The sequence below is a fragment of the Manis javanica genome, chromosome 4, assembly GCF_040802235.1.
Source record: "Manis javanica isolate MJ-LG chromosome 4, MJ_LKY, whole genome shotgun sequence".
Taxonomy (NCBI): Eukaryota; Metazoa; Chordata; class Mammalia; order Pholidota; family Manidae; genus Manis; species Manis javanica.
This window is the reverse complement of record NC_133159.1, coordinates 70,692,458-71,269,173: the sequence shown is the minus strand read 5'-3', so window position 1 is coordinate 71,269,173 and position 576,716 is coordinate 70,692,458. Positions and strand designations below refer to the sequence as shown.

The 576,716-nt window shown below is 37.4% G+C and overlaps 10 protein-coding genes, 3 long non-coding RNA genes and 1 pseudogene across 38 annotated transcripts; 6 read left to right on the top strand and 8 right to left on the bottom strand.

The window, feature by feature from the left end:
* Window positions 1-18,803: 18,803 nt before the first annotated feature.
* LOC140848704 (uncharacterized) lies at window positions 18,804-24,313 on the bottom strand. Its single transcript, XR_012129811.1, has 3 exons — window positions 24,166-24,313; window positions 23,913-24,034; window positions 18,804-18,953 (listed from the first exon to the last, which is right to left on the bottom strand). It is a non-coding gene; the product is annotated as an uncharacterized lncRNA (long non-coding RNA).
* Window positions 24,314-27,361: 3,048 nt separating this feature from the next.
* On the top strand, window positions 27,362-74,138 carry SSX2IP (SSX family member 2 interacting protein). 8 transcript variants are annotated; one of them, XM_073234212.1, is made up of 14 exons: window positions 27,362-27,516; window positions 47,745-47,864; window positions 48,432-48,601; window positions 49,064-49,276; window positions 52,703-52,813; window positions 54,392-54,527; window positions 56,371-56,446; window positions 56,517-56,706; window positions 61,606-61,756; window positions 63,066-63,202; window positions 63,518-63,691; window positions 66,616-66,730; window positions 67,170-67,335; window positions 70,818-74,138. In XM_073234212.1, the coding sequence occupies exons 2-14, from the start codon at window positions 47,834-47,836 to the stop codon at window positions 70,990-70,992; spliced, it is 1,845 nt and encodes a 614-aa protein (XP_073090313.1). In that variant the 5' UTR covers window positions 27,362-27,516; window positions 47,745-47,833; the 3' UTR covers window positions 70,993-74,138. The 8 variants fall into 8 exon arrangements, with proteins under 8 accessions (XP_073090313.1, XP_036868409.1, XP_073090312.1 ...); XM_037012514.2 differs by having other exon boundaries at window positions 47,745-47,876; window positions 56,529-56,706; window positions 63,521-63,691; XM_073234211.1 differs by having other exon boundaries at window positions 47,745-47,876; window positions 63,521-63,691.
* A 48,405-nt stretch (window positions 74,139-122,543) lies between these two features.
* CTBS (chitobiase) lies at window positions 122,544-148,500 on the top strand. The gene is made up of 7 exons (XM_017671126.3): window positions 122,544-122,779; window positions 132,484-132,622; window positions 133,129-133,337; window positions 142,652-142,820; window positions 143,592-143,689; window positions 144,055-144,213; window positions 147,838-148,500. Exons 1-7 carry the CDS (start codon window positions 122,612-122,614, stop codon window positions 148,027-148,029), a joined length of 1,134 nt encoding a protein of 377 aa, XP_017526615.3. The 5' UTR covers window positions 122,544-122,611; the 3' UTR covers window positions 148,030-148,500.
* Window positions 148,501-149,151: 651 nt separating this feature from the next.
* Window positions 149,152-192,442, bottom strand: SPATA1 (spermatogenesis associated 1). Its single transcript, XM_073234207.1, is given in 17 exon segments — window positions 149,152-149,815; window positions 151,911-152,009; window positions 153,909-154,105; window positions 156,905-156,952; window positions 156,955-157,026; window positions 158,045-158,160; window positions 162,475-162,531; window positions 163,268-163,385; window positions 170,375-170,383; window positions 179,651-179,812; window positions 179,815-179,875; window positions 179,970-180,023; window positions 182,659-182,700; window positions 182,702-182,777; window positions 183,804-183,882; window positions 183,885-183,906; window positions 192,407-192,442. Coding segments are annotated over 17 exon segments (1,350 nt in total). The 3' UTR covers window positions 149,152-149,713.
* Window positions 192,443-204,885: 12,443 nt separating this feature from the next.
* LOC118971356 (uncharacterized) lies at window positions 204,886-207,232 on the bottom strand. Its single transcript, XM_073232856.1, has 4 exons — window positions 207,151-207,232; window positions 206,634-206,932; window positions 206,094-206,485; window positions 204,886-205,552 (listed from the first exon to the last, which is right to left on the bottom strand). Exons 1-4 carry the CDS (start codon window positions 207,230-207,232, stop codon window positions 205,540-205,542), a joined length of 786 nt encoding a protein of 261 aa, XP_073088957.1. The 3' UTR covers window positions 204,886-205,539.
* Window positions 206,351-213,246, top strand: GNG5 (G protein subunit gamma 5). The gene is made up of 3 exons (XM_017644518.3): window positions 206,351-206,541; window positions 210,039-210,183; window positions 213,025-213,246. The coding sequence occupies exons 1-2, from the start codon at window positions 206,461-206,463 to the stop codon at window positions 210,162-210,164; spliced, it is 207 nt and encodes a 68-aa protein (XP_017500007.1). The 5' UTR covers window positions 206,351-206,460; the 3' UTR covers window positions 210,165-210,183; window positions 213,025-213,246.
* A 926-nt stretch (window positions 213,247-214,172) lies between these two features.
* On the bottom strand, window positions 214,173-233,352 carry RPF1 (ribosome production factor 1 homolog). Its single transcript, XM_017644517.3, has 9 exons — window positions 233,091-233,352; window positions 231,640-231,696; window positions 229,671-229,751; window positions 221,259-221,354; window positions 220,634-220,787; window positions 215,680-215,762; window positions 215,135-215,316; window positions 214,852-214,978; window positions 214,173-214,290 (listed from the first exon to the last, which is right to left on the bottom strand). Exons 1-9 carry the CDS (start codon window positions 233,316-233,318, stop codon window positions 214,249-214,251), a joined length of 1,050 nt encoding a protein of 349 aa, XP_017500006.1. The 5' UTR covers window positions 233,319-233,352; the 3' UTR covers window positions 214,173-214,248.
* Window position 233,353: 1 nt separating this feature from the next.
* On the top strand, window positions 233,354-242,227 carry LOC118971355 (uncharacterized). 3 transcript variants are annotated; one of them, XR_012130227.1, is made up of 5 exons: window positions 233,366-234,345; window positions 237,629-237,805; window positions 238,981-239,088; window positions 239,422-239,468; window positions 239,567-242,227. It is a non-coding gene; the product is annotated as an uncharacterized lncRNA (long non-coding RNA). The 3 variants fall into 3 exon arrangements; XR_005059759.2 differs by having other exon boundaries at window positions 233,354-234,345; window positions 237,629-239,088; XR_005059761.2 differs by having other exon boundaries at window positions 233,370-234,345; window positions 238,981-242,227.
* Window positions 242,228-249,839: 7,612 nt separating this feature from the next.
* On the top strand, window positions 249,840-323,021 carry LOC108386581 (uricase). 4 transcript variants are annotated; one of them, XM_073234202.1, is made up of 8 exons: window positions 249,840-249,988; window positions 304,085-304,303; window positions 306,797-306,913; window positions 307,013-307,091; window positions 316,422-316,611; window positions 318,163-318,286; window positions 319,899-319,982; window positions 322,052-323,021. In XM_073234202.1, the coding sequence occupies exons 1-8, from the start codon at window positions 249,938-249,940 to the stop codon at window positions 322,124-322,126; spliced, it is 939 nt and encodes a 312-aa protein (XP_073090303.1). In that variant the 5' UTR covers window positions 249,840-249,937; the 3' UTR covers window positions 322,127-323,021. The 4 variants fall into 4 exon arrangements, with proteins under 4 accessions (XP_073090303.1, XP_073090304.1, XP_073090305.1 ...); XM_073234203.1 differs by having other exon boundaries at window positions 249,849-249,988; window positions 316,425-316,611; XM_073234204.1 differs by lacking the exon at window positions 249,840-249,988 and adding an exon at window positions 294,793-294,892 and having other exon boundaries at window positions 316,425-316,611.
* On the bottom strand, window positions 281,450-294,266 carry DNASE2B (deoxyribonuclease 2 beta). Of its 3 annotated transcripts, XM_017644512.3 has the most exons (6): window positions 293,975-294,256; window positions 290,924-291,101; window positions 287,441-287,522; window positions 285,293-285,454; window positions 283,840-284,037; window positions 281,450-281,936 (listed from the first exon to the last, which is right to left on the bottom strand). In XM_017644512.3, exons 1-6 carry the CDS (start codon window positions 294,085-294,087, stop codon window positions 281,596-281,598), a joined length of 1,074 nt encoding a protein of 357 aa, XP_017500001.2. In that variant the 5' UTR covers window positions 294,088-294,256; the 3' UTR covers window positions 281,450-281,595. The 3 variants fall into 3 exon arrangements, with proteins under 3 accessions (XP_017500001.2, XP_036868388.1, XP_017500004.2); XM_037012493.2 differs by lacking the exon at window positions 290,924-291,101 and having other exon boundaries at window positions 285,307-285,454; window positions 293,975-294,266; XM_017644515.3 differs by lacking the exon at window positions 290,924-291,101 and having other exon boundaries at window positions 293,975-294,260.
* A 10,820-nt stretch (window positions 323,022-333,841) lies between the features above and the next one.
* Window positions 333,842-342,683, top strand: LOC140848922 (uncharacterized). The gene is made up of 3 exons (XR_012130226.1): window positions 333,842-334,291; window positions 340,808-340,964; window positions 342,554-342,683. It is a non-coding gene; the product is annotated as an uncharacterized lncRNA (long non-coding RNA).
* Window positions 335,800-384,941, bottom strand: SAMD13 (sterile alpha motif domain containing 13). Of its 6 annotated transcripts, XM_073234201.1 has the most exons (5): window positions 380,718-380,880; window positions 380,129-380,213; window positions 368,208-368,359; window positions 351,913-352,024; window positions 335,805-337,196 (listed from the first exon to the last, which is right to left on the bottom strand). In XM_073234201.1, the coding sequence occupies exons 4-5, from the start codon at window positions 352,018-352,020 to the stop codon at window positions 337,053-337,055; spliced, it is 252 nt and encodes an 83-aa protein (XP_073090302.1). In that variant the 5' UTR covers window positions 352,021-352,024; window positions 368,208-368,359; window positions 380,129-380,213; window positions 380,718-380,880; the 3' UTR covers window positions 335,805-337,052. The 6 variants fall into 6 exon arrangements, with proteins under 6 accessions (XP_036868418.1, XP_036868414.1, XP_073090302.1 ...); XM_037012519.2 differs by lacking the exons at window positions 368,208-368,359; window positions 380,718-380,880 and adding an exon at window positions 384,859-384,941 and having other exon boundaries at window positions 335,802-337,196; XM_037012524.2 differs by lacking the exon at window positions 380,718-380,880 and having other exon boundaries at window positions 380,129-380,483.
* Window positions 384,942-417,307: 32,366 nt separating this feature from the next.
* Window positions 417,308-417,860, bottom strand: LOC108408342 (large ribosomal subunit protein uL6 pseudogene; annotated as a pseudogene).
* Window positions 417,861-449,350: 31,490 nt separating this feature from the next.
* PRKACB (protein kinase cAMP-activated catalytic subunit beta) lies at window positions 449,351-564,989 on the bottom strand. 7 transcript variants are annotated; one of them, XM_017678303.3, is made up of 12 exons: window positions 497,610-497,719; window positions 489,404-489,427; window positions 487,720-487,740; window positions 483,138-483,199; window positions 481,029-481,157; window positions 475,486-475,584; window positions 474,382-474,464; window positions 471,503-471,629; window positions 470,506-470,601; window positions 467,279-467,401; window positions 460,039-460,203; window positions 449,351-451,366 (listed from the first exon to the last, which is right to left on the bottom strand). In XM_017678303.3, the coding sequence occupies exons 1-12, from the start codon at window positions 497,617-497,619 to the stop codon at window positions 451,241-451,243; spliced, it is 1,065 nt and encodes a 354-aa protein (XP_017533792.1). In that variant the 5' UTR covers window positions 497,620-497,719; the 3' UTR covers window positions 449,351-451,240. The 7 variants fall into 7 exon arrangements, with proteins under 7 accessions (XP_017533792.1, XP_017533793.1, XP_017533794.1 ...); XM_017678304.3 differs by lacking the exon at window positions 497,610-497,719 and adding an exon at window positions 497,023-497,319; XM_017678305.3 differs by lacking the exons at window positions 487,720-487,740; window positions 489,404-489,427; window positions 497,610-497,719 and adding an exon at window positions 564,716-564,989.
* Between the last annotated feature and the right edge of the window lie 11,727 nt (window positions 564,990-576,716).

Genomic DNA, 576,716 nt, shown 5'->3' with positions numbered 1-576,716 from the left:
TTTGAGGGTTAGTTTGAGGTGAGAGACACTAGAGTGGCAGGATGTGTACAGTGGCTAGGAGAAGTGGGGATTTTACAAGTATCAGCCTGTGTATGCTAGGATCCCATTTAGTGTTCTCTGAGAGATTCCCCTCCAATCCCACCCCCAAAAAGAATAGAATTCCCTTTAGCTGTCTGCTTTCTGAATGTAAGACTGTTGTGATAGTAAACCATATAAATCTCCGGGTTTACAAGGAATACAGAGTAAATAAATGAAGAAATGCAAGGAATAAATGACTGAATGATAATGTCTCTCTCCCATCCTCTTTCACATCCTAGTATGAACCATCCTTGGCTTAAGAAAAATAAAGATTGCTAGACTCCTGCTGTGGGGAGAGGTTAATTTTCTACCAGGTCACTGAGCTCAGGGGAAAACCTGGAGCCCAAAGAGACTCTGGGAGAGATTCAAGCCAGGTGCAAAAATCCTGAATTACAACCTGGTCCATTTTTTTCCGATAAAGGATATTCTTGAGGAAAGAAATATATCAGGAAGTCACACTTTGAAAGGAAATCAGGAACAATAAAATAGCTATGTGAAAAGAACATGACAGGAGGTAACATTTGTTTTCAATGTCTTGAAAATTCCCTGCCTTCAGAGAATTACCTGATTAATATTAATTATCTCCTTCAAATGTTCTTCCTCCACCACTCGCAAAGCTTAATATAATAACAATAAAAGTAATAAATAACAGTATTTTGGATGAGAAGTTAGAAAATTCAAAAGCACAGAGTCCTGTAGTCATTCAATATTGGACAGGAAAGAGGAAAGAGAATAATTGAGTATAGATTTGGGGGAAGGAGTTGGTAAGTCCTGACTCTTACAAGGGCAAGGGCATGGCATGAAAAGGAGCATGTTCTGGCTCTTAAAATTAAGAATTGGGGAGTGTAAGTATAGATGGGAGGGGTTTGCATATTACTTGGAACAATTAAGGTGTGGACTGAAGTCAAATTATTCATGTAAGTAGTCACACAGCCTTGGAGCCACTATTCCTTTGGAGAATTTTCACATTGTAATTCCCTCTTCTTCAAGTTACTCTTATGCATTTCCTTGAAGCTAGGGTACAGACGTGCCCTTGCCTTAGACTATGAGCTTTAGAAGTGAGGAAGGTTGAAGTTCAGGTACAGCAAAGAATGAAGCCATAGGTGAAGGCTATGCTGGAAACATCCCACATCTAAAGGACAGCCATGGCATCTCGGCTCCATCCCTATTGGTGTGAGCTATGTTGTCTTTACTGGAGCAGCCACACCAGTGTGGTTTGAGTCTTGTTCCTGACTGCATAGCCTCTAAGGCTGACCCTCTGAGCTGCCTAATATCCTTCAATCTTCTTTTTTAAATGAATATTTCTCCTTACACTAGAATGCATTTTGCTGCTTCTACTAAGAACCCTGTCTACTTAGGGATAAATAAAACACAGATTATGCATGTATCTACAGATCCACATATAGCCATCTTTATAGCTAAATAGGTTTGAAAAATGTGAGTTACAGGCATGATTTACATATCTGAAAATATGTTCCTCTCAGATTTCAATTTTTTTCTCTTTAAGAGAAAAAACTTCTTGTTCTTAAAATAGTTGTTGACTTCTAAAAATATCAGTAAAACTTAAATAATGTTGGATAAGAAGGTGAAGCACAGGATTTTATAGATTAAACCAAGAAGTTATTATTATCATTCATTTTTTTGGTTAAGCTAATTCCAACAGCATTAAGAAGGGTCAGCCCATCCATCGGGTGTGTGGGTCAAGAATACTGGGCCTGTTCCCGACATTCTTGGCTAAGCCTTTGAGTCACAGTGGGACGGAGGTGGGAGAGTGAGCACTGAGAGGCTAAAACCCCATAAAGCTAGAAATTATTCATTGAAAAAGAATCACCTTGGCCTAAGCAGTCAGAGCCTTCAGATCATGTCATCTCTTGCCTCCAGTTGAGAAAGAATCACCTTGGCCTATAATGGAAGAAAAAGAGAGAAGGCAAGACATCTAGTCATTGCCAAGGTACTACTGGCCAGGGGAAAGGCCAGAGAGGCTGCAGCTGTGGCTCTGCACCCACCTTACCCTCAAGAGCCAGCCACCATCTTGGCAAGCGCAGCCTGGACAACACAACCAATGTGCCTGCTCCCTTCTTTCAACTCCTCCAGCATTATGACTGTGCTGGGAGTGAACATTTAGTCCTCCCTGTTCATGTGCCTATAGACAGAAAAGAATTTCCACCCTGCCATCCAGAGGAAAGGACACAATCAACTTTGTTCTGCTCCTTCACTACCTCCTCAGAGTAGGAGGAGGACTTACTAACCAGCGAATTTGGTTATGGGACTGAACATAACTAACTCAGTCTCTTTCTCTCCCATTCTGAGCTGCTCTCCTCCAAAGGTGTAGCTACCATTTCTCCTCTATGTGCGGTAAGTTACAGGTTTGTTCCTGTTGCAGAGACTCAAGGCTGCATATCCAAGACAGTGACATGATGGATAAACCTTTTAAAAAGAGGATCTTGGCAAGTCCGTTTTGACATAAATCTAAGGCCATTTTTATGTCTCCTATTTCTTATTTCTTAATTCACTTGAACTTCAGCAGCACCTCATGCAATGACAGATGTGGGGAAGGAAGGACAATAATTACACCACCCTCTGTAATAGATCAACTCAGCTGACATAGTATCTCTTAACACATGCTGATCAATAAAAAGGAAACCAGGTGGCATACTGGGGCATGCCAGAGTTTGTGGAAGATGGGGTATCTGATTACTTCCATATGGATGATGAGAGAGGAGTCTAATTTAATCTTAAGTGGCCAGTGTTTCTAATTCACAGAATGCGGCTTCCTGTGCATCACCAGTCCTAAAGCAGTAAGAGAAAACCACAAGCCAGTAATACTAAGAAGCTCCAGGAACTGCCAGTGATGAAGGCACACCCAGCTAAGACCAAACCCATAGCAGGTGTGATAAACGTGGACTTTGGTGCTCCATCAGTTTGCAAAGATTTGGAAAGACAGGAAAAGATGTCCATAGTGCACCTGTTGGAAAACCAGGATGCCAAGGCTTTTCTGGCCCTACAGACAGATTTGGCAGAAAGAAGAAAGACCTAAAGTCAATTAATGCTTCTTCATCTAAGTCTAGAAACATTAAAAGAAGAATTTCCCACTTGACTTAAAACTCTGTAAGATCACTCTAATTAAAGATTCATATTTACCTGTCAAAAATATGAAGAGGTTGAAGCTGGAGGCAGATTTGCTGCTTTTTCAGGGAAAGAAGAGCCAGAAATGGAAGAAAGCCATAAATCTGGGCATTGAGCTAATTGGAAAAATGGAAAACAGAGTAACCTATTGCAGTTAAGTCCTTGGACTGGAGGGTATGATTAAATCATACTGTTAATTACCAACAGTGTGTATAGAGCTACCTAAGAACTGCCCACTTTGTGAAGCCCTGAGACTTTGTAGCTGGGTGTCTAATTTGAGGGAGTGAGAAAGACTGAATTACCAGACCCTTTCCTCTATCAGAAAGTCTGTGGTTCTACTCCTGCAGCCTGGGAAATAGTTCCCCAATTACTTACAAACATATAGAAAAGTGTTTTATGTCTTTTGGTTAAAAAAAGGAAAACAAAATTGTTTGTGTCTTCATTTATACTTTTTCCTATGCAAGTTTTAATAGACAATAGTTTTTGTCTCAAAAATGAGGTTTGAATTAAAGTGTGTCTGTAAAATAAGGGTATACTACAGCTTAGGTATTTGAGAAAGGGTATTTCTTCTCGCTTATCTTTTATATATTGCATTATCTAAGTGACCTTTCCCCAGAAGAAAGTTCACCTGAATACTTACTTTGTTTAAATTTAATATGGAAATAGCTTTCACCCCTTGACTATTCAAAAAATAATAGCATTATGCCGTAACATGAAGAAAAGTCCAGAAATTTCTATAAGAGGACCTTTCTTTTTAACCAATGATCTGATTCATTTGGCCACAAGCCCCACAATTATCACTCATTAACAGAAATTTAACAAAGAAAATTTCAACTTTTCTCTTTGGTTGAGAAAATGCATGATATGTAAGGAAAAAGAGTGACAATTTACTTACTTTCGGTGAGCTAGAAATTCTGGAAATGTATGAGACTGTGAAATAAGGTGACTACATGGTCTTTTGGTTCCTTAACTGTTAGGTTACAATTTGTGATTTTTCTCTCGGTCTTTAACTTGGGTTAAGGACTACAAGTTCAAAGAGATGTTTGTTTTGAAGAGGGAGTTTCTCGTGGGTCCAAAGTGTAATCCAGTCTGACTATATGCTGCTTGAAAGAGCCTTGGTAATGGCAATGTATTCAGCTGTAGCAGCAGAATTTCTTTATCTTTGTTGCTCACTGGATTTGAGTTAGAATGATACTTTTAAAATTCATCAGACCACTAATAACACAGTGGCATTTAACCTGATACTCAGATGGCACAATGCCTTTCATCACCATGCTCTATTCACACAGCTACACACTAATAAAGGGCCTTTCCATTCATTCTCTGCCTAGTCAGCTGAGAACCACTGTTAAATGTTTTTTCCTTAGTCACGTTTCTCTTTCCACATTCTTTAGCCCATAATAATAATGTTTCTGCCAGAACCCTGGTTTAATGGTTTTTCAAATTTGTACCCATAGACTGATCATGTTAGATTAGGATATAAAGCCCAATACATTTTGAAGAAGGACTAAACTGCCTCACTCTTAGTTGTGACTCAATTCCTAGTACAGTACCTGGCACATTGATACTCACGAATATTTACTGAACGCATGAATGGATAAATAAATGAAACCACCACCATGTCATGATTTCCAAATGTACAGCAGGATGAGAGGATTCAGAACAAAAATCACAAAATTTACTTTTACTAACTTTTAAATTGTCTTTCAAAAAAAGCTGTCCCGAACCTTGGAATTCCTCCTGAAACTTAAAGTGCAATTGGTGAATGCTATACAGCTACACTTCTCTTGGTCTGAGCTCATTAGCTTTTACTAATTCTGTTGGGATAGATTGTATGTCTTTTTGGAAAACAGTGAAGTGGGAATCTCCTTTGTACCCCTTAAACCATGTTGAAGAGTTCATCAGTTCTTCTGGGGCTGAGTCAAGGGCAGACACTCAACATGATCCTCATTCTGGATATTCTGAAATACAGCCAAGGCTGAAATTTAGCCAAGGCTGTCTTTTTAAATGAGGATTTTAAAAAGTAGAATAACTCAGCTGTGTACTTTTTTCCATTCACGCATTCTTGGAATGGAAGGAAAAATAATTGAAATTCTTATGGACATATTCCCCCCATCATTTCTTTTCCCCATTTAGCCAGGTACTCCTTCTCTAATCATTGCTTCAGAAAAGGAATATGATAGGAGAAAGCAGAGCAAAAGTCATCTTTTTCCAATATTTGAGTTTTAAAAGAGCACAGAAAGATATGTGAGGGAATATAGCTGAGTAAGAAGAAAGGCTTCCCTGATTGCAAGAGAAAAACACTGTGGAGGGAAGTGATGGATGCATGGGAGATTATTGGGATGGACCTTGAGGAAAGGAGGCCCTGCACCAGCTCCTGGGCTCAGCCTGGAATGGGGAGCCTTGGTGGGGGATGAAGCTGGGCACAACCCCAGCGAGTCTGAGATTCCAAAGAAGAGAGCATTGTCTTGTCTCTCAGATATAGACTCAGAAAGTGGAAAAATCCCAGGAAAGAAATAGCTTTGGACAGTCACATACATAGCCCACTGTGACAGTGTGGGGAAAACGAAAGTTCCTATGGCCAGGATTCTCTGACCTGACCCTGGTCGGCTTGCTCACTGCACATGTGTGGGTGGGCAATATGCTGTTAGTGAATCTATATAAAGAGCTCCGCCCAGGGCTCTGGGCAGCATGGCTGCAGGAGAGGTGGCAGCGCCAGGACAGAGACTGAGATGGCTGCAGGGGTGGAGAGGCCCAGAGGCAGAGACTGGCTTGCTGCATGCAGACTCGCTCTGAGGCGGGCAGGATTCTAGTACTTGACCTGTCACCATGAGAATACAGCTGGTATAAACCCTTCCACCCCAAGAAAGTTTCATTGTCATTTTTCAGTCTCACGGAATCAGGAGTGAACTTGCCAGGGGCTGAAACCCAATGGTGAGACAGATGGGAATAGCAGTATGAGCCCCAAGGGTCTGAGCTTGATCCAGATGTGGGTTAGAGACCCTCCCAACCTGAAGAATGCCAGAGAGTATCCACAGGTGAGTGGTTTGCATGGGGTGAGAGATGTCTCAGCCGCTGATAAGTGTGAACAGAAGACATGGAGACTCAGAGAGACTCCCCCAAACCATGTCCCAACTCTGACACTTGGATCTCTAGACACCTCAGCAATTTAGATAAAGGTTCTTACAGGTAAAAGTTTGAGAGGATCTTAGAACTGACAGGGTTTTTCTACCACCCTAGTAGAAAGTAGAATAACAGATTATGTTCAGTTGTAGAAAAATAGAGCTCTTACACACTTCTATTGTGAGGTAAGATTTAGACCCACTACATTTTAAAAAATAAGAACTAGTTAACATTTATTCACTCAGTATGTAGTGTGCCCAGCATCATTGTAAGTGCTTTATGTATAGTAATTCATTTAGAAAAGTGCTTCTATGTTTATGAACTTTAATTTGACGTATATAAGAACATTTAGAAGTACTACAGTATATTTTTAACAAAAATAATTTCTGTTTTATTGTACATAGCCTGCTTATTTTTTAAAAAACTTTTCTATTATGGATAAACTCTAACATACAAAAGTAGAGAGGATAGTATAAAGAATCCCCATGTACTCATCTTCCAATTAATTATTAACTGTGGACAATCAATCGTGCTTCATATATTGAAGCAAATCTTAGACATCATATCATTTTATTTATGTATATTTTGTATGTATCTCTAAAAAAATAAGGCTTTATTTCATCAGATATCCAGGGTTCAAATATCCCTAATTGCTTCATAGATTTTTTTTTTAAACACTTGTTTATTTAAGTCAAGATCGAAACAAGGTCCACACATTGCATTTGGTCAATGTCTCATACATCTCTTTCATTCTTTAGGTTTCCCTTTCCTCTTTATTTTCTTCCTCTTATTTTATTTATTTGAAAATCCATGTCATTTGTCCTGTAGACTTGTCCACGTTCTGGATTTTGCTGACTTCCCTTTAATCACTTCGTGTGTTCCCATGACCACTGCTGATTCCTGTATTTATTGCTCATCTTTAGTTCCGTCTATTGTCTGTTTACTCCATCCTTTCAGCAATACAGATGCCTACACTATAATGGACCCCTGACTAGAAATAAAATCAATATACAACAAAGGCTTGATGGTAGGAGGTCATCTTTATTTGCAACGATTCTAAAGCTTTCACCTGTGAAATGTAAATCTCACAGCTTCTACTGAATATTTCCCCCTTCCACTCAATGCTGTAGTCTAACCAGACATTTATTTGCAGAGGACTCACCACGTGTCTCAAAACTCTTTATTTAAACAAGGATAAACATTAACACACGTTCATTAATTTGTCCTGGTTTTTGTGTTGTACTCCTGTGTTCCTAATTTCTTTTTGTTTACCAGACACTGCCTGGTGCCATGGGACCTATGATATGCTAATCTGGTCCCCATTCACTGTGGGATTGAGGTCATCCCTCAGGGAACAGGCTTTCATCTGATTAGACATATTGAACAGCTGATTTATTTCCATTCAGGCTTCTGTAGGGAAGACAGAGAGTGGACTCTCCCCTGGGAGAGGGTGGGCCTGATTCTAGACAGTATCTGACACACTCACAGCTGAGAACTCTTGAGAACAAAAGGGGGAGGGAGGAAGGGGGTTGTGTTGTATTCAGAACTCGTAGTTGTAGTTTATAATCAGATAAACCATCCACAAGCTCATGTGTGTGAACGCTGAAAGGTACTATTATTATTTTATCTTTGGCCTTTTGGGTGATAGTAGCATTGACTTGTATCCACTCATGTGGCCTCAGAACTGCAATCTCTAATGTTCTTAGAAACCTCTCCAAATTCTGTTATGTAAAGCATCTATGTGCTAGTCTGCTAAGTACATCTTTAAAGTGACTTTGTTATACATAATTCCCAGTGTTGCGTATTGCTTCAAATCTATTTTATCTTTTTGGAGAGTAGTTATTTTTATTGCATCTGAGTTCTGGTTTATAATGGAATTTGCAAGCAGAAAAAAAGCTTGGAAAAATGAAAACCCAGAACCATTCTATCGGCAAAACCAATTTTCTGTTTGAATGTCAACTTTTGAGGGAAAATATTGATGTCCTCAGAAAGAGGAACCGATGAATGTTGCTGGATCCACTATCTGGACAGGGACATCAGAAGGTTGTCCCTCAATCTAAAATCCTTATGAGAAGATGAACTTTGCTCTACCCCTGAAAATAAGCATGCTGTTTAAAGATTGGAGGGGAGTGAAAGTAGGATGCTTGGTCAAGACTTGGCCCCATGTCCACCTCCAAATTTAGGGTCAGAATCAACACTACTTAACTATTTCAAGGAGAGCTTGGAGAGAGGTGCTTTCCTAAGGAAATCAGGATATTATCACCAGAAGGGAGAATAGATGCTGGGCAGGCAAAGGCAGCCTATGTTCTCTACTTTCCCATTTGCTAAAGATGGAGTTTCAGGCACCAAGACTCTTGGAGAAGGGAGATATTTCTTAAGCGCTTTTTTTGGGCCCTCAAATAACACCATGTTACCACCGGCCTACTTAAAAAAGCTTTAAAGAGCCATCTGGTCTGGATTTGACTATTTTATCCATATTGCTTGCAGTTCTCACTTAAATCCCCTGGCTCTTATAATCAGGTAGCAGCATTGAAGTCTGCTGAATTCTGAAAATGTTAGGATTATAAATAGTTTGTCATATTTTATAAATGCAAACAGCAGTTCGGAGGACTTTAGTGTCTCAAAACCTGCAGCAGGGTTTATGGACTTTCCTGTTTTATTTTGCTTGCTTGTTTTGCATTGTTTTGTATAGATGAAAAAACATTTTATTATCAACAATTATTCTTACACTAAACAAATGATATAGCAAAACTGTATGTACAAATAAAAAATTCAAATGCTTACTTTTGTATCTTAAGGGTATGTTTGTTGAAATATTTTGGAATGTGTTCTTGTTTTTTATTTCCTATAGTAGGTTTACAGAAAGTGTGTTAAATTTAAGCCCTTATTTGTTATAAAAATGAAAAGCGAGGTGTATTAATTGTATTGTTCTAGTTTGGATATGTGCATTTGTGTTTCATGTGTGGCTGTTTGCAACATATAAATTATATTCCTTTCATCTTTTCCTAAATTTACATTATAGGGCTTTGGTTTAATATAAATTCATGAAGATATTTTTTCTTGATATTATTTTGTTTTTGTTATTTATATTTTATAGATGATTGGACAAGATATTGAAATTTATTTCACTGATTCCCGTCTGGTCATGGAATACATCATAATCTAAATATAATACAATCATGTTTTCTAGGATTTGTCTGCCACCCTCTTCCCCAGGATCCTGTTCCTCCTTAGGAACTATGCTGTAGGTGTCTGTTGTTTTCATTTATCCTGCATCCCTTTCTCTTTGTAACAGCATCAGCCCCTTAACTGCTTCATGTGGTTCTGGTGGGACTGCTAATCATGTCAACACTGCCCCTGGAAGAGGATTTTAGGTGATCCAGGCTAGGCCAGTTGACCACATTCCTTAGGACCCAGGGTTGGTCCAAATAGGCACATCATCCAAGCTGAAATATCAAATTCTCTCTCCAGATTTTCTGGAAGAGATACCATTCTCTTTGCTCTTTGGTGGCAAGCAGTAAGATGTAACCTGAGACCTACCTGCGTCCATGTTCCCTACCTCATGGAGAAATCTTGTCCACCATAGGATAGAATGAGGCCAAATGTATTGAAGGAGGCAGAGGTGAGAGGAGACAGAGTGAAGGCAAGTGTTTTTTACAGGACCCCTATCTATATAAATAATTTGATCCAAAAATGTATATCACAAAATTCTTGGGCCTGTGCAAGGTGTAGTAATTTGTTGCTGAAGACTTAGAATGCTGGCTAGAGAAGATGCACTTGCCTCTTTGTTTATTGTCAGTTTATTTATTCAGTTTACACAAAGAGTCTCTAGTGTCCAGACACAATTTTTCCCGTTTAGAAATTGTTTCTTCATCTGTATTGTCAAATGTACTGTTCCTCACTAATATCATAAACATTTACAAAAAGGTAGCATTCTCTTATTGCTCATACTGCCGTGGCTCTTTAGAATCTCAATTGTATTGATAGAATATAGATCTTCTTGCTGCTGCACATATCAATACACCATTTATTTAATACTAGGAGCACCATGACTCACAAAGCTGCATCGTCCACGGTGCCCTCATGAATGCTGACTTCTCATGACTCTCAGAGGTGGTTCCTGGGCTACACTGAGGATAACAGCAAATGCAATCCTCTCCCAGAGTGCGCGGTGAATGGTCATTTGTTTTCTGGTCATATTAAAGTTTCCATTTGTAATTTTATAGTGCTAACATGCAATAGTACTTCTTTCAACCATATGTCTTTTGAATTCTTTAGGCCATAATCACTCTATTGCAGAATGTTATCTCTTTCTATGTTGACCACACCCCTGCCTTCCACATACCTCCACCAATGTGGGCATAGGCAATGAACTCATGGGGGAGAAGATAATAGAAGCCCCATTTTCCCAAGGAATATATGTCCCTTGTCTAGCATGACTCAGGACTGAGAAGAACACCTCAACATATCAACTGGAGGCAAGAGACGACACGATCAGAAGGCTCTGACAGTTTTGCAGGGCAATGATCTCAGAAGCCCTCAGAAGAGAGGCACGGCCACCTCTGCAGTACTGCAGAAGGGGAAAGGTGACTGTCCTGGGTGCCAGTGGTGGGGCACACAGGTAAAGGATGCCTGCCACCACCATCCCACCCATAAGTGCTGAAGACTGAAAACAACAGTATGGTTGAAACTTGGATGGGTGATAAATGACATGTGAGCCCATGCATGCAGCCCAGTGGGTTGTTAGTGGCCTAAAGACCTGAACTCGTCTTGTCTGCAGTGACTGAGAATCATACAAAATCGATGTCAGCAGCGGTCTGGCAGCCACATCTCACACAGTCCCACAAATTAGCACACTGGCCAATGGGAATGATTTACTTACTACGCCACCTTTCTGGGACTGGGCCCGGCCTCCAAGCCCAAAGAAGATGATTGTGGATCTCATTGGGGCATCTGGTTGACTCCAAACACCAGGTATCAGGTTGGAGAGCCTCCCAAAGGCAAGAAACAGGGAAGGGAGCCCACTGCAGTTCTGGTCTGGGCTCAGGCAGCTCTGCTGGCACCAGCCGGTCACGGACGGGACTTATAATATGTCAATGAACACATTCCTGTGACCGGGATGCACGTGGGATCTGGTCCTGGCCTGGGGTACCCTGCCCCAGTGGCACTGCCAGCCCAGAGGAGGACTTGAACATTTCAGAGAAGGAATTCCAGACCTCAGATTATTTTACTTGATCTTTTGATGCCTGAGGCTGAGGACCAGGCACTGGTACACAGGGGCCTGATGCTTACAACAGAAAATTCTAATGGCCACAAACGAACCATTGCTCCCAGCCCTTGTTCATGCCCCTCTCACAGCTCCGGGTTCCTTTTCTCTCCCCCTTCACACACCCAAGCCTGGTTTATCCTTCTAGGCCCAGCTTGAAGGGTAGGTACTACGGATACCATCAGGACGAGAAGGGTCACAGAGAAACAACAGTGTAAGACAATATAAAGGTTCAATTTGTTATCTGCATATTTAATGAACCTGACCTCCAACCTTTAAACTTGTTCTGTGTGAGGAATTTGATACCATGTCTAATTAAGCCATCTTTTACTACTGTCCTTTCTGTATATCTTTTACTTATTAGATAAAAGCCTAAGAAATTGAACTACTTAGAGGGTATTAGATGTTCCATAGACCATGAAGGTCACTGCTGTAAGAACTGGCATTCTTGTGAAACTTATTCTCCACAACAGTTATTCCAAACCCCCATCACTGTCATCAAACTCTATCCCAGCTTCCTCTCACCACTCCCTCATCCTACCATAAAAATAATCCCTAACTTTGTGCCTATAATGTACATGGTGTATTAGTCCCTAGGTTGCTGTAAGACTTTGTGGCTTGAAACAGCAGAAGCTTATTCTCTCATAGTTTTGGATGTTCTAAGTTGGTATCAAGGTACAATCTGGTGTCAGCCTGGCTGTGTTCAGAGGCTTGCCTGGGAAAAGAGCTTTTCCAAACTTCTTAATCCTGTTGGCAGTATTTATCTGTGAAGCTCATAGGGACTTGCTTCTTCAAAGTTAGCAGGAAAGAAAGTGTCTGATCCCAAGGAAGGTCCCAGGCTCTTTTCTAAAAGTTTCATGTGATTAAGTCAGGTCCCACTCAAGATACTCTCCCTTTTAGTCACCTCAAAATGAACTGATTTGGGACCTTAATTACATTTACAATGTGCTTTCACTGTTGCCATATGTTACTAGCTAAAAACTAGACACAGGTTCCACCCACACTTTAGGGAGTGTGTTATAAAAGATGTGATTTACTGAGGGATCTCCTTGGAGTTTTCTACCATATACTCCAAAATATAGAGGTCAGAGAAAGAAGAATAAGCAAGGCAAACTGAGCAGAATGGCAGGTGAGAAAAGATGGGGACAAAGGACATTGTTGGAGTATGGAAATCAAGTGAAGAAATGGCTTCAACTATTTTATACACTGTCCAGAAGTTGAGTAGATGAGAAGATGAGGATCAACAAATGGCCATTGGATCTGGCAATGTGACCTGGACAGAAGATGCTTCAGTGATGAAATAGAAGCCTGATTACAGGTTGATTCAAGAAGGTACGGGAAGTACAGAAGTAGAGACACTGAGCATAGGTAACTCTGTTAAGGAGAATTCCTGTAAAGAGAAGCGGAAGAATGTGGTGGTAGTTGGAAGAGATATGGAAACAAGGGAGGATTTTTAAAAAGTGATATTTGTTTGCTCATGAGAATGCTTCATTAGGAAGAGAGAATGTTGAATGTATAGGAAAGCAAGGTGGTAATTGTGAAAGTAGGGGGGGAATGCTATCCAGTATACAAGTGTGAAGGGGATGGTTTTAGGCAAGAGGCTGGGCACCTCATCCATTGTAATAAAAAGAAAAGCAGAATAGACAGGGACAGATGCAGGAAGGAGGTAGATTTGGTGGTGAGTCTCTTCTGTTGCTTATATTTTTCTGAGACAAAAGGTTGATAAAATAGGGGGAAAAGTGATGGAGTTTTGAGAAAAAGTGAAATCATCAGGGAGGGTCGAAGAATAACTTGACTAGGAAAATACAGAAGGACTGCCAATCAGCATTCAGCTCAACTTAAGGTTTGATGTCAGCATAACCATGTTTTTCCTGAGAACTATTTTGATTCTCAAGGGCAGAAGAAGAGGAGATAGAGAAAGGATTATTACCAGAGTTGAGATTTTTTTTTAGGATAATGTAATGGAAACAATAAAGGGCCAAGAGAGTTAAGAACATTTATAAAGGAGTAATTATAATGCAAGACTATGGAATCTAAGATAGGAAAGGAGGGAATGAGGGCCTGAGGGATGGAGACAAACAGTTAACAGGCAGTAGGGTCAAATGAACAAAGTGCCTAGGGAAGTAGGATGATTTTTTGAGCTGAGCTATGGCAGGGCCTGAGCTGGAAATGTATAAGTAAGATGCTTGAAACAGGTAATTGAGGGGATGCAGTTATAAATGACAAGGTCTAAGAATAACTCCGGGGGTTGGTGGCAGAAGAAAAGGTCACTAGAAATAAAGAGGTTGAGGAATGGAGAGGCCGTGAGATTGGACACCATTCATGATTGAAATCACCAAAAGCAATGACAGGAGAATAGTGGAGAGAAAGACAGTGAGTCTGGCATTGACATCTCCACGGAAGGTGCGGGAGTGACCAGGAGGACAGGAGAGGACCACAGCAGGGAGGTCCGGAGGGAGGTGTGGTCTGACACATAAGCTCCTAATAGCTGATGGCCAGTATCCAGAGAGGGAGAATGGTTTGGAAGTGGCAGTGAGGAGCAAGAAGAGCACCCGTATCACCTTCTGGCCTGGTGGTACCTAATATGTGAGTGATAACTGGCCATGACCCATGAAGGCTGCAGAGAAACCAGTGCCTTCAGGGAGAAGCCATGTCTCCCTCAGAACTAGCAGGGGAAGGGACTGCTCAGAGAAGACTGTGTATAGGTATAGGGCTTTTTTCTGCTGACAGAGCAGTACAGGGGTAAGGATTTGAGTGATGCCATTTGATACTGGGAAGCTTGGACGTCTTGAGGTCATCTAAGACAACATGGGGTGTCCAGGTACCAGCTTAAAGGAAGGGGCTGTATAATTAATTCTAATTATTCTTGGAACTTGACTCAGGCCAGGAAAGAACAGGAATTAACTTCACAGAAATCCAATTCACAGAGATCCAATAATGCTACCCATCCTTCTTCCTTAACAACTTGTGTTGGTTCCATTCCAATCCCCTCTGATTGTGTCCTAACTTAGGTCCTCACTAGTTCTCCCCGGATTATTTATTACAACTGCCTCCTACTCTCTCACTGATCTCACCTCTTTGCAATCCACTCTCCACATTTCTGCCAGAATGCTCTTCCTAAATCATTCATTTCATCAGACATCTTTCTCCAAATCCACTAATAGCAGTCCCAATGCTTCAAGATGAGCTCCAAATTCCTTAGCTTAAGAAGGCTCCCCAGGAGCTGACCCTTGCTCTGTCCTGCAGTCACAGAAGCACCTGCTCTGCTCAGACTCAAGAGGTTCCTTGGTCTGCAACGCCTAGTACCACTTTTTCACTTATTATCTTCTATGCATTCTTTTAAGATACAGTTCAGATCTTTGGAAGAATATAGTTGGCCCTTGAACAACATGGGGATTGGGGCTCCAACATCCCACAAGTAAAAAATCCACTTATAACTTTTAAGGCCCCCCAGACTGAACTACTAATAGCCTACTGTTGGTCAGAAGCTTTACTAATGATATAAACAGTTAACACATATGTTATATGTCTTACATGCTGTATCCTTACAATAAAAGTAAGCTAGAGAAAGGAAAATGTTTTACAAATTGTCATAAATCTCCAAAAAGTTTCCCAATATATTTACTGAAAAAAGTCTGCATGTAAGTGGACCCATGCAGCACAAACCCGTGTTGTTCAAGGGTCAACTGTGCAAGAAACGGACTATCCTGGCTGTTCTGAGGACAGGTGGACAGCCTGTTGGTTGGGGGTGGGGAGGCAGGTAGAACGGAAGCTTTTCATACCTGCCCATTTTTACATTTTGAATTTTATACTATATGAGTGTATTACTTCATCTTTCAAAGTAATGAGATTTTTAAAAATTTTAAAGCATTGAATGGACCAAAAACAATAATTTCAGTGTGTCCTCTGTGAAGCCTCCCTTAATTTGACACCTGCCTCCATTGAGCCATCACTGTGCCTTCCATATTCCTGCCTGACAGTGTTTATCACTCTCCATCATGATTACGTGTAAACAAGTAAGAAGTCTTAATATTATCATAGCCTAGAAGCTCCCTGAGGGAAGGATCTTGGTCTCATTCACTTTTGAATCTCCAGCACCTTGCACAGCCCTGGTACACATCAGGTGGCTAGTAAAGGTTTGTGGAATTAGCTAATGAATAGAACCCTGCAGAAGGGATACATAAGTAAGCCACTTATTTTACATATGATGAAAATAAGGCCCAGTGTAGCTATTTATTAAGGACTAGCAGCAGAATAAAATGAGAATCTAAGCTTTCTAGGGCCCAATTCTAACAGTAGATAAGACTTTCACTCTAAGATAGCAGTCGTGCTGTAGATTGTATCTACTTATTTTTATCTGAGGCCTTGTGTTTTCAGGAAATTTCTGATTTCTAGTGAATTTCCAGTGAATAACCTCTAAAGGACACTTTTATGTATCAGGTCATGGGTCCTAAATTTGGGTTTGGCAATCAGAAAGCCTCCATAACTCATAGGCCTGGCTTCTACTGACAGACAACTCAAAGGAAAATCTTGTGGTATGTTTATCTTGAAAGCTGTGTTTTGTGTTATTGTTTTCCTGAAGCACACAAAGTATGGTAGACATAGTTACACATAATCTTTAGAGATGAAAGAATAGCACAGGAAAAATTTCCTGCTTCGACTTAACATGTACATTCAGTTCCCATTTACTAGCATTTGCTGAATGTCCAGGAGTGGCAAACGGCTTTTTGTTTTATATAGCAGCCATGTTTTTATGTGTAAAACAGTAGTGTTAATGATTACGTCGAGGACGTCGACCAGATTTTAAGTACCCTGGGAAGATTGGGCTTCAAGATCAATGGTCTTTAAACTTTTGCTTGCATATCTTCCTAAAAGAATTTTGAACAATTTGTATTCCTCCCACCTGTATAAGTGAAACTGAAACCTACAGTTTTTTACCTTAAGTTTGCAAATGGTTTAATTTCCAGCATATTGTAATTCATGATACTTTAAGATAAAGGTGTTAGCTCACTTTTTAAAAATGTATCACAAAGAATGCAAATCCCACAGTAATTTGTTACCCAACATTCATCTTAAATGTACATTAACTCACTCTTCTTAACAAAGAAAGAAATATACATTGATCCTTCTTCTTGAACTCATTAGTTTCACTAAGTTTTCCACAGAATGCTATCTTTTTGCGTGTTTTCATGCTTAAAAATTTTTATTGATTATTACATCATTTATTACACAGACATTATAACTAAATATTAACATAATTTTACTTTCTGTAACTAACATTCCAGGTGCTAAAAAAGATGTCTCTGGATGGAGTTATCACTAAACTTATTTGTAGTACACAAATGATTAAACAGTGGCCATATTATAAAATGATAACTGTTTTAAACATTAAAAATTAGGTTTTATTGAAAATACTTCTGCTAATGAAATGACAGGAGCTTTTTCTTTTTTAGTGGATCTGCAGATGAATAGTATTTGTGGCCAGAATGAGACTGATTTCTGCCCCCATTCTATTCATGCATTTGACACTATTCTTATAGCTCAAAATGCTTAGTTACTCTGTTCACAGAAAAAAGTAGATGGGAATGGGAGAAATTAGTTGCAGCAGTGTTATTCAGTTCCTTGAACTCCATTCTATTATATGCCAAAAATTATGTGATGGCCTATCATTTGAATTTCTTGTAATGCTCTATCGGGTGACAGTTTTCTCCCCAGTCACCACAGTCATTCTCTTTCTCAACACTAACACAGGCTTCTAATTTTCTGAGTTTTGTGCATCTGGGTCAACACCCATGGTAAGATGTAGATCTGTGAAATGAACAACTTTCTTTTGTTATGTGGAGAATGGCAACTGTGAACAGGGTGGAAAGAGACAAGCATGTTCTCAAGCAGATAAGTTTTAGGAAAGTGTAAAAATAAAAGTTGAGATGTGGAACTGATTCTCTTCAAACTGTCTATGCTCTGTACCACTTGGAGAGTCTCCATGCACCTACCTGGGCAGGGGGTGGTTATCCCAGTTTGAAGATATCTGTTTACTAATCAGCAGGCATTTGAACAGAAATGATTGGAGGGCAACAGTGATTAAGATAGTCCTAAACAGACTGGGAATGCCTTGGTGGTTAATAGAAGAGCTCTGTAAACCTTAGCTCTGAGATGTACTCAACTGTCTTAATCTGGGGCAAATTACTTCACCCCTCCTTGCTTAATTCCTAACCTAGAATAAAGGCAAAAATGGTACTTACCTCATAATTGTGAGGATTAAATGAATTAATATATAAAGCACTTAGAATAGTGCTTGACAAGTAGTAATCACTCAATAAATCATTATCATTGATATTAGGAAATGATTGTATCTGACATAAAAATGAGGATAATTCCTAAATAAGTTAAATTGATATATACTTTGTTATTACTGAAGCAAACTGGTTTAATTTGTAAATTGGATGGAAAGTATAAGTGTCCACACCAAATAAGTGGCAGAGCCAATATTCTTGCCCAGGGTTTGCGTTCTGAACAATCATGTTATGCTGCCTTTTGGAAAACAAGTAAAACAAAAAATAAATGAAAAAGAAGGTATGAGTAGTAAAGTTATTTTTTCCAAGACCAAAGGGTAGCCTATATTAGGCAAAATTTATAATATGCTTATTTCCAGAGGGGCAAGAAAAGTGTTTGGTGTGTTTTCCTCATCTTCTGTGACCACAGAAATTTCCACCCTTTCCGAAGGACGCCTCCCCTCCCCCTCCCCCTACACGTACACTTCTTACTAAATATATCATCCAACTTTTGGTGCTTAGAAGTCAGGGCTTTTGTCTTGCTGCTGTTACTGGGGCTTCAGGCAGATCATGTTCAACAGTTTGATCTTTGTTGAAAATTGGAGGATTTTTCTCAAAATTATTTACTTTCTCCAGTATTTATAATTGTCCCCACCCCCTACTCAATTCTAAATTTGGGTTTTGGGGTTAATGGCATATACCATTAGTTGAGAAACACAACAAAGGGCTTGAAAACCTTTATTTGATTCGCATCGGCTTCAGGAACAGCTGCTGAGATAAAATAAATCTAAGAGAGCTCAGCAACCACAAAGCAATTGCTCTTCTTTTTAAAGTGACAGGTGGATTCACATATGATTTTCAGTCTTAAGGTGTTATTTTAAATCAATACAACATTTTAATTGATATTAAAGTTTTTCAAATCCAAACTTTATGTGGGTGTTTTAGCCAGTATATAGAGGATTCTATTCTCATCTATGTCAATTTGAGTGATTATCTGGTAGAGGTTTACAAGGCAGGAAATAAAATCTATCAGGAACAAAGCCTCCAGATTTCTTCTTCACCAAGAATGCAGGAAAAAAAGACTTTACCTAGAGAAACATAAATAATGAAATCAAATGGAAATTCATAATGAAGATAAAATCGAATTGCCAGTTATTAGGTAAAAGGATATGAATTGTTTCATTGATTGTAACACAACAGCCTTCTGTAATCTCATTCATATTACAAAACTGCTCATTAAAGTAGTTGCACAAAAATCTGGGTTTTAAATCATAATAGATAAAATTCTTCTTTTAAGGAAGTCCAGCATATTAAAATATGATCTTATAGAATAGATAAATGATAAAGAGTTTATTTGCTCTACAAAGACATCATTATTACACAAATAGATTTATTATAATTTTTTTTAAACATCTAGTTTCACTAGCACATTTATAATGTAATTTGATTTATAGATACATTATTTACACATGACTTTTCCTAGAAAATATCTATAACAAAGCAAGTACCAGCAAGGAAACAGAGTGGTATGGTCTGAAAATCTCAAAACAGCAAATCATTTTGTGAAAAGTTGTATTTACCAACATGCTTTACTTTTTCTGGCCTAGTTAGCTTAGTAAAGAAAGAAAATACAATTTATAAAAATGTTAATGTCTTAGATATATATTTATAATTCAAAGCATCGAAATAGTCCCACACTTTCCCTCTCATTTAATCATTCCATTTAGTCAGTTCCTTGTGAATAACTCTTATACCTCATTTTTCATTGATATTTTTGCTTATCTGTTTCCATTTGTGACCCTTGAGTACATGTGTGCCAATAAAATGGAATATACTTTCAGGTCACTTCATTAAACTTCTTTTTTCAGTGTACAATCAAGATAGGATGCTTTTGGCTGGAGGTACAAACAACCTAACTAGTAGTGACTTAGACCGGGAAGCATCCATTGTTTACGAAACAGAAGGCCCTGAGGGAGGAAGCTCAGCGAGTTTGGGAGCTCTGTGCTGTCAGTGTGGCCCAAGTGGCCAATACAGTATTTCAGCGCAGGTAGTCGGGCTCACGCACATATGGTATATACTTAACCTCTTCACTATGATACTTACACTGTCATTATTCTGTCTTCCTGGGAGACTGAGTTCTGTTGTGAACAGGGACCTTATATCCCTTAGTGTTTGGCACATGGTAATCATTCAATATGTACTCATTAAACCATTGAGGAAATTTTCAAAGAAGAGGACTATGTGAAATAAAAAGGTGCTTTGGTGCAGAATTAAATTGGAACTATTCATTAATGCTGGCTCTTTGTGCTGTGCGGTTTTTAAATAGGTCTCAGTATCACTGAAAACAATTTGGGGTTATTTATAGTACCCCCACTTCCCTGAAGAATCTTTGTTCTGGATTTAAATTAGCAAATTTAGAAAAACAGATTGCACCAAATTGTTCTGTGTGAGAAAGGTTTAAAGACTACTGCAGTCAGCAAGGTTAGCTTTGTGCATGTGAGTGTGTGTGTACTGGAAGGGAAGGGGGGATTGAGCAAAAATGCAGTTGGAGGAGAGACCCAAGGGGAGATATGTATGATTGGTGAATTTTTAAAAAGTGAAATGTTATGTGTTGCAGGAGAGAACCCAGAAATTTCAGTAAAAATATAAAAATCATTATACCTAGTATAATTGGATACTGAAGATTAGGCTGTGTCAAGGACTTGAGTTAACATAGTTGCAGTGTTATATCAGAACTTAGGACAGTCCTCCTTAATGGTCAAATGTTCAAAATGATTGCCTATGGTGTATATTTGTTTTCACTGCATTTACTAAAGGAGATATGCTTCTTTCTTGAAAATACAGGGTTTAAGAACTACTCTGGTTAGCACCTAACTACCTTTTATGATAGTGCCTTATCAACTGAGTGATTTGTGCAAAATCAAATTCTGCATAGCATATTTAAAAATTCATAAATCAGTTTTGGTCAAAGAGGTGAAAACTAAAGTATTAGAGCTTGGTAAAATTCATCAGGCATTTTTGCTCAAAAATGACCCCTCCGAAAGAAATACTAGGGCAAAACACTCAGCCAAATCTAAAGCCCTAAGAATGGTACACCTAGAAAATGATCAGGCATTCATCTGCTGCTCTGTGTATCTATGTGCTGGGGGGAGGCGGTGTGGGGGGTGTTGGCAGAGGGAGGGCCAGGCAGGTAATGAGTTTTCTTTTCTGGGAATTTTTCCCTTGTGGGGAGGTGGGAAGGAAAGGAAACAGCAGGGGGCTGTCTTCCAGTGAACTCAGTCAGCACTTCATAAGTGGCACAGGACTGTCATTTCAAGCCAGACTATTACTGGCCCAAATCCAAAGGAACTGGCCAGAAATGAATCGTTTTTGGAAATGTAGCATGATGCAGAGAGTCACTCAGAGAGATAGAGGAGCCAAGCCCAGGTAAGTGTAAGCCCACCATTGAGAAATCTGGAAGCCAAACTGGTGATCTGATGCCTGCCGATTGTCAGGCTTGCAGAGAATGGTTGCTTGAGGCCCTTCTCTGGTTTTCTCCTCCGGTGAGTATTCCCTGACCACTCCAGCCCACAGGGAGGACTCTGAAGTCTTGTGGCCCCTGGAGTCTGTCCTATTCTGTTTTGTAGTTAATTACAAATAGCTTTAATTGATCTCATGAATAAAATGAGGCCATGGATATTAAAGTTCCTAGTACAATATCCAGCAAGATTTCATTTATCCACCCTGCCACCCCTGGAATAATAGTACTGACCAGAATGCAGAACTAACGAAAGCAGGACCATTATGGAGAGGTGACTCCACCCATCTCTTCATCTGTTATAACATTGAGGCCCTGACAAGAAATGTTCTCCACTGGATCCAGAAATTGTTGCTACTATTGAAATAATCCAGATGGTATGAATTACAGCAGAAAGTCTTTATAGTTAGCTCATTATTGTCCAGATTTGAATATACATGTCAGTAGAAGCTGCATGGCCTGAATGTTTGCTAGGGTATTTGAAATGCTGGTTTCCAAGGAACACATATGAATAAATAGGGGTAGATTATTAATACATATATTAAAGTCAGAGGCTATTTATTTTAGCAAAATTATAATATTTTAAAATTACAATAATATTCTCATTAAAATTAATATATAACAGAAGTTAATAAATGGTAAAGCAGATTTTCTTTCCCTCCTATCCACTTCCCTTCCAGACTCCATCCCAGTTTGGTTAGCAGCCCTCCATTGCAGGCATGGAGGGACTGGGGCTATAAAAATAAACAGGAGCAACAAGGACCTTGCCTTCATGGGGCCAACATTCTAGTGGGAGGAAACAGACTGTAAGCAAGGGAACAAAACCAAGCCTGGGAAGGTTGCTTCATACATGGAAATGGGATCTGAATAATGAAAAGAATAAGAGTCTTAAATCTCTGTGGGGTGAGCTTTCCAAGTAAACTGAATGGCAGGTTCAAAGGGCCAGAGGACCAAAAAGAGGACCGCTGCATGCGTGAGAATTCCAAGAGAGAGAAGGGAGCCAGATTAGGTAGGAAGTTCAATTTCATGATGAACACATTAGAGGCCATTGGAGATTCTTAGTTGAGGGGAGAGGGGTGGAGGATTCTTATTTTGGGGGAAGATCTGATTTTCATTCTTGAAACACTCTGATGTAATGGGTGCAAGAATGGAAGTCTGCAGACAAGTTGGGAGAGATTCATTTACCCATATACACAAACACATAGAGTTTAAAATACACATATATATATACTTTTTCTGCAACTTGTACTGGTGAACATTTTTAGAACTCCTTTTTGAAGTTACGATCAGACTCAGTTTATTGTCTGTCTAGGAATCAAACACATCTTAGTTTCTGACCTTTCCATATCCACCCAAATGTAGTAACTTAGTTGAAAAATACAGGCTTGGCATTTTAACATGGCTCAAGAATGTGTTCATTAGATTTGGTTCTGAATAACTTTGGAATGTTCCCAAAATCAGATTTTCAAAAAAGAAGTCTTTTAAGAAAATTCATTGCCTACTGATGTGATACCTCTGAGCACTGGAATATGTATATAGCCCTCCACGGTGATTATTTTTAATGAAAACCATTCACTTGAAATTACGTTCATTTTATTCACCAAGTAATTATTGAGCACCAACTACTAAGTACCAGGCATTGTTTTTAGACACTGGGTATACATCAGTGAACACACAGATTAAATCTCTGTATCTGCTGGGCTTACATCCTAGTGAAGGGAGATGGACCAAACAAGCAAAATAAGTAAACTCTATATAAATAAGGAAAGGAAGATTTGGAAAGCTGGAGGGGAGTTCCAGTTTTAAGTAATGTTGTTAGGTTGAGCCTCACAAAGAAGGTGACTTTGGGAGACTTGAAACAGGAGAGATAAGTAACACAGATGTTAAGAAGAAGAACCTTCAAACAGAGGGAATAGCTAATGCAAAAGCCCTGAGGCAGGAATGTGCTTGGCAAGATGGAAGAACAGTGAGGCAGCTAATGGTTAGTTGAGTAAGAGACAGAGTTGTAGAACATGAGGTCAGAGAGGTAAGGAGATGGAGGGCAGGTCATAAGAACCTTGTAGTCATGGAAACATTTTGCCTTTAACATTGACAGAAGGAGCCAAAGCAGAGAAGTGACATGATCTGAATTATATTTTAAAAGAATAGCTCTGACAACTGTGATATAGCCTACAGAGGGACAAGGGTGGAATTTCAATGTGTTTGAAGAAGCAACATTTGATATTCACATCCCCTTACTTCTCTAACAGAAGTAAAATAAAAAGCATTAAAAGAAAAAAAAATCCAGGTTTTGTCTTTCCCCTTTATCTTTCCTTTCCATAGCAAAGTTCTAACTTGCCCATGCAGGTAGCCCTGTGCTAAAAATGTCCTTAGACTATTTTCAGGCTGCAGCCAAATTCTTTATCTCGTCCCATATGTTAGTCAGGAACTTCTTGTCTGCAAGTAACTGAATATGTGACCCAAAATGGCTTAACAAATTGGTCATTTTACTCTCTGTGGGTAACATTGCAGTATTTCCAGAATCTCTCACCTGGCTTTAGTGCATCTTTATATCAATAGGTGTTTCCAAGGGGTGAGAGGTAGACATCTCCATATCAATAGGTAGACACAGGCATATCTGGACCAGAGAGTTGGGTGGGGCTCTTCTGCAGCCTAGTTGAGAGAGACATGGGAAGATTGCTTGTAAGAAATAAATGGATTTCTCCCAATTTATTTCTCCCTTTGACTGATTTTGGTTTCAAAGGTATTTGGCCCCGGGATATCTCCCCCCGGAGTTACACTACCCCAGGTGAAGCAGTCTGGAGGTATGCAGAGCCAGAGCAGGTTAATTTAACCATTCAGTGACTTCTGGGTCCTGGGTTGCCTTTGCTGTATTTTTCTTGCTTTTCTTTCACTGGTGCAGGAGATGCCACCACAGCTCCAAAGTTGTCTTGCTCACTGGAATATGGCCAAGGCAAGAAATAAGGAAGACTTCTTATGGGCTCTCGGGATAAAACTGTTCCCCTGAAGCCTCCTAACACCACTCTTCATTATGTATTCACCAGAATTGTTGTGCCCGAAGTCGCGAATCCCAGAAGACCACCAAGGAGCCAACACCGATGCAAAAGCAAAGAGCCTTTATTTGAGCTAGCTCGAGCTCAATCTCTTATCTACACCATCACAGTGGCAAGATGCCAGAGAAAGACAGCGAGTTTCAATACTACAAAGGTTTTATGGGGTTCTAGGGCAGTTGGTGGGGCGATAGGTCGTGGCTCTGGTCAATTGGCAGGGTCTAAAGGTGAGCTCTTTGCTGACTGGAGAGGAGAGAGACCAAGCTCCATTGGGTGAAACAGGATCCAGGTCCTGATTGGCTGAGGTAGGATCCGGGTCCCAATTGGCTGAAATAGAATCTGGGAGCTTGCCCTTTCAAGAATTACCTCACATGCTCAGCTCCTAAACCAGTCATTGACAATCGGGGACCGAGTTTAGACCAATGGTTCTCAAAGTGTAATCTGAGGAACCCTGAGGGAGGGCAATCCCCAAGACCCTTTCAATGAGTCTGCAAAAACATTCAAAATTATTTTTATTATAATAATTGTGGGTAAAATTGTAGTATTTTCAGAATATCTCACCTGGCCTTAGTACATATGCATATCAACAGGCACTCAAGAATGGAGAGAAGTATGGCTTTAGTGCATTTGCATCATTCCTCAGGGGTGGAGAGAAATTCATCTCCATATCAATGGTTAATTACCTAGGCAAACTGGAGGGCTTATCTGTACCTGAGAGGTGAGGGGAGGGGCAATTTTGCTTCTGCTGGAGCAGGAGAGAGAGAAGGCTGGTGACTGCAGTTTGTAAGCAATAAACGGATTTTAAACTTTACTTCTCCCTTTGATGGATTTCGGGTTTTAGAGGTATTTTGCCCCAGAATTTCCTTTCCCCAGACTTATATAATAAAATGTTATTTGCCTTTTTTGTTTCCATACTCTTATAAGTGTACAGTATTTTCCAAAGGCGACCTGAAATTGTGTGACAGATTGAATGCAGCAGGTATGAAAATTCAATTGTTTCCCATTAAGCCAAACATTAAAGACATTTGCAAATTTTTTAAGTACCACCACCCTTTTTTCTATTTTTTGGGGAAGAGGTATTTCTCACATAAATATGCTATTTATGTTAAGGTTTATGCATTTTATTTTTTAAACAAATATTTTTAAAACATGAAGCAATTATTTAGACACTAATTCTGGAATGGTAAATATCAATAGTTACAACAAACATAAGCAAAAGCTCTTTGGGTCCTTCAGTAACTTTTAGGAGTGGAAAGGGATGGGTCCTGAAACCAAAAGATTGAAAACATCTCGTTTATTCAGATAGATCAGATTCATTCTTGGGGGTAGGAGAAGGGCCGAACTTTCCAGAGGTCATCCAGCCTGATCCAAACCTTCTTAAAATTCCACTCTGTTGGTGGTTAGGTCATAAGAGGGTGTGTCAGATGCTCCTCATTCATCTCAACGCTTCTAACTAATCAAAGAGTAAGCACCGGCTTTTTCATTGGGAGGTGAAATGGTCTAAGTGTTCTTTGAAAGAATTACTGTCAGATTAAGTTGCTTAAAATGGAAAGGGTGTGGCATTTGGAGAGATGTTCAGGTGAAATTTCAAAACTCCTCTTGGGGTTACGGCTAGCCACCCTCACCCCCACCCCATCCCCCATTATTGGTCTGGGTTAGGGAGTAAGGTACTCATTGGTAATAATCATTTTCTTCCTCCCCACCAGCCCAGTGCTAAAAGAGTCGTTACAATACCATTGGGCCCTAACAAGTTAATGACAAACAAGTTACTCACTTCTGTTTTAACAGCATTTGCCGGTCCTCCTGAACACTTAGGCCAAAGGGAAAGAGGAGAATTTCCCGTGGACTCTGAAGTCACCATGGCGTGCTCACTTTGTTGCCTTGATCTTTCATTAGGATTGGGGATATGTGCATGTAAATTGTGAGGGGGCACTCCTCCCTGCCTTTTCAGTGTTAATATTTCTTCTTGTCTCATACTATTTTGGTTTAAAGTTGTCTCGGGAACCTCCTTAAAATACCAAACCTGTTTTTCTCCTCTTGAGTAAATCCCTTGGCTTCACTGAAAAAAAAAATCCATCAAAGTCCATCTTTGTGTTTATAACTCAGCTCGTATGCATCTGCGACTTCCCCATCTGATCTCTTTACTTTCTCCGGTCCCTTTTCCTCCCTGGAGAATTTTAGGCTGACATGGAACAGGGGAGGGAGCCGGCCTGACCCGAGCTAGGGGTGGAGCAGGCATACATTTTCATTGCACATATTTTGTCGAGTGGGTGCGGGACATTTTTGCATAAACATATAGTTCACGAGTGCCATTTCTTCACGCTGTCTTCTGCCTCGGTGTTTGACCTAATTTTACATGTAACTTTCTCCTGGTCCTGGTTGGGTTGTTTGCATCCACCATTTCAGACGCTTGAACCTCCTTTCCCCTGGGCCTGACCTAATTCTAGGTGCCGGCTGTTTGGTTTATTCTCTACTTTTGCTAGCGCACGTGGCTCTTCTGGGAGCTTCACTGTTGATCCTACGGTGGGTGTTGGGGTTCACTGAGGCTCGGAACATGTGCTTTAAAGCAGCTACGACTCCCCCCCCCAAGGAGCCGGGGGCCCCGAGCTCTGCGGGCGAGAGGAGGGGGAGGGGGCCAGGGCTCGGCAGGGTGAATCACAGGGCGTAACAGGTGCCGCAGCCGCAGCTGCGTCCGCACCCCGCTCGGGCTCTAGGGATAAGGTTTTCTTTTTCTCTGGGTTTTTTTGGAAGGTGGGGAGGGGACTCCGGGACCCCCCACAGGACCAATGCAGGCCACGGTTGTTCATCGCCTAGCAACTGGCGGAGCCAATGGGAGACGGCTGAGCCGGCGGCGCGGGCGGTGCGGGGGCGGGGTGGGAACCGCTCAAACCTGCGGAGGCGGGGAGGCGGCCGCGAGGGGCGGGGCGATCCTGGCCGGGGGCGGGGAAGGCGGGAGCCCGCGGCAGAGGCGAGGCCCGGTCACGGAGCGCTGCTTGTCGCCGCGCCTGTGCGGGGCCGCGAGGCTGCACTGGCCGGTGTTAGGACGCCGGGCGGTGGCTTCCCACCGTTCCCGGGGCTGTGACGGTGAGAACCTTGCCCCGCGGCGGGGATTGTGACGTGCCCGCCCGAGGAGGGGTGCCGGCGGAGCCCGGGGCGGGAGGGTGGGTGCGGAGGTGAGCGCAGGCACCTGGCTCGGCTCCCGGTTTCTCTGAGGGAGGCTCTGCGCCGCCGTTGGGGCCGTTGGAGGAGGCGGGCGACCTCCGACCCCGGCCGCTCCTGGAGGAGGAGGTGGAAGGTAGGTGCCCGCTCGGAGACCGCGCCCGCTGGCTTGTCGCCCCGCTGCGACCATGAGAGGTTTCCGGCCCGGAGAGCCCCAAACCCTCTCCGGGATGGAGAGGGTGGCGCCTGCCGTGGGTTGACGAGCGACGCGGGGACGAGAGGAGGAGGGGACGGCCAGTTCGGGGCTGCGGTGTCTCCTTGGCAGAGGCTGCGGGGCGTGCGGGCTTCGTGGTTTGTTAGCGTGAGGCGCGAGAGGCGGTTAGAATGAGTTACTGGGTGGCCCGAGGCCGCTGCAGGGCAAGAACCCCGTTAGTGGGCTAATTAAAAACCTAGGGGAAGAACTTACGTCATCTAAGAGGCAGGCATGTGTGAAAATATTTTGGTGTAGAATTTTATAGTAAAGTACAGTAAACTGAATGGTGAGCTCTCTTGCCTATTGCTCATCGCCTAGTTATGCAAGTCACTTGGGCTCAGGAAATGGAATCTGCTAAATTTTTTTCTCAGCACGTGTAATATTGGAAATCTTTACATTATTAACTCCATTTCAAGTCCATAGTTGGAATTCCCAAATTCTTACTACTTGTGACGCTTATGCGGTTCTTCTTGAATCTTATTTGAAATTCCTTTTTTTGACCCCCTCATAGGGTGAGGATTAGAAGGGGCACCCCTGGGAGAGGGGTTCAGAGCTATAAGAGTGGGGGATTCCTGGGCTTTGAAATTGCTGGGCCCCCTAACAGTTGAAATGAAAGTCCACATCTAGAATTGGTTGTAAATGATGTATACCTTGGATCCTTCAAGGGACTGGAGCAACTGGTTTACTGTTTAGGGAGAAGAAAATTCTGGCATTTTTGATCCTGAACTGGGAAGGTAGGTATGACTTGACACATTTAGGAGATTGAAAAAAATTTGAAAAGAATTAGAGATCTGGACAGAGAAAAAAATACCTTTAAAGTTTCAAGCTATCCTGAAATTTAGAAGTTAGGGGTAGGTTTATCAACTTGAATTCCATCAACAAAATTTAAAAATTCCTTCAAATCTTAGAGCAACCAAACCTACAGGCCTAGGAAGCTTAGGTTATTCATTGAAACTAAACAAGTAAAAGCTAATAATTCATTTGACACACTGTTCTGCCTAATGTCAGTGAAGTTTCTCAAACAAAATGGTTCTTTGAAAGAGGACTAGGAACTGGTATTGAAATGAGGTCTCTCAGTGACTTGCTGGGCCTCTTCAGCCAAGTCATTTTATACCCTTCTCTTTCCCCATCTGTACAATGAAGATAATAAAACCCCAGGATTAAGTAACAAGAGTGAAGCAGCTTGAAGATAACTGCAAAGACTTAGTTATTCTAGGATGAAATGTGAAGATCTCCTCATAACACATTGCTCCTTGTGACAAGACTTGTTAAAGCACATTACATCCCAAACATGCTGAGGCAATATATGAGAAAACTAAAATGTAAACTGTTGAGATGATTTGTCAAAGGCTCACGGCCAGCACAAAGTCGGATTATATTCTTGGGTCTCCAGAAACCTGACATACCTGCTCTTGTACAAAGCTGGCTATGACACAAGTTTTATAAAAGTAGACATTTGGGTGCCTTCTGTGTGTATGCACCTGGAGAAAAAAAGATGAGACACTGACACAGATTTGTGTGATAGTAATTCATTTACAGGCTTAAATTGGAGCAAAGCTTTGTATATAATGATGTTCTGTATCTTACAAAGATTGTGAATATGCCTTACTGGTTTGACTGCTCAGGACACAAAGGGTTTTCATACTCTGAGCGGCTGTTTTGTGTCTTTGGCAATGGTGATGATGATTAGCTGGTAAAGGTGTGAGTTATCTTGAATTCACAAATTTATGGGACGAGATGAAATAGAGAAGTGCATAATTATTGGTAGTGGAAAACCTGAAATCTGTACTTTTGATAATGAGTCACTGTAGTATCAGCAGATGTCCTGAATTATGCTTTAGTAATTTGTCTTTTGATAAACATTTATAAAACACTTACTAAGCTGCTACTTGCTAGACCTGAGGATAAAAAAGTGTTGCCTTAAGGAGTTTGTTTTTAGGAAATTTAAAGTATAAGGGAGGGAGCAAAATAGAAAATAAAAATTGCAAATATGAGAAGCCTCAGGAAAGAGTATCTGCTGTGTCTGTGTTTGCCTGGTGCGCACATAGTGGGGAAGTACAGTGGTGTATTGCAGTATACCATAGGGGAAGTACAGGTGGTTTGGTTTGTGGAGCCAGGCAGGGTAGGTTAGTAGTAAGATTAGAGAACAGGTCTGTGATCTTTGACCAGTAGGTGACAGAGAACCTTTAAAAGGCTTTACCCAGGAAAATTTGATTTTTACTTTAAACGAGCATTTTCACCCAAATCAAATAGAGTGATCCAAAAGTGTTCTGAACATAGACAATCCAGGTAATTACTATCTAAGAGACAATAATCCTACAAGCAATTAAAGACCAAAAAAATACTTTATTGAATCCCCCAGAAACTTTAGAAAAGCAGAAAGGGTTATTCACATAACCAACCTTTACTGAGTATCTTCTATTTTTTAAGATTGGGGGAATAGGGACACAAAGATGAATACTATACAGCCCCATTTTCAAGCAACTTGCAATTCAATTAAGAGAAACAACAATATTATAATGCAGTGTAGAATCTGAGTGTCCTAACAAGCATAAAAATGTCAGGCCCTAGCAGTGTAGGATTGAGATGAGAAAATACACAAAATGTCTTCAAATTACAAATAAGTTCTTAAATAGACATTAAACTGCAAGAAGTTAGACTGTTCACAGTTCTCATCTGTTAACACTTGCTTCACACATGGTCCTCCCAACCTCTTACTATCCTGCGTCAAACTTTGGGTTTGACCACCATCCCTCTAGCTATATGACCTTGGACAGGCATATTACTGCTTGCTCTTATCTACCCTGTGCCTTGGTTGTATCATTTGTAAATTAGGGACAATTTTACCTACTTTCTAAGATTAGATGATTAAATAAGAAAACATGTGCCTATCCAGAACAGTGCCTAGAAAAATAACTTACATTTATTGAGCATTTAATATTATTTATTTGATATAAAAATGTTGTAATTGAATAAGAACTTAAGGACAGGATTTTTGTAGTCACTAGTGGATTTATCCATAAGCATCTAGTAAAAACTGTACATTCAGAAAAGCTAAGTACATTCTGTTAAACTAAACTTCTTGAACAAGTGATGTTTATTATTTCATTTGCTGATCCTTTTTCTGAAATCAAATTTCCATTTTTACCCCTCAACTTTGTCACAAAGTCACTAAATGCCAAATCCAATGTATTTTTCTGTTCATATGTTGCCTTTTCTGTGGCATTTGCTGCTGTTCATCACCCCCTCCTCTTTAGACTTTCTTTTCCCTTAGCTTTCCAAAGCCTGCCCTCACAGTCCCGTTTTTATTTCCTGTGTCTTGGTCACCTTCACTCACCTGTTAATGTTGATATTCTTAGATCCTTTCTGCTGCTCCTTCTTTCTATATGGATTCTACTACCATATTTATGCTCACAACTCATAAATCTGTCCTGATATCTTTTGATTCCAGGCCTTAGAGTTTATCCCTATTTGAATGTCTCAGGAGGGCATCTCTAAACCCAGTAAATTGTGCACTGAGCTACTGATCTCATTATCTCCACCCACTTAACCAAACCCAGTTTTATTAATCTTATGCCTCTGTTCTATCTCAGTGGCATCATTATGTTCAGTATCAAAGACAGATAGGAAAGAAGGAATGCCTCCCTTTTGTATACTTGTCACCGTGTTTTTTCAGTTCAGCTTCTGAAGTATTTCTCACCAGTCCTTCACTCATTGTCACTAGCTAAGCCACCTAGCCCCTAACCATTAATTACCCAGTTTTCTATAACATTATTTTTCCAGGGCTGCTGAAAATGTAATATATTTTGGAAACATTAAACTGAAATGAGAATACTCAAAGAATACTATTCTAATAGAATTGTAATACTACATATGATTTTAAAATTATACACACAGAGATTAATGAGTGGCGAGTAGATACTTACACTACAAGCTGGGTACCAGCCTTTGCATTTACTTTTTACCTCAAAGTTAGTAATTGAGATTATAAAGGTCCCAGTCTTGTTTGTCAGTTGATTGTGATCTGGTTGTCTGTGCTCTGCTGTCTAAAAGTTGGCACCTTCAACACTGTTCTTTCTATTCTGTATCTAAGTTTTAGAATATTCCTCCACATAGGACTGACAATATAAGAGCAGGAAGACATCTTAGAAACCACCCATTATACCCCCTTCATCAGCTGGGTAATTTTATGTGAGGAGATGGGCTCAGAGAATTTCTATCATTTGCATGGGATATTTGAATGTCAAGAGCAGGCCATGTGAAACTTTGGAATCATAAATAGCTAGTTTTATGATTACCTTAAAGGTAAAATAACTGGGTTTTTATTCCTGTTTTCCACGTTTGTAACTGGATAAATTACCTAATTCTCTGAGTCTCAGGTTCTTTGATCAGTACCATAGTGTTAGGTCTATACTCCTTCCTTGTGGCCATTGTAAGGGTAAGTGACAGCTGATGAGCCGCATTGGGTTCTCACAGAATTAGCTAGTGCAGGAGTTCCTAATTCCCCATCCATGGATCCTTTGCATATCTGTGAATGTCTACATCCTCTGAAACTGTAGCCAAAACTGCCTGTTTTTGTACATTTTAGCAGAGGGTCATTGGCTTTGGATTCTATGATCCAAAACAGTTTAACCCTTGGGTTGGCAGTAGTCAGTCTGAGGACCCGGGGCTCTTGGTGCCTCATAGTCAGACTGGGTGCAATTTAAAATTGCTTGAAATACTTGAGGAATAGTACATATTTCTAAAAAAAGTTTTAAAGAACTTCCAAGTGCAAAGAACTAGATTAGTTATATTACTTAGTTCATGACACATTCTCATCATTGATCCATTTTTTAAAATTTTGTTTCAATATATAGGCATCACTTAACATAAAACTAATATGGGACCTTGACTGTAACTCCTATATAACCGTTTGGGTCTCTCCAGCCCTTTTTCCTACTTCTCTCACTTGAGGCAACTATTAACTTAATTCTTCCTTCATCATTCCTTTTTAATGTAGTTAAATTAAAATTTTTAACTTTTTAAATGTAGTTTTTTAATTGCATCTAAGTTTTCCATACACACATATACAATTAAAAAGTATATATGTTACACATCTTTGTTACATTCCTCCACATCTCTAATCATTAGGGAAATGCAAATCAAAACAACAAGATATCACCTCACAGCAGTCTGAACGGCCACTATCCAAAAGACAAATAACAAGTGTTGGCAAGAATGTGGAGAAAAAGGGACCCTCCTAGATTGTTGGTGGGAATGTAAACTGGTGCAGCCACAATGGAAAGCAGTTTGGAGGTTCCTCAAACTAAAAATAGAAATACCATATAACCCAATAATTCCACTTGTAGGAATTTACCTGAAGAAAAAATCTGATTTGAAAAGATTTGTGCATTCCTGTGTTTATTGCCATATTATTTACTATAGCCAAGATATGGAAGCAGCCAAAATGTCCATCAGTAGATGAATAGATAAAGAAGTGGTTCATATGTACAATGGAATATTATTCAGCTATGAAAAGAGGAAATACTGCCGTTAGTGATAACATGGATGGACCTAGTGGGTACTTAGGCTAAGTGAAATAGGCCAGGCAGAGAAAGACAAATACCATATGATTTCACTTATTTGTGGAATCTCAAAATAAAACAAAAGCAAACAAAACAGCAATTAAAGTCATAGACACTGAGAAGTGACTGGTGGTTACCATAGGGAAGGGGTAGATGGTGGGTGGGTGAAAAAGGTGAAGAGGGTAAAAGCACAAAATCTCAGTCATAATATAAATTTGGCATGGGGATGAAAGTACAGCATAGAGAATATAGTCAATAAAAAAGTGTGATTTAACAGTTTCTTGAATTATTAAACGTATTTGAAGTCCTATTGTCTTTTAGAAACTGTGGATATAAGACCTGTTCTAAAACATTTCCAGCACTCAAAATGTGGGATCCTAAACAAGTTTTTGTAAATAATTAGATTCAAGTCAGTGAATATAGTGCCTGCTATGTGTGTAAATACAAAGGGGTGTATGTACGGGTGGGGGGCGGGGCGTGGTTGTGTGATAGGGTAGAGGGAAAAGGAAAAGGATGGCAGATATAGATGAATAGGTCATTATTCCTAGTCTAGAGATAACCTGCCTATTTCAGGAGACAGGCCCAGGTACAACTAACCACAAGATAGTGTGATTAGTATTACACAGCAGTGATGGAAAATGCCATGCAAGTGCAGAGACTAAAGTAGATTTGTTGAAATCTGAACTTATATCTCTCAGGAGAGAAAAAGTTGGAAATGAAAGGCAATATATGCCAAAAAAAATGTACCTTACATACCCTTAGACTTTTTCTACTTTAAATGCTACAATTCATCCACTTAATATTATCTTGCTGAGATTCATTCTATAATGTATGTCACTGAAGTTTTCTGATGACTGCATATTCTTCCATTTTGCAGATATGCCAGGGTTTATCCATTCTAATGTTGATGGGTGTTTGGGTTGCTTCCAGGGTTTTCCTGTTGTGAGGAGGGCTGCTGTTTGTGTTCATATTTCTTGGCAGGTACTGTATCTGCAAGAGTTTCTCTTGATTTCTACCGGGAAGTGGACTTGCTAGGTTGTAGAGTAAGTGAGTAGAGTATATGAATTTCAGCTGCCAAACTGTTTGACTTTCTAAGTTCTTTCCACTCTCCAAAGTTTAATAAGCCTTAGCCAGGCATTCTCTAGGAATTATTTTTCAACCTTCATTTATTTAGTACTTTGGTACACTTTTACATTATTCTTGGAATCCATTCTGTAGCACATTTATTTTTATTTTTATTTTTTATTTCAATAGTTTATTTCTGTTAATGAGAGGGATATCTGCTGAATAAATTCAAATAGTTAATTTTATAATAGTGAATGATAAGGTACAGCTAGAAAAGTTAACATAGCATTATCTTGAAATTTCAGGGGATATAATGGTTGGCTTGAATTTCATCTATCTTTTTGAACCAAAACAATAAGCAAACTTTAAATAGAAAACCATATCTGGTTCTTTCATATTTCAAATGTAAAAGTTCTTTGATAGAGAAAATTTCATTTTTCTACATCTGTTTAGATAATATTACAGTGAAAGGCAACATCTGGATCATAGAATATAGTTAGTGAAAATATAAGTGGTGTAAATTTAAGAAGAAATTAGCTTTTCCACGTCAAAATCAGTGATCAGATAAATTCAACATGATTATGGTACTTAAAACAAAAATTCCAAGTATATATGAGAGCTTTTAGTTCTTGTTTGGCGCATATATTAATAAATTTTCAAACATCAAACAAACAATATGACACCAATATCTACTAAAAGCAGCTAGCACAATAAGATTCCTAAAACACATAGTTAATTGTTAACATCATAAAAACCTAATTCCCATATGATCTCTGTAACCAAGTACACCCTCTGTGCTGTGCAAGCTGGTTCAAGAACCATCTTTTTCAGGATTCCACAGAATTCCTAAATATTTCAAAGTTAACTCATGCTGAACTCTACAATTCCTTACTGAACTCAGATCTTCTGATAAGGTCTTCATTTATGCAAATATATGCACACACTGATCATAATTTTGAAAAGAATGGAAGCCCTTCATACATGTCAGTTTTTAGTTTTATCCAATTATTGATTTTCTGTAGAGTTTTTTTCTTGACAATATTTTTGCAAGTTTTTTCATTTTTTCTTCATTTCTTTCTATGTACTTTAACCCCACCAACTGCAGCTGATCCAGCTTTTCATTTCGACTTTCATCTAGAGGTATGTTTTCGCACATTACAGGATTGAATCTAAAATAGGTGTTAGGAGGTAAGAGACCATCAAGCATCACATGGACTTCTGTGTCTGTAGCACTGTTGATGACATTAGATAGTTTGGTTTTCAAGCTTGTATATGTCATGGAGTTTCTCACATCACTCTCATAGCGGCCGGTGCCCAGGGATACTATGCACTCCAGTGGGACATCTGGCCAAAGACATTTACACTCATGCATTGCCAGTGCTGAAGGGTTATTCAGAAGCAGACCTCCATCAATTTTAGTATATGTGCTGCCTAAGTGAGCACATTCTTCTGTAGCACATTTAGATAAATCCCTTTTGGTATTCTGTGACCTAAACTGCGTGAGTAGCATACTAACTTACACTGAACCACAGTCTATAGGGAAGACTTTATGCATTTGAATCACGTGGAAGGATCTGTTAAAACACTTATTTCTGGGTCCACCACGAGTTTCTGAATCTGTAGACCTGGAGTGGGATTTGAGAATTTGCATTTTTAACAAATTCCCAGGTGCTCTTGATGCTGCTAGTCCTAGGACCACCATTTGAAAACTATAACCAATGACTGGATTTGGGCTAAATCATTGAAAAAACTATTAGAAATATATCATTTCTCTATTACAGAACAGATTCATAAATTATGTTTAGTTTTTTTTGTTATTCCATTGCCTTTAAACCATGTTATTATCTTCTGCTATTTTGGGAATGAAATACCAATAAATGGTAGCTTTTAAAATTTTATTTGGACTTCTTAGCTGACTGTCAACCTTATAAGTTAAGATAGATTTTAAAACAGTGCCTCTTTTTTGTTCTTTTTCTTAGTAAACCCCCTCCTGTAAGAATATGATTGTTGCTTTCTCCTAGATGGGCACTGGAAGAATTTGAAATAGGTATACTGTCTCTAAATTGTCATGCTTCTGATTCATACTCTAGACGTTCCTGCGTCTCTGAGCTGCATCAGTTGAAATTCAATTGAATGCCCTTCTAAGTTGCAGCATGGCTAAACTGTTGATTTTTGTCTATTGTAATATTACAGTAGCATACCTCATACTAATATATATATGGTTGAACTTAGTTGACATTCATTCAGCAAACTTTACTGGGTTCCTACCATGGGTTATTTATGATGCCTCGTATCAAAGCAGAGCACAGACAGTACAGTGACTGGCCTGCTCACCAGAAGTTCAGTTTAGGTGATAGAAGTTTCACACAGTTAGATCTGTAATACAACAGAGTTAATGCAAAATGTTCTGGAAGCACATGGGAAATGGCAGCTCAGGGAAAGCCTGGCAGTATGGGCTCTACTGGATTAAAAAAAATTTTTTTTAGTTGTTATACCATTTAATGTTTTGTCTGCTTTTATACAGTTCACATCCTAGTTAATAAATTGCAGTGACCTACTATCTGATTGTAGTTTACCCACTATAGTTACTCTGAGGTGGTAGAGAAGCAAGTACCTGTGCATATGTTCAGTTTGAAAAAACATAATGTGTATTCATACTTCCTGCTGCAGTGAAGACAGTGAAAAACATAATGTGTATTCATACCTCCTGCTGCAGTGATGTAATAGTTGAATGTATAGGCTTTGAATTTTAGCTTTGTTACATTCTAGCTGTGTGACCTATGGCAAGAAAGGGTCTCAGTTTCCTCATCTGTAATTGGGGGGAAATAATTATTTGGGCTACTGTGAGATTGAATGAGTTAATACATGTAAAATGCTTTAAATTATTCCTGGTAAATGGTTTATGCTAATACATTTTATCATTGTTAAAATTATGTAGAATTTCATTTGCTGAGCATTTGGCTGTGAAGATGTGCACATTGTTATAAAAATGTTTGAAGAAGAAATTTTGATAGAAATAGTTGTACTCTGTTCCCTATTAGGTCTCACAAGAAATATAAAAAATTATAGATAATAGAATTGACAAAATTATTTCAAAATCATTCAGTTCAGCCTCCTAATTTTACAGATGTGGAAACTTGCAACCAGAGAAATTACGAACAGCTATAGGTTGCTAAGTGAGAGAAGTGGCCCTGATACCCAGAGCCCCTGACATTTGGTCTGGCGCTCTTTCAGGACCCTATGCAACATCCCTGAAATGACAGTGCCCTGCAAGAAAATGATTTGGAGTTTAATTGGAGGGCTGTGACCAAAAAAGGTGAAAACATTAGCATAAAAAGTATAATGAAATATCAGATGGTGTGACATAGGCTCTAAGTCTATACGTTACATAATTTACAAGCTGCCCTCTTGAAGCAGAGAGATGCACCTTATATTAGTTGCTCAAGTCGTAGAAGGTTGATGGAGTAAGAATGTTCTTTTTTGAAAAGAATTTTAATGTTGTAAGTCAAAATTAGCTTCTCTTCCTCTTTTCCTCCTACCAAGTTTAGAGTATAATTGAGTTAGAAAGAGAGACCCCCTTTGCTGGGTCCACCAGTACTCTGTGTCCTTGCTCTTCACAATTCCCTGATGAGCCAGATCCCCACAGATAGGCTATGACAGAGCAGGGCATCCGAGTAAAGACTGCATCATCCTGCTTGCTTGTTGGATAGGTGCTGGAGCTGTAATTGATCCATGGGAAGAGTTTATCATTTGTCGAAGTTATTATTTCCACTCTGGGCGGAGGTATTGCTCCTTGGGATGGAGGTCAGTCTGCTTCCACACACATCATCTTATTAACTGCATGAATCCATTGCCTCTAAAAATTTTTACAAAATAGTACATGCCCCTAAAACACTCCAGCTCTTTAAAGGGGTGCTACAGAAGACATGGAAGCCCTGGCCCCCACTTCCTACACCCAGCCATTCCATCCCACAGGTCTGTCATTAGTGACAGTTTATAACTTCTCTAGACCTTTCTCCTAAATGTGTTTAGTTTGACTTAACAGAAGAAAGGTGATCATGCTATTCTCTTATCCATAACTTTTTTTCTCATGCTGTACATGCAGATCTGCTTCACTTTAATAATCCCAGAGTAGCTGGCCCTTCTGGCTGTACCATATGTGTTGGTTGTTAATTGTTTCTCTGTTGCTGGACATTTAGATTGTCTCCTGTTTCTTGACATTAGAATTAATGCTGCAGTAGACAACATCTTTGTATGTTATACTTGCTCAGTTGTATGGTTGAATATGTGGTAATAGATGCCTAGAAGTGTAATTGATTAGTGGAAAGATTCACATATTTCAAATTTCTGTAGACTGCTAGGTTGCTATCTAAAACTTCAAATTACTGATCTGTGGTGAAGTTCTATTTCCTTACTATAATTGATTATCTAAATAACTCAAGGATATTTGTATAATTTCTAACCAATCGTTGCCCAGCAGGGCTGCTTGCCTTTGTGTGTTAAGGTACCACAGATTGATTGATTAATATGGAAATAAATATTTTATGTTTTTTACTCATTTCATTCTGGCATTCGTTTTGGTGTTTTGATGCTGTTCATCCCCATTGCCACTGCTTATCACGGTAATTGCCTTTTAAAAATGGATATTTTTCTCATGAAAAACACATTCACTTAGAAAATTTAGAAGACACAAAAAAGTAATGATTACCTATAATATCTGTGTGTGTGTGTGTGTGTGTGTGTGTGTGTGTGTATAAGTACATGAAGGGATGGAAGTCTTGCCCTTGCTCCCTTCCTTTTCTACGTTCTGGTTGGTCTTGTCTTCCTGTGTTTTCTGTTTTTATGTAAGCTACTATCTTTATAGAGCAGAATTTATATCCATATGTATTCATATATAGTTTTTTTTCCTTTTAATGTTAGGTATTGTTCTGCAACATTTTTTTATTAGCAGAACATCATAGAAATCTTTCCAAGTTGGTAAAATATGTAGTGATAGTGAATTTACTTTGAGCACTTAACATGTACCTAAGACTGTTCTAAGCCCTTTATATGAATTATTACAAATTGAAAAAATAATAAAGTTATTAAATAAATTTTAAAACTGAATGTGTTGTTTAACCACGTACTACTCCCTGAAGACTAAAGACTTACTCTCCTTTTGCAGATGAGGAAAATGAATTCCATAGATTTCTGTTCAGGGCCACTTAGTTTGTAAGTGGTGGAACTGGGGTTTGAAACCAGCCGGTCTGACTGTGGATAGATCCTGTGCCCATAACCATTATACCATACTGTTTCTCCTACTGCAGCAGTAATTGGCTCAGGGATGTTTATAGGAGTTTAAAGTATTGCATGTGGCTCCCTTTTCCAAAGCTACTTAAAGGGTCTCTTTCTAGTGGCAAAGTCTGGCTTGGAGCTTCACGAGATTGCCTGACTCAATCCAAAGGGATACACATGAAATATTTTCCCTGAATTTGTGTTTTCCCACTCTCCTGTGCAGTCTTTGCCCAGTTGGGAGGTGCGGTATAACAAGGTGCAGTCTTTATGAGCCGTAGTAGGAGCACTTGCAGAGCCTCAACCACCGAGACAGCAGCACATGATGGCCGAGAGAATGGGATCTGCAGTCTGCGTGGGGGTGGAGGCCCGGCTCTGCCACAGCCAGCTCTGTGATCGTGGGCAAATTACCTAACCTTTCTATGCCTTGATTCCCTTACCTGTAGAAAGGAAATTAATATGCTGACACATAGGGTTATTGCGAGGATTGACCTCATAGTATATGTAAAGCATTCATAACAGCACCTGGCACATCTTTGTTAAATCAGTGATATCGCAGGTATACTGTGCTTCTTAGTCTTTTCACCTCTTGCCTCCGTAAGTACCCACAATCACCCTACGACATGGTAGAATCACCCCACCTTCCAGAGGAGGAAACCAGGTCAGAGAGAGACTTGGTCACGATGTGACCCCCATCTGTCTGAGCTAGGCCTGTGAGGATGGCATTCACAACTGTGAATTCTCCTCATAGCCACAAACTCAGCAAAAGGGCAGATGGCTAAAAAGGATTACCAGATTTTGAGTTTCAGCCTTGCAGATACATATTCAAATGTAATTTATGAAGAATTGATTTCTGTGGAAAATATCCATAGTATTAAATTATGCCACTCAGGTGAAATCATTTAGATTTTAAATTTGTAAAAATAGATATTCTAAAAAGTTGAATTTGGTGTGTTTCTCTACTGATGTGTACACCTGAATGGTTTTGTGTAAGGAAGAGAGGTATGTATAATGAAATTAAAAGATATAGTCTCCTTTGGAACAAAATTGTAGTAGAAGGTGATAATTTTTAAAAATAATCATATTTTTTGAGAGTAATATCTATTTGAAATATGCTGATGACTAAATTTTTTATTTTTATGACTGAATTTGTAAGGTAAGATTAATATTTAAAGACTTAGTTTCAACAATTTTATTTTCTTAACCCAGCAATTTGGTAACTGACAAAGACTTCTAGTTAGTTAGCTATTTGTGAAAAATCCAGGCAATATTTAGAATCCAAGATGGTATAATGTTACTATATTCCTGTATAATGAGAAGCTATTATATTCTGATGCTAGATTAAAGCTATAGAATTCTGATTAGGCAATTGCACCTTCTCAAGTTTGAATTTCAAGTGAAATTGAAAAGAACACACACATACTCTATTGTGTGAAGGCAATCTTGTAATCAAGATATTAATGTTTCTACTGAACTCTCAGTTGGTAGATGTTTTAGGAGAGGTCTGGGAGATGAAGAAGAGTTAATGCTTTTCTTTTAACGGACTCACATCTTTTGCATCTTTTCCATTGTTGTTTTCTTTAATCCACTTTGCCTGCTGGTCTGGCCAAGTTGACTTATCATCAGTTACTTACTTGATTAATTCACCGATTATTCCATCTGTTAAGACTGATCAAGGGAATACCGAAATGTAAAATGTGTGGGACAGATGAAAGAACTAGAGACTAGAGCTTCATGAGCGGTGTGGCGTTGAGGGGATGGTCGTGGTTGGTCTGAGCCTTCGAGAAGCATTAGTTGTGGGGTAGAGAAAGAAGGTGGCAGAGGTGGAGCACTCAAGCTGGAATGAGCATGCCAGATATGGGACTCAGTTCATTTTATAACATTCACTAAGCACCTGCTATGTTTCAGGAAGTTGGATACAAAAATGAGTATATTCCTTACCCTTTAGCAGTTAATAAGCTGATGGGGGAGGCATCCAACTATAATATGGAGTGATGAATTGAAAAACTGAATAGTGTCCTTGTCATAAGCCTGATTAGTTCAATTTGCAATTTATGGTATCATAAATTAGTATTAGTTCAATTTGCAATTTGTGTTTCAGCAGGAGACCTGTAAGTTATGGAAGGAATTCAGGAATGTATATATGTATTTGAAAGCTGTGTATTAGTTATCTAATGCTATATAACAAATTAGTCCAAAACTTAGCCCTGTAAAAGCAATAAGCATTTAGCTCCCAATCTCTGCCAGTCAGGAATCTGGGCACAGTTTGGCTGGGTTCCTTTGGCCCAAGATCTTCCGTTAGGCTGCCATCAAGATGTTGACCAAGGCTGCAGTCATCTCCAAGGGTGGGCTGGGGGAGGATCTACTCCATACTCCTAGGGCTCTTGGTTGGTCTCAGGTCCTCATTGGCTGTTGGCTGGAGACAACAGTTCCTTGCCTCATCAACCTCTCATGGGGTTACTAAAAACAATACAGCTTGCTTTCCCAAGACAGAGGGATCCAAAGGACAGAGAGTGAGAAATGACCCCAAACAGAAGCCACAAACTTTTTATAACTTAAATTTGGAAGAGAAATCCCATCACTTCTTCTGTATTCTGTTTATTATAGTCACTAAATCCAGCCCATACTTGAGTAGAGTAACCCAAAGGTGTGTATGTACACCAGGAAGTAGGAATAATTGGGGGCAATCTGAAAGGCTGTCTACCCCAAAATTCTATAAGTGAATCGTATATTGAGAACCCTTGAGTCTTTTGGATAGAACAACAACCAGCCAAAGGACTTTTCTGATGGAAAAACACAGGTGTAATTGTTTTGCTAGAGATCTATAAACTTGTAATGTTATCTTAATATTTATTGTAGGATAGAAAATGAACAAATGAGTTGTTCCACCCTCATTAAACTTTTATGCAATTGATCTCATTTCTGGGACTTGTTTTTTATGCCTTTCAAAGCACAGTATAAATGAGAAAAAAGCTGTTGTTTGTGGTATAGGAGAGTTTATAAATGCATCTCAATTTAAGTAGTAGATAAGTTCCTTTAAGAATTGTATGCTCTAAATGGAATAATTTTAAATTAATTATGGGAACTTAGTTTTTTAGAGATTTGGTGGAAATCTTTTTTATTATATTCTACCTTTAACTTCTCTATAGATATATAGATTGATTGATATGGGTGTACAGTGTTGAAAGGTTGAATTGTGATAGAGGGAAAGAGCAGTTTTGACGACTGGGATTTGTGTCCAGGCTTTGCTACCGATTAGAAATGTGACCTTGAGCAATCCTGTTGATCTATCTCGGCCCAAATCCCTGTCTACAATGCAGATGAATACATATGTAAGAAAATACTTTTGACTTAAAGAATAATAGATTTAGAAGCTTATTGAGATCTTCCTTTTTTTTCAAAAAGGGCACAATTATATTACGTTCAGATGTCTCACTACTTCCCAATTTTCTGTCAGGCATCTAACCTAGAAAATGCTACTAGATAATTCTTAAGCTCTGCATAATCATTTTACCCAGAAAAGACCAGTGTCTCCTTATTTATTTATACTCGGTCTATATGGTGTTGGTACTTCGGGGCCCATAGCATCAGGAGAGCCAAAGTAGTTCTTCAGAAATAGTAAAAACATTTTTGCTGAAATCACTACAACTGGACAGCAGTTAATACAATTTTCCTTTAGGAAGTCTTACTTATTGGAATGTACATCGGTAAATACTTGGAGCAGTAAGTTTATTAGCAGCCTGTGTACATGTTATCCACCAGGAAGGAACAAAACTTTGGCTCTTTCATGTAGAGAATAGGAGAAGTCTTACTTTTGGATTATTTTGTAGATTTTTTTTTTTGCTTTAATTTATTTCAAAATTGGTCCCCAACAATCTTAGATTAGTGAAATGATTTACAAGATGTTTAAATTCTTTAATCTTCGTGTTTTGCTCATAATACTCACTCATGAATTTTACCTATCTTGGGATCTGGGCAGCTTCCCTAACCAATGGTATGTATATAGAGAGAACTGGGGGTAAAAGGAAGCTATAGGTTCATTCTTTTATAATGCAACTATAGTAACAATGCTAGTATCAATAATAGTAAGAGTATAACTTTGTTCTTACATGACTTGTCATGAATTATCATGTCCATTATATAATGGTTTGCTATGACTTGATTAATCTGTAATGTGGAGCTTAATTCTCTGCTCCAGTCTCAGGTTTTAATGGAGTCCTTGACTGGTTTTGAAGCTTTCAAGTTGAAATGCACTTGTGATGGTATTAGGTTTATGCAAAGCAAAGGTTGCTTCTGTTACCTTTTTTATTTTTCTTTTGAAATTAATATTGACTAACTTCTTTATGAAAATAATTTTTAAATTTTAGCAATAAAATTTTAGCTATAATTGAGCTAAATAGAATACTTTGCTTAAATTAGTCTTGGTTTGGGATATATGGATTAAGACTCTTCAGCCTTCTTTCTTGAAAAGCTGGTTGGGTAACTTTTATCACAGGCCTCATATTGTGTAGTAATTTGGTACATCATTGAGTAGAAGAGGATATCTAGAAACTTTTAGATGGCATGAAATAATATATCGTTACTAAAAATTTTTGTTTCATAGTCCTTCAAAACCGTTTGGCTTTTCACTGAATGTTCAACTAGACCCGAATATTTTGCAGTTGGTTGTTTTTTTTTTTTATTGAATTAACAGAGCAGTGAATAATTGACTGTCTAAATCTGTAGACACTGCTAAATTCACAGAGAAAGAGTAACTGACTTAAATTACGATTAGAAAGCATGGATGTGTAGTAGACACATTTTGGTGTCTGGTGATCTTTATGAGAAGAAAAGGCACTTGGGGCACTCGTATCTTACAAATACCTTAGCAAAAGAAAAGGACTTGGAAAGGTGCCTTTTTCTGCTTGCTTCTGATCTTGCCCCTCCTCATAGCCTAGGGATTGCAGAGAATTAACCCACTGCCTGATGTGGTTTTATAGGGTCATCTGTCTCCAGATCTAAGAATTGATGTTGAACTTTTTTGAAGGCAACAGTACATTTTGTTACAGGTTTTGAACTCCCGTCATTTATTTATACTAGTTGGATTTATGTCTAGATGATAATGATAACAGATATTATTTACTTGTGTTGCATATGCCAGGCAGTGTGCTAAGTACTTTATGTGCATTATCTCATTTAATCTTCAGGGGAACTATGAAATAAATGCCATTCTTAGGGTAATTTACCAGTGAGGAAACTAGGACTTGTAGAGGTTAAGTAATTTACCCAAAGGGGAGTGGAGTTAGAGTAGACAGTTTTATTGCTCCTTGTATACTATTTTGCTTATAGCTGCTATCTCTGAAAACCAAGTTAAAATAATTGTCTTTCTTGATGCAGACTCAGCATTTATCCTGTTCATCTTATTGCTGAAGGCATCCATTTAAGGACAGTGGGAAATGCAAGATAGTTCAAGATACTCTTACCAAGGCACATGAGTAGAAAATTGGCAAAAGATCAGTGCCAGAACAGTATAACCAACTACCTGTTGTGTATGTGTGTGTGACATAACATGTAATATATAACACATGACATCATTTAGTACATATTTTGTTGCTCTATGACCTAGGAATTATCCTGAATTTCTCTTTTGCTCACATTTCCTTCCATCTGCAAGTCCTAAAGGTTCTATCTCCAAAACTCATCCCTAATTTCCATCTGTTTCTGCTTCCATTCTTAGAGCTGTAGTGTCACACAGATCTTCTTGCCTGAGCTATTGCAGTATCCTGATTTCTTCCAGCCTCTACAGTTGCCCACCTATAATCTACTTAGAAGGGAGATTACCCAGAGTGTTCTTTTTTAAAGCCTAAAGAGGAACATTTTGCTTTCATGTCTAAACCCCTTCAGCTTTTTACTGCAATTCAGAGAAAATCCAGCCTCCTACCCTCTGTCCTTGCTTACTGTGCTTAACACATACTCACCTTCTCCATGTTTTTCATACTTTACTGAGTTCATTTCCATCTTGGGTCTTTGCACTTGCTGTTTCCTCTGCCTGGGGCACTCTTGTAGAGGAAACATTGATCATCTTGTAGATGATTCTGTCATTTAGATCTCAGTTCAAACGTCAGCATTTCAGTGCAGCCTTCCTTGACTAATCTAGATACCCTCGTGCCAATATGCTCGTGTTATTATGTTGTATTTTCTTTATAGTTCTCATCACTTTCTGAATGTTACATCAGTTTAGTTTATTGCTTGCTTGCTTATCTATTTCTACCCCCACTAGAATGTGAACTTTTCGAGAGCAGAGCCTCCTCTGTGCCTAGGAAAGTATGTTTGGTACATAGTATAGCCCAATTACATATTTATTAAGTGAATGAAGTTTTTCATCTCACTTTAACATTATACTGTTAATATCTCCCCCCATTCCTAAATATTCAGAACAGGGGTTGTAAACTCTTGAGCCACAGTCTAGATCCTACCTAAAGTCATGTTTTATTTGGCTTATTAAAAAGTGTTGTTTTTGAGGCCTAACTTACATCCAGTCAAGTACACAGATCTTAAGCGTACAACTTAGTGAATTGTACTGATGTGTTTGCCTCTGTCATCTGCTCTGAGGTCATGATGTGAAAGCTCCCCTATAGACCCTCCGCCATACCCCCTTCCCACGGGGTGACTTGCACAGTTCCTTTCATTAGTTTCTAACATTTAAAAATTGGGAGATTTCTGATAAAAATCCAGAAATCCAACATCTCTTAAGAAATGGGAAGGACCCACTTTCTCTTCTGGCCACAGTTTATTATAGCTAAGAAGCAGCTCTCCAGAGTGTCAGCCTGTGTGCTCCAGTTTGCCCACAGCCTTCACCTCTGCTGCTCCTGTCCCTGGCCCTGAAATCAATTTCTAGTTACCATTTATAATTCATTTAAATTTTTTCTTATGATAGAGAAATATTTTCAGTTGACCCCTTGAACACAGGTTTGATTGCATAGATCCACCTAATCATGGATTTTTTTCAATAAATATATTGGAAATTTTTTTGGAGATTTGCAGCAATCTGAAAAAACATTTTCTTTTCTCTAGCTTACTTTATTGTAAGAATACAGTGATACATATACAAAATGTGTTAATCGACTATACTATCAGTAAGACTTCTGATCAATAAAAGTACGCTATGAGTAGTCAAGTTTTGAGGGAGTCAAAAGTTATATGCAGATTTTTGTGCTGGGTGTCAGTGTCCCTCACCCCTGTGTTGTTCAAGAATCAACTGTATTTTTTCCATTATCTCTATAAACAAGCAGAAACATGAAGGGTAGCTTGAAAAAGTTATGTATTTCTTATGCTTAGTATACTTCATTCTGTGTATTTCTGGTGTTTTATGAATTTGTTATCCACCCTAATTCCACATGGTTGTGTTTAAAGGTCATATGGTGTTCTGTTGTATAAATGTGCTACTCATTTAACCAGTCTCCTACTGTGGAACGTGTAAGTTATTTCCAGTTTTTAGATAATGTAAAGAACAACTTGTAGATGAATCTTTGTACAAATCATTATTAGGATGCAGTTTTTAAGTTTATAAATTATGTCCGTGTAGTTGATAAACAAACAAACACAAAAAATGGGAGTGCCAGCCAAGGAGCTTTTATTTATGTATTTTTCCTCTCTTCCCCTCAAAGGAGTTTTTAATCTTGTCTATGTAGATGACAATTGTAGTTTATTTTAGAGGATGTAACATGGAAATGTTTATTACTTAGAGTCAATGCTGTATGTTAGATTCATATTGTACTTCGTATATGAAGTAACGTGGATGACCTTGGTAGAACTTGAAAACCTTTCATCTTGATCCTTACACAGATACACACACACACACACACGTTATTGAGCTCTACCATGTTCTATATGGGAGCACCTGGGAGTAAATAATGCAAAATCCTTATATTTTGAAGGACATACAGCTGATTCTTATACATTGGTTTTATATTTGCTTTCATATTTTTAATTGGATACTATTCTATAATTTTTTTTTTAAGGAGATGCCCACATAGAAGAGTGACAGCAGCTGGACTAAATGTTTCACTGCTGAACTGATTCCTCAGGTCTTCTGGCTCTGGCAATTGCTATGGGAGAGTGGATGACTGTTACAGATCCAGGTCTGTCTTCAGGTAACTGAGTCTAAATTAATTGTAAACTAAAGCAGTAATTGTAAAGGTGAAATTTTCAGTGATACTATAAAATAATTACCACAGATATTGAAGATGTAACTAGAAAAAGACATTGATATTTCTAAAACGCCTAGTTTTCATCGTCAGAAGAATCAGGGAGGGCTAAGCATTGTGCCATAATTAGTGGAGTTAAATGCTTCAGAAGGATAATAGCTTACTTGATGCATTTGAAGTAAATTCATTGACTACTTCAATACATTTCTTTGATTTTTCATTTGATCACATCAACTTTGAATGGCATAGTTGTTTTTGTGTTTTTATAAGTTTGAAGTACTATAAATTATGGTAGTATATTATAGTTTAACATGCTTACTTAGAACATCACTTTATAGTTGTATCTTTTTGGAAAAAAGTATATTGCTTTCATTCAAAAATTAGCTTTGTCCTAATTTGAAAATACTTAACATAATTCAGAATCTTTGATAACAGAGATTGTTTGCTTTGCATGCATTTTTATAAATTATTTACAAGAATACCTTTTATTGATTCTTTCAGAAAGCAAAAATCTTTCTCAATATACCTCAGAAACAAAGATGTCTCCATCAAGTTTATACTCACAGCAAGTGCTGTGTTCTTCAATACCTTTATCAAAAAATGTGCACAGCTTTTTCAGTGCCTTCTGCACAGAAGAGAATATTGAGCAAAGTATTTCGTATCTTGATCAGGTAACATTTTTTTTTGTAAAATGCAATAGCAGAAATCATGTTATATAATAGAACATATCAAAGTTATGAGAAAAACAACTGTGAAACACAAGTAGTATGTTGTTGTATATTGGCTCGGAACTTGTAATATATTTAGTTTGAGAAAACCTTGGTGACGACCTAGTCTAGATTCAGGGTAAGTGTGTTTGTCTGGAGCTGGCTGGCTCCACATCACCCTAGGGGCCCCTCCACTGGGGGTCTCCCCCTTATTTTATTGGCGCAGAAGCCTGAGTGCCTTTCTCCAGGTCACAAGTGATTGCAGAGCAGAGGTTAAAAGAGTCCAGTTTGCTCAGTTCTTTTTCCCTCAGGGTATTTATTTTCTTAACTATCTTAGAAAGATTTATTTCTTTCAGAAAGATTTCCTTTGTTTCTTTACCAAGTTGTTCAGTAACCAACTTTCAGGAATATGTTTTCTCCTATTAGGAATTGACTACTTTTGGCTTTCCTTCATTATATGAAGAATCCAAAGGTAAAGAGACAAAGAGAGAACTAAATATAGTCACTGTTTTGAATTGTATGAATGAGCTACTTGTACTTCAGCGGAAGAATCTTCTAGCTCAGGAAAATGTGGAAACACAGAATCTGAAACTGGGAAGTGATATGGACCATCTACAGAACTGCTATGCAAAACTTAAGGTAGAAATTGCATATCAGTCTATTTCAATGCCATTATTATGTAATTTGATACTGTAAATTTTTTCATTGGTTTTATCAAATTCTAATTTTCTTAAGTTTTAGGGTTTTTTAACCTGGTAAGTAAAAGTGAACTTAATCAGTCATACCGCTTCCTTGTGTCTATGTTGAAGGCATTGATTTTATGAACTTTTCAGTGACTTGCTGAATTTGTAGAAAAATTGGGAAGTAGTAATATCTGAGGAAAATAAACCCCTACCACCACCACCACTCAATCTTGCCTAATAAAGTAGATGCTTAATTTTCAAAAGTCTTACTCTGAGAGTCTATATCAGTTAATTCCAAGAAAAATATTCTTGAGGGCATCTCTGCCAAAGTTGCTAAAGCTCACTAGTGCATGGCAGTAGGCCAGTTAACTTGTGACTCTTAGAAGTCCCTAGGGCTCTGGAGAAGACCATAGAAGAATGCTTTTGTAAACTTGCTTGATTCCCTGAGCAAAGGAAATATTTTTTTATAGGGCCATTGATCTGCTACCTTAAACTATAGAATATTTGTTGCTGGCTTCTGCTTTGCTTCCATTCATTCTTTTATGTTTTCCAAAAAAATTTTTTCTTTTTCATTTATTTGAGAAGGCGAGGGAAGAAGGTACTCAGAGGCACATTATGGTAGGGGCTTATATTATGACTGTATAACATGAAGGATGTAACAGAATCCAAGGCAAACTTTTTCTAAAAACACTGTTTTACATTGGGTTTCCTTATTTGTAAAAATAAAAGCCTTTGAATATGTATACTCTACAAGGTCAGCTGCATTTTGGTTTTTCATCTGTTAGCCATTCCTACTTATTTTTTTCCCCTCTATATCCTCTCTTCACCCAGTTCCTCCAAGAACAGATAGCAATGTAAGAAATAACAATAAAAGCCATTAGAGAATAATATCTCCTGTATAATATCTTAATATATAATATATAAAAACTATAATATGTTATATATATAATAAATATATAATATCTTTAAATCCTCTCGTCGGGATTGTACTATAAACAAGTAGCCTAGAGTTGACCTATGTATGAACACATAACATTGGGGATTGACTTAGAGAGGCACCTTAACTCCTCAGCAGCACCTAACCATACCAGCCTGTCATTACCTAATGCTGTTTTATGTTGTCTTAGTTCATAGACAGTGATAACAGTATGTTTTCTCTTTAATAATGTATTTAGGTTTTGTACATCCTATATACTTAAGGGATAGAAATTATCCAACTATGTGTCTTGGCTGACTGGGGAGCTGTGGTGGGAGGGAGGGGTAGTTGTGTAGTTGGTACCCTCTAAATTTACAAAAAGGCTGTGGGTTGTGAATGATACTTGAATCTTAATCAGAGAGACCAATGGAGGGCCTTAGGAATTAGGGTGACCCAGAGTTGTAAACCCTAAATGGTGGTAATTTGACATTAAAACTTTTTATATCTGGGTACTCGTGGCCAAGTGTCTTGTTTAGTAGCTAGTGAATAGTTACATAATGATACTGGTAATATGGCTAGTGAGCTTTTGCTCTAAGGAGTGAGCACTTATTAGGACTTCCCAGAGTGTAGAGTGTTTTCCAGGATATTTTCTAATTTGGGATTTGAGTGCCAAAGTTACATATTTTTCTGCAGGTACATACGTGTATTTGTTGACCTATCCTTCCCAGAGTTTCTAGGTGTAGCATATGACTCATTCATTTCAATTTGTTGAGCAAAATTTATTATTTATGTGCTAGGCACTAGGTTTCAAAGATGAGTGAAACTCAGTCCTTGCTTACAAGGAGGTTGTAGAACACTGGTAGGAGACACATTGAACCATAATTACTTGCTTGATTAATTGTTCTTAGGGTAGAGAGTAGGAAAGGCTTCATGGAGGGGTAAGACGTGATCTGAGATTTGAGGAATGAATAGAAATTTGCTAGTGTTTGGAAAAGACATTCTAGTCAGAGCATATAATCTGTATAAAAGTATGGAGATATGATAGAATTTTACTTTCAGGGAATACTCAGTAGCTCTGTGGGAGCTAAAGTATGTGATGAGCATTAAGAGGTAAGGCTGGGACCCAGGCTGCAGATGATATGAGAGGCATTGAACAGAAACCTGGAGACACTGAAGAATGTAAGCAGGGGGAAGCCATAATGTAAATATTAATCTGACAGCAGGGCAGAGAAATCATAGGGGGATGTGCACATTTGTATTTGGGATGGAGGTAGGGGGCTCAGAATGCCTGGTGGAAAGGACAGCTGCTAGCAGGCCGAGCAGGTGCCGGGCCAGAGAGCTTTAGGACTCAGAATTAAGGCAGTGTCAGGGAGAGAGTGAGATAGGAAGGAAACATAGGCAGCAGAATGGGTAGAATTTTATGAAAAATTGAATTTGGGGAATAAGTCATGGTCATGAATTTAAGATACCGTCCAGGTCTCTGTCTTGAGTTTACTGAGAATGATGATATGATTCACTGAGATAAGTGTAGGGGTGGTGTACAGATTTGCAGACATGCTGATAAGTTCAAGTAAAGTGTTGATAATCACTTGGAATGACTCTCTGATTTGACATATGGGACATAGCAGCTGGCCCAGAGCCTTTACATTTATCTATGTGAAGTGGTCTGGCAGGATAGGGGGTTTTAAACACTCCAGAAAGAGGATGCCAAAAATTATGACAGCCTTAGAGTAATCTGAGTTACATTCCTAAATTTTCTCTATCTTCTTGAGATACATTGTTGCAGAGATTGTGCAAATTGTTTTTTGTGGTAAATTATGACATAACTTGAGTGGTTTTTACATTTTATAAAAATAAGAGGATTTAAAAAACATTCCAGCAGCTTCATGCAAGACTTGGTTTTCTCAAGAAATGTGTGGAATGAATTGAAAGTGAGCATCTCATCCCACCCTGATCCCCGCAGTACTGCCGTTGCTCAGTGGGAAACAATGTTCAGAGGCTTTACCACCTGCGAAGGAGAACTGGTGGTGTGTTGTGTCAACCTTTTGACCTGAAGAGTTGCCACTTTGCTTGGTCTTCTTCAGATTTAGTTCTGAATCACTTTTGCCTCCTTCTCAAATAATGTGCTAGAGAACTGTTAAAAAAAAAAGTATTAAAAAAAACTTTTGAAATGTCCAGTATCAACATCACTGGAATAAATATGAAGACACTTTCAAGGGATCCACTTTGAAACTCTTCTACATACTAAAATATATTTAAATAAAATTTGATGTTTAAATACAGATTTTGTAACTTTATAGTAAAGAGCTTAATAATAATTGCTTTAAATAAACATTTTGTGTGACATAAAACTTTAATTTTAGCTAACAAACTCTAGTATGTATAAGTTTTTTTCCTAATCTTTTAAGAATTTAGTTGATCTGAATCCTACATAAATTTTAATCAAATTGCACATGAATGTTTTAGGAACAACTAGAAACCTCCAGGAGAGAGATGATTGGGCTTCAAGAAAGAGACAGACAGTTACAATGCAAGAACCGGAATTTACATCAGCTATTAAAAAATGAAAAAGATGAAGTGAGTGTCAGTTACTGAATATAAAGTTCAAGTGAAGTTAATGTTTTTTTTTGTTTTTATAATTTGAGGTGACCATAAGAGCCACTTTAAAACAGGAAAGAAACTTTTATTCATCCTGTGTCAATTTGTATGATGGACCTCTGTGTACAGTAGTGTTTCGTATTTAATTAGGTCAGGGGCTCTCCCTGCTGCAAGTGGATCCACTCAGCTTGTCCATAGCCTGTGACAACCAGTGTCCTGTACTGTCTGTTCTGGACTCACAGGCACTATCACTTTTTCTTAGGCACAGGGGTGCTTTAAATGCACATCTTTTATTCTTTGCCATACCTGTGTGTAATAGCTGGCATGCCTCTTCTTGCACTATCTTAAATACTGACATTGTTCATCCAGTCTTGCAGTTACTTGATTAAATGGGCACAAGAGTTACCATTAAGAAAAGCAATATACTTTAAAAATCTCATATCTGAAACTAAAGATACTAAGTTATAATCTCATTTCTGCTTTAGCAGTTACATAGTATTGGGACCTATAGAGTTAATGCATTTGAAATTTTTTTTTTATTCAAGTAAGAAAAAAACATTGTTTTTTATTGCTTTCCAGTTGATCTCTGACCATGTGATAATTGTAAAAATATAATACTTATTTTTAGTGTTGTATATGCTATTTTAACTATAATTGAGGACTTTTAGGGAAGCATATTTCTTTAAGGACTTTGCAGTGATTTAAACACATTTTACCGTATTTGATTATTTAACAGTATAACATTATATTTAGTGAGTAATGAAGTAACTAAATTATAAGGTTGCTTATGCATTATCCTTGAGATATTTCACAGAAAATTTTGACTTGTCTATTGATTACAATTAAATAGATTGAATATAGTTCATCTTTAATAAGGATTAAGTTAAACATGATCATCTCCAGCAGAGATTAAGAATGTCTATATAGAATAGACATACTTCCTATCAAGGACTGCCTGAGAAGCCCATAACAGATATAAACATTAGATAATCAGTGCCTGGCATGTAGTATGTACTGAGCAAATATTTGAGCTGGTTCTGTCTGCTGTTTGGACTTACTCTGATTTGGAAACTGTTTATGATCAGAGAAAAAACAAACCTTTTTACCTGTTGCCATGTGCCATGGCTAATTTGCCTTGTCACAGATTGATGAAAAAATGGAGAGATTCAAATCCGTATAAGGAAGTCACCACGAATGAGCAGATGACTTCTACTTTGTTTCAGATGAAGTTTTAATCACTTTAATACTTTGCTAAGCATTCCTGGTTTCTAAATGATCAGAATCTATATGTAGGGTGAAAGATGTAGAAGATAATTGAGAAAGTTAGCAGCTCCGGAAATTTCAGAATTGAAAAATAAAAACTTTATGTGATTCATTTAATAATATTTTGATGAGTGATTTCCAGTTGTTATGACAGAAGAAAGAATAATCCTAAATTTTTAAACTATTTAATGGAAAGGTAAATGCTATGACTTCTTTTCTTTTGTGAAATTGTAAGTCTTTAACTGGGTGTATCAATCCTAAAGGGACTCATTTGATAGGAAATGCTTTTTTCAGGTACAGAAATTACAAAATATCATTGCAAGTCGAGCTACTCAGTATAATCATGATATGAAGAGAAAAGAACGTGAATATAATAAATTAAAGGAACGTCTACATCAACTTGTTATGAACAAGAAGGATAAAAGAATAGGTAAGGAGCAGCTGGTTTAGATAGAGCAAAGAGAATGAATAAGCTAATATTTTGCCAAGAAGTAAATGTAAAAGATCCAGCCCATTAACTCATCAGTGTTATTGTCATGCTTTATGCAATTGTTTTTAGATGGTGTATAGACATATAAACCAGAAATTCAGACATCTGTTTAATGATAAATTTTGCTTTACTTAGCTTCATTAGTTGCTTATAAGAATTGTGTACTTCTTTTTAACATGACAGGGGTAGAATTAACCTATAGTGAAACACTAAGCCAGAGGACATTAATCTTCCATAGTAAAAAATCGATAATATTAAAAATCAGGATTTGTTTCTGAATATCAAAAGAAGTATGATTGTAGTTAACTTCATAAAGTCATTTATGTCTGTTTAAGGTCTTTTAAATGTTTAGCTTTGCATTTTTGAAGCCACTAGTCAAAAGGATGGACTATGAAAGTTATATTTATGCCTAAGGTATACTTTTACCTAGTATTATTCTTCTGAAAATTAAATAGCAGCGTATGTCATTGAATTGTGTGCATAATTCAAGTAAAAGTGTATGCATATGCACAAAAGTATAGCTTCACAGACAAAGTTTTGCTGTCCCGATAAGACTCAGGGATTAGGAAATCTGTGCATTTATTTATTGAGGAGTGGTTTCCAAGTGAACTGTAGGCTGTCCTCTAACCTACATTATATGGCTATACCCCTGAATTGCCTTTCCTAACTTCAACCTGGACTTGCTGATACAACAGCTGATGAGCAGATGTTTCAGGCTGTCACGTGGTGTTGGCTTGCTGTCAGCACACAGTTCAGTGTTGAGCATGTCGCGGCCATTCTGTACAGCAGAGCTGCTGCAGTTATTCAAATATTTTATTTTAAAAATCAGCAAAAAATGAAAATGTCATAAACAGTTAAGACAAGGTTGGAAATCTTTAGGTATTCTGATGTAATAAATCTTAAACTTCACATGGACACTCATTGGTTTTTTAAGGTTAGTTAACCCCTTGTTCATTCATTGAGCAAATAACAAAATTGAAGAGCAGGATGAAATGCTGGAAGTATAAAATGTAGCTAACACCTAGTTAGAGAAGTTTATTTAACATTTAACCTTGGTTTTCTGGGGGATCTGGTTGTTCTGGTCCAAACCCAGTTGGAACTGACAGATTCATAATGATTTTATGAGCTCTAAAAATTACAGTGATTTTATTCTCATCTTACTCCCTCCTTATGCCAACTGCCTCCATCTCCACCTGGGGCAGGAGAGATATTAATTCTGTCAGGGGCCTTGACTCCTCCGATGGTGGTGGTGATGGAACTTGGCAAACTTTTTCTGTAAAGATTCAAGTAAGAAATATTTTTGGGTTTGTGGGGTCAGTGGTCTCTTGCCACACCTATTCATCTCTGCCAGTATAACACAAAAGTAGCAGTAGATGATATATAAACAAATGGTGTGGTGAATGTGTTCCAATAAAATATTTACAAAGCAGTCGTAGTTTGCCAATGCCTGATGATGATAATGCTAATAAAATAACATTTATTAAGTATGTACTGTATTAAGTGCTTTAACATTTCTCTTATTCTTCACAATTCTTTGGTAGATACTTTCATTATTCCCACTGTATCTGTGAAAAAACAGGCTTAGCAGTTAAATAGCTTGCCAGTATCTCAGTGCTTATATGTGATGGAACTGGAACTTAAAAGTGTAGGCTGGTGGCACTCAAATCCTAATCCACATGCCAGGTTCACTTGTGTCCCTAATGTGTACTCAGTCTGTTAAGGTTTGAAACACTTAAGCATGTATGGTAAGAATTGGTTTTGTTTTGTGCATTTATGTTTGTAGCTATGGAAATTCTAAATTATGTTGGGAGAGCTGATGGAAAAAGAGGTTCCTGGAGGACTGGTAAAACTGAAGCCAGGTGAGTTCCGATTTAAACTGACAAATTTTAACCAGACTTTTCTTTCTGTACTGCATTTTTCTACTGACAGTTTCTTTCTCAGGAATGAAGATGAAATGTATAAATACCTCTTGAATGATTACGAATATCGTCAGAAACAAATCCTAATGGAAAATGCTGAACTTAAGAAGGTTCTTCAGCAAATGAAAAAGGAAATGATTTCTCTTCTTTCTCCCCAAAAGCAGAAACCTAGAGAAAGAGCAGATGATAATACAGGAACTGTAAGTGGCTCTTTCCTCCCTCATATGGTTTCAGATTGCTAATTAGAACAATTAAAACAGTAGTTAGGTATTCTCAATGGGACACTGTTGATACTTTGGGCAGGACACTAACTGCTGTGCCACCTCCAGTCACTGTGACAACTAAAAAAAGTGTTCCTTTATGTTTCCAGATATACTCTGGGAAATTATGGAGATGATTTTCAGAGGACTTAATCTGTACCAAGCATTGTGATCAGTACTTTATAAGAATTGTCTCATTTCACACTCATGATATGATGCTGTTGGTATTAAAATTATCCCCATTTTATAGATGAGGAAATGGAGGCACAATAGTTATCTCAGTATCACACATGACAAAACTAGGATTTGAATTCAAGTCTGTCTCCAGAGGTCATGCTTTTAACGACGGTGCTGAATAGTCTTTAAATAGTTTAGTTTGAGTCTTGGGAACTTCAGTAGGCTCTACTTTTCAGACAGGGAAACTTTGGGCACCGAACGAGGCATTTGGTCCATGAATTTATTAAATGTACATTACCTTCTAGTCCCTGGAAAGAAGAAGCTAAAAGGATTTTTAAGTTTTTCCCTTGTCTTAGTTCTTAGTTAGGCTGCCCTAACACAGCACCATAGGTTGGGTGGCTTATAAACCAGGGAAATTTATTTCTCAGTGTTCTGGAGTCAGGGTGCCAGCAGGGGTGGTGTCTGGGGAGAGCCCTTTTCCTGGCTGCAGACTGCTGACTTCTTGTATCCTCACCTGCTGGAAAGAGAGCTCCAGGCGGTCCCTTTCATAGGGATGCTCATCCCGTTCATGAGGATCCCATCTCACAAAGGAAGGCCCCACCTCCTGATATCATCACACTGGGGGTTAGGATGTCAATGATATGATGCTATGATATTAAAATTATCCCCATTTTTATAGATTAGGAAACTGAGGCACAATGGTTATCTAGAACTAGAATTTGAATTCTATCTAGAACAGCAGAACTAGAATTTGAATTCAGATCTTATCTCCATAGGTCATGCTTTTAATAACTGTTTAAATCATACAATTTCAGTTTTGAGGGAGCACAAACATTCAGTCCATTGCATCCCTCTAGAAGCTGTCTTTGTAAGGCAGGCTTACAAAGCCTGTCTATGTAGAGAGGTAATTGTTACATATGTTAAGAGCTGTAATGGAGAGATAGAATGTATAAAACAGCAATTATGGCAATCAAAGGAAGCCGTCACAGATAAAGTGAAATTTGAGTTGACTCTTGAAAAATAAGTATGTGTTTTTGAGGTAGAAAACATGGGGAAAGCACTTGATGCAGGGGGAATAAAATTTGTGCAGAAGTCTGAAAAAACAAATTGTAATGGTGAAAAATTGTTTTAACTGCTTTATGTGTTTAGATTTTAGATTCAAGCAAGTGACTAAAATCTGAAAACAATATTGATTGAAAATGCTAATTACCAGCAAGTCTCTAGAATTTGGTTTTTAAATCTATGTTTAAGGATTTAATATGTTTGTATTTATATTTAAGGATTTTTATTTTGTAGAATCACAAATCAGTCCAAGTGATAAGCCCATCCTTCCTGTTTTTTTCTTGTTTCCAAAAAAAACAAAAGATATAAACCTGAATGTTCTTTTAAACTTGCCAATTTGGGTCCTGCCCGACCTCTTTTATTTAGTTGGCCTTTTCTCTCAAAGCCTGTCACTTTTAGTCCTTAACATTCAACTAATGCCTCTCCAAGGGTAGCATAATCTGTTACTTAAGTGGTTTCTTCTGTTTTGGGCCCAGCCTTTACTAGCCTCTCATTACCAGCTTTCAGTCAGAGTAAGGAGATCTTTATCAGATATTTAAATTTTTCTCTTATGCCTGTTACTCAGCCAGTGGATAGTATCCTGTATAACTGTTCATATTTCGGATATTTAAATTTGGAGAAACAATCTTTTAAGTATATTTGCTGTTTTTAAAAGATCTGTTTTCATAGATACTTTTTCTTTTAAAATTTAAGTACTTCAGTCATTCCTTTTCAGGATTTGGAGCATTATAGCAAGAGGAATAAAACATAACCTTGGAATGCCTAGATAGCATCCAGGTCTCATTCACTCATTGTTTTGCTATTTAATTGGTCCTGAAATATGTACACAAAGTTAAAGTTAAGCGAATTTTTAAATTTTCTTTTTGTGGTTTTAGAGTTTAATTAAGTTTGAGAAATGTGTAGCAATTATTGTTAATTTTTTAAATAATGGATCTGTCGTATTTGGATATGCTTTAACCCATATAGAAGGTGTAGTTTCTTGAAAATGACTGGCATGTAGCTCCAAAGGATTGATTAGCAAGCCCGGGAGTCACAGTGAACCAACATCCTAGGCCTTTCCCTACCTATTCCACCTGGGAAACCTTGACCCTTTACCAGCCCATCCCTGATTTCAGACTATTTATAGATTTCTTCAGACCAAGTTGCTTCCTCATTTCTACTGCAGCTACTTGTCGGAGCAGTCTCATAAGTCCTTCTTTTCATCCTCTATCTTCTCTTTTTTTGTCAGCAAGATATCATTCAAATTAGTGAAGCATATCCACTTTACTACATGTTAATAACCAATGAGGATCATTTTATTAGATGTAGATTGTGTCATGTACATTTTATTTAGTATTGTTTCCCTTTATTCTTTTTTTTTCACCTGTGAAGGTATATTTTATTTTATTTTATTAGTTTTTACATTTTTTTATTAAGGTATTGACATACACTCTCATGAAGGTTTCACAAGGAAAACAAATTGGTTACTAGAATCACCCATATTATTGAGTCCCCCTCCAGACCCCATTGCAGTCACTGTCCATCAGTGTAGTAAGATGCCACAGAGTTACTCCTTGTCTTCTCTGTGCTATACTGTCTTCCCCATGATCACCCCCACACCATGTGTACTAATCATAATACCCCTCAATCCCCTTCTCCTTTCCTCCCCACCCACTCTCCCCCACTCCTTCCCTTTGTAACCACTAGTCCCTTCTTGGAGTTTGTGAGTCTGCTGCTGTTTGGTTCCTTCAGTTTTGTTTCATTGTTACACCCCACAAAAGAGGGAAATCATTTGGTACTTGTCTTTCTCTGCCTGGCTTATTTCACTGAGCATAATACCCTCCAGCTCCATCCATGTTGTTGGCAAATGGTAGGATTTGTTTCTTTCTTATGGCTAAATAGTATTCTATTGTATATGTACCACATTGTCTTTATCCATTCATCTACTGATGGGCACTTAGGTTGATTCCATATCTTGGCTATTGTAATAGTGCTGCAATAAACATAGGGGTGCATATTGTCTTTTTGAATCTGAGAACTTGTATTGTTTTGGTAAATTCCTAGGAGAGGAATTCCTGAGTCAAGTGGTATTTCTATTTTTAGTTTTTTGAGGAACCTCCATATTGCTTTCCACAATGGTTGAACTAGCTTACATTCCCACCAGCAGTGTAGGAGGGTTCCCCTTTCTCCTCATCCTTGCCAGCATTTGTTGTTCTTAGTCTTTTCCATGCTGGCCATCCTTACTGGTGTGAGGTGATATCTCATTGTAGTATTAATTTGCATTTCCCTGATAATTAGTGATATGGAGCATCTTTTCATGTGCCTGTTGGCCATCTGAATTTCTTCTTTGGAAGATTGTCTATTCATATCCCACCCATTTGTTAATCGGGTTATTTGTTTTTTGGTTGTCGAGGCATTGAGTTCTTTATATATTTTGGGTGTTAACCCCTTGTTGGATATTGTCGTTTACAAATATATTCTCCCATACTGTAGGATGCCTTTTTGTTCTGCTGATGGTGTTCTTTGCTGTACAGAAGCTTTTTAGCTTGATGTAGTCCCATTTGTTCATTTTTGCTTTTGCTTCCCTTGCCTGAGGAGATGTATTCAGGAAAAAATTGCTCATGTTTATATTCAGGAGATTTTTGCCTATGTTGTCTTCTAAGAGTTTTATGGTTTCATGACTTACATTTGGATCTTTGATCCATTTCGAGTTTACTTTTGTGTATGGGATTAGACAATAATCCAGTTTCATTCTCTTACATGTAGCTGTCCAGTTTTGCCAACACCAGTTGTTGAAGAGGCTGTCATTTCCCCACTGTATGTCCATGGCTCCTTTATTCATATATTAATTGACCATATATGCTTGGGTTTATATGTAGACTCTCTAGTCTGTTCCATTGGTCTATGGTTCTGTTCTTGTGCCAGTACCAAATTGTCTTGATTACTGTGGCTTTGTAGTAGAGCTTGAAGTCAGGGAGCGTAATCCCTCATCCTTATATTCTTTATCCTGCTTTGATTCTATAAGGTCATATGTTAGTGAGGTATGTTACCTTTACCTATAATTTAATGTCCTGAGAGAATACCATAAAAATCATCTCATTTTATAAAAGAATTATATAAGAAAAATAAGACCAACAGCTGCTTTTAGTTTGCAGATCACTTCACAGGTTTATTTATTTAAATGGCTAAGGATTAGAGAAAAGTTGATGTAGTTTCAAACCTCAATTCTACTTTTAGCTGTGTGACATTGGGCAAAGCCCTCCACTTCTCTAAGCCTCAGCTTCCCCACTGTGTAATGTGATATGAGGACTGGCTAACCTGTGAAAGCACCCAACACATTAGGTAGCAAATAACTCCCTCACACAGCTCCATGCCTCTTGTCAGTAGCATATCTGGATATAAATTCATGTTTGAAGAGACCTGAATTGGGGAATTTCTATCTTCAATATTAATTACTTTTTCTCAAATATGTATGTTAAGTAGTGGGTCATATATATTTAAAGTATAACACAAAAATGATTTTGATAATTAGCTCTGATAGTCTATCTGATTACTACCAACTGGGTATCTAAAGCCATTTTAAGATAGTGGTCTTTCCTTTTCATCTCTCACCTCTTGTAGGTTATCTCTGATGTTGAGGAAGATGCTGGGGAACTAAGTAGAGAGAGTATGTGGGACCTTTCCTGTGAAACTGTGAGAGAACAGCTTACAAACAGCATCAGAAAACAGTGGAGAATTTTGAAAAGTCATGTAGAAAAACTTGATAACCAAGGTAACTACTGCCTGAATGCATGCATAGTGAGTAATAGCACTCAGTAAGCTCCTAGGTTTCAGCCACATTATAGGCTCCAATCTGCAATACTTTAGTTTAGTTTGGTGGTTTGAAAAGCAAGGATCCGTCTATTTCTAGTTGTAAGGTTTGAGCCTCACTGTGAAAATACTTTGCTCTCAGAATGACTCTTCTCTGAAAAGAGGACATCAAGTATCCATCTGTTCTGAGAGCAACATAAAATTGAATTAAGCGAACTAAGTCTCTTAGTACATCTTGGAAATCAAGAAATATCATAATATGAACCTTTTATTACTAGATACTTGCTGCATATTCCTAGGTTTGTTATAATTCATTTTAAAATTGTTTTCAAAGTAATAAATGTGCAATGTCAAATATCAGAAAATACATGAAGTAGAGTATTCAGGGCTCTGTTCCTTATGTGTAGCACTTAACATTTTGATGCGTATCTTCCTAGACTTTTCTCTATATATTTGCAAAGTATTTATTTAAAATATATAAAAAACAAAAATTGAACATTACAAACTTTTTTCTGCACTTTTGTTTTTTTCACTTAACAGTGTATTTTAGACACCACTTCCTGTATAGGTAGTATTGATAGACCTGTGTTGATGAATACATCCTTAACATATTCTGTTTGTTGAAATTTACATGCTTTTAAATCAAGAAAATTAATGTTCCTGCTCAGTAAATGTGCTCTACTTAAAGAAAAAAAATATATTCTGAATTGTTAAAATTATAAACTCACTGCCAATTGTCTTCAGTAGTAAAGAGCAATCAGCATAATTATTATAGTGCCAAAATTATACAAAGTTTTATTGATTTCAGTCATCACTATTTAGTAAATAGCAAGTATGTTTGGATTTGTTGAATTTAATGCCACAGAGCAAGATTTGTAGTAGAGCATTGATGTTTAAAGAACGCAATTTGTGAATTTATTTTTCTCTTCTGTGAATATAAGTTGTCCATATTTAATTAGGACTTAGTCTTGAATAAAGATTACAAATTAAATGTTCTTCACAGTAGAGCTATTTGTAAGGATATATTTAGTCCAAAAATAGTATGAATTTATAGCTGTTATGAACTCCTTTTATAGATGCTTTACTTTTTAAGTTTTTTCATAGTGTTAAAAAATATGGATTTAGTTTTATTATAGCTTACAAAATTTTTATAAAACATCAGAGTCTGGGAAGAGAAAAGTTCTGAGAACCTTATTTTAAATATAAGTCCAAAAAACACCATAAACTAAATGGTAGCTGTAAAACCTGTAATATTACTGGGTTTGTGTTAGTTTCAAAGGTACACCTAGAAGGTTTTAATGACGAAGATGTAATCTCACGACAAGACCATGAGCAAGAAACTGAAAAACTCGAGTTAGAAATTCAACAGTGTAAAGAAATGATTAAAACTCAGCAGCAACTTTTACAGGTACATTTGAATTATCTTCTTCCCTGTGAAGGGCCAGAATTTTACTGAATCTTAGAAGATTTTTATTCCTTTGTTTCATAAGATGGGTAGTTTTGGCATTTTTCTGCTGTATTCTGAGTTCTGCTTATAAAGGTACACTGCATGCCATTCCTTAGTTAGTGCTCTGCCAGTGTGAAAATGAGGGTCCTCAGTTGACTTTCTGATTCTTCATAATCTGGCTTTGCATTAAAGTTTGAGCTGCCTTCCCTTGCTTTAATTTCAATTTGGAGAGTTGCAGGGACTCTCTGGAGCTTACTATGTTTTAAAATTTAATAGCAGCAGCTTGCTACTGCGTGTGATGATGACACCACTTCACTGCTACGAGACTGTTACTTGTTGGAAGAAAAGGAACGCCTCAAAGAAGAATGGTCTCTATTTAAAGAGCAAAAAAAGAATTTTGAGAAGGAAAGACGAAGCTTTACGGATGCAGCTATTCGCCTAGGGTTGGAGGTATTTTAAACCATTAGCTTTCTTTGTAGAGCTTTTGAAAGTTCTAGAGAGGCCTCAGTACAATGCATCTGAGTTCTTCTTTTCACTGTTTTTTTGCTGAAATATCCAGTTTTTTGCTAAAATATGTGATTGATGTTCTCATAAACAACTTGAAGTGGAAGGGATGCTAAGCACATGAGCTGTTGTTGCAAGGGATATTGTTTTGCCTTTACCAGGTTTGGGAATTGACACTTATTTTAAACTATAAGCACTTACCCTTTTGTTTTGGCTTTCTGCTCTTCAGTGTTACCTTCACACAAAAGATTTCTTTTGGACATTTGTCATCTATCCACTGTCAATAGGTGTAGTGTTAGAAGACAGTGCAACCAAGAGCATGTTTGTATTTTTAAAAAAAGGAAGTACAATAAAAAATGTTCTCCCTCTCTGCCACCCTTCACCCAGGGAGGTATGTGTTCACAGGTAACATTTGGGACGGTTGTGTATACACTTCTGTAGCTCACTTTTTGACTTGTTTAGCATTTTACTATCTATACATATTTCTATCTCAAAAATTACAGAAGTAACATCTGAACATGGTTTAAAAAAATAGACCCATACAAAAAGCTATCAAGTGAGAAATACCATCCATTCGTATCTCTAGTTTTATTCCTCAGAGGTAACCCTTGTTAAAGTTTGTAATTCTTCTGGTAAGTACTATCTTAACTTTATATTATAGTCTTTTTTTCTTGAGATCAGTCTATTGAATTCCTGCTGTGAAAGATAAGAGTTTAGTGTCCTTATTGTACTTCCCTTCTACATATGATTTCTTCATAGTATTGTCACTTTTGTAAACCATGTTTTAAAAATTTGTTTCTTTCTGATTGACTTTTTTACTTTAGGTAAGTAATATGCTCAGTGCTGCAATGTTGATGTTGGCTCAGCTTCGCACAGTATCAGTTTATTCCTGCAGTGAAAGATGGGGGCACTCTTATAGTTACCCTTGTCCCACTTTTGCCCCTTTACCTCCCAGTTTTTGTCTATGATAATATTTTTCATTGTCAAGTCTTGTCACGTTTATTCTCTGTAACATAAATCAGGTATGAGTATTTTGCCTAAGGTTGAGACTTAAAACATTAAAAACTGGGAAAGAGCATTGATAATATCAGGAGTATGTAAATAATATTCATTCTATAACCAAGTAAGACATTTGTACACATTAAATGTACATTATTAAGACTTTGCCACCTGAAAGAGAACTTCCATTTATCACCATGTAGTGAATTCTTTTACTTTCTTTGTAGCTTCCTTTATGATTTTCTGAGTCAGATTCAGCTTATATTTTATATTATTCTCTTTCTTGGATTCCTTTTTCAATTTGCTATATTACCATCTTAAATAATTTTCTCATAAGTAGTGCATGAGTGAAAAGTATTCTGAACTCTAGAATATCCAAAAATATATTCTTACTGCATTGGTTTGACTGGATATAGAAATTAGTTTCCAACTTTTTCCTCAAAACTTCATTATTTCATTTCTTCTAGTTTTTGTTTTGTAAATAAGAAGCCTGATTATCATATAATTAACATTATTTTGTAGATGCCTGTGTTTTGTTTTCTACCCCTCTCTGGAAGCTTTGGAAATTTTATATTCTTAAAGTACCTGAATTTTACCATGATATATCTAGTAGCTTCATTTAGCCTGAAGTCACCATACTTCTTCAGTTTAGGGATATTTCCTTTGATTCTGTTTTTTCCTTCTTTGACTTGTCTTGCCTTCTGGAACTTCTCTTAGGCAAATGTGTGGCTTTCTGGGTCTATCTGTAGAGTACCTTATCCTCTGAATTTAGAGAGATTCTCTCACTTTTATCTTGTGCACTGCCAACCTGGTATTAAACAAGGTCAGTTTTATTATTTATCCACTGAGTTTTTTTCAGAATTTATCTTTTAAGTCTTCTAACGTTCTTATTTTTTATTATTCTTTGTATAACACTATTATTTTACCAGAAGTTCACAAATCTGATAATTCATGGTCTAGTTTTATAAAAAGATTACCTTGAACTATTATCTGTGGTCAGTTCTCTCTATTCATCTTGGCCTTTTTCTTTTATGCTGTTGGTTTCCTTCAAATACCTGGAGATGCATGATTCTGCATTAATATTTTATGAATGAAAGACTATATGCTGTTTATTTAGCTGACATGGATTTTCTCCCCAATTGTGAAAGTCATTCTCATCAGTAGCTATCTCTGTGAGGAAACAAAAGCCGTTTGCACCAGCATTTTCTCCCATCATACGGGATCACCTGTTCCTGAGCCTGTATCTCCCATCCTGCTCTAAGAGATGTAGAGCATCTTGCCATTTTTCTATACCACTGCCGGTTTGCTGCCTCTGGTCACTGGGGACAGTGAGGCCAGTGAAGGTTGGGAAGGAACGATAAGACCTGAGGGGAGAGGGAGGAGTCAGTGTAGGATTCATCAGCCGTGCAGAAGCGGAGGGGGCATATGCCCTCTGTGGTGTAGTGGTGGGGCTGCTGATGCTGGTGACTGGTATCCTTGAGGAGCAAAGCAGTGCTTGAGGACGTCATAGCTCCTTTTTTTCAAGTGATTAATTTACAGCAGAGTATTTTTATTGAAATTTTATATTTATAATGTTTTGTATGTTCAGATGGTATGCTGATATGCTATTTTTTTGCTGTCCATTTGAATTTTTGAAAAATTTATGTGAAAATAATGGTCAGTTAGTTTATTTAGGTGAAAAGGGTGAATTTTAATTTTTTTAATATTTAAATGAAAATTTTCTTATTTTTTCAGGTTAATTCATTTAACTAAATATACATGATAGCGATAGCCAGAATGCAAATATAAATACTAGAGCAATCGTGTGAAATGGCAACTGTGTGAATGTTGAAATATTGATCAGTATTTCTTTGGCTTGCTTGTTATGTTAGAGAAAGGCATTTGAAGAAGAAAGAGCCAATTGGTTAAAGCAGCAGTTTTTAAATATGACTACCTTTGACCACCAGAACTCAGAAAATGTGAAAATTTTCAGTGCCTTCTCAGGAAGTGAGTACCTCATAAACTTCTTTAATCTGAAAATGCGTGTAAACACATTACTGTAAATACTATAAAATTTTGGAGATGACCAGTAAGAGTTCTCTAATTGGAACTAAAAAAATCAACATTTATTTAACTGTAGTCAGAATGGGAATGACAGGAGGACTGTGCATATCAAAAACAACTTTTGTTGTGAGTGTAATAATATCGGATTTTTGAAAATTGACAATCTAGAAATATTTTTAAAATGAGATTCTTCTAAATATGGAATATGTGTTAAAAGAGTGGCAAGATTAGGTAGACTAGAGTCAGGGCCAGAGCAGGTATTCAGATTAATTTGTGTCTCATACCAGACTCAGAACTGCAGAGAAATCATCCTAGCTTATTACCTTCACTCTGTTTAACACCTCACCATATGTACTGCCTTTTTTCCTTCATTTTTAATCAGGTTCTGATCAGGACAATGTCACAGCGCCCTCAAAGCCACGGCAGAAAAAGCTTTACAGAGTGTCTAACAGGTCTCCAGTCTGCACGTCTAAACTGACCAAATCTCTTCCTGCTTCTCCTTCGACTTCAGACTTTTTCCAGATGTGCTCCTGTGCATCTGAGCATAGGTACTGGTCCCTAGGTGATCCTTTCACATGTCTCACACGTCCATAATGTTGCAAGAGTTGCACTGTTGAGGAAAAGTCGCTATGTCTTTAGTGTCAGCAACAGTGGAGGCTGTGGAGAGGAAGTTAGTAGGTTGATTCGTTCATTCCACGAATTATTTTTGTTATGGGTTCCATATAGACCCCTGTTAGGTGATGGGAATACAATAGTAAACAAGGTGTCTGTCCCTGTCTTCTGGGAGCTAAATCGTATAATGTGATTCTTTTTATTTCATACCTAAAATGCAATTTAAAATGCGGTCTTAATTACATGAATCACTTACTATTTGGAGTACTTTAATTTTGTTAAGTAGGAGGATATTGTTTAGACAATTCTTGCAGAGCACAATTTTAAAGTTTCTTTTAGTGTGCTATTTTATCAGTAGAGAAAAGCCTCTTCATCTTTACTGGTAAAGAGGATCTGTGCCTGTGCCCAAGGATAGTAGGGCAGAAAGTTGTTCTCCACCCCACCCAACCCCAGGAAACCCATACATTGCTATTAATACATTGTGTTTTGGTATTTTTCTCTGTCTTAAATTGCTAAAGCATTTTCTAAGGTATAATATCAATATTCCAGGATTAATTTTGAACTAAGCAGATAGGACATTCCTAGTGAGATAGGAATAGAAAAGAGCAAAGGGCTATGTTGAAAAGTGTGGGGTGATCTCTTTCCTCTTAAGTAGTAGGAGACCGTGGCATGAGGTCCTGTCAGTTTGGCAGGAGCCTCAGAAAGCAGGAGTCGAGGCTCTAGCATGCTTGGCCTCTTATAGTGAGGGACAGGCGTGGAGGTAAGTGTTGAAGAAACCAGCTAGCCCTTGGGCCAAGAATTGCTACAGATGAATTTTATAACAAAAATATGAAGATTTTAAAAAGGACAAGACACTCTTAGTTAACTTTTAAAAGAATTAGGACTCTAAACACTCGGGGGCAAAAGAGCTGGGGCAACAGCTCTCTAGGCAAATGTTGTAACCCTGGTGTGTTTGTGGATGGCGAGTGTCATTAGTGAGCCAGACCAGGAGGCGGGAGATGCTGGTGGGACGTGGGTAAAGGTCACACCTTATAAGGCCCTGGGTGAGTAGATTGGGGTTAAAATCCTTATGTAAAAGTTCAAATATATACAGTTGTGGAGAGAATGAAGTCATGAACCCCTGTGTACCCATCACCCAGCTTCAGCAATAATCATCTCATGACAGGATCTTTTGTATATAACACCACTCAGCTGTCCATCCCCAACACACACACATTCTTGAGTTTTCTCTTATAAAATATTTTAGTCTGTTTGAGGGTCAGATATTATTCTAAGGGATGGAAAAGTATTGGAGACTTTAAAGCAAGAGAATGAGCAAAACTCTTTTATTATGTGGAAAACATTGTAGGAGCCAGTAATTTAAGCCAGAAGATCCAGTTAGGAAGCAGTAGTGGAGTTGAGGGGAGAGAGGATGGTAATTTGGACTAGAGTCATAATATGACCATAGGAATCCTTGGATTTAGGATATATTTTGCTTCTAAAGCCAGTAGATTGACCAATGGGTTGAATATGGGAGGTGAAAGTTTTATTTAATTTACAGTAAAAAGATTTTATAAGCTCAAAGTATTTTCTTACATGGAATGTTACTGAAACCCCCAAATTTGACCAATCAAAACTATCTGTGGTTAGATAGATATATCTATAGTTCTGATTAGATATAGACAAGTTACAAATAATGCAGTCTGTATCTGAGAGTGAACATAGCCTAGTTGCTTCAGTTATTTTTATGTATTTAGAATTTTTTTACTTTTTTACTTATTTATTTTTAGTTATGAAGTATTTAACATAATATTCCTTGAAGACATTGTTTTGTGTTTAATAAAGATAAAAAGTCCAACACTTAGTACCCACATCATAGGGCGTTGCAAGATTAAGTTTCAACATATGCAAAGCACTTAACACAGTACTTGGCCTATTATAAACCTTCAGTAACTGGCTGTAAAAATTAAAATATATGTGAACACAAATGGATCATAAAAATGTTTTTCTGGTTCTTGTATTCCAGGGGCTACACTGAGGAATATTGTTGGCCTAGGAAAAGAATTTTGGAGTGTAAAGAAACTCTACTAAGCTATTTACAGTTACTGATCTCTAAAGATCAACATAGAAAAGAGTTGTGTAACTGGTTATTAGGAAAGAAGCTGTGCTAGACAGTTTTTGAAATTTTAAATTACTTAGTAATTTGGATTCCTTGCTCCTGAAGCCATCTTGGTTCTGGGTTTGTAATAAAGTTATAGCAAAATAATTAGGAATATTTGCAGCTGACTTCTACAACATCCTCATTGGTCTTTCACTATAGAGAATTTTACATAAAGGCTGTGCCTGAATCCCATGCAAAGTAACTCATGTACTGAATTACTTAGAGAACTTAGTTGATCCTTGATGTCATCTCATCGGAGACGTGGGGATTCTGAAGGCTGAATGATAAATAAGGAAGCTTTTTTTTTTCTCAAAGTATTGGCAAATAAGTATAAGTAATTTGTTAAATTGTTTTTGGTTCAGACTTTTAGAATTAAAGCAACTTTATTTTTTAGGATTGCCACATTATGAGGTTAAGTTAGTAAACCAGTCACAAAAAAATGTACATTTAGGGGAAAAAAAATTTGTGAAAAAATTGCCTTAGATACTCAGTTGATAAAAATGTATTGTTCATTGACTTATCCCTATAGTTTTGAAAGTAATTACTTAACCAGATTCCTTTGATTGGAGACTGGTTGCCAAGTATAGCTCTTACTATGTCACTGCAGATGGGAGTCATGTCTGTTCAGACACTAAGATTGTTAGTGTCTGACTCTTAAAATCGGTGGAGCACCATTGAAAGTGCTGCTAGTGTGTGTTTAGTTACCACCTGACCCTATGATATAGGTTCTGTTACCATTTCTGTTTTACAACTGAGGAAGCTGAAGAATGGGGAGGTTTAACTTGGTGAAAGTGACATCGTTAGTGGTCCAGCAGGATATGGATCTATACCATCTGACTTTAGAGTCTGGACTATTAGTTAACCACTTTCGTAGGCACTCATTAAATGTGTCGGTGAGACGGGTAGATGAAAGCATGCATGTGTGAACAAATGGGTAAGTAAAGAAAGAAACCAAAAAGAGATTAGAAAATAGTAGCAGGAAGATGGGGATATGGGGGCTTGCAGAACCCACCTGTTCTGTATTTATCTAAGGCTTCCGTTGGGCAGCCTGCTTCAGAGTAGACTTTGAGATAAAGTAAATAAATGGATAAACATAAGTAGATGGAGAGATAAAAGTGGTAAGTTTAGGTCATTTTGAAACACTTCTTGATCTGTGTGTCCTCAAAATTTACTTAGCATGGGACAAGGGAGCAATCAGATGTAGATATTCAGGCATATCTAAAGTATAAAAGGAGGAGGGGATGATAATATTAAGATCTACCTTTTTTTCCCCAACAGTTCAATCAATGTACTGAATATAACTCCTGAAGAAACTAAACCAAGTCAGGTTGAAAGAGAATGTACAAATCAGAAATGGAGCGTGGCATCAAGACCTGGCTCACAGGAAGGTTGCTGTAGTGGGTGCTCCTTGACCTCCACAAATGCTCATGTAGAAAAAGATGATTTACCTTAGATACTTGGACTGGAACGTTTTTCACGAACATGTTCACCGCATTTCACATCTAAGTTGAAACAGGGTGTGTCATAAAATCAGTCATCTCTAATAATGTAAGATGGTCTGACTTGTTTGTTTAGATTTCCCAGTTCCTCCCCAAAGAGCTAAATATTAAATCTATTTAAAAGGATGTAAAAGCTTTGGATATCTATTTTTAGTAACAGAAGCATCTGATTCTGTGAATAAAGGAATGTATAGGTGTTTGGATGGACGCAAAAGCACTAGAAAGAGTTTCCTCTTATAGGTATTAAAAATAGCACTTTTAGGAAACTGATTATTATAAATGTTTAATTTTGTCTCATATAGTTGGCATTGGAAATTTAGCCTTTACTTGAATGTATACTGTAGATTTTTAACAAAGCAAGTTCTATATTTATTATGTTTAGTGTGATTTGAAATTTCCTCTTTCATATGTTTTAAATAAAGTAAAATTTATGTATGTTTTGTACATAGATATACATGATTATGTTAAGAGGCTTTAAGATTTAAAGTTTTACACATCCATAATTACAGTATTTCATGCCAGATTTTTTTTTTTAGTGGTATTCTGTTTACAGATGTGTTAGAGCCATTGCCACATCTAAGAATTTTTTGAACCCATCTGAGCAATAAATACTCAAAAGCTATTCCTGAGGCTGAGTTCTTTAGATAATTGACATTACTAACATTACATTTTTGAGATTTCTACAGCAAGAGTTTTATATATGTAGGATATTATAATTTTTCAAAGGACTTTTGTTTGGAGGGTAATAAAGGCAAGACAGCAAAAGTACCTTTGATTAGAACAATATAAGAATACTGGTTTAAGATATTTGGATGATAGAAGATATTAAGATATTTGGATGGTGATATTTTCTTTACCAAATGGGTGCCAGTACTGTGACATCTGTACTGGCTAGGGCTTTGTATAGTTGCCAATAATTTTTTAATATTTCACTGAGGTATTTGCCACTAATGTTAAGGAAATCTGACAATGTAAAAACATCAGATTTTGTAATCTTGATATTATGGTACTCTGGACAAACTTGTATCATTTCATTTTCAGAACTTATGACATTTCTTCATGCAAGTCACTACTATTAATAATTTATATAATATATATTAATATATAAAATTATATAAACATACACATTTTTATATAAAATGTATAAGTTAGTATAGGCCCATGCTCCTTCCCAGGGTTTTCATCAACCTCATTCAAGTGCCTAACCCTATTTGTCTCTGTACATAGAAGCCTACACAGATCAGTCCTTGCTAGGTATTATAGTTGAAGCCCATCTGCCTTCCCGTTTTCTAGCAGTTCAACCACTTAAACACCCTGTTGTAACTGTTCCATTTAAATTCATCATTTTGAAGTATTTTTGTTATCCATTCACCATATAACTCTTTGGAGTTATGGAGCAGCAACCATTTTTCCGGGGCTGATAAGACATCATTGAGTATCTTATAAGACATTAATGAGACTAATAACAAAGGAACCATGTTTATAGTCTCACAAAGCTGGGTCTTGAAAAAAAAGCAAGTTAGTCACTTGGCCTTCAGCTTGTTACATGGTCACCTCTTCACCATTTACAATATTAGAAATGATACAAAGTTTCAGAGATAGTTCTATATACCAAAGGAGGGAACAGTTGGAATACACAATTCTTTGGCTTTTGAGCAATGATGTGATCAAAGAAAATCAGAAATGTTGAAAATGAAATCAGTGTTTGTTGAGAATTTCTCCCCCAAGGGGTTCCCATAATATCCTTTACCAGAAACAAGCGTTCTAGTTCTTAAGGTAAAACTCCCACTTTAGGGAATATTTTATTCCATGACATTGATTTCTACAAGGCACCATCTCTGTTTTTTGTTGTTTTTCCATTTTAAAGTTGACTGAATTATCATATTGGAAAGAAAAATTCCTTGAGACTTACTTTGAAATCTTAAGTTGAAAGAAACAGTCAAATGAAAGCCAGATTCACTGTACTTTGAATAAAAGTCTTCATAGATCTGCTAGAAATTGATGTTACATAACAGCATCAATTTTGCTTTACATTTCAGTCCAAAATGATTCCCAGTTATGCTAAATTTACCAGAATGTTGGAATGGTTTCCATGTTGGAAAACTGACTCCACGGCATAAAACTCCTAGGATTTTGTCTCCCTCACCTTCCTGGATATTTGCAGTGTACTGATCCAGCTGTGCCGTATATGTAGTCTTATATTTAGCCATGATTGGATAATGGTAACACGTTGTACTTTAGCTTGAGAGTCTTGATACTCTTAAACAGTTTTCTTGTTTACCAGTATGTAAATGTGAAATATTTTGTACCTCACATTTTCTTTTACATGACATATCCATTTTGAATTTTGAAAGCATAAAAGTGGAAAAGAAAATGAGTAAAACTTTGTTTCCTAGCCTCAATTTTTTTATCTTCAATTTATGTTGATGAGAAACTTAATAATCAGAAAATTTAAATAGGTATTTTCTTGTAGAAGCAATATATTAAATACTTAGACTCACAGAGCAGTCCACAGCAAATTGTTACCTCCTGGTGTAAGTAAACACTTGTTACTTAGGAGTTGTGTATTTCCTTCCTTAACTTACCAGACATGTTCACAGGTTTATGGTAACATGGTTTTTGTGGAAAAACATTCTATGGTGCATGATGGGAAGGAGAGCACCCTGGAAGCCAGTCTTGCCTCCCCTGGTGCAGTGTTTGAAAGCATCTCAGGATGCCAGGAGAGGTTTTGCAGTGTGTATACCCACATGTGATTGCCTGTTAGAAAAATCTTTAAAATATGTTGCCTAATGTAAACCATGCTTTTATTTCTAGATTGGATTTAAAGTAAGTATGGGTCATGGAAATCTAGTAAATATACTTCTGCTTATATTTGTCCTTTTTTTTCAATTATTTTATAAGCATTTATAAAGTACCTGCTATATATACATCAGGGCTTACAACATGCTGGTCACTGGGGCTGGTAAGACAAGTACATTCTACCACCAAGAATCTCTGAGTTGAGTGGAACACCAGCCATATAAACCTAACTTGTAATAAAGAATGGTAAATGCTGTTCAAACATTCAGTCTGTTAATAAAACTTGGGGTGATTATTCTGCTCCAGGACTACATGTCCATTTTGTGACAGTGAGTGGCATGGCTAGTCTTCCAGTTGGTCTTTACATTTTTTGTATGGGAAGTACTATGTAGTTACATGTTATTTTGTTTTTTTCTACATCAAAATACAGCCTTGCAAAGTAGTATAAGATTTTCTGTCACAAACATGTATTATTATCTAATAGAGAAAGCATTTGTAAAGATTTGGGCCTTGTTGATAAAGATAATGAAATAGGTCAGTCTAATCCTTTTTCTAAATATGGCATTGAAGCTGTATGTAAAAGTGGAGGTGCTGTTGATTAAATTATTTGACTCATATAAAAGCTATTTCACTTGGCTGCTTAAGACTTCTTAAATTTTTTTTATATTTACAAAACATTATAGAGGGCTCAGAGGGATTGTAATGCCAATGATTCATACTGGTAAAGACCCACCTCAGCATTCATATATTTAAGATTCAGCAATATTTTTTACCTAGTTTAATGCTTAACACATAGTAAGCATGTAATATTAATGAAAAATAGAAAATATTAATGAAACTTAAGTAGCATGTTGCTTGGCATGAATGGACTATAAATTTCCAGTCAGGATCCTAAAACTTCATTCTTTTTCAAGAGGGTAGGAACCTTGTTCTATGAATTTTTATTTATTGGGGGTATATTATCAACTCTAATTAGCTTGGTTCCTTGCAGAGAGAATAGGCCATGCTTCAAATAAAAAGCACTAAGTTGGTGTGGCCCAACACAAGTTTATCTTTTGGCTCATGTCACATCCAATATGGGTTTGTCAGTCTTCCTCCATGTTTAGCTATGGTGCTTGGAACTCGTGGCCCCCAAATGTTGTCAAATCAGGGAAAGAGCAGACTGGTAGGTGGTCCTGGATGTTTTTAAGTGCCAGATCTGAAAGAGACATGCCTTCTACCCACACTGCTTTGTCTAGAACCTAGACATAAGACCCCAGCTTGACTACAAGCTACTAAGAGGTATAGGAAATAGATATTTGGTGAGCACACAGTTTGCGACTGGTACTTAACATTTCATCCCTCAGTCATTTATTTAAATAACCTGAAAAACACTGTATGTAAGGGATTTACTGCTGATTACTAGAGCTTCAAGTATGTTAATATTTGGAAGGAATCTACTTACTGCTTCTCTAACCTTTTTATAACAAGTTTTAAAGTGTTCAAATGGTAGTTTTACAGTTTTTGAAATATCTTAACATTGCACAGAACACAATTTCTTTTGATTATTTGAATAACCCTATGAGAGAATATTAACCTTCCTATTTTTAAGAGTTGGTAACAGATGTTAAATGATGAACTCAAGGTCATATAAGTAAATGATAAAATAAGAACTTAAAACCCAGATCTTCTGATCCCTAAATTTCCAACCTTAACACCAGACTACTACAGTGTCCTCTAGTATGACTTAAGTAAAACTGTTCGCTTCTTAAACTGTAATCTGCCACCCTATAATCTACACTAAAGGTGTTTATCTTTCAGTCCACCTGCAAGGCCCTCTCTTGTTTTGTGAATGGTTACCATGGCAATCCCATTCAGAGTTGGACATCTACCTTTTCAACATTAGGGCATTAAGGATCTAATTGAAATAGCTAATAGCAAATATATCCTAGAGGCTGTTGAGCAAACCGAGGACATACCTTGGCAGCCTGCTTTTTCTGCTTTTTTATTTTCTCTTGGCAGTGTTAGAGTGTGTGTACCATGTCCCTCTGACTGCAGTCACAATGGCCAGGGATGCTTTGTTTTGTCGAAAGGTCCAGTAACATTTTATAGTTAATTCATCATGAAAAACAAATGTTAAAGTAGTGGAATTAAGTATTGTGTATGAATATTTTAACTCAATTTAAAAAGAACTCCATGCAAAGCAACTGGAGATCTCATTTCCCTGCTGTGTGTGCACTAGGCATTTGGTTTTCTTACTTCTGGTCAAAACCTTTTCATTCCTGGTTGTAGTGCACCATTACAGCAAAGCACACTTCAGCCCAGTTAGGGATTAGAAAAGATTTCTGCATATTCCCTAAAGTCCTTAGACTGATACAGAACCTGCCCTCCATTCCAATGCTTTGGATCCAGTTCTCTATTATATCTGATGTCTAAACTGAGGTGGAGATTGTTCGTCCCAGCCGGGGATGGGGCCAGACACTGCTAGTTCTTAGCTCTGACAATAATCTGCAACGATACAGATCTCTCTTGGCCCCAAAGTATAGTTATTACTTGAGTATAATGTTATTAATTTATTTACCTGAATACCTTGAGATTTTTTTCTTCTGTAATTCTCAGCCTAGAATTGCCTCTTTCAGAATAAACTTCTGTTTTTCTAATTTTTTATTACTGAAGAGATTCAATCAAAGGCAGTTCTCAAAGATTCGCCCAGGAGTATAATGCTTTTGTGAAATATCAACTTAATTGAACTCTAGCCTTTTTCCTTTACCAGTTGCTTTTACCTTGAAGTTACTAATTGATGCACTACTTAGGGTAGGTTTGTTCCTTTTTAAACAAAAAGCACTAATAGTGAAAATTATTTGATCTCAGTGAAATTGAACTTTTTCAAACACATGCTTTTGGAAAAATGGCACTGTTGAACTTGTTCAACACAGTGTTGCCACAAACCTTAAGTTTGTTAAAAAAAAAAAAAAAGCAGTATCTATGAGGAACAGTAAAGCAACAAAACAAGGTGTCCCTGTAGTCTGCTAAAATATATGGAGCCCTTGCTGTGTTCCGGGTACTGCACTAACCCTCTTATTTCTTCCAGCAACTCTCTAATTAGGAGATATTTTTTACTCACTAACAGATAAAACTGAAGCAAGAAAAGGTAAAGAAGGTTGCCTAACATCGCAAAGCTAGTATGTGGTAGGACTGACATTTGAACACAGGAATCATAGTAAAATTACAGTATGGCATACTCTCTCAATCTGATAAACATCTGTTTTCCTTTAATATCAACTTAAATGTTCTTACTTCTATACAGCTTTCCCTGATTCTATAAGCAGGCAGTCACCTCTCTGCTCCCAAAATTGAATTTCCTCTTTATTCACTCAGCAAATGTTTATTGAGCATCTGTTAGGATTGCCAGGTTAGATGCTGGGGCTCTAACCCTGAAGGTAATTAGGCCATTGTCCTCAGAAACTGATGATCTACTGGGGGAAACAAGTGCATAAAATTTAAGGCAGTTGGATAAGTGCTATGATAGAAGTGTCAGAACGCTCTGAAGCACAGAGAAAGGGGAGCAGCATCTTAAACAGGATTTGAGGACCAAAGAGGATGCTTGAGATAAATATTGACGAGTAGACATTCCAGGTAAAGGAGTCAAGACAGTGAAGGTCAGAAGTGTGGAAACACATAACCTTTATGAAAATTATAAAAGATTCTGTTTGCACAGAGTGAAGTATGTAGGAGAACAGTGGGAGTGGTAGGCAGGAGCCAGCCTAAAAGGTTCTTGGGTACAAGGAACTTTGAATTTACCTTGAAGGCTTGGTGATGCTATTATGTCAAGTGTGAATGTAACAAGAAGACTTTCCCTTGCTCTCCTGTCATAGCATCATGAGTATTCCTCTATAACAGCATTATTGCAAACAGCATTTATTTTTCACAATTCCAATTCCCAAATGGAAACAATATGGAGAATTGCTGGGAGGAAAGCAAAATGGAGATGAGACCAGGTTGCAGTAATTGAGAGTAGATGGATTTGCAGGGAGAATCTGATTGGATTTTGGAGTTAAGTGAAGCAATCTAGGCTGATTTCTGGCTTACATAATGGTGGGTTACAGAGTGTAAGGAATAACAGCTAAAGAGGTTGTGCAGAAAAGGGTTAGCTTAGAAGGCAATGTGGTTTGCCTACAAATTACTCCCAATAAAGTTCTGTCTTTAGGACTGACCCTAGGCTGGCTCCTGTGTAATAACCTCTGAGCCCTTGGAATTACCTGCCTGATAAGTGTTCTTGTACACCTGAGGCCTTGAGCCATGTGGTACCAGTATGACCATTCGAGTTTATCTTCACAATGCAATGTATGGTGAATGCTTGTTTTTGCCCTGTGGGGCTAGCACATCTGAGTAGCTGAGGTCTGCCACATGGGTGTTACAGACCTACATGACTTGACTCCTAATAAAAATCCTGGATACCAGGGCTCAGATGAACTTCCCTTGTTGTCAGTCATTTATAGGTAGTGTCACACGTTGGTGTCACTCCACTGGGAAAGGATACCTACAAACTTGTTTTCTCCTGTGCCTTTGGGTTTTGCCCATGTGATTTTGCCCTTGCTGATTTTAATCTATATCCTTTTGCTGTAATGAATCATAGGCATGAGTAATAACAGCTTTTCTGAGCCTGTGAGTCCTGGTGAATCATCAAGCCTAAGAGTAATCTTGGGGACCCTTGACATAAGAATAATGAATTGTTCTAGACACATGGAATTTGGGGGCTCTGAGATATATACCTTCATGTGTCCAGGAGACAATTGGTATAAAGGTTTGGAAATCAACAGAGAGGTCTAAGCTTATATTAAGATCTGAGAATCAACACATATGTGACTATTGAAGCTGTTTGCATAGATGAAGTAAAAAGTAGACTAGGATAAGAAGCGGTATATGTAAAGACTTGGATATCACTGGCACTTAAAAGACAAGTCAGGAAGGAAAGGCTTATTCTGTAGACTGAAGAGCCAGGATTTTGAGAGTGAATATCAAGTAGTTGTCATCAGCCAGCCATATGAGAGACAGAATTTCAAGAGGTTCAAGCAATGAGGTTTAATTAAGATACCAAGTCTGCAGCAAAAGCTAATTTACAAAGCTATCCAGTATAATAGTAGATGATAATGGTTCCTCCTGTTTAGAAAATTTTCAGTCTCTGTCCTAAGCTCAAAAAATTACCATGAAACTTTACCAGTGCTAAGCCATCAAATTGCTGTATGGCTAGGAAGGTTGGGACATTCAGCTCCTATGTCTGTCAAACATTCACAGAATTGACAATGGTTAAGTCCATGAGAATGAAGGAAATTCAGCATTGTGACAATTGGCTCAATAACACAGCTACAGTGTCATTGAATGATAGATTGAAATAGAGTCATATCTTTCTGCAAAGTACCTGCTGCTCCACACATTACTATTACCATCAGATGTAACACATCTTAGTAGATTCTACTTCTGATTGTGCTGAGTTAGAGTTTTCTCAACATCTTTGAAAATAGTCTCACCTGTAGTTCTTTCATGCCAACTATCCATAGAGGCTAATACTCTGTCACTCAAATTTATCATTGACTCCTCAAATAAACAAGTGAACAGTATCAGTAACATCCGTTGATTCACCAAGAGCCAAGGAAAACCACTCAAAATGACTTGCCTTGGTTTTATAATGACTGGATGTTGATCTCAATGTCCTCAACTCTTTGAATGATTGTTCTTGTCAAAAAGCTACTAGTCTTAAACAGGTTCATTTGCCTGAACACAGTTCTTCAGCTGCAGTAATTAAATACTATTTAATTCACTATTGATAAACAGTTTTTCTTGCTTGGCCTTGGAAGAGCCCTTGGAAACTTAGTTCGATTGTAGCCTCATTTTCATTTTTCATTTTTGTGAAAACTTTGCCATAATGTATTCCATTTTAAGTTTCCTATTTTCTGACTACTACTTTGCTGTAAGTTGAAAATACTGTGAGAAGTGCTTATCTAATTATATCAACCTACATTGTGTTCTTTCAGCACAGTGATAGTATCACTGCATACTAAAACCATGCTTTGATACCTAATCTAATAAAGTTCTATCATACTTTTAGAAGACAACATTTGAAGTCCACTTTTATTGTTTTGCATGATGGTTATGCACAGGTAATAAAATTAACTTTTAAATATCACTGCATTATGAAACCTGTGGCACTTGAAATATAAAGTTATAACTTCAGTTTGTAGTGCACAGTTATAACTGATCAGTGGTGCAAAGCAACAAGAGTGTCACAGTCCCTGTCACAATTCTTGACTGTGCTCTTTTAGCATTAAGGTATTTTGAGTATTTACTTTCTGGAAGCTGCCTGTACATGTCACCCTCTTAGCAGACTCTATGGCAGAGTGAAATGAGAATGGTGGCAGTGTTGCTGATGGCAAGAGTAACAGAAGCAGCCTGGTGATTTTGCCTCCAAACCCCATCTTCTGCTCTGTCTACATGAAGAGGGGAGAAGAGAGCTACTTCCTCAGTCACCTGTGCAGAAATCATATCTCCAGCTTCCCAGGGCTGAGTAGATTTTCAAAAGATGGATTTTTGTGGCTGAATTTAATGTCTGAGAAAATGAGGGACCTAACAGTGGCTTGTTCTGGGAGCCTTATTTTCTTGTCTCCCCAAGGGCAGGATAATACTTGATGATGTCTCTGTGTCAGCAGAGTTCTCTCTCTCACCTCTCACCAACTGCAACTAGAGAGGGAGCTTGGAAGAGGAGGTTTGCAGGACTGATCCTGAAGATGGCTCGAGTTCCATTTGTGACTGGGCCTCTGAACTGGTCCTTGAACCTGTAGTCACAGGAACAGGAGCCATAGCTGTCAAGATTTTCCACAATGGAGCACTTAGCAGTGGGAAGGAAGAAAAGTGTCTATCCTTCTCTGCATTTAGGAGCTTACATTTTCTCTTTCAAAGAGAGGACCCAATCCTAAATCTGAAATAAAAAGGAAAAAATAAAATCTCAGAATTCAGAAAGCTTTCATTTCTATTTTTGCTCCCAGGGCATTGCATTTTCACCTTGTCCTCTTCCCCAACAGTTGTCTAAATGTTCTTGTTTACAAGTTTGGAGGACCTATCTGCCCGCTGCCTAAGTACACCTCAGGAGAAACTTGGGTGTTGGGGGCAGGGGGCAGAGGATAGGTGCCCTAGAAGTCCAGTTTAACCCCTATGAGGGGTCTGTCTGGCCTTTTAGAGTAGATTTTGCTCACAGGAAGGATGAAGTTTTCATGTTTGAGTGTGTAACATCTGGACAGCCAACATGCACAAATAAGAAAAGGGCAGAACATGAACTATGTGACTTTAACAGAAACATTCTTACTGGTTGCTCAGTCAAAATTAGATGACCATCTTCTGGGAGGTTAAGTACAAATATCCACATCTTGCAGATGGCATCCATGTTCTAACCCAGCTCAGGCTCAGTTTCTGAAACTGCTCATAAAACCTGAAGTTTGAAGACCAGAAGTATTTAGTGTTAAACTGGTCATTCAATATTCGTAAAGGTTTAGTTAAGTATATCTCTCCAAATAGTCCCAGAGAGAGAGAGTCATCCGATCAGTTCTGAGAAACATAGAAAGAATCTGAATTTCAAGTGACTCATTTAAAATAGAAGTGGCCTATTAAATTATCTGCTTTGAAAAAAATTTTTTTTGGTATCATGAATCTACAACTACATGAGGAACATTATGTTTACTAGACTCCCCCCATCACCAAGTCCCCCCAACATAACCCATTACACTCACTGTCTATCAGCGTAGTAAGATGCTGCAGAATCACTTCTTGTCTTCTCTGTGTTGTAAAGCCCTCCCCATGCCCACCCCACATTATACATGCTAATCATAATGCACCCTTTTTTTCTTCCCCCCCTTATCCTTCCCTTCCCACCCATCCTCCCCTGTCCCTCTCTCCTTTGGTAACTGTTAGTCCATTCCTGGGTTCTGTGATTCTGCTGCTGTTTTGTTCCTTCAGTTTTTTCTTTGTTCTTATACTCCACATATGAGTGAAATCATCTGATACTTGTCTTTCTCCGCCTGCTTTATTTCACTGAGCATTATACCCTCTAGCTCCATCCATGTTGTTGCAATGGTAGGATTTGTTTTCTTCTTAGGGCTGAATAATATTCCATTGTGTATATGTACCACATCTTTATCCATTTATCTACTGATGGACATTTAGGTTGTTTCCATTTCTTGGCTGTTGTAAATAGTGCTGCGATAAACATAAGGGGTGCATCTGACTTTTTCAAACTGGGCTGCTGCATTCTTAGGGTAAATTCCTAGAAGTGGAATTCCTGGGTCAAATGGTATTTCTATTTTGAGCATTTTGAGGAACCTCCATACTGCTTTCCACAATGGTTGAACTAATTTACATTCCCACCAGCAGTGTAGGAGGGTTCCCCTTTTTCCACAACCTCACCAACACTTGTTGTTTGTCTTTTGGATGGTAGCCATCCTTACTGGTGTGAGGTAATATCTCATTGTGGTTTTAATTTGCATTTCTCTGATGATTAGCAGTGTGGAGCATCTTTTCATGTATCTGTTGGCCATCTGAATTTCTTCTTTAGAGAACTGTCTATTCAGCTCCTCTGCCCATTTTTTAATTGGATTATTTGCTTTTTATTTGTTGAGATGTGTGAGCTCTTTATATATTTTGGATGTCAACCCTTTATCGGATCTGTCATTTATGAATATATTCTCTCATGCTGTAGGATACCTTTTTGTTCTACTGATGGTGTCCTTTGCTGTACAGAAGCTTTTCAGTTTGATATAGTCCCACTTGTTCATTTTCCCCGGGGAGATATGTTCATGAAGAAGTCGCTCATGTTTATGTCCAAGAGATTTTTGCCTATGTTTTTTTCTAAGAGTTTTATGGTTTCATGACTTACATTCAGGTCTTTGATCCATTTTGAATTTACTTTTGTGTATGGGGTTAGACAGTGATCCAGTTTCATTCTCTTACATGTAGCTGTCCAGTTTTGCCAACACCAGCTGCTGAAGAGGCTGTCATTTCCCCATTGTATGTCCATGGCTCCTTTATCATATATTAATTGACCATGTATGCTTGGATTAATATCTGGAGTCTCTATTCTGTTCCACTGGTCTGTAGGTCTGTTCTTGTGCCAGTACCAAATTGTCTTGATTACTGTGTCTTTGTAGTAGAGCTTGAAGTTGGGAGTGAGATCCTCCCCCCACTTTATTCTTCCTTCTCAGGACTGCTTTGGCTATTTGGGGTCTTTTGTGGTTCCATATGAATTTTAAAACTATTTGTTCCAGTTCATTGAAGAATTCTGTTGGTATTTTCATAGGGATTGCATTGAATCTGTATATTGCTTTGGGCAGGATGGCCGTTTTGACATTATTAATTCTTCCTAGCCAAGAGCATGGGATGGGTTTCCATTTGTTAGTGTCCTCTTTAATTTCTCTTAAGAGTGTCTTGTAGTTTTCAGGTTGTAGGTCTTTCACTTCTTTGGTTAGGTTTATTCCTAGGTATTTTATTCTTTTTGATGCAATTGTGAATAGAATTGTTTTCCTGATTTCTCTTTCTGCTAGTTCATCATTAGTGTATAGGAAAGCAAAAGATTTCTGGGGATTAATTTTGTATCCTGCCAATTTGCTGAATTCAGATATTTGTTCTAGTAGTTTTGAAGTGGAGTCTTTAGGGCTTTTTATGTACAATATCATGTCATCTGCAAATAGTGACAGTTTGACTTCTTCTTTACCAATCTGGATGCCTTTTATTTCTTTGTTTTGTCTAATTGCCATGGCTAGGACCTCCAGTACTATGTTGAATAACAGTGGGGATAGTGGGCATCCCTGTCTTGTTCCCGATTTCAGAGGAAAAGCTTTCAGGTTCTCACTGTTCAGTATGATGTTGGCTGTGGGTTTATCATATATGGCCTTTATTATGTTGAGGTACTTGCCATCTATACCCATTTTGTTGAGAGTTTTTATCATGAATGGATGTTGAATTTTGTTGAATACTTTTTCAGCATCTATGGAGATGATCATGTGGTTTTTATGCTTCTTTTTGTTTATGTGGTGGATTATGTTGATGGATTTTCGAATGTTGTACCATCCTTGCATCCCTGAGATGAACCCCACTTGGTCATGGTGTATGATCCTCTTAATGTATTTTTGAATTCAGTTTGCTAATATTTTGATGAGTATTTTTGCATCTATGTTCGTCAGGGATATTGATCTGTAATTTTCTTTTTTTGTGGTGTCTTTGCCTGGTTTTGGTATTAGAGTGATGCTGGCTTCATAGAATGAGTTCGGAAGTATTCCCTCCTCTTCTATTTTTTGGAAAACTTTAAGGAGAATGGGTATTATGTCTTCTCTATATGTCTGATAAAATTCAGCAGTGAATCCGTCTGGCCCAGCGGTTTTGTTCTTGGGTAGTTTTTTGATTACTGATTCAGTTTCATTGCTGGTAATTGGTCTGTTTAGATTTTCTGTTTCTTCCTTCGTCAGTCTTGGAAGGTTGTATTTTTCTAGGAAGTTGTCCATTTCTTCTAGGTTTTCCAGCTTGTTAGCATATAGATTCTCACAGTATTCTCTAATAATTCTTTGTATTTCTGTGGGGTCTGTCATGATTTTTCCTTTCTCATTTCTGATTCTGTTGATGTGTGTAGATTCTCTTTTTCTCTTAATTCTGGCTAGTGGCTTATCTATTTTGTTCATTTTCTCAAAGAAGCAGCTCTTGGTTTCATTGATTTTTTTCTATTGTTTTACTTTTCTCAATTTTATTTATTTCTTCTCTGATCTTTATTATGTCCCTCCTTCTGCTGACTTTGGGCCTCATTTGTTCTTCTTTTTCCAATTTCAATAATTGTGACTTTAGACTATTCATTTGGGATTGTTCTTCCTTCTCTAAATAGGCCTGGATTGCTATATACTTCCTCTTAGAACTGCCTTCGCTGCATCTCACAGAAGTTGGGGCTTTGTGCTGTTGTTGTCATTTGTCTCCATATATTGCTTGATCTCTATTTTAATTTGGTCATTGATCCATTGATTATTTAGGAGCATCATGTTAAGCCTCCATGTGTTTGTGAGCCTTTCTGTTTTCTTTGTACAATTTATTTCTAGTTTCATACCTTTGTGGTCTGACAAGTTGGTTGGTAGAATTTCAATCTTTTTGAATTTACTGAGGCTCTTTTTGTGGCCTAGTATGTGGTCCATTCTGGAAAATGTTCTATGTGCACTTGAAAAGAATGTGTATCCTGCTGCTTTTGGGTGTAGAGTTCTGTAGATGTCTGTTAGGTCCGTCTGTTCTAGTGTGTTGTTCAGTGCCTCTGTGTCCTTACTTATTTTCTGTCTGGTGGATCTGTCCTTTGGAGTGAGTAGTGTGTTAAAGTCTCCTCGAACAAATGCATTGCATTCTATTTCCTCCTTTAATTCTGTTAGTATTTATTTCACACTGTGTTGGGTGTATAGATATTTATAATGGTTATGTCCTCTTGTTGGATTGACTCCTTTATCATTATGTAATATCCTTCTTTGTCTTTTGTTACTTTCTTTATTTTGAAGTCTATTTTGTCTGATATACAAGTACTGCAACACCTGCTTTTTTCTCCCTATTGTTTGCATGAAATATCTTTTTCCATCTCTTCACTTTTATTCTGTGAATATCTTTGGGTTTGAAATGAGACTCTTGTAAGCAGCATATAGATGGGTCTTGCTTTTTTATCCATTCTATTACTCTCTGTCTTTTAATTGGTGCATTCATTCCATTTACATTTAGGGGGATTATTAAAAGATATGTACTTATTGCCATTGCAGGCTTTAGATTCATAGTTACCAAAGGTTCAAGGGTAACTTCTTTACTATCTAATCGTCTAACTTAACTCGCTTGTTAAGCTATTATAAATGTAGTCTGATGATTCTTTATTTCTTTCCCTTCTTATTCCTCCTCTTCCATTCTTAATACGTTAGGTGTTTTATTCTGTACTCTTTTGTGTTGCCTTTGACTGCTTTTTTTAATAGTTGAGTTTATTTTTTGCCTTTAGTTAGTATTTGGTTGGTCTGCTTTTCTTTGGTGTGATTTTATTTTCTCTGGTGACACTTATTTAGCCTTAGGAGTGCTTCCATCTATAGCAGTCCCTTTAAAATATCCTGTGGAGTTGGTTTGTGGGAGGCAAATTCCCTCAACTTTTGCTTGTCTGGGAATTGTTTAATCTCTCCTTCATACTTAAATGATAATCATGCTTGATACAGTATTCTTGGTTCAAGGCCCTTCTGTTTCATTACATTAAATATATCATGCCATTCTCTTCTGGCCTGTAAGATTTCTGTTGAAAAGTCTGATGATAGCCTGATGGGTTTTCCTTTGTAGGTGACCTTTTTTCTCTCTCTGGCTGCCATTAATACTCTGTCCTTGTCTTTGATCTTTGCCATTTTAATCATTATATGTCTTGGTGTTGTCCTCCTTGGGTCTCTGGTTTTGGGAGATCTGTGGGATTCCATGATCTGAGAGACTGTTTCTTCCCCCATTTTGGGGAATATTTCAGCAATTATTTCTTCAAAGGCACTTTCTATCCCTTTCTCTCTCTCTTCTTCTTCTGGTACGCCTATAATGGGAATATTGTTCCATTTGGATTGGTCACACAGTTCTCTTAATATTCTTTCATTCCTGGACATCCTTTTATCTCTCTCTGCCTCAGCTTCTCTGTATTCCTGTTCTGTGATTTCTGTTCGATTAATGGTCTCTTGCATCTCATCCAGTCAGCTCTTAGGTCCTTCCAAAGATTGTTTTATTCCTGTATTCTCCCTCCTAACTTCATCCTTTTGCTCTTGCATATTTCTCTGCAGGTCTATCAGCATGGTTATGACCTTTATTTTGAATTCTTTTTCCAGTAGATTCATTATATCTCTCTCCCCAGGCCCTCTCTTGGGGGTTGTCTGGGTAATTCTGGACTGAACCAAATTCTTCTGCCTTTTCATGGCGATAGAGGTAGTCATAGGCAGGTGGCACATGTGTCAGCTGGAAGAACAAAGTCCTTTCCTGCTTGCTGGTCACCCTGCCCCTCTCCGCTGCCTGTGTTGGTTCCCTGCACACTGGGGTCATCCCTCAGGGTAGCTCAGAGCCCTGCAGGAAGTGGCAGGCGTGCCAGGTGTGCTCTCCTGTGAGCATGGAACCTCTTCGCTCCCTGCCCTGGATTCCTCTACCTGCGTCAGGCAGCTGCATGCCGGCGGTGGCCCCTGGGTCTGGCCCGGGCCATTGCATGCTGGGAGGAGACTCTCGGCAGCTGCTGTGGGTGTGGCTGCTCTTAGGCTGCTCTGCCGCTGTGGCGTGGCTGCGCCAGAGGGGGAATGAATGGCAGGATGTTTATCACCATGAGGGGCTTCAGAGCTGCACTGCCTCCCAGGGGGTGGGGCCCCCGAAGCTCCTCAGACTTCCCATCCTGCTTGTCTGAGTGTGACAGGATGATTCTGTCCAGCTGTGAGGTCCCTGTCCCTTTCAGACTTTCAAAAAGCACTCACTTTTCTTTTGTTCCAGGGGAGCCAGCTGCGGGGACCCGCTCGCAGATTTTACTTTTCTGTTTCCCTAATATCCAGCACACCATGCAATGTGTGTCTGTGCTCCTGGTATGGATTACTAGGGCTGGTCATTTAGCAGTCCTGTGCTTCCACTCCCTCCCTACTCCAACTTCTTTCTTCCTGCCGTTAGGCTGAGGTGAGGGGAGAGCTCGGGTCCCACCAGGTTGAGGCTTGTATCTTACCCCTTTCGTGAGATGCTGAGTTCTCAACAGATGTAGATGTAGCCTGGATGTTGTATTCTATCCTCTGGTCTCTCTTTTAGGCATAGTTGTATTTGTTGTATTTTCAAAAATATATATATTTTTGGGAGGAGATTTCTACTGCCCTACTCATGCCACCATCTTGGCTCCTTCTCCTGTTTTGAAATTTGTATAAAAAAAATTTCAAACAGCTTCTAAATGCATGTTCAGTTATGACATGTAAAGAGCATTATTAAAATGAAATAGATTTTAACTGAACAAAGAACTATGGGTTTATCCTCCCACTAGTGAACATTTAGAGCAGAATCTGAGATCCTCTCTTCCTTTCTTTGTGTCTCCTGCATGAGACAGTCTCAACCTGGAACAATTCCAAGGAAACACTCCTTTCCTGTCTCCCATGGAAGAGGGTGCAAGGACGGGTTGATTCTGGGCTATATTCCAGTCCAGGTCCTGTCTTGTCTAAGCTGTATGTCTCTAGGCAAGTTGTTCAACTGGAGACTCGGGTTTTCAACTGCAGTAAAGATGATTCCAGTTCAGTCTTTGATTGACAGGTATGAGGCACTGCCACTACATGGTGGAGGGATGGTCTAGTTCAATGTTGAATCATGTACGCTCCTTCAGACTGTGCATGTTGCCAGCTCAGAGGCTTCAACATTGATGCAGGAGTACCCAATGTAAGGAGGTAGAGTGTTTTCAAGTTTGGTAAATTTTGCAAATGCACCTTATAGACTCATCTGAGTCCCACAACCATGGATGCATGACCACCAGGTAGTATTACTATTCCCAGCTGTCAATGCACAAACAGATTAGGTGAGTTCCTTTAATCCACAAATAGGCACAAAGCTAATGAGCAGCATAAGAACAACCCAGGCCTTTAACTCCGGGTAACTCAGACTGTCTTTATCTCATTAATTCTACAAAAAAGGCCAATAGTCAGATCAGGCCTGGCCCAGCCAGTGTTCTCAGTGTCATCTTGGTGGTAGCTTTTACTCCTGAAGAGGTATTTTCACTCAAGCAAAACTTGAAGGGGAATTCAGCTCTTCTTTATGTTTCCACAGAGGAAAATCTACTAGGCATCAACGAACAATGTCATTCTCATGAGATTTAATTTCAATTCACAGGGCAATGAAGGCCTGAGAATGGGACCTTGTACCCCCACATCCCACAACATCATCACCTCCACAGACAGGTCTTTCCCTGTGTTATTATCTCTCTTCCTCAGCCCTGTGCCAGGTGGCAGGTGACCCAGAGAGAAGAAGGGAGGGAGGGAGAAGCACCTGTGATGTCACCTGTGAACTCTGAAGAGCCTTCTCCAATCCCAAACCAAGGACTGTAATCTGGAATCTAACCACAGCCAGCAGAGAGGGACAGCTTCAGAATTTCCATAAGGGAGTGTCTTGCTTGGGGGCCCCAATCTGGCAAAATTTGCAAAGCAAGTATACTGCTCTCCCTTAGCTTGCATGCTTGTGTGGGGAGACTATAATTACATGACAAGGTGTTTGTGTGGAGGAAAAAGAAGACAAAGATAGGGACCTCTTTAGATACTCCAGCATTGTTCCTGGTGTAAGGAAAGGGCCCTATGGACCTGAAGAACATTCCTGCAGAAGGGGACTCGCAGCCTAGAGAGGGAGGCAGGAGACTACACCATACACCAGGTAAGCCTAACAGAGACAGGGAAAAGCATGAGACCAAGTGAGGCGGCAGGAGCTGGAGCCACACCACATTTGAAAAATACCCTTATAAACTTCTAGTTATTTAAAGCTAACAGTGAGACCAATTTTCCTTTCCTCCCCAGTACCACTGGTCACTGCCCCCTACTTGTCCCCAGTAAAGGGGCAACTTTAGTTTAAGTTTAAAGACAAGCTTCATAGGGTTAGAGTAATTGGTCTTCCAAGCCAAGAGTAGCTTGTTTTGTTAGGACAGGAGGCCCTTACTCTGTCCTCTGGCCTTTCTGTCTCCTCCTCCACAGGGCCAGTTCAGCACCAGGCCAGATACCTCACATAGCATTGCCCAGTTTGTTTAAATGCATACTTACCATTTTATCTATAGTTGGTTATAGAATAAAAAAAAAAACACAAGAAGGAGAAAAATACTTTATACCTCTGAAAGACAGGATTAAAGGTGTTTCATTTATTTTCTTTGATTTTCTGTGCTAAAATTTTTCACAAAGAGCATTACCTTGGAAAAAAAAATAGTTGGTGTTGCAAACAAATAAAAGGAAAAAAACCCCAACGCGAGTGGAGGGGAATGTGGATGGACAGGCAAGGAGGTGGAAAATTAAATCCAAACCCTAACTAATCAGACAACCCTGGAGGGCCCCAGGAGGCGTCCCGCCTCTGGGAGTCTAAGTCCCGCCCCCGGCCCTGCGCCCGCGCTCGCGCCCCATGGCCCCGCCAGAGGGCGCCCGGGGCCGCCGGCCGCAGCGGCCTCGCCTCTTGGTTCCAGGGCTGCTCTTGTGCTCTACTGCCAAGGAGGGAGCCCTCCCAGGGTCGCGGGCGACGGCGCGGAGGTGAAGCCCCTGTGCACAGCGAAGCTGTCTCGGGGTGCAGCTGTTATCATCAAAAGCGCACCCACACCTCACCTGCTGAGCACCTAGTACACACCTTGCGGCCCAGCCTCTCGCCGCCGGGTGCGATTTCAGAGCCGAGTGTGGCCCCCCGCTCTCGCGCCTGATTCTGCCTCCCTGGGGGCCCCGGGTCACCTCTGTGCGCCCAGGGCACGCCCAAGGGAGCTCCTGAGGAGACCGCTGTTCCCAGCAGTGATTGCATGGGCTTTTACAATGAACATTGATTAGTGAAGTAATACATACATAGTAATATGTACTTGTGAAAAATCCAGATGAGAGTGTATATTAAAAATTCCGTCTTCCTTCATCCATTTTACCAACCTCCCTCTCCATAAATGACTACTAGTAATAGGTTCTTAAATGCTTTCATATGCGTATAATAAGTATTATTCTTGTGGATATATGTATGTTTATCCTTCCATCTGCCTGTCCGTCCATCCATCCTTGGAGGAATGTTAATCAGCAAATACTACAAAGAGTATTACAGTGGTAATTTTTAGGTAGTAGAATTGGAATGATTATGATTTTCTTAATGGTCTGCAATGAAAATATAGGTGTGGAAGGAGAGTTGTTAGTATTTGTAAATCCCATCTATGGTTAAGGCAGTCCTCATCTCTACATAACCAGACGACCTCCCCAGGGGCAGCTCGGGGAACCTTGCTGGGAGAGATTCTTCTCCATCATCATCATCTTGACTTTCAACAAGCAGCACGTGGGGCCTCTCGTAACAGAGCTGGAGGTTTATGTCTAGGTGATTAATGACTATAATGGACTTGGCTAATGCATACATTATTCCCAGTTTCAAGAGCAGATTAATAAAAAATGTTTGCTGTTGGCTTAGGGGAAATAATAGAATTATTTGCTGGTTTTATCAAAACTGTGGATTAAGAACCTATACTAAAAGGGGCTTTTTTTTTCTTTGTGATTATTGAAAAGTGATTTTGAAAATTGTCTATGACTTTTGGAGGCCAGAGAAACCAAGTTCTGATTTAACAGCTTATTCTTATCAACCTTGAATCTTTATTGTCTTCAGGACTTAGGAGGTGAATACAAATCTCTTCCTTTTCTGAAAAGTCAGGCAGAAAAGGGTTTGGTGCTCTATTTTGCACGCATGGAGTCCAGCCAGGCCATTCAAGGATGTTTGTAAGAGGCAGATATGCAAAGCCTGAGATGCTCTCTTTTGAAGCTGCCATGTGGGGTGGTCTGATTTGACTTTTGTGTATGTAACTGATATATTAAAAATATTTATATTATAAAAGCACAATTTTAGAAGTAATGAAAATGTTTTCTGACATTTTTGTAGTAAATGGAGTAAACAAACGAGCCCTGTCGAAGCCTTATGAACCCTGTGGATCAACCATTTCCAATAAACTCCTGTAGAGCACCTGCTTCATCACCAGGCAATATGATCAGCACAGGGAAAGCGAGGACAGAGGACCGAACCAGCCCAACTCCCAGGAAACTGACAGAAAGCCTAGTTTGCTTCCAAGTTCGTGGGAGATGCATGACTCCAGGGATTCCCAGACTTTTATATGTTACCAACAATAAAATTCCAAAATACATTTTGAGACAACAATGGTGCACCAACTTTTAACTTAGCCAAGGTCAGTCAACAAGCACCTGTCATCTACCAGTACTACTGTTTCTATAAAAGAAAGGACATGATCTCAGAACAAAGGACTGTCTTCAAGAATAAATTTTGCTTTATAAAATGTTTTACCATATTTTCCTTGACTTCATTTTTCCAAAGTGATAATGTTGCTGTCAACTTGCATTTTGCCCATTTTCCTGTGTTAGTTACCAGGGCACAAGGACTGAAATTAAACCTCTGTTTGATAGGGGCTATTCTTACACTATTTTAGGGCCATCATGCTGACAATTAGTGAACACTGCAAACTACACTGAGGTGAGAAATACTACCTCAGTTGGCTGAATTTACACTAATCCTGTTTTACATTAATGCTAGGATTCTACACTAATCCTGCACCCAAACTTTCCAGTTTAGACAAATAAACCACCATTTACTTTAGTTTTAGATTGTTTTTGTTGGGTTTTGTTGTTTAGTATTTTCTAGATAATTAAAGATCCTTTTACTTGGTTTCTTGTCAGATGAAGGCACTCTGCCAGTGACAGCCCGAAGAACTGAGCATTTTGGTATCATATTCAATGGCCTTAAGTATTTTCCAAATTATAATAATTGAATTTTAAGAAAGCAATGCTTTGAAGGTGGGTTATACCTGCCAACTGCTTAAAGTGAGGAGGAGGAAGAGGAGCTGATGGAAGTGGGGGCAGGAGAGGGTGAGGGCGAGGTAGAAGAGGGGAAAAGGTGTGCGGGCAGAGAAGGGGAAGGACTATATGAGTCAATCAAAATGAAAGGGGTGCACACAGATTTGTTTTAACCTTTTCTAGAACTGAAGCAGACACTGGCACCAACCATCAACCTCCTCCCTCTTGAAAACCATCCAAGAGGGCGTTTAATCACCCGGAAGCTGAAAGCAGCTTGTGGGAGAGGGCTCCCTGACCTGTCTGCTCTTAATACATGTACCTCAACTTGCTGACACTGTCCAGCCCCAGGCCTGGGTGAATAATTACAAGGTAGCTCCCTGGACATGAAGGAGGCAGGAGGCTTTCTGAGCACGGGCTGGGCTGTATTACAGAGCAGAAGTGGAAACCTCAGCCTTAAATAGGACTTTGTTTCCAAACTTAAAATTAGCTGGCATTACTTGATGTCTATGTTCTCTTGGCTTTTCAGACAGTCACTGTGGCTTTCAGATAAGTGTGGATCACCACACAAAGTAACATATATTATTCTGATTTATGGAACACTCTGGTGCTTCAGCTTCCAAGCCCCCATCCTTTAAAATGACCCTGGTTACAATAAATCATAGAGAATTGCCAAAAAAAAAAAAAAAAAATAGCTGGCATTAACTATTTCAGCCAGGGAAAGAAAAAGCTTTTAGCGGTTTTACCCTGTCTTGAAATGAAGAGATTTGACCCAGGTCCTGGATTAGATGTGGGAAAAGGATGCACTTATAGCCTCAAATTTTGTGAGCTGTAATTGCCAAAAAGCCTTCCATCAGAATGGACTTGGCAGAGAATTCACACAACAGTGTACTCCCCGGTCTTCATCTTTGACTCTGCTGCCTCCTCCTGCCCTGGTCAAGCCATCCCAAAAACATGTCTGCAGCTGTCACTTAGACCCACACACTCCTGAATTGCCACCTCTCTCCCTGACTTCTCTCCAGAGCTCCAGACATATATTTTTGTCTGATTGCTGAACATCGTGCTTCACACAACAGGCCTTAAACTCAGTATATCAGAAGACAAGCTGAGCGATCTCTGCACCACCAGCAACAGCCTCCTTGGCCTTCTGTATCCCTTTCCTTACTCTGGCTAGCCACGTGGTCCTTTCCCAAATCGCTCACGTGGTAAACACTGGTGTCATTCTAAACTCTGTGTTCCTCCTCCACCCCCATTTCCGAGAGGCCACGGAGGTCGGCCCCTTCTACCTCACCATGTCTCTCTCTGCACTCTCTTCTCTGCAGCCCTCTGTGGCTGCCCTCACCTCCTCTCACTGGCCTGGGGCAGCTGCTGTCTAGCTGGTCTCAGGGACACAGCGCCACCCCACCAGAACGGGAGCGCACAGGTGCGAGGAGATGACTGTGACACAGCTCCGTCTCCGTCTCCCTCCTGTGCCCACCTACCTGATGGCTCCCCACTGCCAGCAGGGTGACGTCCAAGCTAGCTGCCATGTCACGTCAAGCCCTTCCACTCTGGCTCCCATCCAACCCCGGGTCCCGCTGTGACACCCCCACCATGCATCCTGTGGGAGGGACCACAGACGGCCCTCCTCCAATTTACATCCTCTCCTTCCTGATTAAGATACTACCAACTGTTAATCACATGTGCAGTCTTTCTTGCAGTTAGATGTGGCCAAGTATGAAGTTCTGGAGAATGGGATGTAAGCTAAAGTATCACTAAAGAGTTTCCAAGAACTTCTGCAGGAAGAAACTGGCACCCATCCTTTGCACCTTTTCTTCTGCCCATCCCTTCATCCTACAGCCAGGAACACAGAGGTGACGGCTTCCATCCCAGACGATGAAGATGAGGGACACAGAGGGAAGAAGGAGCTTCAGGCCAGGAGGCTCCCTGGGGCAGAACTGCCACAGCCCTGACCACCTACCTCTGGAATTTCCTGTAAGAAATGAACCTCTAATCTGGTTCAGCCCCTGGTATTCTGAGTCTCTGTCCCTTAATACAGAGCCTATGCCTAACTGATGGAGAATCTGATACTAAGAGGGGATGCTGCAGCAAACCTATGCTTGTCTTTTTTTCTTTATGCTACATAGGGACTCAAGAGGCCAGCTAACCCCACAGTCTTTGAATTCGTCACTCATACCATAAAGGTTTATAACCACAGCCACCTGTCCTTCAAACATTTTGGTTTCCATAGATACTTTCTCCCCAGGTGACCACAAGTGATAATTTAAATAAGTGTTCTGCCGCCGTGTGCTGCAGACTGCTAGGTTTTGCATTGAAGTGCATCTGATTGGCAGTCACATCCAGAACCATGATTTCATGGCATCTGGAAATGTGGCCTTATTTCTAGTTCTTCAGAATCAGGCACCCCGGAACAGCTATGGAAATGAGTCCAATCCAGCCCCATGGGGCAACTCTTCCTTCCGCAGACCTGCCAAGACGTTCATGCCTCCTTTACACCATTTCTCAGTTTGCTCTGCCTTGAATCTCGTCTTTCCCCTTCCCTCATTTCTCTGCCTGTGAGTTGATGCTTCTCTCTCAAGATCCACATCAAATGTCATCCCTGGCAGAGCAAATGCGTCCTGCCTGCTGTGGGATCCAAGTAGCATTTTGAATATTCCTCACTAATTGTCCTTCACTGAGCCATGCTCGTTGGTCGACAGATCTCTGTTCTCCGCTAAATTGTCAGCTCCTCAAGGGCCTAATTATAAGTGACTGTCATTATCTGAGCCCTTCTCTGTATTCCTATTTGTATTCACAGTCTAGCACAGAGCAGGTGCTGAGGAATATTTGTTGAACTAGTGAATATTGATAACAGCTCCAAAGAAAGCTACCTCCGCTCTCAGACCTTAGGGTTAAGTGTACAGGTGCTGCAGCAGAAAGGCCACTGGATGAATCTCGGCCCTGCTGTGGGCACCTTAGTCATATTATGTGACCTCTCTGTGCCTTAATTTCCATCTCTGTTAAATGAGTTCAATAACACGTATAGAGCATCAAATGGCATGGTCCCTGGTGAAGCACTTAGCACAGTAGCCAGCACAGAAAGAATCCAATAAATTTCAGCTGTTATCATTTTGTCACTGTGTCTCTTGCACTTTGTTCATTTTCCCTCTTGTTCTCTCCTCTCTCTGTGCTTTGCTTTTCAATAACATTTCTACTCACCAAACATTTCCTGAGGCCCAACATGGTCCCAGGACAAACACAGGTGCTACCTTGGGAGCCTGCTGGCTTTGGGGGAGGCAGACACATTAGCCATGAGCTGCTCAAATCATGGTATGTGAGTGATGGAAATTCTTACCAGTTTCCGTGGAAGCACAGAGGAGAGAAGCAGTCACCAGGGCTGAGGGGAGAGGGCTGCTCAGGAAATGACTTACAGGTGGGGTAATCCTTGAGCCAACTCTTAAAATGGGAGTAGGAGTGGAGCAGCCTTTTGGACAGAGAAGAGGCTGTGTAAAGGCATAGAAATGTCCAACACATGGTGTGGCTTGGGGACCTGCCAGTGGTTCAATAAAAATAGTGTTTCAAATAGACCAATGGTTTCACCCTCAGCATCGGAGTCCCTTGGAAGCCTTGATAAGATGCAGATTGCTGGGGTCCCTACTGGAGTTTCAGATTCATTCAGTCTGGGGCGGGGCCTGAGATCTTGCCTTTTAACAAGTTCCCAGGTGGCACCTGTGCTGCTGGTCAGGAACCACACTCTGAGAGCACTGGGAGGCCAGGGCACAGAAAGTGGGGGTACGGGAGCAGGGGAGCAGGAGACTGTGAGCAGCAGAGCTGAGCTTCACAGGCCAGCTCAGAAGCTTGGATTTAATAAACAGCAATGCTAACAAGAACTGCAGGAGAAGAGCATGCGATCAGACCTATGTGGCACAAATGGACCTTAAGGGCACATACCTTCAGAAGGGAAGACACATGAGGGGCTGAAACCAGGTGAGTGTGGGTGGTCTGTGGCTAGCTGGGCACAGAGCCGGACCTGTGGAAGTCCCAGCCTCTCAGCCCAGGCCTCTCCCCTGGCTGCTCCTTTCTCCTGCTCATGCCCAGGGTTAAAGCTCCTGCCCCTGCCCTCCCCTCCCACCCAGCCATCTCCTCTGGACATTCCACTTCCAAACATCTTCAGTCTTTCTCCTTTGAGTTGAAGCCAAACCTTCAAACACATATGAGTTCTCCAGAATCACAGTACCCAGGTGCTCTTTTTGAGAATTTTTTTTTTAACCCAAACCTTGTAATGACAGGTCATTACCACCATGATATCCTCACTCCAGGTTCTTACCACCTGCCTCAAATAGCAACTTGTCTTCTTCATTTGCCCTAACAACCTACCCCTATTACCATTACCACAGAATATCTTAAGAGAACCCAAATGAAAAGCTCCAGTAAAGTTAATAGATGTTGAAAATGCCACAACAGAATCAAATTGTTAAGCTTCCAAGCCTTTATTCACATTTCCACTTCTAAACAGACTACAGAAAATCTGTATGTGATGGAATATATTATTGTTCCTGGGTTAGCCAACAGAATCCAGTTTACCTAAACTGATGAAATTGAAACAGAATTGAGACTTACATAAAGTATAATTCCATAGAGACATGTATCTTATACTCTCCTGGTCTGTCTAGAACTGTGTTCCTGACAAACAGGGTTTGCATACCTTTGCATTGATTACTGTCATGAGGTATCCATGAACTGCCTGTCATTGGTTTCTACACTTCAAATTTTTAAAAGACTTGAGATGAAAAAGGGATCTGTTGGGAACTGGTAGCATAAGTAAAGTCTACTCCTATTCAAAATTTGTAAGTGAACTTGGAATATCCATTAAATTCAGTTCAAGCTCTTGGATGTATAATGGGGATCGGTTTATTTCCTGAATAGGCAGTTTTCTGAGCATTCTTTATAGTCAGAGACCTAACATTTCTGTTTTGAGTTTTTCTCTTTCTCCTGGACCATTTATATTTCTGCTATAAATCCTTGATGCCATATAGTCTTTTAACAGGTACCTTTCAACAGTGAGAGAGCTAAAATATCTCCAAAATAAATTTCTGACTCAGGCAGGGTGCTTTTTATAATGGCAATGAGTCAGGAGACCTAAGGAATTATAGAAACCAGAGAGGCCCATTTCTTATCAATAAGTTTGCTCTTTTTGAATGTTTTTCCTCCACTTTCCTACTGTTACGGCTTTGCAAAAAATCCACAGCTTTCTCAACTGTTCAGAGTCTTCCCAGGGAGTAAAACTAATGATTTTACTTTTCTAATCAGCGAGAACACCAGCAATTCTTCCACTATTATCAGAATCTTCTCAGTAAGGGCTTCTCTCTTTTCCAAACCAGCAACTTCCTCTTTTAAACACAGTTCTGGGTCCATTTATTTGATTAGGCAGCACAGAGCAGAGAACTATGATATTAACCTCTGTATTCCCCTTCCCTTGAGCCCCAAGAGAGCTCACACTGGGGAGACTTCCCCAAAAGTGCAGGAAGAGCCAGGCCTGCACTGCACTCCTGAAGGGAGGCCAGAGAAGCCGGTGAGATGAGCGGGGCTGGGGCAGGGAGAAGAGTGTCTCTGTGGCCCCCAACTCCAGCGGTCACCCCTGAATCAGAAAAACAACTGGCCATGTTATTTTACACTTGAGGCAATCCAGTGAAATCCAGGGTAATCTTACCAGTCTAGTTGTTATCTCAAGTGCCAAATACTTTAGAGGTCACTTAAAAACTGTCACAATATTTGCTTCTTCACCCTGGCTCCTGCCAGCTTGATTAGGAATTGGCTTTCTCAGTTCTCCCTCTCATCTGGGAGGATTTCTGCCTGCAGTCAGTACAGCCCCACCCCAGGTCTGCTCTAGATCTGCCTCTCCAGTCCAGGTTAGCAGGCTGGCTCAGAGGGACAGCGGTGAGCACTGCGACCACTTGGGATTCTCCCCAGGACAACTAGCTTGCTTGATGGTCTTCCTGAAGGCTCACAGTTTTTCAGAAATGCAGTGGTAGAGAACTGGGGAGAAATTATAGTAAGTGAAGGCCTAAAAAGCCCAGGAATATTTTCAGGTATGACATCATGGAAATATTCTCCAGCTCACCAAAAGTTATCCCAAGGTTTGGTACATCACAGGATGAATCAAAGGAATAACAGAATAGTTCATAGAATGAAACAGTCATAGAATGAACTAAACAAACACTTGATAAAAGCTAAGAGCATTCTTTATATTTCTTTCAAATTTTTATTTGAAAAATTAGTAATTTACCATAATCTTCTGATTCAGTCTCCCCAAATTGGTCAATATAAGGATTACTGGCCTGAAGTCTCCTTTGTTCCATCAGCAAAACTAACTGCTATTCCCATTTCTCTGTCCCTGTTAGATTTGAGCACACCAATGGGAAGTTTGGAAACATATATGCTCCTAAAAATATGTCAAACACAACCATGTTCTGAAGATTCTACATGCTGCCTGTGACTGTCAAGAAAAGTCTATGAGCTGCAGAGGGAGTGTGAACATCCCCCTGGGTTTGCTGACACTCGTCTCAGTGGCCAAGTGTAGATGATCACATGACAAAAGGATTGTTCTCTCTTCTTGTCCAGAGTAAGCATTTTTGGAGTTTGCCCACCAGACATGCTATCCAGGGAGGCTGAAAGCACAACCGTGTAGTTGTAAGCAAGACCAAGAACATCAATCCTTGCCAAGAGAAGGTTATGAAGATGAGTGGGACTGTGTGCATGAATGGCTTCCCAGTGTATACTCAGGTGGGACCCAGGTCTAGAGCTCCCAGCACCTACCCCGGTCAGCACCTTCAGGGCCATGGCGCCAGTGCTTACTCTCTTAACCAATGCCATGCTGCTTTGATTGGTGGTTTTCAAGCTGTGTCCTAGCGAGGCAGGAGGGAGAACTCTCAGGCATTTCCCATCTATAGTCTATGTTATCAAGATCATAAGCTTTGGAGATCATCTCCTTATTGGATACCACACTTTTACAAAAGTTTGACAGACAACAAAACACAAAACTTAAAACAATTATACAAAACAGAAGAAGTGACATGACAATCCCAAACTGTGTGATGGTCTTAAGCCAGGACTCTAGTCTGAAGGTAGACAATTGGAAATATTCATTGGCACTTATTTTAACTTAGGCTAGAAAAGATCTCCCTACAGAGGCAGCCTGGAGTCACTTAAGCCCCCTGGAGGTCCAGCATAAACACTGCCATGCAAGCAGAACTATGAAGACTCAAGAGCAAAATACCAAAAGTAATTAACCAAGCATTTGGGTACATACAGAACAGGTATAAACATGAAGCAAATAGCTGATGTTGCAAATAGTTTTGTAAGAATAGCAAAACTTCAAAGAAGTATTAAAACAGAATTATTATCACAAAAGAACTGTTTGGAATTAATTGTATTACCAGTAATACACCCTATAAGGTTCCAATTTCAGAGACCATGGATTTGGATATGAGTCCAAAGTTAGTTAATAGTTCAGATGAAAGAAAACTTCTGGGAATTCTGGACCTTCTAACCTTTTAAAAGCTCACATGAGTGTGATGAAGTCATAAAGGCCAAAAGGCCACAATCAGAAGAAAAGTTCTCCCCTTTTGCAAGGATTTGGGAAATGAAGACAATGATAAAAGGAAATACTTTAATATTATGAAGGCCTAGTGGCTTTCATTAAAAATAACGATGTTTTGGTAGAGCAATCTTCTCGCAGTGCACTCCCAGGAGTCAATGGCCTGACGCATCACACCCACCCTGGAGATTTAGTCTCTCGGAAAAGACACCTCCAGAACTTCGACCCTGATGGGAAGGTCCTCATCAGGAACTGCTAAGCAGCTGCTTCCATGGAACAGAAGTAGCAAACAATGAGAAAAGGTGTATAGGGTTGGTCCAGACATCTTGAGAAAGCAGTGTTTCCCAGTGTTGTCAGCTTCCATTCTGGGAGATGTTTCTTTCAGGTCCCTGATGGAGGGCAGGCACAGTCAGGGTCTGTGCTTTCTTTAGATGTGTCACCTGGACGCGAGTCCATTCTCTGGACTCTGGTGAGTACGGGGTTGGGGTAGCAGAGACTTGCCATCTGGGACATGCAAACTACAGCAGAACCATAGGCATCTCTGGAAAACAAAAGGGAGGAACATTCGTTTATACAGGAAAATAGCCAAGTTTAGGGGGGCTGTTTAAGAAAAAAGTCCACTGAAGTGAACTGGAAATCTCATTTATCATGGCCTCTCCTTGACTGGGTTGACAGTGTCTCACTGATTGGGCCATTGCGTGGAGCCAGAGGTGGAAGCCTTTCTTCTTCTAGCCCGGGGAACAGAGTAGCTAAAGCAGTATGGCATTTGTTTCCTCTGGGGAGGTCTGAGATTTCTGAGGGGTGGTGAGCATGAGAGCTTGCCCTGTAGGCCTCCCAATGCCATGTCAGTGAAGTTTCCCTTAATTCATTCTCATAATTCTGAAGGACATCGCATTTTTATAAAGTTAAGTTATGCTATGCTTTGTTTTTTAGAGGTCTGGGGTTACAATGGGGGGAAGTTTCATTTGAACATTTTTTACAACACAAGCTAGGGAGAAAGTCTGGCTCTAGAGCTTTATTAACCTGCCTCTCCCTTACTAAGTGCAGTAACAGCTTTTAAAATTGCCCCATGAATATTAAAACACTTTGTCAAGTGCCTTGCTGAGAACCAGATGCAGTCTGTCTGCTTGATTCTTCTGACCTAGTATGCCTATGAGAAGTGGGAATGAACAGCCCTGCTCTGAACTGCAGCCAGTGAACCCTTGCTGGTTTTGAGTGATTATCTCATACAAAAGTGCTCTGAAACCATCAGCTTCAAAGTCCATTCCAGATTTTTGTAAGGGATGCATATTCTGCAAAATCTCCCAGATTTTACCTTTTACACATGAATAATACTTGTGATATTTGCTGTCTCTGGCATGTCTCCTGCTCCCATGATTTCTTAAAGCTCACCAACAGTGTTCTGTCATCCTTTATGTAAGATTAGTGACAACAGTTTAGCACATATTGAGTTCCTAATATAAGCCAAGCACTGTTCTGAAAATGTAATATTGAACCTTATGAACTAGGCAGTATTGTTACCCCCATTTTCTAGATGAGTCACACAGTATATAAGACACAGTACATGAAACTTGTGCAAAGGTACAAGATAATAAGTAAAGCAACTATTTAAACCTAGGCAATCTAGTGTCAGATCCGATAAAATGAGCCATTATCACAAAGCCTCTTTAAATATGCAGGGTTGCCCAGTAACCTGGGGCAATTGTTTGACCCTTAACCCTTATACATCACCCCCTCCATAGTACCTGCTTGTACAATTTTATCTCCCTCCACCTAAAATTCCATGAAAAGCCCTCCTGATATGTAGGTGAATTTCCTTAGAAACAAATCCATTCAAATGTCAAGTAACACATCCATTCAAATGAATTACAGATGGTCATTCATTTGTAATCCATTTAAATTAAATACAGTGGATGATATTTGTCAGATCCACTTTCTTGCCATTTATGCTTTACCAGGTTTCCATCTGTAATTCATGGAGTCCTTCTGGTTCTGATTGTATAATGCTAACACAACAATGAAACTCAATAAAAATAACATCAGTACATAGCCATCCTTGTAGGTATTGTTCAGAAAAGCTAGTGTTTAAACTACATCATCTATATTTCCCGGTTTGGAATGACCATGAGTGAGCCACTCAAGGCCCTCTTTAAACCACCCAGCTTCCTTCTTGTTGGCAACTGGTGACAATGCCACAAGTTTGGAAAGACTTCGCTTTTCACATAAGGGTTCTCCTGGGATATGAATCCTTCACGTGCAAGCATTATAAAGTGACTTCTTCTCTCCTCTGTTCTTTAGGTAAGTGGTATCATTCATGTATCAATCACATCATTTTTAAAGCAGTTGTGAGTCTTTGGAAATCCAAACAGAGAGCTCCAAACTTGCTTCATGTCAAGAACTTTGCTATGAGTTTCCAGAAACTGGAAGCTCAGGAATGTGCTTTCTGTTCTACCCAATTTGTAGCCCTCACCAAATATAGCAAAGGCACCCCATTTTTAACTAATTCTGGAACCAACCTTTAGTTCTCCATGCCAAGAAGATCAGAGAAAGCTGGGTTTTGCCTAAGATACATGCATTCAAAGACTTTCACTTGTAAACACAAATTTCTATGAGCAACAAACAGAAGCAGGAGATTTGAAAATTTTAGGTTCCTACCAGATTTTTATTTCCTCTGTCTGTATTTCTACCATTTGCTCTAAATGCTTCCTAATGTTTTAAATTATATTTTTTCTTTCACAGGCATTGAAGGAGAGGGGGGTGCATGTTTGTACATGCACACACACACATGCACTTCACAATTGCTGCCTTGAGTTTGGGAATTGGTCCTGGAGCAAGGCATCATTTGGTACCTACCTCGTGCTTCATTGTTTTCCAGAAAATCTTTTATTTATTCTTTCCTTCTCCAAATTATAATCAGGATCCATCAGAGCCCTAGAGACACCTGCTGGTAGATTCTGATACTATCTACATGCTTCCCGAGACAGATGGCCTAAGACAAGTCACTCACAACTGAGCCACAGGAAAGCTCTGGAAACAGGGCCTGGGGGTAGGTTTCTCCACCAAGTCTGTGACTGTGGAGCCACAGTGAAGACTCCTGACCTGAGAGGGATTCCAAATGCCAATCCATCCTTTTGTCAATTCAGACCCAAAACACTACCTGGTGTCTTCTTCCCCCTCCCCCACCCCCCAGCCCGCACCCAGCAGAGTGCTGTTCTGTGGCTAGCAGGAAGCCCATACTGTTTATTTTGAATAATACTTAGACCCATGTGCTAACTATGGGTATTTTTAAGGCCTTTTTAGAGCATCTAAGAGGGGATAATGATAGCATCTACTGAAACAGTAGCTTGTTTTTGTTTTTGTGTTTTATGACTAAATCAACAGCACTTGGCACATGGTAAGTGCTGTTAGGATCATTATTATCTTCTATTAACATGCTTGATGATGGGAATGGGCTTTGCAGGTTCCCATATTTTACAGCTGTGAATGGACGCTGTGAGGAACACGTGGTCCTAGTTTTGAAGACCATGGGCAAGGCTGGGCAGCAGCTGGCATCACACACATTCAGAATTTCCTCTGTGGGTTTGGCTTTTCTTTTCTTTATATTTATATTTATCTATTTATTGGTTACACACATGGCTTTATTGTGAGGAGCAGATGGGACAATTCTAGCAATAGTAAAACATATAGTATACAAAAACATGGATTCAGTGAATCTGCCTGGCTGGAACCTTGGGAGCTCATGCTCAAATGCCAGCCCAGAGTAGCAGGAAAAGGACACCGGAGCCGATGAAGAGCAAGGCACCAGGGAGATGGATAGCTACTTGCAGATATCCTGAGTGCGCTCCGTGGAATTACCCTCATACACAAAGACCTAGGCATTGGAGGACATGCCAGCGGCCAGCAGCACCAGGCCATATGGCCGAAGACAGCCTGCGTTCCTGGGCTGGTGAATCTCCTTGTGGCCTCATGCTCCTATTTTCTGGACACAGGGTATCTGCCACTCTACCCCAGCAGGCTTTTCATTGGCTGTTTTGGATCTTCCTACTGGGGTGCAGGCAGAGGTTATGGTGGCATCAGAAGACTGGCCAGAATGAACCCCCAAAAATATAAGCTCTGGATGGGGAAAGAGAGTGGACAGGGCTAAAGCTGTCTTTCAGTGAGTTGTTTTTAAAATCCATAAATGTATTCCTGGGAACCTGAAAAAAGTGGAGGATTTCCACAGTAATTTTTTTTTTAAGTCTTAATAGATGTAAAAACTCACAACCTGGTGTATGATCTCTCTGCAGACTGTGCTGGAAATGTGGTGGTGAGAATGATCTCTCCACTCACAAGGGCCTTTTCTTGCTCTGGGCATAGCCGTTCTTAACTCTCACAATGGACTGAGTCACTCCTACTGGCCCAGGACCTCCCTGCAGCAAGCTTGCATTTCCTTGTCATGAAGGGATGTACATGAGAAACAGTATTTCTTTGCTCCTGAGAGTTGCCACATTTAGACAGTGTTTTCTTTTTTTCAGTTAAATTTAAAACATTCCTCTTGACCCATTAACATTTCTGCCTCTCAGCTGTTTGTGGCTGCTCTGCATATGCATTTTCATGCTACTTCAAGTTGAGGAGAATTGGGGGCATTTTCCTCCTTGTCTTAAATGATTTCCTGACAGTTTTTAGAACACTATGGTTTATTCATAGACTCTACATCTAATCTAGATTTAAAAATTGCTATTTTCTATGTGGTTTTAGAATTTGAGGGGACTAGATTAGCTTAGGCTCCTGAGATAGAGGATATTATGTGTATTTGAGATATGGTGGTGTTCAGGTTAAATTGGGTCAAAATGTCAGCAAAATATTAAATTTTTCACATGATACACCATCTTTTTTCTCCCCTTAAGTTTACATTGGCACACCATTGCAACCTCACCTGTCAACAAAATTGACCTTTGAACTTCATTAAAAAAATACAAGTACTTTTGCCTATGGAATTTGATGCCAAAATAAACATGCAAACAAAGAATTTCAAGAACATGTCCCCAACTCAACATAAAATGGAGTTAATAAAGTCAAGGTGCGAGGTGTTTTCAAGTTGTACTCTTACCTTTAATAAGCCTAATTTTGTTGGTCTCCACGAGATGAGAAGCAAATCTTTGGAACAGACCTTAGAGAAGGCTGTTTTAGAACTCTGCTTGGGGTCCGCATCAGAGTGGTTTGTGCCCCTCACTGTCAGGTTATTATTTCCTATACCTGAGAATCAGTGGTGTACTCTCAAAACAAAAACAAAACACCAAGAACAACTCTCACTGATCTGTGATATTTGCCAAGTTCCATAATATAAATACTCCTACTGTAGCCAATTTTGAGGTACTAATGGTTACTGATTTGCAGAATTCCTGGGTACTTAATTCCATCTGGTGAGCTGGCGTGATCCAGGGCACTGCTGTGTGTGCTTCCCTTCTGTGTTCTCCCTCTTCCTGGCCTTTGCTCTCCCTGTTACATCCGCCCAGAATGCTCCAGGGACTGTTCTCACTTTGCAAACTGGCTCTTCAGTAGGTATTACTGGAATTCTTAAGTCAATTAAACAGTGCTAAAAAGCACTTAGAAGAGTGTGGTATATCGTGGATGCTATTTAAGGGATGTTTATTAACATTATTTTCCTTCAGTGACTACCTATCACTGAATTAGGTGTGCCTCTTGTGTCAAACCCAGAACAGGGAAACATACTCCCAAACAAGGCAACAAGACCAGAATAGACTGTGAGGATTTCTTATCTCCATGTGAGGGTATGTTCCAGGCCCAAGGCACACTCTTCAGGAGTTGTGCAAAGTTGTGAAGCTGCACATGACCACCCTTCTCGGCACATGTTTCTCTCTTACTAGCCATGTTGATCAAATTATTAAACCTTCCTGAGTTCAGTTTTCTCATCTACAAAACAGGAGGTAGTAATAATAATGGTAATAAGAATAAAGTTTAAGGATTAACTAAGACAATGAAAAAAGTCTCTAGTATTATGTCTAGCACACAACTGCTCAGTAAAGGCTACCAGAAAGACAAGGAACTGAACTTCAGTCTGCTCACCGAATGGTGGTTTCTGCGGGGGAGGGAGGCAGAAACTTTCATTTAACCATTTCACAAATATTTATCGAGTGACTTTTTATGTTCTAAACACTATTCTAGGAACTTAGAGACAAATAAGAAAGTTAAATTTGTGCTTTTGTGGATTTTACACTGTTACCGTTAAAAGGAGCCACCAAAAAAATTAATATAATGTTGGGATTAATAAGTGCTTAGAAGAAAAATAAGGCAAAGTAAGGCGTGTTAGAGTGAGGAAGAGTATTTCTGAGAGGCTGATCAGGTGAGATCCATGGGAAGGTAGCAGATCCGATCTGTGGGGATCAGGAAATCTGTGGGGAGCACAGACCTGAGACAGTGGAGGAAACGCCATGAGAGGCTTAGGGAAGAGGGTCCCAAGCCGGGGGAACAGCAGCCACATGAGCCCTGAGGCAAGGATGGGTTGAGGTCAGAGTGGAAAGGCCGCTCAGTCAGCAAAGCCGAAGGTCAGTGACAGGCTGAAGCCAGAGCTCTAGAAGGCACTGGAGTCCGTGGAGAGGACTTTGGGCTTAATATAGAATGTGTTGGAAAGTGATAAGATCTGACTTACAACTTTAAAGATAACTCTGGCTGCTTTAGAGGGGATAGGAACAAAGGAAGTAGAGGTTCAAATAGGGGACTATTAGAGTAGGCAGGAAAATGATGTAGTTTATTTGGACTAAGGTAGTAATGGAGGAGGTGAGAAAATTTTGGGGGAGAGTTGAGAGATGATAGATTAGATATGGTATGTGACACAGAGCAAGAGAGATGTCCCTGGCCTGAGCAATTAGGTGACTGAGTGGAGGACTGCTGAGATGGGGAGCACAGATGGGATAGAAATCAGGAGCTCAGTGTCAACAGGATGAGTTTGAGTTACCTGTTAAATGCCCAAATGGAAGTATGAGTAGACCATTAAATGTGCACATCTGGAGTCTGGGCGAGACGTTAGGGTAAACATGTAAAACTGGGACTCATAAGCATGTAGATCATATTTAAAACCAGGGCACTAGATAAAATCACTCAAAAAGTGAGTACGGATTAAGAAGAGAAGTCAAAGACTGAGGCCTTGGACACTGGAGCATAGAAGTCAGGAGGCGAGGGCATCCAGCAGAGAAGGCTGAAAGGAATAGTCACTTCCCCATTTGACTGTAGCCCCAGGAATCCTAGCAGCAGCTTCTGAGCCCTAGAATGGGTTCCTTCTGAGCCCCATGTCCCATGGCCCTTTTCCAGGCCTCAGCCTAATGCAGCCACTTTAGCAACCAGCAATAAATGTAAAGGGATTAATGTAGAATAAGCTTAGGACATTGCAATACTCAACAAATATTTGCTGAATAGTATGTATGAATGAATGAATAAATGAATACTGACAGAGTTTATTTTATTCCTCCTTAAATGCTTACTTACAAATACTTACTTGCTTTTGATTTTTCCACCTGAGGAGAAGATTGCATTTGACTCATTTTAAAGGCCTATCAGAAAAAATTTTTACTAAAGCCAAAAATTTTTTCTATTAGCTTTGATGATAAAAACCTTCCAGAATTTTATAAACTAATAATGAAAATATTTGGTCCTCATATAAAGAGGTATGCCAATTTTAAATCTTACAATTTCACTAGCTATGATCTTAGAGGTACCATCTATTTAACTATTAATGGATAATATACTATAATTATTATTATTATATATTTAATAATAAAATAATATAATCCTTATATGTACATAGCATATTATTCATTGTGTGTCAGATATTGATACGACAGTAATAACAGTAATGAAAATTATTAATATGTGTCAAATATTTTACTGTGCTTTACATGCATTTCCTTTTTTTACATGATTCTCATAACATCCTATGAGAATGATACTATTGTTACCTGTGTCATAAAAGAGAAAACAAAAATTCAGAGAGTTAAATCACTTTCTCATGGTCAAATGATTAGAATTGGGCAGAACAAAGATTTGAACCCACTCTTATTATTCCAGAGCCTGAACTCTTAATCCCTTTGCTCTATGACCTCTGTTCAGCTATCAGCATCAGCATCATGATAAACATCAATGTTACTTGTAGCATAAAAATAAAACCAAGCTTGACCCACATAAGCATGTGTCTCCAAAGAAAAACGTGACAGTGACTGAAATTCGAACTGAAGCTGGAGGAAAACCCCATCCAAGTCTCTCCAAGATGTTACCATTTTCTGTAACATCTCTTTCCAAGGGCAAAAACCATCTTCTGTAGGCTGGGACATGGACCTCCAAACAAAGGCCACACAGGCCAGGGCAGTGCGAGCAGTGTCTCAGTGGGGATCAGTGTCCCCTTGCTTGTTGGGAAGACCCACACCAACAAAGTGGCAGGCCTGGGCAGCCTTCAGCATCGCGCAGCAGCAGAGCAAAACCAGACACGCTTGGAAGGAAACAACGCCCAACACAGAACCGGTTTGGGGCAAAATGAGCAGCTATACAAAGAGCAGTGATTGCAGCGGTGCCGCCCATGGGAGTGGAGCAGCCTCAGTGGCGTCGTGCACGGAACCAAGGCGCACAGGCAGCCTGGGCCGTGGGAGCGAGGAGAAAGAGGGAATTCCTTGAGGCAAGGGACTGCAGTTGGTGGTAATCATGCCACCAGATCAAGGACTGGGCTTCAGAAACCTATTTGGAATACACTAGACAGACACTATGATCTGAATTTATGATTATTCCCTGGATGTGTCTTAATGAGATAATGAAGTGCTTTGTAAACAATAACATGGCAATGAAAAATCATCGTGTGTACTATTGCTATTAGTGAAATAGTAATGGTCACAAATATTATTAGTCATTAATTGAGAGTGTTAAATATTTTTATCCATACCAAAGAAGCCTTTGGTCATTCTGCCATTATTAATTCAATGCTTAATTTAAATGGGCCCTATTTCCTGTCCTTTTGATTCTATGAATCATCTCCATATGGTAAGATACTCACCCTGAGGATGACCAGCTGGACTTTATCAAATAAATCTGGGCTAAATAAGGTTAACCATTCTAAGTATATGATTCCATTAACTTGCTTTGCCCCATTCCCATGCTTTCTAAAACAAGTCTGCCTGTCTTCAGAATTCTTCAAATGGTTATTCAGTTATGTCCTATTTTAGTTTTGTTAGATGGCATTTACTGACGCTTCATTTCTTATAATAGAGTGGACACTATTTTTAAATTTTACTTGTTTCTTTACTTAAAATCACAATAGCATAGAGTTCTATTTACCAGAAACTATTAGTATCTCTTAGTTCAGAGATTCCACCAGAGACCGATAATTAAAATTCAAATTGTCCCACCCACAAATATCAGACAGGTCTTATTTCTCAAGTGAATTGTAATTCTGCAAAGAGCACATCTTCCACTGATGAGGAAAACGAGCTGTAGCTAGGATCAGCCAGGCCATCAAGATAGATGGCAGGAATGTACAATGACAGCCATTGCTGTCCAGTTCTTGTTTATGCCAAAACAACTCCTGCTACTTTTTTCTTGCGCTGGGAAGGAATGTGAAAAACAAAACAAAACAAAACAGCTGTGAGCCAGGATTGGATAACATATTACTTATTCAAATTTTTCAAGTATAAAAAACACACCCTTTAAAACTGGTTTTGAAACAAAAACAGTATGATGTAACATCATAAAATATTTGCATTGCTTAGTGAAGGCAGACCATAAATTATAAACTATTTCTAAAGGTTTGATCTTAATCAGGAAAAAGTATGATTATTTTCAAGGAATGTCTCCATTCAAAATAAGAGATAAATTCTCAAAGCTTAAAAAAGCCCCTTCCGGACATGCACACAAAAACTGTGTCAGAGAAACTTTTGCACACTGTTAGAGGAGTTTCTGCAAATTCCAGGAAGGATTTTGTCTCCTATCACCTTCTGGAAATGTATGCTGGTTGTTTAGGACTCAAATATGAGAGAAACAAAAAGCAAGGAGAGCGGCGTAGTGATACCTTGACACCTCAGGCCCTGACACCCCAGAACAGCACCCCCGGCCGTGGACACGAGCCCAGCGCCATTGCAGCCCAACAGCCTCAGCAGGAGTGAAGGCACATCCTTCCAGGGGTGGCATGGGAGGAGGGGCTCAGCCTGTGATAGCCTTATACTGTCCAATACATGTAGGCAGGTGGCTTTAAAGCAAAAGATCATTTATAAAACCAAGAGTTGAAAGATGGTTTGTAAAGTTGAGAGGGTGCCCAGTCATCCTGTAGTTTCCAAATTTTATTCTTTATGTAGTGAAAGCACATTTTATATCTAATATTTCTTAACATATTGAGATGTAATAGAGAGTATTATGAATAGAATCCAAATTTTCTACTTGAACTTGTTTTCTTCCTCATTACAGAGAAAAATGGTCTCATACAAACAGCCCCTAATTATGTCATTGAATTTTTTTTGTTCTAGAAAATCATGCAAGGCATTCCTTTTTTGCTATTACCATCACCATTATGATTAAATATTGTCATTATTGTGGTTGCCTGTTTATTAAAATACATAATCATATTCCTTCTCTTTGTTCTTTTTTAAAAACAAAGATCCAAGTTTCTTTTCAGAGACTGGAAAAGCCTATTGGGAAACTGATGCTGAAAAAAGAAAGGATTTCAAATGCCCACTAGCTGCCTAGCTAAGGATGCAGTGACTTTGTTCAGTCTTGTATGTTAGCAGTAGGACATCTTGTTCAGCCTTCAGTTGTTGCCAATATCCTGAATGCCTACTTTTATTCCAAGAGCAAATTAACTTTCCCGAGGAACATTAGTTTAGCTAATGTAACAGGGTCCTGCTCTATTTATCACTGTGAACTTGTCTCATGTGCTGACAGGATATCTTCAGTACAATTCACTGAAAGAGGTGCGCCAACAGCTTACAGGCAACACCCTCCGGACAGAGTACCTCCCTGGGGCGGAGATGGGAGTAGAGTAAGTCTCGCTATCATTCTTTAAAAATCGCACCAGAGACTTAGGTTCAGTGTCAACAAAGGAGACCTGCCTCCAGTCAGGCAGGGTCAGAGTGGGCAGGTGGGCCACAGCTGCCCCACACCCAGCCTTGGCCTTCCTTGCTCCTGCCTCGGGGACTCTGAGTGAACAGGTTCAGACGACTGATTCCTGCAAACTGAATCCAGAAATGGCTGATGCATAGCCTAGAGGGCCAATGTCTTTCTATTTCTGCCTTTCATTAACCAATAAGGTTAAGTGATTTCCCAGAGGTCACATAGTTGGTAAAGACATACCTGGGTGTAGAATTCAGCTGTCTTGATTCTGTCTAAAATCTAAAGTGCTTAAAGAGCAGCACAGATACCAATGGAATCACAGCGATGATCAGGATCAAATCCTAAGAAGCAGAAGTGTTATCACTAGGACATGTTCACTCCCTACAAAATTAAGTCTGATTAGTTTACTGGTCCCTGACTTGTGGGGATATATGTTTTTGGCTGTGGAAACACATGGAACGTGTTAAAGCATGACAATTAGGCCACCATTATTTTATTTTGTGCACACTACTCAAACACAGCTTTCTTTGTAAAATTGCCACCACCATTACCATCCCCGTCATGGCCACCATCACCATTACTTCATTATCATCATTGTCTATATTAAAGCAAATTTCTAGTATTTAAAAATCACCCGGAATGCAGGAGAGTCCTATTCTGTATCCTGAACCTTTGGAGGAGGTCATCAAGAAGACATGACTGCCCTTTGACCTCTGAGCAGGACCTGGGCCATTGGAGGCTTGCCACCCCTCCCCTGTTCTTGGAATGTGTGTTCTGCTTGTGTTCTCTGCTCTTAGAAGTTGCTGCAAGGATATTTAGCCTTGAGATAGCAATGTGGTGTTCAGACTATCTGGATGGTATATGTGATTGAAGCCAGTTAAGTCCTCTATATAAACTTTTAAGGTCTGGCGGGTGGGTGGTCACCCAAGACAAGCTTTGTAAGTAAGTTCCCTTGTTCATTACAACTGCCACCTACCTATCTGGAATGGTCTGCCTCTCTCTTTGGTCTCTCCCTGGCCTCAGAAGCCAAGTTTGGATTATATGCACAAAGCTCCCAAGGAGGTTGCAGAACAATAGATCCCTGTGGAAAAAACAAACATTGCGAGATTTATGGATTGAACTGTGTCCCTTCAATATTCATAGGTTGAAATCCTAACCCCCAGTACCTCAGAATGTGACCCTTTTGGAAATAGGGTCTTTATCAAGTTATAAGAAATCATTAGGGTTGGCTCTAGTCCAATGTTATTGGTGTCCTTAAAGAAAGGGAAATTTGGAGACAGGTTTGCATACATGGAGAACAACATGTGAACCTGAAGATGGACAGCTACAAGCCAAGAAAAAAAGCATGGAAGAAGTTGTTTTGTCACAGCCCTTGGAAGGAAGCATCCAGGCCAATAGCTTGATTTTGGACTTACAGCCCCTTGAACTATCAGACACATTTATGTTGTTTAAGCCACCTGGTTTGTGGCACTTTGTTACGGCAGCCTTAGCGCACAAATACAGACTCCAAATGAAATGCTGTGTATATCTTCCAGTATGTGGGCTACAGCAAAAAATCATAAAGATGAGGTACCCATGCCATGAAAAGAGGGCTTCCACTTGTTTTGTGGATCAGCTCCAGCATGCCGTCAGGGCAGCCGATCATGAGGCATTCTGTCTCTGTTGGCCTGCATTGTTTCGCAGCTGGGAAATGGTTTTCAGTGGTTGTCCATGTGTGCAGACAAAAGCCACTTTTAAATGTTATGTTTACAGGTTGTTAGCTTGTTTTCTAAGCCTTATTGAATGGAACGCATGAGGACATATCTCTGAGTTTTGCATTCAGAAATGGATTGCCTCAAATATGACAGAATTTCAAAGGGTGAAAGTAAAGTCCTTTCTTAGTTAAACAAATTGACTGCATGGATGAAAGACAAGAGAAATCTGGTAGAACAATACTTCCTATCAAACAGACATGGCATGGCTTTTTAGTCAACCATAGATTTATTATTAGCCAAGAGGGATATCTCTGCGCAGGAAGCTAAGATGTCATTAACACCTAGTATTCCAGTACTAAGGAGTGTCGGCTCATGAGAACAGTTTTGCTGTATGCGGAGTTGGCCAGGTCATGCCCAGCCTGGAATGCACAGATCAGATCTGCACCAGGATGTAGATTGTGGGTGGGATCGCCCAAGGATTGTGGGTGGGGTGTTGAAAAGTCTGTAGATTAGGTTATACAAGGAAAAATAGAGGAACATGATTTATTTAGCCAAGAAGAGGAAAGATCTGGAAATCAGAGGAGGAAGGCATGTTGGTTGTCCACCTTCAAATACATGAAAGACACCATGTGGAAAGGGGTCATACTTATTCTGGAGGTCCCCAGGGAACATGCCAGGACCAAGAAGGATAATAGAAGACAATTACCAGCTCAAAGTTAAGAAGCTTGTAATTTTTGGTTTCCTTAAAAAATATGCAGGGCTGCTTGCTCAGTGAGGTGGTGACCTTGTTATACTGGGAGATCCCAGTAAAGGCTGAACTCTTACAGGAATGGAAGACAGGTGCAAGGCGGGACTTCGAGAGCTGCTACTCAAAAGTGCAGTCAGAATAGCCCTTGGAGATTCTGGGAGCCATCTTGGCTCTTGTGACTGACTTGCAGCAAAGTCTTGGGCTACCTCATCGTAATGGTGACTTTATTTTCTCCATCCCTACGAAACAGACTGTAGGCTTGTTATCTAATTTAAATTATCACGTATCAAAATAGCATTTCTGTGAATGCTGGAAATGCTCTTAGGGTGCTGTCCTCCTTCATCTGAAATGATAGATTAGATACTTACTCAAAGGCAGTGAAGGCTGGGGCTCCCAGGCATCTCATCCCATAGAGAGTGCATAGTACAGTTGCTAAGATCATGGCCAGTGGAGCTATAGTTCCTAGGTTCAAATCCCAGCTCCATACCTTCCTATCTGTGAAACTGTTATTTAACACCTGGCACCCCTTTGTCTGTAAAGTAGAGATAATGATAACTGAACCTGTCCTATAGGGTGCCACAAGACTTAAATGAGCAAAGGGATGTTACATACTTTGAACAGAGTCCACTGCTAGATGTTTTATATTCTGTTTTTAACCTATCTCCCAAGTTGACATCTGCATTAAGATGTTTACTTGAATTAGCCTCTAAAATGACTTAAATTCTTGGAAATGCCACCTAGACTTAAACTTGAGGCATCATCCCATCAAGCTATAAACAATCCCTGAAAAATAAAAGAGATTTTAGATGGAATACCATGAAGTAGTCAAGTTCTAACTGGAAGTGTCTACAGAGGCAAGTTCCAGGCTAAGCTCTGTAGCAGTGGTTCTCAGAGTGTGACCCCTAGCTTAGCTGCATCACACCCCTGGTGCCTTGGCCCTTTCGGGCTGCTATAGCAAAGATAACATGGGCTGGGGGGCTAACACAACAAACATTTATTTCTTACAGTCCTGGAGGTGGTGAAATCTAAGAACAAGTCACTGGTAGATCTGGTGTCTGGCCAGAGTCTGCTTCTTGATTCACAGCCAGCCAGCCTCCCACTTTGTCCTCATGCAGTGGGCAGGTGAGGGAGCTCTCTGGGCCTCTTTTATAAAGGCACTGATCCTGTTCGTGAAGGCTCCACCCTCATGTCTAATTACCGCCCAAAGGCCCCACCTCCTAATCCCTCATATTAGGGATTAGGATTTCAACATATGAATTTGGGGGGTACACATTTAGTCCATCGCACCTGAAAACTTCCAGAAATTGAGGTTTCTGGACCAACTAAATCACAGACTCTAAGAGTGGGCCCAACAGCCTGTGTTTTAACCCTACAGGTGATTCTGATGTGGGCTAATAGTTGAGAGAGCTCTTGATTCAGTAGGTCTGGGGTGAGGCCCAAGAATGTGCATTTCTAAGAAGTTCCCAGCTGGTGCTAGTGCTTCAGGTGGGGGACCACACTTAGAACTGCTGCTCGGGCTCTGGGCCACTTTTTGGGGATTTAAGACGGACACATAAGAAACAATCAGAGATCAGTTGGTCTCTTAAATTGCATGGTGTTGCCTAAGCGCAACAGGAGAAAAGAAAGGAAGGATGACTGAAACTAGCATGAACCCAGGCGGCTAACTAGAGAGGGAGTCTCATGTGCAGAGGCCCATCGGCAGGATCAGCGGTGACCACCTGGTTGGGGAGAAGGTCAGACCAGGGGGACACTGGTTAGTCCAGATTAGGCCAAGTCATGGAGAAATCTGATAGTCAAGCAGAGGAATTTGGATTTGATTCAGGAGTTCCTGCTGATGCTGAAGCAGGAAAATGACAGGTGGCCATGGGATGTTAGAAAGGCAGGTCTGGTGAATTTTAAGAAGAGATTGGAATGGAGGCTGTGGCCGGAAAGTTGGGAGGCAGTGGGATGAGGCCATGAGAGTTTGTGCAGGCTTTGCAGTCAGACTGCCAGACAGTCAGGGGTTGGTCCCTGGCTTCATCACCTGTAGTAATTGGCTTCTTGGGCAAGTCAACCCATGTACCTTAGCTCTATTATCCATATACTACAGCTTCTTGGGCCAAGGATCATCCCACCTTCCATGGCCATTACTATGATCGAAGAGCAAGGATTGAATTAGCATAGTAGCAGTTAATGGAGAGGAAATGTTAAAAAAAAAAAAAACTCAAAGTTTTGAGCCTGGGAGAATGAAAGAATGGTAGTACCAAAAATTATGAATGGGGCTTCAAGATGAGGAAAATAAATCTGACTTCCTGTCAGAAAAAATGTCTCAAACTATGCTTTTCAAATCTACAAAAACTAGGAACGTATTAATTCATTTTTGTTTCTAGTTAGTTAAAGTATTGCCTTCGCCTGAGAGAACTGGATTGAGATCTTTGTTTTGATAATATTTTGGTTCTGGGAATGGAAATTACATCATTTAAAATTGTATTGGCACTTTGGGGATTTAAAATAAATTTAAAATTCATATGGTGTAATTAGTATCTTAATTGTTATTATGAAGTTTGTAGCATTCAATTTGCTTTGCAGTCATAAAGAGAATTTTATGCTTACTGATGTTTAAACAGGAGAATCTCTAAAGACATAGCATAGCTTTCAGGATATTCTCTTCTTCTAGGGTCCAAGGGGTTGATGAGCAGAGTAAACTAGGCCACAAGTATGAGGACTTGGTAGAAACTGTTGATGCGCACACATCATGTTTCAGTAGTAAAATGCAGTACTCTACATGAAGCTATAATTCGTAAATTCAGACCGTTGGGCCACTGTCTTTAAATTTGATTTTCTTTTTTAACTGGGAGACCACAAATCATATTTCACTGGATATTTGGTAATGTGAAAATAATATTGTCCCACCTAATTTATGGATTTCTAACAATCTCTTTGGGATTTGGAGAAGGCTACTCTTAGGTCTGTTAACCCAGTAAATTTTGAATTTTAAAAAGAAAATGTGAATGTATGGAAATGCAACTGATTTTTGTATGTTGATTTTGCATACTGCAACTTTATGGAATTCATTTATTCTAACAGTTTTTTGGTGGAGTCTTTAGGGTTTTCTATATGTGATCATGTCATCTGCTTATTATTTTCCCATTTGGATGCCTCTGATTTCTTTTTATTGTCTAATTGCAATTTTAATTTAGTTACATCTTTTAATATCTCTCTCAACATTTTTATACTTTTCTATGTATAAGTCTTGCATCTTGTACATTTTTTGTTGGATCTGTTCCTAGACAATTGATATTTTATGTTGCTACTGTGAATTTTCTTTTTGTCTTTTGCTATATGCCATGCTACTGTGGATCAGTAGATCAACTGGATGGACATGTAATGCTGGAATTGCAAATGGTCTTATTTTAATAAAAATATTTAATTAGATTTAGTTAAATAGCCAAAAATAAATTTAAATTTCTACTTTGTTTAAAAATGTTGTAACACAAAAACCTGCACAAAGATGCTTATAACAGCTTTACTTGTAACTGCCCAAACTTGGAGGCAATCAAGACATCCAGTAAATGAATGGATGAAGTGTGGTATGAGTAGACAATAAAATACTATTATTCAATGCAAAAAAAAAACTATTAAGGCATGAAAAGATACAGAATAATCTTACATGCATATTAGTAACTGAAAGAAGCCAATCTGAGAGGCTGTATGTGCTATAGGTTTCCAGATATACAACATTCTGAAGAAGGCAAAACTATGGAGACAAAAAAAGATCAGTGTTGCTGGGGGTAAAGGAGAAGGATAGGCTGAGTAGGCAAAGCTTAGATGATTTTTAAGGCAGTGAAAAAATGGTAGATACATGTCATTTTACAGTTCCTCAAACCCACAGAATGTGTAGCAACAAGAATGGACTCTAATGTAAACTACAGACATTGGGTGATAATGTGTGAGTGTAGGTTTGTTGATTTTAACAAATGTGGCTTCCTCCTGTGGGATGTCAGTAGTTGGGGAGTCTGTGTGTGTGGAGACGTAGGAGGTATATGGGCACTTCCTGTACTTGCTGCTCAATTTTATTGTGAATCTAAAAATGCTCTAGAATATGTCATTAATTAAATATTCTGAAACTTGCCTTTAAATTTTAATATAAAATATTGACAACTGGGATTGAGGGGCATGATAATTCAGTCACAGTATAAGTTGGTGTGGGCAAGTTGGGGTTCCTATGGCCAGGATCCTCACTGAACTCAAACCACTTGATGATGTAACTGGCCTGTTGCTACGCTACCGCTTCCACACCTTTAGGCAATAAGCTATTATTGCTCTATTTAGAGAGCTCAGCCCAGTGCTCTGGGTGGAGGCAGAGATGCTACTGCTCCACCTACCGCCGGGAGAACAAACCGGGTAATAAATCCTTTCACCCCCAAAGAATATTTTGCTGTCATTTTTTTTGGTCACATTGACTCCATAGCGAACTTGCCGGGGGCTGAAACCCATTGGCAAGACAGTTGGTTACGGGGACCGTAGTACAGCATGGAGAACACAGTGATTCTGTTAACATCTTACTATATTGATAGATAGTGACCACATTGGAGGGGGTGAGGATTTGATAATACAGGTAACTGTTGAACCACTGTGCTGGGTACTGAAACCAACATAAGAGTGTATATCAAAGATACTTTAATAAAAAAATACATTGACTATTTTAGAATAAAAATGACCTTTTGGGAGTCTAAAAATAATTTTTAATTTCTGTTTAACATTTGCCTTAACCTTTTTAAAACATAAAATGCATTAAAATTTCATATGCTTTGAATCAACAAAGTTTGTTATTAAATGCTTATGATCATTATTCTCAACAGGACACAAATTATGTAAAATTCCTGATTATAACAGCATAATTACTGAAATAAAGACAAGAAAACTAAATCTCACAGAATAAGAAAAAAACAAAACCATGAATATCTGTGTAACAATAATTAAATTTAATCATCTTAATAGTTTGATGATTTTCAGTTATAGAACCATTGCTTTACACATACACACTCATATGTATTTCTTAGTCACTATGAACTATATTTTTCAAGGTAGAGGACAGTTTATTGGATTTGTTATGACTTTAAAATATTTAAACTTCAGACATGTGAACTTCGTTTGTGCCCTTGCTCTTGAGCCTGCAAACATTAGGAGGCCAGTCTGCACTGCTGGCAACCATCTTTCCACTAAAAGAGGAAAACCTTCCTGAGAGTGGAGCCAATTCAGAGAAGAGCAGAGCCAAGAGGTAAAGAGTGAGACTGAGAAACCCTGCTAGACTCTGGGTCCTGAAGATCTACCCATAAACTCTTGATTACTTAAACTAATATATTCCTTCTCTTTTACTCAAGACAAGCTGAGCTTTCTGCCATTTGTATCAAGTGTCACAACTTGAATGAAATCCTGATATTGGTTCAGGAAAATGTGATATTTTACAAGTAGAATTAGCAGGGGGAATATAAGATAGCAATGGGTAAGGAGAGGGGAAAAGAGTGGATCCCAGGAAGTTTTGGAAAAGTGGAGCATGAGCGAACTGTGGCTGTAAAAGGAATTATATGTGAATAATCACTTGTTAGCCTGATACCTAAGATCAAGTGTCCTATTGGTCCAGAGATACACTTGGAAACTGTTCACCAAGTTTGCATGAATATGTAAATGCACTTCTCTGGAGAGAGTTCATAGGTATTCATAAATCCTCAGAAGGAACTGTGAGTGCCCACATGCTTACAGAACGTTGCCATACTAAGTGGAGAAAGGTTTTTGAAAAGGGGGTGAGATGTAAAAAAAGAAACTACTTTAGGAAGATTAGGAAAGCATGAGCGATGGCAGTGTTTCCCTCATTTATGCCACAACCAGCTACAACAGAGTCACCTAGGGCTCTTGCATCACATTCACAGTCACAGGCACCACGCAGACCTGGTGAAGCAGAATCTCTAGGTGCAGGGCCCAGGACTCTGCATTTTGAGACTTGAAGGTGATTCTTATCAAGACTAAGGTTTGAAAACCATAGACTTTTTGGATGGATTAAAGGAGGAAAAGACAGAAGTCGAGAAAACTAGAAGGTGCTTACAAAGGCCACATGAAACAATCTGAGCACCCTATAATCCAAATGTGATTTTTATGTAACTCTTGATAACTAGGCTACTTACAGGTCTCAAGGCAGTTTTACTGGAAGTATTCAAGTCCTTTTTTTTATAATCACCTAATAATTAAAGACTGTATAGAGAACACTGCTTGGGATTTGAATGTCAAGCTTCTCTAGCTGCAATTCTAGGCAGGACTGTATATGCCCTCAGGGGAAGTTTTTCACTCTAAAAAAGAGTTTGGGGTAAGTTGAGATATTTTGTTTTGCTCACATCTAGAGGGGAAGCAAAGCAACAAAAGTTAAATTAAGTAGTTAAAGGTACTTAACATAAAATAATAGTTCTCTAACTACTGCTCTGATGATGCATGTAATGAGATTCAACAGGAACAGAAGGGTAAACAGTGAAAAGTAAGTCTCCCTCATCCCACTTTCTCTCAGGCACCTAACTTTTCCCCTCCTTAGAAGCAAACACTATCATAGCTTCCTGTGTGTCCTTCCAGAAAGCCTATGTATACAAGTACATGTACATATGCATGCATTATACAACTATACAAAAATTCCTCGTTTGGGTAGTAATGTGTAGAAAGGAGTTAGTATAATGGGGCTGAGAGTGCTACCCTCAGAAAGGCCTGCTTGAAGGTTGGCCTTTGGCTGGCATCTGGGAACTTAGATTTTGGTAGGTTCCCACCATTCCCTGAGACTCTCACAAGGTTCTGTGGTAGATGACCCTTTGTGTCTGTAGACATGACCTGATGCCGGAGTAAGCAAGCCTGTCCTAGTTACTCCACGGAGAGAGCTTGTGAGCTAGCACTCGGCTTCCTTCAGACTTCACTCCATGTGCCTTTCCCTTTGCTGTAATCAGCCTTAGCTGTGAGCACAGCTATTTGCTAAGTCCTGTGAGTTCTTCTAGTGAATTACTGAACCTTTATTGAACCTGGGTGAAGACTTGGGAACCCCCAACACAGGTAGATATGTGTTTTCTTCTATATTACAGAATAGTCTGATTTAAGGGAATCAGAAATCTCTGTTCTTGTTCGTTAAAAGATAACCAGATTCGGTGAAACCATTCATATTATGAATATGCTTCTTTACTGAATTTATCAATCAGTCTCAGCCCTATGCCATCATTATTGCATAGTTCATCAATAACAAGATGTTTTCCCTTTCATCTTGACTATCTGTTCAGTCTGAAGAGAAGTTGGCTACTGATAAGTGGCCTTGAATGTCATTTACAAATCCTCTAACATGATCCAGTCTGTATGAGATGCTCTCTGATGTTCAGCGGTTATTATGAAAATCACCATCTTTTGGCCGGGGGACGAGGGGAGATTTTTCTATCTTCTCTGTCCTGTTTTAGGTCTATTTCCTGTTATTCTTCTTGCATTTTTATTTCCTTGTTTGGTGAAATATGTTCTCTGGTAGTCTCTTGAGGAATAGTGCATGACAGGTAATTATTTTGAAATTATTAATCCCACTTGATTGCTAATTTGACAGAATTTTAAATGGAAATCATATTCTTTTAGAATTCCAAATGCATTCCTACATTGTCTTTGAGCTACAGGTGTTGCTTCTAAGAAATCTGATGACACCCTGATTCTTGATCCTCTGTGACTGTTTTTTTCTCTCTGGAAGCTTTCATTCTGAAAACTCATGTCCTGCAGCCCTGGAACTTCTGGAATTACTTAATTGATGATGTCTTCCCCTCTAGATTCTCTTCCAATTTTCTTACCTTTCTCTTTGTAGAGTATTTGAGGAACATTCTTGTTGTCTTTCCCTGAAATCTTCTGATTTTTTTATTTCTGCTATCTACTTTCTAATTGTCATGAACTTTTTATTCACTCCCCTTTTTCATAGTTATTAAAATATTATTGACTATATTTCCTATGTTGTGCTTTTCATCCCCATGATTTATTTTATAACTGGAAGTCTATACCTCTTAATCCCTTTCACCAATTTTGTGCATCAGCCCACCCCAAGACCCCCTTTTTTTGTACTGCATCCTCTGCTTTCATTTTCTCTTACTTTTCTGGGACTGTTTACTTAGAGTCTTTTTGAAGTGTTCTCCCTTGCAGTGTCTGTTTCCTTCAAACCACTTTATCTGTTGTTTAGGCCTCTTCCTTTTTATGTTATTGGATGTTTGTTGTCCATGATTAAATGTAAAAGAGAAAAAAAAGGTAGAAAGAGAGGATGCTCTGGGTGTGTGTGACTTTGTTATTTCAGTACAGGGTGATTTGGGCTTATGGTTTGTTGAGAAAAACCCTGATGTTAACATCTTTGGTCAGGCACAAAGTCACTTATTTCCTGTTTTAGGTATAGAACCTAAGCACTTGCTAGAGAATTTATCCTCTCCAGGGAAATACACTCCAAACTTCAGCTTAGGTGCTAGAGGAGTGAGCTGCCTTAGAGACTTAGGACTGGAGAAGGATCCAGAGATCCAACTGGTCATGCAGCGTTCACTTTTATCCCCTTATTTTCAGACGGCCACCCCACCCCGCATCATTCCCAGCTCCTGAGGCACCTCGAGCAGCCCCGGAGCCCTTGGCGGACTCTCTGCTTTAACTGAGGTTTCTCAGCTGTCGGCCCTGCTGGGGCTGGGGGCCCTTCTCTCACTTGTGCTTTCCAGTGTACAGATATGGCCCCTGCCGTCGACTTTTCTTGTGCACAGGTTTTTCCCTGCGGTTAAGCATGGGAGGATGCGAATCAGATGCGTGTATTTAAGCCACCATCGTAGCTCAGAACTGGATACAGGTGTCTTAAAAACCTTTTGGCCATTCTAACCATGTTACTCAGCCATCCCTTCCCTGGACCCCCTACAGCTTCAGACCCCGCAGGGACTACATGGGCACCCACAGCACAAAGCCCGCGAGAGGGGCAGTGCTGAGGCGGACCGGTCCTCACCTGATGGCAGCCGGCCCCTGGGCGCGTGGGGCACCGACCTCCCGCGGCCCCCGCCCTCCGCCCCCCGCCCCGCCCACACCCGGCCGGCGCCCTCCCGCCGCAGCACCGACGCCAGGAGCTCGCTCTGCTCCCGACCAGCAGGCATGGCCGCCCCGCAGCCCGGTCGCCCGGGCCTCCGCGCCCGCCCCGCGCGCGGCGCCCTGCGGCTCGCCCTCCTCCTGCTGCTGGCCGTGCCGCTCGCGGCCGGCGACCCCTGCCCGTGCCAGGATGCCGCGCTCTGCCGCCCCATCCAACAGCGCCGGGACTCTGAGGTGAGCGGGTCTGGTCCTCAAGCCCCCAAAAAGTTAGTCAACCGAGCTCTGCAAAGAGGTGGTGGTGTCGAGTTCAGGGTCGTGCCACTCTGCGCAAACATGCCAGTAAGTCAGGAGACAAGATGTTGCGGCAAAGAAAACGACTTTATTTGGAAGACAGAGATGGAAGACTAATGTCCTAAAGCAGCATGTAAATTTAGGGTTTCTTTCCAACTTCTTTAATATGAGGGAAGGAGGGAGTAAAGGGGATTAAGGTAGGGAGGTGACAGTAGACTCAAGACATCTGAACAGCGTCAGCAAGGAGGGCTGTGAAGCAGCTCCCTGTCCTTGGTTAGTTGCCTCTATGCATTTCTTTGATGTGGGTCCGGCCATGATGTTCCTGTAAGTACGTGACAGTCCAGTCATAATTTTTGTACATACTTCTTTATCCCCTTGGGGGAGGCAAATTTCAGGTAAGGGGCTGGTTGCATTAATCTTAAAATGTGAGCATAATTCTTTTTGAGGATTAATAAGCCTATATACACAGCTGAGTGTAAGATTTTTGACCCAAGATTACATCAGCAAAGGAGGCAGCTACAGTATGGAGACAGAGATGCGAAGCTTTTTCAGTGTGTTACAATTCCCCACTGTCAGTGGTCCATTCCACAATCTTGCAGGATCAGTGACAAAGGGAGGTTGTCGCCTGACTACCTCTGCACAGAGTAGGAGACGGGTGGCTGTGAAACAAAACCATGTTACTTGATTTCTGAAATCTTTTTCCAATGCCTCATTCAGGCAGAGAGGACTGTGGAATGATTATATGCATCTCCTTAATAGTGTCAGTCATGTTTTTAGTATTTTTAGAATCAACTTTGGTTGGACAGAACATAAAGGGTTTGACCATTACATAAACAAGAACAGCGAGATCCATCTTAAGTATTCCCCCTAAGACCAAGCAAATCTCTTGGGAATCCACAAGAAGAGCTCTGTAGTTATAAGTACTTATGGATCCCTGGATTTTGTTTTTATAAAGATTGGCAACCTTGAGATTTTGGGCTAGGCTGGCACAGAAACAGTCCTGCCTTTGAAACTTGAAGAAGTTTTACCATCCAGAAGTTAAATTGACAGGGAGCTTTATATTTTATTGACCCAGTCTCAGTCTTGAGAATGGGTCAGTTCAGTGAATTGGTTATGTCTCATTGCAGGAGGCAGTCTTGCAGGAGGGCTCCCAAAGGGAGGCCTGTATTGTGTAACCAGTCAGGTAGTACATAAGGGACATTTCTATAGAGACAAAAGAAAAACAAGACTAATGGTTAGAGTGAATCACAAACCCAGTATCTAGTCCTGACTGCTGCCAGTGAGATTTCTAGATGTCAGGCTTAGAGTGTCTTCAAATAGGGTGATGTGGCCCCTGACAGATTTTCCTGGCTTGTAGTTTGGATTCTCTGGTGATCCTTCTGAGTGGCCCATTTGACAATAGGCATTAGGACTGTCTAAATATGGGCTTTTGTAGCAGTTTCTTTGAATTTTATATCAAGTCATCTAGTTTCAGTTCGCTGGGCCTCAGGGCTTCCATTCTCAATGATTCCAAGACAGAATGATGGGAGAAAATTGGAAACATTAGTTTGGAGAGTTACAGTCTGATATCTGAGGAAACCAGAAGAATTTAGTTTAACAACAAATCCTCAAAGACAATCAGAACAAGAATTTAATATCCATAAAGGTCTGTTATTGAAACAATTTTTTTCTCTCTGAATCATCCTCATTTTTATCAAAGATAACCATTTGTTTGCAAATTATGTCCAACAAAAATTTGGCCTGATTATTTTCATAAGTGCCCTAAGAATAGTAATTGTCTTTTAAATTTGCTCTGCTGGAACTTTTCATAAGGAATCTCAGATAGAATTTTCAAAGGCCTCATAAGGCCACGGAAGCCAAGCCAAGGACTTGCCATCAGGCTTTGCCTGCAATACTTACAGATTTGGGCAAATTCCACTGTTCTTGAGGTCCCCCAAATATCTTGATATTAGTATATTAATACCCTAAATATTCCTTAGCTTTCCAGTAAGTGAACTTCCTTCCTTACCTGGTAAGGCTACTGGGAACCCAAAAAGCAAAGTACCAGGCTGATTTTCCAAGGGTTTCTATTGGCTTCATAATGTCAACTTTAATTCCTTAAAGCTGTCTGGACATATCTGAGTCTATGTATATTGCTCTCAAATATGACCTTTCAGTAAAAGTCTTGGTTATATAACCAATGTTTAAATTATCTCCTGTTAAAAGAAGAAGAGATTTTTTTAAAACTTATGCAAATAACTATATTGCCATTAAAGTAGGAATACTCATGGAGAGTTACTGAATTCTGGGGGGATCAGGAAGAGAGAAAAAGATAAATGTTTCAATTCTGCTTATAATTTTCCCAATTGCTGTAAGTCATAGCTTAAAAGAAAGTTTCCTTAACTTTGGAAAAGAAAAACATTTAAAAAAAAATCAGCAATGTATCAAACAAAAAGTCATAGCAATTAAAAACACTTCCTCAGTTCACTCAGTCTCATGTTACTAATTCTTGGTCTGCTAGGATCCAGTTTTCCACTAGTTTTAGAGATTCTCACCCAATTCAGTCTTATAATTTTAAGATTATCAGAAAATTGCATTTGTCAGATGTCCCTTCCATGGATCTCTCTGAACATGGAACATTTTTATAGGGACACTTTTGGAAAAGTATCTAAATAAAATAAGAACCGTCAGTAAGTGACAAAAGACTTAAAAATGGTCTCGGTTAAAGATCTGGTGAGAGTTCATCATCATGCAATTGACAAGGAAATTTGGTTATTTCTGTAACATATAGCCTTTTAATAACCATAATTACAATTGATAACATACAAAAACATATCAGAGATCTAGGAGTTTCACACAACTTCTAGAACATTTGCATTATTAACAGATTTCTACACAAATATAAAGCTCTGCATCATTTGACACTGTTTCCTATATAGTTTAACATACTAAATAAATAAGAGAAGAAAATCCTCTGACATCTTCCAGGGTCCTTCTGGGAAATCTCAGAGTTAACTAGACATAAAAAGGATATTATGTAGAATCAACTCTGGGAACTGTGTCAAAAATATTGACATAAGTTTTTAAGTACTTATGTAAACAGATCATTAGGAAACAATACTTAGTTAACTATTTAACCAAATGACAATAAAAGATTTTAAATTCATACACAGAGGGTTACATAGTGAAACTGAGCTTTTTTAATATTGAGAAAATTGTTTTACGTAAGATCACTATTGACATTAAAGCATATTTTTTACACCTTTATAACCAGTTCATTAAATTTTAGCCAGCTTGATCACATACTAAAATTTCTTTTCCAGAAATCTTTAACAACTTCCTTCATATTCAGATTTATTTCCTAAGTTTTCCTTCTTTAAATAATGAGCTTAATTTTTAGGACAAAATTATTTTCTTTTCAACAAGAATGACTTCCCATTGTTCAGACCCTCCATTACCAAAAGCATACATGTTACTTTTCTCACATGCAGAGATGTTTCCCTTATTATTTCTAGTGGCTTTAATTAAATTTCTTAGAATTATTAACTTATAGACATCTTAATTTCCAGTGCAACTAAGTTGTAAGCAATTGTGAACTGTATAGTACATTAGCATTCTTTAGATTAGCAAATTTATAAATACATTTCATAATTTCTAGAGATATGTGTTTCTACATAGTACAATCGTTCAATGAGCACAAAACATATTGACTAACAGACCCAAATTTTTCTTTAGTTTCTCTGTAATAAGGAAGCCAAAAAAAGTAGACAAGTTTATATTTAGTAATTAATGTTTCATTGTTTTATCTTATTTGGAAATTATCTCGACATTCAACGAATTTAACTTAACTCACTTAGTTTACCGAAATTTTAAGGTTTCAGGTTACCAATTTTAAAGCTATGTTTAGTTACACACCTCACAACACATAATTATTGTTTAAAAGTTCACCGAAAACTTTATGTACATTTATTTAATTTACTTATTAATAACTATGTTTTTATTACCTATAAAAAGTTCACGAGACAAAGTTAGCCATTCTCCCAAGCTATTTTTTTTTAACATTTAACGTAATATCAACTTACATGACTTTAAGTAAACCCAGGCAGAATCAATGTTTTTATTTTAATTCTGATAATTCTAATGACATACTTTAATTAAACCAACTAACTTAAATTAGCTTTAATAGCAAATATTTTCCAAGGTCACATGACCTTCTTTTTATATTTCAGAGAATTTTAGAATCATCAATCCTTACAGGTTCTTGTCTTCAAATTAATTAGATTTTTTAAATACATTAATTTTAGCAATACCATCCATAGGTAAAATACCACACATTTAAAACACATGGACAGAGATACAGATGCAAACAGAAGATACTTAAGGTTAATATTTGTCCATCACAAGCAAACTGTGGACTAGATTGTCAGGCAAGGGTGCTTCTATAGCCATTTGTATTTTAAAAAGGCCTCTTTCTCTATTTTTTTCTTTCAGTCTCAGGTGATGGTGAGGCTTTCTTACATTTCAAGGACATGAGAAGACCATGACATCAAATCATTGAGAAATAATGTTTTTTTTCTCTGTGTATCAGCTTTCTGTAACAAAACTTTTAGTGAAGCTGTTTTTTACATTTTAAAGCCTTTGCTTTTAAGAAGGGCTTTAACCATTTCAGAAGCCTTTTCTGTTTGGGCGGGATGTGCTTCTACCCATCCTGATAAGGTGTTCACTAAGAAGTCAATCAATTTTTTTCCCATTGTCAGTTTTACCCAGGGCTCTTGCAGGGGAAATCTGAATTGGGTGTCTTAAATCCATCTGGGCTTCTGGGCCTCTTCATTCACTATCTGAATATTCCTCACTTCATTCACCAAATATCTCTCCCTTTCAAAAAGACTTCTGCCTTTTTGGTGGACGCTTCTTGCTTCCTTATCTCAAGCATGGGGTGAGAGCTGGTGCCATCAGCGGTGCCAATGGTGGCCCTGGACTGGGAGGAGCCAAAGGAAGGGGCAGCATAGGCCACAGTACCTCTGGCAAAACTGGGGGCAGATTCAAAGTTTGGGCTGAATTCCCTCCACTTCATCCCTCATTCTCTCTCTTGCTCAACAGATTTTTTTCCTGGTTGCTTCTCAGATCTTTGCACTACAAGGAGGCAACCATCCTCCTCTGTATCTAGGTGCAGCAACTTGAATGCCTCCCTGTGTGGGATTTCATCATCGTTCTTTGTTCCTTCACAAAACAACTCCAGTTGTATAGAGTAGTTTAGTGAGCAGTTTAACAGCCACTGTCCTGATCTCAGTATGCAGCTGGGGCAATACAGTGTTACAATAACATACAATCTCTTTTTCAGTCAAAGGTTTAAAACTGTAATCTGACCATTTACTCAGAATGCATGGCATGGACTTTTTTTGGGGATTAGGCAGCATTCCCCATTCTTGAAGGTGAAAATACAGAAACGAATACAGAGAACGTAAAACAAATGCAAACAAGTCAGAAACAAATGCAAACAAACTGCTTCACAAATGGGGTTGAAGTCCAAGTGTTTCTCTTTCCAACAGGGTGCCCCAATCAAATGAAAAACAAACTGACTTATTTCCAAGAAAAAAGCTCAGATGGCCCTCTAGTTTGTGTCCAGAGTGTCCAGTTGTATGCAGAGAAGCCACTTATCCTACTTCAAAGGTCAAGTCTGTGGACAGAGATTGTCAATTCCTTGCTCCAACAGATAGGCACTGGGGCAGTTGGTGCCATTTAGGGGGATTGCAGGGGAAGTTTCTGGAACAAATGGTCCTGGCAGCTGTTTCTGACTTACCTAAAGAATCCCCTACCAGGACTGACTGGCCACGAGCAGCAGCTCCTGGCTGGCTCACCATTTTATTACTGAGTTCAAGGTGGTGCTACTCACCGAACAACATGCCAGTAAGTCAAGAGACAAGAAGTTGGGGCAAAGAAAGCGACTTTATTTGGAAGGCAGAAAAGATGGCAGACTATGTCCTAAAGCGCCATCTTAACTTAGGGCTGCTTTCCAACTTCTTTTATATTAGGGAAGAGGACAGTAAAGGGGCTTGAAGTCAGGAGGTGACAGTTGACAGACATGAATGTCAGCAAGGGTCTGAGGAGGGAGAGAAACTCCTGTCCTTAGTTAGCTGACTCCAGTCATTTCCTTGATGTGGGTCCGGCCATGATGTTCCTTTAAGTGCTTGACAATCCAGTCATCATTTTCGTACATACTTCTTTATCTCCTTGCGGGAGGCAAGTTTCAGGTAAGGGGCTGGTTGAAGTAATCTTAAAATGTGAGCATAATTCTTTTTGAAGATTAATAAGCCTATGTACACAGCTGAGTGTAAGTTTTTGACCCAAACATCAAGCCAGCAAACAAAAAGATACAATCTGGAGGCAGAGATGCCAAGCTTTTTCACTTGTTAAAATATGGGAGCTGAAACAAACCCTGACTCTTGCTGAAGAGTTGTAAACAGAAGGCCTTTCAGTTTACCCATTTCCCTCATTTTATAGATGAGAAAACAGTCCTGGCGGGGTTAAGTAACTCCTCCCAGGCCTCAAAGTCAAGTATTTAAATCCAAATCTGACTCCAAGGTACTCTTTCACTCCCCTGCTGTGGTGGTACTCCAGGCATATGAGGTGGGATAATGAGTTATTTCCTAAGTAGCAAGACCATTTGATTTCCAAGAGAATGAGGTTTTAGTTTGAAAGAATCTCAGCACTCCAACAGTACATGGAAGGCAGAATGTTGCACTTACTTTCGCTTTTCTATACCTACCAGCCCTTTAGGCACCTCAAAACCACCCAAGAAGGGCAGTAAAAATAGATCTTTCAGTAAATTTTCCCGCTACTTACCTAACAAGTTATAAGGCCTGTGGCAATTTTGTTAATCAAACACCCTTTCTGAGGCAATATGAAAACAACCTGACTGCTTGTTTTGATGATTGCAAAAATTGGATGACATCAGGCAAATTGAAAGGCTTAGTCCAAAGAGCAATTCTTTTGTAAAGAGAGGGGGAATTGCCAGTTCTTAATCTAGCAGATTAAATTTGAGGCAGAGGAATAAATTTAAATGCCAATTAAAAACTATATATATATATATATATATATATATATATATATATATATCTCAACTGAAATCAACACGACTGTTAGATTTAAGAAATAATTTATTCATAGTCTTACTGAGGACCATGATCTGAGAGCAGCCCATCAGTGTGCTCTGATAAACTGCCCTAAAGCCCCTTAGTTTGGAGACACTTAAATACTTTCTCTACAGCAGTGGATGCATGCAGAAAAGAGGTTACATTTATCAATATGTCAAGCAGTGGGCATAGATACATCTAGTTAGTGTCCTAAAAAATCATGTTATGGACATTCCAACACTGTCTATGCATGTGGGAGGAAGCAAAAATGAGGGTCTCTTTAGGTGGATCCCCTCATCTTCCTTCAGGGATGGAGAGAACATATTTGACATTGTCCTATCCATGATGACCAGAGAATTCCTGACAGACAAATTTCTGGGAGAAGTTGAAACTACAATTGTTAGATATTAAGCCCTGGTTTGGTGACTTGGCCTAGCAGATGTGAATCATGTTGGGCCTGTCTTTCTTTTTAAAGTATTCATTGCTTAGGAAAAAAAATAAAACTGGTTTAAGTGTTTATAGAGATCCTGCCTAATATTAAAACCTACTATTTGAAAGACTTAATATAGCACCCAATATTTCTTAATAGGTCAGGCAGTATCTGTGTCCATTTGGAAAACCAATTATGCAAAAAAGCAAAATTTTATTCATTTCTATGTTCATGGTAAGTGGCCTTTTCTTCTAATGAACTCTATTTTTCAAACACAAAGACTAGACTACGTTGCCTTTTTCCCTTATATTGTCAATTGGTTCATCCACCTTTATCTTTAGGATTTCTATTACATCATAAGTTCTCAGCATATTTTTTAACAAATTAAATCTTAATTACCAGGATTAAAATATGGGATAAAGTTTGCAATAGTATATATGTATCAACTGAAATCAACACAACTGTTAGATTTAACAGTACTATACATCTAAAAACCCTAAAAATAATAGGCCATTCAATTTCACATTGTATAGTTTTTACTCAGTGGACAATTGCTTAGCAGAAAAATAGATTATGCATAATTATGAAAAGCAGAAAAAGACTGAGAAAATTAAGCCATGGTTTAACTTTTATAACTAGTGTTCCCCACCACCCCTCTCCCATACATTCTCTCACACAGGCCCAGTGATCATTGATCTCTCTCTCTCTCTTTAAATGCAGATCTTATTATGTTCCTCCTTTGTTTAAAACACTGCAATGGCTTCCCATTGATCTAAGGATAAAATATGAAATCCTCAGTGGTCTACAAACCCCTGTTTGATCATGCCACCCCCTAACCTTTCTAGATTTATCTGATTCCACATACTTTCAGGATTTCAGTGCTCCAGCCACACTGACCTTATTTTTGTTTCAAAAGTTCAGAATTATTCTGAAGTATTGAGACCTTGCCCTTTTTCGTTCCCTGTGCTGAGAATACTCTTTTTTGTCCATCTGTACCCCTCGTTAATCCTGTCTGGTTTGTTGCCCAGATGTCAGTCCTCCCCTAAACTGTGTAGTCCTCAGGGAAATTTTCCTGCCATATCACGGTAACATTAGTCCTCTCTATGTTGTTAGGAACCCTGCATTCTCACACAGTCCTTAACACTATTGGTATTAAATAATTAATGCACCTGGTCTCTTTAATCTGTGAGTCACTAAAGCCTAGCAATAAACCCTCCCTACACTTTGTTGGAATTCAATAAATATTTGCTGATCAGTAAATTAATACGTTATTTGGAATAAAATTAAAATCAGTGGGCCATTCATGATTCTAGAATTATTTGTGGGGGAAAAATACTGGAGAAACGTAACACCCACCACCTTTGAATTTAACTTGAGTACTATTCTAAGAAGTTAGGTTCACCAAAAATCATTCACAGTAAATTCAGTACCTATGGCTCCATCTAAAGCAGACAGAAACTTGAGTATTATCAGCTTGCTCTGACCCTATTCATTTAATCAGTCACAAAGGCTTGTTAAATTTTGCCTCTTTAGCATCATTCCAGATGTGTTCATTTATCTAACTTATCTCTGCTGCTCCACAGCTTTAGATGAGGTCGCCATCATCTCTTGCCTGGATTCTTCCAACATTTTCCCTGTTAGTTGTTCTGCCTTCAGTTTTACCTCCATTTTCCACTTCAGCTGAAGGGATTTTTCTGAAATGCATAACCTAAAATATGTTTTAAAACCTATCTTCTGAGAATAAAGATCTAATTCCTCAAGAGAGTTTATAAGGCCTTTCATGATTTAACCCTGTCTACCACTCTGTTTTCACTGCTATCTACCTCCAAATTCTAGGTGTGAGCAATACTCAATATTTAGTTATACAACCACCATACTCTCTCTGACTCTAGGCCTTGGCACTTGCCACTGTTTCTTCCCTATTTTCCAGGACTGGTTCATTTCCCCTGCCACCAGTTATATTGGGACCCCTATCTTATTCACTGTTGCACTCTCAGTGTCCACCAGTGCCTGGCATATGGTCAGTGTTTAATTAAAGTTATTTTGGGTTGTCCGCATATTATCCCTGATTTAAGTGATGATGCTCATCCCTGTTGTTTTGTCAGGTCTTTGTGTTTGATGTTGGACAGAAAACTTGGAAATCTTATGACTGGTCGCTGATTACAACTGTGGCAGTCTTTGGAAACTATGACTCAGAACTTATGTGCTATGCTCATTCACAAGGAGCCAGAGTAGTGCTAACAGGTGAGTTACACGTTTTGCCAGATGCATCCAGCCAGTTGGTAAGTTTATTGCACTGTTGGCTATCCTGACTTTCTAAAAAAGTTCCTTTTTTTCATGTTTATCTGGTATATTTTGTAGAATCCTAAAATTAATCTTAGATACTGGTTAATTCATTTCACAGATACAGATTTTTTAACTATTAAGTAAACCACTGTGTGGTTTTGAGCAGTATGTGATCCTAATTAGCATAATGACCTTTAGTTAGTCATAGTGCACAGTTTCTGCTTCTAATTTGAGAATGATTTTACAAATTATTCATAATGGTTATTTGGGAGATTGATGAATAATGACTTTCTATTATTTTGGTATCTTATTTCTCCATTTGGAAAACTTAAATTGGGGCTTAGCATTCTAAAATAATGAAATGTTTGAAAGATATTTTGATCTCTTTGGAATGGGTTTGTTAAGTGAATTTCATTAAACTGTGAAAAGCATATATGCACAAAAGATGTTTATTTCTTCCACAGGAGATGTATCCTTAAAGGATATCATTGATCCTACTTTCAGAGCATCTTGGATAGCTCAAAAAGTTAAGCTGGCCAAAACACAATATATGGATGGAATTAATCTAGACATAGAGCAACATGTTAAGTGTTTTTCACCTGAATATGATGCATTAACTGCTTTAGTCAAAGAAATAACAGAGTCATTCCATCGTGAAATTGAGGGATCACAGGTAAAATTCATTATTATTTTTTGGAAACCCCTTATTTTTCCTTAAAAAATTTATTCATGAAGGTATGACTAATAGAATCTTGGTTTTATTGAGGAGGAAAGAATTTCAGCACATATATCCTAAAAAAAATTTCTTGAACTTTTAAGGTTCTTACAGAGGTTCTATAGAATTTTAAGGTGCTAAATCTGTTCCCTTTTCATATCAAGATACAACACTGGGATTGCCTAACCTATTTGCCTTGCAGCAGTGTCAGAAACATTAGATAGGCAATGAGATAAGCAAGAATCAGGAATGGCTTAGCTGTCAGGACTGGCTTTCACCAGTGCAGGAAAAAAAACAGCCCTTGTCTAAGAGTAGAGGTAGTTCTGGGGAAATGCATCACTTGCTCCATAGACTCTGAATTTCTTGCAAAGCTTGCAGCCCAATAAGGCTCAAAGGACTAACTCCATAGAACTTGTCAGAGCTCTGACAAAAGGTAGTGTGCGTCTCCAATGCCATAATGAGCATGACTAGAGAAGAATATCATAGCATAAGGCATCCTGTCAGGCAATGTGTGGGTGACAAAGAATAATGTGGCCCCAGATCAGTGAGTCTCTGATCACGTATTAGGGTTATCAGGAATCTTTACAAAAGTAAACATACACACACACACACACACAGACCGGAACTTACTCCCAGAAATTATTCTTCAGAATGTTTTTGGGTGAGCCTGGAGTTCATAGTTTTAAAAAGTTTCAAAGGTGATTATGGTTAAGAATTTCTAAGCTAATTTCTAATCTGGACCAAATGGAGATATAGGAGGATCCTAAATTCCCTCCTAGCATGGGCATGTGGGATATACAGCTACACACAGAGCAATTTCCTCTGAGAGAAATTCCGAAATTAGCTGAGTGACTTCTACACAACAGGTGACTGAGAAAACAACCACACTGAAATAGGTAGGAAAGGCTGAGACACACTCTTGCTATAAACCACTCTCCTGACATAGCACCCTACAATTAAGAGGGAACCTCCAACTCCCAGCTTTTCCCTGAGGAAGGAAGGGTTTGGTTCACATATTAAGTGCCCCTATTTTTAAGGCTCCTACAGGGACAGATCCCCAAAACATCTAGCTTTCAAAGTGAACGTGGCTTGTACCCACAAGTCTCATAGGACTGTAGCAAACAAGAAATAGGTTTTCAACAAGTGCTTGAGCACTTACCACAGGGATTCCCCAGGGCTCAGTTCAGATGAAGCAGACAAAAACACCACCTCCCAGTCTATTCCTGGAAGGGATTTAGTGCATACTTCACAAATTGCTGCCTGAGGGTCTGGCTTCTAGTTAGCACACATTTAGGTAGTAATTGCAACATGAGGCAGGAGCCCCCCCACAGCTATACACCAAGGCTCAGTGCAGAAGGAAGAGGCAAAATTGTCCATCTCCCAGTTTCTTCCTGATGGGGCCTGCATACTTTCCCAGCTGCCTGAGGGTGTGTCTTCTAATAAGCATGTGCTGATTGTGATTCTCCCCTTTGGGACACTGGCAGATTGGCACACTCTCATGTACTGGTATCCACTAAGAACAAAGACAGTGGCTTGGACAATCACAAAGGTTTAAGAGCTAACTAGGAGCTCAGGCCAGGCAGAATGACAAGTTTCATCTGCATAAGACTAGCCTGTCAAAACTGAAAGGGGTGGATGTTTCATCTAATGTGAAAAAATCAACACAGAGTCAAGGGAAATAAACGGGAATATTTTCTAAACAAAAGAACAAAATAAAACTTCAGAAAAAGACCTAATGAAATGGAGATAAGTGATTTACCCAACAGAGAGTTCAAATTAACCATCATAAAGATATCACCAAGATCAGGAGAGCATTGTATAAATAAAGTAAGAATCTCAATAAAGAGAGAAAAAATACCAAAAAGTACCAAACAGAAGTTATAGAGCTGCAGAATACTACAGCTAAACTGAAAAATTTAACTTTAACAGCACACTTAATCAGGCAGAAGAGAGGATCATCAAATTTGAAGACAGGGCAGTATAATTCATCTAATCAGAAGAGCAAAAAGAACAAAGAATGGAAAAGAGCAAAGATAGCTTAAGGAATTAATGAGACACATCAAGTGGTCCAATATATATATTATCAAAGTGCCAGAAGCAGAAAAGAGAGAGAGAAAGGGGCAGAAAGCTTATTCAAAGAAGTAAGGCGAAAACTTCTATAACTTGGGGAAAGAAATAGACATCTAGATTCAGGATGTCCAAAGAGACCCATGCCAAGACATATTATAATTGAACTGTCAAAAGCTAAGGACAAAGAGAGAATCTCAAAGCAGCATAAGAAAAGCAAATTACATAAAAGGGAACCCCCATATCAGTGGCTGTTTAGCAGAAACCTTGAAGGCCAGAGGGAGTTGGATGAGATAATCAAAGTGCTAAAAGAAAAAGAACACTTTACCTGGCAAAGTTGTCCTTCATAATTGAAGGAGAAATAAGGAGTCTTTCAAACACACAAAAGCTGAAGTTCATCATCACTAAGCTAGCCCTACTAGAAATGTGAAAGGAACTTCTTCAAACTGAAATGAAAGGACACTAATTAGTAATATGAAAGCATAAAACTCATTGGGAAAGGTAAATTTACAGTTAAACTCAGAATACTGTAATATTGTATTAGTGGTAGATAAATCACTCATACTAGTGTATCAGTTAAAAGATAAAAGTAGTAAAAGTAACTATAACTACAATAATTTTTTTAATGGATACACAATTTAAAAAGACAAATTGTGACATCAAAAACATAAAGTGTAGGGAGCTAAGGAATACAATTGTAGAGCTTTTGTATGCATTTTGAGTTGTTATTAGTTTAGAATATATGTTGTTTTATTTATATTATTTATGTATTGAAGTACAATTGATATATAACATTACATTAGTTACAGGTGTACACAAAATAATTCAATATTTTATGTATTGTAAAATGATCATAATAATGTAGTTAATATTTGTCACTATACATAGTCACAAAATTTTTTTAGTGTAAGCCTCATGACAACAAAAAGATAGCAAAAGCCTATAGTAAATACACAAAAGAAAAAGAGAAAGGAATCAAGCATGCCACTACAGGAAATCATCAAATCACAAAGGAGAGAGCAAGAGATAAAAGGAAAAAAGGAATTACCAAACAGCCAGAAAACAATAAAATGGTAGTATTAAGTCCAAACCTATCAATAATTATTTTAAATGTAAATGGACTAATTCCTAATCAAAAGACATTCAGTGGCAGAAGGAATTAAAAAATAAGATCAACTATATGCTGCCTATGAAAGACTCCAGTTTTAAGGACAGAGCAAGTAGGCAAGAAAAGTAATAAAAGGCATCCAAATTGGAAAGGAAGAAGTAAAATTGTTTGCATATGACATGATATATTGAGAAAACTCTACACAACTCTTAGAACTAATAAATTAATTTAGTAAAGTGGCACAATAAAAAATTCATTGAACAAAAATCAGTTGTTTCTATATGCTAACAATGAACTCTCAGAAAGAGAAATTAAAACAGTCCCATTTACAATCACATCAAAAAGAACGAAGTACTTAGGAATAAAATTAACCAAATAGGTGAAAGGTCTGTACACTAAAAACTATAAAACACTGGTAAAAGAAATTGAACAAGACACAAATAAATAGAAAGATATCCCATATTCATAGATTGGAAGAATTAATATTGTTAAAATGTCCATAATAACCAACAGGATCTGCAGATTCAGTGCAATCCCTGTCAAAATTCTAATGGCATTTTTCACAGAAACAGAAAAAAATCCTAAAATGTGTATGAAACCATAAAAGATCTTAATAGTCTGAGCAATCTTTAGAAAGAACAAAGGTGGAGGCTTCACTTTCTGATTTCAAGCTATATTACAAAGCTATAATCATCATCATCATATGGTACTGGCATAAAAACAGACCCATAGGTCAACTGAACAAAATAGAAAGTCCAAAAATAAACCTGTGCATTTATAGTCAATTAATTTATGACAAATGAGCCAAGAATATGCAGTGGGGAAATGATTGCCTCTTCAAAAGTGGTGCTGGCAAAACTGGATTGCCACATGTAAAAGAATAAAAACGGACCCTTATCTTACACTACACACAAAATCAACTCAAAATGGATTAAAGACTTAAAAACAAGACCTGAAATCATAAACTCTTAGAAGAAAATAGAGGGGTAAGTTCCTTAACACTGGCTTGGCAATGATTTTTTAGATCTGACACCAAAAGCAAAGGCAACAGAAGTGAAAATAAACAAGTGGTTACATCAAACTAAAAAGGTTCTGCACAGCAATGAAAAACATAAAAATGAAAAGGCAACCTAGTGACTAGGAGAAAATATTTGCAAACACATATCTGATAAGGAGTTAATATCCAAAATATACCAGGAACTCATACAACTCAATAGTAAACAACAACAAAAATTTAAACACGGGCAAAGGACCTGAACAGGCATTTTTCTAAAGAAGACATAAATGGCCAACATTACATGAAAAGGTGCTCAACATCACTAATCACTAGGGAAATGCTAATCAAAACCACAATGAGACATCACCTCACACCTGTTAGAATGTCTATTATTATTTTTAAAAAGTGATAAGGGAGTGGCCCGCCGCCCGCGGCCCTGCCGCCCCCAGGCACTCGCGCGGCAGGCCGAACGGGGCGGCGCGGCGGGGCGGGCGGCTGCCCGGAGATGCGCGATGGCAGCGCCGCCGCCGGCCAGCGCCGCGTGCCGCACCACGGGCTCCACCTGCCTGCGCCCGTTCAGCGAGCTCCTGCGCATCCCGCTGGACCAGTTGCTGGAAGAATTGGAGAGGTTAGAAAAGAGCAAGATAAATGGTTATAAGGTGGAACAACTGAAGATTGCTAAACAGAAGGAAGTAAGCTTGAGTAGAAGAGCTGTCCAATGACGGGAAAAGCCACGGACGGTGGAGCGGCCATCAGCAAGGCCCTTGACATGCTGGCTAGGCAACCACAGAGAAGCAAACCAGGGCTCCTTGGAGAAGTGGCTGATTCTAGGACTGGGGCAGGAAATACACAAGAGGAGCCTGCAGTGTCTTATGGTGCCACCCAGCAAGGAGGTGCAGAAGCAAAAACAAAAACTCATGATGATGAGAGTATATCAAATGGACATAGGAGCCAAATGAAACAGCTTCCAATGGCCAAAGCTGGAACAACTTGAGCAAGAAAATAAAGACATATTAGATCATAGAAGCACAGATTAAAGAGTTATAAATTATAGATCTATAATCTATAGATTATAAAGGTATTAGATCATAAGCCAAAGTATAAGATAAGCATCCATGCAGTCATACTGATATAAATAAGTGAGGGAAAATAGACAAATCTCCCTGTACAAGAATTCTAAATAATTCATGCAGATACTTTTCCCTCAAGAAGGGGGAGTGTTCTCACTTCTTAAGTGTGGGCTACATATCATGACTTCCCTCCAAAGACGACAGTATGGAAAGGGAAGGGGCAAAAGTAACCTTGGAGTGGAAGAACCTAACAAACGACCTCAGTCGAGTGGTCAAGGGTAACATCAACAGAGATAGTTATAGTGCCAGCATGTTATTCTTAATATGATGTGGCAAAAATAACACTTTGGTTTTGTGATCTCCCTCTCCAAACTCATAACTCTTGTCTAATTATGAGAAAAATATCAGACAAATTCCAACTGAGAGAGTCTAGAAAATATTTGACCAGTACTCTTCAAAACCGTCAAGGTCAAAAACAAGGAAAGCCTGAGACGTGAGAACTAATGTAATGTGGTATCCTGGATGGGATCCTGGACAGAAAAAGGGCATTTGGTAGACACTAAGGGAATCTGAGCAATGTATGGGCTTTAGTTAGTACTGGTGTATCAACATAGGCTCCTTGACTCTGACAATGTACCATAGAATATAAGATGCTAATAATAGGGCAAACTGGTTCTGGGTCATATGGGAACTCTGTACTTAACTATCTTTGTAATTTTTTTCTGCAAATCTAAGTGTTCTAAAAAATAAAATTCATTTAAAAACCAAAAAAAAAAAAGTGATAAGGGCTGGTAAAGATGTGGAACTATAAACTGGTACAGCCACTAAGGAAAACAGCTCCTCAAGAAATTAAAAAGAGAACTAATTATGATTCAGCAATTCCACTTCTGGGTAGAAACAAAATCACCATCTTGAAGAGATATTTACTCCCATGTTTATTGCAGCATTATCCACAATATAGCAAAGGTATGGAAACAGCCTAAGGATCCATTGACAGATATATGGATAAAGAAAATGTGGTGTATACACACACACACAATGGAATATTAGCCAGTGCTAAAAAAAAAAAAGGAAATCCTGCCATTTGAGACAATACAGATGACCTAGAGAGCATTATGCTCAGAGAAAGGCAGAAACTTCATGGTATCATTTATGTGTGGAATCTTAAAAAAAACACACTGAACTCATAGAAACAGTAGGTGGTTGCCACAGGCTAGGAGGTAGGGGAAATAAAGCTAGCAAAAGAGTATAAACTTTGAGTTATAAGATGCATAAGGTCTGAGGACTTACTGGTGACTACAGTTGATAATACTGTATTATATAATTGAAATTTGCTAAGAGGGTAGAACTTAAGTGTTACTGCACACACATTAAAAAGTAAATATGTGAGGTAATAGATGAGTTAATTAAGTCAATGATGGGAATCCCTTCACAATATATATGCATATCAAATCATCACATTGTACACATTACAATTTTATTTGTCAGTTATTCATCAATAAAGCTGAACATAAAAAGAACTATTAGGATAGAGAGTGAATTTTTTGAAAGCAGGGATCAGCTCCTTGATGTTTAACACAGTATTAAAAATATTTTGAGTGAATATATGCTACCTGCTTTTCAAAAATTTTAAATCTAGTTAAGTAGGAAATAAACATATATAATAATTATGTATTATGTAAGTAATGACTCTAAAACTATATCAGAATCACATAGGAGTGCTTGTTAAAAATATCCCCAGAGATTGATTCAGTAGGTTTGGGATAGAGCTAAGGAACTGTATTTTTACCAAGCCAAGTGTGCTAGGTGATCCTGGTACAGTTGGTCAATATGAATTTGAGAATCACTGGAAAAATAATAAATGATATAAGGATTAGCATCTCTGCAGCTTTCTGCAAGTAGGGAAGGTTTGTCAGTGTGGAATTCAGCTTTTCAGAGGCGTACAGTTTAGATCAAGAATAGCAAATACCTGGTATGTAGGTCACCATACTCCTCTTCTCACAAATCTTTATGTCAGCAACTTTGCCTTCATTTTCTAGATTGCCGTTATTAATAGGTTGAGTTGGTGTGTGGGAAGCAACCTATTGCTGAAGCTATAGTGAAAGGGCAAGGAGGAAGAGTTTGAGCAAAGACTTGTAGTAAGAGTATCTATTTCCATGTTTGTGGGGGAAGTACAACAATTTGGGCTATTATGTCAAATTCATGTTCGGTAAATTAGTGTGACGAACAGTTGCCATGATAGGACAGATTGTAGAAGACCTAGAATGTCAGACTGAAGAGTCTGCATTTTATTCTGTATGAAATGGGTTCCATATACAGGAAGTGTTTAGGGAACACTATTCCTTACTAGTATGTAAAACAGTGTAGAGGAGAAAGGGAAGGCTAGTAAGGACTCACCCAATAATCTGGTAATTTTGGATTTATGGTTTGGATTGAGATGGCATAACCCTAATACTCAGTGAGTATTCAATAAATGTTTATTGAATTGACTAATTAATGGAAAGGCAGTAAAACAATTGTGAGAGGGCACAATTGGTTGTGGAAAATTGGTTATGGGGTGTGAGGGAAGAAGAGTCAGAAAATGGCCCAAAAGATTTTAAACTGGTGATCAGAAAAAATGACTGAAATACAGTCTGGATGGAGACATGAGTTTTGGTGATTTAAGATTATAGAATCGTGGTCACAGAATTAAAGAGCTAGAAATGCTTTTGAAAAGTTCTTTCTGTGAAGAACTCGTTTTTACAGGTGGGAGAAGATTCAGATGTTTTAAGTGACATAGACCTACTTATAACAGAGCCAAGACTAGAACCAGTCATTTGATTTCTTGTCTAATATGCTAATACTGCCTTTTCAAAAACATGAGATTAACTGTGACAGCACATCTAGGTGAATACTTTTAATGCTCAGGAGAGAGGTAAGGACTTACAAAATGGATTTGAAATTTACCTGCTTAGAAGTAATCATTTAGTTTCTCTATTTTTATAATAAAGTTCCCATTTTGTAATAGGAGGCAGTGATAAAATGGGGTCTGATCGGTAAAAAATTTCACTTTATAACCTATTTTGCTGGAGAGCTTTTGAGGAAAACTTGTATTTATAAGGCAAAGCTTCCTTTAGTGTTAGTACTTAGAAAATTTAGCAAGAATTTTGAGAAAGTACTAAAAAGAGTTATGTTAGAATAAACAGGAAAAAGTGTAAAAATTTTAACTGAAGTACATCATTTTTAAAAACAATCAGTGTTTATTGAGAACCTAATTAAGAAAAAAAACAACCTTTAATGAAGCCTTAGAACATCTGCACATATAAATTAAGGCTAATATTTGGTTAAGGCAATAAATATTTTAAAGAGACTCATCCTTGTTGAAGACTAGCTCACTATTCAAAATAAAAGATAATTTATCACTCAAGTTTTATTTGAATATTTCCATAAAATAAAACCACTTAAATGATTTGCTCAACATTTCAAGTTGATTAATTTATACTTGTAGCCATAAAACACCACTATTCTTTAACTGTAATGTTGGACTAAACTTACCATGTAAAGTAATTATAAATCAGGGGCTCAAACTCCCAACACAGACCAGTCAGCTCGTGCCAAAAGGTGACCTATTTAGACAATATTTGAAAAATCATTTGCATTTAAATTGTTTTACTGTGCTGTGCTCTCTAGTTCCTTAGAGGCCTCACCACACCCTACTTTCATTGCACCTGTTTCTTTCAGTCATTTGAGTTGCCAATCTAGCTTCTGAAGACATATGAGTTTAAAACTTCTCTTCTACACAGTGCCCTACTCCTGGTCATTATATATATATTCAAATATATGTCCATTACCCAAAAATATGTCTAGGTCAGTCCATGTAGGAAAAAATATATATTTCTTAGGACTCTTGTAGTTCTACACATGTCAAACCCTATGTAAGCATTTCTTTTTTCTTGGGTAGCATGAGGCAAGAGAATATATAACCAACAAAAATATGACCTAATATGCATATTTGATCATGTTACATAAAATGGTATGTGTTTTTCCACAGGTAACTTTTGATGTAGTCTGGTCTCCAAACCACACACGGAGGTGCTATAATTATACTGGAATTGCAGGTGCTTGTGACTTCCTCTTTGTGATGTCTTACGATGTACTAACTGGCGTCTGGTCAGACTGTATTGCATCAGCCAATTCTCCCTATAATAAGATATTAACTGGTAAGAATCTACAAGATTACTTATTAGTAATACTAATTCCATACACTCAAACATTCAGATATATTTTAGCATTTTTAAGTCATTTGTATACCTTTTCTATTTGGAAAGCTTCCAGGATCTGAAAAGCTGCAATTTATTTAACTCAACATTCTAGATAATCTTGGAACGTCTCTTAGCAGGCACACATATTTTGTAGCATTAGGCAAGAAAGAGATTTCAGCTAAATTTTGTTGATTTTTCTCTGTTTCTTATAACTATAGATTATCTACTACAGAAAAAGAAGGGAACATTTTTTATCGCCAGTGGTAATTTACATTTACAGAATATTTATAAAACATGGACCAATTGTGCTTTCTGTAAGAAGTTCTGAGAGTATTGCTGCCAGAAAGCTTAAGACTTATAGAACTGTTTTGAAACTTTAGACTACGGAATGTCAAATATATCATGTCTGAGCAGTTATAGCAGTTAGCCTGCTTTCTTGAAATGTGTCATTTTTCCTAGAATTAAATTTTGTAAAATTTTTTACTTAACTTGATCTTACTTGTTTTGTTTTCTGTTCTTCAAAAAGAAATGATTTAGAAAGTGATAGAATTTAGAGTTCTTAAAGGATAACTTTTATAAAATAATTTTAGGGCATCAGTATATGAGTATTTTGCATATATATGCCTGTTTTTACAGACTTAAGATTCGGAGTGGTTGCATAGCTCATATGATGACATTGGTAAACATATTAAGAGAAAAAGTATGCTTTTCCTGTCTCTGTTTGATTAGGATATGATAACTACATCAAGATGGGCATTGACCCTAAGAAACTTGTAATGGGCATTCCCTGGTATGGTTTTGATTTTACTTGCCTGAATCTATCAAAGGTAAGAACAGATCATTTCTATGTGATTTTTTTCTCTTTCTATTATGTTTTTTAGAGTCTGTTTTGTCTCATACATATAAAACTTATTTAGTCTATAAACTTCTCTATATAAAAAATATATAAACTTTAGAATTTCTCAAATATAGTCTGAGACTAAGAAGTAGAAAGTTTATTTTTATTTAATCCTATGAAAATTTCTGAATGTTACATATTTCCATTTAATAATGAAATTTTATTTTGTGTAGTCAGGTCATCTATTTATAGTATATATATGTATTTTTTAATAGTTTCTGACTACACTTCATGATTTGGCTCTTAAGATTTACATAACTGATAATCTATAACATGAAATTTTTGCATTTCTAGGATGATGTTTGTACCCTTGCAAAAATCCCTTTCCGGGGGTCTCCATGTAATGCTACAATGCGTCAGGTGACCTATAAAATTATTATGAAGCAAGTAAACAGTTCTATTTCTGGAAACCAGTGGGATAAAGTTCAGCAGTCTCCTTATTATAACTATAAAGTAAGACTTTTCACAAGTTATGAATATTTATTCTATTAGTTTTTAAATTGTATGTTTTTACAATGATATATATGATATTAAGAATCCAGCTTTCTTTTAGGGTACAACATACAGACTGCTGTTTATATAAGTAAACTTTGAATCTGTGTCATCAGGGACTTTACTTCCCAGTGAGCAATTCAAGTTATGCTAATTGTGGGACAGCTCTGTATGGGCTGCTTGTCATTTTAGATGATGTAATTAAAACCTGCATATCACAACAGGATTTCCTTAATAGTCGACAATTATGATGACTGTAACTTTTAAAAAGCTTTGAAATAGGTTACTAGCTTTGAAGGCCTCCATTTCAGAGTATCTAAAAGTTCTGTTGATGCTCTTACATAGGGAGGAATGAGGCTGAGTACAGATGTGTCAACATAGACTTTACAATGGAAAATAGTATTTTTTCAAATTTGTTTCACAATTCAAACTATGTGATATTAGGCCAATTTTAAACAATGTTAATAATTAGAGACAGAAAAATGTTACAAACAGAAACTTGAAGAAATAGTAAATGACGAACAATCCTATCAGGTAGTGTTTGATTAATGGGAATTGCCATACAAAAGAGGCAAAGAAAAGTTATATTTTTCATAATTAGCTTTTATATAATGAAAACTTTTCATACCTCAAAAATCTAAGTGCAAAACATCTTTGAATTTACTTTGAACTCTATTATTGTCAGAGGAGCTCTAAAATTACATGTCAGTTAATTTCAACAAGAATTTATATTCCTTATTGATAGTCTGATATCCATTTATAAAAAATGACTGCAAACATACATATTTAATAAGCTAAAATTGAAATACATGGACATGCTTGTATGACAATGATATAAAAAGGATATAATTAATCCTAAATTTTAGAATCTGAAGTATATACCTATTAATTAAACTTGGATATACTGTAATCCTGTCTTTGCCAATAAGTATTTATGGAACCCTGTTTTGGGAATGGTTAATATTATACACATACACACACACACACACACACACATACACACACAATGTGCGCCCCCCAACAAATACACACACATGTCATGGCCAAATATTTTTGGAGAGCACTGCATACTGTATATCCCTCTTGGAAATTTATAAAGTACAGCATTATATTAAAAGACTTAAGAAGTGCCGTAGCACATAAACCTGTTTGCTCAATGTAGACTCCAGTTTTCCACCACTCTTAGAAACATGCAGGAGGAACAGTGTTTCATAGATGGTAAAGGCTATATATTCACACATAATTTAGAAATATAGAATATAGAATAGTAGTTTGCCCTATGATAGACACTGCGTTTTATAATTCCTGACTTATTTTTTTTTCCTTAAAGAATAAGACACTTTCTTTAAAGTTTAGAATTCAGGAAACATTTTGATAAACCTTAAATGGCATTCATTTAATGACTCTTTAGACAATAATCTAATTATAATTATTTTGTTCCTCTTTTTCATTCATTATAAAATTCCATAGCTACTAAAATCAAGTTTTTATTGTGACTGAAAAGAATGATTTGCTTTCCTATGCTGTCTCAGTAATAGTAGCTTCGTTTACTCTTCATATTCTTCAATGTACATATGCCTTAATCATGCTCTTACCAACCTTACAAATCGCAGTTTTTCTTCCTTTGATCTTTCACTATTTTGAGGCATTTGAAATTTCTTAAATGCATCAAAAAGGCTCAGAGTACCAGCTAGAATGATGGCAAAATTCAAAGGTTTTTGTCTTTGGGTTTGCCATGGAATCTGCAAAAATAAATCTGTGTATTTAGGTACAGGATCTGCAAGTTGCCTTTTAATAGTGAATCACAGCTGTTATTAGAGCATGTATGGCTTTTTCTAGCTCTACAGATTTACAGAATGGAGTATGATACTCTTTAAATCTGTGTATCATTTAAATTACCTACATGCATATGTAGGTATTCTTGTACGTAATGAGTCCACTACACTTTAATATATCATAGCATATTCATTTACCAAGTGACTGTTGTCCCTCAAAATAGTCACTCTAGAAGACTATTTTAATTCCAGCGGTGCTACCATAAATAAAAACATTACTAGCATTTATTGAGAATTGCCTTTAAAAAGTTTCCTATATAGGCACAGTCGCAGGGGAGCCATCAGGTGAGAAATTGGGGATCAACAGTGGTGAGGCTTAGAACCTCACCCCCCCGGTTTTGAGAGAAATCTTCTGCATCTGTGGATGTTTTAAGGCCCTTGTCTAGCTTAGATTAACACATAGTCTACAGGCACACACCTGATCATCTACAATTGCTCTCTTACAACACTAAACTATGTTTTCTACCTTTATCTTGCATCTATCTACCACTTCAGCATTTTATTAAACATAAAAATAATTATAATAATAAAGGGAGAAATGTGGGATCCACATATAAATCAAGTATAAAAATCAAACGAATATTCATATTTGACCTGATTGTTTATAATTCATAATGTGTGATCAAAACCGAAAGTTTCTGTGATGAATGCCCTTGTACTGTTCACCATGTAAGAACTTATTTACTATGTAAGAATTCGTTCACCATGGAAGAACTTGTTCGTTATGCTTCAGAAGATTGGAGACTGACGAGAATTAGGCTTGAGATGGATTAATGATTGTGCATTGAGCATTGACCCCCCTATACAGAATTTTATTGTTGTTAACAACCATTTGATCAATAAATATGAGAGATGCCCTCTCAAAAAAAAAAGTTTCCCATATAATCAGTAAATTATTTCAAATCACAGGTTCTACCTCCTATCTTTACCCCTTCCATTACCCTTTTGCTCCTTTGTCCCTTATCCAATAGTTTCTGTGCCCTCTAAGAAACTGTGTTGGTACTAGATAGAGGCAAGTGATGCAGGGTGAAAGGTGAGCATAAGACCATTTTCTAGTTAATGGTTCTTAATCAGGCGTGTGCATAAGTCAAACATGGAGTCCAGACTGACAGGCTCTTAGAATCAATTCTACAAGACCTAGAAGAGGAAGTATTTTCTTTGTCCTTTGCCATTACCTTTTGATTTGGCTTATTCATCATAAACAAAGTCATTTGTTGAACTCCTAACTTGGCACATTCCCAGGAACTGTAAAAAACGCAAAAAAGTATATAAGCCAGCGTTAGAGGACGAAAGCAGTGATTCTCCTAACCTTTGCTGTCTATCAGATTTACTAATGAAACATATAAACACAGACAAACCAATAAATTTATGTCGTAGCACCAGCCCGGGAAGATTTTGATTCGGTGGGTTTCATATGGTGTGGGTCCAGGAATCTATATATTTTTTAAAGCCCCTCAAGTGACACAGGTATACATCTTGGTTGATAATCATCAGGTAAGAGCAAGGAAGGAATCTTACGTCAAGAGAAGGACTTTAAATAGAATATTTTAGGAGGTTCACTTGTAAAAGTGCCATGAGCAATGATATCTAAGGAAGTATCACAGAACCATGGAATCACAGAGCTGGAAAATACTGTGCCCCAAATTTTTATTATTTCTTTGTATCCTCTTTGAATCACTGGACTTAAGAAATTTCTTTTCTTCTTATGGTATTGAGTATTTTAAAATTCCATTTTAATTTATTCACATAGGATCCTGCTGGCCATTTTCATCAAGTATGGTATGATAATCCTCACAGCATTTCTTTAAAGGCAGCATATGTACAATACCGAGGCTTACGCGGCATTGGCATGTGGCATGCAAACTGTCTTGACTACTCTGAAGATGCTACAGCCAAACAGCAAACTGAAGAAATGTGGAAAGCCTTAAAACCAGAGCTGTGACAGAGATGAACATCTTCTGTCTATTAAGATTTAGAAAAATGACCTGTATAAATAGATCTAGTTTCTTGAAGAGATAAAAAATGTATACATTTTTGTCACATTGGCTATATATTATAATCATTTGTATACTTAAAAACAGATAAAGAATAAAGAAATGCTTTGTTTAAAGTTGAAAAATAAAACATATTTATAGTTTCAGGGTGCAGAAACATAAAGATAAGAAACAAGTCAATTTACTATATTAAATATTCCTCTATGTTTAGTACTCTAAGTAGGAGCAATTACTTTCAGAATTTCATTATGCTAGTTTTTTCCTTCATTATATTAAAATATAAAATTAATGCTAATTTTTAAAATACATATAATTTTAAGTGGAAGTTCTTTGCTTAGAGTAGATTTTTAAAAATCAGTCATTGAGAAACAGTTTACTCTGTACTTTTTGTTCAATAAATCCAAATTTAAAACCTATAATTTAGTGTCTTCTCTTTAGGTTCATCAAACTGATGCAAACACTTTTTCTGTTTCCTGACTCCTTATAGTATTCATGCTCTTTGAAACACTTGAATTAAACTCACTTTTAAGCCTCCACAGAAAAAAGGATTAAAATACAAAAAAAAAAGAGAAGATAACTTGGTTATATTTTGACTTAGTAGGTTAGAGCTACCTAATATTTTACAACTAAATTATTTTTATGAGGCTATTCCTGATATTTTTTAGGAAAAATTTGGTTTGAACCTGATCCTATTCTTGTCATCTACCCTTTCAATTATTAATATTCCTTCATTTATGGACATCTATAATTTAATTATTGGCTAGTAACCTTTTCATGTTTTTTTTCCTTTTACTGTATCTGCATTTTAGTTTTAATTATCTAAAGACTTTGGTTTCCCAATTATTTTCCCTTGGTAAAAGAGAAAATTTACACAAAGAACTTTTCTAAATGTACAGCAGTCTCTATTCTCTTTCTCATGGTAATTAAGGAGGACATTGTGTTGTACTTACATTGGTTCCTATAAATACTTAGATTAAAAATCTGTATCCTTGAACTGTGGGCTTACATAAATCCTGCCTTCCCAGGACAATGCCCTCCTCCAAATTGGAATAAATGGTGATTCAGTCATCTTTTATGAGACTATTTCATTGTCTTACTTACACTATTTACATTATTTATGGCTGGGTAAAACCAACCATTCACCATAGTATTTGCTGAATTATCATTGTCTTTCTAGTTCTAAAATAAATTTTAAAAATTTAAAGTCTTAGAAGGTAATCTCTATCATAGCTTTGTATATAAGTTCAAAATCCCTTTCTTTTACATTTCCAGATTGCTTTTAACTGAAATACAATGAACAAATTAAACTGTCTACATTTACATGCAAATAGATTAATATTTATTAAAATATATCGTTTTTATATTAATATTAACTATCATATTTAAGACAATTTAAAAATGAAAATTTAAAATATAGTACTGTAAAATAATATGTAATAGACTTGAAACCTTCAAAAATAACCAAATAGCCACCATCTGGGGTTTTTTACATTTAATATTTCCTGAAACACTTTGTAATACATGAAAAGTGAGAATAAATAAAACCTATGCTTTATATAAAACACTGCCATGGAGAACAATGATTAAACAGATCTGATTAAACAAATATTTAAAATTTGACAAATAAAGATTTTAAATTAATATACCTAAGTTAAATGATAAAGATATATTAATTTTCTTCTGTTCCAGTTCAGCTTTCAATATGCATAAATCTGCAGCTGCTTTTTTTCTCAACTATAAAAAGAATTACCTTTCAAAAATGAACTTTCAGCTTACCTTTCTGCAATTACACAGTTACATACATAAGGGTTTCTGTAACTGCTTTTAACTGTCTTCTCCCATTTGCTTTCACTCCCACTGCATTTACAGTGATAAATAAGGTCACACAAGTCCTGTTGAGTAAGCATGCTTGCCTACTGATACTCCATCAAATAATTTCACTTATTAATATTTAGACATAATAAAATTAAACTTATAAAACACTAAAGTGAGGAAGAATTTTATCTTTTGCTCAAGCTTCAAAACCTGTTGTTCTCAATATGTAAATAAAATAGTAAAAAAACAGCCAAAAATTACAAAAAACTTAATTTCCAGCCCTTAAAAACTGAGCAGTCACCTAAGAAATAAATAAGTGTTTACTCTGTGGCAAGCACTCTTTTAAGTGTATTACCTCTTTGATTCATTCAAAAAGTTTGTTGAGGCATGTACTGTTATTTCTTCCCATTTTATAGCTGAGAAAACTGAAATGTCTAGAAATTAAGTAATGTGCTCAAGGTATAAAACTAGTAAAGTGACACAGCTAGGACTCAAACTCAAACCATCTGATACCACAGACCTTGCTATTCCCAATATTCTGTGGACGTACAACACTAGCATTACCTGGAAACTTGATAGGAATGAAGAATCTCAGGCTTCCCCCGAGACTATTGAGTCAGATTCTATTAATTTAATTGGAACCCAGGTGATGTTACATTAAACTTCAAGAAGCACTGTTTATGCTGTACTATCTTGAATATGGTTGCAGAGACTCAGGCTAGGTTTTCTGACCCTTTGTTCTGCATCTTAAAGGTAATTTGGGGTAAATCATTCAGATATCAGTAATGAATACTTATAATGTTTACTGTGCCAATTAGGCATTATGATGGTTAAATGTAAGATTTTTCCTCCCAATATGTGAGCTGAAAACTAGGTCCTTTTTCTTCTATTTGTCTTTCCTGTTTTTGTACTACTAATTCCAATTTGGGTTCAAACTATTCTTAAGTGAACTTTGTAAGGTTAAAATATAAAAACATACTCAGATCTAACGTATGTGCTTTCCAGAAGAAAAGAGCATTGATAGAGTCATAACTGAAGGCTCTGGGAGCATTTTTATTCCTTCCTTCTACCCATCCAACTATCCTTAAGTGTACAAGTTTCCAAATTGGCTTTATCTCCAATTTTTTGAACACACAGACTTTTCATCCATTGAACAAATTATTTTTTTGAATGCATGCTGTATAGAATGTTCAATAACTCATATTTTGTTAAAATTGTCCTTTGCCCTTTTCCTTTTCTGTATTTTAAGTTTTAAGCTTCTCAGGGCTGAGCAGGGTTTAGCCTTGAGAGTAATGCTGATATAAAGAACCTAGAAGTGCACTATCCCATACAGTAGTTACTTGCCACAGGTAGCTATTCACATTTACATCTAATTAATTTAAAATTCAACTCCTCAGTTATACAACATCTACACTTCAAGTGCTCAATATCCTTGTCTGGCTAGTGGCTACCAAATCAGACAGTGCAGGTATGGAACATTTCCATCTCCTCAGAAAATTCTACTGGACAGTGTGACTTTAGCAAGGGGTCATTATTTTGTATCATAAAGCTATTTCTTATAAAGATGTAAATTTAGAGCCTTAATATGATTCTATATATGTATTTATGAAAATAAATAGATGGAATGAGATAATTACCCAAAGGAGGGGAGGTAATTAAATGGGAGCTCAGAAAACTCAGTGGTTTATCAGACTAATTGATGAATGACTCTAATATATATGAAAATTACTTTAAAAATTTTTTATTGAGACTCCATACTGATTCATATTGTTCTTTAACTTAATTCTTAGTGAAATTTTACTCAATTTTACTTTGGCTTTGTTATAACATGCATCTTTACACAGGATTTAGCTGTTTCTTGTATCTTTTTCACTCATGCTCTTTGTTGTTATAATAACAATTTTAAGGCAGTCAATCCTTACTACCCTCATGCCATTGACACCCAAAGTTAAAACACCAAACTATTTTATTTCAAGATAAATGTTATAATCTGATTAGGAGAAATGCAAATTACCTTAACATCTATTATGAGTTGCATTTTGTCAGTATCCAATTTTCTCTTAAGTTGGTTAATCGCATGCTGTACCTCAGTAATTTGGATCATAAGGTAATTCTGTGTGAAATATAGAAAGATTTATTTTTTAATACAATTACTCTTTTATTTTTCACTGCCTTACAAACATAAACTATGAAGTGATAACAAATATCAAAAGAGCAAATCATGAAAATAACCTATTCCATAAAATAAACTTACTGCTTTGGAGTAATTACTATTGATCTGTTGATTTCTTACATTTTGGGGACCACTTTTCCTTCTGTTCTACTGACATTATTCATGTATTATAAAAATAGACAATTTATAAAACTTACCATTAAAATAGCACCATAAAAGCCAGCAACTATTAGTATGAAAGGAGTATATGAGGTTTAAGATACTATCAAGTCTTTAGAAATGGGCATAGTCCTTTATTAATTGAATAAGATTAGAATTACTTTAAAATATTTAATAACTAAATTCATAATTATTAATAATGAAATATAAGAAAACTTATTTATTATAAGAAGGCTTTATGTTTAATTTTAAAAAGTCTATGAGGTATAGAGGTCAACAAAGAAATTTAAAATTTTAAGCTACTTTTGTGATTAAAACATTTTCATATAGTGAACTTCATAAAGCAGTGAGATAAAAAGTATGAACTATGCTAAAAAATAAGTATCAGCTAATAAGGACAAGCTATTACTTAGGTGTATTTGACTTTTACATTAAATTTATTAAAAATGGTAAGCTTTTACTCATAGATATGGAGAACAGATTGCCAGAGGCAATGGGTTTGGGACTGGGGGAAATGGGTGAAGGTGGTGAAAAGATAGAAACTTCCATTTAAAGATAAATAAACCCTGGATGTATAAAGAACAACACGGTAATTATAGTTAACAATACTGTGTTGTATATTTGGAAGTTGCTAAGAGAATAGATCTTAAAAACTTTCATCACAAGAGAAAAAATAGTAACGATTGAGGTGATAGATGTTAAATTTATCATGGTAATCAATTCACAATACAGACATACATCAAATCATTTTGCTGTACACTTAAACTAGGACAATGTTATATGTCAATTATATCTCAGTAAAAGAAGGAAAAAGTAAAATAGTAAACTTAATATTTAATCACATTTAAAGTTAAATCCATACTCTTAATCATAATTAACATATTATAAAATCTTTTTTGGATAAATGAGACCAACCAACAAAAATTGAATGGCCTCTGGAATTTGTTTATTGTTTAATTATATAGTAGAACTAATTAAAAAACAAACTTCATGTCTCTTATCTGTCAAGATCCAATCCTATCTCAAGAAATAGGTGAACTGATCAAAATTTAATATCTAATAATTTCTTTAAAATATCAATACCTTTAGATTTTCTGGGTGTTAATATTCCCCCACCACTAAAAAAAAAAAGGAATGTAGTGAACACTGTTAGACGCTGCATTCTTCATCAGGTGCTCATCTCTTTACCATAAAATCAGAGACAGTGACTCTATCCCCAGATATAGACGTACACCCTAATTAGTGTAAGTCAGTACATAGAACTTCCTGGTACCTATCATCAATCCAGGGTAGGCCTGGTTGATCCCCCACCAGTCTAAAGGAAAAGCTTTATATATTCTCGCTTTGGAGGCACATAGCCCTACTTGACATTGGCAACTCTATTGCTACCATGAAGAAAGGCAATTTTATATAAAAGAAGTCTTATAATGAAGCCAACACTGAAAATAATAGAAGGAAACAGCAGAAGCACCTAGATCCTTAAAGACATCATTAAGCTGCTGATTGTATCTCCTCACACCCAGTGTATGAGATCATGACTCTTCTTATTGTTTATGCCAGGTTAAGTCAACGTTTGTTACCTTTAGCCCAAAACATCCTAAATACGATAATATTAACAAATATAAAGCATATATTTTCACTAGAACTTCTCTAATAAAGTGTGAACTCATTTAGTGGTACCTTAGAGTCTGTGATATTTGCCAGATTCTTTGGTCTCATTCTGATCTCCCTGGTTTCAAGTTGCATGAGCAGTTTTTTATAGTAAAGGTCCAAATCTTCTTGAAGTTTTGTTAAAACCTCCTCCAATGATGCCATAACTTTCTTTGTTTCAAAGTACTTTTTCTTCCAACCATCACAGCATACAAAAAAAGCAAAGGCTACAGTTTGAGTCTGATTATAGGATTCAACTTTTCAACCTGGAAAGAACCCTGGAGTTAATTTCAACCCAACTCCTTCCCTTCTATTTTTCTCTTATATGCTGAGGAAATAAGAGCTAAGAATGAAATGTTAATTGGATAATAAGAGGACTTGCTAACACATATATAGTAAAATAGTGCAAATCCAGGAACCACAACCAAGTTCTTTAAGCTTATAATTATTCTGGGAAATCTTTATTATGAATATTACCTGTAACAAAATGTGTATTTTTAAAATTTTGATTACTTCTTTCCATTTGATTTGAATTCATTATTTATATAATTAACAGTGTGAAAGAAAAAGGCATAAAATATATTTTTGGATTTTTCCTTATTTTTTCAATCCCCAAAATGACTTATTTTTTGTGAAATCAGCTGATTCTGATTCATCATTTATTAAAATTATTCCAAATATATCCTCAAACTTCTGTAGGGCAGAGTTTCTTAAACCTAAGATCCTTGGTTGAGAAAATTAGAAATTAAACACTGCCAGTTTAGGGAATCACTTTGACACCAGTGAGATTCTAGATGCAGACTTAGCAGGAGCACACACTGCACGCTAGTAGATCAGAATATGCTTATGTTTATTTTTTAAGATTATTGAAGAAATGAAGGCCCTCAATTTTTAAATTTTATATTATAAGGTGACTTGATTAAAATTATATAACTATATGGCACTTCAACTCAAGATTTTAACTATTTATTCCTTATGTCGTATATCCAATTCCATTTCAGCATCTGGCACATTCTACCATCAATACTACATCCTTAGTCAATCCATTGTCACCTTTCTAACTGATGTCTCTGCTTCCATTCTTGCCCTTCTACAGGCTTTCCATACTGCAGTCATTCTGATCTTTCTAAAATATTTTTAAAATCATGTTAATTCATTACCATAAAAATCCTCCAATGGCTTCCACCTTACTTAAAATAAAGTATAAACTCCTTGAATTGGCCTATCTGTTCCTTGCTCATCTTCTGATTTTATCTCCTCCTTATTATCACACTCCAGTCACACCGGCCTGATTTCAAGTCCTCATACTGAAAGCTCATTCCTATTTCTGGACCTTTACATTTTAGTGCTCTTCCTGTTCAGTTTGCTTTTCTCCTATCTCTTTACATGTCTGCCTCTTTATTAATGAAATCTTAATGATAACTCCTCAGAGATGTCTTCCTTGAAAACCCAAGCTAAAGCTTCTCTCTTGCCCCATCACTCTTTACTGTGCTTTTGTAAACTGACTTCTTAACTCTAAGCAGTAGCTGACACTGTCTTACTTATTTATGTGTCTGCCTCTTCCCATTAGAAGCAGGGTTCCTAAAGGCAAGGCCATGTTTGTCTTGTTTACTTCTGTGTCCTCGTTATTTAAAACAATGCTTGGAACCGAGGCACACAGTAGGCTCAATAAATATTTGATGGCTTAGACATGCTTTTTATCTTGAAACATTCCTGTTGAAATAGAAAGTGACTGATCATTTTCATTTTATAAACAGAAAGAGTGAGGCACCTTGAGGAGAATAATAACTCGCCTATGTAAGAGATTGATCTGGCTTTAGAATCCCGGCCCTGTTTCTAGTTCATTTCTAGATTCTAGTCCACTACTCAAAACTGTCTGGTACACTTGCTCTTTTAGCAGTACAAGGCTGAGTCATTGCCGCCACTTCCAGGACACTTTAATATGAGGAACAACCTTCAGAAATGTCTCCTGACATTGCCTGTAACCTTCAGTCAGTTCTAGCACTGAAGAAATAATTTTACTTACACTGACAATCTTAAAACCAGTTAATTCTGTATATACCTTTTACAATCCTCAAATACAACCCAAAATGCAGGCCTCTCAAATCATTTAACATCTCTCAAACCATTATCCTATACTATCTCCACCCTGGCTCATTTTTCCAATTCCACCAGTCTTAACAACACATTCTCATTCTATTCTAAGAAAACAACCTACTTTTTCTACCTGATTTCTCTTTTAGCAAATTTCAGTTTAGCAAAGCAGACAGGCACACATACCAAAAAAGTAAGCACCTAGGAGAGGTTAGGAAACTGAAGACTTCTAGAGTAAGTAATACATAAGCTAAGATTGAATGACTAGGAGGAAGTAGCCAGGGGAACTGGGAAGAAGAGGATAGAAGATAGGAAAAGAAGATGTAGATGGCAAAGGAAAATTCAGGCCTGAAGGCCTGTACTCAAGAAGAGGTACACTTCAGATTCTGACATATCTAACACTTTTCCTGGAAGCCTTTTTAAATCTCTTCCACCTAATTTAGATGTACTCCTATGCACACAGCTCTGTAATTCCTATATTATAGCATTCATCAGGATGTATCATTACTGCTTAACTTGATTTTCATTTTTCTAGTGGACTGTAAGCTCCTTGAGGGTAGGGACAAGATTGGACCTGCCTATTAGTATCTCTTCAGCCCCTAGAACAGTGGATAAATTCAGTAGTCACTTAATAAATACGTAAGAAATAAATGGAAGAATGAATAAACAAAGAAATGAATATCAGTTATAAAAAGTATTTGAATTTTAATTTTAAAACTCCTATATAAAACAGGTTGCATTTATTGTACAAAATAAAGAGTTGAACAATTTCATGTTTTCTATACTGAACTTGTATCAATACTGTGTACTACTTTAAACATAACAGTAAAACAGTAAATATTGGCTATAATTTTATTATTTATTCCAAAAGCATAGATTATATAAAACTTAAGTTTTCTTTATAGTGGTAAAAGATATGTAAAAAGTTTTACCATGATATTGCTTCAATTTACTTTGTTCAAATAGCTTTTCAAATTTATTAGTTCTTCTCTAATTCTTTCCAGGTATCTTCTTTCTTCGTTCACTTGTTTCATTTGTTCAACAATCTTCTCTCCTAAAAGATCATAATCCATACTCTTCAATGTCTAAAAGCTAAAAAATTATTCATATCCTAAAATATAGAGTATAAAACTTAAAGGTGGTTAAAACAGCAAGAGTAGATTTTACCCAAAACTCTGGGGTTTTTTGCTATAGTATAGCATCTGCTGCTATGGGAAACCCTAAAAAGTCATTTCAGTTGCCAAGAGTGATGTATAAGGAGATTTATGTATATGTAAAGAACACAGTATGTCTCTTCTGCATTTACATATATGTGTAGAAACTAAGTAAAGCTCAAGTAGTTATACTTCTTGGTTTAATTCTTTTGGTAAATTTATCTTGGGCTTAAGTTATTGTACTTAAATATTACATCAAAAAAGTATATTTTAGAGTGCAGTTGACTCTTAAGCAATGTGGGTTTGAACTGCAGGAGTTTTCTTATACACTGATTTTTTCCAATAAATATCTTGGAAAAATGTTTGTAGATATGTAACAATTTGAAAAGCATTTTCTTTTCTCTAACTTACTTTATTGTAAGAATATAGTGTATAATACATATAACATACAAAATATGTGTTCATCAACTGTTGATGTTATTGTTAAGGCTTCCAGTCAACAGTAGGCTATTAGTAATCGAGTTTTAGGGAGTCAAAGTTATACGTGGATTTTTTATTGTGCAGCATGTGGAGGGCTGGCACCCTTAACCCCCACATTGCTCAAGGGTTAATGGTGTATTTTTATAATAAATAGGATTAGTGATTAAATATATGCAGTAATCAATATAAATTTCATGTACTTTAACTTTTGTGGTAAAATATACATAATAAAATTTACCACTTTAACCATTTTTAAACATACAGTTCAAAGGCATTATATACCCTTACAATGTTGTGCAAGTATGACCACCATCCATCTCCAGATCTTTTGTTATCTCCCTAACTGAAACTTCATATCCATTAAATAATAACTCCCCATTAATGTTATTAAACCTCACTTCATAGAATCATCTGTACTTACAGTGACATCATACTTACTCTCAATCCGTAATAAAGAGATACTAGTTAGTCCTGGAGTAGGAGTAGGTTGACAAGGACGTGAAGGAAAATCAATGAGATCTGGTAGGGTGATGGATTCTTTTTTACCAACCTGTAAGCAAGCATGACAATCAGTAAGGTCTGGTAGAGAGACTCTACCAAGCATGGACAACATCTACAAAATGCTCAAAATGCTCACCTGTCTATAAGCATCTGATAAGGCACAATAGCAATGCAATTTTTCACTTACATGGTGATGAACTCCCAAATCTGTATTTATAATTACAAATTCTTTCTTGTGCTATAGCTTCCCCATTTCACTACTACTTGGACATTATATATAGGCATTTAAAACTTAACATTTTAAAAAAATCCGTTATTCCTTTCTAAACAGTATTTCCTTTCAAGATTTCTCAACTGTTACTTGTTACGATAATTTAAAAATTTTTCTAAGACGGCTTCTGATTTTTTTTGTCCTGAGCCAACTGTGATAATTTATATTTACTTAGAAAATTGAAAATTAGATCACATTTTCTAATTTTAGTATATACTTTATTGTCATATATTTTATCTTCTCTGTATTTGTGTTATATTACCTTCATCTTTCCTAATTTTTTGATGTTTCTATTGTTTTTTGATAAAATATCTTAAGATTTACCATTGTTAATGTTTCTCCCAATACCACTTTATAGATCTTAAATGTTTTCAATTCTGCTAGGTTTTTTACTTCATTTTTGTCTTCATTAAGCTCTTACTCCTAATTTTTTTATTTTATTATTATTATTCTGTTTTTTTATTATTTCATTTCATTTCATTTTAACTGATAAGGTCAGGTTCTCACAGGATAATGGTAACACCTAAATTAAGAATCTTTCACACATCCTCCCAACGATAAAAGGAAAGTAAATAAATCCTTTAATTTACACATACTTTCACTTACGTGTAAGTGAGAAAATAAACACCCTAGAGCAGCAGTATCTCTCAGGAACCATGTTGGAGCAGAGTCGATGTGGACTATGCATTAGAAAGCACTGTACACAGATAACACAGTAAACATCAACCAAAGGAGAAGGGAGAGTCAGACTGTAAGGAGAGGATCCTGCCTGCAGTGGAGAAATATGCTGAGAGTAAGGATAAGATCTGGTACATCAGAGAACCTTCTATGAGGAATCCAAAAGAGAGGGGCTTGTAAAATACAGGGGGCCAGAGGTGGTAATTATGGGAAGATAAAGCTTCTGGGAGAGAGGAAAATGCTTTTAGAAGTGAGAGGTGCTCCTTCAGTGCTGCTTGATAAAAGAAGAAAGTGGCCAAGTTATGGGCTCTGACAAATTAAATTAGTAAAAAAAAATAGAACCCCTTCTCCAAAAGACTATTTATTTAAAATTAAATAAACAACTGCATTTCACTATACCAACAGAAGAGGGTGCTCCTGGTTTAAGAAGCAAAATAAACCACTAAAACACCCTATTCATCTGTAGGAACACCTGTTGCTACTGACACACAAGAATCCAACACAAGTAAGCGTGGACAGCATCTATAAAACACTCTAGCATCCATTACAAAGTTACTTTCTAAAAACCCTCAAATTGACCACTAAGACAAACCCAAAACATGCATTCATTAAGAAAAGAAACATTTAACAATAGTCCCAACATAGATTAAATATAATTAAGCAAGAATTTGCAGATGTTAACAGGCACCATAAATCAGAAATTTTACAGCACAGAATAAAAATGGAAAAACAAGAAGATGCGAAATGGAAATTGGCCAAACTGAAAAAAGAAATTAAAGAAAAAACAAAATTGTCTTAGAAATTAGTAAATTAGCAGGTATCCAGGAAGGAACAGCTGTGACCGAAATTCAGAAAGGATAATGGAGAATGACATAAAAGAAGCAGAGAAATGAAACATAAGGAAAATAGTAAACTAGATCAGAGAGAAAATAATAGATATAAGAGGTAAGGAAGATCTAAGGTGAGACTAATTGTTGGTCCCTGAAAAAGAAAAACAAAACAATGGAATGGATCTGCTATTTAAATTATAATTTTAGAAAACATTCTTGAAATAAAAGAGGTCCTGACTGTCATACTGAAAAGGCCCATCTTATACTCAGAAAAACCTGACCTAGAATTCTCAACTGAGATATAGCCTAGTAAAAGCTATTACACATCAAAGAAATCCTCTGGCCTTCCAGACAAAAATAGCCAAGTCAGTTTATGAGGAAAAGAAAATTGGGTTTGCATCATAGTTTCTAATGGGAACATATAAAACAAGACACCAGTACAGCAACACGTGAAAAAACTCAGTGGCAAAAAGGTATAAACCAAGCAGTTACAGCAAATCAAGCTGTCTTTCATGTATCAAGGCACTAAAGCAGGAATTAGTCATTTTTTTCTGTAAAGGGCCAGAGAGTAAATAATTTAGGCTTTGGAGGCCACATCTGGTCTCTGTCATAATTCTTTCTTTAACTTTTTAAAAATGTAAAAAATCATTCTAGTCCCAAGCCTTACAAAACAGGCCTAGTTTGTCTACCCTTGCCCTGGACAAGTTTTAAATATGGAAGAAGTAAGGGAATATTGTACCTAGGAGCTTTTTGTATCAGTTGAGCTCAATCCAACTAAGAGATATTTAAAAAATCTCCTGCAAAAGAATTGGCAAAAAGTGTTGAACATATTAAATTATAGGTCTGAGATTAAAACAAAGATGAAGGGGATGAGGGTAAAAGCATAACATATTTTGCATATAATGCAAATGTTATATTCTTTGGCAAAGTAGAAATAACAACTAAAAATACATGAGAGGAGAAAGGAGGCAAAAAGGTGATTTTTTATTGTCCTGATTATAACAGGTAAGCATCAGAGGATAATTTTAGAGGTAAAAAATTGAAAAACAGAGGCATACATTTTTAGAAAGGAAAAAGGAGGACTAAGAATACTAGCATAAATGTATTAATATAAAGGTAAACAGCAGAACAGAAATACATTCTTCATAAATATCATGATAAACCACATAGTAACTATAACATAAAAGGACAAATATGAGCTCAAACATATCAGTCCTATCAATAATGTAAATGGGCAAAACTCATCTACTAAATGAAGAAGATTCAGACTGGCTCACAAAGCAAAACCCAAGTCTAAGCTGTATGTGAAAGGCATACATAAAACAAAGTAATTCCCAAAGGCCGGATAAAAGTGGGGGAAGAAGGCAGGAGTATACCAAATAAATGAAAACAAAAAGAAAGCAGAGGTTAATATTTTGATATGTAACAAGGGAGAATTCAAGCCAAAAAAAAGCATTAAATGAGTCAAAGAAGGACACTTCATAATGTAAAAGTTACAATATTAATATTCACTTAAGAACAACTTTGTACCAAATAGCACATAGATATCTAAAACAATTAGAAACCACAGGAGATAAAAGGATAAACAGTACACACAGTAACAGGAGATTTTAGTATGCCCTTCTCAGTCCTAGACATAGAGGATGTAGAGAAAAAATAAGGATGTGGAATAGTTAAGGTATTCAGCAAGGTAGACTACAGATGAGGCAGCGAGGAGGGGAAGATATCTGCAACATACAAAAGCATCAAAGGATGATCTGTAGAGTATATTAAAAACTCACAATAATGAGAAATATTTGGCAAATAACCCAATAAAAATAGTTGGAAAGGTATTTTCCCCCCAAAGGTTATGAAAATGGCGTCCATAAAATGTATAAACATGATCAACTTTACAGGTGATCTGGGAAATTAAAATTCAAACGACAGTGAAACAGCATTAAGCATTCACCAGACTGTCAAAAATTTTAAAGCGTGCAGATAGCACGTCATTAATATCCAGCAAAAATGGAACAATTATCTGCTGAATATTGCATGCCTTCGCTCCAAAACACATAGGTTCCAAGCTGTGACTCTCCTACCGGTCTGTCGTAGACTCCATTCAGCGTTCCACTCCAGCACCCATCAGCAGTCCTGGGTCAGTGGGACACATAAACTCAAGTGACAACACTGTTGTGGCCCTCTTGGACCACACTGTGAGCTTTCTCTTGCTCTGGGCCCACTCAGTGTTGTCAGTCTTTTAGATTATTTGATTAAAAAAAAAAAGGATTGGACAGGCACATCCAAATACAGTTAAGTCTCTCCCTAAACTCCAAAGAGGTCCATCAAGGGACTCATTTTCAATAGTAGCTGGGGCAAAATACAAAAATCTGGCTTTAACCTTAAAGGGAATACTCAATATGTCCCAGGACATGAAACCCCCAGAAATCTCACTGAAATGGCAGGGCCCTGAATTTTCTTGAAGCTTATCTCCCACCCTCTACCCTCTAAGGTTACAAAACATGGACATTTTAATCTGCCATTTCATTTCAATTTCAGTACAAATATTATGTTGCAATGCCACACTTAAATTAAAATTTTTAAATCATCCCTGATTCTCCTTTCTTCTAATATTAACTCTGTCATCTTCATTTTCCCAAAGAAAATGACTTAAAGGGAATGATAGATTTGAAAGTCATATTAAAAAATTATTCCATGAATATTACCTTTCATATTTCATATATTTTATTTAATATTCTGTAAACACAAATACAGCATCAACATTTTTAAAGTCAGCCAGAGACAATTATCATATTATCTTTCAAACTCATTAATGATCAACATAAACTACATTTAGTGTGAGTAATAAAAGCATATTTCATTATATTATAGCTAGATTCAAATCACAGTCTAATGTCTATATAAGGTACAATAACTTGAAATTTCAAAACATATTTTGTTTGTAGTTCTTTTGTTCATAAAATCCCTCACCTTATTTTCAAAAGACTATATGCAAAACTATTGCTTAATCCTACAATTTTGAGTAAAATTATTCAATGTGAAACTCAAGCATACTGAGCAGTTTGCCCAGAACCAAGAATCTAAGAGACACAGAAAAATTAGTTCTAAGAAAGGCAAAATGAAGACAGAAATTTTTCTGTCATTAGGTTGCCTCTGATGACAAAATGACTACAATAGAAATAAATTTAAGCAGTAAATTATCCCTGATTTTATTGGAAAGGAATATTAGTATATAACAATAATGATCCAAGGAAATTTTAAATTAAAATGTCACTAATGTCTCTCATATCTTTTTTCTAATTAAAAATCCTTATAACAGTACAGGGATATCTCACTCTTTTACTTATAATTTAGATTATAACAAGGTAATCAACGTCTAATTACCTTTTTTTGCTGCTAAAATAACTATTATTTGAATCTTCTGATGATCCTGTCAATTCAGAATTTCCAATTTCATTTTTTCCAGTCATGTTTTCTTTTGGAGTCTTTTGGAGTGGGCTTTCTCCCAGCTGTTCATCCCAGTTGACGTTCATCCATGGCAAATAAAGTTCATAACATTAAGAATATACTAAAGTGAAATTTTGTTTTTATAAGGACACCTTATAATCTTGCCCTATGTTTCAGAATCTCCATGAATTTCACTATACCTGACATAAGACAAAAATTTCCAAAGTGAATTTCACAAAACATTAGTTTATGTAAAAGGAGAATTCTTTGGTCAATTCAGTTTGGGTAAGTTGGATTAAGCAACCCTAACATGAATACAACCCCCTACTTACCCCCCCCACACATCCCACTGCAAGATTTCTCTGTTGCTATGACAATGTGAATCTGTAAGAGTAGCGTTGATTCAAAATTGTCTACAGAAAGCTGCCAAAAGCATCTTTTGAAATAGTATTCTGAGGACTACTCAGGAAAATGCTGGTAGTCAATGCAGAGCATATAATACCATTTGTTATTTCATATAAATTTCTATTTATAAAATCTCCCATCATTATAACAGAATTTCTCCATCTAGGAAAATTATACAATCTATCTAAAACATTAGCACTAACATTCTATATGATCTATATGAACAGAAGATCCATGAATGTGGCCATGTTAATGCAGATTTTTTTCCCCATGGAGAAATCATTTTTTTCTAATTTTAGGAAAAAAAATCAATGAGTCATATTCATATTTGAAAAGTCATTTTATAAAGGTTGTGACAATATTTTGCAACCTGAAGCCCATATTGGTTTAATTTTAGTCTGGCTGCTACCATTTATTTCCTAGCTTTCACTTAAGGACAACAAACAGAGATTTTCTAAAAGATATATAATGCAAAATTACCAAAAAATGGATATACCAGCCATTTAAAAGCTAATAGTAAATACCACTGCCTACCCACCCCCCACCCCTCCCCCACCCCCCACCCAAAACACACACATAAAGAAACAATAGAACAACTCAGTAGATTCTGAGTTACACTTTGACAGGAATAGAGGACATGTATCTTTTATTCCTAGTAACAGTTTAGAGCATTATGCACTGTACCATTCAATACCTATGCAATGTAATGACAAAAACAATGCAGGCCTCTTTATTGTTAAAAAAATCATAATACACTGTTTTGAGAGCTATACTAAATATATGTATAAAATGTTATAGATTCACAGAAAGGGAGTGATGGCTATGAAACTGTTTTGAATTTTGAGATATTTGCCTGGCCAAGAAGAGAGTAAGAGGAATTTAAGCAAAGAAAATGGCATTTGCAAGGCAGAGTACTAATATGTGCAGCAATTTTGGCAATAGTCAGAAGTTCAGTGTAACTCCACACAGTGTTATAAAGCTCAGGCTTTAGTCGAACACACAACAGTTCCAGTACTGGCATTGTCACAGTATGTGTGACTTCTGGTAAGTTATTTCTCTAACTTCAGTTTCCTTATCTCTAAAATGGCATAATGCTTGTAAAGCCCCCAGTACAGTACCCAGTCTTTAGAATTCTCTTGACTTTAGGTTCTGATTTCCATTTCACTGCATTTGTTAATTCAGGTCTTTATTATACCTCAGTCTATTCTCCATTTTGTCACCTAAGTTGTTTTTCTAGAACTGAACTCCAATCATGCTAAAAACGTCAGATGGCTTCCCATTGCCTATAAAACTCCTTAGCTTTGCAAGCAGTGTTCCTTAAAGTTCAAGTCCCTACCTATCTGTCCAATTGTACCTCATGGTACTTTCTTCTCCCCTTCCTACCCCTGAACTATAATAATAACAGTACTATTATTGATAATAGCAAAAAATTATTGAACCAGCCACCACATTAAGCACTCCACTCATAGCATGATCAACGTGAAGGAAATCTTCTGGAGTTAGGCAATAAACAATCTGCCTGGCCAAACCATCACAACTGTGGGTTTGAAGTCAGAGTATGAAGGGCTTTCTATACCATTTTAAGGAATTGGTCTTTAAGTAGTAATCGATGAGTATTTCAAAGGTCTTTAAGCAGGGAGATAAAGAACCCAACTTGTAAGAAGAATAATGTTGCTGACATCACTCTCGAGGATTGATTAGAAAGGAGATTATAAAGAAGGTAGTCAAGATGTTTTTAAGGTTCCTTTATCCTAAGAATGTTATTCTACAATGCAAAATTCCAAAGCTTAAAACCTGAACAACTGGAAGAATGATGAAACTGAAGAAAGAAGTCAAGAAAATATACTGGCTTGGGGGCAACAGTGGAGTCAAGTATTAAACATGTTAAAGTTGAGGTATGTCAAAAATGTAGAGATGTGTAGCACAGACCCATGGGGAAGAACAGGAGATAACTGGTGGATTTTGCACTCTCATGCATGACTAAAGTGCAATTGTGCAATTTGGCAATTTTAAGAGTGTACACAACTATCATCAATAAATGACAGTGTATATATGGAAAAAAATTAAGGAACTCCATCTCACATAACATTAATAAAAATTAATTCCTGGTAATTAATTAACAAAATGTGAAAAACAAATCATAAAATGTTTGCAACTTAATATAGAGCTCCATTTTTAAGATCTCAGAGTAAAAAAGGGAGTTTTTAAATAAGACATAAGCTGTAAAAGAAAATTCCAAATAACGATTACATTAAAATTTAAAAACTGTAGTTCTACTTCTGCTTAGGATGTAAAAAGACAACAGTGCTTCCACCTGAATAAGGAGAAAACAGTAAAAAAATCTATAAAATGGTAACTTTTCTTGAATTCTTCAAAGAGTTGAGGTTACAAAGAATTGAATTCTAATTCTCATTAAGGAGAGAAAAAACTAATTGTTCCACCTTTAGTAGAGCATAAAAGGAAGAGGTAACTAACATTAAAAGAAATTAGAATGAAACAGCTAAAATTTTTAAGAATTCTAAAGGCTAACTGTTAGGCTGGAGAGAGGAAAAACAAGGACATGCAAACAGAACAGAGAGATGCCATAGGGGGAGAACAGACCAGACCCCAAGGTCCGTGCCTTATATGGAAAGGGGAAAGCTCTTCCTGAATTCCATCCTTCTGATGTGCCAACTAAGACCTGGATGTCAGCCTCCTCCCTCTTGGCAGGAAAAAAAGTTTCTAGTTGTCTATTATGTCACCTTTAGCCAATCATACCTCTCCATGCCCCCTAGGATAGCTTCCCACTCCTCCCCCTCCTAACCCCTTATAAGCCCCCACCTCCCTGACTGGGTGTGACTTCCCCAGCCTATAATACCCAGACCGGCGAACATCACCCGGGAATTGCACTCAAATAAACTACCTGGCCCTTTGTTGCCTCTCTTTGCCTGCTTATTTTGGCTAGAATTTATTGGAATTTATCTTACACTAACATGTCTACCAAGATAGTTTAGAATCTCCAGGGTCCCAAAAGACAGAAGGGTCCATACTTAATACCAAGTTTCTTTCCATGTGCCTCTATCATATGCTCAAAAGAAAGACTGGGGCCAGTACAGGAGACCTAAAAGGGCCATCAGTGAACATAGGTATTAAATGCTCTCTATTCTCTCTCACAAAACAAAAGCCTTAAGGCAATGGGGGAAGAGCAGGAAATTCTCCCATCACAAGGTCTGGGCAAAAATCCACCGGTTCCCAAGGAGGGACAGAAGCAAAAGCCGCCTGCCCTAGGGAGAAGAATAGGTAACTCCACTCCTACCAACAGTGACCTGCAACAGCCTTGCCTCTAGGAGAGGGGAGGAAACCCTCACAGCACCAATCTTAGGCAAAGGCTGAAGAAAGGGTAGAAGCAAAAGATGTCAGCATTATCTTGGCCCCAGGACTATGCAACAGATACAAAACATAGATATAATAACACCGGGTGAGAGAAAATAAACTCTCCTAACTATAAAATGTCATTTTCCCCTGATTTTTAATCTCTTTAAAAGATGACTGACAGTGCAAAGTAAAAATGCATTGTGGATTTTATATGTGGAAGTAAAATATATGACAATAGCACAAAAGATTTGAGGGAGGAAATGGAAGTATATTGGTATCAGGTTCTTATATTATATATGAAGTGGTACATAATTTCAAAGGAGACCTAAAATTAAGGGTGTACCATTATATAACCTAGAGCAAGAGTCAGTAAACTTTTTCTTAAAGGGCCAAACAGTAAATATTTCAGGCTTATGGCCTTTGTCACAACCACTCAAGTCTGTCACTGTAGTGCAAAAACAGTCATTGACAATATGCAAATGAATGGGCATAGCTGTGTTAAAAAAAAAGTTTATTTATAAAAAAACAAGCCATTGGGCATGGATTAAAATAAAGTAAAAATAATAGGTGTTTGCTGACTTCTACCCTACAGACCATTAGAAGTTCTTAAAAATGAGGAATAAGTAATAAATCAATAGTGGAAATAAAATTGAATAATAAAAAACTACTCAATCCAAAAAAGGTCAAGAAAATAGAAAAAAAACAATATAATAAATAAGAAAAATAGACAACAAATAGCAAGATTTAACCAACCACATCAATAATTATATTAAATGTAAATGGTCTAAACACCCCAATTAAGAATCATAAATTGTCAAGTTGGATTAAACAGTAAGATCAAAATACATATTGCCCACAAGAAACCCACTTCTAATATAAAGTCATAGGTATAAGTAAAAGAATAGAGAAAGATACACCATACAAACACTAATCAAAAGAAAGCAAGAGTGGCTATATTAATACTAGACTAAGTAAACTTCAAAAGAAAGACTATTACCAGAGATAAAGAGAAATATTACATAAAAAACAGGGTTAGTTCATCAAGAAGACATAGTAACCCAACATGTGCTGCACCTAATAACAGAGATTCAAGATACAAAAAGCAAAACTGATAGTTGAAAATGTTAATATTTCTCTCTGTAATTGCTAGAGCATGTTAATAAAATTTCAGGGGGGCAGAGCCAAGATGGCGGCGTGAGTAGAGCAGTGGAAATCTCCTCCCAAAAACACATAGAGCTATGAAAATATAACAAAGAAAAATCTTCCTAAAATAGAGACCACAGGACACAGGACAACATCCAGACCACATCCACACCTGCAAGAACCCAGCGCCTTGTGAAGGGGGTAAGATACAAGCCCCAGCCCGGCGGGACCCGAGCGCCCCTCCCCCTGGCTCCCGGCGGGTGGAGAGAAACTGGAGCGGTTTTTTTTTTTTTTTTGGCGAGCGCTTTTTGGAAGCCTTAGAGGGACGGGCCCCCGTTGCTGGGGAGGCAGGGTGGCGGGACCGGTGAGGAGGTGCCTGGGAACGGCGCCGGAGGACAAAGAATATCCCGCGTTTCTCCCTGCGAGACCTGGGGGCGGGTGCCTGAGACCGGTGCCTGAGGACGGAGGAGGTCGCACGTTTTTCCCCTTTTTTTTTTTTTTTTCTCTTTTTGGCGAGCGCTTTTTGGAAGCCTTGAAGGGACGGGGACCCCAGTGCTAGGGAGGCACGGTGGCGGGACTGGTGAGCGGGTGGCTGGGACCGGCGCCTGAGGACAAAGAATATCCCCCGTTTTTCCCTGCGGGACCCGTGGGCGGGTGCCTGAGACCGGCACTTGAGGACAGAGGAAATCGCGTGTTTTTCCCCTTTTTTTTTTCTCTTTTCTGCGAGTGCTTTTTGGAAGCCTAAAAGGGACAGGGACCCCGGTGCTAGGGAGGCAGGGCGGCGGGACTGGTGAGCGGGTGCCTGGGACCGGCACCTGAGGACAAAGAATATCCCGCATTTTTCCCTGTGGGACCGGTGGGTGGGTGCCTGAGACCAGCACCTGAGGACGGAAGAAATCGCGCGTTTTTCCCCTTTTTTTTCTCTCTTTTTGCCGAGTGCTTTTTGGAAGCCTTGAAGGGACAGGGACCCCGGTGCTAGGGAGGCAGGGCGGCGGGACTGGTGAGCGGGTGCGTGGGACCAGTGCCTGAGGACAAAGAATATTGAGCGTTCCTTCCCTGCGGGACCGGTGGGTGGGTGCTTTTTGGAAGCCTTGAAAGGACAGGGACCCTGGTGCTAGGGAGACAGGGCAGCAGGACCAGTGAGCGGGTGCCTGGGACCAGCACCTGAGGACAAAAAAAAAAAAAAAAAATCGCTTGTTTTTTCCTTTTTTTTCCTTTTTTTTTTTCTCTTTGTTTCTGTTCCCTCTCTCATTGTTGCTGCTGTTGTTTTGGTTTGGAGAGTGCTTTTTGGAAATCTTAAAGGGGCAGGACAGGTCACTTAGACCAGAAGCAGGGAATCTGGGGATCTCTGGGCACTCTAACCCCCTGGGTAGCAGGGAGCACAGAGGCCCCTTACGGAGATAAATAGTCTCCTGGCTGCTCGCCCTCCAACGGGGCTCCACCATTTTGGAGGAACAGCCCCAGCCAGGCCAAGCCCACAGCAACAGCGGAGATAAACCCCAAAGCAACTGGGCAGGAAGCAGAAGCCCTGTCTGCGCACAGCTGCCCAGTACAAGCCACTAGAGGTCGCTATTCTCCCAGGAAAAGGCTACAAACCAACAAGAAGGGAAGCTCTTCCAGCGGTCACGTGTACCAGCTCTGCAAACTATCTCCATCACCATGAAAAGGCAAAACTACAGGCAGACAAAGATCACAGAGACAACACCTGAGAAGGAGACAGACCTAACTAGTCTTCCTGAAAAAGAATTCAAAATAAAAATCATGAACATGCTGACAGAGATGCAGAAAAAAATGCAAGAGCAATGGGATGAGATGCAGAGAAAAATGCAAGAGCAGTGGGATGAAGTCCGGAAGGAGATCACAGATGTCAGGAAAGAGATCACAGAAGTGAAACAATCCCTGGAAGGATTTATAAGCAGAATGGATAAGATGCAAGAGGCCATTGAAGGAATAGAAGCCAGAGAACAGGAACGTATAGAAGCTGACATAGAGAGAGATAAAAGGATCTCCAGGAATGAAACAACACTAAGAGAAATATGTGACCAATACAAAAGGAAAAACATTCGTATTATAGGGATACCAGAAGAGGAAGAAAGAGGAAAAGGGATAGAAAGGGTCTTTGAAGAAATAATTGCTGAAAACTTCCCCAAACTGGGGGAGGAAATAATTGAACAGACCATGGAATTATACAGAACCCCCAACAGAAAGGATCCAAGGAGGACAACACCAAGACACATAGTAATTAAAATGGCAAGGATCAAGGACAAGGAAAGAGTTTTAAAGGCAGCTAGAGAGAAAAAGGTCACCTATAAAGGAAAACCAATCAGGCTAACATCAGACTTCTCAACAGAAACCCTACAGGCCAGAAGAGAATGGCATGATATACTTAATGCAATGAAACAGAAGGGCCTTGAACCAAGGATACTGTATCCAGCACGACTATCATTTAAATATGATGGTGGGATCAAACAATTCCCAGACAAGCAAAAGCTGAGGGAATTTGCTTCCCACAAACCACCTCTACAGGGCATCCTACAGGGACTGCTCTAGATGGGAGCACCCCTAAAAAGAGCACAGAACAAAACACACAACATATGAAGAATGGAGGAGGAGGAATAAGAAGGGAGAGAAGAAAAGACTCTCCAGACAGTGTATATAACAGCTCAATAAGCGAGCTAAGTTAGGCAGTAAGATACTAAAGAAGCTAACCTTGAACCTTTGGTAACCACGAATCTAAAGCCTGCAATGGCAATAAGTACATATCTTTCAATAGTCACCCTAAATGTAAATGGACTTAATGCACCAATCAAAAGACATAGAGTAATAGAATGGATAAAAAAGCAAGACCCATCTATATGCTGCTTACAAGAAACTCACCTTAAACCCAAAGATAAGCATAGACTAAAAGTCAAGGGATGGAAAAACATATTTCAGGCAAACAACAGTGAGAAGAAAGCAGGGGTTGCAGTACTAATATCAGACAAAATAGACTTCAAAACAAAGAAAGTAACAAGAGATAAAGAAGGCCACTACATAATGATAAAGGGCTTAGTCCAACAAGAGGATATAACCATTCTAAATATATATGCACCCAATACAGGAGCACCAGCATATGTGAAGCAAATACTAACAGAACTAAAGAGGGAAATAGACTGCAATGCATTCATTGTAGGAGACTTCAACACACCACTCACCCCAAAGGATAGATCCACCGGGCAGAAAATAAGTAAAGACACACAGGCACTGAACAACACACTAGAACAGATGGACCTAATAGACATCTATAGAACTTTACATCCAAAAGCAACAGGATATACATTCTTCTCAAGTGCACATGGAACATTCTCCAGAATAGACCACATACTAGCTCACAAAAAGAGCCTCAGTAAATTCCACAATATTGAAATTCTACCAACCAATTTTTCAGACCACAAAGGTATGAAAGTAGAAATAAATTCTACAAAGAAAACAAAAAGGCTCACAAACACATGGAGGCTTAACAACATGCTACTAAATAATCAATGGATCAATGAACAAATCAAAATAGAGATCAAGGAATATATAGAAACAAATGACAACAACAACACTAAGCCCCAACTTCTGTGGGATGCAGCGAAAGCAGTCTTAAGAGGAAAGTATATAGCAATCCAGGCACACTTGAAGGAGGAAGAACAATCCCAAATGAATAGTCTAACATCACAACTATTAAAACTGGAAAAAGAAGAACAAATGAGGCCTAAAGTCAGCAGAAGGAGGGACATAATAAAGATCAGAGAAGAAATAAACAAAATTGAGAAGAATAAAACAATAGCAAAAATCAACGAAACCAAGAGCTGGTTCTTTGAGAAAATAAACAAAATAGATAAGCCTCTAGCCCAACTTATTAAGAGAAAAAGAGAGTCAACACAAATCAACATAATCAGAAATGAGAATGGAAAAATCACGACAGACTCCACAGAAATACAAAGAATTATTAAAGACTACTATGAAAACCTATATGCCAACAAGCTGGAAAACCTAGAAGAAATGGACAACTTCCTAGAAAAATACAACCTCCCAAGACTGACCAAGGAAGAAACACAAAAGTTAAACAAACCAATTACAAGCAAAGAAATTGAAACAGTAATCAAAAAACTACCCAAGAACAAAACCCCGGGGCCGGACGGATTTACCTCGGAATTTTATCAGACACACAGAGAAGACATAATACCCATTCTCCTTAAAGTGTTCCACAAAATAGAAGAAGAGGGAATACTCCCAAACTCATTCTATGAAGCCAACATCACCCTAATACCAAAACCAGGAAAAGACCCCACCAAAAAAGAAAATTACAGACCAATATCCCTGATGAATGTAGATGCAAAAATACTCAATAAAATATTAGCAAACAGAATTCAACAGTATATCAAAAGGATCATACACCATGACCAAGTGGGATTCATCTCAGGGATGCAAGGATGGTACAACATTCGAAAATCCATCAACATCATCCACCACATCAACAAAAAGAAAGACAAAAACCACATGATCATCTCCATAGATGCTGAAAAAGCATTTGACAAAATTCAACATCCATTCATGATAAAAACTCTCAGCAAAATGGGAATAGAGGGCAAGTACCTCAACATAATAAAGGCCATATATGATAAACCCACAGCCAGCATTATACTGAACAGCGAGAAGCTGAAAGCATTTCCACTGAGATCGGGAACCAGACAGGGATGCCCACTCTCCCCACTGTTATTTAACATAGTACTGGAGGTCCTAGCCACGGCAATCAGACAAAACAAAGAAATACAAGGAATCCAGATTGGTAAAGAAGAAGTTAAACTGTCACTATTTGCAGATGATATGATACTGTACATAAAAAACCCTAAAGACTCCACTCCAAAACTACTAGAACTGATATCGGAATACAGCAAAGTTGCAGGATACAAAATCAACACACAGAAATCTGTAGCTTTCCTATACACTAACAACGAATCAATAGAAAGAGAAATCAGGAAAACAATTCCATTCACCATTGCATCAAAAAGAATAAAATACCTAGGAATAAACCTAACCAAGGAAGTGAAAGACTTATACTCTGAAAACTACAAGTCACTCTTAAGAGAAATTAAAGGGGACACTAATAAATGGAAACTCATCCCATGCTCATGGCTAGGAAGAATTAATATCGTCAAAATGGCCATCCTGCCGAAAGCAATATACAAATTTGATGCAATCCCTCTCAAATTACCAGCAACATTCTTCAATGAATTGGAACAAATAATTCAAAAATTCATATGGAAACACCAAAGACCCCGAATAGCCAAAGCAATCCTGAAAAAGAAGAATAAAGTAGGGGGGATCTCACTCCCCAACTTCAAGCTCTACTACAAAGCCATAGTAATCAAGACAATTTGGTACTGGCACAAGAACAGAGCCACAGACCAGTGGAACAGATTAGAGACCCCAGAAATTAACCCAAACATATATGGTCTATTAATATTTGATAAAGGAGCCATGGACATACAATGGCAAAATGACAGTCTCTTCAACAGATGGTGCTGGCAAAACTGGACAGCTACATGTAGGAGAATGAAACTGGACCATTGTCTAACCCCATATACAAAGGTAAACTCAAAATGGATCAAAGACCTGAATGTAAGTCACGAAACCATTAAACTCTTGGAAAAAAACATAGGCAAAAACCTCTTAGATATAAACATGAGTGATCTCTTCTTGAACATATCTCCCCGGGCAAGGAAAACAACAGCAAAAATGAGCAAGTGGGACTACATTAAGCTGAAAAGCTTCTGTACAGCGAAAGACACCATCAATAGAACAAAAAGGAACCCTACAGTATGGGAGAATATATTTGAAAATGACAGATCTGATAAAGGCTTGACGTCCAGAATATATAAAGAGCTCACACGCCTCAACAAACAAAAAACAAATAACCCAATTAAAAAATGGGCAGAGGAACTGAACAGACAGTTCTCCAAAAAAGAAATACAGATGGCCAAGAGACACATGAAAAGATGCTCCACATCGCTAATTATCAGAGAAATGCAAATTAAAACTACAATGAGGTATCACCTCACACCAGTAAGGATAGCTGCCATCCAAAAGACAAACAACAACAAATGTTGGCGAGGCTGTGGAGAAAGGGGAACCCTCCTACACTGCTGGTGGGAATGTAAATTAGTTCAACCATTGTGGAAAGCAGTATGGAGGTGCATCAAAATGCTCAAAACAGACCTACCATTTGACCCAGGAATTCCACTCCTAGGAATTTACCCTAAGAACGCAGCAATCAAGTTTGAGAAAGACAGATGCACTCCTATGTTTATCGCAGCACTATTTACAATAGCCAAGAATTGGAAGCAACCTAAATGTCCATCTGTAGATGAATGGATAAAGAAGATGTGGTACATATACACAATGGAATACTACTCAGCAATAAGAAGTGGAAAAATCCAACCATTTGCAGCAACATGGATGGAGCTGGAGAGTATTATGCTCAGTGAAATAAGCCAAGCGGAGAAAGAGAAATACCAAATGATTTCACTCATCTGAGGAGTATAGGAACAAAGGAAAAACTGAAGGAACAAAACAGCAGCAGAATTACAGAACCCAAAAATGGACTAACAGGTACCAAAGGGAAAGGAACTGGGGAGGATGGGTGGGCAGGGAGGGATAAGTGGGGGGAAGAAGAAGGGGGGTATTAAGATTAGCATGCATGGGGGGGAGGGAGAAAGGGGAGGGTGGGCTGCACAACACAGAGAGGACAAGTAGTGACTCTACCACATTTTGCTAAGCTGATGGACAGTAACCGTAATGTGGTTGTTAGGGGGGACCTGATATAGGGGAGAGCATAGTAAACATAGTATTCTTCAGGTAAGTGTAGATTAAAAATTTAAAAAAAAAAAAAAGAAAGAAAGAAAGTAAAGGGGGATTACTCCTTAACAGGATAAAACTATTGGTAAATCAAAGATCAACGCATGCTTTAAATATCCTTAATGTTGATCACTTAAAGGGTGTCAGATGATCAGCTATGGAGGTACTCTTTTCTGATAATATTCCTTTCTCTTAATTAAAAAAAAAAAAAAAAAGCAGTTACTGTGTGCTGACCTCCAATGAGTTCTGCACAGTGGTATAGAGGGCATGTCAAAGTGTGGGCAAAGGGTCTGTTTGTTTCTACGCAGAAGATCAAGGCCTAGCTTGGATACCCAGAAAATGAACTAAGATACGATATGAGGAGGAGCTTCCGGCATCAGCACTCTCTGGAGGACTCGTGCCGGGGGATGATCATCAAAAAGCCTCCACAGGGATCCGGACGATGCTGCGGTTGTGGCTGCATCCAGCCCACCGTCTCCTGGACTTGCCATAAGAAGGAGGAGGGAGATGTCTAGGCTGGCATGTGCATACAGTGAGACAACGAATTTGACTGGATCTGTACTGTTGGAACTCAACCAGGAGTTGGGAGTGGTGCAAGTTGTAGCACCCCAAAATCTCATGACTATAGACTATCTATGGTTAAAAGAACATATGGGATGTGAACAGATCCCAGAAATGGGCTGCTTTAATTTGTCTGATGGTTCAAGTACAGTTGGACAATATCCATCATATCATAGATAAATTTTCACAAATGCCTAGGGTGCCTAAATGGTTTTCTTGGCTTCACTGGAGATGGCTGGTAATTATAGATTTGCTTTGTTTATGTCACCGTATTCCTATTATATTAATATGTGTGTGCAAATTAGTTAGTAGTTTAAAACCTATACATACTTAAGGTACTATACAAGAAGATATGTCAAAGAAATAATCAATCCTCCCAAGTTTCCTTCATATGCTACATCTATAGCTTTTCTTCTTCCTTCCTAATTACAAACCTTAAATAGAATTCGTGCCTCATATCGAATTTACCGAGTATCATAATTCCTCCAGGTGGTAAAGATACCTCGAGACAAGTGCTGGGCATAGAAGCCACAGGGCATAAATCTGCAAAGAAGTAAAAAGCTAACCTTTGCAAACAATATGGCTTCTCTCTCACTTACCAACTTTACATTTCCCTGTATGGCCCCGGAAGATGACTGGTTAGCCAGAGACGGGTAAGATTCCTCAAGGGAGGAACAACCTAAGACAGGCACAGTCGCAGGGGGGCCATCAGGTGAGAATTTGGGGATCAACAGAGGTGAGGCTCAGAACCTCACCCCCCCTGCTTTGAGAGAAATCTTCTGCATCCGTGGATGTCTTGCTGCCCTTGTCTAGCCTGGATTAATACTTAGTCCATAGGCACACACCTGATCATCTGATCATCTATATTTGCCTTCTTACAGCACTAAACTATGTTTTCTACCTTTATCTTGCATCTACCTACCACTTCAGCATTTTATTAAAAATAAAAATAATAATAATAATAGGAGAAATGGGGGATCAACATATAAATCAAGTACAAAAATCAAATGAATATTCATATTTGACCTGATGGTTTATAGGTCATATTGCATGATCAAAACCAAAAGTTTCTGTGATGAATGCCCTTGTACTGTTCACCATGTAAGAATTTATTCACTCTGTAAGAATTCGTTCACCATGTAAGAACTTGTTCGTTATGCTTCAGAAGATTGGAGACTGACGAGAATTAGGCTTGAGATGGATTAATGATTGTACATTGAGCATTGACCCCCCTATACTGAATTTTATTGTTGTTAACAACCATTTGATCAATAAATATGAGAGATGCCCTCTCAAAAAAAAAAAAAAAAAAAAAATTTCAGAATTTCTTTCATCAAAGGAAACACAAAGAGAATGTTTAAGAAACATAAAGAGAACAAAAAGACAAACCACAAACTAAAATCTGGAATGAATTATATACAAATACACATATGTGTGTGTGTGTGTATATATATATATATACACACACACACACATATATATATATATATAAAAGACATAAATATTTAAATGAAATGGCAGAAAATGGGCAAAACACTTCAATGAAGGCAAATCCAAATGGCCACTAACCTTATGAAGATATGTTCAACCAACATATCTCAGAAAAGAAAAAAATATTTGGAGTTAAAAATTCACTGCAAGGATTTAACAGCAGATTAGATACAGCTAAAGAAAGAATTTGCAAAATAAATTTAGAAAAAAGATATGAAGAAATTATCTCAGAATGCAGAACAGAGAAACAACAAATGTCTGATAGAATGGCAAGATTCAGTAGGAACTTTCAGATGTTGCTACTGGGTATAACCACTTTGGAAAACACAGGGACATTGTCTAGTAAAGTTGAACATGTGCATACAATGCCAATCTTAGGTATATTCCTTTTAGATCCTCTTGTACATGCATTTAGGAGTCATGTACAAAAATGTGCAAAATAGCTTATTTGTAATAGCCCCAAACTGAAAACAAACCAAATGACCATCAGCAGAATAGATAAATAAATTATGATATTGTCATATAATTGTCAAAAATTAAAAAATTAAACAGTATATGTGATAACATGGTTGAATCTTATAATTACAATCTTGAGTAAAAAAAAGAAGTCCAAAATAAAATGCTTTCAATATGATTCCATAGAAATAAAATTCAAAACAAACTAAATTTTGTTAAGGAATACCTGTTCAGGTTATAAAATTGAAAGAAAAACAAGAAAACAATTATTTTAAAAAAATCAAAGTAGTTGTTACCTCCACTGGGAAGGAAGAAGATGTGACCAGTGAGACATACACAAGGTTGGAAAGGTCTTTTGAGAAGAAGAAAAACAAAAAAAATTAGCTTGGAAACAGTCATTAAACTTCTAAAACAAATATCAGGACATATGCATGAAGCTGTATTTAGAAAAAAGTTGCTTGTTGAACTATTCATAATAGCAAAAACATTAATACAGGGTTGAAAAAATAAATTGTACCACAAGGGAATACTACAATGATGTAGATCTGTATTTATTGATATAACTGTCATATATTCTTAAATAAGAGGCTTTTAATGAGTTTGTATGTGCCCTCATTTTTAGAAGTTAAAAAATACTAATTACCTACAAGAACTGACAAAAGTAACTGGAAAAATAGATACCAAAATACTAACAGAAGCTATCTCTGGATGGTGAAATTATTGTCAATCTCTTTTTTGTCTTTATACTTAACTGATATTTCTGAACTTTTTAAGGTGAGCTTACAGTGGCCTCTCATTTATAATTGTTTTGGAGTGAAGCAACAAGAAATTAATACCATTTAAAAACTACATTTGCACAAAATTCATAGTATTAGATACTCCCACAAAATATTTTTGGGGGGTTTTGTGAAAGTTCCATAGTTAGGAATTTGGCCAGTCAAGGGTATGAAATAATGACACTACTCATAGCTTTATGTAGGGTAATTGCCCACTTCATTCGCCACTTGACTCTACTTTTCAGGAAGACTGGGATTCCCCTCTTAATTTTTTTCCCTAGATGTCCTTTTCCTTTGATAGTAAAGTCAAAGTCTTTCTAATTATGACTAGAAAGCAATATTTAACATTGCAGAGAGATGCCTAGATAAAGAAGGAGGTAGACTCTTAGCATCTCACTGGCATCAAGTGGCAAAATAGGTGGATTTCATCCAGGTCTCATCAGAAATAGTAAATCACATCAGAACAATAAATATTACACACACCTGAGATTAAAGAAGGTGCTAAATTTGACATATCTCTGGGTATAGAAAAAACAGACTACAAGAATTGCTTGACTAAAGATGGAGGAAAAAATGCAACTAACTTAAGAACAAGAGTATGTTACAGCTATAATGGATGCTGCCTTTAGTTTCAGGGGGATTAATTTTATTTATAAACATTTAGTATATTTGCTTCTCTATCATAAACAGTTTATTTCTTGTATGCAATAGGTAAAAGAAAACAATGATTTTGCTTTCAATTGATTCTTTGAGTGTAGTATGAGCTTTATATATTAACTTTCATTTCTTAGTTACCTATCGCTTTTTAAGAACTGAATTATAAGTAAATTGATGGGTGTGATCATATAAAAGATTTAAAATTCTTTGAAGTACAACTGTCTCCCAACAGTAAAGTTGTTTTGCTTTGGTTTGATAGCATTCCTGGCTAAGATCCTTCTGGACTTAAAATATCAAGGTTTTACTCAGTAATTACTTGCTTTCTCTTCTCCTTTAGCCTTAACTTTATCTGAAACTGTTACAAGAAAAATAAAGGTGGTAGAGTTCATTCAAGTACCATAGGTATTTTGATTTTAGCATGGTACTTAAATTGTTTTTTTCCTCCTGCCTGACAAAACTATTTTTTAAATTCTCCAAACTGAATTTTTAAATGCCCATATTTTGTAAGGCTAGATTTACCCAGAGCTTGCTCAGACCTGACTGCTAAGATGTACTACAGTAACCTCTTTGTCTTTCTCATTCCAGTTGAAATTACCTTTTTCCTGATTCTTGTTAAGAAGCTCTTCCAAAGTGTTTTCTAAAAAACTGGGATCTGTTCCAGGTTGTTCCTTGGGCAAAACTATACTAACTGGTCTGTGGATTATTCCATCAGCTGCAGCAACATCGTTAGTCGGCTGCCCATCTAAAAAAATGTTCATGCTGAATAAATATTTCCTAAGTGATCCATTATAGGAAGCAAATATAACTCTGGTAGAAGAGCCTAAAAACATATAGGAAAAATTTTTTAATTAGTTTGTAATTTAAAACACAGTGAGTTAAAGATTAACACAATTTTAAAATGTTACGTTACGTACATAGGGAGGAGCTAATGATTTGAGTTTCAGTTCTGATTCTTGCTTTGCCTTTACCTAGAAATAAAGATATGAGAAAAAAATTAAAGCTTTTGTAACATTTTTCAATTACTTTTACCCTTACATCTTTTTTTTTTTTTTGCAGAAGGTACATATCTGCAACACAGAAATGAAATTTAAAAGCTGATAACTAAGGCTAGATTCTAGGAAATGTAGATTATAACCCTATTTCTATTCACCATACTAAACACAGAAATTCTATGTTATTTAACAATAATAATTATGGTTATCACTTGCAAGGACTCACTCTGTGCCAGGCACTATTCTAAGTGCTTTACATTTATTAGCTTGGTTAATCCCCACAATACAGATCATAGGCACACATAGTATCTGTAGTTCACCATGAGACTGAGGCAAAGAGAAGTTAAGTAACTTTCCCAGGATTTTATAACTAGGAAGTTTCCACGCTGGGATTCAAAATCAGCTCATCTGGCTCCAGAGTCCAATCTTGTAAACTTTATTTCCTAAATATTCAACCCATAAAGTTCATTTGTCATTCATTCATTGAACAAATACTCTGAAGGCATACTTTGGGTCACGCAGTGTTCTATACGGTGGGGGAAACAATGGTAAACAATGCAAAATCCCTGCTCTCATGTAGCTTACATTCTACTTGGGAGAGCAGATGTTAAATAAAAATGATTTAGAATAGTGAAAAAATGTGGCTTGTGAAAATAAGACAGCATGATATAATACAGAATAACTTAAAGAAAGAATATCTAAAAACTAGGTGGACAGAGAAGGCCCTTTAGGAAAGATAATACTTGAGCTGAGAATTGAATCAGGAAAAGAAGCCACAAGGTATTAAAAAATCAGGGGGAAGTGATGTCCAGGCAAATACAAAGACCATAAAACAGAAATGATTTGGCCATATTTGAGAACCAAAGAAAGATTTTTGTGGCTGAGGTGTGGAACCAAGTAGATAATTAGAGTAGATGAAATCTGAGAGGCAGTCTATTCCTTAAGCCCTCCTTTTCTCTTGCCTAACCACTGAAGAGCCTCCTGTTTACAATCTCTGCCAGTAGCCTCTGAAGGCTCCTATCATGTCATCTTTTGCTCAAAAACTCTAATGCTTCAGAAGAAAATCCAAACTCTTTAGTCTGGTATGCAAGATCTTCAACAAACTACTTGTTCAGCTTGTTCTCCACTATTCCCTCTCACACAGTCAGTGCGCCAGTAAAAAAGGAACCATGTACTCTTTCTTAGTTGCCCATTTTTCTACTTCTGGGCTTATTCTGTTTTCTCTACTCAGAAAGCTTTTCCAACCCAACATCTTTGCAAGATCAAATATATATCTTTCAAGAGCCAAATTGAATAAAGCTTTTTCCTCAAAGTTCTCCATCTCCTCTCTTTTCCTTGAAGTTCTCTCTTTTTCTTCTGAATATACAAAATATGATCTAATATTTTTTTTTCTCCAACACTATACTGAATATTCTTTAAGGATAGGGTCCATATCCAATTCTTTTTTCTCTTTTTGCATATAAAAAACATCAACAGACAAATATTTGTTGAAAATAATGACATATTTAAAGGATTTTAGAAGTTGTCTTAAATTACCTTTAAGGTCCCTTCCAACCAAGGATTCTGTAATTGATATTTTGTAATTTTACATATCATGAAAAAGAAGAAACAGTTAAAAGAGCTGTCCCTTTTCTTCCTTTTTTGAGGAAAACTTAAAGATCAGTTAATTAATATTCTGGCATATTAAATAGAACTAATGACAAAAACACCAAGTCTAGTTGCTGGTCCCAAGAATTTCACAGAAAAATCATCTATATTATTACTTTGTGCAGAATGTTTATCTTTTCCAATGTCATTCATTATTTAATTTGTTCAATAAACATTTAAATACCTCTAAATGCTAAACACTTTGTTAGGCACTGGCTATAAATACAATAGGGAATAATATAAAGTCTCTGCTCACATGGCAGAGTTACATGTTAAACAAAAATCACATAAATACATAGTAATGATATAACATTAACTAGAATGGAATAGGAATATACTGCATTCTTAAAGAGTTTCAATATGGAAAAATCTTGATTAAATAAACCTTATATAGATATGACAAACCTGAAACATTAAGATCTGATGGTTTGCTGGATTAAGAATTTCAGTTAGGAAAATTCTCTACTTAGAAAATCCTGCCACTAAATCATAGCAGCTACAAATAGGAGTGTTCAATAGATAATACAAAAATTTTTAAATGTTGATACAAAAAAAAATGTTGGCGTCACATCGTTTCATACCAAATGAGGCTAGCTGTGGCATAAGCAATGAGAATCCTTATTTCTACAAAAACAACTACTTGTTTAAAAAGCTTTTAACATTGTGATTTATTTAAAAAATGCATTGTTACTTATATGATCACATTTTAAATTTGTCTTCCTTTTCTTCCCAAGGAAATTTACATGCAAAATACCCTCATCGTTTTAATGACCAATAGTATGCCAATAAGACCCATCTTTTCTTGATGATCTGGGTGCATAAGTGATATTTCCACTTCATTTTTATTGAGTTTACTTATCTCATAGCATGTTAAAGAGTTGAGTTGATAAGCATTTAAGAAACATAATTTGTTAAGGTATGCTTGTCATTAACCAGAGGAGAAAAAAAAAATAAGAAAATTTACCACAGCTAGATTGCTTCCAATGGATTTCAGAAACAGATTTTTTTTCTGCAACAGCATCTTCACCAAGGAACCCATGGAGATGCTCCCTCAGGGCTTGTAAAGTAAGGTGAGGAGATACTCTGAAATAGCATGACATTGCCTTATAATGTAAAACAAAATGTTTCAGCTATACTAGAGTTTCAATAACTTTAGTCAGCTATCTCAAACATAAAACTAATTTAATGTATCACTTATCGCTTAATATGTTTTTACATTGCCTGACACTTCATAGGCCTTCAGTAAATATTACTCTTTAAACAAATGATTAAAAGTCTGCCTTTTAAAATTATGCAAATGAATAGTTTGTAAAAGTCCTTTTCACACCAAAAAGGAAAATGCTTATCTACTTTTCTTATGCACCTCCAAATTTCATTGTTAAAACAAACCTTTGCTATGGAATTTATATACTTTTATACATATATTAAAGAATGATTTAATCTCAGATATTTATTTTTGAACTTTGACTGGATTAACTCATGCTTAAAAATTTCCTTGATTATCAGTTGTTGTCAGAGTCCATGTCTTTGCTCATTAGGGATAGTTCATTCCTCAACATTTAAAATCTAAAGCTATCACGTATGCCATTGTTCTGAGTTCTCGTTTTCCTAGGATCTTATGGAACACAGAATTAATTTATTCAATCAACAAATATTTATTGAGGACCTACTCTGTGTCGACTATTGTTCTAAGGGGTGGGAATATAACAATCAACAAAACAAATCTTTGCACTTATAGATCTTACAATCTAGCAATGAAGAGAAAAATCATACAGTGTCTTGTGTTTTGTGAATGTGAAAATACATATGTACACACATATAGATGTACATACACATATACATGTATTCTGTTTCTATTTGTAAACAGTTCAGTGCAAAAGTCATTGTGGATATACTATTTTCCCAGCTCTTCAACAAGTTTATAAAATCTGGTAAGTTCTCTCTTAATTCTCTTTGTATATAAACATAGTAATATCCAGCTTATACCTTGTTTTCTGGGTGACAGTAACATGGCTAAGTGACATCTTTCCTACAGAATTTTTTATTTAACTGTTATATAGCACTACTTATTGACACTATTCAGTTATAACATGACCATAAAATACTTGCCTTATAAATCCAGCTGAAATGAATTTGTTAACAACTTCTATTGAAATGGTATTTAACTTATAGTTCCACGATCCTTCACATGAAAAACATGAAGTTCCACCAACTGAATAAATTGAGAACATCAGTTAAAATATTTTTAAAGTGAAAAAAATTGGTTGATGTCCTCTAGAGTTTTAAATTTAATAACCATAATTGAAATAAACATGTAATGCATGCATCCTTCCTAACAAACACAAATAAACAAAATGAAAAGCCAAAATATTGTTCTTAAGTTAGATACTTGGCACTTGGAACCCATCTCCCTTTGGAAACAATGTCATAGATGTGGTCCTAGATTACCCTAACATCTCTGACATACCAGTAGTGCTCTTTCTGTGGCTTGCCATGACAGTGCTAGACTGCCAAGATCAGTTGTTTTATACCAACATTTTCTCTCCCTCAATCCCTACCTATTCAGTTCCCTCGGGGTGACCTTGTGGAGTCCTTATCCTTTACATATTGCCTCCCTAAAACAGTTGTAATGATTATTAGCTCACAGCACCTGCAGAAGTGTGAATATTGTGGTTTGGGAAATGTCTTTGTTTTCCAGAAGTTTAGGAAGAACTTATTCCTGACCAGTGATGGGGAAAGGAATGCTTGTTCTTACACAAGGCCTGATTGTAAGGTTAGCTTATTTTTACCATCTTGTTTTCTATTATTATTTTGTTATGACCTCAATTACAATCTATTCAGAAGAATATTTTGATTATTATAACAGAAACAGAACAATTACAGCAAATACAGCCTTATTGTTTAGTCTAATGAAGTTTGATACTGCATATTGAAAGCCAAAGCACTTAAATAATTATACTCTACAATTTAAAATCTGAAAACTTAAAAAATTTAAAGTAAATATGACCTATTAATATTAGTAAATTTATAGGCAATGAGAATGATTCTTGATCTGAATGTTTTGCTCAAGTTGTTTTTATATACCAAGTAAATTACTTCTATACATTTGGTGACAGAATGTTAAGCAACAATTTAAGATGTTTGTATAGCTCTGATAGTGAAGTTTGCCATATGCTGTATTTTGAACACCAGAGCATTTAGATAATTCCTTAGATATACTATATATTAATAGTTCACACTATACTATTAAAACTATAATATTTAATAGCTACACTATCAAAATTTGTAAAACCTGCAGAAGTCTGAGATAAAAATAACCTTACTGTTTGTATAAATGTATTAATATTTTACAGGAGAAAAATATTTCTTGAACTAAACATTTTACCCTGTTTTTATAAACCAAGTAAATTACTTCAAAAATTGTTATAATAATTCATGAACTATAATTTAAGCTGTTTGTAAAGACTTAAATTCCATAACTAAATGGGTAGGCAATATAAAGAAAATAAAGTCAATAAAACATTTCTTGGCCTCTGAAATATTTTTCCATGTAAATTAAATTATGATGAATTTTTATGTATTTATTCATTCAACAAATATTTACTGAGTGGCTACTATCTGCCAGCACATTCTAGGCACTAAGAGATATACATTGAAGAAAACAAAGATGCTTGCCTACATGTAGTTTACATTCTAATGAGGTATCAGACAAGAGGGTGAGGATAGTGATGCACCTACCTCAAGTGCAAAATTTAAGGGGGCACCAAAACCTCAGTAATCAAGTAACATTAAAAAAAACCTATTCCATGCAAAAAATTCATGAAGAGCAAAATTTCATAAATTTAAATACAGTACTAATGGACCCTGAGGCCAAAGGCAAAATATGAATCCCTATATACATATTTCTAAACAAATACATTTTTAAATGGCTAATTTATTACAAAATGACACAGTAGTTGAAAAAATATTAAAAAGTATATATTAAAACTCACATTATTTAAAGGATAAATATTACATTTATATCAAAACCTGAATTTATTATAATTTTACTTTCCTGGCTTTAATGAAAGCAAACTCATCAGTAATATTTTCATTAAACTATTAACCATTTTAAAAATACATATTTTGCCTTTTACCTCAGGCTCCCAAATGGCTATGTATAGCACTATTGATTCCTATTTTTGCTTAAAATGTTACCTTGTTCATCATGGATTTTTGCATTAATTCATTTTTTAAAATCTTGTATTAAAATATTTATCTTAATTACTGAATTTTTTGATGCCCCTTTAACTTTTGTACCCAAAGAAAGTAACTCATTTGCTTTAGATTAGTCCCTGCCCTGTGAGGGACATAGACAGTAAACAATAAATATAAAACACTGATAAATTATGTAGTACATTAGAAAGTGGTAAGTAGTACAATAATAGAACAAGTAGAGCAAGGTAAAGAAAATTGGAATGATAAATGAGGGAGCAGGTTTCAGTTTTAAATAAAATAGTCCAAATAGGTTTCATGTAAAAACTGAGATCTGAGTAAAGACTTGCATGTAAAGAAGGAATTAGCCAAGTGAAGATATAGAGGGAACAAGTTCAGGGAAAGGCTAAAGCAAAGGCCTTAGGGTGAGACAGTACAAGTACAACTGAAACAGAAAGACTAGGGGAGAGAATAGTAGGAGATACGGTAAGAAAAATGAGGAAGATGGAGGACAAATTAAATAGGGCCTTCCAGGCTATTGTAAGAGCTTCATCTTACAAAATGGGAAGCCAAATACAGGATTTTAATAGAAGCATCACAACATCTGACATTTTGTGTTTTTATTGTTTGAATATGAAAAATTCTAAACACACATACAAATGAAAGGAAAGGAATGCTATGAATGTTCAAAAACCTACTATTTAGATTCAAAAGTTTACAACGTGCCACATTTACTTTCTTTCCCTCTGTCTTGTTCTCGATAAGCCATTCAAAGTAAATCAGACATCATGACAAAATACTCCTAGTTTGGCATCTATCTCCTAAAACTAAGGATTTCTCTAACATAATCAAATCATCATTTTCACATATAAGAAAATGACCAATTCTTTAATGTCAACTAATATCTATTTTATTCAAATTACCCCAGTTGTCCAATTGTCCTCACAATGTTTTTTCAATCTAGAATTCAAACAAGGATAACATATTCCATTTGGTTGTTATGTCTTTTTAAAAACCTTAGTGTGGAAGAGTTTTTCAGTTCTTTTTTTCTCTTCCCTACATTTTAAAGGGACTGGGCCAGTTCTCATAGAATGTTCTGCATTCTGAATTTACTTTATTAACTCCTTAAGATGTCACTTAACTTTTTTCTACAATCACACTATCTCTTATAAACAGTTAACTGTATAGCCTGCAACTGACATAAATCACTAATCTGGGGCAAGGATGCTTTGTAAATAGTGCTCTGTATTTCCTATTGCTTCACATCAAGATGCACATGATACTCTACTTCCAAATCTTGCTGTATTTCATAACTATTAAAGGGATAATAGAACAGGCTACCAGGGACCAGAAAAGGGAAACTGTTAAAAATCCATCTGAATAATTAAAATGTGAGATGATGCTGGCTCAGGCCAATGTGTTAGCAACAGCAGTGATGGGAAGTGGTCACATTTTGTATATAATTTGAAGCTAGGGTCAATCCATGGGAAATGAAGTTTGAGAAAGGAGTCAAGTACAACTTCAAGGTATTTGGCCTCAGATACTGAAAGGATGGATTTGTTATGATCTGAGAAGGAGAAATTCAGTGTAGTACAGGGCCTGGGGAGGGGAGAAAGATCCATAGTTCACTTTCAGATATATTAAATTTGAGATGTTTATTGGACATCCAACCGGAGATGTCAAGTAGGCAGCTGAAAATATGAATCTGGAGTATGGGAAAGAGGACTGGGATGAGAATACAAATTGGGGAATCCTTTGCATAAGGTGGGTATTTAAAGCTTTTAGACTGGATGAGATCACCAAGGAATGAATGCAGATAGAGAACAAAGAGCTGACCCCTGAAATTCTCCAATATTAAGAGACCAGGAAAAAGACCCAGCAAAGAAGGCTGACAATGAATAACAAGGAAGGTAGAAGGAAAATCAAGATAATATGTATGTTAAAAGCCAAGTAAAGAAAGTATGTAAATGAGAGAGATTGCTTGGCAGTGTCGACTGTTATGCACAGACAGATCAAGTATGTGTGGGATAAAGACTGAACAATAGATTTAGTAGTACAGGTGAATTTAAAAAGAGCAGTTTTGATAGAGCAGTGGAGTGAAAGCTTGATAGAAGTTCATTTAAGAAGAAAATGGGAAGAAGGTATCGAGGGATTTGAGAAGGTATGAAATAGTTGTCTAGAACAATGGAAAGGTGAATGAGTAAATGAGTAAATGGAAGATAGTCTTACTGCTGACCAGGAAAAGGTTTCACTTGAGGTTCATGGTCATGAATTTTAAAGTGAGAAAAATCTTTACGCTGGCATATTTTCTACAGCCATGTTCTGCTGTAGGTATAGGTGTGGAATAGGTGAATAATTGGATCAACTAAGGTTTTTGTTTTGCCAAGGAGTACAATGAAATGAGAGAGGTGCAAGGACTCAAAAATATGTGCAGGACAGTGATCAAGACTGCCCTGTGGTATTTAAGTCAGTTATGGAGGGCATCATTAGGTGAAAATAATAATAATTTTTTAAAAATGGAGAGAGGAAAGGGGAAATAGAATGTAATGTATTCATTCTAGGAGACTTCAACACCCCACTCACTCCAAAGGACAGATCAACCAGACAGAAAATAAGTAAGGAGACAGGAGCATTCAGCAACACATTAGAACAGATGGACCTAACAGACATCTACAGAACTCTCCACCCAAAAGCAGCAGGATACATATTCTTTTCAAGTACACATGGAACATTTTCTAGAATAGACGACATACTAGGCCACAAAAAATGGCTCAGTAAATTAAAAAAGATTGAAATTCTACCAACCAACTTCTCAGATCACAAAGATATAAAACTAGAAATAAATTGCACAAAGAAAATGAAAAGGCTCACAAACACATGGAGGCTTAACAAGATGCTCCTAAATAATCAATGGATCAGTGACCAAATTAAAACAGGCATCAAGCAATATATGGAGACAAATGACAACTACAGCACAAAGCCCCAACTTCTGTGGGACGAGGTGAAGGCAGTTCTAACTGGGAAGTATATAGCAATCCAGGCCTCTTTAAAGAAGGAAGAACAATCCCAAATGAATAGTCTAAATTCACAATTATTGAAACTGGAAAAAGAAGAACAAATGAAGCCCAAAGTCAGCAGAAGGAGGAACATACTAAAGATCAGAGAAGAAATAAATAAAATTGAGAAGAATTAAACAATAGAAAAAATTAATGAAACCAAGAGCTGGTTCTTTGAGAAAATAAACAAAATAGATAAACCCCTAGCCAGTCTCATTAAGAAAAAAAGAAAATCTATACATATAAACAGAACCAGAAATGAGAAAGGAAAAATCATGATGAATATCACAGAAATAAGAAGAATTAGTAGAGAATACTATGAAAATCTATATGCTAATAAACTGGATAACCTAGAAAAATGGACAACTTGCTATAAAAATACAACCTTCCAAGACTGAACAAGGAAGAAACAGAAAATCTAAACAGACCAATTACCAGCAATGAAATTGAATCGGTAATCAAACAACTACCCAAGAACAAAACTCCCAGGCCAGATGGATTCACCACTGAATTTTATCAGACATATAGAGAAGACATAACACCCATTCTCCTTAAAGTTTTCCAAAAAAAATAGAAGAGGAGGAATTACTTCCAAACTCATTCTATGAGGCCAGCATCACTATAATACCAAACCAGGCAAAGACAACACAAAAAAGAAAATTACAGACCAATATACCTGATGAACATAGATGTAAAAATACTCAACAAAATATTAACAAAACAAATTCAAAAATCCATCAAGAAGTTCATACACCATTATGAAGTGGGATTCATCTCTGGGATGCAAGGATGGTACAACATTTGAAAATCCATCAACACCATCCACCACATCAACAAAAAGAAGGACAAAAACGACATGATCATTTCCATAGATGCTGAAAAAGCACTTGACAAAATTCAACATCCATTCATGATAAAAACTCTCAACAAAATGGGCATAGAGGGCAAGTACCTCAACATAACTAAGGCCATATATGACAAACCCACAGCCAGCATCATACTTAACAGGGAGAAGCTGAACACATTTCCTCCAAGAATGGGAACAAGACAAGGATGCCCACTCTCCCCGCTTTTATTCAACATAGTACTGGAGGTCCTAGCCACAGCAATCAGACAAAACAAAGAAATACAAGGAATTCAGATTGGTAAGGAAGAAGTCAAACTGTCACTGTTTGCAGATGACATGATATTGTACATAAAAAACCCTAAAGAATCCACTCTAAAACTACTAGAGCTAATATCTGAATTCAGCAAAGTTGCAGAATACAAAATTAATGCACAGAATCTGCGGCATTCCTATACACTAACAATGAACTAGCAGAGAGAGAAATCAGGAAAATAATTCTATTCACAATTGCATCAAAAAGAATAAAATACTTAGGAATAAACCTAACCAAGGAAGTGAAAGACTTATAACCTGAAGACTATAAGACACTCCTAAGAGAAATTAAAGTGGATATTAATAAATGGAAATTCATCCCATGCTCTTGGGTAGGAAGAATTAATATTGTCAAAATGGCCATCCTGCCTAAAGCAATCTATAGATTCAATGCATTCCCTATCAAAATACCAAGAGCATTCTTCAATGAACTATAGAAAATAGTTCTGAAATTCATATGGAACCACAAAAGACCCCAAATAGCCAAAGCAATCCTGAGAAGGAAGAATAAAGCACAGGAGATCTTGCTTCCCAACTTTGAGCTCTACTACAAAGCCACAGAAATCAAGACAATTTGGTACTGGCACAAGAACAGACCCATAGGCCAGTAGAGCAGAATAGAGAGTCCAGATATTAACCCAAGTATATATGGTCAATTAATATATGATAAAGGAGCCATGGATATACAATGGTGAAATGACAGCCTCGTCAACAGCTGGTGTTGACAAAACTGGACTGCTACATGTAAGAGAATGAAGCTGGATTACTGTCTAACTCCATACACAAAAGTAAACTCGAAATGGATCAAAGACCTGAATGTAAGTCATGAAACCATAAAACTCTTAAAAGATAATATAGGCAAAACTCTCTTGAATATAAACATGAGCAACTTCCTCATGAACCTATCTCCCTGGGCAAGGGAAACAAAAGCAAAAATGCACAAGTGGGACTATATCAAACTGAAAAGCTTCTGTACAGCAAAGGACACCATCAGTACAACAAAAAGCATCCTACAGCATGGGAGAATATATCCATAGATGACATATCCGATAAGGGGTTGACATCCAAAATATACAAGGAGCTCATGCACCTCAACAAACAAAAAGCAAATAACTCAATTAAAAAATGGGCAGAGGATCTGAACAGACACTTCTCCAAAGAAGAAATTCAGATGGCCAACAGACACATGAAAAGATGCTCCACATCGCTAGTCATCAGAGAAATGCAAATTAAAACCACAATGAGATATCACTTCACACCAGTTAGGATGGCAAACATCCAAAAAACAAGCAACAACAAGTGTTGGCAAGGATGTGGAGAAAGATGAACCCTCTTATACTGCTGGTGGGAATGTAAGTTAGTTCAACTATTGTGGAAAGCAATATGGAGGTTCCTCAAAAAAATAAAATTAGAAATACCATTTGACCCAGGAATCCCACTCATTGGAATTTACCCAAAGAATGCAACTTCTCAGATTCAAAAAGACATATGCACCCCAATGTTTATCACAGCACTTCTTGTAATAGCCAAGAAATGGAAGCAACCTAAGTGTCCATCAGTAGATGAATGGATAAAGAAGATTGGTACATATACACAATGGAATATTATGCAGCCATAAGAAGAAAACAAATCCTACCATTGCAACAACATGGATGGAGCTAGAGGGTATTATGCTCAGTGAAATAAGCCAGGCAGAGAAAGACAAGTGTCAAATGATTTCACTCATCTATGGAGTATAAGAACAAAGAAAAAACTGAAGAAACAAAATAGCGGCAGACTCACAGAATCCAAGAATGGACTAACAGTTACTGAAAGGAAAGGGACTGGGGAGGATGGGTGGGAAGGGAGGGATAAGGGGGAAAAGGGGCATTATGATTAGCACACATAATGTAGGGGGTGGGGAAGGCAGTAATATAGCACAGATAAGACAAGTAGTGATTCTACAGCTTTTTATTGCACTGATGGACAGTGATTGTAATGGGGTATGTGGTGGGGACTTGACAATGGGGGGAATCTAGTAACCACAGTGTTGTTCATGTAAGTGTATATTAATGGTACCAAAATAACTAAGTAAATTTTTTAAAAAGGTGATAGGATAAATTCATTGGAGGCCACAGTACAATTGGGGTATTTAAAGGGTGAGCTAGAGATACAAGAACTGTAATCAGACAAAAGGATACATGAAGTTGGATTGTGGTAGTATTAATAATTTATATAATTCATATTTTTGCTTTATCAAAAATTTTCAAAAACAATGATAGGCAGATGTTTTTTACATTTTCAGTATAAAATAATTTTCTTACCTCTAATGAAGAAGGTCAGCTTGGATTGAAGAACATAGCCAGCCATGTCTGAATGGGATAATTGTCAGTTGGTATTTTGTGGGTTTTTTTAATCTTTCTTCATTTAAGTTATATTTAACGAAGGGTATGACAGATGTTTGACTTGTTTAAGACAGCATTCCACTCATTTCTGGTTTTTGTTTAATGCAAAAAGTGAAAAGCAAAACATAAAAGGCTTTAAAATAGACTCTAAATGTAAATTTAGGAATGCATATGACCTTATTACAATAATTCAAAAAGACATATTACTAGTAAATAGGGCTAGTAATTACAACAAAACAAACATACATCCTATACAATTAAGTAAATATTATAATAGACTTGTGACCAGGGCATATTTTACTATTTTAAACAATTCATTTTCTCCTGGCAAAAAATTAAGGTTAAATATGTATAGTATTTTACATAAAGGAGAAATCTACTTTTGGAAGCGTTAAGATTAAATTTATACAAATGGCTGAAGAATGAAGAAAACTGTTTTTCTATATATAGTTCTTCCTGGACTTGGATACCTCAATAACAATAAGTGTGAACAATTATTCCACATAAAAATGCCAGTCATGAAGTATAAAAGGGCTACATTTGTGCATATATATATATAAAATGAAAGTTGAAAAATAGCTGAATTATTACTCTAAAAAGGCAGCATCAAAGTATGATAATTCTTAAAAATACACTATTATACCAACAGCACAGCAGAAGCTTTTTCAAGATTTCAATTGCTCCATTGTGATTTATATTAATATAGTGATTTAAATACAATGAAACTAAAAATTTCTATAATCTGGTACTGATTACAGCTCTATGAAACTCTACCAGAGACCACTAATTTTTCTAATGCTATCAAAAGTAAAAGATATATGCTGGGACATACAATCTTTTAAGTCAAATTAGTTTCACATATTACTTCCTATATAAACTTATTACAATAAATTAAAATTTAAAATGTGATTTGTCATTTTACTTCAAACTCTATTTTAAATACATTAATATTTTAAGGAAACCATTAAATATTTCCATCTCTGTATCCAAAGGCCCTTTCTACCATTGTACTAATATTACTATTATGAACCTAAATGAAGCACAACTTTGATAACATAAATGGTAACTTCCTTATTATTAGGTAAGAATTAGTGGTAACAAGCTATAGTAATTCAGTACATGGGCATTCATTAACTGGGAACGCTGGGAAGCTAGAATTTTTAATTTCTGTGGAAATATTAGAAACTTTATATTTTAATTCAGAACAAATTTTTGATTAAACAAACTCAAGACAGATCAATCAAGACCTGCTTTACTATTGCCTTAAGGTAAGCTGATCCCCTGTACTATAACTGCAAAGAAGTCATGTTTTGAACTACACTCCCTTTGTCATTTCTGACTGGATAAATGCTGAAGACCAAATCATGGCTGGCCAGAGACATGGCCAGAGACAACAGCATGGCATGAAAAGATGAGACCTCAGGAACTAAAACTGGGAAAACTCACTACACAAGTACATAGTAGATACTGAAGCAAAAAGGTAGAAAGAGAAGTCATGTAGTAGTATCGCAGCCATGAAGCAAGCCCATGTTATGAGAAAGCTATACTTATTTTGTAAATACATGTAAAAAAGAGGCAAAAAATAGTAAGAATGACTAAGTGAACTGGTGGTGAGAAGCAAACAGCAGATACATGGGTGATTCATGTTTATAGCTAAGCCCTGGAAAGAAGAGTTAATTTATTTTTTGCTGTTGAGGTCCCTAGTCTTGCATCTATTCCCAGTTTGGAACAGTGCATTCAGTGCAACAGCTCTTATTTGTGGGATTTCCACGGGATAACTATCTCTACAACATCACTGTGTTGATGTTTACAGTAATCTCTTCATTGCATGAGGTAAGTTGAGTCAGTCTTTGCTATCAAAACCAAAAGAGGATTCATTGGCCTCTGTAGGCATTCTTAGAATTTGCTGTTGATCCTAACCAAATCAAATTTCATGTAGTAACTTCTAACATATAATCTTTGAGATTTTCCAATTCTTTACCTATTACTAATTAGGTAATGAACCAAAGAATGCCATTTCAAATGAAAGTATACTGACTGATGACTTGATGACCAAAGAGAAAGCAACTATAGAAGTTCCAGTCTAATCTCTCGTTTATTGCATAATTTCACTTTATGACCTGACAGTAATAGAAAATTGGCTTTATCTTGCATACTAAATCCCATCAACTGGTTTTAGCTGCATAAAAGTGAATTACTGGAAAGGATCCTAAGACCATACCAAACTTCAGTAGGAAAGAGTGCAGGGTTATCATAGTCATTTATGGTTTGGGAAGGGAGTAACTGTTGGTAGGTAAATCACTTATTTGCCATCTCTGATCCAGTCACTACTATAAAGAGAATTAGCTATCATGCTTTCTTTGCACTTTTCCAAAATGATTTTATGAGTCACAGCAGAGCTGAAAATCAAATTTAAGAATTTCTGATAGTCTGTTCAGTGTCTGGAAATAAGAATTTTGGTAATTTTTATTTTATGTCTCATTTGATAGTACATGCAGAGATGCTCAGTGGACTTTCAGAAACCCTAAAAAAATACTAAATTTGGGAACCTGAAATGGGCTCCTTTAAACATAGCAACGTAGTAGAACATCACAAAATTTAGATGGATTGGGAGGTAAAGAAGCAGGTTTCTGGGCCTGTATTACCCATAAGACTATTCATTCACTCTAAACCTCGCTTCTTAATTTGCCAAGTGGCTTGGACTCTTTAAGATCCTTTGCAGCTCTAGAATTCTTCTTCACATAATTCTTGACTCTTAAAATGCCAAGGAGGGCATGAATTCTATCTGTATAAGATAAATTCAAGTTACATATGTCTTGAGAGTTCTGTTCTATTAAGTTCATTGTTAACTTGTATATAAAGTTCTCTAATTCATTTAAAAGGTTACCTGTTTAAGGTAAAGAGATTAAAATGCCTGAGGGCACTCCAGAACCCCTAAGCATTTTATAGTCCTAAGACTTGTAGGACCAATAGAAGAATTAAGTTAGATTTCTATACAGGTTCTGGTGTAAAAAAAATAAGTATACTGGTTTTGATTTGGGTATTCTCAGGATATATAGTAACATTTATATTGGAGAAGGGTCTCCCAGAGAGTAACAGGATGATATAGAATTAGAATCTATATGTGAAAAGAAATTACGAACTATGCCTTATTTTTATATATCCCTTCAAGGTCTTTTGAGCAAATGTTGTTTTCATGATCATAAAAGAACACAACACAAATTTCTGTCCTGTTAAAAAATTTAATAGGTTTTCAAAAGGCCAGATTTAAGATGCATATTACAATGACATTTCTCAACGATATTTCTCTTGAATGGTATTTCAATGTCTGATTACAGAGTATCTCAAAGTTTATATTCCAAAAATAGAAATAGTTGGCTTCTAATACATTTAGAGTTGAACATTGAAAATAAAACCTTGTTCATTTGCCCTGATTGTAAGTATCAATCAGTATGGTATTATTAATGAAAGCACAACTTGGGCTTATAAGAAGTAAAAAGAATACGTTTTTCTCTGATCTTCTTCTTCACCTATGAAGGAATATAAAGTTTTAAAAATATACACATATCCAGTGATGAAAGAAAGACTGCTCTTTCACTTCTCCACTTTGGAAAGTTTCCACTTCTGGAAAACTTTCCAAAAGGGGCAAAAAGCAGAGATAAAACAGTTTCTATTATTTTTGGACTAGAATTGCAACTACGAAGATGAAGGGCAACAGAAAAGCAATAGAAAAAGAAGTAAATTCTAAAATTAAAGGGTACTTGATGATACCCCATACATCCACAGATGTTGAGTTAGAAATAAATTCTTATGATGCTTTTACTGGATGGATACCTTAAATAGTCTTTTTGTTATTAAAAAAAATTTTTTTATGAAGGTATTATTGATATACACTCTTATGAAGGTTTCACATGAAAAAACAATGTGGTAACTACATTTACCCTTATTATCAAGTCCCCACCCATACCCCAATGCAGGCACCGTCCATCAGTGCAGCCACAGAACCACTTTGCCTTCTCTGTGCTACACTGTCTTCCCCTCACACCATGTGTAATAAACATAATACCCCTCAGTCCCGTTCTCACTCCCTCCCCACCCACCCACCCACACCACTCCCCTTTGGTAACCACTAGTTCCTTCTTGGAGTCTCTGAGTCTGCCGCTATTTTGTTCCTTCAGTTTTGCTTCATTGTTATACACCACAAATGAGGGAAATCATTTGGCATTTGTCTTTTTCCGTCTGGCTTATTTCACTGAGCGTAATATCTTCCAGCTCCATCCATGTTGTTGCAAATGGTAGGATTTGTTTCTTTCTTATGGCTGAATAGTATTTCATTGTATATATGTACCACCTCTTCTTTATCCCTTCATCTACAGATGGACACTTAGGTTGCTTCCATATCTTGGCCATTGTAAAAAGTGCTGCGATAAACATAGGGGGTGCATATGTCTTTTCGAATCTGAGAAGTCGTATTCTTTGGGTAAATTCCAAGGAGTGGGATTCTGGGGTAAAATGGTATTTCTATTTTTAGTTTTTTGAGGAACATCCATATTGCTTTCCACAATGGTTGAACTAGCTTACATTCCCACCAGCAGTGTAGGAGGGTTCCCTTTTCTCCACATCCTCGCCAGCATTTGTTGTTCTTAGTCTTTTTGATGCTGGCCATCCTTACTGGTGTGAGGTGATATCTCATTGTGGTTTTAATTTGCATTTCCCTGATGATTAGTGATGTGGAGCATCTTTTCATGTGTCTGTTGGCCATCTGAATTTCTTCTTTGGAGAACTGTCTCTTCATATCCTCTGCCCATTTATTAATTGAGTTATTTGCTTTTTTTTTTGGTGTTGAGGCATGTGAGTTCTTTATATATTTTGGAAGTTAACCCCTTGTCAGATATGTCATTTACAAATATATTCTCCCATACTGTGGGATGCCTTTTTGTTCTTCTGATGGTGTCCTTTGCCATACAGAAACTTTCTAGTTTGATATAGTCCCATGAGTTCATTTTTGCTTTTGTTTCCCTTGCTCAAGGAGATGCATCCAGGAAGTTGTTCATGCTTATATTCAGGAGATTTTTGCCTATATTGTCCTCTAAGAGTTTTATGGTTTCATGACTTACATTCAGGTCTTTGATCCATTTTGAGTTTACTTTTGTGTATGGGGTTAAACAATAATCCAGTTTCATTCTCTTGCATGTAGCTGTCCAGTTTTGCCAACACCAGCTGTTGAAGAGTCTTTCATTTCCCCATTGTATGTCCATGGCTCCTTTGTCATATATTAATTGGCCATATATGCTTGGGTTTATATCTGGGCTCTCTAGTCTGTTCCATTGGTCTATGGGTCTGTTCTTGTGCCAGTACCAAATTTCTGCATTACTGTGGTTTTGTAGTAGAGCTTGAAGTTGGGGAGCATAATACCCCCAGCTTTATTCTTCCTTCTCTTTTTTTCTTGATAAGTCTGGCTAGGGGTTTATCTATTTTGTTTATTTTCTCAAAGAACTGGCTCTTGCTTTCATTGATACTTTTTATTGTTTTCTTCTTGATTTTATTTCTGCTTTAATCTTTATTATGTCCCTCCTTCTACTGACTTTGGGCCTCCTTTCCTTCTGTCTCTGGTTTTGTTAATTGTGACTTTAGACTGCTCATATGGGATTCTTCTTCTTTCCTGAGGTAAGCCTGTATTCTCAGCATGGCCTTCGCTAAATCCCACAGATTTTGTGGTGTTGAATTATTGTTGTCATTTGTCTCCATATATTGCTTGATCTCTGTTTTTATTTGGTCATTGATCCATTGGTTATTTAGGAGCATATTGTGAAGCCTCCATGTGTTTCTGTGATTTTTCATTTTCTTTTATTTCTAGTTTCATACCTTTTTGGTCTGAGAAACTGGTTTGTACAACCTTAATCTTTTTGAGTTTACCAAGTCTCTTTTTGAGGTGTAGTATATGATCTATTCTTGAAAATGTTCCATGTGCACCTAAGAAGAATGTATTCTGCTGCTTTTGGGTGTGGAGTTCTGTAGATGTCTGTGAGGTCCATCTGTTCTAATATGTTGGTCAGTGCCTCTGTCCCCTTACTTATTTACTGTCTGGTTGATCTGTCCTTCAGAGTGAGTGGAGTGTTGAAGTCTTCTAGAATGAATGCATTGAATTCTATTTCCCCTTTTAATTCTGTTAGTATTTGTTTCACATATGTAGGTGCTCCTGTGTTAGGCACATAGATATTTATAATGGTTATAAGTTCTTGTTGGATTGACCCTTTTATCATTATGTAATGTCCTTCTTTGTCTCTTGTGACTTTCTTCGTTTTGAAGTCTATTTTGTCTGATACATGTACTGCAACTCCTGCTTTTTTTTCCCTATTAATTGCATGAAATATCTTTTCCATCCCTTCACTTTTAGTCTGTGTATGTCTTTGGATTTAAAGTGAGTCTCTCTGAGGCAGCATATAGATGGGTCTTGTTTTTTTATCCATTCAGTGACTCTATGTCTTTTGGTTGATCCATTCAGTCCATTTACATTTAGAGTGATTATCCATAGGTATGTACTTACTGCCATTGCAGGCTTTAGACTTGTGGTCACCAAAGGTTTCAGGTTAACTTCCTTACTATCTAAGAGTCTAACTTAACTCAGTTAATGTACTATTACAAACACAATCTAAAGGTTCTTTTCTTTTTCTCCTCCTTTTTCTTCCTCCTCCATTCTTTATATATTAGATGTCATATTCTGTACTCTTTGTCTATGCCTTGATTGACTTTGGGGATAGTTAATTTAATTTTGCATTTGCTTAGTAATTAGCTGTTCTACTTTATTTACTGTGGTTTTATTATGTCTGGTGACAGCTATTTAACCTTAGGAACACTTCCATCTATAGCAGTCTCTCCAAAATAGACTGTATAGGTGGTTTGTGGGAGGTAAATTCTCTCAGCTTTTGCTTATCTGGAAATTGTTTAATCCCTCCTTCACATTTATGATAATCTTGCCAGATAAAGTAATCTTGGTTGAGGCCGTTCTGCTTCATTGCATTAAATAAATCATGCCACTCCTTTCTGGCCTGTAAGGTTTCTGTTGAGAAGTCTGATGATAGCCTGATGGGCCTTCCTTTGTCTGTGACCTTATTTCTCTCTATGGCTGCTTTTAGTAGTCTATCCTTATCCTTGATCTTTGCCATTTTAATTACTATATGTCTTGTTGTTGTCTTACTCGGGTCCCTTGTGTTGAGAGATCTGTGCATCTCCATGGCCTTAGAGACTATCTCCTTCAGCTGATTGGGAAAGTTTTCAGCAATCACTTCCTCAAAGACACTTTCTATCCCTTTTTCCTCTCTCTTCTTCTTCTTCTGGTACCCCTATAATGCAAATATTGTTCCATTTGGGTTGGTCACACTGTTCTCTCAATATTCTTTCATTCTTAGGGATCCTTTTTTTCTCTCTGTGCCTCAGCTTCTTTGTATTCCTCTTCTCTAGTTTCTGTTTCATTTATCATCTCCTCCACCATATCTAATCTGCTTTTAATACCCTCCATTGTGCTCTTCAATGATTGGATCTCTGACTAGAATTCATTCCTGAGTTCTTGAATATCTTTCCGTACCTCCATGAGCATGTTAATGATTTTTACTTTGATCTCCCTTTCAGGAAGATTCATGAGGTTGATGTCATCTTTCTCAGGAGTTGTATTAATAATTTTACTTTGGACCAGGTTCCTTTGGCATTTCATATTTGTATATGGTGCTCTCTAGTGTCCAGAAGCTCTATTCTCTGGTGCTGCTCAGCCCTTGAAGCAATGTTGGGGATTTCAGGGGAGAGGTATTGGTGCCTAGGGGGAGGAAAGAGCTGTTTCCTGCTTCCCAGCTGCTATTCCTGCCTCCACTACCTGAATCAGTGGGCCAAGCACACAGGTATAAGCCTCTATGCTTTGCGTTTGTAGTTGCTGTAGACAGATCTTCCCTCTGGCTGGCCAAATGCCAGGTTAGCATTTGCCAGTTTGCAAGCTTGGTGTGGCTGGCTGGGAGAAAGGCACAGTAGGCTGCATATCACGGAGCAAGTCCTTGGAGCTGTGTAGCCAGCCAGGGAGCTGGAGCACCTGAAAATCATGAGAGCTCCTAACCTGCTTGGCAGAGTGCACCTGGACAATTTTGTCTACCTGTGCTTTCTCCTGAGCAGTAAGCTCTGTGCAATCCTTGCCCCTTCAGCAGCCCTCTTGCTAAGGGTTTCCTGGTTAGGAAGTCTCTCAAACTGCCCCCCTTTCTTTTGTCCCAGATCAGCTGGATATGGATCCCTGCTTTCCACAAGCGGCATCTCTGTCTCTCCAGGAATTCTGCCTATCTTAGTTTTCAAATCCCTTAATCATGAGCATATCATGAAAGCACCATGAAATGTAGGTTTGTGCTCCCAGAGCAGATCTCCAGAGTTAGGTATTCATCAGTCCCAGGCCTCCACTCCCTCCCCATTGCATTTCTCTTCCTCCTGCTGGTGAGCTGGAGTGGGGGAAGGGCTTGGGTCCCTCCCGGCCACAGCTTTGGTACATTACCCTGTTCCATGAGGTTGGCTCTTTTCTCCAGGTGTATGCCATCTGGTGCAGTCTTCTTTCCTGTTGCTCTTTCAGGATTAGTTGCATTAATTATATTTTCATATTATATGCGTTTTTAGGAGGAAGCCTTTGTCTCACCTCTCACACTGCCGTATTTAATCCTTTTTGTTATTTCTTATAACCAAATTTCTTTAGAATTCCATTCCCAATTAGGAAAACTAGTTATAACTCCAATATATGACCAGCTACATGGAAACAAACACATTAGCTACACACAATGGGATCAGAACCAGGAGATCTAAGTTAGTTTGTCTTAGTCACAAATTAGCTGTATAATAGTGGGCAAATCACTCATTCTCTTCAAACTTTAATTTACTTAGCAACTATAAAAACAGTTGTGATTACTCACAAAGTGAGTAATGTAAACTCAGTCTTTGAGAAAGAAGTCAGAATTAACCTAAGTCTCCCTTTGAGAGATTCAGCTTTTTAGTTAAGATATAGATGTTGGGGCTCGGAGGTTGCCTTTGAGATTTTGGGGCAACACGAAAAGCAAAGAAGGCAGCAGGAGTCATCATGGAGGGTCCTCAGAGACCACTTTATTCTGCATAAAGCTGTACTTCTTATACTGCTATAGTGCTGATTCATGGTTACAGAAGTACTGAAGACACGCGTGTGCATGGCCTTCATGGCCAGGTGCCTGGCCTTCAGAGCCCTTATCTAGCTCCTTTCTCATGGATACAATATGCTGTGTTTTCAGGTTTCTCAAGGCCAGACATATTTGGGGTGAAGTAGAAGATAGCTATACTCATAGAACAGTAGGGAAAGTGTGTGTGTGGGGTGGGGGGCCTTCTCTACAGTAGAGATGTAGTTTTTCAGTAAATTCTAAGATGTAGAGATATATAGTTAAGTAAGAGGTATAGTTTTTAAGTTAAACTACAAAGCAAGGCACTTGAAACTTAAAGAAATTGTTTTTATTCAAACACTGAATTTAGACCTAGTGTCTAATCTAGTTAAGGTGAAGGGTGCTAACCAATAAGGTGAAGATCCCAGGTAAATTTAAATTGACTATGCTCTACTGCAAAACAGAGAAAATGACAGATTTCTTAGTTGTGCTTCCTTGCCATTCATTGTTGTATTATGTTCATGTCAAACTGTTTTTACAACAGGGCTTGTCTTTATACACCTTGTGGATAAAGTCAAAGTTCTTATGGCCAGGATTCTCACCTGGCCCTGGCCGGCTAGCTCACTACAAACATGTGTTTTGCTATTGACTCTATATAAAGAGCTCCACTCAGTGCTCTGGGCAACATGGTGGCAGGGCTTCATCGCTGCAGGAGAGCAGAGACTGAGAGGGCTGTGGGGGCAGAGAGGCCCAGAGTCAGAGACTGGCTTGCTGTATGCAGACTTGCTCTGAGTGGACAGGATTCTAGTGATTGGCCTGCCACCATGGGAATAGAGTTGGGTATAAACCCTTTCACCCCAAGAATGCTCTATTGTCATTTCTCAGTCTCATTGAATCCATAGTGAACTTGACTGAAGCTGAAACCCATTGGTAAGACAATCAGTGATGTGGGCAGGATTTATTGTTGACCAAGGAAAAGAACAGGTTGCTCTCATGGGAGGAGTGTTTCAGTGGGCTGCCACTATGGATGGGGAGACATTTGAATGCCTACCAGTAGACATGTGGTCTGAGGTGGCTTGCCTCCTAGAGGGCTGGGCCTCATCCCAGGACTGGAGGCAGGTGGAGGTGACACCTGAGGCAGTAGAGGTGGCCCTTGGTAGTGTAAGTGGGTCCTTTGAGAAACAGAGTGCCTGTGAAACTGCAGGAAGTGTGGGGTGGCTGCTTCTCACAGTATTAAAAATGTCTACAGATAAGAAGTACATGTTCCTGAGACAGACACAAGAAAAGACAGCATGAGAATGTGAGCTGCAAGGTGCCGTTTAGGTAAAAAATTTGTTGGTGCCTGAAATGGCATCACTACGAGGTGCTGTGGAAATGGTAAAAGATGTCATGGTAGCCAGAGAGGAAGCAACAGAAGGAGCAGTAGCACGAGAGGAAGTGGCACGAGAGTGCAGGCTGCCACATGCCATGGGGCAGGTGAAGAATGTAGTGGAGCTGTCAGCCCCAGAAATGGAAGAGCGGAGGTTTGGTGAACATGTGTGGGTGGAGGCCCTGTTGGTGCCAGAGGCATCAGCCCCTCCTTGGTTGAAACCCACCCATTTGAAAGCTGGTGGAAAGCCCGAAAGAAAATACTCAGCAACCACGGGTTCCTCCAGGAGGGGGTAGCTCCCTCCCTGGGTCATGGAGCATTCTCTGCTCTGCTTCCATCCTCAGCCTCAACCACAAAAGGAAATATAGTCTGCTTCTCGAATAAAAAATTTAAAGGGCCTCGTGAAGGTCATGGGGACCCAGATGTGGGTTGATTTGATAAAGGCAGACATAAAGAAATTGGATAGAAAGACAAATAGAATCTTATTGGAGCTGTGGCAACAAATAAAACTGGAGATGTGGTTCCAGCCACGAGGACAAAGAAGCAGAAGCCAGTGACAAAGCAACAAAACCAGCCTGTGTGTCTACAAGGAGAGGCTGGAGAAGGTGGGTATTGAAAGGCTCACCCATGGTCCTTTCCGTACTCATTTGAATATAACTGGTTTGAATACAGCCAGGATGACCACTTGGTGGCAATGGATCTCCTCAGGCTTGAGGGTTGTTATAATTTGTTGTAATTTTTGTTATTTGTATATTGTCACGGCCTCTATTGTTACTAAGGAATTTGGTTATGATGTTCCAGCTTCCTTGAATAGGGACCATTGCAGAAGATTGAGGGCATGCAGACTGAGAGGCAAAAATCCTGGAGGGGTGAAGTGTGGATAAAGTGAAGGTTCTTATGGCCAGGATTCTCACCTGGCCCTGGTTGGCCTGCTCACTACACACGTGTGGGCAATACCTTGCTACTGACTCTATAAAAAGCTCTGCCCAGTACTCTGAGAGACACAGTGGCAGGGCTGCAAGGCTGCCAGAGAGCAGAGACGAGACTGGAATAGTGGCAGTGCCAATGACAGAGACTGAGACAACTGCAGGGGCAGAGAGGCCCAGAGGCAGAGACTGGCTTGCTGCATGCAGAGTTGCTCTGAGTGGACAGGATTTAGTGACTGACCTGCTACCGTGAGAATAAAGTTGGGTACAAACCCTTTTATCCTAAGAATGTTCCATTGTCATTCCATGGTCTTACTGAATCCATAGTGAACTTGCCTAGAGCTGAAATCACTCGCAAGACACACCTGAAATGTGAACTATTCTATGTCTGTAAATTTTTTACGGTCTTTGAAATGTTTTAACTCATGGTGGAAGATCAAAGAACATGGCTTCCTTAGGAGATATGGATAGTTCATAAAATATTTTTGCTGATCACTTCAGATGCAATCTAACTAAAAATGAACTCAATGTTTTTTTTTCTTTTTTCCTATCCTAAATTGAATACTTTATTGGCTAGATACTATAAAAAAATGAGACAATATCATAATTGGAAGCAGCAATCCAAATTCTGTGGTTGATCTCTACAGTAATTAAAAAAAAAAAAACAAAGCCTTTTTCTGAGAATGTTTAAACCTAAAACAATATGGGCTTTGTTTACTCACCACTCTTCTTTGCAAAATACAGTATTAGACTCTATATTCTCTGAAATTCCTTCTAGTACTACATTTCATGGTTCTTACCTTAGAGTTTAGAGAAATATTCTACAATTACTGTGAAATTGAATACTTTGAATGAAAATATTTGTTTAATATCACAATCTGTACAAACCATGGGTGAGATTAATCAACAAGGCACCAAAGGCAAAATAACTTAAAATACTACTGGGGACAAGGGAGAAGTGACATTTATTGATACATCATATTTTTTACATACATAATTTAACTTCATTTTCAACAATTCTTGGAAGTAAACTTTATTATTTCATTTTGAAATAAGGAAACAGAGGCTCAACAAAGTTTAAGTGGCTTGCTCAGGAGTACCAAGGTAAGTGATAGAGCCAAAACTTAAACCCTGGTCATTACATCTATGAATTAAGTAAAATACTGAAGATAGTACATTGTACACTTTTGTGGAATGATTTATACTGATTAGCAAGTAGGTTTTATTGAGAGCAAATCGTATATGAATTTTCTGATTATACAATTTGAAATGCGTTAATAATTAAATTATTCATGTTTAGAAAACATTAGTATTCGTTTATGGACTATCTCAACAGAACAGGAAATATTTGTCCTAAGTGTTGTGACATCACACACACGTTTCCATGGGTGAAACGTGTACTGGCTGAGCCTATTTTCTTGGTTAGATCCTACTGTCTATCTCTCCAGAAAACTCCTCTGAGGATCAATTTCAAGCAGCAGGTAATAACTTACAACGGAAATATAAAAGAGCAAACCTTCCCGAAATACAAAAAATTTTATTTTGAAAGTACAATAAGCATTAATCCCTCAAATGAAATATGTAACAAAGATAGGTATAATCTTGGCTTCTTCACAAGTTCTTCCTGAAAGACAAGCGGTTAAGAGGGGTCAGAAGCCAAACGTCGAGAGGTCCCCCTTTTCTCGAGCGAACCTCAGCAGCCCAGCTGCCCGCCGCCCGGCTCCCCGCGGTCGGTTCCGGCGCCCTCTGTGCCCTCGGGGTATGACAGTGGCGAACCCGGCTGCGGGCTGGCCGCGCGCGAGACAAACTCGGGTCACTAGAGATACATCTTTAAACGGCTAGGGCGCCAGTGCCTTGGCGCAGGGCATTTCTAGCTCCTACGCCTCGGCTGGGCTCTCCCCTTCTCTTCCCTCAACTTCTCCAGCCAAATCCTTCAGGAAAACTGGACCGTCCTTGTCACCCCGCCACCAGGCCTTTCACAAACTCCCTCAAGCATCTGTCTTCTCTCGTCGGTCCTCTCAGAGTCCATCTCGGGCCCTGGCACTAACAAGACCGAGAGGCAAAAATCCTGGAGGGGTGAAGTATGGATAAAGTGAAGGTTCTCAATGGCCAGGATTCTCACCTGGCCCTGGTTGGCCAGCTCACTACACATATGTGGGCAATACCTTGCTACTGCCTCTATAAAAAGCTCCAGCCAGTGCTCTGAGCGACACAGTGGCAGAGCTGCACGGCCTCTCCGGAGGGTGAAAAGACCTGCTTCCAGTCGTCGCCTCCCGCAGCGGCCGTGCCCACCGTCCGCTCCGCCCCTTCCCGCCTCCTGCTCCCCTTCCCGCGGCCGGAGTGCCCCAACCGCCCGAGGGCGGAGGAGGGAGCGCATGCGCGCCGAGGGTGGAGCCGCTTTGCGAAGAACCGGAAACTTACACACAAAGTTCCAAGCCCCGCCCCCCGCCGCGCCGCCCCGCTGCCTGGCCCCGCGGACCCACCGCCGATCTACGTACACCCCGGCGAATCGGCCTGGCTCCCGCGAGCGCCATGTCTGGCTCCTCCAGCGTCGCCGCTATGAAGAAAGTGGTTCAGCAGCTCCGGCTGGAAGCCGGGCTCAACCGAGTGAAAGTAAGCGGGGCGGGTGGCCGAGGGGGAGGGGAAGGCGGGGCGGCGGCGGGTGGGACTCGGTGGCCGAGCCGGCCGGGGCGGGCAGGACTTGCGTCCGGCTCTCGCTTCCCCTCGGGGGACGCGCGCTCGTCGGCGGCGAGCTGCGAGCGGCCAGCTGTAGAGAAGTAGCGTCCAGCGTTGGCGCTGTGGTCGGGGGCCGGGAGTGCGCCCTTCCGCCCCAGCACTGTCCAAGGCGGGCTGGCCCCTGGGCCGAGCAGCGGCTTTCCGCATTCCGGTCCTCCTCCCCCTCTCCCTCCCTCCGCAGGTCTTCGCCGCTGGCTTCGCCCACCACTCAGCCCCTCCGCTCTGTGTCCGCTCCCAGCCCGTCCTTCTGTACCAGTCTCCACCGTTTCTAGTCACTGGACAGGGTTTTAACCGACGTCTGATTCAGAATACACCAGTTTTTTTTCATGTTAGAACTTTCCCAAACCCACTTCTTTTAGTAGATTCTTAACATCCAGGTCCTTTCATCTGCCGAACACACTGAATTGAAAACGAATTCTTGCACAGCTTAGACCATAGGTTAAAGAAGCATGCTTGTTTTGGAAACTTCGCTGTGTGTAAGGTTACCACTGGTGCCCTGTACAACCTCAACCTCATGCAAAGCGTAGTTTGCTGTGATCTGACCTTGGGGATATCGACTGGTTCGCATATCGCAGAAAGTGATTACGGTGGAGCGATCTTAGTTATTTTGGATTTGTGAGGATATGGCAACCCGTCATTCAAGTGCTATTCCAAGTTTCTCCTGATTTTTAAAATCTTAAGGGGATTGGCTTGCTTCTTTTAATTTGAAAAAACAATAGAAGAATATAAATCTTGAACTTTGTTGAAGCAGCCAATTTTCAAGATGATTTGATTTGTGTACTTACAGGCCAGTCCTTAACTACCATGCAATGTTGTATGGAGTATGATCTCCCATTTACCTACATCATGAAGTAAAAATGTCAGGGACCTAGCTTACTCAGTTGTGGTCACCTCAGGAGGCAGGGGAAATTCCCATCAGTCTTCGTGTGGGATTCCCCTCCCTTCCTGTTTTAAGTGTTACAGACTCCATTGCTGTTTGGAATCCACTTCTCTAATCTCAGATTCTTACCTCATCCCAGTGTTTATGGTCAGTCTGGGCTGGATTTAACTCTGAAATTTGAAATAATATGTTTCTTAACGAACCATTACATTATTCAGATGTGCCTTTATCATTGTTTGGAGTGGGCCAGGAAAGAAAAAAATGGGAAAGGGGTAAAAAAAAAAAAAAAAAGGGTTGTTGAAAGCAGTAAGGGGTACTTAGCCCTAGTCTCCAAAGAAAATGAGAGAACATCCTTACACTAAAGTGTTCCGAGGACTTCACCATGAACACCCTGCCCTCTACTGTTACTCCTCTGGGTGATGATTGCCTCCCATACTTAATGCTTTAGGCTTTTGTTGGGGATCATTAAAGCCACCACAAGTGATTTGGTTTTAGAGTTCTTGATTTGCTTGATGCCCTCCCGATCCCACCTTGGGATTTTAAATGAGATTTATTTTTTAGATGTGTTGCAAAATATGCTTTGATTTCATTTTTTGCATCTATCTTACCCATGACAATGTTAGATGCTTTTTTATGTGTGCTATTTTATTTTTAAACTAGCACAAGATTACCATTTAATGCTTAAACCTTTGTGTTTGAGTAGTTAATAAAAATGATCACAAATGCTTGACAAACTCTCCTATATGTAGGGTGGCCATACACTTTATTGCCAAAGCAGGACATTTTTGAAAGTGAAAGGGGCACTAATAATTATGCGAGGATTATAGACTTTCAATCTCCTGGGTGGTGATTATTACAATGCCTTAGGGACTTAGCAGCTTGGCTGAGTTTCAGTGCCTTTGTCTCAGTTCTCCCTGTTTGTAATTCTCACTGGCCAGTTTCTCATTGACGTTTCCTTAGCTGGATCTCTTGTCATTGAATTCTCAGTTTAAATGTCACCTCCTCAGAGACATCTTACCATAGGTCACAATCTAACACACCACTTTTTTTTTCTGCCTAGCACTTTGTATTTCTCTCTGAACTGTCACCTCCAAAACAGCAGGGACCTAGCTGTTCTTATGTAGTAGTCTCTGTGCCTAAAAGTTGGACACATGATGGTCCCTGAGAAGTTTGTGGAAGGGAGTTAAGTTAGAGGCTACCTACACTTTAGGCAGAAAATGTACAGATACTTGACTGTATCCTTACCGCTGGTTAATGTGACAAGATTGTGAAAAGTGGTGTCACCCACTTCCCCTTTCTGGGGCAGGGGGAAGATTGGCCATTTGTCAGAGTAATTGGTACCAGGTATTTAAAAACTACTTCTTTGCATAGTTGCTAAATAAACCTATGGAACTCATCACCATGGACTGTGTAAGCCAAACATACAAATAGATTCTGAGACTTTAGATTCATCTCAGGATGATGTATCCTTTTATCAGGTTAATGTCTGGGTACAGCTGTGGTCTTCAGGTTTGTTGATAGAGAATTTGTGATGATCTTACCCTCCTTTTCAAAGGCTAGATACCCATTTGTACTGGACACCTGCTCTTACCCTGTAGGGGATAGTTGAAACTGAGAATAAAATAAGTGATTATTTTCCCTATCTTCCTAAACCTCAATTCAAGACAGGATATTGTATTCATTTGGGGCATCTTTTAGTCATTCATGTTCTACGTCTGTGACCCATTCAGTTCATTGTTTTGGTATCCTGCAACCTTACCAGATACATGTAAATAGATGTTTAAGTGATGTAGGACATAAATGAAACAACTATAAAGCCATGGAAGTTCTTTATGTCCTGTTTGAGTGGCATTGTGTTCACATTTAAGGCAAATACCCCATTTCTTAAAGGCAGGCTGCTCAGTGCAGTTGAAATAAACCAAAGTTTGCAATCAGCCTTTCCGTTACATGGCACTGAGCAGAAAGCTGTCACTGTCCACTTTTGTAACATTAAACAGCTGATGGTACTTAATACCAAAACAGTGAACTGGATGTTCATATTTAGATATGCTCATCCACAGTAACGGTTTTCCAGTCATACTGCTCTCAAGACAAGAGTAATAGTTTGCTAGAATTTTAGCACTTTTTAACCTGTAATGTGTATGCTGCTTTTAATAGAAAGCTACTGAGTACTCTGAAGGTTGCGCTTGAACTATTATTTATTAATAAACTATTTATTAATAAACTAGCAAGATGTGCTATGCTTTGCAAATGAATGGAATTATATTATTTGTTCTGAATCACTTGATGCTTCTAATAAGCAGTCTAAAGAAAGCATACTATATATGGTCTTTAGAGCTCAGTATATGACTGTTTACCTTAAATTAGTACTATCTTTTTAGTTAAGAGAATTGACTATCTTTTGAGTTAAGTGGCACATATTTCTAAAGATTTGAGAAAACCTTCATTGCGTTTCATCATCTTCCGCTTTTCCACTCCTTTTGTGTATGTATAGGTTTCCCAGGCAGCTGCAGATTTGAAACAATTCTGTCTGCAGAATGCTCAACATGACCCTCTACTGACTGGAGTATCTTCAAGTACAAATCCCTTCAGACCCCAGAAAGTCTGTTCCTTTTTGTAGTAAAACGAATCTTTGGAAGGTAAGTTCTCTTAAATTAAAACAAAGCCACACGTAGTAGAAGCAGCTAGTTGTCTCTTTGCAGCACTTGCAAGTTGACCAAGGTGTCCCATGCATTTTTGTACGTCACTTCAGGTTTCCAGTCTTTTTTTGTGAGGATTGATGACATTTCCTGACATAAGTCGTCATGAAGATTGTTTCTGTTTTACCATAAAGAGGTTAAATACAGGATTTAATAACTATAAAGGGGCTATAAGGATTATTAGAAAATTCCACTGTTATTTTTCATAGCATTGTTACTTTTTATGGCATTGGCCTAATGGTGCATTTTGGGGTCCCCAAATACGAGTTTAATTTTGTGTACCTAGCAAAAATTTAGACAGTTAAAAAAATCTGCAGTGTTTATGGGGATGACTTTTAAAGTACTACTATGTGATTTGGATTAATTCTGATGTTATCGTTGTAATAGAACACAGCTAATAAAGCAGCATGGCAAAGAACTGACAGTTGGGAATGCAATACATTAATCCAGATCAAATGTCAAATATGTGCAAAATCATGTAATGTTAATCCAAGAGTGCTTTTACACATACATAATATTTTAGAGCCTGTACTCACTAGTACTGACCTATGAGAAGCAGCCTTAAACTTAAAAAAAAAAAAAAAAAAAAAAAGACTGCCTATGGCACACATCCTTACAAACATTCTAGCTCCTTAAAGTCCAGGAAGCTGCTTCCTAAAATACCATATTACATAGTTGTACTCTCCCTAAATAAACTTTGTAGATTTGGGAATGTCTAGGAAATCTGTGTAAGTAGGGTAAAAACACCTCTGAGTAACAGGTTTTCCATAAGGAAAACAGACGAGCACCTTCATATCTAACACTTCTGGCAACATCAGTTCTTTGTGGCAAGTCATTGGAAATTTATTTTTATGGTTCATTAAAGATTCTTTTTAAACCTTAGTTCCTGTTGTATTCACTTTACAAAGTGGTTTATTTTCATTTGATATAAGAAGCCATTTGTTAAGAAGCCTGGCTGTTAATAGTTTGATTTCACAGGAGTCTACAGTTAAGTGTTTAAATGACTTGCCCAAGGTTACAAATATGGCTGAGTTAAGAACCCAGACTTCAAAGTAAAGTAATGGGCATTAATCTCAGCAAATCTAAACAGCTATGTCGTATTATGATTTGAAATATTTTGGGCTAGGAAATGAGTATCTGGATAGAAAAGCTATCTTCTCAAACTTGAATGTATCTACAAATCACTTTATTAAAATGCAAATTATAGTTCAGTTGGTCTGGGATGAGGCTCTATAATCTGCATTTCTTAACATTTTCCCAAGATACTGATGTTGGTGATCCTAGGTCCATACTGAGTGACTTGAATGCAAAGAATCTGTTTTTGTGTCTATACTCATACCTTTTAAAAATACAGTTTTTATATAATTTTTAAGAACATATCAAATTTAGCAGTACAAGGAAAATAGAAATTACTGTGATCAGCATATGTAAAAACGATTATTAACATATTTAAGAGAAAAAGGTTTAAAAAATGAGGGTTATAGCATGAGCACCTTTTCATTCTTTTTAAAAATGTGGACTTTATTTCATTAAATATTATGAATTAAATATTCGATGGCTGGTACTGTAACTTAATTATGTATCATTGAATATTGAGGTTTCCAAATTGGGAGCTGCACTGTGGTGAATGTCTTAATACCTATGTGTACACTTTAATCCTCTGTTTCTTTTAAAGATAAATTTCTAGAAGTAAAATTACTCAGTAAGGAGTGACACTTATATTTAGTAACACTGATCACTACTGCCAATTTTAAAACCTTTGCTGTTCCACCAGGAGCTTGAGTGTTTTGCTGACCAAGGAGACTTCAGCCTATTTGCTACAATTTCCTGCCTTTCTATTTTATCATTTGCAGTTTTAAGTGTGTTAACTGAGGTTAAATATATTTTTTTTAACCACTGATACTCTTATGCCTCTAGAACATTTTTGTTATGAAATCAATATAGAGTCATGTATCATTCTGAATTAGATGGTTTACCTTGTTAATATTTAAGAAAAAGATACTTTCAGGAAAATATTTCCAAAGATACATTTTTTTCTACTTTTCCATACAACTTATCCTTTAGTTGGTTTGCCCATTTTCTACTTTTTACTACATATATATATTTTATAGTTTTTAAATATAGTATAGCTGTTTACAAATATTGCGTTATATTTGAGATTTGTGTTGATCCAAGTAGATTGTTTAGTCAACTGTGTAGTGTTCGATCACATCTATAAACATTAGTATATTCATCCATTCCTTCATTTTGAGTTTTAGCCTAGGTCATTTCTACTTCTCTGCTGTTAAAGTACCACTATAGTTGATGTCCGTGTACACGTTACTTTTTGTGTATAGGTTTATCTAGATAAATAGAATTGGGATTGCATCTTCTACCTTAGTTTATGTCAAACTGCTCTCCTCAATGCTATTGCTCTTTTTCAAGGGATATTCAGATTTTTCCGTACTTGAGATTTTTGTATTAACCTTTTTTATTAGAGTGCATTTTGGCAGTGATCTTGGCAAGTTAATCTTTAAGTCTTTTACAAACTAAATAATACACACTTGAGTGGTTATAAAAAAAAGATAGCATTTTATACTACAGGCAACTTCTATTTTTCATTTCTTCCTAGAAACCCATTATGTCTTTTTTTTTTTAAAAATAGGCTTAGTTTAAAAAAGTATTTTATAAGCTGATTCAAATGAATGCCCTAAAGTAACACAAGATGTACTGCTATTCAGAAAAAAAAAATTAATGTTCTTTATTACGTTACCCTAATTAATCTCTTTTCTCCCATTTCAGGTTTTCTAAACTACTTTTCATGAACCAATGAATATTCAAAGGAGAGCTAATTCGAAGCCTGTACAAAACGCTTATCCCTATAACATGTGCCATACTATACAAGCTTCTACTTTCGTCAGTCCTTAACATCTACCTCTCTGAATTTTCATGAATTTCTATTTCACAAGGGTAATTATTTTATACACACTGGCAGCAGCATCCAATAAAATACTTAGTATAAAACTTTTTGGTTATTTGTATTAAATATGCTCTGCATTAATTTGAACACCTCAGGCAAATGGCAATTTTCCTTTTGTCATTAAGGAGGAGTTATTTATTCCATCAACTTTAAAGTTCACATAAAGTTTGCATAACTTTATGCCACCCATTTGCAAGGGAATTTTAAAGTTAAATTGCAAACTTTTATTCTAAGGTCAGGAGGAGGCTGCTAAAACTTTTTATCTAAGGATTATTTAAAGGGTTAATTTTCTTTTAATACGTATTTCTAGTCAATTCCTTAGTAGGGGGAGTTATTACCATTACACCTAAAAGTTAAGTTACTTTGTAACAGATGGCTGTCTTAGTAAGGATAGTAGAAAAAGGACTGGACATAGGAACTCCACTCTAAAATACAAGAAAAACTTTATAGGGCCTGAGACAAATCCTGAATAGAGGAGTACTATGATACTATGAAATGGGGTAGAAAGCACCAAGAAAAAGGAACCAAACTTAGCTTCATTAGTAATTTGCAGCTTTGCTCTAAGTCCTTGGTAAACCACTTTGCCTTAAACCCTTCTCAAAGACTTAAGGGAATGTTAAAACATTCCAGAAACTGGCTTCCAATATTACTTGTTCAGGAAACAATTAAAACTATGTGCCAGATCCAATATTGGTCTGGTGGGAAAACAGTGGGTTACATAGTATCTGCCAAGCACTATATTTCTCTCCAGCCCCATGTATTCCATGGGAGTGCAATGGGAAAGTTAGTTTGAATCTTGATTCCAACTTAAATTATTCAAATTACCTAAAAATAATTAAGTTTTAAGAAACCTAAATTGCGATTTCTAAACTCCCACCAACATGACTTTTATTTGCATTTGCTACCTAAACAGCAATTCATGGCACTTGGTACTGTCCAGACATGAAAAAAGGGTTATGAAATCAGCAAATGCCATTTTGAAGAGAGTCTTCAATCATTTATTCAAGATGGACATGTTCACAATCCAATACTATTACTTCAGTACTTTATAAATGGAATTTTCTTCTACTTGTATCCATTTCCCGGGGCTGAAAATTAGAAGAAAAAAAAAATACATATAAACAACAGTGCTAAAAAAACTTCGGGTTTGTCTCTAAGCCTGAATAGTGCTTAGGTCTAATAAAAAAGTGTTAGAAGTTATGTGTAATGTGTGTGTAATATATATACAATTTTAAAGTAAAATCCATATTTAAGTGAAATATTGCTTATTAGAGAGAAAAGACATGTTTTAAAATACTATTTTCACTTAATGATTTTAAATGACAATCTCCAAACTTCTACAATGCCTCTGAAGCAATAGGTCTCATGTGTACAGAATCATTATTGTAACACAGGCTTATTAACAGATTGTTGTTCCCCACTCCCTAAATTGCTGATTCAGTAGACTTGAGGACCACTGATCTTAGGATACTTCATATGAACCAGGGTTAATCACAAGACCCAAACATTGTATTAAAGAATGTTTCTTTTTAGCTCACAGAGATTCAGAAGCATAACTTAAGGTATACACACCAAGGCTTAAAGCACATGGTTTCCTTCTCATTACTTTTAAATTATCTAAATGGCTTCTCAGAGAGTAAGGCACATACCTTATGGACCCATTCATATTCTCCATATTTAGAATCAAAGGTTCCTTTCTGAAGAGATCTTAATTTTAAAGTAAAACGGGGTCCAAGTTCCTGAATTCCCACTTTCTTTTCACTCTTGAATATGTATCTTCAAAGATAAGGAAATTAGTCTGAGTGAAACGAACTGTTAACATGACAGGGTTCAAAAAATAACTTCTCATCTACAATACATTAGAACACAGGTTTATGTTGAAAATGGACTTCATGACTGAAAAAGTCCAAGGACATCAAGTACCTCTCTCACCTGTGAAATCTGAAGAAGATATAATCCCGTTGATTGTGGAATGTGGCAACCTGCCTTCCAATAAACTGAGGATTATGAGGAAAGAGAGATGCGAACATACGCCCAACAGAATGACCCAGCCGGGTTGTAAAATTATTCAAAATTATTTCAGGTACGTGTTCTGTGGGGTCCTTGCCTCTTCTCTGTAAAAATGAAAATCACAATCATGAGTTAAGACAAAACTATGTTATCTCAATGGAATTCAAGCTTCAAAATTTACATGACTAGTGAAAACTTAGCCATCTTCCTTAATGAAAAACTACCACAGTTGACTTACCAAAGCCATGAAATAGGATGTATCTAAAATTAATATGCAGTAAATACATCAAAAAGTCCTATTAGAAAAGTAATGTTTCATTGTAATGAAGGCAACAGCCTGTCTGCCAAAATTCAGTTACAAGCTCACAAGAAAAAAGCTATTATTGCTTTAATAATCAGGACAGCAAATGCCATTATCAAAATACTGCTAGGAGACCAATGCCAATCAAGGAATGTATAAAACTTACCTTAATTTCTTTACGTAAACGAACACTGCTCATTTTAAAATGAGCAGTTGGGCCATGTGGCAAGTGACTCAGAACCAATCCATCTGTTCATAAAGTTAAGAACAAACTGAACTCTAATCTAAACCTTTAATTATTTAAATAACTGTCTTCTGTATGACTAAGGGCTCCTAAAATCTGTAACTAGGGGAGTAGATAGGTACATATGTATTCAGGGTTAACATTTTCTTACAATACCCAAACTCAACACACACATCAACCTAATTTTTCAGAAAAACAGATTAATTTATAGTAGTCCTACCTTTTCTTTTCACAATATGGTATATATATATCATCGTCCTCAATAGTGTATATTGGGCATTCAAGTAAAGTAGGGAAAAATAGCTAATGTCTACTTCTCTAATAGGAGAAAAGACGATGAGATTCTAGAATAATTGTAATATTGCAAATAGAATATAAGTTTACCTTCATGTTCAGAGGCCTGGTAACAATAGAAATGTACACTTTTATGCTTTTGTATATACATTTGTTTTATGTTTTTAAGGTCCAGATATGCTGTCAGCTTTGAATTTCATCCCACAAGACCATACCCTCCTAAACTCTCTTCTTGAAATCAAGGTTTTTAGTGTCTCTCAAGAAATAGTCTCTTATTCTTGGGATTACTGTGCCACAAATTAAAGCCAACCAATTAACAACCATTTATGTCTACCACAACCAGAGGAATGTGCCAGACACAAATTACAGGTGAATTATAAGACACCTACATAGAGTCAGCAGGGTTATGAGCCCAAGGGCTTTCTGGAATTCAGTCAACTATAATTGCTACCTATACAACATTACTCAAGTCTTTGCAACACAACTTGATTTTCTGAAATACTGAGCCTTAAACAGAGATCAGAATCAGACTGTTCCAAGTCTACCTGCACACGAGATTTACAAAACAGATGTTGCCATCTTTTTACGACAACATCAATATTCTCCCATTTATCCAGTTTAGGAACTATGGTTATCTTCAACTTCCTCTACTACCAAATCCTACTCATTGCTTTTACCTTCCTAAGTTTCTCACTTCTACAGCCTCCTTAGGTGAGGTACACATACATTATTAAAACTATCCTGATTGGTCTGACCTCTCTCACCATTTCAAGTGTACCTCATATGGATTATAAATCAAGTTTAGGCCTTGGTTCTATAAATAAACTATAGGACTAAGCTTGGTCATTTTATCTGTATGCTGAGTGAAAAACTATGCATACATTAGGAGTTTTGACAGGTGTAGCTAATTTCAAACTACTCTTACCACAGATACATCTACACAAGACATCAATATAGCACTCATAATATGGCTCCAAATTACCTTTCTAACCTGTCTCCCCTAATGCCTCCCCTCAAGCTGTTCCCTAACTGGTAAGCATTGACACAATCTCTTAAACACCATACACTAATCCTACCGTGTATTTTTCACTCATGCTATTTCAAATACCTGCAATATTTTACTCATCCATAAAGGCCTACTTCAAATGCCACCTCTTTTTACACAGTCAAAATTAAGCTCTAAATCTTTTCAGCTCTTACTATGACACTTGTCACTTACTTGAGTTACAGTCATGTAAAAGGCCTTTCTTCCCAACTATCTGTTAACTCTTGGAAGATGTTTCTGACAAATGCTAGTGTCTAAGAGACAGCAGATTATCAGTAAATGTTTGAATTCTTTCCTTTCCAAAGATTCACCACAGGCTCAACTTCATGAGATACAGCTCAAAGTATATCTGTATCATTTACACATTGAAAAGAAAATCATTAACTCTTAAGGGGGCTAAGAGAGGTAAATGTCATTTCTTCCAACCTAAATCAAGGCTTGAATCCTTTCTAGAACATTTCCCCTGAATTTTGGTTTGTATTACAACTACCAAATCCAAACAATTTCTAAGTACCTGCATTGTACAAAAAGCTTTATTTATGTCATTACTAATCCCTAACACAAACCATGCAAAATAGGAGTAACTGTCGCTATTTTCATAATGAGGAAAAAGAATGAGAAAGGTCAGACAGATTAGCCCAAGTTTCAGAAGATCTCAACAGGGGTGGAATTACACCTGCACAGAAGCAGGCCCTTGACTGGCAGCAGCCTGCCCTTGGAAATGTATAGAGGTGTTTTGTTATGACAACTGAGGTTAAACTGGCTTTTAGTACCCAGAGGCCAGAAATGCAAAATATCTTACTAGCTGCCAAGAGTATAGAAACAAAGACTCTACCTCAAATTTCCATTTAGAAATAATGAACAGAGCATGTTAAGTCTCCAGAAAAAGCCTCAATGCTTCCCATTACACTACATTTACTAAAAATGCCTACTACAGGACAGGCATTATATACCTTAAAAACCTAATACATTTAAGGTGATCCCTGTGGGAACCCTTAAGATGGCTATTATTTCTTACATTTAAAATATGAGGAAACCGAGTGGCTAAGAAATTTGAAGTCACACAAGTAACAACTAATGAACTCTGTATTTGACATCACATTTGCCTGACCCAAAGCCACTAAGACATTTAGATAGCTGACAAAGCTATTTCTAGAGTAAGTAAAAAATTTATATCCCTGTAAATTTCTAACATTCAGCACACTGTCACATAGTAGTCCTTCCAATATCTTTACACAGCTGACATGTTCCCAGATTCTAATCTCCCTCAAGCTGAACATCCTCAATTCTTTTACTTTCCTCCAAGTGTCATCATTAGGAGTCATGATTTGTTATTTGTGAGCCTGTGTTAAGTCTCCAAGAATTACAACTATTTCTTTTATGTGTTTACAAATCATTCTTCCATTAATTACTACATTTGTTTTCTGGATCATGGCAAAAATTAACTAGCAGTCCTCTTTCCTCCTCTCCATTTATCTGTTTCACTACCTTCTTCAAGGAGTAGCAGAGTCTCATTTCCAAGTCTGTCACAAATATTCTTTGAAGCCAGGATATCTGACATCATTCAGAATTTCTAGACCTTATCTGACATCTTTTTATCCAAGATGGACTTCCAGTCTCCCTACCAATCTTATTAGTCTAAAGATCATTATCAACAAAGACAAGCAAATTAAGAGGTCCACTTTCCTAGCATCTTTAACCAATACTTTGTAATCAGCTGCATTACCAGATATCAATCAGAAAAGAAAATGAAGTATCTTTGAAATTATAAAAATCAACCAGGCAGAATTATACTTATAAAAATTCTATTCATTAGGACTTCTAGAAATTGCTGTGTAATTCTATATCCAAAAATGACAATCTTGGGATATACACGTATATGGGAAAAAATATATATAACATATATATATATTTGTATATATATGTTATATATATATGAAAAATGTATATATATATTTATATACATATAAGTTTATGTGTATGGGTATAAGCAATTTTGTATTTGGATTACTTAATGAGCCTAAGTTATTTCCTTAATATAAATCAGATCTGGGTACTGATGGTACCTTAATTACTTGACAGTTAACTTACCCTACAAGATATTCAACATGGTAAACAAAAAATATTAATACATTTTGGGTGAAAAGATAATACAATTTTACAAAGAAAAGAGAATAAAAGATTTCTAAAGGCAACTGATGACATAAGTGAAACTTAGAGATGTATAATAGATGGTATAAATGCAACTACATAAAATACCTCAGATAATACAAGGATAGAATGTTGACTGAACCAATGAATGCTTGCTTCTTACCAAGGAGTTAGTAGCCTTTAAATGATGATGGTTTTTTTTAATTTGACAAAGATTAAAAGAGAGGAACAAAGATCTTGTCACTTTATCTAGGTGGTAAGTTTTAAAAAGGCAGCAACCACCTTAAAAAGATCCCTTTTGGAATAAATATTCCAGAGGTTTAAATTACTTTGGTAGAGTAACCAATAATCCATACCAAATCATAATGTGGCCAATAATACACCACATTACAAAGCTAGTTTTAGTCTATTTTGGTCTCTGGAAAGCACATTGTACAAAAAGATGATGTCTTTAATTTATATTGAAAAAAAGACACAAGTTATTTTGAATTTTTTAAAAATAGCTTTTAAATGATTATTTTTAAAAGCATTCATTGATGAAAAAAGAAGTTATCCTGCAGCAGCAAAGTCCTGCCCCTATATTTTATAAATCCTTAATAACTGTTTCAATAATTTTGATCCATTCAACTGATCATCTTAAAGTTGCTGAGTTCACAGCCACCATTCAATAAATAAAACATTAAAAATGACAAAAACAAATTTAGGCACCCTGTAGGTGATTTATCTCAAAACAGGAAGAAGTAACTCGCATTTAGGTGATAATTCACCTCAGAGCTGAGATTCATAGAAAAATGATAGATTATTCTTGGCATCTGAAACACTAGCAAGTACTTAATAGGGGTTTAAATACCTTCCTCAGAAATGTACTCCTGTGATACCACCTCTGGCAATATAAAAATCTAGCCGTATTAAATTATTTGCAGATTCCCAATTGGGTCATCTCCTTCATGCCTCTATCCTTCCAAATTGTCTCTCTGCACTGGGCACTCTTCCTCATATTCACCTCTTTCACCCATATTCACCTAGACTGAGCTTAAGCATCTTTTTCTGTCAAGTCCTTTCCCCCTGATATTCCCAGGGCAGATTTAACCAGTCAAGAGTTTGCACTGCATTCTGCATTCCTCTCTCTAATTGTACTATCCACATTGCATTTTTGTTAGTTTACGTGTCTATTTCCTACATTATGAACTCCCTAAAGCTATCTTGTTTATTTCTGCATCTTTTACTAAGGAAAAAAATAGTTCATAGAATCTTGGACAGAGATACATGATTTTCTGGTTTAGAAAACTTTGTTCTCAAAGTTATAGGGAACACTTCCTTATTCTTTTAAATGTAATTTAAAAGGGGGTGAAGGTGATCCAAGATAACTTCTTTAGAAAAGGATACTTGGTATTTTACGATCTTCATTAATAACGATCAGGTCTGTGAAATCTCTTGAGATGCACTGTGGAGTAATTTTTTTCAGAGCCAGTCCTCTTCTGTAGTAAACATGAGAGTTTGGTATAACTGTGGAGAGCTGTTTACAGAGTCGTACTGTTCTCTGTAAAACAAAATAACAAAAATCCTCAAAAGTCTGAAAAACAAAGTTTTTGTGGTCAACATTTTTAAGAAAAGGAGTAAAAATTATTATAAGATGCTATTATTAGAAAGCAAGGCTAGGGCAAGAATGAAATGTAAACTGATCATCCTAAAGCAGTGGGTCTCAACTGGGGCTACTGTGCCCTATCAGGGGATATTTGGCAATGTTTGGAAACATTTTTGGTAGTTATAATTACTACCACTATTTGGTGGTAGTGGTGGGTGATGGCTGCTACTGGTACACAGTGGATAGAGACCAGGGGTGCTGTTGAACATCCTCTAATGACCAGGACAATCCCCATACTAAACAATCATCCATCCCCAAATACTAGTAGTACTACTTGAACTCTTCTGAACAGAATTCTTTTAAACAGTCTGAGTAATGTAAAAAAATTAAGAATTCAAGAACTATACTACTAATTGCATTTATTACCCCATGAGGTCTATCTGATGTTGTGATAAGAATCTTGGGAGAAGTCTGTTTGTTGAAGTAAGAAGCAAATTCATCTGTCGCTTCATCATAAGCAACCTGAGAACAGAAAAAGAAATGATTTTACATCAAACTAATACCATACTAGGCCAGAATTTTAAAAGTAGTTCCAGAAGGATTCTATGACATTGACTACCTAGCTGAAGGGATTTAAAGAAGGCCCAGGAATGCTCTACACTGCTAATCATCAGGGAAATTCAAGTCAAAATGACAATGAGATACAACCTCACTCCAGTCAGAATGGCCACTATCCAAAAGATATGAAATAACAAGTGTTGGCAAGGATGTGGAGAAAAGGGGACCCTCCTACATTGTTGGTGGGGATGTAAATTGGTGCAGCCACTGTGGAAAGCAGTATGGAGATTCCTCTAAAAACTAAACATAGAAATAGCATCAACCCATTAATTCCACCTCTAGGAATTTACCCAAGAAAACAAAATCCCTGATTCAAAAAGATATATGTACCCCTATATTTATTGCTCCATTATTTACAATAGCCAAGCTATGGAAGCAACTAAAAGTACCCATCAATAGATGAATGGATAAAGAAGATGTGGTACATATACACAGTGGAATATTATTTAGCCATAAAAAAGAAAGAAATCCTGCTATATGTGACAACATGGATAGACCTACAAGGTATCATGCTTAGTGAAATAAGCCAGGTGGAAAAGACGAATACTGCATGATTTCACATGGACTCTAAAAAAAACAAAATGAACAAAACAGCAGTAGACTCAATAGACACTGAGAAGTGACTGGTGGCTATCATGGGGGAGGGGTTGGGGTGAGTGGGTGGAGAGGGTGAGGGGGATAAAAAGACACAAAGATTCTCAACCATAATATAAGTTGGTCACATAGATGGTACTACAGAGAATATAGCCAATGATTCAGTAACATCTTTCTACACTGACAAATAGTAACTGCACTAATTGGGGTGAGGATTTAATAACATGGGTAACTGTTGAACTACTGTATTGTATACTTGAAACCAATAGAAGATCATATATCAATTATACTTCAATTAAATAAAAGAGGCCCAGGAGGGACTTATGTTAAAAATGGCAACTTGAAGAGGTTGAGTTATTTCCATCTGTAAAATACAAGTACGAAGCTGGAAAGATCTGTCAGACAATTCCAAGACACAAATTGAGATGTACCTATTCTTGAAATATGGATATAGCTGTGGGCAAGAACATCAGAATCTTACCTAGAGCCATTCTGTTTCCCCCACTAACTTGGTTGAACAGTGCTTTAACAACATCACATCTGGAAGGTAAGAACCAGCAACCCTGAATCCAGATGTGGTGGACTGGACTCAGTGAGGGGCAGGTATGAAAACTCAAGTTTTGCCTGTCAAAGGGTTACAGGCTCAGTTCAAGGTAGGTGTGGACCAGGCCAAAATTTAAAGGAAAGCTCTGGAAGTTAAAGAGCCATAGAGGGGCTGAGATAATCTCTCCACAAATTCCTAGCTGATAGCTGAACTACACATGGCAAAGGAGATCTGAGAACTGGCAGCAACTTTAAATGCTTTCCTCAACCCACACACCACTTAGTTGGCAGAGGATATGTATGTCTTAGGGGCTCAAGGTGTCTCAACACAACTTGCCCACACAAACAATTCAGCCACACATAGACTATCTCTAGGGAGGCAGGTTAAAAACAACGATAAAATAACTGAGCAGAGATATAATGCTATTGTCAGGGAGAGAGATTCTACAGTTTAAGTCCAGGTAAGGCACTAAACAAAAATCAGTAAGCCTTAAAAAAATAAAAAAATCCAGAGTTACTACAGTATGTTGTCTAAAATGTCCAATTTTTAGGCAAAAAATCAGCTATGAAAGGAAACAAAAAATAACCTACAGACAGGAAAAAAGTAATCAGTAGAAACTAATTCTGAGTGGGCCCAGATGTTGAATTTAGTGAAAATTTCAAAGCAGCCATAATAAATATAGTCAAAGAATTAATGGAAAATATGGACTCAATAGCAGATCTAAGATGGCAGGAGAATCAATGAACTTGAAAAGATTAATATCTAACCTAAGGCACAGAGAAAACAATAATAGAAAAAGCAGCAAACTGGAGAAACCTGTGGACAATGTTATTTCACCATTGTGTGAAAATTAAGTCCTTGAAGGAAAGAAAAGGGCATAAAAAAAAATTTGAAAAAAGAATGGTTGAAAAACTCTTAACTTACCGTTCCAAGCTCAACAAACTCCAACTAAGATTTTAAAAAAAACAATACCTAAAGACACCAGTCAACTGCTAAAAGCCAAATATAGAGAACATTTTGAATGAAATTAGATACAGGGGAACAATGATTATTAAAGCTGCTGGTTTCTCATAAGAAATAATGTAAACCAAAATGCAATGGAATACGTTCCAAGTACTAAAACAAAAGTCAACCAAATATTCTATATCCTGCACAATTCTTTAAAAAATCAGGGCAAAATAAGTACATTTTCAGATAAAAACAGATAATTAGTTATTAGACCTGCTATAAAAACAAGACTTAAGAAAATCCTACAAGTTGAAAGAAAATGACATCAGATACTTGTTACCTCTGGTAACTTAGCTCCAGTGGAAGCAAAGAGGAGCACTGTAAATGGTAAATATGAAGGTAAAGATAAGACTGTGTGTTTTGCATGTGTACATGTTCTTTTAAAAAACGGGACTGTTTAAAGCAGTAATTATAACACTGGGTTGATAAGAGACAGATACAGTATATATGACAATAACAGTACAAAAAAGAGCAGAGGAAATGAAACTATACTGGTGCAAACTTGACCAGAATTATGTAAATATATACTTGAAGTACACTGTGATAAATTAAAGATGCATATGGTAATTCCTAGAGCAACCACTAAAAAACACCCCCCCAAAACTCCAATACAGTTTAAGAGATTAAGAGGAATTAAAATAGCATGCCAAAAAAATATTTGATATAAAAAAGCATTCAAGGAAGAACAGATGAAAAATAAAAATAAAAGATGTTAAAAATTAAAGCAGAATAGCAAATGTAAATCTAACTACATCAATTAACATTACTGTTAGGACAAAAAAGTATCTAACCATATGCTCTCTGTGACAGTATGAATTCAAAGATGCAAACTGCTTGAAAGTAAAAGCATTAAAGAAAAGAAGTACCATGCAAACAGTAATCATAAGAGTTTAGATGGCTGAATGTACAGTAAACAAAACAGACGTTAAGAAAAGAAATATTGCTAGGGACCAGAAGGGACATTTTAAAAGGCAATAAGGGGACACCGATTAAGGGTGAATACATCAGGAAAATATACTAATTATATATTTACCTAAAAAAATACCCCCAAAAGACACAAAAGCGAAACTGAAAGGAATGGAAGAAATGCGTAATTCAAGAATTATAGTTGGAGATTTCAATATTCCTCTCTCTGTAATTGATAGTAAGAAATTCAGCAAGAATATAGAAGACATGAACAACACAATAACAATCTACCATAAAACAGCAGAATAAATGTTTTTCAAAGGCACAGAGAACATTCTCCAGAATAGAAAGGTCTTATGTTAAGACACAGTCTCCTTATTGAAAAGGACTAAAATCAAACTAAGTATGCTCTGCAACCATAATAATCTGGGGAATCCTTAAATATCTCAAAATTAAACAACACACTTTTTGATAATCAATGAGCCAAAGAAGAATCATAACAGAAATTAGTCTCTTGAATAGAATGAAAATGAAAATACAATATATCAAAGTATATGGAATATGGCTAAAGCAATGGTTAGAGAAAAAAACAGAGCTTTATATGCTTATACTAGAAAGAAAAGTGTAAAATCAATAATCTAAGCTTTCATCTTAAGAAGCTAGAAAAGAAGAGCAAATGAAACCCTAGAAAGCAGAGGAAAAGAAATAGTAAGGAACAGGTGGGGACAAAATTTAAAAAATTCATCAAACAAAAAAACTGATAAAATTACAAGAAGAAATCAAATCTTCCATTAAAAGAAAAACTCAGACTTGAACAATAAGAAACACTCTTAAAACTTGATGGATATACCAAAAGAAGTACTTAGAGGGAATTTTGTGGCCTTAACTGCTCATAATAAAAAAGAAGGTGAAAAATGAGCTAATCAATCAAATAAATAAAAACAGAATAAACTCAGAGTAGAAGGAAATAAACGATAAAGGGGAGATATAAATGCATAAGAAAACAGATTCAGTAGAGAGAAGCACAGCAAAAAGTAGTATGAAAGGAGTAATAAAATTGATACATCTGTGGTGAAAAGCCCAAATATTAGGAATGAAAAGGGGACATTACTATACAGTTTCACTCATGAACACAGATGTACATATTTTAACAAAAACAATGTATAATAAGGAATACATCATAACTAAATGGGACTTATTCTAAGAATTCACAGGTTTAACATTACAAAATCTATTTCATTTACTACAGTAGTACAATAAAGGATAAAAACTGCATACTCATTCCGTATCTGCAGAGAAAGTGCATTATTATCTCAGTATTTGCAGAAAAAGCATCTGCTAACAGTCCACGTTCATCCATGATAAAACAAAACAACAAAAAACAGCAAAAAAGAATGGATTTTTCTTAACTCATAGAGTCTTCCATTAATGATAAATAACCATTAATGATAACACATTAGAAGTACTCTCTTTAAAATCAGAAACATGATACAGAGGCCTCTACTGCTTTTTTTATTTATTTGACATTATGCTGGAAATTCTAGTCAGCACAAAAGAAATGGGTTGAACATAAGAAACAAAATCTGATTGCAGAAATGATTTTATCTAAATATGAAATGAAAGCAATATTCAAACAAATTATTAGAAATGTATCTAGGTAAACTACTGGTTGGAAGATTATGATACAAAAATCAATTGCATTTTTATAAATCAGCAAATAAAACAGTTTTCGAAGAGATGCAATTTACACTAAGAAGAAAAAAACAAGATACTCAGAAATAGCTTTACCAAGATGTATGTGTAAAATTTGTATGAAAATTATGAAATTCATTTACATACATTTTCAGTATTTAAAAATGAACTAAAGAAAGCAATATACAGATACATCCCAAAACTGATCTGATTTAGTACAATCGATGATTTCAGATGGAAGACCGAAGGTCCTGGAACAGAACACTCCTCAAGAGAGGGATCCGAGGATGGGGAGGGGCATCTTGCTCTAACAGATATCAAAACCTATCATAAGGCTGCAATAATCAGAAAAGTAAAGTAATGACACAGTGACAAAGTGACCAAGCTAATAGCACAGAAAAAGGCTAAGCATATATGGATACTTGATATAGGACATGCAAATTACAATTCACTTTGGGGAAAGACTGCACTACTCCAAAAAATTGTGCTGGGAAAACTGGGCTATATTGGGTGGGTGGAGGGTTGGGGGGCAGGCAGGGGAAAAAGTATTAAATATTTAAATATTTTAAAATACACTGTATTAAGGACTTCTGTTCATTGAAAGACATCATTTGGAGAAAGTAAAAAGAGAATCCATATACTGGAAAATGTAACATACAACAGATTAGTATCTAAATTATAGAGAAGTTCTACAAATCAGTACAATACATGGATAGAAAACTGGGCAAAAGACATAAGCTGGCATGTCTCTACTGAAAACATAATACACACATGAAAAGATGCTTAACCACATGAAGAATCAGGCAAATGCAAACCTGAACCACAATGAGATACCCTTTATCACTAGCCTGAACGTACCAAGAATTGGTCAAAATGTGGATGACCATAAAATATTGCTCTTATAATATGTGAGTGGCAAAATAATACAACCACTACTTTAGAAAACATTTTGGCACTATTATGTAAAGTTGAACATTTACATACCCCATGATCCAACAAATTCTCCCCTAGGTAAATATTTTTGGAAACTTTTGCATATATGTAACTTCTATTATGTCTATGTGCCCCAATTTATCTCTAGCAAAGACCTCTTTCGTATATTGTCAATGATAACTCTTTCCTTCTAACTTTTCAGGCTAAAAACCTCAACACCATCTTTGAATCATCTTTCTCTTTTACCTCATACACAATCTATCAAGAAATTCCAGTGGCTCTAATTTCAAAATATACCCCAGAAAAAAAACATACCTCAGAATTAGATCAATTCTGAACACTCATTTTAATCACCATGGGCCCAGTTGTCAGTTATCATCACCTTTTTTCTGGATTACTTCAGTAGCCTTCTAACTTTGCCTATTAGTCTCATACAGCCAATTACTCTAAAAATTAAGTCCAATCATATCCTTCCTCTGTTCGAAACCATCCAATGGCTCCTCATTAAACCAAGTATAAAATCCAAAGTCCTCATAATAGCCTACAAAGTCACTGATCTGGCCCTTCCCCTTCCCTGTATTTGCCTGGCCCCTCTTCTGTAAGCCCTCCTCTTGCTCACTTAATTTCCATACAATGGCTTCCTTACTGTTCCTCAAAATCATACTAAGCATACTCCTGCCTTACAGCTTTTGCACTAGTCATTCTACAGTACTTTTTGCTCAGACAGCTACTTTCTCTATATTCTTCAAATGTCTGCTAAAAGGTCATCTCAATGAAGCCTACCCTGACCATTACATATAACATTGCAACCCTAATCAATAAAAAAATGGGCAAGAGACATAAACAAACAACTTATTAAAAAGAAAGAAAACATGAAAAGATTTTCAACTTCATTCATAACAAAAAAACAGCAAGTTAAAACTACACTGAAACACAATTTCTTACCAAACTGGAACATTTACTTGTAATTGCAAAATCTTGAGTGAAAGTTTAAAGAGTAACATATATTTACGTAATCTCAAAGTATCTCCTCCCCAAATATTTACAAGGGGAAAATAGTAGCTATAGTGGAAAAACCTGGAAGATACCACTTTAATTAAGTGATGCAAGTTAACATAACCAATAATGGAAAAATCATCACTATGTGACTCCTGATAAGAGGCACTGAAAAGAACACAATATCCCATTTGTGGTATCTCAGTCAAAAGTACAGAAGCTGAATACAATCATGGGCAAACATTAAACACATATTAAGTGTGACAGTTTACAAAAATACATGGTCTATACTCTTTAAAAATGCCAATGTCATTAAAAACAAGGAAAGTCTGAGGAACTATTCCAAATTAAAGGAGGTTAGAGCCATCAAAATGGGATGAAAATGCATGAGCTGGGATTTTCTTTTGCTAAAAAATGACATTTGGACAACTGGTGACATCTGAATAAACCACAGATTAGATAATAATACTACATACTGTTGTTAATTCTCTGATTTTGATAAACTACACACTGTGCTTATTAAAAAACACACTTGTTTATAGGTAAAACACTATAGGAGTAAAGGGGCTTCATGTCTGCTACTTAAATATTTCAGAAAGACTATAAATGAAAACAAAGCATGTGGTATAATCAAACATTAAAGAAATCTATGCAAAGGGTATACATGAGTTCCTACTTTTCTATTAAGTCTGAAATTATGTTAAATGAAATACACATACACACACACCTATATGTGTATATATAAAATTGCAAACTCTCTATTGCAGGTAGTCCTGAATCTCTTTTACCTTATTTTTAAACTTTAATAACCTATTATCTGCTAACATGACTATTCATTTATTTTATTATGTTCACTGTTTGTCTCTCTTCCTAGAGTAAACTCCGGTGGGTAGAAATTTTCTATGTATATGTGTGAGAGTGTTTTGTGCACTGGTGGATCCAAGTCTCCAAAACCAGATTCCAATGCACAGCAATCAGGAAATATTTGCATTCATTGACTGAATGAATGACTTAGTCAGAAGAAATGTGAAAGAATACTAACAGCTATGTTTGAAAGCAAACAAAAATAAAACAAAGTTTTCTGTACAAAAATAAAACATATACATTCAAAGTTTTAAAACCTTGATTCTCCCATTGTACTATCACAAACTACTTAATAGGGAAAATGTGAAAAGTTTTATGAGGAAACAAAATTCACCATCAAATATCATCCTTATTTAAATGTCTAACAGTACTACAAAAATCTAATAAAAATCTATAGCATGAGGAATGCTTTTCAAATGATATAAAGAAAATTAGCACTATATAGAGATTAAATAACAAAAAATTTACCTAGGTACAAAATATATTTTTAGAAAATAAATAATTACTGCTTTTTTCAATAGCATTACTGAGAAATTCAATTATGAAATAATCTACAGCAAATAATAGCATTATATGGTGACATTATAACTTTGCCAGCCAGTACTTTAAATTAAATGTCAACACATGACTAGCTAATTTATCAAGTGTGGTTATCCAAATATATTTAAAACTTCTAATATTACCTCCTCATCATTAGGGTCTACTATGGTTTCATCATACACTCGCTGGTTGTCAATGGTCTTGGGTATAGGCTTTGGTGGAGCCTAAATAAAAGAAAAAAGATTAAGTTTTAGAAGGATTTTATATTAATAATGCATTATGGTTGGAGGACAACAGAAATCTGCAAAAAATCCAATAACTCAATCTGTTCTTCATTTCAATCCACTGCTACATCAATCCTAATAACAAAACTGAGTAAGAGGCCTTTTAACTCTGGGCAGAGACACACACATACTGGAAGAACTGCTAACACTGAATGAAATGGCTTAAAACCAGGCAAATAGCAGACAGAATAAAGTGGGATAAAAATAGTTATCTACTAAGAAGAAAAATATCAGAGTGGAAAAAATTACAAAGGTACTTATATATATGTAGATTTGTTCCAATATGTCCAAAAAGGTATTCAGACATACATAATAAAAGCTACAAATCTATTTCTATCTATTGAACTAGTAATTCTAGATTGGGGGACAAGATGGGAGCAATTTATATGAAGAAATACGTAGCATCACTATTGTTAATGGAAATGAACAGCAAATGGAGCAAATGTCCAGTAACAATGATTATGGCACTTCAACATACGGGATTCTGTTAAAATCAGTAATCATGCATACTCAGCTTAGACCAGAAAACTGTGCAAATGAAATGTTAAGGAACAGAAATACAGAATTATAAGCATACACTGACTAAAACTAACTCCAAATATATGTGCACTAGCAGAGATAAGAGAAATATGAACTGATGAACTTTTTAGGACTTTTTATTCTGAAACAGATTGTTAAGTTTTAAGTAATTTTTAAAAGGGAGCAGTTCTAGAAAGTCATTTTTCAGTCCAAAAAACAAGAATTGTGATATTTTCAAATGGTGATCAGCATATTAATCTGCTGTAATTAAATGACTGAGAGTTAAAAATAGACCAACATTGCTTGATAGGGTTCCACAGGGCAAGACAATCTAGCATTGGCAATTTCATATGATTTAACCTAGTATTTTAAAGAGAATGCATGAAAAAGCAAGTGTTCAGTTTTTAAACAGCCTATGCTTTTTCCTTCCTCAAAAACACTTATCATTACTTGGTACTTCATTTTAGAGATGGTAAAAGAGAAAATTTGTATGTTTTTAAAATTTTGCAAGTATAAAACATAACCTAGAACTAGCTATAAACAAAATGAAACTAAATGAAAATAGCTCAGCTGTGCAATAACATGGATTTAGTTTTTTAAAAGATTTACAACAGGAAGATTTCATTTCTTACAAATACCACAAAAATAGCCAAATCCTTTCTTGGTGTATTATATTTGCTCTTTTCTTTGCCATAATCCATTCAGGTATTTCATTTTCCTCCTACCCCCAACTCCTCTGTGTCAGCTCTCATTCTACACACCCCAACCTACAATAGACAAGGCTCTGTCCTGACTTTCCTCAGCCTTGCATGACAAAAAGCCTTTGCTTTGAGTCACAAAAACTCCAGCTACAAGCCAAAAATGGGGAGCTTCCTAATTTCCAAATTCTAGATGTGTCTCTGCTTCCCAAAGCACACAAGGTTAAGTAAAATAAGCAAGTTGAAATACACACACCATTTATATGAAATTTTGAAAATACGAGAAATACCATCACTGTGTTTATTATTTAGGGACACAAACACAAAGGTAATGAAGGATGTGCAGGAGCAATAAAACAGCCACTTCATGAGTGCTTATCTTTGAAGGAGAAAGCAATCAAGAAGTATACAAGAGACTTTGAGCATTATTTGCTAATGCATTCTTTCTTACGCTGGGTAAGGGATAGAAAGGGGTTTGTTATTTTACTATTATGTCTTTTTATACATCTGAAATATTTTATAATACATTTTAAAAGAAAGTGATTCAACGTAAATATCAAGGAGCATTCTTTAATATGATAGAAAAGCAGATGGCTTAAAATTTTATTTACCTGGTCACCAAGAGCCTCTCTCTCCTTTTTAATTTTTTTCTTAGCTGCTAACTTTTCCTAAAGGGTTTAAAAAAGAGAGAACAATACAGTTATATCACAACCAAACTACAAATCACTAATGCTATGAATATTTAAACTGAGCAACCTTTGTAATGTATTAAAGTAACCATCCTGACATAGATTTTCATACCTAAGTACAGTGAACCAAATGAGCTGGCCAATCATTATTTCTTTAGCAAAGATCTCCCTCCTTCAAAAAAATCTAAATCGGCAAATTTGAGTACTTAAAATTTCACTAGCTTCACATTTTACTATAAAGCTTCAAGTTAAGTCCAAGTGCAAAACACATACTTAAGCACGTTAACAAGATGTTTTGTTTTGCAGTCCTAACAAGTTACATCCTGAAGAAAACCATTGCTCTGCTGATTACCTCTTGGAAAGTACTAAAAATAAATGGGAATGGGAGATAAGAGTTTTCAGGTTGTTTCCAATAAAACCATCATTAGTCTTCCATACATCATGTAATCAAGATATGCTTTAAAAATTTTTAAGAACTTGCAAGGTGAGTTAGGATGGTTTGTACTGTTAAGTCTGTATCTTCTGGAGATTTCGAAACGCAATGCTTGACACAGTAGAAAATCCACTTTTTTCCAAGAGCGTACTGACCCTCAATCTATCAAGTATCTGATTAGAAATTAGAGTTCTAAGAAGCCTCCTAGGACACCTTTCCCTTATACTCGCACCCTAGAATGAGTTAGATGCTCCGTCTATGCACTCCAACAGCACTTTCATACGTAACGATGAGTAAGACACATTCCAGGGTCTCAAAAAGCCTAGTAAGACGAAGCAGACAAGTAAAAAGAGTGTGTAAACTTCTTTGATGTACAAGAACAGGCAAATGTTTGCCTACGATTGCAATTTAGCCACAAATGAGCACTGTGACATTGGGTTTTATTTATTTCCTCGTATTTATGTACCCCCTGTAAGAGTATGAGAATAACGCCGTTAAGAATAAACACAATTACTAGAAATTTTAGTAATTTCGGTAAGAGTTGCTGCAGTAATCAGAGAAGAATCACTGTGGATTTACGTATTGTCTGCATTAGAGTCTAGGAATTAACCAACATTAGGTGACGAGGCGAAGGGGGCAGGGATTTTTGTCCTCTAGGTCAGGAAGGGGTCATTTTCACTACTAGAAGAGCAGCACTTCTTGCTTTCATGCGCAGCCGAGGGCCCTAGAAAGAAATTCCTGCTCCTCGGGAAAAGCTGAACCCAGAGAGAGCCCCGAAAGCAGGGCGAGGAGTAGAAGCCACAGGAGCCGCAGCCTCACCCTTCCGGATTAATCACCGCAGCCCGGGACCCACTGCGACCACGCATGTGTAAACCCCCCCCCCCCCAGCTCTAACGCGCACGCGCAAAAGACGCCAGGCATGAACCCAGCGCAGTCATACCTTACGCTGCTGCTGTTTCCACCGCGTGAACATTAAGTGTCGCCGTTGTTTGTTTTTAATCTCCGAAATGCTGAAGCCTGGAGGAAAGGCAGCAGCTTTCGGGGGCTGGGCCCCGCTTTCCGTCGCCCCATCCTCAGCGGGTGCAGCCTTCTGAGGTTCTTCGGTAGCAGCTTTCCGTTTCAGGTCCTTTTTTCGTCTTCCGCAGCTCTCACCCGTGGGCTTCACCATGGTGTTTGCTCCTTGGCGTCTGTACGGAAACGGAAATACTTCTTCCTCTGACCCCTTTCCGTAAACTTTTACTTCCGGGGTCCGAAAAGCCTTAAAGAAATATGTAGAATACCTTGTGAGCGTTGGCCTTTCAAGGTGCTAAAGCTTAGGTTTGAGGAGAGCTTTATAGGGCTTGCCAGCTATGTGAACTGTAAAATGATGAGTATATAGAATCCTTTATTTAGCGTTTACATGTGCTGAGCCATTAAAATATTGAAACAAAACAGTCTTTGCTGTATAGCGTTTACATTCTACTGGAGAGAGAGCTAAAATGAGCTCACAAATAAATAGTGTGGTGAGCTATAAAGAAATCCACCATATGGGAAAATTAGAACAGGATAAAAAGAGGATGAGAGGGTAGAGGGGCAGGTTGCAGCTTTTAAACAGGATTCTCCGAGTAGGCTTCATTAAAAAAGTTACATTGCACAAAGATTTAAAGAAGGTGAAGGGGTAAACTATGCATTTTTCTGGGGGAAGAGCTACTAATCTGAGAAAAACTGATTGTCTAGGAGAAAAGCTGGTCAAGCAAAGGCAACATACAGCCCCAAGGCTCTTAGTATCAAGCCTGGCATGTTTGGTAAACAGTAATAGAGGCCAAGAGTCATATGCAAAAGGAGAAGAATGGGTTAGGAGTGACATTGTGTAGGAGTTTGTAAATATTTGGTTTTTAGTTTTTGTGAGATGCAGATTTGAATGATTTTGAAAGAAATGACAAGATCAGACAGCTTGAAAGCATCATTTAGACTGGAGAAAACTTTAGAGGAAGAAAAGTGAAAGGAGGGAGAAATGATAGTGGCTTGAAGCAGAGTGGTTCTAATGGAGGTGGTGAGAAGTGATCAGATTCTTTTGCAAAGTAGAGTCCTGATGACTGAATGAAGTGCATGAGAGAGTCAAGGATGACCTCAAGACTTTCTGAACTGAGCAACTGGAAGGATGGAGTTACCATCAGTTGAGATGGGAGAAACTTCAGGTGGAGCAAATTTGAAGGGTAAGATCAAGATTTCAGTTCTGGAAATACTAAGTTTGAGACACTTACTGGTCAACTAATTGTTGTCAAGTAGTCAGTTGGGATGTGTGATTGTACAGTAGGAGAGAAAGATATGGGCTGGAGATCAAATAATTGGGAGTCATTAGCATATATATAGCATTTCAATCAATTGAAGTGAGTATAAATAGAGAACTGAAAAAGAGAAGCTGACATAGGACTGAACCCTGGAGCAGTCCTACATGAAGAGTTAAGAAAAGGAGGACACAGTAAAAGAGATTAAGAAGAGAAAATCAAGAGAGTGTTAGGGAAGTTAAGTGAAGAAAGTGTTACCCCAATGGTTAAATTTCATGAAAATGCCTTCCAGAGACAGAATTCTTACTGGTTTACTGTTAAGAGTCAGTTTTCTAGGAACTGCCTTAATTTCCAATTATATGTTTCAATATTGACATTGAGTGTTTAAATAATTCAGTATGTGGTGTCCATACTGTACTTTTTACCCTTTCAAGTTCTTTTAAACAGGCCATTAAAAATGTCAAAACTGCATCTTTCAGAGTACAAGTCCCATCAAAACCTGCCGTAAAGCTACAAGTCCAAAATTGTGATGCGAAAATTAAAATCATCATATTTAGACTAAAGCTGGATTTGAATTATGCAGTATTATAGAAAGGAAAAAATAGTGTTGAGTTTAAAAATCATTGACATATGGGTTTGGCTGCAACAAGTCAGACAATTTTATGTTGTTTATTTAAAAAGAAGTAAAAAGGAGGAGGGGAAGAAGAGGGAAGCAAATCAACCTTTATTGAAAAAAATAGACTAATATTCTGGAAGTCTCTTCTAGCCTTAATATTTTATCTGAAAATACAATACAGCCTTTCCTCATAAGAACACAAAATAATCCTGAAATAGGCTATAAGCTTCTTAACATAGTGAACTTTTTTCTTCATAGCTTATTTTTAATAACAGTTGTGTAAATTAAATGAAAGGATTTCTATGATCAGAATGAAACTGTTATGCTGAAGAACTCTCAAAAGCATTGATCACTTCAGCAAATACATATTTAAGCTACTCAGTAAATGAATAGCATAAGTGACTATGGTCAAAACAGTGGTATGTTCAGATCTTAACTCAGTCACATATAAAATCTCAAGTAATACAATCTCTGTGAGCCTCAATTTCATAAGTAAACTGAGGCTGATCATGCTGCCACATAGGTTGTTGACATAATTACAGATATACCTACAATAAAAGTTAACTAGCTATTTTTATATTTCTATATGTCAGACTATACTACAAGTTGTAGAGAAAAGTCATGTTTGCCTTCAAGTAGCTTGCAGTTTAAATTAGACCACTTATCTCAAGAAATTTTGAGAGTTCTCTTATTTATTCTATACCTTAAATTATCTTAGTGACTAATGAGGTTTGTTACTCTGACTTTACTGACCCAGAAAGTCAGCAAAAAGTTATTAAAGGGATTGGCAGTGTCAAAAGGACTTTCACAACATCAGCTCTCCTTTGAAAGAAGTTAAAATTAACAAGAATAGAATTAATACAATTTTGTGAGGAAATATCAGAGTCACCCCCTGCCCCACACCTGAAACTGAATTAATTTGTGACTCAAATATGAAAAGTTTTCAGGTATTGAAAACCTGGAGAGTAATTGTATTGTGAACACCATCACCTATATACTCCATACTATGAAATAGACAATGCATGGCTGGCCTTTTCAGAAATCAGAAATGTATTAGGAAACTAGAAATTGTCTTCCAGAAATGTCTTCAGATTGTGTGTTTGGAATAATTTCTTATAATTTCCTTGTGGCATTTGACTTAGGGAAGACTCTAAACTTGGTTGTGATGGTACAAGATTCAAGGACAGTCCTCCCTAGATTTTCCAAGTAGCTTGATCCTTAGCAATAACCTGGATGAACAGGATTTTTTTTCTGCCTGTTAATATTTCCAGAGTATATATAGCTCCACATGTCCTCTGGTGATACACATTTCTGATCCTAATTGATCGCAGTTTCACTGAAATATCATCTCCTTAAATGATTTCTGGTTGTTTGAGTTCTTCTAAGGAGTTTTTATTTATACCTTTGGAATGAATATGGTACCTCTGGCTGGTGTTTCTGACTATGGAGCAACCATAAGTATAATTTAAATATCAGTCTGGAATGCCTTTTCTGGGTCTAAGTATTACTCTGTTGATTCATTCAGTCAACAAATATTTATTAAGTCATACTTTGTGCTAGATCCTCTGGCTATAGCTTTCAAAAAGAAACCCTCCCTGTCCTCAGAACTGCAGTGCGGAGACCAAGTATAGAAGCAAATCCAGGAAGTGTGGGAGTGCTTTCTGTGACTGCTGCCTTGTATACTCATGACCAGTTTAGAATTACAACTCATGTTTTCTTCAAAGAGCCAGATTAGGTATATTCTTAAATCCCTTGTAGATAGCTGAGAATATATTTTCTAGAGAAATTAACCCATGTGTAGTGATTAAATCATTCAGACCAGACACAATATATACAAATATTTGTTTGTTTTCAGCTAATACTGTTATTCAGCTAATACTGAATATTTTTCTCAATTTTCTATAATCATAGAAGGAATTACTATGTGAAATAAAATGTCCTCTACTATATCATTTCACAAACATAAAATGTAGCGAACATTCTGTCCAATTATCAGACATACTATTTAAAATGAAAGATAATGAAGCACAGTTCTTAGCTTAGACTGGCAGTTCCCAAACTTTGTCTCAGAACCCATGTACATTCTTAAAAATTATTGAGGACTTCAAATAGTTTGGTTTATGTGGATTTTATCTATTAACATATGCCATGTAGAAATTAAAACTGACAACAAATTAGATATGTATATATTTTAAAATAATAAACCCATTATATGATAACATGCACACTTTACAACAATGACTGTATTTTCCAGAACAAAAAAAATTAGAAGAGTGGCATTATATAACATGGGTTGCAAATCTCTTTTATGTTTGGCTTACTAGGAGACAGCTTTGTTTATATTACTTCTGCATTTACTCTATTGTAACATACTATTTTGGTTGAAGTATGTAAAGAAAATCTGGCCTCAAACAGGTATGCAGTTAGAAAAGGGAGGAATATTTAAGAGCTTTTTCAAATAACTGGATATTCTTCTTTGATATTACACCAAATTTGAGAGGTAAGTTTCTTAAAGTTCAGTTGCAGTTAATCTGAAATTATATCAACTAGCTCTTCATACTCTGTTACATTAAAATCTGTTGTTCTCTCTTGCAGTTTGAATGTCTTTCACCCATGCATGATTTTGTAACATCATGTATTCACTGAGTTATGTGTATTTTCCAAAAGTTGACACATTTCTTGAAACAATATCACAAAACCAAATTTGTTAAAATTGCTGCTAATCTCATCAGAAGAGTCCTTCATTTATGGCAAGCTGTGAAACTTACAGTGGTGAGTAGAAGTTTTCTGAATTTCTGATTTTCACTTGAATAGGGTCTTCCTTGCCTCCAGGTTACCTGTGGCAGTGCCCATAAGGCAGTGCAGGAGGTAGAAGCAAGGATTAAGGGGAGTTCTGGGTGGTGAGGACCTCTTGTTGATGAACTTTCCAGGGCTGTTTTTCAGATTAGGCCATATCTGTTATTTTCTTTCACACTTGGATCCCTGAATACTGGCTTACTTTTCCATTATAACCATTAGTCAGCAAGAGCAACCGTATCACAAACCCTGAGTATATTCTGAGAGTCTACTTTCAGAGGCAATCTGAGGGGGTTCTTTCTGGGGGGTGCTTCCGCCCTGCTCATTTGTGCAGGATGCAAGTTACCATCATACCATATGATGGATCCTAAGGCAGCGTCTTGGGAGAACTGAAATTTATGTTATTTGTTGCTTCTGGTTAAGATTTTTTCTTCTTCTCTGGCCCACTAAGGAAAGGAATGCATTCTTAAAGCCTCTCCTCTTCTTGAGGCAGTCAACAAACCTTTTCAATTTTTCTGAAGTTTCCTCCTTTTTTCCTATAGCAACCAGATGAAATAGAGATAAAAATTATTTATTTCTAATAGGGATGATAAGGTCCTATATAATGTTGGTCTTTGGCTCCAAAAAATTAAAAGAAAGCTAAGCTTCACTTAGGGGGAATAACAAAAGTCAGTCGCTCCCCTGGAATTTCCATCACGAGAGCCAGGAAGGCCGCTGGGAGACAGAGAGTTAATGAGATAGAACAGTCTGAGGAACTGAACGTGTGTTTGTGAGATCAGCAGTAGTGATATGGACAGAAACTACAGAATTGGATTACATTCTTATCCTCTGTATTTTTCCCTATGTCACTCTTACAAGATTGATGCTATGGTACAAAATGGTATTAGGGATAAAGAACCCCTTAGTAAGTGATTGAGTTCCAAAAGTTTCCACCATATTCCGGCATACTACAGGAAGATTTTTAATTTAGTTTCCCTATAATTAGACCTCCTTTATTCTAAAGCCTAGAGTACAGGATACATATTTTGTACTACAAAATTTTCCTTAGTCAAAGGCACTATTTCTATGACGGAGACATGCTATAAAGTTCTAGTATTCTCCAGGAATCGTGGATGCTGGAATATCTTATATTTGCTAAAATCTTCCAAAAGCCTATATATCTATGTGAAGTATGATCTGTGGACCAGCAGCAATGACATCTTGATGGATACTTGAATGGAAGCTTGATAGAAATGCAGAATCTACTGAAAGAGCCTCAGGTGATTCATAAAACACATTAAAGTTTAAGAAACACTGCTGAAGATGTGTGTTACATCCCTCACCCCTATTAATTTTATTGATCCATTGGAGGTCTTGTTTCAGGCCAAAAATTTATGGCTGGTTTATAATGATATTTTATTTTGCTAAAAACAGTATTTTATTATTTTTAAATGATTGCATTGCTTGAAGGGAGGACAAACTGTTGGGAACTATTGTGGAGTTCTCATTTATTTTCTAACATTTATATAATACTAACATTTATATAATATTTGTATAATATTTAAGTAATACTATATAATTTATGTAACACTAACATTTATTTTCTAACTTAGTCCTTGTACAGACTTGGAATAAGATTAAGCAGATACTTATCTGACAGGTAAGCAGCATATGAATCCAGACACCTATGATTATATCTTGTGAGAAAAAAATGGCTAGCCTTTCCCTTCAGGCAACTAACAAAATTGATTCTCATAGTACTAGGCATTCACATAACCTGGCAACTTGTGAGAAGTGAAGATGTCTGGGACTCAGAAATCAATGTTTTAACAAGCTCTGCAGATGATCCTGATGCACACCCACATTGGAGACCCACTGATCTTGAATCATTATTACCTTCTGATACATAAAAGTAGACCATTTAAAGATTTGTTTCTCTGGAGTTTATGGTAAGCTTCCCTAACTGGGAGCTAAATAAGCTTCCTCCTGTATCTTCATATAGGAAATCTAGATGCCCATACTAGGTGGTACTGAAAAAATTATTATAATGGTCTCATGCATATATAATAGCAATGATGGGAGAGGTTGTATTGATAAAATTAAACAGAGATTATTGTTTGGTTACAACATCATGTTTACTTTTTGCAAATGTTAGTCAACAGTCTGGTCCTTTGGTATGTCCAGGTCACTCTTGGACATTCAGTTCATTTTTATTGCTGCTTATGTTAATATTTTAACACTGATTTGCTTCATTTCCCAGAAATGGTTGATTTTTGAATCTCAGCTATACAACATAAGGTCTCCTCCTGCCAAATGCAATGTGATATATGAATTGAATCCTGGAACTGAAAAAAGACATTTGTGGAAAAAGAATGAAATTTGAATAAAGTCCAAAGTTCAGTTAATAGTAATGTAGCAAAATTGGTTTTTAGTTTGAAAAATGTAATGGCAATCTTGAAAAATGTATGGTAATGTAAAATGTTAACATTAGGGAAACAGTGTGAGGGTACATAGGAACTCTATTATTTTTGCAACATGTCTCTAAATCTAAAATTATTCCAAAATAAAAAATTTCTTAAAAAAAAAATTCTCCCTGACTCTTTACTTAACAAATCATTGAAGTATTACCAGGTAAAAGAATTTAAAGAACTGCTCTACACCAACCCAGGCTGTACATATGTAAGTAGACCAACTTTATTAAGCTCATTTTGTTGGGATGCCAGCAAAGCTACCAACAATCACAAAACACATTTGCTAAATGTATAGGACAGGCAGTTAAAGCAGGAAAGATGTTTGCTTTTGCACTCCATTCCTTGAACTCTTATGTACAGAGTTTCCACTTAAGTACTTTAAACTTGGTGATACGTTGTTTTAATAATAATCCTCAAATCATTTCATGGATGACTGTTCCTATCCACCCCCGCCCTCCTCCAGAGCACTTAATGCAGTTCACTGCAGGAAGTAGGCATTCAGAGCTCAGTTTTCTCTGACTAACTGACTGACTCAGTGTGCTACCTGTAATTATATTTTAAAATTTAATCAGGGCAGTTCCAGGAACTCAAAGGAATAAAGTAAAAATCAACTATTCAAGTGAGGTTTGTGAAATTGTCTAGAGTGAATAGACTTCATCAAAATGTGTCAAAATGCAGAATTTGTGAGTGGAAACCAGAGTATCAAAAATTTAAATCATCCATATGAAATACACTCAAGACTGAAGTTAATAGTTCTGAAATCAATTTTGGACTGAACAGAAAGTTACCATTCTTACTTCTTTCATGCTTTTTGTTGTATTTTGTTTTTTCAGGTAATCAAGGATCACAAATATTAACTTGCTCTGGCTGTTGATACATGTTGAGAAATTCAGAAGAAGGCCTGTAATAGGAGGAACCGTTTATCTCTCTGATTTTTTCAGTAGTGTGAAATGGAATGAAAGCCAAGGCTACTTGAACAGAGCCAAGACTTACGATATATCTAACATTAGAGACTGTCATAGTGTTTCTCATATATCATCTCAGTCCTTCTAAAATTCCTATAAATAGATGCAAGGCAGGAATTATCATTTTTCCAGCAGGAAAATGGAAATTCAGAATGATTAAGACAGTATCCAGATTAAACTATGAATTACGATTCTTTGTCCATTGTCTTTCAACCATGTGTCATACCCTTAGATTAATATTACTTAGAGTAAATTATTAAGTGAACACAACCCTATACATCTGCATATAACCCATTTTCTTTTCTTGACTCTTGAATGTATATTCAGGAACAAAGCACTTGATGAAGTACAATGTGAATCCCTGAAAAGACACAGATGCATGAAGTTTAAAGCAGTGAATGTAACAGCAATATTTGTTTTTCATTTAACTATTTCAGTCCATGTTTTCTATTGTGGAGATGGTAGAGTTTGACACAATTGTGGTATAATGAGTTTAAGCCAAAAATTTATATATTTGATGTATCATTTCCCATATCTATAATTGAACTAAGAAGACTTACTCAGGGGTTCCCAATTATAGAAAGAGGAAAAGAATTATCTCTATGATTTCCTGAGGTGAAGTAATAAATTGGAAATTATTTGGTTGACACATTATAAAATTGTTGGTCAAAGCCAGGTGAATTATTGATTTTTCTTCCAGATTTCTTCTTCAGAAATAAAATAGTCTTCAAATACTGGAGTAAGATTTTACATTCAAATGATTTGAGGGGAGGTTTAATATTTGAGCTGCTAAAAGGAAGTTTGCCATTTGAACTGCTAAAAGACTGTGCCTTCTAGCCTTATACAAAATGAAGAATGCTTCTGTTGTGCTTTACATAGCTGATGGAGAGATACTATCTATTTCATGTTTCATCTCATATTAACAAACATTTCTGCATTTTTTGTGAGACTAACATAGTCAGGGTTTGATGTTCTAGATAAGGAAATGAAGTGTTATCTTTTCCAGAGAAATATTGCATTGGCATATCACACATTGTATTGATTCATAGGCATTTCCATTAAAAATGGGAGTCTCCCTAACTTCGGATTGTGTTTAATGAATATAGCACATTTAGCCCATATAAACTGTTAAGCAAGGTGATTCTAGTACTCATTATTCATTCATTCTATAAATATTTCTGAGCTTTCACAACCAAGCATGGGCCTTCTGAGGACGTCAAAGAAACAAAATGCAGCAGAAGGCCCCTCTACCAGAAGTTTAAAATTTAATGAAGAACTAAAACACACAAACATAAAATCTTGTATCTCAATCTAGGCACTAAACAGCACTGGAGAATAACAGCACTGTAGGAGTTAGAAGTGACAGTTAGTGCTATGATAGTAAATAAAGAGAGAGCCCTGTGTTTTAGAGGAATTTATGATAATGGTGAGGAGCATGGGTTTTATACTTTTTTTTGTAATACAATATTATTTCATATATTAATTACACTGTGTTTAGATCTCTATGGCTTATTTACTACCCATTACAAGTTTATAACCTTTAATACCATTGTTCTTATCCCTCCTCAATCCCCTGGTACCACCATTTTTCTGTATTTTACAGGTGTAACTTTTTTAGATTCCACATATAAGTAATATTGTACAGTACTTATCTTCCTGTTTGACTTACCTTGCTTAACATAATGTGCTCAAAGTCATCCATGTTGTCACAAATGGGAGGATATCCTTTCTCATGGCTGAATGATATTCTATTATGTATATGTACCGCATTTTTTTTTTTTTACCCACTCATCCATTGATGAGCATTTAGGTTTCTGTATCTTGGCTACTGAGTAACACAGGTTTTAGAGTCAACTAGATATGTCAACTAGAAGTTAAATCCCTTAACTTCTCTAAGCCTCTGTTTCCTTTTCATTGAAAGTAAGTAGATAACAAAATACTTAGACCATGGAGTTGTGATGATTAGATGAGACTGATAATGCATGAAACAACTTTAGCACAATCTATCTGGCACTAAGTATGCTCTCACTAAGTACTTCCTTTCACTAGCAATTTATTATTATAGTTAGATATTTCCCAGAGAAGACAAGAATTAAGGTGGACTTGCTCAGTGTTTGAGTTGAGTGCAAGACCTACCTCACCTGTCACTGATAACTGAGGAAAAGAGAGGATCAGTGATGCCCCAGTTGGAGATCTACTAAATGACTGGATAAATTGCATGGAAATTCATTCATTCATTCATTCACCATATATTTATTGTGTGCTTTCTTATTGATGGCCACTGTGCTAGTTGCCAGGATAGTAAAGGTAAGTAAAAGCACTCAGGTCCTTCTTTCACTTGAACAAAACTTTACATAAATACATATAATTATTATAATGAGTGTTATGAAGATGTATACTGTGCTCTAAGAGTGTAGCAGGGAAGAGCTGCTAGCTCAGGGAGGGCTTTCCTGAGGAAGTGATGTATGAGCTGAATTCTAAAGGAGTGGAAGGGAAAAGTGGGGAACGTTGGGCAGGGGAACAGCATTTGTGAAGATGGAACTTGGTGTGCCTGACACCTAGAGACTAGTGTGGATGGAGTGCAGAGATGGGAGAGGCCTATCAGGTGAGACTAGAGGCAGGGCTTTAGGGGCAGTGGTAAGGATTTAAATCATTATGCTATGTATATTAATGGTAAGCCATTAAAGAGTTTAAGCAGGGGCATGATGCGATCAGGTCTGTGTTTTGCATGAGTGCTGTGCTGCAGTGTGAGGAGGGCCAAGAGTGCTGGAAGGGTAGAGGGGCCTCTGTGATTGTGTTACCAGGTGACTGAAGGAACTGGTGTCAGTGGGAGTATAAACATGAAAAAGATTACTGTTGTTATTAACCAGTCTTCAAATGTGCTGATACAATTTCCTTTCCAATTCCTTCATGTCTACAGCAGGTTATCATAGCTGAGAAGGCATAGTAGAAGGAAAACAAGGAGTGTGTGGTGGACTAGAATCCAAAAGAAGAGAGACTGTTTCATAAATGAGTCATCTACATGTCAATGCTGCTGAGAGATCAGGTAAGCGGAGGAAGAAAATGTCCATTGGATTTAACAGCCTAAAGACCATTGATGACCCTAGTGACAGTAATTCCAGGGGAGTGGAGATGAAAGTTAGATCAAAGTGGTTTTAAAAAGGAATGTGTGGTCAAAAAGGGAGAAAGAATAGGCAAATATTTTCTCAGTTTGTGAAGGGGTGAGCAGAGATAGGGTACTGTGAGTGGAGGAAGTGGGTTGAGGGAGGATATTTTAGAGGTGAAGATTGAGTATGTTTGAAAGCTATTGGGAAGGGTCCAGTACACAGGGGCATTAATCATTGAATGAAGAGAGAAGGCAGCTGGGGTGAGATCCAGAGCACAGGCAGAGAAACCAGACTTAGAGAGGAAAAAGGGAATAAGAAAGGGTTGGTACAATTTTATGTACATGCATAGGTTTCAATTTTGGGGAAATTGAGGGGATTTCTGATCCTTTGTGTAGTACAGGTGAGGTCACGGGATATTTTAGCTAAATTGAAAACAAAGAATATTCATTATTACTGCTTTACCGTCATCTCTAGAAGCCTTGAGACTCCAAATTCCATTTGATTCAAGACATTTTCTAAGAAAACATTTCCCTCTCACCCTCTGACAGCATCTTTGCATATTGTTCCAAACATGCTAAAATAGCACAGTTGTATTTCTATAGCCAGTAATCCTATTTTACTCATTAATGCACATCCTAACAAAAGCTAAACCCTAAGAGATGAGGGAGGAGGAAAATTTATTTCAATATATTCATAAAAATTCAAACAAATAATTTCAGTAGTCTTAAGTCTTGATCATCGCTAAGATCACTTGGTTTCGACCCTGAACGTTAGGGCCACTGCTTATTTTCACAACTGCCAAAAAACACGATGTTCTTAGTCAATTTGTAATAGACAGAAGCCAGGGAAATAAGTTTGGATTTTTAAACATCTTTCCGTATAACAGAGTGACCATTTAGAAACTCCTAAACAAACTGACAACATAACTCATTATATAATATTTAGTTAGTGACCAGCATGCTTAGAATACCAGGAAAACCAGATTTATGTGACACTAACTTCAGCTGGACTTAAGACTTAAGTGAGTGGATAAGTTATTTAAATTTCCTTTAACAGAAGTTAGTTTTTGGAGGAAATGAGTAGGGACTCTGACACATGACTGAGTAGTAAGCCTTGTAGTTTGGATGCCAGGAAATAAGACTCATTGCAGATATACATACTGACTCATTAATTAACAGGATTCATATTAATTACTTCTAGTTCCCAGTGCTAATAATGGTTTTCACAAAGTTTGAGTCTTTAAACTCCTTCCTTCCTCCTAAACTAAAAGGCAGTCCTCTTCCTCTTTCAGTCACCTCAAATTAAGAAATCTTTTTAGACTCATATTTGGCTCTTTTGTAGTTACTAAGCTCTCGTGTTTGAGAAAGTCTGTTCAACTGTCCCTGGATGTATTTGGATTTGTGTTTATCCTGTTTGTCCCATTCATTTATCAGTTCTTCCATTGCAGTGGTTTTGAATTGTTTCTTTGTCCTGATAATTACTTCATGAAAGAACCTACCCTGACAGAAACAAACTCATGCTTACATGCATTCTGTTATTATACTTCTCCTTTGCCATATCATTGTAATGACCAAAAAAATGTGCTCATATGGTAGAGAGTACATTTTACTGCAATAATAATGATAGCTAACATTTATTTAGCACTTTTTGTACACAGAGTAATGTTCTAAGTGTTTTACTTTGACTCATTTAATTCTCTCAACAGCCCTATGTGCTGGGTACTATTGTGGGCCTCATTTTTATAGATTAGGGATATGAAGCACAGAGAGGTGCCTATCTTGCCCAGCATAACCCAACAGAGCCAAGATCCACACACCCAGTACCCTGGCTGCTGCACCCATCTTCTTAGGGGCTGTACTATAAAATGATCCACTATATAAAACCAAGTGTTTCATTAATAATTTAAAATGTGATATTTTGGCATATAAACTTTACCACTACAGACGTGAAATGAAGATAAATAAAAATTTGCAGAAGTAATATCAGCAAATAAAGTAGGTAGAAAATGGTGCATTATGATTGGAGGTGGACATGGGGATTAAGGAAGAGTGAATGTTGGGAGATTCTAATGAAAACCTTATGTCCTATCTTGATCACTAGTCCCTCCCCACTGATGGTCTGCATGCCCCTAGTAGAGAATTACTGCTTTAGTAAACTATGCATGACTCCCTACAATGCCTTCTGCATGTTATTCCAAATAGAATGGACCCTTAGTGAATATTGGTATCTCACCAGAAAGGTCGTTAGTTCATTCAGCAGCCATTTATTCAGAGCCTACCACCCAAAAGCTCATAAATCTCTAGGGGAGACAAACATATAAACAAATAGTTGCACGCAGTAAAATAAATTTAAAAAATAAGTCACATACAAGATATGTAGTGGGGATACTGAGATGAAGAAGAGAAGTGGTGGGAAAAGGATAACAGGAATAAGAGAGTATGTGAGAGGCATCACTAAGGAGGAAGTGTTTGAATTGAGTGGGTGAGTTCTCCAGGCAGACAGGAATAGGGAAGGCCTTTCCAAGCAGAGAGTGTAGCATGTGTGAAATCATAGATATGAAATAGCATAAGAGGGTGTGTTCATGGAACTGTAAGCCCTATAGTATTATGGGGACATAAGCTTCAGGGAAGGAAGGAAATTGAAGATGAAGCTAGGGTGTGACACAATGAATTTAATGCCCAGTCAAATTGAACTCCAACTTCTTCCAATTGATTATCATGCATAAATAATGTATTAAAAAGTGATCAAGCATAGAGATTTTAATATATCTATACTGGCCATCTGTAGTGGCTGTATTTTGTTTATGCTTGCCCAGCATCCATTCTTCTTTTTTTTTTTGTAAAAGCATCTTGATTTTCCTCTGAGGGATCAACCCTCCCCCATTGCCTTCAAATTTCTACAGCTACCAAACAAGTTATCCTACACTCCGTAGCTGAAAGTTGAGCAAGGGATCTGAGCAAGCTTCCTCCAACTCTTCCAGGAACTTAAATTTTGTGAGGAGTGACTCAAGGATGGAAAACATTTATAGCTGATCCACTTGGTGTCAGCCCTCTGAAGGAAGCCCATACTTCCTGTTACCCAGGCCACCAAAATTACCTCGTCTTCCCCTTTCTGAAGATAGGTACTCCCCGATTGCTTTTGATTCCTTGAACTTCGCCATAACCTCCCAATAAGCTCCATTTTTGCTTGAAAAAATACCTTCTTTTTTTTGCTGAAACTAGGTGTAGCTTACTTTCAAGCTAAAAAACTGAATTTACACTTCACCTGTGAGGATGATCTGCTTACCTTTACCTGCCGAAGTGAGGTGGAAATTTTGTACTTAGGTTGCACTCATACCAGCCTACACATAGCAGGCAGCCCTTTGCTCTCTGGGGCTTGCTGCTCCACTAGTATGCTGGCAAGAAGTGGGCTCAGATTTACTTTGATCTCAGAACCTGCAGACCTCCCTCCCTCTCCATTTTTCCCCTCAGCCACCAGTGTGGAATCTCTTCTCCTGAAAATCTTCTTTGCTTGTATTTCTGGCCAAGAAACTTATTCTGTTTAGCATAGAAACTTTCATCCCCTTCACAAAACCATTATGTTTTTCTAAGGTTCTAGAAGATTAATGAAAGATTTGTAAGCCTCTTGTATTTTCCACCTTACTTCAAAGCTAATCAGCAGCAAGAAACACATAATTTTCTATGTGCTTGAACTGAGGAGCAGGTTCGAGGTAGAAGAAAAATGAAAAGACACAAAGGAGGAAAAGAAGTTAACACTTCCAAACACTCCAATAGCTTAATAATTAAAATAGTGGTGCCTTTTAAGATATCTATATTACCATTCTTTAGTGTATTTTCATATGTATATTTTGTTTTAGTTTATATTTTACTCATGGTTGGGGAGTATACATTTATTATTAGATGTATTGGGTTGTGTTCCTGGGTGTATGATGGCTGTTTTTAGTCAGTATAATGCCAGCAATGATTATGCCTGTGTCCAAAGATGAGCAAATTTCATGCATTTTCAAAATCAGTGGGAAGAGCTCTCAGAAGCCACACTTCCAGAATGTTTGAGACACAGCCTGCCCATCTTACATGTTGGCTTTTGGGTCACTGGCAAGGTGTTGTCCTTAGTCATCTTTTTCATATACACCTTCTGACCTCTGGCATTCAAAACTTCCTATATGCCTTAATGTAATATTGAATCCAGATGGTGGAATGAATGTGAGATAAATGACTGTGAGTGTTTAACATATAATGGTGGATTTTCTTTTGTAAGTCTCCATCTCTGCCACATTCTGCAGTAATTCTCCGTTGTACGTTATTCTCATAGAACCAGGAATTGGAAGATAAATGGTTCCTCCTCTAACCCTGGTCACACTCTCATTCTCCCTTCTTATATCATTTCTTTCTTTGACAAAGAAACCTGGAGCTTTGCCATTCAGAGAAGATGGGGGCAAAGAGGAAAAGAAAAGGCACCAAAAGGAGGGAAAAGCCAATAAAGAAAGCTGGAGAGAAGATGATTTGAAAGAGAAGGAAGAACCAATAATAGGAGGAATTCTTAAAGTATTTTGAAAATATTCAAAAGTGAAAGATAAGAATTAATCAACAAAAATACTAGAAAGTATCCTTAATGCCTTCTCCCCTCCTCTCACATAGGTTCGCCTACTATTGACCATCTCCCTCTCCCTAAGCCTTTCTGACACAGGACGTTTTACAAAAGCCACAATGGTTTTGAACATGTTCTTTGAGTACGTGTATTAGAGTTATTGCTTACCATTACCTGCTCATCATTCTTCTTTCTAAAAAGGGAACTGCTTCTAACTTCTTGCAAGGGGCTACCTGAAAGGGTAACCCAAGAAGGAAATCAAGATTTGAACTCACCTCTTACAGCCATCCTCAATTTGGGGCTAGATAGTACTCTGCACCTCATAAAATCATTTTCTATTCTTGTTCATGTTCATATTTTTTTATGATTTCTTTTGACCTGTATAACCTTGGTGTTATTTGAAAACCTTCGAGTTCAGATGTTTCCTTTGGAAGTGAATGTAGCTGATAGCAGTATAAATGATAATTTGCTAAAGAGTGATGGCAAAGAAAGCTTAGTTCATTCTTCTGATGACAAGTTTCTTTTCAAAGAAGAGGCTGCACTGAGATGAAGGTAGCATTATTTATGCTACCAGATGTGATGTGCTCATGGCATTTCTGGCATTTCATTGTTTAAAACTTCCTGATATAATAATAATAAACATCTTTCTTATTCCATCCAGTCAGCTTGGTTGGGGGAGGGGCAGGGTCGTGAGAGGTGGCTTCATCCAAAGATCGTACTTCTTTCTTTGAGATTAACTTAATAATTACCCAGGCTTTGATGTCTATGTTTCCATATTTGTTCTATTCCATGATGCTTGAGGTGATTTACCTCATAACCTTTTATCCTCATAACCTTACTTCCCAGAGGCAAAGACACGCTCTGCCTGATTGCATTATGAAACACCTGACTTTGACCCAACCCTCTACAGGCTGCACCACCCAGGACACTATGAAAATGAAGTTGCCACTGACTGGAGGTCAGCAGTACTTTGCTGGGTTCAGATGAACTTAAAACAACATGGAACCCCAAAGGCCAGACTGTAGAAGGTCATCTCTGGACCTCCTTCAAGTAAGTTTTCAGCCAGATTATTACTTATTTTAGTTTTAGTTTTTGAGATGCAACTTAATCTAGTTTTTAAAAATTTGATGCTGAGGGGTGGATGAACTGGCTGAAGGGGATTAAGTGGTACCATGTTCCAGTTATGAGATAAATAAGAGATGGGAATGTAATGTGCAACATAGGGAATTACTCAATAATATCATAACAACTCTGTGTGGTGATAGATGGCAGCTAGAGAACATATTGTATATAAATATAAAATTGCTATGTTGTACACCTGAAACTAATATAATACAGTATCTCAATTATTCTTCAATAAAAAATATTGATGCTTGACATAGAAACATGAGGTCTCTAAATATAGGACTTAACTGAATGAGAGTGATCATTAAAAGGCCTCTTTTCTTTGTATAAGAGCTTCTTTTTCCTTTGTCGATCTTTTACACTCCAGTGCCTTGGGAGAAACACTTTCAATGAATCACCTCCATTTTATTCCATAGCAGTCTAGCAAAAAGAAAAAGGAGAGTTGAAGGGGAATGGTGATGAAATTCAAGGACTGATTAAAGAAATACATACAGTTTTTTCTTAGGTTTTATATGGCTCACTGCCCATCTTTGTACTATAATTTATCTGATTCTCACAGATTAAGCCAAGTATTATTTATCATTAGTTCATTCATTTGTTCATTCAACACACATCTATTAAATTGGGCACTTTGAACATAAAGAGGGAGAGATTTAAACCAGAATGTAAGCTCCATGCACAGGATTTTTGTCTATTTCATTCACTGCTATATCCCTAGCACTTAGACCAGTGCTTGGAACATAGGAGGCACTCAATATTTGTTGATAATGAATAAATTATGAATATTAGCATGTTTTTTTAAAAGAGAAATTCATTTGTGAATAAGAGGTATACTAAGTATATTGGACCTGAGTTGTGAATATCATAAAGCCCATCATTTACAAAAGGGACCCCAAGGAAGACTCGAAACATCCAAGTGGCAGAGGATGTGTGCCCTTTTATGTTCAGAAGGGGCAGTTAGTTTATGCTCCAGATTGGTTTTGCCTCCAAGAAGGCATGTAGTTAATTTCATCTTTTCATGTTCACTCTTGTTTAGAAGGTAAAAAGACTGTAATCTATAAAAACAATGAATTAGTTTTTCTTTGTGCATTTAGTGCCTATCTCTAAGGCGTTCCAAGGTATCGCTCAGATGGTTGTATTACATCTCATAACTCAGCACAGAAGGTTGTGTGGAGAGCCGGCCCATGGGGTGGGCAGTATGAACTTCTGCTCAATGCTCCTTAGGCAGTGCCAAGCTAACTCTCACTTGAGTTACATTTTTGAATTTTGTATTTGCTGTTTCTCTACTTCTTCATCCTTTTAAGACCAGCAGTGAGGAGAATGTAATCTCAGATGATGGTGGAAGACTTGGCTGGCCCCTTCTGTCCCTACTTTCTTTCCTGTCTGCCTAGTTCAGAACATTTTTCTCAACAGCAAAAACAATGCGGAGACCAAGGGAAGACTTGGCTGGGAGCACTCCCCAGGTAGGAGGGGACTGTCACCTCCCTCCTGTAGCCTCAGGAGCTGAGACTTCAGAGTGACTGTCTGCAGTGGTGAGACCAGCAGTTCTGTCTGAAGCTTTAACCATTATACTGCTCTATAAAAAGCACATAACACAGTCTAATACTTTTATGTTGCAGTTGAAGTTTACAGGATTTCATTTTATAAGAACCTTAAGTCCAACACATAAATCTCTCTCAGGTCAGCGAGGCTTTGTGTGTTTATCTGACTTCATCTGAGACAAGTGGTTTCAAGCCAGTTGGTTGGAAGGCACTGTGGGAGAGTGGGGAATGTGTACGATTGTAAGTCAGGATCTCAGTTCTAGACTGGACTGTGTTGCTAACCAGCTGAATCAAGACCCTGTGCCTCATTTTCTTGGTTTATAAACTAAGGAAATTGCATGAAGTGAATTACAACTGCACTTTCAGCTCTAATGTTCTAGTTAGGCTCAAGATCTTTTGTCTCTACTTCCTACCATTTTGAATAATGGAATATAAAGTGTTGGAAAGAACCCCAGAGTCAGTTCAGTAAATGTTAGTTAAGTCTATGCTAAATTGAGTTTAGACAACCTATTTCATTTAGAAGGGAGGAAACGGTGAATGCAGAAAGGTCAAGTCACTTGCCGAGGACACACAATTCATTAATAGCAGACATTTTTAATCAAGCGTGAATTTTTTCCCCAGAGAAATTCCCCTTATTATCTTTTAGTGGTGGTGATAGGTGTAGAAGGAACAGATTTTCACAAAAGGTAGAACTCCTATTTAAACTAAGATGGCATTGCCTATTATTGTATTCCCGGCATGTCTCCTGCCAAATGCTGCTGGCTGTTGTGCAGCAGCATGTGTTGCTCATTTAAGGTTTAAGCACAGTTCATAAACTCCAGGAGAAAAAGCCCTTCCTGTTCTTCAAGGAGCGAACACCTTTTTAAAGTGTTCCTTCTGACTTCACTTTTGAAATGATGCTCATTGTTTAGATAGTAAAGGAGGTCAGACAAAACTGCTCAGTCAAGCAAGAACCAAGAATTCCAGTGCATCCTCTGCATGAGTTTTGGAAAATATGAGGGATAAGTAGCATGAACTATTGTGGAAATGACAGCTTTCTGCTCCACACCATTTTCCTGCTGTGGAATGAGTGTGGGCTAAGTGTGAGCTCATCTGGCCCTCAGGGGCTGGCTCTTCCTGACTTCTCTATTTTCACACAGTGTCACTATCATCCAAATTATTCTTCATACCTTAGTCATCCTTGGCTCCTCCCCTTTCTTGGTACTTTGAAACAGTTGCTAAACTCCATGAATTCCTTCTTTGCGATAAATCTTACATCAGTTTTCCTTTTTCATTCATATTACTGTTCACATATGTCACATAAGGTCATAGTTTGTTAGTAGTTAAGAACACAGGTTTGGAGTCAGGCAAAACTGAGTTTGAGTCCTAGCTCAACTGGGATTCTAAATAGGATTTATTTTGAAGAAAGAGATCGTTGGCTTTAAAAAAGTGAAAAATCACTTATTTAGAGAAATAAATGGACAACATATTTTGGGGGCAATTCTTATTAGATATTATTTCTGCTCAGAGAACTGCCAATATGAGTTAGGCAGCAACATGTGCAAAATTGCATTTCTGGAAAATATGTTGGAAATCATGTTGCAGTTACAATCAGATACACATCCTTTGATGGTCAGTGGCACAAAGGGCAACACTACTATTCTCTAACACATACTGGAGTGCCCAACGTGGACTCACATAATATTGCTAGGATATTCCTGTACTCAAAGGCTCATTCCTTGAATTTTAGTGATTTATATGTGGAGACTAAGTATTATGTATCTCCTCATAAACCCCCAGTTGTCTTGTCTTTGTTATTCATCAAGAATACAAGGAAAACATTTTATCTGACCTTGGATTTTGTAGTGTCTTGAGTGTTCAGTTTTTTTTTAAATCCTGCTTTATAATAGTAAGGCAGCCCAGGTTATCCTGAGATTAGGAATGTTTCCTGTAATCTACTTTCCATCAAATTAAAACATGTGTCAACCTTGGTTTGGAATTGAGGGGAGAACTGAAAAGGAAGAGATAAGCAACAATTGCAAGAGTGCTTCTGGGATTTACTTCTGAGACTCCAGAGAGGGCTCTAAACATACCCTGTTCTTCAGAAAAGGATTTGTCAAAATGCAAGTTTTCAGGTCACCCAAAGTCCTGGATTAAGCCTTTAGGTGTGTGCCTTACAAAAAGCATGTCTTCAAAAAGGTGTAATTCCATTAGCAATCAGTTTCTTGGCATCACAGGCATATGATGCCGTAGCAGGAATGTGGTGCTAATTATTTAAAACTCTGAGTGGGTAGCTTATTGGCCTTGGGATGCATTGCATTATTGTCCTATAGTGGGTTTCCCTTCCTAGTGTTTTGCTTTAGGTGGGTGGCATTGAAAATGACTTTACGGTGAGAAGCACCCATCGGCTGGGGATAGGCCTAGTGGGTTTGGGAGAATTCTACTAGCAAGAGAAATTCAGCCTCTAGAAAATCTACCAAATAATAATCTACTTAGGGAATAATTGAGAGTTGATTTTATAAGCAAACCATTGCTCTAGTTGATTTGTGACTTTGTTCAGCTGTAACTCTAATCTCCATGGCATACCTCATCAATACTTTATCTTTAAGAGTAAATTAATAAAATACTGAAGTGTATGATAAAGAAAATACTCAGTCCTCATCCCAAGTGCTGCCAACAAAGCCCTGGATACCTGCAGACTTAATTTAGGACTTTGCTTCCTACCAAAACAACTTTAACACTTCAAAATCCAGTTTTTTAAATTTAAAGTTATCTTTTCAAAGCATTTTGAAGGGAAATCTTATAGAAGATCCTGTGAAAGATATGAAACAAGGTTGTATTGCATGAATATTTAAACAGAACACCTTCCAGTGGGGCTGAAGAATGCACTTGTCTTGGGTTTCTCACAATAACTTTCATTAAAGAAGGTAATTTGTTTTGTTGAAGTTGAACAAGTAGTCACACACAAAATTATGCTGCTTTTTTCTGTAGAGTTTTTGGGTGTTTGATGATGGTTCATATCCATGACCTAGCTAAGGAAGTATAATCTTTAGTTTTTCTGAGCAACACTGCCTCCTTGTGTAATGAGAATTACCTCCATAATTTTTTAAAAAGTATTTTCATTTGAATTGTGTGGCTTAAACAACCCAATCCAGATAGGGTGCTTCATGGAAGAAAATCTCTTTGTGCCCACAGTTGATAACTCCCATTGATAAAACCAACTGTCTTTTCTTTCTTTCAAACATTTATTTTTTTAATTAAAAATTTTTTTTACATATAATTGACATACATTATATTAGTTTCAGGTGTACAACATACTTGTTTGACAGTTATATACATTATACAATGCCCACTATGATAAGTGTAGATGCTGTCTGTCACCATACAAAGTTATTACGATATTACTGACTATATTCCCTGTTTGGTACTTTCATCACTGTGACTTATTTTATAACTGTAAGTATGTACCTCTTGATCCTCTTCATCTATTTCACCCATCCCCTTACCCCTCTCCTCTGGCAACCACTACTTCCTTCTCAGTATTTATAAGTCTGTTTCTGTTTTTTTGTTTGTTCATTTGTTTTTTTTTTTAGGTTCCACATATAAGTGAAACCAAAGTATTTATCTCTAATTTCACTTAGCATAATACCCTCTAGGTCCATCCATGTTGCTATGAATGGCAAGATTCATTCACTTTAATGGATGACAAGTATTTCATTGTGTATACATACCACCTCTTCCCTATGAACATGTAGGTTATTTCTATATCTTGGCTATTGTAAGTAATACTGCTAAACATAAGGATGCATATATCTTTTCAAATTGGTGTTTTCATTATCTTTGGGTAAATTACTGGGTTGTATGGTAGTTCTACTTTTAATTTTTTGAGGAATGTCCATACTGTTTTCTATAGTGGCCACACTAATTTACATTCCTATTAACAGTGCACAAGAGTTCCCTTTTCTTCATATCTTTGCCAACACTTGTTATTTCTTTTTTTTTTTTGATACTAGCCATTCTGAATAGTATGAGGTGATATCTCATTGTGGTTTTGATTTGCATTTCCTTGATGATTAGTTATGTTGAGCATCTTTTCATGTGTCTGTTGGCCATCTATATGTCTGCTTTGGAAAATTTCTATTCAAGTTCTCTATTTTTTAATCAGATTTCTCTTTTTGGTATTGAATTGTATTAGTTATATATGTATATTGGATATTAACCCCTTTACAGATATATCATTTGCAAATATCTTCTCCTGTTCAGTGGATGGCCTTTTTCTTTTGTTGATGATTTCCTTTGCTGGGCAGAAACTTTTTAGTTTGATGTAGTCCCAGTTGTTTACTTTTGGTTTTGTTTCTCTTGCCTGAGGAGATAGATACAGAAAAATATTGTCAGGCTGATGTCTAAGAGTTTACTGCCTATGCTTTATTTTAGGAGCTTTATGGTTTCAGGTCTTACATTTAGGTCCTTAATCCATGTTTAGTTTACTTTTGTGTATGGTGTAAGATAGGGATCCAGTTTTACTTTTGCATGTAGTTGTCCAGTTTTTCCAAGACCATTTGTTCAAGAGATTATCTTTTCCTCATTGTACATTCTTACCACGTTTGTCATAGACTGTATGACCATATAAGTGTGAGGTTACTTCTGGACTCTGTTCTGTTCCACTGATCTATGTATTTATTTTTGTGCCAGTACCATACTATTTTGATTACTATAGTTTTGCAGTATAGTCTGAAATCCAGTATTGTGGTATCTCCAGCTTTGCTTTCCTAAGGTTATTTTGGCTACTTGCAGTCTTTTGTGGTTCCCTACAAATTTTAGGATTATTTTTTCTAGTTCCATGAAAAATACTATTGGTATTTTATAGGGATTACATTGAATCCATAGGTTGTTTTGGGTAGTATGGACATTTTAACAATATTAATTCTTCCAAACCATGAGCATGGTATATCTTTGCATTTATATGTGCCATCTTCAGTTTATTTTATTAACATCTTTTAGTTTTCTGAGTACAAGTCTTTCACCTCTTTGTTTAAATTTATTCCTAGGTATTATTTTTGGTGTGATTGTTTTCTTAATTTCTTTTTCTGCTAGCTCATTACTAGTGTATAGAAATGTAACAGATTTCTGTATATTATATATCTTGCAACCATACTGAATTCATTTATTAATTCAAATAGTTTCTGGTGGAGTCTTTAGGGTTTAGTATATATAACATCATATCATCTATGAATAGTGACAGTTTTACTTCTTTATTGGATGCCTTTTAATTTCTTTTTCTTGTCTGATTGCTGTGGCTAGGACTTCTGTTACTATGTTGAATAAAAGTGGCAAGAATGGACATCCTTATCTTGTTCCTTATCTTAGAGGAAAAGCTTCCAGCTTTTTACCATTGACTATGAGGTCACTGTGGGCTAGTAATATATGGCCTTGATTATGTTGAGGTATATTCCCTTGAAAACCACTTTGTTGAGAGTTTTTATTACAAATGAATGTTGAACCTTAGTTTCATCTATTGAGATGATCATTTGATTTTTCTCCTTCATTCTGTATATGTGGTGTATCCATTGACTAATATGCAGATATGAACCATCCTTGGTTCAAAAATTCAGTTAGCTAATATTTTTGAGGATTTTTGCATTTATATTCATAATGGATATTGGGCTATGATTTTCTTTTTTTTTTTTTTTTGGTAATAGTTTTGTTTGGTTTGGGTATCAAGATGATACTGGCTTCAAAAATGAATTTGGAAGCTTTCCTCTCCAAGTTTTGAGAATAGGTATTCTTTAAATGTTTGATAGAATTCACCTGTGAAATCATCTGGTTTTCAACTTGGTATGTTGGGAGTTTTTTGATTACCAATTCAATTTCTTTATTAGAAATTGTTCTGTTCAGATTTTCTCTTTCTTCTTGATTCAGTCTTGGAAGATATAGGTTTCTAGGAATTTATCCATTTTTTCTAGGTCATCCAATTGGTTGACGTATAATTTTTCATAGTAGTGTTTTATTATCCTTTGCATTCTGTGGTGTCAGTTGTTACCTCCCTTTCATTTCTAATTTTATTTGAGTCCTCTTTCTTTCTTGATAAGTCTGCCTAAAGATTTATTAATTTTGATTACCTTCTCAAAGAACCAGTTTTTACTTTCATTGATCTTTTCTATTTTTTAAAACCTCTATTTCACTTATTTCTGTTCTGGTCTTTATTATTTCTTTCCTTTTACTAACTTTGTGCTTTGTGCTTCCTTTTTAGTTCCTTTTGGTGTAAAGTTAAGTTTATTTGTGATTTTTTTTTTTGTTTTTTGAGGTAGGCCTGTATCACAATGAGCTTGCTTCTCAGAACTGTCTTTTGCTGTTTCATTGCATTTCCATTTTCATTTGTCTCTAGGTATTTTTTTATTTCCTCTTTGATTTCTTTGTTGACCCATTGTTTGTTTAATAGCATATTATTTAACCTTTATTTGTGTTTTTCCATTTATTTTCCTTATAATTGATTCCTAGTTTCATATTATTGTGGTCAGAAAAGATACTTGACATCATTTCAGTCTTCTTAAATTTATTGAAACTTTTGTTGTGGCCTAACATATAACCTCTCCTGGAGAATGTTCCATGTGCACTTGAAAAGAATGCATTTACTGCTGTTTTTGGATGGAATGTTCTGTGTATATCTGTTAAGTCCATCTAGTCTAATGTGTCATTAAAAGCCACCATTTCCTTATTGGTTATCTGTATGGATGATCTAGCACTGTTGTAAGTGAGGTGTTAAGTTCCCCTACTATTACTTTTTTACAGTCATTTTTTCCCTTTATGTCTGTTAATATCTGCTTTGTATATTTAGGAGTTGTATTGGATGCAAAGATATTTATAATTGCTATATCCTCTTATTGGATTGATCCATTTATCATTATGTAATATTCTTCTCTGTCTCATGTTATTTTATTTTAAATTCTGTTTTGTCTGATGTAAGTATAGCTACCCTACATTTTGTGTGTGTGTGTGTGTGTGTGTGTGTGTGTGTGTGTGTGTGCTTCTATTTGCATGGAATATCTTTCTCCATCCTTCAGTTTCAGTCTGTATGTGTCCTTAGGTCTAAAGTGGGTCTCTTGCAGGCAACATATGGATGGGTCTTGCTTTTTTAGCCATTCAATTACCCTATGTCTTTTGATTGGAGCATTTAGTAATTTTTATGTAATTGTTGATAGGTATGTATAATAAATACATATGACAAAATGTCATTTTGTTTATTGTTTTCTGGTTGTATTTATAGTTTTTCTCTATTCCTTTCTTCTATTGTTCTCTTTCTTTGTGATTTGATTACTTTTCTTGTTGCTATGCTTGGATTATTTTCTCTTTATTTTTTGTGTATCTATTATAGGTTTTTGATTTGTGCTTAGCATGAGGCCTATATATAACATCCTTTGTATTTAGAAGTCTTTATTATGTTGTTTATTGCTTAAGTTTGAATAAATTCTAAAAAACACTACATTTTTACTATCTCCTCCATATTTTATATATATCATGTTTTTATTTTGTATATCCCTTAGCTAATTTTTGTAAATATTGATTTTACCACTTTTTCTTTTAGCCTTCATACTAACTTTATAAGTGACTGATCAATGGCCTTTAATATATGTTCACTTTTACCAATGAAATTTTGTTTTTCATAATTTTACTAGTTATGGCCTTTTCTTTTCTACTTACAGAAGTCCCTGTAACATTTCTTTTTTTTTTTTTTTGAGAGGGCATCTCTCATATTTATTGATCAAATGGTTGTTAACAACAATAAAATTCTGTATAGGGGAGTCAATGCTCAATGCACAATCATTAATCCACCCCAAGCCTAATTCTCATCAGTCTCCAATCTTCTGAAGCATAATGAACAAGTTCTTACATAGTGAATAAGTTCTTACATGGTGAACAGTACAAGGGCAGTCATCACAGAAACTTTCAGTTTTGATCATGCATTATGAACTATAAACAATCAGGTCAAATATGAATATTTGTTTGATTTTTATACTTGATTTATATGTGTATCCCACATTTCTCCCTTTATTATTATTATTTTTTTTATTTTTAATAAAATGCTGAAGTGGTAGGTAGATGCAAGATAAAGGTAGAAAACATAGTTTAGTGTTGTAAGAGAGCAAATGTAGATGATCAGGTGTGTGCCTGTAGACTATGTGTTGATCCAAGCTAGACAAGGGCATTAAAACATCCACGGATGCAGAAGGTTTCTCTCAAAACAGGGGGGGTGAGGTTCTAAGCCTCACCACTGTTGATCCCCAATTTCTCACCTGATGGCCCCCTGCGACTGTGCCTGACTTAGGTTCTTCCTCCCTTGAGGAATCGTACCCATCTCTGGCTAACCAGTCATCTTCTGGGGCCATACAGGGAGATGTAAAGTTGGTAAGTGAGAGAGAAGCCATATTGTTTGAAAAGGTTAGCTTTTTACTTCTTTGCAGATTTATGCCCTGTGGCTTCTATGCCCAGCATTTGTCTTGAGGTATCTTTACCACTCGGAGGAATTATGATACTCGGTAAATTCGATATGAGGCATGAATTCTATTTAAGGGTCATAATTAGGAAGGAAGAAGAAAAGCTATAGAGGTAGCAGACAGAAGAAAACATGGGAGGATTGATTATTTCTTTGACATATCTTCTTGTAGAGTAACTTAAGCATGTATAGGTTTTAAACTACTAATTAAATTGCATACACACATTAACATAATAGGAATACAGTTACATAACCAAAGCAGATCTATAATTACCAGCCATCTCCAGTGAAACCAAGAAAACCAGTTAGGCACCCTAGGCATTTGTGAAAATTTGTCTATGATATGATGGATATTGTCCAACTGTACTTGAACAGTATGAGATAAGTCAGACAAATTAAAACAACCCATTCCTGGGAACTGTTCACATCCTATATGTTCTTTTAACAGTAGATAGTCTGTAGTTGTAAGATTTTGGAGCGCTACAACTTGCACTTCTCCTAATTCTTGGTTGAGTCCTGTAACATTTCTTGTAAGGCCAGTTTAGTGGTGCTGAACCTCATTAACTTTTGTTTGTTTGTAAAACTCTTTGTCTCTCCTTCAATTCCGAATGATAACCTTGCCAGATAGAGTATTCTTGGATGTAGGTTTTTTTCCTTTCAGCACTTTGAGTATATCATGACACTCCCTCCGACCTACAAAGTTTCTGCTGAAACATCAGCGGATAGCATGGGATTTCTCTTGTACACAACTAGTTTTTTTTCTTTTGCTACTTTTAAGATTATCTTTAAAAAAATTTTTAATTACTATGTGTTGATGTGGACCTCCTTGGGTTTATCTTGTTTGGGGTTCTCTGTGTTTCCTGGACCTGGATATTTATTTCCTTATATTATATTTTCAGCTTCAAATATGTTTTGACACTTTATGTATGTTGCTTCTGGGACCTCATGATGTGAATGTTTTTCACATGAAGTTGTTACAGAGGACTCTTCACATCTCCTCATTTTTAAAAAACCTTTTTTCATTTTGCTGTTCAGCCTGGTTGCTTTCCACTACCCTCTCTTCCAGATCACTGATCTGTTCTTCTGCATCCTCTAATCTGCTCTTGATGTCTTCTGGTGTATTTTTCACTTCAGTTTTTGCTTACTCCAGCTCTGACAGGCCTTTTTTTAATGTTTTCTGTCTCGTTTTGAAGTTCTCACTGAGTTCATCCACTCTTCTCACAAACTACAGTGAGCATCTTTATGACCATTACTCTAAACTTTTTTCAGGTAGATTGCTTATCTCCATTTCATTTAGTTCTTTTTCTGAAGTGTTTGTCCTTTTCTTTCATGTGGAACATATTCCTCTGTCTCTCCATTTGTCTAACTGTCTGTGTTTGTTTCCGTATTAGATAGGTCAGCTATGTCTCCTGGTCTTGAAAGTAGTGGCCTTATGTAGAAGGCATTCTGTGGGGCCCAGTGGCAATCTCACCTGGTCACCAGAAATAGGGCTCCAGGGGTGTCCCCTGTGTGAGTTGCATGAACTTCCTGTTGTAAATGGGCCACAACTGCTGCACATGTGCTGGTGGGTGAGTTTGGCCCTCAGCCCAACCATGACTACTGTAGGTGTCCTAGTAGGCAGGGCTGTCCCCTGGCATGGCTGGCTGAGAAGATGTAGCTGCTGCAGGGGTGCTGGTGGGCAGGGTTACTCCTCCTCCCCCCAGGACAGGAGTAGCTTTGGAGGGGTGCCCATTCTGGCTGGGGCTGTCTCTTGTGTGTGGTAGGGCAGTAGCTGCATTAGGGGAGTGCTGGTACTAACCAAGGCTGCCCACTGGGTGTGGCAGGGTAGGAGCTGCTTTGGAGGGACACCTGCCAGAGCAGGTCCATAGAGGAATGGTGGGGTAAGGGAAGTAGTGCCAGCAAGGAAGATAAAGAGTGTCAGAACTGGCTCCTCTAAGCATCTGGCCAGATAGGCTGAAAGAGGGCAAGTAAAATGGCACCCACCAGCACTTCTATTCCAGGAGAAAGCTCCTACAGATCCCTGCGCCTTTGGTACATGCCCTAAAATTAGTCAATAAATTTCCTTCATGTATAACCCAGGTGCTTTTCAAACTGCTGCTTCTATGCTGGGTCTCCGACCAACTGATAGAGGGTCCTGGCCCTCTAAGAGTGGATCTTGGTTTCCTACAGTCCTCTGACTCTCCCAGAGATAAACCCCATTGGTTTTTAAAAACTTGTTTTCCTGTTGCAGGTCCCCAGGGCCAGAGATGCCCAATTTGGGGCTTGATCCTCTTGCTCCACAAGAAGGACCTCTTCACCTATGAAATTCCTTCTGCTTGTCAGTCAGCATACCAGGGGATTTGTTTCCTGACCACCTCTCTGCCCCACCTGTCCTTCTTGATGAGGCGTTAGCTGTGGGCAGTCAATTCTGCTAGTCTTCAGGTCATTTTCAGAGTTAATTGCGCTATTTGTAGTTGTTGTCTTAGTGTGTATGTTGGAGGTGGTGAGTTCAGGATCCTCCTACCATGCCTGCTCTCTCCCTCCCAACTGTATTTTTGTTGAGGGACTGTTTGCCCAATATGACATTATCTGTATGTTTTGATTTTACTCCTAATCCCTCTCATTATGCCTTTAAAGTGGTGGAAAGAAATAGGGAAAGTGGATGAAATACAAAGAAGTATTTTTGCTACCATGACATAATCTTTGGAAGTTTTTGTGGAAAAAAAGATAGAACCTTATGGATAAATGAGAAAAAAATTCATTAATCAGAAGATTCAAATTTTATAAGTGTTCTAACTTTATCAAAAGCATTTGATATAAAGTAGTAAAGCCTAATGAATTTAAGTTATGTATTTTCTCACCTTTTCTTACTTTTGGTTCAGGAGATTGGTGTTTTTTGGCTTCATGCAATTCATTCACCAATTATCTATGTGTATCTGTTAGGTACTGGGCACTATTTTAGAAGCCGAAGATACTGTAGGGAACAAAATAGAGAAATATCCTTCCTTCATGGAGCATATCTTCGAGTGAGGGGGCAGATAAGAAAGATACTCAGGTGAAATATATATTATTTTAGATGGTGATAAGTGCTAAGGAGAAAAAATAAAACAGAGAAAAGAGGTAAGTGATGTCCAGAGAGGGGAGTAATATTATATTAGATAGGGTGGCAGTGAAGGCTTTCCTGAGGAGGTGATAGTTGAGTGAAGTTGTAGAAAAGCAGAGAGCAAATCACAAGGCTATTTGGGAGAAGAATGTTTTAGGCACAGGTAACAGCAAGTGCAGAAGCCCTGAACTTGGCTTGTTTGAAGAACAGCAGGAAGGCCAGCAGGGCTGGAGCAGAGTGAGAATGGGTGTAGTCATAGAAATTGAGGCCAGACAGGATCTTTCAGACTTTGTAATGGTTTTGGGTTTTAGACCATTGTGGAGTTTTAGGCAAAGGAGTGAGATGTTCCAACTACTTTTTTAATATAATAGAATGAAAGTGGGTAAGAGTGAAAATAGAGTGGATATCTAGAGGACTAGATTTTGATTTTATAACCATCACATTATCTATTCTGAAATATGCATTCCCTCATGAACCAAGAATTTGTTGGTAATGTATAAAAGTACTTGTCATGATCAAGGTTTATTATTAGTAACAAGTTATCATATAATAAAAAAATTAAACACTAAATGGAATAAATTTTAAAAACTCAACAGTTGGTTCAAGAGTAATCATCAAAGAAATTTTACATAAATGAATGATTATATTTGTGGACACAAATGCAAATATGATTCTAATTAATATCCTGTGTTTGTAGAAACTTACCCTTTTTTATAAAATATGACTTAGCAAAAGGAAACTTAGGACATTTACTAATAGTTCATCCTCTGAAAGAGTAATCCCTTTCTGTGTTAATCTAGTCTAAAAATTCCAACTAGGAATATCTTTGACAAGAAACAGAATAAAAACTAGCTTTCTTTTCTTTTACTTAAGAAACTCAACCTTCACATTAGTCCTATTTCCCAGAAAAGTCTTTATTTGCATTACAACTGCTGTTGTTTTCCTAGAATTATTTTAAATGCATTGCACTACCATTGTACTCAATTCATTTTATTTTTGTAATTACTGCTTAGAAAACTTTAACATTATTACCCCAAAAGCTAGTGCCTGAAAACAAACTGTGGTTTCAGTATATACTGCTAGCATGGGGCTTAGCACAGTTTTAGATTTGCAGAGATCCCCTATATAGTGCTTCTAACCAAAGAATCATTTGAATATTAAGGTCCACAATAAACCTATTGATGCTGTTAAGCTAAGACTAATGTGGGAACTCTGGTGGAACCACTTCATGCCCTCTAGAAGATTCTTATCAGTGGTCTGAGGTCAGAAAGGCCTTCTCTGAATACCTCACACAAAAATCTTTCATTATTTGTTTATCAGCATGTATTTATTGAATACCTACTATGTGAAAAGCTTCTGTGGGAGGATACAGGTATTCAATCCTCAAAAGAAATAGCCTAGTAAATGTGTGAATTATCTTCAATTTATCTTTTCTACTAATAACAACTTCACCCTCTGTCCTTAGGCATGACTTCATAAATTAAAAATGAATCCTAGTCACGTAAACCTCTATAAATACAGAATGTTACCTTTTCCAAATTGATCCCAGATTTGAGAATCACTGTCTTGTTTCCTCCTCAGTCTTCAAATAGACAAGGATCTATTGTCCCTTATCCTTCCACTTCTCTTGCTTACCCAAACTTCTTAAACATTAAACATTTATTGCATCTTGTCTGATCATAGGCTGATTCCCTCTGATTAAACAAGCTTGTTTGTTTGACACAAACCCAGTATTCCAGTCTTTGAGGGATTTCTTCCTCAATTCTAAGAGGGATTACCACCTGTGTTCCCTTGATTATATTTCCTTGGATACCAGAAAAAAATTCAAGCTTTTTGCTTAAACTGGGTTTAAGGTCTGAATTAGCGAAAGCATGGAATTTTCCTAGGTGCTCATAGCCTTGTTCAAGGCCCTTCTCCTTTGAAGGCCCTCAGAACCCCTGTGATGTCCCCGGGCTCCCTGTGGTCTCCTCAGGATGACTTGATGGTGCCCTCTCTCCCCAGAGCAATATGACCTTTCCTCCTTCAATCCTCTGACTAGAATTTTATAGGATAGATTTTTGAACAAACAAATCCTTGTGGATCTCCTCAAACCACATTAAATCACAGCACTCCACCTTTGAGGTGGCTGCTCCATAGATTTATAATCATGGTATATTTTAGAACTAGAAAGAACCTTAGAGCTTTTCTCTTTTTGTTTTTTTAGTTAGCATGATCTTTGCTTAAAAGAAACCTTATTTGGAAATCCAGTATATAAAACAATAAGAGTAGAGCTGTGCTAGAATGAGAGGCAGTGGGTCCCCACTGTCCTTCAACTTCTCACCCTCCACATCCCCAGAGCAGCCTGGAGACACCATGGAAACACTCTCCCCTGGCACCTCTGAAAACTGCCTGATTTTCTAGCTGAGGATTGCTGAGAGAGATCCCATTTTATACTTCCTCCTGCCTCTTGGAGATCTTATCTCTGTTCTCACAAATTTGAGACTGCTATTTACCTGCACCAAAATCTACTTAGAGGGTGGTGAGGTGCCAACGCCCCCACCCCCCGGCAGTCACACCTTGATAACACTTCACCATAGTGAGTGTCATGAGGCTAGGCTTGATGGATAAGAGGCCTTGAAACTATTCCAGGAGTCTGCACACAGTGCTAAGTTTTCTCTTATTGCAACATTACACTCTTAAAAATATTTAGCAAAAATAGAGACTTGTAAAAATGTTCTTCTTTCCAGTGACTGTGGTGAGAAAGCACTTCCCTGTGAGCTTGCAAAGACACAAAAAATTTCTCATTCTCACTTCAGTTTTGACCAGCTAAATCCAGCTGAATTTACTCTCATTATCAATTGTCTCTGTCCTCAGAAGAATCTAAGCCCATTTTCATTACTTTAATGGAAGTGGAGGGAGAATTGGCACGAAGCTGATCGTGGTGATCATTTTTGGAAAGGTCCATGATAGAGAAGAACACATTGTTTCATTTATGTGGCAGCCCACATGGCAATTTAGGACAGATAAATAGTAATCAGGAATGCTTGATATAGAAAAACTTAATTGAGTATAGGCTTTGATTTAAAAATGAAACCTCATGTTTAATGGCGAGGGAAGAGGAGGGGAACAACTAGAGGGCTCCTTTGTATTTTATTGCTGGCAATTAGATCTTGCCATCCTATTAGGCCACATCCTTTCAGGGAGGCAATGGGATATAGAGGAAAGCTTGTGGGTATTCAAGTACTTCTTTCTTATTTTGTCATTAATTTATGCTTTCCCTTCCTTCCTTGATGATTTTTTTAGGCTTCTAAAATGTGCTTGGTGTCCTTAGCTGCTGGGGACACAACACTAAATTGCACAGTATGGTGCTTAGGGCCCTGGGGGATTCAAATTCCATCTTTACCATTTACTACCTGGCAACCTTGGGCAAATCACTTAATTTCTCTGAACTTCAGTTTCATGTTTGGTTAAATGGGAGCGCTGATAATTCCTCACAGAGTAGCACAAGTAAATGATATAGCATGTGCAGATTACCTCCACAGAGTACCTGGTAGTAGTAGGGGCTTAAAAAATGGGAGCCTACTATAGATTCCCATCTTTATTGTCATTAGAACCTGGTATTTAGGCTCATCTTCCCACATTCTGTGAGGAATTCTCTGAGGTTTTGGCATCTGGCTCTTACTTTCTTTCTGTCTCAGAGTAAGTACCTTGTGAACATTCCCCTTCAGCCATCCATAGACCAACAATTCCTCCATTCCAGAAATCCTGAATTCTCAAAACTCCTTCCACATTCCAGCTTCTGTCCTCCAACCTTTCTAAATTCACCCTCCCACTTAATGGGCTCTTCAAGTCCTTTGGGGCTCTCTGGTCTCTGGATCTCATCTTAGCTTCCCAAACTTCACCCACACCCCTCCTCCCTTCACCCCATTCCTTCTATCCACACCAGCTTCATATCCTTCATGTGCCTCCTGCACACCACAGCCAAAAATTCACTGCCACAGTCTCACCAGGACACTATCCTTTCACCCATCCCATCGGCCATGGCAGCCTGTAACTCTGAAACCAGTCCATTGCTTTTCTTTATCATGCCTTCAGTTTACCGGTCGTTGCTGGGGAAACCTCTCAACTGTGCTGATATTCATCTCATTCAAGTTATATTTCCAGTCGTATTGTCCCCTCAATACTGCCCTTTATAGAAAGGGGGTCTTTAACAAATCTTAGTTGGTTTGATTTTCCTTTCCCCTTATAGCAACTGCTCTAGCATAAAACATTTACTGGTCTCCTTAGACCCACATCTCAATGCCCCTCCTGAAACCACACCCCCACCACCATGCAACAGTATTTGTACATCCTTTCCCACAGTCCAGCTGTCCCAGAAGATGTATTCTTACTCTTGTCCAAGACTTAACTTGTGCTCTTGATCCTCTCCCTCCCACCTTCTCCAGACCTGCCTGAGGCAGTCACTTCTCCTGTTTGTCTCTGCCTCTTCACTGGTTCTTCCTCATTAACCTTCAAACATGTTGAAGTCAGCAGATTTTAGGAAAGATTTCTTCTGCCCCATTCTCTTCTCTGGGCACCACCCTGTCTCTCTTCTACTTCACTGCCAGATTTCTTGGTGGTCTGTTTATCCTCATTACTTATATTTTCTCATTTATCATGTAAAGTGTCACTACAATTGGTCTTTTGCTTCCACCACTGTTCTCTCTTGGGATCCCCAAGGACCTCCTAAATGACAACGCTAATGGTTTCTTTATGTTCGCATCCTTCTTGACTTCTCTTTGGTTTTTGACACTGCTGACTTTTTGTTTTTTGAAATTTTCTCCTCCTGTGGCCAATCTGATCATTTCTCTTAGTTTTCCCCCCAGATCTCTGAGGACTCTGTCCCAGTTTCCACTAATGATTACTTTTCTGCCCATTCTTTAAATACTAGTGATGCTCCCCAAGTTTCCTTGCTCAGCCCTTTTTTCTTTACTTTCTATTTTCTCTTTGGATCTACTCACCCATACCCATGATTTCAATTCTGACATATAGATTGATGATTTTTAAATCTGCAAGTCCATTTCCTAATCCCTCTCTTAAACTCTGCTCCCTCTTGTAACAGCTCACTGGATAGGTTGCAGACCCTTCATAATCAGTGGGGCTCACTTGTCCTTCCATAATCTAACTGTTCAATCCCTCCCACTTCCCAGCTTTAATGTTAGATACTTTCAGTAATTTCCATGGTGAAAGTAAGACCTTTGTGGAATTTTTCTTTCTCCTTCACCTCCATTACAAGTAACTAGTGATTAGCAAAAATCACTAGTTAATATTATAAGCAATTTCCTTCCTTGAGCCTTTTCAAAAATTCAGTTGACACCCAAAGAGCTTAAATTATCAATGTGAAAAAGGTCTTAATCTCCAAGTTTACCCTGAGTTAAAGAGATGAAACAAAGAAATAGCCCCAAGCAGTGAGAAACCTGGCAGCTGGTCAGAATTTGCCTTATGTCTTGTCACATGTAACAGGAGAGAAAATTTCCGGTGTCATTTATGTTAGTTTTTAATATCTTTGGAATACGGTTGTGTTGGTAACGTCCAAAACTATTTACTAAAGATGTCGAATTGCCTTATTTTGTTTTGTTTTGTTTTAAATTGAAAAAATGAAAACCAACCGAGACTTCCTGGTCAGCAGGGGGAGCACTGCTACTTTGCTCTGGGAAGATTTTCACCTAGGCAACAGCTATCTTTAATAGAGACCACATCTTAGCAACAAGGAGGAAAACAACGATATGATCAATAAATTTGCTCCCTCGTGGTTGCAATTTTTAAAAATAGCTTTTTTGCCTTTGTAATTCAATAGTGTTTGCTTAGGAAGATGTCATCTGCTGTCTTTTCATCTTCCCTGCCTTGCATTTCAGTCTCATTCTAATTAGAGAGAGAGGTGTTTATTTAATCCAGGATATAGGGTTTAAAATGGGTCACAGAGGCTTGTGTTACAGCACCTGGTCACTACTGAGGCTAGGTCTGTGACACAGAAGCAAAGGCATTGATTTGCTTATTTTGCTTAACCTGGTCAGAACAGTGAAAAAAATCAGTCAAACCAGAATTCTGTCTAAAATGACCTTTTGTTTGAGTGAATTGATTCAAAGAGATCAAATGGGGACATGGTGGAATGTCCAGACTTAGATTCCCAGACTTAGCTGAACTGGAGCCTGTCAAGCAAGGTGGAGGCCTTGTGAAAATGAGGAGTTGGAGACCAGCTTCTCATCTGGATTCTGCTCTGTGATCATTGATAAAACATTTAACTTTAACTCTTGTACCATGATCTCTCCTTTTATTAGCATAGTACACATTAAAGAAGAAATGATATAATAGATTTGCAAACACCTTGAAAGATTGGAAAATATCTGTATAATAATTTACACAAAGGATCTAGTTTGGTTCATATATGTCTCTCTGTATATAGGCTACAGATGCATATATACCATATGTACATACATATGTATATATGTGTGTATGTACCTAATAAATACATCTATATAATGTTACAGGTATGAAATCTCCCTCTTTTTTCCCTCACTCTCTATGTGTGTGTGTGTGTGTATATATATATGTATATATATGGCTTCATATATTGAAATCTATATGCATGGAGGGGATAAACATGTAAAGACAATCCTTTCTGAAAGTATCATACTGTCTATAATAATTAGTCCACTCACTCACTGAGAATAATAATAGCTTACAGACAGAAGTAATAAAGAATCCAAGATTCTATGGACCATTACTTCCTAAAATTCTTATTTGGTGAGAAAAAGTTTATATCTATTTCTCATGCACATTTTATAAGGAAAGAAATAGAGATGATGCTTTCCCTAAAGCTTATATACCCATCCTCATCTAATAATAACCTGATTAAACCCTTTGCTAGTTCACTTTTCCCTTCAAGGGTCAACTGTATATATCTCAGTAAGACTGTATAGATAAAATCCAGTTCTCTCTGGATGGGATTTTTAATATCATAATATGGAATGTGTCTCATATTTTAAGTGGATATACTATTGGTAGCTAACATAATATAACCCAAACTTAAATGCCAACTTTAACATTTTATTTTGGAAAGTAATTTTTTCAAAATGCTTTACTTTGCCTTCTTAAACAAAATGTTCCGAACGTAATTTGGCCTTTGCTTGATGACTCACTTTCATCATCAGTCACCGTCCAAAGCTATAATACCGCCATGCCCTCGGGAACATTTGAGGTCCTCAGGGCTCTTAGCCCAGTGCTAAATGGCTTCAGACAGCTGTGCATTTAGAGTTCTTCTGTCTTCCCACCCTGTCATTTGTCACTTCTCTGCTACTGTCAGTGTGTCCTGACTCCCTGCCTCTCATATGTTGCCTTCACCTTGTGCTCACCTGCTAGATGAGGGCCTGAGAGGGGCTTCGGCCATTGCCGAACTGCAGACGCAGATCTGGGAGCAGCTTGTACCTGTATGCAGAGCCCTGGCCTGGAGGTATTCAGGCCTTCTGCCTCCAGATCCCCAGCCCGGCTTGAGGTGGGAGCTTAGAGAGCTGCAAGTCTGACTTGAATATAGAGACACTACTGGCAAGCCCTGCAGTGTGGTCCAGCATCTCCTTGGCAGCCGGGCACTCAGCCTTCTCCCAGAGGCCTGGAGATCTGAGTCATCAGGAGGCTCTGACTAACTCCTCATCTGCATAGGGTCCTGAGCTACTGAGAACTGCTATAAATGAGTCATGAAATCTGACCAGCATTTTATTTTTGTTTCTGTTTTTCTGTAAATGGGACCAAATTACTTTGTCTCTAATCAAAATGTCTAGATTTTTATAGCTTCCTTTCCTGCTCTCTTGGGACCAGCTAGCTACCCCAGAGACAGACTACCCCATAATTAGAATCTTTGTCCACCACCTGTGCTAGGAGTTGTGCTCTTTCTCTAGCTGAGTAGCGCACCTGCACCCACGCACAAAGATACCCACAAGCACAGAGGCGGAGAGGCGGAGAGGCGGAAGCCGGCAACTGCTGCTGCTTCTCCTGCAGGCCGACCTGCATGCTGACTTCGACTAACCGCAGGGATGGTTTTTGACTTTACCTACTCTGGTTCCTTCCTCATTCCTGAGGTCTCACACTGATAACAGGGAGCTGGCTCTTGAGGGGTTCAAGATTATGAAGGAAACGAGAATGTCACCCCCAAATATGCCACTTTGACAGCAGGATTATTTTGAGGTAAAGGCGCTTGAAAACAGCAAGTGCAAGAAGGGTGCTTTGACCTCCCCTTTTCTCTCTAAAAGCAGGAGATAAAAGTTCCCGTTTGAAAAATTGTCCTTCCTGTACTGGGAGGAAAGAAATATTCTTGCCACCAGAAGTAGTGAGTTAAGGCTGAGAGAATTCTGTATCAGCAGACGTTGTTAAAATGACTCTTTTCTTCTTTTAATCTCCCCATATTTTTTAGTTATTTTTCCACCATTGCCTCTCTTTGATCAACCTCGTTTAAGAGCATTTAGGTTTTGCCACTTCTCTGGGTCTTCATTTCTTTATGAAGACTCCCATGTCACATAAAATTATATGAAATAAAGCTTGAATGGTTTTTCTCCTGTCAGTCTCTCTTATGTCAGTTGTAATTCTTAGACCCAGATGGAGACCTGAAGAGGGTTGAGGTCAAGTTTTGCCTCCTTTACAATTACCTCTGGAAAATGATAACTTTGCCTCTGGAAAAGTGGTCAGAGCTTTCTGTTGTTCTCTCCTTTAAAATGCCTAGTAAAACTCTAGATGCAGAGAGCTGTAATCAGGCACAAACATATAGATGAAATCCCATTTTCTGAGGCAGATGTGATGTAGTCCAGAATATTGGCAGCAGCCACCAGTGGATTTCTCAGCAGTTAGTTGCCGTGAAATTACCAAAGGTAAGTGTTGCTATCCAACATTCATAATAGCCAGACCCCGCCTATGAAGTGTGCAATGATTGTTAAACTGTCAATAATGAGATCCTGAAGGCTGTAAAAGTCAAAATAACTTCCTGTTTCTCTCTCCCCAGTGCAATTTTTTCCCTTGGGTATTACGTAATGGGCTTTGTGGGAACTGCTGGTTATGGTGGTAAAAATCTACTTCCAAGTAAGAGAGTAAAAAATTGAACTCAGTAAAACCAGTTACATGTCCTTGAAAATGATGCCATTTTTGTGTAAACAAACAAATGTGTGTATATGAAGAAACAAAATCATTTGAAAAAATGTTCATGGTGTATTATTAACAGTTGTTTTGTATGGTGATGACAGAATGCTTTGAAAAGTATTAACTGGCTGTAGAGAGGTATAATTTACATACAATAAAAGACACTCATTTTAAGTAAACAGTTTTATAAATTTTGACAGTGTATATATATTTTTATCACCATCACAATCAAAACAAACATTTGCAGCTCCCTCCAGAAGTGTTCTCATGCCCCTTTTAATCAATTCCACCTCCCCTAACCTCCAGGTAACCATTCATCTACTTTTTTGCAGAAGTACTTTGAATTTTCTTCCTTTTGTTTATCCATGTATTGTAATATTCTCAAGTGGCTATATATCTCTTTTTTTAAGTAAAGAAGAAAAATTTTTAAAAATTTAACTATGCTAAAAACAGGAAAGAAATGCAAAAAATTAATCTGTGAGATAGTTATTTCAAAATTGAATTATGTTTCTCCCCCTATAACATATGCAGCAAATGTTGGGATTTCTATTTTCCTGCTTTGTCCCCTGATTCTAAAGGACCACCCCTCTATCCTTCAGTCCACCCATACTCTAGTCATTTAGCTGACCCAAAGTTGCTCAGACCAACCCTGCCCCCAAAGTAGGGTTCCCTACCCCCATCAAGAATTAGTGACCTCTAGGGATTATAGCAATCTTCTCACCCAAAATGGAAAAAAAGGAGACAGCCCCTTTTCAGAGGGTTGTAAATATTGATACCAAATTATTGTTCAGGACATTTAAAGTATTCCTTTTCCTTCAAATAATTTGACATACCTCCTAGCCATAGAGTGATAATTAAACATAGTAGAAGCTTAACACAGTCCAAATATATCAAAAAGATTGCCTTCTGTGGGTAACTCTCCTGCCAAGCCACTGGAAACATTCTGAGACTAAAGGAAATGAAGAAAAACAGTGGCAAATGAAATAGACAGGATCTGGGATTAGGCTAGGATGCTGTAGACCTAGGAAGCTGGTGTCTTCCCTGTCTACAGAGCTTATGAAGGAGATCCTAGACTAGATACCTAGTACATAAAGTGCTTCCATTAAAGCCAAAACAAATTATCAAATATTTATTGAACACCTGCCTGGCTAATACTCAATACAAAGTCTTCCTTTGTATTGAAGCACCATGTATACTTCAGATGATGTAGCCTGGAAACCCTGATCAGAACACACAATTTTATTTAGCTAACATTGCCATAAGGGATACAACACGCTGCCTGCTTATCTTATATAAGAACTTTATATATATTATTTTTCTCAGTTTTCTCTGAAATAATGCTAATTCAAATAAACAGATGAGGAAATCAAGGCTTTGAGAGTTTAAGTAAATTGACTGAGGCTGCATGGAAAGCAGCAGAACTGGAATTTAAACTTCCAAAGGGCCTCATGCCTGTTTACTCTGCAAATAATGGCAGTTGTGCCCTTTAGTCTGTTTGTTAATGTTGTACTGGAAGCATTTGCAAAGAATTCTCATGGATGTTGGTAAGACTATGCATGTACACCCTCTTCCCTGAAAATATGTTTTCCATTAATTTCCTCTTTTTTCTTCAAGTGTAAAATAAAGTTTAAAAAAATTACTGTCTTTAATTTATTTGTCTATTTGTTATCAAGAAAGTGCTATCACCATGGAGAAAGGGAACAATTCAAATAAATGGCATTCTCAGTTCCTTTATTTATACCAATCTGTTAGACTGATATCTTCATGGGATTAAGTCATTGTTAGAATGTGTTATAGAGAGAGCATTTGCTTTTCCCTCAACCTCTGAATTAAAAAGATTAATTAATATAGTTAATATTTATTTTTATGATAGTTTACAATGGGAGATGGGGAAATTTTTTATATGTTGGGCCCTAAGTATTTTTACATAGATTATTGTATCTTTATTATTAACATTATTTTCAGTTTAGAAAATGGCTCCAAGAGGTTAAATAATTTGTTCAAGGTCACACACTGGTAATTGCTCAAGGTCAACAAAGCCAGGTTTCAAATCTAGGCTGTGTGATTTCAGAACTCTTTACTATACAGTGCTCATTCCCAAATTCAACTGGGCTCTCCTGGAATGGCATACTGAATTAATATTCAAGTAATGCTAATTTCCTTTAAAGAGCTTTGCAAAAAATGTAGAAAAAAACAACAAATACCAAGCAATATTAGAAATAAAAGAGTCAAGTGGAAAGAAGAAAAGAGAGGTCAGTTCACAAGGGAAAGAAAGTGAAACAGAGTTAGGGACAGCAGGACTCTTGATCTTTAAACCCTGTCTGCCCATGGCAGGGAGTTGTGTTATGTTTTAAAGGGGATTTGGCAGAGACTCACCTGGCATGGGCCACTGCCTGTAGAGTGGGGAGAGTTTGTAATTGTTTGGCTGCTGTGTGGCTTGTGAAAGTCTTTTGTAAAGAGAAGTGTTCCAAAGCCTGGGAAGAATGAGTCTAAGGATTGGGCTTTTAAAGTGATTAACTGGAAAGATATTTATTCATTTGAATGTATAAGTGCTGGCAAGATGGATAAGATATCATTTTAATTCCCTTTTGGTGCTGCCACATATAGGCCTTGTCATTTAGGGTTATAAAAACTGATCTGGATGGAGCATGATTTGAATGAGGTCAGAGTCATATAGGTCACAAAGGCTGTCTGTTTACAATAGAGGACATCTTTTCCACCCGATGGTGATCAGCTAGCTACATGGCAGGATGCCAACAACAAAGGAATCTGAGTAAGAGAAAATGTGCAAATCTATTGCCATTCTTATGCAAAGGCTCGCAGTATCCTTCCAATGTTTAATAATAGTGTCTTTTATGGTATGTGAGCAAATATTTATTGAGCATCTACTATGTGCTGGATTCCCTTTATGGAAATAACTATAGTTATTATTAATTTAGGCATGAAATCCTAATAGCTTTTCTTTTTTTGAAATGTCTCTCACATTTATCTTTCCTGATTAATATCTTGTATCATGACCTCATATCTCACCTCAGGATTACTGTGAAAGCCTCCTAAAAGAGAATAAAATAGAAAAGAATAAATTGTTTTGTAGCTGAAGGGACATGGTTTAGTCCAAATGAATTATGAGCCTCAGACCTTACCAGGGACTAACTTCCCTTAGCCATTGCTTTTATGATAGTGTTTATCTATCATCTCATGAATACTCAGGGTTTGCCCATTAAGTTTAGTTCATAGATGGGCTTTAAGGTCCCACCTTGCTTTGTGGTCCTAGTCTACATGTTCAATCTAATTTTTCTCAAGTTCCCAAAGCACATCCTCTCCTTTAGGAAATCCTAATGCCTTACAGTGTCTCCTCCTTGTATGGTACAGGTCTTCCTCTGAGACTTTGCTCATGCTATTATTCCTTTATCCTGGAATGTCTTTCCTCCCCTTTCCAGCTGTCTAAATTCCACCTATCCTTGAAGAGCCCTTGATTTCTGTCTCTTCAGTGAGGCCTTCATGGCTCTTCCAGTCTTCATTAATCATCTCTCTCTGAACTGATAGTGAAATTATAATGCATCCCACAATTTAGTGCTTGATTATAGTATTCCAGGATTGAAAAGGACTTTTAAGATCTTCCAGTTGTACCTCCCAACCTATCTGTGAATCCTCTCTACCACAGCCTTCCCAATGAACTTTTGCTTTTCACTCAAACACATATTTAGGCAGATCTGCCATCTTTACATTCATTCATTCATTCAACTGGTATTTACTGAGCACCCAGTGTTCCAGACATTGCATAAGGAACTGGGAATTCAACAGCAAATAAGATGAAAAATCCATGTTTCATCATGAATATAATATACAGTGATAAATGCTAAAAGGAAATAAAATAGTTGTGTCAGTGACTAGAGATGCTAACTTAGGTAGGGTGACCAGAAGAGCTCTCTCATGTAAGAAATTACTTTAATGCTGACGGTCTTAATGATGATGAGAGGCCCCATGTGCACACCTGGGAGAAAAGTTTTTCAGTCAGCACGTATAGCAAATGCATGACTTTGGGAAGGGGGTGCTGGGTTTGGTGATTTTGAGGATTTGGGAGAAAGGCAGTAACTGAGGTATAATGAGAAAGTTTGGAGAGTGGCTGAAGAGGCAGCCCAGGGTAGATTCTGTAGAGCTAATAGGCCATAGCAAGAGGTTTGGACAACAGAGTTTCTATCTAATTTGAGCTGAAATGTGGCTTACTCTATTTTCCATTCCCTTATTCTAGCTTTGCCTATAGACATCATATAGAACAAATGTAGACCCTCCTCTACAGAATAATCCTCTACATATTGTCCCCAGTGAGCCCTGTCAGGGACAGACATTTCCGTTTCTTTCTACTGTTTCTTCTACTGTCCCAGGAGCCATCACTATTCTGGCCAATTTCTTCTACACATCCTCCACTCTTGTATTCCTCATAAAGGTGGTACCTTAGGCCACTAACACAAGATAGACCATATCTATTTCCTTGCTTTTTCTCATATATGTTCTATTCATCTATCTCAAGATTGTATTAGCTTCTTTTTTTCTCTTTTTTTTTTAGCCAATCACACTGGTTAGTCATACTGAGTTTTCTGCCAAAATCCCTGGATGATTCTCTATCATTCTGCAGCTAAACTCTTTCTCCTCAACCTATACCTCTGTGATGGCCATTGTGGATTTTTGTTCGTGGTGGCTTTTTTTTTTTAATTCAAGGACAGAGTCTTACATTTATCCTTATTATATTTAGTATTATTTGATTTAACCATTACACCAACCTTTCAAGATCCCTTAGGATGCAATTTCATTGTCTGCTGGGTTCTTGCTATTCCTCTTACCTGTTTGTCATATACCAATTTAATAAATGTATTTTCTGAATACTCAAAGTTATCTAAAAATGTTTATGGAACAGGATTAAGGACATACTCAAATATAAGATCTGTCAGGACAAAGACTGTCTTGTTCATTGTTGTTTCTTTTGCCCATCACAGTGTCTAGTACAGATTATATATGATGGATTAAATTGGAAAAAGTGTGTGAGCTGTTTGGTATGACACCAAGCACCTCTTTTCAACTTGACACAAATCCACTCTTACCACCCTTTGAATGGTGCATAAATTAATTGGGCTTTTCTCACATTCACCCAATGTTGTTATCTTGACTGTGAGGATATCAATAAAGACCTTTGTTTTAGTGCTGCACAAGGTTACTATACCTGCTACAATTCCATGATTCTTTAGTCTTGTAACTCTTGTCAAAAAAGGAAAAGAGGTTGTCAGAGACACCTGACTCATAGAGAACCTGGTTCGTGCTGACACATGCAGTATGTCTGGTTGATCATTTTCTAAGTGCTTACAATCTGACCCTTTAAAGATCCACTGAAGACTCATTCTGAGGATTACGTTTGAGACTACTCCTTCCATCCAGTTTTGAAAGTTAAAAGGGTATTTGTCTTCTGTGTTTCCTCAAAGGTATCTGGTCTTCAAGTAGTTTTCACTGTCATTTACTGGGCCGGGAAAACATGAAGTCATTGTAGGGAGCTGTGTGCTCTCTCAAAATTGCTTTGCAGAGGTCTTAATTTAGATCTCCCTGACTATTTTTTTCTATGTTCTTAGTTTAAACATCATTCATATTTACTGAAAAGACAGAAATAAAGAAGACAAAGATTCTTTCTGACATTCACAAGCTACTCTTAGTTCCTGTGCAATCTGGATTAGATATAAGTATAAAACATTTTTTTCAACAAGTAGCCATTGCAGTTTCATATTATTCTATAGACAGGTTAGTGTCACTGTTTTATTCTTTGGTCATTGACCTTTTATCTCCTATGCTTTGTATGCATCTAAGTTATATATGAGCTTGTCAGAAAGCAGGCTGTGTAATTACATTGCTTTTTCCCTTTCTTTTTTGTGGAGAAGTCACATAGAGTTTCATTTTTGATAACTTCTTAACCTCTTGAATGGCATTCTTTTTAAGAATCTTCTGCTTTAGAATCATATTTTCTTCTGTGCCTCAATCTCAGACTTTCTAAACTTTAATATATTCAACTTTCCCTTCCCTGATGATCATATAGGGATATTTTCTCCTGGGGAATCATTCCTTTCATTTCACCAATAACCTCTTCCTTGCTTGCAAGCTATAGGTTCAGAGTTGAAATTCCTCTAGTCATTTCATCTACTTTTTGGGAGAAGAAACTGTCAGTGTATTAAGCCAAAAGTTAATCATGAATTATTTTAGCTGAATGAGACCCTTAGTCAATGTCTGAATATTTGAAGCTGTATCATGACTCTTTCTTATGCCTTTCCACCAAGTCTTTCCTATTGCTTCCTGTAAAAGCATATTTTACCATATAATGCTGCAATCTCAAGTTAAATTCCTTTAGAACCTATATTCTGTGTTAGTATGTAAAATACCTGGGATTTTGAGACTGTGAGAATTGTTTATGACCCACTTCTCAATTATTATTTTAATTGAAATGACTTAACACCATGCTCACTGTCATTCTCGTTTCTACATAATTTAGACAAGACTTTTTGCTTGCAAGATATAGATACCTATTCAAACAAGCTTATATTAAAAATATGGCATTTGAAGAAAGAACAGAGAGGTATGTCATAGAATATGTGACCAGGGAGAATAGCTGGGCTCTCCAAGGAGCTCAACTGACTCTGGCAGTTGGGAATTGATATCACTCTGTGCACCTTTGATCTCGAGGTATGTTTGCACTCTTCACTAGCTTCTGCAGCCCAGCACTCTCTGCTCCATTGTGCACAAGTCAGAAAATGGTGATGTTTTGTCCATTGGACGTCACCCTCCAGATCAGGCTACCAAGCCCTCAGACTAAGTCTTGGTACCCCTCTTTTTAACTCTCTCCTAAATCTGGTTGCCTTGGAATGGGCTATGGGTCATTTTCTTTGGTGTCACAAGCTCACTCTTTCTAATCATTTTGAACTGGAGAGGAAAGGGTCATTTGATGCTAATAGACTGGGGAAAATATCTTTTCTAAGAAGGATGTCAGAGCACAGTAGAAATGATATGGAATTCCCATGTTAGAACTGCCATCTTCCACCTTAACTAGAGCCTTCACTTTATATTGTTTTCTCCGCAATTAACCTTAAGTAGTTTCCAGCCGACACAATCTTACACTTCTTTGTAAGATACACTCCCATCTTAGGCATGGGTGTTTAAGCCTAGTATTTTAAGCCAGGCTTAGAGCTTAATTTCATTCATTGATATTTCCTATATCCCCTTCTTTCTCCCAAAGGGAATCAATAAAATAAAATCCCTTATCTCAAATGATTCACTTTCCTTCCGATTATGTTATTACCCTAAAGATAGTTCCCCAGTGTCCTTATAGGAATCAGCACGAGTGGGTTGCAGTCCTGGGCATATGCTTGAGAAAGATAACCAATACTAGCTTTCTTTGGTTTATTGTGGCTGCCTCCAAAAACCCACCATGGGGAACTACGAACACCAAGATATATTCCTTCTGCCATGAGTCAGTATTTGATATCCTTTAACTACCAAGGCTGTTCAATTCCTTTTCAGCATTTTTTCCTTCCTGCACATCCTTAATGTAAATTTCCACTAGACCAGCATCTTCTTTCTCTTCTTTCTGTCACATTCCTGTACTCTTTATTCTATGGACTTTGGTTTTGATTTTCCTGTTTTTCAGATTGGTCTGTTGAGCATATGAAACCACTTCTAAAAGGTCTGGGTTTACTTTTTGGGGGAAGCTAATACCTACTGTGTATTTGAGTCCAATAGAATTTCTTTACCTTTGCTGTCTGTTTTTTCCTTCATTCCTCTCTGTACTACTGGACCAAGTTTTGACCCTCTTCACCTTTAAAGTCAGGATCTTGTAGTTACTAGTTTCTTTCAACCTTATTTTGTTGTAATTATTTATGCTCAGATGCTCTCTGCAAAGCTAAAACATTTTTCAAACATCTTCATATTATTAAGTATTTAAGTTAGCTAGCTGGTATCTAGCATACCCATAGATTATGCTTACTTCTGACAGGAAGACAAGCTTTTTTCTCTGCTTTTCATTGAACCAGTATTGTTATATCCCATGATTTTTTTATTGGTATTAAGCCATCAAGGCATATGTTATTGATATTGCTTCATTTTAATTTATTGGCTCTTGGAATAGAGGTTAAAAGCATAGCCTCACACCTCTGTAACGCTGGGCAAGTTACTGAAACACATAGGCTTCAGTATCCTTGTCACCAAAACGGGGATAATAACAGTCCGTACTGCATAGCATTATTAAGATCAAATAAAGAAAATGTGGGTTGACTGTTTACTACATAGTAAATGTTCAATAAGTGCTACCTCTAATTATTGTTGTAATTACTTTTATTAGATAGTAAGCTTGTTGAAATTAGGAACCATATTTTAAAGTAAGCAATTAGTACTTAATACAAATTTATTATTACTCATTATATAATAGTAATGTGATAAGAACTTCAGAAAATGAAATACACTGGAATTAAGATGATTAGATTTGATTCTACTTTCTTTATGTTACAGATCTTTATTTCCTCCAAATTAGTGGGTTGTTTTATTTCTCTCTCCTTATCTGACTTAAGGCAATTTTTTTGAAAAATATTACTCATGTCTAGATTTTCTTTTTGTATTTTCTCACTGGGTGGAAGGATTCAGGTTCAAATGTAACCATTATTTTTAAGTGTCGACTTTGCCAGCCTCTGTGCTAAGTGCTTGAATTTACCTAGATATTATCTCCATGTCATAGATGAGAAAACCAAGGCTGAGAGAGTTCATGTGAGTGGCTCAGGATCAGACAGTTAGTAAGTATCAGCTGCAAAAATGACAAATAAGACTTAACCGTAAACTGATGAAAAGAACTCTAAGAGGAATATCACTAAGTAACATGAGGTACAAAGAGAGGGAGAGATTGAGAGGGAGATTTTTTTCTTCATAAAGGGGTCAAGAGGAAAGGCAGGAGTCTTTGTGAAGGGGATGAAATTTATCTAGGAGATGGCTCATCAATCCATGAACAACCTGGAGCTACTCTGGAACAAATATTTTTCTTTTCACTCCTTCCATTATTACTTTAGTTATAAATAATAATTTATGTTTAGAGCATATAAATGCAAAGCAGATAAATTGCCACTACTTGGAAGATAAAATGGTAAACATGGAGAAAAGTATTTTATTTGATGAGATGTGGACTGTAAGTACATTCAAAGGCTTTTAATGTCTAAAAAATGGATCTAATAAAAGAAGTCCCATTATCAATGTTGAAAATGATGGTATATATGTCCTTTCACCAATTTTAGTTACAGTTCTCATAATATAAAACTAATCCTTGAAATGCTTGGTAAATATTCTGATTCTGGGTACAAATGAATCCTCCACTTCTGAAGGCTTGGTATGGGCTCCGATTTAGGTCTCCAATACATGTCCAGCGATTTTTGGTGCCCTTTTTGGAAATACACCATTTGGCATGATCCTGATAAGAACTGAAATAAGACTTCCCGAATATCTTAATTGCTTTGACATTGTACACATGGTAAAGAAGAGAGCAGTTTGAAGGAAGCTCTTGTTTCTTTCGCTGCCAGGTTTCTGTTAGCAAGTGTGTCTTCAACTGCTGAGCCATCCAGGCTGAAAAGATATCTAGAGTTTATAAGAAGAAAGATAATGAGGTTAATATTTATACTTAGATAAGTCCCTGAAAATATCCTCGGGAATGGAAATCATCATCACTGCTGACATATGAATGTCACAAACACAATAATAACAACAGGATTGAGGTTGTGGATGGGAGAACATTTTGTAAATGCTAAAGTTATATGCAAGTAAAAGTAATTACCATTATTACTAAGGTGATACTGGTGTCTGAAAACATCTTCTGTTCCACACAAACAAGGAGTAATACATGTTTTGTTCTGAAAAGACCTTTGGAAAGAATAAAGCTGGAGAAGTAACCAATCACCAGCTTTTAGGGATCTCTGTAAACCATGCTAAAATGTTTGGATTTTCCTGAAATCAGTGGGGAATGTTTTAAGGAGTATTATCAGAGAATTAATAGGAACTGATTTATGATCATTAATATCAATATCAGTATCAATTGATATCAATATCAATATCAACTGTCACAATTAGTGACAAACACAAACATGGACTATGGCAACAGCAGAAAATTTAGAGAAGGTAAATGTGAGTGTTATTAGGGACCTGGAACTAATTGTATTTTATAATTTCATAGAGGGGTGAGAAAAAGGAGGGATCTAGAGGCCCCAGTTGACTATGCAGAATATGAGAAAATGAGTAGATTTGTGGAGGATAATGAAGAAATGTGTTTGGTGTGTTGAATTTGGTGTGGTGTGGGAATGTCCCACTCACTGTTGAATATACCTGTCAGTACAGAGAGACCTGGGGTGGAGATAATAGGCTTGGGAATCTCTCAAGGGCTTGCTGGAATTGCCAAGGGTATGTGGAATGAGATAAGGAAAAGTAGAGAACCATGTGGCAACCCAGGGCAACCCAGTCACACAAGAAGTAGGTAGACAAGGAGGATCTGGCAGAACAGGCTGAAGAACTGAGAGGAAGACCAGGGGAGTGTATCCTCCAAAAAACCAGGGAGAGGGCATGTTTCAGGAAGGAAAGGGTTTCAACAGTGCCAAATTCTACAGAGGCTACTTTTGTGCTGTTATTTTTTTGATCCCTAGTGTCTAAAACAGGGCTTGGCAAGTAGAAGGCATTCAGTAAGTTTTACTTAACATAAAAGGAAGGGAGGAAGCAAAGAACGAAGACAGTGAGGTCAATTAAGACAGTCGCTGGTGACTGCAGGGTGCTTCTGGGCAGAAGCTCAAGACTGCAGTGAAGGAGCATCGAGCAAGTGAAGGCCCTGAAGAGTTTTTGACAAAGAAATTTGGAAGGAAAAAAACAGGTATAGGGGATCTAGAATTGAGGGATGGTTTTAAGGAATGTTTGTATACTAAAGGGACAGAGCTTGCAGAGTGGCAGAGTTGAAGTAGAAGAGGGAGAAGAGATCAAGTGGGTGAATCAAAGTATCGTGAGGCTGGGACAGTTCCCAAGGCACTGGGTGTGCTCCCTCCACTGGCACGGAAGGAAACCAGCAAAAAGGAAGGGAAGCAGAAGACTGTTGAGGGTGGCTCCTCCTTGCTGTGATCTCTTCTCTCTGTGAAGCTGGAGTGAAGAGGCAGCATAACATAAAGGCCTTGAAAGTAAGAAAAGCCTAAAACAACTGCTTAGGACATGGAAGAAGAGGGAGACAGCTGCGGTCCGGAGCCCAACAGAGGCTGCAGACAGTGAGTTTTTACTGGGCCCTGGCTGGATGGTTGTGAGATACTTTTCTGGTTGGATCAACAACATCAAGTGGAACAGGCAGATGTTTGAATGGATCCTTGACTTCCCTTCTGCCTTTCCTTCCCTTTTTCCTCCCTCCTTTTCCACTTCTGTTCCTCTGAAGGACCAGGATATTTTCTCTGTGCAATCCAGAGTGAGTCCAACAGCAGAGGTGCATAGAATATTGCCTGATGATGGTCTTTCATACCCTCAAGAAAAGAATCAGACTTTGCAAAATGGAGGAAGTTTTGTCCCTGCGCTGACTGAAGTGCGGTGAGGTGCCTGCCAGGGATCTCTGCTGAGCTGGATCTGGTGCACAGCCGGGACATGTGAATGAGCTCCTGGTGAAAGGTGGCCGGGATGGAACAGCTGTACACATTTGGGTTGCAGATCAAGAGCTGGGAATCTAAATCAAGAAACAAACAAAAAAGTTGAGAATGAACACACACAAATGGAAGTGCTTGTTGATATTACAGATCTTGTGAATTTTAAAACAGAACAAAACAAAAGCATTCTCTTCTTTAACGCAGTACTCTTCAAATAATTTTTGGCTAAAATATTTGACAACTTTTGAGTTCTTCCTACTTTCCAGGCATTGATCTATGAGTTTTACACAAGTTCACTAATTTAATCCTATTCATTTGTTAGAGGAATTAATGGAGATTTACATCATATGTACAAGGTTGTGAAGCTTGTAACAGATGCAGTTGCTAGTCATACCTAAGCAGTCTGGACTTGGAGGCTATATATTTTTTCTCCCAAATGTGCATATACAAAAGTAGAGGACTCCCGTGTAATGATGATCTGGCTTCAGAAATGATCAACTCATCAGCCTGCAGACCTAATCTCCATGCTATTCAGCTCTCTTATCATTATAGGCACTCAACTAGTTTATCTAGGGCTTAATTTAGGTAAAAGGTTCAATAATCCTTGCCATAAAATAGAAATTTAATGCAAAAACATTTTCTAAACCTCCTATATCATTGTTCATCACTATTTAACAGCCTCCTCTGTAAAAAGTGATTGGCAAAACAGCATTCCTACTTCTCCTCTTCTCCCACTATTGTTTTCCAAATCCAAGTATTTTGGACCTTTTGAGCTTGCAATCTTGAAGATAATCTGATCCAGAGTATCAGGTGTGTGGCCTACAGGCAAAACGTGGCCTGTACAATTAAAAAAAGAAAAGATTGAGACCATATTTAAAAATGAGATATTTCTCTCTCAGTGTCTCTCTTTCCTACTCTATCACATCTCCTACTAGATTTCTGGTTTCCCTTGAAGAATATGGAGATCTGTAACCATTAGGTCTGCATTCCAGCAGAGCCACGATACAACGCAGCTGAAACTTTTGAGGGAAACTAGAGAAGAGACCACACCTCAGTTTGTGACTGTCCTCACTTCCCATGCAACAGCCACCTGTTTCACCCATTTTTTTTTACCTGCCACCCTGATCAGGTTCACAGACTTCAGTGGTGGACCAGGAAACCAAGGTCCAGTAAGTGAGCCTGGCCAGGGTCTCCCCCAGGCAAAGTCAAAATTAAGATCTAGGTATCTGAGGATTTATGAATAGAGAAACAAATCAAGTGATAAACTTATTAATACATTTCCAAATTCCTCCTTCAATGTTGCGCTGTCTCTTATTTTGCACACCCTAGTGTTACCTATTGTTTCATACTGGTTGTACTTGAAAGTTATGCAAATGCCAGTCTGTCCATTTCGTCTCCCAGTGGGTGGATAATCATAGCCTTCTTCAGGAATTGGAGGAAACCGGGGAATAGAATGAATCAGCCAGAACCCCTGGACTCTGTTCCATAACAGTATACCTACCAAAGATACAGTTAATACAGATAAATTAAGAAAACAAAGTTCCTTTTAAAAAATAAGATTCAAAGCTACAGCATTTAAGCTCATTTGTTTTTCAGGCTAATGTTTCATTAAGCTAATCATCACAAGGATCATGCTTATTTTTCAAAGATTTCAAAACCCATTGAGACACACATCACATTTCCCCATTACTGACAGTAAGCCACCCCAAAAGGGAGCCAGGGGCAGCCCCCCCTGTGAAGAGTTAAGAGGAGTTTCATGTTGAAATGACCAAGGAAAATTTGTTTTGGCAGAATAAAAATTTGCTAAATTGGAATTTGACCTTGTTAAAGTATTTAGTCACCTGGCAAGGTTCAGATAATCAATGTCTTTACTGCTAAGAAGCTGTTTTCAAAAGCCAACTAAAAAAGAGTTGAAAGAGAAAATATCAAATGAAGAAATGCCCTTGCAATAATTTGGTGTCAGAAACTGATGTTCATTTATGTGCAGAAGGGTCACCCAATTCCACAACCCCCATCCCCCAAAAAAGAGGCAAATAGAAAAAAAGGGAATCCATGCTAAAACATCCAGTTAACTGTATTTAGTAAAATCTCTAGAGCAAAATAGCATAAAAGCCAGAAAGGAAGCAAAGATTTTCCTTATGTTGTAACGTGGCAAAGGAACCCTGTCCAACAGGCATCTACTACTATGTCTGTGTTTATAAAGATATCAAGATAGTATTGGTATGCAAAGTAGACTTTCCTGTTTGCATATGGCCATGCGAACATAACATTCATTTATGTTTCTATTTTGTTAGAGTGGAAATGAAATGCCTGCCAGTCATTTATTTTTCAAAGAACACACTTAAGAAACAACACTATTGCTCTCTCAGTGGATATAGAACCAATACCTGTGTTGAGGTGGAAAATGTTAAAATTTCTGTTGTCTAGCAGAGCTGGATGACTTTAGGGACACTTTTTGCTCAGATGAGTGTGTTGTTTGGCTGAAATCCTAACCTGGTACAAATGTCACAGGATGTCAGGGCACCGGTTGGCAAAGAGAACTCCTCCACCTGACTTCGGGTCCTACTCCCTTTCCAGTCTTTTTCCAACCCATGTAGCAACTACCAGGGTGGACTGAGAGTGCTGGTGGGAGGAGAGGCTGGGGAATGTGGCGTATTATGAAAGCTGTTGGGTTCCATGCAAATAGGACCATCAGGAGGGCAACCCGCTAAATCAATAGTTTTCAATACTCATGATACTTGACAGCCATTATAAATTACATTCTTAATCAGAGGTTACAAACTGGCAGGCCACAGGCCATGGAAAGTTATTCATGATATTAATAACTTAATAGCTGAAAAAAGATTGAAGTAGTCATTACCATAGTTCTATAAACATGTTTGAAAATATGTATTATTAGAAAAAATAGAATGGATTAAGTGTGATTATCTATTGGGTATTAGAATCACAGATTTTTTGTTTACTGGCATTTTGGAATGTTTCAATAACATAAATACTTATTTAATCTATAAATAGAAAAAACCAAAAGTTACTATAATAAAAATTATATGTAATAACAATATTTAATAAGGTAGATAACAAAAAGTATTACAATATAAAAAACTATTTAGAAATACTTTTACAAGAATGTATCTTTGAAATGGAACTATACATTAAGAAGAGTGAATTTTACTCTATGTAAATTTTACCTCAATAAACCTAACTAAAATGTGTGTGTGTTCCCAGTAGTTAGTACTTGGATTTCTGCTATAAAGCCTACGTTTAAAAATATGTTAAGAAATAAAGTGAGATTTGTGAAAAGGAGATTACCAAGTCAAATTATGTAATTATAATCTGTGATAAAGGGATCACTTATTTTGATAACTCAAACCACTGAAAAGGAAAGCTATCTTTTTAAGGCAGAATATAAGAATATTCAAAGTGGAATATTTAAGAAAATGTTGATTTGTAGTAGGAAAGAGAAACTAAGAGCTTTTGTCTTACCTTTGGTGTGTCCATGCTTCCTGCTATAATTCACAGATTTAGGGGCTCCATCATTGTATATTAGATACGCTGTCTTGTTATTCTGTAGGAACGTATTAGGGTAATAAGGTGTAAATCTTCTACTCATAAATGCTCAAACATTTCTACCAGCTACCCAGCCTGCAATACAGAGCTTTCATTAGTACCCATGAGAAGTCATCCATTCTCCTTAATAGGCAGCTTCCCCATCAATATGAATTCTGTGACATGAAAGACAGGGACAGAAAATCCCTTCTCAACCATGCATAGTTTTGTTTTGTGTGACAGGAGCCCTGTGCACTGTGGTAAGTGTGTGAGAGCAATATTCCTATTTTTCTTGGTTGTTTTGCACCCAGATTTCTGATTTAGCAACCAGTGTATAATCAAAGAGTGCTTAAAACATCCAGGAAAAGAAGTAGGAACAACCAGCCAAGGGATACACCTGGGTTTTTTCCACTGATTTTTACAGGCAAAATGCAGAACTGGGTCTGCTTTCCTCTGCCTACTTTGTGCTTCACCGTTTGGTCATAGCTTTGGGTTTAATCAGGATTCCTCATAATCTGACCCCACTATCTCCCTGACAAGGGAGCGTTTCTCTTCAATCCATTTTCCAGCATCAGTTCACCTTTCTAACTTACTACTTTCCTGCTTAGAGAAAGTGGTGACATTGTGTGTGACACTGGATTTCTTCTGGTACAGCAGAACTTACAAGTGAATTCTCCATACAGTTGGCCAAATCTCTGAGTCAAAATAAGGTTTTTATTTTGATAGTGTCTCTTTGATGTTTCGGGAACTTGGTTACATTTTTCTGTGTGGTTCCATTTCATTTGTGCCATGATGCAATGACTTTTATTGAAGCCAATAATGTCAATGTTGAAAAATTTCATTGATATAATTAGAAACAGGAAAGGACAGTACATTTCCTTAGAAAAGGCCCTTGCTTTTCTCTCAGGAAAAAAATAAGTCAATAACTGGGTCACTTACAGTTGCTTAATTATTAGATGTAATTTAAAAACATTTTTGTTAAAAATGTATAACATTATCTGTGTAGCACCCTTGGCTATTATGTTTAGGCTTATCCAGGAAAGTAAGCTGTTTTCTTACCCTCCTTTTCCATAATTGACCCTTGGCATTCATATCCTCCACTGGAGAACCGTGGCAGTTATTCTGAGTTTGCACTGAATGTGGGAAAAGGCTTTTGTGTGTGTCTTTGCAGTGCGATGTGGAGAGGATCTGGGAAGATTAGTGAGAAATTTTATTCTTACAATAGATGGAGTTTATTATTCTAACCAGAAGTTTAAAAGCCAGCAAAGGTTAAATGGGATATAGCCCTAGGGAAGATAGGCTCTCTGATAAAGGAGAAAGACTTAAGAATAGGAAGACCTAGGCACGTGCCTCTCTTTAACTCATATGCTGAGTATTATTTGGACTGCTGGATGTTGAACAAGAAGGGTACAGTCTCTGCTCCCAGTCTAGCAAGGAGTATAGACAGGCAATTGGAATATTGTTTGATGATAATTTTCATGAAGGTGTATGGGAGATTATTAGTCACAAAGACAAAAGAAGGGAAACGATTCCAAACATAACCCAGTTATTAGCCTAGGTCATCTTGACATTTGAGATTTAAAACCAGTTGGCTGATCTTGTATTCTACTCTCTGTTGGAAATTCACATGCAGGCCAGGAGGTAGGGGAGTTATGTTTTCACTTCTGCCATGTAGTTGCAAGGTTCCAAAGAGCATCGGTCTCACCTGGATATCACCCACTATTGTTACTCTTCTTATTTCACCTTCATGCCAGTCAGACACAGAATTAAACCCCTTTGCTGTCATTTTCTTCCCAGAATCCATCACTCAAAACATTGTATGTGTACATAGGTTTTACTGAAGGTTGAAACATTGAACGGCTTTACATCACCATGCTGACCTGCCCCCAGTCTCCCAAGTTTCTTACACCTCTTAATTCCTGGTTCCCATCTCTCCCATTGTATTTGCAGAGCAGTTTACCTGTCTTGCCCATTGTAGGCTCTGGGACTACTTTTGTGCCTCCCAAAATCACCCTATATTCTGCCAAACTAAGAACCATGTGCCCCAACTAAGGTCAAAGACAGATGCTTTATAGTGTTGCCCTTTGGTCCTCTCGCCCAGCAGTCTCTGTGATGGGGAGGGGAACAATGTAAGTGCTCATGTTCTCACTGATGGGGTGTGCTATAGGTCTCCATCTGCAACTGTGGACAGCAGAAGTGACTGCAGGCAGTTTTGAGTTTATATGATAATCTATTAATTATCTATTGCTGAGATTAAATAATTTTTACAAGCACCTGGAACAGTACTTGGCATATCATATGTACTCAAACAGCCTACAGGTAAGTTTTGACTTTGTAACTTGGCTCTGAAGTCTGGTCTTAATGGCAGGTGAATAAAATGAATATTAACACACACAATGAGAGCTCTCTGCACATTTTGAGCAAATGCTCAGATATCATGTGCTGTAGTCTAACACAGTATTGTTATAGGGATTAAGTTAGTTGATATATGTAAAGGCCCAGCACATTGTAAGTGTTGAGTCATTTAATTTGTTCCCTTCTCTATAAGGTATTACTAGGAAATGCATACCTGAGTGTAGCTAGATGTTAATTATTGTTCAATTTTACTTATCACCCCTTGTTGGAAAGCAGTATCTTGTCACCAAACAGCAGATGGTGCCTAGAACATTGGGAGACTGTCCACACTGAGCCAGCAGGCCTACTGACCTAGGTCTCTGGCTGGTTAGCTCACTGCCTGAGGGGAGGAGAGCAGGTTTGCTCTTCATTCAGACAAGTTAGTTCTAGGGCCTCAAACTAGAGCCCTAGCTCTCTCCATCTACTTTTTGAAAATTATTAATTAAAAGGAAGACCAAGTGGGACCCTTTACTTGGGCCACCATCACTTATCACCACCATAGCACAAACAGCCCGTAACTCATGCGTATCGATCACAGATCTACATTGCAGTGCAACAGGAGAGGGCTCTTCTTCCTATTTCCACTGGAGGGATAAGATAACAAGTACTATGTGGTGGGGACTTGATAATGGGGGGAATCTAGTAACCACAATGTTGCTCATGTAATTATATATTAATAATACCAAAATTTTAAAAAATTAAAAAATTTAAAAAAAAATAAAAAAAAAAAAAGATAGTAAGTACTGAGCAAACTGGCAGTTTGGCAGCCAGAAGACTCCAGTAGTCTACACCTTGCCTGGCAATATCATCAGACATGGAGCCAAATGTACCAGTAAGTCGGCATTGCTGTGGAGTCTGATGCCCTGTCCCCCGAGGCTCCCATTGGGTGGATCAGATTCTGAGCTAGCTTACTTCAAGTTGCTAAGACTGGGGGATGGGTAGGTAAACAGCTAAAATCTTTCAGAAGCTTTGGATTCGGTTTTATGCATTTTATGTGATTTAAATGAATGATTAACTGTAACATACCCTGGAGGCATCTGCTTCATAGAGCTGTTGTAATGTCCTTCCCAAAACACTCTTGGTGGAATTCATGAGTTGTTTACCCCGCCTCCAGCTTCTGGTTGTGGAGTCCAGGTATAGGTACTCTAACCCAGTCTCCCTACTTTCCTTGTCTTGCCGCTTAGGTAACTTATAAAAGGTAAACCTAACAAAGGAAATAATGATGAATTACTAACATGTATTGACTGCTACCCTCAAGGCAGCCACTGTGTTAAACACTTAAATCTATCATTTCACTTGTGTTTCACAGAAGGCCTCTAAGTCTAAGGAAAGAGATTTGCTCGAGCTCTTTGCCTCTTTTTTCACCATTCCCAGAGAAGGAAATGGGAATCTGACTGGACATGTTCCAAGGCATTAACTGGCCTGGTGGGTGGGGGTCCCTGTAGTGGAAGTCCATGGACACTGAGAATGGCTCACAGCTCTCCACAGCCCATGTGGCTGCCACGGAAAACAGCCATGCCCTAGGCCTGGACTGGAGAGGTCTTGGGTGTGTTTGGTCTTCTGCCTAAAGTGCTTGGCATGCTCATCTCTCTGCAGCTGGCTGGCTGGGTCTGAGAGCTGGGCTTGGGCTTCAGGGTAGATAGAGGCTCCCTTGAGCCTCTGGCCTGAGCGACATTCTTCAGCTCAGTTTATCAGATGCTCTGCACTGACTGATTCAGTGCCAAGACCAGCCCATTAAGTCAGCACTTTGCTTTCTTTCCTATTGTCTCCTGTTTGTGTATCTCCTTTGGGTATCTCAGCAGGGAGGAAAGATGGTTGGGCCCATGTGACATTCGGGCAATCTTGGATCACCTAGCCCAGAGTTTCTCAATGTACTTTATTCACATTTGGGCCAAATCACTCTTTGTTGTGGGGGCTCCCCTGTGCATTGTACCATCCTTGGCCTCTTCCTGTTAGATGACAGTAGTACTTCGCAGGCATGTGAATAAAGAATGTCTCCAGACATTGTCAAAAGTCTCTGGAGGGCAAAATTGCCTTGGTCTAGCCAAATATTCTCTAATAGCATGAACCCCACAGTTAGCCCTCAAATACTCACAGTGAGCTGAACATAGTAATGCATTCACTGTGACCATCCAACATCTCACACGACCCATAAAACCTTCACATTCTTCAGTTTATTCTCTTCAGTCTTTTGCTTTTATTTATTCAAAACCTTGTTTGCCCCGTCTCATGCTTTTTTACACATATGGCAGAAAATGTGAAATTATTCTTTAGTACTGACCTGATGTCTCTCTGCTCTTTAACTCTCATAGTGAGTATAGCAGCTTGAGACTGTGTCTCTCTGTCTGCTCAGCTCAGCATTCTCACTGGTGGATATTGCTAAGTAATATGTCCACTCAGTTGTTGTAAAAAATAAATTTTATAGCTCAATCACAATTTGGTGCCCATCAGTGAAGAGTTTGTGAACCATCCATATGCCATGCACACCAGTTAAGAACGAGTGCTTTTAAACATTTTGTCTGGGTGACCATTTCCAGTTATATTCTGAAGATTCCTGGATCTGTTCCTAGCCCAGGCCTCTATGCTGAGCTCCAGATGGGCCAAAATGCAAAGATGTACCAATTCCATATTTTTGAAAGCAGGTGTATTATAGTTTGCTCCAAATCTGCTCATGCCCTGCTATGAGGGAGCATATCTACGCTGTTGCAGGAACCAGCAGCCTGAAAGTCTTTCTGAGCTTGTTTCTCTCTCCTGTGATCCTTAGCCCATCCACTACCATCTTCTCAGAGCGTGCTCCCTCTCTATTCCCACTACCACTTCTTTAACTCGAGTCCACACCTCTTCCCTCCTATACTGCTGCAAAAGTGCTGTTGGTCTCCACGGCTCTAGAGTCGTCCCCATCCAGCTAGTCATCACAGTACTGCCAGTAGGCTTTCTAAACTGCAAATCTGACCACATCACATCCCCGCTTAAAGTCTTCAGTAGCTCCCTTTTAAGGTCAAGTGGACTGAAGTTAAGTACACAAAGTCCTTCATGACTTGGCTCTTACCTATCTCTCCAAGCTTACCTCCTGCCCATTCCCCCACATTCTCCTGAAGTGCCAGCAGTACTGAACTGCTTCCAAACTTGTTCTATTGCTTCTTGCCTCTGGGTCTCCTCATTGCTCCTTCAGTGGCTCAGGGTGCCCTTACATCTCCCTTGTTTTTCTAACTCATAAAAATGTTCTTAAAATGTAGCTCATGACAAATTCCTCAGATAAGCCTTTTGGACTCTGTGCTTCCCCAAGCCCACTCCGTGCTTTACCACATAACTGTGAGCTCCTGGAGGGCAAGAACTATGTTTTGTTCAAGTTTTTATTTTCAGAACTCAGCGCAGGGCCTGGTATGAGCTCAGAAAGTGTCTTCTGAGAGTCTGAGTAAGTTAGTATATCTGTGTTCTCGAGCCTGGAGTTTACACAAAGCGAGACAGCAGCCATAATGGCAAACGTGAGCATCCTGACTGAAGAGTGAAGAGGTGAGCAAAGCTTCAGGAGAGAATCCACGACCGTGAGGCAGTGCTGCAGTCAGTCCCTTTGACACTGTGCAGGAGGCCAGTGACCCACGGCTGCGACACTGCTGCCTGTGCTGCCTGATAAACTGATGACCCAAACAGTGCCCTGTGCCATAAGCCCGCTTTCTCATTCTCTGGAGAGCTCCAGTGTCAGAAAAAAACTGATCTGCCTTCTCCCCTTTGCTCTGAAAGGCTGTTGGAAGGGCTCTGCCAGGAAGGCCACAATGCAATTAAAGGAAATTGCCAACTGAGAGAAGTCAGCTCTGCCAGCCTCATCCCTGAGAGCAGTGAATCAGGCCCCTGAGGGGCTGCCCAACTTTTCTCAGTCAGGGTAAGCTCCCTCACTCAGAAGCCTACCTCTGTTTGGATGTTTGACCCATTTACACACTTTAGTTTCCTTGCTTTTAAAAGGGGCAAGAGGCAGGGTGGAAGTCTTCTTTAGAGCTTCACGGTGAACCCGTTTGCCTCTGTAGTCAGGCTTTCTATTTGCATGCACCAATCACCAATCTTTACATATCATTTACCTACCAATCCACAGCTTCACCTTCTTCATTTCTGCATGATATTGTTGTCACTTCTGAGACCCCAGTGAGACCAAGGAAGAGCAAAGCAACAGTTGCTCTTAGAAGTCTTGCTGTCATTTTCCATTTGTTGCCTTTATTCCATCATCTGGCAAGAAACTTTCCCCACAGGTTGTGGCGTCTGAGTTTCAAGTCTCTCTGAGGCTGTGCTGGCCCTGACATTTGATTCCAGTTACCTCTGATGTTCGCTGTTCTGGCATTTTCAGAATGGGACGAATCCCATGCAATAGTATGATTCTGTCACATGTCAGCGTGACTCCGGATGCCTTTGTATTGAATTGTTGACTAGCTTGCAAAGTCATCAAAAGTTGTGGAGAGAAAAATGGGTTGCATAGTTAACTCTTTGGAGTGAACATCATGAAATCTGAACAGGAAACTCCATGTTGGTAGATAGATGTTGAATTAGATTTATTTTATGCTTTTTCCCTCATGATTGGCTCTCTCTGAGTAAGAGAAAATACTTGGGGTTCATGCATTAAACAGAAACGACAAAATCTATGTCTTAGTAATAAGTAAGGTCTATCAGTTGTAATATTCTCTATCTTAAGGAAACAGTTCCTAAAGGGTAATTCAAAGCGTTGCTTAAAAGTAAGAACAAATTCAGTTGTATTCTATCAAAGATGTTTACATATCCTCTCCACCTCCTGGTTGTAGCCACTCAACGTGGCACTTTACTTTAAAGAGGACTTGGTGTCCAATTGGCTGTAATGCAATCAGGTAAACATATTGACCACTCACCGTTCAGGTCAAATAAAAAATGTTACAAACATCTGTTTTGCCCAAACTATTCTTTCTCATTCTTGAAACTACATCTGACGTTGAAGGCCAAGAGAAAATGGCCCATTACCATAACGACTATAAAAAGGTGAGACCCTTCTCTTTTTACATGAGTGAAGGGGTAGATAGGCATATGAAAAGATTTTTTAAGTGCACTAATTATTAAATTTGAATCAATTATTAAAAATGCTGTTATAATAAATAGCAATTTTTCCAATGCATGTAAATTATTATGACTCTGATTCCCCTTCTTATTATGGACCTGTATCAGAGTCATTTAGGGATCCAGTCCAAAGTGGGCCCTTGTAAATTGGACCACATCTATGGTTGAGTTGGAATTGTTCAGGATTCTTAGGGCTCATAGGAAAGGGAGGGCTTGGGGCTTTATTTGTCCTAAGACAGAGTTTTGAGAAGGTTGTTCTAGACCATCTGCCCACATTTTCCTGAAGAAAGGACCAAATTCTGGGTCTGAACCCAAACTTACTAAATCATAATCTTTCTAGCTTAGCTTAGGAATCAATGTTTTCACAAAGTTTTGGTGACACTGATGCACCCTAAACTTTGAGACTCGCTGCCCTCAGGTGAAGGCTTAGGCTATATCTGGTAGATTCACAACCTACCAAACTGATGAACCAAGAAACATTTTTCTGACCATTCCTCCGTGGGTATCATTTTGTTTTATATATGTCTTACTTCACTTAGAAAAAAGGATTTCAGCAACCCCAACCTTTTTATCAATTAAAAAAAAAATTTAATAGCATTAGGTTTACTTTTCTATGTTAACATGAAATAAAACTAATTTCACTTATCTTGTGATACTGTTTGGCATTACAGTGGTATAGCTGAGTACACCAGGCTTAGGATTCATTGCTGCATTTAGAGAATATAAGCAAGGTGTTTTCAGTTATGTAAGCTAAAGAACAATTGTTGAAAGGATATAAAATAATTCCTGTTTTCTCCTCATTATACATGCTTAGCACAATGCCTGGCAAACACTAAATGATCCATAAAGGTATAGTTAAAATTAGTTTTACACAACCTGAGGCCTTCCTGTGGTTGGGCTGGGGGACACTTTTATTAGGATTATTTTTGCTAGATCCAGAGGTTACTGTCCTTCAGATATGTCCTTTTCAATAAGCTTTCTCACCTCCCATTGTTGCTGATACGATCATGCTGATTGTCAGTCAACAACCTTCCTTATGCAATCACTAGGGGTTAAACATTGTACCAGACACTGAAGGGCTCCAGAGATTTCCACATCACCCTAAAGCCTAGATGCCAGTGTGTTCTGTTTTTTACTGAAAACATCAAAGGAATGTTGTAGAAAGAAACAGTAAATTTGGTGGATGGAGAATATGGAAAGTGGACAGAATGTTTTTCACAATTACCCACTTTTGAAACCCAAGTAGTACAATATTATGAAAATACCACATCTCCTTCACAACATGATTACCTCTCAGAATAGCAGAAAAATCACATTGTTGTAATTTGGCCAAGTATAATGAACAAGGAAGAATTCCTCACTTGGTAGTGGGTTTCTGATTGTATGGTTGAAGGTTTACATTCATTCATCCAATAATTCTCAAAATTATTGAAAAATCTCAGTCTTTATCTCTTCAAATTTTGCCCTCCCCCAGGTTCTTTGTATCGTATATTTCTAATACACTTAATATCTCTTTCATATATTCTGTCCCCTGTAGCTCTTCATTAATCCTTGATTCTTTATTTGCCTCTTTCTTCCAGTTCTCTAATTCTCTCTTTGGCAACATTAACCTGTTACTTAGTCTATCTCTTCCAAATTAGTAATTATTTCTTCAGTTACATTTAATCCATTTCTTTATGTACTTATTAATTTCTATACTTATGCATGTACTTATGCATTTCTATAAGTTCTGTTTGGTTTATTTTTCAAATTTACTTGGTCTTTTTAATGGCCTCTTGTTTCTTGCTTAAGAGAAAATATACTCTATCTCAAGAAGATATAATCTGTCTTTTATTTCTGTAAAAATACTAAGTATCTTATATTTTGTGTCAGTAATTCTAATACCTTGTCTTTGCAGGCCAGACTTTGCTACCTGTTGTCTCTGTGACTCTCACGATACCTTGCTACCCCTGTGTACTTTTGATTTTTGGCTGTGAGTTCATGTTCCTTGAAGCTATACTGTGAGAAATTTTTGAGATTGAAATAAAGTTGGGTTTTTCCAAACCCTGGTCTGTGTTGGCTTCATCAGATTTCAGTCATCCTGTGAGGACCTCTGAGAGTCAGGCTGCTGGCTTTGTTTATTCATTTTCTATAGCCTTTTGAGGTATGGTTTACTTATCCAAAAATGTGTGTTTAAGTTCAACTTTATTTTTGTTCAAACTTTTACAAGACTGTTGATGTACTGAGTAAAATCTAGAATGTGACAGACTGAAGGAAAAAAATTGATGTACTTGTTGCAGGAGAAAGGAGGACTGGAATTATTTTGATGAAAAGGAATGAGACAAGCAAAATGACTCATTTTGTAAAACAAAAATTGTTAATGAGAAATGTGGTTAAAAGAAAATATAAACAGAAAAAGTGGAAAAGGACCAGAAAAACTTATTTGGTTAATTCCTACTCATCATTTAGGTGGCTTTGTGGATGCCAGTTCTATCCTTGATCTCTCTCAATCTGACTTAGGTGTCCCAGAGCTCACTGCATTTTTCAATTAAATTATCACAATGTGTTCTAATTACTTGGTTACTTTTCTTAGTCTTTCTTTAGAGAGCAGGGGTTAGTAAATTCCTGTGGCCCAAATCTGGCCCACTGCCTATTTCTGTAAATAAAGTTTTGTTGGAACACAGTGACACCCATTCATTTATGTATTAGGTATAACTACTTTCTGCTATAATGGCAGAGCTGAAGAGTTGCAACAGAGCCCATAGGGCCTGCAAAGTCTAAAGTACTAACTTTTGAGTTCTGTACCAAAAATGTTTGTTCTAGTGCATAATCTCTATTAGGGCAGAACAGCATCTGCCTTGTTTGCTGTTGTACCTCCAGCACGTACCCAGGGTGCTTATCTGTATGCTATGTAAAGGAGCTATGTAAATATAGGTGAATGTAAGGATTGAATGAATAAAGGGTTCAGAAACTTCTGTTTTGGAGTTTTGTAGAATTTAGAATGAATTAAATAGAATCAGAGACATTAATAAAAGTGGGTATGTTGGTAAAAATCCCATTATAAAGAACTTCATTGTAATGCCACATTTGGGAGGCAGCTGAGTGTAGTGAAACTCATCAGGCAGACCTGGATTCCATGCCTGGTCCTGCTTCTCTTCAGCCACATGGTTTTGACCAAACTATTTACCTCATGAGTGTCAGCTTCCTTTTCTCAAGGTGAAACTAGTGATGTGTACCTCCACAGAGTACCATCAGAATGCAGTGAGATCCTGTGTGCACAGCCCCTGGCACAGTACTGGTGCTAATTAAATGCTGGTTTCTTCCCACCTTGTTTCCTTTTCTTCCATGACTCGGTTATTTATCTATCTTTGCAGATGGACTAAAAACAATGCTTTGGTGTTATGATTCGAATGACCATAAATAAGCACATTTTCAAATGCAGATAAAAGTCAATATTCAATGCAATTCAAGTGTCCTGCTGTTGAAGGCATGGAGCTGAATTTTCATCCTGCTCCAACAGTCACCCTTTGACTTTCCTTACTACTTCATGGCTTAAATTCCCCTGCTGTAAACACAGAATCCATCTCAGCTTAGAATTCCCCTATAATTAAAAAAAATGACTGAAGTGCTAGAAAAACTGATGCCTTGGGCAGGGGGGCCTCTCTCAGTGTTGGGTGAGTTCTGCCTACTATCATGTAAGTAGAATGTGACTCTTCAGTCTCAGCAGACTCGTTCCACTATACCAGTCTGCCTGTTAGCTGTGTGCCTTTGGGCAACTCACTTACCATCTCTGAATTAGTTTATTTTAAAATAGGGCTCCTTTCTACCAAATCACAGGGATTTTGTGAGGAATAGATAAGATAATGTAGGTCCCATTGGGTAGAAATTTTAAAAATGGTGTAGAAGTGCAAGTTTGTGCACTAACATGGCCATTTCCCTCCTGTTGGGATCAGAATGTTTCCTTTCTCTCCCTAGTGAGGGGAATGGCTGGCCATCAAGGGGGTTTAGGGGCTCTGCTGTAGGGCCAAAGAATATGACATTTGGGGACAAAGGGACTGCTTTCTCCTTCTGCTTCTGTCACCTAATACCTGTGTGACCTTCCTTCATCAAACTTGGATGATAATACCTACTTCACAGGGTTCTTGTAAAGGATTAAAGGAAATAACATATGCAAATTTCCTGACATAGCAAACCCTCATTAAATGGTTGATACTAATATTTTTATTTTCAAATTTATACATCAGGGAACAGATATCTTTCAGTGTTTGCATTTCAGTAAAATTTTCTTCCAACGCATTTTTGGAGGACCCTATCACTGCTTTGCTCTGGGCTTCCTGCCCCAGCCCTTGAGGGTCCTGAGGGCCTTGTTCCAGTTCCTTGCCCTAAGGTCGATGCTGCTGCAAACACTCTGGCGAGAAAAGTAGCATTTCCTCTGGCATTCAGTGATGAGTTTCTCTTCCTTTGTAATAGGCAGAAATGTGAAAATAACCAAGCACCTATAAATGGAGTGTTCATTAAGTAACAGGTCACCTTTTCTTTCTACCATAATTACTTGTATGAGCTGTTACACTGTTCTTAAAACATGTGCTTGACAAATCCCTTTAGAATCACACTTTGAACATAACTCAAGGCATTGACAGAAAAAATAAGCCACTCAACAGCTTAAAGCAACATGACATTTTCTACTAGATATCAATATTTTCCCATCTGACATTTAGTAGATCCTAGGCAGCCCCAAAAATACAGGCTTCTAAGGTTATTAGTCACTATTATTGTTTTTGTGCATATATATTGTTAAGATTCACAGAAGTGATTTTCAGATTTTTCATATGATTGCCCCTTTTTCTCACATTAGTTTAGCATTTTTCTCTGAAATTTTTTTGTTCAAAAATGTCCAAGCAAACAGCCAAGCAGAGAAAAAAACCTGGGCAGAGAATTGGAAGAATTTCTCCAGCACATTCCAGAGACAGAGAAAGGTTAACTCCACGCCCAGCTCTTCCATCTCTCATAGCACACTGGAAAGAAATTGACATGTATACATGTGTGATGGGTCCTGGATAGCGAGCACTTTTATATTTCACTCTGTTATGGAGAGTAGAGACAATGCTTACAGAAGTTCTTCTAACATTTAAGAGAAAAAATTCTATTCATTTTAAAATTTAAATTTATTAAAGTTTTCCCATACCTTTCCTAATATTTTTCCACCTCAGATCTGTTCACTGGGCCTTCTAGAGATTAACAGACTACAGTCTAAGACCCCTTGACTGGTAGTGACAACCTACATTACTTTCAGTATCGCCTGCAAATAAGAGAACAACCACTATCTTGTTGCAGAACTGAAAACTCACAAGATCAACTTAAAGTCTCAGAGTTCTCTCCAGCATAACTTGTAGGCAAATAATGACTTCTATCCATCTGTTTTTCAAGAAATATCTAAGAAAAGGTGACTTTTCTTGTGTAGAGCCAGGTAAAGATGTTTTGTCCGGCTGATCCTCTAGGTAATTGAGTTCCCTCTTGGAACTTGGCTTCCTCAAGCCGCACAGGCCCAAGGAAGGACACCCAAAGCGTGAAGGCAGCAGTAGGCCTCATCATAGCAGCACCTTTGATGCCAGCCACCCTGGCTCCTGGTTGGTGTGCAGTCGGGGTATTGATCACTAATGGTAATTGGGAGGGCCTTTTGATGCAAACTTGGACATATAATTACTATTTGTCAGTGATAATTATGTAACATTTACTGAACAGTTACTATTTGCCAGACACTTTCCAAGTGTTATGTTTTTCCTTATGTGGCCCTCACAGCCATCCTGAGAGACAGGCACTGTTATTATTCCCACTTTACGTGGAGAAATTTGCCTCCATCCCCAGCGCTCATAGGTGGCAGTACAAAGTTCCACACCTCGCCTGCTCGACTCCAGAGCCCATCCTGTCAGCCCCCAGCCCACCTTGCAGATGGGAGGGCCCTCTGCACTTTACTATAGAGGGACCGTGGAAATGTATCTGTGCACCATACCGTGTGTTGTTCTGTAGGGTTCTGGCATCCACGGCTGGTTTCTCTGATTAGAACTAGAGGAGGCCTTATTGAGAACACCCTCAGTTCTGCTCTGGACCATTTTTTGTTCTGCCAGGTCTGCTGAGAGACTCTTGGGCATCCCACACTGTTACCATTTCAGCTTCTCAGATGGTTATGTCCTTTTTGTTTGGACTCATTGCTCAATAAACTTGATTATTCAAGCTTTACTCAGTGCCAAGGCCTAGTCAGGAGCTCGCTAAGCCGTGTGTGTCACTGCGAACTCTGGGGTGGCTATTCTGTGCTAGAGCACTTGGTCTCATCAGCACTATGAACGCTCTGTGCTGCACTGCTGATTTTACAGTCAGTTCTGCCCCTGGGACTTTGTTCTCCAGCCAGCTGTGCCTGTCATCTCCAGGCTGTAGCAATAAGAGGGCAGAAGGTGCATGCCCCACTTTCGCAGGAAGAGGGACTTCCTGATTGGGATCTGAGCCAAGTGGTTCTTCCTGTTGAAATCTTTGGGTGTTTTCACTAACTAGTCCTTGTCATCGTGCGAGAGTGGAGGTGCTGGTGTACCATTCATTCATTCACAACACATTTAAGCACCTATTTATGTTCTAGACCCTGTGCTGAGTATTGGGGTTGCCATGACAACAACTAAGATAGAATTTGTTCTGGCTTTTGTATTTTACCATTTCTGAACAAATGAGACACAGAATGGGGCAATTGCAATACAATTTGATAAAGACTCTAATAAGGCAATCAGTGTATTTTGAGAGTACCACCGAAGGGACACCTACTCCAACCTGAGGACCTGAAGGGCTGGGGCAGATTACCTGGAGGAAATGACATGTAGACCTGAAAGAGGACTAGAGGAAGTTAAGCAGATGAAGAGGTTGGTAGTTGGGGAGCAAGGAAGAGAAAGAGTATTCAAGAAAGAAGAAATAACAAATTCAAAGGCCCACAGGCAGAAAAAGTGTGCAGAGCTGGGCAGCCACAGTTAGTTTAGAATAACTGAAGTGGGTTTGAGATAGGATGTTGCAAGTTATGAAGCTGGAGAGGTGAACAGGGGTGGGAACAAGAAGGGTGCCATTTACTCTTTCTGTGTATCACATAGGGACCACTGGCTTTCACCACCTGTAGTTTGGGTATGTAGTGGCAGGGGATGGGACCAAGGAGTAAGACTTGTCAAGTCCTACTGTGTATGGGGGATGATGGATGATCTCAGAGACCTTTGGTCCTGAATCTTCACCCATCCAGGGGCCCCAAGCCAGGCAGGTGCCTCCCTCCCCCGCCACGTAGAATCCCTCATGGCTCAAGACATGCCAGAGTCTTCCTCCTGCTGCTGCGCCAGTGCTCCCCACCCTAAACACTGATGCCCTGTTCAAGGTCCCCTCTGCTCTCTCTGCTGCTCCACAGCCAGGCCTGACGTGGCCACTGCCATTGGGGCAGGCGTCACTGTACCACCGGGTACTAGGAACTGAGCCAGGCCTTTCACACTCTCCAGAAACCCTACAAACAAAGTAGGGGTGGTTATCCACACTTGTACAAATGGGGAAACTGAAGCTCAGAGACATCAAATTATTTGTCACAGCCACAGAACTATAAATGGCAAGGCAGAGTTTGGACCTTGTCTGATTCCAAATCTGCTACAGCCACACAGCAGTGCCCTCTTTCCCTGTCGGTATTATAGTTCCTATTAGGATGGCTTAGGTCTATTCTTTCCACTTTCTTTTTGACCTGTTTCTTGAAGATGAGTCCCCCAAACATTGGGTCAAAGGTTTTTAAGGGGCCTCCCCAAGAGTTATTCCTTAAATTTCCCTCCCACAGAGGAAGGATGGAGTTCAGACACCACAGACCCTCGGGTGTGCTCAGTGACCAACACAGCAGCATGCCCACCAGGCTCCCTCACCAAGATTTAAGACAGCCTCCCATCCCTCACTTTGATTAAGAACATAAAAATAATTTCTGATGGTGACTAGTATTTTAAAATTTATCCTCCCAGAGGAACTGGTGATTTTTTATGCATACAGATTTTTAGGCAACCCTTGGCATAACAGCATGTCTCCTGCAAGCAATCAGCAGGTGAGGGTCCTTCTTCGTGGTCCTCCCCAGACTCTCACTGCATGTTGTTTTGATTTATTTTTATTTTTGTGACCTCATTTCATTACCATTTTAATGTTCAATTTTGATGCTAAATTGGATAGGCTTTTCTGTCCCTCTGCTCCCTCTTGCAGCTTCTCTCAAACATCAATAAAGCCCAGGGACAAGTCTAGTGGACTTTAGCAGTGGAGATGGATGTATTCACTAGTTAGGACTCCAGCTTCAGACAAGGGTGCTAATGAATCAATCACCAGGCTTTTATTAAATGCCTCTTTGCTAATAGTATAGCTTTCCCTGCAGCCAAATGGCTCTGGCTCTGCACCTGTGAACGTAGTCTGGACCCTGATACTAATTACTCTTCATCCCTGCAGCAAGTGGAAGAAGCAATTTTCAAATTGTTTTTATTGGTCATAAGGAATTTTCTCCAAAATACCACTCTCTATAAATGAGGGAATATAATTATTTCCAGTTAGCTAGTTAGTAAAAATTATACATTTTTAGTAAAAAAAAAATTATTTCCAGTTAGCCAGTTAGTTAGTTAGTGGAATAATTTTATAGAAGAAAGGCAGTTGACATAGTAGTTATGAGTACATAATTTAGAGTGTGAATCTTTGGCCCTGTTCCTTACTACCTATGTGAAGTAGGGCAAGACACTTAAACTCTTTGAACCTTAGTTTCTCCCTTTGTTAAATGGGAATAATATTAGTTCATAGAGCTATTATAAGGATTAAGTTAGCAGGGATTAAATAGGATAGAGTAAATAGTTTGGCCTGGGAGGTACTGTTATTATTATCATCAATTATTATCAAGAAAGTCATCCACCTGTCTGTCTTCAGGCCCACTTGATATATTTTCATCTGTTTCTTGTGATTCTGTCTCTCCATACAAGTTACCATTATTCAGGGGTAGGACATGATCTTACTTTCTAAATACTCTGACTCTCACTTTTTATTATTACACTATACAGTTAATGCTTAAGAAATTGCAGTTGACTGTTAGCTTTCAAAATGCCTGTGTTGTCATTGCAGAATGATGAGGTGGAGTTTGTCCGAACTGGCTATGGGAAGGATATGGTCAAAGTTCTCCACATTCAGCGAGATGGAAAATATCACACCATTAAAGAGGTGGCAACGTCAGTGCAACTTACTCTGAGCTCCAAAAAGGATTACTTGCATGGAGATAATTCAGACATCATCCCTACAGACACCATCAAGAACACAGTTCATGTCTTGGCAAAGTTCAAAGGGGTATATGTCATTCTTCTTAGATGCTGCCTATCTTGGTGCAGAATTCACTATATTATAACATGACAATATTATTTGCTTGTTTCAAGTTCCCTATACTTTTTAACCCTAGCATTATATGTAAGCCATTAAAGATTTTTCTTTGCTATTCTAATATTCCTAGTCTTACAGAAAAGCTTGCTTTTTTTTTTTTTTCACTCACCTCTTGTTATCTTTTCTGGGTTCTCAACTCACTGCATCTTTTAGGTAGAGAAGCCTATTCAATAAATTTCCATGTTACCTCGTAATTAAGATCATTGGCAAATCAAAACCTTTAGAGGATTTCAGAGTAGAATTTTACACATTTGTTGTGCATTTCTTTGAGTCCTCTTATTTATGTTTTTTTCTTAGAGTGGTATGCATTTATAGACGAAAGTACCATTTCTCTTCATGGTGTTAGTGTAGAAGAAAATCTTGAGTATAAGATACAGTTTGACCTCTATTTGTCCAACTTTTGATGTTCCCAACTCCGAAAACACTTAGTATCCATATATGGTACTCTTCAAAAGGTCTTAGAACTGATGGAATCAATATTCTCACACTTCCACTTCAGTTGCTTTAAGTGTGAATGAAGCTGTGCTGAACCATCAGCAGATTTCTGGGGCAATCCAGGATAATTTTCTTATTTTTTAAGAAGTCTAACAGGAAATGCAGACCAGGAAAGCTTCTTTTCTCCTGTTTTTGCATGCTATCCACCTCCAGAATGCATGAAATGAACAGACTAATGGAAATACAATTTCTGCAGGGCCTATCTCCACCCAAACCTTTCTCTTGCTAATCAGAATATCCCAGCAAACATAGACAGGGCTATGGAAAAAGGCATTTCTCTCTTAAAAAATAAATTAAAAATAGGCTTCTGTACTGCACTATAGAAGAGGGTCAGGTAACAGATTCTTTTATTTCCTATACTGTGTGAGATGTGCAGAAAAGTGAAGGAATGGACCTGGATGTTAACAATTCAAATCATTCATAAGACAGAGAATGACCACATAATTTCCTACCCAAACCAGGACATTTCCTTTTCTTGTATTTAATTTTTTAATTGAGATATAATTAACATACAGCATTATATTAATTTCAGGTGTACAACATAATGATTTGATATTTCATATGTTACAAAATTATCACTACAGTAAGTCTAGTTAATATCCATCACCATACATAGTTACAGCAGTTTTTTTCTTGTGATGAGAACTTAAGGTTTTTTCTCTCAGCCACTTTCAGATATGCAGTACAGTATTATTAACCATAGTTCCCAGGCTGTATATTCCATTCCCAGGATTTATTTATTCAAAGGAAGTTTGCACCTTTTGATTTCCTTTACCCATTTCACTCATTCCCCACCCCTTGCCTCTGGTGACCACCAGTCTGTTCTGTGTATCTATAAGCTTGATGTTTTGTTTGTTTGCTTTTTGTTTTGTTTTGTTTTTGACTCTGCATGAGCCATATGTGTGTCATATGGTGTTTGTGAGATGTATGAAAGAACTTTGAAGGCTTTTAAATGTGAGGTGGGAATGAGCATATGATATTTGTCTTTCTCTGATTTATTTTACTTACTGTCCTCAAGGTCCTTCCATGTTATTGCAGAAGCAAGATTTCATTCTTTTTTATGGCTGAATAATATTCCATTATATGTGGAATATTATTTTCTTTATACATTCTCCCATCAAAGGACACTTAGGTTGTTTCCATACCTTGGCTATTGTAAATCATGCTGCAATAAACATGGGGTGCACATATCTTTTTGAGTTAGTGTTTTCAGTTTCCAAGCCAGAACACTTTTGAGAGTGAAATAGGATGCTATTAATAATTATTTTGGAACAATAGGTATGAAACAGAACTATCCTGAGGAATCCTGTACAAATGGTCCATAGCAGGCAAAGCCATACTAATCTGTAGACTGTGCTAGGACCATAAAACATTGTCTAGAGATTAACATGAAGAATTTCTGTGGAAGTAGGGAGCTATTTTATGGGGCTAGTGAGCCAGCAGTGGTCAATAAAAGGTCTGCTTGCAAGGCACGGAGGCTGAAGTGGCCCTTCATTACTTTTTTCATTGGCAAACTAGGTGGCCCATTTGCCAAGCTCATGAAGAAACCAGAGTACTTTGGAGTATACTATATTACTGTAGTTGTTGTAGGTGACGACTGAGCTCTTTGTGAGGAAAATTTGAATGTTAAGTTACTTTTTGCTTATCCATTGATTGACAGATCTTCTCCTGGAGAACAGACTTTTTTTAAAAACAGTGTCACCTGGTAATGGTGATCTATTAATTACCCTTAGGAGCCCTGGTGAAAATTTGGAGATAAGGACCAAATCAACTCTGAAGATTCTTTCTAATTCTTTCACTGATTCTAAAAATGCACTTGATCAGGAACAAGAGCTCCATGGGCATTTAAAAATTATGTTTAAATGGGGCAAGTGTATCTGATTACTAGCATTTTCTTTCTTTTTACAGATCAAAAACATAGAAACTTTTGCTGTAAATATCTGTGAGTATTTCCTTTCTTCTTTTTACCATGTCATCCGAGCGCAAGTCTATGTGGAAGAAGTCCCTTGGAAGCGTTTTGAAAAGGTTACCTCACTTATTTGTGTTCTCAGTTTAATTAAAGAAATTGGCTTTATTACATACTCTGAAATTTTACTTGAAACAATTTTATTTTCTAATTTTCAGAATGGAGCTAAGCACATCCATGCATTTATTCACACTCCCACTGGAACGCACTTCTGTGAAGTTGAACAGATGAGGAGTGGTGAGAAAATATTTGTCATGCTTTCATTCTGCAATAGCAATTTAAGTTTTTTTTCCTTCCAAACAACTCTTTATTAACACTGAACAAATCTGTAGAAAATTCTGAAGGCTTTTAAATCTGAGATGGAAATGAGCATTGTGGCTTCAGGCTACATTAACAAACTACCTACTTTTTAATCTTAAAAATAAAAAAATGAAATAATACCTTTTGTGACAAATCTGGGAATTGAGCAGGGTAGATTATTTTTATTACCCAATTTTGAGGTAGGGAAGGAAAAAAGCCCTGGGTTGACAAAAACCAAATCTCTGAATTTTTTACCAGTATTTTTTGTTCCATACCATCCTATAATTATAATAATCTTTGAAAGAAATATCTAATAAATAACAATCCAGTTTTCCTAAAGTTTTATTTGCATAATAAACACTGATAATTTTATAATTACTATAAAATGAACCTCATTTAAAATAGCAAAGACAGCTATATAATTCTATTCACGAAGAAATTTAAAAAGTAACAGTGGAACATAATTACAACACAGACCTGAAGATTGAACTTAGCAAATACTAAAATTCCCAAAGCTTGTCTTCCATTGATTTGTTGAGGTTATCAGAGCACAGTTCAACAATTGGCTAAAAAGTAGACCAGAAGACCTCTAAGAACTTTGGAGCCAAATGTGGTAGAAAAGTCTCTATCCTAATAAAAAATAAACTGAGGGTGTGGACTGTGAACTTTTTTCCTTTTCTATTGTCCTTTCTTTCTTTTCCTCTACTCTCTTTTCCTCTTCTGTCCTCTTCCCCTTTTTTCCTTCCCCCCCCCCCCTTTTTCTGTATCTCCTTCTCTTTCTTCTCTGGATTTCTGCCAAGAATTTGAGGTGACATTTCATAAATGTGAGAAATGTTAGATGGTTAATAAAAATAAACCCCTTCTCATTCTGTGTTTATTGGATAATACCTTCCCTTAGAAAGTTCTAGTATATTAGCTATCATTTAATGTTTTTCACTATCTGTATTAAATTCTAGATACAATCAGGGCCTTCTCAGTGTTTGATCAACAGTTATAAAATTATTATCATATAAAGGGCACTGAATAACAAGGTTATTGGATGAAGTTGAAGAGATAATGATTTTTTAATCTTGCAAGTATGTAGTCATGTGTTATATTAACTTGCTGACTGGGTTATTAAAGTGTAACTTCTTTCCCTTCCTTCCTTCCTTCCCTCCTTCATTCCTTCTTTCCTTACTGTGTGTATGTGGTTTTGGGAGAGAAAGAGAAAGAAAAGGTATCCTTACTTCCCAGGCCAGTGTTTTCCGACCCAAACCACACCAACTACCCTCATAAAATTATAAAGTCTAAGCTGTCTCTGGGCAACAGTAATATAATGCAAGCTATGTGTGTAATTTAAACATTTTCTAGTAATATTGGAAAAGCAAAAAGATTAATTTTAATAATATGTTTGATTTAATCCAATACACCTAAAATAGCACTTAAGTATGTAATAAATATAGAGTGTTCATGAAATATTTTACTTTCTTTTATAAAAATTATCTTTGAAATCCTGACGATATTTTATATTTATAGGACATCTCAATTCACATTTACTATATTCCAAGTGCTTAATAGCCATATGTGGCTTGCAGCTACCATGTTGATTAGCATAGCTCTAAACCATTTTTTAATAATTTTTGCAATACTTGGCATATTCCTCATTCCACTTTCAAGTATATAATATGATGGCAGGGCTAGAATTAGATTTCAGGAGAGCTAATTTAGAAAATGAGAGCATGTATGAAATATGCTTATGTCATTCATTCGAATACTATTCATTCAGCAATTAGAATTTGAAGACTTCTTATGTAAAACAGTGACTATAGATTCAGAGGTAAATAAGACTTTCCCTGACCCTAGTGAGTTTATAGTAGATGAATAATAGGAGATAAACTTATAAAAAGATTTATTACAATATGAGGGCCTAAAGAACACAGTGAAGGAATTGAAGCCATGCTATGGAAACAAAGAAGTAGAGAAAACTTACTTTACCTACAGTCAGGAAGCCTTGACTATGGAGGAGGAAATACTGATTAATTTTTTTTTTTTAATGATTCAGAATGCCCCAGGCATAGAAAAGGTAAAGGAAGTTACAGGTAGAAGAAACAGCATGTGCATGGGTAGGGGTCATGAAGGAGTGGGAGGGGGACACTAAAACATTTTGAGCATTTGCCTTATGCTGACCACCATTTGGGGCCAGTAATTTTATCGTTGAAAAGGCAAAGCATTTGAAGAAATGGTAGCAAGTTTGAAGAGTCTAGTTCTTAGAATGGAAGGCTCAGAGATGAAGACGAACATGAAGAGGTTGGCTTGGGCTGGATTTTGAAGGGCCTTGTGCACCATACTAACAAGATTGGTGTAACTTGGAGGCAGTTTTGCATGGTGGGTGAGCCCATAGGTCTTGAATCAGACTACACTGTATTTGAACTTGATTCCACTACTTGATAACTTTGTGACGGTAAGAGCATTTCTTATACTACTTCAGTGGTTTTTCATTTGTAAGATGAGGATAACAGTGACCACCTCAATAATCTAGAGAATTAAAAGTGATAAATATTAATATAAAGGATTTACAGTAGAGGTCCAGAGGAGGTCTTTAAGTGTGCATATGTGTGTTTACTGTTCATAATTCTGATCAGAATTATGGTGAACTGACAGAGAAACAGGTAATAGTGAGACATTTGGAAACTTGTTGCAGCGATTGAAGACATGATGGAATCTGAGCTAAGAAAGTAGAAGTAGGGATGGAAAGACTGCAGAGGTGGGGAGGGACATGATGTGAGGCATTTCTGAAGTGCAGTTAGTAGATCTGAGCAGTTGGGTAGAGAAGGGAGGTAAGAGAATAGAAGGGGTTAAAGTTACTCTAAAGTCAGGAGCTTGGGGGAATTGACTAAGGAGAATAGTGCAATGAAGCTGTTTTCGGGGAAAAGCTGGTGATTTTGGGAATAAGGGATGGAGATAGATTTGGCATAAACTGAGAGTAGGTGAAGCTGTTGAGAGGAAGGAGCCATTCCAGAAACACATATAAAGTAAGAGGAAAGATGAGCAGGCCCAGGGAAAACTCCCCAGTTTATGGGTTGGGCTGTTCGAAGCATAAGACAGAAGAACAGTAAGGGAGATAGAAGGAGAACTGGGGAGAGAGAGAGTGGTGTCATGGAAGCAAAAGAAAAATACATTTCAAGAAATGAGGGAGTTAATTGGAGCAAAAAGATGCATAACAAATAGGCTCATATGTAGTGGCTCCACTCAAGAAGTTCACTGCCTTTGTAAAAATCTAGTTCAGTGTAGGGGGCTGGGGAAGGGGACGTTGGGATGCTCTGCTCCAGGAAGTCATTCAGCAACCCAGGTTGATGCAACCACATATTCTTAATCCTTACTTTTTGGGGTCACCGTGAGAGTAGATCCCCTTACTGGACAACCAGAGGAGGAAAGAGCTTGGAGGGGCAAAAGGAGGAGACAGAGACCCCTCAGGCATAACACCCAGCCTTGAAAGGAGCACACAGCACCTCTCCTGGAGAGAACCCAATCACACAGCCATGTCCAACTGCAGTGGAAGCTGGGAAATGTAGTCTAGCTGGGTACCCAGGAAGAAGATGAAATAGTTAGTGAACAGCTAGCAGTCTGCCACAGGAAAGTTAAAACATTTGGGTTAAAAGAAGACTAAAGAGAAAGTGTACAGTTTAACAAATAGGTGACTAGTTGCTCCCACAAGAATAGCTTAGCAGAGCCCTGGAGGTGGAAGTGGAGAGTCTAATTACAGGGCTCTGCGGATCAGAAGAAGGAAACAGGCTGCCCTCCCATCCTTGTTCTTTCCAGGAATTACCAGGAGCTATCATCAGCTTGAATTCAGTCATCTGGCTGCTGCAGAGTGGAGAAACTAGTCACCATAAGCAGGCCAACTCTTTTTCTCTCTGCAGAACATTGCAAGTCTTCAGGGTACTGTGGTACCTGTGGCCATGTTCCCAAAGGCTTCTGCTTAACTCATCTAGAGTCCAGTGCTCCTCCAATATCACACAGGGCTGGCAGGGAAGAGGAATCTGTTGCCTTAAAATATGCAGTGTGTATGTGTGTTGTCTTCCAGTGTTGTATATATGAAGGTAACATTTGTCCTCTTTCCCTTTTTGGAGAATAAGGATCTGTGCTCTTCAGGTAGTAAAGTTTCTTCTTAATTTGCTTAATATCCAAGAGCTATTACTACATATATTGTGAAGTGAGTCAATATACAATCACTGTCATAAGAAATGCCCTTGCATAGGCTTAAATGAAGAAAATGGTCATTATCTCGCTCTCACACACTCACATGCACATACACATCCCAGTTCACATGGCAGACTGTTGTTTCAAATCTCTAAGTAGGGCTTTTGGTTGGGGGCTAGCTGGGTTGGTGGGATTCTACCCCCTCAAACACATGCACTTAATCACATATTCAGCCATACTTCTCCCAAAAGGCACATTGCCCAGCAGGACATGTAATTGGATTTCTCCTGGTGGCCTGGATTCACTCTTATCAACTGAACGAACACTTACAGGAAGCCTACTGAATTTCAAGTACATTTTAGACCCTGAGAATTATTGTAAAACTCCCATGACACTGTTTCCTAGTTGGATCTTTGAAAACTACATCTATTTCAAAGCTTTTATCTATTTCAAAGTCTGCTGGTTCCATGGGAGAATCCAGAAGAGAGATCTCATGTGTCTCTGTGAACTACAAGCTTAACCAAGTCTTGGAGTCACTGGGATGGCTGAGTCACTAATTTGGCCCCCAACCCTCTGCACTATTTGAACTATAACTCACAATAATTGAAGAACCAAATTTCTCCCAATCTGACACTAGTTTTAAAAATTCAGCTAAAGCACACCTAAGTGTATGGATGGGAGATAAAACTTTCAACTAAGATACTGTCTTCTGATAGTGAAAGAAAATCTATTGGCATGGAAACTAGTTGGGGTAGGAGAAGGGTTTTAAGGAAGGGAGATAATGAAATTGAAGTCCTGATGATGAATGATGAAATGGAATTGGAGGAGAACAGATTTAAGAGGTGTCGAGCTGGGCAGATGGTAGAAGGGAGATGGGGAAGTGGGAGACCTAAGACAGAGATAGCCACTGCCAAGAAGTCTGTCTCAGTTCTTCTATATCAAGACTGAAGCTCTCTTCAGTTCCAAGAGTTCTTAGCAAACTCAGGGTCTTTTAAAATCATCTTGCTCATCACCTCATTGTGCAAAAGCCCACTGAACTTCCTTCCGTCTGGATGACGTCATCTCTCCCCATCCAGAATTACACCGATGGAGCTTTCACTCTCTCGGCACGAGCTAAATGGACTCTCAAAGGCAAATGAAGTTTAATTGATCTTCACTTTCTCTAGCACTTTACAAGTTTGAGGTTTTCTACTAGAATGATTTAATATAGTTTTAAAATATCCTCCTTTTAGCTATTTATGTCCTTTTTGGAGGTGTTAAACATAGAAGCAATTATCCTTTTCATGACAGGACTCTTTTCTTGGCTCAGTAAAGCTTTGTGCTTTGTGACACCTGATGTGTAGGTAAGGAACTGGGCTTATTTTCTATTAATTTGCGGTGAGTTTCTTTCTTAGAGAGTGAAAGGGTAGGATGTATGCTTCTCTGAGAGATAAACCACAGTCTGGTAAGTGTGTAGGAGGACACTAAAAACTAGAAAATATTATGTTCCAGCAAAGTAAAATGTGAAAATCTTGCCTTTGCATTACTCCATAACCATGGCAGAAAGGAAATTAAAAGAATTAATTGGTTTCATGGGAAGTATGTAGAAAAGGATGGTCTTTTTGGTTGAATTACTTCTTGTTAGTCTAAATTGGAGTCTTTTTTAGAGTGCATAAGGTATCATATTTTTAATTGATGGGCCTATGAATTTGAAAAGCTCAGGTTTTTACCCGTGTTCAGAAAGCTGGGGCACTGCCAATAGAGAAGATAAAATAAGCTCTCTGATTTCATGCAGTGTCTAATGTATGCCAAGGGGAAAAAAGCATTCACGCTCAAAGAGAATAGTTTTCTTGTTGTTCTTAGGATGATGAGCTATTCAGAGTAGATGGTTTGCCTTCTGCCCAAACTGTGGCAATAGTTAATTGTCTTTGGGAACATGAGACATTTTATTCTGTGTGAAACTGCGGCCAAAACACATTAGAAAAACGCAACTGCTTTCTCCATTTTCAAATTCTAGAAAGAAAGTAGATCATTACAGAGCTGTCTGGCAGGACTGACACTCCCCAAAGATCAATAAATCTCATCCTTGGACTGGAGATGTGTAAGGATGACACACACATCAGAAGTAGTTTTCAGAACCAGTGAGCCCCTTGCAAAACATGGGGAATATTTACAGGTAGCTGAAGTTGATAAGAAAAGGTAATTATGGCAAGATCATAATAACTTTTATGGAGCAATTTCTATGGGGCAGCCATTCTACTAAATTCCTCTATGGGTATTATCTTAGACATGTATCAACTTAAGGAAATAAGTATGATTATCATCTGCACTTAACAGATGAGAAATTCAAGGTAGAGAGAGGTTAAATAATTTTTTTCAGTGGAATAGTGCTCATAAATAGGGGAGGAAAGGCATAGAGACTGCTGAGATTTGAATTCAGGAATCTGATTCCCAAAACTAAGAACTCAACCACTGTGTAACACTGCATCCAGGAACCCTTTTATGACTAAGACCATTGGGAGATCCGGAGTCTTATTAGCATGCATGGATGCTGACAATCAAGGCCAGCTGTATAGGAAAGATCAAACAGGTGAAGTTTGCCTTGGTTCTCCTTCACCTTTTCTTGTTACTCCTTCAGGGGTTCCCACTGCCTGTTCTAACCCTATTCCTGATTGCAAACCTGTTTCATTTCTATAGTTTTTTTTCTAGCAAGAATTACTATTGAAGTAAATTATGATATTTATAAAGGCTTAAGGAATCACTCATTTAAGGGGTCATTGTATTTCAATAGGAAATTTTTAAGGAATAAAAAGTTCTCAAAACAAGTAGGGGTCACTTCTAAAAGTGATGCTTCAATTTCCATTTCAGACCAGTGGAAATGGTATTTTTCAGGCTAGGGGCTGTCAGAAGCCCTCAAAGCACACTGTGGAAGGGGAGGTAGCAATCTTGTCTCCTGGTCCTTATTGTAAAGAAAGAGGGAGACAGAGTTAAAGGACAGAGAAAACATTATGCAGATGGGGAGTGATTCAAAAAGAAGGAAGAAAAGCATGGAATCCTACACCAATGTAGTATAACTGCCCAGAAGAAAAAGAAACTAAGTTGTGAGAAACTTATTTCTTAATGTGAATCAGTTCTGCACTCACTCATTCATTCAACAGAAACTTATTGATTGCTTCTGAAATTCTCTCAGACTTAAGACTTAGACTCACTTAGATCAGCTCTATACTTCACTTAGAAATGCTGATTTTGCAGAACCATGTCTTGTTTACATCTGGAATCTGATAAAGACAGCCAACTTAAAGCATCAAGGCATTGCTGGTATCTTTCTCTTGATTCTTCATCAGATAAAGCTTCCAGTTGAGAACTTCAGAATGCTGGACAAATACAATTTTTAGTTTTACTACATTATCCTTGAACACACTGGCCAGAACACATTGTTTAATCAGCACATATTTAGTCATCAGATCTGCCACTAACCAGTGGCCATTGCTTTGTCTGATAGGTGCATGCATGTGGCTAGGAAAATATCAAAATATAGTCATTCTTTTCCTCCTTCTGAAAGTCCACAGCTCCTGAGCTAATAGCAACAGGTGAAACCATATGGGATGTAAACCACTGGATTACTAGGAGCTGCCTGGATTTTAACTGAGGGTCATGGGTTATATTCTTATTCTTCAACTAAGACCCTGAACAGTATAGTGATGCCTGACACCTTTGGCCCTTAATTTATATACTAAACAGGCCAAGAAGAATAGATACTAGGACTGACTTTGAAACTGACAAGAGGTGACCTTAGAGGAGAGGTCTGGCCATGGCACTGTACTCTCAGGGGTTTGTACCCAAGTGATCTCTGAGTATCCAGCTTCACCAGCCTGCATGTAAACGTGGACATGGTGATGCTAATTCCTGAATCTTCCTATCCTTGTAGGTCTGTCATTATAAAATTTCTAGACCTTTCCAGCCAAAGTCTCCCAATTGCTCATAACTGGAAGGACTGTGTCACATGTACTCAGGGAGAATTTTGCAGTGGCTCTGCTCAGCATTTTCTGTGCCAGTTGCCACAGTTCCTTGGAGAAAACGATGCTGTCTGCAGAGCACTGTGCCCTGGGGATTCCCAGTGTGCCACCTGGTGCCGTGTTCTCTTCAGGCTTTAGCAGACTGCTGGAGCTACAGTGTATTTCACATAGAAAAAGAGAAAATCTTCCCCTCACTAACTCTGTGCCCCACCTGTCACCTGGAACTTAAGCTAGTACTGGCTCAAGGCACACAAGTAAACAGCTTATAATGATTATGACTATGACCCCTCCACCTCCCCCTTCATCTTATGAGGTGCCGTCAGGGACTGCAGGAGAGCGTATCACCCCACCGTTGTTTCCAACTCTGCCCTCTCCCCTCCAGATCACCACGAGCTGACTTTTTGCCTTCTCCTTCAGCCAAAACCAGAAGTCTATCTGGGTATCCACTTAGGCCGATCTATGCCATATGGGTCACTGGCCTCCCCTTCCCAGTCTCTGTATAGGCTCAGCCAGGCCCTATGAAGCTGTCTCATTTTTCTGAGCTCATAACCAGAAAGGAACTGAGGGTCTAGTAATCGAAGCCATCAGCCTATGTGGACGAGCAATATGACTCCTCTCCCCGCCCCGGAGAGGGATCAGACAGAAGAACTGCTCTGGAGGAGCTTGTGAACCCACTTCGTTGTGACTGTCTGTTGAAGGAGATGGAGCTCAGGACATGGAAGGTAGTTGACCTTGAAGGAGATGGAGCTCAGGACATGGAAGGTAGTTGACCTAGAAGCACCCCTACATGCAGTAGAGAGGAAGATGCCCATTTCTGCGGGTTCATCACCACCTGGAGGTTTAGTCTTTGGTCTTCAGTCCTCCCAGGGCAGGAGAGAGCAGGGAGTCATGGAATCCAAACAGAGGGAAAGGCACCAGCCTCATCACTTGGACGTCAGAGGATACAGGGAGACAGAAAATGTGGGCCTTGGGGTAATTCACTATACAAACATGGTGTGCCTTGTTTTGACAACCAGGGTCCTCACAGCTGGGTATCAGTAAAAGGCACTATTTTGTTCATGGCTCTCATCTCCTCTTACCTTTTCACTTAAAGCAGGACCTCCAGTCATTCATTCTGGAATCAAAGACCTCAAGGTCTTAAAAACTACACAGTCCGGATTTGAAGGGTTCCTGAAGGCACCATTTACCACGCTCCCAGAAGTGAAGGACAGGTGCTTTGCCACTCAAGTATACTGCAAGTGGCGCTACCACCAGCGCAGAAACGTGGACTTTGAGGCTACCTGGTATGAGCACGTGCTGCAGGGCACCTGCCCTTCCCAGGGGCTTGGAGCTCATGGCGTGGTCTGAAAGGGAGGCTTAGAGCTCTTCAGTTCAGACTCCCGACTGTTCAAAATCCCTTCTCTTGGATTAACAGGAAGACATTGGTTTTCATTTGAATCAGTGAATCCACACTTGGATCTCATTTGCATTAAGCTGAATGACCTGCGTTCACCACCCAATTTCCCTGACCCTCTGTTTTTTAAGTGACTAAGTCAGTAGTTCTTAAACGTGACTGTGTGTCACAATCATCTGGAGGGCTTGTTAGACACAGACCACTGGGTCACCCCTAGAGGCTCTGATTCTGTATGTCTGGGCCAGGGCCCAAGAACTTGCATTTCTGACAAACTCCCAGGAGATACTGTGCTGCTGGACCAGAGGTCACATGTTAAAAACCACTGTGTCAAGTTAGAATAAGGATATTTGGCCTTGCCACCTCCTATTAGATGCAGAAAGGGCTAAACGAAGGTGACCAACTTGTCCCACTTTGCCAAGGACTTTCCTGACTTTAACACTGAAAGTCCATGTCCCAGGCCACCCTTGACCCCAGGAAAACTGGACAGTCGATCACCTTAGGCTAAACTCAAAATGAGGTGATAGTCACAGAAGTACTTTATAAATGATAAATGCCTTAACAATATAAAGGTATGGTTATTATAAAATCCTCGATGAGCAGTAATTAGGCTTCTGAACTTGCAGAGTTTGCCTGGGATCCCATTACCAGGTATCCCATTATTTTGCTGAAGCTCTAATTATGAGAAACTTCTAACTCTGTGAGGAGCTGGAATCTGCCCATTGGTTGCTTCCTCCCACCCGTATTGTTTTGCTCTACTCCTTTTATTATGTGAAGGTTTGGAAATGCTTAGAGAAACCCTCACCTCAATCTTCTTTTGTTATTTCAGGTATTCCCCACAGGCAACAGCCTGATGTATTTATATTGGAAAGAGCACAAACTTGTGCATGCCAGAGTCAGGGTACTAACTGGGCCTTCCACTGAAGGGAGGGATCACTTAACTTTAAAACTCAGCTTCTTCATCTCTAGATTGGGTATAATAATAGTTCCTGCCTCAGGTATATTGAAAGAATTCAATGAAGTAATCACATAAAATGCTTAGCACAGAGCCTAAACCCCTAAAACTGTAATAATTCAAGGAACAGTCAAACTGAGCATGGGAGTCTTTCCACAGGCAGACAAAACATAGAGGGAGATTTTTCCTGTGGTGCCCACTGGACCCTGGTGCCAGATTATGAAAACAGCCTAGTGTTATTCCATATGTTTGTTGGATGGTGTGTGTGTGTGTGTGTGTGTGTGTGTGTGTGTGTGTGTGTGTGTGCAGGGAATTGGGAAATGAGATTATTCAGCAATTTTTTTTTTGAACTTTCAGAATATTACTCTCCTCTAAGACCAGCAATGAAGTTGTTTTCTGGGGTACAGAGGGTCATTGTTTCTTAGCTTTATAATGCATTCCTAAAAGGTCACCCTATGAGAGTTCTCAGTTTTCTTTTCTGTGTTTCAGGGATACTGTTCGGGACATCATCCTGGAGAAATTTGCTGGACCTTTCGACAAAGGCGAGTACTCACCCTCTGTCCAGAAGACCCTGTATGACATCCAAGTGCACTCCCTGAACCAGGTTCCAGAGGTAGGTTTCATCACTTGCCATTCTGAGGACTAAGAGAACCTGTGTCTCCTATCAGCTCTCAAAGAAAGCTGAGAGTTAGAGTAAGAAAGTGGAAGGCACAGGAAAAATGACATCTGTTGTTCAAAAGCCTGTTATAGCAACTGAGAAGAGGGCAAAAAATGGAAAAATCGTTCCGACCTGAAACCATAGGTCACTGCTAAGTTCTCCAATTTTGTTGAAATTTTTTTGGCGTCTTCAACCTGCCATGGTTTAAGCCTTGTATTCAGGACACTCAAATGCCCTGAAGGAGGGGTAATTAGACCAAGGGTCTATGTTTCAGAGGAGCCGGAGAATGGTGAGTAGATACAGACAGATTCTACCCATCCATCTATTCATACATTGATACATACATACATTTTTATTGAATTGTTATTATGTCTCTGTTAGCACATAAGGAGTACAAAGATAAATTAGACATGGGTCCTACCCTCAAAGAATCAATCATTCAGTGACTGAAGAAAATAACTAACAATACAATAGAGGATAGAGTATTATGGAAATACAGAGGAAGGCACTTAACTCTGGAGCAGGGGCTTTCTGGAGAGAGACGTGTGTGAGTTGTCTTAAGGGAAAAGTAGGGGTTCTCTGGGTTCACACTCAAGGGTAAGGGAGCAGAGTAGGTATGGAGAAAGGGGTCAGAGGAGAATTGTCATTTACTGTTAACTTGCCATATGTGAAGCTCCAGGAATGAAAGGCCTTCCAAGTGCCTAAGCGTGAGGCAGGAACCAGATCAGGAAGACCTCTGTGGGCTTATATAGACTTCATCCTGAAAGCTCTTAGGGGCCACCAGGGATTTAAGCAAGGTGTAGCAATACCAAATTTTCTCTCTAGGAAGATCACTCTGAAAGAAGTGTCATAAATTAAAAGGATGATGGGCCACAGACAAGGAGACCTGTTGGGAGGCTGTTGCAGAAATCTGGCAAGGAAGGCCTGAACTAAGACCAGATCGGGATGGAGAGGAAGAGTACCACCCTTACCCCTGAGCAGGAGGGCCCCCTGCATGGCTCAGCACATTAGAAGCCCCCTTCAGGCCTCCCTCGGGCTGTGCCTTTCTCCACTAGATGAAGAGTCAGGGGGCCAAGTTAACAAACCCTTCAGGGGCCCGTGCATCCTCCCCTAGGCCATTCCCTGGATATCTGCACCCCAGAATTTCCTGCCCTAATAACCCTGAGATGACTTCCAGAACCCATGCAAGCTCCTTCCCCAGGTGAAGCAGTTGTTCCTGACAATGCCAGGGACCAGGCTCGCGAGGAGGGAATGGACAGAGAAGGAATTTAGGAAGCTGACGGGCCTGCACCAGAAGGCTGGTCACTGAAGATCTCCCAGTTTTCTGATCCAAGAAGCTATTACTTTTCTGAGAAGCAGGTTTTGCACATGGAAGGGAGAAGAGTGGGTCCACCCTATGATAGCAGAGTTAGCAGGAGGAACAGTGTTGAACAGTAGAGGAATATCAGAGGGTGTCTCAGAGAGAGAGGTGGAACGTTGAGTGAAGGGCTAGTGGGTAGGTGGGGTGGGGAGTGATGGAGAGAGGTTCACAGCTGCCCCGTGTGATACATATTATTATGGATTCCAGATAGAAGATATGGAAATCAGCCTGCCAAACATTCACTACTTTAACATAGACATGACCAAAATGGGACTGATCAACAAAGAAGAGGTAAGAGATTTAAAAAATACTTAATGCACACCTGCACCCCTCCCCTTACTCCCCTTACCTATCTTTATAAATTTGGGATAATATCAACAACCAAAACTCTTAACAGCTGTTGCTTTGGGAATATTTATAGTTGCCATTAATTAGAGCCCTCTTAGACTCTGGGCCTTTCAATACATGAGGCTGGTGTCCCCTAGAAGTGGATGAATGACTGTGGGGAGGGTTGGAATTTGCAGAGTGAAAGACAAAGAAAGAACAGAGCATGCCAAGGAAAGAGCTTGGAGATCTGTTTCTCTGAAAAGTGCCACAAGGTCACAGCTTTGTTCTTTGGTCATGAGGTGATGAGGGAAAAAAAAATAATTGTATTTTCGTTTTCTTCCAATAGCTTTAAATTTTGATTACATAGTCAATTTAAGTAGCGTACAATATAAACAGAAAAAATGGAAGAGTATGTTTCTAATAGCAATTTCACAAGGCAAAATAAGGAAGTTCATTTTTTGAAAGTAAAATGGAAAAGCACTAGTTTTGTTAAAAGCCCCTGTTCTTAGCCAGGCAGGAGGTTAAGGGAAGTCAGTGTATCTGACTAGACAGCCCCCAATCCCCACAAGCAGCCAGTTGTGGTCAATTCTGGGAGGTCAGAACTGTCCCCTCACCTGCTTGGATCACTTTCAGAATGGTAGAGTTTCTCAGAATGGTAGGGTTTCTGTTTGATCCATCCTCTCCCAGGTTTCGAGTATTTGAAAGACACCATTTTGGTAGCTTCTTTTAGTGTGTAGGGGGAGTGAGATAGGGAGGGGCCATTTATCAGCACGGCTCTGCTGCCCTAGGATCCTGTCCTGTGGCGAACAAAGGCCATTTCGGGCCTGCTGACCCAGGAGCCTCGGGCCCGTCACAGCCCTTCTGGCCGGTCATCTGGTTTCTGCTCTGCAGATTCTGTTGATGGGCTCCGGTGGGTTCTGTACCACCACAGCTGTTGCTGGAGGCTGGGAGCAGCCCCGGGGAGCAGAGATCATGCTCTGGTGCCCAGTAGAGTTGATACAGAGCCTGATCTGCAGAGCAGAGCAACCTTGATGCCACCTGTTGTTCATTCAGCTAAAAGGAAGGACAGCGTCGTTTACTTCAGAGGAAGGAAGGGGTGTTGATCACCAGCATGCCATTAATTAGAATGCAAAACCTTTGTAAAAGATTACCTTCTAAAGGGTAGGACAGGGACCTGAAAGTAATACTGGCCATGTCCACTGAGTGTAACAAATTGGCCCCAAATGGAAAAAGGTGACACAGCATGGTCAGAGCATCCTCTCAGGAGCCCTGACGGAGAGGCCCCCTTCATCGCAGGCCTGCACTTATCCCAGATGAAAGGCTTGCTGGTGGGTTGGGGCACAGTGGCCCTTGCTCTAAGAAGTCAGTCAGGAAGCTCCCTCCTCAGGTCCAAGCAGGGTCCTGGAGGTAGGAAGGCCCCTTTGGGCCAGGGCTCTGCATACAGGGACCTGAGTGGTTGCACAGACTATTCCAGATCTGTGTCTGCACTCTGGCTGGCCGGAGCCCCTCTCAGGCCCTCACCCAGCAGGTGAGCACAAAGTGAAAGGAACATATGAGAAGCAGGGAGTCAGGACACGCTGACAGTAGCAGAGAAGTGACAAATGACAGGGTGGGAAGACAGAAGAACTCTAAATGCACAGCTGTCTGGAGCCATTTAGCCCTGGACTAAGAGCCCAGAGGACCTCAAATGTTCCTGAGGGCATGGCGGTATTACAGCATTGAACAGTGACTGATGTTCAGAGTGAGTCATCAAGCAAAGGCCATGTTACTACATTCTATTTAAAAAGCAAGGATGTGTAATGCATTTGAGAAACATTTATATCTCACTGATTAAAATCTTTCAAAAACTCTTTTCTGGAAAATTGACTCATCTCTCAACTATTGCTGGAAAAATAAAACTGCTTGAATTAGCTTGACTGTAAGAGTATATACATTTTTCTGTTTCGCAAGTAGGTTTTTATTTACTATTGATACATAGAAAAAAGGAGAGTTCTATTTTAATGCCTCTGAGTTACCATGTGGTTTTTCTACAGGTCTTGCTACCGTTAGACAATCCGTATGGCAGAATCACAGGCACAGTCAAGAGGAAGCTGACTTCGAAGCTGTGATGTTGTACTTGCTAGTGGGAGTCCACTCTCAGGGGAGGAATGCCTTAAACCACTCGAGATACTAGAAATCATAGTGTGTATCCTGCAAATTTTCCACCTCTTATGTTGATTTACAGTATTCATTTTCCTCTTGTATAAAAGAATTCTTCTATACCTAGCTCAGCAAGGTGTTCTGTGATTAGTAATTGTAACAGGTTACTTCACAAATGCTGAGCAGTCTTAGAACAATCATACATCAGTGTTTCCTTGCAGTTGCCTTGGGCCTTCCTTTCTTAAAGAAACTTTAGATTCTGTTACTAAGAAAATAGCCATGAATTAATGGAGGAAGTTTTATGTCAATGAATTTGTACACAAGTTCAAGAAGCAAGCATTGTTTTCATCCTACTGATGCTAAAACATCACTTCTGAGTAATGCAGTAAGTGTAATTACAAAATCATATTTTGAAAAATATCACTATTGTGACTTCGATTAGACTGAATTTTGAATTGTTAAGAATGCTCTAGCATATGTATCATTGCAAGTTTATTTCTACTCTGAAAGTACTTTTATAATCTTAATGTACTGATTTTATGACTTTTACAACCACTAGAGAATATTTAGTGCTCATTGAAGCACTGAAAAAAGGTGCAAATTGTTTTTCTTTGAATAAATGTGTGTCCGTTTGGCAAAAAGAGCCACATCTAATAAATGCCTTTTCACCCATGAATATACATATAGAAAGAACACTAGGGATTATATATATGAAAATATTAGCAATCATCCAGATGATTTCTGGATGGTAGGGTTATGAATGAGTTATATTTTTTGCCATGTGCTTTTCTGAAATTTCCAAATACGAACATTTATTATGTTTATAATCAGAGAAATAAATAGAATTGATGATTTTAAGATCCATTCAGATTTGACTGGTGATTGTATCAGCTGATTAACAACACTGCTTTTGTATATATATCATAAAGCTTCATAAGCTATAATTTTAGAAACCATGATAAAAACCTATCCATATGAACAGTCTAGGTAACATTCCTCCATTTTTTAAAATCAACATTTATTTTAAAAGTTTTTAAATCTTCATTTTTATTAAAGGCTTACATATGAGCACTTAGTATTACTTGATAATTCTGCTCCATTCACCTTTATAACACTACTATTTAAGGTAGCATGATGTAGTGTTTAATTTTACAAACTCATTTAAATCCTGATAGCTATATGATGTTTCTTCATCTGTAAAATGGAGATGAAAATAGAGCTCATCTTGTAGGTTTTTCAGGATTAAATGGGTTAATGTTTGTAAAGTGGTAAGGTAGTGTTTATGCCTGACACATAGAAATTTCTGTCTGCATTAAGTGAAATAACTTGCCTTTTTTTCATTTGTTATTAGACCCAAGGAGGAAGTCATCACTGGACTTCGTGGGTGGGGAGAGAGGTGGGAAATCTGAGGGCAGCAACCCCTAGAGACGCTGGAGGCCATTCACAGGCTGGTGCCTGCTTGGAAAGACTGTGAGATAAGAAGCGTGAAATAATCTGAGAAGAAAAATCTTATGCTACATTGAATACTCATGTTACGAAATGTGCTTCTACAGCATGTAACTTTTGCATGGCCAAAGAGCCAGTACATCTTATTCCTCTGCTGATTTGAGCTTTCTATTCAAAGGAGAATTTAGAGTCTAACATGATTTTTCCTAAGAAAAGCAAAACAAAAACTAATACCAAAAAACCCTCCCACAAGACCAGAAACCTTAACTGGGCCCTTTTTACCTGATATTATCTTGGTCATGGAAGCTTTAGAAACGGCATATTTGCTTCAGAGAAGAAATCCATGTTAGAGCGGAACCTTATATCGAAATTGTGGCCCATTTTATACATACATGCCTTTTGCTTCTCATGAGCTTGTAAAGCACTATTGTAGTGGACTGCAAAGGAGCTACTAGATGTTATATGTTGGGAGTGACAGGAAAGGCTGGAGTCTGTGAAATTGTCAAGGACCAGATTCCTGTTTTATGAAGGATGTTCTTTGTGGTTAGAATTGCAAACTATGTGCTGAAAATCAGGCTTCGCACTTTTCTGCTCCTTTCATTGCTGGCCGGGGAGCAGGCCAAGGAGCAGGCTGGCCTGAACTATAAATACCTGTGAGGTAATTTACATCAAAACACTTGGTAATTTTTTGAGGAAGGCTACAGTGACTGGTACAGTTTTCTAGAAGCAGAGCTGCTCTCACAATAGTCTCAGGTCTTCTCTCTGCATCCTTACCCCAAGCCCATCTGAAGCACTTTTGGGGGTAATAAGGCAATGATTCCAGCCCATTTACTGCCTGGGAGGCGGTTTGCTGGGAACTCAGTAGAGCAGCTGTCATTTGGACCTCATGGTTTTGGCAGCCAAGATTCTGGCTAACACTTGATCCAAATCCTCTAAATTTCCTCCTAACTTCTCATTGAGACAGGCTCAAAAAAATGTATCCTATTCTTTTTCCTTTTTAGAATACAACTTAAGTTCATACATTCTTCACTTTTAGTAACCTGCTTTTCCTCCCTTTCTTCTCCCAGTAGAGTAGAAAGAACTCTTTTGAGACAGCATTTTACTTATTTGCCATTGAAATAGAATTTACCTTTTTCAATTACCTGCAAAATTTAACTACAGAAATCTGAACTTCTCTCTAATGCCCTAACCTTCTGTCCAGAAAGCATTTCCTTTCCTTCCCACTCGGGGTTAATGGGACTTCACCTTCTGTAGTCTCTTTTGCAAAGCCTTTGGCACTTCTGTGTCCTCGCCTGCACTTGACGAGCCACTGCTCCTTTCTGAGAATGTGGATTTCAAATCGTCTAGATCCACTGGCTTCCTCCTGCTTCCAGATGTTGGAAAGTGAATCTCTTTGTATTCTGCATAGCCTTCGTTCTCACTTCTCTCAATCTCTGCCACAGTGTCACTCGTTCTTCCATTTGCCCAGACTTTTTCTCAGAAAGTCTGAAAGTTTTTGCATCCTGTGGAAATCCTATTGAGCATAGAATGGCTATGGGACCTTCATCCCAGGAAAATGCTCATTTGCATCTCTACAGGTAACCTCACCATCTACTGAAGAAGTCATTTACACTCTATCCTTAAAGTAGAAAGGATTCCTTTAGAAATGTACCATGTAAGGAATATATTTGACCAAACTGAGAAGAAAGAACTTGGGTGGTGCATAACATAGAACTTTATTACCCCATTGTTCTGGAGGCCACAAGTCTAAAATCAAGGCGTTGGGTGCTCTCCTTAAGCCTGCAGAGGCGATCCCATCGTCCCTCTCTTGGCTCCAGTGCCTCGAGGGGCCCGTTGGCCTGTGGCTGCATCCCTCCAGTTTCCGCCCCCATGGTCTCCCTGCCTCTTCCTCTTGTCAGTGTCCCCTGTGAGCTTCTGGCAAGGACCTCGTCACTGGACTCAGGGCCCACCCACATAACCCCAGGCAATACCTTTAGCACAAGATCATCAACTTAACGACATCTACAAAGACCTTTTTTCCACATAAGGCTACATATATGGGTTCTGGCAATTAGGACATGGACATGGGATGGGGGTCACCACTGAACACACTCCATTAAAACAGGGGACAATGAGCTTCTTAAGGGTGGATCTTCTGGTACCTATGGGATTGTCAGCCATGCATGAGCTACCATTCCCTTCATCAGCTGTCACACAGATGTTTATAAAATGGTGAAGAGTATGGACTTTGGATCTAGGCAGTGCTAAGTTTTACACTGGTCTCCACCAACTTTTACTTGTGTTACTTTGGGCAAGTGACCCTAAACCTTATTACTGTAATTTGAAATGGGAATAATAATAATACCTACCATACAGAGTAACAGGACTGAGGTGATTTGTGGGTGAGTTAAAATGCTTTTTAGCTAAGAGTGTCTTAAGCTGAAAGGACATCTTATTTATGTAAGAAGTTTAGAGATGGGCTATCTCAGGATTGATTTGGCCACTCAGTGATAGCATTTGGGACTCGGGTTCATTCCATCCTTTGCTCCACTGTCCTCACCATTTTCTCTATGGCCACAGAGTTGATGTAAAGCTCCTACTAAAGAGGTGTGCTTCACCACACCTCTCTTGGGACTGGTGCACTCAGATGCCAAAAGTAGTGGCCTCTGATGGCTTACACTTGGGTACCTCTGCAGGAATTGCCCTTGAGCACAGGAAACTGACTCACCTGTCTATACCTACTCCTCAGGGGCAGTACATCTAATGTTAGCCACTGTAGGAGATTCAAAATCCTGACCCCCTTGTCAATTGGGACATCTCAGCAGGGGCATTCTAGCTCCACAGCTCCTGATTGGCTGAGGCCTTTATTGCTACTGTACTGTAGTTCAGCTTCACTCTCCACCAGTCCTGCTTCCCTCACTGCTCACAGACACTGTCTGGAAAGCAATCCTCAATAAACCTCCTGCATGAGAATCTCAGGGTTCACTGTATGTTTCTCAGGGAAGTCAAAGGACTATGTAATTTGGATGGGTATTGATGGAAGCTATTAATGCATTAAGAAAGACAATGAAAAGCAGGGGATGATTAGTAACCAATATAATGCAAAGCATGAAAGCAAAAAGGCCTCCTTGAGCAGCACAGAAAGAGACTCTACAGCCAGATGACAGAATAAACAGCATCAGACCCAGGACTTAATTATAAGCATAGCAGAGCTCCAAGGAAGATTGCATTCTCAACCTGACAGATCTGCCACCTAAGGTCAGGGTCCTGCTTGACGTGCTGAAATCTTAAGTCCTCAGATTTCTTTTAATCTCTGGGCCTATAAAAGAATAGCATTTTATCCCTGTTAAAAGCTAGCACTGCCCCCTCCCCCACACTGCTCAAAGAAAATGCAGAGGCTTCTCCCTAGTAAGGAAACACATGCCCCCTTGGGATCTGTCCCCACCTCCTATCCTGGCCACCAGACCCGTAAATAGGGTCAAGTTACATCATGAACGAGCTACAGACATTCTTGGCCTAAGGGAAGACTGGGACTACAGGCCAAAAGAGTGGCAAAGACTCAATCAGTACAAGTGCTTCATGATTATATATGGGATTGAATCCAGATAAAACCTATCTGAGTTTTCAAATCAAGAAAGAGAAAGAGAAGCGGTTTTCATTCACATGGGGCAGACCAGTGTATACATGTATAGCCTTGCCCTGGGACTATATTAAGTCTCCTGCCCTTAGGATGTGGGAACTGAACCATCTGGGCACTCTACAGAACACCACATGGGTCCTCCCTATCCGTGATAGCATGTTAATTGGAGTGGAAGAGCAAAGAAATGATACTCGTACTCTGGAGAACGGTAAAGAAACCCCTCAGGGACACCCCCACATTAGCGAAGTTTTTAAGTGTATGGTGGTGTGAGGTAGGGTCTGGAAAAAATCATACCACCTATTTTTGTAAATAAAATGTTACTAGAACACAGCCGTGCCCATTTGCCTATGTATTGTCTGTGGTTGCTCTTGTGTTACCATGGCAGAGCTGAATAGCTGCAACAGAGAGTGTTTGGCCTAAGAAACCTAAAATACTTACTCTATGGTCATATATAGAAAAGGTTTGATGACCCCTGGTCTAGGGCATCCTTTCCAAAAGAAAGGATACATCCCTGCATCTCAGACTTCCTAACACTGAGAAGAAAGCACAAGGCCTGGTAGTCTCTTCAGGTTTTGGAGGCATCATGTGCTAAGGGGATATGGATATTCCAACTGGGATATCCCAATGGGAATACTGGTGCAACACATTTACTGGGTGAGAAAGAAGGCTTTCAGCTTTGTTTGGGGCCTAGAGCTGTAAAAGTTTCTGCAGTGGGTCCAGGCTGCATACAGACATCCCCGCTGCTTGGGCCATACACACTCACAGACACTATACTATTAGAAGTGTCTGACTGGAGGATGCTGAGTGGGGCTTATAGCAAGCCTCAGTATGCAAGTTACAACATAGCGTCCTGCAGCATGCTATCTGCAGCAGAGATTCATCCACCATTTGAAAAATAGCTCCTGATGTGTTACTGAGTCTTTGGTAACGACAATTGTCTGCCTGTGGGTCATAAAGGGACCCTGCGGCTAGAGCTGCTTATCACGAGCTGGTTCTTATCAAACCTACTGAGTATTAGGGTCTGGTGAGCCCAGCAGTAATCCATCCTAAGATGGAAATGATAGATCCAAGATCAGGCACAAGTAGGGCCATAAAACACAGAGAAAAGTATGTGGGCTCCAGCTCCAACCTCTATGTACCCCACTAGTGTTTCTCCCATACCTCTCACACTTATGGCCATGAGAGGAGGGTGGTGAAGGGACATAAGTCCTTAGGAAATGCATCAAAAGCTTGTCAACTTTGTGTGGAGAGAAAAGTGGCCCTGGGTAAGGATGTACATAAATTCATGGGCAAATGGCTTGGTTGCTTGGTCAGGCTCTTGGAAAGAGAAAAATTGACAGACTGAGGAGAAGGAATAGGTTTGTTAATAGATCTGTACATATTAATTGTGTTTTTTATTTTCTGTATCTTACAATGTTTTGACAATGTGGGGGGCCTTACAGACCCAGGGAGAGATTGCCCCTCCCAGGGGTAGCTAATTCCCAAAGATAAAAAACTTCCTTGGGAGCATGCCTCTCCTATGTAATCCATCACTTCCTTTCTCTGACTCCCACACCAAGCCAACATTTCCCCTGCCCTAAGTCAACCCAGGGCCAGGAGCCAGGGCTCCATGCCTCTATGCCCCAAAGCTGGCAGGCATTACTCAAACCAGCCAGTCCTAAGCCATTTACTCTGCCCTGCCTTGCCTGTCCCATGGAAACCCCAACAAACGCTCTGGCCCAGGCTCTCTCCTTACTCCTACTTCTGCTTCCTGACCAAAACCTGATGCTCCCCCTGCGGCCCTGCATGGCATGGCATATCCCCTTACTCTGGAAATGTAAGTAATAAATTCTTTCAGTGGTATTGAACTTTCCATGTCGTCACTCAGACATCTTTACAAATTAAGACCTGGATACAAGTCACTGCAGCAGTGGACGTTAAAAGGGAAGATCTTTGTATTGCATAATGTCTGTCAAAGAGCATCAATCATAGAAGAGGCACTGACCAATCAAGTGGGCGGAATGACTTGGCCAGTTGGTATCGGTCCACCTTTGTCAGTTGACTGGCAATCTCAGTGCTGACACAATCAACTCATGAGTAGCGCAGCCATGGCAGCAGAGATGGATGCCATACATAGGCCCCAAACATGGGCTTCTGCTTTCCATTACTTACCACAACTGTTGCGAACAAATATTCAACTTTGCAGCAGTGGAGACTAATATCAAGTGACTTGATGTAGCACTAGTCCTTGAGAACACTAATCAGCTGCATGGCAGTGAGTTAAGTATGTTGGACCCCTTTCACTCTGAAAGGGGCCGTGACTTGGCTTAATTGGAATTGGTACATATTTGGCTGTGGGTTTGCCTTCCCTGTCCGCAGAGACTCAGCCAGCAGCTCTAAGCGCTTACACAATCCTGTATAACATTACTAAGACTAAGGGACCAGAGACCTCCTTTGAAATAAAGGAGATGTGGCAGCCTGTAAATGACCATATGACCTGCTCGTCTTATCACATACTGCACCATCCAGAAACTGCAGGCTGGATAGAGTGATGAATGTTCTTCTAAAGGCACAGTGGAGGTGCCAGCTTGAAGATGATACCATGTGATGATGAAATACTATCCACCAGGATGCAATATATTCCCTAAACACTTGACTCATATGATTTCATGTCCCCAAAAGGTAGAACACATGGGTCTGCCAACCAAAGAGTGGAAACACAAATAGCCCACTTACCAAGAATCCCAGTGACCCACTTGGGAAATTTGTGCTTTCCTTTCTCTTCAGTTCTAGCTCTGATTAGAGTTCCTGTTTCTAGAGAGGTGTTACGTCCACCAAGGGACAGAATGAGAGTGATTTAAACTTAAAGCTTTAGGGCTATAAAATCAGCAAATTTGACAATTCTCAAGAAAAACAACTATTCCTAGTCCACTGCAAAGCCAAGAGAGAATCAATCAGACAGAAATTTTAGAACATTTATGAAAGGGAAATGACACTGTAGAACACAACAATGCTGGGAGTTTTAATTGAATGAGAGAGGGACCAATGACACATATAACTCAAATGGTTAGATTCTTAGAAAATCATAGAAATTGAATGCTGAAACAAACTCACTGGACTTATTTATCTTACATGGGAGGCAAATTGAACCAACAGAGGTTATGAAACTTGTATAAGGTCTTACAGGTAAGTCAGTAGCAGATCTGGGATAAGAACCCAGGTCTTCTGAGCCCTAACCCAGTGTTCCCCTCCACTATAGACTCATACCTTTACATTTTCCTTTTTAACTGTGTGTGGATTAGGCCAATGTTAACTTACTCTGCATTCTGCATGCAGTAACCCACACACAATCTGGTGGTTGGGAGAAGTCACCTTAGCATTAAAAATTCATTATGAAATCTGCCCAAATAGACAATTAAACAAACTGATGTCAACCTAATTGGTTCAAATTAATGAATACTCAGATTTTCTAAATTTTTTGCTGTTTGTTATTGACCTACATGTCTTCATTAAAATCACGGAAGTATCAGAAGCCTCCCTTTCATTAGTCTCACAAAACCATTTTGAATGTCACTGAATGTTCATTTGGATTAGAGACAGGACATTTAGAATTCACCTAATGCCTCAAACCAACTTCTTTAGGTCTTTGGGATAAAAGCTTATATGCATTTTGCTCAATACATTTCCCTTAACTTTACATAATAATTTTTCATGTAGCTTAAATAATTCAATATTTTCCCCTTATGAAGATAAAGTATCTAGAACCACCCAATATCCAAGGACCTAAGAAAGTAATTGTTTTATCTTTTAGTAATACTCGGATATATCAAAAGAGCAGTATTTGGGTTTAGTATATATTTGCTAATTCTATGACTCTTGGCTGGCTTGAAATGGCCAAGTGAGATTATGGTATTAGAATCATACTTTAATACACTTTTCGTGTAATACTAATAACTGTGCAATGTACTCTCATTCATTCTTCCATTGACCTTATGAGACTGATACTAGGGAATAACTGCCAGCTTCCCCACAGTGTCTGTCTTCCCATCCTTGTTAGCTGGATCCATGTAAGAAAGCTTACAGTTCCCAACCTCCCTGGCATCTAGGTATGTTAGTTTAAGTTCTTGTTAAAGAAAGTGGAAATACTACATGTAGTTTCTCATAACAGCTACCCTCTTTCCTTCTCCTTTTGGCTGGGATGCAGTTGTGATAACTGAAGCTTAAGCAGCCATCTTAGACCACATAGGAAGCTATATGTTGAGAATGGTGGAGGAACATACTAGGAGAAGACTGTGCCCCAACAATTATGGGGTAGCCACATTGACCTCATCTGCTTACCTCAGACTCATTCACAAAGTAGAGAAATCCTACTTGCTTAAGTCCCTATTATTTGGGTTTTCAACTGAAACGAAGTCTAACCTGATACACTTGAGCTTTTCTGTCCTGAGATGTGCCATAAAGCATAATACACAGCAGATTTTGAAGACATTTAAAAAAATTGTAAAGTACATCATTAATAATGTTTATATTGATTTCATATGAAAATGGGAATATTTTGGATAAATTGGGTTGAACCTATTATTTAACTCTCCTGCTTCTTTTCACTTTTTAAAATGCGACTACCAGAACATTTTTAATTACATATATGGCCCACATGATATTTCTACTGGACAGTGCCAGGGTAGCACTGCCTTACTCGGATCTGTGTCTGCATGAGAGAACAGATGAGGTACCCAAGGTGCCATGCAACTTACCCAGGTTCCCATGTCAAGCACATGGTGGGGCTGGATTCAAGCTGAGATTTACCTGAAGCCCCTGCACTCCCACACACTGTACCACAGTGCATCTCACTGGGGTCACTGGGTTCTGGCACAGGAGCGAGAATACTGTGTTCAATACTAATTCTTAAAAGCAGGAACTGATGGTTGTTTGAAGAGTGTTACTGAGTTTTCTTCAAAATATGTTTATAATCTGGTGAATTTATAGTCTTATTTTCAAATTGTGTATTTCCCAGCATATAAAAATGGGAGTGTAATCCATTGAAAAGAGAAACACAATTGGCTGAATGATTCTGCTACCTTTAATTCAGAAAGAAGACATTTAACTTGAAAACTTTGCCATAGATACATCCTCAGATAACAGTACTGGAGACCCGTGGGGCAGATCTTTCCTTGGTTGCTTTCCTGACTTTTCCAGAAACTTAAAGCCTCTAAGCTCTGTGACCTAAGGTGCCTAGGTGATGGCACAGGCTGTTTTGTGCGATGTGTTCCCTTATCTTGTTTGTAGATTTGGCTGCCAGGTCATGGGTAATAAGTGTGTTCAGGACACCTATCCTCACTGACCTCTTTTCCATCTCTGCAATGATCAATGTAGTAGGTCTGCCCATGTACTGGAAGAGGGGCCTATTTTCTGTTTGGATATTACCTGCATCCCCAGCTTACCTCATTTCTCCCTAAAGACATCTGCAGACAGGATCACCCTACCTAACTGAGGGAGAGAGACATCAGCCTAGCTTCCTACTTCTGGATAACCGAAAACCTCTGCTTTACTCACAGGGCCATCCACTCTTCTGCCCCAGTGCTAGGCTATCAGTCTTAAGGTTCACAAACAGATGACAGCCACAGTCTCCAAATGAATGTGGGTGATTGGTCTCTCTCTCTCTCTCTCTTTCTCTCTCTCTCTCTCGAACTGCTGCTACTGGTCAGAAATGGTACCCAAGCTACTTCATTGCCTATAGAGCTACAGCATGAAGCTAACAAGCTGCTCATTAGCACACCCATTGCTCTATCCCTTCTTCCTGTAGTTTCTGTTCCTGATTTGCAAGGAGAATTAACAAGTTTTCTACTAAGAAGCATATCTGTCCCACAGCAGTCAGTTCTGTGAACATTTAACTTAATCCTTCAAATCATTACAGAAAACACTTAATGGCTCTGTGCCCAGACCTGACCCCTGCCGATTCCATTTGCTTTGGCCATGCAAGGCAGATGGATCACCACCAGTAAGTACTTTTTGCATTCAGCTTCCAAGCATGGGAGTGGTTGGGCAACTGTGGGTCATAAGGCTTTTCTAAATTAAACTCCTCCAAAGATATATTTCACTAATGCAATGGAAGGACAGTGTGTTTCCCTGATGGTGTATGCTCGCATACAGGATAGTTCTTGAGGACAGAATGAGGAGATTGCCACCAATTTGCCTCTTATTCATATTCATCATGTGCACTAAATATCAAAAATGATGGGCAACTCTGCTGCACATTGCAATGCAGTCTGCCAGCTTGTTTTCTTTTCCTCTAAATCTACTTGCAATTTCTAGTTTTGTGAATTAATATACTCTTAGGAGGCTCTCTGTGTGTTCATTGCTTTAGATTTAGGGTCAAAATTTCAATACCTTCAGGGTCCAGACTGTTAATGTGAAATTACATAGTTGCTGTTTGTAAGGTATTAGGGAATTAAAGAGATTGTTAATAAACTGGAGATGTTGGCCTCTTCTAGAAGAATGAAAATGGAGTTGTGAAAATACACACATACTGCACTGGCCGAAGAGAAACACGTCAGCTTAGATTCCACTGAAAAGTGGCCAATTTGTGACCTGGCCTTTAAATCAGCTCATTAAATGTTCTCTGTCAAGTTTGAATCTGAAGTTCAAATGTGGGGTTGGGAGGGGAGGTGGTGTAGCAATTACTTTTTAAAATTCCCCATGATTCTGATATCCTGTCTGCCTCTCTGGTTGAGAAACATCAAATTCAACATTAAACAATTCTCACATAAAACATATTGGCACCAAGGCCCATTCGTTTCCACTTACACTCATGAAGTGCTTCCCCACGTAGCGTGCGTATTTGTTATGAGTTGCAGCCCCAAATGCAGTGTGATCTGACACGGTATCAGATGTCTCTGGTTTTACAGCTGTCTGGAGACAGGCTGCCTACCTGCTGAATTTCAAGTACTTCTAGCTGCTCTCCATGGCCTGTTTTGATTACACTGCTTTTTCCTGGATTGGGAGCAAGAAGGGACGTGGAGCGGGAACCCTTTCAGTTATTGCTGAGGCACTCAGGTCTGCTTGTCACAGGCCTTTTTCTGGCATACAAAAGGTAAGCTATCTTTAATTTGTTAAATTTTGCCTGAAAGCTGTTAACAGAGGCTGAGGAATGATTTGATTTGATACTTTTTGGCTTGCTTCCTTCCCCCCCTCCCCTTTTTTTTTGCTTCCTGACAAGCATTTATATAGGAGCCCAGGTCTAAAGCTGTAGATGAGTTAGGTTGGGATTAGTAAATAAGGCTTCCAGTAGTTGTGAAAGGTGACTGAGATAAAAACATCCAGAGACTGAAGGGAGTGTGAACGCCAGTTCAAGTCTAGAGAAAAATACAACTAAAGACACACCTTCAGTGTCATTTGCACCAGGTGTTCAAAGGCCAGCTGACAGTGGTGATAGGAATCTGTCCCCTAATATCCCTTCTCCCTTATCTACAGAATGGGACTTTTGAAATTTATGGGGGCCCATAGGCTCTAAGAAAAAGAAAAATGTATTTCAAGCCTCACTTGCAGCTTAAGTATGGCATTCTGACTGAGTTGTGGATGGCAAGATATAAAGGAAGTAGCATGTACAATTTCCTGGAAGTGTCTTTAAAGAAAGAGGTATATTCTTTTCCCTTTTCTTCTCCCCACTGGTCGGAATTCAAATGGTGATGGTGAGAGCTGAGGCAGCTATCTTGGGCTGTGAAATTATTCTGGGAATGAATAGCCTGCATGATGGGGTAGAAAGACAGGAGGAGTCTGTGTCCCTAACATCATGGAGGGCCACAGACTCACTGTTCCACAATCTGTACATTTACATGAACAGAAACAAGCTTCTGTCTTGCTTACATTAATTGGTGGAGTGAAGGCAAGGATAGGGGAGGCAGCTCTTTATCACTCGCAGCCAAATTGGTTCCAGACTCATACAGGGGCATCTGGTGGATGCACAGAAGCAGGGCTTCAGCATTCCTCACGCTATGCCTTTGAGTAGAGAGGGTTGGAACATCCCCACTGTATCCCTTGTGAGAAACTCCTACAGGGACGTTAAGCTCTTCACTCCATCTCCCTTCTCTTTGCTCTCCCACCCCTACTTCCCCACCCAGGTCTCCAGCAGGTGCAGATCACAGCTTCTGTGACTCTCACTCCTCACAGTACTTAACTACATTCTGCCTTGTAGTCTTATATGTTTTGCAGATTGTGAGAACGTGGGAATGGAAAATGTCCCTTTTGTAATTCCTTCTCCTGCTTACAATGCAAAACAAAGCATTACATAAATTACAAAGCATTACAAAACAGACACTCCCTGAACTCCATAACTGACTTAATTCAGAATGCATTTTTGAACTCCACTCACCCTACCATTTCTTATGCTTTGTCCACTCTTGTCTTCAGACTTTGTGCTCTTTAGAGAAATGATCTGAATTACAACATTCTCTAAAATAGTGACACAACTTGAGGAGGGGGAGGACGGAAGTTCAGGGAGCTCATCAACTCTGCAGTTTTGTATGTGGAAATACGAGTTTTTGCCTGGAGAAAAGACCAATAGCTTTCATCAGAACTGCAAACCTCCCCCCCACCCAACTGGCCTACAGAAAGAAAAACAAATGCTTGGCTAATATGACATCTAAAATTGGCTGTTGGGTGGGGGTAAAAGAAAGAATGAGGCCTACTTGGACAATTCACTTTATAAAGAAGATAAGTCAACATATAGACGTATGTGTTTTTCATATCTAAAGTCTTACATTTTTTTGGAAGGTTTAACTTTCTTTCCATAGTGTTAGGGCACGACCTTAATCTTTAATCCTAACTGAAGAGGCAACCAAAGAAAAGATTTGAGATGCACTAGGAATAAATGGAAGCAATGCTTTATTGTAACCACAAAGCACCAATTCAACAAGGCATCGACACACAGAGGTTGAACAAATGTCTCTTGGAACAGAGATGTAGGAAGCCCACTTTTTCAAGTTCTTAAAAAAAAAGTTCAAACCACAAATCAAACAAAGCACCAGAGCAATTAAAAAAATATTACACCATCATGAAGGAATATAAAAATAATCTGTACTAGTAACAAGGCCTTATGATCTGTAACTCTTGACAAATTCCTTCACAAACAAATTATTATAAATACAAACAAAAATAAAGTGAAAAAATGCTTTCTTCAGAAACCAAGAACCAATTTAAAAGCAAATCTAGGCAGAAGAAACCATTAGCCCCTGTGAAAGCTAGCTGAATACGGATGTATACCCCGGGTGCACAGCAGATTTCTCTTTGCAGAGCTACGGTGCTGCTCCTGAGGGGCCATGTGACACATGTTCATTGCAAACATCGCAGCATATCCCAGTGAAACCTTAATAAGGTCAAGTGGAGGACCCTCTATAAAAAGGGGTGTCGGCAATTCCATCCAAATAACACAAGCTCCAAGGAGCGGAGGAATTCAAAGGAGTCCCTTTCTCTTTTCTACCCCTCCCACCATTTTCTTGTTTTTAATCTTCCTACATTTGTGACTGAAAGATGCACATTCCATCCCTTTCTAAGGATTTTGGGGAAGCAACCTATGAAGAAAGTCCCCTTTGTGGGGAGGGGTGCCTCGTCATGTCAAACATCATTCTCGCTGACAAACTCACAAGGAAAACCATCCTGTGGAATGTCGTCCCCGCTGCTCCTGGCTGAATTCAGGTCAGCCGATGGATTGCCTAGTCTATCCAATAGGATAACGTTTCATTTGATTGGAATTTTTCCAAATACACATGTATGTATTTTGCTTACAAAGTTTCATCACATGAAACTAAATTAGGTCGCTACATAGTTCCTGAGGTCCGAGGCCCCAGGTGACGGTGCTATGCAGAGCTGCTCTTCGAGTGCTTGGTCTGCAGAGGCTTTACATGGTACTCATAGATTTTCAGAGCAGGCCCCAGCTTCAACTGGAGTCCTGTCAACACATCATTTCTTGTCATCAACAGCAGGGATTTTCCATCAATTTCCTATAATAAGAGCAGAGGGTAAAGCCAACATTTAAATCCAAAAGCTCAACGGTAATAAAGAAAAAAGGAAGTTCAAAGGAAAAGTCATATTGATCAACCCCAGGCTAAAGACCTCACTTTTTCACTTGTGCCAAAACGGAAAAAAGGTAGAATCTTCTGTTTTTTATCTTCCACCATCTGCTTTTATTTTTAGATTAAATACAATCCATGGCTGACCTTGTTGTTAACATCGTATCATAAATGTCATCTTAAGAAACTGAGGGCAATCTTGGAGTATATATCCGTAAAGACAAAGATGTTGCTTCTAAAGGAAAAAGGACACTTTGCATTTGTAAAATATATTACACTTTATGCAGAATTTCTCTGTATTTAATCCCTAAAACAACTTTATTAATTAGGACAGGCAGGGATTATCAGCCTAAGAATTTAACCTGCCCCAAATCAAGAAGTCAGGAAAGCATGCATGGCACGGGGTTTGAATTCTTTTCTGCCAATAACCCAGACCAAGGCTCTTTCCACAACCCGCTTCTGTTCCTCTTGGCACTTAGAAGTACATGTGTGCTGTGCACATGGGCCAGCGGGGACTAGAGTCTCAGGTTTGCTGGGATCTCATCCATCATGACGACAGGCATTGGAAAAATGACCCACTCCATGAACTTCTTTCCTGCCCTTTAAAGGGAGAACCATCCTGCCTCAACCTGAACATCAACCTCTCAAGCCAAGGGCCCTGCCACACCTCCTCTCACTGGATTCTCAAGACTCCAGATAAGGTGGTAAGGGGCAGGACTCTGCCCACCGCAAGTTCCCTCCCCTGTTCTCCTCTGAGGCCACTCCTCACACCCTTCAGGAACCCAAGCAGGTACAGTACACTTCTCTCCAGGTACCGTACAGACCATGATGCTTTGGGATGAAATAGAAATGGGCTTCTTGTGAAAGTTGTTTGAAACTTTGGAAAGGAAGCACAGATGAATGCTGAATGCCACATTAGGTTTGTTATTTATTGTGAAGAGAAGCTGAGCTCATTCTTAGGGAACTGGGGTTTGAGAGATGACCTAGCTGTGTATGCTTGGTAAGCTTCTGTTCATTAATATACCCACATGTGTGTACGTACCTCCCCCGCTGATGGACATGGTGCGCAACTGCAGCTACATAAACCATGACTTCCTCCACCAGCCCCAAGGGAGCTGCTCCTCCAAACTCTCTCATGTACTTTGCCAGGTTGTGAAGAAAATGTGCTTTGAATGTCCAGGCATGTGGGAGAAACAGCACTGCGCTAGGGGGCTGGAGGAACACCCACTAGGCCAGTCCCTTCCTCCTATGTCTCCCCGGCCGATGACATGGGGATCGTGGGTCTCTGACCCGAACTCCTAAGGTAAGAGCCATGGGTGATACAGTCACTTGTCACTGTTCCTCAACAGGACCACGGTCCTCATGTCACTTGTCAACACCTAATCTGAACCAGAGCGGGAGGACAGGAATTACTTCCAACTGGTCTGTAGTGTTTTTGATTTCTGGCAACCTTTATTTTGCTGACCGATAGAAACCAAATGTCTCATATTAATTTGTGAGAGACAATAGTTCAAAACCAAGACACATTAAAGAAGCAGTTGGTTCTTAGGGCAAGAGCAGAAAATTCCTTAAGGACATAGGAATTGACTTTCCAATCCTGAAGTATCTTCTATTTAGGCAGCTACAAATTCCAAAGACTGCCCATCAGTAAAACCTGCAAGTGTGAGAGTCAGCAGAGGACCCCTGGACACCTGGGAACACAGTGGTTGCTCTGAAGGCATGTGAAGCCATAGGAATCTGAGTCACAAGTAACTGCAAAGCTCACGTTCTATCTTAAGCACTGAGATGAAGACTCACTTGCAATGCTTTGAAAACCAGCACAGCCCTTCCTGCTCTTCATCTTTCCTTTGCTGTTGTTTGCTTACATTTAATGTATTTTAAACAGGCATCAGGAAAAGCTGCTTTCATTTTTATACAACAAAAAAACTTCCTTGGCTAACTGAGAGTGAAATTTTTTTTAATCTTTGCCGGCAGAAAATCCTTCTACAACTCAGCATTTCTACCAAAATCAAGTATGTCTGTGAAAAATGCTGAAATTTGGATTTTATCTAAGACAAATGGAAAATTATGTTTTATGCTCCAATCTGATTTTCCTTGGTTCATGGCCACACTACTGTTCACCTCAGACTAGGCTGGGGCAACGGAAGCTCCATCTAGAAGAGCTCATTTAAAAAATTTTGAAATGAACATAATTCACACATGTAACAAAGCTTTCCTCTTTAACCAAGATGATAGCCCTTCAGATGATACATAATACAGGATAGTGGAAACGTGAACTTCTAGGTCGAGCAAGCTGCAGTCTGAACCCTATCTCTACAACTTACTGTGTGACCCAGGTAAGAGACTTAACTTCCCTAAGCCTCAGTTTCCTTACTTGTAAAATAGAAATAAACCCCTAAAGGATTTTGGATATTAGAAATATAAGGCACCTAGCACACTGCCTGACATATAAGAAGTTCGCAAAGACTACTGTGTGGAAATGTAGAGGCTTTGAAAGAAGTGGGATGTGTCCAATTCCAAATCTGCCTTCTGCTTCCTTTCTAGAAGTGTGCTCCCTGCCCGAATGCTACCCTTTGCCAGAGGAATACAGGCATATTCCTGTTTCAGAAAATTCACTGAGATTAAAAAAGTTCAAAGGCTACATAAAACATTCGTCTCATAAAAATTGCAAACACAGGAAAGTTCCTTGATTAAGAATGCCAATCATTTGTTATATAACTTCCATAAAAGACTGCGATGCAAAAGAAATCCAAATTTTGCCTGTCAGCATGCTGTACTAGACTCAGCAGGAGACTGGAAATTGGAAGACAGAGGACCAAATGCAGACTCCACCAGTAGTTTTCCACAGGGAATCACTTTTCTGGTCCTCCGTTATACTTATGTTCATAAGTATAAAAAAAGGGGTTGGAGTGTGGTCAGATCCAATTAAACAAACAAACAAACAAAAATCCCATGATTTTGCATGTAAATCATAATTAAAGCCCAAACAAAAAACTAGTACACATCTTGGGATTCAGTTTACATTTCTGTGTTAAGGGACAATCACTCGTTAGTTTCAGCAAAACTTTTTACATTGCTCCATCTTTTGTCTTATTGTAAGAGTGACCAAGTATCTGTTGGGCAATAACATTAAAAATGTTTGCATATTCTTAAGTTCCAGCAAGTACTCATGCATGGAAGTAAGGTTTAGAGATGCCAGGTGTAAATTTCCAGTGAGAGGCAAGACCCTAGATCTAAAAATAAATGAATAGGATCCACAGATATTATAGCTCAGTAGATAAGCTTGTGTTTCAGAGTCAGACACTATTTTATTGCTTATTTGGTGGGGCTTGGTGCAAGTTATGTAATCTTTCTAAGCCTCATATCTTTATCTATATGATAGAGGAGAGCAGCTACTATATTTCACTGCTTACAGGACTACTGAGATAACACAACTGAAGTAGAATTCCTAACATCTCCTGACCACTCAATAAATGATAGCTATTTAAAAAAGTACATAAAAAAATCTTAAGCCATTTACTTTTCACTTTTTGCGCCAACAGTAACCTACACTGAGGCACCTCTTTCCCTGGAGCCTAATGTGATATGGTCCCCTGGAAATGGGAGGAAAGAAGAAGAGGTGGAAAGAGAAGCAGAGAAAAAGAGGCTAGGAAGAGAGAAGACAGGCCATTAAGAAAGAGGCAACTGGATATCAGCAAGGTAACTAACCAGCAGGAAAACAGTTGGGAAGAAGTCAGTGGGATTTATGATGGTAGAGAACTGACTCTGATGGCATCTGGGCGGTGGTCACTACTGTCCCAAATATAGTGCAGGGGAACAGAAGGCTTGATGTAGAATCAGAGGATACAGGCTGGAAGCCAAACTCTGCTGCTTCCTAGCTCCTTGTGTAACATCTGGCCCATCCCTTCTTCTGTGAGACGAGAGCTTTGGACTAAGCTGACTGCTGTCCATTCCAGTTCAGCATACTCACAGATTCCAGTCTGTCCTTGATAAGTGTCAGACTTACCAGCCTTACAGGCATGTCTCCTTGTGAAAGAGCATAGCAACTCCTTACCAGTGATGTGGAAGGATCTGATGAGATGGGCATTCTTTTTCTACTTCACTCTTCCCCTTAACATTATCTAGGACTTTCTCTCTAACAACTCTCTTGCCATTCACTATCTGAGTACAAGTGGTGACCAGTCTGAAGTTTCCCATTCCGCTGCTTACAAAGGGTGCAAACATCCCAAAGGAACAGGGACTTGGTTTGGCGCCCAGGGATACAAAAGTGGAAAATCCTGTGTCCAGTATGGAGGTCACATTGAAGAAGGAGCAGCAGAAGCTCCTGGCCCTGCCCAAACGGCTGGTGGAAAAACAATCTCCTGAGAAGTCTTCACTTTCAAAGGCATTTTGAAAGCTACAGTGTAGCCTCTCAGACCACAGTTTCTTCAGACAGGTTGGGTCTTCTGCCATCTCCTCTGTGCCCCCTTTTGATGCAGTTCTCTCTGGACTTGTCATAGTTGCCGTGTGTTTTGGCATCAGAGGCTTGTCCTCACAGGCTTCTGCAACTTGCTTGAATTTCTCCTCAGCCTCCTCCTTGTTATCTGGGCTCTTGTCTGGGTGTACCTGAAGGGCTAACTGGTGATAAGCCCTCTTAATATCAGAGGAGGAAACAATCTGAGGCACCCCTACTACTTTGTCGTAATTCACCATATTTCTTTAAAGGACCTTCCCTCACCAAGTCCCAGAATTTATTTTCCAAAGAATTTCCATATAACTTTGGAAAGGAAAATGGTGAACTACTGACGTCCACACCAAGGCCAGTGGAATCTTACTACGACATGGTTCTCAGGACAAAGTCTCCTGGGAGAGAACTTCCTGTCTGGGGCAGGTGTCCCCTATGATGTCCCGGCCCCCACCCCACCCTCTGGAGTGACTGTGAGATCGACGTGAGCCAACGGCTCAGCTCCTGCTGTCTGCCTTGCATTCCTATTGGTGGCAAATTTTGGAGGGACAATATACATATTGGAGACACTTCACCTAGTTTAAAAGCAACACTTAGCAGCTTGTTAACAGAAATTATTTGTGTAGCTCAAAACGAAGTCTTTACCTCATTCATTAAAGTAACAGAAGCAAAATGGATCTTGCACTTAAATCAGGCACAAAATCCATTTTGGCTCATTGTGAGGCCTAATGCCTTCAGTGACTTACTGGGTGTCTCCCTGTGTTATTTAATATTTGCGGCTGGGTGATAAAGTGGGTGATAGAGGGATCTATTAAAAAAAATCTTGCACACATTTCTGATGAAGGAAGAAGAATTTAACTCACTTCATCAGATGAGGAAACTGGGTGAAAAGATGTCTGTGTAGGTTTAAAAGAAGATTTAAGAAGCAGAATGAGAAGTGAAGGCTTCTCGCATATGGGCAGGTAAGGCTTCTTCACTCCAGGTGACCTTTTAAAATCAGCCTTTCTGAAATCTTATTTCTGGCCTTAAGAACAAAACTAACTAGGAACATCATCACAGAAAATGCTTGTTAAAAAGGCTTTAAAGCTTGAGTGCAGCAAGGGCTGCTGGTCACTCGTTTTGCAGGACACACAACTACACATTCCCTAGGCTTCCTTGCAGTTTGGCGTGTCCGTGTGACCACGTTCTGGCCAATGACATGTGAAGGGATGGTGTGCGCCCTTCTCAGGTCGGGCCCGTATGTGCTCCTCCAGGCTCTGTACCCTTTCATCAACTGGATGCCAGTGCCCAGATGACCTCGAAAGCTTCCGGAGGAAGAGGCAGAGCCTCTATCAGCCTGGTCCTTCAGTGGCAGTGAAGCAGAACATCCCCACCCACCACCTGGGCTTTTTATATGAGTAAGAAATAAACTTCCACAGTACCCAAGCCATTATACATGTTTTCATCTACCTGTGACAGCAGTTTGTCTACTCTAATACACCAACCCTTTCTGCCACCTCCCCTTCATTTTTAATACCTACTCTTATGTTATCAACCAGAAGAGTCCTATTTCTGCAACACTGCAAGTCCCCTATGCTATTCTCTCTCTCACTCCTCACTCCCTTTCAGACCCACTTTTTCATTTCAATTCCACTGTCTCCAGGGTTATGTGTCCCCTTCAGACTCCTCTTCTGTTCCAAGTCAGCCCCCCTGGTTGGCCCCGGGGACAGTCTTTCACATGCCCTCTCAAACTGCCCTCTCAGGCTATGAGCCTTCGTCCGTGCCCAGGCCACGAACACCTCACCCACAGCAGCCCCGCCAGCCAGCTTCTCTGACTCTATGGAGGGGAAACAATTCAAGAAGCCATGAAAATGAAACACTACACACACGCAGTGTACGATGTTGGCCCCGTCAATAGGCTACCTCAGCGGCCCTGCTGTTTGCCCATGGTCAGCTGCCTCTCCCCTTCCCCTAGGGGGCGTTCCTGACCTTCCCTGCTGTGTTCTAGGCCCTCACTAAACCTCTACTCCAAGCAGAGGAGCTTGCCTCTCATTTAGCAAAGGAAAAGAGACTGTCAGGAACTCTCTTAATGTCCCCGAGGACAAGGGCAATCTTTGCTGTATCTGCACACATCTTTACGTAGGCCCCCGAGCACAGAAAGATGGAGGAAGTTTCCCTGTCTTGCTCAGAATTAATCCCTTATTATTATTTTTTAAAAAATGAAATAGTTGAATATTTTAATGACCGAACTGAATCACTGTGTATATCTTATTTTACTGTGGTAAAACATAAATGAAACAGGCCATTTTAACTATTTTTAAGTGCACAATTCAATCACATGTTGTTCAGTCATCGCTGTTTTAAACTCTTCCTTCACCCCAAACTGAAACCCCATTAATCAATAACTTCTCCCTCTCACATAGTCCTTGACGACCTCTAATCTACTTTCTGTTTCTATATGAATTTACCTGTTTTCAATATTTCATATAAATGGAATCATTCAATATTTGACTTATTTCACTTAGCATAATGTTTTCAAGGCTCATTTATGTTGTAGCATGTATCCGCACTTCATTCCTTTTGATGGCTGAATAATATTCCATTGTATATATAGTCTACGTTTTGTTTATCCCTTCATTTATTCATGGACACTTGGATTGTTTCCTGCTGTGAATAATGCTGCAGTGAACATTTATGTACGAGTATCTGTTTGAGTCCTTCTTTTCAATCCTTTTGTGTGGAATTACTGGGTCACATGGTAATTCTATGGTTAATTTTTGAAGAACTGCTGAACATTTTTCTACAATGGCTGCCCCATTTTACTTTCCCACCAGCCACACATAAGGATTCCAATTCTGCCAAATCCTCAGCCCTCCAGACTCTTTTAATCTCATTCCCTTCCATATCCTCAGGCAGTTTGCTTCACTTAACTGTCCTCAACTACATTGCATTTAATCTGTCCCATTCTTTCCGCTGCTTCCCTGCGTGTAGACCAGTGTGAGTGTCTCCTGTCTTAGAAAAGAGACCTCGTGCCTGCATGACGCTGCTGGTTCTTCCTCCGCTCTCCTGTCTCCCACGCACTCCTCAGCGTGGACGGAAGGGTCCTCCTCCCACAAACAGTCATCCACACTCCTGCCCCCAAGTCCACTGAAACTCCATGGCATTTCAGAGACCCCACAGAGCTTCACCTTTTTGAGGTATCTGACCTTGTTACAGGGCTTTTGCTTGTTGCCTTCTAAAAACAAAAGCCTTGGTATTCCCCAGGGGATGTCCTTGGCCTTTTTCTCCTCCCCTTCTGAGTACTGCCTCATTCTCACCCACTCCTATGACTGCTGCAGGCTCCCCTTGTTTCTGGGTCTCACTCTTCCCCGGAGCTGTCTGCTAAATATATCCACTTAGATGTATTGCAGGCCCCTAAATTTAATGTGTCCCAAGCTGTGCTCATTATACCACTTTTAAAACTTACCTCCCACAAACATTCTAGTTAATGGCACTACCTTACAACCACCCAGTCTGGAAAAGGGCAGTCATGTGAGCCTTCTGCCTCTCCCAGCTGTGAGCAGCGAGCTTGGTCCTGCGGCTTTAGCAGAAAACTGAGACCAGACACATCTTCAACCTCCACTGCCAGTGATCCCCTAAATTCTTCTGACCATCTCCCCCAGACTTTTTAATCTCTCTCTTCCTTTCCCTCCTAGTGGAGCTATTACAGCAGTACTGCTGCAGACTCCTCCCGTCTCCTTGTCCTCCCACACGGCCACTGGATGGATCTTCCAAAAACATCCCACACTGAATATCCCAAACTGGTCACCTGGTGCCTCTCAGGGAAAGTCTCTGTTCTGCCAGGCAAACCAGATAATATCTGAGCACTTGCTTATCTTTCAGTCTTTGGCACCCCCTGCTCCATACCTCTTACTCCAAGGAGTTCTCAAGGTAAACCACGTTTTTTCATGTCATCAGGCCTTTGTATCTGATCTTCCCTCTACCTGGAATTTTTTGTGCTTCCTTCAAATGGTTCTTATACATACAGTGGTTTCATATTGATGAGCATTATTTCACATTAATAGTCTTACATTTATTTGAATGACTATTAGGAAAAGCTACACCACCTATGGAAACAATGGAACAAGTGAAGAAAAGAAGCACCATGTACCTGGCTATCTTCTAATGTCTTATAACTGCTCTCATTTCAAACAAAGGGTACGAACAACCATTTGGGATTTGGGGTTTCTAGAAATCTATTCTATTTCAATAAAAAATCCAAACAGTTTGCTCCTTATCAGTTTTTCTTTCAGTTCCCTTGGTCATTTTCTTATTGTTAGCATCATCTGTTCGCTTGTTAATGCTTCTCTCAATATTTACGGTCTGAAAGGTTGGGTTGCCACTTCCTCTTTTCATTATTCTATAAAATATTTTAAGCATTTCAGAAGCCCTCAACTGTTAAGAAATATCAGATGTCAACACAGTTTCAATATTTTTAGGACTTGGTATTATAAAAAGATGATAGAGTAATAAAAGTTATTACCAATTTGTGGGGTTTTAACTGGTCTAATTCAGAGCTGGATTTAGCATAAAGCTTAAGTTTTGCCTTAGCAGCTTCATACTCCTCATTCTCTGATTTCCTTCCCAAGGAAGGCTCTTAGAATTACGTAAGCTTAAACTTTTCCCAACTCTGGATTTTTCCCAAGCCTAATTAGAAATATCAACCTAGAGTCACTTTGTTGAGATCCATCTGGCCATGACTAAGGATGCTGTGCTAAGGGTGGCTCTGATTGGTCTCTCCACTTACTTCTCCACTTGGAAGTAGTTGGTGTTACTTGGGACTTGCAGCAATAAGAAATTTTATTTATATTTTTCAAGTCAGTGGCCTCAGAAATGTATCAAAAGTTGGCAATAACTCACCTGACAAGAATGCCAATCTTTGCATTTCAACTGAATGGCTGAAATAACCAGTTGGGCATTTAAGAGCAAAATACTGTTCTCATTAATGAGGTTGGAGAAAGTGAGGAGCTAACTAGAATAAAATTAATTTGTCACCATGAACTCCATATTATTTTATAAGGAGACTCTGAGAAAAAAATTCTCTCAGTGGTACATATTGTTCTAGAAACAGAATCACTGATGTCACTCAATTATAAGTTTGAAGAATCTGCACAATATGAATAATATGACATTGATTGAAGGCAGATCTCTCTCTCCCATCTTCTCCATGTAGAGTCTGAGTATGTGAGTCAGATAGACACAGACCTAGAAGTGACACACACTAGAGGTGGCAGAACTGCCTTTGTGACCTGCTGTTAAGAGTCCGGTTCACATGGTAAAGCTGCTGTGCTGGACAGTGAGAATTCCACCGTCAATAGAGATGGCTTCACACCAGAGAATGGTGCTCATTTTCCCTTTCAAGTTGGACAAAGTAAACCTTTTCCTAATGTTCTGTATGAGGAAGGTGGAGACACTTTTGAATGAGGTTAAAAGGTTAAAAGGTTCCCTCTTAAATACTAAAGCTCTTAGAAAAGTAAAATTCTTGAAGTATCTTTGACTTGAAAACCAGGCAACCATATCCATGGGCAATGCTGATTTTTCTGTCATCCACTCACAAAAATTCAACTGTGTATACACAACATTTCAAGTGGTTTTGTGCCCTATGCTGCACATTGGAAGCGCACTTCATGAGGGCTGGTTCTAAGATAACATGACTGTTCAAGCAGGAGCTCGAGCAATGTTCTGCTTGTTTAAATCAATATTCGCTTTATAGAAATCTGAGTCCTAGAAGGCAAATTCTCCAGGATCATCCAGAGAGCATGAGTCGGTCAGGAGAAAACAAGCCAGGAGTCATGTCTCCCACTCTTGCCACAGCCTCAGAGGTCTACCTGCCCAAAGGCCCTTGGGGAAATAGCCTCCACATCACGGCATCTGTGGGAGAGAGAGAGAGTACTGACTGGGCTGCAGTCACGGCCTTCTCCAAGGAGGGACTCCCACTTCCTCGGGCTCTTACAGGCCAGGGAACCCTCTGAGGCATTAAGCTAATGAAGCCAGTGAGTCAAAGAAGAGCAGCATCATGGCTCATAAAAAGGGATTGGCCAGAAGAGTAATACAACACCCCCCACACACACTGTTCACACTGGGTCACCAGTGGGGGGCTGGACCTTCCCTTGTGACATCTCTTGGCTTGTAGCTGGGGCTCACATAGAAGGCTTAAAGAGGCTCACCGGAAGAACACTTGATGTAGATAAGTGCACCAGGGGGAAAATTAGTGGAGATAACTGTCATGTGGCAGTGTGCCTGCACAGAGAGAAGGAGGTTATGCACCCCTAAATCCAGCTGCCTCTCCATATATACCACAGGACACCATTCCTCCCCTCCAGACGTATCTCACTAAGTGGCCCAACATCTTCCAAGGGGCCATGCTGCTAGAAAGCCCCAGCTGAGTGTGGTTGCTATAGCAAAAGGATATCCAGTAACACACTGTGACACCATACCACAAAGACAGGCACTCTCCTGAGAGTCAGCCCACCTGGCGGGGGACATGTCCAGCAGCAGTGTCCGCGTCTTAGCTCAGGCTGCTCCAACAGGAGAGCACAGATCAGGTAGCTCAAACAACAGAAATTTCTTTCTCACAGTTCTGCAGACTGGAGTCCAAGATCACAGTGCCAACCTGGCCGGGCACTGGATGAGGGCCCTCTGCCTGGCTTGCGGATGGCTGCCTTCTTGCTTACCCTCACATGGCAGGGAGAGAAAGAACAAGCTCTCAGCCATGAGACTGAGCTCCCCACAGCACTGGCAACTGTGCTCCCGTTCCCGGACCCGTCCTTTCCTGAGGTGGCTTAGGGGATCCTCTCCATGCCTGCGGGGCAAAGCTTTCCCTTAGATTTAAGGATGTGGCCCTTATTGTTTCTCAGCTGCTATGACCTGGAAGATGTGCCTGGAAGGGTCATGTGTTTGGATGGGAGTGGCCTGCATCTCTTCCCATCTGGGATGAACTTAAGGAGTGACTGCTAACTGCTTGAAGTTTCTTGCCAGGGAGGTCCTTGGGGGTGAAACACTGAGGGCCTCTGAGGCATGACAACAGGAGATGCTGGTTAACGTGGTAGAGGGTCCTGACCCTCTACCCTCATGAAAACTGCAGCAGCTGTCGTATCAGCCTGAGCCTGGCCAGTGATCCCCTCTCACCCTCTACCTCTTTTAATGAGAAGAAAGACAAGGAGAATTTCACAGCAGAAGGAAGACTTGCATCACTTCCAGACACTAATTTAAGGCAGACAGACTCTTTCCTTTATGCCAACTCCCTTCCATGAGAATGAAGGAACTCAAGTTTCTAGACCATGCTTGCAAAACTCAAATGTCCTGAGAATTTGTTTCTCAGGCTCCTGAGTTGGGCTCAACACAGTAGCAAAATGATGTTCCCCACTTGAAGGACTTCTGAATGAAATGCTTTGGAAGAGTTTGTTCCCTTTTCCTCCCGGTGTCGTTTGTGCCAGAGTGATGTCATCCCTGGAGGGAAAGGCCTGCTCCTGGGCCAAGCTCAGAGCAGGCCAGGTCTGTTTTGAGGTCCTACACAGAATCCAGAAGGCTCAAAGACCACCCTGCCCCCTCCCCAACCTGGGACATCTGCCTCAAGAGTCTGAGCGAAAGCTCAATCTGAGAAACGCTTTTGGGAAGCTGGGAATCTGGTCAAGAGACCTTTTAGCCAGTCCTTTTGTGTTAGCCTTTCACAATATTATTTTAATTTAATTTTAGAAGGGAATTACTCAACTGCAATGACACAAATAGACATGCCACTAAAAACCAAACTAAAATCTAAGAATATTATAGTGGTACCTCTACAGTAATACACACTATATGCTACAGTGATATAGTGAGAGAACACTACAGTGCACACTAATATTCCCACCACCTAGATTCTATCATGAAGATCTTTTCTACTGACTTTATTATCTACCTATATACTCATCCCTCTTTCCAATTGTCAGTCCATATTTTGATGGATTCCAAATTAAGTTATATACATCAGTATACTTCTCCCCTAAATACTTCATTTGTCATACCATTACTTGTTAATATTTTTTTAGTTTTCTTTTTGAGATAAAATTTATAGGCTACTTAATGGGCAAACCTGACTCATTTGCCTATATATGTGCATATGCAGTGATTAATACATATACCTGTAGCCCAGCCCTTATCAAGACAGAGAACATTATCATCACCCAGAATGTTCCCTCAGGCCCCTTCCCAGTCATTCACCACTTCTGCCTATCCAGAGGCAATCACTGTTCTGATTTTTTTTCTACCATTGATGTGTTTTCTTGTTTTCAGCCTTCACCTAAATGGAACTGTTATGATCTGAATGTGAATGTGTTCCCACAAAATTCCTATGTTGAAACCTAATCCCCAAGCGGCATTAGGGGTCTTGGTAATGGTATTAGGAGATAGGGCTTTTGGGAGATAATTAGGTCATGAGAGCAGAGCCCTCATGAATGAGAACAGCACCCTTATAAAAGGAGCCCCGGGGAGCTCTCTTATCCCTTCCTCCATGTGAAGGTATGGAAAGACAGCTAGCTAGGAAGTAGGCCCTCACCAGACACCTGATTGCAGCTGTCTTAATCTTGTACTACCCAGCCTCCAGAACTGTGAGAAATAAATGTCTGTAAGGCACCCAGTTTCTGGGATTTTTGTAGAGTTGCCCAAACAGACTAAGACAGGAACCATTCAATATGAACAATTTTGTGTAAGGTTCTCACTCAGGCATAATGTGCTGAGATTTATCTAAATGGTTGCATATATCAGTAGTTCATTCCTTGTTATTACTAGGTCTTATTGCATTGTGTGACCACACCACTGTTTACATATTTATTCCCCTATTGATGGGCACTTAGGCTTCTGGTTTGTGGCCATTATAAATAAAGCTACTAAGAACAATTTTGTACAAATCTTTTGTGGACACAGGTTGTCATTTCCCTTGTGTAAATACTTAGGAATGAAATTGCTGGATCATGGGATAGAAGTATGAGTGTTTATTTTACACTCCCACCAACAATGGAGGAGAGTGTGGTTGTTCCATAACCTTGTAAACATTTGGACTTATCAATCTTTCTAATTTTAGCTATTCTGGTGGATATGAAGTGAGTTAAGCTGTTATTTTGGCAAATTTTCCAAATTAGCAAAAATATGTATGTATAGGGAAGGAAATGTTGATTGAAGGAAAACTAGAGATTGGCATATTTGATATTAGAAAAGTTCCCCTTTTCAAACCTAGCATAAGAGAATCAGAGATGGCTAAAAGGATGGGAAAGAAGCATCCACACATATTTTTCAGTTTATAATTCTCTCAATTATATTACAATATTAGAAAAGTAAATTAAATGCTTAGAAAACTGCAGCCATCACTGACAGGGAGGTAGGAACTCTGTGCTTCCCTACAGAGCTGGTCTTGCAGTCACATGTTCCCCAATTCGCTGCCTCATGGTCAAAGCCCCATGAGCCCATCCCTAGAAAGCTGCCCAGCCTGAAACATGGAGTCAGGAATCACCCAGTTGACTAGGAAGGCCCCTGCTCCTTCCTCTTTCCAGTACCAACCCTGGACCTGAGGGAAGGGAATCAACACTGAGGGCATCAGCATCTGCCAGGGCCCCTCCAAGGCACTGTGCACATGGTCCTTCAGGCCTCACCATACCACCCTACAGAGTTAGCCATCGGCAGCCTCATGGTACAGATGTGAAACCAATACTCAGAGAGAAGTAGTAACTTGGCTAGGGTCACAGAGAGTTAGAAACAGGATTTGACTCTAAATCCTGTGCTCCTTTCACCTTTTTGCTAAGCACCTGGCAAGCAATTTGGAGTAGGTGTAATAGCTCAGCTAGTGCCAAAGACCAGTAGCAGATGGTGTTGCATGTCTTTGAGCTGCCTTCTAATGTGTTGTGTTAAAGGCCAGACTGTTCTGTCTTTCAGAAGGTGCAGGAGTAAAGGAGCATTAGTTTCCCTTTCAGCAGCCACAGATGGCTCAGGGGTAGGTTCTCCTCTGGGAGGAAGGAATCACTCTCATGTCACCTTCATTCTTCCCCCTTCCCTCCTGTTTCTTAGGGCCTGGTGTGATCAGGATGTGATATGGAGACATGCAGAGCCTCACTGGCCCCTCTTCGCTCTCAGGACCTCTTCCTCCTCACTCTCTTCCACCCACTGTGGGAAAGAGAGGTAATCATGCACATCACGTGTTTCTCTAGACCAAGTTACCTGTTCTTGAAAAACATTAGCTTGTTCCTCAAATCCTGCTGTGCGGAAATAATTGACAACATCCATCACAGCCCAGTCTGCGGGATCAGGAGGTCTCCCATTCTCCATGGAACTGCAAAACACAAATCCAGACAGTGGTCATGGCAGGGCATGCAGGAGGATGTGGTGTGGCCAGCCTCCCCAGGGCAGGCCCCAGCCAGTGCACTGTGACCACGGCCTCTCTTTCCACAGGGACCCAGACCCCAGCTTACCTCCCTCAGGACTGTAATTGTTCTTGTGTTCCTTAGGTTCAGAAGATCATTACTCACACTAGTCAGTCACTGCTTTCCTAATAAACCACTAGATCTTTAATACAAATTATTTCATGTGCTGTTTTTTTAATCCAGAGATATTAAGAGCCGTCCAGTATATTTCTGGCAGCTCACAGTATGATATTCAAACTCCTGAGTTAGAACACCAGGTCCTTTACAATATGGACCCAATGTATCTGACTTCCTTATCTCTCCACCTTCCCCATCCCCATCCATCCATCCCCACATACCCCCTCTTGAGGTGTGGAACTGCAGGGCTAAAGCTATTCCCCACCCTGCCATACCCTGTTATAGCTGGGCCTTTGCACATGCTTTTCTAACCACTTACAATACCTATTATTTGTCTCTACCTGACAAAATCCAACATTCCTACCTAGCTCATGCTAGTTCAAATGCTGCCTCCTCTGCAAGGCATATTCTGGCTCTACCAGGGAATAGTTTTAGTAATAATCCCCTCTGTGTCAAGAACTCCATTCAAACTCCCATTGTAGAACTTTATACACTAGCATTATACTGTGCTTGTGGACAGTCTCTCCCACCAGAGTGGGAGATGTGGGCCAGAGATAGCTGCCTTTCCTCATAAAGCATGGTTACCTAATTGTAATAACAAAGTATGCTGCACTGTAATTTTAGGATGGGAGGTTTTCTAATTTTTATTCTGCTGGGATATGACATCATCACTTCTGTAATTCGGAAACACTCTTGAGGCTTAGCAATGCAGCAGAGAACAAATAGTTTGCAAAAGTGCTGATACTGAGCCACCAAGACCAGGTGCCATATGGAACCGAGTACTCTCATCCTTAGGATAAGGGGATCCACACGAAGAAACAAGAGGCTAGAAACCAATCAATGCATTTAATGACGGGTCCACCCAAGTTTAAGCCTGATAGCCAACCAAAACAAATATTTAGCAGAAAAATCACAATGTCAGACTATTCACATCCTGAGAGGAGAAAGCTGTCTATCTTAATCTCTAAGCTCTCCACAGACCTGACAGGTGCATAGTTGATACACACAAAGATCCTTAAGAGGATTAGCATTGACAGACTAACAACCAGAGACTATTCAGAGTCTACAATGGGCTATTCATCCATTACCTGTTTGATTCCCAGCTCCTTGTGAAATGGCTACTGGAGACTGTTTTTAGGATACAGGCTCAGAAAGGTTAACAAAATCCAAAATCATAGTAGATAAAACTAGGATTGGATTCCACATATGCTTGCTTCCAAATCTATCCTCTTCCACTCTACTTGAAACCAAATGCCTTCTGTCTTCTCGGGACTGCAGTAGACACAGGGTTACAAAGAATGCACAGTGATAAGGAAGGAAAGCAGACACATAACCAGTTAACTCTAAGGTAATGCTAGACTTAAGTGTGAACCAGTGCTATGGAGGATGAATGAAATGGAGAGTCCGGATGGTTCTGCTGCCTAGGACCTGCCTAGGACTTTAAGATTTTCAACTCAATTCTGAAAGGCATCTATTGCTCCACATATGCCCTAAGTAAGGCCCATGGAGGGGACGGCTTGCCAAGGCAGATATAGGTAGGCACATGTTGTCACTTCTAGGTTGCTTACATTATAGTATGATAATTTTGCTGGGTCCTTCCAGTGGTTTTAGCAATTTTAAAGAGACAACTGGAAATTTTCCAAGGCAACATGATGATGGGGGTCAGGGAGGCCAGAGTGCCAAGGCTAGATAAAATGATGAGAACATTTTGGGAGATGGATTTAAGTGTCACCTTTCCCCACGAGTAAAGACATATGTCTCCTAGAAGACTGTTATTTTGGGCCAAACTAAAACACTTTGTTCTCTTTTAAATGGGCCACTCTCTCCAAATCTTTTCTTATAACTCGTGCCTGTCAAATTCCAGAAGGAATTTAAATGGAGCTGCTTAAAACATCTCCCAGATGGTGGTTCCCATTATGGCTGCTAATTTTGCATTGATGAAATGAAATGGCAGATATAAAAAGTTCCATTATCATTTCATATTTATTATTCACTATCATCATAGCAAAATGTTTCTTAGAATATAATGTACCAAGAGGATAAATTCATGAATATTTCTCTAGGCATGGATTCTCTTAAAAATATGTATGTATTTTACTTTATTATAAAAAATTAGAGAGAAATAAAGGACAGAATTTATCGATAATCTGATCACTTAATCAAATCAACGTTCCCAGTTAACCCAGTCACTGTTTAGTGCCTGTGTACACACATGGGTTAGGTACATCATGTATTAACAATTACATCATGCGTGAATAAGTCACACTGGAAAATGATTATCTGTTAATTAAACAATCACCTCACTTTTAAAGAATCCTGGAGAGATACAATAATAGGGACAGAAATGAAATAAATAACAAATTTGGCAGCTATAGGCAGAGACCTTATTATAAGTGTTTCCATGTTGGCACGTTATAACTGTAAGTGCTAGCAGCAGATGTCTCCATTTCCCTTTATATATTGGTGAAGACAAGTGGAAAATAGTTGAAACTCTTTCTCTGAATCTAGCACATGCATGTTTTATGGTATTTATGATATTATAGATTCTGAGGACTGATCAGACCAAAAGAAAACTCTGGACAAATACAATCCATATGTGATTTCAAAAGCCATTATACTCATTAATTGCATTTCTGCTTTAAAGTTCAGAGCAAAATTACTTTAGACACTGGTTAATAGATTGTGGGTGGTATATTTATCATATTACTCCTTTTACAAAGCTAATTCTCAATGTTACTTATGATTCCACTCAGAAATCTAGTCTAACTTTGTATCGCCTTGATCTTTGTAACGTATTTTCAAAATTAAATTAACCTACTCTTTGCCCATGTCTTAAAACAGCCTCTGGCTAAAAGCAATATAGTTCTGATTGTAATAAATTAATATTAGTCTCTTCGTCTATGTCATATCTAAGAACAAAGGAACTAAATGAACTTTCAGTTTTATCTCCATTCCTTTCTCCCCCTCACTTCATCCTAACAAGCAGGAATCAGGTTAAAAGAGTGGCCCAAAAAGAGAAAGAATAATTCAAAGATTCTTGATGGGACATTTTTCATGTTTTAATATTCAGATAAATAAGAGCTGTCCACATTCTGCTGCGGCATACACAAGCACCTCAGCAAAGAAAAAGCAAGTAATTCTTCAGATCTTCTGTATATTCCAAATTCTGTAGCTTGGCATTCAGGCATTTGATTCAAACAGAACTTTCCAGGCTTATCCCCCATTCCTAGCTTGTTCTGAAACCCAATTGAAATCCATATCCATGGCTTTGGTGATGCCACACAAAGCCCTGTCTGCTCAACTTCCAGAACCCTACTCTTTGGAACCCTGTTTTTAAAAGGTACTGGTTAAAACCCTATTTTTATAGATAGTGATTAAATGTCCCCTTCCTAATATTCCCAATCGATCTTTCATTTGAATCATTAACTACTTTTTATGTGTCTAAAATGATCCAGGCACTCGATGAGCCTTGGGAACTCACAGTCTGTCTAGCAAAGAAGAAAATCTCAAGTCAGCTGTGTGGTGAAGAGGGTCGTGTGTGTCCCCTGCCTTACTCCAAAAAGCAGTTAAGGCACAGGAAAACTAGATAGATCAAGGAAGGAGGGCATAGAAGTACAGGCCATCATGACAACGTGAGTCTGGCTGTGCTAGGTGTGTGTATGGGAGGCTTTGGAGCCCTAAGTCAGCAGCAACGCTAAGGAGCAGGTCCCAGGGGTAGACAGGGCATCTTCCCGCATTTCTTTCCTCTATAATAGGTGTTGTCCCAAAGGTGATGGCTTTTCTCTAAAATCTCATGGCCCTCCATAGTTCCACGCATTTTACTCCTTTGATATGTATGCTTCTACGATTCCCACTCTTCCAACACCAAGTGCAGTGGTGCATTTCTTCCCTACATATATGTAGAACAGTAACAATATTATACAAAGCACTAAGAGTAGTATAACTCCATTCGGCTTCCCAGACCCAATTCCAATGTGTTATGAGTGTGGGAGGGGGTCTTCCCACACATCCTAACACCAAGCAATTCTCGAACACAAGCAGGGTGTCAGAGAACTCAACTCAATTCTGATGCTATCTGCCTGGAGACAGCACCAGATTCCCAGGTTAAGGGCTCTGTCCTACAAGACCTCCCACTCCAGGCAGTTTCCTGTGCTTCTGACCTACTGGCTACAGATTGGAGGTTCCCGCGACCTCCCCCTTAGGTTCGATTAATTTGCTAGAGGGGCTCACAGAACTCAGGAAAACACTTAACATTTATCAGTTTAATAAAGGATTCTGTAAACGTTACAATTTAACAGCCAGATGAAGAGAGACGTAGGGCAAGGTCCCAAGAAAGGAGGCCTGGCTTGGTGGCATGTGAAGGTGATCTGGTTCCCCAAGCTTTGAAACTCTCTCCCACTGAGAAGCAGGATCCAGCTGAGCAGAGCAGGCAAAAAAGCTAAAAAGAGAGCTAAAAGGTCTCCTCAGGGGATTTTGTGAGGGTTTCACTCCATAGTCATGATTGATTAAATTATTGGCCATGGCCAGACTCAGCCTCCAGCCCCTGCTGTTGGGTGGGGGTCCAAAAGTCTCTCATTAACATGACAAACACCTGCTTCACCTTTAAGACTGCAGTGCTTTCAGGAACTGTGGATAAAGACCAAATATACCTGGGAAATATATATTTGGTCATATGAAGACCAAATATGTATTTCTTATAACTCATTATATCACAATTCTTTAAGGCTCTAATGAACTTAATTATATAAACCAAAACAGTAAACAAACTCAATTCTTAACCCAGGTTATCATTTAAGGGAATAATCAAACATTTATCCTAAGACCATATGATAAGACTGAACTGTGTCGTCCCCCCATCATCAACACCAAATCTGTATGTTGAAGCCCTAACCCTCAACGTCACTGTATTGGGAGACAAGGCTTTTAGGGGATAGGGCAATTATGGTAAAAAATGAGGTAATAAGGGAGTGGGTCCTAATCCTATAGGGTGGTGGCCTTATAAAAGATACAAGCATGTATGGAGGAATGGCCGCGTGAGGCTACAGTGAGAAGGAGGCCATTTGTGACCAGGGAGAGTGAGTCAGCCAGCACCCTGACCTTGGGCTTCCCAGCCTCCATAACTGTGAGAGATACATGTCTGTCATCTAAGCCCCCGGAGTCTGTGGTATTTTGTTATGGCAGCCCAAGCTGTCTAATATACCGTGTATCAGAATGAACTGAGAGCCATAAAATATTAAGGAATAAATTTTAGCTTCACTAAGAAAAATAAAACAGTACCTGATAGAAGCATCACTATTAATTCCCATATATTACCTGCATTCAAGAAACCACATAGTGCTCTAACTTAACCCACCGAACATATATGTAGAAGGGTTACAACATCAGATCCTGATGAGAAAGGTCATTTCTCAAATTTGAATTACTGACTCCGTTTACCTCCCCTTCCCGTCATCTTCTCTCTCTTTTCTTTCTCTCTCCCTTCCTTCTTTTCATCCTAACAAGCTATCTGCTAAGAGGCACTTTGCATTTCGCCACTTAAAATGTCCTGAGAGTTTTATGTTGTTTTCCCTTGCTTCGGTAGAGAGGCATTTTTACCATTTTAATTACCTCCCATCCCAGACTGCTGTTCCCTGGGAAGAACAGTATTCGGATAGACTCCGGCAGTATGCTGTGGGGTCTGGGAAGGGTGGGTGGAACAGAGGAGGATGCCGGCCTGCTGAGGAGAGGATGCCCAGCAACTACCTGGCAAGCTGGATACAATTCCCTCATTGTTTTCAAAGAACACACATCGAAGGACTGCTTAATATTAATGTGACACCACCAAAGGACAGGATTAGAAGTCAATGAACAAAAGCTGAAGCCAGTGATCAGACACACAATCACTTCTACCAGTTTCCTCTTTCTCCTTTCCAAAGGAGGCAAGGCTTTCAGACAAGTAACCAAACATCTTGTGAGGTTATTTATTCAACCCTAGATGTGACTGCCTTCCTTAGAAACGGAGACCTGCCTGATGTGTGGATTTTTTTAATGAGCACTGTGGGATATTTTTAATGAGGGAAGTCATAGTCGCCATTGTTATTATGGTTATATGAAAAGTTTCTTTGGTAATTCTACAATGAAATCAGAGTTTTGAAATTCTAGTAATAGCAATGATAATCTCTAACTCTACCCTAATATTTTACTTCTGCTATTTGTCACCAGTCCTCTAATTCACATGGGCAACAACGATCATGTCTTTAACTTTATACCTAACAGTTAATACAGTTAACAGCCTTCAGAGAGAGCCATTTAAAAAGTATTACACTATTAAAGTAAGTTTAAAATTTTACATTCATTACAAAGAAAAGTGTCACTTTGCTAATAATAAAAGGAATGTCAGTCCCAAAATTTTTTTTAAATGTCTTTGCTTCCTAATGAAACAAGACACTGAACACAAAGGCAGAGGAATATGGTGAGATACACATGCAAGAAAAGGTGAGGCATTAATAAGAAAGGGCTGTTTTTGAAAGTCCTTGCTAAACAGTGTTACTGTGAGTTTTTTGTTGCAGTAAACCTTCTCCACTGAGGGGAGGGGGCATGGTGGTGGGGAGATCAACTGCTTCGTGCTGTACAGCTGCTAACTTATCACAAGCACCTTTATGTGGGAGCCTTGGTTCCTCCTCGATCCTCGGAGAAAAGGAAAGCAGGGAAAAAAGGCCAACTGAGGAAGGTGAATGGCAAAAAAAAAATTGCTATGAATGTTTGTGATTTGTACAGGTATGCACATACAGGTAAAATACCTAGAATTTATTTTTAGAATTTAGTAAAAATTCTAACATGAATTTTGTAAACATTCTAAGATCAATGATAAAGGTGTCAAGTACTAAGGATTATGATTAATCAAAACTGTCCATCTGAGTCCCACAAAAAGAGAATACTGTGATCCTATTTGTTCAATAAAAGCTTATTTATGTGTCCTTTGAGTATATGTGTGCATACTTGTGTATGTACCCATATGTGTGTGTATATTTTTGAAGACACTTGAATATGAGGACATTCTTGTGTAAGTGTATACATAGCTATATAGACAGGTAGATAACAGAGAGTATTTGCATAGAAATTGTCTTGAAGGATATATTCCAAACTATTAAGATGGATTGCTCTTATTTAGCTAGCTATTTTTAAACTTTATAAACACCCAAGAAACAACCTGGCAAAATAAGAAAGCTACAAGCTTGACAATAACTACATTTATCCCACCCCTACTGCCCCAGTCTGAGGTCATCATCATCCTCTGTCTCATACTCATAGAACCTTCTCCCGGTGCACATGGGCAAAAGTTCCTCCTGGCTACATACCTGTGCAATATTGTGGCCAAGAGTCACATGTGGCTGTTGAGCACTTATAATTGGACCCAGGCAGTGAATTTTTAATTCAATTTACTTTTACTTAGTTTAAGTTTAAAAACTTGAAATGGTACAAAATACGTTTCTGTGAAACACAACTTCATTGTTTTGGTGTAAGTGCCTTCCATTTTAACTGTTGCATCACCTAGGCAACCATTCTGAACTGAAGTTCTCCTGTCAGATGCATGTGTCCTCCCTAGCGTCACACAGAAACCCGTGGCCAATCCTGCTGGCATCAACAGACTGATTCAGTTTAAATGCTTCTGCCTTAGGCACTCAGGTAACACTGCAAGGTGCTTGATGCAGGCAGCCTGACGATCTCTTTATACACTGTAATTGGTAATTAAGCTGACATCCTTACTGTTGTCATTGTTATATAGTTAAATATTTTTTAATTAAAAATAAGTATACACAAATTTTAAATTTTAAAAAGGAGGCATACTACGGATGTGGAATCGAGAAGAGATGCAGAAACTAGCACTAGAATCAGAACAGTAAAGAAGAAAGGAGACTGGTGGAAACCAGACTGGAAATTTTGTGATGATAGCAATTGTAATTTGTTGGAGAAGAGCAAAAGGAAAAAAGCTGTTTGCTTTTTTGTGTAAAAAAATTGTAAAGATAATAACATGAACAATATTAAGAGACATTCTCCGCAAATACATGGAATTTGATAACATTCTTCTCAACCATCAAAAAATAATTCATGACATTAGTCACCTGAAACCAAAATTAAATGTCCAACAAAACATTTGGAAGTGATTTTAAACACAACCTGAGCTTGTAAATATGTCTAACTATATATGACTTGGATTTTTGCACAAAAAGGAAAACAATTTCTCCATAGACATTTGGTTATATTCAGTTTTCTTAGAATTATTATGAGAAAAGACTAAAAAGATACTTCATAAAAAATGAAGCTTTTTCAATCAAGCCGCCAGACAATTGTCCAAAGAATACAAGACATTTTAACAACATCTAAGATCAACTGATTCAAAATTTAGAAAACACAATTACGTTTCTTTAGCTTTAGGTGAATAATGCAATATAGAAGACAATGCCCAATTAATACTTGGAGTATGCTAACTCAGAAGACTTCTAAATTTATGAAGAAATATTGTCAATTTATGGCCTGAAAAATCAAACTCACTGTTTAAATATTTTAAAAGCTTTTATATCTTTCAAAAAACAATTTCAGCTAGATATGAAAAGGTTAAATTCTATTCTACAGATGGTACTTCAGCCATCTTAGCTTAAAAAGAACCTGGATTAAATGTAATTCTAAAACAAGAGACTGATGTTCCCTTATTGCTTCATTCCAGTGTATGATACTCCTGCTCAGTTTTCTAAAGCAGACTCTTGAAGAGAGTCATGGATACCATTGCTAATCAATCAGTACATGTTTGCAAATGCTATGGATCAATGCCAGATAACAGAATCATTAAAAAAAACTGAACACAATGAATTTAATGATCTGTGTTCTTTGCCAATGCTTGTTAGATAAGTTGTAGAATTTTACAAAGATTTATTGTATTGATAAGTCCAATTCAAGGTTTTATTAAAACAAAATGAATACTTGCTAACTATTCAATAAAAAAAAAATGGCAGAGTATATTTTCTCACTGATATCTTACTACACAGAAATGAGCTAAATTTGTAGCTCCAAAAAAAGGAAAAGCTTATTTGTAACCTGGAACAGGCATAAACTTTGAAAGAGAAACCTTTCAGAGTATACAATAATAATTTTACACATATTTCTAACATAAATCAATGTTAAGAAAAATTTAAAGAATGATTTGTTGACAATGATAAATTTTTAGTGCTAATAAATTTATGTAATACCCTTCAAATTTGATCTTGATATACTGGATTAACGTAAGTATTAGTAAATTTATTTAACTTGGACAGGTGTGGTTTTGAAATTGATATGCTTTTGCTTCTAAGTCATAAAATCTTCTGGAAAAGAAGAACCAGTTGTGTCAATGTGTATGCATATAATGAAAGGCAATTATATTTTGGTATTTGATTTATTTAAGAAAATAATTTTTTGGTATTTGATTCATTCATTTGAACTTTTGGATATGTGATTTAAGAATTATTTCAGTGTGTGATTCTGTATTTTCAACTATAAATTTTATAAAATCTAATATAGATCAAATATTTCTAATGAAAATTTTGCAAACTGAGGTATACTTTAAGTTTAAAATACACAATGAATTTAGAAAATTTAGTACAAAAATGAAAAATACCTTAATAATGTCATATTGATTATATGTTAAAACAAAAACATTTGGAATATATTCAGCCAAATATAAAATACATTATTAAGATTAATTTCACCTGTTTAAGTATAAACACTAGAAAATGCAAAACTAAGTATGTGGCTAAGTGTTAAGTCTATTGGGCAGAACTGGTATATACAAAGAAATGGAATACTGAATTATAAAAGATGTGATAGTTAATGCTTGAAGATAATGTCAAATTGTTTTCCAAAGTCATTGTACCAATTGACACTCTCATGAGCACTATATCCTATGATTGGTATTGTCAGGTTAAAAAATTTTTGCCAAGTGAATGGATATATCACTGTGGTACTGATTTGCATTTTCTGGTCACTAATGATACTGAACATCTCTTCAATATGTTAATTGGTAATATACATTTCTGCTTTTGAGAAATGTTTGCTTGTGTTTTTGGCATTTTTCTACAGCATTTTTCTGTGCTTTTTTACTGATCTGTTGGTTATTGCTTTTGAAGACCTTTGACATAAAATTAACATAAAAAGTATATAGTTCACTTACTCGTGCATTTTAGGATGAGTTCAAGTAGAATCTAGGCCTTGGTGATTATCATGCTAAAATCATATTGACTTATAATATACAGAATAATAGAGATCTGTACAGGGATTGGATTAGATATCTAACAGTTCTTTCTGTGTGTAAAGGCCAGCAGACTTTAGCAAGAATAAAATGAAGGAAGGAAGGATGGGAAGTCCTACACGATGTTTGTTTAAGATTGTCAAGGTAGCATTTATCCTGTCACAGTCTTTTAGGTAACAATTTTGCCAAATTAGAAGGCCTGAAGCATAAGTTTCAATTATGTTTTCCCCTCTTTTATGACAATGGCATAAGAATCCATGGCCCAGCACTGGAATAAGCCTGTCCCCAAACTGCCTAAAACCAAGCACTCCCCAGCTTATGGGACTGAGTGAGGATAATAGGACAAAAGCTGAATGGAAGAAAGAAAGAGTCATCTTAGAGTCAGAAGAGTTGGGTTCAAATCTTAGCTTTGCCACTTTCTCACATGAACTTCAGTACCTTCTGAGCCCCAGTTTGTTTCCATGGGGAAAAAAACTGCAATAATATTTACCATATCTAATGTGATGATTAAATGAAATAATGTTTGTGAAGACAACGAGCACAATGCATGGCCCTCTGTAAGCCCTCTGATGCTTTCTGACTTGGAATATAAAGACTGTGATGGCTCTATGATCTCACAATCTCCAGGTGCTTTCTCTAGCCTCCCAACAACCCTCTACTACTATTTTAGTCAGGAGAACCAAGACAGAGAAATTTTGAGTGGTGTACTTATGAAACATTCTTCTGTTTATTAAGAAACAAATTGAGGCTAACTACCAGCCTTCTGAACCTCATTTGAGTCAAAGTCGAAGGCTTTACTTCTCCTTGGTCTCCAAATCTGAAAAGTTTTGCTTCTTTCTTAAAGGAAGACAAAATTTCTCCCCCAAAATGAACTGGCTGGACTTTTTAAAAGACTTAAAAAATAATAATTTCAGCCATGGACATACAATGGTGAAATGACAGTCTCTTCAACAGACGGTGCTGGCACAGCTACATGTAGGAGAATGAAACTGGATCATTGTCTAACCCCACACACAAAAGTAAATTCAAAATGGATCAAAGACCTGAAAGTAAGTCATGAAACCATAAAACTCTCAGAAAAAAACATATGCAAAAACCTCTTAGACATAAACAAGAGTGACCTCTTCTTGAACATATCTCCCCGGGCAAGGAAAACAACAGCAAAAATGAACAAGTGGGACTATATTAAGCTGAAAAGCTTCTGTACAGCAAAAGACACCATCAATAGAACAAAAAGGAACCCTACAGTATGGGAGAATATATTTGTAAATGACAGATCCGATAAAGGCTTGACATCCAAAATATATAAAGAGCTCACCCACCTCAACAAACAAAAAACAAATAATCCAGTTAGAAAATGGGCAGAGGAGCTGAACAGACAGTTCCCCAAAAAAGAAATACAGATGGCCAACAGACACATGAAAAGATGCTCCACATTGCTACTTATCAGAGAAATGTAAATTAAAACTACAATGAGGTATCACCTCACACCAGTAAGGATGGCTACCATCCAAAAGACAAACAACAACAAATGTTGGCGAGGTTGTGGAGAAAGGGGAACCCTCCTACACTGCTGGTGGGAATATAAATTAGTTCAACCATTGTGGAAAGCAGTATGGAGGTTCCTCAAAATGCTTAAAATAGACTTACCATTTGACCCAGGAATTCCACTCCTAGGAATTTACCCTAAGAACGCAGCACTCAAGTTTGAGAAAGACAGATGCACCCCTATGTTTATCACAGCACTATTTACAATAGCCAAGAATTGGAAGCAACCTAAGTGTCCATCAGTAGATGAATGGATAAAGAAGATGTGGTACATATACACAATGGAATATTACTCAGCCATAAGAAGAAAACAAATCCTACCATTTGCAACAACATGGACGGAGCTAGAGGGTATTATGCTCAGTGAAATAAGCCAAGCAGAGAAAGAGAAACACCAAATGATTTTACTCATCTGTGGAGTATAAGAACAAAGGAAAAACTGAAGGAACAAAACAGCAGCAGAATCACAGAACCCAAGAATGGACTAACAGGTACCAAAGGGAAAGGGACTGGGGAGGATGGGTGGGTAGGGAGGGATAAGGGGTGGGAAGAAGAAAGGGAGTATTAAGATTAGCATGCATAGGGGTGTGGGAGAAAGGGGAGGGCTGTACAACACAGAGAAGACAAGTAGTGATTCTACAACATTTTGCTATGCTGATGGACAGTGACTGTAAAGGGGTTTGTGGGGGGGACCTGGTATAGGGGAGAGCGTAGTAAACATAATATTCTTCATGTAATTGTAGATTAAGGATAACAAAAAAAAAAAAGAAAGAAAGAAAAGGGGAATTACTCCCTGATAGGATAAAACAAACTATAAATCAATGATTAATGCATGTTTTAAATATCCTGAATTTTGATCATTTAAAGGGTGTCAGATGATCAGCTATGGAAGTACATTTTTCTGATAATATTCCTTCCTCTTAAAAAAAAAAAGCAGTTCCTGTGTGGTGATCTCCAATAAGTTCTTCACGATGATATAAAGGGCATATCAAAGGGTGGGCAAAGGGTTTGTTTCTGTTTATACAGAGGATCAACGCCTAATTTGGCTACCCAGAAAACAAATTAAGATACGATATGAAGAAGAACTTCCAACATCAACATTCTCTGGAAGAGTCATTCCAGAAGATGATCATCAAAAAACTTCAACAAAGACCCTGGTGCTGTTGCAGTTGTAGCTGCATTCATCCCACCAGTTCCTGGACTTGCCATTGGAATGAAGAAGGAGATATCTAAGCTGGCCTGTGCATACAGTAAAACAACAAATTTGACTGGATCTATACTGTTGGAACTCAACCAAGAATTAGGAGAAGTGCAAGTTGCAGCGCTCCAAAATCTTGCGACTATAGACTATCTACTGTTAAAAGAACATATGGAATGTGAACAGTTCCCAGGAAAGTGTTGTTTTAATTTGTCTGATTTTTCTCAAACTATTCAAATTCAGTTAGACAATATCCATCATATCATTAAGTTTTCACAAATGCCTAGGGTGCCTAACTGGTTTTCTTGGTTTCACTGGATATGGCTGGTAATTGTAGGTCTGCTTTGGTTATGTAGCTGTATTCCTATTATGTTAATGTGTGCATGCAACTTAATCAGTAGTTTAAAACCTATACATGCTTATGTTACACTACAAGAAGATATGTCAAAGAAGTAATCAATCTTCCCATGTTTTCTTCCGTCTGCTACTTCTATAGTTTTTCTTCTTCCTTCCTAATTACAACCCTTTAGTAGAATTTGTGCCTCATATCGAAATTACTGAGTATCATAATTCCTACAAGTGGTAAAGATACCTCAAGACAAATGCTGGGCATAGAAGCCACAGGGCATAAATCTGCAAAGAAGTAAAAAGCTAACCTTTTCAAACAATACTGCTTCTCTCTCACTTACCAACTTTACATTTACCTGTATAGCCCCGGAAGATGACTGGTTAGCCAGAGACGGGTAAGATTCCTCAAGGGAGGAACAACCTAAGACAGGCACAGTCGCAGGGGGGCCATCAGGTGAGAAACTGGGGATCAACAGAGGTTAGGCTTAGAACCTCACCACCCCGTTTTGAGAGTAATCTTCTGCATCCGTGAATGTTTTGTTGCCCTTGTCTAGCTTGGATTAATACTTAGTCTATAGGCACACACCTGATCATTTACATTTGCCCTCTTACAGCACTAAACTATGTTTTCTACCTTTATCTTGCATCTACCTACCACTTCAGCATTTTATTAAACATAATAATAATAATAATAATAATAAGGGAGAAATGTGGGATTCACATATAAATCAAGTATAAAAATCAAATGAATATTCATATTTGACCTGATTGTTTATAGTTCATAATGTGTGATCAAAACCAAAAGTTTCTGTGATGACTGCCCTTGCACTGTTCACCATGTAAGAACTTATTCACTATGTAAGAATTTGTTCACCATGTAAGAACTTGTTTGTTATGCTTCAGAAGATTGGAGACTGTTGAGAATTAGGCTTGGGGTTGATTAAGGATTGTGCATTGAGTCCCCTATACAGAATTTTATTGTTGTTAACAACCATTTGATCAATAAATATGAGAGATGCCCTCTCAAAAAAAATAAAAATAATAATAATAATAATTTCAGACTCACAGAAAAGTTGTAAGGAAAGTACAAAATTCTCACGTTTCAAATGTTTACATTTAACCACATGCGTTTTATTTTTCCTTTCCTTCCTAGCCCCTCCCCTTCTATGTAAAACAAGAGGCAGAAGGAGGAAGTCAGAGGAAACTCCAGATTGAAATTTAGTTGTCTTAGACCCCTAAGCTGAAATGACCAATAAACACATAAACTAGTGTGTAATACACAGAAACCGCCCTGTCGCACATTCCTCACATAGAGTTGAGCCTAGAGCAGTGGTTACTACTTATGAGAATAAATGTGTCCTCCAGGGGACATTGGCAATGTCTGGAGAGATTGCTTATTGACTGGAGAGGGTGTGCTCTAGCACCTGGCAAGGAGAAGCCAGGGAGCTGCCGAACATCCTGCAGTACTCAGATGGCTTCCCCCATGAAAACAAAAAGAGAATTATTTGGCCCAAAATGTCAATTGGGTGTAAGTTGAAAAGCCTTGACCCACTGCAGTAGGTCTCAGGACATCAGTATCAACACCACGAGAAAATGTGTTAGACATGAAGTTCTCAGGCCCCAAGACCTTTTGAATCAGAGACACTGGAGAATGGCCCAGCAGTGTATTTTAACACACCCTCCAAGTGAAGCAAACTCAAGTTTGAGAAATCACTGGCCCAGTGGGCCAGAACAGACTTTAAAATATTCTGTACTTACAGGAAAGATGCCATTTTGTAAGGGATGCACTGTCTGTGTTAAATTGTATTCATACTATTAAATGTTTGCATCCATCTACAAATCTTGCAGACAAATGAAAGATGGGCTTCCATAGCTTCATGGCAGTGAGAGCCATGGTTATGGTAACAGTCACTGAAAGTCACCTTTGACAATCTAGTTGCCCCAGTGCACAAAAGTAAACTCAGACTTCAGAGCCAGACTTAAACATGAATCCCAGTCCCACCAGTTATAAGTTGTGAACTCCTGAAATGTTTTTAACCTCCTGGAGCTTCCATTTTCTGATCTATAAAGAGAATAAGAATACATACCTTATGATTGTGAGGGTTAACATGAGTCACACAAAGTGCCAGTCACAGAGAAGAGACTCCATAAATAGTAGCTTTTAAAACTAAAGTTCTGATCAGGAGTACATGGCCAATTAATAAGGACGATTATCCTAGGCTTCTTTAGAAATGACCTTTGTGACAGTATATTCCATAGTAAAGCAACTATATTTTCCATGCCTGGAAAATAAAATAGAACCAACTATAAGCTTACTTTTGGCATATCTTAGACACAGCCGTAAGACCCTGTTTTACACCTTTTGGGATTCTGGTTATCATCTAACTGTACCCTGTCCAATAGGTTAGTCACTAGTCACTTATGGCTATATAAATTAACCGAAACATCTATTTCAGGTCAAGATGAACTAACAGAGCCCAGATTTATCCTTCTGCCTAAAACAACTAAGAAAGTAGACAACATATAGGAAAGAGAGACACTCATGACCTTGGACACAGGCAGTAAAGGACAGTGATCCTTGGGGGATGGGAAACAAGCAAGGTAAGCTCTACCCACTTACTACTTGAAGAAAGCTTTGAGGCTGTGCACAGGGCAGAGTCCTGGAGGCTAGAGAGGAGAGAGCACTGGAGGCCACCAGAGGCTTCGCCTCAAGCATTGCAGAGTACGGATCATCACATACATGTGAGGAAACTGAGTGAGCCAGGCGAAGACCTACCAAAGGAATTAGAACAATCCTTAGAGATGATGCAGGGATGGGAATAGAGCCTGTTTCCACCTGCCAGAGAGGAAAACCTCATAATTCAGGGGCATTTATTAGAGTACAATGAGAGGTCTTGCCTCAGAAAGAGGGGAAAAATATCTTTAGATTAAATGCGGCCCTGGTCCTGACTTAACAAAACTTAAAAGCATGACTTGAAAGGACCAAATTGTTTCCAAGTCACTTAACTGTATCCCTGGACAAACATCAAGAATCTTTATAGGAATACAAAAATATCCAGCACCCAAAAAGGTAAAATTCACAATATCTGACACTCAGTGAAAATTTACCAGGCATGCAAGGAAACTGAAAAAAAAAAAAGTCACAACCCACAATGAGAAGAAATATCAGTCAACTAAAACTGACTAGGGAATTATAGAATTAGCAGACAAGGACACTTAAAGAGTTATTATGACTGTATTTCATGTGTTTAGAAGCAAGAGGAAAGCCTGAATATGTTAAATAGAGATATGGAAAATATAATAGAAGACCCCAGTTGAATTTGGTGAAAACTACACTGTCTGAAATGACAACCACATTGGGTGGCATTAACAAGATATTATACATCAGAAGAAATGATTAGTGAATTTGAAGGCTAAGCAATAGAAACTATCCAAAATGAAAGAGAGAGAAAAAAACCTGAGAAAAAAAATGAACAGGGCATCAGTGAATTGCAGGACAATATCAAGTGATCAAATATATGTATACTTACAGTCCTCAAAGGGGAGGCGGGGGTGGGGGTGGGGGTGGGGCGCTACCGAAAAATATTTGAAAAATGGTGTTTGAACACTTCCAAACCTGATGAGAACTAAGTCCACAGATCCAAAAAACAAAACAAAACTGCAAGCAACAGAAAGATGGAGAGCACTACACCAACTGTTATAAACAAATGGCTTAAAAATCAACAATAAAGAGGAAATCTTTAAAAAAGACAGAAAATATGTTTATATATAGAAGAACCAAAGGCAAGGAAAAGACTAAATGTTTTCCCTTAAGGAAACAAAACTAAGGTGTTTTTTAATTGAAGTATCATTGATATACAATCTTATATTTTTTTCAACTATACAACACAGTGGTTCAACAGTTACCCATATTATTAGATCCTCACCACCACTAGTGCAGTTACTATCTGTCAACAAAGGAAGATGTTACAGAATCATTGACTATATTCTCCATGCTGTACTACATTCCCCATGACCAACTAATATTATGAATGAGAACTATGTTGCTCTTTTATTCCCCTCCCCATGTCCCCTACTCCAACCACTCCACCATGGTAACTACCAGTCATTTCACAGTGTTTAAGAGTATACTGCCATTTTGTTCATTTTGTTTTGTTGTGTTTTCAGATTCTACAGATGAGTGAAAGCATATGGTATTTGTCTTTATCTGCCTGGCTTATTTTCTTTAGCATAATACCTTATAGGTCCATCCATGTTATTGCAAATGCAGGGTTTCTTTCTTTCCTATAGCTGAATAACCTGCCATTGGTATATGTACCACCTCTTCTTTATACGTTCATCTTTTGGTGGACACTTTGGTTGTTTCCATAGCTTGGCTATTGTAAATAATGCGGCAGTAAACATAGGGGCACATATATCTTTTCAAATCAGGCATTTTGTTTTGTTTGGGTAAATTCCTAGAAGTGGAATTAGTAGGTTTTATGGTATTTCTGTTTTTAGATTTTTGAGGAACCTCCATAATGCTTTCCACAGTGGCTACACCAATTTACATTCCCACCAAGAGTATAGGAGGGTCCCCTTTTCTCCACATCCTCACTAACGCTTGTTATTTCTTGTCTTTTGGATAGTGGCCATTCTAACTGGTCTGAGATGATATCTCATTGTGGTTTTGATTTGCATTTCCCTGATAATTAGTGATGTGGAGTATCCTTTCATGTGCCTGTTAGCCACGTCCGTACTTCTTCTTTGGAAAAAACGTCTGTTCAGGTCTTCCACCGATTTTTAATTCGATTATTTGTTTTTTTGGTGTTGAAGCATATGAGTTCTTTATATATTTTGGGTCTTAGACCCTAATCAGATAAATCGGTTATGAATATATTCTCCCACACTGCAGGTTGCCCTTTTGTTCTGCTGATTGTGTCCTTTGCTGTGCAGAAGCTTTTTGGTTTGATGCAGTACCACTTGTTCATTTCTTATTTTGCTTCCTTTGCCTGAGGAGATGCGTTCAGGAAAAAAATTGCTCATATTTGAAGGGCCCCCACCAGTAAGATGGCGAACTTCCGGCTTCTCTTCCAGGTCCTCGGTTCCCGACGGTGCCACCTGAAGACCAATCACCTCTCTCCCCCCTCCCACTCCCAGCACCTAGCCAACAGCCACCAGCCCCGTAGAAGGAACACCACAATCACCCCATGCCCCTTCCTATATAACCCAGCACCTTTCCCTAATAAAGCGGATTTCTCCGGTGAATTGCTGCTGTGTGTCGCTCCTTTCCTTTCAATATTTACTTTCAAGAGATTTTTGCCTATGTTTTCTTCTAAGAGTTTTATGGTTTCATGTCATAAATTTAGGTCCTTCATCCATTTCAAGTTTACCTTTTTTAAGGAGTTAGACAGTAGTCTGGTTTCATTCTCTTGCATGTTGACATCAGACACAGGTTTTTGCCAATACAGGTTGTTGAAGAGACCGTCTTTTCCCCATTATATACTCAAGGCTCCTTTATCGTATATTAATTGACTGTACATGTGTGTTTATATCTGAACTCTAATCTATTCCATTGATTTATGGGTCTGTTTTTCTGCAAGAACCATACTATTTTTTATTACGGTAGCTTTGTAGTACAGTTTGAAATCAGGGAGTGTAATTCACCCAGCTTTGTTCTTCTTTCTCAGGATGGCTTTGGCTTTTCAGGATCTTTTGTGGTTCTGTATTAATTTTAGAACGATTTGTTCTAGTCCATTGAAGAATGCTGTTTATATTTTGATGGGGATTGCATTGCATCTATAAATTGCTTTGGGTAGAATGGCCATTTTGACAGTATTAATTCTTCATATTCATGAGCATGGAATGTATTTCCATTTATTGGTGTCTTCTTCAATTTCTCTCATGAGCGTCTTGTAGTTTTCAGAGTATAGGTCTTTCACCTCCTTGGTTAGGTTATTCCTAGGTATTTTATTCTTTCTGATGAAATTGTAAGTGGAGTTGTTTTCCTGATTTCTATTTCTGCTAGTTCATTGTTAGTATGTAGGAATGCAACAGATTTCTGTGTATTAATTTTGTATCCTGCAAATTTGCTGAATTTACTTATTAGTTCTTATAGTTTTTTGGTGGATTCTTTAGGGTTTTCCATGTACAGTATCATGTCACCTGCAAATAGTGACAGTTTAACTTCTTCCTTGCCAATTTAGATGCCTTTTATCTCTTTATCTGATTGCCATGGCTAGGACTTCCAGCAGTATGTTGAATAAAAGTGGTGAGAGTGGACATCCTTGTCTTGTTCCTGATCTTAGAGGAAAAGCTTTCAGCTTTTCACCATTGATTATGATTTTAAGTATGGGTTTGTAGCATATGGAATTCATTATGTTGATGTACATACCCTCTATACCCATGTTCTTGAGTTTTTATCATGAATGGATGTTGAATTTTCTCAAATGTTTTTTCAGCATCTATTGAGATGACTGTGTGGTTTTTAATTTTGTTAATGTGGTGTAGGACACTGATTGATTTACTAAATCATATCATCCTTGCTTCCTTGGAATAAATCCCACACAGTCATGATGGGTGATCCTTTTGGCACTATTTTTGCATTCAGTTTGCTAATATTTTGCTGAGGGTTTTTGCATCTATGTTCATCAGGGATATTGGTCTAATTTTTTCTTTTATGCAGTGTTTTTGTCTGGTTTTGGTATTAGAGTGATGCTGGTCTCTTAGATTGAGTTTGAAAGTATTCACTCTTCTACTTTTTGGTATACTTTAAGAAGGATGGGATTAGTTCTTCTTTAAATGTTTGGTGCAATCCAGCTATAAAGCCATTTGTTCTTGGGATTTTGTTTGTTGGGAGTTTTTTGATTACCAACTCAATTTCATTATTTGTAATGGGTCTGTTCCTATTTTCTGTTTCTTCCTGGGTCAACCTTGGAAGTTTGTACTCTTTATACATTTCTCCTAGGTTGTCTAATTATTGGCAAATAATTTTTTATAGAATTTCTAATAATTCTCTGTATTTCTGTGGCATCCATTGTGGCTATTCCTTTCTCATTTCTGATTTTGTTTCTTTGTGTCCTCTCTTTTTTTCCTCTGATAAGTATGGCTAGAGGTTTGTCTACTTTGTTTAATCTTCTCAAAGAAGCAGCTCTTGTATATGCTTTAGGTTTGTGGTTACCATAAGGTTCATGGATAGCTTCCTAAGTATGTAATAGTTTGTATTAAGTTGATGATTCCTCTATTTCAAGAACAATCTAAAATTACTTATTTTTTCTTCTTCCTCCTCCACACTTGATGTATTAGATATCATAACCTGCATTTCTGTGTATCCCTTGACTGATTTTGTGTATAGTTTGTTTTATTACTTCTGTTTTGTTTTGTTTTGATTTTGTACTTGCTTGGTATGTAATTGGTCTACTACCTTTACTGTGGGTTTATTTTCACTGGTGAAAACTATTTAGGCTTAGGAACATTTCTATCTACAGTAGTCCCTTGAACATATTCTGTAATGCCAGTTTACTGGTTATAAATCCCTTCAGCCTTCTTTTAACTGGGAACTGTTTAATCTCTTCTTCAAATCTGAATGATAACCTTGCTGGGAAGACGATTCTTGTCTTGAAGGTCCTTCTCTTTCAATATTCAATATTTCATGCCACTCACTCTGACCTATAAAGTTTCTGCTGATAGTCTGATGGAGTTTCCCTTATAAGTAATCTTTGTTCTCTCTCTGGCTGCTTTCAATACCTTCTCCTTTTCCTTAATCTTTGTCATTTTAATTATTATATGTCTTGGTGTTGTCTTTTTTATTTCCTTTTGTTAGGGGTTCTCTGTGCTTCCATGACCCGTGTGTCTATTTCATTCCCCAGATTGGGGAAGTTTTCAACAATTATTTCTTCAAAAAGACTTTCTATACCTTCGTCTCTCTCTTCTCCTTCTGGTACCCCTATTATGTGAATACTGTTTCATCTGGAGTTGTCAGACAGCTCTCTTAGCATTCTTTCATTTCTAAAGATTATTTTTTCCTGTTTCTCAGCTTCATTGTTTTCCTGTTCTCTAGTTTCCATCTCATCCGTTGCCTTCTCTTCTTGCAGCAATCTATTATTCATTCCATCCATTGTATATTTCATTTCAGTTACTGTATTCTTCAGCTCTGAGTAGCTCTTTTATAGTTCTTCTCTTTATAAGTCCTCTCTGAGATACTCAGTACTTTTCAGCAGATCAATGAGCATATTTATGACTGTTACTTTGAAAAAATGACTGATGATCTCTGTTTCATTTAGCCCTCTTTCTAGTTTCTTATTCTTTATCTTTGTTTGGAAAATATTTCTCTGCCTCCTCATTTTGTCAAGGTTTCTGTGTTTCTTCCTTTGTATGAGATAGATTGGCTATGCTTTCTGGTCTAGAAAGTAATGGCTTTGAGGAAGACATCCTGTGGTGCCCAGAAGTTCAAGACTCTATTCTCCAGTGCCTGGTTCTCCTTTGTGGCAGAGCCCCCATTGCTGTTGGTGGGCTATGGGCAGGGCCACCTTTCTGTCTACCAGTAGTGGTCTATCTTAGTCTGCCACAAATGGCAGTTCACCTCAGCTGGCTCTTTGTGATTAGAGCAGTTGTGCTTCTGCTGGGATCATTGTGGGTGGGGCTGCTGGGCTAAGGGGATAGGTAGGGCACTCACTTGGCAGTGGGGCACACAAGTATGCAGCTGTGGAGAGGTGTGGGGGATTAGGTTGGACCACCTGTGAGAAGGAAGGGATGCTCAGAGCTGGTTTCTGCAGGTGCTTTCCCAGTTGTGCTGAGACAGGGCTGAGAACACTGGAAAAGCTTCTCTCTGCCTTCCACATAGCAAAGTCTGATGCTGCTGAGTTGAGCGGGTGTATGCACAGGGAAACACCTTAGGACTGAGCTGCCAGCAAGGGAATGGAGGATGGAGTGTTTGGGGCTCCTGTGAGAGCCTGATGTGATTGGCTGAGGGAAGGGTGGGGAAGTGTCATCTACCTGCTCTTTTACCTTCAGAGAAAGTTCCGTCCAACCCTCTGCCCTCTGGCACCCCTTCTGCTGCTGACAAATCTTTCGAACTGCTGCCATTGTTTTGGTTCTCAGTGGGGTCACTGGAGTCTGCTTGTCCTCCACAAGTGGCTGGAGTCTCAGCCTCCAGAGTGCTACAACTCTCCCTGGTGTCCAGCCCCAGTGATCACCAAAACCCAAAGCAATGCAGACTCGTATTCCCAGAGCACATCTCCAGGGCCAGGTGTGCGGAGTTCCTGGGCACTTATCCCCTTCCCACTCCATTCCTTTCCCTCCAGCGTGTAGGCTGGGATGGGAGAAGGGCTTGGGTCCTCATCAACTGTGGCTCTGCCATTTTATCCTCTCTGAATTCTTCTCTTCTTCACCAGATACAAGTGATCTGTTTTGCAGTCTTCAGGTTGTTTTCAGGGTTGGCTGTATTTGCGATAGCTGCTTCCTTGGTGTGTGTGTGGGAGGAGGTTTCTGCCTTGCCTTCCTCCATCTTTTACCTCCTCTTTGTAATCTCACCACTTTTATTCAACTTTTTTACTTCTTACAACTGACATCCTATTCAATGCAATAAGGTAGAAAAATGAGACAAAAGACATCTACATTGGGAAGGAAAAAAGTAAAACTGTCTATACTCATAAGACATAACTGCCTATGTTAAATATCCAATGGAATTTACCGAAAAGGTACTAGAAATAATAAGTGAGTTTAGCCAAGATTGCAGGATACAAGATCAACATACAAAAATCAATTGTATTTCTATACACTAGCTCAAATGATTGGAAATTAAAAATTTTTTAATTTTAAAAGCAATACCATTTATAATAGCATAAAATTGTGACCTATGTAGGGATATACCTGACAAAAAAAATGGACAAGACCTGCAGACTGAAACTACAAAATACTGCTGAGAGATATTAAAAGGAGCCCAGTAAATGGCACTGTGTTAATGGGTCAGAATACATAATATTAAGATTTCAATTCTCCCTAAATCGATCTATAATTCAATACAATGCCATCAAATTGCCAGCAAGTATTTCCTGTGGAAATTGACAAACTGATTCTAAAAACCACTTGGAAATACTAAGGACCTAGGAGAGCCAAAACAAGTTTGGAAAAAAAAAAGTTTGGATGGATAACACTACCTGATTTCAAGATTTATTATAAAGCTATAGTTATCAAAACAGTGTTGTACTGGCAGAAATATACACAAAATTATTCACAGAATAAAATAATATAGAAACAGATCCACATACACATAATCAATTATTTCTCAACAAAGTTGCAGTAACAATTCAAAAAATGCTGCTAGAAAAATTGGATAGTCATAGGCAAAAAAAAAACCCTACCACCACCACCAACAGAAATACTTTAATCCTTATCTCAAACCTACACAAAAATTATATTAAAAAATCATATTCCTCCCATAGATCAATGGAACAGAATAAAGAGCCCTAATACAAACCTAAGCATATATGGTCAACTAATATACGATAAAGAAACCATGGTTGTACAATAGGGAAATGACAACCACTTCAACAACTAGTGTTGGCAAAACTGGACAGCTACATGTTAGAGAATGAAACTGGGTTATTGTCTAACTCCATACAAAAAGGTACACTCAAAATGGATCAAAGACCAAAATGTAAGTCATGAGACCATAAAACTCTTAGAAGAAAACATAGGCAAAAATCTCTTGAATATAAACATGAGCAATTTTTTCCTGACCACATCTCCTTGGGCAAGGGAACCAAAAGCAAAAATAACAAATGGGACTACATCAAACTAAAAAGCTTCTGTACAGCAAAGGACACTATCAGTAGAACAAAAAGGCATCCTACAGTATAGGAGAATATATTCGTTAATGACATATCTGACAAGGGGTTAACATCCAAAATATATAAAGAACTCACATGCCTCAACACCCAAAAACCAAATAATCCTATTAAAAAATGGGTGGAGGATCTAAACAGACACTTCTACAAAGAAGAAATTCAGATGGCCAACAGGCACATGAAAAGATACCTCACATCACTAATTATCAGAGAAATGCAAATTAAAACCACAATAAGATATCACCTCATACCAGTAAGGATGACCAACATCCAAAAGACAAGGAACAACAAAGGCTGTGAGGATGTGGAGAAAGGGGAACCCTCCTTCACTGCTAGTGGGAATGTAAATTCCCATTTCAACCATTGCAGAAAGCAATATGGAGGTTCCTCAAAAAACTAAAAACAGAAATACCATTTGACCCAGGAATTTCACTCCTAGGCATTTACCTGAAGAAAACAAGATCCCAGATTCAAAAAGACATATGCACTCCTATGTTTACTGCTGCACTATTTATAACATCCAAGATATGGAAGCAACCTATATGTCCATCAATAGATGAATGGATAAAGAAGATGTGGTACATATACACAATGGAATATTATTCAGCCATAAAAAGAAAAGAAATCCTACCATTTGCAATGACATGGATGGAGCTAGAGGGCATTATGCTCAGTGAAATAAGCCAGGCAGAGAAAGACAAGTACCAAATGATTTCCCTCATTTGTGGAGTATAAGAACACGGCAAAACCGAAGAAACAAAACAGCAGCAGACTCAGGCTCCAAGAAGGGACTAGCGGTTACCAAAGGGGAGGGGTGGGGAAGGGTGGGAAGGGAGAAGGGAATTAAGGGGCATTATGATTAGCACATATAATGTAGGAGGTTAGCACATATAATGTAGGAAGGCAGTATAGCACAGAGAAGACAAGTAATAACTCTACAGCATCTTACTTTGCTGATGGACAGTGACTGCAATGGGGTGTGGACTTGATAATATGGATGAATGTAATAAACACAATTTGCTTATGTGAAACCTTTAAAAAATTGTATATCAATAATACCTTAATAAAACAATCATATTCCTAAATCTAAGAAAACATAAGAGAAAAACTTGTGACCTTGGGTTAGGCAAATATTTCTTGACATGATACGACACTAAAAGTACCAAGATAAAAACTGATAATCTTGAGCTCATCAAAAAATTCCTGCACTTTGAAAGACATTGCAGAGAGAATGAAAAGACAAGCCATATACTACAAGAAAATATTTTCAAATTTTTCTGGATATATATCTGGATATATATCTAGAATATATAAATATTCTCTACAAAGTAATTTATAAAAACCTAGCCCAATAAGATGGGCAAAATGTTTGAATAGTTTACTTAAGAAGAAATATGGATAGCAAGTCAGCACATGAAAAGATGCTCTACACCATTAGTTATTAGGAAAATGAAAATTTAAACCATACCTAATATAATGCCTAATGTGGAAAAGACTGATCATACTAAGTTCATAAGACTATAGAACAACTGGAGTGTTCACACACTGCTGGTGGGAATGTAAAATGTGACAACTAGCTGGGAAACAGTTTAGAAATTTCTTTAAAACTTAAGCATACATCTACCAGATAGCCTAGCCATTCCATTTCTAAATTTTTATTCAAGAGAAATGAAAGCATATGTCTACACATAGACCTGTATACAAATGGTCAAAAGCTTTATTTGTAACACTTACAAAAACAGAAACAATCCAAATGCTCAACAGTGCATGGATAAACAGTGAAGAAATTGTTGTCTATCCACACAATGAAGTACAGCTGACCCTTAAACAACATGCAGGTTAGGGGGGCCAACCACCTGTGCAATCAAAAATCCATGTATAACATTTGAATCCTCAAAAACATAACTAGTAATAGCCTACTGTTGACTAGAAGCCTTTACTGATAATATAAGCAGTCCATTATCACATATGTTGTAATATTACAGGTATTATATACCATATTCTCACAATAAAATAAGCTAGAGAAAAGAAAATGTTTTTTCAAATTGTCACAAATCTAAATCATTTCCAATATATTTACTGAAAAAAATGCATGTATAAGTTCAAACCCCTGTTGTTCAAAGGTCAACTGTATTACTTGATAATAAAGAGTAAGGAACTACTGATACACACTCTAACATGGATGAATCCCCAATTAATTATTCTGGGTAAAAGGAACCAGACCCTCTTCCTCCCCCAAAAAAGTATATTAGAATAATTCCATTTATATAAAATTCTAGAAAAAGTAACATCTATAGTGACAGATGGCATATCAGCAGTTGCCTGGGGATAAGTGGCCAGGGAAGGACAGGAGGGAGAGATTACAAAGGGTTATGAAGAGACTTCAGGGGTAATGGACAGGTCCATTATCTTAATTGTGGTAATGATTTTGCACATGTATACAAATGTCAAATCTTACACATTTTATACTTTAAACACATGCAGTATATTATATATCAATTATATTTCAATAAAGCTGTTAACTTTTAAAATTAAGTAAAATGAGGAATGCAGTTCATCAGTTACACTAGTCACATTACAAGTTTTAATAGCCACATGTGGCTAGTGGTTACCATTTTGGACAACAGCCCACTTTCATCACTGGACAGCACTGATCTCTTACATAAAAAAGCATTCATTTCTTTTATTTCTCCTACGTCTGCCTACCTCAAACCTCAAGAATGGGATATGCATCGTAGCATGGCACTGCTATGTAAATTACTAAAGAATTTTAAAAAGCAGATTTTATTAATGTAACTTTGCTCAGAAGCAAAATATACTTTCTATTCAGAAACATATAGCACACTGTTTCCTCATTTAGATACCACAATTTCTGTGGATCACATTTTAATTAGTTTTCACCAAAGCTCAAGTTGAGAACAATTTTAAACTAAATGACATGGAAAAAATGAAATAGATAACAGTCTCTTGGAATTTACTTTCTGCTTGTAATCTAAGTAGTTATAACTTCAACGTAACTCTTAAATAGGAATATACATTTTTCATATATTTATAGATATCTTAAAGAGTTATCTGAAACATGTGGCATCTTCCAGAATATTCTACATAACACAACTTAATTTTCCTTTTTAAAAGAAGCATGTAATTCACAACAAATATGATCAGAAGTTTCAAATGTGAGAACAGACATGAAAATAGAACAACTATGTTATGCCTTGAAATGTTTCACATTCAACGAACAGCTCATAAAATTAGCACAGAGAAGTGGTTCCACTTAGTACGCTTACTGAGGCTTTCTTTCTTTCTTTCTTATAGCTCTCAGTTTTGGGAGAGATAATTTTATTTTAAAAGACTCAAACTCTCTTTTCAGCCCCCACCATCGTAGCCTATGGACTTGGAAGGCAGAGTCTATGTTTGCTCAGTGTTTTTGTTTCAATACACAGAATGCAGGGCTGAAATCCTCAACCGTCCCTGTTTCAAAGCCTGATACATTAATCCTTTATGTACGGTTTGATGCCTGAGTCATCTCTGTCTTTTAAATTGAATAAAGAAAAAGGCCTGGGGCTGGGGGGAGAAGGGAGGCTGGTGGCCAGTGCAGACCAACCAAGACCACCGCCAAACAGGGTACTGTTGTATATAAGCAAGAAATATAAAAATAGAAACCAAGTCCCTCTGTTGTTTGCAGAAGCAGAACTCACAAGCCAGTTTCACTTACTTTTTTACACCGACAGAGCCATTTTCCTTGTTTTCCATGTCAACAGATAGCATGGGAAGGCAGCAGGGTTCCTTTACTTCAGCAACTAATCAATAAGGGAGAAAAGCTCGTGTTTAATTCTTAGAAAGTGAGAGAAGACTAGATATTCTGAATCAGAAACATAATGGTCCCTTTTATAGCTTCACACCAATCACGCGTGTTTGTTTAAATCTCTAGTCCCCTCAGCGGTTGGAGAGATGTGATTAAACCTACAGAACTAGAGGAGACGGACTGGGGTGCTTTTCTCTTTACTGGCACTCCCTGACTTGACAATAAGCATTTGCAAATGATACTGAACCCTTGCTCAATACAAGTGCTGTGTGAACGGGCACAGCTTCCCCTGGGTGCCAAGGCTCCCACTGAGGACACTGCAACTCAAATGAGTCAAAGTCGAGAAAAACAAGCCCCCCTTTCCTGCCCCTTCCCACCATGGGCTGTGACTCCTTTTTTCTTACTGCATTTGTTTTTTTGTCCACTCCAACACCGCCTATATTTTTTCATTGCATTGCAAAAGAGCACTTAACGCTTTTGTTGGCAAGTATTTCCGTACCTCACAGCGTCTCAACGAAAGCCTCAAAACCCTGTCTGTGAGGTGGTCATGCTGTGGTAAAGCTGGAAGCTCACGAAAATGTCAGATAGCCCTTAGCACAGAAAGGTGGTGCTGGTGTGTGTGCGTGCATGTGTGTGTGTGTGTGTGTGTGTGTGTGTGAGAGAGAGAGAGAGAGAGAGAGAGAGAGAGAGAGGTTAGGCAGTTCAGTAGCTATATGTAAAAATCAGCAAAACATTCAAGGAGATATAGTAGCATCCATCACTTTGTCTTTTTGTTTGGTAGGGTGAGGACTGTGACAAAATAAAAACCCTCCACAATTAATGTGCAATTAGCAAGACAAAAAAGCAATGAACAAAACTGCTTTAAAAAACTAGTTCTGAAATGTGCTTGTTCCTCTACAGTTGAAGCCATAAATTAAAAACATTTCCTCCCAAATCACTTTCTACTTCAGCACTCCTTCTCTAGGGATTACTCTGACATGACAAGTGCATCATTTAGTATAGTCACAAGATCTTATCACTGTTAGAGAAGTAGATGATTAACAAATAATACTGCAAGTGTGGGATAATCCTCACTCCTGATACACACACACACACACACACACACACACACACACACACACTCACACACACACAAACTTCCAATTGCTACACCACTTAGATCATTCATAGAGAAATCCCACATTTGATACAGGTATAGATATTCACATACATTCACACACCGTTACAGAGTAGACAGAAGACAGTGATGCTGCTCCCATGCCAAAAGAATGATTTCACTTCAGTTGCAAACTGTTACACATTCACCATTTTCTAAGCATCTCAGAAACAAAACAAAACAAAACAAAACACAATCATACTCTGTAACACCACACTACATTGTCTTATTATTATTGTCTTTTTTGTGGAAGAGTAAAAAGAAAACCTACCTAGAAGCAACTAAAACATGTCATTTTTTATAGGCTTATCAAGAACAGCCAAAGAAACCCCAATGTTTTCTTTCACAAAGTAGGCTGGCAAAGGAATTCAATAAGGAGGTACAATTTGACACAGTGAAATAAAACCAGGCTGGCTCTTAGCCAGCATGACGTTAGGAATCACACACAAGCTGCACCAACTGCCTTCTAGTTCATGGCTGACTTTTTAAAGCTACAGTGTGCCTGTTCACTTTTGCTAACTGCCCAGCACAATTAGTGGAGGTGAATGAATTCACGAGTCCAAAAACTGCAGAATCCTCTCTGCACCTGTCATGTACAAAGAAAAACAAGCTGTATCAACAGTATCTGATTTTTTTCTCTCCTTCATTGTTGCTGCATGATATGTCTTTGCTGTTGTTCTGAGCATGAAATGTCATGTTTCAATAACTATTTCTTTTTCTCTTCTGTGGGAGAAAACAAGAAAGAACCCAGTGTTTATGGGCTACAACTGGTAAACAGTCAGAAGCTGCAATCCTGCATTACTCTTTCTTCCTAATAGAGACTCATGGACAAAGTTGTCAGGGCTGGCTTTTGAGTAATCTCTTTGTGTGAATAAGGAAAGCCCTGCCCAGCAGAAAATCCTTTTACTTCATTATGCAGGAAGTAACATATTTCAGAGAGGATGCAAAGTAGATGACCAGATCTCCTGAGAACGCCCACATTCTTTTATTTTGGCATTCATCCTACCAGACGAAGTCAGCAAAAATTCAAAATGGAACAAACCTTAGTCTACAAAACAAGTAATTCTGTGAAGTTTAATTTAACTGATTATCCCAGTTACACAAAAAGCATAATTCAATAAATTCAACTAACATTTACTATCTCTGAGTACCTATTTAGTTACATAGGAAAAAGAAGATAATATTGTCAACCCTCAAATTCATAGTATCATCCACCACCATCCTAAATCCCAATTTAGGAAATTGGGAGGTGGAGTAGAAAAACTGGGCATGATCTTTTGATGAAGCTACCCTGGTTAATCTCACAGTTCTCTTGCTTGGCGGGGAATCACTGCTGGAGGGAAACAGGCCCATTCCACAAGCACCATGCAGTTACACAGGAAACAGAGTTGTCGTTGAAATAAATATCAAGCAATATTTGGACACTTTTAAAGTCAAGATGTCAATAAAGCCACTCAAGATAGGGTAAAGAATGCAGGTTTTCAAGAAAGATCCTAGAAAAAGTCATCTGCTGCTATAATATCATGTAGACTTCAGGCAGATTTAAGAAGGAAGAAGCCCACCTCCCTTTTTTTTTTCCATTAATCTTTAAGGGCACTAGAAGATCAGCAACTATGATTTAAATTTGCATCCTGAATTTCAAAGTCAAAATTGTTTTCCCTTACTTATTCCAGGAATATTCGAAATTTTCAACTTCTTGAAAGAGTACCGTTGAGAAAGATGTAGGAGTGCTGTCGACCCGTCTTCGCTAATTGTCCCCTTGAAAAAACAAGTAATAATTTAGGGATGAATTCTAAGTGTTCGTGTATTTTTGAATACCATTTTTTGAGCATGGGTCAAATAGGTGGGTCTTTTACCACCCCTGATCAAAACAATGAAGTCTTCTAGAGATAGAAAGCTCTTTCACCAAGTTTCATAATGCTTTTATACTTGATCTGTAATTCCTGAATTGTTCTCCAACTACATTCAAATAGAAGGGGTCTGAGCTGTGAGTCACGTGGGCAACGGACAGGGAAGAGAGTGTCCTGACAGCACTGACATGCCATGGCTCAGAACAAAATCGGCTGAACACTCTTGAAAGGAGATGCAAAGAAAATAGTTACACCCAACTCTTGCTTTCACATACAGGAAAAAGGATTCTGTGAAGTTTCTCCAAGAGTTTCTTCCTACACATAGAAAAGGACATCCCCTTCTGTCCTGCCTGCTGTGATCAAAAGTTTGCCCGTTAGACAAAAGGTTTCAAGTGTTCTAGAAAATCAATCCCGTTTTATAAAAAATGAGCTACAAAGGCAATCTAAATTCTGAGCACGGGAGGTTTCACTTACCACCTAGTTTCTAATTCCGGAAAAAATTAACATTTGTGGGTATAGGTATATATACTACAATCACCCATTTTCCTCCACACTCCCTCCAACAAATGACCCTCTTCTCTGCTAATAAAAATGATGGGTGTCTGCAGGGTGTAACTAAGTCCGGTGTGTAACATGTGCGTGATGAATGTGTGCGTGATATGTATTGTGTTGGGTGGTATGTGCGTGTTTGTAGAATGCGTAGTGTGCTTGCTGTGTTTGTGTGAGTGGTGTAAGTGTAGGGTGAGAGAGATGCAGACAAAAGCACCTCTGATCCAGGATATTATGGGATGTGTTAAAATAACTTTGGAGATCTTCGCGTTGGGATCTGGGGCAGAACTTTGTAGCACACTTGGGAGTTGGCTCAGATAGACTGGAAGATGGGTCGGGAAGGAGGAGAAAATGGTGCCTCCGGTCGTTCCACTGGCTTCTTTTCTTGATCAGCACTCATCCCCCAGAGATCCAGCGCAGGCCCAGAGGAAACACCCGCCCTTGCCTCCAGTTCAGGAATCCTCCCATAGCAAAGGGCAGACCTAGGTCCACGTGGCTGCAGAAGAAATCTCGAGAAGTCGCCCGAGGGCCGGGCTGAGCTCAACAAGGGTGTCTCAAGGGAAAGCGACCTGCCGAGCAGGCGGTGGGGATAAGACAGAGGGCAGGGGAGGGGGCGCCAAGAAGCTTCTTGGACCAGCGGCGCTATCCGATAGTCAAACGACTCGCTTGTGGCATCGGAGACAGAGAGAAAAGTTTCTGGCTAAGACTTTCAAGAAGAAACTGTTAAAGAGTTTTTAGCTTGGGGGCTCTCTCGGAGAGCCCGTCTATGGAAAGGGAACGTGGGGGTCTGGTGCTCGCTGTGCGCCCAGCCGAGCCGTGCACCACCCGGTCCCATCCTGAGAGCTCTGCCCCGCAGCCCCTGGTGAGTCACGGCGCTCCGCCCGGCGGGGCACGCTTCTGCCCCCAGTTCACTGCAGGGTGACAGATTCCACGCTCACGGGTGCAACAAGCTGCACGGGACACACACCAGAGACGAAGGAGGGCAGGGCGGTTTTTATTGTGTTTTTCTTCACTTCCTTGCATCCTGGAGAAGGGAGAGGGCGGGCGCATCCCCAGCGCCCTGGCAGCACGAGCGGATCACTTACCTCCCCGCATGGCCGGCGCCGGGAGGCTGTGCCCCGTGCAGAGCTCGGCGGCCGCCACGCGCCCAGCCCCGAACAGCCGGCCGGCGGGCGCGCAGCACGTCGGGACTTGTAGTCCTCCGCGGGCGGGGCGGGGGTCCGAGCCGGGGCCGCCGGGAAGGCGAGGGGCCGGGAAAGGAAGCGGCGTGGGCGGGGCCTGGTGAGTGTGAGGGGGACGGCTGCCAGAGCTTGAACCCTCTGGGGACCTGTGGGTGGAAAACACTCCTGGAGAGACTTTTAAACTAGGGGTTTTCAGGCTCATACCATTTTTTTGCCGGTCTTAAACGTGCTCATGGCAACCCTGATGAAGTTTCAAACTGGGTTGGGCAGTAAGGACAAGTAGAGATTTCCCGGGCCAAATTCACATTACTGAGGACCTTATTCTCCTTTACCCCGAACACGCACGTGGCATTCTCTTCTGTTGCTCACGGAGTAACTTAGTTGAAGCCCTGAGCATGCAAAGGGAAGGTGAATGGTTGAACTTCACATTTATTGAGCACTCTGCGGTTTACAAAGCACTTTTTACATTAATTGACTTATAATTGTAGAACCCTAAAGCAACACTAAGTTAAACAGAAAAACTCAAGTTGGATGAAGTTTTTTGTATTGGCACCTGGGGAGGTTGGAGGCTGTATCTGCACGGTTCATTTCCTTCTGCAACCCTGTTAGCAGCTGGGAAAAGGGAGTAGGGAGAGGGGAGGTGGGTGGGTGCAGTGAAAGGAGGGGGCCTTCTGTGGGGGACTTTTTGAAAGAGCATGATGAATAAATCCTCACTAAATAAAGAGACAAGTAAACGTAAAAGCAGAACTTATGAATTAGAAGAGTGTAGTGGGAAGGAAAAGGTAGATGGGATAGGTAGAGAGACTGAACAGAAGACTGATCCGTCTAAGGCAAAATGGATAAGTTGTGTCAAAAAAAAAGCAAAAACAAACGGATTTGAGAAGCCAGAGAGACCTGGAGTCTTGGCTGTCTCATTTCTGAGCTAGCTCTGAGATCTTAGGTAAGTTATTTAACCTCCCCAACCCTCTTTAACCTCATCTTTAAAATTGAAATGATTATAGGTCCTACTTTGTGATGCACTGTCTAGATTAAAAGAGATGGGAAGCTGTTTGTATACTTCCTGGCATATACTATGTATTCAATTAAACATTAGAATTGAGTGCCAGGAACTACACTAAGTGTAGAATAACATTATTTGTAAATACTAATAAATATTACTATTATCCACCAAAACTCCTTTTGTGGAAGTATCAAAAGATAAGTTGGAGTAGAAGTACCAGTTAGGGGGCTGTGACAGTATTCTAAGTTAGAGAAAATGATAGCTTGAACTACAGTGACAGAAAGGAAACAGATATGAGATACTTCAGAGGGAAAATGGACAGAGTGGGTCAATCAATTGGATGTGAGAGTGAGGAATGGATCAAAGATGGTTGTCATTTCTAGATTGGGTAAATGGATGGTATTTTCATTCACATAAATAGGTACAACAGATGGAATAACAGGTTTTAGAGAAAGATGTCTAGTTTGATTTTGGACATTTATAACTTGAGGCCTTCGGTGTATGACTGACAAGTGGCAGTTGGAATGTGGATTCCGATATGTAGAAATGGAACCTTGAGAGTCAATTACTTAGGAGAGAGAGTTGAAGACCCTGTAGAGAAGAAAAAGGAAGGGGCGGTGGGGGGGAGGAATTAGGCACTGGCACCAGGCAGGACGTGAGGAAGGAGAAGGGAAAGCTGCAGGAGTTGTAGTGACACGGAAGCCAGAGGGAGGAACCTATGGAGTGGAAGAATAGAGTGGGAAGGAAAAGGTAGACGGGAGAGGTAGAGAGGCTAAATAGAAGATTGTGATTGAAGAAATGAGTCACAGGTCCGATGCTATAATGTCATTCTGCCAATGACAATAGAAAAGAGGCCACGGGACTGCCTCCAGGAGCTGTTTTGGAAAACTACCAGTGATTTTGATTTGTGATTGGAGAGGGGCAACTACTGGAATGTAGTTGGTGGGGCCGAAGATGATAAACATTCTTGCAATGTCCAGGACAGTCTTGCACAGCAAAGAATTGTCCCCCTTCCTGTGTACCTTGACTGCCTTACTGTTCATTCATGTAAATTAAAAAACCTGTTTATATTTACCTGAGCCTAGAGTCTATTTTATTAACTTGAGTGTTTTTCCCACAGTCTCAAGACATACTGAATTTTCCTGGAATGAAGAAAATCTAATGGCAGTGCCATTCCTGGAATTTGAATCACCAATACAGTCCATTTTGTGGCTGCCTATTTCGTGCCTATTTCTGACTGCTTATTTGTGTCTTTCAGTTTAAGGAAGCCTTGAATCACACGTTTAGTTTTCCTTTATATTACAGTTAATGCTTTGCTCTTTTTTTTTCTTTTAATTACATGTGTAGGTAGCTTATGGCTTTCCCTTCACAATGTTAAAGAGGATATTGCCCCATATTTATTATTAAAAGGGGCATTAGGTTTGACGAGGCCAAGAACCATTTAGTCAGTCAATAAATATCTTGTGAGTCCCTACTATGTGCTAGGCACAATTCTAGATCTTCACATACAACTATAAAAGAGAAAACATTTACTGCCCTTACAGAGCTTACATTCTGAGGTGAGGTAGGAGAGGCAGACAATATGTAATAAACATAAACTAAATAAGTAAAGTCTGTGGCATATTAGAAAGTGATAAGTGCCATGAAAAAATAAAGCAGGTTAAAGGAGATTGGAGTGCTGGAGAGACTCTAGGTTGAAATGTTGAATATAGTGATCAGGGTAGATTTCACTGCAAAGGTGACATCCAAGGGAAAATCCAGAGTTGCAGAAAATCGGCAAGAAATAATAGTGGCTTGAACCAGTGGTGGTAGCAATGAAAAGTGATGTGGGAGAGGAATCCTGAGTTCTAGAGGGCACAGTGGAAAAGTCTCAAGGGTTGGGGAGGGCTGGAAGACAGGGGCAGATTTGGGGATGTTCGGAGTCTTGTGGGAATGATAGTTTGGGAAAGACTTGGGAGTCTGGGACTTCTGGTAACTGACATGAACAGTGATAAAGAGATACTGAAATCAGTTTCATAGCATCCAAAAAATAAAATGGTGGGGAGGATGTGAGTATGGGGAGTAGCAAAGAATGTTTGGGTTCCCTGGTTCTCTGGATGGAGACAAAGAGGTCTGAGAATCAAGTGAGCTCAACCCCTGTTGATGGAATGTTGAAGGCCTGGCCGGGGAAGGACTCAGTCCCATGGCAGTACTCATTTATGGCTCCTGCCAGGAGAAGCTCTGACTACTCCAGAGTGCATAGTCTTCACCCCCTCTGCCCTTGATCTTTTTTGATGGAGTTGAGGATTTGGGGGCAAGTTGGTAATTACTCTAAGCACAATTGACCATAAACAATATTGATTCAATAAAATGAATGTCTGCAAGAGGTGGATTTGTAATTGTGGAAGTGGAGGATACAGCAGAGAATTTTGGCAAAGTACCTGGAGGAAGTTGGGCCCTAAATGTGAAGGGGTGCTCTAGGACTGGGGATGGGAGACAGCAATATTTATAGGGTGAAGTGAAGAAGACATTGGAAGCAGAAACATGGAAATTCGGGACAGAAGGGATAATAGATGGAAAACATTGTTGAGAAGATGGAACTGTAAACTGTTTATTCTTGGAAAGAAGGTGGAACATTTCTTCCTGTGCGAAAGGAAAGAAAGACAATGGAATGATTTAAGATAAGAAGAAAGAACATTTTAAGATCTCATTTATTTATTATGAAAACTAAGTATGTGGTGAAAAATTGAAGCAATCTAATAATAGAAAGTAGAAATTTCTAATAAATCCATTTTAGAATAATCCTTGTTAAATGTTTGGTATATATTGTCTAAATTTTTTTTCATGTGCATAGGATTTATTTTAAATGTTCCAGTTATCTAAAATACTAATTTTTTTTCTTTGCAGGATATAAGATTTATACAAAAAATGTTTATCGAGCATATGTTATATATCAGATATCACCATCAATCTTTTTTGTTATTTGCATCTTTTACATCCATACATATTTTTCTTCTTGATTTCTTAAGAACTGGAAAAACTCACCAATATCTCTTAAGATTTCTTTTACTTTTTTTCTTTTATTTCTTGAAATTTTGCTTTATGTATTTTAATGTTATATTTTTTGCTACAGGAAGATTCATACCAGCAATAAAGTTTCTTGTGAGCTGTATCCTTTGCCTTTTATAAAGTGACTGCCTTTGTTTCATTTAATCATTTTTTAAATAGTTTATTCTATCCCATTTGAAATTATTTTAATTAGATGTGGTTAATCTCATCTGGAATTCTTACATTTGGAATTCTTACTGTCTTGTTTTCTCTTTTGTTCTATGATCTGTATTTTCTTTGTTTTTGTTTTTTTATTTTTATCTCATATTAGTTATCTATTAATTATATAAATACTACATAACTATTAGTTATGTTAATAGTGTTTCAGTTACCTATTGCTGTGTAACAAACTACTCCAAAATTTAGCAGCTTAAAACAACACACATCTTTCTGTTTTGTACTTTCTATGGGTGGGAAACCCTGGTGTGACTTAGCTCAGCCCCCTGCCTCAGAGCTTTCATTGTTTCAGCTTTCAATAGACAGAGCTCCATTCTCAACTAAAGGTTCAACTTGGGGAGACCTGCTTTGTAGCCCTAGTTGTTGGCAAGATGTAGTTCCTCCTCAGTTTCCTGTCCCACAGGTCTCTTCACAAGGCAAATCACAAAGAGGCAGCTTGCTTATCAAAAAAAGTCACGGAAAGAATGTAAGCAAGACAGCAGCCACAGTTTTTTCTAGCTAATTTCAGAAGTGAAATCCATCATTTGTAACCATTCTCTTTGTTAGAAGCAAGCCATCATGTCCTGCCTACACATAGCAACATGAATGCTAGGAGGTAGGGACCATTGGAAGCCACTTTACAAGTGTACTGGCTTACCACACTTTAGCAATTTAGAAATTGTAAAGTGTATTAAATAATGTGCTTACATTAATATTTCTCAATTTGCCTTATAAATGAAATGATGCTGAACGATGATGAAGTTAATATACTTAGACTCTCCTCTCCCGCATTTATATTAGGAGAGCAAATACAATTCTTGTTCCAGTCTATTTTCATCAAAATATTATTCTTTATGTTATGCAACTTTTCTTTTGAGCATTATAATAATTACATTTAATTTTTATGATTTAGAATACCAGTTATTTAAATATAATTTAAAATATAATTGTATAATAGATTAAAAGCTCATCACCAAACCTGTTGTACCTTATGACTTTCTTATTCATGAATTTATTATTGTTACTCATCTGTTCATCATCTTGAGCTTTTTTCTGATTGATTTTTTCATAAGTGCATGAATTTTGTTATATTGGGTTCATGTATATTTAAGAATTTCTCTTACCATTACACACAAAAGGTAGTTAGACCAGGTATAGAAACTTTTCCTCCTTCAATTCCATTTTCTTCTAGCATTTAATATTGCTTGGAACATGTCTAATTTATTTGTTTTTGAAGATTACCTTTTTCCTTTTGCTGAGATGACTGGAGGGTTTTTTTTTTTTATAGCCCTTGAAGTTTCAGAAAAGAGTTCTTATTAAATTTTCTTGGAATATGGTGGGCCCTTTCAAAATGTAATTTTAAGATCTGTTTTATTTCAGAAAACTTTTCTATTAAATTTTTTCAGTCCCATTTATTAATTCATATCTTCAAAAACAGCATTCATATGTCTATTGTCTACATTTTTCAACTTCTCTCTGATCACTTGTATTCTATGTCATTTTCCACCAAGTTCTATGTGATGTTTTTCAATAGCTTGCCCTCCAATCTTCTTCAGGTTAAGTTCTACTACTTGGTGCTTTTAGTTTGATTTTCAGTGATTTAATAACTTCTCCTTGTTTTATAACCTCTGCTTTTCCAGATTACTTCTACTTTTACTGCTGCATGAGTCCCATGCTATTTCTTCTGACCTTTTTTTCTTTTTTAATCTTTGAAGGAAGTCATTGAAATGTAGTTGATTTGCTCGAAAAATAATGTGAGTGATTATTTTGCAACCTGCATAGTCTTTGATTTATCCACCCTAAAATGTAAACTGGAGTACTGAATGTTGGTGGTTCCTAATCTTCAGTGATATATGAGCTGGGACGAGAGGAAAATCTGCTGTGAATGAAGGAGAGAGTGAGAGAAAGAGAGAGACAGAAAAAAAGCCAGGGGTGAGGGAGCTGGGGGTAGGTTTACTTGTTACTTCTCTTCTTTTTCTATGAATTACCTACATTTCTTTTAACAAACTAGTTGAGTGACTTGTAATAATATAAGAAGCAATTGTAAAAACGACTTAATATCCAAATGGAAATGAATTATCAGTATCAGAGGAGATATATAAATGCAGATATGTACTTGCTGCACCCTATAAGGTCATTAAAATAAAGTTATGGCTGAATTTTTAAGCTTCCCAGCAACCAAAGCAAGAAAGACCACATAATTAGATGTATGATTTTCAATGACTCTAAAATAAAACCTACAAGTTATTCAGGGGGAATTCTTTTCATAATAGAAAAATATCAAATGGGGCAGGTTCTTAATGAATTTGATGAGTAAGTATAGTGGCATCATTAAGCTATTTTTATGATATTATTTAATGAAAGGTAAAAACCTGGCATCCAAACATAATTCAGAGAAAGCAAATTCTAGTCGTTCTAAGACAGTGTGATCCAAGTCTGTTTGCAAGATAAAATCTTGTCTTTGGAGGAATAATGTTAATGGGTTGAATTGTGTCCCCTAAAACATATATTAAAGTCTTGATCCCCAGAATGTTAGAATGTAACCTATTGGGAAACAGAGTTGTTGCAGATGTAATTAGTTAAGATGAAGTCATACTGGAGTAGCGGGAGGGCCCTAGTCCTGTAAGAAAAAATGAGGCACAGAGATGAAAACACTGTGTGAAGACAGATACACAGAGAGAAGATGAATTTAAAGATTGAAGCTGAGCTGCTTCAAGCAAGGAGCACCTGGGGCTACAAGAAGCTGGGAGAAGCAAGGAAGCATATTCCCCTAGATGCCTCAGGGGAGCATGGCTCTGCCCACACCTTGATTGCAGAGTTCTGGCCTCCAGACTGTGATAGAATAAATTTCTGTGTTTAGGCACCCATTTTGTGGTACTTTATTATGGCAACCTTATAATACAGATACGCTGCATTTTTTAAAACAATGTTTTATAAATTATGAAATTTCTCAGCCAATATTTGATACATGTTGAACAGTTAAAATTTGGTAAGGGACTAAAGTAGGTTTTATGTGCTGATACTAAGGATGGATCCAAATGCCTGAAATGAAAAATCTATAAATACTGGTAAGATAAACATTCCTTTTGGACACTGCCAATAGCTAAGATTCACACCTGGAATGCTGGCTATCACAAATACGTGTAGGAAGGGCCAAGTGTCTACTTGAAAACAAATTTAGGTTTTTTATCTTTGTTTCTGTTTTTCTAACAGTGTGGGATCTATTTCGTGAAATAAATGAACATGGCTGAAATGATTTAGTCTAGAAAGTTTACAAAACAGGTGATACCTCTCCTTACTGCAAGAATTGGACTTACATATGACTACAAACCATAAGTCAGTTAGAAAATGTCAGATAGTTTTAGTATAGTTGATAAGCCAGGATTTATAACGAGAAGATAGCAGATTGAATTATCTGTTGAAACTTCCCCAGTCACTGAAAACTAATCATTGGAATACAGGAGACCTGCCCTCATGTTTCTTTATAGTGGAAAGGATGTATATACAGATTTTCCAAAAATTGTCTTCCTTCCTTCCTTTCTTTATTTCTTCCAGTCCAGAGATTTTTATTCCCAGACAGATGGTATTAAGAAGCAGAAGTTTGTACAGTTTCATTCCCTTATCCGAAGGTCAGACTTTTGGACATTCTCCAAAACACAGCAGTGGTCTAGAGATATGAAAGGAGGGGGGAAGGTCTGAAAGTTAGAAATAATCATAAACCCCTGAATTAAAATGATGAAGTTTGCAGCAGAAATGTGGTTAACTGGGGACAAACTTAATGACAGAAAAAAAATTTCTAAACAGTACACATGAAGTGATATTGGTTTATTGATACCATTGGGTGTTCATATAGTAAAAGCTGGACCCAGAATAACACATCTAGGTACAGGAAGAATCCAGTGATATATTGCTTATATCCTAAGGTATAAGCAATTTGAAATAATAAAAATACAAAGTAAAAATACATGGAGGACTTCTCTTACTCTGAAACACTTAAACATGTGTAATAAAATATATAAATCATCTTTTATTTATGTTTAAATTGAAATATATACAATATTAGATTAGTTTCAGGTGTACAACACAGTGTTTGACAATTATATAATGCTAAATGGTCACAAGAAATGTAGTTGCCATCTCCTTTTAAATGTATAGATAAATTTTGAAGTACAATGAAGTGTTTAATATGTTAAAATAAATTATAAAGGAAATAAAAGTATGGTGAAGGAGAGACCATAAAAATATCTACCACATTCAAAAATAACAAAATTGAAGTTCTAGAAATAAAAACTGAAAAAATTGAAATTAAAAACCCAGAAGAATAATTAGCAGCAGGCAAAACCATAGCTGAAAAGATAAGTGTGGAGTGGTAAGTATAGATTGGAGGACCTTACACAGAATGCAACACAGAGAGACAACTACTGGAAAACATGACAGAGGGGGTAAGAGTCATGGAGGATAGAGTGACTCTACCATAATATCTGCAGGAGATGAAAGGGGAGGGGACAAATAAATATTTGAAGAGGAAATGAATGAAACACTTTCAGAATTGATGAAAGATAACAACCTCAGATTCAAAAACCCAAAGGATTCTCAGTGAGATAAATTTAAGCAGACACAGGCACAGACACACAATCACCTAAACACAATGTTGTAAAATTTCAGAATTCCAAAGACAAGATGATTAGCTATAGAAGAAATACAGATTATCAATAAAGGAATGATAATGAGACAGCTGAATTCTCAGCAAAAAAATGGAAGACAAAAGATTGTGGGAAAATATTTTCTTATGCTGAGGGATAGTAACATTCAAATAGCATTATTTATCTATTGAAATAATTGCCCAGTAGAAGTTTATGATGAATTAATTAAACTAATTAATCAGCCAAATTACCTCTGAAACCTCTGTGGCTTAACATAACAGAAGTTTATCTCTCACACTGCACATCTGACATAGGTCAGAGTGAGCTTTACTTCACACAGTCACTCAAGGACTCAGGCTGACAGAAACTCTGCTCTTTGGAGTGGCTTTATCCAGAGCAACGTGACCTTGAGATCATTTCATGAGGGAAAGAGGGACATAAGGAGACACAGGTTCTAACTGTCTTGTTTTGGAACATGTCACTTCTATTCATGGTCCATAGGCTAGAATGAGTCACAAAGTCATAAACTAACTGCAAGAGAGATTAAGAAAGGAAGAGAATCACATGGATATTTGGTAAACACTAACTTTCTCTGCCACAACTAGTTTTCAAAATGAAGCTGAAATATACTTTAGATAAACAAACACAGAAAGTTTAACATCAATAAATTACTAATGAAGGAACTTCTCAGGGTGTCTTCAAAAAGAAGGAAAATGATCTGAGAAGGGAAGTCTGAGTGACAAAAACTAATGACTAATGGAAAAGGCAAGCTGTAAAGTAAATGTGAACAATACAATTAATATATAATAAAGTAGAACTTGTGGAGTTAAAATATAATACCTTTTAAGGTGAAAGTGATGATAAGGGTGAAAAACATTCTTAGATCTTTATATATTAGGGAAGGTTGTAAAGATATTAAGTGTAGACTTTGTCAGGTTAAGTGTGCATGTTTTGATTGCAAAGGAACTGGTTAAAGAACAGAAATAAAGCCTATAATTCCAAAGCTAGAAAAGAGGGAAAAAAATGGAATAAGAAATTTAATCAATTAAGAAGAGGCAAGAAGGAGAAAAAAGAAAGAAAAATCAGAAAAATAGAAAGTTTAAAAATTGATTGATAGAAATAAATGCAAATATATCAATAAAAGTAAATAGACTATACTTCCAGTTGAAAGAAGGTTGTGAGACTGGATTAAAAAATTAAAGTCTATGTGTATGTTGCTTACAAGAGATACACCTAAAAAACAGAAATAAAGATCAGTTGAAAATAAAGGGATAGAAAAAGATATTTTAGGCAAGTATTAACCAAAAAGAGTTGGAGTATATATTATATAAAATAGATCATAGGGCAAGAACTTGAATTAAACAAAGGAGACCGGTAAATAATGACAAAAGGTTTAATTCACCAGAAGGATAAAATGGTTCTAAATTTTTACATATGTAAAAACATAGCTTCAATATCATAAAAGGAAATTTGATATAATTACAAGGATAAATTGTCAAATTTGCCACTATCAGGAGAATCTTTCAAATACATCTCTCTCAGTAATCAATAGATAAAACAATAAAAGATTAAGGATATTTACCAAAAAAAAGCATAGGGACTAATTTAACAATACAGAAAGCTTGACCTACTGAATATATAGAACTGAAAATATACTCCCAATTAAAACATACAAGTCAGTTTTGGTCTATATGAATCATTATAATAATTGATTATGAATTTGGTCATAAATCAAGTCTCGACCAATTTTAAGGAATTGTGTTTTAAACAGATTCTTTTTTCCTATCTCAAATTGATTAATATAGATATTACTATCTTAGAGATAATGCTGAAAAATATTCTTTTAGAAAATTGAAAAACACACTTTCAAGTAACTCATCAATCAAGGAGTAAATCACAATGGAAAAACAAAATTTTAGGATTAAATAGTAATAAAACCCCAAAACCTTACCAACTTTACCAAAACTTAAATGTAATTAAAGAGGGCTTAGAGGAAAATCTAAGCCATAAATGATTATATTAAAACTAAGAAATGCTGAAAATTATTGAGCTAAGCATGCATGAGAAATTAAAGAAAGAACAATAGAATGAATTTAAAAACAGCAGAAGAGAGGAAATAAGGATATCTAAAAATGAATATAATAGAAAACAGAAGAAAAAGGAACAATAACAAAAGTTAGGTTTTTGAAAAGATGAATAAAGTCAATAAACCTGTAGCCTGATTGATCTTGGGAAAAACAGAAAAGGAAGGCAGAAATAAATAATATTAGGAATTTTTCAAATGCAGAGATGTAAAAAAAATGGTGAACTACTACAAAAAATTGATGTTACATTTGAAGATTTAGATAAAAATATCAAATTATTAGGTAAATGCAACTTACCAAACTGACTCATGAAAAAATAGAAACTGAATAGTTTTAAAGCCCTTAATGATATTGGTTCAGAAATTTTAAAATCTTTTTCTTTTTCACAAAGAAAAAAACTTTCCCACATGACTTATATAGTTATGCAGGTCTCATTCTATGGGGAGAAAAATGATATGTTATATATAACCACACAAGATAAAAATTTCAAATCGACTTCACTCATGAACATACATACAAAAGGCGACAAAAAAAAAGTTTAAAAAACTTGACCTGGCAGTGGATAGAAGGGTAATATATTATGACAAACTGAATTTATTCTCAAAATACAGGGTAGCCTAACTTTATAAAATCAATTAATGTAATTCACCAAATTACAGACTTATGGAGAATAAACACATGCTGATCTCAATACAGACAAATCATTCTATAAAATTGAATATGTACTCATGTTAAAATGAACAGGCAAACAAACAAAACCTCTTAGTGAACTAGGGACATATATTAACTTTAAGTTGATAAGGAGTATTTGTCTAAACCTAGCAACAATTTTACTCCCTGTTGAAGTTAGAAATATTCCTTAAGAAATCAGTGAGAATCAAGAATGCCTGCTAATGCTACAACTAGCCAACACACACCAGAAGTCTTAACCACACAGTTAGAAAAGAAAAGGAATAAACATTGCCATTACTTAATAGATGAAATGATTATTCATATAGAAAAGTCAAAAAGCTATGCAAAATTATTAAAATTAATAATGTAACTTGATGGATACAAGATTAATATCAATTACATTTCTATTCACCATCAAAAGAGTAAGAAAATGTACTGTTAAAAGACTATCTCATAAATATACAACAAAAATACAATATACTTGGAATAGATATCACCAAATATGTACAAGATTTTTATGAAAAAGATACATGACTATAATAAAAGACATTAAAGCATTTCTAAATAAAAAAGCTATATCATGTTCATGAATAGGTGTATTTATTATCATATAGATTTCAATTTTACCACAAGTAATATGTATAGTCACAGTCAAGTTCTAATAAACATCTCAACAGGGTGTTTTAAGGAAATTGAACTGAGTCTAAAATGTATGGAAACATAAAGGGTAAGAGAATATTTAAGATACTCTGAAAGAACATGGATAGTAGACATTTGTCTTATCAAATGTCAACATGTATTATTAAAAAGGTATTGCAGTGAAGACACTGTGATGTTGGTATGGAGGAGATCTGTAGACTCAGAATATAACAGAGACTCCCAAAACAGACCTGGCATACGAGGGAACTTGATATATGTTGGAAATGGAATTGCAGATAAGTATGATTGACATTTGGTGCAATTATCCATGTGGAGGATAACAAAATGCAATTTGATCTTTGCTTCACATCATATCAAAAAGACATCTATTTCAAGTGGATTAAAGATATAAATGTAAAAGGAAAACTTTAAAATTTTTGGAAAAGTATGAGACATTCTTTATGCCAAAGGATAAGAATTTTCTAAATAAGACAAAAAGATACAATTGAGAAAGAAAAATATTGAAGGAATTTGAGCTTAATAAAATTAGAAACTTTGGTTCATAAGAACACACCACAAATGGAAAGAATATATTAATATCCAAAAGAATAAAGAATCTACAAATTTCAAGAAAAAACTAGCAACCCAATAGAAAAACAGGCATTTCAGAAGAGAAAGCCCATATGACCAATAAACCCATATGGCCAATAAAAATATTAGGAAAATAGGATTTTAAACAATGAGATACATTTTACACCCATCAGTTTGGCAAAGTTTTAGAAGTCTGAGCAGACTGTGTTGGTGAGGTGTGGAGCAGTCAGAACTCTTATTTTGCTCAATTGATGTAAATTGGTGTGATTATTTTGGAAAAGAAATTCATATTATGAAGTAAAGTTGAATATCTATATACCCTAGCACTTAGCAGTGCCACACCTAAATTTATACCTATGGTAGACAGATTATGCACCCTCTCTTACTCCCAATATGCCCATATTCTAATCCCCAGAACCCGTGAATGTGTTAGGTTGCAAGGCAAAAGAGAATCAAGGTTGCAGATGGATTTAAATTTGCTAATCAGTTGATATTAAAATGAGGAGATTAATCTAGGTTATCCAGCTAGGATCAATAATAACAAGCGTCTTTAAAAGTGGAAGAGGGAAACAGATGTCAGAACTAAAGAGATGGCATAATAGAAAGACTTGAACAGCTATTGTTGGCTTTGAAGATGGAAGGGGCTATGAGCCAAGGAATACAGGCAGTTTCTAGAAACCAAAAAAGGTGAGAAAATGTATTCTTCCATAGAGCCTCCAGGATGGAATGCAGACCTGAATGAATCAACACCTTGATTCTAGCCCAATGAGAACCATTTCAGACTTATGACCTCCAGACCTATAAAATAATATAATTGTATTGTTTTGAGCCTCTGAACAACTAAATTTGAGGTAATTTCTTACAACAGCAATAGGTAACTAATGCAATATTCAAGAGAAACTCTTACACAATGGCAACAGGAGACAGATGCCAGATTATATATAACAGCATTATTCAAAGTCACAAAACACTGAAAATAACCCAAATCTTCATGGTTAGGAGAATGGATCCATAAGTAGTGTGAGATAGTAATGCAATGGAATAATATACATCGGAGAAGTGAATAAATCACAGACACATGGATCAAAATGATAAAATGTAAAAGTGAGTGGCAGGCAAATGCATACATTGGAATATCATTTATATATATAAAAAAAATAAAAGTCCAATATGTTGATTAAAAATATATGATGATACATACTGTACAAATAAAAGCAAAGGAAAGATAAACACAGTTCAGCATTATGGTTGCCTCTGGTGGGGAAGGCAGAGTGTGCAGATTGGAGAGGGGCACTGTCTAGTCATCTCGGCTGCTGTAATGAGGTACCAGAGACAAAATACCAACAGCATTCTTCAACAAGCTAGAATAAATAGTTCTAAAATTCATATGGAACCACAAAAGACCCTGAATAGCCAAAGCAATCCTGACAGGGGAGAATAAAGCTGGGGGAATTACACTCCCCAACTTCAAGCTCTACTACAAAGCAACAGTAATCAAGACAATTTGGTACTGGCACAAGAACAGACCATAGACCAATGGCACAGACTAGAGAGCCCTGATATAAACCCAACCATATATGGTCAATTAATATATGATAAACGAGCCATGGACATCCAATGGGGAAATGACATCAACAGCTGGTGTTGGCAAAACTGGATAGCTACATGCAAGAGAATGAAACTGGATTATTGTTTAACCCCATATGCAAAAGTAAATTTGAAATGGATCAAAGACCTGAATGTAAGTCATGAAACCATAAAACTCTTAGAAGAAAACGTATGCAAAAATCTCTTGAATATAAACATGAGCAATTTTTTCCTGACCACATCTCCTTGGGCAAGGGAAACAAAAGCAAAAATAACAAATGGGACTACATCAAACTAAAAAGCTTCTACACAGCAATGGACACCATCAGTAGAACAAAAAGGCATCCTACAGTATGGGAGAATATATTCATAAATGACATATTTGATAAGAGATCAACATCCAAAATATATAAAGAACTCACACACCTCAACACCCAAAAAAGCAAATAACCCTATTAAAAAATGGGTGGTGGATCTAAACAGACACTTCTATGAAGAAGAAATTCAGATGGCCATCAGGCACATGAAAAGATACCCCCACATCACTAATTATTAGGGAAATGCAAATTAAAACCACAGTGAGAGGTCACCTCACATCAGTTGGTATGGCCAACATCCAAAAGACAAGGAACAACAAATGCTGGCGAGGATGTGGAGAAAGGGGAACCCTCCTACACTACTGGTGAAAATGATTAATTCAACCATTGTGGAAAGCAATATGGAGGTCCCTCAAAAATAAAGTAGAAATACCATTTGACCCAGAAATTCCACTCCTAGGAATTTACCCAAAGAAAACAGGATCCCAGATTCAAAGACATATGTGCCCCTATGTTTATTGCAACACTATTTACAATAGCCAAGATATGGAAGCAACCTAAGTGTTCATCAGTAGATGAATGGATAAAGAAGATGGTGTACATACACACAATGGAATATTATTCAGCCATAAGAAGAAAACAAATCCTACCATTTGCAACAACATGGATGGAGCTAGAGGGTATTATGCTCAGTGAAGTAAACCAGACAGAGAAATACAAGTACCCAATAATTTCACTCATTTGTGGAGTAAAACAACAAAGCAAAACTGAAGGAACAAAACAGCAGCAGACTCACAGACTCCAAAAAGGGATTAGAAGTTACCAAAGGGAAGGAGCTGGGGAGGGTGGGAGGAAAGGAAGGGAGAAGGGGATTCAAGGGCATTAGGATTAGCACACACAATGTAGGAGGGTCATGGGGAAGGCAGTATAGCACAGAGAAGACAAGTTGTGACTCTATAGCATCTTACTATGTTGATGGACAGTGACTGCAGTGGGGTGGGTGGGGAACTTGATAATATGGGTGGATACAGTAACTACAGTGTTGTTCATGTGAAACCTTCATAAAATTGTATATAAATGACACCTTAGTAAAAAAATTTTTTTTAAGATATATAGACTGAGTAGCTTATAACCAACATACATTTATTTCTCATAGTTCTGGAGGCTGGAAATCCAAGATTTGGTGTCAGGTAAGGGTCCATTCCTGGTTTGTAAACAGCTATCTTTTTGCTCCGTCCTCACATAGCAGAAGGGACAGGGAACCCACCAAGGCCTCTTTATAAGGGTATTAATTCCACTGACACTCTCATGCTGAATCACCCTCTTATGGCACTACCTACAAATACTGTCTGTCACCTTTGGGGTTAGGATTTCAACATATGAATTTTGGGGAGACACAACATTCAGACAATAGCAGGCACACAGGGAACTTCAGAATTGTGATTTCACTGGGTTTGTCATTATGCTTTGTAACATATATATATATATATATATAGTCCATATGCTATTTTGTAAGCACTAAATATCTCACATTTTAAGAAACAGATGGGAATAAAAAGAAAAAACTTGAAATGTGACCAGAATATAGCTTTGTTCTCTTGTGCTTGCATAATTAACTGAGCTGTTTGAGGCATTACAATTGACCCTGATGCTCAAGTGAGTATCAAATTGTTATTTTTACATAAACTCAATAACTGGGAATTACTATGAGTCCATGTGGCTTAAATGACAGCTGATTCCTATACACAGAGTCAAAGCCAAGAAGTTGATAAAGGTGGCTGTCAGTAAACGGAGAGTGGCTTACAGCCTTAGTAGCACCAACTCCATTCCTAAATACTGGTCAACATTAATAAGCAATTACTCTGTCCAGGCACTGTTCTAAGCACATACGATCCTCACAGCAATGCTCTGAGGCTTGTACTATTACTATTACCATTTTATAGACTGACAAACTGAGGTTCACAGTCATTAAATACCTTGCTCAAAATCACCCTGCTAAGAAATGGCAAACACAGTTTGAGTCCATAGCCTACCCTCTTATCCATTGCTCTGTACTTCATCTCAGTTTTCTTGAACTTTGTTGTAAAGAAGATTTACATTGAGGCACTGGATTAAAATGTAGATTCTTCTGGCATAGTTGCTTTGAAGTTGGTCTTCAAATGAGCCCTGGAATTCACAATGTCAGCTGACATCTTAAGCATTTGCCACTAGTTTGGATACTATCCAATTTTCCCCTCCCACAAATCGATCATACCTCTCCTCTACTTAAAATTTTTCCATGTCTCTCCTTAGCATTAAGACCCAAATTCAAACGTCTTAGCTTAGCACACAGGGTTCTTCATGCTCTGGCCCCTGACCATCCTTTTGGTCTCATAGCCATTCATTCCCTTAATGCCTTTCTTTGCTTCCATTATATGGACCTTCTTCCAAAACCATGCTTAATGGCATTTTGCACCTCCATGCTTTGGTACATGCTGCTTTCTCTGCCCAGAATGCTCTGCCTACCTTCTTCTAGCTAACTGATACCCATCCCCCAAACTTCTAGGACTTCACTTTACACCATCTCCGGGGTGGGATTAACAGTGTCCTCTCTGCTCTCACATAACACCCCATGCTTCCTTACATCGTGGTGCTAGTGACACTACATTGTGATCTTCAGTGCTTATGGCTTCTCTAATGGTCTGTGCTACTGGTAATAAGTGTTACTTATGGAGCAGTGCGAGGCACTTCACATACAATATTTATAATTCCAAATACAACTCTCCAAAGTGCCCACCTCCAGCTGCCTTTTAAGATTGAGGAAACAGGCTTAGCAAGCAAGTTCACAAGTCCATGGTCAAACTGTTACCTTGGCAGCATCACGCTCACTTCTGATTCTGTATCTTCTTGTTTGATTCTGTGTCTCCAGTGCCTCGCCTTGGCATTGACACTTCCTTGGTTAGTGGATGTGGATGGACGGAAGGCCTGGGTTACCACAGATCCAGGTTTAGAAGAAAGGAAAGCAAAGCCAAATATGAAGTCAGAGTTGAAGACTCATGCCTGGGTCTGCCTCTGCCTCTGCCTCTACCTGGCTGTTAAGATAAGAGAACTCCTGAATGCCGAGTGTGCCCCTTGGAGATCAGTATGGCAAGTGGGCTTCTGCATGGGGCAAGAACGTGGCACCAGAGGCTGCAGCTCAACAGGAAGGAGAGTCTTATCCCAGAGTCAGGGTGCAAGTCCTCTTGGCAGAAGAACTATGTTGTCATGCAATCTTTATCTTAGTTCCTCTGATGGGACGTTGTGATTTGCTATCTCTGTGTGCAGCTGTGACCAGAAGTGGACGTGGCTTGGTCTCAGCATAAGTGTGTGCACACTGTCTGCCTTTTGGTTTGTGTCCAAGGCTGCTGCTTTCTGAAAATAGAAGCTGATACTGCTTCTGACTCAATACCTTACCCCTTATGTTCTTTCTAGGACATTTGTCTTAAAAGAATCAGCCCATCTCTGATTCCTGCTATATGACAGACTTGTGAAAATTGTGAAAATTGTGTATTACTGAGAGATTTAAATGTTCTTTTATTAATTCCTGGAAGTTGGTGTCATGTGCATCACAGGAGATACATATACAGCCTCCAGTGATATGCAGGGTCGCAGGGCCTCTTTCACTCTGAGTCCTTCGAACACAGTCACAGCTTCTTTGAAGCCAACCCCTTGAAGGCCAGCCCACCTCACCTGTGGGGTTGGGTTCCTGCCTCCGGACTAGCCTTCTTAACTCTCACTGACTTGCTGACACTCTCACTCCCTGTCCAATCCCACTCCTCTCCCTACCCTTGCCTGTTCATGTCTTCCCTTCAAGATTGTTTAGAGGACCTCTCTGTGCTCCGCATACTGGAAATAGTGGTGCCACCAGTTCTGAGCAGCTGAGAAGGCCTCCCCGTGTTTTAGTTGGTGGGTCCCCTGTCTCGCCTCAGCATCTTTACAAAGAAATGCCAAATAGGGCTCTGCTTCCCCAGGCCCCCGTCTCTACCGTTCCCAGACTGTGAGACTTCAACAGCGATGATCATTTCAGCTCTTTTTGTATTTTTCTTGTTAAGCTCTCTGGGCCTTTAATTCTCTGTAGTGCAAACTCTTTAAGTCTCTCTCTCCCTGACTTACTCTCTCAATCAACAGAGCGTTGATTGGCTCAACAATGGAATCTATTCTATTTTCTAACTCCAACTCTCTTTCTTCCCGACAAGAAAATCAGGGAGATAGTGACAGGCAGGGATCTGGTACATTCACTAATTTCCTTTTCCTTTTCCACAGTTAGTGTTTTATTATGAAAATAATATATGCTCATTATCAGTAGACAGTCCAGAACTGGAGGAATTTCCCAATCTCATCTCCTGGTGACATTGTAGTAAGCGTTCTTCCTGTTATTCTCTCAGCATTTACTAAAAAACAAAATAAAATGAAACAAGACAACATATAAAATAAAAATCACACACAACACCCACACACAAAATGTACTTTATATACACAAATAGAATGCTTTCAAAGATACTATTCTGCAGTTTCCCTTTCTTCATTTAGCAATCACCATGATCATTTAATATGCCAGTGTATTTGTTTACCTATCATTCTTTTCCATATTTACAGTAAACTTTTATTAGTTCAAACACTCTGGCTGTAAGTTAGAGAAACCCAAACTACCTCGAGGAAGAGAAGAATGTACTGGTTCACCAGAGAGAGGTGTGGAAAGGTAGGGAGGTGTCCAGGGGCAAGAAAGTGTCATCAGAATAATTTCCCTTCCTGTTCTTGGCACTGATGCTCTGATTTAGCCTCATTCTTTCCTGTAGCAAAGCTAACCTTTTATTCATGAAATAGGGACAGGGAGAGTTACTCCTGCTGACAACTTCAGGCTTACCTCATCCCAGATCTACCATCCTACTGGTTGCATGACCCCAAATGCATTACCCTGACTCTCTAAACTGCAGCTCTGCCCTGTGAGCCAAGGTCCGTGGCCTTGCCCTCTTTGGCCTCTCACCGTGGCCCAGCCAGATACATACCAGGTATGGAAGGTGGAAGTCCACGAAGCAGAGCTTCCCACTGCTCCAATCAGTCAGGTCCCTGTGCGTGCAGGAGGCTACTCCTTCTGGGACAGAGATGTGACCGTTTCCTTGAAGGATACCTAAAGGCAGCACCTTGGAGTCCATCTCCTCTCACTTGGGCCTGGTCTGAGGGAGATGATACTGGGCCTTCATTCTATTGAGTGCACTTCTGAGGGTAGAGGAATAGCTACCAGAACTATAAATCCTTGATTAAGTGGCTCTCTCAACAATGAACACCTCAGGAATCCTCCCACCTGTTCTTCTGGGACCAAGACTGCTCTTCTTCCCAGGAATTCTTACAGTTATGCTTCATTATTTCCAGGGCTTCAGAAGCCCTAACACACTGCTGCCCATAGGGGGAGCTTCTTTAAGATAAAGTGTCCTGGGACCTAGTCCCCCTAGCCCCCTTCTAGGTCTGGGATAAGGTCTAGGAATCTATACTATTTTAAAGTAACACACCAAATTTTATGACCAAACAGATTTGGGAAGGACAGACAGATTGGTCCGCCTGCCTAATTCTCTTTAACTTTACCTTTCCAAAGGCTGGCTGCTGGGTAGGTGTCGGCTTCTTCGTTGTATCATAAATGACTGCTCTGGCCAGGTGTGCTTGACAGGCAGCTGTGTCCAGTCCTCCCTGACTCTTATCCAAGTCAGTTGTTTTTATTACTAAGAGAGGTCTGAGATAGAATGCTTTTCCTAAGTAGGGGGCCATCTAGGTTTGTTGGTCCTGAAAGTTGTACAATTGGAGAGGGCCTCTTTAAGGAAAATTAAACCAAAGTATGGATAAAAAATTAAGGGGGAGGAGCCAAGATGGTGGCATTAGTAGGGCAGCAGAAATCTCCTCCCAATACAACAAACACAACTATTCCTAAAAGAGAGACCAGAAGATAGAGGACAACAGCAGGCTCCATCTACACCTGCAAGGACCCAGTGCTTCAGGAAGGGGGTAAGATACAAGCTGTGGCCCATTGGGACCTGAGCACACCCCCTACCCCAGCTCCCTGGTGGGAGGAGAAGAGTCGGAGTGGGGAGGGAGTGGGAGTCCAGAACTGCTAAATAACCAGCCCTAGTCATCCACACCAGGAGTGCAGACACACAGTGCATGGTGTGCTGGATACTAGGAAAATGGAACAGTAAAACCTGCAAGCAGATCCCCAAAGCCAGTGGCCCCGGGACAAAAGAAAAGCTAGTGCTTTTTGAAAGTCTTGTAGGGACAGGAGCCCCACAGCTGGATGGAAGCATCCTGACACACTCAGCCCAGCAGCTGGGAATCCTGGGGAACTCTGGGCACCCTAACCCCCTGGGCATCAGTGCAGCTCTGAGGCCCCTTACGGTGATAAACAGCCTCCTGCCCATTCCCCCTCCGGAGTGGCCCCGCCATAGCAAAGCAGAAGCCTGAGACTGGCCACACCAACAGCAGCCATGCAGAGCCTCCCCCGCAGCTGCCCACACCAGACTCAGAGACCCCATTGGCCTATAGCTACCCAGCACAAGCCAGTGGGGGCCACCATTCTTGCAGGAGAGGAAGGTGAGGAGCAAGCAGGAAGGGACTTTGTTCTCCCAGCTGACACACACGCCAACTGCCCACGACAACCTCTATCACCATGAAAAGGCAGAAGAATTGGATCCAGACCAGAATCACACAGACATCCCCTGAGAGGGAACCTGGGGAGATAAATTTAACCAATCTTCCTGAAAAAGAATTAAAAATAAAGGTCATAACCATGCTGATGGAGCTGCAGAGAAAAATGCAAGAGCTAATGGACAAAGTAGGGAGGGAGACTACAGAAACAAAACAATCTCTAGAAAGGACGTAAAAGCAGAATGGACGAGATGCAAGAGGCCATTAATGGAATAGAAATCAGAGAAGAGGAATGCAGAGAAGCTGACACAGAGAGAGATAAAAGGATCTCCAGAAATGAAAGAATATTAAGAGAACTGTGTGACCAATCCAAATGGAACATTATCCACATTATAGGGGTACCAGAAGAAGAAGAGAGAGAAAAAGGGATAGAAAGTGTCTTTGAAGAAATTATTGCTGAAAACTTCCCCAAACTGGGGGAGGATATAGTCACTCAGACCACAGAAGCACACAGGACTCCCAACAGAAGGGACCCAAGGAGGACAACACCAAGACACATAATAATTAAAATGGCAAAGATCAAGGGCAAGGACAGAGTATTAAAGGCAGCCAGAGAGAGAAAAAAAGGTCACCTACAAAGAAAAACCCATCAGGCTATCATCAGACTTCTCAACAGAAATCTTACAGGCCAGAAGAGAATGGCATGATATATTTAATGCATTGAAACAGAAAGACCTTGAACCAAGGATACTGTATCCGGCATGATTATCATTTAAATATGAAGGAGGGATTAAACAATTCCCAGACAAGCAAAAGTTGAGGGAATTTGTCTCCCACAAACCACCTCTACAGGGTATTTTAGAGGGACTGCTCTAGATGGAAGCACTCCAAGGCTAAATAGACATCACCAGAGAAAATAAAATCACAGCAAAGAAAGCAGAACAACCAAATACTAACTAAAGGCAAAAAATAAAACCAACTACCCACAAAAGCAGTCAAAGGAAACACGAAAGAGGACAAAATAAAAAACCTAACATATAAAGAATGGAGGAGGAGGAATAAAAGGGAGAGAAATAAAGAATCATCAGACTGTGTTTATTATAACTCAATAAGTGAGTTAAGTTAGACAGTAAGATAGTAAAGAAGCTAACCTTGAACCTTTGGTAACCACAAATCTAAAGCCTGCAATGGCTATAAGTATGTATCTTTCAATAATCACCCTAAATGTAAATGGACTGAATGCACCAATCAAAAGACACAGAGTAATAGAATGGATAAAAAAGCAAGACCCATCTATATGTTGCTTACAAGAGACTCACCTCAAACCCAAAGACATGCACAGTCTAAAAGTCAAGGGATGTAAAAACATATTTCATGCAAATAACAAGGAGTAAAAAGCAGGTGTTACAGTACTAGCATCAGACAAAATAGACTTCAAAACAAAGAAAGTAACAAGAGATAAAGAAAGATATTACATAATGATAAAGGGCTCAGTCCAACAAGAGGATATAACCCTTATAAATAAATATGCACCCAATATAGGAGCACCAACATATGTGAAACAAATACTAACAGAATTAAAGGAGGAAATAGAATGCAATGCATTCATATTAGGACAATTTAACACACCACTCACTACAAAGGACAGATCCACCAGACAGAAAATAAGTAAGGACACAGAGGCACTGAACAACACACTAGAACAGATGGACCTATAGATATTTATAGAACTCTACACCCAAAAGCAGCAGGATACACATTCTTCTCAAGTGCACATGGAACATTCTCCAGAATAGACCACATACTAGGCCACAAAAAGAGCCTCAGTAAATTCAGAAAGATTGAAATTCTACCAACCAACTTCTCAGACCACAAAAGTATAAAACTAGAAATGAATTGTACAAAGAAAACAAAAAGGCTCACAAACACATGGAGGCTTAGCAACATGCTCCTGAATAATCAATGGATCAATGACCAAATTAAAATAGAGATCAAGCAATATATGGAAACAAATGATAACAACAGCACAAAGCCCCAACTTCTGTGGGACGCAGTGAAAGCAGTTTTAAGAGGAAAGTATATAGCAATCTAGGCCAATTTAAAGAAGGAAGAACAATCCCAAATGAATAGTCTAATGTCACAATTATTGAAATTGGAAAAAGAAGAACAGATGAGGCCTAAAGTCAGCAGAAGGAGGGACATAATAAAGATCAGAGAGGAAATAAATAAAATTGAGAAGAATAAAACAATAGAAAAAAATCAATGTAACCAAGAGCTGGTTCTTTGAGAAAATAAACAAAATAGATAAACCTCTAGCCAGACTTATTAAGAGAAAAAGAGAATCAACACACATCAACAGAATCATAAATGAGAAAGGAAAAATCACAATGTACCCCACAGAAATACAAACAATTATTAGAGACTATTATGAAAACCTGTATGCTGACAAATTGGAAAACCTAGAAGAAATGGACAACTTCCTAGAAAAATACAACCTTCCAAGACTGACCAAGGAAGAAACAGAAAATCTAAACAGACCATTTACCAGCAACGAAATTGAAGTGGTAATCAAAAAAACTACCCAAGAGCAAAACCCCCAGCCAGATGGATTTACCATGGAATTTTACCAGACATTTAGTGAAGAACTAATACCCTTTCTCCTTAAGGTTTTCCAAAAAAATAGAAGCGGAGGGAATACTCCCAAACTCATTCTATGAAGCCAGCATCACCCTAATAACAAAATCAGGCAAAGACCCCACCAAAAATGAAAATTACAGACCAATATCCCTGATGGACATAGATGCAAAAATACTCAACAAAATATTAGCAAAACGAATTCAAAAATATGTCAAGAAGATCATACACCATGACCTAGTGAGATTCATCTCAGGGGTGCAAGGATGGTACAACATTCGGAAATCCATCAACATCATCCACCACATAAACAAAAAGAAGGACAAAAATCACAGGATCATCTCCATAGATGCTGAAAAAGCTTTTGACAAAATTCAACATCCATCCATGATAAAAACTCTCAACAAAATGGGTATAGACAGCAAGTATCTCAACATAATAAAGGCCATATATGATAAACCCACAGCCAACATTATACTGAACAGCGAGAAGATGAAAGCTTTTCTTCTGAGATTGGGAACAAGACAGGGATGCCCACTCACCCCACTGTTATTCAACATAGTACTGGAGGTCCTAGCCATGGCAATTAGACAAAACAAAGAAATACAAGGAATCCAGCTCAGTAAAGAAGAAGTCAAACTGTCACTATTTGCAGATGACATTATATTGAACATAAAAAACCCTAAAGACTCCAAAACTACTAGAACTAATACTGGAATTCAGCAAAGTTGCAGGATACAAAATTAATACACAGAAATCTGTGACTTTCCTATACACTAACAATGAACTAATAGAAAGAGAAATCAGGAAGACAATTCCATTCACATTGCACCAAAAAGAATAAAATTCCTAGGAATAAACCTAACCAAGGAAATGAAAGACCTATAACCTGAAAACTACAAGACACTCTTAAGAGAAATTAAAGAGGTCACTAACAAATGGAAACTCATCCCATGCTCCTGGCTAGGAAGAATTAATATCATCAAAATGGCCATCCTGCCCAAAGCAATATACACATTCGATGCAATCCCTATCAAATTACCAACAGCATTCTTCAATGAACTGAAACAAATAGTTCAAAAATTCATATGGAACCACCAACAACCCCGAACAGCCAAAGCAATCCTGAGAAGGAAGAATAAAGTGGGGGGGATCTCGCTCACCAACTTCAAGCTCTACTACAAAGCCACTGTAATCAAGACAATTTGGTAGTGGCCCAAGAACAGATGCACAGCCCAGTGGAACAGAATAGAGACTCCAGACATCAACCCAAACATATATGGTCAATTAATATACGATAAAGGAGCCATAGACATACAATGGGGAAATGACAGCCTCTCCAACAGTTGGTGTTGGCAAAACTGGACATCTTCATGTAAGAGAATGAAACTGGATCACTGTCTAACCCCATACAAAAAAGTAAATTCGAAATGGATCAAAGACCTGAAAGTAAGTCATGAAACCATAAAACTCTTAGAAAAAAACATAGGCAAAAATCTCTTGGACATAAACATGAGCAACTTCTTCATGAACATATCTCTCCAGGCAAGGGAAACAAAAGCAAAAATGAACAAGTGGGACTATTTCAACCTGAAAAGCTTCTGTACAGCAAAGGACACCACCAATAGAACAAAAAGGCATCCCACAGTATGGGAGAATATATTCATAAATGACAGATTTGATAAAGGGTTGACATCCAAAATATATAAAGAGCTCACACACCTCAACAAACAAAAAGCAAGTAATTTAATTAAAAATTGGTCACAGGAGCTGAACAGACAGTTCTCCAAAGAAGAAATTCAGATGGCCAACAGACACATGAAAAGATGCTCCACATTCCTAGTCATCAGAGAAATGCAAAAATTGAAACCACAATGAGATATCACTCACACCAGTAAGGATCGCCACCATCCAAAAGACAAACAACAACAAATGTTAGAGAGGTTGTGGAGAAAGGGGAACCCTCCTATACTGCTGGTGGGAATGTAAATTAGTTCAACTATTGTGGAAAGCAATATGGAGGTTCCTCAAAAATCTCAAAATAGAAACACCATTTGACACAGGAATTCCACTTCTAGGAATTTGCCCCAAGAATACAGCAGCCCAGTTTGATAAAGACAGATGCACCCCTACATTTATCACAGCACTATTTCAATAGCCAAGAAATGGAAGCAACCTAAGTGTCCATCAGTAGATGAATGGATAAAGAAGATGTGGTACATACACACAATGGAATATTATTCAACCATAAGAAGAAACAAATCCTACCATTTGCAACAACATGGATGGAGCTAGAGGGTATTATGCTCAGTGAAATAAGCCAGGCGGAGAAAGACAAGTACCAAATGATTTCACTCATCTGTGGAGTATAAGAACAAAGCAAAAACTGAAGGGCCAAAACAGCAGCAGAATCACAGAACCCAAGAATGGACTAACAGTTACCAAAGGGAAAAGGACTGGGGAGGATGGGTGGGAAGGGAGGGATAAGTTGGGTGGAAAAGAAAGGGGGCATTACGATTAGCATGTATAACGTGGGGGGAGGCACAGGGAGGGCTGTGCAACACAGAGAAGACAAGTAGTGATTCTACAGCATCTTCCTATACTGATGGACACTGACTGTACTGGGGGTTGTGGGAGGGACTTGGTGGTGGGGGGAATCAAGTAAACATTAATATTCCTCATGTAACTGTAGATTAATGATACAAAAAAAAAATTAAGCACAGAGCTTTGGAAGAGGCTCACACAATGAAGGACCCTTTATGGCAGTTCTGCCCCTCAACAGCTTTCTCATTCTGGAGCACATCAAAAGAACTGTGTTGCTCAAATTATCTACACCTTCAATGTCTATCAGATGAACTGAATCCGTGGGAATGAAAAGAAAAAAATAGCACAGAAATAGATCGTTTTGTCTTAGAAGGGTATGAAGCTAAGTTTCTAGCTGCAACATAGGGGCATCGGCTCTATTTGCTGATGAGATTGTTATCCCCTACCCAGTAGTCCCCTGTCCAGGGTTCTGCTTGACGAGGTTTCAGTTACGGGAGTCAGCGGCGGTCTGGAAGCAGGTGATCCTCCCAAGGCACATCACGGTGGCAGCAGCCCAGCGCAGCACCACACTGCCTGCGACGTTCTCCTCGCTTCCTCTCGCCGCCTAGGCACTTCATCTTCTCACACCATCACAAGAAGGGTGAATACAGGACAATAAGATATTTTGAGAAACGTGTGTATTCACATTTTTATTATGATTGTTCTCTTTCATTGTTGTTAATCTCTTACTGCACCCAATTGATGAATTCAACTTTGTCATGGGTAGGTATGTATAGGAAGAAACTTAGAATATACAGGGCTTGGTACTATCTGTGGTTTCAGCATCCACTGGGGGTCTTGGAATGTAGTCTCTGCTGATAAGGGGGGACTACTATATTCCCTGAAATTGTAGAAAAAGCAACATGGTTCCTTTATAACCCACGTTCCTTTGCCTTGTGACCAGATCTACTACATTCCTCCTTGCTTACTCCTCTTCAACCACACTAGTCTTCCCTGAGCGGAGCTGGCATGCTTCTGCCTGCAGGCCTCAATGCCTGGGCTTCCTCTTCCTGGAATGGCGTTACCTGCGTGTTACAGAGAAAGACATGCAGGGTCAGAAAGACAAGTGCTTTGGCCAAGTGAATAAAGCCCGAGAAAATACCTATAATGTTTTTCCACTGGTCTCATTAGTCAGGAAACCCTGTTGACTCCATCTTCAAAATATGCTCCAACTTCAACCAGTTCTTCATGTCCACCACGTCCCATCGCCATGTCCACCAGAAGGTCCCATCCGGGAAGGCGAAGCACGGAGGGCCTGTACACTCCGCCGAAGAGTTTGGAGGTGAGCCTTTCATTGATAAGGAGCTATTGTAGGGCCTTGGTCAGAGAAGTGACATAACCAAGTTGTTGTTTAGGGTGAACACATTATGTGGTAAGGGTGTAGGAGGGTGGGGCAGGGACAAAGAGATTAGAGACAGAGAGTGGCTAAGAGGCTACTGCAGTAGTGCAGGAGAGAGGCACTTGATACAAAGCAATGATGGTCAAGGAGTGCCAGGGACGACGGGTTCAGGGCATATCCAGGTAGAGAAATGGTTAGGCAGGAACAGGGCGGGGAGAGGCCTCAGAGTGAATCAGGCCACCCTCAGGGATGGGTAATATCACATGACAACAGGAAGAAGGACATAGTGGACATGAGAGTCAAAAGGAGTTAAGATGCCTAAATTTAAACATATTGAGTCTGAACTGTCTGTGAGACATTCAGGGACAGAGACAATTAATGAGTAGTTACAGTGGAATCAACTTAGTTTAGACAACTATCCTCAAGTCCTTCTACGCCTCTGTCAGGAGTCTGTGCACTCTGGCGAGAGGAGACCTCCTTTCACTCCACGTTGGTGTTGTGTCCCATTTGAAGCTGAAAGCCTTTTTCTAGATGCCTTCTTTATCTCATCACCATTCCTGTAACTACCATTTTTGAATGCCTACTTTATACCACACTCTGTGCTATGCACCTTGCATTCATTTACTTCATTTCATCATCATGCTAATGCAGTGAGATATGTAGTATTATTCTGTCGTTTTTATAGATGAAGAAACTAAAGTAGGTTCTACTATTATCCCATTTTAGGGATGAGGTAATGGGCTCAAAGCTACTGTTACTCAAGGTTATGTAGCAAGTAGATGATGGGCACAGGTCTCAAAGCCAGATCTTTTGACTACAGACTCTGTGCCCTTAATCAAATAGCCACCTGCTGTATGCTTTGGAAAATTAAAGACACTTTCCAGTAGGGTGGGGATGAGGTGGAATGATGATTTATAACCTGATGTGTGAGAGACAGCAAATAAATAATGCACAAACAAGCTCAGGAATCCACATATGCAGTGGTGTGGAGAAAGGGCCAAATGCCCTCTTACTGTTAAATATAGACAGACGTAGGCATATTGTGATGTTTGCTAGCATTTTCCTGGGACTCTTCCAGCGTTTTTGCTATTTCTGAAAAAATGATAGAATTGCTTTCATTCACCTAAAAAGAAAAACAAGTTGTTCATTTTCTTGTCACAGGGAAGTACAGCATCCTGCATTAGCCAGAGAGCCTTTCAAACTAAGATCGATGAAAAAGGAGTTTTACCACAGTGCATTTTTTATTAGAAAAGAGAAAGGGGAGTGGGTGGATGAAGGATGTCAGACAGATCACGTCTTTTTCTTAAAGAGGGTTACCATAACAGCAGATAACTTGGTTTGGAAATAACTGCCAGCCATTTCTTTATGTAAAACTCAGATTAAAAAGAAAAAAACAATGTTCCCATATGTAAGGTTACATTGTGGAATTTAAGAGGAGATAAAGGGAATGGACTTGGTGAATGGCTCCTAGACTAGTCACTGTCTTAGGGAAAGTCTGACCTCTGGACCTCATGCATACGTCAGATCAAAGTGTGAGAGCTCAGGATCCCGCTGACAGGCAAGAGAAATTTCACACCTTCTCGGCAGTCGTCCGGAATTTCCCCCAGAAAGCAAAAGACAAGGCTAAATATAGGCTTTCACCTTGAAATACCATAAAGATTATAAAACAGGGCATGGTGGGTTATGATAGGTTGGTTGGCAAGGCTCCCACTTCAGATTTTAGTGCGTTTCCAAGCAACAGAGCTTACTGAAACTAGAGAAGCCAGGAAGTGAGTGATGAGCCCAGAGGCTTTGACCGTGGGGGTGCCCAGACAGCTCTGGACGTCAGAGAACTGCTTGTCCCTCTGTCCCACTCACATGACCTGACCCTCTGCCCACCATCCTGCTTCTCCACCCCACTGCTATCTGGACCTGGTGAAATGGTAGCTGTTCAATCAGTACTCACATCTTTATTGATAACTGGCCAAACATCATATGTTTCTGTCTCGATTACCGAAGAACCATCCAGGGTTAGTAGGAAAACAGGTTCCATCCTAATTTCCTTTGATATTTGTTAGTTAGGTAAATGAAGCAGCTAAGTATTTGGGAAAGTCCTAAGTCATTCAACTTTTGGGACACAACTCTCCCTATTGTGGATAGCTCTGTGTTAGCAAAATTTCTGATTCTAGTTTTGGGTTTCAAAACATTAGCATTTAATTAAAGTTAATTTAATTAAAACTCATCAACTGAGTTTTCTTTCTCAACTAATTTTAACATGTAATGCTTTTCACTTCTAATTTTTTTCTCTTCAATGAAATGTATATTGAATAAAAAAATAAATACAACTGTGAAACTTCTCCAGTCTGGGTTAACAATTAATATGGTGCGTAAGTGCCTATCAATAACACTTGTTTGTGCTAATATCATAAAAACACACCAGTCCACACAAACGGACTAAGGAAAGCAAAAAGTCTGTAAAGACTGCCTAACAGGAAATGGATCCCAGGAGGCCCCGCAATAATAAAGTCAAATGCTGAATATATGAAGATTTATATGACATGTTAGCACATTATTACCACATACATTACTAAGTCAGCCATGGGAAATCAGTTCAGGGCCATAAGGAAGTCAGTCCAGGGACACATTCAGCCTTCAGTTTGAAATTCTTCCCCTGCCACACTCACAGGAACTTCTTGGGTGCTGGATGGTCAGCGCCTCCTGGATGTTAAGATTAGGACATTAGCAAACATTGCCTGGGATAGATCTTAGTAACAATTTTCAATTTGCACAAATTGTCCATGTTTTCTATAATTGCCTTTGTAATTCTATTATTAGAAATTTTTCCTGAAGAAATTTTCTGATATTACTGCAATGGATGTTGTCTAAGAGGTTTTCAGAGAACTAAAATTTCAAAACCAGATGTCAGGGTGGAATCTGATGTATTTGGTGTTCCACCCCCTTCTCAGGGACATGCCTACCTGTCTCTAGGGAGAGGAAACACCCCATATCCACACACAACAGGAACACTCAGTCTGGGAGCCAGTGCCTCGGAACCAGCCAGAGAAGTTTGAGCACCTCACTCTGACTCTAGTTTAACCATTAGTTTCTGCCCCCAAGTTTTCAGTTAGTTCTTCTGATTTAGTAATGTTTCCAATTTAGTTCTTCTAACTTAGTAACTCTATTCCAAATGACGGGCTTTATTCTTCTTCTTTCTCTCATGTCCTCTGTCCATTTTGTCTCCTATTTGGTCTAGTGCTTGGTTCAGGCACCAGTGTTGGTCCGCACCTCTTCTGCTCAGCCCAGGGTCACTCCTGTAATGTGCCCCTGGGGCACTGCTGCAGTGTGCTGTGGGCCCTCCCCAGGAGGCCTCCCTCAGTGTATCAGAGAGACCTCAGCCAGCTTTAGAGGTCTAAAAAGACTTTACTTTTTAGAGTGATTTTAGGCTTACAGCAACATTTAGAAGAAGGTACAGAGATTTCCCACAGACCTTCCTGCCCCCACACAGGAATTCATATCAACATTCTCCACAAGACAGGTACATCTATTATAATTAATGAGTCAACACTGACACATCTTAATTACTCAGTCTATAGTTTACATTAGGGTTCACTCTCGGTGTTGTACATTCTATGGGTTTGGACAAATGTATAATGACATGTATGACACAGGGTGTTTCCACTGCCCTAAAAATCCTCTGTGAACTACCTATTTGACCCTCTCTCCTCACTAACCCCCAACAAGTACTACATCCATAACTTTATTATTCCTGAGTATCTTACAGTTGGAATCATATAGTCTGTAGCCTTTTCAGATTGGCTTCTTTCATTTAGTAATATGCCTTGAAGTTTCCTCTGTGTCTCTTATGGCTTGATAGCTCATTTCCTTTTTAGTGCTGAATAGTATTCCATTATCTGGATATACCACTGTTTCTTTGTCCTTTCACCTAATGAGGGCATTTTGGTTGCTTCCAAGTACTGGCCATTCTGACAAAAGCTGCCATAGACATCAGTGTATTGGTTTTTGTTTTCAGACAAACTCAGAGATAAGTTTTCAGTTCCTATGGGTAAATATCAAGGCGCATGATTGCTAGATCATGTGATAAGAGTATGTTCAGTTTTGTAAAACACTGCCAAACTATGTTCCAAAGTGGCTGTATATAAGAATTCCTGTTGCTCCACATCCTCATCAGCATTTTTTGTTCTCAGTGTTACGTATTTGGCCATTCTAATAAGTGGGTAGTGGTATCTTGTTTTAATTTGTATTTCCCTGATGTGTGGAGCATCTTTTCATATGCTTTTTTTTTAAATATAGGGCTTTCTTTAAAATATCACAAATAGGTTGTAGGAGTCATCCATTATCTTGTTTTTGCAGCTGGACAACTTAGAACTTCTTCATCAGCCTTTTTCAGAGACACAGATAGCATCCAAACATTTTCTGCTATCCTGCTTTCTTTATCCTGATTATGACTTGCTGAATCAAAGCAGCTGAATTTGATAAAAGTTCAGCGTTGTTTCCTTTAAGAATTAACTTATCTTTCTGAACAAACAATACCTCTCTTCATCCAAACTCTGCAGATGTATTTTTCATTCAAGAAATTGTCAAGAAGAAAATTCAAGAAGAGACTCATTATCCTGAAGAATGACATTGATGAGAAAGTGAGCATACACAGAGACCTCATCTTTTAACAGTTGCCCAGTGTAACACCATTGATCATGTTCTGTACATGACTATAGATAGTTTAAATGGTAGCCAGTTCCTTTCTATTTCCCCACCACTTGTCACCCTGAGCCTCTTTTTCCTTCCAAGGAGAATGAGTTCTGCATTAGTGTGATTGAAATCTTTTTGCAAGGTTCTTCTGGGAGCCTTCACAATAACTGTGTGTCCCCTCAGAGTAATGCTGACATTTTCTGGAATGTTAACAGTCTGATTGCTGATATTGGTCTTCATTCTCATAGCAGATGCAGCAAAGGGCTCATATGCTTGTTAGCTGTCTGTGTATCTTCTTTGGTGAGGTGTCTGTTAAGATCTTTGGCCCATTTTTTAAATGATCGTACATTTTCTTATTGCTGGGCTTTAAGAGTTCTTTAACTATCTTGAATAACAATCCTTTACCAGATACGTCTTTTGAAAAGATGTGCTCCAAGTCTCTAGGTTGTGTGTTTATTCTCTTGACATTGTCTCTCACTAAACAGAAGTTTTAAATTTTAATTTAAAAATGAAGTCCATCTTATAAATGATTTCTTTCATAGATTATGCCTTTGGTTTGTATCTAAAAGTCATTGCCACACCCAAGGTTATCTAGAGTTTCTCCTATGTTATCTTCTAGGAGTTTTATAGTTTTGTGTTTTACATTTAGGTCTATGATTCATTTTAAGTTAATTTTTGTGAAAGGTGTTGGTTAATTCCCAGTTAGTGCAAGTATCTTATGACAAAATAATCCTAATTCCTCTCAGCCTTCTCTTGTGTCATTGCTGTCATTCACTTTACTTATACATAAACAAGCATAAAATACATACATAAGCATACATAATCAAACATACTGTTGCTATTATCTTGAACCATCTCTTAGATCAATTAAGAACAAGAAATATAGAAGTTTTTACCTTCACTATTCTTTCTTTGATGCTCTTCCTTTCTTTAAGTAGATTTTTGAGTTCTGATCTACATTGCTTTCCTTCTCTCTAAAGAACTTATTTTAACATTCCCTACAGGGTAGGTCTACTGGGAACACATTCCCTCATTTTTTGTTTGTCTGAAAAAAATCCTTATTTCTCCTTCAGTTTTGAAGGATAATTTTTCAGGGTGCAGAATTCTAAAATGGTGGGTTTTTCCTTCCAATACTTTCAATATTTCACTCTACTCTCTTCTTTCTTGCACGATTTCTGAGGAAAAGTTGAAACTGTAATCTTTGTTCCTCTGCAGGTAAGAATTTTTCTTCCTTTGGCTTCTTTTGGGATATTTTTCTTCATCTTTGATTTTTTATTGTTTGAAAAGGATATATCTAGGTGTGATTCCCACACGTCTGACAACAAATGCAATTCTGTCTTTTTTCCATACTTATATGTATAAGAATAACAATATTATACACAGCAGTAAGAGTAGTGTAACTCCATTTGGGTTCCTGGACTCAATTCCAATGTGTTTGTGTGGGAGGTGGTCTTCCCACACATACTAACACCAAGCAATTCTTGAACACCAGCAGGGTGTCTAAGAACTCACTTCTGATGCTATCTGCCCAGAGACACCACCAGATTTCCCAGGTTAAGGGTTCCATCCTACAAGACTGCCCTCCACCCCCCATTCCAGATGCCAGTCTCAAGCCCCAGGCAGTTACCTGTGCTTCTCACCTACAGGCTACAAACTGTAGGTTCCTGCAACCTCCCCCTTAGTTTTGATTAATTTGCTAGAGTGGCTCACAGAACTCAGGAAAACACTTATGTTTACCAGTTTAATAAAGGATACTGTAAAGGATTCAAGTTAACAGCCAGGTGAAGAGAGACATAGGGCAAGATCCCCAAAAAAGGAGGTTCTATTCTCATGACGCTTGAGGCCTGGCGTCATGGCACGTGGAGGTGTTCTGGTTCCCTGAGCATAGAAGCTCTCTTCGACCAAGAAGTGGGATCCAACTAAGTAGAGCAGGCAGAGCAGAGCAGAGAGAGATAAGCTCTTCCCCAGGGTTTTTGTGGGGGCTTGATTGCACATTCATGATTGACTGAATTATTGTCCATTGGCTGATCCAGCCTCCAGCCCCTGTCCTTGAGTGGGGGGTCTAAAAGTCTCTTATTAATATGAGAAAACACCCGTTTCACCTTTTAAGACTGCTTTGTTTTCAGGAACTGTGGATGAAGACCAAATATACCTGGGAAATATATATTTGATAATATAAATAAGCAAACATGTATTTCTTATGAATCATTATATCACAGTTGGTTCCTTTTATTAAGTCTTGTTTGATGGCCTCTGAGTTTCCTGGATATGTGGTTTGGTGTTTGACATTAACTTGGGAAATTCTATCATTGTTTCACATATTTCTCCTGTTCTTTCCCCAGTTTTTTCTCTTTCTGATATTCCCATTACATATATATTACATCTTTTGTAGTTGTCCCACAGTCCTTGGATATTCTCCTTTATTTTTTTCAATCTTTGTTCTTTGTTTTTCAGTTTTGGCAATTTCTAGTGGTATATCTTGTAGCACAAAGAGATTCTTTTCTCAGCCATGTCCATTCTACTAATAAACCCATCAAAGGCATTCTTCATTTCTGGTATAGTGTTTTTGGTATCTAGCATTTCTTTTTGGTTCTTTCTTAGGAATTTCATCTCTCTGCTTACATTACTGTCTTGCCAATGGGTTTCAGTCCTGGGCAAGTTCGCTGTGGATTCAATGTGACCAAAGAATTGACAGCAAAACGTTCTTGGGGTGGAAGGAAACTTTATTTCCAGGTGGCAGGTCAGTCACTAGAATCCCATTAACTCAGAGCAAGTCTGCATGCAGCAAGACAGTCTCTGCCTCTGGGCCCATCTGTCTGCACAGCCATCCTCTGGGCCTCTCTGCATGCATAGCTGTCTCATACAGCCACCCTCTGGGCCTCTCTGTCCTTAGTGCTGTCACCACTCCAGCCTCTGCTCTGTTCTCCTGCACCCTTGCAGCCGTACCACTATGTTGTGCTCAGAGCACTGGGCGGAGCTCTTTTTATAGAGTCAACAGCCATGTATTGCCCACATGTGTGCAGTGAGCTAGTCAACCAGGGCCAGGTGAGAATCCTGGCCACAGCAACTCTTATTTTATCCACAATTACACATGTGTTCTTGTGTGCTATTTACTTTCTCCTTTAGGCCCTTAGCTTATAGGTGTTTTAAATCCTGGTCTGATGGCTTGTACATCCCTGCCTGTTTGATTCTGATGTTTCCTCTATCTATCCAAAAAAATTTTTTCTTTTTACCTTTTAATATAGCTTGTGATTGTTTCTTCATAACTGGACATGATGGACCAGGTAAAAGGAACTTCTGTAAATAGGACTTTACTAATGTGATAAAGTGTGGAGGGAGGACAAGTCTTCTACAGTCCTATGATTAGGTCTCAGTCGCTTAGGGAGCCTGCATCTCTGGACTTTGAACTTCACAATTTTTCTCAGGTTTCTTAAGTGGGCCAGAATGGGCTGGAGTTGGGTCTTTCCCTCCCTGCCAGGCCAGTCAGGCTCTGATAATACCCAGCAGAATAGGCTCTGGTTAACTAGTTTCCCCTGAGGGGGGGGCCTTAGTAAGGACAGAGTACTCTGACACATTTAAAAATGGTTCCTTTTACCCTCCTCTTACCGCATCCCAAGGACATTTTCCTTGGCTATTTACTGTGAGAACCCAGTCAAGTTCTTGGAGATAAAACTCATAAAAGTTTGGAGTCCTCCCTAAGACTGGGACCGCTTAAGTCTTTTAACTCTCACACTTGCCCACAATGAACCTTCTTTAATTCATTAATTACAGTTCAGGTTTTTCTATCTGGCACTGGTTCCCATGGCAGTTTCCACTCAAAAGTCTCTGCTCCAGTAAGCTGTGGCTCCCTGTATTGCCTAACTGTATCTCCAGTATTAGGTAAGTGTCCTTCCCTCTCTTATGATTCCAAAAAGAGTTGTTTATTTTTCAGTCCATTCAGCTTTTTATTGCTGTTAGGACAGAGTGACAATTTTCAAGCTCCTTACATGCAGAACTAGAAACTGTGCTCCTGTATTTCTTACCCTTGCTCATTTATGAATCTCCAGGCTACCTCGGTCCCAGGTGAGACACAGAATGAGCTATAATGGTCTTCCACCTGACCTTCCAGGTCCAGGGAAAACACTTGCAGAGGAAGGTTCCCTGCTCAGAAAATTTGATGGGGTTCTGCCTGAGGCCTATGTGTACACAGGGTGGTCCACACAGTGAATGTTCACCTGGCCAGTCCTGTGAGCCTTGGTAAAGAAACTCACATTCCCAGAAATAACACATCGAGTCCCCAAGCTTTGCATTTTTCTCTCCCTTACTGCATAGGTCTTTTTAATCTTGATCCTCTTAAAATTTCACTGTTTGTGGGCTTCTTGAGTGACACACTAATCTACTGTTTGGGTGTGGGTTTGTGTTCGGATGCCTCCTTGGCTGTCATGAACAAGCTGACTGAGAGAAGGCAGATACATTATTGCTGCATATTCTTACTCTTTTCTTTTTTGAAAAAAGTATGGGAAAATAATTATTTATAGTGGTAAAATATACATAAAATATATGATTTCAAGCATTTAAGAGTACAGTTTGGTGGCATTAAGTATATTCACATTTTTGTACAACCGCCACCACCATCCGTCTCCAGAACATCTTCATCTTTCCAAACTGAGCCTCCACACTCATGCACTGACTCCCCATTCCTCCCTCTGTGCAGCTCCTGGTGACCACCATTCTACTTTCTATTTCTAATAATTTACTACTCTAGGTATTTCATAAAGGTGGAATGGTACTGTGTTTTTCATTTTGTGATTGGTTTATTTCATTTAGCATAATGTCTTTGAGGTTCATCCATATTATAATGTGTCAGAATTTCCTTTCTTTTTAAGGATGAATTCTATTCCATTGTATGTAAACACCACCTTGTATTTATCCATTTATTCCTCATTGGACATTTTGGTTGTCTCCATGTTTTGGCTGTTGAGAATAATGTTCCATGAATATGGGCATACAAATATCTCTTAAAGTGCCTGCTTTCAGTTATTTTGGGTATATACCCAGAATTGGAATACCTGCCTTGTACGGTAATTTTATTTTATTTTTTTAGGAATTACTTTGCCGTTTGTCACTGGCTGCCCCATTTAATATTCCCTCCAGTAATTCATAAGGGTTCAAATTTCTCCACATCTTAGCCAACACTTTTTATTTTCTTTTCTCTCTTCCTTTCTTTTCATTTCCCTTCTTTTCTCTTTTCCTTTCCTTTCTTTTTTTGATAATAACCATCCTAATTGGTGTGAAGTGGTATCTCATTATGATTTTGATTTGCATTTCCCTCATGATTAGTGATATGCACCTTTTCGGGTGCTTATTGACCATTTGCATATCTTCTTAGGAGAAATGTCTACTCAAGTCTTTTGCTTACTTTCTAACTGGACTGTTTGTTTTTGAGTTGTGTTGGAAATATGATTTTTTTAATGGTCTTAACCAAATGTTAATTATTGGTTACTAGGTAAACATTTTAAAAAGTACTGTAGGGAAAAAAAATACTGTGGATTCAAACAAATCACATCAGCTGGGTGGCTCTGGCCCAGGCCCGGCAGGTCCACTGCCTCTGCCTTAGATGGGTGGGGGTGGCTCTAAGGGACATTGTCCAGGAAACAAAGCATGGTGGGAAGGACCAAATGAAGGCCATTCACTGTTTAACAACCACAGTGCTTTTCAAAGTCCCATTTTCTTCCCTTCTATTACCATAGCGTTACCTGTGCTCACCACAGCGATGAAGCAAATTACATATTTGACTTTATTTAAGGGAGGGCTTCACCTGGTGAGGAGGCAGAAAACTTCCCACTAAGTGAGTGTGAAGCATTAAAGACCTTTGTCACATTGTACAACTTTTCACTGAAGAATATTCCTTTGTGAAACATCTGTTGACTCACTCAGCATTTAAAAGAGGAGAAAATAGCACATTAATATGAAAGTATATTAATTAGAGAACTCCAGGAGATGACAGATGACCTCCATGCTGATCTCTCAGTACTGCTGGAAAAGTTCTTCAAGTGGGCTCAGTGGAAGTGTCCTGGACGAGAAGGCCTTACTACTGTCTGCTGTGTGACCTGTTCTGAACTCTGTTTTTTCCCCCATAAGATGGGCTTACCTTCCTAGAGGGGCTTTTAAAAGGTGTCATTTTTTTTTAAGTGAAAGTGCTTTTTAAACACAATGTCTTCTTAACAGCCGTGCTAACCTTCGACCTCTCATTTTTCCAAGTCCCCCTGGCCCAAGTGTAGGAGTGGCTGACACCTGCAATGGTGCCTCCTGGAGTATTGTAACTGAAGTGCCAAGCCCCCTGGACCTTGCCCTTTGAAGCCTAATGAAGTTTTTTCTGTGGCAGTCATTCTTAGCCTTGACATTTGCTTCTTCGCAGCTTACGCATGTAAGCATAATGCCTCCTCTTGACTTGCTGGGAAGCCACAGCCATCCCTCTCCAGCACTGCTCTGGGAAAGGCATTGCTGTGGTTAGCTGCTCAGGGCTGAGAGGTACCTCCGTGCAAACGAGCAATGTTCCCCAGGCCAAACTTTCTGAGACTTGGGCAAAGTTCAGGCCCTTTAAAGTAGGAAAATGTTCTTGCAGGCCCTCAGAGGAAGTTCCTCCAGGAATCTTTGGATCCCAGTGTAGGGTGGGTGTTCTAGAATACCCAGTGATGGAAAACAGGAGGGCATTGGCATCCCACACCCCAGACCCTCTCCTTGTTGGCTGTGTCACCTTGGGCAAATTCATCAGCATCTTGAGCTTAAATATCCTCTTCTATAAAATTAGGATAATTATACCCATCTTATCAATGTGATGAGAGGGCTAAATGAGATATCAAACTTCAAGTGCCCAGTATTTGGGGAAACTTATCAGAAGTGCTTCAACAGCCTAGAGTTGGAGAAAAGTAACCAGGGATAGAGCCCGGGTGCAGCCTGCCTAGTCTTCATCTTCAAGGAGCCAGGGTCCAGCAGGGGTCTGTGCACTGGGCTTCGTCATGCCATCCAGGGAGTTTCCCATCCTTAATGGATGGTTTCCTAAGATGTGGGAAGGTTGTGTCAGACCTACCCTCTGCCTTTCTTCAATACTTCTCCTAAGAGGTTTAAGAGCCCTTGTACAACTACAACTCCCGGGGCCACCTAATAGCCTAATTGTCCCAGAAAGGGTAGGAAGATTGGGCTCCTCACTGGGCCTTTCTGCACAAATGGCCTTAGCTATCATTACTCAGGGCTGTGCCTGTGGAGAAAATTGTATAATTGTGCAGATAAGGACCATGACAAATTCATGGTTTTCAAGGTCAGTTAACCCTTAGTGAATCTTTTGCTACAGGCAGCTCCTTCTCCTGGCTCCCTCAGCTGTTCTTCCTGACCTTCACCCTTTCCCACAAGTCTCTTAACCTACCTCTGCACCTCCCCTCTCCACACTGGCCTCTGTATTCCAGGAAAACCAGTTTGCTAGGTACTGACTTGCTCCCTCTTACCCTGCATTTTTTAAGTTGTCCACTGAGGCACCAATTTCTCCTTCCTCCCTCCAGGCTGAAGAAATGAGAGGCATTTTCTCCTTCTGTTCAAGGGCAATCCCATTTCTTTTAGCCAAGAAGCCCAAATTACCTTTTGGAACCATCGTCTTCCATTCTTAGTCTGTGTGATTCCTCTGACATTGACCTCACCTCAGTTCCCATTGCAGAAGAGGACACATGACCATTTGGGGGACAGTCAACACACCCCATCTCCTCAGCCAGTGTTAAGGAGTCAGAATGGACACATAATTGAAACCTGGGCCAATCAGACTCAATCCAGAGATACCTGGCAGAACCACTGAGATGTAGTCTATTTTACTGAGACTGTGGGTCTTATGGACCATATAATAATGGAGATAGTGGGCATCATCTTTGCTACCATGTGGATGCAGACTGCCTGAGAAACGTGAACTGAAGAAGAGAGACAGAGACAGAGACAGAATCCTACAACATTTTTGCTGAGTCTTTGGAGGCAGCCGTGCCGGGATGTTTTCAGTTCGTTGAGTTAGTTCTCTTTTTCTCTTAAGCTGCTTGGGTTTCTGTTACTCACAACTAAAGGGGGCTGGAAGAGAACACACTGTCTTCCAGGCTGTAAATGTTGGTAGAAAAGGACAGAGACTATGTCTGTGTCATTTATTCCCAGCACTCAGGATAATGCCTGGCACATAGTAAGTGCTCAGTAAATATCTATTAACTAACCCTACTTGTGACTAGTGTTGGTGATCTTTTCACCTCACCTCCATCTTTGTTCCTTTATTGTTTTTTTCCCTGTGTGTTTTAAGCCTCTCCCTTAATCAGATAGTATATATGTCTGGTATATATGTCTGAGTCCCCTTAAACCTAAAAATAGAACCTAGCATAACAGCAAAATGAGTCATCTTTCATTATGACATTTCTAGGAGCACCCTGACCTACTTTCCCATCTCCTCTGAGCTTTTCAAAAGCATATTCTTAATTCATTGCAACCTCCTGTCCCAACTACTCAAACGTTGGCACAGCCATTCCTGACACCCCTGATGTGAATGTGCACAGTCAGCACTGTCAGCCACTATTACTGTCCACACAGTCAACTGCTACTCCTTCTTTCTGGCAGCATGTTGCCCGAATCTCCCAGATGCCACCGTCTGGATATCAGCTCATGGCACTTCCTTTTGCCTGGAAGTTATGCATGAATTGCAGTGTTCTGTTAACAGAGCACCTGGGATTCTTGTCACGCACTGGAAATGCAGCAGCATAAACTCTGTCTCTTGACCTTGGTAATTTGTACCAGGCGACAGAGTAAATCGAACCTCTGTAAACTATGTGCCCAGGTCTCTTGCTGCTGTCACATTTTGACCTTCAGAGTTATATATGTTTATATATTTTGACCTTCAAGTGGAGAATTGCCAGTCCCAAGGTTGGCACTCTTAGCTCAATAGTTTGCAGAGGTCAGCCCTTTCAGTACTGAACTGGGAATATTCTTTGCAACCTCCAAGATTAGGTTAGAAATAGATTTAATTTTATCTAGGCGAGTGTACTATTACCAAAGGCCATTTCAGGAATGAGATTATGAAAGGAGGCTCCTTGTCACAGTGATCCAGGAGCTGATTTTGATGACTTGAGAAATAGTGGAAGATTCTAGGCATCTGAGTAGAAAAATTACCACTTTATCTATATAACAAGTGAATGTGCATAAGTAACTTGAATTATTTAATTTATGAAAGCTTAGGGAATAAAAGATCTTTGCTCATCCTGCTAGCTTTGGAAACAACAGAATCCTACATCTATTTCATCTATCTATTCAGTAAATATTTGGCAAGCACCTATTGCTTTCAAGGAGTTTATTATCCACATAGGGACAAAAATCTTGCTTAATGATTTAGTGCTTTAATACGATGTGCCATTAAATTTCAAATGGATTTTTTCTGTTAAAAGGCTTTCCAAGGAGTCTTAAGAGTAAGAGTTAAGTCAGCAAGTATGAATATAATATATTATCATTTAATAGAGTAAAGCACCAGGTGATCTCATTCAGTGATGGCTATACTTGGCCCCAGAGCCTAGAGCTGCAGTAGTCTAGGGTGACCCCGGGAACGGCCATTCCTCACAATGTCCCTTTGAGTGATGCTGATATGCCCCTAAATTAGGACATTGATATATTTCACCCTTTGCCTTCAGAATTGGATTGGACATCTCAGTGTCGTTTGGGGGGGTTCTCCTTGAAAACGGGGCATGTCTTGCTAAGCTAACTGCTCTCTCTCTCTGGTTCTCTCCTTTTCCTTTGTTTTTCTTCTCTCTTTCATTGGCTACTTTTTTCCTACCAGCCATGTATTAGTTTTTGATGGCTGTCACAGCCTCAAACTCAGTGGCTTGAACTAACACAAATTTATTGTTTTACAATAGGTTAGAGATACAGGAGGTCTCACTGGGCTGAAATTACTGCGTCAGCAGGGCTGTTTCTTTCTGGAGACTCTAGGGAGATTTCGTTTCATTGCCTTTCTAGCTTCTAAGGCCCGAAGCCCTCTCCCATTTTCAAAGCCAGTAAATGTATGGTGGACTCTTTCTCACACTGTGTTATTCTGACTGTGCTTCCACAGTCCCATCTCTTCTGACTCTGCTCTTCCTCCTTTCACTTTTAAAGGCCTTAGTGATTACACTGGAACTGCTTGGGTGATCCAGGCTACTGTCCCTATTTTAAGGTCAGCTGGTGAGCAACCTCAGTTATGGCTGCTACCACTTAGCCATGGAGCCTAACCTCTCTTCACAGCTGCTGGGGATTTGGATGTCGACGTCTTCAGGGGACATTGTTCTGCTGCTACACGCCTCTTTGTGTTGTTTTCTAGCTCTGTCTTTGCAAATTCAGGCCTTCAGGGGCCAAACAGGCAGTGTAAGTGTGTGAAGCTGGACAGCCAGGTGAAGTGGGAGCTGTCCGTCCTTGTAAAGGGACAGTGGTCCACCAGCCCTGGCCAGTGTTGCTGTGTGAGAATATGGGCCCACCATTGCCAGATCTGATTTTTTGAGAAAGCCAGAACTTTAGGTTTTCTTTCTTTGTTAAATCCCTGAATTTGTAAATGCTGGCAATGGATTTTAAATATTTAAAAGCATTATGCAAGCTGGACCAAATGTATTTACTCCTGTGTTTGGTCTTGAGCTGTCCACATATAACCTCTGCTCTGTAAGATCCCCTTGGAAACGATCTCATTATACATAAGGATTCAACTACCACCTGTGGCGTGCATGATGACTGCCAAACTGATCTGCCCGTCCAGAGCCCTCTGGTGAGCTGAGAACAGCTCCAGCGATCCCAGCAGCCACACCAACTCGTGATCTCCCTGCACTAACCTGCTTCTCAAGTCTGAAAGGTCCCTTGCTTCCTTATGTAATGGTCACCAAGCCCTGTAATCTGTCATCTCCTTGGCACTTTCTTTTGGGTCTTGATTAACTCCTTACTGAATTATTATAACATTCTTTTTGCTTATCTCTTAGGATCCATTCTTCCTGATTTCAGCCTAAACTTTAAAATGCCACATGGATGAGCACATCATTTTTCTTTTCTACGTAACATCCTTCCATAGTTTTCAGTAACCTAGAGAATGAAGTCCCGAGTCTCTGTATAGTATGGCATTCCATGCCTCTCATTTTGTGACCCAACATTTACCTCACCAACCTCATTTCTTAGCACTTCCCCACTGCTCTCTGCTATCCCAGTATTCTGGAGCATTAACTGCAGTGCCCTGTACGGTTGCCCATCCCCACTGAGATACTGGAGACTTTCTCTTCCTTAAATCAGATCTGAAGGCTTACTTATTACGTGAAATGTTCCCCGACTCCTTGCTCTCAGTCCTCTATAGCCCTTCCTCCTCATTTCCACCTGCTCTCCTTTAGTGCATATGTCTCATTTAATTGTTTGTTCACATATACGTCCCCATCTTTGTATCATGAGTACTGAATAGAGGGCCCTCACAGCAGATGTGCCTAATACTTCTGAATGAGCAAACGAATGAATGAAGGAACCATGCTAGGCAGATGGTATCTGTCCTATTTATGATCAAAATTACCCCCAAGGAGTTGTAATTCTTTGATGAGTTTCTCATTTTTCTCTTCAAATAAGTTTCTATCTTCCGCCAGCTGCAAAAGCTCTTTGGATGATTTAAAATGCAGAATTCAAAATTGGCTGCCAAGAAATGCCACTTCATTTCCTTTCTAGAATAACGTGATTTTCCCCATGATCCAGACAAAACAGCAATCCTTGACTAAGGTGTCATAAAAAGGTTTTTTTGTTCCCCCCCCAAGGGAAAAGAAGTTAACTGGAGTAAAATTTAGCTTTGCTCATTTCCTCAGTGTTGCCTAGGTACTCCTGTCCAGAAGTGAAGACTTCCCGGGGGAGATGCCCAGGGGAGGGCCACTCTGGGTCAGACTCTTAATTTCATGGATTTCGTGGTGACACCACCTCAGGAAGTGCCAGGACCCTTTGAACCTTGCAGGCTCCTGCAGTGGAGTCATAGATCTGGGCAAGGACCACAGTTTACAAGGCATTTCTCTCTCAGACAGAGCAGATTAGTCATCTTTCTAAAAATAGAAGGAACAGGCACAAAGGGGCCCTTGTCTCCACAGGCAACCTGGCCAGCAAAGCCTGTAGACTCCCGGGGAGAACTGGCTAAAGATCAGCCTCAAGGGCAGTCCCACGGTTGCACACAATCTACCCAACTGCAGTGTGGCAGACCCAGGGCAGAAAGGAAAATCCAGTCCTGGACCCGCTTCACTTACTGATGTCTGAGCTACACTCCTCTCCCGGGTCCCTGGGTGTATGGTCTCCCCCTGTCCCTCCATGGAGAGGGAGAGGGGAAAAGATAGCCTCTGCCGTACACCTAGTTTGAACCAGGAAGTGTGTTAAATGCTTTAGATGCTTTTCTTTTTTAATTTGTTTCAATTTTAAATCCCCATTTTTCAAGTGAGGAGACCAAGGATCAGCAGGCCAAGTAACTTGCTCAGTTCCTCACAACCAGTAAACACCAGGGCCAAGATAGGGTCCTGGCAGATGTTATACCAAAGTCCAAGCTCATTCCACTTAAGGTGCTGCTGGTGTAGGAAAAGAGGTGCAAAATCTAATTTTTGTGCTTGTGTACCAGAATCGACAGCTTACATGAGTCCGTCCAATTCACAGATTTGTTTGGCTAATGCGGCCAGAGTATTGTCAGACCAACAATTAGGCAATCAGCCAATACACGTTATGTGAACGGACTGCCAGGTTGGTCTAAAGGGGCATAAGTCCCAGTGCCTGTGTGCCAGGACATGCAGGCTATCTGGTGAGATGACGAAGTGTGGGCTAACACTTGGAGCACTGTGATGGCACAGAAGTGCCACAGGTGACTGTGCTGACAATCTGGCCATTTCGGCAGACATCCACGATGGTGATGGTCTCTGGGTGACACGCTTCCCTGGGCATCTGTGGGCCATGGCTGTCACTTCTCTTTTGCCCACTCAAGAAAGTGTGTTAGACTGCAAGTGACTGAGAGCATGTCCTTAAGGATTACTTGAATTGAGGAGGACCTTTGGCATTTTAATTACTAGTGATGAAATACCAGTTGCAATCTCACAACAGATGACAGGATGTACATATGTTCAGAGCTACTGTGCCTGAGGACCACTGCAGAGGGCAGCCAGATGTCTAACATGGACAAAACATGCTGTGAGCTAAGGGGAGGAGGACCTCGATGGGGCTGGAGCGGACGGGTTATCTTGCGTGAAAAAGCTGATGGTGTAGATTAATGCCTGTGATTGTGCCTGACCGTGGAGGATTTTAACAAATGAATTGAATCGAAAAATTCAGGGTGCACAATGCTGAAGGGCCAGTCACACTCAAGGTCCAGCACAAGGCAGGACCCCCTTTCCCCAGTGCAATGAGGACACATAAGTTAACATTATCGCCGGTAAAGAATCAGGTGGGGGGGTGGGGCTCTTGAAGAAATCGAATACTTGCTGAAAGAACTGCTGGATTTATCAGTCTGGATTACGCTTTAAATTGTAGCATGAAAGGGAATTCCCCCTTAGCCAGAGGGGATGGGATTGTGCAGGGCAGTGGAGGGACTGGAATGGTAGGAGTAAAGGAGCTGCACATTCCCTACTGTAAGTGGAGAGTGAAATAAATTTGTGACTCTATTATGTTTATATTGGTATTTGCTGATTTTTCCATTTTAGATGTTGTCTTATACACCCCATGCCACTTTCTCCATTTTCATCCTGAATTTTGATAGTTAACAGCACTATTTTCAGCTCTCTTTTGGTACCTGGTAGAGCTTCAAAGTTTATATTTAAGCCTGTCTTTCTTATTCCATCAACTTTCAGGATGTCCCTGAGTTCCCATTTTGTAAGCTGGGGACACTCTTCTATCCTTCTGCCTTCTAATTTCTGTCATTTGGGTCATTAATGTTTACCTTGTGTTTTGTAACCATATTTGAGTCTTATTTTACATTATATGTAGGTTGATTCTAAAAGGTCGAGAATCAAAAATGAATTTATTTTCCTTTGACTGTGAAATACTTTTTCCTGCAGTGTCCTGCCTTCCGCTCCTTGTGGAGAGCTGAATACGCAGCTGCTTCTGTACCGCATTACTATAAACTGAGTGCTCTAAACACAGTTGCTTAGTGGCTTACTAAAACAACACAAACCTATAGTTTGGGGTGACAGAAGTTCTTCGTGGGTCCCTGTGGGCTAAAATCAAGGTTCCTTCTGGAGAGTCCTTGCCTCGCCCAGCAGCCAATGGCTCCCTGCATGCCTTGACTCATGATCCCTGTCTCCATTTGCAAAGCCAGTAGCATCGCCTTCTCGGGTCCTTTTTCCATTGTCACGTTTCTCTCTGACTATGGCCTGGAAAGGACTCATGTGACTAGATGTGGCCTCCTTCAACAATCCAGGATGATCCCCATCTCAAATTTCATAATCCTAATCACACCTGCAGAGTCTTTTGCCATGTGAGGTAGCACATACACAGGTTCCAATGATTGGGGTTTGCCCATCTTTGAGGCATCACTGTAAAGCCCCCAACAGGAAATAAAATATTTCTGGTGTTGAGAAAAAAATGGATTCTACTTCTTGTCCTTCATCAGTTGCTCAAAACCCACACCACATTTTAATGTGCTTCATTTTGGGCTGCAATTTTCTTCTCTGGGATTTTTGTTGTTTTTGATGGAGTCTTTGTTTTTCATTGTTGTTAGAAGTATGCTTTCTGTTCACCAAATCCTTAATAGTGATCTGCTTTTACCTCCATCCTATGCATTATTAAGATCCAGCTTAACCTTTTTTTTTAAGTAAATTTTTTGGAACTCACTGAATTCTTGTTCTAGTTTGGACCGATTGTATTCTAGGCCTACTGCTCTGTTTCATCAGGGATTTCTCTTCCTTCGACTCTTGGTTTGATCTCACCATTCCTCACATTTTCCACACCTTTATAGGAGTTGTTCCCATGCATGAATCAGGGCAGGGGAGGTGACCCCTCTGAATTCCAATATGTGGAAAAGGCCCCCCAACCAATGCTTGTCACCATTTTGCCATCTTGCATTCACTTGTGTTACCTTATAATTCCTAATATGACTGGGCTTTCTATAAAAAGGAATCTCATTTATGTTTTTTCTGGGAATTATTCATATTCTTTTTTCTTTCAGTTGAATTGTCTTTTGCTAGAGCTCTTCATGCACAGTGGAGATTAATCCCTTGTACTATATATTGCAAAATTTCCTTTCAGAATATTACTTTTTTAAAAATTTTGTTCGTGGAGACTTTTCCTTCACACATTTCAATTTATGGTTTAAATGTACAGTGTTATGTCTGTTCCTTTGTTGCTTCAAGGATTTGTGTTTTGCCTAAAAAGACTTACATATTTTAAGTTATACTGATGCTATTCTGATTTTTTTCTAATGTGTACCTTTATTTGTGTTTCATCTTTAATCCCTCTGGAATTTGGTTCTATGTTTATTATAATTTGTTAGAATTTTCAAACACATAACCAGTTGTCTCAACACCATTTATTTATCAGTTTATCACCCACCCCATCCCCACCACTTTGAAATGCATTTGAATTTGCATCAGATTATAAATGTACGTAAATTCTTAGGACTATTGCTGAACTGTCCTTTTCTACTGATATTGGCCCCTTGCAGGCCCCATACTTTAAAAACTGCAGTAGCTTTCTAGAGTCTTTAGATATGCAGCACAACTTACTTCTTCCTGTTACTTTTATGGGATCATCTTGTAGAATCTTATGTTTGTAGTCTTTCATGAACTCCTGAGACTAAGGCTGATGAATGCCATAAAAACTTTCTAGGATTTTAATTGAAAGTACTGAATTTATAGATTCATTTGAAGAGACTCTTTACATTACTGACTCTTGTTACAGACAAAATTATTCTGACACTTGTTAAACCTGTAAGGAAGGTTTATTCAGGACTGTGGCAATAGATATCAAGACTATCACAAATGGGGGAGAGAGACTGAGCTCAACACTGAATACAACAAAGGTGAGAGGGATTTACAGCCAATGAGTAGAGTGAGGGGAGTTGGTGAGTGAAAGATTATGAACAGGAGGCATCCATGTTAGGAAGACTTTGATAAACCAACCGAAGGATTCTTGCTGAAGGAAGGGCATGGTGATCAGATATCAAGGCTGGGGGGACTCCAGCTAAACTGACTTGGTAGGATTCTTGTAAAATGGGTTAGGAAGGCCAAAGACAGGACCCAAGGATGAAGGCCTTGAAAAGAGGGCTCTGAGGAACCTGTCTAAAGTTTGGTCAAAGAGACTCTGTCATTCTTTTCACCTAGGAACATAATGGTTCTCCATATTCAAGTTGTTGTCTATGTTCTTTTACATAGACTTATAGTTTCCTTCAAGCAGATCTGAGTCCTTTTTTGTTATATTTATTCTTTAGTGTGCTATAGGTTTTGTCGATACTGTCCATGGGATTGAAAACATTTCATTTCCAATTATAATTGAATTAAATGTGAGAACTATTGATTCTTGTACATTGATTCTGTGATTAGCCATCTTACTCTGCTCTCTTACTAAGTCCAGTCATTTTTTCAATTTATTGTGGTACATTTTAAATGTAGACACATTTTGTCCCATTAGTGTGAATACTTTAACCTCTGTTATTTTTCTGATGTTGTTGTATTGACTAAGTTCTCAAGGAAAGGTAGTTCTTCACTTAAATGCAAATGCTTCTAATATGTCACTGTAAAGTAAATGTTCCTGATAGGTCTCATGTAGGTTACCACTATCATATTACTAAAGCTTCCTTCTATTCATAATGTACTAAGATTTTTCTTAATTTTAGAATTAGGAAAGGATGATAATGTAGTGAATTATAATTATGATGGATACTTAGATTTTTTTTCACATTTTTGCTACTACAAGTAATTTTGCAGTGAATTTTTTTTGTATGCCTGTCTCCTATGGACAAGGGAATTTCTCTAGGCTATGATGTTATGAGTGAAACTGATGGTTACTGGGCATATGCACAGGGAGTTTTGCTAGATTTTTCCCGGTTTACCTTTCATAATGGTTGACCAGCTGACACTTCCAGTGGTAGTATACAAGAGTTTTGATTTGCCACAATTATATCTTTAGGCTCACTAAGTTTTGCCCAGCTGCTGCATATACACTAGTCTTACTGTTATTTTAACCATTACATTCTTTTTATTTATTAAAGCATCATTGATATACCATCTTATGAAATTTTCACATGAACAAAGTTGTGGTTTCAACATTCACCCGTATTATCAAGTCCCCCCCCTCCAATTGCAGTCACTGTCCATCAGTGTACTAAGATGCTGTAGAGTCACTACTTGTCTCCTCTGTGGTATACTGCCTTCCCCGTGATCTACCTATATTGTGTGTGCTAATTATAATGTCCCTTAATCCCCTTCTTCTCCCTTCTTCCTCTCCCCACCCCTTCCCTTTGGTAACTACTAGTCCTTTCTTGGAGACTGTGAGTTTGCTGCTGTTTTGTTCCTTCAGTTTTGCTTAGTTTTTATACTCCCCAAATGAGTGAAGTCCTTTTAACCATTACTCTTGACACTTAGTGTGGGGAAAACCTGCTCCAGTTATCCATTACTGCATAACAAATTACCCCAAAATTTAGCCTCTGCAAAAAACCACTTCATTAAGTTCAGAGATTTTACAGATCACAAATTTGAACAGGTAAGAGCAGAGATAGCTTTTCTCAGCCCCAGGATGTCCGGGACCTCGGCTGGGAGCTCCTCCACAGAGGAGGCTGGCCTCACTGGAGGCATCTTTACTCACATGTTCAGTGGCTGCTGCTGGCCACTGGCTCAGACCTCAGATGAAGTTATTAACTCAAAGAGTTAAACACGGCATCTGTCTGTGGGCTGGGCTCCTCAGGGCCTGGTGCTTAGGAAAGTTGAATTCAGGTGGTGACTCAGGCCTCCAGGTTAGAGTACCTCAATAAACAAGGTTGAAACTGTGTTGCCTTTCCGATCTACCCCTGGAAGTCACACACTGTCACCTCTACTGCACTGTATTGGTTAGAAACAAGTCACTAGAGTCAGAACAGCTTCAAAGGGAAAGGACATAGACGTCGCTTGTCAGTGGGCAGAATGTCAGAGAATTTGTGCACGTTTGGAGCTAGCTTTAAGGCCCCAAGGGCTGCTTGGTCATTTTCTCTAAAATAACATTCCATTAAAAAGGCAAGGTTTGTTTTGAATAATACTTTACATGCATTACATGGTATTGATAAATTTCACATTTTGTTAGAAATTTGTTAATGATTCCTAAGAGTTTATTGAAGGATAAAAGCAGTGGTAAAAATAACAAAATACTTTACCTCATGATAATTTGAAAATCTTAAATAGTGAAGTAGGTTCCAGTGAGAATATTGTGCACCTGTGGTTAGGACAAATAAACCTGAGTCTGATTTTCCACAAGAGGAAGAAAAAAAATGGGAAGAGGGAAGAACCAGAAATCTTTGAAAGGAGGCTTCTTTCTGTAGGACTGGCCAGTCATTTGCCTCTACTCCATGATGTTGTTTATTAGGATAATACCTATTTTTTTTTAGTTTTTTATTAAGGTATGATTGATATACACTCTTATGAAGGTTTCACATGAAAAAACAATGTAGTTACTACATTTACCCATATTATCAAGTCCCCACCCGTACCCCAATGCAGTCACTGTCCATCAGTGCAGCAAGATGCCACAGATTCACTATGTGCCTTCTCTGTGCTACACTGTTCTCCCCGTGATCCCACCACACCATGTGTACTAAACATAATACCCCTCAGTCCCCTTCTCCCTCCCTCCCCACCCACCCTCCCACACCCCTCCCTTTGGTAACCACTAGTTCATTCTTGGAGTCTCTGAGACTGCTGCTATTTTGTTCCTTCAGTTTTGTTTCATTGTTATACACAAATGAGGGAAATCATTTGGCATTTGTCTTTCTCTGCCTGGCTTATTTCACTGAGCATAATGTCCTCCAGCTCCATCCATGTTGTTGCAAATGGTAGGATTTGTTTCTTTCTTATGGCTGAATAGTATTCCATTGTGTATATGTACCACATCTTCTTTATCCATTCATCTACTGATGGACACTTAGGTTGCTTCCATATCTTGGCTATTGTAAAAAGTGCTGCAATAAATATAGGGGTGCATATGTCTTTTTGAATCTGAGAAGTTGTATTCTTTGGGTAAATTCCAAGGAGTGGGATTTCTGGATCAAATGGTATTTCTATTTTCAGTTTTTTGAGGAACCTCCATATTTCTTTCCACAATGGTTGAACTAGCTTACATTCCCACCAGCAGTGTAGGAGGGTTCCCCTTTCTCCGCATCCTCGCCAGCATTTGTTGTTCTTAGTCTTTTTGATGCTGGCCATCCTTACTGGTGTGAGGTGATATCTCATTGTGGTTTTAATTTGCATTTCCCTGATAATTAGTGATGTGGAGCATCTTTTCATGTGTCTGTTGGCCATCTGAATTTCTTCTTTGGAGAACTGTCTCTTCATATCCTCTGCCCATTTGTTAATTGGGTTATTTGCTTTTGGGGTGTTGAGGTGTGTAAGTTCTTTATATATTTTGTATGTTAACTCCTTGTTGGATATGTTGTTTACAAATATATTCTCCCATACTGTAGGATGCCTTTTTGTTTTGTTGATGATGGCCTTTGCCATACAAAAACTATTTAGTTTGATGCAGTCCCAAGAGTTCATTTTTGCTTTTGATTCCCTTTCTTGAGGAGATGGGTTCAGGAAGAAGTTGCTCATTCTCATATTCAGGAGATGTTTGTCTATGTTGTCTTCTAAGAGTCTTATGGTTTCATGACTTACATTCAAGTCTTTAATCCATTTCGAGTTTACTGTTGTGTATGGGGTTAAACAATAATCCAGTTTCATTCTCTTGCATGTAGCTGTCCAGTTTTGCCAACACCAGCTGTTGAAGAGGCTGTCATTTCCCCATTATATGTCCATGGCTCCTTTATCATATATTAATTGACCATATATGCTTGGGTTTATATCTGGGCTGTCTAGTCTGTTCCATTGGTCTATGGTTCTGTTCTTGTGCCAGTGCCAAATTGTCTTGATTACTGTGGCGCTTTGTAGTAGAGCTTGTTGGGGAGTATAATTCCCCCAGCTTTATTCTTCCTTCTCAGGATTGCTTTTGCTATTTGGGGTCTTTTGTGGTTCCATATGAATTTTAGGTTGATTTTCTCTAGTTCGTTGAAGAATGCTGTTGGTAATTTGATAGGAATTGCATTGAATGCTTTAGGCAGGATGACCATTTTGACAATATTAATTCTTCCTATCCATGAGCATGGGATGTGCTTCCATTTATTGGTATCTTCCTAAATTTCTCTCATGAGCATCTTGTAGTTTTCAGAGTATAGGTCTTTCACTTCCTTGGTTAGATTTATTCTTAGGTATTTTATTCTTTTTGATGCAATTGTGAATGGAATTTTTTTCTTGATTTCTCTCTCTGCTAGTTCATTGTTAGTGTATAGGAATGCCACAAATTTCTCTCTCTGTTAGTTCATTGTTAGTGTATAGGAATGCCACAAATTTCTGTGTATTAATTTGTATCCTGCAACTTTGCTGAATTCAGATATTAGATCTAATAGTTTTGGAGTAGATTCTTTAGGGTTTTTTATGTACAATATCATGTCATCTGCAAACAGGGACAATTTAACTTTTTCCTTGCCAATCTGGATGCCTTTTATTTTTTTGTGTTGTCTGATTGCCATGGCTAGGACCTCCAGTACTATGTTGAGAAGAAGTGGGGAGAGTGGGCATCCTTGTCTTGTTCCCAATCTTAAAGGAAAAGCTTTCAGTTTCTCACAGTTAAGTATAATGTTGGCTGTGGGTTTGTCATATATGGCCTTTATTATTTTGAGGTACTTGCCCTCTATACCCAGTTTGTTAAGAGTTTTTATCAGGAATGGATGTTGAATTTTGTCAAATGCTTTTTCAGCATCTAGGGAGATGATTATGTGGTTTTTGTCCTTCTTTTTGTTGATGTGGTGGATGATGTTGATGGATTTTCGAATGTTTTACCATCCTTGCATCCCTGGCATAAATCCTACTTGATCATGATGGATGATCTTTTTGATGTATTTTTGAATTCGGTTTGCTAATATTTTGTTGAGCATTTTTGCATCTATGTTCATCAGGGATATTGGTCTGTAATTTTCTTTTTTTGTGGTGTCTTTGCCTGGTTTTTGTATTAGAGTGATGCTGGCCTCATAGAATGAGTTTGGGAATATTCCCTCCTCTTCTATTTTTTGGAAAACTTTAAGGAGAATGGGTATTAGGTCTTCACTAAATGTTTGATAAAATTCAGTGGTGAAGCCATCTGGTCCAGGAGTTTTGTTCTTAGATAGTTTTTTGATTACCAGTTCAGTTTCGTTGCTGGCAATTGGTCTGTTCAGATTTTCTGTTTCTTCCTTGGTCAGCCTTGGAAGGTTGTATTTTTCTAGTACATTGTCCATTTCTTCTAGGTTATCCAGTTTGTTAGCATATAATTTTTCATTGTATTCTCTAATAATTCTTTGTATTTCTCTGGTGTCTGTAGTGATTTTTCCTTTCTCACTTCTGATTCTGTTTATGTGTGTAGACTCTCTTTTTTTCTTGATAAGTCTGTCTTGGGGTTTATCTATTTTGTTTATTTTCTCGAAGAATCAGCTCTTGCTTTCACTGATTCTTTCTATTGTTTTATTCTTCTCAATTTTATTATTTCTGCTCTAATCTTTACTATGTCCCTCCTTCTACTGACTTTGAGCCTCATTTGTTCTTCTTTTTCTAGTTTCATTAATTGTGAGTTTAGACTGCTTATATGGGATTGTTCTTCTTTCTTGAGGTAGGCCTGTATTGGAATATACTTTCCTCTTAGCATGGCCTTGGCTGTGTCCCACAGATTTTGTGGTGTTGAAATATTGTTGTCATGTGTCTCCATATATTGCTTGATCTCTGTTTTTATTTGGTCATGGATCCATTGGTTATTTAGGAGCATGTTGTGAAGCCTCCATGCATTTGTGGGATTTTTCATTTTCTTTGCATAATTTATTTCTAGTTTCATACCTTTGTGGTCTGAGAAACTGGTTGGTACAATTTCAATCTTTTTGAAATTACAGGGGTTCTTTTTGTGGCCTAGTATATGATCTATTTTGAAAATATTCCATGTGCACTTGAGAAGAATGTGTATTCTGTTGCTTTTGGGTGTAGAGTTCTGTAGATGTCTGTTAAGTCCATCTGTTCTATTGTGTTGTTCAGTGCCTCTGCCTCCTTACTTATCTTCTGTCTGGTTGATCTGTCCTTCAGAGTGAGTGGAGTGTTGATGTCTCCTAAAATGAATGCATTGCATTTTATTTCCCCTTTTAATTCTGTTAGTATTTGTTTCACATATGTGGGTGCTCCTGTGTTGGGAGCATAGATATTTATAATGGTTATATCTTCTTGTTGGATTGACCCCTTTATCATTATGTAATGTCCTTCTTTGTCTCTTGTTACTTTCTGTGTTTTGAAGTCTATTTTGTCTGATACAAGTACTGCAACTCCTGCTTTTTTCTGTTAGTTACATGAAATATCTTTTTCCATCCCTTCACTTTTATTCTGTGTATGTCTTTGAGTTTAAAGTGAGTCTCTTGTAGGCAGCATGTAGATGGGTCTTGTTTTTTTATTCATTCAGTGACTCTATGTCTTTTGATTGGTGCATTCAGTCCATTTACATTTAAGGTGATTATCAATAGGTATGTACTTATTGCCATTGAAGGCTTTAGATTCATAGTTATCAAAGTTTCAAGGTTAATTTTCTTACTGTCTAAGAGTCTAGCTTAACTCACTTAATATGCTATTACAAACACAATCTAAAGGTTTTCTTTTTCTCCTCCTTATTCCTCTTTGATTCTTTTTATATTAGGTATCATATTCTGTATTCTTTGTCTACCCCTTGATTGATTTTGGGGATAGTTAATTTAGTTTTGCATTTGCTTAGTAATTAGCTGTTCTACTGTCTTTACTGTGGTTTTATTACCTCTGGTGACCGCTATTTAACCTTAAGAACACTTCCATCTATAGCAGTCCCCCCAAAATAGACTGTAGAGGTGGTTTGTGGGAGGTAAACTCTCTCAGCTTTTGCTTATCTGGAAATTGTTTAATCCCTCCTTCAAATTTAAAAGATAATCTTCCCAGATAAAGTAATCTTGGTTTCAGTGCCTTCTGCTTTATTGTATTAAATACATCATGCCACTCCCTTCTGGCCTGTAAGGTTTCTGCTGAGAAGTCTGTTGATAGCCTGATAGGCTTTCCTTTGTATGTGATCTTATTTCTCTCTCTGGCTGCTTTTAGTAGTCTGTCCTTATCCTTGATCTCTGCCATTTTAATTACTATATGTGTTGGTGTTGTCTTCCTTGGGTCCTTGTGTTAAGAGATCTGTGCATCTCCATGGCCTGAGAGACATCTCCTTCCCCAGATTGGGAAAGTTTTCAGCAATCATCTCCTCAAAGACACTTTCTATCCCTTTCTCTCTTCCTCTTCTTCTGGTATCCCTATAATGCGAATATTGCTCCATTTGAATTGGGACAGAGTTCTCTCAATATTCTTTCATTCTTAGAGATCTTTCTTCTCTCTCTGTGCCTCAGCTTCTTTATATTCCTCTTCTCTAGTTTCTATTTCATTTATCATCTCCTCCACTGTATCCAACCTGTTTTTAATACCCTCCATTGTGCTCTTCAATGATTGGATCTCCGACCATAATTCATTCCTGAGTTCTTGGATATCTTTCTGTACCTCCATTAGCATGTTAAGGATTTTTATTTTGAACTCCCTTTCAGGAAGAGTCATAAGGCCCATGTCATTTAAACCTTTTTCCGGAGTTGTATTAATTTTACGCTGGACCACGTTCCTTTGGTGTTTCATGTTTGTATGTGGCTCCCTCTAGTGTCCAGAAGCTCTAGTCTCTGGAGATGCTCAGCCCTTGAAGCAATGTCAGGGGTCACAGGGGAGTGGTATTGGTGCCTGGGGGGAGGAAAGAGCTCTTTCCTGCTTCCCAGCCGCCATGCCTGTCTCCACTGCCCGAACCAGTGGGTCGAGCACACAGGCACAAGCTTTTGTCCCAGAGCAGCCAGATATGGATCCCTGCTTTCCACAATCAGCTGGAATCTCAGTCTCTCCAGGAATTCTGCCTGTATTAGCTTTCCAACCCCGTAATCATGCAGGTATCATGAAAGCACCATGAAATACAGGTTTGTGCTCCCAGAGCAGATCTCTGGAGATAGGTATTCAGCAGTCCCAGGCCTTCCACTCCCTCCCTGCTCCATGTCTCTTCCTCCCACCTGTGAGTGGAGGAAGGGCTTGGGTCCCCCCTGGCCACAGCTTTGGTACATTACCCTGTTCTGTGAGATCTACCCTTTTCTCCAGGTGTATGCAGTCTGACACCGTCCTCTTTCCTGTTGCTCTCTCAGAGTTAGTTGCACCAACTATATTTTCTAATTGTATACGGTTTTAGGAGAAAGCCTCTGTCTCTCCTCTCATGCCACCATCTTTAATCCCTAGGATAATTTGTTAATAAGTGGTATGGTACCAGTTATTGTCACTCTGGTAAACCCACCAAGTTTTTGAAGAACAAAACAAAATAATTATTTTCCATACAGAATTGTTGGTTTCTGTCTTTGAAATGTTGAAGAGATTTTAGTGAACGTTAGCTTTGTTCCCTGTCTGATCAACATATCTTTCAATGCAGAACTACACCTCCTCCAATCCATGTAATTCTGGTAAGGCTGCTAATCACACATATACCTTTACCTGGGCTAGTCCATCAGAGTCCTCTTTAGGGACTAATATAGTGTGCAAGAGACCTCTTTCTCCTTCATGTGGACCATAAACTCTTAATGAAAGTGCAAGCCTGGATTGTCAGAAGGCCTGTGGAATCAAGAGGTGGAGACACAGAGTTCTAATGATGTAGTTTGGTCTCTTAGACCTTATTTTAACAGAATTCCACCCTCAGACTCCCTGGTTATGTGAGTTCACTTCTTCCCTCTTTTACTAAAGCTGCTTTGTGTTGTGTAGTCTGTCACTTGCTAGTGAGAGGGTGACTAACATCAATTCTCCAAGTGCAAAAACAAGATTCTAAGTCTCCTCCTTATAGCAAGAACTGGTATGTTACACTATATTAAGTGTGATATTTAATATTTTATTTAATAAATGGCAACTATGTATGAAGGGGAAGCAAAATGAGAAAAACAACTGGTGGCATGCTATCTAGAATAATGCAGATAGGACCACTGAGAAGACACTACATAGGGTTTTTAGGTGTTGAGTGTATGTGAAGGAAAAGCACTCAGAAGCTTTTACCACATGGAAGAAAATTTTTGTTTGGTTAGTAATTATTATTTGAGCCATGGTATATAGACAGGAGTGAGCTTATCCAAGGATCAGTAAGTGACAAAGGAAATTGTACTTGAATGAAAGAGGCTTTTTTTGGATGCCAGTAACCACATGATTTATTCACAGAGAACTGTCTGCACTTAACTCAGCTATGTGCTTCCTGACTTTGACTCAGTATTAAAGAAAAATGGTAAACATTTTAATAAGAAGTTGGGTGTGGGCATTGTGAGGTTTCAGCATACTATGTGGAGAAAGAGGCAGCTAAGATAAGAATCTTTTTTCCACATGACAATGGTCTGGTTATTAAATGGTAGAGTGCTTATGAGGATGGAAAATGAGGAAGGAGGTGCAGGCATTTCTTTGTGACAATGACAATGGCAAGGAGGACATTTCAGTGATACCTGTGGCTGCTCAAAAGCATTATAAGTGATATAGTGACTATCTCATTTTCAGTCTTGAAAGGAAGGGATTGGGATTTCTTTGGAAAACCAAATTTGTGAAAATGGCTTGATTGCTGAGTAAGTCTCATAATATTTGATGATTTTTAAAAAATTAAAGTATAATTGATACACAACCTTATGATGGTTTCACATAAGTAACACTGTGGTTTCAACATTCACCCATATTACCAAGTCCCACCACCCACACCCTATTGCAGTCACTGTCCATCAGCATAGTAAGATGCTAGAGTCATTACAGTCACTACTTGTCCTCTCTGTGCTGTACTGCCTTCCCCATGACCCACCTACATTGTGCGTGCTAATCATAATGCCTCTTAGTCCCCTTCTCCCTCCTTCTCCACCCACCCTCCCCAGCCCCTGCTTGGTAACTGCTAGTCCTTTCTTGGAGTCTGTGAATCTGCTCCTATTTTGCTCCTTTAGTTTTGCTTTTATTATACTCAACAAATGAGTGAAGTCATTTGGTACTTGTCTTTCTCTTGTCTTATTTCAGTGAGCATAATACCCTCTAGATACATCCATGTTGTTGCAAATGGTTGGATTTGTTTTCTTCTTATGGCTGAATAGTATTCCATTGTGTATATGTACCACTTCTTCTTAATCCATTCATCTATTGGTGGACATTTAGATTGCTTCCATATCTTAGCTATTGTAAATAATGCAGAAATAAACAGAGGAGTGCATATGTAATTCTGAATCAGGGATCTTGTTTTTTGGGGGTAAATTCCTAGGAGTGGAATCACTAGGTCAAATGGTATTTCTATTTTTAGTTTTTTGAGGAATCTCCATATTGTTTTCTGCACACTTGAACCAATTTACATTCCAACCAATAGTAGAGGAGGGTTTCCCTTTCTCTGCAACCTCACCAGCATTTGTTGTTTTTTGTCTTTTGGATGTTGCCCATCCTAACTGGTGTGAGGTGGTATCTCATTGTGGTTTTGATTTGCATTTCCTTGATGACGAGTGATGTAGAACATCTTTTCATGTGCCTGTTGGTCATCTGAATTTCTTCTTCAGAGTAGTGTCTGTTCAGGTCCTCTGCCCACATTTTAATTGGGATATTTGTGTTTTGGGTGTTGAGGCATGTGATGTTAATCCCTTATAGCTGATGATTTTTTTAAATGGATGAAGATATCAGTGCTCTGCTATTGGGTATATTTTTCTTTAATTCCCCTGTCATTGTAAAGAATGCAAGCAATTCAGCAAAGTAAAGGAGAAATTATAAAATAACCCCAAATCCCATACCATCTGTAACATTATTACAGATTTTTCTCTATGCACAAAAGACAGAAAGCTAGAGAGGTAGAGAGGTGTATAACTAGACAGCACTAATTTTATACAAATTGTATCATTCTTTTCAATAGGAAGTCTCCAATTTAATTTTATATACATTATAAAATCCAATTTACCAGAAGAAACTGAAATGAAAATAAATGTATTTTGACTTACCACAAGAAAGAGTTGAAGTGAAAATGAAAACTTCTGGTAAGTTCCTTCCCACAAAAGAATTGCAAAATTATTCTTTAGATCATTGAGAAGTTAAGAGTTATCTTATTTAACCACATGTACTAATTTTAGATCCTATTAGTTGATTTTCTGACAATAAAGGGTAAGAAATTTCCAGTCTTAATTCCTTTCTCCACCTTCTCATTTTGTTAGTTATCTTACTTTAATTTTGTCAAGATATAAAAACATGTACATTTGCTTCTATAGTTGCAATTACCATACTTGACTATGATTAGTATGATGTTTAGACAGATTCATTGTTCACCATGGGTCTTTTATCACTGCTTCTCCAATGCTAAGTTCTTTACTTTGACATATCCAGTTGGATATGAAGGGCCCATTGGTTTTCTGTTTCTTACTTTTGGCTATTTACAGGGAACCATCTTGTGCTAAACTCTCTTTTCTCTCCTATTTTTTTATATCTTCTGAATATTAATTCAGAAAGATTTCTTAGACTATCTTCCAAATCACTAATCTTCTATTGTAATGATATCTGAAGTTTATTTTCTCTTTGTAATTGTTTCTATAAATCTTCCTAAATGGGTTAAATACCCTAAGGTATAATGTACTCATTTTAAATGTACAGTTCACTGAGTTTTGACAAATTATACCATCAAAAAGCTTTGCTTTTTAGATCCGCTCATGGTGCAGATTGTATCAGTGGCCTGGTCCTTTTTCTTGGTGAATAGTGTTCCATTTTACAGACACAAAGTTTGTTGATCCATTCACCTGTTGCTGGACATTTGAATTGTTTTCATTCTGGGACTGTTATAAAGTTGCTGTGAACATTTTTGTCTTTGTGAAGACATACAATATTTTCATCTTTGGTAAATACCTAGAGGTATATTGGCTAGTCATATAAGTGAGTGATTAACTTTATAACACACTGCCAAACTGTTTTCCAAAGTGGTTGTGCCAATTAATATTACTACTAGAAATGCAGGACAGTTCCAGTTGTTCTACATCAACACTTGGTATTGTTAGTGTTTTTATTAAGTCATTCTATTGTTGTATAATGGAATCTATTTGTGGTTTTAATTTGCAGTTAGCTGATGAACAGGGTAATACTTCTATTTTTCAAGGTACTCATAATTGATACTGCCATTCAAGTTCTGTGATAATGTACTTGAATATTTACTGCATACTAAACATCATGCTTCAGAAAAATCTGTTTAAGCCAAGGGTCTCTTTGAATTGTGAAAAAATTATCTCCACTTCCATCTTTCAGATTAATTGTATTTCCCACCTACAATGATAATATTAAATATGGCAGAAAGAATAATGTCTCCCAGCCCCACAAAAATGTCCATGTCCAAATCCTCAGAACCTGTGAATATGATAGGTTATATGGCAAAGTTGAAAGGAGGCTGCCCATGGAATTAAGGTTGCTCATCAGCTGATCTTGAAATAGGGAGAAAAGCCTGGATTACCCAGGTAGGTGCTATATAATCACAAGGGTCTTTAAAAGTGAGAGGGAGGTAGAAGAGGAAGTCAGAGGGATGCAGCATAAATGGACTCGGCCCCAAATGGCTGGCTTTGAAGATGCAAGAATGGAGTCATGAGTCAAGGAAAGTGAGCGGCCTCTAGAAGCTAGAAAAGGCAAGAAAGCAGTTTCTCCCCTAGAACAGCTCGAAAGGAATGCAGCCTCACTGATACCTTAATTTCAACCCAGTGAGACTCATTTCAGATGTCAGACTTCCAGAGCTGGAAGATAAATTTGTGTTGTTTTAACCACTAAGTTTGTTGTAATTTGTTACAGTAGCAATAGAAAACTAACACACTAAGATAATCACTTGCTGTGAGCATCACTACCCCTGAACTATCAGATGAGGAACCAACTGGGGTTTCCTCACCAACTATCTCCATTCCTACTTTCCTTTTGGCCATTTCATTAAAATCACCATTAATAGATGGACAGAGACTCAGTGAGTCTGGTGTGCTCAGTTTCATGTTGATGCTAAGGTTCAGTCTGATAAGTTAGAAGTGGTTTCAGTGACTTAAACTTTCCCCTACTCTCAGTAGCTACTGTTTCTTGTTTCCTGCTTGTATTCCAGGAAAGAAAAGAAAAAAGATAGCAGGTGCACTGAGGTTTGTGAGTACACTGACACACACATATTTGCTTGTGGTAAATTAATTCATTTGTACCAAGTACAAAGCACTTGAAGGGAAATAAAATGCAAGCCTTTTACCTTGGGGACAGTGTCCACCATGGAGCACACTCAGCTGGTGTACTGCTTTGTTAGGACTGCTGTAACGAAGTACCATAGGTTTGGTGGCTTCAACAACAGAAATTAATTTTCTCAACAGTTCTGGAGGCTGTAAGATTTTACCTTATTTCTTTAAAGGTCCTATCTTCACACACAGTCATACTCTGAGGTACTGGGGATTAGGACTTCAACATGTGATTTTTGGTGGGACACAATTCAGCCTTTATAATAGGGCACAACTACAATTAAATAAGGCATATAGAGAGTGTTCAGGAAAGCTAAATGAAAGTATTTAACTTCATATCCAATATTTGTGCATAAGAGAATATTTAAATGGATTTCAAATGATGACAGGTCTGGAGTGAAGATATGCCCAGATTTTTAGAACTAGTTTTATATAGAAATGACAAAACTGGGATTTATATTAAGCCCTAACAATGATAAAATGAAGCATTGGTTTAAATAGAATAAGTACCATGTAATGAAATGCATCAATATTTGTAAGTGTAGTCTTACCAATCATAGCAATAAAAAATGGTAAGCTATTAAAAGCATTCTCTATAATACTACTTCTTGAGGTCAAGGACAACTAAAGAAATACACACTAATGAACCTGGCTAAACAAAACCAGGAGAGGTAATGTGGACCTCTCTTGTAGAAAAAGGCATAACTTATTGTTCACTGTTACAAGGATGAAGGCTCTTGCAATGTCAATGTCAATGTCAATTCTTTAAATATAAATATTTTCAACATTATGTTAAAAGTAATTTGGACTAATAGCATAAAGAAGAACTAGAAACACTTTTTTTAGAAATTATGGAATGAATCTAGTAGTTTCTCAGTAAATACCCAGTTGGAGCTAACTGGTGGGCATCCTCCTCCTGTTGCTCTGTTCCACCATCAAAAGACCAACCCAAGATCTAAAAACTAGGAATCTATAAGCATCTATAGTATTTGGAAGATAAGGGGGCCAAACAGAATTCAAGACTGAACAAACTATTTTATCCTTTGAAGACTTTAATTTTGCAGTTATTGATTAATTAAAAAACACAGTTGTTTTTTCAGCATTTCCTAGCTATAGTGGTGCATAGGAAATTCAATTCTAAATAAAGAAGTAATTAATGAAATAACACACCTTAACATTTTACATTGATAGGTTACAGTTTACAAGGTGCTTTCACATACATTATTTCATTTGATTCTTACAACAAGCAGAAAAAACAGTGGGAAGAAAAATGAATTTTTTTTAGGCTTACAATGAGTATTTTCAGGCCAATGGGCAGTCAATACAAGAACGTATCAAAAAAAGACAGCAATACCCACAAGCCACAATATCTTTTTTGGTAGGTTGACAGTTTGATATCAATTGGATATTTAGCATCAGTGAAGGAGGAAGGAATTCAGACATGAGGTTCTCATATTCAAAGAATTTTAAGAACACTGTAACAGATAAGAAGAGGCCTTCCTGAGGCTTAATTCAAGCACATTATACCTTCAAAATGTCAAATAAAAAGAATCTCATCATGACATGAAGGGACTCTAGAAACTGGATAATGGACGATTCTGCTTTACAGGTAAGAGAACTGAGGCGCCAGTCATGCTGACAGGGACAGACCAAGTCTGAAATTCAGGTGTTCTGACTTTTTGTCATGCACTCCTTCCTCTGCAATGCCATCTACAACTCCATCTACCATGCCATAAATACTGATTTAGTCCACTTATTTCTCAATGAAGTTTTCACCTTGTTTTTGGCTAAATTGTGGCAGAAACTGGGAGTTTTGTGTAATTTTAAGATATTCTAATTCAATGTACTTGACTCATCAGAAATAGACTCCTGTGATGTACTTGGAAGCTTGCGCATGTACTTTAAATGGAGAGTAAAATGTAGTGGCTAAATATTTAGCCTTCAAAACCAACGTAGGCCTGGGGGTCATCTACCTAGGTAGATTCTACAGCAAGTTGTGATGGGCAGTAGTAATTTCATAAAAACAATACTTTTAGAATTATAGAAATCTTTTCAGTTACTGAAAACTAAAGTGTAATAATCAAATTGTCACCCCTATGATTTATTAAAATAATTTTACAATAATATACAACAAAGCTAGTGTAGAATTTGTACTATACCTACAGAATACAATGATCAGCATGTTCTTAGGTCTAAATGAAACACAAAAAACTAATTAAAATATTTTAAACAAATGATATTTTAAGTTTATTCACATGATGATATATTTTTGTTACATAAAACCGGCTACAGCAAAGTATTTCATATTTTTCTTGCACATTTAAGTATAGGTGGACCAACTGGAATCAGCATCAGCTTTTAAATGACCTAACCATGCAGAAATACTTGGCAACCAGAAAATGTACAGACGGATGCACAGAGCATCTCAGACAGGCTTTCCATGTCTTCGAAGGTTTTACAAGGGTATGGACAGAGGAAAGGAAGTAGTGACCTACCTGCACCAATAATGAAGAAAACAGAATGCTTACATCATTAAGATCAGTTTGGTTAAAAAAACTCACCTTATATGCATGTAAATGGATCATAAAAAAATGAACAGTTTATTTTTATTATTTTGGTGTGTTGTTTTAAGGTAGGCCACTGACACAGAGAGAAAAACAGATGGGTAAATTTAAAAGCAAAGAAAAGAAATATTTACGGAACTGAGTTAAGCCACCGATTCTCAACAAACATTGAACTAAATGTGCAAAAGTGCATGAAATTTCCACATGGGCAATGTTAAGTCAGTTGGCAAAAAAGTATAAAAAAACTAAGCTCAAATAGTAAACTGTCTGCAGGATCATATCACTGAAAAAAACGAGGCTAGAAATTATGACATGTCTAAAAATATCACCCTGCAAAAGTAAAGTATAATTGTGGCAGTGTTACAAACCCTGTCCCTTCTCCTCATTGATGAGGCACAGGACAACAGCTGCCACTGCCGCAGTGCCTCTCCTCAGGCTGACACACAACGCACCCCACAGTCAATAACCTGGTGGCAAAGCGAGGCAAAACAAACAAAACCCCACGTTTAAGTAAGAGTGTGCCTATAGCGTTTACAAGTATCAAACTTGTAAATGCTTTTCTTTTTTTTGACTCAGCTAAGTGTTTGCCCACATTAATGTTATTTTTAGTTCATTTATTTTCCTTCAAAAAGTTTATAATGAGGACTATTGAGAAACCTAAAAATTTGTCACTTTCATTAGTCATGTTCTGTTAAAATACTGGCTAAAACTCTTACTGAAGAGTGAACATTTAGAAAGCTTAGAACTCTAATAACCTACAGAAATGCTGGTACCAAGTGAGAGAATCTGGGTGATGCTGATCCACTATCATTAGTTTGTCCTGCGGATGAGACGTGTTTGTCACACTTGGACAGGCTGGTCACTTAAGTAGTCAAGGGGAGGATGATATAAAAGGACATGAAGGAACTAGAACTCTGATCTATAGGACTCTAAATTGCTGGGTCTAGCTACTCTGTATTAATCTATCCAAATTTATTGCCAGAATTCTAAGGAAATTATCATTTTAATTTGTATGAATTTCCTTGTTGATGAGACCTTCTGTCCTCAAAAATTGTCGAGAGTTGGCAAACTCAAACTGAGGCTGAGCTACTCAAAGTAAAAATAATTATTAGAAAGTATATCCTTAAGCCATTGATCAACAAAAATATTGGCAAGAACTGCTAAAAGCAACATTTATCCTTACCTTCAAATATCACAGAGCCACAGCACGGCCCACCTGAAACACCAACGAAAAAGAATGGAGCACTGAGAAAAAGTACTGAAAATGAAAAAGGAGGAAATAGATGTAGGAGAGGAGAAAGACAAACTGAAGAGAAGCAGGAAAGGGTGTAGTCCTGTTATGGCACAGACAATGCGTGCTTAGCGGTGCCTTGTTACATAGGTAGGTGCAGAGAGTGCATGTGGATGACGGCAATAAGGACCTCACTCAGCTGCTAAAATGAAGGAACTAGGTAACTGTTTCCACAAGGATGGTCTCAGCTCCACCTTCTCTCTCAATAGAGTGCTAAGACCGAGTGTGAGCTCCGATGTCATCTCGCTGCTCATATTTAAAATTCACAAAATTCTTTTGCACATTTTTCTGTTATAGAGACACGGATATCTTCTTCTTCATAGTCATCAAAGTTGCTGGTATCTCCAGAGCCTCTGAACTTTGGTATGAATGGAGCTTCAACCTATAATTGAGACAGAAGAGTAGGTGTGATATTGTGATTTATAGAAGGTAGTATCTGTTTGGTCTTCATCCCAGTTCTTACCACAGAGCTCCTAAAACCCTTGGATTTCCTGTGTTAAAAGCAGTAAAAGTGTTGCTTGTTATGTGACTGAAGTAAAGTCTGGAAAGCCCCTAGGTAATTTAAGGATGGGGGCTGGTGCCAGGGGAACCAACCAGGCCATTAAGTGGGTTAGAACTGTCAGTCCCACCCTCCAGGGAGAGAAGAAGGGTTGGAGATGGAGTTCAATCACCAGTGCCAACGATTTAAACAATCATGCCTACATCATGGAGCCTCCATAAAACCCCGCACAGATAGGGTTCGAGAGCTTCCAGGTTGGTGAACACGTGGGTATCTGGGGTGCTTGGAGAGACCCTTCCCACATATACTGCCCTATGCATCTAAACTAGTAAGTCAAGTCCCTCATTTCTGATAACCCCTCTAGGAAATTAATTGAACCCTAGGAGCAGTGTGTGGGTGCCTCCAAACTATAGCCAGTTGGTCAGAAGCACAGGTGACAAACTAGATTGCAACAGATGTCTGAAATGGTGGTGGTGAGGCAGTCTTGTAGGACCAAGTTCTTAATCTGCAGGATCAGAACTATCTACAAGTTGATAGTGTCAGAACTGAGTTAACTGCTTGATGGTGAGGGAAAAAAAAAACACACACACATACAGTAGAACAAGAAAAAAGAAAAACAAATAACTCTTGAGAGCTTCCAAACACTATGGAAAATGAATTCCCATTACTACACGGTGACATTTTTAAATGCCTATAAGTCCCTAAATGACAATAGCACTAGAAAAAGCCACAAACAGTAAGTCTGTTATTAATTTCAACATTTTCATTCAAGGAATAGTAAAGACCAACACAATATTTATGAGATATCTAGTATAATTACTGTTGGCATCACAATGCTGGCACTTAAGGTTATAGAACTTTCAGATTTTCCTTTATGTTTCCTTTTCTGATATCTTTATTTTTGTCCCCTTTTCCTTAATTCCTTTCTCTTGAACCTACAGATAACTTAGACTTACTTTTGATTTTCCTTTTTTAATTCCTAAGTTTATTTTGCTTAAAATATCTGCCCATCAAACAGCAGATAAGTTGTTTACCACCTGGGGTAAGTCAAGCCCTTTGGAAAGCACATGAACTGTAAACGAGCAGTGCAGTTCAGCGCTAGCCCATTTTAAGAATATGAGGAATACATTATATGGTGTATTAGTAAATGTGTGCTAATAGCAGGAACTTTTATTTCTATGTATAAATATGAAAATATTCAAAATACATCACAAATCTTTAAAATATTAACAAAATGGACAAACCTCAAACAAATCTGTCTAAATACAACATTAACAATAAATATAACAATAAAGATAATGTAAGCAGTTATAATCACAAAGGGATATGTATGATTTTGTAGGAAAATATAAATGTCTAAAATTGACCCAAAAAGAGGCAAAACTTGAAGAGACCAATATCCAAGTGGAATTAGTTAGAATTTCTAAGGAATAACTATAAGATAATTTTTGTTTCTTAAATTTCCCAAAGAATAAAAAACATGGACAATTTCTAAACTCATTTTATGAATCCACATAATCTCAAAGCCAGAAAAACAAAAGCTACAAATAAGTAAAATTTATGAGTATAGAAGTAAAAATTCTAAAAAAAATTTAAGTAAGTTGATTTTAGGCAGATTTTAAAATAATACCCTGTGATAAAATGATATTCACTTCAGGAATGTGAGGATATCTCAGTAATATAACTCCTCACACTAATGTGTTAAAGAAGGTAAAATACAGTATACTAGGTAGGAATCAAGGATATTTTCTCAACCTGTTCAAGAATACTTATCCAAGACAAATAGCTAACTTCATATTTGATGGTAAAACATAAAAGGCATTCCCATTCAAAACAAGAGCAAGACAAGACAGCTCAACTGCTCTACTGTTTAAAAATACTATTCTAGACAAATTCTAGCATATATAAAAGAAAATGAAAATGAAAGATAAATATGTATTGAAAAAGAAGAGGCAAATGATACCTGCATCCCCTGGGATTAAATGTCAATAAAATCTAAAAGAATCACTAAAAAACCCATGGAAATCAATAAGAGAATTCAGTAAGGTGACCAACTGAAATCAAAACATACAGATCACGTTTCCCCTATAATGGGGAAAGCAAACTAAATAGCATTCAAAATATAAATTTAAGGAATAACTTTAAAAAAGAATTTGGACCTGTATGGAGGCAGGGTCTCCAAAACTTTACTGAATGACAGGAAATACTTGAATAAATACAGAAACATAACATATTCATTGTGATGAATTCTCAAGATTTTGGTTCACTTCCAATCAGTATACTATAATCCCAATTACAACATAATACAACATCCAAATACAACATAAATAGTTGGAAAGACCAATAAAACAGGAGAGTTTTTATTTAATGGGCACAAAGTTTCAGTCTTGCAAGAGAAGATGGATGATGGCAATGGTTGTACAACCATGAGTGTACTTAACACCACTGAACTGTGTATTTACAAATGGTTAAAACAGTAAGTCTTATGTTCTGTATACTTTGCTACAGTAAACTTGGAAAAATATTGAGTTTTTCACTCATTTCCAAGAATATTGTAAGAATTCTACATATTAAACATACTAGGATTTTGAAAATTGAAAAAAAAACCCACATTATAAAGCTACATAAAATAATTTATGTACAAGAAAAGACAAAAAGAACTTATAAAAAATAAGGTTCAGAAACTGAAGTGTGTAATAATTTATTATTAGTAAAGGTGGAATTTCAAATTCCAAATGAGTATTCAACAAATGCTGAGAGAATATTTATTAAACAGTAACAAAAAGACCAAAGCACTGAAAGAAAATATAGATTAAATATGACACCTAAATAGAATCGGGCAGTAGGCAGTAATCATGATAAAGCATTTGAAGCTGTGGGGAAAGTGCAGGGTTGGAGGAAGGAGATCTTCCATGGTTAGTGAAGTCATGGGAATGAATTGTAGTCATGGAGAATACAGAAGAGTGAGTAGGCCAAATGTTAATAGAGGTCCTACCTGACTGGTGAGACTATGATTTCAAATTTATGTACACAACAAATTACCTGATTATAATTTTATGAAACATGCCTCAACAGGAAAGAAAAATCGAGTCTGGACCAATCTATCTAACCTTTCTCCCCCAAACTACTTACTCTTCACTTTGCATTCTCTACCTTAACCCAAATTTCAGGGATAAGAAAACTGATGCTTTAAACAGGTTAAATAATTTGCTCAAGATCACACTGCTAATGGTTGGTTTATCTGGGATTTAGCCCAATGTCTACCTAACCCTGGAGTTCATGCTCTTCCTCCACTGTCTCTTAAGGCAGTCTTCCTACTCCCAAAGTGCTCAAAGCATGACAGTTTAGCAGATGATAAATAAAATCTAATGAAACAATGTATTGTTCAATGGTTCTGGAGCTTCATTTAAATAAGCATGTTAAAAGGGTAGTGTCATCAATTGAGAATGTGAAGAACCTATAATCAAATAAATGCACGTGTTATATAGCAGCTGTATGATTATGCTTAAGCAGTCATCCTTTCTGAGCTGATTTTCTTATCAGTAAAATGGGGAAGATGGTACCACCTATCCCAAAGCAGTACTTCAGTGATTAAGATAAGTTATATAAAGTTGCTTTTATTAATTATAAAGTACTGTATTGCTAAATTTTGGAAAAAAAAATGAAAATATTAAGTGTTTATTTATGATATCTAAAATCTACTTTAATTGCTATGGACTTTGTTCTTGACTACGTAACTTATCCAGTTGAGATAATGACGCTAATGGTATGTTTCATAAATTTAATGGTTAGACAGATTCTGAACTACTCTTATGAAATGCAGAGGCTGTAGTGCACTTACATTGTTTTGGTCTTTCTATATTTTATATTTGCTGCATTTTAAAATTCTTTCAGTGCTTTTTAAAAATCTTTATGAAAGATATATATTAGAAAAACTGTCCTATTAATATCCAATCAGAGCATTTACTTTTTCCCCCCAAGAAAATTCACCCATGTGTCTGTACAGCATTATTCAATATAGTAAGTCTCTGAAACATTAGAAATTTGGTTTTATGAAAAAAAAATTAATAGACACCAAGGTCCCAGAAGGACAGAAAACCCCTAACAAAAGGAACCTCAGGAAGACAACACCAAGACATATAATAATTAAAATGACAAATATTAAGGATAAAGAGAGGGTATTGAAAGCAGCTAGAGAGAGGCAAGTACTTACTTATGAGAGAAACACCATAAGACTATTGGCAGATTTCTCAGCAGAAACTTCACAGGCCAGAAGGGAGTGGTATGAAATAGTTAATATATCAAAACAGAATGACCTTCAACCAGGAATCCTCTACCCAGCAAGGTTATCATTCAGAATTGAAGGAGACTGAAAGTTTCCCAGATAATAAAAAAATTCACCACCACTAAACTCATCTCAGAGGATATGTTAAAGGGACTTCTGTAGATGGAAATGTTCTTAAGCCTAAGTATTTTTCATCAGTGAAAAAAAACCCACAGTAAAGGTAGTAGACCAATTATTTACTAAGCAAATAAAAGTTAGTAGTACTAAAACCAAATATATATAAAATCAATCAAGGGATACACAAAAAGTGAAGACATATATCTTTTATAAAAGATTAAAAAAACAAAGTATTAGAAGTTAAAAATACAAGAAATATAAAATATAGAAAGACCAAAACAATGTTAGTGCACTATAGCCTCTGCATTTCACAAGAGGACTTTCAGAATCTCTCTAACCATACGTAAAAAATGTGTAACATATAATAAAGTGTGGAGGAAAGAGAATAAAAAAGAGGTAGACTTAGACTGCCTTTGAAATACAGTGATCATCAAGTTAATACAGATTGTTATATATTTAGTAAACTATCCAGGAACCTTATGGTAACCACAAACATAAAGCCTATAATAGATACACAAAAAATTAAAAAGGAGAAATCCAATCACAACACTAAAGAAAACTATCAAATAACATGAGAATATTATAAGAGATGAAGAAAGGAACAGAGAACTACAAAAACAACCAGAAAACAATTAATAAAATGGCAATAACTACATATCTATTAATAATTACCGTAAATGTAAATGGACTGAATGCACCAAACAAAAGCACAGGGTGGCAGGATGCAAAAAGAAACAAGACCCATCTATATGCTGCCTACAAGAGACTCATTTCAGACCTAAAGACATACACAGACGGAAAGTAAAGGGTTGTAAAAAGATAACTCATGCAAACAATAGAAAGAAAAAAGCAGGAGAAGCAGTACTTACATCAGACAAAACAGACTTTAAAGAAACTAAGAAGAGACAAAGAAGGACATTACATAATGATAAGGCAGTCAGTCCAGCAAGAGTATAAAACCACTATAAATATCTATGCATCCACCATAGGAACACCTAATAATGTGAAACAAATACTAACAAGAATTAAAGGGGGAAATAGAATGCAATGCAGACCAATATCCCTGATGAACATAGATACAAAAATCTTCAACAAAATATTAGCAAACTGAATTAAAAAATGCATCAAAAGGATCATCAGTAATGACCAAGAGGGATTATTCCAGGGAAAAAAGGATGGTATGATATTCATAAATCAATCAATATCATACAACACATTAACTAAAAGGATAAAAACCACATGATAATTTCAATAGATGCAGAAAAAGCATTTGACAAATTTCAACATGCATTCGTGATTAAAAACTCTCAACAAAATGGGTGTAGAGGGTATGTATACCAACATAATGAAGGCCGTATGACAAACCCACAGCTAACCTCATACTTAATGGTGAAAAGCTGAAAGCTTTTCCTCTAATATCACGAACAAGAGAAGGATGTCCACTCACCACTTTTATTCAACATAGTACTAGAGATACTAGCCATGGCAATCAGAAAAGATAAAGAGATAAAAACCATCTAAATTGGTAAGGAATAAGTTAAAACTGTAACTATTTGCAGATGACCTGAGACTGTATACAGAAAACCCTAAAGACTCCACCAAAAAACTAGAATAACCAGACTGAACAAATTTTTAGGATACAAAATTAATACACAGAAATCTGTGGCATTCCTATATACTAACAACAGACTAGCAGAAAGAGAAATCAGGAAAACAATTCCATTCATAATTCCATTACAAAGAATAAAATACCTAGGAATAAACCTAACCAAGGAGGTAAAATACCTGTACTCTGAAAACTGTAAGACACTCATGAGAGAAATTAAAGAAGACACAAGTAAATGGAAATCTATCCCATACTTACGGAATAGGAAGAATTAACATTAGCCATTCTGCCCAAAGCAATTTACAGATTCAATACAATCTCTATCAAAATGCCAAGGGCATTTTTCAATGAATTAGAGCAAATAATCATAAAAATCATATGGAACCACAAAAGACCCTGAATAGCCAAAGCAATCCTGAGAAAGAAGAACAAAGCTGAGGGAGTTATGATTCCTGACTTCAAGATATACTAAAAGCTACAGTAATCAAAACAGTATAGTTCTAGCACAAGAACAGACCCATAGATCAATGATACAGAATAGAGAGCCCAGAACATACATGGTTAATTAATATATGATAAAGAAGTCATAGATATACGATGGGGAAAAGATACTCTCTTCAATAACTGGTGTTGGGAAAACTGGACAGCTACATGCAAGAGAATGAAAATGAATTATTGTCTAACTCCATACATAAAAGTAAACTCAAAATGGATTAAAGACCAAAGTGTAAGACATGAAACCATAAAACTCTTAGAAGAAAACATGCAAAAATTTCTTGAACATAGATATGAGGAAATTTTTTCTGGACACATCTCCTCAGCCAAGGGAAACAAAAATAAAAAATGAACAAGTGGGATTACATCAAACTAAAATGTTTCTCTACAGCAAAGGCAGCATCAGCAGAACAAAAAGGCAACCTATAGTATGGGAAAATATATTCCTAATGATTTATCTGATAAAGGGTTAACATCAAAATATATAAAAAAATAATATGCCTCAAGATCAAAGAAACAAATAACCTGATTCAAAAATGGGAAGAGCACTTGAACAGACATATTTCCAAAGAAGAAATACAGATGGCCAACAGGCACATGAAAAGATGCTCCACATCAATAATCAAATTAGTGGGGAAATGCAAATCAAAATCACAATGAGATATCACTTCACACGGTTAGAATGGCCACTATCCAAAAGTCAAGAAATAACAAGTGCTGGCAAGGATGGAGAGAAATAGGAACTCTTCCACACTGTTGGTAGGAGTGTAAATTGGTGCATCCACTGTGAAAGCAGTATGAAGGTTCTTAAGAAAACTAAAAAGAGAAATACCATTCAATCCCATAATTCCACTTGTAGGAATTTATCCAAAAACCAAAATCCCTGACTCAAAAAGATATATGCACCCCTATATTTGCTGCCACATTATTTATAATAGGAAGACATGGAAGCAACTTGAAGTGTCCATTAATAGATAAATGGATAAAGAAGACTTGGCAAATACACACAATGGAATATTACTCAGTCATAAAAAAAAGAAATCCTGTCATTTGCCACAACATGGATGGACCTAGAGGGCATTATGCTATGTGGAATAAGCCAAGCGGAGAAAGACAAATACCATATGATTTCACTTATTTGTGGAATCTAAGAACAAAATAAAACAAAGTGAGCAAAATAATAGTAGACTCATAGACAGTGAAAAGTGACTAGTGGTTCCCATGGAGGAAGGGCTGGAGTACGTGGGTAAGTGAGGGGGATAAAAGGGCACAAAAATTCTCAGTCATAATATAAGTTGGTCACTGGGATGGTGGTACAGTGTGGAGAATATAGCTAATGATTCTGTAGTATCTTCCTATGTTGACAGATAGTAACTTCACTAGTTGGTTTGAAGAGTTAATAATGTGGGTAACTGTTGAACTACTTGGATATGTGTTGTATACTTGAAACCAATATAAGATTGTATATTAACTATACTTCAATAAAAAAAGAAAAAAAGAGAAAAATATATTCAATGAAAACACTTTAATCATGCAAGTTATCTTTAACTGGGCATTTAAAAAGCAGAAGAAAGGTCACTCAGCACAGCAAAATCTTTTCTTAAATGTCTCAATTTATTATAAAGATGAAATGATAAGGACTGAAAAATATTTGATGAATCTAGCAATTTAACATTATTAAACATGGCTGTGTGTCAATTCTGATTAGGAGAATATTTGTTTATATTGTCATTCTAATGTGGCTTCTCATCAGTTTTGAGATGCAACCCCTTAGGACATTTTCCAATATGCAATTACCCTGGTATTGTGAAGAGCAAGAGGCATGGGTGGAAAAAACTTAATGATGAAAACATGCAGACTAATGGTCAAAATAGAATATATGCTTTCTCTTTTATCAAGGAGAAAACTTTAAAGATGTGGGCCATAACAGTCCTTTTAAGTCCTGTATAGGATTAATTCAAAAGGTAAAAATCATTAAGCTGAATATATCACTGCTATATATAATTTAAACATCAACTTTTAAAAAGCTTTTAAATTAAAGAAAAGACTCACCTTCCTCTGGTAAATTGCAATCCAATCAGTTGTGGCAAACCACTTGTGAGTTTTTATGTCACTCACACCATTCTTTAGATTTCCAAACCTCTTTGTCAAATCCACCTGCAGCAGGTTTCTCAGAAGGTCCTTGAGATCTGAACTGAAGTGTGATGGGAATCGGACCTGCACCAACACACCGTGTGGTAAAGCACATATTCCAAGACTCAGGTATTGTTCTTTTTATTTCAGAATGTTTTTAAGGTGACAGGTCATTATATAAACAAAAGCATCTGGTAATGGCCTTCAAATACTTCTAAGTATACACTCTGTTCCCATAGTAGTCTTAAAGAAGAGAATTACTCAGGTGAATAAACAAACTGTTCTCTTAGGGCCTTGTTTTGGTCATGAGCCCTCTATGGGCACTGGGACCCCTCTTCAGAAGTGTGCACATATACAGAGCTTTCCCAGAGATGCCAGGAAATTCACTTATCCTCTCATGGCCTTAGAGACATAGAGACATACAAATTTAAACTTGTAATTTAAATAGAAAAGCACATATTAAAGATATCAGTATGCACATTTTGAAAAGAGGTTATCAAAAAGGAAGTCTAGAAATGGTTATAAAACCCACGCTGCCTTTCACAGCATAGGAAACCATTTTACATTTATTACTGAGTGACTTTTAAGCAGAATTCTGCTATTATGCAATAGTATAAAAAGTGATTAAGGTTAATTTAAAAAGCATTTTCCACCTTCTAAATTGTGAAGACTACAATTTGTTGACTGGCCTCTAACCTTAAAAATAAAACAAAACAAAAATCCCAAAATAACTAAATATCCTACATATTAGACAATCAACAAAATACCACAAACTATCTTTCATCTTGGTAATTCTGAGTCTTAGTTATCTGCAGATCAGTAAGGGAGTTAAAATAAATAAAATTGTGCATTCTTGCCATTTCAAACATTCTACCAAGCTATTTCTTTAGTAGAAAGAAACCTGGGTTCCAATCCCAACTCTAGTTATATACATGCTCTGTGCCTTAGGGAAAACTCTCACCTTTCTGAGTCTCAGTAACCTTATCTATAAAATACTAAGAATGTATTTCATCTAGCAGATATGAAAATAAATTAGGTAACTGTCACAAAACTGCTTTGCTTGTATCATGCTTAGTATTTTACAGGCACTAATTCAATACATTTTTCATTTTTCAACCTCCCATTAGAATAATATTTTAATGACTTGAAGCTGAAATTTTGAGTCAAAGTAAGAACTTGGAAGACAGTACTACCTATAATGTTTCCAGATTACCCAAGGACAATCTGTGCTGGAAAAGTCATTTGGAGAGTGCAAGAAATTCCTCCTTTCTTTTGCTCTCATGCTCTACCTGTTAATCTATAGAACACTTTTTTCTTTTCTTATGGTACTTAAATTTGATAGACTGAGGGAGAAAATAGACAACTACAATTCTGTGAATGTAGTGAATATCTTAACTTCATCAAATTACATTATGTAGTATGTTAAGACAATTATAAAATTCACTCTGCACTGAACAAACTCCACAGAGCATTTGTTTTGCTTTCAGCACTGATTATAAAGTCCAGCACATTTTCATTTTAGGAATGACTTTTATTTTCCAAAAAACAAATCAGTTTATGTTGTTATGGTAGCCAAACTGGGTGATTTAAAGTCACGAACCAGTATGCTATCTTTTTTTTTTTTAAATAAAATAAGACCCCAAATTTTTCTACACTCAGTTTTTTATCACAGAAATTACAAAGTTGACCATTGACTGCAGAAGAAGGAAAATTTTTACTGTTATTCTTCTGCAACTGGTAGGGGAAAGATCACTTAACTAGTAGTATCGTACGCATAGGGATAAAATTTATTGGGTTTAAATAACTCAAAATAGTTCCCACACAGCCAATAAACAGTTATCTGTTAACTTCTGTCCACAGAATGTTGGAATACATTTTAAGAAATGATCTCTCCAAATTAGGTACAGTTTTAAGATATGTACTATCTACAATCCCAGTACAAAATTTATCTAGCAAAATAAGCATATATATTAGTTTTTTTCAAAAGGCATGACAACTTTTTATATATTAAGCTTTCTACAGATACAGTCCAAGCTCTACATTGCCTCATAGGGCTTGGAGAAACTTTAATCAACCTGGATCCTATAATAAAAAGAATGATTTAGGACATTAAATAAATACTTAAGATTTTAGTACCATGACTGTGGGCTCTGTAATCTGCTCTTTTACCTATACAGAAACTGTGGTAAATACAATGAGTCCATGTTTGCAGAGGGCCATTACCCACCCCATCCTCATTCTCTCCCCTGCAAAAGAAGTTGCAGTCATTTGCCAATAGGACTGCTGGAGTAAGGACTGTCTCAAAGCAGGTATTAAGAAGAATTTTTAATGACCACAGCAAGTTACTAAAAAATGGCCCTGGGTTTTATGCAAATAGTAAAACTGGTTTTGTATTTTTTTATGAAAATGACTACTGAGTACTCTAAGTGTTTTTAACTACGGTCATAGCCAAATAGAAAATGGCATTTTAACTTACCAAAAAGCATTAACAATGGCAATTTAGAAAAAACTGAAGTGATATATCTGTATATGTGTATGTTATTTAGGAAATAGAACATGTGTAGAAAAGAGATAATATAGCAGGCCTGAGAATGCTACCCTTAAAGAAGGCTTGCTTCTAAGTTTGGCCCTTGGCAGGTATATGGGAATTGAAATGGTAACAGTTCCGCACACTGGTGTGAAACTTTCCCGAAATGGTATAAGTGGCTCACTTTCCTTAGACTGCACAAACAACATGGTTTATGTTGAACATCTGCTTTGCTCTGGGAGTCTGGGATTTTGGTTATGCACTAGGTAGAGGGTGCATAGGTGATCCCAGTAAAATCCTTGGGCCTGAGACTCTAATGAGCTTCCCTGGTAGACAACATTTCACCCATGTCATCACACTGTTGCTGGAGGAATTAAATGCATCCCTGTGACTCCAATGGGACAGAGCTCTTGAAAGCTAGTGCCCAGTTTCCTCTGGACATTTCCCCATGCGCCTTTCCCTTTGATGATTTTGCTTTATATCTTTTTGCTTTAAGTACATTACTATGAAGGTGCTTGTTAACAATGTAAGGTGTTTGTTCCTTGAGATCACTATATGCTCAAATCTGTGAGTCTTTGTAGTGAATCACCTCACCTGGGAATGGTCTCAGGGCTCTTGGACACAGAAGGGAATAGCTATTTGGCTATTAACCAATTACCCTTCATGTTAATATGTATTTTCCTTCAGAAAAAAGCAGCCAACTCTTTGATCATTCTGTATATACATCTTTACAAATTTATATTTTGTATAATGTTTCCTTGAACATTTTTGGGGCTTATTAAAAGCGGAATAATATTTACTTTATATTTAGTGAAGCTAAGAATTTTCAAAAATTGTGTGTCAAGTACTCTGATTTCCACAACAGCTGTTACTTGACTGCCTTATTTCCAAGTAGTATTTCTGAACACAATATTAACTTTTATATTTCCAATGGTAATGCAGACAGACAGAGTTGCTGTAGAAACCATTACTGATTCTTGTCAAAGGATAGATATATGACACTGAGGTATGAAGTTTAAAGATTATACACAGAAACTCAACATATGTATTGCCAGGATGAGGCATAGTTAATGCAGGAATTAAAAGACTTTTCTGTCAACTATGCATTTCTAAGCCTGAACCTTAACATTGTATGAATAATCTGACATTTAAATACCACCTCCTCTGTTTTTTTAAAGGCAAAATATGTATAGGAGAGAATCTAACAAGCTGATTGATCATCTTGCTGTGCATTTAAAAATACCAGTTTGAGTTAAAATATTGTAATATAGAAAGTAACATTTTCAAATATATGTACACTAGTGAATTAATCACTTCATTAAATGTTTTAACTTTGATAAGTCATTGATATCTATAATCTTTATAACATGGTTTCAGAATGGAAAATATAATTAATATAAAATGTATAAAATAATGATTTTTTAAAAAATCAGGCAAAACAAGTCCGAATAAAAAGTATATTTTAAGTGGTATATTGTATCATTAAAACCATTAAAATGTTTAATACAACGACAGGATTGGACTTGTAAGACTAAAATTTTAAATGACTTGAATTAAATTTTAGTTCAATTAAACTTAATTGAGTTAAAATTTAAAAAATTTAAAAAGTAATGAGCCTGGCAATACAATTTGGCTTTTAGCAACAAACAAGAAAGACAGTATAATACTTTTGTAATGTAAATAGAGATCTACTCTAGTTTGGATGTGAGTGTTGAAATAGTTTTATTGGGAGATGGTGAGTATGATTTTATGTTCACATAATGTATATCCTAGAGATAATTTAATGGCAATAATCCATTTTCATGAATTCAATTTAAAAAAAGTAAAGGGAACAACGTAAAAAGTAACTATATCCAGTATGGGGAGAGATAATCTGATGCCTTTAGTTAAAAACAGCAGTACACCAAAATCCTATCATTTTTCTAAATAATGGGAGTAAAAAATCAGATATCGTGATATAAAATTTTATGTTGGTACTCTTCTAAGGTGACTAGGATTTAAAAAGTTATGATTTTAGAATATATGCAGATTTAAATCTTAAGCTAATATTAGATCCTAAATATTTAAGTTTAATGACATAAAAACATATTCATAAATCACTAAAAAAATTTATACAGCATAGTGTTATTGGCAAATGGAGGCCATTCACACAGCTGAAGATACATTCATCTTAAGTAAAGCAATTTTTCTAAGTAAATGAAATTTAGTTATGAGAGCATCCTTGTCAGAAAATTTGACACCTTTAACAAAGTATAAATAAAAACAATACAGTAAAGATTCAGGAACTTTGTAATTACCTATAATTAAATTATTTGAAACTATTACTATAATTTCTGCACTCTTGTCTTTGTATTAGTAAAATACAGTAATTCTCTTTATCGGTGGGGGATACATTCCAAGACCCCTAGTGGATGCCTGAAACCATGGATAGTATCCAACCCTAAATACATTGTTTTTCTCCAATATGTACATACCTATGATAAACTTTAATTCATTAATTGGGCAAAGTAAGAGATTAACAACAGTAACTAATAATAAAATAAAAATTATAACAATATACTATATAAGTTATTTGAATGTGGTCTTTGTCTAAAAATATCTTTTCCTGTACCCACCCTTTCCATGATGTAAAATGATAAAATGCCTACAGGAGGAGATGAGGTGAGAACAATGATGTAGGCGCTGTGACACAGTGTTAGGCTCTACTGACCCGACGATATGTCAGGAGCATCATCTGCTTCCGGACCAGCTGACTGCAGGTAACAAACTGTGGAAAGTAAAACTACTGATAATGGGGGACTACTGCATGCTTCTTGCATTCGGTGATTAAATATTTTAGTTCTCTCATCATTCTTCATATGATCTTTGGTTCTTATCCTTTCTTGAGATTTTACATAATCAATTCTCAAATTCTTAAAAAGTAAATCACTGCCTTTTCTATCAGTTTTCTTGATATTTTGTTCACCTCAGAAGTTCTTTTATTGTGACTTTAATATTCTGCTGGGTAAAAGCAATTACAAAGATAAGAAACCTGAAGCCTAGAGACCTACAAATCTAATAAGCAGAGAGGTGAAACTATTACTTACATGCTTCATTTTGCTTCTCTATGTTATTTTAGTGTACATCTTTCAACACTTGGCTTAGTTATCTATAAGGGGTATTTATTTTCACCTTTGACATGGCTAAAGTATAAGTTCTTTTAGTTAATCCCCTAATTTGTGAATACTACCATCACATAAAACTCCACAAAATGTAGTGAAATATAACTGAAAATCTTGTGATCCTTGTAGACTATATATACACTATGAGATATAAAACAATAATGTGTTGAGATGTGGATTCTAGGCTGCTGGATTAGACATTCTGTTGCTGTCTTGTTCCTATAGCCCAGCTATATAGCAGCCATGACTTAAATTTGAGTCTTGATAAAAAAGATAAATGATCACATTATGGACATTCAGAACACCTTCTGAATAGTGAACTTTATAAATTTTAAGTTGATGGATGTTGAGGGTCATCTTCATACTAAATGTAGAGTGTGGCTCTTGCTGAGATACAAAGAAATAGAGTTTTCCTTTTATCTCCTCCTAGATTCAAGTTGAATAGGCTAATATACCTTAGAAGTTCACAAAATACAAAAAAGTCTGCTACACCACACCTCAGGGTAATGTCATGTCAAAACTGATGCTCTATTTCCTGGTCATATTCTCAATGGGCTATATGATCTAAACAAAAAACAAAACCAGCTAATAGAGTATCATGTAGCAATAGGAAAAAGAGAAAATAAAGAAAACATCTCTTCTCATTAAGTCTATCAGAAATGTACAGATGGCTTCCGGGGAGTCTCTAAAAGTCTATTCTTCCTTTGCTCCATGGTGGGAAGAATCAGGCTCAGGTCTATCGAAATTAACTATAGTATTTTTTTATCTTAATGTGAGATATGAGCTAAGGTTAAGAGTGAATGGTTGACTTTCAGCAAATAGTTTGGAAACAAAATTAGGGATTATAAATGCAAGAGAAGGAAGGTTGATGGAATTATCACAAAATGTAACATACTATTACTTATGGTAAATCTACTCATGTTCAAGAAAAATTAATTTTATTTCTATATTTGTTAAAGATCAATGGCAGTTATCACAATAAACACGAACAATTGCTTACATCTTTTCTAAGATGAATTTCTATATTAAAAAAAGGCTTATCTATTTTACAGTTACTTCCAATCATGGTGTTTGACATAATTGAAAAAAGAAGTCTTTCCTGAAAAAGCAAGGGCATAAAAACAGTCCCTAGAGCTTCTGTCCAAAGATATATCCACATCAAGAAACTAATAATTTTTACTTATTTGAAGAAATACTGAGAATTAGGGCTACGATCCTTTGTTTTGTAAGAAAAAGGAAACTGCCTTAGTATTTTTCTAATTAGTAAGAACTCCCTTTTTTCTTGAGACTTCAATGATTTATATTTGTTATCTTAAATGAATGCTATAATACAAAGACAGCAACTATCAACATTTTTGTATTTTTCCTAACGTAGGGTAGTAATCTGATGCCATTAAAGGGTTCTAATCTACAAAGCTTAAAATTAATTATGGAAATAAGGAATAATAGAATAATAAAATGTATTGCTTACCTTTCCAGAAACAATCTTTTCATAAATCTGAATTGGTTGGTCTGCAAAGAATGGAGGGTAGCCAGCAGCCATTTCATAGATCAACACTCCTAATGCCCACCAATCCACTGCCTTATTGTAGCCCTAAAATAAACCAACAGTAAATGTCAATTATTACTTAATTTACTCAGAAGAACATGAAGTCATAGATGATTTCAAAATTATCTTCAAGCATACAAAATTTTTTAAAAAGCAGTTGCTGAGGAGCTATTCAGGACAGAATAAAAACGAACAAACTATATCAGGACAGATTTGAATTAAACAAAGGGGAGACTATTGATTGAATATAAGGAAGTATTTTTAAATCATCCTCCTAAAATCATAAAAAATATTATAGAAAATAAAATATCCCCCATTTAATTCTACCAATTTAGTTGCTGTTCAAAGGGAGTTGGAACAAGTACCTCTTACAGCCCATTCTAGGTCCATAATCTTATGAATTTTCTAGAGCATTCTTAGAAAGGTTAAAAGTTCTAAAACAAAGTAGCAGATGTTGCACTGCATAGAAAATAGTGGAGGTGACTTCAAAATACTCTTATGTTGTTGGAGTTAGGAAGGTGAATATATTAGGAATAATCCCATCCACTTAGAGGATCTTATGAAGATAAAAGTTTAATTTGGAACCTAATAAATGTAAATATTTAAATATACTTCAGCTATCTACTGTTTTGTTTTTAATCCCTAAAAAGTATACATGAAAGATAGCTTATTCATGGGGTTTTGTGAGGAATTTATCAAATCAAAAAAGTAATGAATGCAAAAGTATGCTGTAAACCAAATGTACAATTAATTCTAAGGTTGTTTTTAATTGGGCTTATTTTTTCATGTTACGCAGGATCTAGAAGTCTCTAGAAGAAAGCAAGAATAAAATATCAATATATTTATAAAAAGTCCGTTATGAACTATGATCTGTGTCAACTGGCACAAAAGATTATGGGAAAAAGCAACAACAAAAATGTGATCCTGGAGAGAAATGAGTTGAGTTTCTTGCCAGATCTTTTGGTCTGCCCTCAAATGTATTAATTACTGTTGCCACTCCCATAATCCAAACTCTGTAAACAAATTTTAGCTTTAAAACTACTTAAATGTTTAAATTACTACTTATACTATTATAACATAGAGATTTTCTTCTTTATTTTTCCTGCTTCTGTATGCTTATTAAAAGAGACACTAGTATAGTAGGAATATTATACTTTGTTTTGACAATAGAAATTAGCATCTACTTTAATTAATTCAACTCACTAGTAATGTCATCACTATAGTATTTTTACTAAAAATGAAAGCATGTAATGTTGAACCAGATCCTTTTACTAAACTCTGATTCTATTTTAGATTGTGTGCTAATGTATATAATAAATGTGCCAGATATTTTTAATACCTTAGGTATAGAAAATTAAAACAAATAATAAGAAAAACTGTAATACAATAGGTAAATGGGCAAAGGACATGAACTCTTAATTCAAACACACACTCAAAGAAATACCAAATAGCTATTAAGCATTAAAATAGAATCTTTTAATCAAAGACATGAGACTTAAAATAATGAGATACAATTTCCTGACTAATAAATTAGTAATGATTTCTAAATAAGAATACTCCATTCTGGAAGTGTGATGAAATAGGCACTTTTATACATTGCTGTTAGGACTGTTAAATATTACAATGCCTATGGAAAGCACTTTGGCCAATATGTATCAAGAGCCTTAAAAATGTTCATACTCTTTGAGCCAATAATTCCATTTCTGGAAATATATCCTAAACAAGTAATTTGAAATGTAGAAAAGCTTTATGTACAAAGATATTTACTAGAGTTACTTACAATAGCAAAAAAGGAAAAGAAAAAAAAAACTATGAATATTCAACACAATTGTGAAATACTTCATAATTTGTAAATAAGCCATTAGAATGACATTTGTGTAATTGTTACTACTCAAGTAGAAAAGCTGAATACAGAATTGTATATTCACTATATCTCAATTATGATAACATGCATAGAAAAATATATTAAAATATTTTAAAAAGGGTTAACTCAGGTTGGTGAGGTAATAGGTTTTTTTATTGTTTCTATTTTTCTATAATTTTCCAAATTTCATATGATAAACATCATTACTTTTACAATACATACACATTGTTTAAAAATTCTGATGTTTATTATGTCATCACATTATTTCTTAAGTGTACCTACAGAAGAAAAATGTGCTAACAGTAATGATATTTAGATTATAAAAGACTAAGAAGTTATTAGTGATTTCAATTATGAAAGATAATGAGAGGAAAGTTTACAGAAATCTTTTATTTTATTCTAATACTTTTATAAAATTAACCACATTTCAATTATTCTGAAGGTAGTTATTCATTTTGTAAATACTGAGGCAGGTGTCTTCTTTCTTTCCTTACTCCTATGAGCATCCTGTTACTGTTAGTTTCTATTTTCTATTTTTCTCTACCAGGGTAACAGTGGAAAGGAAAACAGAAGTGAAATCACATGTCATTATTTCTCTCACCACATTTTCACTGTTTTGAAAAGTAGACTTGTCTTTAATTACACTGTTAACTATTCAACTGCTGTAACATTCCTATTTTTTAAGCTAAAATGTTAAAAAAATAACTCCTATACATTTCTTTCACTTAAGTGGTAACATTGAAACAAAGGAAGAATTGAGAACTAGAACATACAATCTTTAGATATGCCTCTTGGTATAATCCAGAGCAAGGTTTCCCTACCCTCCCATTATTGGGAATAATTACAAAAAGGCTATGCTTCTGACTCTAAACATGGATTTTTTTTTCTTTTCTTGTTATGGTAACAACGTGAGATGATGGATGTTAACTAAATCTACTGTGATAATCATTTCTTTGTGGTAATAATGTATGTAAATCAAGCCATCATGCCATACACATTAAACTTACACAGTAATGTTTGTCAATTATTTCTCAATAACACTGGAAGAAAAAAAAGGGATCTAGAGGACAGATTTCTTCACACTAATTTTCTTAGATCCAGGGTTAAAACTGACAGAGGCTGTAGGATTACTGGTAGGCTAAATATGTTTTAGTATGCACAAATAGATTTAAATTCATAATTTAGATAAAATGAAATGTGAAATTATATTAACTATTTTTATAAAAGTCCAGAGTGATGCATGCCTTATATTTCTACTTCTTACATAATGACATTATAAATATACCTTGCTGAGGATTATTTCTGGAGCCAAATATTCTGGAGTGCCACATAATGTCCAAGTTCTACCTTTAACTCTTTTGGCAAACCCAAAGTCTGTGACCTATTAAAGAAAAAAACACTTGTGAACACTTATTATTTCATAATAAATGTATTTATTGTACTAAAGATGAAAGTCAAAAATCAGGGTTAAAATTAAAACCATGAAAAAAAATTAAGTGAATATATTTGAAATGAATCCATGAAGGCCACCACTTAATGAATGCAGGTTAAAATGACCCATGCTGGCAAACATTTCTTTGACTCAAACAAAAAAACAAAAAGGGTAAAAATAAACTGTTTAATAAAAATGAAGCAGTGCTCGAAGTCCTTAAGTCTTTAAGCCATGTCTTCTGCCATTAATTACATAATAGGAAGTCCAAAAGTATCAATGGAAGACTACAGGTAACTGTGAAAAGGGATGCTCCCACTCTATGAGCAGTGGAAATGGAAAGAAAATGCTGCTACCAGTCTGTTATTGGTAGCCAGGGCTCCTCTGGCAGTTACATTGTAGTGTTAAGGAGCATGGGTTCTGGGGACAGACTGGGTTCAAGTTCTGACTCTACCATTTACTGCCGGTGTGACCTTGCTGTGCCTTAATTTCATTAGCCTTAAAATGAGGATAACAACAGTACTTACATTTCATAAGATTATCAGAATTAAAAGAGATGGTACATGTAAAGCACTTGGAATAATGCCTGGCACTAAATGAGAGCCCATAAATTTAGCTATTATGTATAGTTCTTTATACAGGAACCTGTGTTCAGTTCACAACTATAGATTATGGGAGACATAAAGATCTATCCTTGATAGGATTTTTAGTTGTCTGTAATAGCAGCAGAACTATTTTTGTCTCCCTCAAAGAAAAAAAAATCCAATATCGGTAGTTGGGGATAAATATATACAACTTCTTACCTAGTATTTCCTCAAATACATAATATATATAAATTGTGTTCAGGTCATACCTGGATATAACCTTGGTGGTCAATTAAGAGATTTTCAGGTTTTAGATCTCTGTAGATGAGGTCTAATGAGTGGAGGTACTCGAATGTTAGCACTATCTGAGCTGCATAGAACCGTGCATGGGGTTCACTACAAAGAAACAAAACATTGATTTTCTGTAAAATTGGTTAACACAGTAATTAGCAGATTATTCAAGAAAAATTAACATGGAATAGAGGTATTTTGGGAACAAAAGGTATTTTTTCACATATGTAAAGCATCTTATTAGTTTCCAAATATTTACTAAACCTCTGCACTGTCTTCAAATAATGTTTTGATATACTTAGGGGCAGCATATGTTGTAGAAAAATGTAACTCTAAAACAGTCATATTATTTTAAATTATTGTCCATATTAGAAGATACTGATGTCTTTAGAACTGTATCTGACCTTGAGAAATAACTGAAAAGCACATGTGCCAGTTAGATTTTCTATTGGGCCATTCCTACTGTTGACAGGCTCCATCTGCCTTTCTCAAATTTTAACTGCTGAAGGAATTTCACTACACAGAAGCTCTTTAACTGCATTAATCTTTCTATTAATGCCATCTTTCTCAGACTGTTCCTATTATAAAAATGATATGTGCTCATTATAGAAAAAATATAAAATATTGATGAAAAATAAAGAACTCCCATAATCCAATAAGGAAATCATAGATACAATCCTGGAGTCTGAATTTCCAGATCTTTTACTATGCATATTTTCAGATACATAAACATAGGTATAATCTATATGTATGTGTAAGCATTCTTGCATTCACAAATTAGATCAGTTGATAGATCAGTGTAATTCTGATCCTACATTCTGAGTATTACTTCCAAAGGATGTACTGATTTTCTCATTTGAGTTTCCTACTTCATCTTCTCATGTATATACTGACTGTATTCTGCTAATCTGCCTGATAAATTGCAATGACTTTCATATTTCTGTCCTCAGTGACCAATATTAACTATGCATAGAATTACCATCAAGATGGTCAGCATGAGTTTGATCTGGTAGCACCAGAAATAGAAATTTCAAGAAAGATTATAAATGCTGCTTCTTTTGCTTGTCACTCTATTCGTAGGTCCTAGCTGGATACATATCAGGTGCTCTGTAAATATTTATTGAATGAATTAATATGTAAAGAAAAATACTTTTCAGGGACAATACTTTATAATATCTTAATATACTAACACTGTAAAATCTATATATCATATATATCATATGACAACAAATAAGTGGAACATTATAAAGGTAGTTGGAAAAATCATCCTGGTCACTGAAATATTTTCCACCTTGGAAACATGTGACCTGGGAGGTCCCCTCCTACTTTCTCCATGTATCTGCAAATGTAAGATTTTACTACATATATAAAAATATAAATTTATCATCATAAATAAGATTTACTCAGCACTTTATAATTATTTCCACACATCAGAGCTTGACTGGAGGAACACAAACATTACCTAGATCTATGATCAGATTGTTGAAAGATGAAGGCAAAATATCCTATAGGAAGATTTACTGCTGTGGCACCTTTAAGTCTAGACAGTTGCTATTTAAGTGCAATCATAGTACTACTGATTCAGATTAAAGCCACACTCAACAATAACTTAGTATTCTCACTGCCTGAAAGTTTCTAAGATGGGAGGTAGCAACCTTTTAAGTATACAGGTATATGTGTGCAAAGTTAGAAAAGTCAATGTCTCAGTGTGATTTATTTCAATCAGCATGCTTTTCACCTAGTACCAGGTATTAAGAAAGAAGAGTGTGGGGAGTTGCAAAGGAAAGGAGTTAGTAATTATAGAAAATGGAAAAAATAATTTTTCAAGACAAGGTTTAGGTGTGTACCTTAGTGTAAAACTTTAGATTATCATACGGCAATATGAGGACTCTGGGCCTCCTTAAACAAGGGGTGGTAGGAGAAAGAGCAACAGGAGGTGAAAGAAAAGCATTAAAGTTAAACAGAAGTTAGTTTGTATTAGCACAGTGTCTGGCACATATTAGGTGACCTATATATATAGGTCAATAAATGCATTTTGGCTTAGGCCTCAGATAAATAAAATAACTCTTAATGCTGGTTTATTACTAAGTAGGATCTCATGATAATCTGAATCTATCATCAACTTCTTTGAATCAAATTACCATCACCAGTCCAGTTGGAACTCATACTTATGTTTTAATTATGCCAACACATGATGTACTGAATGAAGCCAAACCTGCTCTTGGTTTCAGCTTTATTCTTTTACTGATTATTAACAAATAGTAGTAGCTTACAAACTATTACGCACAGGGAAAGCTAACAGAATCTATAACCAATTTTAATAACTGTGATTGTATTAGTAATAATAATAAGGAAAAAACTTTTAAAGTTACATATATATTTACATATATGTAATATATAAAATTACATATATATTTAAAGCTCAAGACAGCAACAACTCTAAAGGAGAATTAAATTTGTGCAAAACAAATTTTCACAATTTCACCACTATACCATTGTTATCTGTATCCTCATCCTTAGACAAACTCCTTCCTTTCTTCCCTTAATAATATTTATTCAATAAATACTGGTATGTTTAAATTCAATTAATTTTTGGATTTTCTGGAAATTCTTTAAATAATGGGCTCTCACAATACCTACTAATGGTAGAATTTTTACATTGTTATGTAGTATTTTTATTTGATTTTAAAAACAGTATGGTATGATCTTTTATTACTATTTTGATGTAATCTTCATATAGGTATAAAATATTACTAAATTTATTTAAGTAAATGTGTAGCATTGGCAATAACTTAAAATCTGGCTTAAAACAAACACACAGCATATAAAGATTTGAAGAGGGTAAAATATTAGTTACCTGAATCTTCCAATTCTTCTTAGATGTGAAAACATTTCACCCCCAGGGACATATTCCATAACCATGTACAAATTAGAATTATCCTATGAATCAATAAAAAGGATAAATAAATCAAAATCATAAAATCTACTTTATTTCTCAAGAAAATCTTTTAAGATAACACTATGTTCAATTAGCAAGACACATTTAAAAATCCATCTGACAGATTACTAACATTGGGAAATAAAGAATAAATGGAAAATGCTCTAGTTTTTCTACAATGAGGACCCATTTTTTTTCCCCCTGGTATTCTTGCCACAAATTAGTATGGGATTTTTTGTGTTCCTGCTCTTGCAGAAACTCTTGAACTCCCGAACAATTAAACACTGTGGCAATGATTTAATGCTACACTGTATGCAAAGGAACAACAAAGTTAAAAAACAATTTGAAAAAGTTAGTAAGAATATTTACATTTTATGTACTAATTTAGGTCAGATTAATGATTTTTAAACATCATCCTGAATACACAATCTTCATTAGATTTAAGGAATAAAGGAGAAAGAATAAAAAAGGTTAATGCTTCATATGAATCAATATTGTAGAGAGATATAAAGCATCATTCCAAATAGCTGAAAAGCTGCCATTTAAAAAAATACATTTGTGCAACTTTATTCTTTAGGAATTTATGAAACATTTGAGCAGAGCACCAAAGACTCGTTTTCATAAAAATGAAAAGACTACAATACAAATTACTAAATAAAAGAAGATGGGAAGATTATGGCAGAAAAATTCAAGAAAAGACAATGTTTGAATGTATTCATTTGTATGAGTTTAAAAATTGCTCAGTAAGATATCACTATGGATTTTGATCAGTTGAAATGTTTGATTTTATAACATGAAAAATTACACATTACCTTTTCCTCCAAGGAGAGCCAAAACCTTGTCAAATGTTACTTAAACTTATAGGTACAGCAGGATTTAATTTATATAGAAGCTAAATATATTATGTTTCTGTTTATTCATATTTTCCAGATCTATATGTGGTTCAGAATCCTAGTGTAGCTTTATATTTTTAAAAAATATATGATGGTGAAAATATTTTATTTGGATATCAATAAAATTTACCTTAAAAGAATACTCCAGTCGAACAAGAAAAGGAAAATTCACTGCCTGTAATATTCTTTTCTCATTCAAAGTATGCTCTATTTGCTTCAGTTTAACAACCTGCAATTGAGAGAGAACTATATTTAATGGATTTGAACAAAATTTAAAAGTTACTATATTTTAAAAGTAAAAAAATATGAAATAAAATGTTTTCCATGTAATAATGAACTTGGATAAGCAAAATTGCTAGAGTTGGATACGGATGATAGTAACAAAAACCAAGTATGCTTACCAGATTCAAATGATAAACCTAGCAGAGGATTGAAAACTTGGTCTTAAGAAGGTCAATTACAATTTTCAGTCAAGAAGCAAGAGCTAAGAAGAAACAGACTGATAATTACTTAAAAAATTAATATATGAAAATACCAGCTCCTCAATGATTTATAGTTCACTGAACGAGCTGGCACAAATCACTGCAATAAGTAATATTGATTTTAAATCTCAGAAGATCAGCAAGGAAATTAAGGATTGAAGAAAAGCCAATAATTGAAAAACAATGGGTAAAAATGAACAATCTATTCATTTCATAATACCTGAATAAACACAATATCAAATCCAAAAAACTCAAATTGCACAACCCCAAAAGACAACACACAAAATGCTGGCAAAAAACGACTATGTCTTTATAACAAGTAGTTCATTCAGGTCCAGTCAAGCTTCCTTTGGATTGTCTACTTAATCAGATGCAAAGCATGGAAAGCAACCTATCTTGATTTCATGAAGACTGACTGTATCCCACATGTGAATCTATTTTTAATTAAAGAAACAGTGACCTTAGGGAGATATAATAATTGTCTTGTATATGTGTAAATCATTAGAAGGTAGCATTCTTTCTTGCTAGAGGCTTATTGTCAATGTGGGGTAATCACAGAATTCAAGAAGCTGAACATGAGTAAGAAAGATAACATCCAGTTATTATGGGATAAAAATAATGCTGAGCAAAGAATAACTGATTTTAAGAGCCAGAAGATCTATTTTTAGTCTAGGCCTTCTACTCAACCAGTTTTGTAACTTTTGGAGATGTTATTTCAACTCTTACGATCTCAGTTTTTTAAAATCTGTAACATGAAGTGGTTGGATCACTACCATCTACATTTTAACTAGTTACTCCACCCTTTTAACAATCTGTTCACTTCATAATACCTGAATAAACACAATTTTTTAACCAGTAAAAATTTTTAACCAATAAAAATAACTTTTTAACCAGTTAGTCCATCCTTATAACAATAAATTATATAACATTAGCTGGAGAATTATTATTGTTTTATGTTTACTTTTTTTTTTTAAGAACAGACTTTTGTTTAGCAGTTTCAAATTCAGAGTAGAATTGAACAGGAATGTACAGAGCTTTCCTATATACTGCCTGTCCAACACATATATAACCTCTCTCATTATCTACATTACCCACCAAAAATGTATGTCTGTTACATTGGATGAACCTACACTGACACATCAGGATCAACTGGAGTCATAGTTTAGACTAGAGGTCACTCTTTGGTGGTGTACATTCCATGGGTTTGGACAAAAGTATAATGACATGTACTTACCATTATAATAACATCCAGAGTAGTTTCACTGCCCTAATATTCCTCTGTGTTTCACCTATTTATCTCTTCCTCCCCACTAATCCCAGGCAACCATGGATATTTTTACTGTCTCCATAGTTTTGCCTTTTCTAGAATGTCATAGAGTTGGAATCATACAGTATGTAGCCTGATTAGATTGGCTTCTTTCACTTAGTAATATGCATTTAAGTTTCCTCTATGTCTTTTTTGTGCTGAATAATGTTCCATTGTCTGAATGTGCCACAGTACTTACTTTCATTTATTATGATGTAGCAGGTTTTAGTTAGGCATAGATGATGTGCTACTTCATAAAATAACTAATAAAATCTGCAATAGAGAGTCTGCTAACTAAAGTGTTTGGGGCATAACAATTAAAAACAGAAATGAATCCAAGATATATGAATTGACAAAGCAAATATGTTGTTAATTTTTAAATTAAAATCTAATATACTTTTATATGTTCATACCTACCTCATATAAGGTATAACAACAAGTGCAATAGAGATGAAGACAAGGAAGTATCTGACTTCATGGTGCATATAATCTATTTAGAAGTATGATGCATAACTATGTGAATAGTAATATATGAATAATTACCAAGTAAGAATTATGAGGTCATAAGTGTTCAGAGGAGAAAATGTTTATGTTAAGCCTAGTATGTAATCTTTCTGAGTCCCCCATTCCTCATCTATAAAATGCTTTTAACTACAATGATGCCTGCTTTAAAAGTGACTGTGTTATACAATGCATGCAGCAATTAACATAGTTATAATCTACTAAAAAAGATAAAAGCCCAGCTGGGTGTTAAAGATGAAGAGATAACAGAATTTAGCAAGTACCCCTGAGGGTTTAGTTCATGTTTTATTTTCAAAATTCATATAAAATTTTATTTCTGTTGGTTTAAATGCATGTATTTTAAAGCATTTATAAATGGTTACTTATCAGCTGAGTTTTTTAGCTATCTGAGGAGTTACTAATAAGAATAGCTCATATATCATCATATACCCCTCTATTCCACTCAGCATAGCACTATATACTCATGTGGGTCAAGTTTCAGCTAGACAAGTAGAAATAAAGGACATATATGGGAACAGTGTGAGGTAAGACTAGTGGAGTTTGGAAGAAAATTATGAAAGTTTTTGAAGTAGGCTGCAGAGTTCTGAATTCATTTAATAAACATCAGGAAGCTTTCTGAGTACATGAAAAGATATGATATGGCAAGAAAATTTGTTGGCACTGAGTAAGTCAATTAGTAGAAGGTGAAAAGTATGAAATGGTGGAAATTAATTAAGATGTTATTGTGAAAGTCCAGTTAATGCTAACTGAAGGCCAGAATAGGTGAAAGGATTTTAGGGATGACAAATACATTTTAAACAGGTCAAATTCTTGGTTCATTTCACAAGCTGTTTGACTTGGGTAAAATTACTTCAGTGGAGGGGTTATTGGCTTAAAATGGATATTAATGTCATACAGAATTGTGAAGATTTCACTGATAGACTAAATATATTGTGCCTAGAAATGCTTGACACATTTTATGGAATAAAAAAATGTGATTTACTTGAAAACCGTATTGATGTTCTTCCTCTCACACTTTATACCCTAAGGCTGGAGAAGCAAAAAGAGGTAATTGAGAGGTTTGTGACTTTGTTAGCAGAAAAGAAGGTTATTATGAAGTGTTATTTTATTACTTTAGCAAATGAAAGTCAATAAACTTGAATAAATTCAGAATATAAAGTCATGTCCTAATTATGAATAGATCCAGAACACTGTGATAGTAGGAATGACATAAAATGGTAGCTATTCTTCTGGGAAATACTCTTTTGCCATGATTTATTCATGAGGTAACCTTCTTAGTAACTCCCTTATTAACAAAATGCTGTCTTATCAAAAAACTAAAATATAAAAAAAATAAAACTTCTTCCTTAAATACTTTAAAGCATAAAAATGGTTATTTTTGTAATCCTTTAAATATTTTATAACTGAAGCACATTCTACTAATTTCTTAAAAAAGATAGCATAAAATACTAGGGGCTAGCCAGATAATAACATTTTAATGACAAGTTTAATTAAAAATATAAATTAAAAGCATTTTTTTGTTGTTAACACAACCAACACAAGTATGTAAGTCAGTTACACAATCTGAGACCCAATTACCTCACCTACAAAATCAGGGCAACAATTGGAGCTCCATGCTCAGATGGTACAAAGTAGGAGTGTATAGCTCAAGGATGAGCTGAACCTGGGATAAGAGTACACAGGTAGAGGGTAGAAAACACAAAAAAAGAAGAAAGAATAATCTGAAGATTAGCTATCTTTTAAGGGTAGACAGAAGGCATATAAAAAAGAAGAGCCCAGAAAGGCAGGAAGGAAGAGGTTCCAGAAGTCCAGGGAAAAGATAGTTTCAAGGGAGTGGTCAGGAGAGTCACAGGCTCTAAAAAAGTCAAGTAAGATGAGCAAAGAGTCCACTGGACTTGGTGATTAGGGAGGCCGCTAGATTGGTGACCCTTTGTAGAGCCATTACAGAGTGGAGTAGCAAGAAGTAGGAGATAAATAGAGAGACAGCTAAACTATGGTGGGTTGAATTAACAGGAAGTGAGTTAGCAGATAAACTATTTTTTCAAGAAGTGTGGCTAGAATAGTTATGTGCAAGAGGACAGTAAACAAGGATGTCTAATTAGATGTGTGTATGGGTACATTTAATTTTAGAGCGACTTGAACCATTACTTCTTTACATGTTAGAGATTAGTTTTGTTTTCTGTTTTAAAGCGGAAGTTGGACTGGAACCTCACAACAGTCTAATGCTGTCTAATATGGGAGCCACTAACCCCATGAGGTTACTTAACACTTGAAATGCATTTAATCTAAATGCAGGTATACTCTAAGTATAAAATATATATCAGATTTGAATATTTGGCATGAAAAAAGAAAGTAAAATATCTCAATTTTTACATTAATCACATATTGCAATGATATAATATTTTGGACACACTACACTAAATAAAATTTATTATTAAATTAATTGCAATTTTTTTTTACTTTTAAAAATGTGGCTACTAGAAAACTTAATATTACATATGTGATTCACATTGTATTTCTATTGGACAGCTTTAGTCTAGCCACTCTCTGTAAGCCTGACTATTAGCTCAGTAGTGTTGCTTCCACATTTTCCTATCTACATCCCAGTAAGTCAAAATGCCATTCTTGGGAATGTAACATCTATAAGAGAATACATCAAGATTTGCCATTTTTCTTTTAGTTTCTCTTAACTGTCAGTGATTACTAGGAAAATAGAAGCTTAACATTTAAAGCATGAGTAATTCAGACACCCTGATTCGTTAGATAACCAATATTGATAAATACTTTAATTTTTTAAATGATTTATTTACTTTTATTGAGATATAATTGACCTATAACATTATATGAATTTCAGGTACAAAACATAATCATTTTATATTTTTTATATATAAAGTATGTCAGTTTTCAAATGCCTTAAAAAGCAGGCTTTTTCTCTGCTTTAACTGACATTGTAAATTATGCAAACTCAATCACAATAAACAAAAGGGCTTCTACTGTCAATTAAAGTAAGTCATAAAATAAACACTAAATTTCTATTACCTCTATCTAAGGATCAAGTAATTGAGCCCCATATTTTTCCACAATATATGAGAATATAGTAGAGATGCCTATTCTTTATGTGATGAATTCAATATTTTGTTAGAAAACATTCATGTATCTATTATGTGTAAATAATTATTGATATAATGTACCCCCATATACTAAAACATTAATTATGTATCATACAGTCACAATAAGAATGCAAATTAGATGCAACAATAAAATTATCTTAAGGTATCAATGATAAGTCATTATATTGTATCTTTAATAATCTAGCTGATAAAACTAAAGTTTACCCTTCAGGTATCTAACAAGTACACTAACCTTCTGCTTATCTAAGATCTTCATGGCATAATACTGTTCAGTAGCTTTATGTTTCACCAACATGACTCTTCCAAATGAACCTGTTCCAAGGGTTTTTTTCCTTTCAAAATCCTCCAGCCCAGCATTATTCTGCATACACATTAAGAAATAAACTTCAAAATTAGATATTTTCATAACAAGACTATGATAACTATAACAGACTTAGTTATATATAATCAGAATAGATGATTTCATGTATAGCCAAGCATTTTAGTTCCATATTTTAATAATTACAAACTGACCAAAAGTATACTGACAAAGACAGTCATGGAAACCACAGTCTTAGTGCACTTGGAAATCATCATAATTAACAGTAAGTGGAGGGGACAGAGTATTTCCACAAGTTACCTCCAAAGAAAGCACTGTCCTACCTCATTTCTATCTTTATACAAATTTATAAAGCTTGATAATAACAGCATGATAGATCCTAATGGCTTTTTCTCTCTGATGTTGTAATAACCCGCTATTACCTAAAACAGTAGTAATAAGGAAAGAAGAGTTCTGCATTCTCACCAAGATAACCAAGTCAGAGTCCCAGAACAATAATTAGTCCCTTTTTCTCCTTGAATAGATGCTTTGTTATGAGCGAACGTCTTGTTTGGCTCTGACTACAGAACAGAAGCAAAGAACTGGTGGCATCAATCTACTGAATTCATTGCTGCCACAACAAAATGAAAATTACTAGGAACAAATTATGTGCTAAAGAGCAAAAAGTAGTACTTGCTGACCCAATTGTTTAATAGGTTTTCATTACAAAGCTCTCCATGAAAATCTGGGGAAAAATATTTCCAAAGGCCAGTCTGTACGGTGTTTAGCTTGAGAAAATGTGATGCAATATGATTCTTGTAAAAGTGAGGTATGTGAATAGCTACTGGAATTTACTGTAGTTGGGTTTAATCTCTATTATGAATCAAACCTTGCCTTTGGAGACATAGCATACACAACTTCTTGTTGAATCACTACAGAGACAGAGACAGCAATCTTAAGTTTTTATTTGTAAAACTTGTTTTCATCATATTTGAATTTCAAATTTCTAATAATTTTAAATTGCTATTAGCTTCTGTATCAATGCAGAAAGAAAATGTCCTTATAATTCTGATTAATAGATTATTTGTTATGGATTAACTTAATTTTTGGTTTGTCAACATAGATAGACTGAAATGTTTAATAGTTGCCAGCTAAATAATGGATGCAAACTTCATTAATAGAAAAGAGAACATCTTTTTGCTGGTCACTGCTTTTCATACAAATAGATTGCTTTCCTCACCTCCTTTAATGTTTCATGTTAGATAATGTCTTACTTTTTGTAATCACTAGAGTGACTATGTTTTAAATTATAAATCATGCTCTAAGTCTTGATACTGATGGCATCTTCACAAACATAACATTTATTTATAATTAAGTATTTTTAGTGAAAAAGATATTTCAATAAAGATTTCTATGCTAGGAAAAAAACTGTTTGAAATTTAATCAACTATTAAAGCTCATTATTTATAACTTCAAAAAGATTTTTTGAAAGTATAAAAACTTTTAATACAGGTGTTTATATATATATGTTACACACATATATATACATTACATATATATATGTATGTTTTTAAATCTTACTTAAGATCTAAAGTACCTGAAATCATGTAGAAGTTAACCCATCAAAATGTTTATGAAAGGATTACTGTGTACTTGGTATGTTGCCAATAGCCAATTACTTGTGATTGAGAATTTGAAACTGTACAATAGGATCATTATTGTTGTAATTAATAAAATAAGTATGCAATCAAAGGCATAAATCAAAATTACTATAAAATTAAAATATATTGAGTGTTTGTAGCAGCTTAGCATTTGTATCAAAATTTATCATCAGGCATTACACTGGAAATCAGTTCCTTCTCCAATTAAGGTATACATAAAATTATTAATTAAGAAATCAAAACACTGCAAATTCCCCTATTAAGCTTAATTTATTAATGACTTGAAAGTTAAGGTTTCTAAAGTAGTAAATGGCTTAGGCAAGAGTCATAATTTCACATAACACAGATTTTTAAACTGTAGAAAATTTTAAGTATTCCTTACCGGAGCAGGATTTTCCCATTTTTTTAAAAAGTCTTCTTTAGCTTTGGCTAGAAACTCTTTCACTGAAAATATATAAAAACACAAATTTTGTCTCATAAGTATATTTATATTACATGTAAATATATTTGCTTAAAAAACAGATTTATATCACTATGGTTGTCATGAAATGCGTATTCACAATCATGATACACTACAGAGTTATTTAGTTTTTCTAAACAAGAAGCAAACGTTTTCTCAAATTGCTAAGAATCTCTAATAGTGTTCTATATGGAAATCACTTTGATAATTTTAAATCTAATAATAAAAATACTGTTCCTGAAAACATACCCAAAAGTAATGTAAAAAAGAAAGAAATAATTTTAGGACAAAAAATGGTTGCAAATAAACCAGTAGTAATTTTAACAGAGCCTTTAAACATTAGAACTGGAAACATCTGAAGAATATGAACTTGTTGATTTGTGGAATTTCAAAAATAACTGACTTTGATAAAGGGCTGTTTTCAGACATAAGGATTTATATAATTAGATTTATGTTATCTTTACTAAAGGTAGACAGAAAAGGAAAAATCATACACCAACACATAAAGGATACCCACAAAGACTTAAAGAAACCCTAATAAAGCATGACAAAAATCCCAAGCAGCTTAAAAAGCTCATTCTAAATGTGGAGCAAAACTGAATGCCTAATTTAAAATAAACAGTAAAGTAAAGCAATTGAAAACCACATGTTTACATAGTGATCAATAATAGTCATTACTTTATAGGGCCTGTGGTTTGAAAATTTAATTTGTTAAATAATGAATCCTTTAAAAGGATTCTTCCTTTTCTCTTTCCAGTTATTAATAACGACTTCTGTTTACAAAATGACTTCAGGTGTTAAAAATAGGAAAAAAATTTCAGAGATAAAGTAGCATTAATAAAATGTAGTGTTCCATATATAGTTAGGTATGAGAGCAAAATCTGACTATACAAGAATTATTTTAGTCTTTTTGTTTCAGAAAGTTCCCAATATTTATGATCTTTAAATCTAAAAATTAAGAAAATATAATATAAATAGTGTTGAAATAGTAAAAGGCTAGACAAAGTGAACTTAGAGTGGCACACTGGTATTTATTTCAAAAATACTAAGAGTAATGGTGATGATGGTAAAGAAAAGACAAAATTAAAAAGTGGAAGTTTGGGGCTCACGAATTCTTTAAAAAGATCATCTAATGAATGCAGTAGTATTAAAGTGAGGCATGTTAGGATATACATCATTATTTCCTCCTTTATCCCCATGAAATACTTTTGGTGCTAACCCCAAAGGCTGATGGCATTCTAAACATTTTGCAATTTCAAAATGGTGATGACAGGAATCAAAAGCAGACATTAGTTTTGAAGTAATACTAGAGTGTGCATTTCTGAAGACTTTATTTTATTACTTTATATAAAACTGTCAGTTGTATTTTGCTGTAAAATACTCTCAATACTCCTATTTTAGAAAATTTGAGAAAAATAATTTTTAAATTTAGAATTTTCCCATTGTATGAAAAACTCATCCACCAAAATAATGAATCAAATAATTGCACCTAATTATGCAAAAATGATCTAATTCTTCACGGGGGTGGATTTGGGGGTGGAAAATTCTTACATTTTCTTTTGAGTTTTGGATGGTTCCAGTCATCCAACTTCAAAAAGTTAATGTACTAGTTACAACTGAATTATAAGAGGTTTTACAAGGTTTTTTTTTTCTTTTGGAATGGAGCAGATATATCTGCACATGACATTGATTTGGAAATGATAGCTATAAAAAAATTATAAATACAATTTATTGCTAAGTACAATTGCAGCTTTTAAGATCCCCAAAATATACCCTCTGATTTCTTTTGAAAAATATTTTATCTTCTATTTATAGATTTTGCATATCAAGTTGCAGTATAAACTCTCCAGATGCCTTCATGAGTATGGATAATTTGGAGACAAGGAAAGGAATCAGGGAAAGAAAAAAAAAACAAACCTAACATCCTGTTTCAGTTTCTGTGGTCACTTCCTGCTTGAAAGTTGAGAAAAAAGTAACTGGTCAAAGGAGGGACTGGCAGTATTTGCCAAAGATACCGAGTAGAAAGAAAATTTCATTTTCCTTGCTTGGTGAGTGAGGCAGAGGAAAAAATATCAGGTACCGCTTAATTTCACTAATAGGATATTTAGGAAATTCTCTGACATATTCTCTGTACTCATCAATATTCCGAGTTCACTGTCAAGTAACACTGTAGAAAGTAAATAATAGTTCTCATAAAGACTTATATGAAGATTATTAGAAATAAGTACGAATGAAAGATATTAAATTTTATAACCCATTTCAACGGATTCACTTTTATAGTAATTATAATGTAACATTATATAGTCCCGTGAAGAAAACAGTTCCTGAAACCCTTTTTGTCACATAGGTATGTATACACACATGAAATCCCTACTTTACATGTGCACTACTTTGATACAAAGATGAACACAGTTAACTCTTTGTAAAAAAATTAGTTTACACGGGGACAATAATACAGCATGGTGAATATAGTCAATGAATTCTGTAACATCTTATTACATTGACAGTAACCGCACTAGAGGGGGTAAGGATTTAATAATATAGGTGACAGTTGAACCACCGTGTTGTATATTTGAAACCAACATAAGATTGTATATCAACGATACTTCAATAAAAAAATACATAAGTTTACCAAAATATACATCTTATAAACAAATATACAAAATATAACACAAAAATAAAATATTTCACAATATACTGGATTATGACTAACTCTAAAACATTAGGCAAACCAGAACCACATGTATTTGCTTGGGTTTTTATTATTTTAGACAGTGGTGAGTTTAGCTTTCTAAATGCTTTTCTCTGGTTATTTAAAAAATTTGTATCCACTGACATAAGGTGTTGGCAACTAATTAATTAAATAAGTAGTGGGACAGACAGTCAAATCCAAATACTGCAGTACATTTGCTCCTGAGTCCCCTGAAAAGCATATACTTGAAGTTCTCAATTTTTTCGTTTTCTTGTTGTGCTCTAATATATAAGCAATATCTACATTTACCCATTACAACCATTGTGATATGCTGAAATAGTCATGGGTTTTGGAGCTTGGCATATCTGAATTAGAATATTGGCTCTAATACTTCTTAGCTATAATACCTCTAATACTTAAAAAATAAACACTTTAATGGATGTCAGAAAAAATAGAAGAAAAACAGAAAATAGAGCAAAATAGAACATAAACTTCTAGGGTAAATATCTAATTAAAATATTAATACTTACATGATCATGGAACCTATCTACAAAGTATCTAATAGTGATTAGTAACTCTCCTTAGGGAAAAATACCCTGAAGGATTTTTCTGCAAATATATTTTGTTCTGCACTGGTCAACACTGGAGAAAACTAGGTCCCACAAAAAGGAGGACACACCAAAAATTAACTCAATTTCTTCCCTAATACACTCAATTATTATTTATTTTCCAAGTAAATTTGTTTTCTCTTCAGTTTGTACCACTTAAGGTCTATGACAATGCATTCTAAAGAAATGAGCATTACCAAAGGAATCTATATGTTTACCCAGGGTTGGTTTAATAGGGATATTTAACCATATTCATGAAATGAAGAAAGAAGAAACAAAGAGACAATTTTTTATGCATTTCAACAAGTACATTAAAAAAAACCCTTAATTCTACTACCCTCAAAATATTTTTAAATATATTTATACACAGCACATAGTTTAAAAATGAGATCACAAAGTTCATTTTAAACATCAGGGAAATTTATTAAAAATTCAATTATGGCGTATCTTTATTCCATGTTATTCAGACAACTCTACAATGAATAAGAATGTTTCACTAATCATAGTTAGTAAATTTATGTATTAGGCATTTTGGGTTCCATTTAAACTAGATTACTGCTTATTATAAAGAGAGCATTTTGTTATATAGTATGCCATTATCCAATGCATAAAAGAGGTTCACTTTCATGCTTTGTAAGAAGAGTTTGAAAATCTATTACTATACAGATTACAACTCCTCCAGATGTTGAGTTCTCCAGTGTCTTTGTAATGAGATAAATGTCACCTCTTTTTTTAACACTACTTTTACAATAAAAGCACAACTTTATTTAACTTTTTTAAAATGGATGTCAGAAAAAATAGAAGAGAAACAAAATAGGGTAAAATAGAACATAAACTTTCTAGGTAAATATCTAATTAAAATATTAGCTGTTCTATTCAAAATTTACAACAGTCTACTTTCTTTCAAAAACCATTCATTAACCTGGGTTATTTAAGTGGTGTGTACTAATCTGTTTTCTGCTATCTTGTAAAACTCCCACTACTTCAGTGTTTTGTCTAAAATATCACAAAGAAATGGTAATATAAATCACTTCTATAGATAATACAACATAAAACTAAAACCATTTCCTCCATCAACTAAAATATTTTATTAATGCAATATATTTCATAAAAGTGTAACTTTATGAGGAGCATTACAGCTTGCAGACAACCATATAAAAAAGTTCAAAGATAACATTTGTTTTATTAAAAAGTAGTTGCCTACCAGATACTTCTGAGGAGCAAGCTTGTATCCAAAAAAAATAAATTAAACAATGATTAACACTCATTAAAAACGACATATTACTATGAAGTCATTTATACATATTTTCCCAGAATACTATGTACAGATATAAAACATTAACGTACATAGGCAATTATTTGACTGTACATATTCAAATAAGCCATTTTAAAATTAACTGGTAAAGAAATAAAATAAAAAATTACTGCTCAGTGCCAAAATCAATACTATTATAATTCTCCTTAAAACAACTTAAGCAAAAACCTTGACTTCTTATAGCAACAGTGCTAATAATACTAAGTAGAACATATTGAAGTACACATCCTCTTAACTATTGCAATACCATCTCTGGAATTCTGTTATTTATTTGAAACTCTACTGCAGGAAAGACACTATAAATTAAAACTCTGTTAACTCCCTTCTGAAAGACAGTGTCTTTCAGGCATTTTACTTCCTCAGTGCTGATTTAATTATTTTTTTCAACAATATTTATTGAGCACTGTTCTGTGGTGGGAGGAACTTGGCTAGACTCTGGTAACACTACTGAGTTTATAAACGTTATCTCCACTGCTCTAAAAATGAGAAGCTAATGGGAGATGATGAACCATTACAATGGAATGTGACAAGGACTACGAACTAAGGAAATTACAAGGTATTATGAGAACTTGAAAGGGGAAATTCTTGTGTGGTAAAGAAAGTAAGGCATAATAGAGGACACATAATAGAGGACACTTAGGCTGAATGTTGAAGGATAAAGAATTCCCGAGTCAGTTAAATTTAAGGAAGAAATCATTCTAGCCTGGGATGATCTTGTATAAAAGGCATGGAGGAAGGAGCATGGTTTATTCAGGAAATGTAGCTGACTTGTAAGAGCTGCAGGAATGGTGTATGGCAGCAGTTTGAAGGATGAAGTGTGCTCTACCATTGAGGCAATTGACACTTTAATGCTTTTCAATGTATGGGAAGGAACAGAAATTACTAGACTTTGTAAGCGAAACAGGAGGCAAGATCACTTGCTAAGGAAAAGGGTAGCCAGAGTAAGGAGGCAAAACAGTGGAGGTTAGAGACCTGAATATTTTAAATCTTGATTACTATCTATGTAGGGAACAAGGGAAAGGTTATTCCTCTAAACTTTTCTATTAGGGGAAGGGCAATTATTAGGTACTATAAGGAATTATATGTTTCTTAATAGTATCTTATTTTGTAATAATAGTTTAAAATTTTTTACTGAAAAGATTATAATTCATGGGACCCCTAACCTCTTTTAAATTATTTCCATTTTCCTCTTTTATCTTAATGAAAGCATTGTTCTATTTAAGTGTTATTTAGTATATATCAGAAAGCACAAAACAGGATGGAAACTGAGGCAAATTACCCATGAAAATACCAAATTCTATCAACAAATAACAGAACAGTATAATCCCTTCAAAACCTATGCAAAGGGTAAATCTAACAGAGTGCAATAGTTTGTCCTCTGCCACCCGTTTCAAACAACCACCTCTTTATAGAGCTCATAATTGTTATTTCTAAGAATATCCCACCCCACATGCTGTACTACAAATATATTCAGTAAACTAAATATAAAACATTCTAGTTGCCACAAAATACCTCATAAGAAACCAATAGCAACAAAGCAGCATTAATTATTCTATAAAAAGTGGTTTCCTACCAGATGCTTCTGATGACTTGCGTGCTTGATCAGAAAGAATAAATAAGTTAATCAGATTAAAGAATATATAACATACCCACAAAAACACTTGTTTGTGTTTATTAGTATATTATTTATGCATAGAAATAGAATGGAAAATACCTGAGCATACATATTGAAAATTGTTTTATATAAGGATTACATAAAATTCTTCAGATATATATATTTTTTTAACCAACAAAAACCCTACTCTGGAAATGTGTTAATGAAATACCATATTCTATCCCCTTAATCTTAAGAGCAATTGTATTCACTTTGCTCAAGGGACACTTTATTTGCTTCCCCATATGCAAACATGTTCCTTCAAAGCAAGTTCATTCTAACTTCAAAAATGATAATGGGTAGAAAAAACAAACTTTAATTACTGCAACTGTATTTGTGTAGTTCGGTGGATGGAACCATGCCTACCTACTTCTGTTTTCTGACAGCAATTAGTGTGTGCAAAGTCACATAAGAATAGATGTTTGGACATTTAATAGGCAATAAAAGCTCCATTTGCTATTGCAAGATTTAGTTTATTCTTTCCTCCTTCCTTCTCCTTTTTTATTAATTCTTTATCAAATCTTGGTTACAAGTGAACAGTATAATTGACTTTCACTAAACAGTTAAAAAATAAAAAAACTTTTAGTGAGACATACATACTTAAGTGATTAACTTATAGAAACACATTTAACTAGTATCTACATGGACAAATGGATACACTATGAATCCACATAGTGTACTCACTCACAATTAATCATACGTGCATACACTTTCTCCCAACTTGCTCTCTATCTAGAGATACTCAGGATTTTCTAGATCATCCAAACATTTGATTGCAGGTATTTCCTATAGGGTTCTGTAACAAAAACTTAAAATTTGTAGTCATAAAACAATGACCCAGGCAATCTTTCAAATGCTCTTTGAAATACACTTTACTTCCTTAATTGTTCATTAAGCTTTTTCTTGGAGAATATATGTACCACAATCATATACTAAAGATTTTCCATTTGGTTCTGAATTCAAATATTTTGTCTTGTTGCCAGACAGCATGATGCTCGCAGTGGTTCTCTAGATAAAAGGGTATGTAAATTTCAACTTCACTAGATATTAATAAGTGGCTCAATAAATGATGTGCCAATTTATAATGCCATCATATCCTTAAAAATGTATTAATGTCAGATGTTCTAATTTTTGATAATCTAATGGGTATGAAATCATATCTTCTTGTTAAATATTAGGTAAATATCCTTCATTAGATTTTTATAACTTTTTTCCTTAAAGTTCTTATTACTCTTTTATTAGGCTTATTCCTAGGTCTGTTAGAGCTTTGGTTGCTATTTAAAAGGGAGAATTTTTTAAAATTATCATTTCTTTGTTGCTGATGTATAGCACATAGTTGATATTTACATACTGATCTTATTATATCTGGGAATCTTGCCAGACTCTCTTACTAGTTCTAAAATAAACATTGGTAGAGTCTCTTGAATTTTCTATGAAGACAATTACATATCATCTGTAAATAGTGACAATTTCTTCCCTCTATCTTTCTCTTGTCTTAATGTGCAGGTTATGACTACCAGTAGTGTTGTAGAGAATCCATGAGCATCCTTTTCCTGCTCCTAACTTCAGAGAAAATGTTTGTAACAATTTTCTTTTCCAATACTTAACTTGCAAAGCAATACTAGACTCAATAAATAAATGTACGAATATTTAACTTTTTCAATAGTTTGGAATATTTTGTACAAGACATAAATTTTTGTTCTTTGAATATTTCCTAGAACTTGACTATAAAATTATTCAACCCCAATTTTGTTAAGTTTTGGATAAAGATTTTAACTATGATTAAATCTTAGGTAGGTATGATTCTCATTAGTTCTCTCAAGTCTTTTCCATGAAGTAGGCCTTGGCTCTGATGTAGCTTTACTTTCTATTCCACTGAATTTTCTCATGTCCTTATTGTATTTGATTAACCATGCTGTGCTTTCTCTAACTTGTTTACTTGAACCCTTATATCATGTCTTTCTCCTTTCCTAATAGAAGAATTAAAAGATTTGTCTCTAAATCCACTTTAGCTTCACCCAAGTTTTGATAGTGGAATTTTAAAATAAATTAATTCTTGAACTTTTTAAATCCCCAAATATATTTGTGTTTGCTAGTTTGATTAAACTTAATTGCTTTGTTTCAGAGATCACAGCCTCTATATGAAATTCTTTAAAATATTTTTAATATGTTTAGTTGTACATTCAGTTTTCTAAGTGTTGTATATATTTCTGTGTATTCTGCAATTACTGGGTAAAAATTCTCTATAAATATCTATAAATCTTATATAATTTCTCCTAAACAGGTCAGTCTGTCATATCTTTTGAGGCTCTAATAGAGATACATGGAATTTTTTCTCTTACTTTATACTTTTCTTTTATGTGATTATTAAGTTTAAATGGTAGTGTATATATAACAATTCTATTCTTTGATACTCTTGGGAGGGCCTTATACTGTTGTATCTTCTGAATATCATTTATAGTAGATTTGGGTACCCCTCTCCCATCCCCAGGGTGTGTGTATGCATATCCATTTTGATTTTGGATTGTCATCTCGAAGTTAAGTGTAGTTTTATCTGTGAGAAATCTGCAGGGCTTGACTTGAGGATAAGTTTCTAGTTAGCTTCTGCCTGGCATCCAGTCTGGGACTGTTACAATAATATAATTTATTTTATTGGCAATTCTCAGATCACACAATTAATACACATTGCAACCTGAAATCTACTGGAGGAGAAGCAGTTAATTACAAGTTTTCAGGAGAGGCATCTCACACACACCACAGGCACTCCTTTCCTCTCCCGAGGAATCCAAGTCAAGATATATTAAGCTTCCTTATTTTTTTCCCTGTGTCAGTGGAAAGATTTTATTTTCTAATCTATGTTTTCACTGAGGTTATAATCCTTTGAGGATCCTAGCTTTGTATATTGGTCTAAATAACACCAAGTTACATGGATCAAAGGACTTGTCTTCTGTCTCTGTGAAGCCATTTAAAACGAAAGTCTTTTGGTAACCAAGGTATGAAAATCTCCCTAGGGGAGTCAAAGCGCATCCCCCCTTACAGGTCTGGTTTTCATTTGTCACTTTTTGCACACTGGAGACTTCTATACTATTTTTGTAAGTTTAGGTGTTGATTCAAAGGGATGCTTGTTATATTTTATTCAGCATTTCTAGGTGCTGTTGTATCTTCATTAATTTTTGCTCTAGAAAGATTTTCAAATATTAAGTCTCCAATTTTTGGATATTTTTTCTTTATAAGACAAGATTCATATTCAGCTATAAGATGCAAAAAGACCTGGATATTTGTGGAATTCGTCCGTTATACTTGAAATTCAGAAATTCAGAACTTCCATCAGGACATATTTAGGCATTGGTGTTTTTGTTAATCTTTGTCAAACACACAATGAGCTCTTTTCAATCTACAGATTCAGGATTTTGTTCAACTAAGAAGTTTTCCTGAATCATATTTTTTATTATTGCTTCTATTAGTCATTTGTTTTGAGGGAATGCTATTCATTCAATTTGTAGAGTTTCCTATTCTAATTTTATGATTTCACCTCATAATTTTACGCTGTCCATCTCCTTTATGTTCTGGTAGGTTTTTTCAAACTAGTTCTTCACATCATTAATCTGCTTTCCTACAATGACTTTCCTTTATTTTTTACTGCTTCTACTGCAGTTTTATATTCTGCAAATGCAAGGTTACATTTTCTTATAACTTTCTCTTGTCATATCATTATCGCTTCTTTTCTATCCCTGCGTCTCAGGCAGCTCTCTTGCATTTTAGTCTCTTGTTTTATCTTATCTTTCATGTCTTGGTTCACAGATTCCATGTTCACTTGAAATTTCAAAGAATTTAAAACTGATGCTATTTATAATTTCTTATTTTTAAGTCCTCTCCCACAAATATTTTCTAAACATAAGTTCACTCTTTACCACCTGAAGGCTGTGATTTTATAATGATGCATACTCTTTTATATACTCCATGTTAATTATTTTTCTTGTTTATTCATTCATGAACAATGAGAAGTCTTTCTAAACATTAAAAATTACCCCAAATAAGGTGGATCCTTCTCACTTCCTATTTGGGTGTGTTAGAATCAACTTCTCAGAACTTTTAGTTGATACATATTTACATTATCAGTTAACTAATCCAGTGACTTTCAGAAATGGGTATGGAGCTAGGATTATACAGGTTCTTTGCAGGCTGTGATACCCACCACATCAAGGAAGAGCCCTCTCTTAGACAAAGAAAGGATACTTTCTAAACTTGTAATAGCCTAACAAATTCATGGATGTCCTATTATAATTGTTTTAGAATGAAAGCAAATCAGCATTGTTGGATCTTCCACTCATCTCCCCCACAGTCTTTCTTATAAGGTTCATCCCTCCAACTTAGTGAGGGTGAAACTACTGATTATTTTTTTCTCGTGAATACAAGCCACTCAAAGTTAAACCGTTAAACTTTAGGGTCTGACCTTCAATCTGATACTGTACATTTCTGGGCAAGTACTTTGCCTTAATTCCAAGAAGGATATACTGTTTTTCTACTTTTGTGTTCTTATATTTTCAATCTAGAAAATATACATCTAGAAAGGGTAAGACTTAACTAAATGCTTGTGCTCAAGTCTGTAACTTTCCTGTAATTCACAGCAAGTTAATGCCTTCTTTGGAAAGTTGCCCTCAACTACAGCCAGACCAATCAGAGTTCTCATCTGGGATTTTGATAAAATGATACTTGGTATGTTCCACTAAGCATATGATCCAAAAAATTTGAAATATATACTGATATTTTTCATTGATAATGTAAGAAAAGCATTCAATGGTTAAAAAAGACGATTTTTAGTCATTCACTTATTCTACAAGAACTTATCAGTTCGTTACTACATTGGCAGCATGGGGGTAATTACTGGAAACACACAGATGAATACAGCACTACCATTGACTAAAGGAGTTCAAAGGCTAGAGGTTGGAAACTGACATGCAAATATACAATTTCAAGGTAACATAAATAGTTGTTATATAGGAAAATCGCCTAACTATAGAGTCAATGATGAGGCACTGAGAAGCATAGCTGTTTTTTAGAATTTTTATGACAGAAGATATAAACATAGAAAGGTAGTTAGGGGTAATATGTAGTAAAGTTTGGCTAGGTCAGAATTTTATGAAAGAAATGCAAATAAAGCCAGAAAGGTGGGTTGTTGATCTTGTGTGCCTTACTAAGGAGTTTAACCTTAATCGTAGAGACCATAAGGATTAACAAAAGTTCTAATGTTGGGTTAAAAAATGGCTATTTGCATTTTTAAAATGGCAGCATGAAAAAATGTTCTGAAGAGATATAAAACTGGAAGCTGAGAGACCAGTGAAGCAGTTACTGCAACAGGACTGAGAAGACGGAATGTCTGATCTAAAAACATGCCCGTATCAGTACGACTGGAGAAAACTCAGTGATTCTGAGACATTTCTGATGTAGCATCAATAGAAACTAATGACTGTGAGCATGTCTGGAAGGTTTTTAAGATGTAAGTTAGGGATAACTACAGGTTCCTGCATGGGCAGTGGAGTGTTAACAGAAATCAGAATCAATGAAAATGGAGCAGATTTGGGATGGAAAAAGAAAATTCACATTTGAACTGAAATGTTCAGGTAACAACTAAAGACTTCGTGTGGATGAGATTTTTCAGAGAAAATGTAGCATTTAGGGCCAAAGATAGATTCCCAGAAAAAACTATTCCCAGAGAAATTTAACCTTTAATAGGCAGGAAGAAAAAAAGGGGTCTTTTTTTTAAAATAGGGAAGTACCACATACACATAAACAACACATGTATGTATTATGTACAGACTTGGGCAAAAAGGTTTAGCATTTGCTTATTTTTACAAATAAGACCACACTTTATTTGTAATTTTATACATTTTGAAATGGCTAAGGTATTTAACCACTTATGGCATGTGTAAAATTAGTTGTGAACTGGATAATCCTGAAAAGGTCAGAATGTCTATTTGTGATAGCTTTGATTCCTTCAAGAGAAAAGGCAGGAAGGGGCAGGCCAATATAATCAAGTATATCAAATACTATCTGAATTACCATAGCTTTCTTGAAAGAAAAATAAAGCAATATTGAAAAGCAGCAGCAATTTTCTTCAGTTAAAACCAATACATCCAATTGCAAATCCCCTAGAACACCTCAGTGGTTACTTAAAGATTCTGTTATATATCAAACTTTCAAAGACAAGACACACATTGGCCAGATTCAAAGAAATCTAATCTTTTATGTATGACGAGGTATATTTACTTTTGATATCCACAGGAACCCTAAAGAATGTTAACATGTGTATTTTATAATATTAGCCCACATTTAAAACACTAGATCAAAAAGATAAATCTAGTAACAGGAAAATAACAGAATAGTAACAATAACAATTAATTCTTAATAACCTACACAAAAAATGTTCTTTTACTGTTGAATATCATTCTATAAACAAATATCTAATAGTATTTAAGAGGTTTATGTTATACAGCAGCAGGATAAAAAATATTTATTGGCAATAGTGAGATGATCTGTTATGGAAGAAAATGTTCATCTCTTTTGAATTCTATCATTATACAGCAAAAATCCAAGTCTCTCAGGTTCTGAATTCCAATTCCAAATCTTTTAAGTGTAAATTATAGACTGTTATAAGAAAAACCATGTAGCACTTCTTCTAAAAATGTATCTGTTCAAAGGATAACTTATAAAAATCCTCTATTTTAGTTAGGCAAAAAGATGCTAATGAATTATGCTCTAAGCAAATATTTCTCACTCTAACAAGAGGATATCTATTTTTAGGTGCAGGTTTGGCTTAAAGTGAACAAACAGCTTTTACCTATGATAAACTGCAGTATATACTGTAGTATATTTTCTCAAAAACCATTATCAGAAATATTTAGGAAAAAACTCATATTATTAAAAACAAAGGAGACTACTTATCACAAAAGTACTTATTCTAACAAATTATTACCCCAAAAAATTATTTCTGAAAAATTTTAACAAAGCCTCCAAAACCAAAATGCATGTTTATTTCACCATTAATCCCTATTTCTTAATGAACTGTAGTTAAGTCAACCAATAAACAATTTTGGCAGCATCTTATTCAAGATTAGCATTTTGAAAATATAATCAAAAAGAAGCTAACAAAAATTAATATTAGAATAACAAAGCCAATAAAAGGAAAATTTAATTATCTTTAGGCTCAGATACTAAAAAAACTCCCTCTCTTATCATGGTGGGTCTTTTTCTCATTAATTTGTAACAATTAATAAACAGTACCTAATGAATACAATAAATCAAAGCATAAGAAAATTAGAAACTGATTGTTGATACTGTCTACTAATAGTGGTATTAATTGTTCACAGTTCTTAATGGATTTTGAAAGCAAATTACTATAATGCCTAAATGCAAAAGCATCAACAGAAATATAATCACTGTAGCTCTGGCTTTTACAACTGCCCCTTCAAAAAATATTTTTTTCCTAAAATATATATTTTTAAAATATATAACTGCAGAGGCTCAGAGAGTATACTTACCACTCATGATGAAAATCAACCTTTCCAAAACATATTGCTCAAAACAACAATCCCACAGCAAAGGGAGTTATGTTAATCTCTAGAGGTAGAGCTGATGGTGTAAACACATACACTGGAGCATGCAGCACACAGAAAATGAAAAGCGGTTTCTTTTGTTTTAAAAAGAAAAGCCCCTAGAAGTAAGGCATAACTGCCCAGCATGAGGTATCACTAGTGAACATTAGATTAGTGCCAAAGATGTGTAGAGCTAGATTTAATTTCTTTCATGCTAGTTCTCCTAGCCTCCTTCATATAGCATTAGAACAACTCAAAATGGCAGGGAGAAAATGTTCGAACCAGATGTATAAGATGTTCTCAATTATATCAGCTTGAGTTGTTACCACGGCAACATTAGACCAGAATTATCGGTTCACTTGTAACCAAGGAGTAGCTTTTCTAAAGCTTTATTCAACCAAAACAAATAAAATACATTTTTATTTTAGAGCCACAGGATTTAAAAATTACGTTTCTTACATTTAAACACTTATCTACCCTTTTTAAATCTTTCAAAGATATTTAAAAAATAGCTGCTCTCTTCAAATACTCACACAATCCCATGTTGAACACGGCAAGGAACAACAGCAGAATGATTGCACCTAAACGTCTTTCAATTACACCAGCTCTTACTGCTAGCTGTGGACCTCGCTGATATTAAAATGCTGTGTGCTGTTGCTAGTGACTATTGACGATGAATCTTATTGCCCAGATCGCTGATAGCTTTCATTTTTCATGAGCTAGAAAGCTATACTGCAGCACAAATGTTAACCATTTAAACATTCTGTATTATGGAAGACACAAAATACTATACATATATATCTTTATTCATTTATAAAGATATATTTGTATCTTTATTTATGAGGGAGAATCATAACATTTACAAACTTCCATTAAATTTAGCATTACAAACAGTGTCAGATGCCACTTAAATGGTTTTCAAAAGAGAGGAATACACAAAGAGTTACTGGCAATCATGACTGAAGTGTAAAATTCCTTACAGTAAACAGAATTAAGATGACAGATTGTATGCAAGATGGGCAGACTGAATGGCATAGTGAACAACAGGCTGTTCTGATCTAAGACCAAAAATTTGTACAAAGGATTTATAGAATGATGGGTCAATAAATAGAACTTTGGCTAGTGAATCTGCCACTTTGAAAGTTGCCAGGTGAGACAGGACTTCCGGTGGTAGGGGAATGAGTAACTCAGCAAATCTTTCCAAGAAACAACAATGAAGCTAGAATAATTGTCAAAAACAACGACTTCATGGCTCTGAAAATCTAGCAATCACAAACAACAGACTGAGCAGCATTTATCCATGAAAAACTGCTGAACTTTGCATAAGAACAGTGAGAGTCTGTGGTGTTATTGCTTAGTGTTACTCCCATTCCCTTGACAGCTCCTCAGTGCAGTGCTTCTATAAGAGAGGGGCTGGCCATGACAGTTAGCAACTTGGCTTCCAGAGAGGACTGACTGGATTTGGAGAAGAGGCCAAAAACCCACACACAAGTGATGTTGTCAATAAAAAAAAGCAAATTGTAGGAAATGAACACAGAAAGTGTACATGTTTGCTAGTATAAAGTTGTGGCCTTGGTAGGGGTGAACTGCTGCAGATTGGTGGTCCAGCAAGAAATTTAACACCGCAAATGGACAAGAGAGAGGCAGAGAGGACCTAGATAAGCTTTCCATATATCCCTAGGTGACTAGGAAGCTCTTTCCCATGGGGGAGACCCAAGAGGTTCCAGCAGAAAGTTAAAGTGGTATAGATTTGAAAACTACCTGAACTTTAAATGTGCTGCCCAACCTCCAAACAGTTCCATCAGCACAGACAGCTCAAATACTCAAAGTATCTGAGCACAACCTCAAGTCAATCACTGAATAAAAACAAAGCTATGCAGACACAGGATAATCCCTAACAGAGAAATCACCAGTCAGACACCATGGGGGATACTGTCCATAGATTAAGCCCACAGAGTTTATTAAAACAAAACAAAACAAAACAAAACAAAACAAAACAAAACATGAATGAATGAAAACCTCAGGAAAGAAAAATAATCAGAAACCAGAGATGCTACAAAAATACTATTTTAAAAAATATTTTTTGATAAAAACATGTAAACTATGAGAAGAAAAGGCAGTCAAGAGAAAATGTCTATTCATAGGTGCAGATATGTGATTTAGCAGACAAAATACTTCAAAACAGTTATCATAATTCTATCAAAAGAACAAAAGGAAACTGCATTTAAAGAATTAAAGAAGAACATGATGGCAATGACACAAGGAGAATTTTAATATAGAAAAACTAAAACATAAAAATTATAGATTTGGAAAGAACACCAACCACAATTTAAAAACTTACTACACAGGCCCAACCTCAGATCTAAGGAGGGAAAAAGATTGAATCAGTGAACTTGAAAAATAGATCAATAGAAATCATCCAGTCTGAAGAATACAAAGAACAAAAGATAGGAGAAAAATGAACACAGCTTCAGAAACCTGTGGAATATCAAGGGTACCAACATAAATGTAATGGAAATCCAATAAAGATAGGAGAGAGACAAAGGACAAAGAAAAAATATCTGAGGAAATAATGGTTGAAAATGTCTCAATTTGATGGAAAAAATTAAACTGCAGATCCAGTTTAACTAATGCCAAGTAGGAAAAACAAAAAGAGGTGTGTACCTAGACACATATTCATATTCAAATTGTTGAAAGACAAAAACAAAGAGGAAATCTTGAAAGCAGTAAGAAAAAAATTCCTAATCATGTAAAGGGGAAAAACAATATGAACAATGATGGCTTCTTGAAAGAAGTAAGAGAGGCCAGAAGGCAGCGGAATGATATATTCAAAGTGCTAAAAGGAAAAGGAAACAAATCTGTTCTGGGAACACTATCATTCACAAACAAAGCTGAAATAAAGGCACTCCCATATACACAACAACTGAGGATATTCACTATAAGCAAAAATACTTAACATCCTTCAAGCTGCAAGAAAATGACACTAGACAATACTCAAATTGACAAAGAAATGAAGAACACTGGAAATAGTAAATACATAAGTGTAGACTAAATAAATATCTATTTTTCTGTTTTCCCTTAATTTCTTTAAAGGACTTAAAATTATATGAAATAATAATTATAACACTACATTGCTGGGTTTATAAAATATATATGTAATATATGTGGAAATAATAATAGAAAGTTGCATAAATGGAGCTATATTGGATCAAAATATCTTACTAGAATTGTCAGTACTATCCTGAAGTAGACTGTGATAAGACAAAATGCATATTACAATCCCTAAATCAATAATTAAGAAAATATCTTAAAAAATTTTAGTTAGAAAATCAGAGAGAATTTAAATGGCACTCTACAAATATTTCTTTACCACAGAAGTAGGACAAGAGGAAGAACAACAACAAAACTATAAGACATACAGGAAACAAGTAGCACAATGGAAGACATAAATCATATTAATAATTACATTAAATATGAATGGAACAAACAAATCAAAAAGCAAACATGATCAGATTATATTAAAAAAAGCAAGGTCTAATTATATGCTGTATACGAGAGCCACACTTTACATTTAAAGATATAAAAAGGCTGAAAGTAGGAGGAGAGAAAAAGATATACCATAAGATAAACAAACAGTGACCACAAGAAGCTGGGATACTTACATTGATATCAGATAAAACAGACATTAAGAAATATTACTAAAGACAAGAAAGGACATTTCATAATTATAAAGGGCCAATAAATATGAGGAATTTAATAAGTAGAAATATATATGCATTGAATAAGTGTCCCCAAAATACTGAAACAAAAATGATAGAATTGAAAGGAGAACTGGGCAATTCAAAAATTAGAGTTGGAAATTTCAATAGTCCTCTCAGGAAAACTAGATAGAAAATCAGCAAGCTTATAGAAAAGTTGAATAATTTTACATTAAAACTTACATTTATAAAACAATGCCTAACTGCAGAATACTTTAAAGTACACATGGAAATTCTCCATATTAACCATATGCTAAGCAATACAAAAAATGGCAAAATAATTTGAATGGATTTGAAAAAAATCATTCAAAATATGTTCTCTGATCAAAGAAGAATTAAATTAGGAATCAACAACAGAGCACAATTTTGGAAACTTCCAAATATTTGGATTTCAATCACAAAGAAATTCCAAGGGAAATCATAAACTATTGTGAACTGAATAGAAAGAAACCTACAAGAAATCAACATTTATGGGTTGTAGATAAAGCAGAGGTTAGAGGGATTCATAGCTTTAAACACCTATATTAGAAAATAAGAAAGGTCTTGAATCAATAATTTAAGCTTACACCTTAAGAAACTCAAGGAAGCAGAGTAAATTAAACCAAAACCAAGAAGAAAATCAGAGCAACATTCAATGACATAGAAAACAGAAAAATAAAGGAGAAAATGAATGACCAGAAGTATTGCTGATAAACGCTAGACTAACCAAAAATTAAAATAAACCAAAAGAATACAAAACAGAGAAGATACAAATACCAAAATCAGGACCAAAAAGATAACAATTTCTCTAGCATTACCACTGATGCTAAGAAATTAAAAGGATTTTAAGGAAGTATTACAAACAACTCTATGCCAATTATATAACTTAGATGAAACAGACAGATTCATAGGAATATCCAAATTACCAAACCTAACTCAAGAAGAATAGAAAATAAGAAAAAACCCTATAAATAAATAAATAAATAAATAAATAAATAATATTGAATTAGTAATTAGAATTTTTCCCAAAAAAAACAAACTCAGATCCAGATGGCTTCACTGAGGAATTCTATGAAACATTCAAAGGTGTAATACCAATGCTACACAAACTTTTTCAGGATATAGAGGATATAACATTTCCCAACTTATTCTATTAGGCCTGATATCAAAGCTAGAGAAAAAGTTAAAGATCAAAAGAAAATTACCGAACACTATTACAACACAAAAAATCTTTATCAAAATATTAGCAAACTGAATTTTGCAGTATTTAAAAGGATTGTACACCATGACAATGTATGATTTATCCCAGGAAAGCAAAGCTGGTTCAACAAATGGAATACATCATATTAAAAGAATAAAAGACAAAACTACATAATCATCTCTATATATGTAGAAGAAACATTCCTCAAAACTTAACACCTGTGATAAAACCCTGCAACCAACTAGGACTAGAGGGAAACTTCCTCAAGCTGGTAAGAGTGGGGGAGCCCTACAGCTTACATCATGTGTAATGGTAATGGATGGATCGTCCCAAAGACTAGGAATAAGACAAAGATACCTGCACTCACTTCTTCTATGCAACTTTGTATTAGAGGTTCTAGCCAGTACAATGAGATAAGAAAAAATATTTTAAGCATAGAGATCTATAAGAAAGAAAGAAATGTGTCATTATTTGCAGATGTCTTCATTCTATATGTATATTCTCAGGACTCTGAAGAAACTACTAGAACTAGTAAGTTTATCAACATAATAGGATGTAAGATTAACATACCAAAAAATCAATAACATTTTAACATACTAGGAACAAACAATCCAAAAATGACATTAAGGAACAGCTTCATTTTCAGTAGTATTAATAGAAATAAAATACTCAAGAATCTATTTTAATAAGACTTGTTTACTAAAAAATAGAAAACACTGTACAGAAATTAAAGAACATCAAAGTAATGGAGAGATATTTCATGTTCATGGATTGCAAGACTCAATATTGAAAAGACATAATAAATTCTCTCAAATTAATCTAAAGCTTCAATACAATCCCTAAAAAAATCCCAACAGGCTTTTCTATAGAAACTGACAAGCTGATGCTAATATTTATATGGAAAGAGCCCAGAAGAGCCAAAACAATTTTAGAAAAGAACAAAATTGGAGGACTTACTTGATTTCATTAATCTTTACTTATTTTAAATAGACATTACTTATTTTAAAGTTACAGTAACCAAGACAGTGTGTTATTGGCATATGGATAGACATACACAGATCACTAGGACAAAACTAAGAATTACATTTATGGTCATTTGATTCTTGATAAAGGTGCCAAGGCAATTCAATGGAGAAGAAAAAGTATTTTCAACAAATGGTGCAATAAAAAGTGGATACCCACATGAAGAAGAAAAAAAGAATTTCATACATCACACCATACACAAATTAATTCAAAAAATGATTTGCAGATGAAAGCACAGAATAAAAATCTTCATTATTGTGGGTGAGACAAAAATATCTTAAAATCTGATATCAAAAGTACAATCCACAAAGAAAAAAAATGATAAACTGGACTCCATTAAAATGACAAACTTTTGCTCTTCAAGAACATCATTTAAGAAAATAAGACAAGCCACAGGTTGGGAGATAACATTTGCAAATTATATATTTGGTAAAGAACTTGAGTTCAGAACATATAAGAACTTTTAAGACTTGATAAGACAAAAAACCTTAATTTTGAAAATGAGCAAAAAATTTGAAAATACATTTCTTCAAAGCAGATATACAAGTGGCTTCTAAGAACAAGAAACTATGCTCAACATCAGAGGTATGGAAATCCAAACTGCAACCACAGGGAAATAACCAACTCACACACACCACAATGGCTACAATAAAAAAGATTGATGAAACTAAATATTAACAAGGATGTGAAGAAACTATAAGCCTCATACATTGCGGTGGGAATATAAAATGACAAAGGCACTTAGGAAAACGATTTGGAAGTTCCTTAAAATGATAAACATAAACTTACTGTATGACACAGCAATGCTACTCCTAAATAATGACTCACGAGAAATTAAAGGGTATGGCCACCCAGTCTCGTACGCAAATGTTTATAGCAACATTATCCAAATAACCAAAAAACTGAAAACAATCCCAATGTTCATCAATTGCTGAATGGATAAACAAAATATATTATATCCATACAAAATAGTACAGTTGAGCTTTGAACAATGCAGTTAGGGAAGCCAGGTTCAGGATGCTAACCCCTGTGTGCAGTTGAAAATCCACTGACTCCCCCAAAACTAGTAATAGCCTACTGTTGACCAGAAGCCTTACCAATCTCACAATAAGTCGGTTAACACATACTTTGTGTATGTATTACACACTGTAGTCTTATAATAAAAAGCTAGAGAAAAGAAAATATTTTTTCAAATTGTCATAAACTTCCAAAAAATTTTCCAATGTATTTATTGAAAAAAAAATCCACACATAGTAGACCAACAAGAGTTCAAATCCACGTTGTTCAAGTGTCAACTGTATAATTCAGCAATAAACAGGAACCAACTATGGGTACATTCAATGACATAGATGAACCTCAGAAACATTATTCTAAGTGCAAGAAGCCAGAAAAAAACAGGTTACATATTGTATAATTCCATTTATGTAAAATGTCCAGAAAAGGAAATCTGTGGAGACAGAAAACAGATCGGTGTTTGAGGTTAAGAGAAAGTGAGGCCTGGCTGCAAAAAGGAACAAAAGAACTTTTTGGGATGATGGAAATGTTCTAAAACTGCATTATGTTGATGGCTGCACAATTCTATAAATTTATTAATAAACACTGAATTGTACACTTACAAATTGTGAGTTACGGTTTGTAAATTATACTTTGATTTTTTAAAAAGTTGTCAAGTGCTTCTTTAAGTAAGTAGAGACAGTCGGCCTGAAGCAGATCTCTGCTGTGGCAAGAATCACTTCAGTGGACAACTTAATTATGTAAATGTAAGGCTGGTAGATATTCATTACCTTGGGGGGATGATTTAACAAAGGCTGTTCCGACTCAATACCCTATGGTAAACAGAGCTAATTAAAGGTAAGGAGGTAAGTAGACCTGCATTCAAAATGAAAGAGAAATTCTGAAAGGAAAGGTTCAAAACTTAGACCCCATTTTTACTAAGGTTCAGAATTACCAGAACTTCTTTAGTGAAATTTTGTGATGGTATCTGTGACCCATGAGTAGGAACACACACAAAAGAAGCTGCATCAAAGAGAAAGGAGAATCTGAGTTGGTGACTTAGGCTAGACATAACAGGCTCTACAGCCCAGATTCAAGTGACTACAGAGGCCAGGCAGGTAAAACAACAGAAATAGTGAAGGCTAGAGCAAATCAGTATAAATTCTAACTAAAGAAGGTAGTTGTTCAGTACTGCCCATTTATTCACATGTGGGAATTAAGAGGCCACTGAAATCAGTTTTTTAATGGTTCCAGAATATAAAAGCCCAGATATAAATATGAAATCTTATGTTTTAAAAATCATTGTATTTTATACTTACACGTAAAATAATTGTATCAAATTCAATTATTTAAAAAAGACCATGAAGACTAAACAAAAGATATCTGTAAGCTATATTTGGGTTAGTGACAACCAGTTTGCTTTACCTGCACAAGATGTTCAAGAAAGGAAGGCTAATTTTGGTACAGTGTGGGGACGGGCTGAAAGCATCTGCTTGCACATCCAACCTGGCATGGAAGCTAAGCTAAGCATACCAAATATAAATTAAAGGCACTAAACCCTGTGATATAACACTTGAATGAGCATGATGCTGGTAAGAGTGGATCACCCTCTATTAAGAACCGCGAAGGTCCTAACAAGGCATCAGTGGCATCACCTCAAGAGCAAAGATACGTCACGTTCTGTGGGAATGGTTTGAAACTATGAAACTATGTGGCACTGGCAAATTCAACAGCAGCTGAAGATGAGATCATTAGCTTAAACATTAATAAAAATATTCATCTCTTTCTTCATTTAAGCTTTGGAAAGATGAGCTTCTCTGTACTGAGTAAACTCTCAGAACTCTAGCAATACTTAAATGGAGGCTGGAAGACCCCAAGGAAAGAGCTACTTAGAAGTCTTGCTAATTTGAGGAGATGGGTGGGAATGATTAATTTGAATACGCAAAATATGAGACATTATTTTTAACCCAAGTGGGCCATATTTGTTATATAGCCATAAAAAGACCCCAGTTAAGAGCAGCCATTGTATTAGAATTTGCAAGTAATAATTCACTGCCTCAGAGAATTCATCATTCCTCCACTTTCAATTTATTAGCTTTTTGTGGATGACATCTATTTTCAAAGTTCTCTGACTAGCGTGTTGGTCTTTTGGGTCCCCATAATATGCACTCAGTCTCTGTATCAAACAAGAAACGTCAGACACAAATCTTTACTATGGGAACCAGAGACCTGTTTTTCTTACACACACACAGAGTTTCACAGAATAGTGATTAAGAACATGGACTTTGGAGTCAGACTGCCTGGGATCAAATTTCAACCACTGAAATATATTATCTTGTAGAAATTAATTTACCTCAATGTGCTTCAGTCTTTTCATCAGTAAGATACGAATATTAATAGTACCTATCTTACAGGTTTTTTAAAAAGGATTACACAAACTAATATACACAATGTGCTTTGAACAGTGCCTGACATACAGTAAATAAATGTTTCATGTGATAATATATACAATAACATTCTACCCAGGAAATGTGAGAGTTAAGTGGTAGGAGTTACTGCTATATTGCATAATTAGAATTATGGGATATACTTTATAATATGACTGAACATACAACCCAAATAGATCATACTATGTTGATTACTAAGGAACATCTAAGGATAATGCTCTATTCAGCAACAAAAAAATGCTTCTCATAACATTTGCTACTAATAATTGATCACTTCTGAAAAGTGGGAAAGTTTAATATTGAGAACTGAAAAATTTTGATAAACACTAATAATAAAGGAAGAAATAAAGAATGCTTGATGCACCAGAAAATTATACTAGGGAATTTTAAACATGTTTTCTCTGAATACTAAAACAAATTTAATGACAAAAGGATATATTACACATATATCTTATATGCAATTAATTTGATACAAAAGCCTCATAGCAGTTTTTAAAATTTGTCCTACAAAGTAAAAAATAATAATATGCAAAGAGAGTCAGTTACAAGGATGTTTATCATAACATTTTTTAATATAATAGCAAAAAATAAAAAACAATCTAGATGGCCAGTGATAGGTTAAATAAACTGTGGTATATCATGATTGAATACAAAACAGCCATCTTAAAAGATATTGTAGAACAACTCTCTCTTACAAGGACAAATGTTATGAAACACTGTCTACTGAAAGATACGAATTTGGGGGCTGGTGGAAATTTGCTATCTATGCACAAAATAGACTAGATATACAAATATGTTAAGGTGGTTATTTTTTGGTGGGATTGTGTATGATTTTTAATGTTTTCTTTGTTCTTTTCTATGGTTTGCACATTTTCTCCAGCGAAGATATATTTCTTGGTAATCAAATTAAAATGTTATTAGGGAGAGAATGCTTCTCATACTTTAATGTGCATATGAACCAGCTAGAAGAAATTTTTAAAATGCAGACAGACTTTGACTCAGTATGCCTAAATCGGACCTGGGGTTCTTTTTTAGCAAGCTCCCAGGTGATGGGAATGCTGCTAGACTAGGACAACAGTTTGAGTAGCAAGATACAACATGGAGTACATACTTAATCTTCCTTCTACTCTAACCATATAGTATGGTTATTGTTGCAAAACAAACAAGTATAAGCTTCTTATTATATTGGCACTGTTAAATAGCCCATGGAAACATTTTCTAATTTCAAATCATTTATTATCCCAATTATTTACTTTTGCTATAGAGTCTGCTGATTACTCTAATTCATATAAATAATCATGATAAAAATACACAGGTAACACTGAAAAGCCAGTGCCTCTGGAATCTGGCATTTTCCTGGGTCAGGTCAGCATTTCACTGCCTTTGATTAGTGACAATAGGCCTTTAAAATAAATTGCAAAGATCACAATAGAACAAACTAGAGAAAGCTTGTTAGTATAATAGTGTAGTAGAAAGAAATTTAATGTTAATCTGACAAACTTCTCAACACTGAGAACTATGTTGGCAATATCAAAATAAATTGACAACTTCTGTGTCTTCTGGAAGTTCACAAAGTAAAAAATGGAAGATAGGTAACTAAGGACTAATGTAATATGATTTTAATACTATAAAACAAACCATACTACAAGTGAGTATAAGATGATACAAGAATATAGGAAGAGACCATTAATTCTATTAAGTATGAAGGAGAGAGCAATAGAATGCCTTGGTGATTTTGTTACCCAGGTAATATTTGAGCAGTCTTAAAAGTATGAGCAAATCTCACCATTGGTAGAAGGAAAGGGAATTCCAGGCTGAAGAAACATTCTAAATAAGCATTGTTATTTTAAAGGAAATCCATTGTCTGACTATTCTTTGTCTTGTTCATGTAGTGACCAAAAGTGTTAGTTCTAAATAAGTGCCCAGCTCAAATAGCAAATGTATGGTAGCTATATACATTTCCCTGTAGAGAATATGCAATTAACTTTTCCTGTATCACACTAGTTAAAATAAAAATTTTAACAAAGGTTGCATTACATAGTATTTTCCACTTTAAAAAACTGCTTCGGCTCCCAACTGTCTATTAGAACGTAGTCCAAAATTCGGAATATCCATTAGAAAGCTTTCAAAGATCAGATCCTCAGACCACTTTTGCAGACAGTATCTTACTGTATATATTTTTAAAGTAAATCCCAAATCTTCGTATTTTCACATATTTGCGTGTTTTCTTTAATAATAAAATAACCTTTTCCTCCTCTGAGTCTCAAAGTTTTACTCATACATCAATATTCATGAAGGCCCATCTTCTCTTCCATGTTTATTTCTTCTTACATTAAGCTAAGCAACAATTTCATTATATAAATATTATGTTTTTGTATGTTTTCTCTTCTTACTGTTGTTTTTGAGGTTAGGAACTAGATTGTTTTTTCCCAGAGCCTTGTTTACAGATTATGATAGAGTAAATCCATAAAAGTTTGTCAAATGAATAAAAACTGATTACTACTAAGAAGCTTATGGAATGGTTGCAGATGGAAAAGTATTAAAAAAGATAATATGGAAGGTCTTCTAGCTCAGAAGCTGAAATGATACTGATTTAGAGAACTAAGAAATAATCAAAGAAGTGAACTGTCTTAAAGACTGTATGAGCTTTGGAAAGGTAAAAACTTTTATATCACAGCCAAATTAGCTATTTGAATCTACCTGAAAAAACCTATATACAACACTGCTCCCTGTTCAATGTAATATTAACAATGTAAATTTTAAACCATATTCATTAATATGGATTTGTATCTGCCAGAGAAAACAGCCTGTCAATTCATGGGAAATAGAAATAGTGAAGTGTTTGATAGTATTCACTTATTCAGTTCTTAAAATGTTGCAATTAGATATTCATTAAGTATTTAGAGTCTAAGATTTAAAACATGCAAAACTGTAAGTTCAGCATTGTATGTAACTCAACACACCATTTATGATTGAAAGAAAATTTAAAGCCAACTATAATAAATTTACAAGAGAGAAGTCAATGAATGTCAATACTCCCATTGATTATGAGTCAGAGCAGAAAGCAGAAAGCAGAATTCCTCCATGTTTTTTTTGAACTTCATGTACTTATATGTGCATGGAATCCACTGTTAAATATTTGTTATCAAACAGGAATTCCTGTTACATAATTCAGTAGTAAAAGATGAAACCCATTTAAAGCACCTGGAGCTACTATGTAACTTTATTTTGCATTTCTTCCTATACTGAATGTCACTGGAGGAAAAAAAAACTTAAGATTATCTAAAACTTGTTACATTTCCTACACACCTAAATTGGTAACTAATCTTTACTCAATTGTTCACAAACCAAATTTAAAAAAAATTACATGTAGTTTCTGTGCTTAGTTGATTTCTTAAAATAGCACTACTGGGAACAAGCATACTCAGAGTGTTTATTATCTGGAGATATTACATTCCTTTTTCTTGTCAAACAAGTCAAGCAAGTAAACTGATTTAAGTAGCTCTGAAGAATGTGGTTTGTATGAAAACCTTCCTTAACTCACTCTATAAATGAACAAAGATTTGTTCTCAACACAAAAGTAAATGTTGGAAATTTGAAACAATAGGATTCCTCTGTTTCTGTATCAATGTTTTCTCCTCTATATCAATTCAATCTAAATAGAACACTAGCTCCATGGTTTCCACATTCATTATTATGTGTATAACATTTTTTGTTGATTTTGAACACCCACTTGTTGGAGGAACAGGTGTTAGTGAAACAGAAACTAATTCACTACTGCCCTCATTCCTCAGTGAACGTTTAATTAAAAGATATTTCAAATGCACAAAAATGACTTTCGAAAAGCTGTAGGAGACTTTCAATTTATCAGAATAGGGCAAGTGGAATGAAATAACAAACTTCTGTTTCATGGTAAATTTTAATAATGAACTATTATTTCAATATTCAACTGTTCATTAACTTGGAGATGGTTGAGACTCCTCATTCATCAACTTGCTAGATTGTTAAATAATCAAAACCTTTAGAGTAAAAAAAAGTTTATACAAACATATGTTCTTTACCTACTCCCTAAAATAGCTTGAAAAAGGTAAAAAATTCTGATGCAGTAAAAAAATAATTCAAATATGCCTCTATAGAACCATGAAGATACTATATTAAACCAAGGAGTAAATTAAGTAAATCATTCTTGTTTTTATTTTCTTTTTAAACGGAGTTTTCTTTCTTAATGGCTTATATATAAACAGAAAGAGGCAAAAACCTAGTGCTATCAGAAGATCAAACACACCAAACAGGGTAAGAGTAGCAAGGGTAATTCTATTATTCCTTTAATCAGAGTGACAAAAATACCTTGGGGAGGGATGTAAAAGGGAGGTATTGTTTATATGTGAAATTTATGTTTTAAAGTTCATGTCACAAAAAAATGGTTACATATCACCGTTTTAGCAAACCAGTTAAGTCCAAATATTTTAACGTGCCTGGAAAGAATGTGATGCATGCAGAAACAATTTTTTCTCTCTTTAATCATAATTACAAGAAACATAAAATGTAATTATGAGAGCTTTGTTATTTATAATGTTATATATATAAGATTTCACATAGGATAATCATACCACGCTTTTATATTAGAAATTCTGTTTGTAAAACTGAAATGAATATTTTAAAAATAAACTGATCATTGTTTCTAAAATTTAAGCATTTCACTTTTATTAAAGAACAAAAATAACAACAAAAAACAGTAATATATACAAGAAATGATGTAAGAATTTTATAGAAAATTTTCCCACTGATACGACCTAAATGGTCATACATAAAACAAAACAATGAACTATATGATTCAGCTCAACTTATAATCAAGTTTTTATAGGACTTTTTTCAACTTCATCATGCAAAATGTCCTTGTGCAAACCATAAGACAAACAAAACATACTTCCTTATGTTTGATTCTAAAACTCCAATCAGTATTTTAGCTTCTAATTATAAGTATCATTAAAAAAAACTTACTTGATCTGTTCCATAAGGCAGTATGTTCAGAGAAATGAAGGCTGTCATTTTCCAGAGCTGTTTTCTGATCATGTGCAGGAACTTTAGAGTGTCTATGAAATAATCGGCTAGCAAAACCTTCCAACTTCTGTAGAGCAGTTGTACCTGTATACTGGTTACAGGGTTGTTCTCTATAAGCTGCCATTCATGGGCATTAACACTTTACTGAAAGTAACTGAAAATATTTCCAGAAGGAGCTCAACAACTTCTTACACAGAAGCTAAAAGCTATGCATGTGTCAAACTTCCTGTTTGCAGGGTATTCAAACCACTACTGCTGTTCTGTTTCCTGTTAATATAAAACAGTATTACTGAGCCTTTCTTAGTAAAACTCTTCATCTCAACTAGAGATGGGGGTTTTAAAGACTTGCAGTATCAGCCTAAAATGCTGATGTATAAGAGTTTTTTAATATTATAAACAGGTTATAAAGGCATTAAATATAAAGCTTTACATATATATGTAGTAGACTGAAAACTAAAAAAAAAAAGAAAAACCATTTAAATATGTATTGCAACCCTATGCAAACAGTTGAAGGTCAAACCACTCTCCAAATACAATGTTAGAAAGGTAGTGTTTTTCCCAAGTAATCAGCTAACCATACAGATTTTATGAATCCTTATCAGCAGTTGGCTTTTCATTGAAAACTGGTATGGAATGGACATGTCAAAACTCACGCAAACAACTTTATAACACGTGTTTTAACTGAAAAAAAAAAATCTGAACTAGCACTTAAAAAAAGAACTGAATGTTGCTAACTCATTAAGTCTAATATATACAGGAACTACAAAAAAGTATTGCTTATCACACTTATCTACTGACAAGTGCCTATCACCAGTATATTTTACAACATTCTAAAAATTGAAAGAACAAAACATTAAGATTTAAAGTTACATAAAATCAGCCACAGCAAGAAATTTCAATTGAGATGAAAAAATTTCTTCTAGTTGACTAAGACATAAATTTTAAAAACTCAACACTGAAGGCTACTGCTTACCTGATTCCTGATTTAGGAAGTCTCACTTAGAAATAGCTCCTCCAATTCAAAGTAAATAAAATTTGCTATTGTCCATTTATAGGGGAAAAGAAACCTGTGACATTAAACAATGATTTTGAGTGCTTGCCTTTTGATACAAATTAAAGCATAGAAAATTTGGGTGGCTTTCTCTTTTTAGAGGCTCTCAATGAGGAAAGAAAAAAGGAATAAATGAGAGGAGGATCTTTTTAAAAATCTATGTGAAAAAAATTTTAGATCGGATTTCCACTAACTGCTTGACAAATAGAACACATAGGAACAAAGACAACAAATTGAGTAAATAGGAACAATAATGTAATCAAATTAGGACAGCCCCTTCCCCCCCACAGAACATTGACTAATGAATTTTACCAAGTACAGCTCATTTGAGTACACTGTGTTTTATGTAATAAAATTAGTATCAATCTGAACAAATGGGCAACTATACGTATCCATAAGACTAAACATCTTAAATTTTTTTGTAGCTTTAGATATAAATACATGTGTATAATAATTGATAATTTGTTTATTTAAACACCTGACAGCGCTTCACACAAAACAGACACTGAGTAAATAGCAGCAGCAGAGGATGGACTGAATCTGTATAGGCAGAAGCAGATAAAAAAAACTCTTCAATTCTTTGACTTGCTCAAGCCTCACCACAAATGTCACCTCTCCACTAAGTTTCCCACTACTTCCTAGAAAAATCAGCTGTTTTCTCCTCTGTTTCCACTGACTTTGTAATTTTATGTTAAAATTTGCTTTCTATAAATTCTATATCTCAAATTATGTGTTGCTTGAATTTGTAAGTGAAATGTGTCACATACTCAATAAATACATGTTGAAGAAAGTATTCATTCATTTTTAACAAACTAAAATAAAATCACCAAACAGTTGAAAATGTTTTTTGACTAATGATAGGACTATATTTGTAAATTATCCAACAAGTACCAAGTTGTTCATAGACAGACACAGCAGTAATGGAAGTAATGTCATGGAACTCCATTTTCTCTATATTCAGTCACTGAATTTTATTCATTTTTTGAGTTTTACTTTTATTGGTGCAAATGTGGATTGCTTGAGTTAAGTACGGATATTCCAGAATCCTAACAAAAACACTAAGATTAATTTATTTAAAACAATGCATAAGCCTTACAACAAAATTACTACAGCAAAAAGAGATGATGAAAAAAGTAAGTTTCGCTAAATGAATATCTAGAAAATACTATTTCAAATCTGTACATTTTTTTCCACCTGTTTCTATGTGGTAAAAAGTCCCTATAGAAAGTAGAATCCTTAGTCCTCAATAATTCTATATATGGTAATGTGACCAGGATGCTGTTGCTATGGAATTACTTAAGCAATTCAATTTTTCATTAAAAAGAACTCTACTGGCATCTACTGCTAGAAAGAAACAACTACAGCTTTAAAACTATGAGTTCCTTCATAATTTAAATTAATCTTAAAAAAAATATTGCTTGTTATTCTTCCTGATATTTTCAGAACTTTAATTTGTACTAAAATATCTAGCTATGCATCCAAAACTTGCTGTAACAGAATCCCATACTTGATTAATAGTTTAATTAATATATCATAAAACTAGAGTATTCAACTTTGAGGTTATAAAGTCCTTATTATTCATTCTGCATTAATTTTAGAAATTATGACAATTTTCAGAGTTGAACCTCCTTCGATTTCTATAAGATACCACAAATACTGCTTGGTTTCTTATATTTAATAACATAATGATACCTTATTTACCAAGTACTTTACCACATATAATATGGTTTCCATTGGCTCATCAGATCTTTACAAATGAAGTAAATAAGCAAGACAAGTATTTATTATCCCTATTTCAAGGTGAAAACAAAGTTATAAACATTAAGTGGTTTGCCCAAACTAACCTAGGTATTCTAGTTCCTAGATCAGGGCTTCTTTGTACATACTGTACAATGATTACTACAAGAAGTAAATGAATAATAATAATACCTCTGAAAAAAACAAACAAGGGTAGGAAGTAGGGGTAAAAGAATAGTAGGTGGGATTGGTTCTTGGATATACTATCCAGAGTCTGAGAATCTGCTATGAAAATCTTTTCATTCAGATGGTCGCCTTATAGAAATGCAATTTCATTATCCATATTTATGTTTACAATCATGTTGGGGTCAAGTTGAACTATGTAGTCAAAGTTCGTAAGTTAAAGAAAGGAAAAACATGGAAGCATATTTGATATGTAAATGATGTATTTGCTCCATGTGGAAGGCAAATGGTATGACCATGACCCCTGCAATTCAAATAAAAGCTTTTGTCTTTCCCAAAATGTTATAAACGGATTCATATCTTTTATAATAGATTCAACCATTTAAGACTAGTTTCTTTCATTTGGCATAGTTTAGCAACTGAGGTTCATCCATTCTGTGTTTTAATAATTCACTCATTTTTATTGTGGGATAATATTCCATTGTGTGGAATTATCACATTTATATATCCATTTAAAATTGAATTGTCTTTGCACCTCTGTAAAATAATCAATTAACCATATTTATGTGGGTCTATTCTGGACTCTGTTCTGTTCCACTGATCTAGCTATGTGTCATTTCTTGAATTAATACCATACTGTGTTGGTTAATAGAGCTTTCTAGTAAGTCTTAAATCTGAAAGTGTAAATTTTCCAACTTTTTTTTTAAATAAATTGTTTTGGCTATTATAGTTTTTTAAACTTTGCATATAAATCTTGTAAGTTTGCTCAAGTCTTCAAAAGTGATCTTGCTGGGACTTTATTGAAATTGTGTATATTGGGAGAAGTAACATCTCAACTATACCAAGTCTTTCAATCCATGATCATAGTATGTTTCTTCACTTACTTGGGTCTTTGATTTCTTTCATCAGTGTTTTATAGTTTTCAGCGTACAGAACCTACACATATTTTGTTAGACTTAGGCCTAAATATTTATTACTTTTTTTTATTGGAAATGCAGTAAAGTGGTACTTTAAAAGATGTTTACAGTTGTTCATTGATACTATATAGAAATATGACTTATTTTTATATATTAATCTTGTATACTACAACCTTGTTAATTTCACTTATTAGTTTTAGGAGTCTTTATATCTTTATAGAAAATTAAAGAAATATTCTTGGCCTCTTCTATGAAGGCAATCATGTTATCTTTGAACAGATATAGTTTGTTTTATTTCTTCCTTTTTAATCTCTATGTCTTTTATTTACTTTTCTTGCCGTACTGTACTGGCTAGGACTTCTAGTAATATGTTAAACAAGAGTGGTGAGACTCTTGTGTGATGTCACTGCCTTAATCCCAATTTTAGAAAGTATTCAGTTTTTCATCATTAATTATGGGGTCAACTGCAAGTTTCTTTTATTGTAGATAACCCTTATTAAAATAAAAAAGTTTCCTTGTATTCCTAGTTAGCTAAGAATTTTTATCTTAGCTGTTCAATTTTATCTAGTGCTTCTTCAGAATATGTGCATTACTATATATTTTAAGTAGTTCAGGCACAAAGTAGGCACTCAGTAAGCACTGATTAAGAATGAATATTTACAGATTAAATGAATCACAAAAAAAAGTCACTCCAAATTGCCAAAATAGCTTCCAAAATTTCTGGCTAATTTTCCTTCTTGAAGTTAATGTTTTCTGATATTATGTGTGTATGATCAGACCATGTGGTTTTACTTCTTTAGTCTGCTAATATGGTGGAATATAGTTACTGATTTTCAAATACTAAACCAGCCTTAAATTCCCAGGATAAACCATTCTTGGTTTTGGTGTACTTTTTTTTTTTAATATTCCTGGATTCAATTTACTAATATTTTACTGAAGATTTATATATATATATATATTTACAACAGATACTATTTTGAAGTTTTATTTTCAATTGCTGTCTCTGTGTGATTCGATACTAAGTTATGGATGGCTCACTAAATAAGTTAGGAAGTATTCTGTCTCTGTTTTCTGGACAAGCTTGCAAAAACATGTATAATTTCTTCCTCAAATATTTAACAGAACTTGTTGGGAAAATTATCTGAGTCAGGAGTTCCTTTCTGGAAGGCAACAATACTAATTTAGTTTTTTCAATATATATAGTTCCATTCTGTTATTTCATCTTCAATATCCATACCCCAATGCAGTCACTGAACATCAGTGTAGTAAGATGCCACAGATTCACTATTTGCCTTCTCTGTGCTGCACTGATTTCCCGGTGATGCCCCACATCAAATGCACTAAACATAATATCCCTCAATCCCCTTCTCCCTCCCTCTCCACCCACCCTCCCACACCCCTCCCCTTTGGTAACCACTAGTTCTTTCTTGTTGTCTCTGAGTCTGCTGCTATTTTGTTTCTTCAGTTTTGTTTCATTGTTATACTCCACAAATGAGGGAAATCATTTGGCATTTGTCCTTCTCCGTCTGACTTATTTCACTGAGCATAATGTCCTCGAGCTCCATACATGCTGTTGCAAATGGTAGGATTTGTTTCTTTCTTATAGCTGAATAGTATTCCATTGCAAATATGTACCACATCTTCTTATCCATTCATCTACTGATGGACACTTAGGTTGCTTCCATTTCTTGGCTATTGTAAAAAGTGCTGCAATAAACATAGGGGTGTATATGTATTTTTGAATCTGAGAAGTTGTATTCTTTGGGTAAATTCCAAGGAGTGGGATTCCCGGATCAAATGGTACTTCAATTTTTAGTTTTTTGAGGAACCTCCATATTACTTTCCACAATGGTTGAACCAGCTTACATTCCCACCAGCAGTGTAAGAGGGTACCCTTTCTCAGCATCCTCGCCAGCATTTGTTGTTCTTAGTATTTTCTATGCTGCCCATCCTTACTGGTGTGAGGTGTTATCTCATTGCGGTTTTAATATGCATTTCCCTGATGATTAGTGATGTGGCACATCTTTTCACGTGTCTGTTGGCCATCTGAATTTCTTCTTTGCAGAACTGTGTCTTCATATGCTCTGCCCATTTATTAATTGGGTTATTTGCTTTTTGGGTGTTGAGGCATGTGAGTACTTTATATATTTTGCAAGTAAACCCCTTGTTGGATATGTGATTTACAAATGTACCCTCCCATACTGTAGGATGCCATTTTGTTCTGTTGATGGTGTCCTTCACTGTACAGAAACTTTTTAGTTTGATGTGGTCCCATGAGTTCATTTTTCCTTTTGTTTCCCTTGGTCGAGGAGATGCATTCAGAAAGAAGTTGCTCATACTTACATTCAGGAGATTTTGCCTATGTTGTCTTCTAAGAGTTTTATGGTTTCATGACTTACATTCAATTCTTTGATCCATTTTGAGTTTATTTTTGTGTACGGGGTTAAACAATAATCCAGTTTCATTCTCTTGCATGTAGCTGTCCAGTTTTGCCAACACCAGCTGTTGAAGAGGCTGTCATTTCCCCATTATATGTCCATGGCTCCTTTATCATATATTAATTGACCATATATGCTTGGGTTTATATCTGGGCTCTCTATTCTGTTCCATTGGTCTATGGGTCTGTTCTTGTGCCAGTACCAAATTGCCTTGATTACTGCAGCTTTGTAGTAGAGCTTGAAGTTGGGGAGCATAATCCCCCCAGCTTTATTCTTTCTCCTCAATATTGCTTTGACTATTCAGGTCTTTTGTGGTTCCGTATGAATTTTAGAATGATTATCTCTAGTTTGTTGAAGAATGCTGTTGGTATTTTCATAGGAATTGCATTGAATCTATAGACTGTTTTAGGCAGGATGGCCATTTTGACAATATTAATTCTTCCTATCCATGAGCACAGGATATTTTTCCATTTATTGGTATACTCTTTAATTTCTCTCTTGAGCATCTTATAGTTATCAGAGTATAGGACTTCCACTTTCTTGGTTAGGTTTATTCCTAGGTATTTTATTCATTTTGATGCAACTGTGAATGGAATTGTTTTCCTGATTTCTCTCTTTGCTAGTTCATTGTTAGTGTATAGGAATGCCACAGATGTCTGTGTATTAATTTTGTATCCTGCAGCTTTGCTGAATTCATATATTTAGTTCTAGTAGTTTTGGAGTGGATACTTTAGGTTTTCCTATGTACACTATCATGTCATCTGCAAAAAGGGACAGTTTAACTTCTTCCTTGCAATCTGGATGACTTTTATTTCATTGTGTTGTCTGATTGCTGGGGCTAGGACCTCCCAGTACTATGTTGAACAGAAGTGGGGAGAGTGGGCATCTTTGTCTTGTTCCCGATCTTAAAGGAAAAGCTTTCAGCTTCTCACTGTTAAGTATAATGTTGGCTGTGGGTTTGTCATATATGGCCTTTACTATATTGAGGTACTTGCCCTCTATACCAAGTTTGTTGAGAGTTTTTATCATGCATGGATGTTAAATTTTGTCAAATGTTTTTCAGCATCTATGGAGATGGTCATGTGGTTTTTGGTCTTTTTTTTGTTTATGTGGTGGATGATGTTGATGAATGTTTTACCATCCTTGCAGCCCTGGAATAAACCCTACTTGATCATGATGGATGATCTTTTGATGTATTTTTGAATTCAGTTTGCTAATATTTTGTTGAGCATTTTTGCATCTATATTCATCAGGGATATTGGTCTGTAATTTTCTTTTTTTGTGGTGTCTTTGCCTCGTTTTGTTATTAGAGTGATGCTGGCTAGCCTCTTAGAATGAGTTTGGAAGTATTCCCTCTTCTTCTACGCTTTGGAAAACATTAAGGAGGATGGGTATTAGATCTTCACTAAATGTTTGATAAAATTCAGTGGTGAAGCCATCTGGTACAAGTATTATGTTCTTAGGTAGGTTTTTGATTACCAGTTCAATTTCGTTGCTGATAATTGGTCTGTTCAGACTTTCTGTTTCTTTCTGGGTCAGCCTTGGACGGTTGTATTTTTCTAGTAATTTGCCATTTCTTCTAGGTTATGCAGTGTGTTAGCATATAATTTTTCATAGTATTCTCTAATAATTCTTTGCATTTTTCCTTTCTCATTTTTTATTCTGTTTGTGTGTGTAGACTCTCTTTTTTTCTGGATAAGTCTGGCATGGGGTTTATCTATTTTGTTTATTTTCTCAAAGAACCGGCTCTTGCTTTCATTGATTCCATTGTTTTATTATTCTCGATTTTATTTATTTATGCTCTGATCTTTATTATGTCCCTCCTTCTATTGACTTTGGGCCTCGTTTGTTCTTCTTTTTCTAGTTTTGTTAACTGTGAGTTTATTAGACTGTTCATATGGGATTGTTCTTCTTTCCTGAGGTAGGCCTGTACTGCAATATACTTTCCTCTTAGCATGGCCTTCGCTGTGTCCCACAGATTTAGCAGTGTTGAATTATTGTTGTCATTTGTCTCCATATATTGCTTGATTTCTGTTTTTAGTTGGTTATTGATCCATTGGTTATTTAGGAGCATGTTGTGAAGCCTCCATGTGTTTGTGGGATTTTTCATTTTCTTTGCGTAATTTATTTCCAGTTTTATACCTTTGTGGTCTGAGAATCTGGTTGGTACAATTTCATTATTTTTGGATTTACTGAGGCTCTTTTTGTGACCCAGTATATGATTTATTCTTGAAAATGTTCCATGTGCACTTGAGAAGAATGTGTATTCTGCTGCTTTTGGGTGGAGAGTTCTGTAAATGTCTGTTAGGTCCATCTTTTCTAATGTGTTGGTCAGTGCCTCTGTCTCTTTACTTATTTTCTGTCTGGTTTATCTGTCCTTTGGAGTGAGTGGAGTGTTGACATCTCCTAGAATGAATGCATTGTATTTTATTTCCCCTTTGAATTCTGTTGCTATTTGTTTCACATATGTGGGTGCTCCTGTGTTGGATGCATATATATTTATAATGGTTATATCTTCCTGTTCGATGGACCCTTTTATCATTATGTAATGTCCTTCTTCGTCTTTTGTGACTTTCTGTTTTGAAGTCTATTTTGTCTGATACAAGTACAGCAACTCTTGCCTTTTTCTCCCCATTAGTTGCATGAAATATCGTTTTCCATCCCTTCACTTTTAGTCTGTGTATGTCTTTGGGTTTAAAGTGAAAGTCTTGTAGGCAGCATATAGATGGGTCTTGTTTTTTTATCCATTCAGTGACTCTATGTCTTGATTGGTGCATTCAGTCCATTTACATTTAGGTGATTATCAATAGGTATGTACTTACTGCCATTGCAGGCTTTAGATTTGTCATTATCAAAGGTTCAAGATTAACTTCCTTACTATCTAAGAGTCTAACAACTAACTTAATGCAGTATTACAAATACAGTCTAAAGGTTCTTTTTATTTTTTTCCTCCTCCTTTTTCTTCCTCCTCCATTCTTCATATATTGGGTATCATAGTCTGTACTCTTTGTCTATCCCTTGACTGCTTTCGAGGATAGTGAATTTAATTTTCATTTGCTTAGTAAATAGCTGTTCTATTTCTTTACTGTGGTTTTATTACCTCTGGTGAAAGCTATTAAACCTTAGGAACACTTCTATGTATAGAAGTCCCTCTAAAATAGACTGTAGAGATGGTTTATGGGAGGTAAATTCTCTCAGCTTTTGCTTATCTGGAAATTGTTTAATTCCTCCTTCAAATTTATATGATTATCTTGCTGGGTAAAGTATTCTTGGTTCTTCAAGGCCCTTCTGCTTCACTGCATTAAATACATCATGCCACTCCCTTCTTGCCTTTAAGGTTTCTACAGAGAAGTCTGATGATAGCCTGATGGGCTTTCCTTTGTATGTATGTTCTCTCTCTGGCTTCTTTTATTAGTCCTTATCCTTGATCTTTGCCATTTTAATTACTATATGTCTTGGTGGTGGTGTCTTCCTTGGGTCCCTTGTGTTGGGAGATCTGTGCATCTCCATGGTCTGAGAGACCATCTCCTTCCGCAGATTGGGGAAGTTTTCAGAATCACCTCCTCAAAGACACTTTCTATCCCTTTTCCTCTCTCTGTTCTTCTTCTGGAACCTCTATACTGCGAATATTGTTCCGTTTGGATTGGTCACACAGACAATCCGTTTGGATTGGTCTCAATATTCTTTCATTCTTAGAGATCCTTTTTTCTCTCTGTGCCTCAGTTCTGTTTATTCCTCTTCTCTAATTTCTATTTCCTTTCTTGTCTCCTCCACTGTATCTAATCTGCTTTTAATCCCCTCCACTGTGCTGTTCAACAATTGGATCTCCCACTGGAATTCATTGCTGTTCTTGAATATCTTTCCGAACCTCCATGAGTATGTTAATGATTTTTATTTTGAACTCCCTTTCAGGAAGATTCATGAGGTCAATGTCATTTAAATCTTTCACAGGAGTTGTATTAATAAATTTTACTTTGAATCATGTTTCTTTGGCATTTCATATTTGTATATGGCACCCTCTAGTGTCCAGAAGCTCTACTCTTTGGAGCTGCTCAGCCCCTGATGCAATGTCGGAGGTTGCAGGGGAGTGGTGGTGGTGCAATGTCGGGGGTTGCAGGGAGTGGTGTTGGTGCCTGGGGGGAGGAAAGAGCTGTTTCCTCCTTCCCGGCTGCTCTGCCTGTCTCTACTGCCTGAGCCAGTGGGCCAAACACACAGGTATAAGCTTCTATGCTTTGCATTTGTAGTTGCTGTAGACAGCTCTTCCCTCTGGCAGGCCTAAAGCCAGGGTAGGGTTTGCCAGTTTGTGAGCCAGGTGGGGCTGGCTGGGAGAAAAGTGCAGTAGGGTGCATATCACGGAGGGGGGCCTTGGAGATGTGTAGACAGCCAGGAAGCTGGAGCACCTGAAGATCGTGAAAGCTCCCAACCTGCTGTGCAGAGTGCACCTGGACAATTTTGTCTACCTGTCCTTTCTCCTGAGCAGTAAACTCTGTGCAATCCTTGCTCCTTTAGCAGCCCTCTTGCTAAGAGCCTCCTTGTTAGGAAGTCTCTCAGACTGCCCACCTTTCTTTTGTCCCAGAGGACTCGGATATGGATTCCTGCTTTCCACAAGTGGCTGGAATCTCAGTCTCTCCAAGAATTCTGCCTATCTTAGCTTTCCAACCCCCTAATCATGAGAGTATCATGCAAGCACCAGGAAATATAGGTTTGTGCTCCCAGAGAAGATCCCCGTAGTTAGGTATTAGCAGTCCACTCCCTCCCCACTTGATTTCTCTTCCTCCCACCAGTGAGCTGGGGTGGAGGAAGGCTTGGTTCCCGCCAGGCCATAGCTTTGGTATGTTATCCTGTTCCATGAGGTCAGCTCTTTTCTCCTGGTGTAGGCAGTCTGGTGCAGTCCTCTTTCCTGTTGCTCTTTCAGGATTAGTTGTATTAATTATATTTTCATATTATATGCAGTTTTAGGAGGAAGCCTCTGTCTCACCTCTCACGCCATCATTTTTAATCCTTCTGAGGGTGCTTATTATTCTTTAATGTCTGTGGCATCTGTAGTTATAGCCCTATTTCATTCCAGATATTGGTAATTTTTTCTTTTTTCTTGGGTCAGTCTGGCTGAAGTTTATTTTTTCGAAGAATCACCTTTTATTTTCACTGACTTTCTCTATCATTTTTCTGTTTTCTATATTATTGATTCCTGCTCTTACCTTAACTTCCCTCTACTTTCTTTGGGCTTATTTACTCTTTTTTCTAGTTTTATGATGTAGAAGCTTAGATTGTTATATAAAGACATTTCTTCTTTTCTGATATATGAACTCTACACATTTCCCTCTGAATAATGATGTAGATGCATCTGACAAATTTTGACAGATGGTATTTTCATTACGTTCTGTTCAAAGTACTTTCTGATTTACTTCAGAGCTTTATCATGGATTATCCAGAGTGTGTTGTTTAAATTTCCAAGTATCTGATTTTCCCATATCTTTCTCATACTGATTTGTAGCTAATTCCACTACAGTCAGAGAACATATTTTGTAGCGTTTTTTATTTATTTAAAATTTTTAATGTTTGTCTTACGACCCAGAATATGGTTTTTTGATGATGAATGTTCCATGTACTTATGAAAAAAGTATCTTTTATTGTTGTTAAGTATACTATAATTGTCAAGTGAGTCAATCTGGTTGATCATGTTGTTTGGGTCTTCTGTATCCTTTCAGATTTTCTGTTTAATTTTTCTACAGGTTACTGAGAGATGATTATAGAATCTTTTCAGCTAAGTAAGTTTTCACTCCATGAATTTTGAAGCTCTATTATTGGTTCACATACATTTAGGATTTTTCTGTCTTCTTATTGAATTGACACTTTCAGCATTATAAATGTCCCTCTGAATCCTGGCTAATCTTCCTTATATTGAAGTTGACTTTGTATGATTTTAATATAACCAGTTCAACTTTCATTTGATAGTGTTTGTATGGCGTATCTTTCTCTGCATTCTTTTGCTTTTTAACATTCTCTATGAATAAGTTTAGACTTCTTACATACAACACACAGGTGGGTCTTGTTTAGACCATCTACATTTATTGTAATTATTGATATAATTGGAGTTAGGTTTATTATTTTATTAGTTCTTTTCTGCTTGCCCTATACTTTTTAAAATAAAGATTTAATGAATGTAATTGACATATAATAAACTATAAATATTTGAACATAGAATTTGATTTTTGATACATGAATAGAACTGTGAAATCATGACCACAATCAATATAATTAACATATCCATCACCTCCAAAACTTTTCTCACACCTCTTCATAAACTTTCCATCCTGCCATCCCAAATCCCCAGGTAACTGATACTAACAATATAGAAAATTGAATTTTTAATACTTATATAAAATGAAATTCCTTTTGTTAAAATAAGCTTTTTATAAGTGTTAGATTTATAGAAAAATTGCAAAATACAGTACAGAGTTGCTCTATACCCAACACCCACTTACTACTACTAACATCTTACATTAGTATGGTAAATTGTGCAATTAATGAACCAATTTTAACACATTATTGTTAACTAAAGCCCACTGTTTATTCAGATTTCCTTAGCTTATTCCTAATGTATTTTTTCTGTCCCAGGATTCCATCCAGGACACAACATTAAACTTAGTACTCATGTATCCCTACGTTCTTCTTGGCTGTAATGGTTTCTCACACTTTCCTTGCTTTTATGACCTTGACAATTTTGAGGAGTGTTGATCAGGTATGTTGTAAAATATCCTTTAATTAGTATTTATGTGGTTTTTATTTTTCATGATCATAACCTATAATTAGCTAGGATATGGTATTTTGAGAAGAGGACAGCAAAAGTGCTCATTTTTATCACATTATATCAAGGGTATATACTATCAACATGATTTATCTCTGTGGGTGCTAATCTTGATCAACTAGCTGAGGTAGTGTTTGTCAGGTTTCACCACTGTACAGTTACTTTTTCCCTCTTTCTGTACTGTACTCTTTAGAATGAAGTTACTCTGCTCAGTGTGCACTTAAGGAATGGAAAGTTATAGTCTGTCTCTGTAAGGTAGTGTGAAATTCCTCTGCATAGGCAATGTGTCTCTTCTTTCCCACTTACTTAATTTGATCATTTATTTACATAAGCATGAACTCATAATTATTTTATATTTAGGGTTATAATCCAATACTACATTATTTATTGTTGCTCAAATTATTCAAGCTTTGGCCATTGTATAACTATTTATAACTAAACATAGCCTTACCATAAAATCCAGCTATCATACTCCTAGGAATTTACTCCACTAATTTAAAAACTATGCACAAAACCTGCATATGAATGTTTATGGCAGCTTTATTCATAATTTCCAAAAGCTGGAAGCAACCAAGATGTCCGTTAGTAAATGAATAAACAAACTGTGGTACATTCATATGATGGAGTATTATTCAGTGATAAAAGGAAATGAGCTATAAAGCCACAAAAAGATACCTTTTGCCTCATCTTCAGTGAGGTTGTTTCAGAGACAGACTATAATTTGCCATAGCCTTACCAAATTGCCAAAATGTCTTTCAAAATGGCCGTACCATTTTTCATTACCACCAGCAATGAAGAGTTCCTGCTCTGCATCCTTATCAGCAACTGGCAATCAGTTATGTCTGTGTGTGTGCATTTTAATTGTATCCATTTTGAAAGATATGCAGTGGACTCTCACTTTCATTTGCAATTACCTAGTGACAAGTGATGAGCATCATCTTATCAAAGTTATCTGCATTTATGCATTTATTATTTACTGCATATGCTTATCTTTAGTGAGCTTCCCAGATCTTTTGCCTATTTTATAACTAAATTATGTTATGATTTAGTTTCATTTCGTAGAACTCACCAGTGAATCCATCTGATGCTTATACTCTGGTTTTTGGAAATTACTAATTGTAATTTTAAATTATTGATTCAATTTTTATAGATACAGACCTATTCAGATACTCTATTTCTATTTGTGAGTTTGTTGTAATTTTAAATTATTGATTCAATTTTTATAGATACAGACCTATTCAGATACTCTATTTCTATTTGTGAGTTTGATACTTTGTATCTTTCAAGAAATTGGTTCACTGTAAGTTATCAAATTTGTAGACACACAGTTTCTCATAGTATTCTTTTTTAATGCCCATTGGGGCTATAGTGATTAATCTAGTTTTCATTTCTGATATTGGTAATTTGTGTCTTCCATCATTTTTTCTTCATTACTCTGGCTAGATGTTTACCAATTTTGTTGATCTTTTCACATAATAAACTTTTAGTTTTTAAAATTTTCTTGTTTTCCATTTCATTGATTTCTGCTCTAATTTATATTATTTCTTTTCTTTTGCTTGCACTAGTCTTAAATTGTTTTTCTTTCTTTAGCTTCCTAAGGTAGAAACTTATGTTACTGATTTTAGATATTTCTTCTTTTCCAGTACATGCATTTAAGGTTATAAATTGCCCTCGAAGCACTGTTTCTGCTAAATCTCAAAAATTGTGGTACACTGTATTTTTCATTATCATTTAGTTCAAAATATTTTTAAATTTCTCTTGAGACTTCTTTGACCCCATGTGTCATTCAGAAGTGTGTTCTTTAATTAATTTCCAAATACTTGGGATTTTTCCAGCTTACTTTCTGTTATCAATTTCTACTTTAATTCCATTGTGGTCTGTGATTCTACACAGCATGAGTACTATCTTTTTTTTTTTACTTGTTAAAGTGTGGTTTAAATGACCAAAAATGTAATCTATCTTGGTGAATGTTCCATGCAAAACTGGAGAATGTGTACTCTGCTGTTGTTGAATGGAAGAGTCTATAAATATTAATTAGATCAAGTTGAGTGATAGTGTTATTCAGGTCATCTACATATTTACCGATTTTCTGCCTGCTTGACCTATTAGTTATTGAGAGGGGTGCTGAAATCTCCAACTATAATAGTAGATTTGTCTATTTTTCCTTTCAGTTCTATCAGCTTTTGCTTCATGTGTTTTGATGCTCTCTTGTTAAGTGCATATGTTTAGGGTTGTTAAGTCTTCCTGGAGAATAAGAACACAAAATTATTATGTAATGGCTCTTTGTATAGTTGATAATGACTCAAGAATAGGTAATATACAAAATTATATTATTTTCAAGTACACAACACAGTAATTTAAGTTACATACATTAAATCCTCACCCCAACTAGTAGTTACTATCTATCAATATAGTAAGATATTACAGAACCATTGACTACATTCTCCATGTTGCATTTCCATCCCTGTGACCAAGTTACATTATGATTGGGTTTTTGTGACTCTTTATCCCCCTCATCCATCCTACCCAACCACCCCAACCCCTCCCCCATGGTAGCCACTTCTCAGTGTCTTTGAATCTACTGCCACTGTAGTCATTTTGTTTGGTTTTGTTTTTAGATGCCACAAATAAGTGAAATCATTTGGTACTTGTCTTTCCCCACCTGGCTTATTTCACTTAGCATAAAGCCCTCTAGGTCCAAACCATGTTATTGCAAATGGCAGTATTTCTTTTTTTAATGGCTAAATAATATTCCATGGTGTATATATACGTCTTTATGCATCTATTGATGGATATTTTGGTTGCTTTATCTCACATAATTTTCATTATTTTGAAATATGCTTTAACTGAATTTAATATAGCTACTCTAGATTCCTTTTGGATAGTGACAGCATGGTATATCATTCTTTATCCCTTTCCTTCACCTGATTTTTTATATTTAAAGTGTGTTACTTACACGATATACCAGGGTCTTTCTTTTCATATAAGGTTTTTGTTTTTTTATCCAACTCTGACAATCTGTCTTTTAATAGTGTGTTTAAACCATTCACATATGAAGTGACTACTGACTGTTAGAGCAATATCCACAATCTTTATTAACTGTTTTCTGATAATTTCATTTATTTTCTTTTCCTATATTTCTGCCTAGTGATTTTAATTAACATTTCATATAATTCTACTTAATCTCCTCTCCTAACATGTCAAGTATACTTAGAAACATATTAGTCATACTTAGGAAAAAATTTAGTGCTTGTCCTACTGTTTGCAATATACATTTTTAACTAATCTAAGTCCACCTTCAAATAGCACTACACTGCTTCACTTGTGGGGCAGTTACCTTAGAAGAGTGTATTCCCAAGTCCTTTCTCATGGTCCTGTGATACTGCTGTGATTTGTCTCACTTATCCATATTTTGTAACCACCAAGTACACTGTCATTGCTATGACTTTATTTTATTTAAAAATTTTTTTATTAATGTATTATTGAAATATACTTTTATGAAGGTTTTGCATGAAAAAACAATATGGTTATCACATTTACCCATACTATCAAGTACCCACCCATACCCTACTGCAGTCACGGTCCATCAGTGTAGTAAGATGCCACAGATTCACAATTTGCCCTCTCTGTGCTACACTGTTTCCCCATGACCCCTCACACCATGTGTACTAAACATAATACCCCTCAATACCATCTTCCTTCCTCCCGACCCGCTGTCCACACCCAACCCCTTCGGTAACTGCTAATCCCTCCTTGGAGTCTGTAAGTCTGCTGCTATTTTGTTCCTTCAGTTTTGCTTCATTGTTATACTATCCAAATGAGGAAATCATTTGGCACTTGTCTTTCTCTTCCTGGCTTATTTCACTAAGCATAATATCCTCCAGCTCCATCATGCTGTGGCAAATGGTAGGATTTGTTTCTTTCTTATGGCTGAATAGTATTCCATTGTGTATATGTACCACCTCTTCTTTATCCATTCATATACTGATGGACACTTAGGTTGCTTCCATTTCTTGGCTATTGTAAATAGTGCTGCAATAAACATAGGGGTGCGTAAGTTTTTTTAAATCTGAAAACTTGTATTCTTTGGGTACATTCCTAGGAGTGGGATTCCTGGGTCAGATGGTATTTCTATTTTTAGTTTTTTGAGGAATATCCATATTGCTTTCCAAATTGGTTGAACTAGCTTACATTCACACCAGCAGTGTGGGAGGGTTTCCCTTAATCTGTATCCTTGCCAGCATTGGTTTTCCTTAGTCTTTTCGAGGCTGGCCATCCTTAATGGTGTGAGGTGACATCTCATTGTGGTTTTAATTTGCATTTCCCTGATGATTAGTGATGTGGAGCATCTTTTCATGTGTCTGTTGGCCATCTGAACTTCTTCTTTGGAGAATTGTCTCTTCATATCCTCTGCCCATTTGTTAATTGGGTTATTTGCTTTTTGGGTGTTGAGGCATGTGAGTTCTTTATATATTTTGGATGTTAACCCCTATTAGGATATGTCATTTACAAATGCATTCTCTCATACTGTAGGATGCCATTTTGTTCTGTTGATGGTGTCCTTTGCCGTACAGAAGCACTTTAGTTTGATGTAGTTCCATGTGTTCATCTAAGCTTTTGTTTCCCTTGCTCAAGGAGATGCTTTCAGGAAGAAGTTGCTCATGTTTATATTCAAGAGATTTTTGCCTATGTTTTTTTCTAAGAGTTTTATGGTTACATGACTTACATTCAGGTCTTTGATCCATTTACTTTTGTGTATGGGGTTAAACAATAATCCAGTTTCATTCTCTTGTGTGTAGCTGTCCAGTTTTGCCAACAGTAGTTGTTGAAGAGGATGTCTTTTACCATTATATGTCCACGGCTCCTTTATTGTATATTAATTGACCATATATGCTTGGGTTTATATCTGGGCTCTCTATTCTGTTCCATTGGTCTATGGGTCTGTTCTTGTGCCAGTACCAAATTGTCTTGATTACTGTGGCTTTGTAGTAGAGCTTGAAGTTGGGGAGCATAATCCCCCCAGCTTTATTCTTTCTTCTCAGGATTGCTTTGTCTATTCAGGTCTTTTGTGGTTCCATATGAATTTTATAACCATTTGCTCTAGTTCATTAAAGAATGCTGTTGGTATTTTCATAGGAATTGCATTGAATCTGTAGATAGCTTTAGGCAGGATGGCCATTTTCACAATATTAATTCTTACTGTCCATGAGCATGGGATGTGTTTCCATTTATTGATATTCTCTTTAATTTCTCTCATGAGTGTCTTGTAGTTTTCAGAGTACATGTCTTTCACTTGCTTGGATAGGTTTATTCATAGGTACTTTATTATTTTTGATGCAATTGTGAATGGAATTGTTGTCCTGATTTCTCTTTCTGCTAGTTCGTTACTGGATAGTAATGCAACAGATTTCTGTGTATTAATTTTGTATCCTACAACTTTGCTGAATTCAGATGTTAGATCTAGTGTGGAGTGGATTCTTTATGGTTTTTATGTACATTATCATGTCATCTGCAAACAGGGACAGTTTAACTTCTTACTTGCCAATTTGGGTTTCTTTTTTTTTCTTTGTCTTGTCTGAATGCAGTGGCTAGGACATCCAGAACTACGTTGAATAAAAGTGGGGAGAGTGGGCATCCTTGTCTCGTTCCTGATCTTAAAGGAAAAGCTATCAGCTTCTCACTGTTAAGTATAATGTAGGCTGTGCATTTGTCATATATGGCTTTTATTATGTTGAGGTATTTGCCCTCTAAACCCATTTTGTTGACAGTTTTTAACATGAATGGATGCTGAATTTTGTCAAATGCTTTTCCAGCATCTATGCATGTGGTTTTTGTTCTTCATTTTGTTGATGTGGTGGATGATGATGGATTTTCGAATGTTGTACCATCCTTGCATCCCTGGAATAAGTCCTACTCAATCATGATGGATGATCTTTATGATGCATTTTTTAATTCAGTTTGCTAATATTTTGTTGAGCATTTTTGCATCTATGTTCATCAGAGATATGGTCTGTAATTTTCTTTTTTTTGTGGTGTCATTGCCTGATTTTGGTATTAAGAGTGATGCTGTCCTCATAGAATGAGTTTGGAAGTATTCCCTCTTCTACTTTTTGGAAAACTTTAAGGAAAATGGGTATTAGGTCTTCACTAAATGCTAGATAAAATTCAGCAGTAAAGCCGTGTGGTCCAGGGATTTTGTTCTTAAGTAGTTTTTTGACTGCCAATTCAATTTCGTTGCTGGTAATTGGTCTGTTAGGATTTTCTGTTTCTTTCTGGATTAGCCTTCAAAGGTTCAATTTTTCTAGAAAGTTGTCCATTTCTTCTAGGTTATCCAGTGTGTTAGCATATAATTTTTCATAGTATTCTCTAATAATTCTTTGCATTTTTCCTTTCTCATTTTTTATTCTGTTTGTGTGTGTAGACTCTCTTTTTTTCTGGATAAGTCTGGCATGGGGTTTATCTATTTTGTTTATTTTCTCAAAGAACCGGCTCTTGCTTTCATTGATTCCATTGTTTTATTATTCTCGATTTTATTTATTTCTGCTCTGATCTTTATTATGCCCCTCCTTCTATTGACTTTGGGCCTCATTTGTTCTTCTTTTTCTAGTTTTGTTAACTGTGAGTTTAGACTGTTCATATGGGATTGTTCTTCTTTCCTGAGGTAGGCCTGTACTGCAATATACTTTCCTCTTAGCATGGCCTTTGCTGTGTCCCAGAGATTTAGCAGTGTTGAATTATTGTTGTCATTTGTCTCCATATATTGCTTGATTTCTGTTTTTAGTTGGTCATTGATCCATTGGTTATTTAGGAGCATGTTGTGAAGCCTCCATGTGTTTGTGGGATTTTTCATTTTCTTTGTGTAATTTATTTCCAGTTTTATACCTTTGTGGTCTGAGAAACTGGTTGGTACAATTTCATTATTTTTGGATTTACTGAGGCTCTTTCTGTGACCCAGTATATGATCTATTCTTGAAAATGTTCTATGTGCGCTTGAGAAGAATGTGTATTCTGCTGCTTTTGGGTGGAGAGTTCTGTAGATGTCTGTTTGGTCCATCTTTTCTAATGTGTTGGTCAGTGCCTCAGTCTCCTTACTTATTTTCTGTCTGGTTTATCTGTCCTTTGGAGTGAGTGGAGTGTTGACATCTCCTAGAATGAATGCATTGTATTTTATTTCCCCTTTGAATTTTGTTGCTATTTGTTTCACATATGTGGGTGCTCCTGTGTTGGGTGCATAGATATTTATAACGGTTATATCTTCTTGTTGGTTTGACCTTTTTATCATTATGTAACGTCCTTCTTCATCTTTTGTGACTTTCTGATTTGAGGTCTATTTAGTCTGATACAAGTACTGCAACTCCTGCCTTTTTCTCCCCATTAGTTGCATGAAATATCTTTTTCCATCCCTTCACTTTCAGTCTGTGTATGTCTTTGGGTTTAAAGTGAGAATCCTGTAGGCAGCATATAGATGGGTCTTGTTTTTTGTCCATTCAGTGACTCTATGTTTTTTGATTGGTGCATTCAGTCCATTTACATTTTGGGTGATTATCGATAGGTATGTACTTACTACCATTAAAGGCTTTAGATTCGTGGTTATCAAAGGTTCAAGGTTAACTTCCTTACTATCTAAGAGTCTAACTTAACTCAATTAATATGCTATTACAAATATAATCTAAAGGTTCTTTTTATTTTTTTCTTCCTCCTTTTTCTTCCTCCTCCATTCTTTGTACATTAGGTATCATATTCTGTACTCTTTGTCCATCCCTTGATTGACTTTGGGGATAGTTGATTTAATTTTGCATCTGCTTAGTAATTAACTGTTCTACTTTCTTTACTGTGGTTTTATTATCTTTTATTATCTTTGCTGACACCTATTAAACCTTAGGAACACTTCCATCTACAGCAGTCCCTCCAAAATACACTGTAGAGATGGTTTGTGGGAGGTAAATTCTCTCAGCTTTTTTTTATCTGGAAATTATTTAATCCCTCCTTCAAATTTATATGATTATCTTGCTGGGTAAGGCATTCTGGGTTCTGCGAGGCCCTTCTGCTTCACTGCATTAAATACATCCTGCCACTCCCTTCTGGCCTGCAAGGTTTCTAATGAGAAGTCTGACGATAGCCTGATGGGCTTTCCTTTGTATGTGACCTTATTTCTCTCCCTGGCTTCTTTTAATAATAGTCTGTCCTTATCTTTGATCTTTGCCATTTTAATTACTATATGTCTTGGTGGTGGTGTCTTCCTTGGGTCCCTTGTGTTGGGAGATCTGTGCATCTCCATGGTCTGAGAGAACATCTCCTTCCGCAGATTGGGGAAGTTTTCAGAATCATCTCCTCAAAGACACTTTCTATCCCTTTACCTCTCTGTTCTTCTTCTGGAACCTCTATAATGAGAATATCGTTCTGTTTGGATTGGTCACAAAGTTCTCTCCATATTCTTTCATTCTTAGAGATCCTTTTTTCTCTCTGTGCCTCAGTTGTTTATTCCTCTTCTCTAATTTCTATATCATTTCTTGTCTCCTCCACCATATCTAATCTGCTTTTAAACTTTTCATTGTATGCATTTCTGATAATGTTTCATAATGACTGGATCTCCAACTGGAATTCATCCTTGAGTTCTTGAATATTTTCTGTACCTCCATGAGCATGTTAATGATTTTTATTTTGAAATCTCTTTCAGGAAGATTCATGAGGTTTATTTCATTTGAATATTTCTCTGGTGTATTCATAGTTTTGCTTTGAACCAGGTTCCTGTGACGTTTCATATTTGTATGTGATGCCCTCTAGTACCCAGATGCTCTACTCTCTGGAGCTGCTCAGTCCCTGGAGCAATGTCAGGGGTTGCAGGGGAGTGGTGTTGGTGCCTGGGGGAAGAAAGAGCTGTTTCCTGCTTCCCAGCTGCTATGCCTGCTCCACTGTCAGAACTACTGGGCTGAGGACACAGGTGTAAGCCTCTATGCTTTGCGTTTGTAGCTCCTGTCAGCGGGGCTTTTTTCTGGTCGGCCTAATGCCAGGGTAGGGTTTGCCAGTTTGCAAGCCAGGTGGGGCTCACCGGGAGGAAGGCACAGCAAGCTGCCTATCACAAAGGGGGGCCTTGGAGGTGCATAGCCAGCCAGGGAGCTGGAGTGCCTGAAGATTGTGAAAGTTCCCAACTTGGTGGGCAGAGTGCACCTGGACAATTTTGTCTATGTGTCCTTCCTCCTGAGCAGTAGGCTCTGTGCATTCCTTGCCCCTTCAGTAGCCCTCTCACTTTTAGGAAGTCTCAGTTACTGCCCACCTTTCTTTTGTCCCAGAGCACCTGGATATTGATCCCTGCTTTCCATAAGCAGCTGGAATCTCAGTCTCTCCAAGTATTCTGCCTGTCTTGGCTTTCTAACCCCCTTATCACAAGAGCACCATGAAATGTAGGTTTGTGCTCCCAGAGCAGATCTCCAGGGCTATGCATTCAGCAGTCCCAGGACTCCACTCCCTCCCCACTTTGTTTCTCTTCCTCCTGCCAGTGAGCTGGGGTGGGTTGAGGGTTTGGGTCCTGCCGGACCCGGTCTTTGCTGTTACCCTGTACCATGAGGTTTATTCTTTTCTCCAGGTGTATGCAGTCTGGCACAGTCCTCTTTCCTGTTGCTTTTTCAAGATTAGTTGTATTAATTATATTTTCATATTATATGCAGTTTTTGGAGGAAGCCTCTGTCTCACCTCTCACACTGCCATCTTTAATCATCTAAACAGCAGGCATTTATCTCTCACAGTTCTGGAGGCCTGAATTCCAAGATAAAACTGTGGCAGATTTTGTGTCTGGTGAGACCTCTTCTTGCTGTGTCTTCACGTGGTGCAAGAGGTGAGGTCTCGTCATTGTTATGACTTTAAACAATTATTTTTTAGATCAATGATGAATAAGAAAAAGATTGTATTTTACCTTCACTTTTTTTTCCTATCTGATGCTTTCCTTTATGTACATCCAAGTTTCTAACCTATATATTGTTTTCTTTTTTCCTGAATAACTTCTTTAATCATCTCTTGCAGAACAGATATGCTGACAATGCATAGCCTTAGTTTTTGTTTGAGAGTCTTTGTCTTTCACTTTCGAAGGATAATTTCACTATACAGAATTATAAGTCAGTGGGTTTTTTTCTTTCAACTTTTAAATATTTTCTCTCCTCTCTTCTTTGCATGGAGATGAGAAGTCTGCTGTAATTCTTATTCTGTTCCTGTATGGGTAAGGTTTTCTCCACCCCACTCTGGCTTCTTTCAAGATTTTCAGCTGTAACCATTGTTATTATAATGGAGCCCTGTTATATAGCTGCATATTTGCATAGTTGTTTTTTATTGTTTTGCTACTGGTATGAGGGTAAGGTGTGGAGGAGAAATGAATTGGGAAATGAACTGTATAAGTTGATGGTAAGTGTAGAAGCAGGGAAAACAGTTAAGACTAGTAGTGTGAGAGTCTAGGCAAGAGATGGCAGCCACTTAAACTGAGATTATGTTGGAAGAGAGAGAAATGTATAAAATTTCATATATATTTTGGAGAATTGGGAAGATTTACAAACAAATTAAGCCTATAGAATGAATAAAAGGAGATTATAGTAACTATATTTCTGGCTTTAGCATCTGGGTAAATAGCGTTATCAATTACTAAGATGGGGAAGGGTAAAAGTTAAAAGTTTGGAAAGATTTAATAGAGAAATATTTTGTTGGATATTATTAATTAGACATCAAATTAGAGATTCAAAAAGAGTTGGACATGAGTCTGGAATACATCATTGCAGTCTAAATTTTAATAATATGCTTGTCTGTCAACTGTTTTCTAATATCTGGTTGTCCAGGGGAAGAAAGAATAACTTAAATTTACTCTAAATATTAAATAAACCCTCTCTCAATAGTTACCATGAGTCTGATATGCACACCAAAGGTCAGACTCCCTGTACTTCCTCTTCTCTCTAAACTCCCAATATCTTAGTTCCAACACTCATTATATTGTCATATTACTAAAACACAATTATATTCCTAAAACATAATCCTACATCATTCCAATGAAAAAAAAACAAAACTCAAGTGACTTCCTGTGGCTCACAGTATCCAAACCCTTAGCATAGTAGTCAAGAACCTCCGCAAACCTTAAACAGGCCTCCAATTAGCCCACTTCACCAATTTATATCTCAAACAGTGATCATAATAACTTAACTGATGTTTCTTGAGTACAGCATGCCCTTTCTTAACTCTATTCCTTTTTCCATACAATCTTCCACTTAGGTTCAAAACCATACTTGAAAGTTAAACAATGGAGCTCTGATAGAATGTTCCCTACCCTCTCCCATTAAAACACCGATTCCCTGGAACCTGTAAATATGTTACGATACATGGCTAAAGGGACTTTGTAGATGTAATTAAGGTTACAAATTTACTACCTGAAGGTAGATTTTTGTGGATTATCTAGGTTGGTCCAATCTAACATTAGCTAGTAAAAGCAGAGAACTGTCTCCAATTTCAAACAGAAGAGATCCAGGGCAAAAAGTTGTCAGGTTCCAAGCATGAAAATGATTTAATGCACCATTGCTGACTCTGGGATATTAAAGTCTATATGCAAGGACCAGAGAGAGGCCTCAAGTAAGGGTGACCGCCAGATAATGCCAACAAGGAAACAGAAACCTCAATCCTATAACCACAAGGAAATGGATTCTGCAAAAAATATGAATGAGCTTGGAAGATACTCCCCCAGAAGTTCCAGGTAAGAGCCTGCCAGAATTCTAACCTACAGAATTGTGAGATAATAAATGGGTATTATTTTAATCTGCTAAATTTATGGCAATTTGTTATGGCAGCAATAGAAACTAATATAAGACTTAAATGTAATAAGGTGACAGAGTAGGGAAAGTGGGATTCCATTTCCAGAGCACTAAAATATATGAAATATGAAAATATGAAACTGCTAATCATGGTTGGTACAGGCACTTTCTCTCTCTAGAGCTTATAGTCCTTTATGTTAATGAGAACCTTCCCATTGACTCAGTAGCCAAGATTTTGGCCAAGCAGTCCAGTATCTAAATCTCATTGGAGGGACTTGCTAAATACCCAGAACAGAAGTGATGAAGATAAACCTTATCCTCTCAACTCCCACCATCACTGTACAAATAGAGTCACTCCTTTCACTCACATGAGAATCCTCATTAGTATAGATAAGGGCAAGTTCCAAACCTCAGGTATCTGGTTGCCAGTGTGGTAGATCTCCCTCCACAGAATAGGGTAAATGAACATAGAAGACTATATAGTCTGAGACAGCAACATTACAAATATCCACCCAGAAGAATAGTTTACCTTTCCGAAAATTACCATAATGGAAGCCTATTCTACCCTACTAAAACACAAGTACTTGAAAACCTTATTCTTCAGGTGATGTGTGACAAAGCACTTAGCATATGAAAGGAAGTACAGTAGTACTAAGATGAATGAGAATATACAAATAAACCAATAGTCAAAACAATCAAGCATGGGAGACTTATTTATGTGAGATGACTTTCTCCTGTCAAATTCCTACTTCTCAAAGTCTATTTCATTATTTCCCATGTTCTAGCTCCTAAAATGAATTAATACCACATAACTGTACTGACCACACTGAACAATTACATGTTTATACTTCTAAACTCTTGAGTTTCTCCTGTAATTTTCTACCTCTAGAATCTAACACAATGGTGATAACATTATAAACATTCAATAAATGTTTCTGAATTGATTAATTTTTTTGAGACACCATAGCTCTTTTATGAGGCAATTTTAGGTTTCTTAAGTCAAAGACGAGTCACAGACAGAAATAGAGGGCCTTTATTAGGCCCCAGTATATTACATATATCCCTACATTACTTTAGGAAGCTATGTATTTTCACTATCTTCAATTTCTCTACTTTAATTCAATAGATATAAACTTATTATTAGGATATTTTGGAGTTTATTCACTTATAAAATACATAAGAAGATGTAATATATTTTAAATGTTCTAAGATTGATGATAATGCTTACTATATTCCAGGCATTGTTCTAAGTATTTTACATGATTTAAATAATACATTTACTGCCAAAAAAATCTACTTTAAGATGAGTATTATTATCTCCCTTTCCAGAGGCATGGTGAGGTAAAATATGTTGTAAGAAGTCACAAAACTGCAATATCCTTTTTCTACTTTAATTCTTTCTCCCTATATCTTCCTAAGTAGTGTACCATACTTATTATAAATGAATTACATTTTCAAAGTTTTAAGCCTTTACAAAAGTATTTTTTGAATAAATAAAAATACACCTGAGTCACAAATCCAAGGACATACAGGTATGAAGATTTCGTTAACATGCAGTTTCTCCTTTTATTTCAGAGCTCCAGTAAGTTCCTTTATAACATTATTCCTTTATAAGAATTTAGCAGTGAGTTTATTAGCTTTCATTTCTACATCATTCTCCAAGTAATTTTCTTATTGTGACTGTGATAAATAGCTAACAAACTTGATGTATTTTTAACACTGAGTAATATGTGAACAAACTTTAGTATTGTGGAAAAGCCAAAAGTTGTAACTACATACTGTTAAACAACCCCACACATCATCATATGGTACCCTATTCCAATAAACTCTAACACATTTTAGAACTAATAAATACATGTGAGCCTACGGCACTAGAACTATGTTGTATCTTAAACTGACCCCATTTGAAATCTCCCAGGCCCCAAAATGCTGTGGTGCCAACCATGACAGGAACAATTAAATACTTAGTTACTAAGAGCAATATAAGACATGAAGTCAGCAAGAAGGTGGCAGAGTGGAGCCATTTAGGCTTCATACACAAAAGCAAAAAAATCTTTTATTGGCATTACCAAAGGTTTTAACTGTATACAAAATCATAATTTTAGATCTTTATATAAATAAGAACTTTATGTACTAGAGATATGCAAGAGTATTATATCATGAATATAAATCAAACTATAAAATTCTTACATTGACCACATGAGAAAGTAATCCCATTCTCCCTCTGACAAATCTTCCCTATTACACAATCCTATGAAAAAAAGAACTCCTCCAAAGTCTCCCATATCATTCCACTACCGCATTTAAATTCACTAACAATTTAATTAAGAATTACTAGTAAATGTTGTATTATGTAGTGTATTTAATTTCCTTAGTTCAGTAATAGTTACTATATAATGGCAAAGTGAAATCTTTTGTCAAATCTCATATAACTTAAAAAAGTATACTTTTTTTTATATTCGGGTTTTAAAATGGGATTAAAATACTATGATTTAATATGTGACAGATTAACCATATTCTTCTTCTTATTACATTTGAATACTTACAATGGGTCTTTTTATTTTTGCATTCTTGGTACCTACCATAGGACCTAGAACACATAAGCCCTCAAAAACATTTGCTCAATTCTGTAAAAGATTTAAAGGTCTGAAACTGAGGGCTAAAAGCAATTAAGCAGATAGCTAAAATACTAATCTGTATGAAAACAGTCTGAACACAAACAATAGGAGCTAACTGTCCTCCGTGAGGGACTAAGCCACCTACAAAGACAAAGAAAAAAAAACCCACAAAACTAGATCTGTCAACATTAGCCAATTTACAGAAGAGGCAGAAGTTGAGACCCTCAAAGAACTTTGCAAGCAAGTTGTGAAGTAAGCAACAACATTTAGAGGAGGAAGTGTCTCACCCTCCCCTCAAACAACACAAGGGGTTTCTAGAGAACCACTCAGATTTGACATCTTATTATCTAGAGTCCATAGGAATGAGGGGCTGTTTCAGGGGACTGACCAAATATACCAAATGTAGATACTAAATTGTGGGTGAAGCCATCTGAGTCCAGTAGCACAGTAAAGAGTTGTAATGAGAGGGAGCTCCACTTGCAATGGCAGGGAAACTACGTCTATATTCAATGGACCCCAGAAAAAGGAATGTGGCCAAAGAAGTCAAAAATGGACAGCCAGAGAAGAGGTATTCCCCTCATAAGAGAACTGAAATCCAAGTCCACAATAGATGCTGAAGAAGCTTTAATTTCAGGAACCTTCAGATGCTGGGGAAAATTCTAATACCCTGGAAAAGACAAGCATTGTGTTCACAAGGATACACGCTTTTGTAAGATTTGCAAAATTAAGATATTTTAACTACCATTGGTTAAAACCACTGGCTCTTTTCATTACAATTTCCCCTTCTTTTCTCATTATGTCAGGTGTTAAATGAGTGGCTGCAGGCATTTTAGACACTTTGCTTCGGGGAAACTGAAACGGGTTTACACCATTTTAGCTGCAATTGGGAAGAAGTTTTGGAATTTTTCAATAAAGAAAAACTACAGACTCCTGATTTGAACATAAATGAGGAATGCATCCTTTTCACATTTAAATTTATGCTTAAAAAACCATGATAAAATTTTGATAAAAACATAATAGAATATGAAAGAGATGAAAAAGAGCCATGAAATCAATAAAAATTATTCTTATTTAGAAAGGTATTCACAAAAAAAAATTCTAGATCATACAAAAGCACTAAATTATTCAGAAGAAAAAAAATAATAAAAAATAACAAATAGGTGCTTTGTTCCATAACCAAATTAATGGAGAAAATATGAACAAGTTGGAAAAAGATTATTCAATTTCCTGCTGATATGACACAAAATACTAACACTAACAGATACATAAAATTCCTAACAGCCAGTACAATGACAACATTGAAGGCGAAAATGGTTAACAAACACTGTTAGTTCAACAATTATTTAAGATTGTTACCAAGAAAACCTGAAATGTCCTGCAATCATATACAGCCTACTTATGAAAGAAATTTGTCAGTCACCAGGATATATGTTTTCTTTAACAAAAGAAAACATGGATTTGGGAACCAGAGGATAATTGTGGAAGTGGTAGACCTATTTTACTTAATATAATAAGACTATAAATTATAAGAATCAAAAAACATATAAACAAAAAACAATTATTAAGGAATTCTTAAAACTCCTTTACATTCAGTCTGACTCTTCAGATTCATTTTTTCACTTGCAGTCAGTTGTGTTTTTACATGATTACTATCCTTTATAACAACAAGAATATTGCTGATGCAGTACTTCTTGAAGTGCTCTATCACTACTACTAGATTTTCATCCAATTTAACCATCTGGATGTTTGTGCATGTGTAGACAATAACAAGTATGTCACAAATATTGCTTGACTGACAGTAACGACAAGATGCCACCAAATAACATCATTTGAGGTTCTGGATATTGAACAGCTTAAGGCAGTTTTATTTCTTGAACTTTAAAGTTACTTTAGAAAATTAATTCTCTCTGCATTTCATTCAGTTTGAATTGGGTTTCTGCCTCTTTCAACAGGAAGAAACTCATTTATATTTCAAAAACAATTATAATTTTTTGGGTTATCCCACTATTTACAAAAATCAACTATTTTCTATACATAAACTCATTTTAAGAGCTGCTAGGAAATGAGAAGAGTTCCCATTTTCCTCAATTGAAGAAGTGAATAATGTTATAAATAGTTTGAAAAATACTGTCATATTTTTTTAAGCAAAATTATTGTTGTTGAATAAGAAATAGAGGATGGCAAGGATGTCACATGTGGCTAAAAAATGGTCAAAGTATGCTAATCTAGGAAGTTCACTAATAACATTATGGTCCCTGCCAGTAAGATACCATGACCCCTAAACTCCCTCTGCTTCCAGGATAATCCTAGGTTTTCTTGCTCTAGTCACTGATGCTCCACTCCAGAGGTCAATGACCTTGATGGTAAGCTGTTCTCCTCTTGCTGTCCTCGGGTATGCTTTGGAGGCAACAGGCTTCTCACTGTCATTTTCCAGACTTTTTTTTTTACATCTTTACATTAGGTAACCAAAGGAAAGGATGGTCTTATTTGTTACTTAGATTTTGGCTTCTTTCCTTATCCTTATTCCCACCACCCAGAAATACCACTGTGTACTGATATTTGCAATATTTGCTTCAAGTCCATTTTTGTTTATACATTAAAAATCATATGATTTTGAATACAGTATCTATTTGGAAACTAGAATACTACAATACTAAAGGCACTCCTGATTTCTCTTCCTCTGCTCTGTTGATTATCAACCACTATCCTAAATTTGTAGCCTTCAAATCCCTTTTTTACACTTTTACACACACATATATTTCCACAGAAAAAACATACAACTTTAAAAATATGATACCTGGATTAGTATTATGTTCTACATATACTTTTGCAAGTTACTTTTCCCAAATGCAACATATTTTACTTAGCTATTGCTTTGTTGATGGGCCTTCAGGTTATTTCAATTTCCAACATTACAAAGAATATGAAAATGAACATCAGTTATCTCTCCCTTCCCTGAATTCCTCTACCCTGTATCTCCCCACCCCTGTGTGTGTGTGTGTGTGTTTTCCATTTTCTTTATTTCCTTAAAAGTCATAATATGCCTCTGGTCATAATTTCTTCCAGCTATATCCTACATATAAGTGTTGGCCTACCATCTCAGGTTACAGTGCTTATAAAGTCCCTGGCTATAAGTCATTTTAAAACAGTTTTACTGAGATATAATTTACATACCATAAAACTAACCTGTAACTGTACAATTCAGTGGGGTTTGTAAAGAAAACTTAGACTTGTGTAATCATTACCACTAACTAATTTTTTAACATCTCCATCACCCCAGAAGGAACCTCACACCCATTTGTAGTCAGTTGGTATTCCCACCACTAGTCCTGGGAGAGATCAGGGATCTACTTTCTATTTCTACAGACTTTTGTCTTTTTCATAACATGAAATCATACAATATGCGGTTCTTCCATTTAGCTCAATACTTCTGAAGTCTACCCATGTTGTAACTTGAATTCTTTTTATTGCTGAATAGTATTCTATTGTGTGGATATACCACATTCTCTTCACCAATTGTTTAAACGTTATGGCTGTTATGAATAATGCTGTTATGAACATTCACACAAGGTGGTATGTGGACATATGTTTTTATTGCTCTTGAATAGATGTCTAGGAGTTAAAACTGTAGGGTATAATAATTTGATGCTTACCATTTTGAAAAACTGCCAAACTATTTCCAAAATAGCTGCACCATTTTACATTTCTACCACCAGTGTATAAGGGTTCTAATTCCTTCACATTGTCACCAGTACTTGTGTTTTTAAATATATATATATATACTTACTTTTGCACATGTATAAATGTTTCTATTCAGAAGATACCTAAAAGGGTAATTCCTAGGTTATAGTTTATATCCATTTTCAGCTTTAATAGATACAACCAAATTATTTCAGGAGTGGCTACGCTAACTTACATTCAACATACTTGCCACATGACACTGTATAACTTGTTCATCTTGTAAACCTGGTGAATGAAAAAAAGACATCTCATTTCAAATTACGAATCACTGATTACTAGTGAAGTAAAATCCTTTTTATGTCAATTGATCATCTGGATTTCATCTTCAGTAATATATCTATTCATATCTTTTACTATATTTATCTTTCTCATTTTTTATCTTTTTTGTTGACTTATAAAAATGTTTTTATTCTGGATATTAATTCTATCAATTCTATGCATTAAAAATATTTTCTGTCAATCTCATTTCTTAAGGAATTTGGAGAAGTCTTTCAGAGTTCTTCTATGCAAGAACATTTCTCCAAACTATCAATTAGAATACTCGTTGATTCCTGTGCCTGAGAGCTCAACTATCTATCCTAAGAGAGCTTTTCGGTGGTTTCCTGGGAGCCCTATAAGACATGCATACAGATAAGATATCTAGCTGCCTTTCCTGGGAGGACATGTGAATTAGGCTTGCCTTTAGAACGTATATTAGTCAGGTTGTTTGTTGTTAAAAAAAAAAACAAAACACACATACACACAAAAAAAACTGATGTTAGTTCTTTTAAGCAGAAAAGGACTTTCTTAGATGGGTACATTGTAGAATAGTTAGGAAGACTGGAAAATCAAGTTAAGGCAGGAACCAAAGGAGGCAAGCCGTAGTTGAGAAGCAATCCACTTAAGACATTGTTTATTGTGAAATGGACACTCACCTCCAATACTAATGGCAACACCACCAATAGATACTCATTACTACACCACTATATTCTCAATTCCGCAAAATGTCCATTTAGTCTTGTGTCTTTGAGTCAAGTTCACAAGAGTCCCTTGCAATATTAGTTTATTATCACAACATTGCTTATAATGTAACAAACCCTCACCTGAAGTTCAAGTACATAGTTGCAATTATCTCCTGGAACATAATTCATCTTCCTTATTATCAAGCAAAAGTATTCTGATGGCTATTTTCCTAATCCTAATTTAGAAATAAATACAAAATAAAAAATATGAATGTCAGTTGGCACATCATTCTACAGGATCAGTAGAGACAGTTTACAGTCATTTTTAGATACGTCTACGTTGTTATGGCTATATTTTAAACAAGCATTTCTCTGAAAAATATTTCAGATCTATTCTCGTTTGCCTATCAAGAAACTGTATTCATTTAGTCAAGTATTTGCTGAGTGTCTACTATTTGCCAAGCACAATAGCTACATTTCAATGATAAGCAAAAACAGACATTATAGTTCATTGGGAAAGAAATAAAAAGTGGCATGATTCTATGAAAATGTAACAGGAGAACTGAATCAAAGTGGGAAGATCAGAGAACACCTTCCTAAAGTATAAACAATATAAATGAAATGTGAAAGATGTGATAAAGGGTTAATCAGACAAAGGGACAAATGATAGAAACTTTCAGACAGAAAATATTAGGGGTAAGGCCTTATGAAAGAAAAGTATGGGGGTAAATTTCAGAAATGATAGCTTAAAAAAATAGCATATTTACTAAGTAAAATTTAATCAAGAAATTGGTAATTTTGCATGGGTACTATTTATATCCTTGGTTAATTCCTTTGAGATATTTCTATAAAATTCAAATAATGGAAGAGATTAGCCATACTAGTGAAAAATATTAATATAAGTAATACCAAGCAGGAAACAGCAGATAAAATTAATTTTAGTTTTCAATTAACCCAATACATTTTTCCAATGGTAGACTGATTTGTTTTGCTCAAAATAATAAAAATAATTGACTTGTAATATCTTAATAAACATTAGCTAGCAGTACAGAATCATTCTGTATTTGGGGCACACTTCTGAATACTACAATTTGGGGTGTTAAAGTTAGTAACAAATGCCAATGCAATTATAGTAATAACATTGTTTTTTGTATCTTAAAAAGTACTAAAAAGAGTGATAGGAAGAAAATCAAACAAGATAAAGAGGCCAAATCATGCCAGGCCTTACATGCTATGCTAAGAATTTTTCTATCCTATATGCAATGAAGCATGATAATTTTAAGTACAGAGTAACCAGATCAGATTTGGGAGATGCTAAGAAAACTGAAGGCAGGGAGACTGGTTAAGCAACTATTTTAGATATCTTAGAGAGGGATGATGAAAATCTAAACTAAACTAGAAGCACTAAAATTGAAAATGAGGGGACAAATCATTGATAAGACTCAGTGACCAATGAGAGACAGGGAACAAGGGAAATGAAAGAATCTAGAATGACTACAAGATTTCCAGCTTACATAACTAGGGAAGTTCCCCATTTTCACCTAAAGAGGCAATATAGATTTAGGGAAAAGATAATTTCCTTAATTTGACTTTCTAGGGAACATATCCAGTAAAAATTAAATATGCCTGGAGAAGAAAGATATGTGTTGGTCACAAAGATAAGAAGTAATAGGAAGTGGCAATACTTAAAGTATTTGAGTGGATGACTCACTTGAGCAAACACTAGAGAGTAGGGATACTTTATCATAAAGGAAAAAGCTCACAAACAGAAACAACTCTAGGATTACCTTGCCAAATCAGGTAGGAATAGAATGAACCTAAGAGGATTTAAAGTACAAATAGAAAGTAACAAAGTGGAAGCTATAAAACTAGCCTATTAATTAAGAAGGTTTCAAAAGAGATTTCAGAAAAAGATGATATGCATAGAGGGAGTAAGTCTATATTTTCATATTATTTTCCAGGTGGGAAAAACTTGAATATGAGTACATATGGATATGTATGTTCACATACACACATACATACACACAAAAGGGAAGAAGACAGCAGAATGGAAGAGCTGCCCTTTTAAAGCAAGATACCAAATGAGTGTAAGTAGGCCTTTTAAAGCAAGATGCCAAAAGCAATAATTATAAAATACAAATTTATTTACCTAAAAACTTTAATGTTTAAAGTTGAAAAATAAGCAGGAAAAGTTTGGAATACATATAGCCAGAAAAGGGTTAATTGTGGTAATAAATAAAGACATTAACAAATATTTCAATGGAAATATAAGCACAGAGTATGAATAGGTTATTAAAAATATAAAGATTAGCAATAAACAAAGTTCAACTTTTTCTGGATATAAAATTAATTTAAATAAAAAATATGAGATGCTGTCTTTTGCTGAATAACTAGAGTTGTAAAAGTTATAACTCACTCTTGTAATGTTTCAGTGAAACACTCAGGTTTACTATGCACACAATTGTGCAAATAACATATAAGAAGTCTTAAAAAATTTACAAGAATATTAGTCTCAACACTTTGTATTTTTTCAAAAAAATAATTGAAACAACTTAAATTTCCAACAATAGGAGCTGCCTTTTAAAAAACATAGTACACTCAACATAATAAAGGCCATATATGATAAACCCACAGCCAGCATTATACTGAACAGCGAGAAGCTGAAAGCATTTCCACTGAGATCGGGAACCAGACAGGGATGCCCACTCTCCCCACTGTTATTTAACATAGTACTGGAGGTCCTAGCCACGGCAATCAGACAAAACAAAGAAATACAAGGAATCCAGATTGGTAAAGAAGAAGTTAAACTGTCACTATTTGCAGATGATATGATACTGTACATAAAAAACCCTAAAGACTCCACTCCAAAACTACTAGAACTGATATCGGAATACAGCAAAGTTGCAGGATACAAAATCAACACACAGAAATCTGTAGCTTTCCTATACACTAACAACGAATCAATAGAAAGAGAAATCAGGAAAACAATTCCATTCACCATTGCATCAAAAAGAATAAAATACCTAGGAATAAACCTAACCAAGGAAGTGAAAGACTTATACTCTGAAAACTACAAGTCACTCTTAAGAGAAATTAAAGGGGACACTAATAAATGGAAACTCATCCCATGCTCATGGCTAGGAAGAATTAATATCGTCAAAATGGCCATCCTGCCGAAAGCAATATACAAATTTGATGCAATCCCTCTCAAATTACCAGCAACATTCTTCAATGAATTGGAACAAATAATTCAAAAATTCATATGGAAACACCAAAGACCCCGAATAGCCAAAGCAATCCTGAAAAAGAAGAATAAAGTAGGGGGGATCTCACTCCCCAACTTCAAGCTCTACTACAAAGCCATAGTAATCAAGACAATTTGGTACTGGCACAAGAACAGAGCCACAGACCAGTGGAACAGATTAGAGACCCCAGAAATTAACCCAAACATATATGGTCAATTAATATTTGATAAAGGAGCCATGGACATACAATGGCAAAATGACAGTCTCTTCAACAGATGGTGCTGGCAAAACTGGACAGCTACATGTAGGAGAATGAAACTGGACCATTGTCTAACCCCATATACAAAGGTAAACTCAAAATGGATCAAAGACCTGAATGTAAGTCACGAAACCATTAAACTCTTGGAAAAAAACATAGGCAAAAACCTCTTAGACATAAACATGAGTGATCTCTTCTTGAACATATCTCCCCGGGCAAGGAAAACAACAGCAAAAATGAGCAAGTGGGACTACATTAAGCTGAAAAGCTTCTGTACAGCGAAAGACACCATCAATAGAACAAAAAGGAACCCTACAGTATGGGAGAATATATTTGAAAATGACAGATCTGATAAAGGCTTGACGTCCAGAATATATAAAGAGCTCACACGCCTCAACAAACAAAAAACAAATAACCCAATTAAAAAATGGGCAGAGGAACTGAACAGACAGTTCTCCAAAAAAGAAATACAGATGGCCAAGAGACACATGAAAAGATGCTCCACATCGCTAATTATCAGAGAAATGCAAATTAAAACTACAATGAGGTATCACCTCACACCAGTAAGGATAGCTGCCATCCAAAAGACAAACAACAACAAATGTTGGCGAGGCTGTGGAGAAAGGGGAACCCTCCTACACTGCTGGTGGGAATGTAAATTAGTTCAACCATTGTGGAAAGCAGTATGGAGGTGCATCAAAATGCTCAAAACAGACCTACCATTTGACCCAGGAATTCCACTCCTAGGAATTTACCCTAAGAACGCAGCAATCAAGTTTGAGAAAGACAGATGCACTCCTATGTTTATCGCAGCACTATTTACAATAGCCAAGAATTGGAAGCAACCTAAATGTCCATCTGTAGATGAATGGATAAAGAAGATGTGGTACATATACACAATGGAATACTACTCAGCCATAAGAAGTGGAAAAATCCAACCATTTGCAGCAACATGGATGGAGCTGGAGAGTATTATGCTCAGTGAAATAAGCCAAGCGGAGAAAGAGAAATACCAAATGATTTCACTCATCTGAGGAGTATAGGAACAAAGGAAAAACTGAAGGAACAAAACAGCAGCAGAATTACAGAACCCAAAAATGGACTAACAGGTACCAAAGGGAAAGGAACTGGGGAGGATGGGTGGGCAGGGAGGGATAAGGGGGGGGAAGAAGAAGGGGGGTATTAAGATTAGCATGCATGGGGGGGGAGGGAGAAAGGGGAGGGTGGGCTGCACAACACAGAGAGGACAAGTAGTGACTCTACAACATTTTGCTAAGCTGATGGACAGTAACCGTAATGTGGTTGTTAGGGGGGACCTGATATAGGGGAGAGCATAGTAAACATAGTATTCTTCAGGTAAGTGTAGATTAAAAATTTAAAAAAAAAAAAAAGAAAGAAAGAAAGAAAAGGGGGATTACTCCTTAACAGGATAAAACTATTGGTAAATCAAAGATCAACGCATGCTTTAAATATCCTTAATGTTGATCACTTAAAGGGTGTCAGATGATCAGCTATGGAGGTACTCTTTTCTGATAATATTCCTTTCTCTTAATTAAAAAAAAAAAAAAAAAGCAGTTACTGTGTGCTGACCTCCAATGAGTTCTGCACAGTGGTATAGAGGGCATGTCAAAGTGTGGGCAAAGGGTCTGTTTGTTTCTACGCAGAAGATCAAGGCCTAGCTTGGATACCCAGAAAATGAACTAAGATACGATATGAGGAGGAGCTTCCGGCATCAGCACTCTCTGGAGGACTCGTGCCGGGGGATGATCATCAAAAAGCCTCCACAGGGATCCGGACGATGCTGCGGTTGTGGCTGCATCCAGCCCACCATCTCCTGGACTTGCCATAAGAAGGAGGAGGGAGATGTCTAGGCTGGCATGTGCATACAGTGAGACAACGAATTTGACTGGATCTGTACTGTTGGAACTCAACCAGGAGTTGGGAGGGGTGCAAGTTGTAGCACCCCAAAATCTCATGACTATAGACTATCTATGGTTAAAAGAACATATGGGATGTGAACAGATCCCAGAAATGGGCTGCTTTAATTTGTCTGATGGTTCAAGTACAGTTGGAAAATATCCATCATATCATAGATAAATTTTCACAAATGCCTAGGGTGCCTAAATGGTTTTCTTGGCTTCACTGGAGATGGCTGGTAATTATAGATTTGCTTTGTTTATGTCACCGTATTCCTATTATGTTAATATGTGTGTGCAAATTAGTTAGTAGTTTAAAACCTATACATACTTAAGGTACTATACAAGAAGATATGTCAAAGAAATAATCAATCCTCCCAAGTTTCCTTCATATGCTACATCTATAGCTTTTCTTCTTCCTTCCTAATTACAAACTTTAAATAGAATTCGTGCCTCATATCGAATTTACCGAGTATCATAATTCCTCCAGGTGGTAAAGATACCTCGAGACAAGTGCTGGGCATAGAAGCCACAGGGCATAAATCTGCAAAGAAGTAAAAAGCTAACCTTTGCAAACAATATGGCTTCTCTCTCACTTACCAACTTTACATTTCCCTGTATGGCCCCGGAAGATGACTGGTTAGCCAGAGACGGGTAAGATTCCTCAAGGGAGGAACAACCTAAGACAGGCACAGTCGCAGGGGGGCCATCAGGTGAGAATTTGGGGATCAACAGAGGTGAGGCTCAGAACCTCACCCCCCCTGCTTTGAGAGAAATCTTCTGCATCCGTGGATGTCTTGCTGCCCTTGTCTAGCCTGGATTAATACTTAGTCCATAGGCACACACCTGATCATCTGATCATCTACATTTGCCTTCTTACAGCACTAAACTATGTTTTCTACCTTTATCTTGCATCTACCTACCACTTCAGCATTTTATTAAAAATAAAAATAATAATAATAATAGGAGAAATGTGGGATCAACATATAAATCAAGTACAAAAATCAAATGAATATTCATATTTGACCTGATGGTTTATAGGTCATATTGCATGATCAAAACCGAAAGTTTCTGTGATGACTGCTCTTGTACTGTTCACCATGTAAGAATTTATTCACTCTGTAAGAATTCGTTCACCATGTAAGAACTTGTTCGTTATGCTTCAGAAGATTGGAGACTGACGAGAATTAGGCTTGAGATGGATTAATGATTGTACATTGAGCATTGACCCCCCTATACTGAATTTTATTGTTGTTAACAACCATTTGATCAATAAATATGAGAGATGCCCTCTCAAAAAAAAAAAAAAAAAAATATATTCAGGGCAGTTTTGATGGAAAGTTAAAAAAAAAAAAAAAAAAAAACATAGTACATATCCATACAATGGAACACTATGTAGTCATAAAAATGTTACTGTAATTTCCACAAGAATGGCTGAAGCAAAAATTAAAGGAAAAACTAAAAGTTGGTGAGAATGTTGAACAATGAAACTGTCAAAGAATGCTGGTAATAATGCAAATTGGTACAACCACTTTAGAAAACTATTTGATCATATTTTTTAAAGTTGAATGCCCATAACTAGGTATACACTCAATAGAAATGCACATAAATATCCACCAAAATACATGCACCAGAATGCTTACAGCAGCACCATTTATAATAGCCCCAAAATGGAAACTTACCACATCTCAAGAGCAGAATAGATAAATTGTGATATACTCAAACAATGGAAAACAATACAGCAAAGAGAATGGACAATTTCCAACAATGCTCAACTAGAGGGATAAATCCTAGTCAGGCAAAAGAAGGCAGACACAAAAGAGTACATACTGTATGATTATATTTATAAAACAGGCAAAACTAATTAATACTATTAGAAGTACAGAATGGCTACTGTTGAAGGGAAGAATTAAATATGTTATTATTTTAATAACAACATACTGAATGGAAAAAAACCTACAGAATAATATCTGATTGCATGGAAAAATCCATGACATAAAAATGAAAAACAAAACAAAAAACAAAGTACCAAGTCAGTATGTTTATTACGAATGGCCGGTTAGAATAATAGTTAAAAGTGCAGACTCTAAAGACTATCTGGGTTCTAATCCCAGCTTCACTACTTACTAACCATGTGATTTTGGATAATTTACTTAACTTCTCTGTTCTTAAATTTCCTCTTATAAGAGCAATCATAGTTCCTACCTGAGAGGGGTGTGGAGATTAAAGGAGTTATACATATAGTACTGACTGGCATACAGGTAAAGCTAAGTCATATTCTAAAAAGATGATGAATAGGTAGATAGATCTACCAAGGGCTCTTTGGATTGTGGGACAGTTTCAAATGCACAAATTTTAAAAGAAAATTACCATCATGTTAGGGGAGCAGTATAACACTGTGATTATGAGTAGAGGGCCTAGAATCAGATTGTCTAAGTTTGCATCATATACAACTCTGCCATTTAACTAGCTGTGTGACTTAGTTTTCCAAGCCTTAGTTTTCTTAACTAGAAAAAATGGTAATAATAGTATCTACTGTATAGGGTTATTGTGAGAAATAAATGATATATGCTGTTTTATGTAACTTAAAAAATTTTTATGGGTAACTAAAATTTCCCCCTGAATTTTTATCTTTTTATTATTGATGATCCCCAGGATATGAATGAAAATCAGCTCCTTAAACCTTATATAACATCACCCCAGTAGATTAATCTGCTGTTTCCAGTTGTCCATTGACTGGCAATTCAGAGAAGTTGTTAAAAGAATGTGCCCAGCCTACTATTTATTGATCACCTTCTAGAAGCCAAAAGAAACACATCATATATGATCTCTAAATCTTATGACTCAGCACTCTCTCCATTTTGCAGACTAGGAAAAATTTTGAAAATAACAATGCATCTATTATTGCCTCTTTGAGAACACTTTTATTACTTTCTGGATCTCACCAAGTTACTATTATTAAGAGCCCAGGCAAATAACCTCTGACCACTGAAGTAGCAAGCTTCTAAATTCTCAAAAGATATTCAGTTAATTAAATTTTTTAAGAAAGGAGAGGGAATTTTTTTAAAATTCCATTCCTTTCTCAATTAGATACATTTAGATTTGCTACTAGTAAAAGCTATATTTCTCAGAGAAAAATACATTCCTATTTAACTATACGAGTATCAATATTTTTAGACTCAAGGAAGAGATACACATTTAAACTGTAGTGTAAGTACAAACCAACATACTTTGTCTTTAGCTATATACCACTAATTGAAAACTCATGCCATTAAAATATTTAATATAGTCTTGTTATCTGAAAATTACATAGTTAAAAATCAAAAATCTTAAGTGCTTTGTTAAGATTTTTAATAGAACTTCTAATGAGTACTTTGTACATATGAGAATAGTTCTTATATTTAACTCTACAAAGATTGGGCTACTTGTAATTCATTTAAATACATGCTCATTGAGTATGCATTTAGTCCAACTTTTCTAATTTAATTTCTATATCCATTTAATATGAACATTCCCACCCAACCCTACCTTAGACACTTATTTAAAAGTTATTCTGTACTCTCTCTGACAACCATGTTTTTAGCTCATTTTCTTTAATATTTCAATTTCAACAATTTTCAGGCCTTACCAAGATCTCCTATCCTTTTCACTGTATTTCATACCCTAATATCTTCTTTTTCCTCCTTAAAAGGCATAAATTCCAAGGCCAAGCATTATAATTACCTCCTTACATACACTTCCAGCCACTTGTCCTGCCCTCATTTTAACATTTTTTATGTTTTTATTTTGTAACATATTGAAATACAGGCAGACCACTACTTTCAAACTCATAGTATTCTAAAAGCTGAACTGCATTAAGTGTAGGTTACATTCTCTGCATCATGATTTAAGTAACTATAACAGCAGGAAGAGAAAAAAGAACACTTTCTCCCTCCCACCCTTTTTTTTTTTACCTCGGCCTCATGCTTTACCCAACACATTGCCTGGACAACAAAGACAACTGAAATGGGGCATGTACTATAAATCACAGGCCAGTTGATTTTAATAGGTGAGAGATTTAAAAAAGGAAGATAATGTAGAGTTAAAAAGCAAAACATTAAATTAAAGAAAAACAGGGGAGCACATTTTTAAAACAAACACAACAGGCTGAATATAAAAGAGAAGAATACAAAACAGTGTAAGATTCCTGGGAAAGACGAAGGGGATGGTATCCAAAGTAATTATACAGGACTGGCCTCCAGAGAAAGATATACAGTATCTCTTAACTCCCATCAAAAGGATAGAATCTAATTCACCTTCCTTTAAATATGGACTCATCTAAGTGACTTGCTTCTAATGAACAGAATGCAATAAAAGTGACAATATTTAGCTTCTGAGGCTATGTCACAAAAGGTGATACAGCTTCCACCTGGCTCTCCCCCTCTGCTTAGAACCCAGCCACAATGTTATAAGAAAGTCCAAGCTACATGTAGAGGTCATGAGTAGGTGTCAGCTGAAAGTTCCAGCTAAGGTTCCAACTACCTACAGTGAGCATAACAACGAGACATGTGAATGAGCAAGTCTTTAGGTTATTCTAGGCCCCACCTCAGCTAGCTGCTGTCAGTTACTGCAGAGATGAGATGTTCTTGTAGAGTTCTACCCAAATCACACATTTGTAAGCAAAATAAATGTCTTTGCTTTAAGCTACTAAATATAGGAGTGATACATGTGATGTAACAAGATAAATTAAGACAACTCCTTTATTGTAACAGAATAACAAGATAGATTAAAATACAGGATATAGATGTTTGATAGAAGGGCGTTGAAAAGGTTCTTGTATGACAACTTACTGTCTTTGCAAAATAGTAGGCAAGATCATTGCTTAGAATGAAGATACAATAAAAAATAAATTGAAAAAAAAGAATGAAGAGAGGCAATTGGGGATTTCAGAAGTGGAAAGAGAAGGGAATGAAATAGAAATTGTGAAGACTTTATGACAGAGTTGATTAGAGAAATGTCGTAAACTGCCAGATCATGCTAACAGCCCTTTTGAGGTTGAATTTATAGTATCCATCTATGTGGCTCTTTGTAGAAATGCTTATTTCCTGGCTAAAAGCACTGAAAAACAGATGGTTGAGTTTATCAGGCTTTTATCAGTAAGATGAGAAAAAAATACAAAAGTATAAGGGATTTTGGGGATCACAATCTAAACTGATTAAGAAGGAAATGACAAAGTGAGAGGATTGATGGATGAGTGGATGAGATGTCACAAAGAATGATCATAGTGAGAATATTTAAAGAGAAAGCAAAAAGGAAAGGACACTGTGATCAGATAATGATGTGCCACACTGAAGCTACAGCAGTTAGTGAATATGACAAAGCTCTTGGTGAGAATGGCTCTCTGAAATGAAAAAGGAACTGAAATGCAATGGTAATGGTTGGATCATGTACATAGAATTCAAAATCCCCAGGATAAATGCAGGGCTTAGAGTACAGAACCAGGTGAACCTGTGAACCAGGTGTCATCGTTTCTGATGAATAAAGAGAAGTGAGCAAGAGATTGGTAAATGAGATCAGGAAGGATGGGGAACAGTGGTACAGCTGAATGGTAGAAGCCTTGTCTTGGTGTGTTTGGGCTGCTTATAACAAAATACCTATAGACTAGGTGGCTTATAAACAAAATAAATTTATTTCACACAGTTCTGAAGGCTGGAAGTTCAAGATCATGGTGATGGCAGACTTGGTGTCTGGTGAGAGCCCACCTCATCACTGGTAGCTGTTTTCTCACTTTAAGGTCTCACTATAACCTCACATGGTGGAAGGGGCAAGGGAGCTCTCCAGAACCTCTTTTTATAAGGGCACTAATTCCATTCATGAGGGCTCTGCCCTCCTGACCTAATCACCTCCCAAAGGTCCCAACTTTTAATACCATCATCTTGGGAGTAAGGATTACAGCATACAAATTTTGGAGAGCTACAAATATTCAGATCATAGCAGGCCTCAAATGAGACAGGATTTTTCAAGATATTGGGAGTGTATTTTTTTCTAATCCAGTGTCTTCCAACCTGAAGCCTGAAACTAACCTCTCCTTACCAATTAAAGTAATATAATTTAATAGAAAAATGTTGAATAAACTACGTGCTGAGAGGAAAACTGACATCCTCTTATCAAGTAAATCAATACTGTGCCCAAACAGTCAATATATTATAAAGTACCTCCTAACTGGAGGGTGGTGTGGAGGTAAACACTTCTAAAAGAGGCTAGACTTTTTTATCCATTTAATTATCCCATGAGTTTAGCTTCCACTATGAGCCAGGAACTATGCCAAATTTTAGGGATTAATACACTTAAACAAGATAGATACTGTCTCTGCCTTTACAGATCACAATGTGTAGTGGCAGAAGAAGCTGAGAAATCAATGTTAGTGAAAATACTACAATTACAGATGTAAATATCTCCCAAAGGGACTCAAAGCCAGTTTCTACTTCCATCAGTAATAGTCTATTTCCCAAGATGATCTTAGAAATTTTATACTTATTCCTATATAAATTCCTATGTTGTATTTCCATCCCAGTATCAATCTCAGGTACTGTGTATCATTGTATAATTTGTATTATTTTTGTATAATTTATCATAAATATCTGCATGTACTTGTCTCCCAGCTTAAGGCGAGAAACCAAGTCTTTTTATTCACATGTCTGCAGGTATGGACTAGCACAGTGCCTGGCACAAAGTAGGCACTCAATAAGCACTGATTGAGAATATGACTATTTATGGATTGAATGAATGACAAAAAAATGTTCTATCTCTGCATTATGTTATCAGCTGAACTATATGGCTTATTTAATAACCTCAAGAATATAGCCAAAAGAGAGATTTGTATTCTTCCCCATTTTAGTCTTTCATGGCTTCTACTCAACTAGGGAGCTGAGCTAGGTAGGACTGGACTAGAGTATCTAAATTGTCAGCAGAACTGGCTCCTACAAAAGAAGTTAAGTAATATCTGTATAAACATTTCTCTCAAGTTTGTGGCTCACATGCCACAATGGTCTGCTGATGCTACATGATTGGTTATCTACTTAAGAACAAGTGCTATAGAAACTGAATACTCATTTTATTAGTAGGAACCTAAAATAATGTGATCTCAAGACAATAACTTTAATTTTTTTAGGACAAAGTCTAGATGGAAAGTCCAGATTTACCAAGGACTTGTTTAGATTCAACAGCTGCTTTAAAAGAAAACAAGTTTCAGAAGTTACTGAAAAGTTACCATTATATGAACACTAGGCAACAGGGCACACAACCTTAAACCATAACCATAAAGCCTGGGGCTTTACACCTTGTAACAGTAAGTCAGATAAAGATACGGCATCTACACTGGGTTTCCTAAGGCATCCCTAGTACCCAATGTACTAGTGCATCATTCATCACTACAAATTGTCATTTAGTTGCATTCCTCTCTATAAAATTTATAGAGTCCCAAATTTGATTCAGAAAATCAGTCACATAAATACAAAGCACTACTGAATCTAATTTAGATTATAACTAAAAAATGAAAAACCAAGTTATTACTAAAAGAAACATCCCATACTACACTTCCTAGAAATTTCTCATGATTGTGCTTTTACTTATCTAAATCTTCCACTAGACTATGAACTACATGAAGGCAACTCTTTATTTCTCAACCCTCAGAAATAAAAAAAAAGTACAGATAGATGAATTACAACAGATCAATATAAAAATATAAGCTATACCTAAATGTCAATTAAAGCAATTTAAGCTATCCCTCCATATCAGGAAAAATTATTATTTGCATTAAAGTAATACACCTCAATATTGGTAAGAAAAAGGTCTACTGGCCAATACTGATGACTGTTTTGGAAGTTGTAAGGGGCTGAAAAGGTTACAAAACCTATAAATGAGTTAAAAAGAATTAAAATTTTCTAGCAATTTTTAAATTGCTAAAATATACTAGCTGAATATAATTACAAATGTTTTTACCTTTAAATATAAATAACTAAGCAGTTAAATATATTTATTCTCTAAACCTAGTTTATCAAGATTTTTACTGCACTTTCTTTTATTTGTTCAACTCTCTTTTATAAATTTTGAGGAATGCCCACAAGTTTTAGTGTTTAAAATTTAGGTGAACAATCCCAGATTTTCTTTCTGTATTATTTCTTTATTTATATACTTCAGTCACGTAGCCATAATTTTTTTGGACTGGAGAATTTAGTTTATTCTAATGCAACAGACCTAGCATTCTCTTATTCCTATTAGCTGCCTCTGATCTCAATTTTCTCTGCCTCTGCTATAACAGAAAATCACAACTATACAAAGGATGCTAAAGGTTTTACATTAAGAATAGAATGTTTTATATCTTATTTCCAATACATTGCCCTGATAACCAACATTTAGATGGCCCCTTTACTTGTAGTAGAACATAAGAATATTTTCAAAGATTAATACAGTGATTCATAAATTTATTTAAGTCAAAATTCAGATATTATCATTCTTTAATTACAGATCAAAATTTTTTCCTGATATATTATTTTATATTGGTTCACACTGAGCTCATTTGCCACTTCCACTTAATTTTATGAGAATCTTCTGTGATTTATTCCCATCTAACTACTTTTTAAATGTACATTCTTTTTTTAAATAAATACATTGGAGTTGTTGTATTATAAAGCTGGAGAAGACCACAGCCTTATTATTAAATCCATTCTTCTCAATTTTTATAGTATAGCTTGGAGACATTAAAATAGTTGTCAAAAGTGAAGTAATAGAATGTATTAGAAAACAGAGTTTAGATTTTTCTTACACTAAGTTCATGTTCTTACTATTTAAGTACATCTTAACTTTTTAATATCTATTTTAAAGGACTCTGTATTTACTTAGTACTTATGTGTTGGTAGAGTGTTTTACATGTTTTATTCACTATTCCACATGACTACAAAGATCAATAGCTTATGCAAATGTTATTTATGCATATATTAATTATGAAGGTAATATATTATCTGACTTTAAGATATTTCATTTATTTAAAAGTACACTGCTTTCATCAGTGCTTTGGCTTTTACTCTTTTTAAAACAAACCAAGAAAGCTAAACTTTTAGTAGCTAAAGTTCTTAATTTACAGGAATTACATGAGATGTTCTAGTTCTATAGTTTCTAAACAGGTATCCTTAAAAAGGGAAGCAAAGTAAGGATGAAATGTTGAAAAGAGCCCTTGACCATCCAAGGTCCTCCCCCCTCCAATCCCCATGGCTAGAATAAAAACAATCCACATATAAAACAACAAATCAGATATAATTTCTCAAAAATGCCATCCATAGGTACCTCGAGTTCAATATGCCCCCCAACCCCGAGTCTGCTCCTCTTCTGTATTCACTTGCTGACTCCATTACTGGCATCACAACTTATTTACAAACGGAAAGAAGCTACAAACTTGGGAGTTATTCTTAATTTCTCCTCTTCCTCATTACCTACATGTAATCAGTAAAGTATAGTCCACTCATTTTTATTTTTCTAATTTCTCAAATTTCAGATCCTTTCTTGCTTCCCTACTTCTACCACCTTCAGACCTTCACTCAAGTGGCTTACCTAGGTAGGATTGACCTTCCTGCCTCCACTCTACTTTTTCCATAGTGACTCATCTTCATATTACCCCGAAACTAATCTCTCTAAAGCCCGAATTTTATCATGTCACACCCTTATTTCCAGGTCTACATGGCTCCCTAGTGTCTATAGGATAAAATTCAAATCTTTTCCATTGTATAGCCTCTGTCCCTTTTTTTCAGTCTCAGACAATCTTCCCTCTCTCCTACCAACAACTCTATCCTCTAAATTTTCTTCCTTGCGTCCTTTTCCTGAATAGGACATGCTGTTTCACTCCTCTGTATCTTTGCTCACTTTGTGCTCCGTCTACTCAGAACATACTCCCTCCTGTAATCCCTCTGTTGAACCTTTACCATTTTCAATATTCAGCTCAGGGCTTAACTCCTCTTTGAAATCCTTTTTAAATCTCACCCTTCCCACTCCAGTGGAAATAAGCATACTTTCCATCAGTTACCCACTGAACTTTTATGAAACCATTTATAATAGTTTTTTTTTAACCCATTAAATAGTTGACATGTCTGTCTCCCCTTTCTGGAATATAGGCACTCTGGAGAAGGTACTGTGTCCTATTCAATCTTTATTCCCATAGACTTACATAGAGTCTGTCACATACTAGGAACTCAATTATGTGGAATGAATAAATAAATGAACAAATACAAGAACAAGATACAACACCCTTGAATGAATATTTTTTAGTTAAGATAAAATAATCAAAATAATAATATACTGACCTAGGTATACTTACCTCCCATAAATCCTACATTTTTCTATTTAACCTAATTTTTTAAATTAAAAACTTAAAGATTTATTCTCCCAAGGATATTTGGTCACAAATGTATACTAATATTTATCACCTAGGTATATAGACAATTTTGTAAATTATACTAATTGTTTTATCTTATTAATTTAATAGAATATCAAAGTGATTTATGATCAACTCCTGACTATCTGACAGGATCTTAACAGTAATCCTGGTTTACCTAGGATCTTTTCACATGCTGTTTCTGCCACTCAGCCATGGCTTAACTTTTCTAAGCTGTCTTTCATATCTCTATCTTGCTATCTGAAATGAAAAGCAATAATTTATCTGATATATCCAATGGCAGAATCATGGAACTGGGTGATCATATGTATTTATCGACCAAATAATGTTGCTGTTTGTTCTGACTTTTCCTTTATTTTTCAACCCAAGGAAGACTATTCCCAAGTACTTCTGCCAATCTAGTACATTGAAACGAGTATCTGCTACTTTTTTTCCTTTTAAAAAATGTATGAGTGTGGAATGTTTAAAAACATGAGTAAGATAGGAGGTGACTAAACCTGTTCCTAATCAACATTTAAATGTATAAAAATTATCAATGAAATACATTGACTGGGATTCCATATTAAAAACTAAAAATTTTTAATTTTAGTAGAGCTCAATAAGGAAATTAACTTTGTAGTTAATTTTATAAGTTACATAGAAATTACTAAACTATAATAATCTGTTTACAAAGTTTTTAAATGTTTATTTGGAGAAAATATTTCAGAAATAAGTTAACTTCTAGTATGAGAAAAGGTAAATCCAGCATTTTGTTCATCTACACACACTTGTAAGGATCCACAAATTACAAAGATAACAGAATGATGAGTTCGCATTTTATTATACGTAAAGACAGCTATGTTCTAAAACTGTGTTGTCTAATATACCAAACACTAATTACCACAGGTAAGTTAAAAATTCAGTGCCTCAGTCTCCCTGGTCATACTTCAAGTGCACAATAGCCACATGCAGCTAGTGGCCACTGCATTAGACAACACAGATAGAACATTTCCATCATAGCAGAAAGTCTGATTGGACAGTGCTATTCTAAACTATGGCAAAATGCAAATTTCTAGATACTTTTAAAATAGCAATATAAATTCAAATAGTAGTTTTTTGGCTGGCTGATTAACAGGAAGGGAACATACATTTATAAATGAGAAAAATAAATACAAACAGTATTGAAGGCTTTAAGTATACAAAATTAATTTTATATGGCTTAATTTGAAATTATACTATATTGAATCTGAAAAGATTTTTAAAGTAATTTAATCCTTCACCCTCATTTTACAGATGAGGAAATTAAATTTAGAGAATAGTAGAAGGAAAATAACTCTCATTTAAGATATGTAATATATACAAATAAAGTCACTGTTGAAAACAATCAAAATAATCTATAATCGATAATAAACTGAAACAAAGTAAAGTCTAAGCTATTCTGCATATCTTAGAATAATCTTTTCAATTGGATACACAGGCTCTCTGCACAGTGGTTAGGATTTCAGCTTCTGGGGTTAGGATGCCTAGGTTCAAATGTTGCTCCTTGACCTTCTAGCTGTGCAACCTTAGGCAAGTCATCTTGGCTCACTGAGCCTCCATTTCCTCATCTATAAAAAGAAAAAAAAATACTAAACTACTTCACAGAACTGAAAAGATTAAATGAAATTAGGTATGCAAAACACATGGAGAACCTAGCACATTGTAAGCCCTCAAAAAATGCCAGTTGTTACCAAACTTGCATTTGGGTTGAACCTAGTCTACTGTTGACTTCCTTTGATTAATTTCTACTAACCTTTAAGTTCTTAATAAGGTAGAAAAATACTCTGAAAAACATTCAAAGATCATTTTGTAAATAATAGGTTACATGGTGCTCTACTACTTTCAGTCATGGGAGAATCTACACCCAGTTCTGTACCAACACTTCACTCATAGGCTTTAATAATTTTGCCAGGAGAATGTAGTAACACAAAGCTCCATAGGAAACCTGTAGTATATCTAATGTTAATTTAAAAATGAAATAAGCAAAATATCCCCACATATGTTAAAATAACTGGCATACTTTTTTTATGTTGATGACTGTAGGTAAAGTAAAAAGCAAAAGACTGAATAAGTAAAACAAGTTTGAATGACAAGTTCAAAACTTCTCAGAGAATTATATTCCCATATTTCTAAAATGTATGTTTCTGTGTATTAGCAAAGTTTAAAAAACTATACTCAAATTTTGAAACATATATTTTTGAAAGTAATTTTTACAAAATACACAGGACAACTAGGCATGTAATGATTAAGAATTGCTCTTTTATTAAGTTTAAAGGCATGTAAATACAATTTCTTACTTCACTACAGTAGAATAGTTACCCAACCTAATGTTATCTCCTGAAACTGTGGCGATGAGAATGGAATCTCTCCAGCTCTCAAGTGTGATCCCAGAAAATGTTTTATTCGAAGAATGGAGGGATATATTCCAAGAGAGTACAACATAGGCACAGATAATCAAAACTAACCAAGACCTTTCTTAAACAGTTTTATGTCCAGCTTCATTCTTCTGGACTTTTTTTAGAACTAAACTCTAGTCACCTGTATGAGGCAAGTCCCAACTAAAACTCAAATCTTAATCAACCTGATATTTTTTAATCATCATTTCAAACATTTTCCTATTTCTAGTTGGCAGAATTCTAATTTCACTTACCATAATGTTAGCACTTATCGTATTTTGCTTTTCAGTTAACCTTTTCATGAACACTTTCTCTCATAGTAGTTGTAAATACCTTGATATTTTATTTACAGGATCTCCAAGTGAAACTAAGCGCACTTGGTAGATATTTTGAAAATGTATGCATTAGCTGATTATCAAGTGATGCAGAATGGAGTCAGGATACCAGATTGATTCTATTCCTTATTCTGAAATCATCAATAGCATAATCTCAACTCCAGTTTCTTCACAGGCAAACTCTGGTTTTGAAATGAAATGATTGATTATACAAGCTGATCTCTAAGATCGCTTACATTTCTAAAAGCTTACGCTTTTATGTATCACCTTAAGTTTAAACAATACATTCAAATTTTGAAATGCATATCTTTTCAAGAGTAATTTTTAAACAATAGAACAGTTAGGCATATGATGGTAAAAGTTTTCTCTTTAAGTTTTAAGATATATCAATAAAATTTCTTTGTTTCTTACTATTAGAACAGCAGCAACATGTATCTGATAGCATTGTTGCAAATGAAAATTCACAATGATCACTATGTGACATTTCAAATAATTGTGCCTATGAGACATCACTTGCTATTTTCTTGGATCACTTCAAAACATTTATTCAAACTATTCTAATGACCTTAGAGTCCATGCATAAACTTACACATAAAGCTGGCTAACATATTCTAGAACTAGCCTGTCACTATAGTTAAAGCATAGGAAAGAATTTATTCATAGGAATAATTTAAATATATTTTGATAAACATTTAAAAGTTTCCATTCTGTTTTCTGTAAATAATCCAAGATTATACCATAGCTAAGGGCTTCAAATCAGTATTATTTATAGGAGAATTATTTTGGTAACTTAGAAACAGAAATATATACAGATCACAGAAAAATCTACTATCATTATTAATATATCAACATTGCATAGGCCAGCACTTGCTAATAAAAATCACTAACATGATTCAACTGCCAAGCATTTCTTGTAAAATAATTATCCCATGTTTTATCATTAAGATAAAAAGGCATAAGTTAAAAGCAAAATGACAACTCATCAGGTACAAATAATGCTTTACACCTTCCACATTCTTTATACTTTCTGTACAGTTATTACATCGTGCACTTTTAAAAAGATAACTGAAGTTCTAGTTCTACATTGTTTTTTTAAAATCTCTGGATCACATACAGAATTATGTTCACTGATAATTTTTATGAGTACATCAAACTTTTCCAGAACTCCTGCAAATTAACACCAATACCTTACTGGTGAAATATAAACCATATAACCTCATCTCATTATTCACATTAAGCAAAAATGACTAAATCTTTCCAAATCAATTCTGTTCTATTGATTCGGGGGGGAAAAACGGTATTTCTTTCATACTAAATTACAAAAGAAACCTAAAGTATGTTAGAAACATAGAAATACTAAATGATACTATATAAAGCAAATTGGAATAAACCATCACGCATTTCCTTAAGTGCTGAGATGCCATTTACTCCTGGTGATTTAACAAATGGCATTTGTTATTTTGTCACTCTGAATTTAAAAATCTGAGATGAACCTGACAAAGACAAACCAATTTTTCTTTCACAACCATTATGATTCATTCTATCTATCTATCTATCTATCTATCTATCTATCTATCTATCTATCTATCTATCTATCTATTAAGCTATACAGTCACATAGAAATTCAATTTTCCTGATTTTTTACTGTTTTGTGAAGTGCAGAGCGCTTGCACTTTCAGCTCTCAGAAGAAATTCACTGTATTCTGGAAACACTTCCACTGGGTGACCTTTAAGTTTTACATACACTGTAGCAGTTTTTTTACTGTCTCAGGAAAAGGCAAACCTGCCTTGCTTTTCTTTTTTAATGGATAAAGTGCTTTTAAGTCTTATTCTATTTTCCATTTCTAATCTGAAGAGACGAAGGATCTCTAAATCCTAGTTGCCCACCCCGAATAAACCTCACCTGCGGAAGGCAGACTAGCAGCCTCTTACCTTAAGATAAGACTGAGCTGGACCAAAGTGATGGAGGGAAAAGAGCCAACTCTACCCACAGCACTACCTGTGGCTCCCAAAGAGGTGGTTGAGGGAGACGACGAGGGCTAGGATGTACAAGGGACTTCTTTATCCAGACCATATTTGGGGAAGTGCTCCAGAATGTGTGAGTCCCCCTCGCCCTAGTAATAAAGGGAATCGCAGCGACCGCTCCTCTCCCTCGCTCTCTCCATCCGGCCCTTGGCCCTCAGCCCTCCAGCCGGAGCTGGGGGGCGGCGGAAGGAGGAGAAAGGCAGCTGGTCCCCAGGGCCGCCTTCAAGCGGCTCCCAGCGGCCGCTGCGAGGCCTGGACCATGCCCGCGGCCTCGGGCCTCCGACCCATGGAGGCGCTCGGGACGCCCCGCCGGCACGCCCGGAGGTACCCAGACCGGCCCCTGACTCACCGCTCTCCACCTCGCTGCCTTTCTTGGCGGTCGCCGCGTTCCCCATGACTAGAGCGATGTAAAGAAGGGGTCAGGTAGGGAAAGGGGGCCTGAGGCCGTGCCCGCTGCTCCACAGGCTAAGGCAAGTTCCGCTGCTGCACCGGTCAGAGCGGTGACAGCTCCGAACGCTAGCGCCCGGTGTCCCGGCAGGAAGAACAGGCCAGTTCTCCCGGAAGGGCTTCAGCCAACTCCTCAGCCCCGGCAACCGCAGCGGCAGAGGGCAGACACTCCCCTCCCCCCAGCCCCGCCCTCCCGGTCCCGTTTCCGGTTCCTCCTGGAGGCCTAGTGCGCCCTCGCTGGAAGTGATGTACAGCCAGGACTCGGGAGGCGGACCTCGGTAACGCTGTCAGGCACCTCCATGGCTCGCCGAGCTGGAATGCTGTCGCCCTGGCTTGCGTTTGGAGCGCGTCCCGGAGATACGAGGTGTGGCGTAGGAACCGTAATCTCTGAGGAACCCAGCGCCTCTGAGACTTGGCGTCCCCTGTGCCCTGGGTCGGGGCCGCAGCGGCAGTGCCGGGGATCGGGTAGCTTTCTCGGTGTTTGGTAGCGCGGCGGCTCCACTCAAAGGCTACTTTTCCCCAAGCCCCACCGGCCGGAGAGCCGCACCGTCGGGTAGAAGGACTTACCCCTGGTTTCGGTTCGGGCTGTGTGGACTGGTAAACTTTAGCCTCGGGAGCGATCTGGACCTCGTCGCTTATCGAGGTCGTAGTTCGGAGCCGTTCTTTACCTCGGAGATTAAGGTATTCGCGGAGTCCACCAGGTGGCCCTCCCGTTGGTTAGGCAGCCCTTAATGTTTTCAGGGCACTTTTCATTCTCGGTGATTTTGCGGGATCGCGCCCACGGATTTTGATGTGTGGCATTCTGTTTAGCAACTTTCTGTGTCGATGTCAAAATAAAGGCTTTCCCAATCGGTAGTTGCGTTTTTATTAATATACATCTACAAAGCATTTGAATTTGCAGATAGCTTTACTTACTGGATAATTTATGTGGCATTCTAATATATTTGAACTTTGCACTGTGAGCATTTATTCCAAATTAGTGTAGAAAGACTAACTTCCCCAGGGGCAGAGACCAAGGTACCAGACATAGGGGCATAGGTGTTTGTTTAATGGATGCCTGTTGACTTGAAAGCAAACTGAGGCAATTCTCATACCTTTAAAAAATATGTATCTTTCATTACAGACAAAAACAGAGTGGTAATTGTAGAAGGTTCTCAGTAAGCTCTTTATGCTATTTTTTATTACCAATTTTAATTTAATATCTATATCAGTGAAGTCTGGGGAGAGGAAATCCTGGGTTAAAATACCTCTAAAACCGAAATCAAAGGGAGAAATAAAGTTTAAAACCCACTTTTTGCTTCAAACTGCAGTCCAGGCCGTCTCTCTTTACTGCTCCTGCAGAAGCAAAACCAGCACTCCCCCTCACCTCTCAAGTTCAGATAAACCCTAGTAGCCAGGTGATTACCCATGGATACGGAGATGAACCTGTCTCCACCCTCTGAGGAACTGTTGATATGCAGATGCACTAAAAACCAAGTTTTTATTGAGATATTATGGAAATATTACAATTTTACCCCCAATCAGGTATACTGTATCCCAAGCACTATACAAGTTGTAACTCATTTGATCCTCAAGAACCCAAAGAGATATGTAATTTTACTATCATTATTTTATTTATGAGCAAACTGAGACCTAGAGAACTTAAACTTACCCAGGTGTCACAGGTATTATCTGGTCAAAGCAGGATTTGAGTCTAGGTAGTTGGCCTCTAAAGTCTGACCTTCTGTCCATGTTGATCAAAATCCTGTAGATGGTGTGGTAAATTACTTTCCATTTGAAATCCCATTGACTTAAAAAGGTACATACACTATGAGTTTGCTTCTTGGGGAAATGTATTGAACAGTAGTACACCCTTTTCTGCAATTTCCCTTTCCAAGGCTTCAGTTACCCATGGTTTCAGGTTCCTGAGGTTACCCATAGTTACCCAAAGTCAACTATGGTCCCAGGTCAACCGTGGTCCAGAAGCAGATTATACTAACATATCATCAGTTCAGTAGTAGCCTAATGCTAAATCACAGTATCTACATCATTCACCTCAGTTCATCTCATCACCTAAGCATTTTATCATCTTACATCATCATGAGAAGGGTGAGTACAGTACAATAAGATTTGAGAAAGAGATCACATTCACATAACTTTTATTAGATTATATTGTTATAATTATTAGTTATTATTAATCTCTTACTATGCCTAGTTCATGAATTAAACTTTATCATAGTTATGTCTGTATAGGAAAAAACATAATATATAAAGCATTTCGTACTATCCACAGTTTCAGGCATCCACTAGAAGCTTGGAGCGTATCCCTTGCAAATAAGGGGGAACTACTGTATTGTTTTCTGGGTTTCCATTAGATCAAGTAATATAAAAATAGAGAAGGAAGGATTTGGACTTTTGTGTCAGCAGGTAACAATGTTGCACCAATGTTACACCCTTCCAATTACACTTACTTTTGTGTTGTGGATGTGACATTTTGCTCTACAGAAAGTTCAGTAAATCACATTAAGCTGCATATATACCAAACTGAAGACAGACTTTTTTATATACTTTATTCTGGAGGCTATCTTTCTAGAAAACAAGGAATGAGTTTTTAAATGTATGCCTTTTTAGAGGCCAGCTTTAATAACAAAAGAGTGATTTCATGCATAATTTGCCCCTTATAATTTTGAAATCTAGGGATCTAATAAGAGGGCAGTCATCTGTTTGATAAATCACTAATTTGCAAAGGAGACAGTTGATAGCTATTAGAGAAATACATCATAACTACATTCTGGAAAATGAATAAGCAAAAAACTTAGCATTACAAAATTTCTCCCTTTCTCAATTTAACTTTATTATTGGTTAAGAAATTAATTGTTAAAGAAAACTGATTAAAAAATGGAAATATCTTGTTATTTTTCTTTTCTCCTTGTACTTTTATTTCTGTTACATTAGTTTTCACTGATGTTCTGATATAAGGAAGATTATACTTTAAGAGTATAGTTTCACACATAATTTTCAATTAGTTAACATTCACAGTCATTTAGTTGCAATTATATACAAGTTGCTTTTTCATTATTGGAAGAGTACTATATAAGAATCTGTTTATGTGGCATCTTAAAAGCTGTTTATTTACATTCTAGAAGGGGGCAGAACTTTCATTAACTGTCCATTTAGTCTTAATTGGAGTTAGCATGGGGCAATTGCTATCCTTTGCCATTAATGACTTTGCTATAACCCAATAGACAAGTATAAAGGTAAACTATATTGTGTTTCCGTAGGAAAGCAAAGTAAGGAGAGAGTCATACAGACAAGAGTTTGAGTCCCCTGCCATATAATATTTTATTTAAGAACATGCAGTACTACATACTGCATCAGTGTATGGAAATACTTATCCTCACATTTTCTACCACTTTATAAAAGTATTTTCCCATGCCATGTTTGATCTCTACAACAAACCTACATAAAGCAGATTACTTCAGCTCCCTTTTACAAAGGAGTGAATGAAAGAAAGATCGACGACGCAGTGAAGTAACTAGGCCAAGGCCACTCATATGGTAAATCGCAGAGCACTAGACTTTATGCCATCACTGTGAGAGGTCATTGTGATCTCAGTCCTCATGAAGATGAGGTTTTTTAATCCCCATTTTGCACATGAGAAAACTAAGGCTTAGGAAGGAAGAGCCTTTGGTCCCCTTCTTCCCAGAGTCACTTTTTCACTCAGGAGCAAGAAAGTGAGAAAAAAGCTAGTAAATTGTTATTCATATTTATTTTGTAGTTTTTACCTGTATCAACTTGATTTCCAAGTTCTTTTAAAATAAAACACCCTCAAAATTAATATATGTCAGAAGTGCTTGTTTTTCCTTTACAATCACTAGGACAGATAAACTGAGCTTGATAATTACCAGAAAATATGACCAGGTCATTTTGTTTTTATATTGTATTTTGCATTAAATAAGTACAAGTGAAGATTTATTTAACCATCATAAAATTAAGATTATTTTTCATAACTAACAATCCACATAGTGATTTCATCATTGTACAGTATTGTATGTCCTAAACCAAATGACACCACATTAAATATCAGGCAAAAGGCAGAATAATACTTCCAAAATGAGTAATTTTACAGTAAATGAGTTATAATTGTAACAGTTCAAATAATTCTAGTACAGTACAAATTTTTCTTGTTGGACATAATTCTAATCCCTTTTTTCAATAGCAAATTTATTATGAGTTCAGTATTCATCTTTTTGGGTATTCCTTTATAAGGGGGGAGACTAAGATAGTTGAGTGTGGTTAATTAACCCTCTCAAAGTCAACAAAAATGAGCTAGTCTTAGAGTGGAATTGTAGCTTCTCTCTTGCATAGGGACTGGAACAAACTGAAAGCATTTTAAGAAAAAAAGAAAATGAGGAGAGAAAAAAATGACTTTATTTCCTTTCTTAATACAATCTCTCAGAAAAGTTTGCTTGTTTTGGATATTCTGACTTCACTAGTGTGTTTATGAAAACTCAGCTAAATTTCTGCTATTTTAGTTTGTGTTATGCATTTTTTGACAGTATGGACCAAAAATAATATACCCGAATTTGCAAAGTATTTGCTTCTTCATGAAATCATCAAACAGGTGGGGCAAGAGCTTTCACGAAATCTGAGTTTTTACAATTGAAGCCCATCTTTGACCTAGGTTAATCCGGACCACTATAGTATAATATAAGTGATAGAAACCCCATTCAAACTAGCTTAAGAAAAAATAAGCAGAATTTTGGGGACAAAGAACTGGAAGGTCTAGATTGGCAATGGCTTTAGGTTTAGGTAGATCCAAGAAATCAGGCTATGGATCTCCACCTGCGTGCCCTAATTCTGTTTACATATTGACTATATTCTACCAAATAGGCACTCTCCACATGATAGATTTACATCCATCCAGCTTAGCAATTTAAAGAACAATGCCCTCTCTTTCCCAATATCCATATATTATGCATATTGGCTTTGTATGGGTCATGTGACCACTCCTGTGACAAGAGCAGGCAGGGCACCATAACTGACATGCCGTGAGAAAAATGCAGTTTTCTGGAGGAGATTGTCATAACGGATAGAAAAAAAGACATGTCCAATATAATGAAAATAAAAAAGACTTCCCTTATTCAATTTTCCATTTTGGATGACTGGATAATAGAGGTCAGGGATGAAGAAGAGACAAATAGTTTTTAAACTAGCAGGAGATGCATGACTTAGGTCATACTGAGGTTGAATTGGTAGTATGACTTCTAAATGGAGATGATGAATAGCAGGCAAGTATAGAGTTAGGTCAATACCGGAGTTGTGAATTTGGTATAAAGATGAGAATCAAAACCACAGCTCTGAATTTGGAGAGAAAATGTAAAGAAAAAAAAAGGAAGCTAGGAATGGAAAGTTCTGGAACAGAAGAAAGGGAAGACCTACAAGGAACCTAGTGTGGTAGGAACCTGGAGTGGTCAGAAAAGTTGAAAGAGAACCAGGAAATGCAGTCACAGTGGTCAAGCAAGAAAGACGGGATATAAATTTAATTGAACATGCTAGAGATTGACTATAATAAAAGCAAAACAAATTTATTGAAAGATTATACAGATGCTTGTAGGAAGGATAAGGAAGCTGAAGAACCAGACTTGACATACTCAGGAAACTGGCAGCTCCAGAGGTTGAAATAGTAGTTGCTGCTGAACATTTTCCCCTAAAATAACCAAAGCACAACAAAATACTGTTTTCAGTCTGGTTCTTTTTCCCACAATTCAGTTTCTCAGGAGAGAATTCAACTGGCTTACTTTAGGTTAAATGTATGCTTCTTACCCAGAACAAGGCAACTGATTAGCAGTCCCATGAGGCTCGTCGTGGAGAAGCAGAAATTTTCCAGTACCACAAAAAGATGGACTAGAAGTTGAGCACTCAATAAGTACAATGTCTGCTACAGAGGACTTACTTATTTAACAGTGTTAGTAAAAAGAAGTATTTCTCCTCAGTAGCTCTGTAGGGGACTACCCTTTCTTCTCTCCAAAAATTGCTGTGGATATCATTATAAAATCATAATTTTTTTTGATTAGATATACCAGAAATATTCTGTTATTCAGGCACAAAAATGTACTCCCCAATGATGCCCAATTACCAGAATCTGTGTATGTGTTACTTCGAGTGACAAAGTGAAATTAAAGTTACAGATGAAATTAAGGTTGATAATTAGCTGACATTAAAATAGGGAGATTAACCTAGACTATTACTGTGGTCCCAGTGTAGTCACAGGGAAAGCAGAAGAGGTCAGAGTAATGTGATGTGAGGACTTGATGCCACTGCTGATTTTGCAGATGGAAGAAGGAGGCCTAGAGCCACAGAAGGTGGGCAGCCTCTAGAAGCTGGAAGGAGCAGGGAAACATTCTCTACCAGTCTCCAGAAAGGAACATAGCCCTGCTGACGCCTTGATTTTAGCGAAATGAGACCCAGGTCAGGTTTCTGACCTACTGAGCTGTAAGACTATGATTCTGTGTTTTAAGCCATAAAGTTTATGGTGATTTGTTACAGCAGCAATAGAAAACCAATACATCCCATGCCATTTTAAAAATAGAGTAAACAGAGTTAAATGATTAGCTAAATTTTCTGAAGCAAAACCAGAACTGAAACCCAGAATCTAGATTCCCAAGCCAGTGTTTGTTGTGTGTCACATGGGTATGTTACAAATTCTTACCACAAAAAAAAAATATTTGGAAACACTGATTTCCTAGAAACAGAATAAAGATGTTTAATTTTCTTCTGAATTGTTCTGTTAAACAACTATTGAGTATCCAGGTAAAGAGAATGAAGTTAAATATAATTTATTACTGTTTTTGATCTAGAAGTAGAAGGGGTAATTAAAATAGTATCTGTAGAATATGGCAGAACCATGGTAGAAAATGTGGGTGATTGTTATTACTTATTTTTACTTAATTCTGGTAGCTATTTCTCAGTGTTTATTTCTAGACATTTTAGTTTATATGCTATTCATAGATATAATTATTCTCTAAGAAGTTATGAATCTTGTTAAATAAATGTAATTTTTTATGAGTGTGCAAATTTAGGAATGGCTAGAGAATGCTGAATTGTTTAGTCATAGAGAATTCAAAATTCCAGAGTAATTCAGAAAGGAAGAAATGAGGAAGAGAGTTAGGAGGGGAAGAATTAGCAAATCAGGAGACAGGTTTTTACTTGTAGAGGTGCATCAAAGACAGCTAAAAGACCTAACATGTGATTCCATGTTGTGCCTTATTTAGCACTTAAGGTAGCCCCCAAATCTTCAACTGAAGTTCTGTTACATGTAAGAGTTTTGCATTGTGGTGGCTCAGAATGAAATGATAAAGGACCCTTTTTTGCCTTTAACTTATAATTATGGCAGAGAAGTAAATAGCCTTAAGATATTATAGAACAAGGCACAAAATTTCTGAGGCAGAAAATTAAAGCCAGAGGAGTTCCATGAAAATATAAGCCCACATCCTCTACTTCAGTCATTTGCTGCAACCAGGCTGTGCTTCTGACCAACCAGCTATATAGATGGGTGTTCCAATGACCACTTTCTCAGGTTGGATTTATTTGCTAGAGTTGCTCACAGAACTGAGGAAAACATTTATGTTTACCAGTTTATTAAAGAATACGATAAAGGATACAAATCAACAGCCAGATAAAGAAATATATAGGAAAGAGTACTGAGCAGAGGTGCTTCTGTCTTCATGGAGCTTGGAGCCCAGGTTGGTGGCATGTAGAAATGTTCTCATTCCTAAGTGTGGAAGGTCTCTGAAAAAGGGACCAAAAAGCTGTTCTCTTGGGTTCTTATGAAAGCTGCATTACAGAGTCATGATTGACTGAGTCATTGGCCATTGGCTGATTCAACCTCAAGCCCCTCTCCCCTCCCTAGAAGTTGGGAGGTGGGCCCAAAGTCACCTTCATTAATAACAAGACACCCGTTTCACCTTTATGGCTCTTAAGTGTTTTTAGGGACTATGGATGAAGACCAAACATATCTTTGAAATGACCAAATCTCTGAATGACCAAATGTATTTTTTATAAATCATTTTATTTCAGCCATACACTATGCAAGGCACCAACAATTCCTCATTTATTCCCTAATAATTATCCAAGCTATCCTTCCCTTAACTTCTGAATAATACAGACTTCCAGTTCTTCAGATTTGTTCAGTGTGGATAACTGCATTAGCCTTATAACCAGTGTCCTACCTCCTAGCTCCCAATCTTCTACTAAATATCCTTACATTGTGAAATAGAGCATGTCTAACAAAGAGTGTGTAAAATATAAATATACAAATTCAATAATGATGATGACAAAAACCCCAAATCCATATACTCATTACAGAGTATTATCATACCTCAGATGCATCCTATGAGAACTTTCATTCATTGACCACATCCAAAGATAAACAGTACCCTGAACTGACCATTTTCTTGCTTTATAGTTATTGTGGGATTTTTGTTTTGTCTTTATTTTGCCACATAAGAACATAATTCTTAAAATACACTCTTCAGTTTTATCTGCTTCTGAAATTTATAAGAATTTGTAAGGATTCTTCTTTCACTCAACATTGTTTTTGAGGTATAATTATGCTGATGTATATACTATATAGTTCATTCATTTACATGTTTATAATATCTTATGAATAAACTAAATATGAATATGCCATAAATTGTATACCCATTATAATGTTAATGCATATTTAGATGGTCACTATAGTTTTTTTGGAATAGTGTTGCTGTAAGTATTCTTTATAAACACACACATACAACAATTTATTTAGATGTATAGTTACTAGTGGAATTGTGGGGTTGTAGAATTTAAGCATGTTCAGTTTTCCTGGGTAATAGTAAACTGTTTTCAAAAGTGGTTGACCGATTTATATTAAATTCCTACTGTTCCAAATTCTCACAATACATTTATACTTTTGTCTAACTTTTCAATTTTAACCAATCTAGAAAGTGCTTTCAATTTTTATACCAAAAAAAGTGAATATAATTTTATGTTTGAAAACCACTTATGTATCCTTTCATATGAAATTTCTATTCATTACTTTAATGCATTTTTCTGTTGAGTTGTTACTGTATTTCTTATTGATTTTTAGGGGATCTATGTATTTACTGAATCCTAAACCTTTATAAACAATGTGAATGGTTCCATTCATGTCTTGATGTTTTACTTTCTTTAAAGCATTATTTATGCATTTAATTTTTTATCTGCTTTATTGAAGGATAGTGGACATATAATAAACTACATATTTAAATGTACAACAAATCTTTAAAATATAATGCACACATAAACACACTTCCATGAGGCCACCACCACAATCATGATGTAGCTCCCAGGGAAAAGGGGCTCCTGGCCTAGGGCAGGTTCCTTATGAATCTGTTGAAACTGAAGGAGGAGAAGGGTCAAGGCAGGTAGGTTGAGCGAAAGGGTTTTTATTGCTCACAGCTCAGTCGGATTTGCTACCCAGGCTCCGCTTATCTGTCCCCTGTAGCTGTGTGCACACTCCCTTCCCCTGCCCCCCACTACTGGAAGGAACTCCATGGGGGGTGTCCCTGGTGACTGGCAGGCACCAGAGCAATTATGTACCAGGAACAGAGAGGAGGAGAGAATGGCCATTTTCTCTCCTCTGCTTGTCCAGGGTCTACTGGAGGCTCTGCTGTGGTAAACATCCATTGGTATGCAAATAGGCCAGGACCAGGCAGGAAATTCTGGGTGTAAACTTCCATTTACCCCACACATATCCATCCCCTTCAAAAGTTTTGGCATCCCCTTTATAATTTTTCCCTCCTGTCCTTCTTTTCCTACCTGTTCCTAGGCAATGACTTACCTGCTTTCCGTCACTATATATTTGCATTTCATAGAATTTTATATAATGTTTTCATGCAGCATGTACTCCTTTTTTCTCACTTCTTTCATTTAGCATTAATCCTTAGATTAATCCATGTTGTCTCATGTATCAACAGATGATTTTTATTGCTGAATAGTATTCTATTGTATGGCTATGTTTATACCTATCAATCAACACTTAGGTTGCTTCCAATTTGGTGCTAATAAAATAAGCTACGATGAATATTTGCTTACAAATCTTCATATAAACATCTTCTTTCATTTATCTTAAGTAAATACATAGGAGTGGAATACCTGGATCATATGTGGCATACATGTTTGAATTTCTAAAGAAACTGCAAAATTGTTTTCCTAAGATTTTCTACCATCTTATATTCCCAGTAGCATTGTATGAGGGTTTTAACTGTCCCATTTTTTAGTAAGTAGGCAAATTCACAAATATGGAGTCCATGAATGACTAGGATTGACTGTACTTCCTCCTTGAGCAGGGATTACTTCTTCCCAATCAAGGCAATGAGGCATAGAGAAGGTAGATTTTGAAGATGACAAGCATTATCTTTGAGGGGTGTCTCTTAGGCTCTCACAATGTTTTTAGCTAAGGAGAGACTGTTCTCTGCTAACAAGGGGCAGCAGTCTATGCTGCTGTTCAGAGTATTATGGTGGTATTAGTCTCAGGCTTGCCTATGGGTCTTATGATTTCATTCTTTCCCATCAGGTCCTTATTTTTGACATTGGAGACATGGTAAGACTCTTCAATCCAAACACTCAAACAAAAGGCAGGATATCAGGAAACCACCCAGAAATTCAAACATGAACGCCACATATGATCCAGCCATTCTACTCCTGATATTTATCCAAGATAAATGAAAGCATATGTTTATATGAAGATTTGTAAGCAAATATTCATAGTAGCTTATTTTATTAGTCCCAAATTGGAAGCAACCTAAGTGTTGATTGATAGGTATAAATATGTATAAAATATTTATATTATATATATATTTATTTATTATGTATGTTATATATATTACATATATTATATACCATATATAAATATTCCATCTTTATTACAGCACTGACAGGAAATCTCAAATCTAATTTTCAGATAGCCAGAGATAAGGACTGCCTTAAACACGACTATTAAGTCACAAATATGTGGTGTAATATTTGGATGGCCTGAGTTTGTATTTTTCTTCTTTAAAGTTTCTAAAAGAGTTAACAAAAGCCAGCAGCAACTTCACAGTCCTCATAATTACCATTGTTCCCATACTTTTCAAATGCCATACTCTACAACCTAATCCTTTATCTTTCATTTTCACCCCATCCAAATCCAAATCCCAATCCACCGATAAGAAAAAATAGCCAGCAAATTTCTAAAAATGAAAAGAAATAAAAGACTACTAGCTTTCTTTATTAAATTTTCAACTGTATTTTAAAGCCAAGATTGATTGATGTCAGCATTATGGTGGCACAAAACCATCATGGTCTTTTCTGTCCCACCCCCTCCCAACAAAGGGGACATTAGTCCCTCTTGACCTTCACCGTGGCCACTTGTTTAGGTTATTTAATTTGTCAGTTTGAGGGCAGTGGCATAATTTGAACTTAAACGTGTGTTAGTACCACTTAAAATAATTTTCTCTTTATCCATCTCTCTCAGTGAGGTTTCCTGATATCCTGCCCTTCATTTGAGTATTTGGATGGGAGAGCAAAATTGATAGATTTGAATTAATTATTATTTCAGAGTTGCTGACACCTAAGTCAGGCTCTGCCTGGTCATTCTAGACACCACAGGGTAGGGTTACAATGAGGACAGGGAAATCTCCTGAGAGCCTAGTACCACCCTTCCCCCATAGTGCTGTTAGAAAGTAAGGGAGGAGGAATCTCATCAGTTCTCGGGAAAACAAAAACATGTTCCTAAGAGCAAGAAAGCTGTGACTTGCTTTACAGAGAAAAATGTGTATTTGATAAACTTCATGTAGGCATTAGTTACAGTGCTGTTGGCTATAAGTTAAATGTGTTGTTGCCCCTCCTGCCCTCAACAACAAATA

What these genes read in the sequence shown, in the direction of transcription:
- SSX2IP (XM_073234208.1), top strand. Translation starts at nt 47,834, where the DNA reads ATGGGAGAGTGGATGACTGTTACAGATCCAGGTCTGTCTTCAG. An exon ending in CAAGAAGGATAAAAGAATAG is followed by an intron (nt 54,528 to 56,370) that starts GTAAGGAGCAGC and finishes TTATGTTTGTAG; the next exon opens with CTATGGAAATTCTAAATTAT. An exon ending in CTCAGCAGCAACTTTTACAG is followed by an intron (nt 63,203 to 63,517) that starts GTACATTTGAAT and finishes AAAATTTAATAG; the next exon opens with CAGCAGCTTGCTACTGCGTG.
- CTBS (XM_017671126.3), top strand. Translation starts at nt 122,612, where the DNA reads ATGGCCGCCCCGCAGCCCGGTCGCCCGGGCCTCCGCGCCCGCCCCGCG. An exon ending in AACAGCGCCGGGACTCTGAG is followed by an intron (nt 122,780 to 132,483) that starts GTGAGCGGGTCT and finishes TTGTTTTGTCAG; the next exon opens with GTCTTTGTGTTTGATGTTGG. An exon ending in CTCCTTATTATAACTATAAA is followed by an intron (nt 144,214 to 147,837) that starts GTAAGACTTTTC and finishes TTATTCACATAG; the next exon opens with GATCCTGCTGGCCATTTTCA.
- GNG5 (XM_017644518.3), top strand. Translation starts at nt 206,461, where the DNA reads ATGTCTGGCTCCTCCAGCGTCGCCGCTATGAAGAAAGTGGTTCAGCAG. An exon ending in CCGGGCTCAACCGAGTGAAA is followed by an intron (nt 206,542 to 210,038) that starts GTAAGCGGGGCG and finishes GTGTATGTATAG; the next exon opens with GTTTCCCAGGCAGCTGCAGA.
- LOC118971356 (XM_073232856.1), bottom strand. Translation starts at nt 207,232, where the DNA reads ATGCGAACCAGTCGATATCCCCAAGGTCAGATCACAGCAAACTACGCT. An exon ending in GGTTGTACAGGGCACCAGTG is followed by an intron (nt 206,933 to 207,150) that starts GTAACCTTACAC and finishes TCCAGTGACTAG; the next exon opens with AAACGGTGGAGACTGGTACA. An exon ending in AGGGGAAGCGAGAGCCGGAC is followed by an intron (nt 206,486 to 206,633) that starts GCAAGTCCTGCC and finishes CTTTCTTCATAG; the next exon opens with CGGCGACGCTGGAGGAGCCA.
- RPF1 (XM_017644517.3), bottom strand. Translation starts at nt 233,318, where the DNA reads ATGGTGAAGCCCACGGGTGAGAGCTGCGGAAGACGAAAAAAGGACCTG. An exon ending in GAGAGGCTCTTGGTGACCAG is followed by an intron (nt 229,752 to 231,639) that starts GTAAATAAAATT and finishes TCTTTTATTTAG; the next exon opens with GCTCCACCAAAGCCTATACC. An exon ending in TGAAGATCGTAAAATACCAA is followed by an intron (nt 215,763 to 220,633) that starts GTATCCTTTTCT and finishes CTTTATGAACAG; the next exon opens with ATGGATTGGTTCTGAGTCAC.
- LOC108386581 (XM_073234202.1), top strand. Translation starts at nt 249,938, where the DNA reads ATGGAACCCCAAAGGCCAGACTGTAGAAGGTCATCTCTGGACCTCCTT. An exon ending in CATCTCTGGACCTCCTTCAA is followed by an intron (nt 249,989 to 304,084) that starts GTAAGTTTTCAG and finishes TTGTCATTGCAG; the next exon opens with AATGATGAGGTGGAGTTTGT. An exon ending in GACTGATCAACAAAGAAGAG is followed by an intron (nt 319,983 to 322,051) that starts GTAAGAGATTTA and finishes GTTTTTCTACAG; the next exon opens with GTCTTGCTACCGTTAGACAA.
- DNASE2B (XM_017644512.3), bottom strand. Translation starts at nt 294,087, where the DNA reads ATGACAGCAAGACTTCTAAGAGCAACTGTTGCTTTGCTCTTCCTTGGT. An exon ending in CAACCAGTATGAAACAATAG is followed by an intron (nt 284,038 to 285,292) that starts GTAACACTAGGG and finishes TTCTTGATTTAG; the next exon opens with ATTCCCAGCTCTTGATCTGC. An exon ending in GTCTGATTCTTTTCTTGAGG is followed by an intron (nt 281,937 to 283,839) that starts GTATGAAAGACC and finishes TATAAACTCTAG; the next exon opens with ATATCTTTTCAGCCTGGATG.
- SAMD13 (XM_037012519.2), bottom strand. An exon ending in GGCTCTGTCGGTGTAAAAAA is followed by an intron (nt 352,025 to 380,128) that starts GTAAGTGAAACT and finishes TGTGTTTTGCAG; the next exon opens with TTCCATGGAGAATGGGAGAC. An exon ending in CTAATGTTTTTCAAGAACAG is followed by an intron (nt 337,197 to 351,912) that starts GTAACTTGGTCT and finishes CTCTTATTATAG; the next exon opens with GAAATTGATGGAAAATCCCT.
- PRKACB (XM_017678302.3), bottom strand. Translation starts at nt 511,662, where the DNA reads ATGGCAGCTTATAGAGAACAACCCTGTAACCAGTATACAGGTACAACT. An exon ending in ACCACCAAGGTTATATCCAG is followed by an intron (nt 470,602 to 471,502) that starts GTATGACCTGAA and finishes TTTCTTTAATAG; the next exon opens with GTCACAGACTTTGGGTTTGC. An exon ending in TTGCAATTTACCAGAGGAAG is followed by an intron (nt 451,367 to 460,038) that starts GTGAGTCTTTTC and finishes TCTCAATTATAG; the next exon opens with GTTGAAGCTCCATTCATACC.